This window comes from Balaenoptera physalus (genome assembly GCF_965194825.1).
Source record: "Balaenoptera physalus genome assembly, chromosome: 3".
NCBI lineage: Eukaryota > Metazoa > Chordata > Mammalia > Artiodactyla > Balaenopteridae > Balaenoptera > Balaenoptera physalus.
The window spans coordinates 10,414,657-10,991,372 of NC_138890.1; the positions used below are offsets into that span (position 1 = coordinate 10,414,657).

General features: G+C 42.8%; 9 protein-coding genes, 1 long non-coding RNA gene and 3 pseudogenes across 24 annotated transcripts; 6 read left to right on the plus strand and 7 right to left on the minus strand.

The window, feature by feature from the left end:
• The first annotated feature begins 2,869 nt into the window (after window positions 1-2,869).
• Window positions 2,870-68,192, plus strand: LOC309658658 (zinc finger protein 136-like). Of its 9 annotated transcripts, XM_082457485.1 has the most exons (8): window positions 31,677-31,719; window positions 36,061-36,157; window positions 37,627-37,675; window positions 43,969-44,003; window positions 47,124-50,814; window positions 58,001-58,127; window positions 58,332-58,392; window positions 58,790-63,747. In XM_082457485.1, the coding sequence occupies exons 5-8, from the start codon at window positions 50,812-50,814 to the stop codon at window positions 60,606-60,608; spliced, it is 2,010 nt and encodes a 669-aa protein (XP_082313611.1). In that variant the 5' UTR covers window positions 31,677-31,719; window positions 36,061-36,157; window positions 37,627-37,675; window positions 43,969-44,003; window positions 47,124-50,811; the 3' UTR covers window positions 60,609-63,747. The 9 variants fall into 9 exon arrangements, with proteins under 9 accessions (XP_082313615.1, XP_082313607.1, XP_082313614.1 ...); XM_082457489.1 differs by lacking the exons at window positions 36,061-36,157; window positions 37,627-37,675; window positions 43,969-44,003; window positions 47,124-50,814; window positions 58,790-63,747 and adding exons at window positions 2,870-4,665; window positions 12,334-12,460; window positions 12,664-12,724; window positions 63,870-68,192; XM_082457481.1 differs by lacking the exons at window positions 36,061-36,157; window positions 37,627-37,675; window positions 43,969-44,003; window positions 47,124-50,814 and adding exons at window positions 2,870-4,665; window positions 12,334-12,460; window positions 12,664-12,724.
• A 4,522-nt stretch (window positions 68,193-72,714) lies between these two features.
• On the plus strand, window positions 72,715-85,514 carry LOC309658665 (uncharacterized protein). Its single transcript, XM_082457501.1, has 4 exons — window positions 72,715-73,007; window positions 83,014-83,140; window positions 83,337-83,397; window positions 83,801-85,514. The coding sequence occupies exons 1-4, from the start codon at window positions 73,005-73,007 to the stop codon at window positions 85,509-85,511; spliced, it is 1,902 nt and encodes a 633-aa protein (XP_082313627.1). The 5' UTR covers window positions 72,715-73,004; the 3' UTR covers window positions 85,512-85,514.
• Window positions 85,515-111,420: 25,906 nt separating this feature from the next.
• LOC309658706 lies at window positions 111,421-117,516 on the minus strand. 2 transcript variants are annotated; one of them, XR_014262378.1, is made up of 3 exons: window positions 117,245-117,516; window positions 116,364-116,597; window positions 111,421-115,910 (listed from the first exon to the last, which is right to left on the minus strand). It is a non-coding gene; the product is annotated as an uncharacterized lncRNA (long non-coding RNA). The 2 variants fall into 2 exon arrangements; XR_014262379.1 differs by having other exon boundaries at window positions 116,997-117,501.
• Window positions 117,517-117,748: 232 nt separating this feature from the next.
• LOC309658690 (protein LRATD2 pseudogene) lies at window positions 117,749-367,174 on the plus strand (annotated as a pseudogene). Its single transcript, XR_014268290.1, has 6 exons — window positions 117,749-117,835; window positions 118,731-123,214; window positions 359,526-360,241; window positions 360,944-363,400; window positions 363,992-366,302; window positions 366,621-367,174. The product of XR_014268290.1 is annotated as a protein LRATD2 pseudogene (transcript).
• On the plus strand, window positions 125,528-126,247 carry MBD3L1 (methyl-CpG binding domain protein 3 like 1). Its single transcript, XM_082457547.1, is given in 4 exon segments — window positions 125,528-125,596; window positions 125,598-125,629; window positions 125,631-126,002; window positions 126,004-126,247. Coding segments are annotated over 4 exon segments (543 nt in total). The 5' UTR covers window positions 125,528-125,542; the 3' UTR covers window positions 126,089-126,247.
• Window positions 127,738-164,260, minus strand: LOC309658650 (mucin-16-like). Of its 2 annotated transcripts, XM_082457441.1 has the most exons (23): window positions 160,288-164,260; window positions 159,057-159,181; window positions 158,896-158,963; window positions 155,549-155,721; window positions 153,242-153,277; window positions 152,955-153,020; window positions 150,910-151,040; window positions 150,747-150,814; window positions 148,022-148,194; window positions 144,610-144,645; window positions 143,584-143,649; window positions 142,384-142,505; window positions 142,215-142,282; window positions 141,881-142,053; window positions 139,930-140,060; window positions 139,504-139,571; window positions 138,532-138,680; window positions 136,851-137,011; window positions 135,870-135,937; window positions 131,399-131,565; window positions 129,598-129,639; window positions 129,316-129,395; window positions 127,738-127,918 (listed from the first exon to the last, which is right to left on the minus strand). In XM_082457441.1, the coding sequence occupies exons 1-23, from the start codon at window positions 163,739-163,741 to the stop codon at window positions 127,820-127,822; spliced, it is 5,724 nt and encodes a 1,907-aa protein (XP_082313567.1). In that variant the 5' UTR covers window positions 163,742-164,260; the 3' UTR covers window positions 127,738-127,819. The 2 variants fall into 2 exon arrangements, with proteins under 2 accessions (XP_082313567.1, XP_082313568.1); XM_082457442.1 differs by lacking the exons at window positions 158,896-158,963; window positions 159,057-159,181; window positions 160,288-164,260 and having other exon boundaries at window positions 155,549-158,873.
• Window positions 168,410-194,700, minus strand: MUC16 (mucin 16, cell surface associated). The gene is made up of 4 exons (XM_082457440.1): window positions 194,341-194,700; window positions 181,091-181,201; window positions 172,992-180,005; window positions 168,410-171,345 (listed from the first exon to the last, which is right to left on the minus strand). Exons 1-4 carry the CDS (start codon window positions 194,429-194,431, stop codon window positions 171,173-171,175), a joined length of 7,389 nt encoding a protein of 2,462 aa, XP_082313566.1. The 5' UTR covers window positions 194,432-194,700; the 3' UTR covers window positions 168,410-171,172.
• On the minus strand, window positions 272,458-277,919 carry OR1M1 (olfactory receptor family 1 subfamily M member 1). Its single transcript, XM_082457537.1, has one exon. The coding sequence runs from the start codon at window positions 274,483-274,485 to the stop codon at window positions 273,538-273,540; it is 948 nt and encodes a 315-aa protein (XP_082313663.1). The 5' UTR covers window positions 274,486-277,919; the 3' UTR covers window positions 272,458-273,537.
• Window positions 305,249-314,551, plus strand: LOC309658686 (olfactory receptor 7G2-like). Its single transcript, XM_082457538.1, has 2 exons — window positions 305,249-308,041; window positions 309,223-314,551. Exon 2 carries the CDS (start codon window positions 310,484-310,486, stop codon window positions 311,420-311,422), a length of 939 nt encoding a protein of 312 aa, XP_082313664.1. The 5' UTR covers window positions 305,249-308,041; window positions 309,223-310,483; the 3' UTR covers window positions 311,423-314,551.
• Window positions 334,923-341,285, minus strand: LOC309658683 (olfactory receptor 7G1-like). Its single transcript, XM_082457536.1, has 2 exons — window positions 339,700-341,285; window positions 334,923-338,961 (listed from the first exon to the last, which is right to left on the minus strand). The coding sequence occupies exon 2, from the start codon at window positions 338,929-338,931 to the stop codon at window positions 337,978-337,980; it is 954 nt and encodes a 317-aa protein (XP_082313662.1). The 5' UTR covers window positions 338,932-338,961; window positions 339,700-341,285; the 3' UTR covers window positions 334,923-337,977.
• LOC309658688 (olfactory receptor 7G1-like) lies at window positions 344,471-349,976 on the minus strand. Its single transcript, XM_082457539.1, is given in 2 exon segments — window positions 344,471-349,491; window positions 349,493-349,976. Coding segments are annotated over 2 exon segments (930 nt in total). The 5' UTR covers window positions 349,759-349,976; the 3' UTR covers window positions 344,471-348,827.
• Window positions 352,113-354,130, plus strand: LOC309658674 (protein SET pseudogene; annotated as a pseudogene). Its single transcript has one exon. The product of its transcript is annotated as a protein SET pseudogene (transcript).
• On the minus strand, window positions 359,666-360,905 carry LOC309658696 (thimet oligopeptidase pseudogene; annotated as a pseudogene). 2 transcript variants are annotated; one of them, XR_014268291.1, is made up of 2 exons: window positions 360,636-360,905; window positions 359,666-360,416 (listed from the first exon to the last, which is right to left on the minus strand). The product of XR_014268291.1 is annotated as a thimet oligopeptidase pseudogene (transcript). The 2 variants fall into 2 exon arrangements; XR_014268292.1 differs by having other exon boundaries at window positions 360,617-360,905.
• Window positions 367,175-576,716: the final 209,542 nt, after the last annotated feature.

A 576,716-nucleotide genomic window follows, 5' to 3' on the forward strand; every position in this document is an offset into this window, starting at 1 on the left:
ATTTAAGCAAGCAAGGTGTTTTTCTGTATTGAATGCTGTGAGGAGGTAAACTTTTCTCTCATTGGTGATCATAATTGTTGTTTTCTAGAAGGTAAAAACGAGAATTAGAGCGAAAGTTTTTTCAAAAGACATTCCAGTCAGTCATATTAGTAAGAAAAGGAAAGTACTGGTCATTTTTATGATTTGGAACTTTTATCTTTTACCATTTTTAGAGGTAGTGTTACAAAATATCGATATAAATGTCTTGCTCCTTCATGGCCACTGAGTGCCTTGATGAAGGAGGTGTGTGACATTTTTCTTTTCAACAGGAAAAGACTTGGCCTTACAAAGAATACAGGCCAGCTCCTGGTCCTTTGGAACAGCTTTTGCCTTTCCTACTTGTTATATAAACACTGATGTATTTCCTGAGGTACCATGCAGTACCTCAGTTATAATATATAAGTTTACTGTTTAGTATACTATGTAATATTTTTAATATTTCCGTTATGACTCAACTGAGGCCTATAAGTTTAGGTAATTTGTGTCATTTCATGTAATGTCATAATTGAGTATAAAAGGAGATATGGGGAATTTTTAATGTTTTTTCCTTTAAGCAGGATGCCCCTCGTTTCGATGATCCACAAAGCCCACAGCGCATTTTGCTGTTCACAGGTTTCATTTCCATATGCTTAGACTTCCAGCACATTTTCTGGAAGCCTGGAAAATAAAAGTAACAACTTCAATTTTTATTAAAGAGCAGAGGAAATTAAATATTTTCCATGGTATTTAGTGTTAAGTAAAAACCAGGGGAGAAATATACAAGGACAGTTGTATGCAGCATAAGGAGTAGTAAAAGGGAAGGTTGTAGTGATATACACCTATGATATACACCATGATTAAAACACTCAGAATAACAGGAATAGAAAGAAATTTCTTAACCTCATAATGAACATCTGTGGAAAACCCAAAGCTAATATTTTTAATGATGAAAGATTGGATGCTTTCATCTGAAGATATGGAACAAAACAAGGATATCTGGTCTTGCCACTTCTGTTTGAGAATGTACTAGAGATTTTAGCCAAAACTATTATACAAGAAAAGGCAATAAAATGCTTAAAGATTGGTTAGGAAGATGAAAAACTCTTTCCATTTCCAGATGAGATATCTTCTATTCAGAAAAAACTAAAGAATTTTTTAAAAAAGTATTAGAACTCATTATTGAGTTCAGCAGAGTGATAATATACAAGATCAAAATATAATAATTATTTTTTTTAGTGTATTTCTATACACTTGCAATGATATAATGAAACTAAGACATGCACTTCTAATAAGATGAAAAGGAATAAAATAATTAGGAATAAATTTAGCAAAAGGAATACAAAATGAATACTCAGAAAACTACAAAGCATGGTCAACATAAATAAATGAATGTGAGATAAATGTGAAAACATCCTAATTTCTTGGATCAGAATATTTAACACTGTTGAAATGGCACTGTATGGTTTCATTGGTATGAGGTACCTAGAGTTGTTGAATTCCTAGAGACAAAAAGAATAGTTTTTGCCAGGGGCTGGGCAATGGGAGAATGAGGACTTGTTGTCTTACGGATGTAAAAAATTAATAAACAGAAACCTAAATTAAATAGACCAGAAGGGAAGCTATCACACCCTATGAAGATAGCGGAGCCCAACAGAAAGAAGGAGAACTTTCTCCTCTTGCCTCAAGATCTTGGCCAATGAGAAACTGTCATAACTTAGCCAATGAAAAGCCACTGTACTTTGAACCCTCAGTTTGCTCAGATCATTCTTTGTTTACTATAGCCCTCCCAACATCCTTTTCCCTTCTTTAAAAGACTCCTCTCCTTGCTCCAGGGATCTTGCATGCCAAGGTTGCAGATCCCAAATTACAATTCTTTGCTCGTCCTGGATAAACCCATATTTTGCTGGAGAAATAACTGACAGTCTATTTGTTTATCTCAACATGTTTGTGGAAGATGAAAATTGGAGATTGGTTTCACAATGGCAATGTATTACATAGTACTGAACTATACAGTTAAAAATGGTGAACATGTACATTTTATGGTATGTGTATATTACTACAATTATAAGTAAAGTTTTTAGGGCAAGAGAGTGAAAACACAACCACAGAATGGAAGAAAATTTTGCCAATCTTATATCTGAAAAGGAACTTGTAATGAAAATATCTAGACATAACATAATTTATAAAAATCAAATAATTCAATTTAAATATGACAAAGGATCTGAATACACATTTTTTCCAAGTAAAATACACAAATGTTCAAGGGCATATGAAAAGATTCTGGATATCATTAGTCATCAAGGACATGCAAATCAAAACCACAGTGAGATTCCACTTGACAACAATTAGGATGGCTAAAATTAAAAAGTGAGGCACGGGGCTTCCCTGGTGGTGCAGTGGTTGAGAATCTGCCTGCCAATGCAGGGGACACGGGTTCGAGCCCTGGTCTGGGAAGATCCCACATGCCGCGGAGCAACTAGGCCTGTGAGCCACAATTACTGAGCCTGCGCATCTGGAGCCTGTGCTCCGCAACAAGAGAGGCCGCGATAATGAGAGGCCCGTTCACCGCGATGAAGAGTGGCCCCCACTTGCCGCAACTGGAGAAAGCCCTCGCACAGAAACGAAGACCCAACACAGCCATAAAATAAATAAATAAATAAATAAACCCAAAAGTTAAAAAAAAAAAAAAAAGTGAGGCAATAAGTTTTATCGAGGATACATGGAGAAATTTGAACTCTCATATGGGGTGGAATGAAGATAAAATGGCGAAACTGCTCTGGATAAAGGTCTGGGAGATCCTCAAATATTAAACCTAGAATTATCAAATGACCCATCAATCCCACCTAGGTACATGCTCAAGAAAATGAAAACACATGTTCGATCAAAACATATATGAATTTTATAGTAATGTGATTCATAGTAAGCAAAAGGGAGAAACATCCAAATGTCCATTAACAGGTGAATAGATAAACACAACATGTTTTATCCAATCAGTAGAATATTATTCTGACACAAAACGAAGGAAATATTCACGCATAGTTGTCTCTTGAAGAAATTATGCTGAGTGAATGAAGTCCTTCTAAAGGCCATATATAATTCTTTTAATATGAAAGAGCAGAATATGGAAATAGAAAGTAGAGTAGTGGTTTTTTAGGCTGGGGGATTGGAGGAAGAGGATAAGAAGATTAGCAGTGATAGCTAAAGGGCGGAGGAGTTTCTTTTTGAAGTAACAAAAATCCTCAAAAATTGTGATAATTGTGTGTATCTGCAAATATACTGAAACCATTAAAATGTACACTTAATGGATGCCTTCTAAAGTATGTGCATTATATCTCCATAAAGCTATTCAAATAAATCAGTGCATGAAGTATTTTGCAATGTAAAAGAGTTTTGCAGTTCAATCTCTTGGGAAGCTATCACACCCTATGAGGATAGCTGAGCCCAACAGAAAGAAGGAGGACTTTCTCCTCTTGCCTCAAGATCTAAGATCTTGGCTCAACATATAAGACTTTCCAGGTTAAACACATCCATCACCTCACTTAGTCACCTTTATTTTTGTTTGCATGGTGAGTATGCTTAAGATCCACTCTCTCAGCAAATATCAATTATACAATACAGTGTAAGTATCAGAATCATCATGTTTTAATCTTTAGATGCAATTTTATTAGTCAGTTATATTTCAATAAAGATGGGGGCAGGAAGAGTTTCTAGGTGCATTCCAATTTTAAGTACAATTTATAGTTTTTCTTCTGTCAGTGGAAATAGGAATACAATTGCCTTATATATATATTATAGCTGTTGACATTTCAAGGTTTTCTAGGCACACAGGGAACACTGATCTAAAATAAATTTTTTTCCAGTGTAAAATGTACACCTGAGAAGTTAATGCACACACTTCACAGCCTGTGGTTTGACTGAGATTTGTCCTGGCACCCAGCTGACTGATTCAGACCTCCTACCAGAGCCAAGTGCGCTGGGATTAGGTACCTTAAGTACTTAATGAGTGGGGATGGGGCAGGGATGGGTGGAAGGTTCAGCGCTGTCAAGGACCAAAGATGAAAATGGAGCCGGCCCTTTACTACAGACAGTGAGTTCACATTTAAGTGTCTGCGTTTCTTAACAAGAAGCACAGCTCCACGAATGGCCATACAGCCTTACACCAAGCCCTTGAGCCCTGGTGGACATAAAACCTTGTTCCAGGCAGGGCAGGCCGGAGCCATCCTCTTATCTGTACTTGCTCCGTCTTGAAACTGAATCAGGAATTCCAGTGCACGAGGAGCTGCGGAAGACAGCAGAGGCAATCCTGGGGAAGGAAAAATTTCTGTCACAAACCAAAAGTGCCAGGCGGGGACAGGTCCCATCCCAACCACGGAAAGTGGTTCCGCTGACTCAGGCTTCCTCCCACAAGCTGTCACTCAGGCATGAGGGGGTGTGGCACTGGGACCTGTCCAACCAGGAGGCCGGTGAGGCCGGTGGGCGGGGCGACGCGGCGCACCGGCGTGGACGTCGGTTCTTCCCACCGCGTAGGGCTGGCGGCTTACCTACCCTTCAGGGTGTTTGGTAGCGCTTCCGTCTCTTCTGCTCTGACCTGCTCTGGTGGTTGGAGTCGAGGGAAGGACGCAGGAAGACCTAGGAAATCTCGCAATGGTGAGTGTGCTGCCCCGGGGAGCGGAGACGGGGTGGAGGGACTGGTCGGAAGCGCCCGGAACCGGCCTCTTCGCGGTCAACTCCGGAGTCTGCGGACCCGAATCCACCGGGAGCGCCCCGCGGACCTCAGTCCCCTCCGATTCGCAGCATGGGGGCTGAGCCGGCAGCCGGGACCCGGTCCATGCGGGTGGCGTCTTCAGCCCGACCCCGGAGCCTCTCTGGGCAACTCTGCACCCGCAGCCCCGTGTCTCTTCCAGATTGTGCGTTGACCACGGGGAGGGTCATTAAGGGACCATTCTGTTTCCTATAGTAGAGGGACCAACTATAATGTCCCTTGTCCTTTTAGTTTGAAAGGAGGTTTTCATTTTTTATGGATTACAAGTTTATATCCATTACTGTTTAAAGGATCAGATCTTGCAGTAGTTTCCTTTGTAGAAAAGTGTAAATTCCTAAGGGAGGAAAGTATCTCAGGACTCCCTGCCCGCATATCCTCCTCCACTCTTCCGCTGTTAACTCCAGCCACCCTCAGATAACTAGTTTTGATGACTACCTCATCATCCTTTTAGTGTTTCTTTATACACAAACAATCCCGTGCGAATGCCTGTTTTTCTTACAGTTTTTGTTCTTGGAATGATTACTTGGGATCCACATATTTGATGTTTGACTACTGAAAGTTAAGCCTCACCCCTCCCTTTTCCCCTAGTGCTTCTTACCTGGACGGGCTGATAAGAAAGCCTGGAGGCTCCTGCCCTGTGAGTTGCTGTTTGCTGGGGTCTCCTCCTGTGCCCTATGCTGCCCTGTATTGCATTGTTGACCCCACCAAGCCTGGGTTGTATACACTGAGAACTCCGAGTTGGCAGTTTCTGTTAATCCCTTGTACTTCGGGAGCAGGGATATGAGAATGGGGCCCTCCTTCCAGTGGTCCTGGGTTGATGTCTCAGCTGGAACCTATCTGTGTTTAGAGTGAAGGTGTAACTGAAGCTGGGTTTGCGCAGACATTAGTGCTGAAGGGAGGAGTGGGAGAGTAGGAGGAGGATTACACCCTGTGAATGAGGTGAGTCCAAAAGACAGTCACTACTTAAAGGGCCGTTATTTCAGAGAAAGTGAAAGAGAAGAGACAGGGAAAGGCACCCAGTAGGTGATGAGATTCCAGAAGGCTCACCAAAACTTTTAAAATAACTTTTAAGAGGCTGTTGCCCCTTCATCTATTACAACAAGGATCCTTACCCTCTGGGTTATGATGGACAACACCCACTGTCTCAGTTTGGCACAGCAAAGAGATTAGTTCAAACCCAACATAAGTGAGTTCCTTAAATTCTATAAAGCGATCAGTGTCATGAGGAGGCCTCTAACCCTGCTGGCAGTGATGGGAGGCTCTCTGGAGGAGGGCCTTAAGTTGTCCATAGGCTTCTGATGCAAGGCACTGCCTAGGTCCCATCTTAATACGCCATTAAAGCTGTAATTGTCTCCATGTACTGGGATCTCTTAAAAATAGAGGGCTCCACTGAGGTGCCTGTTATGGCTTTGGTACTGGAAAGAGCACCCCAGTCAGCTCAGACTGAGTACTCACACCTACTTGTTACATGATGGAGCTAAACCTTGGCCCTCTGGCTTATGCCTCCCGGTGGAGAGATGACATTTCTTTCTACAGTCCTTTGAAACACGCTGTGGTGGTGGAGGAGCCATTGTCTCCAACACCTTGTTTCCCTGGGTAGTTGCTTGGGATTAACTGAATGCACAGGTCTGGGGAAGTGCATAGACTAAGGATGACAGTACACCCTGAGGTATTGTCAGGGTGTATTGGAACTCAGTGGAGACTTTCTGCCCTTCATCCCTCAATTGGGACAACCTTGGTAGATAAGCACACCCATGGTTCACCACACCTAGGGAAAAATCAGGAAGTCCTCAGGGGTGAACTGTACAGCTCTGTCTTCTTCTTCTTCTTCTTTTGGTGTAGACTTAAGTGTTTTTAGATCAGTTTTAGGTTTAGAGAAGAATTGAACAGAGATGATAGAGAGATCTCACATAACCCTTCTCCATCCATACAGTATTCACTGCTTTTTAAATCTTGTAGGACTGCTACATTTGTTAGAATTGCTGAACCAATACTGATGCATTAAAAGTGCACAGGTTGTATTCGTGTGGACCTTTTGTATTGTGTTATGTAATGTATGGATTTGGCAAATATAGAATGTGTCCATCATTTATGCACATGTAGTGTAATTTTACTTACGTAAAAATACTCTGTGCTCAACCTGTTGATTCATCTCTTTCTCTGACCCTCAAATCCTTTAAAACCAAAGCCAAAAATCTTCACAGCCAAAGATCTTTTTACGGTCTCATGCTTTTGTTTTTTCCAGAACCTCATATACTTGGCACCATACGGTATATGACCTTGTTAGATTGGCTTCTTTCACTTAGCAATATACTTTTAAGCTTCCTCCATGTATTTTCAGGGCTTGATACCTCATTTCTTTTTATCACCAAAGAGTATTTCATTGCACTGATCATTTATTTATTAGACTCTTAAAGTATATCTTGCTTAACTCTAACTCTTGCCAATTATGAATAAAGCCTCTACAGATTTTTGTGTACAGGTTTTCTGTGAACATAAGATTTGAATTCATTTGGACAAATAGCAAGGAGTGTAATTGCTGAATCTTACTATACATAATAAGAGTATATTTTTTGAAAGAAAGCTCCTGTCTTTCATTGTTAGGGTACCAATTTCCTTTCACCTCAGCAATGAATGAGGATTATCTTCCCATCTTCACCAATATTTGCCGTTCTGAGTATTTTGAATTATAGCCATTTATAAGTGTGTCGTGATACCTCGTTGTTGTTTACTCAATTTCCCATTGACATTTGATGTGGAGTATGTTTTCATGTAGCATATTTCTTTTTGGTGTGTCTTCTTTGGGGAGCTGTTTGTTCAGATCTTTTACCCATTTTTAATTAGGTTGTTTTTCTTCTTACTGTTGAGCTTTAAGAGTTCTTTGCATCTGTTGGATACCAGTCATTTATCAGATAAATGTTTTGCAAAGATTTTCTCCTACTCTCTGACTTGTCTTTTCATTTTCTTAACACTTTTCTTTCTCAGAGCAGGAATGTTTTCATTTCAGTGAAGTGAAATTATACTTCTTTCTTTTACAGACCTTGCATTTGGTGTTACATTTCAAAATTCATCACTAAGCGCAGAGTCACCTACATTTCCTTCTGTATTATTTTCTAGGAGTTTATTACTTTTGCATTTCACATTGAGATCTATGATGTGTTTTGAGTTATTTTTTGTGAAATGTGTAAGGCCTGTGTCTGCATTCATTGTTGTGTGTCTGTGTGTGTGCATGTGTTTTATGTGGATATCCGTTATTTCCAGTGCTATTTGTTTAAGAGGTTCCCTTTTCATTTGGATTTCCTTGCCATCTTTCTCCAAGTTCAGTTGAATACATTTGTGTGGGTCTATAGGAAAGCAACTGATTAACCCTCAATCTCAGTCTCTTATTGATTTCAGGAGCTATCTCTTTCATTGTGGATTCTTTCAGATGTTTCACAGGGATAATCATGTTATAAAAACAAATGTTATAGATTTAGCTACAGGATTCATGAAGATGTTCATTCTCAGGAAGTGAAAGTTCCCTCTGTTAGTAGTTTGTTTTCATAAATGGATGTTGGATTTTATCAGATTCTTTTTCATTTTGCCCTTTGTTCCTTTCTGATATTTGTACTTTTTGTCTTCCCTCTTTTCTTAGTTATCTTGACTAGATATTTATTAATGTTATTAATCTTGATAAAGAACTAGAGTTAGGGACTTCCCTGCTGGTCCAGTGGTTAAGGCTTCTTGCTCCCAATGCAGGGGGCCTGGGTTCCATCCCTGGTCAGGGAACTAGATCCCCCATGCATGCTGCAGCTAAGAGTCCGCATGCTGCAATGAAGATCCCACGAACTGCAACTAAGACCCGGTGCAGCCAAATAAATAAATAAATATTAAAAAAAAAAAAAGAATCAAGAGTTAAAAAATTTTTTTCTCCATCGATATCCCCCAGTTACCTTACTTTTTTTCTAATTTTTTTTTTTTTTTATAAATTTATTTATTTTATTTATTTATTTTTGGCTGTATTGGGTCTTCGTTGCTGCACATGGGCTTTCTCTAATTGCGGCGAGCGGGGGCTACTCTTCGCTGTGGTGTGGGGGCTTCTCACTGCGGTGGCTTCTCTTGTTGCGGAGCACGGGCTCTAGGCACGTGGGCTTCAGTAGTCGCAGCATGCAGGCTCAGTAGTTGTGGCTCGTGGGCTCTAGAGCACAGGCTCAGAAGTTGTGGTGCACGGGCTTAGTTGCTCCCCAGCATGTGGGATCTTCCTGGACCAGGGCTCGAACCCGTGTCCCCTGCGTGGGCAGGCGGATTCTCAACCACTGCGCCACCAGGGAAGCCCTCTAATTTTTATTATTTCTTTTATTCTGTTTACTTTGTGTTTCATATGCTCTTCTTTTTATCGTTTCCTAAGGTACATGCTTTTACGTTATTGTTTACACATCTTGGTGTTTTTCCAGTGTATTTGTTTTATGGCATAAATTTCCCTCTAGGCACTGCTTCTGCTGCATCCCACATCCTTTGACACATTATGTTTTCATTTCATTTAGTTCAAAATAAATTTTATATTTCTTGAGACTTCTTTGACCTTCTGTATTATTTTGAAGGGTGTTGTTGAATCTCCAGGTATTGAGAGGTTTTCCAGCTCTTGCTGTTATTGATATCTAGATTAATTGCCTTTGAGGTCTAAGAGCATAGTTTGTATGGTTTTTCTTCTTTCAGATTTGTTAAGGTATGTTACATATCCCAGAATGTGTTCTGTCTTAGTGAATGTTCCATGTAAAGTTGAGAAGAATGTGTATTCTGCCCTTGTTGCATAAAGCATTCCATAGGTTACAGTTAAGTTGAGTTGTTTCATAGTGCTTGTTCAGCTCAACTCTGTCCTTCCTGATTTTCTGCCTGCTGAAATTTATAGCTTGTGATAAGGGGGTGTTCATGTACAATTATAATAATGGATTCATGTATTCCTCCCTGCCTTCTTCACGTCTTTCCTTAAGTACTTTGCCCCTTTGTTGCTATGTATGTACACATGAAGGATTGTTATACCTTCTTGGAGAATGGACCTTTTTGTCCGTATGTAAAGCCCCTTTTTATCGCTGAGTTTTCCTTGGGCTGAAATCTGCATTATCTGAAATTCATATACCAATGCCAGCTTTTTTTTGATTAGTTTTGGCATAGTGCATTTTCCTCTATCCCTTTACCTTTCATCTACCTGTGTCTTCATATTTATAATGGGTTTTTTGTAGACAACATATAATTAGTTTTTAAAATCTGATATTACTGTATTTGTCTTTCACTTGTATTGAGACCATTGATGATTGAAATGGTGATTAATCAGTTGGATTAATATCTACCACACATTCTTCTGTTTCTATTTGTTGCCCTTGTGCTTTCTTTCGTTTGCCTTCCCCCTTTTTTCTACCTTCTCTGGCTTTAACTGAGCATTTTACCTGATTCTTCATTTTAATCCTCTCTTAGCCTATCAGTTACACATTTAAAAAAATTTTTTTTGGTGGTTGCCCTTGAGTTTTTAGTATATATTTAGAATTAGCCTACGTCTTCTGTCAAGTAACACTATACCTCTTCATTGGTTGTACAGGTATCTCATACCACACTATTCTCAATTCCCTCCTGTCTTACCTTACTTATCCACAAGGTTTTCATTACCAGTGTCATTGTTGCTAATATTATTTTACACAAAGTCTTATCTGTTATATATGATAATATTAAAGATGTTTATTTATTCCTCTCCTAATCCACCTTCATCATTTGTATTCTTTCTTATGAATTTTGAACATTTGTTTCAAAGTAGATGTAGTAATGACAAATTCCCTCAATTTTTGTCTCAGAAAGTCCTCAGTTCTTCCTTGTTTTTTAAGGATAATTGTCCTTGATGTAGTATTCTTAGGGTAGTTTTAATTTCAGAACTTTAAGCATTTCAACCCACTCTGTTTTTGCTTGTTTGTTTTCTGAAAAGATGTCCAGTTTAATTCTAATTTCTCTATACCTGAGGTCTGTTTCCCCCTCTGGCTTCTTAAAATATATTATTTTTGCATTTGATTTTTCTCTAGTTAGAGTATGATATACTTTAGTCTTCTTTTTAGGCGTTTTTGTGTTTAGTGTTCACTGAGATTCATGGATCTACAGTTGTTGTCTATCATTAATTTTAGAAAAATCTCAGTGATTGTTACTTACATCTTCTGTTTCTTTCTGTCTCTCTTTTCCTTCAGTTATTTTCATTATGTGTGTTTTTAATCTTCTGTTAGAAAAAGTTATGCTAGGGTTTATTGATAGTGTGTTCTATCTGTTTTGTTCCTTTTGTCTTTGCATTACACTATGGTGAAACATTTTTTTTCAGTACAGGCCTTAAGAACAGAATATTTGTGGCATATTTCAAAACGTCTTTATTTTCTCTTTCTCAGTTCCAGAGACACCAGTTTGCCTTTTGAAGTCATTGGTCTCATGGCTCTAGGAAGACTTTCAGATGTTTTCATTCTCTTCTAGTAAGATTGAAAATCACAACTTTTAGGTTCAAAAATTCCAGAGTGTAAGTTGGCCAGGCAGCAGCTAGCGTGGCTGCTCAGGAAACATTAGGTCCTGCAATTGCAGAATGGAGACCGTATGTTGTTTTGGAGGAAACCACTGATGAAACCTTTACATATTTTATAATCGTGGACAAATTCACCATCAACCCATATGAACTTAAGTGAACTCGCTAGCAATCTGTAGCTCTTAACCTGTTCCTCAAGGGAACAGGGTTTGATCAGAAAGAGCTATTCTGGCTATTATCTCTGTATGTGTTCTACAGTTTGGCTGGAACAATCCCTGAGGCACATGAGTGGAGGGATTTTGTGGTCTAAGTTGTTATTCCTTTTTCGTCGGGTCTGAGCTCTAAGTTTAGAATAACCTTCTAACTGCATGAAATTACACATAGAGAGAAGGGAAGAACACAGTCTGTGATCATTATTGCACAACGTAAAAGCAGTGCTTCCCCACAAGAAGATTTACATTCAGTCAGGTGCATCTAATTACTTCCAAAGGCCTGGAGGACTTTGGAACAGTGGGGCCAGCTGGGCTTTGGTAAAAGTTTTATTTCTACAGTTCCCCTGGACTCTCATGTTTGGTGATAGGACTAGGAAGAAAAGCTTCCAGTTCTCCTCAGGAGACTCATTCATTGAAAACTCATGCAGATTTGACCCTCTACCTCATGGAGTGCTATAAATGGTGGATAATAAGGGAGAAGATGAAAGAATTTTCTCACACAAAATCAATGTTTTTAAAATGATATCTGTTTCACTTGTATAGCATTTCTGTCGTTTCCCAGCAATCTCTGGGCTCTACCATTAATGAGGTATACGTTATCACGTGATCACAGAAATAATGTGTAAATAATTTCCATGTGTTCATGATGCCGTTAAATTTACGAGGAAGCATGGAGAGAATAAGTTTCTCATGATCAAGTCATAGAATAACTCTTTGGAAACAACAGATTCATAAGTAACCTTACTGTAAATGGAGTATAGATGTCTAGTGCTGTCAGTCTCATGCATCTTACTGTACACATATTTTGGGTGTTTTAGGACTCATTGGCTATTGAGGATGTGGTTGTGAACTTCACCCTGGAGGAGTGGGCTTTGCTGGATCCTTCACAGAAGAAACTCTACAGAGATGTGATGCAGGAAATCTTCTGGAACCTGGCCTCAGTAGGTAAGGATGGTGACGTTCTTTCACCTAGTCAATTAGAGAACAAATGCTTTGTGCTACTTGACATTGTTCTAAGATGTGGAATTGGGGAAGGGAGGATGTTGGGATATCAACTGGGCTTGGTCACCCTAAACAATGGACATAGAATCAAATAATTCTTATTAATTTCTAATATTTTGGAATAATTTTTTGGGTCTGCATTTTAGGAAAAACATGGGAAGATCATGACATTGGAGATCAGTACAAAAACCAGGGGGGAAACCTAAGGTATGTCACACTCACAATACAAAGCATTGTCTCAAGTGAGAATCCTGGTAAATTATGAAATTTTAAAAACCAGCAAACAAAACAAATAGCCCCTTCTTCAAATTTAGTTTTTCGTAGAAAATTTCTACCAAAAACATTTTCTTAAATGTGACATAAATGTTAGGTGTTTGCAAAATAGTTCACTTGCAAATATTATTAATAAACCCTATATTTGAATATCACTTTTAATAGTAGGAAAGGTGAAGTCCCATTGCAGTACATTCAGTATATTCAATTTCTAACAGTTCACACAAGGTGGAAAACCTATACTATTCCTATAAATCATAATAAATACAAGAAATATAAGATCAATAAAGAAATCATTAGAAATGTGCTTTTCAGTTTTCACAGAAGTCCTATGGTAGAGAGACTCTCTGAACGTAAAGACAGTAGTTCCTGTGGAGAACACTTCAGCCTTATTCCATCTCTCAATCTGAAGAAGAAAACTACTGGATTAAAACCATGTGAATGCAGTGCATGTGGAAAAGTCTTCATGGATCATTCATCCCTTACTAGACACATGAAATATCACATTGAACATGAACTGGGAAAGTTTCAAAAATATGGTGACAAGCTATATAAATGTAAGCACTGTGGTAAAGCCTTTAATCATTTCACTTCCTTCCTAATGCACAAAAGAAGTCACACTGGAGAGAAACCGTATGAATGTAAAATATGTTCTAAAGCATTGAGTACTCTCAGTTGTCTTCGAAAACATGAAAGAACTCATACTGGAGAAAAACCCTATAAGTGTAAGGCATGTGGGAAAGCCTTCACATGGCTCATAACCTTTCAAAAACACATGATAACACACAGTGGAGATGGACCTTATAAATGTAAAGAATGTGAGAAGGTATTCATTAATCCCAGTTCTCTTAAAATACATGAAAGGAGTCACACTGGAGAGAAACCCTATCAATGTAAACAATGTGGCAAAGCCTTCAGTTATTACTGTTCCTTACGAGTATGGAAGAACTCACACTGGAGAGAAACCCTATGAATGTAAGCAGTGTGGAAAAGCCTTTAGTTGTCATGAAAGCATTCAAACACATGAAAGAATTCACACAGGAGAGAAACCCTATCAATGTAAACACTGTGAGAAAGCCTACAGATACCACAGTTCTCTTCGAACCCATGAAAGGAGTCACACTGGAGAGAAACCTTACCAGTGTAAACAGTGTGGAAAAGCCTTTCGATGTAAACAAACCTTTCGAGCACATGAAAGGAGTCACGAGGAGAGAAACCCTATGAATGTAAGCAGTGTGGTAAAGGCTTCAGTTATTTCAGTTCCTTCTGAATGCACAAATGGCATCACACTGGAGGGAAACCGTATGTGTGTAAAACATGTTCTAAAGCATTGAGTAGTGCCACATCTCTTCAAAATCATGAAAGAACCCACACTGGTGAAAAGCCCTATGAGTGTAAGGAATGTGGGAAAGCCTTCACCTGGCACAAAACCTTCCAATATCACATGATAACACATACTAGAGATGGACCTTATAAATGTGAAGAATGTGAGAAAGTGTTCATTAATCCCAGTTCTCTTAAAATCCATGAATGGAGTCACACTGGAGAGAAACCCTATCAATGTAAACAATGTGGTTTAAGTTTTAGTTCTCAAAAAGGTTTACAAAATCATGAAAGAAATCACACTGGAGAAAAACCCTATGAATTTAAGCAATATGGGAAAACATTGTTTGTTACCAGTTCTTCTCAAAGACATGAAAGGACTCACACTAGAGAGAAACCGTATGTGTGTAAAACATGTTCTAAAGCATTTAGTACTCACAGTTCTCTTCAAAATCATGAAAGAACCCACACTGGAGAAAACCCCTATGAATGTAAAATATGTGGGAAAACGTTCAGTTCCACCTATGTTCAAGTGCATGAAAGAAGTCACACTGGAGAGAAACCCTATCAGTGTCAGGAATGTGGGAAAGCCTACATTTCTCTGTCAAGCATTCGACGGCATATGAGACTGCACACTGGAGAGAAACCATATAAATGTGAAGAATGTGGGAAAGCCTTTTATCACAGTAATTTACGAAGGCATGAAAAGGTTCACTAGATAAAACCTCTTGTTTGTAAACAGCTTGGGAAACACTTCAATTGGCCCACATCCTTAGACGTGAAAACTCCTATGAAGAAGTATAAATGTGACATGAGATAACTTGATGGAAAGTAATCCATGCCTAATGTTCCAGAAAACCTTCAGTATGAAAGGCTTGTTTTAAAAGTTTTTAAATATACTGTGTTTAGCAAGGATCTTTCTTAGAGTGTATCCTTGGACATAGGATTTCTACTAATTTCAAAAATAATATTAATTTGTGTTCTGTAAGTTGTCTTTCAACAATAGTACATAAGGTTTAAAGGTAGTGATTTTAAGTTTAATCAAATGATTTTTTTCTCTTTCTGTTTTGAAGTCTGTTGGATCCATGGGTGAATTAAAATGTATTTCTAATATGTAGGTAGGCTTAAATTTTTAAAATATTCTATTCATTCTCTGTTAAAGGGTCATTGAAAATGGCAGCTTGGTATTTTCCTACTGGCCTTGGGTGGCAGTTCCCATATACCCCTAATCTATTATATATATTGCACCTTTTTTACTGAGAAAGATCCTTTTTGGGGGGTGATGGGTATAGGAGCCTTTTTCAGTTTTCCATTCTATTAAACACTTGGAATAAATTTTTATGTACGGAAAGGTTGTCAAAGAGTATACTTTTACATAAATCATGATTTTCCTCTTTGCTTTTTGTCTCTCCTTCTGACTGGTAGTTGGTGAATAGAATTTGAATTAAGAAGAGAGACTTATGGGACTTACCTGGTGGTCCAGTGGTTAAGACTCCGTGCTCCCAATGCAGAGGGCCCCGGTTCAATCCCTGGTCAGGGAACTAGGTCCCGTGTGCCGCAACTAAGACCTGGCGCAGCCAAATGAATAAATAAGTACTGAAAAAAAAAGGGAGTGGGGCTTCCCTGGTGGCGCAGTGGTTGAGAATCCGCCTGCCAATGCAAGGGACATGGGTTCGATCCCTGGTCCGGGAAGATCCCACATGCTGTGGAGCAACTAAGCCTGTGCGCCACAACTACTGAGCCTGCGCTCTAGAGCCCATGAGCCACAACTACTGGGCCCATGTGCTGCAACTACTGAAGCCCGCACACCTAGAGCCCGTGCTCTGCAACAAGAGAAGCCACCGCAATGAGAAGCCCGCGCACCGCAACGAAGAGTAGCCCCCACTCTCCGCAACTAGAGAAAGCCCTCACGCAGCAACGAAGACCCAACCCAGCCAAAAATAAACAAATAAAAATAAAATTAAATTTAAAAAAAAAGAAGAGAGACTTGTGATAGGACAAAAAATCTATAGAGTTGGAGATACATTGCCTGTGAGTAATGTTAGGAGCTAGATTTACCAGAATTCATCTCCTTTGTGACTCTGTGTTATAAGTCATCAGTTGCATTACCTGAGTTGGATTGAAAGGCAGATGCAAAGAGGGTATTCTTCAGATTTTGGAGCCACCACACTGGGAGAGAGACAGATGAATAGGAGGTTTGAGGACAATGTCTTGCAGCTTATTTCCCAGATTCTGTGCCCCTGTAGTTAAGAGTATCCCCAACACCACCAACAAATATTTGATTTCCATTTTCTTAGAAGTCTAGTTTTCCCCTGATGTCTTCACAAGTTCCACATCAAAATCCATCAGAGTTTGAATTTTTCTGTAAGGCCTTTTATGTCCACTTGGAAAGTAATTCATGTTTCATCGTTGGGAGTATTGTCTTATTACCATCTTCTGTAGATTATATCTTTATAATGTCTAATTTGTATAGGAAACACCTTATGCCATTAATAGTGCTAGTGAGTATGTTTTCCTGATTCACCATGACATTCAGAAGGGTGCAGCCAAAGAGATCAACATGGGGGTTTGTTTCTCTGCTGCATTGGGTAGTGTCTGCCTTGACCCATTGTTTCCATGTGAGAATAAGCTCCTTCCTCATATCAGGAATACTGTGGTTCTGAAACCTAATGGTGTATCCCAAGTGGTATCTACCTGGGGACATCCTCGTTCATGTAAATCACATCATTTCCTCCCATCACCATCTGTAGACTATTTCCAGCTCTCAAGCCTACTCTGTGCCTGCTTACATGGAAACATCTTTAGAAATTCATGCATATCCCACTCTGGAAAATTTCCTGAGGCAACATCAGTGACTGTGAGTTGAGAGGGCAATAGAAACAGTTGGCAGAACCTATGTTATGGGCACATTCCATCGGCCACAGTAATCCCGGCTGTCTCTTATTTGTAAAATATGTTTGCTTGCTTGTTCACACAGTACTTCAATTTTTACTGAGTTTGAATGGGGAATCATACGCTCTGGAATTTGTCTGAGTAACAGTTACTCCATTATTGTCTCCCTCCCCACACCCATTTACCATAAAGGCTTTAGCAGCCTCTGTTTATGCATCCAGGTGTCTCTAAACCACCCATGGTGGACACAAGTTATCCAAGGCATTCTTGTACCAGAAACTAGTCTCCTCAGCTGTTACTGCACACAATTAGAACAGCTCTGCTGGCAGCTGACAGAGTTGTTCTGTAAATGGAGGCCCTCCCATGGCCAGAGTTGAGCCTCCACAGCCAATTTCCCATTTTGCCTTGGGTCATGAATGTAGGACCCCTCAGTTTTGCTAACCAGAGTCTTCCTCGTTAAAAAGGCATTGGTACTTGCAGCTTAAAGCAAAAATTGGCCCCTCTGTCACATCCCACTTGCTGAAGGAACTGTGTTCCCCCCAAGTTAATGTCTTTTGTTCTGGAGTAGGTCACTTCTTTCTGGACACATGGCCACTTGAGGAGTCACTTGGGATCCCAGGAGAGACCAGGGAGTCCACATACTTTATATACAGGGTGCTGCCACCACACCTGATGGGGTCCACTGCAGAGATGCTGTGTTCTGTCCCTAAATCAAACAGGCCATCTGGGATGAGAGATTGGACCCAAGCATTAGATGGATTAGTCAAACTCCAGGCAATCGTGCTAGCAATAGAGAATTCCCCAGCCAAGAATGGAACTCATCTGTACGTTGTTACAGATCCTTTGGCCACTGCCAATGATCTAGGTGCCTCAACCACCAATCACAGCTCCTTATCCAAGGGTGCCCCCTTTGGCATTAAGAAGTCTGAGAGTAACGCCTCACAATATCCAAGTCCAAATCAATGCCAGTCCTTACTCTGTGCATATATTAAACCTCAGTCTGCAGAGGCTCAGTGTTCAGAGTGATAAATTGACTTCTGGGAACACTCTCACCTGGGATCTGATGGTATTAACCTTGGTTCTGTGAGCCCTCACAATCCGTAACCACTTAGAGACCTCTAACCTCAATGTTAGGCAATATTCATGGGACATCCCTTCTCTGCCATGGCTGCCTTAGTGACTGACCGAGGCATCTGATGTGAACAAACACACCATTGGTAATAAACTCAATAGACATAGTTTCCTGACCAAGGAAGGGGTCCCTACAGCTGATGGCAAACAGACTTTGTAGGGCCCTTCACCCCCTCTACTGGCTACTTGCTATGCTCTAACCTTGGTGTAGATACTTATATACAAAAATTACTTACACTATCACACATAACCCTTCTGAAACCAAAATGCAATCACTCACCGACACACGGTAGAAATTATTGATATCCACTCAATTCTGAAATACCAGGCTGTTGAAAAAGGCATTCAGTGGCAGTCTCAGGACCCCAGTCTACAACCCTCATAGGATGTCCTAATGGCTTACTTAAAGCTTGCTTTCTTCTATACATAGGTCTTCCTGCTGTTCAGGGCATTATTCAGATTTAATCCTCAGTCTTTGGGGCCAGTTACTTTGTTCTGGTCATCAGGCTTACTGTTATCTTACGAGTAGAGCCTTTCTATACTAGACATTTTATCAGTGACATTTCTGGCCACTCCTACAGGTCTTTGGTTTATTGTCATAGTACATCCTGGCCACCACATGTATATCCCACTCCCAGTTCTTCCTCCTAACATCATCCATAGACTGGGTAACCTACATGTCTATTTCATTTTGGGCACCCTCCTTCAAACCCCTCTGGCCCATCCAACACAAATGTGCTCTTTTCCTACAGTTTACAATCACAGACTCATCGTCGTTGGAGCCCCTGGCACTGACCTGGGCACACATGATGTCATTCAACAAACATATCATTAATGCCAATCAAGAAATGTCAAAAAACTTTCAAAATGCATGTAGTAGTCAGCTAATGCCTCAGGTGTTTTCCATGAAGGACAACTCTCTAGCGGACATGGTAGCTGATGACCACTTGGCTTTGCACTATTTATGAGCCAGGGAGGGAGAGTTCTGTTCCCCTAGGAGGGCTGCTTGCTTCATGTGGGTGGAATACACTGGCAAGGTGCCACCAGTAACACAAATGAGACAGCAAATTAAAATAAACAACAACAACGTTATTGAAATATTTGAACAGAATTCCAGAACCATACTGACACACTTTCCTGGATCCCTTAAAATACCCGGGAATGACAGGATTCCAATGTTGTTTCGAAGCTTCATCATCTTATTTATGTGTTGCTTGTGTCACGTGGCTTTTCAATTAATATTCAAAGTCATTTAAATGAGATGTGGCATTATTATGTCTATAAACCTCAGGAGTGAACTTTAATAAAGAACTGAACTCATTTTTGATATTTCACTCTTAAGGCTTTGGGTACCTGCTCCCCTGTCTGGCCTACAATGGATAACTAAGTTAGGAAGGGTGACACACGCTCCTTTTCTTTTTGTGTCAGCAGGTAGAAGGGTCAAACCTTGAAAACCTGCAGCCTCCACTTGTACACACATTAAAGTGCCAAGCCATTCTTTGCACAAGCCTTCTGAACCAGCTACCTTTGCCCTACTCTTGTTAGAAAGTACCTTTGAGTAATAAATATCTTTCTACTGAGGCACATGACAACATTAGTGTTGACATCTGATCCTGTTTTAGGTATGGGGTTGATCCTGCCCTCAAAAGGGCAATGATAAAATGGAAGGTAACTCATGGAAATTGTCTTCAGGGTGACAAACATTCAGGATAGGGAATTTTCAGAAGTGAGGAAAGAAATTCAAATACAGAGATCCAAGCATGATCACAGAATAAAAACTTTGAAACCACCGACATGGTCACCAGCAGAGGAATGAATTAGTGAATTGGTGTAGTCTTATAAGGGAAACACACAGAGCAACACAACTGAGTGGATGGTTCTGCTCTGATATGTAAAGAGCTCTGAGTGATCATTATGTTTACAACAAGACAAGAAGCTGAACAACCTGAAAAGCAACACCTGTTCTTAGAGTCATGAGAGAGTTGAGGTTACATGGCAAACAATTCTCCCCATATCAGAGACAGACAAATAGAATTGTCACCCGGAGGTGAAGCAACTGGAGCCAGCAACCTCTAGGAACACTTAAACTGGTAACTTGAATTTGCTGGAGACACAGATTGGACTAGCTTGAGATTTAAAACCTCTAGGGAGTCCAGTCTCAGGAAACTCCCCCAAATTTATCAGTTTTTCTGCAAGAGCCCAACCAGGTTCTCATCATGACTGATGGAAAAACACTGCCTCATGCTTCACGCAGGAATCTGGGGAAACCATTCTGATATGTACACAAAGCATTCTGTTCCCTGTAACTCAGGCTCTCTCTTAAAGAAAACTAATTTGTCAAAACCTTATCTGAAATGGGACAGAGCACACAGACAACTCCCTGACCCTTCAGGTTTTCTCTGTGACAAAAGAGAAGGAATGAATACTAAGAACCTGTTCTGAGGTTCATAGTCCAGGGTTTCTGTCATGCCAAAACATTACAGGCTTAAATACAAGAGAACATTCTTCCACACCAGTACCTTCTTACTATACCAACAGGGCTCGGTATAAAAAGAGTGGATTAGAACAGAGAGCTGGAAGACACAGACTACTTAAGATTGAGTTTCTAGGGATACCCAAACACAGCAGGAGAGACATACACAAGGACAGTTGTATATAGCATAAGAAATAGTAAAAGTGAACCTTATAGTTATAATCACCTATATTAAGAAAGACAGATACCAAATTAACGATCTAAATTTATACCTCAATGAACAAGAAAAAGAACAAGCTAAACCCAAAATATAAAGTGAGTACTCTTGGGCTTCCCTGGTGGTGCAGTGGTTAAGAATCCACCTGCCAATGCAGGGGACATGGGTTTGATCCCTGGTCTGGGAAGATCCCACATGCTGCAGAGCAACTAAGCCCGTGTGCCACAACTACTGAGCCTGCACTCTAGAGCTCGCGAGCCGCAACTGCTGAGCCCACATGTCGCAACTACTGGAGCCCACGCGCCACAACTACTGAAGCCCACGCGCCTAGAGCCCGTGCTCCACAACAAGAGAAGCCACTGCAATGAGAAGCCCGCGCACCGCAACGAAGAGTAGCCCCTGTTCACCACAACTAGAGAAAAGCCCGCGCACAGCAACAGAGACCCAACGCAGCCAAAAATAAATAAATAAATAAATTTAAAAAAATAAAGTGAGTACTCTTAAAACTACGAAACGTGGTGAAAAGAAGTGAAGACAAGTGTAAATAAATGGGAAAACATCCCAATTTCATGGTTCAGAAGAGTTAACATCGTTGAACTGGCACTACTCCACAAAATGATCTGAAGATTCAATGTAATAACTATCGTAATGCCAGCTATAATCTTTGTAAGAAATTGGCAAGTTGTTTATATATGGAATTGCAAGGGACCAGAATAGCCAAGCCACCCTTGAAAATGAAAAACAAAGTAGTAGGACTAACAAGTCTTGATTTCAAAAACTTTAAGCAAATGCACTCAAGGTAGTGTGGGGCTGACACAAGGATAGATATAGAGATGTATGTATAGATTGAGATTTGAGAAATAAACCCCTACAGGGACTTCTCTGGTGGTGCAGTGGTTAAGAATCCGCCTGCCAGTGCAGGGGACATGGGTTCAAGCCCTGGTCCGGGACGATCCCACATGCCACGGAGCAACTAAGCCCGTGTGCCACAACTACTGAGCCTGCACTCTAAAGCCCAGGAGCACAACTACTGAGCCCGTGAGCCACAACTACTGAAGCCTGCACGCCTAGAGCCCGTGCTCCGCAACAAGAGAAGCCATCGCAATGAGAAGCCCGAACACTGCAATGAAGAGCAGCCCACGCTCGCTGCAACTAGAGAAAGCCCGCACACAGCACCGAAGACCCAATGCAGCCAAGAATAAATAAATAAATTAATTAATTTAAAAAACTCTAAAAAAAAAAAGAAATAAACTCCTACATTTAAGGTCAGCTAATCTTTGACAAAGTTTTCAAAAATGGGAAAAGAATATTTCTTTTCATAAATTGGTGCTGGGCCAACTGGATGGCCATATGCAAAAGAAAGAGGTTGTACCCTTGTCACACCACATACAGTAATTTATCAATAAGGATCAAGGCTGTTAACATAAGAGGAAACCTGTAAGAAACTTAGATAAAACATAGGAAAAATTTCCTGAACTTAGATTTGGCAAAAAATGTTGTCTATGACATCGAGGGCATTACATAAAAAAAGAAAATTGGTAATTTGAACTTCATCAAATTAATGAGTTTTGTGCTTCAAAGGACACCATCCAGAAAGTGAAAACACCCTTTGAAATCCTTGTGTACTATTGCTGGGAATATAAATTGTACTTTTGTTATGGAAAACAACATGGCAGTTCCTCAAAAAATTAGGTACTGAGTTACCATCTGATCTTGCCATTCTACTTATGGGTAAGTACTGTAAAAGTAACATAAAATCCCCTAAGGAAAAGTAAAAATAAGAGAAATTCCCTAAGCAAAGAAAATAGTGGACCAGTGTTGCTAATGGGGACCCAGAATAAAGTGAAGCCAAGTAGTTATGACAGACCTGGGGTTCAGTCAAGTATTCTGTGTTCTTAGAAAAATCACAAACAAAAACTATAAGGACCTTGATTCTGCTAAGGATCCTACCTGGAAGAGCCCCTAAGGAGAACCTCCGATGACAGCCAATTATCGAAAACTTGTCAGGCTGCAAGGACCATCCAGTCCCCTTACAAGTCTCTCAATTTTGGTTTCTGAGGTTTTTGTTTTTATTTTAATTAAATTAATTAATTAATTAGTTAAAATTTTACTTACTAGATCACTGATTTATTATAAAAAGATGTAAGTAATTCAGGAACAACCAGATGGAAGAGATACATAGGGCAAGGTATGGGGAAAGGACCAGGAGCTCTCTCCAGGTGCCCCAGTCTCCCCATCTCCATGTGTTCACCAACGAGGAAGCCCCTGAGGCCTTTTTTTTTTTTAATCTCTCACCCTATCCCCCCGTTCCCCAATGTACTTCCCCTTAGAGACACAGACTCTGTGTATCCTGGTTTGCAAACGTTAGGAATAATAATGCTGTCCTTTTGCTTCAAGATAATCCCAATTCTTTTCTGGAAATTACTTCTAGTTTAGGACAACAATACACAAAAGAATTGAAAACAGGAACTCAAATAGAGGTATTAGCATTATTTACTATAGCCAAAAGGTGGAAGTAACCCAAGTGTCCATCAGTAGATAAATGGATCAAAAATATTTGGCACATATATATAATGGAGTATAAATCAGCTTTAAGAATAAAGCAAATTCTGACAAATGCTGCATCATGATTGAATCTCAGTGACATAATTGTAAGTGAAAGTAGCCTGTCAAAAATAGTCAAACACAGTATGATTCCATTTGTTTGAGGACATAGAGTAGTCAAATTCATAGAAAAAGTGGTTGTTGCCTGGGGCTGAGGGAAGTGGCTAATGAGGAGTTTTCTAATGGATATAGAGTTTCAGTTTTGCAAGATGAAAATTGTTGGAGATTGTTTTCACAATGTCAATGTACTTCATACTGCTGGTTGCCCAGGACTGAGGAAGATGGTGTTAAATAATAAAAATTCACCTAAGTAAATTTTCAAGATCTGATTGGCCTTATTCAACAATTTATGAATCAGGCAGCATCCTATCTAGCAAATAGAAAGGAGCTCCCAAGAGCTATAAAAAATGAAAGGTTTTTAAAGGCAGAGAGGACGTGGACAAGGAAGTCATTAAAAAAAAAAAAAAAAAAGGATTATTTCAAGCACAGTCATGTTCCTTTAGGGCACAAAAGGAGTCTATTAGGCCAATTACCTCACTAGTGTTGACCAGGAAATTCCAGATTGACCAGTTAGGATTATACTCCTGGAGGAAGTTGAAACTGCAATTTGGTTAGGTATTAGTTTTGATTTGGTTACTCGGGCTTAGCACAAGTGACTCCATTTTGGGCCTGTTGTTTCTTTTTAACAGTGGGAAGATTGGGAGTGATAGCTAAAGGGGAGAGGGATTTCTTTGTGAGGTGATGAAAATGTTCAAAAATTGTGGTGACAATAGGCATATCTGCAAATATACAAAAAACCAGTGAATTGTACACATTCACGAATTGCAGTGTATAGTATGTGCATTACCCCTCAATAAAGCTGTTGGAATAAATAAATAAATGCATAAAGAGCTTTGCAATGTAAAGGAGTTGCAATTTAGTCTCTTAGGCATATTAGAGTTTTCAGGTTAATTAACACAACGATTTCCTCCCATAGTTACCTTTTTGGTGTCTGCTGAGAATGCTTATTCCACTCTCAGCAAATTTCAAGCATACGATATAGTATCAATATATGTATATCAATCGTCACATTGTTATCTTTAAATATAGACAATTTTATTAGTTATACTTCAATAATGCTGGAAAGGAAGAGTTTCCAGGTGCATCCCATATTTACATAATGATTTATTGTTTTTTTAATTGGTGAAAATAGGAATCAATTGCCTTAGAGATATTCTAGTCCTTTGCATTTCAAAGTTCTCTAAGGACATAGGCAAAAACTGATGTAAAATAAATTTCCTCCTGTGTAAAATGTACGCATGAGAATTTAATGAACACATCTCACGCACTGTGATTGACTGAAAAGAGTCCTTGGGCCCAGGTAGGGCTAGGGCTGCAGGGTTCAAACCTCCCAGCAGAGCCAAACGTCTGGGATTCTTTCTCTTAAGTACCAAATGAGTGGGGAGGGGGCAGGGATGGATGGAAGGCTCAATGCTGTCAAGGATCAAAGATTAAAATGGAGCCAGACTGTATAACAGTTAGTGAGGTCTCATTAAGTGTGTCTCTCTTTTTTTTTTTTTTGGCTGTGTTGGGTCTTCGTTGCTGTGAGTGGGCTTTCTCTAGTTGCAGCTAGCAGGGACTACTCTTTGTTGCGGTGCGCAGGCATCTCTCATTGCTGTGGCTTCTCTTGCAGAGCATGGCTCTAGGCGTGTGGGCTTCAGTAGTTGTGGCACACGGGCTCAGTAGTTGTGGCACGTGAGCTCTAGAGTGCAGGCTCAGTAGTTGTGGCTCATGGGCTTAGTTGCTCTGCGGCATGTGGGATCTTCCTGGACCAGGGATTGAACCTGTGTCCCCTGCACTGGCAGGTGGATTCTTAACCACTGCGCCACCAGGGAAGTCCAGCAATAAAGTATCTTTAAATTTAGGTATGTACATTGTTTTTTTTAAAACATAATGCTATTGCACACTTAATAGATTACAGTATAGTATAAACATAACTTTTATCTGCACTGAGAAACAAAAAAAATTTGTGTGACTTGCTTTATTATGATAAGCACTTTATTGCTGGGCTCTGGAATTGAACCCATAGTATCTCCAAGATATGCCTATATTTTCAGATCCACTTTGTCATTTAGTCCATTTAATCTATACATTCTGAATCTATATTAGCAAGTCACACAAATTCAGGAAATTATACTAGGGCAAATTTATTTTTTTATTTATGTAGTTTAAATTTTTGTCATAAAAGTAACTTCTCATTCACTCATAATACCAAAACCTTAAATCATGTTTGTCTCAATACCCTCTTGCCAAGGACCACAAGACATACCTGTAGTTGTAGAGAGTGGTGTATTGACTTGAAGTAATAACCATGACTGTAAGGGATAAATGACTATGGGTGTATTAGTATAAAGGTGCTCAAAAGTACTCCTTATAGAATTTGGACTGGTGTTAGGTGATTTTGTTGATATTTGATGAAGCAAGATGTTGCTCTCTTTTGGGTGTTGTGAGGGGGTAAATATAATTCTGTGATTAGTAACCATAATCCTTTGGAATGTTTGGTCATTTTTATGGTTTGGACTCTGAGGGCTTTTACCATTTTTAGAGACATGATTACAGAGTTTCCTTGATCTTGTTGTGATCCATCACGGTCACCAGATAGCATTGTCTGATGGTGGAGGTATGTGACATTTGTCTCTTCAACAGAATAAGACTTGGCCTACTGGTGAGTGGGACACAGCTCCCAGTTATCCAGTGCTGTTTTCCTTTCTCACTTATTATCTAAACATTTAAACATTTCTTAGTGTGTACTGTGTCGTATATCTGACATATCTACAGAATATTCCACCCAACAACAACAGTATATATATTCTTCACAAATGGACCTGGAACTTTCTTTAGGATAGAACAAATGCTAAGACATAAAACAAACTTCATTAAATTTAAAACACTCGGAAAAAAACAATCTATGGTCTGTGATAACAATGGAATGAAATTAGAAATCAAACTTAGGAAAAATTGGGGAAACTCACAATTATGAGGAAATTAAACAACACACTCCTAATGTGTCATAGAAGAAATCAATAGAGAAATGTGGAAAATAGTTTGTGTTAGAGGAATTGAGGACACAATATACAAACGTTTCTGGCTGCATCAGAAATAGTACTTAGAGGAACATTTATAGGTATAACTGCCTATACTAATAAAGATCTTAAATCAATAACCTCACTTTCCATCTTACACACATGACAAGGAGCAACCAAACCTAAAACAATAAGACGAAGGAAATAATTACGTTTAGAGGAGAAATTAATGAGGGAATTAAAACATCATACAGAAAATCAGTAAAGTCAAAAGAGGACTCTATGAAAAGATTGATAAAATTGACAAATCTTTAGCTAGATTAATGTAGAGAAAAAGAGGGAAGACTCAAATTCCTAAAATCAGATGGAAAGTGTGACTATTACTCATGACTTTACAGCAGTGAAAAGGATTATAAAGGAATACAATGAACAACTGTATAACAAAAAATCAGATAACTGAGATGAAATGGAAAAATCCCCCAAAATACACAAACTACTGAAATTAACTCAATAAAAAATAGAAAATCTGACTAGAACTATAATGTGACATGATTGAATTACTAATCAAAATAACTACCCAGACCCAGACTGCTTCATCACAGAATTCCCCAAAACATTCAGAGGTTTAATATGAGTCTTCAGAAACTCTCTCCCAAAATAGAATGTGTACAACACTTCAAACTCATTCTTTGGGACCAGTATTACTCTGATTCCAAAACCAGAAAAAGTATCACAAAAAAAATCAAGAGACTAATTTCACTTGTGAAAATGGATGCCCCCACCCTTAAAAAATCACCAATACTAGAAAACTGAATCCAGCAACATCTCAAAACAAGGATACACTGTGACTAAATTGCAAGGATGCTAGGTTGGGTTAACGTCTCAAAATCAATTAATGCAATACAAAGTATTAATAAAGTAATAAGCAAAAATGGCAAGATCTTCTCAGTAGACTCATAAAAAGTATTTGATAAAATCCAACACCCTCTCATGGTAAAAACCTTCAGCAAACCAGGTAAGGATGAAAGTTTCCTTCATTAGAAAATGAGCATCTATGAAAAGAAATCACAGCTGAGATTATATTTAATGTTGGAAGACTGGGTACTTTCCTCTTAATATCAGGAAGAAAACAAGGATTTCTACTAGATAATGTCCTGGAGATTTTACCCAGAACAATTATGCGATTAAAACAATAATAAAATTAATCCAAATTGGATAGGAAAAAGTAAAACTATATCTACTTGCAGATGACATATCTTGTGCATAGAAAGTTCTAAGGAATCCACTAAAAAAAAGAAAAATTAGAATTGATCATCAAGTTCGGCAAGGTTGTAGAATACAAGATCAATACAGAAAAATCAACTGTATTTCTACATACTTGTAACAAACAATCTAAAAATAAAATTAAGAAAACAAATCAATTTACGAAAGCATCAAAGGGAGTAAAATAGTTAGGAGTAAATTTAATAAAAGAGAAACCAAAACAAAAGCTCTGAAATCTATAGAACATTGTTGAGTGAAATTAATAAAGACCTAAAAACATGGCATAACCTCCCGTGTACATACATTGAAAGACTTAACATTTTTGAGATGGAAATACTCTTGAAAATGATCTACAGGTTCAATGCCATTTTTGTCAGAATCCCAGGTGACTTCTTTATAGAAATTGGCAAGCTGTTTCAAAAATTCATATGGGATTGCACGGCATCCAAAATAGCCAAAACAATCTCGAAATCTACAGAGCCAGAAAGATTAGAAGTGGCCTAGGATGGTTGTTTGGAGCAGGGGGATGGGAAGACAGGGAAGTGATATCTAAAGGGTACAGGGGCTTTTTTTTTTTTTTTTTTTAAATACTTTTTTGGCCTCACCACACGGCATGTGGGATCTTAGTTCCCCAAACAGGGATCAAACCTGTACCCCTTGCATTGGGAGCACAGATTCTTAACCATTGGACTGCCAGGGAATTCCCTACAGGGGCTCTTTTTGAGACAACAAAAATGTTCAAAAATTGTGGTGCTGATTGCACACATCTGTGAATATATGGAAAACTATTGAACACAGTAAAGGAATGCAGTGTATGATGTGTATATTTTATCTCAATAAAACTATTCAAATAAATAAATGCATTAAGAGTTTTGAACCAATGTGTTAAATATATTAAGGGTTTTCAGATACATCCCACATTTCCATAACTTTTTATTGTTTTTTTCTTATATTGGTGAAATAGGAACTCACTCGCCTTAGCGATATTATAGCTGTTTAAATCTCAAAAGCTCCAAGGACTCACTCAAAAACTATCTAAAATAAATTTCCCTTTAGTGTAAAATGTACACCTGAGAGTTCTATTTAACACATCTCATAGTTTACGGTTGGTCGGAGACGAGTCCCTGCACCCAGGTGAGGGCTGCGGGGTTCAAACTTCCCGCAATTCTTTAGTTGAAGTACCGTACGTATGGAAGTAGAGAAGGAAGCCTCAACGCTGTTAACAAAGATCAGACGGGAGCCACATGGTGAGGTCATTTTCAAGTGTGTTTGTAAACAAGGGTCACAGTACCATGAGTGGCCTCGCAGCCCATGCCAACCCCTGACCCAGAGAGGACCTCAGACCCTTTTGTCCCAGTTGGCCTGACTTGGGCACCCCTCTTGCTTTGGTCAATGGTGTCTCTCTATCTGGAAACTGACTCTGGAATTCCCTGCGCACACAGGTGCCCCGCGCTCATAAGGAGCTGCAGGAGGACACCGCTGTCCCTCTAGGGCCAAGCACAAGTTTTGTTTAAAAGCAAATGTCCCTGGAGAGGACGGGTTCCCTCCCACCGCCAAAAGCTGGTTCTGCCCAGTCATGTGACCTCCTGCCCTGTTGTCACTCTGGGAAAGGGGGTTGGGTTTTGTGCCCAATCAGGCGCGTCAGGGGCAGGTGGGTGGGGCGACGCGCCGGAACCACGTGGACTCTTCCTTCCGCGCTCGCTATTATCCGGGCTCACCCACGCTTAACGAACTCAGGTGTCTCTGCTGGACTCTCAGTCGCGCTATGATCTGCACCGCTGCCCGGGTCATAGAGAAACGGTGAGTGTGCAGGGCCGGGTGTTCCCAGACAGACACAGAGCAGTGGCGGAACCCGGGCCTCCTGGTGGTCAACTCCCGAGTCTGCGGACCCCAGTCGGTCCAGAGCGCAGCAGTACCCTCCGGCTCGCAGCGCGGGGTCTGGGCCTGCAGCGGGCACCCCGAGCGTCCTGTCCGCTCACTGCTGCGGGTGCGTCTGCTCCAGATTGTGCGGTGACCACGGGGAGGGTCTTCAAGGATTAATCCTGACTGGGTGTCCCGGCTTCGTGCGTTGGAGGAGCTGTGGTCTGTGAGGTCCCCAGTCCCTCCTTTCTCCCCAGGGGGGCGCCGTTTTCTCTTGAGTTTTCCAAATGTTTGTGGAACAGTGTCTCAAATCCCCACCCCTATCCTTGAAGCCTAGCTCTTCCTAGGGCTGGGAATAAATGTCTAAATTTCCAGATCTCTTCCGCATTCCTAGATGCCAGCATCCCCTCTCCGATTCACAGCAGCTATCAACTATTCATTCTCCGTGATGCATTTCAAACGGATCAGTATATTGTTTACAATTTTTACACAGAGTCATGGATGGCTCTTTTTTACAAGACATTTTTTGTGTTTGGATATCTTACCTGAGAGGGAAAGCAGAAAATAACCACGTGGAACTACGTGTGTGAAATCCTGGTGCCTCTCCCCCCGGATCTTTTCTGGGCACAGATGTCCTTTGGGTGGAGGTACCTGCCAGCACTGCCCTTCCTTGGGCTTGTTACTTTGGAAAGTTTTACTCACTTATTTGAGCCTCAAGTTTTCAAAAATTTAAAATTTAAGTAATCAGTAGATCTTGAAAGACAGTATAAAATATTTCCAAAGAGGCAAAAAATGGGTGAATATCAGAAAAAGAAAATATTCTAGTATTATATTGAATGTTTTAAAAATTCTTGTTTCCTTTTTCCTCTCCTGAGCATGTGTAGTAATATTCTGAGGTTGTTCTTTTTGGGTGGTTGGGGGGTAGTTCACATAGAATTCCGAATCTTAAACTTGAATATCAGAAGTGTTCAAGTATGATTAATGGTTCATAAAACATGCCATGGAAATAATAATAATTAATATCATTATTTTCTGAAAATAATAGATTCTTACAGTTTTTCTTGTTGAACTAACAAAATGCCTTACAGTTTTCTTCCCTCCCTTTACACATAAACACTGAGACTGAATGATTTTGCTGGATTCTTCAAAATTGGGTTTGTGTCATTTAAAATATCAGTGGTGGTCAGTAGCAGTGTGACTGGGAGCAGAGGCCTGAGGTCAGTGTCTCCAAGCACTGTGTCCTGGGTTAGAGCTTATGCATTTGGGAGGTTATTTTAGTCACAGCCTTAAACTGAGTCCTGCTGAGTTTTCTCACTGTGGGAATGGAAGCCTGAGAAAGGGAGTGGTTCCATTATTCCCCAGAGGGAGGAGGGAGAGAGTTTATTCCTGTGGCTGCTCAGGTGGCACCCACCCTCCTCCACCAGGGACTGACCTGGTCCCGCGGTTCTGTCTCAACCAGGAGACCCTAGCGTGTGTTAAACTTTCTGAACTTGGCTCCTTCTGTCCTGTGGGATGCTGGCTACTTATCTGTACTGATTCCAATATTTGTGTTTCCTTCTTCGGATTCTTTTTTTTTTTTTTTTTTTAATTAATTAATTTATTTCTTGGCTGTGTTGGGTCTTCGTTTCTCTGTGAGGGCTTTCTCTAGTTGCGGCAAGCGGGGGCCACTCTTCATCGCGGTGCGCGGGCCTCTCAGTATCGTGGCCTCTCTTGTTGCGGAGCACAGGCTCCAGACGCGCAGGCTCAGCAGTTGTGGCTCACGGGCCCAGTTGCTCCGTGGCATGTGGGATCCTCCCAGACCAGGGCCCGAACCCGTGTCCCCTGCATTAGCAGGCAGATTCTCAACCACCGTGCCACCAGGGAAGCCCTCTTTGGATTCTTTTATCCATTGAATACTGCAGCCATTTGACTCTAGTTTCCCTTAGTACTATATAATTAATTCCCAGTGTGAGAAATAACATTTTTGGTTTTGGGGGGCTTAAAAATCTAGGTTGATTGAGAGAAATGATGTCAGCAAGGTAAGAAAACTGTGGAACTAAATAGAATTTTTGTTCCTTTTAGGCAAGAGAACCTCAAGATGCCAGACGAATGTTTAAGTTTTCAGGTACATATTTGATTTTCAGATCAGTGTTTGTATATGCATGTCCCTAGAGAACGTTGAAATTTAAAAGGCTAAAGCAATTGATTTCCTTTTTTAATTGACGTGAGGAAAACTAATCAAAGCTTATGTAAATCTTTGAAAATCCTGCTACGTTTAAGGAGCTAAACCCAAGCCTCTACTGCATTATAATATTCTACTTATTCCTAAAAATAACCCCCATGAGAGATAAGAGTGGAAGGATAAACCAGGATGTACCTTGTTGTTTTAGTTAGCAGAGATTTGAAATTTTTCATCTTTCATGAAAAATTTATGGTTTATACTTTTGTAATTGTGTTTAAAGGAATTAAATCTTAGAATGGTTTTTTATATACAAAGGGTGAGAAATATTAGTAAATAGTAAATCATGGTATATATAAATTTTTCTGTTTATTTCAAAGTAACTCTGTAAGATAGGATATTCTATTTCTGAATTGTAACTCACCGCCAACATACCCTGGTCTCATTCAGCACTGTTACTCCAGCCACCCCCAACATACACTTCTGATTATTTATTGAGCCTCCTGTGTTTTTTTTTTTATATAAGAACAAGCAATTGGGAATGCATATATTTGTTGCCCACCTTTGTCTTTGTAATGAGTAGTTGGAATCTGCAGAGTTGATGTTTGCTGACAGCTTACACCCCGTCTCTCCCTCTTCCCCTTGTGTCCCCACCTGGACAAGCTGTTAAGAAAGTCCTGGGGCTCCCTCCTCTGGCACTGGCTTCAGATACCAACTGCACAAGCAGAACTCTTTCCCTGCCCTCCCCCCCATCAAAGACTTTTTCCTTGCTCAAACTATTAAAGTTTGAGTCTGATTAACAGGCTCCTGAACCTCCTAGGCCTATTTGTGTAGTTCCTTGTAAATCCATTTTTAGTAAGAACCCTGCTTTGTCAGTTGAACCAGAATCCCCCTACCTCCCCGTATCTGATCGCGTTCCCCCACTTTCACCACCCCTCAAGTGATGTGTGATCACCCTGGCCTGTCTTCAGTATAATCCTGTTAGGTCCGTTTAGTCAGAACCCCCTAACCCCTGACTATTTCTTTTAATTTTCCATCCCCACCTTGATCTCTGGCCATGAATTCCCACTCGTCCATACTGTATTCAGTGTTGAGCCCAAACTCATTTTTCACCCCCTGTGAAATCCCATCGCAGTGCTCTCTATACCTGTCCCAGTGGTTCTGGGTAAAATTTGCTTTACCCTCTTTGACAAGTGTCATTGAATATTTTTTCTTTAACACCCCCTAGCCATGATAAAACCCCAGACCAGGATCCTTTCCTTGCTTGCTGAAGCCATTTCAGAGCTGCTTGAGAGACGGTTCCTGCTCTCTTCTGAGACTCCAATTGTGTCGTAAGCCTTATCCTACCCTCTGTGTGTGTGTGTGTGTGTGTGTGTGTGTGTGTATGTGTATGATATACCAGCATCAGTCTCAACATGGGAACCACACCTCTGCAGATAACCATAACAGTTGGTGCCGTAAGCGGCATGTTCAGACATGACCACCACTCGTGGGTCTGTCTTCTCTTGCTCTGACTCGCTCACCTGCTCTGCTGTCTGACGGCGGCCGGCACTGTGGGCTGCTGGGTGCTGGGGAGTTCGAGTTGTGAGCTGTGCTGCCCTGTTCCATTGTTAACCCCACCAGGACTCAGTTCTACGATCAGCTGACCAGTGTTGAAAGTTTCAAGAATTCCTAAGCCTTTGGGAGCAGGAATATGGGGTTGGGGCTCTTGAAGGAATCCTGGGTTGATGTCTGTGCCAGTGTATATCTGTGTGTTAGAGAGAAACTGTGACAGAGGCTGGGTTGGTCCCAGCGTACCCTGGAGGTGGTGGGAGAGAGGGACTATACCCTGTGCAAGAGGTGGGCCCATCAGGTCCTTGTTCCCGAAACAGCTGTCATTTAAAATGAGAAAGAGAAGGGAGGGGAACGGCAGCCATTAGATGGCAGGCTGATAACAGAGACTCACCAGGACCCTTAACTTCTTCTGCTGCCACTGCCCCTGCCTCTACTGCAGCTAAGATCCTGACAGTCCAAGTTATATTGGGGACAACACTCATGGCACCCCTGTGGAACAGCAAAGGGATTAGTTCAAACCAGACTTAAGCCTGGGGTCCTTAAATTCTATAAAGCAACCAGTTGTCACGGGGAAAGCTTCTAATCCAGGTGGTGTTGATTTGAGGCCCTCTAGAGGAGAAAAATATATAAATACCAGGGTAGAGAGGACACCCCTCCCCCAAGGTATATCCAGTGACACAAAAAACAAAACAAAGACAAGAGAGAGGGAATAAAAAAAAAAAAAATGGAAAGGCCTGCAATTTGACCCATTGGAAATCCAAAATATACTAAAAGAATCTATACAACAAAAAAGATAAAGGGGTACTGTTTGGTTTCTGGGGCCTCTGCAACATAGGTTCTGAATTAATTTTGCCATCTGCTGTAATGCACTAATTCACAAACCTTCATGCAACTAATCAATACCAGTTCTCAAATTACAGTCATATTGGGATCCTACTAAATTTAAGGAAGGTACCCCCGATAATCTTAGGGGAATTACTGACTATAAGATAGGAAACAAATAGGCATGTCTCACCTTAAGTATCAGCCAGCTCTTCTCTTGCCTAAATTCCTCATGGTCACAGCAAGCATTGTCCTAAAGTATAGGAAAACTCTGAACCAATGATTCAAAAATTAAAATTAAATTAAGTCTTTGCCACTTCCAAATTGGCTTCACAGAATGGGACCCCACAGACCTTATCCTCCAAGTAAATTATGTAACATGGCCCAAGGTTAATTAAACAGAGCCTTGAAGGATTGGAAAACATTATACAAAAGTTATTTAGTGGAGAGGTGATTATCCCCTCTTAAAAGGAGAAGTAAAGGTACTTCTCCTTTTAACAGCCAATTTCACCTATTCTTAAACCTGGAAAGAATGAATGACACCTCACAATGGATTACTGCAAACTTGAGGCTGTGGTTACATCAAATACGCACCTATTTTTAGTTTCCAACATTATGGAAATTACTAACTCCATCCAATCAGCAAGTGGTAAATATCCTGCTGTCACAGGATTAGATGGAGTTGGCTAAGTCTTTTCTGTTCAGTGCCTGTTTCCACAGCCTGTCAGCTGCGGATAGCCTTCACCTCTAAAGGGACATGAACACCTTTACTGGTTACCCTTCAGTAACCTCAGTACCATTGCCACTGCACACAGTCTCTGCAGGCATAGTCTGACCTGCATCCACCTGGCTCCATGAGCAGAGGTATAACATTACATTAATGACATCTCTTTGAGGAAGTTTATTTAGCATTCATTCAGGACATACAGATATTGAAAAAGGGAGCTCATGAAAAGTGGATGGGCCATTAGCTCACACATACTATGAGGCCCTGACACCATGGTTAAATTTCTAAAAATTATTTGGTAAATTCCCTCCCTGACACCATGAAGAAAGATCGTCCTTTTCAGCACCCACAGCATCTCCTAGGTTCTTATGATGTTTGAAGGCAACATATTCCTTGTTTACCAATTTTACTTCTATTCAAGAAACTGCCCCGTCTTAGCCCACACTTTATGCCATTGAAGCTGTAATTTCCACCAGGTACTAGGCTCTCCTGGAAATATAAGCTGTCCTAGGATGTGACCATCTGACCCTCCACACGGCTGCTCGTTGTGGCTTGGGTCCTGGAAACAGCCCCCCACGAGCTCAGCACGTCTACTGAGATTTGAGACATGACGGCGGAGTGCAACCTGAGCCCTCTGGCATAGCCTACCTGCAGGAGGGGGCACCCTACCCCTCAGTCCGTTTCTAGACGCTACAGTTCTGGAAGAGGTCTCTTCGCCATTCACTATGATGTTACCTAGCATCTGAGAGGCCCAGGGGCCTGGTCTAGACTGTGGGGTTCATCCTCCCACCAGAACCAAGTGCCCCTGAGGTCCCACAGGAAATGATCAAAGATCGAAATGGAGCCAGACTCATTATTACATATGGTGAGATCACTCGTACGTGTCCGTGTTTGTGAAGAAGTGGCACAGTTCTGTGAGGGCCTCTTGGCCTCATGGTTCAATGCAGTGTCGGTGGAGACACAGTTCCCGCCCACGGCCAGTACCAGCTCCGCTCTGAGACCTGACCTCCCGCTTGCTGTCACTCAGGCCCGGGGGGCGGGGCCTTGCAAACTGTCCAATCAGGGGAGTCACTGGTTACAGACGTGTGGGCGACGCTCCAGTGACTACGTGGGGCGAGTGGTCTGCGTGCTCTGTTGATCTTCAGTCGGGCCTCGACCTGGGTGCCTGATTTCTGCCCTTGAAGTCCTCAAGTGGCTCAGCGGCATCCTCTGTTGCTGTGACCTGCACTTGCCACGAGAGTCGTGAGGTGGACAACGCAGAACCAGAGAAACTGGGAAATGGTGAGTTGGGGAGACGGGTGTTGGAAGACGGGGGCGGAAGGACCGTTTGGAACTGGTCATGGTGGGACCCGGGCCTCCCCGCGGTCAACTCCGGAGTCTGCAGACCAGAGTCCACCCGCGGCGCGGCCGGCAGTCGGGACCCAGGGCGGCCTCTCTGCTCACTGCTGCGGCCGTGTCTACTCCAGATTGTGTGGTGTCCACGGGGAGGGTGATCACTGGACAATCGGGGACTCGGTGTCAGGGCTTCATGCATAGGTGGAGCTGTGGTCTGTGGGGTGCCCAGTCCCTCCTTTCTCCCTGGCGGGGGTGTGGGGACTCTTCTTCCCCTCACTTTTCCGAATGTTTGAGGAACAGGGTCACAAATCCACGACCCTGTTCTTGCACCCCAGCTCTTCCCAGAGCAGGCAGTAAATGCCTAAATTTCCAGATCTTTCCCCACGTTCCCAAATGCCATCTTCCCCTCTCCAGTTCATAGCTTCATAACTAATATTTGTCCTCCGTGGTGCATTTTGAAGTACGCAGTATTGTTTATCATTCCTCCACAGAGCCATGGATGGTTCTTTTTAAAGATATATTTTTTACCTGTGGATGTTTTACATGAGAGGAAATCAGAGATTAACCACCTGGAACTATGTTGCTTAAAAGCCTAGTGTCTATGTCCCCAGAATCTCCCTGGGCACAAACATTCTATGGAATCCTTTGGGTAGAGTTTCCTCTTTGGTGACTTTCCTGAATGATTTGTCCTTTCCTCACAGTTCCAGGTCAGAACTGCCCCTGCGTGAGTTTGCCCCTTATTCACTTTTTTTTTTTTTAATTTTATTTATTTATTTATGGCTGTGTTGGGTCTTCGTTTCTGTGCGAGGGCTTTTCTCCAGTTGCGGTGAGCGGGGGCCACTCTTCATCGCGGTGCGCGGGCCTCTCACTATCGCAGCCTCTCTTGTTGCGAAGCACAGGCTCCGGACGAGCAGGCTCAGTAATTATGGCTCACGGGCTTAGTTGCTCCGCGGCATGTGGGATCTTCCCAGACCAGGGCTCGAACCCGTGTCCCCTGCATTGGCAGGCAGATTCTCAACCACTGCGCCACCAGGGAAGCCCCTTATTCACTTTTTAAACTCTGTTTTGAAGTAAACATTTAAATATTTAATCATAGATCTTGATAGAAAATATAAAATATTTCCAAAGAAGCAAGAGAGTCGTGAGGATAAGAAAAAATAAATATTTTATTATTACATTCCATTTGTTTACATTTTTGTTTCTTTTTTTTTTTTTCCCCTTTAGCAGTGTAGGAACATTCTGAATTCTGCCCGTTTCTTTTGAGTGATTTCAGATTACAGTATCAGGGCTTAGACTTGCAACACCTAGAAGTGTGTTCAATGTGATTGTTTTCCGAACAATTTCTTTTTTTCACCTTTTTCTTTTTCTTTTTTTAATTGAAGTATAATTGACTTACAATGTTATATTGGTTTCAGGTTTATAGCATAGAGATTTGGTACTTTTATACATTACAAAATGATCAGGGTAAGTCTAATGACCATCTGTCATCATATAGAGTAATTCTAGTATTATCAACTATATTCCCTCTGCTGTACATTACATTCCTGTGACTTACTTATTTTATAACTGTAAGTTTGTACCTCTTCATCTCCCTCACCTACTTCACTCATCTCCCACCCCCTTCCCCTCTGGCAACCACTAGTTTGCTCTCTGTATCCATGGATCTGTTTCTGTTTTGTTTGTTTTGTTTTTTACATCCCACATATAAGTGAAATCATACAATATTTCCAAACAATTCCTTAGCATAGAAATAATTATTAACTGATATATTTAATTTCTGAAAGGAATAGATATTTGTGGGGTTTTTTTGAACTAGAAAACTGCCTAAAAATTTCCTTCCATGCTTTACACATAAACACTGGATTGAATGATTTTTCTGTATTGTTCAAACCCTGGGTTTCTGTATTTAGAGTATCAATGGTGGTCCAGATCAACTATGTGGGAAGAGAAGCCCGAGGTCATTTTCTCTAAGCTAAGGCCCCCTTGAGCCTGCAAAGGGAAGTACTTGAAGGCCCAGTTTCTTCCTAGGGAGACCCCTCTGCACGTGTCCTACCTGCTCACACTCAGCACAGAAGGAACTTTTGTACCGAGAGAAGCTACAGAGCCCTGGAAAGCTGGGGATGAGCATGGGATGGTGGGTAGGGGGATGGGGAGGTGATGCCCTTTCTGAGGTTCTAACTGTGGCTGTAGAAGTAGGCTTGAGCTTTGCATCCACAGTGTAGGTGCACTTAGTAATCTGAGTACATTGAGAAAGTCTGTGAAGGTCAGGAGTTCTGTCTTCTAGACAAAGGGTTTATGAGTTGGGGGGTTCATTTGAATCACAACCTTAAATTGAATCCTGCCAAGAGTTTTCTCACTTGTGAGAACTGAAGCCTTAGAGAGGGAGTATTTTCATTATGCCCTGAGAAGAGTGTGTGCAGAGCTCCCAGAGTTCGTTCCTGTGGTTGGTCAGGTGTCCCTCCATCCTCCATCACCAGGGACTGACTCTAGGGGTTGTATTCCAGCAGGCAGAGACTGGACTGCAAGCTTGGGTATCTGGGTTTTCTTCTGAACTATAGGGAAACACCTGATTCAAACATTTGCATTTCTTTCCTTGTATACCTTTATATATTGAATATTGAAGCTCTTAACTTTGTTTTCCCTTGGTAATTTGTGATATTATTTCCTGTGAATGTATGAGATTTTTCTTTGTTGGGCTTTGAAAATGTAAGCTGACTAAGAGATACAATGGAGGTAAGGCAAGAAATTCTGGAACCAAACGGAATTTTATTTTTATTTTAATTGCTATGAGAAAAACTACTTAAAACTTATATAAATCTTTGAGAGGTCTAATACATTTTATGGATTAGTCCCAAATCCTGTTACCAACCAGGGTTCTAAGTTCTAAGAGGCCAGACAGGAAATTCAGGCAAGGCTTTATTGGGGCCCCTGCTGTAGCAGGAGGGAGCGAAAACAAGTAACAGGTTCCCTTGCTCGCTCCCTGGGGGGAGGGGGAGTGGGCAGCTGGTACCTTATATGGGGTCGTTCTGGAGGGGTGGCTTAGGTGGTCTGCCTTCTCCTTTGGTGGTGCTGTGTGGGTTTTTGGTCTTTTTGTATCTTGTTGTTCAGAATTTGCCCCAGCTTCACATACATGCATTTTTGTTAGTCCCTTACAGTTTCTTTGTATTTTGTTGCTTGTCCCTTACAGTTTCTTTGTATTTTGTTGCTAGAGGTTTGTCCAGATGCAAGCACTGCAGCAAAGGGTCCCAGGTCCCAGCCTGTCTCAATCCTTAGTGCATTATATTACTCATAATAATAATGCATAATAATAATCCCCCAGAGTAAGATATAAGGAGAAACTATAAAGCTTCTTACGGTTTATAATGTTTATAAAGTTTGTAGTTTATAGTGCTTCTTAGTTAGAAAGAGATTTGAAATTTTTCTCTTTTTTATGGTTAAAACTTTTATAAGAGTTAATGTTTAAAGGATTAAATTTTAGAATGGTGTCCTTATAGAAAAGTAAAAATTAAATGAATTAAAAATTGTTTTAAAAAGCAAAAGCAAGTTAATTAAAAAGTCTATTGAATAGACAAATATGGTTTATATAAATTACTCCGCTTATTTTAAATAATCGTGCAACAGTTAGCAAAATTCTGTAAGATAAGAAGGTCTAAATTAGACTCAGTGTCTGAACATTTTGTTTTCCTCCAGTGTTGTTGCTTCAGCCACCCCGAAAAAGCTAGTGGTGATCATTTCTTGAGTATCCTGTGTTTCTTTATCTAAAAAGAAGCATTTGCGAATGCATATTTTTCTTACCCATCTTTGTACTTGTAGTGAGCCCACGCTTTTTGATATTTGACTGCTCTCAGCTTAAGCCTCATTCCCCGTCCCACCCCGAACCCCACCCCGTGCTGCTTGAGAGGCCTGCCCTGCCCTCACCTGAAACTTCAATTATGTGATTCATAAGCCTTTTCCTACCCTCTGTGTGTGTGTGTGTGTGTGTGTGTGTATTTATGCCACACTGGCATCACTCAACATGGGAACCACACCTCTGCAGGTGACCATACAGTTGGTGCAGTGAGCAACAGCATGTCCACACATGACCACCACCCGTGGGTCTGTCTTCTCCTGCTCTGACTCGCTCACCTGCTCTGCTGCTTGATGGGGGCCGGCACTGTGGGCTGCTTCTTGCTGGGGAGCTCGAGTTGTGAGCTGTGCTGCCCTGTGTTGCATTATTGACCATACCAAGCCTCAGTTCTAGGTTAAGTGGACCAGAATTGACAGTCGAGAATTCCTAGGCATTTGGGAGCAGGAGTATGGGATCTAGGTCATCCTTAAATTAATCCTAAATCAGTTTCTTTGCCCAAATTATCTGTGCGTTAGAGTGAATCTGTGACAGAGGATAGGTTGGCCCTCACCCATCATATCACTGATGAGAGAGGAAAACTATACCCTGTGCAAGAGATGAGCACATCGGGTAATTGCTCCGAAAGAACAATTATTTAAAAAGAGAAAGAAAGAAAGAAAACATGGGGGAAAGGCAGCCATTTAGATGGTGGGCTGAATCCACACTCCTAATACCAGAGGACTTCCCAGGACGCTTTAGTACCTCTGCTGCTGCTGCCTCTGTTGTAACAAAGATCCCCACCATCAGGTTATAGGGGACAACAGGCATGGCCTCACTGTGACACAGCAAAGTTTAAGCAGCCCTTAAGCTTTATACTAAACAAAATTCAACTGATAAATTTAAAATATCTTATTGGCTTTATTCAGTGATTCATGCATCAGTCAGCACCTCATCTAGCAGAAAGGAACTTCGAAGAGCTGCACAAAGTGGAAGGCTCAGGTAGGCAGGAGGGAGTGGGGACAAAGAACTTTAATACTATGGAAAAGTGGATTGGTCTGGCAAGGTAACAATACTATTCCTTTAGGGGATAGTAGTGGTCTGTGTGGCAGATTACTTAACTAGTGCTGAACGGGTAATTCCTGATTGATGGTTTAAGATTCCATTTTGGGGACAGCTGAAACTGTAATTAACTTGGTTTGGTGACATGCTGCTTAGTATAAGTGATCTCATTTTGAGCGTGTTATCTTGTTTTTAACATTTACAAGGTAACAATCGTCATGGGGGATGGCACTTTTTTGTGGCTCTCTAGATGAAAAAATTTACAAATACCAGGGTAGAGGGAATACCACCTCCCCGGGAGTGTATCCAGTGACCAAAAAATCCCTGGAAAGATAGGAGGGAGAGAACAAAGGAAAAAGGATACAGAAACAAATGTCTACAGTTTGACCCAATTGGAAATTCAAAATATCCTAAAAGAATTTACACAACAAAAAGATTGAAAGGAAAGACAAATTAAAAAAATTTTTTTTAAAGAAAAAAGATATGAAAGGACACTATCCTGCTTTTGGGCCTCTACAGCACAGGTTCTGAATTAATTTTACCTTTTGCTGTAATGCACTCATTCACAAACCTTCATGCAAATAATCAATACTAGGGCTCAAGTGTGGGATACCTGGGAATCCCACAAAATTTAAGCAAGGTATCCTGGATAATTTTAGGGGAGTTAACTAAATATCATAGAGAGGACAAATGGATATGTTTCACCTTGACCATGAGGACTAAATTCCTCTTGGTCATAGCACCCATTGTCTTAAGATATCCCACACTGAGCAGAGGCAGGTCTGAACCATTGAGTTATAAATGAAATTTTAATTTAGTCTTTGACACTTTCAAATTATATAGGGAAAATGGAACCCCACAGGCCTTACCTCCCAGTTAAATAGTCTGTTCCACTAGAAATTAAACCTTATATTGGGCCTTGAAGGATTGAAAACCATTGTGTAACACCTTTTAATGAAGAAGTGATTATTCCCTCTGCTTCTCCTTTTAACAGCCTCATTTAACCTGTTCTTTTTTTTTTTTTTTTGGCTTGTGGGATGTTAGTTCCCTGACCAGGGATCAAACCTGGGCCCTGGCAGGGGAAAGCGCCGAGTTCTAACCACTGGACTTCCAGGGAATTCCCTTAACCTGTTCTTAAATCTGGAAAGAATGAATGACACTTCACACTGGATTACTGCAACTGTGAGGCTGTGGTTACACAAAAAAACCCCTACTCCCAGTCCCCAACATTATGGAAATTACTGGCTCTACCCATTCAGCAATGTAAATATCCTGCTCTCCCAGATTTGTCTAAGTCTGTTCTGTTCACTGTCTATTTCAACAGCCTCTCAGCTGCAGTTGGCCTTCACCTCGAAGGGGCATGGTACACCTTTACCTAGCTACCCTCAGGGAACCTCAGCACCACTGTGAGCAGACACAGTCTCTACAGGCAGGATCTGAACTGTAGCCATCTTGCTCCAGAAGCACAGGTGTGACATTACACCAATGCCATCCTTTTCTGAAGACATAAGAACATAAAAATATTGACAAAAAGAGCTCCTAAACAGTAGACAGGCCATTGCTGGTATATGATGTGAGGCTCCTAGCAGCTTGCTTAAATTCCTAACAATTATTTGGTAACCTGGGGCCCACTCTCCCTGACACAGTGAAGAAATAACTGTTGTCCCTCTCAGCACCCACAACCTTGTCTAGATTCTTCTGGTGTTCTGGAGGCATCTGATTCCTTGTTTACAAATTTTACTTGAGCCCATTTATACTATTACTTGTACATTGGCCCACCTTGAATATTCCCCCTACAAAAAAAAACAAAAAGGCTCTGGACTCAGGCCAAACTGCCAGATGACAGGCACTTCCCTTAGTGCCATCAGACACTGATTCACAGTAGAGGGTTCAGTGACCTCGTCTTCTGCCTCTGGAGTTACCGTCAGTAACTGCCCTAGGCTCCACACTGTATGCCATTCGAGCTGCAGTTATCCCTTCTGACAGAGCCGTGCTAAAAACAGATAGCCCTGAGCATGTGACCCTTCACCCAGATTCCCACTATGATTTGGGACTTGTGAACAGCACCCCAAGAGCTCAGCTCAGCTATGGAGACCCCCTTCAGGCAAGATACAGCTAAACCTGGGCCCCCTGCCATAACCTACCTGCGGGAGGGGTGGCCTCCCCTCTCTTCAGTCCCTTTCTGAAGAAGGTCACCCCCTTCCCAGAGCCCTAGGCTCCTTGGGGAGCTCCTTAGGATTCCCTGAGTGAAAAGCAATGGGAGTTTCAGACATTAGAGACAGCATCACCACGATCATACATGATCCAGCTCAGGCAGAGTTACTGCTTTTTATCCCTTATTTGGGACATCCTGATGAACGATGGGACTCAAGGGTCCACAACTGACCAAAAATCAGGCTGTCGTCTGAGCCCTGATCAGCAACTGGCTTGGACAGCGTGTGTTTACAGACCCCTGGATGATTGTCTAAGAGTTTGTGGTAAAAGAATTCTGGGAATCTCTTGCCTAACAGGCACAATATAAATCAAGATAACACTTGTCTGTATGTATACTGAGGCCACAACACAGGGCCTCGCCAGGACACTCTTATCCACGTCAGAGTCCCAGGCACTACTGATAGTAACCAAGGCACTCATTTCACTTCTCAGAATATCCAGGGCTGGGCTGTGGAACACGGCATTCAGTGTAGTTTTACCCTCTCTTCCAAGTCTCAGGGTCCAGGCCTCATAAGAGCACCATAATGGCTTACTGAAATAACTTCAAATCAGTTGAATGAAAGATGGCCTTTTTCAGTTATCAGTCATCTGAGATGAATGTTTTTTTTTTTTTTTTTCTTTTTTCTTTGGGTCTTCTTTCCCCACTGATTCCGCCAAGCCTGTTCCCTTGGCTGTGGTTTCGCTGGATAGTAGGTAGGGTGAGATGAATGTTAATGTATCTGTCTTTACCTTTTTTTTTCCTAACAGACTTTTATTTACAGCAGTTTTTGGTTTACAGAAAACTTGATCAGAAAGTAAAGAGTTCCCACATAACCCCTGTGCCTCCACGTAGTTTGCCCTATTTTTAATATTTTGTATTACTGTGGTGTATTTGTTACATTCGATGAACCAATACTGATGCATTAAAATCTACATGTAAGATGGTTTTGATTCTGTGTTATACAATCTCTGGGCTTTGACATCGTGAAATGACATGTGTCTATCGTTTCTGTATCATGTACTTTCACTGCTCTAAAAATCTCTTGTGCTTCACGTCTTTATTCCTCCCTCCCACCCCAAAATCACTGGCAACCAAAGATCTTTCACTTTCTCATAGTTTTGGCCTTTCCAGAACTATACAATCACTTAGCAGTCTTATTTTAAGATTTCTCCATATCTTTTTGGCCTGATACCTCATATCCTTTTTTAAAAATAATCTTTATTTTATTTTTAATACTAAGTTTATATCTTATCACTTTCATGAGGTTGTTTTTTTTGTTGTTGTTGCTGCACTGCGTGGCATGTGGGATCCCGGACCAGGGATCAAACCCGCACCCCTTGCAGTGGAAGCACAGAGTCTTAACCACTGGAGCACCAGCGAAGTTCCACCTCATATCCTTTAATAATATTAAATATTAATAATATCTTAATAATATTAAAAATATTTAATAATATTTCATCGAATGGATGTTCCCATGGTTATTTTTTCTGTTATTTATTGGGGGATATCTTGGTTACCTGTACGTCTTGACGATCATGAATAAAGCTCTTATAAAAATTTGTATGTAGGTTTTTTTATAAACGTAAGTTTCAACTCATTTGGGGAAATAGGAAGGAACCTGCTTGCTGGAGTGCCTGGTAAGAATAGGTGTAGTTTTAAGAAACTGCCTGTTTTCCAAAGTAGGCATATCATTTCACATTCCCACCAGCAGTGAGTGAGGGTTCATGTTGCTGCACATCTTCTCCATCGTTTGGTGTTTGTTCTTGATGTTTTGATTTGAGCCATAATAGTGTCTGGTAGTATCTCATTCTTCTTTTATTTGCAACTCCTGTTGACATATGATGTTGAGCATCTTTTCTTACGCTTATTTACCATTCATATATCTTCTTTGGTGAGGTATATGTTCAGATATTTTGCCCATTTTTAATTGTTTGATATATTGATTTATAAGAGTTCTTATAAATGGACATGTTGAATACCAGTCCTTTATCAGAGAAGTGTTTTACAAAGATTTTCTCCCAGACTTCAGCTTGTGTTTTTAATCTCTTAACACTGCATTTCACAGAACAAGTTTTCATTTTAGTGAAGTCAAACTTACTATTTTTTTCTTTCGTTGATCTTGCTTTTGATGTTGTTTCTAAAAATTTATCACCAAAGCCAAGATCACCTAGATTTTCTCCTATGTTATCTTCTAGGAGTTTTGTAGTTTTGCATTTTACATAAGATCTATAATCCATTTTCAGTTAATTCCTGTGGAAGGCTTATGATTTGTGTCTAGGTACATTGATTGATTACGTGGTAGGGTCTTTTTGATTTTGTTTTTGGCAGGTGGCTATCTAGTTTCCCTGGCACTATGTGTTGAAAAGACTGTTTTTTTCCATTATATTCCTTTTGATTCTTCGTCAAAGATCAATTGACTATATTTGTTTGGAATGACAGGAAAGCACTGACTTTTGTATATTAACCATTTATGATCTATAAGAAGGCATTGACTTTTGTATAACCATTTATCCTTCAACCTTAATCTACTCTCTTATTTTAGTTCAAGAGGTTTTCTTTGTTATTGTTGATTCTTTGAGTTTTTCTCCATAATCATGTCATATGTGACAAAAGACAGTTTTATTTTCTACTTCTCATTCTGTATACCTTTTATTTCCTTTCCTTGTATTTTCTTTCATTGGATTAGCTTAGACTTCTGGTACAGAGTTGACTAGGACTGGTGAGAGAGGGGCCGTCATTGCCTTCTTGATCTTACCAGGAAAGCATCTAGTTTCGCACCATAAGTATCATGTTAACCACAGATTTCTTGTAGATGGTCTTTCTCAGGAAGAGGAACTTCCCTTCTATTTGTTGTTTGCTGTCATGAATGTATTTTGTCAAATGCTTTTACAGTTTTATTTTCTCCCTTTTTGTTCCTGTTACTAATAATTTCGTTTTTCCCTCTTTTTTTTCTCAGCTTGTGTACACGTATCTTAATTTTATTAATATTGTCAAAGAGCCAGCTTTTGGTTTTGTTGGTTTTTCTCCACTGGCTTCCCATAACTTCATTGATTTCTTCTCCAACTTTTATTATTTATCTTCTTGTGCTTAATTTTGGTTTAATTTGCTCGTCTTTTTCTAGTTGTGTAAGGTTGAGGTTTAGATCACTTATTACACAGATCTCTTTTTTCAAGTGTATGCCTTCAATGCTATAAATTTTCTTTAAGCACTTTTTGCTAGATCCCACAATTTTAATCAATTGTACTTTCATTTTTGTTTAATTCAAAATAATTTTTAATTGCTCTTGAGTCTCCTTTGATCCATGAGTTATTTAGAAGTGTGTTGTTTAATCTCCAAGTATTTGAGGAGTTCTGAATATCTTTCTGTTATTGATTTCTAGATTAATGCCTTTGTGGTCTGAAAGCATATTTTATATGATTTCTCTTCTTTCAGGTTTGTTAAGGTGTGTTTTATGTTATACAATGTGTTTTATCTTCATGAATTTTCCATATGCACTTGAGAAGAATATATATTCTGCTGTTGCTTGATGGAGTTATTTCACAGTTTTCAATTAAATCCAGTTGCTGCTGGTTCTCATAATTATTAATGGAGGAGTGTTGAAGTCTCCAGTAATAATAGTGGAGTCATCTATTTCTCCTTGCAGTTCTATCCATTTTTCCCTGGTGTATTTTGCCACTTTATTGTGGGCATAAGCACAAGGATTGCTGTGTCTCCTTAGAGACTTGACCCCTTTATCATTATGTAATGCCCCATTTTATCCCTGTGCTTTATCTGAAATTAGATATTTCAACTATTTAAAAAATTTTTTTAAATGTTTTGTCCATACTGCGCAGCATGTGGGATCTTAATTCCCTGACTGGGGATTGAACCTGCGCCCCCTATACTGGAAGCATGGAGTCTTAACCACTGAACCAGAGTCTTAACCACTGGACTGCCAGGGAAGTCCCCTCAACTATTTTTTAATGTTAACATGATACATCTTTACATATCTTAGTCTTACTCCATCTGTCTTTAATGTAATGTCAATTTGTTACAGACAGTACATAATTGGGTGTTGTTTTTTTATCCATTCTGACAGTATCTGTCTTTCGATTGTTGTATATAGACCATTGACTTTTAAAGTGATTATTGATACAGTGGCATTAATATCTACAATAATTTTTGTGGTTTCTATTTGTTGCTCTTGTTCTTTTTTTTCCCTTTTGTCTTCTGCCTTTTTTCTGTCTTCCCTGGCTTTGAGCATTTTACTTGATTCTATTTTTTCTTCTCCTAGCATATCAATTATACTTTACTTACTTTATTATTGGTTGCTCTTGAATTGTAGTATACATTTACAGTTAACGCAAGTCGACCTTCAAGTATCACTAAACCACTTCACTGGTTGTATAAATTCCTCATATTCCCAATTCCTCTCTTCCTGTCCCTTTCAACATTGCTGTCATTCATTTTGCTTATCCATAGCTATAATTACCAAATAAATTGTTTCTGGTATTATTTTCAATAAGTGTTATCTATCAGATTAATTAAGAACTTTTTAAAGTGATATTTTCCCTTCATTTATTTTTTTCTCAAAAGCTCTCCCTTTATCACTTTCCTTCCTTTTGAAGAATTTCCTTTAACATTTCTTGCAAAGCAAGTGTACTGGTGACAAATTCCCTAATACGTTTGTCTCAAAGTCTTTATAAATTCTTTTTTTAAATAAATTTGTTTATTTTATTTATTTATTTTTGACTGCGTTGGGTCTTCGTTGCTGCGTGCAGGCTTTCTCAAGTTGCAGTGAGCGGGTGCCACTCCTCATTGCGGCGCACGGGCTTCTCATTGTGGTGGCTTCTGTTGCGGAGCACAGGCTCCAGGCACACGGGCCTCAGTAGTTGTGGCTCGCGGCCTCCAGAGCGCAGGCTCAGCAGTTGTGGCTCACGGGCTCAGTTGCTCCACGTCATGTGGGATCCTCCCGGACCAGGTCTCGAACCTACATCCCCTACTTTGGTAGGCGGACCCCTGCTTTGGCAGGTGGATTACCGACCACTGCGCCACCAGGGAAGCCCTGTCTCAAAGTCTTATTTTCCCCTTACCTTTGAAGGATAATTTTGCTCAACAATGAATTCTAGTTAGATCCTTTTTTTCTATCAACACTTGAAATATTTTATTCACAATTGGTGCAGCCACTTGATCAAGTCAGGCAGTTTCTCAAAAATTAAATCTATAATTATCATATGACCCCCCAGTTCCTTTCCCAGCTCTATGCCTATGAAAAATGAAAACGTGGTCAAACAGAAATTTGTACATGAAATTTATAGCAATGTTACTCATAGTAGCCAAAAAGTGGAAATAATCTGAATGTCTATTAACAGATGAAAGGATAAACAAAACATTTTATCCATCTAGTGGAATATTATTTGGCCATAAAAATGAATGAAATATTGATTAATGCTACAGCATGGGTGTACCTTGAAAAAGCTATGCCGAATGAATGAAATCAATCACAGAAACCATATATTACATAATTCCATTCATTTGAGAGCCCTGAATAAGGACATCTATAGAGACAGATAGTAGATTAAGATTTCCTAAGGCTGGATATTGGAGGAGGATGATGGGATATTGGGAGTGAAAAAGTGAAGAGGAATTTCTTTTTGAGATGATGGAAATCTTCAAAAATCAACTGTAGGAATGATTGCATATATCTGGGAATATACTGAAAACCTTTGAATTGTACTCTTTAATGTGATGCATTGTATGGTATCTACATTATGTCTCAATAAAGGTGTTCATATAAATTAAATACATTAAGAGTTATGCAATTCAATCTTGTAGGCATATAAGAGTTTCCAGATTGATTAACACATCCATCACCACACATGGTTACTTTTTGTGTGGGTGGTGAGATTACTTAATCCACTGTCTTGGCTGATTTCAAGTATACAATGTAGGATACCGTATATTAAATCATCACATTGTAATCTTTAAATACAGGCAGTTTTATTAGTCATACCTCAGTAAAGCTGGTGGGGGCGGGGCACGGATTTCCAGATACTTCCCTGTTTAGATAAAGACTTACTATTTTTCTTCTATCAGTGAAAATCGGAATCAGTTGCCTTAAGGACATTATAGTCATTTACATTTTGAAGTTCTTGAGAAACACTGGCAAAATCTGATCTAAAATAAATTTCCTTCCAATGTAAAATGTGAATTTAATGAAACCTGTGTTGACGAAAAAATTAGTCGATCTAAGAAAGAAATGGAAAATTTTATTTGAGCCAAATTGAGGATTATAACCTGGAAATATACCCTCAGAAAGCTCCAAGAATTGTTCTGCCCACTAGATGTCAAAGCACAGTTATATAAGATTTTGAGGCAGAGGGCTGTACATTAAATGATGTATTACTGACAGTTTACACAATCCAGGTCTACATGTACAAAGCAAGTATGAATAGTGGGTCATGGGTATTCGTGGCCCCTTACAAGATTAAGCAGGAAGGCTATCTCCTAAGGAGTTATCTTCTTGATACTAGGAGAATGTTGCTCTTTATGGTTGAGCAGGTATTTCTGCCGGTGGGGAGGTTTGGTTGATGCATAATGCTGATACACAATGCACAGTAGACGGGAAGGAGGAGGCCAAAGGGCAGAGAAAAGTTTTTATGTTTAAATTTTCCTTGACTTGCCTTAGAATATGAATTTTTATTTCATCATTTAATAGTTTAGTGAGTACATCTCACACCCTGTGGTTAGACTGAGTCCTTGTGCCCAGACTGAGGCTGTTGGGTTCAAACTTCCCACAGATCCAGGTGCCCTGGGTTTCTTTCACTTAAGTACCAAATAAGTGGGGGTGGGAAAGGGATGGGTGGAAGGCTCAATCCTTGCAAGGATCAAAGATCAAATGGAGCCGGGTTCTTTATTATCAGTGGTGAGATCAAATGCAGCCGGGTTCTTTATTATCAGTGGTGAGGTCACATTTAGTGTCTTGTGTTTCTAAACAAGGGTTGCAGTTCCCTGAGTGGCCTTACAGCCCTATGCCAAGCCCTTGATCCCTAGAGACAGAAGGCCCTCTTGTTCCAGGGTGGCCTGGGCCACCCTCATGCTGTGTGCTTGTTTCACGAAAACTCAAGAATTCCCTGTAAATTGTAGCCACATGTTCACAAAGAGCTGGGAGAAAAAAACAGTAGAGGCAGCCCCAGGCCAGGAGAAAGTTTTTTCTCTATACAAACGATCGTGGCTGGGTCAGGTTCCCACCCACTGGCAGAAGGTGGTTCGGGTGAGCCACGCATCCTCCCTCCTGTTGTAGCTCAAGCTGAGGGGCGTGGCCCTCCGAGCTATCCAATCAGGGGCGCCGCTGGAGCAGGTGGGTGGGGGCGACGTACCGCACCGGGGTGGACGTCCCTACTGGCGCCGGCCTCGCCGGAGATCGGGTATAGCCTGTGGTTCACGGTTCCTGGTGAGCGGGCCGCGGTCTGTGTTGCGCTGTGACCTGCACTGGTCGTGGGAGCCGTAGGAAGGACTCAGGGAGACCCCGGAAACCTAGAAATGGTGAGTGTGCTGCCCCTGAGTGCGGAGTCGGGGCGGAGCGTCTTGTGGGAACCGGCTGTGGCGGGACTCGGACCTCAGTCCCCTCCCGCCCGCAGCGTGGACGCTGGGACGGCAGCCGGACCCCGGGCGTCCTGTCCGGTTATTTCGCTCGGCGCCCGACCCCAGAGCTTCGCTGGGCAGCGCTGTGCCTACATCCCCGCGTCTCCCCAGACTGTGCGGTAACCACGGGGAGGGTCATTAGTGACAGTCAGGCCTCGGTCTCTGGGGTTCGTGCGTGGGAGGAGCTGTAGTTTGTGGTGTTCCCGGTCCCTTTCTCCCAGGGGTCACCTGTTTTCTCCTGAGTTTTCCACATATTTGGGAAGCGGAGTCTCAAATCCATGCTCCTGTCCCCCCGCCGTAGCTCTTCCTAGGACTGATAATAAATCCTTAAATGTTCAGATCCCTCACCTCCTTCCCAAAGCCAACTTCCCCTCTCTAATTCACATAATTATAATCAACTAACTTTGTCTTCCGGCTGCATGTCACACAGATCCAATATTTTATCTTTTTTCTCCAGAGCCATGGAATGCTGTTTTTAAAAGATTTATATTTGTCTGTGGCTGTTTTCGTGAGAGGAAAGCCGAGAATAACCATTTAGAACTAGGTTGCATCAAATCCTCTTGCCTCTCCCTCTAATCTGTCCTGCACGTACACATCCTATGGGAAGTGCTTTGGGTGGATTTCTTCTTTGGAAATTTTCCTGGGTGTTTTGTCAGAACAGACCCTCTCTGGGTTTGTCACCTCAGAAAGATTTTTTTCACTTATTTCAGTCTCAGTTTTTCAATAGAGGTAAAATGTATTTAATCAATAGAGCTTCAAAGACAGTATAAAATAGTTCTAAACAGGCAAGAAAGAGGTGAACTTTAGAAGAAAATAATATGTTCCAGTATTACACGTTCCATTTGTATAGGATTCTTTCACTCTTTATTCCCCTGAGCATGTATAGGAAGTTCCTGAGGTCTATTCTTTACTTTTGGGTGTTTTCAAGTAAATTTCCAGGGCTTAGAATTGCAGAGTAGAAGTGTTCCAGCATGTTCCATTGTAAAGCAATTATACTCCAATAAAGATGTTTAAAAATAAAAATTAAAAAAAAAGTGTTCCAGTATGATTATTTGTTTACAAACCAATTTCTTTCCCTGGAAATAATAATTACCTGACACCTGAATAGATATTTGGGGTTTTCTATTAGAACTCGTCCAAGTGCCTTACAGTTTTCTTCCCTCCTTTCTATGTAAATGCTGGGTTTGAGTGACTTGGGATTGTTCACACACTGGCTTTGTGTCATTTAAAGTATCAACGTTGTTCCAGAGCAACTGCAGAGTGGAGCAGAGGCCTGACCCAAGCTATGGCTCCCTTTCTGCCTGCAAAGGGAAGTACTTAAAAGCCTGTTGGATTCTTCCTGGGGAACCTCCTTCTGCTGGTGTCCTTCCTGCCCACACCCACCACAGAAGGAGTCCTTTAAACTGAGAAAAGCTACCCAACCCCTGGAACACTGGGGATGCATGTGCACACGGGGGTGGGAGGTGTGTCATGATGCTATTTCTGAGTTTGTAGTTGTGGTTCCTTAGGTCTAGACATTTTTAGGGCTTATGTTGAAGTTTTGCATTCAGAATGTAATTGGTGCACATTGAGAAGGTCTGAAGGTCAGGTGTTCTGTCTCATGGACAAAGGGTTGACGAATTTGGGAGTTCATTTGGGTCAGACCCTTAAACAGAATCAGGCTGAGAGTTTCCTCACTTGTGAGAGTAGAAGCCTGGGGGAGGGAGAGCTTCCATGCTTACAGCGGGGAGGACGTATGGAGCTCCCAGTGTTCTTTCTTGTGGCTGCACAGGTGTCCCTACCCTCCTTCACCAGAGGCTGACACTGTAGGGGGTTACTTCTCAACCAGGAGTGTTTAGAACCCAAGTTTCGATTATGTTCAACTTTGTGAATGTGGTGGTGGTTTTGTTTTCTGAATGGTAGCGAAGCATGCTGCATATCTGTGTTGATTCGTTTAGCCATTGACTGTTGCCGCCCTTTGAAACTGGTTCGCATTGGCATTCGGGGTTATACTATGTAAGTTGGTTGACACAGTGTAAGATAAGAAAATTGTGGAACCAGATAGAATTTTGGTTCCATTTAGGCAGGAGAACCTCAAGATGTGAGATATGGGTGTTTTTAAGTTCTCAGGTGCTTCTTTCATTTTCTAGGTCAGTGTCTGTCCATGTCTCTAGAGAACTTTGACTTTTAAGAGGCTATACTATTCCTAAGGCAAATGAATTCCTATTTTAATGCATGCGAGGAAAAAGCAGTTGAATTTCTTTTTCTTTTTTTAAATTAATTAATTAATTAATTAATTAATTTTGGCTGTGTTGGGTCTTCGTTTCTGTGCGAGGGCTTTCTCTAGTTGTGGCAAGTGGGGGCCACTCTTCATCGCAGTGCGCGGGCCTCTCACTATCGCGGCCTCTCTTGCTGCGGAGCACAGGCTCAGACGCGCAGGCTCAGTAGTTGTGGCTCACGGGCCTAGTTGCTCCGCGGCATGTGGGATCTTCCCAGATTGGGGCTCGAACCCGTGTCCCCTGCATTAGTAGGCAGATTCTCAACCACTGCGCCACCAGGGAAGCCCTGAATTTCTTTTTTAATTGATATGAGGAAAACACCTCAAAGCTTATGGAAATCTTTGAAATTTCTAGTACATTTCAGCACTTAATTGAAACCCCTAATGTATTATAATATGCTACTCATACTATAAAAGATTTTATGTTAAATATAGTAGAGGGAGGAACTCTTACAGATCTTACTCAATTTATGATGGGCTTACATCCCAGTAATCCCATCGTAAATTTAAAATATTGATAGTTGAAAATGCATTTAATACACCTAACTTACTGAACAACATAGCCTAGTCTGCCTTAAGCATGCTCAGAACACTTACATTAGCCTACATTTGGGCAGAATCATCTGACACGAGGCCTATTTTATAATAAAGTGTTGACTGTCTGATGTACTTTATTGAGTACTGTACTGAATGTGAAAAATAGAATGGTTGTATGGGCACAGGATGGTTGTAAGTGTATCTGTTGAAAGTCGAAAAATTGTAAGTTGAAGCATTGTACGTTAGGACTCTTGATAGAAATCCCTTGTTTTTTTAGTTGGAAAGGGATTTGTAAATTTTTCATGGTCTGCAGTGTTATATCTGCTAGTGTTTAAAGGATTAAATTTTGAAGTAGTTTCTTATGTAGAAAAGTTTAAATTTTAAAAAGCAAAAGCTAATTTAAAATAATGATTAATCATAGGAAAAGACAGTGTATGTAAATTTCTCTCCTTATTTTCAGTAACTATGCATGGAAAGGTTGAATTTTTAAAAAATTCCTAAGATAGGAAACTAACTTACATATCCTGTTCTACTCCTCTGCTCTTATTCCAGCCACCCTGAAATAACCAGTTTTGATTACTTCTTGATCATTTTGTTAGTGTTTCTTTGTATAAGAACAAACCAGTGCTAATGCTTACTGGATTTGTTCTTATAATGAGCGGTTGGGGGTCCACATATTTGATGTTTGACTACTGAAAGTTAAGCCTCACCCCTCCCTCTTCCCCTAGTTCTTCTTACCTGGACAGGCTGATAAGAAAGCCTGGAGGCTCCTGCCCTGTGAGCTGCTGTTTGCTGAAGAGCTCCTCCTGTGTGCTGTGCTGCCCTGTGTGGCATTGCTGACCCCACCAACCCTGGGTTCTATATACAGAGGACACCGAGTTGGAAGTTTTGGTAATTCGTTGTCCTCTCTGAGCAGGAGTATGAGAAAGGCTCCTTTATTAAAGTGGTCCTCATTCGATGTGTTGGCTGGAACCTATCTGTGTCTTTAAGTGAAAGTGTAACTGAGGCTGGGATTGCCTTGTCTTTGGGGAGTAAAAGGCTGATTATACCCTGTGAATGAGGTGAGCCCATCAGATGGCCACTCCTTAAAGAGCAGGTATTTCAGAGAGAGAAGGAGACTGGGAAAGGCAGCCAGTAGGTGGTGAGCTGAGTTCACTCTCCTAATATGAGGGCTCACCTCTGCTGCTGCTGCCCCTGCCTCTACTGTGACGAAGATCCTGACCCTCTGAGTTACGGGGGACAACACCCATAGCCTCACTGTGGCACAGCAAAGGGATTAGTTCAAACTTAAACTAAAAACTCTATAAAATACCCGGTAGTCGTGGAGGAGACCTCTGATCCCGATGGCACTAGTGTGAGCCTCCTGGAGGAAAAATTTTATGAGTCCCACGGTAGAGAGGACACCCTCTTTTCCAAAGTATATCCTGGGACTTAAAATATAATATAGGGAAGGACGGGAGAGAAGGAACAAAAGGAAAAAGGTATTGAAAAATGGCTCACAATTTTCCAGTTGGAAATCCAAAATATACTAAAAATTTTACATAACCAAAAAGATAAAAAGGGCAGTCCTTGCTTTTTGAACCTCTTCAGAACATAGGTTTTGAATTAATGTTAGAGTCTCCTATAATGCCGTAATTCACAAACCTTCCTACAATTATTGAGCGAGAGATCTCAAGTTAGTTATACCTAGGATCTCAGTAAATTTAAGCAAGGTGTACTGCATGATCTTAGAGGAAGTACTGAATATAATATAGAGGGCAGATTGGTATACTTCACCATAACCATCAGAACTCTTTGCCTCTCCTTACAATCATAGCACCCATTGTCACAAAATGTCCCACAGTGAGCAGGAAAGCTCTGAACCAATAAATCATAAATTAAAATTAAGTTAAATTAAGTTCTTGCCACTTCCAAATTGGCTTCACAAAATGAGACTCCAAGGTCCTTACCCCTTAGTTAAATTAGTTATATGACCCAGTATAAGTTAAACAGGGCCTTTGAGGATTGAAAACTTTAAGAAACCTTTTATTTTGGGAAGAAGTGATTATCCCCAGGGCTTCTGCTTTGAACAGCCTAATTTGACCTGTTATTAAACCTGGAAAGAGTGAAAAACACCTCACAGTGGAACGCTACAGCCTTGAGGCTGTTGTCCCATCACATAAACCCCTTATTCCTAGTCCCCAGCATTATGGAAATTACTGACTCCATCTACTCAGCAACTGCTAAGCATTCTGCTCAACATTCTGCTCTCACAGATTTGGCTACGTCTGTTCTGTTTAGTTCCTGTTCCAACAGCCTCTCAGCTGCACTTGGCCTTCACCTCTGAAAGGACATGATACACCTTTAACTGGTTACCATCAGGGAACCTCAACACCACTGTGAACACACACAGTCTCTGCAGGCAGGATCTGAACTGCATCCACCTTGTGCCACGAGCAGAAATATGACATTAATGACATCTCTTCTGAGGAAGTTCGTTTGACATTCAGGACATACAGTATTGAAAAAGGTGGACTTGTAAAAAGTGGATGGGCATTGCTCCAAACATATGAGGCCTGGATACCTTTAATGAATACATTAAAAAAAATTTAATAAACAGAAGGCCACCCCTTCCTGGCACCATGAAGAAATACCAGTAGTCCGTCTCAGCACCCACAACATTGTCTAGATTCTTGTGATGTTTGGGAGGCAACATATCCCTTGTTTATAAATTTACAAGAGCCCATTTATGTGGTTAGTTGGAAATTGGGCCACCTTGAATGGACACCCCTACCATAGAAGGCTCAAGACTGTTGCCATACAACAGGCACACCTGGTAGTGTCCTCAGAGACTCCTTCACTATAGTGAAGAGGCTTCAGCACCCACCTCCCATACCTCCTGGTCACCCCTGATGGTCTTGTGTTGTAATTTCTCTCTTTTTCTTAGTTATGATCACAAGATGTTTATCAGTTTCATTGATTTTGTCAAAGAACCAGCTTTTTTTCTTTTAATATACTCCACTGATTTTTTTCCCCCAATTTTTATTATTTCTTTTATTCTGCTTACTTTGGGTTTAAATTGTTCTTTTCCCTCCGAAGGTAGATGTTTACATTGTTGATTATAGATTTTTCTTTTTTTTCTAGTGTATTTGTTCAGTGGCATAAATTTGCCTCTAAGCATTGTTTTGCTGCATCCCACAACCCTTGATTAGTTGTATTTTCATTTACTTCAAAATAATTTTTTATTTCTCTTGGGACTTCTTTTTTGATCCCACGTGTTATTTAGAAGCATATTGTTGAATCTCCACGTATTTTGGGGAGTTTCTGACTATCTTCGTGTTACTGATTTCTAGACTAGTGCCTGTGTGGTGTGAAAGCATATTTTGAATGACTGCTGTCCTTTCAAATTTGCTAAAGTATGTTTTATGTCCCAGAATGTGTTCTGTCTTGGTGAATGTTCCTTATGAACTTGAGAAGAATGATTTCCATGGATTACAATTAAATCCAGTTGTTCCATGATGCTGTTGATTTCAGTTCTGTCCTTCCTAATTTTCTGCCTGCTGCAATTGATAATTCATGATAAGGAGGTGTTGAAGTCTACAACTAGTAGTGGATTCGCTTACTTTCTTGCATTCTATCAGTTTTGGCCTCATATATTTTGCCCATCTGTTGTGATGCATGTACACATGAACGATTGTTATCCCTTCATGGAGAATTGACACCTTTGTCATTACGATAAAGTCCCTCTTTATCTTTTTAAATTTATTTTATTGAAGTATAGTTGATTTACAATGTTGTGTTAGTTTCTGCTATACAGCAGAGTGATTCAGTTATGCATATATATATATATATATATATATATATACACATATACATATTCTTTTTCATATTCTTTTCCATTATGGTTTATTACAGGATATTACACACTCTGCGTCATGGAGTGTGTAAATGGGTAATAAGAAAAGGGAGGAAAGAGTTTTTCTCACCAATGGATGTTCTTAAACTGATAATATTTATTTCATTTGTATAGCATTTCTGACATTTCCCAACATACTTTGGACGCTGCCATTAGACAGCAATAGGATTTGTAATGTGATCGCAGTAAAACTATGTAAATAATTTTCATGTGTTCCTGATGCTGTTAAATTTATGAGGAAGTAAGTATGGACAGAGAGTTAGTTTCTGATGATCAAGTCAGAGAATAAATGTTGGGAGACAGTAGAATCATATGTAACCTTCCTTATAAGTGGAGTATAGATGTCTAGTGCTGTCAGTCTTACTCATCCTACCATACATATATATGGGATGTTGTAGGACGCAGTGGTCTTTGAGGATGTTGCTGTGAACTTCACCCTGGAAGAGTGGGCTTTACTGGATTTTTCACAGAAGAAACTCTACAGAGATGTGATGGGGGAAACCTTCAGGAACCTGGCCTCAGTAGGTAAGGATGACAACTTACTTTCACCTTGCCAGTCAAAGGTCAAGTTTTTCTGCCCTACAGTATTATTCTAAGAGGTGGAATGTGTACAGGGAGGACATTGGTAAATAAACTAGGTATGGTCACAGCTCACTGTAGCACTAGAATCTAATAATTTTTCTATAACTTCTAATAGTTTGGAATCATTTTTCTGTGTCTGCATTTTAGGAGAAACATGGAAAGATCATGACATTGAAGATCAGCGCAAAAACCAGGGGAGAAAACTAAGGTGAGTGGCACTCCCAGCAGAAAGCAGTGTTTCACATGAGAATTATATTATTGTACCAGATCTTAAAAAGAAACAAGACAATCCATGCTTCAAATTTATTGCTTCTCAGAAAATTTTCACCAAATTACTTTCTTACATATGACATAATGTTCAGTGTTTGCAAAATAGTTCACTTGGAAACAGCATTAATAAGCCCTATGTATAAATATCACCATTTTGGTGAGCAAGGGTGAGTCCTCTTGCCGAGCATTCAGTGTATTCAGTTTTGAACAATTCACCCGAAATAGAAAAATACCTGTAGTTTTGCTACAAATAATAAGATTGTAGCTGAAATAGTATAATAAGTATGAAATCATTAATAAAGAGATCATTAATAATTCCTCCTTGTTTTTTGCAGGAGTCACAAGGTAGGGAGAATCTGTGAAGGGAAAGAGGATAGTCCATGTAGAGAAAACCTCAGCCTTATTCCAAATCTCAATCTGAACAAGAAAACTCTTATCAGAGTAAAACCATGGGAACACAAAGTATGTGGAAAAGTCCTCATGCATCACTCATCCCATAATAGGTACACCAGAAGTCACGTTGGACACAAGCCGTATGAGTATCAGAAAAATGGAGAGAAGCCATATAAATGTAATGTATGTGGGAAAGCCTTTAGTTATCTGCAGTGTTTTGAAAAACATAAAAGAAATCACACTGGAGGGAAAACCTATAAATGTAAGGAGTGTGGGAAAGCCTTCATGCAGCTCAAAACTTTTCAGAGACACATGGTAACACATACTGGAGGTGCCTCTTATAAGTGTAAGGATTGTGGGAAAACTTTTAGTTCTTCAGCTTCACTTCAGATACATAAAAGAGCCCACACTGGAGAGAAACCTTATAAATGTAAACATTGTGGAAAAGCCTATAGATATCATCAAACTTTACAAATACATGAGAGGACTCACACAGGAGAGGAATCCTATGAATGTAAAAAATGTAGTAAAGCATTCAGTTGTCCCAGTTCCCTCCGAATACATGAAAGAACTCACACTGGAAAGAAACCTTATGAATGTAAACAATGTGGAAAAACCTTCAGATATTACCCTTCCTTCCAAACACACGAAAGAGTTCATACTGGAGAGAAACCCTATGAATGTAAGCCATGTGGTAAAACTTTCAGTTCTAATATAGGTTTCCAAATACATGAAAGAAATCACACTGGAGAAAAACCCTATGAATGCCAAAAATGTAGTAAAGCCTTCAGTTGTCCCAGTTCTTTTCGAAAACATGAAAGAACTCATACTGGGGAAAAACCTTATGAATGTAAGGAATGTGGGAAAGCCCTTAGAGCTCTCGCAAGCCTTCGAGTGCACATGATCACTCACACTGGAGTGGGACCTTATAAATGTAAGCAGTGTGAGAAAGCATTTATTTCTCCCAGTTCATTTCGAATACATCAAAGGAGTCACACTGGAGAGAAACCCTATGAATGTAAACAGTGTGGTAAAACCTTCAGGTATTACCCTTCCTTTCAAAAACATGAAAGAACTCACACTGGAGAGAAACCCTATGAATGTAAGGAGTGTGGAAGAGCCTTTAGTTGTTCAACTTTGCTGCGACTACATGAAAGAACACACACTGGAGAGAAACTCTATGAATGTAAGCAGTGTGGAAAAGCCTGCAGAGATTACACTTCCTTAGAAACACACATAAGAATTCATACTGGAGAGAAACCCTATGAATGTAAACAATGTGGAAAGGCCTTCAGGTGTTATCAAAGTTTTCGAAGACATGAAAGAAATCACACTGGAGAAAAACCCTATGAATGTAAAAAATGTAGTAAAGCATTCAGGTGTCCCAGTTATCTTCGAACACATGAAAGAACTCACACTAGAGAAAAACCCTATGAATGTAAACAATGTGGTAAAGCCTACAGAGGTTACAGTTCCTTGCAAACACATGAAAGGACTCACACAGGAGAGAAACCCTATGCATGTAAGGAATGTGGAAAAGATTTCAGGTGGTATCAGAGTTTTCGAAGACATGAAAGAACTCACACTGGAGAGAAACCCTATGAATGTAAAGAATGTGGGAAGGCCTTCAGTCATCCCACTTCCTTCCGAAGGCATGAAAAGACTCACAGGGTAGAACCTTTTGAATGTAAACAGCGTGGGAAAGCCTTCAGTTGGCCTTCATCGTTACATGTTAAAACTCCCACCAGAAATAAATTATAAATGTAAGTAACATGAGAAAGCTTGATGAAAATTAATCCATGTATAATGTTCCAAAAAACTTTCAACACAAAAGAATTGTTTTTTACAAGTTGTAAATATATTGTTTATCAAGCCTCTTTCTTAAAGTATATCATTGGAGTGTGGGTTTCTACTAGTTTCATAAATGAATATTGGGATGATATAATTCTGCAAGTCATCTTTCAACAGTAGTACATAAGATTAAAAGGCAGTGCTTTTTCCTTGAATCAGTTAGTATTTTCTCTCTGCATTTTGAAGTCTGTTGGATCCATGGGTGAATTGAACTGTATTTCTGATACGTGCATAGTCAGGTTTAATTTTTTATAGTTTTATTCTGTGTTAAGGGACAATTGGAAAATGTGGTATTTGTTGGGATTTTCCTACTGGATATCTGGATACTGGACAGTTACTGGATATCTTTATAGTCTATTTTATGTATTCTACCTTTCTTAATGACAAAGCTCCTTTTTTGGAGTTTCATGTGAATAATTGTTTTTATATTTGGGCCTTTGCTTGTTGTTCTTCCAATGACTGTTATTTGGTGAATAGATTTTAAGAAGAGAGACCTGTGATGGGACAAATATCTGAGCCTGTGGATAATGTTAGAAACTAAATTTTTTTTTATTGGAGTATGATTGCTTTACAATGTTGTGTTAGTTTTTTCTGTATAGTGAATTGAATCTGCTATATGTATACATATATCCCCACCCTCTTGGACCTCCCTCCCCCCAATCCCACCCATCTAGGTTAATACAGAGCACCAAGCTGAGCTCCCTGTGCTCTACAGCAGGTTCCCACGAACTATCTATTTTATACATCGTACTGTATTTATGTCAAACCTAATCTCCCAATTCATCCCATGTTCCCCTTCCCCCTCTGTGTCCACACGTCTGTTCTCTACGTCTGAATTTCTATTCCTGGCCTGCAGATATGTTCATCTGTACTATTTTTCTAGATTCCACATATATGTGTTAATATACAATATTTGTTTTTCTCCTTCTGACTTATTTCACTCTGTGTGACAGACTCTGGGTCCATCCACATCTCTACAAATGACCCAATTTCATTTCTTTTTTTAAAAAGGCTTATTTTCTTTTTTCTTTTAATTAATTCATTTATTTATTTTTGGCTGCGTTGGGTCTTTGTCACTGTGCGTGGGCTTTCTCTAGTTGTGGTGAGTGGGGGCTACTCTTGTGGTGCGCGAGCTTCTCATTGCGATGGCTTCTCGTTGTGGAGCATGGGCTCTAGGTGCGCAGGCTTCAGTAGTTGTGGCACGCAGCCTCAGTAGTTGTGGTTCACAGGTTCAGTAGTTGTGGCATGTGGGCTTCAGCAGTTGTGGTTCGGGGGCTCTAGAGCGCAGGCTCAGTAGTTGTGGCTCATGGGCTTAGTTGCTCCACAGCATGTGGGATCTTCCCAGACCAGGGCTCAAACCCGTGTCCCCAGCATTCGCAGGCAGATTCTTAACCACTGTGCCACCAGGGAAGCCCCAATTTCATTTATTTTTATGGCTGAGTAATATTCCATTATATATATATAGTGTGTGTGTATATATACACACACGTACGCGCACACACACAACACATCTTCTTTATCCATTCATCTATCGATGGATATTTAGGTTGTTTCTATGTCCTGGCTATTGAAATAGTGCTGCAGTGAACATTGGGGTACATGTGTCTTTTTGAATTATGTTTTTCTTAGGGTATATGCCCAGTAGTGGGATTGCTGAGTCATATGGTAGTTCTGTTCTTAGTTTTTTAAGGAACCTCCATACTGTTCTCCACAGTGGCTGTATCAATTTACATTCCCACCAACAGTGCAAGAGGGTTCCCTTTTCTCCACACCCTCTCCAGCATTTATTGTAGACTATTTGATGATGATTGTTCTGACTGGTGTGAGGTGATACCTCATTGTAGTTTTTTTTTTTCTCATTGTAGTTTTGAGTTGCATTTCTCTAATAATTAGTGATGTTGAGCATCTTTTCATGTGCCTCTTGGCCATCTGTGTGTCTTCTTTGGTGAAATGTCTGTTTAGGTCTTCTGCCCATTTTTTGATTGGGTTGTTTGTTTTTTTGATATTGAGCTGCATGAGCTGTTTGTATGTTTTGGAGATTAATCCCTTCTCTGCTGCTTCATTTGCAACTATTTTCTCCCATTCTGCTAGTTGTCTTTTCATCTTCTTTATGGTTTCCTTTGCTGTGCAAAAGCTTTTCAGTTTAGGTCCCATTTGCTTATTTTTGTTTTTATTTCCATTTCTCTAGGAGGTGGGTCATAGAAGATCTTGCTGTGATTTATGTCAAAGAGTGTTTTTCCTATGTTTTCTCTTTAAGAGTTTTATAGTGTCCAGTCTTACATTTAGGTCTTTAATCCATTTTGAGGTTATTTTTGTGTCTGGTGTTAGGTAGTGTTCTAATTTCATTCTTTTGCATGTAGTTGTCCAGTTTTCCCAGCACCATTTACTGAAGAGGCTGTCTTTTCTCCATTGTATATTCTTGCCTCCTTTGTCATAGATTAGGTGACCATAGGTGAGTGGGTTTATCTCTGGGCTTTCTATCCTGTACCATTGATCTATATTTCTGTTTTTGTGCCAGTACCATACTGTCTTGATTACTGTACCTATGTAGTATAGTCTGAAGTTGGGGAGGCTGATTCCTCCAGCTCCGTTTTTCTTTCTCAAGGTTGCTTTGGCTATTAGGGGTCTTTTGTGTTTCCATACAAATTGTAAAATTTTTTATTGTAGTTCTGTGAAAAATGCCATTCATACTTTGATAGGGATTGCATTGAACCTGTAGATTGCTTTGGGAAGTATAGTCATTTTCACAATATTGATTCTTTGAATCCAGGGGCATGGTATATCTCTCCATCTGTTTGTGTAATCTTTGATTTCTTTCATCAGTGTTTTATAGTCATTAAAAATCATCGTATGAGGACAATCGTGACTCGATCTCCAGGGTGCGGGCGCTGGAGGAGCTGTGTGCGGTCCCCAGTCCCTCCTTTCTCCCCAAGGGGCACCCGTTTTCTCCTGAGTTTTCCAAATGTTTGTTGAACAGTGTCTCAAATCCACACCCCTGGCCTCCCAGCCTAGCTCTTCCTAGGGCTGGGAATAAATGCCTCAAATTTCAGATCCTTTCTGCATTCCTAAATGCCAGCATCCCCTCTCAGATTCACAGGATCATAATGAACAATTCGTCCTCCATGGTGCTTTTCAAACAGACCCAATATATTGTTTATCCTTTTTCCACAGCGTCATGGATGTCACTTTTTACAAGATTTATTGTTTTGTCTATGGAAAGAGGAAAAGCAGAGAGTAACCGGCTGGAACCGGGTTGCATGAAATCCTTGTGCCTCTCCCCCCAGGGTCTTTCCGGGGCACAGACATCCTATGGGAAGTCCTTTGGGTGGAGGTTCCTCGTAGGAAAATTTTCTGGGTGATCCGTCCTGTCAGCACTGCCCCTCCCTGGGTTTGTCACTTTGAAAAGATTTAATCACTTATTTGAATCTCAGTTTTTCAAAAATTTATAATTTAAGTGATCAATAGAGTTTGAAAGTATAAAATATTTCCAAAGAGGCAGGAAATAGGTGAATAGCAGAAAAAAAGAAAATAGGACTTACCTGGTGGCGCAGTGGTTAAGAATCCGCCTGCCAATGCAGGGGACACAGGTTCCAGCCCTGGTCCGGGAAGATCCCACATGCCGCAGAACAACTAAGCCCGTGCACCACAACTACTGAGCCCGCGCTCTAGAGCCTGTGAGCCACAACTACTGAAGCCCACGCGTCTAGAGCCCGTGCTCCGCGACAAGAGAAGCCACCGCGATGAGAAGCCCACACACCACAACGAAGACCTAATGCAGCCAAAAATAAATAAATAAAATAAATTTATTAAAAAGAAAAAAAGAAAAAGAAAATAATCTAGGGACTTCCCTGGTGGTCCAGTGGTTAAGACTTCGTGCTCACAATGCAGGGGGTCCAGATTCGATCCCTGGTCAGGGAACTAGATCCCGCATATCTCAACTAAAGATCCCGCATGCCACAACGAAGACCCGGTTCAGCCAAATAAATAAATAAATATTAAAAGAAAATAGTCTAGAATTACTTAAATTCTTGTTTCCCTTTTTTCCTCTCCTGAGTGTGTAGTAATAGGATGTTTTTCTTTTTTGGGGAGGAGGGTGGTATTTTCAAATGGAATTCCAGAGCTTACACTTGAACAGCAGAAGTGTTCCTGCATGATTCTTTATAAAACAATTTCTTGCCTTGGAAATAATATTATTTTCCAAAAGTAATGAATACTGTGAATTTTCTTGTTGAACTAGGAAAATGCCTTAAGTTTTATACTCTCCTTTTCACATAAACATTGGGTTTGTGTGATTTTGCTGGATCCTTCAAATACTGAGTTTGTGTCATTTCAAATGTCACTGGTGGTCCAAAGCAATGTGACTGGGAGCAGAGACCTGAGGTCAGTGTCTCCAAGCAAAGCGCCCCCCCCGACTCGCCTCCGCACCCCAAACCCCACCCCACAGCCCCGCCAAGAGCCTGCAAAGGAAGTATTTGTAGGCCCGGTTGTTTTTCCTGGGGAGTCTCCCTGAACAGGTGTCCTTGCTCACACCCACCGCAGAAGGAGTCTTTATTTTGAGAAAAGCTACAGAGCCCTCGAAAGCTGGGGATATACATGCTCATGGTGGGGAGTGGGGTTGATGCCCTTTTTGAGCTTTTAGTTGTGGTTCTCCTGGGCCTGTTTGTAGACGTAGGTTGGAGTTCTGCATCCACAGTGCAGCTGCCGTCAGAGTGTATTTGTTTACGTTGAGAAAGTCTGTGAAAGTCAAGAGTTCTGTGTCCTGGGTTAGGGCTCATGAATTTGGAAGCTCATTTTAGTCACAGCCTGAAACTGAGTCCTGCTCAGAGTTTTCTCATTGTGGGAATGGAAGCCTGAAAAAGGGAGTGGTTCCATTATTCCCTGGGGAGAGGAGGGTGCATAGCGTTCCCAGAGTCCATTCCTGTGGCTGCTCAGGTGCCCCCACCCTCCTTCACCAGGGACTGACCTGGTCCAGCGGTTCTGTCTCAACCAGGATAGCCTAGCGTGTGTTAAACTTGATGAATGTGGCTCCTTCTGCCCTGTGGAGCTCAGGCTGCTTATCTGTGCTGATTCCAATATTTGTGTTTCTTTCCTTCGGATTCTTTTATCGTTGAATAGTGCAGCCCTTTGGCTCTTGTTTCCTTTAGCACTTTGTAATTAATTCCCTATGTGAGAAATAACATTGTTTGTTTCTTGAGCTTAAAAATGTAAGTTGATTGAGAGAAATGATGTCATCAGGGCAAGAAAATTATGGATCTGCTGACTTTAAAAAAACGCAGAACGTGAAAGTTGCGAGTTATGTTTTATTTGGGGCAAAATGAAGAGTATAGCCCAGGAGACAGCGTCTCAGATAGCTCTGAGAAACTGCTCCAAAGAAGTACGGGGGAAGGTCAGTATATATGTGATTTTGGTGAAGCGGGAATACATGCAATCAAGCACGTATTTTTTACAGAAGGTTTCTGCTAGTCTCGTGAAGGTTACTGCTAGTCACGAGGAGCAGACATCACCATGAAGGATTTTAGTACTTTTCTAGATATGAGGAGATACAGAATTGGGCTCATAAAATCATCTCCTGAAAATATCTAGCTATCTGAAGACTTGTTCTGCCAGTTTTTGCCAGAGCACAGAGTTCCTTATTTCTGCTGTCCACCCTGGACTCCTTTCAGGGGGTGTTGAAAGTCAGCAGCTGCAGCGGAGCATGATTTAATCCCGGTAGAGGCAGATGGCAAGTGCCAGTGGCAGGTGCCAACTTGTAGTTGACAGAACTAAGAAGAATTTCTGTTCCTTTTAGGCAAGATAACTTCAACTTGTGAGATGAATATATTTAAGTTCTCAGATACATTTTTCATTTTTAGATCAGTGTTTGTATATGCATGCCCCTAGAGAACATTTAAATTTCAAAGACTAAAGTAATTGAATTTCTATTTTAATTGATGTGAGGAAAACTACTCAAAGCTATGTAAATCTTTGAAAATACTACTACATATAAGGGGCTAAACTAAAACCACTATTGCGTTATAATACTCTACTTATTCCTGAAAGTACCCCTGTGTGAGAATAGGGAAAGGACAAACTAGGATGCCGCATATCCTTTAAGTTGGAAAGAGTTTGAAAATTTTCTTTTCTTTTTGTATGGTTTATAATTTTGTAACCATTAGTGTTTAAAGGAATTAAATCTTAGAATGATTTCCTATGTAAAAAAAAGTTTAAAAAAGGCTGTCAGATAAATCTAGCATACATAAATTTCTCTGTTAATTTTAAATAAATCTGTAAAACAGGAAAGTCTAATTTAAGAAAATTCACTGCCCACATATCCTGGTCCCGTCTGGCACTGTTACTCGTCAGCCACCCCCAGTATACAGTTTTGCTCTTTTTTTTCTATGGCCGCGTGGCTTGCGGGATCTTAATTCTCTGACCAGGGGTCTAACCCAGGCTCCCTGCACTAGAAGCGCAGAGTCCTAACTATTGGACCACCAGGGAATTTCCAGTTTAGCTCATTTTTTGAGCTTCCTGGGAGTGTTTGTTTAAATAAGGTTCCTGGGTCGGTGGTTTGCTTCACTTATTTCTTCTGTTTCTTTGTATCTTTCTTCTCTTTCATATATTCTTGCTATGTTTTTGTTATACCTTTTGTGATTTTCCCAAAGTTCTTGGACTTCTGTTCTGCCTTTGTTGTCCTTCTCACCGCTTTGGAAAAATGCAGTGTAATTACTGACAGTTGAGTTTTCTCTTTTTGTAATGCAAGTGCTTGACTTAAGCTTTGATTGCCAAGGCATCCACTTCAAAGAGGCATCCACTTCAAAGACAGCTCTTGCCAGCCACAAAGAGCCAGGCCACCTCCCCCCACTTATACTCCTTTGTTTTAGAGATCTTGGTTGATTTCAATAACTGACCATTTGAGCCACTTGTTTTCCTCTTACTGCACTTTAAATTCCTGCTCTTATATTTTAAATTCACCAATAAAGAGTGAGCTTCTGAACCCTAGGCCTGCACCCTCTACCCCAATAAAAATAGAACCCCAGGCCCCCCTCCCCCCGCCGTCACTCCCCACCATACCCCACAATCTCGCTGCGTGGCCCCTGGTGTGCTGTGTGATTTGCAGGTCCTATAAATAATAAACCTTTATTTTTTTTCAAAGTTTCCTGATGGTTATTGCTGAAGGGCAACCAGCAATCATAATAAGAACCACAAAGGCTGGTCCACCCACAACACTGGTCATAGGCTGAGACCTGCACAAAATAAAAGGTTCTATTGACATTTTCTCAAGCTTACTGGTTCTTTCCTTACACATTTCCACTGTGATGAGCATCCCCCCTTTACCCAGGAATACTCCATTTCTGTTCTGTTTTTTTTGTTTGTTTGTTTTACATTTCTTGCATTTCTCTTTTGTGTTTTTCTTAGTGTTTCCATCTCTGCAAACATTACCTATCTATTCTTGCATGCATCCACTATTTCTATTAGAGCCTTCAGCATAATCATGGTTGCTTGATTCAAATATCTGGTAATTGCAAGATATCTGCTACATCTGAATCAGGTTCTTTTGTTTGTCCTATTTCCTGAAAAAAATTTTCTTAATTCTTTTTTTAAAATTTATTTTTAATTGAAGTATAGTTGAATTACAATGTTGTGTTAATTACTGCTGTACAACAAAGTGACTCAGTTATATATATATATATATATATATATATATATATATATATATATACATACACACATTCTTTTTTATATTCTTTTCCATTATGGTTTATCACAGGATATTGAATATAGTTCCCTGTGTTATAGAGTAGAACCTTGTTGTTTATCCATTCTATATATATCAGTTTGCATCTGCTAATCCCAAACTCCCAATCCAACCCTCTCCCACCCCCCTCCTCCTTGCCAACCACCAGTCTATTCTCTATGTCCCTGATTCTGTTTCATAGATAGGTTGATTTGTGTCATATTTTAGATTCCACATATAAGTGATATCATATGGTATTTGTCTTTCTCTTTCTGACTTACTTCACTTAGTATAATAATCTCTAATTTCATCCATGCTGCTGCAAATGGCATTATTTTGTTCTTTTTTATGGCTGAGTAGTATTCCACTGTATATATGTACCACATCGTCTTTATCCACTGGAAAAAAAATTTTAAGCTTTCTCTTGTGCCTTTTAATTTTTTCTTGAATACTGGACATGATGTACTGTAAAAAGGAACTGAGGTAACTAGGTCTTTAGTGTAAGGTTTTATGTTTATCCAAGGATTTAGGCTATGTTCACTATTTCTTGTAACTGTCAGTGGCTAAAGTATCCTCAGGTTCCTTGCTTTTGTTTCCCATGACATCTTTGAGGATACTATAGAGACTTCTTAAATAAGTTTGGAAACATACAGTTCTTTCAGTATTTCCAACTGTTATTAAACAGGACTTTTCTTGATGTAGTGGCATGTTGTGGGTGGAGAGGAAATGTTCTATTGTCCTATGATTTGGTCTCAGTATTTTAATGAGCCTGTATCCCTGGGCTGTGTGACCTTCTGTGGTATGATAAGAAAAATGTTTGGTCTTTGCCCATGGTTCTTAGCAAAGACCTCCTAAAGCCCTTGGACTTTCTGAGTGATAAGTGTGATAAGAGCATCTTATGTCCTAATGAGGCAACTGTTTCCAGGCCCCTAGATGGCTTCAGGATGCGGCTTGGTTGCTAGGAAGACCAAGCTTTGATTAGAGGCTTAGAACGTTCAGCCCAGTTCCCAGCCTCTGGGGAGGAGAGAAGGGCTGGAGATAGAGTTATTCACCAATGGTCGACATAAGGAAACTCCATGGAAACGTCTAAACCTTGGGATTCAGAGAGATCTGAGTTGGTGAACACATCACCATGCTGGGAGGCTGTCATGCCAGGAGAGGGCATGGAAGCTCCCTAGCCCCCGACCACCACTTTGCCCGGTGCACTCTTTCCATTTGGCTGTTCCTGACTTGTATCTTTTACAATAAACTGGTAATAATAAGTAAAGTGCTTTTCTTCACTCTGATGATCGTTCTAGACAATCAACAAGTGTGAGGTGTTCAAGGAGCCTCTGAATTTGTAGTAGGCTATGCAGAAATGTGTGTAGGCTGCCCCCCCCCATTTGCAGCTAGCATGTAACATGGGGGCAGTCTCATGGGACTGAGGAGTCCTTATACTGTGGAGTCTGAGCTTAACTCTGATTAGTTATTAGCAGAATTGAATTGAATTGTAGGCCATCCAGTTGGTTTTGGAGAGTTGGATAAATGCTTTCAGAAAACACACTGCACGTTTGAAGTCAGGAGGGAAATATAACCTATTAACCTCACAAGTTTTTGGTTTTTTTATTTTGTTTTGTTTTTGGCCGCGCCGCATGGCTCGTGGAATATCTTAGTTTCCAGACCAGAGATTGAACCCAAGCCCTCGGCAGTGAAAGTGCAGAGTCCTAACCACTGGACCGCCAGGGAATTCTCCAACCTTCCAAGTGTTTCTGAGTCCCCACTGCTACCCTCAACTTAGGTGAGGCAGAGAGGGTAGAGGAAGCTCAAACTGACAATTTCCCTCCCACCGTGTCAGTTTGGCTAGTAAAATCCCAGGAGTTAGATTTTGGTGAAATAGAATCTTTTGAGGACAGGCCTTGTTAAGCAAAATAGAATATTTTGGGCATATTTCGGAATAGCTATTTTTCTCTCTTTCAAATTTTGGAGGCAGCGGTTTGCCCTGCAACCTCAATTCTTTGATAGATCCAAGAAGAGCGGTTGCTTTTAAGTTTGTTTGCTTTTTTAAATAGTGAAGATGGGAATGTCACCTTCTAAGCTTCTTATCTGGAAAAACAAAAACCCAAGGTCTCTGACTCCATTTTTTAAATATTTGACTGCTGGTGTGTTAGAAAAACCAAGTAGTCTTCCTCAGTGGGCAAAATCCCAGTTCTTTCCTCCTGTGTGTCTCCTTTATACTCATCCAGAACAATCACTTCTGACATTTCTGATACCAAATGTGTGAGAGTTTTTCTCCACAATAAACAATTCTCTGTGACACCCACCAGGTATCCTGCAACTTAATCCGAGCAGTATCAAGGCAGAGATAGCATCCTGTCCCACTGGTTAAGGGCTCAGTCCCACAAGACTGCTTCCTCCCCACTTCTGATGCCAGTTGCAAGTGTAGGTTCTTAGGTTACTCACAACTTCTGTCTGACTTGCCTATAAATCTGAGGTTCCCACACAACCCCCTCCTTGGGTCTGATTAATTTGCTAGAGCAGCTCACAGTACTCACAGAAACATTCACTTAATTTACCAGTTTATTAAAGGACATGATGAAGGATACAGAAGAACAGCCAGATGAAGTGATACACAGGGTGATGTCTGAGAGGGTCTCTGTGGAGTTAGGGTGTATCACTCTCCCCATACGTAGATGTGCTCACCAACCTAGAAGCTCTCTAAACCCCATACCACTGGGATTTTACGGAGGCTTCTTCACATAGCCATGATCAATTATTAACTCCATTTCCAGCCCCTCTCTCCTCTCCGGAGGATGGGGTGTTGGGCTGAAAATTCCAAGCTCCTAATCATGGCTTGCTCTTTCTGGTGACCAGCCCCCAACTGGGAGCCCAAGCAGAGTTGCTTCAATAGAACAAAAGATGGTCCTAGTGCTCTTATCAATTATGAATTTACAAGCGTTTCAGGAGCCCTGTGTCAGGGACAGGGTCAAACACCAAATATTAGAACTAGAGGTGCTCCTAGTGTTCTTGTCGCTTAGGAATTTACAAAGGTTTTAGGAGCTCTGTGCCAGGAACTGGGGGGAAGAAACCAGTACATATATTTTTATTATCTGACAGCTGACAACTTTATGGTCTATCCCTCCTTCTTCCCCTTGTGCCCCACATCTGTACAAAGTGATAAAAAAAGTGACAACTTGCTGTGTCTGTGCTGGCAAGAGATTCACCAGAAAGCCCCCACTGTGTGTGTGAATTCCCATCCTAGCTCACCTCTTAACCTCAATAAAAAACCCAGGCCAGGCTCCTTTCCTTGCTCTCTGAAGGCATTTCCCACCTGCTTGAGAGGCCTGCCGCTCTCCCCAGAGCCCTCAGTTATCAAGTAATTAACCCTTTCATATATTTCTGGTAGGTGTGTGGTAGTCTCCACTACTCAACCAAACCTTGGGTGGTGGTCAGAGGTCTACCTGTCTCAGCAGGTTATAGAAAAGGTAACATGGTATATATATTGTAATATACTTCGCTTATTTGTTCTATTGATAAATCCTCCAGATCTTTTCATATCAATACCCTTTGTCTTTTGAAAGTACATATGATAATGAATTTATGTAAAACATCCTTTCTAAATACACACTGGCTTGTTACCAGTTTTTGCTGCCCAAACCATGAATTGCTACATTATAGGACAAACAAATATACACAAGGTATGTTCTTTTCCAACCTTAATTACTTCTTAAAATTTTTATCATCAGATATATTCGAGGAAAAACGTACAAGACGTTTTGTGGTAAGATTTAGTAATAATATAAACATCCTTGGAATCATCATGAAGATTCATAAATGGCCTGTGGGCAGTGGTGAAAGTCTATTGATATTCTTTATCCTTCATACCTTCACCATCTGTTAGTTTTTACCCAGCAGTGTTCTTTCAGTTTTGCCTCCTTTGATCTTTCAAAACATGAGTATTAAAGGAATATCATTGAAAAGGTTTTCCGGTGGTTTCTCTTTCTCAGTGTTTCACACATGCTAGTGTCTGAGGCTTCAGGGCTGGTCTGGGACTGAGGGGTTCATCCTCCCACCAGAGCCAAGTGCCCCTGAGGCCGGCGGGCTTTATAAAGCACCGAACGAGTCGGGGTGGGGAGGGATGGACGGAAGTCGCCCACAGAAGATGGTCAAAGATCAAAGGGGAGTCACACTCATTATTACGTATGGTGAGGCCACTTTTAAGTGACTGTGTTTATGAAGCAGTGTCACAGTTCCGTGAGGGTTCACGGCCTTTTGGGTCAGTGCGGCAGCGTCTCTAGAGGGGAAAGCACCCACCCACTGTCAATATAGCTCTGTTCAAAGACCCGACCGCCGGCCTGCTGTCACTCAGGCACGGGTGGGCGGGGCCTTGCGAACTGTCCAATCAGGGGAGTCGCCGGTTACGTACGTGTGGGCGAAGCTCCGCTGACGGCGTGGGTGGTGTGGACAGCGAGCTGGAGCCAAGGTGTTCCCGCGGTTAGATTGCCTCTCGGTACCCGCTAAGTACAGATGGCTCTGCCGCATCTTCTGTTGCTGTGACCTGCACTTGCTGCTCGGGAATCTTGAGGTGGACGACCCGGAACCCGAGAAACCGAAACATGGTGAGTTGCGGGGCTCGGGGACCTGAGTACGCAGGTGGCGCGGCGCAGCGTGGGGGCTCGGCAGGCGGCCGTTTCTCCTCTAGATTGTGCGCTGATCACGGCGAAGGTCATTGGGACGGTCGTGACTCGGTCTCCGGGGTTCGTGCGTGGGAGGAACTGTGGTCTGTGGGGTCTCTCCTGTCTCCCCAGGAGACCGTTTCCCCCTCACTTTTCTAAGTTTGAGGAGCACGACCCTGTCCCCCCAGATTGGTTTTCCTAGGGCTGGCAATAAATGCCTAAATATCCAGATCTTCCCCCTCCAGTTCATAGCATCATTATTACCTCTTATCCTCCGTGGTGCGTTTTAAACTACGCAGTATTTTAATTGTTTGTCATTTCTCCACTGAGCCATGGATGGCTCTTTTTAAATATTTGGGTTTTTTTGCCTGTGGATATTTTCCATGAGAGGAAATCAGAGATTAACCACCTGGAACTACGTTTTATAAAAGCCTTATGCCTTTCCTCCCCAGGACCTATCCTGGGCACAGACATCCTATTTGAGTCCTTTGGGTAGAGAGTCCTCTTTGGAGACTCCTGGGTGATCTGTCCTTTTATCACAGTTCCACTTCAGCACTGCACCTCCCTGAGTTCGTGACTTTATTCACTTTTTTTTTAAGTTTCCATTTTCCAAATAAATATAAAATGTACTTAATCAATAGATTGGAAGAGTGTATAAAATATTTCCAAAGAGGCAAGAAAGAGGTAGATTTCAGAAAAAATAAAGTATTCCATTATTCCACTTTCATTTTTTTCTTCCCATGACAGAGTGTAGTAACATTCTGAGATCTGGTGTTTTCTTTTTTTTAAAAATATTTATTTATTTGGTTGCACCGGGTCTTAGTTGTGGCCGGTGGGCTCCTTAGTTGTGGCCTGTGAACTCTTAGTTGTGGCATGCATGTGGGATCTAGTTCCCCGACCAGGGATCCAACCTGGGCCCCCTGCATTGGGAGCTCGGAGTCTTATCCACTTCGCCACCTGGGAAGTCCCTGAGATATGGTTTTTTCTTTTGGGTGATTTCAAATGCAATATCAGGGCTTACGCTTCCAACATCTAGTAGTGTGTTCAATTATGATTGTTTTCCACGCAATTTCTTCCCATGGAAATAATAATCAACTGACATTTATTTTCTGAAATGAATGGATGTTTGTGGGGGGTTTTTGTTGTTGAATTAGAAAAATGCCTTACAATTTTCTTTCATCCTTTATACATAAACACTGGCTTTAAGTGATTTTACCGGATTGTTCAAATACTGGGTTTCTGTGTTTAAAGTATCGATGCTGGTCCAGAGCAACTAGCTGGGAAGCAGAGACCTGAAGTCAGTGTCTCTTAGCTAAGCTAGCCCCCTCCCCACCCCATGCAAAGGGAAGTACTTGAAGGCCTAGTTGATTCTTCTAGGGAGCCTCACCTGTGGGTGTCCTATCTGCTCACACCTACTGTGGAAGAAGCCTTTATGCTGAGAGAAGCTACAGAGACCTGAAAAGCTGGGGATGTACATGCACATGGCAGGAGGCGTTTGTCGGGGTCTAGGGAGTGATGCTGTTTCTGAGATTGTAATTGTCTTTTCCTAGGACCTGTTTCTAGACGTAGGCTTGAGCTTTGCATCCGCAGTGTAAATGCACTGGGAGTAATTTGTGTACATAGAGGAAGTCTGTGAAGTCAGGAGATCTGTCTTCTGGACAGAGTGTTTATGAATTGGAGAGTTCATTTGGGTCACAATCTGAAATACTTTCTGGCCAAGAGTTCTTCACTTGTGAGAACAGAAGCCTGAGAGAGGGAGTATTTCCATTATGTCTTGAGAAGAGAGTGTGCAGAGCTCCCAGAGTTTGTTCCTGACACTGCTCAGGTGCCCCTACCCTCCATCACCAGGGACTGACCCACTCTAGGGGTTGTGTCCCAACAAGGGGAGCCTGGACCTCAAACTTGGGAAGCAAGGCTGCTTCTGAAATATGGGGAAGCAGGCTGCTTCTCTCACCTGATTCGAATATTTGCGTTTCTTTCCTTGTATGTGTTTACATCTTGGATATTGCAACTCTTAATTCTGTTTCCCTTGGTAGTTTGCGATATTATTTCCTGTGTGAGTGTGTAAGATTTCTCATTCTTGGACTTTGAAGATGTAAATTTATTGAAAGAAACAGTGGGAGGAAGGCAAGGAATTCTGGAACCAAGCAGAATATTTGTTCCTTTTAGGCAAGAGACCCTCAAGATAAGAGATGGGTGTATTTGAGTTTTCAGGTGGATTTTACATTTTGTAGGTCATTTGAGTATGTGTGACGCTAGAGAGCTTTGAAAATTTAAATACTGTGATATTAGTAAGGCAATGAGTTCCTATTTTAATTGATACGAGAAAAACTACTCAAAACTTACTTAACCCCCACCACCCTTTTTTTTTTTTGGCCTTGCTGCGCGGCATGTGGGATCTTAGTTGCCTGACCAGGGATCGAACCTGTGTCTCCTGCATTGGAAGTGTGGGGTCTTAACCAGTGGACCACCAGGGAAGTCCCATAAAACCGTTGAAAATCCTAAAACATTGAATGGATTAGGACCAAATCCTGAGTGTATTATAAAATGTTGCTTATTCTTGAGATAACCCCCTAGAGTGAGATACAAGGAGGAAGTATGATGCCTCTTCTTATTTTAGTTAGAAAGAGATTTGAAACTTCTCATTTTTTACGGTTTAAATTTTATAAGCGTTAGTGTTCAAAGGAGTAAATCTGAGAATGGTTTCCTCTGTAGAAAAGTGAAAGTTAAATAAATATAAAAATAAAAATTTCAAAGCAAAAGTAAGTTAATTAAAAATAAAGGCTATTAAATAGAAAAATATGGTTTATATAAATTACTCAGTTTATTTTAAATAATAATTCATGCGAAGATTAGCAAAAATCTGTAAGAGGAGTAGGTCTAAAGTAGACTCACTCCAGAACATCCTGATCCCCTCCAGGATTTCTTTGTCAGGATTTATCTGTATTATAGTGAAGCTGTGACAGAGGCTGTGTTGGACACAACGTATGGGGCACGGGTTGAAGAGGGGGATTATATCCTGTGCAAAAGGTAGGTCCAGTGGGTGGTCAGTCCCGAAAGAGCAGTTATATAAAAATAGAAAGAGAAGAGGGGGGAAAGGCTGTATTAGATGGCAGGCTTGAGTCCACACTCTTAATTCAAGAGAGCTCCTTGGGACACTTAAGTGCCTCTACTGCTGCTGCTGCTGCCTCTGTTGAAACAAACGTCCTGTCCTTCCAGGTTAGAGAGGACAACACCATGGCAACCCTGTGGAACAGCCAAGGGATTAGTTCAAACCTGACTTGAGCCCAGGTTCCTTATACTTTGTAAAACAACCACTTGTCTTGGAGGCAGCCTCTCACCCTGATGGCACTGATTTGAGACTCTGTGGAGGAAAAAATTTATAAATAGCAGGGTACAGAGGACACCCCTCTCCTGAAACATGTCCAGGGACTAAAAAAACGAAACAGAGAAGGACAAGAGGGAGAGGACAAAAGAAAAAAATTCTGAAACAAAGGTCCACAATTTGACTCAATTGGAAATCCAAAATATACTGAAAGAATTTACACAACAAAAGAGATGAAAGGGCACTACTTGGCTTTGGGGTCAACATAGTTGGTGAAGTAATTTTGCCATTTGCTATACTACAGTAATTCTCAAACCTTCATGCAAATAATCAATACCATGGCTCAAATTATAGCTATACGTGGGATGCCTTAAATTTAAGTCAGATACCTATGATAATCTTAGGGGAGTTAATAGCTATCATGTAGAATACAAATAGGTATGTTTCACCTTAACTATGAGAACTGTGGTCTTACCTGAATTCCCCATGATTGTTTTAAAATATCCCACACCCAGCGGGGAAGGTCTGAACCAATGAGTTATAAATTAAATTTTAATTTAGTCTTTGACACTTTCAAATTACATTATGAAAATGGGACCCTAAGACCTTACCCCAGTTAAATTACTTACTGTGGCCCAAGGTAAATTAAACAGGGTCTTGAAGGATTGCAAACCAATGTACAACACCTGTTTACTGAAGAAGTCATTATCCCCTCTCTTCTCCTTTTAACAGCTTTATTTGGCATGTTCTTTAAGCTGAAAAGAACAAATGGCACCTCAGGGCGGATTATGGCAACCTTGAGGCCATGATCACACCAAAAAACCCCTATTCCCAGTCCCCAACATTGTGGAAATTTTTGACTCCATTCATTCAGTATCTGGTAAACATTCTGCTCTCACAGATTGGGCTAAGTCTGTTCTGTTTAGTGTCTATTTTAACAGTCTCTCTACTGCAGTTGCCTTCACTTCTAAAAGGACATGATATTCTTTTACCTGGTTACCCTCAGGGAACCTCAACACCATTGCCACTGCACACAGCCCCTGAAGGCAGGGTCTGAACTGTAGCCACCTTCCTCCAGAAGCACAGGTATGACATTACATCAATGGCATCCTCTTCTGAGGATATTCAGGATATTAAAATATTGAGAATAGAGCTCATAAAAAGTGCATAGTCTATTGCCATGTATAGCATGTGAGACACTGGCACCTTGTTCAAATTCCTAAAAATTATTTGGTAATCAGGGACCTGCTCCCTGCCTGACATGGTAGAAATAAGTTGTTCATAGGCTCCTAATGCAAGAGCCTGCCCTAGGCCCCAAAATGTATGGCATTCGAGCTGCAATTGTCCCTTCTTTTTTTTTTTTTTAAATTAATTAATTAATTTATTTATTTATTGGCTGCATTGGGTCTTCGTTGCTGCATGGGCTTTCTCTAGTTGCGGTGAGCGGGGGCTACTCTTTGTTGCAGTGTACGGGCTTCTCATTGCAGTGGCTTCTATTTGTTGCGGAGCACGGGCTCTAGACACGCGGGCTTCGGTAGTTGTGGCTCGCGGGCTCTAGAGCGCAGGCTCAGTAGTGTGGCACACGGGCTTAGTTGCTCCGCGGCATATGGGATCTTCCCGGACCAGGGCTCCAACCTGTGTCCCCTGCATTGGCAGGCAGATTCTTAACCACTGTGCCACCAGGGAAGTCCCTGCAATTATCCCTTCTGACAGAGCTGTGCTAAAAATAGATAGCCCTGAGCATGTGACCCCTCATCCAGATTCCCATTATGATTTGGGACCTGTAAACAGCACCCCAAGAGCTCAGCTACAGAGACACCCTTGAGACAAGATACAGCTAAACCTGGGCCCCCTGCCATAACCTACCTGCAGGAGGGGTGGCCTCCCTTCTCCTCAGTTCCTTGCCAGGTGCCAGGTGCTCAAGGAGGTCACCCCCTTCCCAGACCCCTAGGCTCCCTGTGAGCTCCTTAGGAGTCCCCGAGTGAAAAGCAATGAGAGTTTTAGACATTAGAGACAACATCACCGCAATCATACATGATCCATCTCAGGCAGTTGCTGCTTTTCATCCCTCATTTAGGACAGCCTGATGAAGGATGGGACTCAAGGGTCCACAACTGACCAAACATCAGGCTGTCGTCTTAGCCCTGATCAGCAGTTGCCTTCGTCAGCATGTGTTTGCAGACCCCTGAATGATTGTCTAAGAGTTGCCCCTTTGTGGTCAAAGAATTCTGGAAATCTCTTGCCTAACAGATACCCACAATAGAAATCAAGATAACACTTGTCTGTATGTATACTGAGGCCACAACACAGGGCCTCGCCAGAACACTCTTACCGCGTCAGAGTCCCAGGCACTACTGATAGTAACCAAGGCACTCATTTCACTTTTCAGAATATACAGTGCTGGGCTGTGGAACACGGCATTCAGTGTAGTTTTACCCTCTCTTTTCCAGGTCTCAGGCTCCAGGCCTCATTAAGAGCGCCAAAATGGCTCATTGAAATAACTTCAAATCAATTGACTGAAGATGGCCTTTTTCAGTCATCAGTCATCAGGGATGAATATTAATGCAGCTGTCTTTATCTTTTTTTTTTTCCTATAAGACTTTACTTTTTTTTACAGCAAGCAATTTTAGGTTTACAGAAAACTTGATCAGAAAGTACAGAGAGTTCCCACATAACCCTTCTACCTCCACATAGTTTGCCTTATTTTTTATATTTTGTTATACTGTCTTCAGGCTTTGGCAATGTATCCACGGACAGTTACATGTGTCCATGATTCCTGTGTCCTGTAGAATACTTTCACTGCCCTAAAATTCTCTCACGTTCCACCTACTCATTCATTCCTTCTCACTCCCAAATCTCTGGCAACCAAAAATCTTTCACTTTCTCAGTTTTGTCTTTTCCAGAACTGTGCCTGGAATCATACAGTGTGTGGACTCGTCATATTGGTTGCTTTCACTTAGCAATATGATTTTTAACATTTATCCACATCTTTTTGGCTTGATACCTCATTTCCTTTTATTACTTGTTGATATATTTTATCGTATGGATGTTCCCATGATTAATTTTCCATTTGCAATTGGGGGATATCTTTTTACCTGTAAGTTCTGACAATCATGAATAAAGCTCTTATAAAAATTCACGTGCAAGTTTTTTTTTTTTGTTTCTGTGGTTATTTTTTTTTTTTGAGAGAGTTCTTTTGGGTTTTTTGTTTGTTTTGTTTTGTTTTGTTTTTTGGCTTCCCATCTGGCATGCAGGATCTTAGTTCCCCCACCAGGGATTGAACCCCATGCCCCCTGCAATGGAAGCACTGAGTCTTAACCACTGGACCGCCAGGGAAGTCCCCCAAGTTTTTTTTATGAGCATAATTTTTCAACTCTTTTTGGGGAAATACGAAGAAGCCCGATTGCTAGCTTGTCTGGCAAGAATAGGATTAGTTTTTTAAGAAACCTCCCATCTTCCAGAGTAGGCATATCGTTTTCCATTCCCACCGGCAATGAATGCGGGTTCCTGTTGTCCCACATCTTCTCCATCATTTGGTCATGGTTCTCAGTGTTTTGAATTTCAACCATTGCGGTGTCTAGTAATATCTCCTCCTTTTATTTGGAATTCCTAATGACATATGATGTTGAGCATCTTTTCTTATGCTTATTTACAATCCGTATACCTTCTTTGGTGAGGTGTGTGTTCACGTCTTTTGCCTGTCTTCTAATTGTTGAGTTTTAAGAGCTCTTTGGACATTTTGGATACTAGTCCTTTATCAGATAAATGTTGTTGTTTTTTTTTCCATGCTAACTCTCTTTTTCTTTTTCTTTTGGCTGTGCTGGATCTTAGTTGCTGCGCACGGGCTTTCTCTAGTTGCGGCAAGAGGGGGGCTATTCTTCCCTCTGCTGCGCGGCCTTCTCATTGCAGTGGCTTCTCTTGTGGAGCACTGGCTCTAGGCGCACGGGCTTCAGTAGTTGCAGCACGCGGGCCCCAGAGCACGCAGGCTCAGTAGTTGTGGCCCACGGGCTTAGTTGCCCCGCGGCATGTGGGGTCTTCCAGGACCAGGGATCAAACCTGTGTCCCCTGCATTGGCGGGCGTTTTCTTAACCACTAGATCACCAGGGAAGTCCCCAGATAAATGTTTTGCAAAGATTTTTCTCCCAGACTGTGGCTTGTGTATTCAGTCTCTTAATGCTGTCTTTCACAGAGCAGGTTTTCATTTAATGAGGTCAAACTTACTATTTGTTTTTTCCTCTCATTGATCTTGCTTTTGGTGTTTTATCTAAAAATTCATCACCAAATCCAAGGTTGCCTACATTTTCCCCTGTTATCTTCTAGTAATTTTGCATTTTACATTAGATCTGTGATCCATTTTGAGTTAATTTTTGTGAAAGGTATAAGATCCGTATGTAGAGTTGTGGGGGTTTTTTGTATATGCATGTTGAGTTTTCCTGGCACTGTTGAATATACTATGTTTTCTCCATTGAATTGCATTTGATCATTTGTCAAAGATCAGTTGAGTATATTTGTTTGGATCTATAAAAAAATATTGACTTTAGTGTATTAACCATTTATCCTTAAACCTTAATCTACTCATGTGTTAGTTCATGGGGCTTCTTTATTATTGTTGATTTTTTGAGATTTTCTCCTTAGATGATCATGTCGTGTGCAACAAAGACACAAGTATTTTTTACTTCCCATTCTGTATACCTTTCTCTTTCTTTGTTTTGATCAATACAGTTTCAGTACAGTTTTGATCAGTACTGGTGAGAATGAACATCATTGCCTTCTTCCTGATCTTACCAGGAAAGCATCTTATTTCTCACCAGGAGGTATCATGTTAACTGCAGGTTTCTTGTAGATAATCTTTCTCAGGATGAGGAAATTTCCCACTATTTCTAGTTTGCTGTCATAAATGGATTTTGAATTTTGTCAGATTTCCTCTCCTTTCATTCTTGATATTAGTATCTTTTTTTCTCAGCTTGTATAGATGTATGTCAATTTTATTAATCTTTTAAAGGAAGCAGCTTTTGGTTTTACTGATTTTTCTCAATTGATTTCTCATATTGTTGATTTCTTTTCTAATTTTTATTACTTCTCTTTTTGTACTTTATTGTTTTTAAATAGGTTATTTATTTATTATTTTAAAAAATTATTTTTATTTATTTATTTTTGGCTGCATTGGGTCTTTGTTGCTGCATGTGGGCTTTCTCTAGTTGTGGTGAGCGGGGACCACTCTTCGCTGTGGTGCGTGGGCTTCTTATTGCGGTGGCTTCTCTTGTTGTGGAGCACGGGCTGTAGGCGTGCAGGCTTCAGTAAGTGTAGCACGCGGGCTCTAGTGCTCAGGCTCAGTAGTTGTGGCGCACGGGCATAGTTGCTCCGTGGCATGTGGGATCTTTCTGGACCAGGGCTTGAACCCCTGTCCCCTGCATTGGCAGGCGGATTCTTAACCACTGCACCACCAGGGAAGGCCCTCTTGCATATTCTTTTTTTAAAAAATACATTTATTTATTAATTATTTATTTATGTTTGGCTGCGTTGGGTCTTCGTTGCTGCGCATAAGCTTTCTCTAGTTGCGGCGAGCAGGAGCTGCTCTTCATTGCGGTGTGCGGGCTTCTCATTGTGGTGGCTTCTTTTGTTGCAGAGCAGGGTCTCTAGGCGCGCGGGCTCAGTAGTTGTGGCTCGCGGGCTGTAGAGTGCAGGCTCAGTAGTTGTGGTGCACAGGCTTAGTTGCTCCGTGGCATGTGGGATCTTCCCGGACGAGGGCTCGAACCTGTGTCCCCTGCATTGGTAGGCGGATTCTTAATCACTGCGCCACCAGGGAGGTGCCCCTCTTGCATATTCTTGATTGAGTGTCTGTGTCTATGTTTGCCAAGAGTTGGCTAGAAGCTGCCCTGAGGCACATGAGTATACGGATTTTGTAATCTAAGTTGTCATGTCTTCTTCCTCATATCTGAGCTCTAAGATCCAAATTACTTTCTAGCCCATCAAATAGGACAGAGAGAGAGGAAGAATTGCATCTGTGGTGAATATTATACAAGCTAAAAGTAATATTCTCCACAGAATATTTGCATTCAACCACCTGCATCTGATTACTTCTAATGGCCTGGAATACCTAGAACTATATGGCCAGCTAGGCTTTGTTAAAAGTTTGCTTTCCACAGGCCTCCTGGAATCTCATGTTTAGTGATGAAAATAGAATAGAAACCCTCTAGTTCTTTACCATGTTTTTATTCATTGAAACCTCATGTAGATCTGACCTTCTGCTTCATGGAGTGCTGTGAACAGTAGGTAATAAAGAAAGAGATGAAAGGTTTTCTCACAAAGAATGAATGGTCTTAAAATGATAATGTTTGTTTCATTTATATAGCATTGTGTCATTTCCCAACATACTCTGGACCCTTCCATTAGAGAGCAATAAGATGTAATATGATCACTATAAAAGTGTGTAATATCCATGTGTTCATGATGCTGTTAAATTTATGAGGAAGTAAGTGTGGACAGAGAGTTTCTGATGATCAAGTCATAGAATAAAGGTTTGGAAATAGCAGAATCATACATAACCTGCCTATAAATGGAGTATAGGTGTCCAATGCTGTCAGTCTTACTCATCCTACCATACACATATTTGGTATGTTTTAGGACTCAGTGATTTTTGAGGATGTGGCTGTGAACTTCACCCTCGAGGAATGGGCTTTACTGAATTTTTCACAGAAGAAACTCTATAGAGATGTGATGTGGGAAACCTTGAGGAACCTGGCCTCAGTAGGTAAGGATGACAACTTTCCTTTACTTTGTCAGAGAACAAGTTTTCTTGCCCATGAACATTGTTCATGTAGAATGTGGAAAGGGAGCACATTGGTAAATAAGTTAGGCATGGTCACAGCTCATTATACAACTAGAATCTAATAATTTTTATATCATTCCTAATATTTTGGAGTCATTTTTCTGGGTTTGCATTTTAGGGAAGAAATGGGAAGATCATGACATTGAAGATCAGTACAAAAATCAGAGGAGAAAACCAAGGTGAGTCTCACAATAGAAAGTACTCTCTCATGTCAGAGTCCTGGTATATTATGAAATTTTAAAAACAAGCAAACAAAAGAAATAAGCCTGACTTCAAATGTATTTATTCTTAGAAGATTTTCACCAAAATACCCTCTTATATATGACATAGATTTTCAGTGTTTGCAAAATAGTTCACTTGGAAACAGTATTAATAAACCCTATGTATGGATATCACTGTTTTGATGATAGCAAGGGTGAAGTCCCCTTGCAGGATATTCAGTATATTCAATTCCAGATAATATAGGCAAGGCAGGAAATCTGCACTTTGGAGATAAATCATAAAAATGTAGTTCAAGTATTCTAATACATATAAAATCATTAATAAAGAAATCATTGATAACATGCTTCTCCTATTTTACAGAAATCATGTGGTAGGAAGACTCTGTGAAAATAAAGAGGGTAGTCAGTGTGGAGAAAACTTCAGCTTTATTTCAAATCTCAGTCTGAACAAGAAAACTGCTGGAGTGAAACCACATGAATGCAGTGCATGTGGAAAAGTCTTCATGCGTCATTCATCCCTTAATAGACACATGAGATGTCACACTGGACATAAACATGGAGAGAAGCCATATAAATGTAAGGAACATGGGGAAGTCTTCCATTATCTCCAGTATTTTGAAAAACATGAAGGAAATCACAATGGAAAGAAAACCTATAAATGTGTGGAATGTGGGAAAACCTTCATGTGGCTCAGAAGTTTTCAAAGACACAAGGTAACGCACACTGGAAATTCTCCTCATAAATGTAAGGAATGTGGCAAAACCTTTATTTCTTCAAGTTCTCTTCAAATACATGAAAGAACCCACACTGGAGAAAAATCCTATCAATGTATACAATGTGGAAAAGCCTATAGATATCATCAAAATTTTCAAACACATTTAAGGACTCACACAGAAGAGAAACCGTTTGAATGTAAAAAATGTAGTAACGTTTTCATTTGTCCTGGTTCTCTTCGGAAACATGAAAGAACTCATACTGAGGTGAAACCCTATGAATGTAAGCAATGTGGTAAAGCTTTCCGGTCTCACGTAGACTTCCAGTTACATGAAAGAAATCATACTGGAGAAAAACCCTATGAATGTAAAAAATGTAGTAAAGCATTCAGCTTTCTCAGTTACCTTCGAAAACATGAAAGAACTCACACTGAAGAGAAACACTATGATTGTAAACATTGTGGTAAAGCTTACAGAGATTACAGATTCTTACAAATACATGAAAGAACTCATACTGGAGAGAAACCCTATGAATGTAAACAATGTGGTAAAGCCTTCACTTATTATAGTTCCTTGAAAATACACAGAAGGACTCATACTGGAGAGAGACCCTATGAATGTAAGGAATGTGGGAAAACTTACAGATATTACAATTCCTTTCAAACACATGAAAGGACTCACACAGGAGAAAAACCCTATGAATGTAAACAATGTGGTAAAGCTTTCAGTTCTCAAAGAGGTTGCCAAGTACATGTAAGAAATCACACTGGAGAAAAACCGTATGAATGTAAAAAGTGTAGTAAAGCATTCAGTTGTCCCAGTTCTCTTCGAAAACATGAAAGAACTCACAGTGGAGAGAAACCTTATGAATGTAAGGAATGTGGGAAAGCCTTCATTTGTCACACAAACTATCAAAGGCATGTGAAAATGCACACTGGAGAGAAACCCTATGAATGTAAGCAATGTAGTAAAGCATTCGTGTGTCCCAGTTATCTTCGCAAACATGAAAAAACTCATGCTGGAGAGAAACCCTATGAATGTCAACAATGTGGTAAAGCCTTCAGTTATTACTATTCCTTACAAACACATGAAAAAACTCATACTGGAGAGAAACCCTATGAATGTAAACATTGTGGTAAAGCCTTTAGTTATTACCATTCCTTTCACACACATGAAAATACTCACACTGGAGAGAAACCCTATAAATGTAGTGAATGTGGAAAAGCCTTCATTTGTCACTCAAACTGTCTAAGACATGTGAGACTGCACAGTGGAGAGAACCACATAAATGTGAAGAATGTGGGAAAGCCTACAGTCATCTTAATTCCTTCAGAAGGCACAAAAAGACTCACTGGATAATCTTCCTGAATGTAAACAGCATGGTAAGGGACTTCCCTGGCAGTCCATTGGTTAAGACTCCATGCTTCCAATGCAGGGGCTGCAGGTTCGATCCCTGGTTGGGGAACTAAGATCCCACATGCTGCATGGCGTGGCCAAAAAAAACCAAAAAACAAAAGAAGTTAAACAGCATGGTAAGTCTTCATGGGCCCACATTACATATGAAAGCTCCTACAGAAAAGAAGAAAAAATGTAAGTAACATGACAAAGTTTGATGGAAATTGATTTATGTATAATGTTCCAGAAAACTTTCAGCATGACAGACTTGTTATTAATGTAAATATATTATGTTTATCAAACCTCTTCCTTGAAGTGCATCACTGGACTGTAGATTTCTACCGGTTAATTTTTAGAAATGAATATTGAAGTGAGATAATTCTGCAAGTTGTTTTCAACAGTAGTACATATGAGTAATAGGTAGTCATTTTTTCTTAAATTAGTTAATATTTTCTCTCAGTTTTGAGCCTGTTGGATCCATGCATGAATTAAAGTGTGTTTCTAATAAGCAATTAGGTTAATTTTTAAATAATGTTTTATTTGTTCTGTGTTAAAGGACCACTGAAAAATGATAGTTTGGATTTTCCTACTGGCTTTGTGGTGGTTTCTAGATATCCCTAGTCCAGTATATATATTCCACCTTTGTTACTGACAAAGCTCCTCTTTAGGGGTGATGGGTATCTGAGCCTTTTTCCACTTTCCATACGAACAAACAGTTGGAAAAAAATTTTTGTGTGTGTCAAGTTTATGAAAGAATATAGTTTCATGTGAATTATTATTTTCATATTTGGGCCTTTGCTTTTTGTCCTTTATTCTGACTGGTATTTGGTGAATAGAGTTTGATTTAAGCAGAGAGATATGATAGGCCCAAAAAAATGTAAAATTGGAGATATCCTCCCTGTGGATAATGTTAGGAACTAGAGTTTACAGAATCCATCCCCCTTATGGCTCCATGTTAGAATTCACCAATAGCCTCACTTGCATAGGATTTGGAAGGCAGAAACGAACATGGCATTAGTCAGAATTTGGAGCCACCATACAGGGACTGATACATATAGGAACTTCAAGGATACCATTTTCCAGCCTATTTTCTGGATTGTTGACCTTCTAATCAAGAGTATCCTCAAAACCACCACCAACTGTTTGATTTCCATTTTTGTAGAGCTGTGGGTTTCCACTGATGTCTTTCCAAGATCCACATCAAAGATCCATTAAAGTTTGGATTTTTTGGTAAGTTCCTTTGTGTCTATCAGGAAACTAATTCAGACTTTCACGCTTGGAAGTAGTATCTGATTCCCCTCTTCTCTACTTATATCCATATAAGGTCTAATTTGCACAGGAAACGCATTATGCTTTTAGCAGTGCTAGTGAGAATGTTTGCATTTACTAAGGTGCAGTCAGTAAAGAACGACATGGGAGTTTGTTTCTCTGCTGCATTGTATACTGGCTGCCTTCACCTGGTCCTTCCATGTGAGAATAAGCACCTTCCTCATGTCAGCAGGACCGTGGGTGTCTCCTATTCCTTGTAGCTGAACGTATGTCTAAATGTTTTCAAATATGTGTGTGCATTTTTTTGTCGAAGGAAACCTTCTGTATTTCTTTCATTGAAATATATTACTAACTCTTTTCTAAGCTGTCACGTGATAAGAAATACTGTGTTTTTTATTTCCTAAGAGGATATATTAAAAAGTCCCATTATAATTGTGGATTTTCAAATAAACTGTGGTTTTTTTCATTTCGTCTTTATAAATTATGAGTCAGTGTTATCATTTCCATAAAAGTTCAGGTAATTTTTCCTCAGGCATATTTTATTTTTTAATATCTACAGTTTTTGACATGAAACTAATTTCTCACTCATAATTAATACCCCAAACTTAAATTATGTTTTTTCAGTGCCCACTTGCCAGTGACCTGCATGATTACGCCTGTAGTCAAAGAGAGGAGGGTAATGAATTCTGATAATAAGAATGACCGCAAGGTACACGTGACCATGAAGTGTATCATAAAAGGTACTTTGGACTTTTATAGGATTTTGAGGAAGTCAGGATGGCAGAGCAGTCTAAGACGTTGTGTTCAGGATTTTGGCTTATGTTGTACGATTTGATTGCTATTGAAGGCATCAAGAATTTTTTGTGTATTGAATGCTGTGAGGGCTAATCTTTCTCCTATCATTGGTAATTGTAAACTTTGTTTTCTCAAAGGCCAAAACAATTTGATGGAATTAAATTTAATTCATGAGAAGCCCCAGTCAGTCATATTAGTAAGAAGAGGGAAATACTGGTCACTGTTATGATTTGAAACTTTTTTTATCATTGTTAGATATATGTTTATAAAATCCCCTTATAAATGTCTTGGCCCATCGTAGTCACTGATTACCTTTAATGAAGGACGTATGTGACATTTTCTCTTAAAAGGATAAGAGTAGGCCTTGCCCTGAATGTAGGCCAGCTCCTGGTCCTTTGGAACAGCTTTTGCCTTTCCTACGTATTACTAAAAACTGTTGTATTAGACACTTTTTACCATAAAGTGTGTCAGTTAAAATATATAAATTAACTCCTTAGTATGCTATGTAATATTTTCAGTAACTCCCTTATGATTCCACTGAGTTGAATAAGTTTAGATAAACACAAATGTAGCAAGGGAGAAAGACAAGACCGCTGTTCCAGTCAAGCCTTTCTTGCGCAGACACTATACTCTTGAAGCTAATGATTCAACATCCCTCATTGCCATGCACTTAAGAGTCAGTGTACCCCATTTAGCACAAATAAACAAGGCACTGTAGGATTTGGTTATAGCGGAGTGAGACAAACAAGTTCTTGCAGTCATGGTGCTTATAATTTTGTGGGAACAAGAGAGATGGTTAACAAATGGTAAAGCTTTGGTTTATAAGATGGAAATAAGGGCTTTGATGAAATGTAAAAAATGACATGCGATATAGGAAGGTAGGGTGAGTGTGCGGGGCCTTGTGTCCAGGATGGGGAGGAGTGACTGCCTGTGGCCTCCCCATGGTCAACTCTGGAATCTGCGGACCTGAGTCCATTGCGGGGACCGCTTGGACCTCAGTTGCCTCCGTGCACAGTGCGGGGGCTGGGCTGGCAGCTGGAACCCTGGACGTTCTGTCCAGTTACTGCACCTGGCAACTTCGGCCCGGGGCTTCTCTCAGCAGCTCTGTACCTACAGTCTTTCATCTGCCCTTAATTGTATGATGAGACGGGGTGTGTCAGCAGTGGATAATCCTGACTCTGTCTTTTGGGTTCATATGTGGGAGGAGCTGTGGTCTGTGGAGTCCTCAGTCCCTCCTTTCTTTCTAGAGGGGATCAGTTTTCTCCTGAGTTTTCCAAATGTTTGGGAGTTTTCCAAATGTTTGGGGAGCAGGAGCTCAAATCCACGACCCTAACCCCCCAGCCTACTCTTCCTAGGGCTGGCAATATGTCCCTAAATTTCCAGATCCCTCCTGAATTCCCAAAGCCAACTTTCCCTCTCTGGTCACAGCATTGTTATCAACTCTTTGTCCTCCCTGGTGCATTTCAGACTCAATATTTTAACTTTATTAATTTTTCCCAGGGCCCTGGATAGGATATTTTTTAAAATTCATATTTGTCTGTGGATTTTTACATGAGAAGAAAGTGAAGAATAATTACCTGGAACTAGGTTGCATGAAATCCTGTGCCTCTTCTCCCAGAATATTTCCTGGGCAACAGACGTCTCGTTTGAGTCGTTTGGGTGAAGGATCTACTTTGGAGACATTCCTAGGTGATCTGTCCTTTTCATGGCATTACTCCTCCCTGAGTTTGCAAGTTCATTCGCTATTTTAATTATCTGTTTTTCAATAAGTGTAAATATGTTTAATCAATACATCTTGAAAGAGAGTATATAGTATTTCCAAAGAGTCAAGAAACAGGTGAATTTCAGAAAAAAATAAAAGATTCTATTATTACATTCCATTTGTTAAAATTTTTGTTTCCTTTTTTCTTTCCATGAATGGATGTAGTAGCATTCTGAGATCTGTTCTTTTGGGTGATTTCAAATGCAGTATCAGGGCTTATGTTTCCAACATTTAGAAGTGCATTCAATTATGATTGTTTTCCAAGCAATTTCTTGCCATGGAAATAATAATTAACTGACATTTATTTTCTGAAAATAGTGGATATTTGTGCACTTTCGTCTTGAACTAGAGAAATGCCTTACGATTTTCTTCTATTCTTTACACATAAACACTGGGTTTGAGTGCTTTTGCTGGATTGTTCCAACACTGGGTTTGTATATTTAGAGTATAAATGGTGGTCCAGCACCTCCAGGGGGAAGCAGAGCCTGTCAGCGTCCCCAGTCTTTGAGGATGCAAAGGGAAGTTCTTGAAGGGCCAGCTGGTTCTCTTTGGGGAGTCTCCTCCTGCAGGTGTCCTACCTGCTCACATCCACCGTGGAAGGAGCCTTTATACTGAGAGAAGCTACGGAGCCCTGGAAAGGGGGATGCACATGTGGTAGTGGGTGGGAGGATGGGGGTAATCCCCTCTCTGAGGTTGTAACTGGTTTTCTTGGGCCTGTTTCTAGACATAGGCTTGAGCTTTGCATCCGCAGCGTAGGTGCGCTCAGAGTAATTTGAGTACGTTGAGAAAGTCTGTGAAAGTCAGGAGTTCTGTCTTCTAAACAAAGGGCTTATAAATTTGGGAGCTTGTTTGGGTCACAACCTTAAATTCAGTCTGTCCAGGAGTTTCCTCACTTGTGAGAATGGAAGCCTGGGGGAGGAAGGCTTATATGCTCACGGGATAGGATGGTATGTGAAGCCACCAGATATCATTCCTTTGGCTGCTCAGGTGTCCCTATCCTCCATCACCAACCAGAAACTGACCAACTCCAGGGGTTGTATCCCCACAGGGGAGTCTGGCCCTCAAGCTTGGGAATGTGGGTTTTCTTCTGAACTGTGGGGAAGCAGGCTGTCTGTCTCACCTGATTCATGTATTTGCATTTCTTTCTTTGTATACATTTATATATTGAACTTTGCAGCTCTTAATTCTAGTTTATCTTAGCAGTTGTGATATTATTTCCTGTGTGAGTATATAAAATCTTTCATTCTGGGTTTTGAAAATATAAATTGATTGAGAGATACAAGGGGAGGAAGGCAAGAAATTCTGGAACCAAATAGAGTATTTGTTCATTTTAGGCAAAAGGTCCTCAAGATAAGAGATTTGAGTCTCAGGTGGATTTTACATTTTTAAGTCATTTGGGTATGTGCATATCCCAAGAGGACTTTGAAAATTTAAGTTCTATAATATTGGTGAGGCAAATGAATCCCTATTTTAATTGATAAGAGGTAAACTACTATACAAATCATTGAAAATCCTAATACATTTAATGAATTAGGACCAGATCCCTTATGCATTATAAAATGTTACTTATTCCTGAGATAACCTCCTAGAGTGAGATATAAAGAGAAACTCTGCCTCTTGTTATTTTACTTAGATTTGAAACTTTTCATTTTTTATGGTTTAAACTTTTATAAGTTAGTGTTTAAAGGAGTAAATCTTAGAATGCTTTCCTCTGTAGAAAAGTAAAAATTAAATAAATTTTAAATTAAAAAAAATTTTATTGAAGTATAGTTGATTTACAATGTTGTGTTTATTTCTGCTGTACAGCAAAGTGACTCAGTTTATATATATATATACATTCTTTTTCATATTCTTTTCCATTATGGTTTATCACAGGACACTTAATATAGTCCCCTGTGCTATAGAGTACGACCTTGTTGTTTATCCATTCTCTATATTGATATAGTAGTTTGCATCTGCTAATCCCAAACTTCCAATCCATCCCTTCCCCCCACAACCACAAGTCTGTTCTCTATGTCTGTGAGTCTGTTTCCGTTTTGTAGATAGGTTCATTTGTGTCATATATTAGATTCCATATATAAGTGATATCGTGTGGTATTTGTCTTTCTCTTTCTGACTTAACTTAGTATGATAATCTCTAGGTCCACCCATGTTGCTGCAAATGGCCTTATTTCATTTTTTGTGGCTGAGTAGTATTCCATTGTATATATATACACCACATCTTCTTGATCCATTCATCTGTGGATGGACATTTAGGTTGTTTCCATGTCTTGGCTATTGTGAATAGTGCTGCTGTGAACATAGGGGTGCATGTAACTTTTCGAATTATAGTTTTTTCTGGATATATGCTCAGGAGTGGGATTGCTGGATCATATGGCAACTCTATGTTTAGTTTTTTTGAGGAACCTCCATACTGTTTTCCATAGTGGCTGCACCAGTTTACATTCCCACCAACAGTGTAGGAGGGTTCCCTTTTCTCCACACCCTCCAGCATTTGTTATTTGTAGACTTTTTAATGATGGCCATTCTGACTGGTGTGAGGGGTACCTCACTGTAGTTTTGATTTGCATTTCTCTAATAAATAGGGATGTTGAACACCGTTTCATGTGCCTCTTGGCCATCTGTTTGTCTTCTTTGGAGAAACGTCTATTTAGATCTTCTGCCCATTTTTCAATTGGGTTGTTTGTTTTTTGATATTGAGTTGTATGAGCTGTTTGTATATTTTGGAAATGAAGCCCTTATTGGTTGCATCATTTGCAGATATTTTTTCCCAGTCTGTAGGTTGTCTTTTCACTTTGTTTATGGTTTCCTTTGCTGTACAAAAGCTTGTAAGTTTGATTAGGTCCCATTTGTTTATTTTTGCTTTTATTTCTATTGCTTTGGGAGACTGACCTAAGAAAATGTTGGTACGATTTATGTCAGAGAATGTTTTGCCTGTGTTCTCTCCTAGGAGTTTTATGGTGTCATGTCTTATATTTAAATCTTTAAGTCATTTTGAGTTTATTTTTGTGTACGGTATGAGGGTGTGTTCTAACTTCATTGATTTACATGCGCTGTCCAACTTTCCCAACACCATTTGCTGAAGAGACTGTCTTTTTTCCATTGTATATTCTTGCCTTCTTTGTCGAAGATTAATTGTCCATAGGTGTGTGAGTTTATTTCTGGGCTCTCTATTCTGTTCCATTGATCCATATATGTGTTTTTGTTCCAGTACCATGCTGTTTTGATCACTGTAGCTTTGTAGTATTGGCTGAAGTCTGGGAGGGTTATGCCTCCTGCTTTGTTCTTTTTCCTCAGGATTGCTTTGGTAATTCTAGGTCTTTTATGGTTCCATATAAATTTTAGGATTATTTGTTCTAGTTCTGTGAAAAATGTCATGGGTAACTTGATAGGGATCACATTAAATCTGTAGATTGCTTTGAGTAGTATGGTCATTTTAATAATATTAATTCTTCCAGTCCAAGAGCATGGGATATCTTTCCATTTCTTTGAATCATTGGAAGTACTTTAAAAACTTTAATTCACTTCATTCTCTTGTTGCTTGAATAGTTTTGAGAAGTCACATTTAATTATAATCTTTGTTTCTCTATAAGGAAAGCTTTTCCCCCCTGGCTTCTTTCAGTATTTTCTCTTTGTCTTTGGTTTTGCTCTAGTTCGAATATGAGATACTTGGGTGTGCAATTTTGTTGTTTATCATGTTTAGTGTTCTCTGAACTTCCTGGATGTATAGTTTTTAAAAATTAATTTATGAATATCTCAGTAATTGTTTTTTTTTTAATTTATTTATTTTATTTATTTTTATTTTTGGCTGTGTTGGGTCTTCATTGCTGCACGCGGGCTTTCTCTGGTTGCAGTGAGCGGGGGCTACTCTTCATTGAAGTGCACGGGCTTCTCATTGCAGTGGCTTCTCTTATTGCGGAGCATGGGCTCTAGGCGCGCAGGCTTCAGTAGTTGTGGCACGTGGGCTCAGTAGCTGTGGCATGCGGGCTCTAGAGCGCAGGCTCAGTAGTTGCAGTGCACGGGCTTAGTTGCTCCACAGCATGTGAGATCTTCCTGGGCCAGGGCTGGAACCCTTGTCCCCTGCATTGGCAGGTGGATTCTTAACCACTGCACCACGAGGGAAGCCCAGTAATTGTTATTTCTCTGGTTTCTTTTGTTCCTTTCTGTCTTTCTATTCCTTCAGGTATTCCCATGATGTGTATTTAAACCTTCTATTTAAAGAAGGTGGTCCTAGAGTTCTACCAAAACAGATTTTCTTAAGTACAGGCCATGTGAAGAACAGAATATTTGGGGCATATTTCAAAATGCTATGTTTATTTTCTCTTTCCCAGTTTTGGAGACACTGGGTCGCCCTGACCCAAATGCTCTGATGGGTCAGTGAAGAGCAGTTAATTTCAATGTTTTTTGCTTTTTTCTTGTGAATTCGAGAATGATGGCTTCTAAGCTATTAAATGCCAGACCAGGAAGTGGAAGTTTCTGACTCAGATTTTTGACAATTGACTTTGGACAGCTTTAGAGCCCCATCCCTCCTTCCCCTTCTGACCCACATGTGTCCAAGGCAGGAAGAAAGTCTTAGTGCTCCCTCCTTTGGGGGCAGCAAGAGATTGAATCCACTCATGCTCAGGTCCTTGTATGTGAACTCCCCCTAACCTCAGTATAAAACCAAGTCCATGCACCTTTCCTTGCTCTCTTAAGCTATTTCAAGCCGGCTCGAGAGGCCTGACTTACTCTCCTCAGAGACCTCAATTATGAAGGAATAAACCTTTTCATAGGCTATTTGGAGTGTGTGGTATCATCAGCTGAGGGGTTCATTCTTATGCCCAGAGGTTGAGCTGTCATGCCCTTTACTTCACAGGGGAGCTTGGAAATTACAGAAATGGTCTGGGAAGCTTCTAGAGTACATGGTCAGAAAACATTTCTACCTGATTGGAGAATGGAGATTTTATGTTCTTTTGGAAGAAAGTGCTGCTGACACAGTTATGTATTTCATAATCATGGGAAAAATTCACCATCAACCCATTGTGGATTTCACTGAACGCTCTGCAATCTACAGCTCTTTTCAAAAAATTTTTTATTTTATATTGGAGTATAGTTGATTAAAAATGTTGTGTTAGTTTTGGGTGTACAGCAAAGTGATTCAGTTATACATATACATCTATCTATTCCTTTTCAAATTCTTTTCCCATTTAGGTTATTACAGGATATTGAGCAGAGTTCCCTGTGCTATACAGTAGGTCCTTGTTACCTATTTTAAATATAGCAATGTGTTCTTGTCAATCCCAAACTCCCAATCTATCCCTCCCTCTACCCTTCTCCCCCAGTAACGATGTTTGTTCTCTAAGTCTGTGAGTCTGTTTCTGTTTTGTAAATAAGTTCATTTGTATCATTTTTTTTTTTAGATTCTGCATATAAGGAACATATATGATATTTGTCCTTCTTTGTCTGACTTAATTCACTTAGTATGGTAATCTCCAGGTCCATCCATGTTGCTGCAAATGGCATTATTTCATTCTTTTTAGCGGCTGAGTAATATTCCATTGTATATATATACCGCATCTTCTTTATCCATTCATCTGTTGCTGGACATTTAGGTTGCTTCCATGTCTTGGCTATTGTAAACAGTGCTACAATGAACACTGTGGTGCATGTATCCTTTCGAACCATGTTTTTCTCCAGATATATGCCCAGGAGTGGGATTGCTGTGTCATAGGGTAGCTCTATTTTTAGTTTTCTAAGGAACCACCATACTGTTCTCCACAGTGGCTGTACCAATTTACATTCCCACCAACAGTGTAGGAGGGTTTCCCTTTCTCCACACCCTCTCCAGCATTTGTTGTTTGTAGATTTTTTGATGATGACCATTCTGGCTGGTGTGAGGTGATATCTCATTATAGTTTTGATTTGCATTTCTCTAGTAATTAGTGATGTTGAGCATATTTTCATGTGCCTCTTGGCCATCTGTATGTCTTCCTCGGAGAAATGTCTCTTTAGGTCTTCTGTGCATTTTTTTTTTTTTTTTTTTTTTTTTTAACATCTTTATTGAAGTATAATTGCCTTACAATGGTGTGTTAGCTTCTGCTTTATAACAACGTGAATCAGTTATACATATACAATATGTTCCCATTTCTCTTCCCTCTTGCATCTCCCTCCCTCCCACCCTCCCCATCCCATCCCTCTAGATGGTCACAAAGCACCGAGCTGATCTCCCTGTGCTATGCGGCTGCTTCCCACTAGTTATCTATTTTACATTTGGTAGTGTATGTATGTCCATGACACTCTCTTACCCTGTCACATCTCACCCCACCCCCTCCCCATATCCTCAAGTCCATTCTCTAGTAGGTCTGTGTCTTTATTCCCGTCTTGCCACTAGGTTCTTCATGGCCTTTTTTTTTTTTTTTTTTTTTCTCTTTTTTTTTTTTTTTTCCCCTTAGATTCCGTATATATGTGTTAGCATACTGTATTTGTTTTTCTTCTGTGCATTTTTTTGATTGGGTTGTTTGTTTTTATGATATTGAGCTGCATGAGCTGTTTGTATATTTGGGAGACTAATCCTTTGTCAGTCACATTGTTTGCAAATATTTTCTCCCATTCTGTGGGTTGTGTTTTCGTTTTGTTTATGGTTTCCTTTGTTGTGCAAAAGATTTTGAGTTTAATTAGGTCCCATTTGTTTGTTTTTGTTTTTATGTCCATTACTCTGGGAGACGGATCGAAAAAGATATGGCTGTGATTTATGTCTGAGAGTATTCTGCCTGTGTTCTGCCTAAGAGTTTTATATTATCTGGTATTATGTTTAGGTCTTTAATCCATTTAGAGTTTATTTTTGTGTGTGGTGTTAAAGAGTGCTCTAATTTCATTATTTTATATGTAGCTGTTCAGTTTTCCCAGCACCGTTTATTGAGGAGACTGTCTTTCCTCCATTGTATAGCTTTGCCTCTTTTGTTGTAGATTAATTGACCATAGGTGTGTGGGTTTACTTCTGGGCTTTCTATCCTGTTCCACTGATCTATATTTCTGTTATGTACCAGTATCATACTGTTTTGATGACAATAGCTTTGTAGTATAGTCTGAAGCCAGGCAGCCTGATTCCTCCAGCTCCATTTTTCTTTCTCAAGATTGCTTTGGCTATTTGGGGTCTTTTGTGTCTCCATACAAATTTTAAGATTTTTTTGTTCTAATTCTGTGAAAAGTGCTATTGGTAATTTGATGGAGATTGCACTGAATCTGTAGATTGCCTTGGGTAGTATAGTCATTTTGACACTATTGATTCTTCCAATCCAAGAACATGGTGTACCTTTCCATCTGTTTGTGTTGTCTTCAATTTTTTTCATCAGCATCTTACAGTTTTCAGAGTACAGGTCTTTTGTCTCCTTAGGTAGGTTTATTCCTAGGTATTTTATTCTTTTTGATGCAATGATAAATGGTATTGTTTCTTTAATTTTTCTTTCTGATCTTTCATTGTTAATGTGTAGAAATGCAACAGATTTCTGTGTGTTAATTTTGTATCCTGAAACTTTATTGAATTCATTGATAAGCTCTAGTAGTTTTCCAGTAGCATCTGTAGCATCTATAGTATCATGTCATCTGCAAACAGTGACAGTTTTACTTCTTTTCCAAGTTGGATTCCTTTTATTTCTCTTTCTTCTCTGATTGCCATGGCTAGGACTTCCAAAACTTTGTTGAATAAAAGTGGCAAGAGTGGATATTCTTGTCATGTTCCTGATCTTAGAGGAAATGCTTTCAGGTTTTTGCAATCTACAGCTGTTAACCTGTTCCTCAAGGGCAGCAAGGCCCAGGATAGACTGTAATGGTCCTGCCAGAAAGAGCTCTTCTGGCATATTATTGATTTGGTGTGTGTGCCTGTGTGTGCCAAGATTGGCTGTAAACAGCCCTGAGGCCCATGGGTATAGGGATTTTGAGGTCTAAGTTGTCATGTCTTCTTTGTTTCTGTGCTCTAAGTTCCAAATAACTCCTAACGCATCTGTATGGCTGTTAGCATAACTGACACCATCTTGGACCTGTACAGTTCCTCCTGCCCTTCCACTGACCCTACCCAGGACTGTACTGTATGGAAAATCACTTCTCTGTCATCAAGGGCTGTGTAGTTAATAGATGCAGTTTAATGATCATTAGGTCTATGCTCTGTTAGCCTCCAAACAATGATGAAGACCTTCGCTGATGTATTCCTGGTACCCACGAGACTAGATGCCCATTCATAAATCTTGACTTGGGAGTGCAGTTCCTCTCTTCAACCATGTACTCCCATACCCTAGGTGAATGATAAATTTGTCCCAGTTGCCCCTTGGCAGAGTGGAGTGCAGCTTCAAATGCTTCTGGATCATTGTCTGCCCACCTACCCTGTGAGTAAATTACTCTATAGTAAACAGATCCATTGATTTATATGGAGCTGCCTGCCTCGTTTTTTAGTCTCAAAATACCTTCTCGTCTCTGGGCACTTTTTGTTTCCTCTGTCCTTCAATACCATCAAATCGTTCGGAGAGAGAAAGGAAGAACTGCTCTGTGATGAATATTACACAGATTAAAAGCAATGCTTATTTTTAAGAATATTTACATTTGGGCAGCTGCATTCCTTCTAATGGGCTGCAATACAGTTGACCCTTGTATAATGCAGGGGTTAGGTATTCTGACTCTCTGCCCAGTGGAACATCCATATAACTTAAATAGGCCCTCTGCATCTGCAGTTTCTCATCCTGGGTTCAACCAACCCTGGATCCTGTGGCACTGTAGTACTTACCATTGAAAAACCTCCATGTATATGTGGATCCATGCAGTTCAAACCCGTGTTGTTTCAATGATCAACTATACTGTAGGACAATACAGCCAGCTGGGCTTTGTTAAAAGTCTGCTTAGGACTTCCATAGTGGCGCAGTGGTTAAGAATCCACCTGCCAATGCAGGGGACACGGATTCGCGCCCTGCTCTGGGAAGATCCCACATGCTGTGGAGCAACTAAGCCCGTGAGACACAACTACTGAGTCCGCGCTCTAGAGCCCACGTGCCACACCTACTGAAGCCCGAGCGCCCAGAGCCCGTGCTCCGCAACGAGAGAAGCCACTGCAATGAGAATCCCGCGCACCGCAAGGAAGAGTAGCCCCCGCTCACCACAACTAGAGAAAGCCCGCATGCATCAACGAAGACCCAATGCAGCCAAAAATAAATAAATAAATAAATATATTTTAAAAATAGAAGTTTGTTTAATACAGGCCTCCTGGACTGTCATATTTGGTGATGGAAATAGAGGAGAAACTTTCTCCCTCTTCACTGTTTTTATTAATGGAAACTTCATGCAGGTTGGACCCTCTGCCTCATGGAGTGCTGTAAATGGTGGGTAACAAGGAAGGAAAGAGTTTTTCTCACAAGTAATTAATTGTCTTAAAATGATAATATTTATTTCATTTGTATGGCATTTCTGTCATTTCCCAACAGGCTCTGCACTCTGCTGTTGGAGAGAAATAAGATATATCATGATCATAGTAAAATGTATAAATATTTTTCATGTGTTCATGATGCTGTTAAATTTATGAGGAAGTATGAGAGTAAGTTTCTGATGATTGAGTCATAGAATAAATGTTCGGAGATGACAGAATCATACGACACCATCCTGTAAATGGAGTATAGATGTCCAATCCTGTCAGTCTCATACATCCCACTATACACATAATTGGGATGTTTTAAAACTCAGTGGTTTTTGAGGATGTGGCTGTGAACTTCACCCTGGAGGAGTGGGCTTTACTGGATCCTTCACAGAAGAAACTACAGAGATGTGATTTGGGAAACCTTCAGGAACCTTCCATTTAATAGGTAAGGATGATGACTTTTCTTCACTTTGTCAATCAGAGGACAAGTGTTTTTTGCCCATCAACATTGTTTCAAGATGTAGAATGTGGGAGGGGAGGATGTTGGTAAACAAAAAAGGCATGGATACAGCTCATCCTGGGCCTAGACATATCATAATTAAACCTCTTTGCTGGGACTAGGAGCATGTGAGATTTTGTGTTTGCCCTTTAAGAGTGGACTCTGTTTCCTACAGCCCTCTAGCTGTTTGTTTTTTTTAAAAATAGATTTAATTAATTAATTAATTTATTGTCTGCGTTGGGCACGCGGGCTTTCTCTAGTTGCAGAGAGTTGGGGCTACTCTTCATTGTGGTGTGTGGGCTTCTCATTGCAGTGGCTTCTCTTGTTGTGGAGCATGGCCTCTAGGCATACGGGCTTCAGTAGTTGTGGCTCCCTGGCTCTAGAACACAGACTCAGTAGTGTGGCGCATGGGCTTAGTTGCTCCGCGCCATGTGGGATCTTCTCGGACCAGGGCTGCACCCCGTGTCCCCTGCATTGGCAGGCGGATTCTTAGCCACTGCGCCAACAGGGAAGTCCCAAAATTTACATCTTAAGTGTCAATTCAGTAGTGAGAACTTAAGTACAGTGGAGAGAAGTACATTGACATTCAGAGACCAACCACAGAACTGTTGTCATCTTTGTCCATCAGCAGAGGAATGGATAAAGAAGATGTAGTACATATATACAATGGAATATTACTCAGCCAGAAAAAGGAACAAAATTGTACCATTTGCAGAGATGTGGATAGACCTAGAAACTGTCATACAGAGTGAAGTCAAAGAGAAAAACAAATATCGTATAATATCACTTATATGGGGAATCTAGAAAAACAGTATAGATGAACTTATTTGCAAAACAAAAATAGAGACACAGATGTAGAGAACAAACCTATGGATACCAAGATGAGATGAACTGGGAGATTAGGATTGACATATATACACTACTATGCATAAAATAGATAACTAATGAGAACCTACTGTATAGCACAGGGAACTCTACTCAATGATCTGTAGTGACCTAAATGGGAAGGAAATCCAAAAAAGAGGCGATATATGTATATGTATAGCTGATTCACTTTACTGTACAGCAGAAACTTGCACAATATTGTAAAGCAGCTATACTCCAATAAGATATATATATATTTATGGACTTCCCTGGTGGCACAGTAGTTAAGCATCTGCCTGCCAATGCAGGGGACACGGGTTCGAGCCCTGGTCTGGGAAGATCCCACATGCCACGGAGCAACTAAGCCCATGCGCCACAACTACTGAGCCTGCACTCTAGAGCCCATGTGCTACAACTACTGAAGCCCACGTGCCTAGAGCCCATGCTCCGCAACAAGAGAAGCCACCGCAATGGGAAGCCCATGCACCGCAACGAAGAGGTAGCCCCAGCTCGCCACTACTAGAGAAAGCCCGCGTGCAACAACGAAGACCCAACGCAGCCAAAAATAAATAAGTTAATTAATTTTAAAAAAAGATGTAAAATTTATAGTATGTGTATATTGCCACAATGAAAAGTAAAAATTTTAAAGCAAGAGAGTGAAAATGCCACCCACAGAATGGATGAAAATTTAGGGAATCACTTACCTGATAATGGATTTTTATTGAAAATATTTAAAGAACACTTACAGTTCAATAATAGTAAGTCAAATAACCCAATTTTAAAATGGTAGAGAATGTAAATAGACATTTTTCCAAGGAAGATGTCCAAATGGCCAAGAGCACATGACAAGATGATGGACATCATTAGTCATCAAGGAAATGCAAATCAAACCCCATGAGATACCACTTCACAACCACTAGGATGGTTAGAATAAAAATGTGAAGCAATAATAAATTTTGTCAAGTATATGGAAAAATTGAAACCCTCATCCACTGCTGGTGGGAATATAAAATCATGCAGCCAATTTGGAAAATGATCTGGCAGTTCCTTAAAAATTAAACCTAGAATAACCTTAGGACCCATCAATTCATTTCTAGGTGTATGTACAAGAGAAATTTAAAGATATCCAGAAAGAGCTCCTCCTTATCATCCAGAAAACTCAACTGATTTTTCTCTTTCTCTGAAATCTGTGAGTTCAGAAACAAAAACATAATAGCATATAGTAGTCTAGAATTATGATTTGGTCACATAATCATTTATCTCTCTAAATATACCTGAGAGTTTTATATACACATCTCATAGGTTATGGTTGGTCAGAAAAGGGTCCCTTCACCGAGGCGAGGGCTGAGGGAATTCATACTGCCACCAGAGCCAAGTGCTTGGAAGGCCATGGGATTCTTTAGCTCAAGTCCAAATAAATGGAGGTGCAGAAGGGGTGGGTGGAAGCCTCATTCTGTCAACAAAGATCAGAATGGAGAGAGACTCTAATACACATGCTGAGGTCATTTTCAAGTGTGTTTGTAAACAAGGGTCACAGTAGAATGACCTCAGTGGTCATGATACACCTTTACCTGGTTACCTTCAGGGAACCTGAACACCATTGCCACTGCACAGTATCTGCAAGGCAAGGTCTGAACTTCATTTCCAGTTCCAGGAGCACAGGTATGACGTTACCTTAATGACATTCTCCTTTGTGGACATTCGTTTGACATTCAGGACATACATTATTTTTAAAAAGTGGCTGCTAAAGTGTGTGGGTGATTGCCCCACACATATGAGACCCTGACCTTTCGGTTACATTAAAAAAAATTATTTAAAAGCACAAGGCTACCGCCTTCCTGACACCATGAAGAAATAGCTATCATCCCTCTTAGCACTCCCAACGCTGTGAGATTCTTGTGGTGTTGGGAGGCAGTGTGTGCCTTGTTTACAAATTTAACTTGAGTCCTTTTATGCTGTTAACTTGCAAATTGGCCTACCTTGAATGGGCACCCCTGTCATAGAAGGCTCTCGACTGTTTAAATTGCTGTAAAACAGGCATACCTGGTAGTGTTCTCAGACAGTCTTTCACTATAGAGGCTTCGGCAACCAAGGGTCATACCTCCTGGAGTTACCCATGATGGCCTTACATTGTAATTTCTGCCTCTCTCTTTCCTTAGATTTGTTCACTAGATGTTTATCAATTTTATTAATCTTGTCAAATAATCAGCTTTTTTGGTTTTAATATTCTCCATTGGTTTCCCACAATTACATTGATTTTCCTCCTAATTTTTATTATTTTTTTGTTCTGCCTCCTTTACGTTTTATTTGCTCTTCTCTTTATAGTTTCCTAAGGCAGATGCTTACGTTACTGATTATCGATTTTTCTGTGATGGAATTTGTTTGATAGAGTAAATTTTCCTCTAGACATTGCTTTTCCTGCATCCCACAACCTTATATAAGTTGCATAATCATTTCATTTAATTCAAAATAATTTTTCATTTCCCTTGAGACTTCTTCTTTGATCCCATGTATTATTTAGAAGTGAGTTGTTGGGACTTCCCTGGTGGCGCAGTGGTTAAGAATCCACCTGCCAATGCAGGGAACACGGGTTCAAGTCCTGGTCCAGGAAGATCCCACATGCCGCAGAGCAACTAAGCCCGTGTGCCACAACTGCTGAACCTGTGCTCTAGAGCCCGTGAGCCACAGCTACTGAGCCCGCGTGCCACAACTACTGAAGCCCGCACACCTAGAGCCCATGCTCCACAACAAGAGAAGCCACCGCAATGAGAAGCCCACGCACCACGACGAAGACTAGCCCCCACTTGCCGCAACTAGAGGAAGCCTGCGCATAGCAATGAAGACCCAACGCAGCCATAAATAAATAAATAAATAAATAACCTCAGAGTGAGATAATTTTTTTAAAAAGTGAGTTGTTGAATGTCCGTATATTTGGGTTTTTTTTAAACCATCTGTTATTGATTCCTAGAACAATGCTTGTGTGCTGTGAGAGCGTATTTCTTATGATTTCTGTTCTTCCAAATTTGTTAAGGTCTTCTACTGTCACAGAATGTGTTTTGTCATAGTGAAATTTCGATGGGAATTTGAGAATGCGTATTCTGCTGTGGTTGCATGAAGCATTCCATAGATTACATTAACTCCAGTTGTTACATGGCATTGTTGAGTTTAATTTTGTCTTTTGTGATTTTCTGCCTGCTGGACTTTATAATTCATTATAAGGGAGTGTTGACATCTACAGCTGTATTAGTGAATTGATTTATTTTCATGCATTCTATCAGTTTTGGCCTCATGTATTTTGTCCCTGTTATGGGTGGGTACTCAGGGTGAGCTCAGAGCAGTGTCTTTTTACCACCCAGATTGACTGCATTTCAGCATTTTATTCATTTTTATTTTATTTATTTTTGGCTGTGTTGGGTCTTCGTTGCGGCGCACGGGCTTTCTCTAGTTGAGGCAAGTGGGGGCTACTCTTTGTTGCGATGCGCAAGCTTCTCATTGTGGTGGCTTCTCTTGTTGTGGAGCACGGGCTCTAGGCGCTCAGGCTTCAGTAGTTGCAGCACGTGGGCTCAGTAGTTGTGGCTCGCGGGCTCTAGAGCGCAGGCTCAGTAGTTGTGGCGCACGGGCTTAGTTGCTCCGCGGCATGTGGGATCTTCCCGGACCAGGGCTCGAACCCATGTCCCCTGCATTGGCAGGCAGATTCTTAACCACTGCGCCACCAGTGAAGTCCTCAGCATTTTAATTGGTAAGGCTGTATCCATGCATGTCCACACATCATCATTTTGATGGCATTCCCCTGCTGGAACCCCAGCTCCTACCCTTTTATGCCTCATCTTTCAAATCTTCCAACAGGAAAATTCCACGCCCCTTAAAATCATCACAGCACAACAGTGGAAAAGAATATAGCTGTCCCAGAGGCAACAAGGTCTACGGGTTTAGGCCCTGCTGAACCTTTACTACAAGTTGGTAAGGACACAACTGAGTGTGTAAACTGGAGATTGTCTGAGACCGTGGACCTCAGAAACACACAGGCCCAGAAGTTACCCTGGACAGCAAAGGGGAGTGTGGATCATTCACAAGTTGACTAGATAATAACAAGTTCTAGTATTTGGTGAAAAGAAACTTGAACAAGAGAGACAGAAATGTTCCCTCCGCCTCAAGAGCTGTAGAAAAACATCCATGGTCCTTGGGAAGGATATGGTCCTACCACAGACTACTTGTAAGACACCCTTATTTCAGGGGTTATTGCTCTGCCTATGAAAGAACCCCCAACCTGTAAATCCCAGGAGTTCTGAGAGCCTGTCCCTGCTCCTGGCCCTGGTGAACAACACTGAGATAAATGATTCTGTCATCTGAGGAAGGGGGCATGGGGTGTCCTTCAGTAGCCAGGGACGGGGATGGGGGCTGGCCCTTCTCCCTTCTCCCACATACAAGAAGCTGATGACCCAGCCGAATTACTTATTTCAAGGAGAAATGTGAAATTCTGTATGTCATTTCTATGAGCACAGGAAGTGAAAGAACCACAACATGACTCCCAGGCTCTAGTGAAAACAGAATAGAATGTTATATTAAAATCATAACTGTTTACAAGAATTAAATACTGCACTTTGCCTAGGTAAATAGGCCCCGGTGTACAGTTGTCAGGTAGATGGGAGGGGGGTCACTCCCTATTTTGGGGCTTCATGCGACCCCAGGAAAAGGCTTACAAAATTCTCTTTCCCTTAAGAGCTGGCCCTGTGCACCATGAATGTCCCAGTTGTGTCCCCACCATAGAGGTAGTGGCTGTACTTGAGCTGGCTTCAGGAGTCAGATCGGCCACTGGTTCTGGTCGATGTGTCAGGGACTTCGTGACTGAATAGAAGAGACAGATCATCTGTGAGGCCTCCCTCAGAATCACAACCCACCTCCCTGCCCCCACTACAGTCTGCTCCAAGTCCTGAGCTGAATGCTTAGTCAACAGCACCGCATCTGTCATTGTCATGGGACTTTAGCATCACCCATTTTATAGAGGATGAATATGAGTCCCATAAAAGTAGCCAAAGTCTCTCCATGACAGGAATGGTCAGTGGTGGAATCGGGATCCAGTATCAACTGTTCTTCTCCCCAGGCCCATGCTTAACCCAAAGCTTCACTGAACCCCAGGATTCAGCCTCTGCCTGCCCAGACACTCACTCAGACCTGAACTTGTTGACAGACAGACCTTGTTGGCCTTCAAGAATAATTCGTTCTTTCCTGGACATACACAGCGGCAGCAGAAGATGCCGTTGGCCAGACCTAATTGGAGTTGAAGGCCACTCTCATCATGTTGGCCTTTTGGTGCTGGGGCTCTAGGTGGCAGGACAGGCTGTAGCTACTGGACAGAGGAGCACCTGTGAGGCTACCAAGAGGGCCACCTCCCAGCAGCTGGAGTCCGGCTGTCCCAGGGGTCACCAAGCAACAAGGTCTGGGGCTGACCAGGGAGCCATGGCTGAAGACTCTCTGGAGCAGCCATCAGAGAGAGTTTACCTTATCCTCAACCATTTTCTGTCCCGCCTCACCTCACTTCCTTGATAAAGGGCTCCATAGCCTGGAACCAGGCCCCAAATTGCTCCTGGGCTCCAGCTTGTAATGGTTTGCAGCCACCTGGAGCAGCTGGATCTCCCTAATTGCTTGCAGTTCCTGGGACAGAGGGAAGGACAGGATGCAGACAGGGCCCTTCAGGGGCCTTGTGGGGGTGAGGAGTGGGGCATGGGGCAGGTAATAAGTCCTAGCTCACATGGGGACCTTGCTTCCCTCCACTTCCATCCGGGCCCTGCCTCTTCTCACAGTTGGTGTTAAATAGCTCCTCCTCCAGGAAGTTGTCCTTGATGCCATCCTCCTATGCCCACCCACCAGTGGGATGGCTCTCCTCAACTCTGTATCAGTTGCCCAATAAATGTAAGAAAGATGGGGCCAGAGAGGGTCCTGCCTGGAGGGTCTCTGGTTTCCACACCCACACCGTCCCCCAGTGAGGCCACAGCTGCTCACCTCTATACTTTTCACAAATTAGATTGCATTGCTCTGGAAGGCAGATGGCCAAAGTCCATTAGAAACAGCCCCCTTAGCCTGTAACTAGCCCCCTTCCACACCCCATCTCATGTTGCTTTACTGTCAGGGCCCACCAGAGGGCGGGCATGCTCAGAGGAGGACTTGGACCTGAGCCAGGCTCTGGGGTCCTGAGAAGCAGGGACAGGGGAGCTCAGGCCGGAGACCTTCTAGCCCAACACGCTCTGATAACTGATGGGGAGACTGAGCCTCTGGTAGGATGTGCTTTTTGACTTGGAAGGATAGGCTTCACTCCCCATCACGGGCAGGGTCTGAGGGAGTGGATGAGTCCAGCTAAGACTCAGCCTCCTGTAGCGTTGCAGTCAGGCGGCCCTGAGCTTCATCTGCCCAGGGAACTGGGAGGGCAGCTTATTGGGAGGCTCCTTTCACTCATGACCAGGACGGGCCTAAGTCCCTGCTCCCAAGGGCAGCTGTTAGGCTCCCATGAGAGGAGGTTTGCCACGTGCTGAAAGCTAAGGGCTCAGGGTGGGGCTGCCTCCTTCCCAACCTCGGGATCCTGCCCACGCCCCCACTCCAGGCTCCCTTTCTCATGATCGTCCATTATGTAGTCCAGCAGCAGCAGGTGACTGAGGACGGGGACGCCACTCTGTGCCATCGGGATAGGAATGGTGATGAGCCCCCTCTCTCAGGGGCCATCTGAAGGTCCCCTGACACCCCTCACTCTCAGCTTCCTCTCCTGCCCCCAGACCCCACACGGAGTAACCCAGGACTCTCAGCAGCCTCCTCCGAATCCCCTCCCTTCCCCTCAGGAGCACCAAACTTCCTCCAGTCACCTCCTGAGGCTGGTATTTGGCAGATCCCAGGTTATGCGGTCCCTGGCCCACCCCTCCTCCTGGTCACTTCCAATGCAGTCAGCTCAGGTCCCGTGGTACCAGGGGCAGGTGTGCAGAGGGAAGGCGCCCCCCTCCTGGGGGGTGCCTCCAGCTGGGAGGGAGGAGCACCATCTGCTCTGACCCCTGGGCCTCTCCCCCGCAGGCACTCTCACCTGCTGCTGCTGTCTCCTGAGCTCCCCGGAGCTCCACCTCCACGGCGGCCAACAAGGAGGTTGCCCCCTGCAGGGTGGAGGACAGTGTCATTGTGGCCATACTACCCTCCCACATTTCCCCCAAGGCGCCTGATCTCAACCCCTGGACATGTGGCCTGAGTGACCTGGTACCTCTGCTGCCCCAACCTCCAGTGAGCTCTGAGTCTAGAACAACCCCAGCTCCAACGCTCACTTGTGTGTGACCTTGGCTCTGTGACCTGGCCTCCCTGAGCATCTAGCCTCATCTGGACCGTGTGAGGAGAACTCCGCCTGCGTCCCTGGGTCTCCTGAGCGCTCAGTGTCCTGTGACTGTCATCACTGCCCTCACCCCTCCAGGTGGAGCCATCACAAAGCTCCACACATTCTTCTCCCTTGAACCTACGCGTTGAACCTCCTTGTGCAGCCTAAGTACAGAATCATCTCTCTCCAGATCTTCCCGGTTTAGGGGACTGAGGCCCTCAGAGGTGAGTGACTTACAGAGGGGTCCACAGAGGAGAGGCCACTACCCCTCCCAGCCGTAGGCCCTGTCCTGGATGCCTTCACCCCGCCCCCAGCTCCGCCACTGACCACAGTCCTAACCTCTGGCCTAATGAGTGTCCAAGCTCCCAGCAAGGAGCTGAGCCATGGAGGGGAATTAACAGGGTATATTGGGGGGCCTGGTTGAGAGGCTCCTGACTGCCCTAGCCTCCTGTCCTCTGACCCTAGGCTGACCCGAGGCCATGTTAAAGCCTCACTTCCCTAAGAACCCCTCATGACATTCCCTTGCACAGAAATCCTTTTCCATGTACTCAGAAAGGGGACCCATGTGGTGCTCTGACTGACAGGGCAACGGGTGATCAGAGCATTAACTTCCACTTTTTTTGTGGCAACTTTTGAAGTCCATCACCATCTGGGGCAACTATCATTGCTAAAAAGACATCAGGCGAGAATCCCTCCGGGATCGATGAGCAGTGACTCTGTAGGACAGAGTGGGGAGTTTCAGAAAGCACACATAATCTGCCTCAGGCTGGGCAGCGCCCCACCATCCCCCGGGTCCCTGGGTCTCGCTGTGTCCATCCCTGTTGCAGCCAGGGTCCCCTTCTCCTGCGAGGTACAGTGAAGACAGAAGGAGCAGCAGGGGCCTGGCTGAGTGAGGACAGTCTGGGCTGGTTTACGAAGAAAGGACCCCCACCTGCACCGTCCGCCCAGCAGCCTGCAGGAAGATGAGTGGCAGCTGATGGGCCAGCACGGAAGCCAGAGGACTACTAATTCTACCAGCTTCTCACCCTCCTGAAACAGTCCAGCCAACACCGCTACATCCCACGACCAAGGCCTCCTGCCCCAGACTGCCCCCACCTGCCAACACCGCTACATCCCACGACCAAGGCCTCCTGCCCCAGACTGCCCCCCCCCACCGCCTGTAGAGCTCACACATCCCTCTTCCTGTCAACCTGGACAAGACAGACTGCATTTCTCGGAGAACTTTTCATTCTCACTGCATCCTGCCTGGTCCCCCCTCCTTCCAGATCTACAGCCTCCACGTCACCTTGGTGATCGTCCTCCTGCTCAGCAGTTTTTTTTTCCGGCATAACTTTTCAAATTGTCGGGAGCTCTTCCTGAAGGGAGGGGAAAGAAGGAAGAAAACAGGGGAATAATGTGCAGGGATTTGAGAGCAAATCCTTTTTATTTGAGTACCTGGAAAATTAACGGGCCTCATGAAGGTATCCCCTGCGTCGTCTGGGCCCAGAGGTCTCTGTGGGACTGGGGAGGAGGCTCTCATGTTGTCTCCTGGGGCCTTTGTTCCCTTCGCTCCTGAGCAGATCTGTTTTGACCGGTGTTGGTTTCAGTTGGATAGAGAGTTCTGTCGCTGGAAAGTAAACACTTGAAAATCTCCCATTTGGTTCAATGCAGGATCTGACATTTAAAGATCCTGAATTTTAAAGCAGAACCACAGGCCTCAGGTCCTAGAGAGACTCAAGAGACCTGCCAACCAGGTGGCTTCCCGTCCCCAGGGTCCACTGTCTCCCAGGAGCTCCCAGCTGATGGAGGGGACACAGCCAGCAACATGGCGGGTGGTGTCTTGTCTACTCTGGTGCTCAGATGGAAAGCAGCTTACTCACCTGGAAACTTGTCCCCATGTCTTTCTGAGGCGCTTTAACGGAGGGCTATGTAGAGCCAAAATGATGCCTTGTAGAGAGGAGTAATTCCTTAGGCCTCTGCACACTTGGGGAAGGAAGGGAATGGTCAGTGAGGAGAGAGCTGGAACCCCGCTCCTCTGGCTTCTGTCCCCTCATTAAAGTCTCTCCTGGATGAGAAAGATGCCCAGTGGCCCTGGGGAGGGTGCACCTGGGACCCCATGACTAATACTCCTGGGCAGGAGGGTTTTAGCTCAACCCAAGGAGGAAGTGAGCAGCCCATCACTGGGATCTGAATGTCAAGGTCAGTGTGCCCCTGGCAGGAGGGGCCTAGGGACTGTGTAGGAACTCAGGCCCCAGACTTCAATCCTGAGAGCTGAGAAAGGAGAAGGGGCAGTGCCCATGGCTCTGGAGAGCGCTCCCTGGGCCCTCCCACAGCATACCTTGGCCACCTGGATCCAGAATTCCACCACCTCCGCCCTGTTCTGGGCTGTCATGATTGGGTTCCCGAGGTAGGTGGTGGTGATAAAGTTGACCACCTTTTGGAAGTGGGTGACGGTGTTGTGGACAGTGGGCACCAGGTGCTCATGGCCCCTTTTGATCCCCTGGGACCAGCTGGAGCCCAGGCAGTGATGGGGCACCACCTTCTTGAACAGCTCCTGGGGAGGATGCAGAGTGTCACTCAGCCTCCACACCACAGCTAGCATGTGCAGTTCCCCACGGTTCTACACCGGGGTCTCTGGTCAGAGCTGGAGCTCAGGAAGCTGAGGATGTGGCCTGAAGCTTCTTGGAGTCCCTGGGTCTGTTTATGTCCAATGAAGATGCCCGGCACAGGATGACACAGGACTCAGTACTGAGGAGGGGGGAGTGGCATTTGCATCCAGCCCAGCTTCACTTCTTCCAAGCACCAGAAACGTGACTCACACCTGCCCATCTCAAGGGGCATCTTCCACTCATTCTGATCACCCCTCGGGTCTGACTCCCCATTCAGATGCACATTCTCCCATGGCTGCTACAACCAGGGTCTTTGTCTCCCATTAGACAAGTACACACCAGGTGCCTAATAAATGCGGAGGCTGTTGAGCAAATGCTGGGCAAATGGATGATTGATCCCAGGACCTGGAAGCACTTCAGTGAGCTCACCTCCCTCCCTCAAAGGACCAGCCCCACCCAATGTACTATCTGTTCTTCCTCATTAATCTGCAAAGTCACCCTGTGCAGCAGGCCCTCTCAGTGTCCACCTCTACTGTCCACATTGGACACCGAAGATTTGGGGTTTTAAGAAAGTTGCTCAGGTCACGCAGTGGGAAGTGGGGGGGGAATAGGGCTTCGGACCCAGATCATCAGGTTCTTGATCAGGGAATGGCAGGTGTGGGGCAGCTGATGAGAAAGCTGGGTCCACCCAGCCTTCCCTGAGAGCCAGCTGCTCACCGCACCCTTCAAAGTCAACTGTTCAGCCACCAGCCAGGCAGGGAATATTCTAGAATATTAGGCCTCTAACATTGAGTACATTGTGCTGTCTTATCAAGCCCTGAAAAGGGGATGCGAAAAGGAAGGAAATCAGAAAACAAAAATTCTCATCTCCCACTTTGAAGGAAACAGTGAAGTGGGTGGAAAGAGACAAAATAATTATGGACAGTTGTGGGGAAGTCGGGGTGCAGGGGAAAGGACAGGACAGGTGATGCAGAGAGCCTTGGTTCATCCATCCACAGATCCCCTAGGCATCATTCATCATAAAAATCAAGCAGAAAATGAATAAATAGAAAGGCACTTCCTGCTGGAAAATGACATCCTTGCTAGGCTCACTGATCCCACTCTATGGGAGAAATATAAAAAAGGGGAAGCGGGCTTCCCTGGTGGCACAGTGGTTGAGAATCTGCCTGCCAGTGCGGGGGACGCGGGTTCGAGCCCTGGTCTGGGAAGATCCCACATGCCGCGGAGCAACTGGGCCCGTGAGCCACAATTACTGAGCCTGCGCGTCTGGAGCCTGTGCTCGGCAGCAAGAGAGGTCACGATAGTGAGAGGCCCGCGCACCGTGATGAAGAGTGGCCCCCGCTCGCTGCAACTAGAGAAAGCCCTCTCACAGAAACGAAGACCCAACACAGCCATAAATAAATAAATAAATAAAATTTTAAAAATAAATAAATTAAAAAAAATAAAATAAAAATAAAGAAATAAAAAAGGGGAAGAAAACCCCAATAACCAACCTCCATCTTTGTATACACTGGGTTTATTCTCAGAAAGCTGCTGGGATCAGCCAAAGTGCAGACAAAGACAGGAAAATGCAGGACCAGGAAGATGAAAATCAAAGGGAATATCTTAGAAGTATCTGCAAAGCCCTAAGTCTGTGTGAGGTGTGGATGGAGCAGAGGTGGAACCTGCAGCCTCAAGCAGGCATATATATACATGTATCTGTACATATACATACATACATATTCATATACATGTAACTGTATGTGTATATATAAACACACGCACACACACATTTATACGTTTATCTATATATCTATTGGTGTGTGTGTGTTATTCTATGGATGGGACAAGCAACTGTAATGTCTCCAGACTCCTTTCAGCAAAGTCTCTTCCTCTCCCCCGGAGTATCCGTACCTCTTTCTGCCCCCGGCTACATAACCTCAGCACAAGCATCCAAATCAGAACATAGATATGTAAAACTTGGAGTTCACACCAATTTCTCCAGTCCAACCTCACAGAGTTCTTTTTAAGCTTCTCACTTTCCATATTTGTAACTCCCTCCTATGACAGAGAGAAACCTGCTCTCACCATCCTCCATGTATTTCCTTATTTTTCCCAATACCCCTGTGGATAACAGATCTCCCCGCCATGCTGGCTGTCCCCTCTGCCCCACCCCTGTGGCTGGCTGCTGCTTGGTCCAGCTGTGCCAATCCCACTCCCCGTTAGCCTCCGCGGTGCTGGCTGCTGCCTCTTCAGGCCTTGGCCCTGACCATGCCAGTTGCTGGGAAGGGAAAGTTAATTAATTTATTTTCGAATGGTGTGATGTAGAGATATAGCTTTTTTTTTTTAATGGATAACCAATTGTCCCAACACCTATTCTCAATTATTTGAAATGCTATCCACAATTTTGTGTCAGTAGCTGATGATCTTTTCTCTTCTGTTAATCTTTTTTTTCTGTTTGTGACCCAATATCATCCTTTAATGACTGTGATTGTATATTTTGATACGTGGTAGTTAGAGGCCCCTCAGTATGCTTAAAAAGTATCTAGCTCTTCTTAAGTATGCATTCTTCCAGATGAGTTTTAGCATTAGCGTATCAATTTTGTTAAAAATCCTACTGTAATTTTGATTGGAATTACATTGAATTTGTAAATTATTTGGGTAAAATGGCACCTTTACCAGATCAAGTCTTCCCATTAGGGAACATGGTATGCCTTTTCGTTTATGCAGTTTTTAAAATTTCCTTCACTGAACATTTATAGTTTTTTTTGTGTGTGTATCACACATAGTTTGTTCCGAGGTTTAAAAATTTTTTTTCTGTGGCTGTTATTAATGAGATCAAAAGATCTTCTTTCTACATATTTTACACATTATTAAGATTATGCTGCATATACAACTCTGTATCCTGTTTTTTTAACTTAATGTGTCATACAAATTTCTTCACTAATAGTTTTTATGATTTCATAATTGCCCATCAAATTTTCATGTCATAATTTAACCATTAACATACACTTGGCTTCTTTGTATTTCTGTGTCATATAAAATCATCTTCAAAATTTCAAAAATTTATTGTGTGCCTTATAAAGTTGAGTGCTGCATAATTCAGAGAATGTCTGTATACTGAATATAATTTAATTTTCTTGATTACTCAAGGTTAATATAGAATCAGATTTTAATATTTCTTCCACAAGGCCTATAGAGGTGTAGGACTTTTTCCCCCTAGGCTAAAGACAGTAAATTGCGTTGCTTTTTGATCATTAAGTCAATTTTTATGCCTTTTTTTAATCTCTGTCCCGCTTATAGACTTCCAGTCTTCTTACTGCTATCTGCATGCCCACATGGGATAGTTTCTCCTCCCACTTCTAGTTTACTGATTTTAATTTTTTATGAGTTTGGAAACCGGACTGCCAGGTCCTTTAAAATCAAATCCAAGTAAACATTAATAACCTATGAGAAAGGGCTTTGATGAATCTCTAGGAGTAATGGGCTTGATCTTTAGGGCATGGACTTTGGTGATCTCTGTTTTATTTCTGAAGAGGTCTTTTTCCATCTCTTTTATTTCCTTGGTTCTTTGCTGTACTTTAGATAGATGAGATTCTCAGATAGCCAAGTTACACCTGAATGAAGTTTCATTACAATTATTAGGTTGTCAACGTAACATGAAAATGCCCCGCTCCCTTTCTTCTGCTGAATTCTGACTCTCGACTTCCTTTTTTGTTCCTTTCACACTGTGCATCAGGCTTGGTTCACTCAACCTAGAGAAACTGTGACACGGGCTTCAGATGTGTGGGATAAAGTCCAATTGAAACCTTTATTTCCCCTCACTTTTCTTCCTCTCACCTCTTTTTTTTTTTTTATAATTGAAAACTCTTTACATTTCAAATCAACAAAGATATAATTCCATTATATTTTTTAAAAATTCATCTCTTGTCTGAAGCCATTTTGGATTCAAAGAAATTAGGGGTATTCCATTATATGAAAGAAAATAAAGACAGTTTACACAACTCTACTGTTTTCTTCCCTTTACTCATTGCTACTTGATAAGGGCTATGGTACCAAACCATGACTGTGTGGTCATTCTCTGTAAAGGCCAATCATGCTCCCTTTGCTGCCAATAGCTCCTCCTAATATTTAACTCCCTTGTAAGTACTTAGGTGCTTTGAGTAAGGGGATCTGCAGGTTCAATAAAACCCATACAATACTGGAGAATCGACTCAAACTTCTTGTCTTATTAGTGGTGGGTCAGTGGTGTCATGTTTGTATTTGGGTACAATAAATACCCTTGATGATGACAGAATTGTAATTTCTTTAGTATACTGTCTTTGAAAAAAATGTGTCAACAATGAGTGCAAAATAGGTGGTCATCAATGTTTGTGGTTTTAACTTTAGATCAACTTAGAGTTTCTTTTACAATGCCATTCCTTAGTCATCTTTTAATACATGGAATTGTGACATACTTGCATTTGCTGGTGAATGAACGTTTTAAGCTCTTACACAATGGCACAGCCTACCAGTTAAGAGTTTATTTTTGGCAGCATCTTCATTTACGGTATTTGTTTATATGACTGAACATTTCATTACATTTTTATCACCATTTATAAATATGAATAGAAAATGGAAATGCTGATACTAGTAATAAGAAACATAGTTTTCTTAAACTTAATACAACTGAGCAAAGATGGAGTCATTAACTATATACAAAGCAATGACTCTAATTAGGACAAAATCAGAAAATATAATACAAGCTGGAAGTACTTTTTCAAAGATCAGATCTTAAAGGTGAGTTGCAATTAGGAATTGAATAGTGATTTTCAGCTCTCTCGGGGAAAAATGCTCTTGTAATATACCGTGTATTTAATTTTTTTCATAATCAACTTTTGTATATGTGTTCAGGAGTGTATGAACAAACTAGGAGGGAATGGGTTGGAAATAAACTAGGGTTCCACCTGTAGAAAGTTCCAAATGGAACTTAATTTTCCCCCCTTTCCCAGTCGAAATGTCTTTTACAGAATTTACATTGTCAATACAAAGTACCTTCAAACTCTATAGGGAACTGAGGAAGAGGTCTGTGCCTAAAAGTGTCTGTGCCAGACAAACAGATGTGCTTTTTGCCTGTTGCTTTTGCCCACTAACGAGCTCTGCTGCTAAAACTGAACAATTACAGTGGTTTCTTAATTTTCAGGAAGAATGGATTTAAAGGTTTGCATTTTGTGAATTGTTCTTAAATGTTTGATACTTTCTATCTTGTGAAGAGTTGCCAACAAATTTTAAAGGAAAAAAGCAAAATCAACTATACTTCAATAAAATTTAAAAAAAAGGGAAAAGGCAGACATATTATTTCTTAAAATACATTTTTTAATATGTGGGAGATCTGCATAAACAAAATATAGCCAAATTTAGTGTTAGTAAATTTGTGTCAAGTCCATGTGGAAGAATTAAATCCATCAACATTTCATAGGGTTCCACAATGACTACCCTAATTTGTAAGTCCTGCCACCTGAACTAGTTTGAAAACCAACACTTGACACCTCTGACTGCCTTTTGTTATTTTGGGGGAAAGGAATGTTATTAGTTCAGTGGTACAAAGTAATATTTAAAATAAATTTAAAAGACCAGAGGAGTAGAGTAAACGTGAGTGTAAGAAAAATAATGTAACAATGGCTACTGTTTCCCAAGCACTTATTATTTAGCAGGCTTAGTGCTAAGTATTTTGCAAACATAATTTGATTTGATCCTTACAACCATCCTGTGAGGTAACATCACCCATATTAGATAGATGAAAAAAAGAAGGCTCAGAGACTTGCTCAAGTTCACATAGCTGGTAATTGGTGAGTGACACTGAGATTAAAACCCAAGTTTCCAGATTCCAATCATGATCATGTTGTAATGCCTCTTTGTGTGTATAAAATTAAAAAAAAAAAAACGTTTTAGAATTGATATGCAGTAAAGCACACAAATCTTTTTGCACATATGTTAACCTTTGTAATCATTAACCAAATCAAGATATTGACCATTTCCAGTAACCCAGAAGGCTCCCTCCTGCCCCCCCTCAAGTCAATTCCCCCAAAGTAATCACTACTCTGCCTCCATCACCATAGACAGATCCGTTTTAGAGTAATCTAACTTTTTGGAGTTATCACCAAAAAATTCCATCTACCAATCCTTCACCCTGCCATTTCAGCCGTAGTATTCAAAGCTGCTCTAGTTCTAACTTTTCAAGCACTCACTGTAGAGACTAGCTTTTGGAAATGGTTTCATATTCAACCTCCTGTATTATTCTGAAATTCATACTAACTTTGGGGGGAAAAAAAAAAAAAAGTCCTGAAGCAGATTCAAAGGACTTACCAAACCAACCTCTCTTAGAAACACCAGGGACACAGGTTGCTTGACTGAAGTAATTTGGCTTATCTATTTCCAATCACGGCTTCTCATTAGGGACCGGATGACCCCAAAAGGTCGTCTCAGTTGATGGAAGGAAAGACTAACCAGGAAGAGTATGTGACAGTGGTTGCTTTGCGTCATCTTACAGCCCATGAGGAAAACGTATGTCCAGGTATCTTCCACAGTCGGCTTGCTCTTCTATGATGCAAGGGAAAGAACAGTCAAAGGGAAGAGGATCTAGGTGGAGGCAAATGGGGGAAATAGGACCTTCAAGGAGGCTTTAATATGGGGGCTTTCTGTGCCTTGCCGACTAGCTCTCAAAACCGCATTACTTCTTGCCCAACCTGGCAGTGACAGAAGGAGGGTCACAGCTGCACCTCAGGCTCTCAGGCTGGCGTTGGTGAATTTCAGCGGTGATTCTAGACAACACAGTCGGCCTTCTCTCTCTTCCCTCCCCACCCCCAACCCCCCAGGGCTGCCTCTTGCACCTCTTCCCCGATTCCCACCTCAGCCAACTGTGGCGTTTCAAGCAGTCTACAGATTACAGCTCAGCATCAAGGAAAGAATAACTGACATTTATAAGGACCAATGACTCACCTGTGCGTGTGAGGTGACTGAAGTGGGGGAGGGGGGCATCTAAAGGAACGTTCCGGCCCTCAAAGCAGGAGGACTGGCCCAGAAATGGGCGCACGTGACAACAGCATCACCCAGCGCGATCTCACCCCTGGCGGCAGAGCTGAACTATCTAGGGCCTGGAGATCTATTGAATTCCCCTTCCGCTTCCTCACAAAATACCAAGGACCCCGCCAGTCAGAGGCCCCTGAGGAAAAGAGGAATGCCCAAACCTCACAGGGCGGCAGAGCCACGGTTCACCTTCTCCGCGCAGAGAAGGGTTTGGTCTCTGTTCTCTCTCGAAGCTGCTCATCACCCACAAACTGTGGAGAGGGCAGGGCTGCCCGTTCTTTGGAGGGTGCGACGGCCCCGTCGCGAAGGCAGCGCCACCGGGAGGCCGGGAGCTGCGGGTTCCCGGGTGCCGGTCAATTGGGCGCTGGCAACGCGGGCCAGTGATACCCAACCGCCCCACCCCCCCGCAGGGGAAGCTGGGAACTCTCTGAGCGCAGGGCAGGGGTCGCCCTTAAGGCCTCCGGCCTCGCCCTCCGCGCATGCTCTGCGCGGCCCCGCCCCCAGCCGCGTTCGCATCCCAGCTGAGCGCTCACTTCAGGGCTGAGAGCTGACGAAGCGCTGAGGCGGAGAGCCGGCGTCTGTGAGGCGGCCGCTGACAGGAGAGGGCCGCCGCGCTTTGCCGGGCGCAGTTTCACCGCAGGCAGCGAAGCGCGGCGAGATGCTCGGGGAATGGCGGGCGGCGCCGGCCTGACAGGAGACCCCGGGGCCTGGGGCTTGACCCCCCACGTGCCAAGAGCACCTCGGAGCGGCAGGTAAGAGACTGGCGAGCCGGGCGGGAAAGGTGGCTTCGTGAAGGGCGGGCGTTCGTCTCCAGCGCCTGAGCTCCAGGGAGAGGGACGGGGCGAGCGGGAGACGGCGAAGTGGGCAGCCAACGGAGCCCATGGCGATTCGGCTACTGATTTATTTTGTGTCCTGAAGTTTTCTTTTATGAAGGATTTGATAAGAGCTGAGAGAAAGAGTACTTGAATAACCGTAAACTTACTCAAAAACTTTTAGGAGAAAAATTCTGTTGGGCAGACTCCTAGTACGCATTTCTTTCTGTACTATTCTCCTTTAACCACCACAGAGTTGACAAAAATTAAATTTTAATCTCCTCGGTGAAATAGCAAACCACAGCTTTTCTAGAGACAGTGAGCCCTTTGGCAAATTTTAAAAATTCGATTATGTAAATAATTTCAAGTTTTACAAACATTTCTCACTTTTGTGAGTAACTGCAACTTTCTGAGTGTGAGAACTTTATCGCTCCCCCCCCCCCAACCCGGCCCCATGCTCCATGTTGATAGCTTTTTGTAAGTTTTTATTTGAAATTTTTTCATATGTGGCGATCGGTAAAGGTGGTTGGTTTTCCTTTGTGATCTACTTAGTAAAAAGGACTTGTCTGTTTACGGTGTAAAATATAAAATAACACACTAGGAAAAAATTTGCCCCTCTTTCTTTAGTGTAGATGACAAGCTGACTATTCAGAATGTCATTTTTCCCCCCAGGCTTCAATGATTTCTGTAATATTTTGCCTTTTTCAGCTAATCTGTGTATGTATGATGGGTACAATTATTCCTTAAATATTTTCCTTTAAATGGACTTGACTCATTTTCTCTTTGTTTTATCCTTGGTTGTCCTCATATCCATGAACTGATAATTTTGTGCTAGTTGTAAATGAAAAACTAGTTCTTCCTGAAGATGTCTTGCTTAATGCACTTGGGAAAGACCACGTCTATGTAACTTTGGTTGCAGATTGATTGCTTTGTATTTTCAGGTAAAGGAACTTCATAATGATTCTTCTTCTTGCTTTTGACAATTTTATTCTATTTTCGTTTTTGGATGTATTAATTGTAGCTATTTATTAGTTCTCAACAGATGTTAATTGACATCACTTTTAATAGATAACTGGTGTTTCCTCCACCCACCACCATCCTACCTTTGTTAAAAACAAAATTACAAAAGAAATACTCTAAAAAAAAAAATACTCTTCTTGCAATCACTAAACAAACCAGGGGTGAATAAAGAAAAAGTTAATATATTCCTCCCCTCTCAGGTCTCTCCCTTCTCCACTGTACTCCTTGGGGTAGCCAACATTAACCAACACTTTGAGTATTTTTCGACATCTTTCTCTTTGCTCAAAAATATATAAGCATATATACACACATATATAGACTTTTTGTAACTTGCTATATTCATTTAAGAGTATATCATGGCTATCTCATGGGTTAGTCAATGGACCTCTCAAAATTAAGAAAAAGCTGAGTAACATTCCATAGTACACTACACCATAATTTATTCTGTTGTTCTCCATCTGATGGATGTTGTTTGTTTTCATTTTTTTTTTTTTGCTATTGTAATCATTAGCCCACTCTAACACATGATTAGAGAAGCAAACATTCTGAATAAAATATTAGCAAAATAAATCCAGCTGTGTATTTAAAAGACATACATCATGATCCAGTAGAGTTTATTCCATAACGGCAAGGACAGTTAAATATTAACATAATTTATTGTATTAACATATTTCAGGGTAAAAATGATATGATTCTCTCTCTTTTGTGGTAAGTGGGGGGTGGGGGATGGAATTTATATTGTATTTCTATAAATTGCATAGGGAGATACCTGCCCAGGCGGGCAGTAGTCCAAGTTTTGTACCATTTTTGATCCTCAAAGTTGATAGACAAAAGCTTTTTTCCTGGAGTCTTTGGGGGAACTTTTTGGGACCTTGGCCTTGGCTTTGACCTTGGCCTCACTTATGGTCTGTGATTGCCAAAGTGTAGTACTCTTGACTATATGGGAAAAGAAAAACAACATACTTCCAGAGACTGGCGTGGATGATATGGGTGAGACTGTCTAATTTAGGGCTGGCACTTTTTAACATCTTGTATTTGACTACTTCGGGCTTAATGAGCACCTTATTGGCCTCTGTACAGATTAATTTTCATTGTCTTGGAAACATTGGCCTGAATCTTTTGAGGCCTTTCTTGTTGTGCTTGTTGACCAAATATGCATTCCCACCTCAGTCTCCATGCATCTGGGAGTCAGGACTGAGGATTGAGGCAGACCCGTGAGCACATTTCTCCCACGTCTCCTGTCCTGGGCCTGATGGTGGGTGTCAGGAGTGGTGGATGTGGAGGGGGCCAGGTAGATGAAGATGGGACTGTGGTGGGGATGGTTATTTCAGGCGATGCTCAACCCATCCTCCCCTTTGATTCTCAAGGGACCTGGGACCCCAGATACAGTTGTCTTTCCTCCTGTTCTGAAGCAGAAGCTTCCAGACCTCAGCCCTCCCAGGGAAATCAAAAGATTGTGTGAGATCCAAGGTTCTGCCAGTCACTCCCTACACGCAGCCCCTATACTCTCCCCATCTGTTTTGTGGGGACAGGAGGCCCTTCTTCTGGGCCCAAACACCACTCAGGTTTTTAGTTGGTCCTGTGGTTCATCATCCCAGTTAGAATATGGGAGGGTGCTTGCAGATCTAGATGAGGGCATCACATGTGATGTACAGTGGGCAGGACCTGCAAATGATGTCTAGTATGACTGTGACTCTTCTGCTATATTGAGGCCCAGGTATTGTGTCTGCTTCATTCACTGAGTTATGTTAAGTGTCTCAGAAAGTGCCTGCATGTAGTAGATGCTTAATATATACTGTGGAATGAATGAACTTCAACCAGAACCATCCCAGGTATCTGAGTGGGCCTGGGGCCTCTCATCCTGCCCACAGAGATCCCTACTCTGGCCACACCAAGGACAAGGACCAGGATCAGCAAGATGGCATCTCAAACCTCCTTTGCATTGGAATAGCAGGTTGCTTTCCATGTGCTTTTCTAAACTCAGGAAGGCCACAGACCAGTGCGGTGTGGCAGATGGCCTTTCATAGGGGAGGGGAAAATAATAACCAGGAACAACCCCGGCACGTCCAGCAGCCCTTTCTGCAGAGCCAGGCGCCAGACAGGCACCTGCCATAGCTGATCCAGTAGTCCCTACAAGGAGGACTCTATGAGGTTTATCCTCTACCACCCTACTTCTTGGAGCAAACTGAGGCTCAGAGAGGTTTGGTCACATTCTCAAACACACACAGCTAGCAGTGGGCAGAGTCACCACTGTGCTGAGGAGGGGGCCACGCTCACCTAGTGAGCCACTGGTCCAGTACCTGTTGGGCGGTGTTGCAAGTGGGGTAGGTGGACAGCAATGTGGCCACGTAGGAGACATTTCTCCCTGGTAGGTACCATGGATTTCACAGGCTTCTACACTGTCTCTTCCTGGAGGGTACCCATCCTGCAGGCCTCATTTAGTTGAAGAGTTGATTCATCTTTGCCTGCAACAACAGGGGACAGTCAGTGGCATCACCATGAACTACCAGGAGGATGGAGGTCTGGAGCTCACCGAAGAACTCCCAGCCCCTCAGGCACATGTGCAAGAGGAGGGCCAGGAGTGCCCTCACTGAAAAAGGCTTTGGCCTTTGAAAGTACATTTTGCGTCTGGTTGAGGAGGAAAGTTATACAATTGTTAGCTTCTAGGCAGTTTGTTAGCTGAGGAACAACAGACCTCCCTGTATTAATAGTCTGTATTACTTCCCCTGGGGAAGCCGGGAGCAGGATCTACGTACAATCCCAGCTCTCCGGATCTGGTGCTTGTTGCTCACAGGGCTGAGTGGGAGCTGCCGATGGCAGGCAGCAAGGCTGCTTCCTTCTCCTTCTGGAGCCCCACCTCCCCGAGAGCAGGTTGAGGGGGGGCAGCAGCCCCAGCAGGAGGGAAGGGATGGGTGTGAACAGGCATTGCCCTCCTACCTTCAAGCCTTGAGGCGCGATGCAGCTGTAAGGGCAAGACGTGTGTCCCTTCCCCCTGCCCAGCCTCGCTGCCACCGCGCCAGGAGAGGAACTGCGGAGCCCACACTTGCAAACTCCCCTATAAGTCTCAGGGTGCAGCGCCCCCCTCCCCAAAATTCCCCACAGCCTCCACCTCTCGCGGGTGGTCTCAGTCCCTGTCCGGAGACCTGTGCCAATGACCCCAGTGGCGGTTCCGCTTTCTCCTCCCTCGTTGGTGTGATCTTGCGTCCGCAGTGTGATGGGAAACCATGCGGAGAAAATGACCTGCCTAAGTTATTAGGAAGTTCCCACAGCCGACCCGACGGGCCCCACATCAGAATCTCCTACATCTTCTCCAATGATGATGAGGCCGTGGAGCCTCAGCCGCCGCCCCAGAAGCCGGATGGCGGCGGCGGCCGTTTGCCCAACTGCAGGGACGCGCAGTCGCTGCCCCCGCCTGTGGATCTCTTACCCGCGGCTGCGCGAGGTGGGGCGCTCCGAGTTCTACCGCCACGAGTGCATCTACCAGAAAAGCTTTGCGCGGGCTCCGTGGCGGTGAGCACCTACACGCCCGAGAACCTGCTCAACAATGCCGACCTGGCGACCTGGGGGAGTTCGACCTGGGGGAGTTAGTGTGGCAGGCGCAGTACCCGCACAGGACTGTATACGTGGGCAATTTCCAGGTGGTGCATTTGCATCGGCTGGAGGTGAGCAACAGCCTCCCACCCGACGCGAGCCGCGTGGTGAACCATCTACAGCTACGAGCTGCGGAGACCCAGCGCCACGGTGCGGAGCGCGAGCTGAGCAGACGCCACTCCGAGAGCTTCACCCGATTGATGCCGCCTAGGCCAGCGCGGGTTCAAGATCAGCGACGAGCCGCGCTTCGGCCAGCAGCCCTACGGGGTGCAGATCCAGCTCTTTGCCCAGCGCAACCACGCGCTCAAGTTCCAGAGCCTGGAGGACCTGATTATGGAGAAGCAGCACAAAGACCACTTCGGGCGTGCAGCGGCGCTGCAGGAGCTCGCCAAGCACCTGCACCCTGCGGAGCTGGGGGAGGGCGAACGCAACGCCATGCAGACTGCGCCGCCTCCCTGGCGCCCCCCTGCGCCAAGCCGGGAGAAGGAGGACCGACAGGCGGTGGTGCACTGATGCGCGAGCTGAGTGCGGAGCTGTGAGGCGAAGCTGTTTGCAGCACCTGCTGCCCCCTCCCTTCCCTCACTCCCTCCTCCACCACCTTGTGGTCCCTGTCTGGGTTCCTGGGCCATTTGGAAAACGGAGAGTTGGCGAAATGCGCAGGCTTTGGCTTGAGCTTGTTATCTTGGACGGAGGAGGAAGAGGGAGCAGGTAGGAGCCCTTTGGCAGGGGGAGATTCCTGTCCGCCCGCTCAATCTTTCGTCCTTTCTGAAGTGGGGTCAACTGTTGACTTGCCTGACAATTAATCCCTGCTAGACCTGGATCCAAAAATCGACGCTTCTAACGCGCGCGGGGGTGGAGAAAAGTCGGAGTACCGTCGCCTGCCATTGCCTCCTACCCGCTTCCGTTCCCACCCTGGGCTTGGAGGATGCCCTGTACTAAGGCCAGAGCCGGTTTGTGGTGGCGTTACCCCCGCCGAGCTGTCTGTGGGATCCGGGAGTAAGGAGTGATTTATTTTATGGGATTCCTAGGGTGCAAAGCTGGTGAAATCAGGACCGGGTCTGGGAGCAGCAGGCTAAAACCTAGCAGCCTTCTATGATGTGTAACAAATAGTTGAGTAAATTTGGGCTACAAAACACAGAGTTTGCTACCTCCTTCCTCCCCATCCCCAAGCAATTCATCTTCTGGAGCTGGCTTCTAGCTGAGTCTCCTGCTCCCTCCTGCTCCAGCTGCCACCTCCCAGGTTACAAGTAAATCACAGGCCAGCTAGGAGAAGGATCAATTATGGTTCTGTTTTGCTGCCTTTGTTTCTCGCCTGCTGTTGTAGGCGCTTACAGCTGCTTTATTTGTTATCAAAGGAGGGAATAGCCCTTTGTGTCTCTGATCTAATTAAACCTGTTTGGCTGCATTCATCCGCCAGGTCACACGTTGGCTGGTGTCACCCCATAAAGTATCCACTACAGAAGCAGCCAAACAGGGTCAATATATATATTTGACTATCATCATTGACTGTTAATGATGTACCACACTCAGCCCTGGTCTGGGACTTTGAAGAAATATCAGTCTCCTTTTGGAAATGTAGATCTAGTTCCTGTGTTTAATAATCTTTAAAGTTTAGTAATAAGCTCTGTGTTTATAGTCTCCTGGTTGTGGAAGAACAGAGCAAGATAAATGTGGGTAAAGACATGTAACAGAGAGCCTGCAATACCTAACAGATTTGGATTTTCTTTTATGCTTAACACAGTAGCGAAAGTTGAAAGAAACGACCAATGTGCAGGCAGCAGTAGGGAAGAACAGAGCAGCACTGTCTAGCAGCTCTGGGGCCTGGGGAAGCCAGCTCTCTTTTTCACTCCCTAATCTCTGTCTCCCTCCTTTGCCCTCAAATGGAAAGTGAACGTCATTGATCACACTGAGGCATAGCAGTGACCAGCTGTTGTTACAAACGTCTTTGTGAGAAATCTGAATTTGAGGGAAGAACGCCTGTAAAATCCATACCAAGAGTAGCATTCTCCATCTAGAGAAGAGATTTTTGATAATAGGGCTTGAAAATGAACTAGAAGAGGAAATAGATCTACTCCAGATGCTGCTTTCCAGTGCAATGCAAACGTTTTTACAGGGTACCAGAAGTGTGAAATATGTTATGCTTCAGAATGATGATTCCGTTGGAAGTTTTCTTAGGGTTATCATGCTTAAAGTAAAGCAACAACCCACCAGTGAAGGTTCCAGAAAAGGGAATCACATCAACTGTTGGATCTTTCCTGAAAATGGCAGTGTTGTGGATAAGAGTTTTTAATGCCCGGACAATGGCTACATTGGCACTTAAAAATATATATATAGGGCTTCCCTGGTGGCGCAGTGGTTGAGAGTCTGCCTGCCAGTGCAGGGGACACGGGTTCGAGCCCTGGTCTGGGAGGATCCCACATGCCGCGGAGCAACTAGGCCCGTGAGCCACAACTACTGAGCGTGCGCGTCTGGAGCCTGTGCTCTGCAACGGGAGAAGCCACGATAGTGAGAGGCCCGCGCACCGTGATGAAGAGTGGCCCCCACTTGCCACAACTAGAGAAAGCCCTCGCACAGAAACAAAGACCCAACACAGTCAAAAATAAAATAAATTAAAAAAAATATATATATATATATAAGGACACGGGGAGGGAGAAGGGTAAGCTGTGATGAAGTGAGAGACTAGCATTGACTTATATATAGTACCAAATGTAAAATAGATAGCTAGTGGGAAGCAGCCGCATAGCACGGGGAGATCAGCTCAGTGCTTTGTGACCAACTAGAGGGATACGATAGGGAGGGTGGGAGGGAGACCCAAGAGGGAGGAGATGTGGGGATATATGTATATGTATAGCTGATTCACTTTGTTATAAAGCAGAAAGTAACACACCATTGTAAAGCAATTATACTCCAATAAAGATGTTAAAAATATATATATATTTAATAATATTTGTTTCTCCTTAGGAATAAGACGTTAGAACTATTTTGTCCTGTACAATTTCATGATTAATTTTATAGGATAAGAAGAAAAGAAGCGTGATGGTCAAGACTTCACAAAGGAAGCAACGTGATTGTAGAAACCAATCCAAAGCGTGGTTTAAGCACCTCCATCCCTTTGAGAATGTCTGTACATATTCAAGAGGCTGGTTACTAGAATCACATCCTATCCTGGCAATGAGATCAGATGCCATCAATGGGAGGAAACCTTGGACAAGCCCCAGCAAGTGCTCTGGCAGAAGAGACTGCATGGATTCCAGGCCTTCAGTGGAACCAGAGAACCCTTAAGTACTTTGGATCTTGCCAAAGCCTTGCAAAAACTTGCAACTAGTTGCAGAGGTGAATCTCTGCCAGGAGTTCTCACGGGTGGTCTGAACTCCAGCCCCAGGCCCACCCTTGCCCAGTCTTCAGATTTGGCAGAGATGATTCCAGGAGCTGGTCTGGGTATCTCACAGCTCCTCTGCAAACGATTTCCGGTGACTGAGGAAGGTATCAGGAAACAGGAAAGTGAAGATGGCAAGAGAGAGACTGAGGATAGCATTGATTGCAGACAGGCTAGCTATCAAGGCAGAAAAAGTGAGGGGCTAAGAAGGATGTCCTGACAAACACTGTTGAAAAAAAAGAGAAAATGGTGCAGATGAAATGGTACACCACAGCACTTTATTAATGACTCTGCAGTGTCTGTAAGTTTTTCTTGCTTTGAGCTCTTGAAGCTTTAAAATAAACCAATACTTTTCTTTCATTAAATTCTTTTGCGTGGCATAGAAAATATAGACAGTGATCTATTTATATTTGTTTGTTTGTTTTTTGCTGGCCCCTCAGCTTGCGGGATCTTAGTTCCCCGACGAGGGATCAAACCCAGGCAGTGAAAGCGCCGAGTCCTAACCACTGGACTGCCAGGGAATTCCCTAGACAGTGATCTTTTTGAGGGGAGTGATTTGGTTTCTGGTGAGAAGAGGAGATCTTTCCTCTTCATGTTGTTATCTCATTTTCCTCTCTATGTATGTTATTTATTTGTATTTTAAAGTCAATAGAGAGTTATCAAAGTTATGGGATTATTCAGTTTTTTTGCGCTTACAATCACAGAATAAAATCTACCTTTTCACAATAGATTATCCTTTTTTGTATAATACCCAGTAGATTCCAAAATAATATTTCATTAAAGAGCTGTTATAATTATGTTCTCAAATAAGATATCTACTACTAGGTCTCTATTTTTGTGTTGTTGCATGCTAATTCAGAGTTGCATATAATGAGATACCAAACTTTTCCTCATTTTTAAAGATTTTTATGTGTTGAAAATTTGATTCATGAAAATTGACATGCCATTTGGGGTATCATGATATCAAAAGAGACTGTTTTCAGCATCATTAATCTAACAATAAGTCACTGCTTGTTGGGATTTATTTGCCTGTTTGCCTCATCAAGCATGTTGTATTATTCAAATCCTCTTTATCATGACTTACTTTTGTCTGAGGGATTTATAGTTTCTGAGAGCGAGGTGTTAAACAATAATAGAGCATCTGTAGTATTTGTTTCATGCCTGGGATGCTTCGCACTGCCTGTTAGGGAGTTTCTGCTTTAACTGTTTGGTTAGATTCAGTGCAAAAAAAAAAGAAAAAAAGACTATCTTTTTTTTCTCTCAGACCTTTCCCCTGAGTTTTATTAATCTTTAAATCCAAAGCAGACCCTCTCTCTCTAGAGTTTGATATTACTCAGGGATTCAGTCTTCCCAGATACCTAGTCATTTCAGCTCCCAAGTCCCAAGGCTGATTGCAAAGTCATGTCAGACCCACTCATTCCTTCTTGGTCTGTTTCCCACCTTGGAGGACCTGTGATGAGGGAAAGGAGTCGCCAAGGCAGATTTTCTGGACGTCCTGGTGAATCTGAACAGCAGAGAATGAAGTAGTTCAAGGGGAACTTGAGACTGTCAGGGCTTCGGGGAAGGGGATGCAGAATATGGAGGAATAGAGATGGGGTGATGGCTGCGCAGGAGTCGAGGAGAGACGTGTGTAGTGGGTGACTAGGTAGGCAGACCTCACACTTAAGTGGGATGTTGATTTTGTTCATTGACAATGTCTGTGCCTGTTTCACCAATCCTGGTGTCCCTGAGGGATGATATGGTGTGAAACCATAAGACAGAAGTTGCAGTTGTCTTTAGGACATAATGAAGGGGAAAACTTTTATCTCGGTACAGTGTGAACCAGGTAGGGGCCAAGTCAAGAAAGACCCAGAGGTTGTGTCTGACCAATGTGGTTTATTTCTGTTCCGGCCAAGCTCCTTTGGAACCTGACTGGGTAAAGGGGACTCAAGCAGATGTCACTGCAGCTTCCTCAGGTCCACGCGTGGCAGGTAATAGCCCAGGTGTTGTTGCTGAGCCTCGCAGTCTTCCTCCTCCTTCCGCCTGGAAACAGTGACCTGTGAGGGTGAGCAGAGGGCATCAGAATGGACCAGTCATTGCCAAGTATCGGGGGCTACAGGGGAGGGACATGGCCACAGCCACAGAGACCTGATGTTCCTGTGTGTCTCTCTTCCTTTTTTCTCTTTTTCTCTTAATTTTCTCTCCCAGCCCTTTTCCTCTCTTTTCTCCTGCTTTCACCTCTTTCTCTTCTTCTCTCTTCCTTTTAACTTTTTGTTTTCTACCATTTTCTCTCTGATATCCCCTTCATATCTTCTGTTTTCCTCCCCCCCACCCCAGCTTAACTGATGTATAACTGACATACAGTGAACTGCATACATTTAAAGTGAATGATTTGATAAGTTTGGATTATAAACTTATTGAACCATCCCCACAATCGAAATAAGGAATGCTCATTATCCCCCCAATTGTCCTCATGTTCTTTTGCAGTTCCTCCTCCCCTGCTATTTACAAACACATTCTTATTCCCAGACAACCACTGATCTGATTTCTGGCCTCAGAGATTAGCTAGTATTTTCAAGAGTTTGTTTATAAATGGAATCATACAGTAAGTACTCTTTTTCATCTGACTTCTTTCATTCAGCATAATTATTTTGAGATTAATCATTGCATGTGTTAATAATCCTATTATTAACACATTGCATGTGTTAATAATACTATTATTGCTAAATAGTATTGAGTTGTGTGGATATACCACAGTTTGTTTATCCCTTCCCCTGTTGATGGACTTCTGGGTTGTTTTTAGTCTTTGGCTAGTACAAATATTATTATGAACATCTGTGTACAAGTCTTTGTATAGACATATGTTTTCATTTCTCTTGGATAAATTCTTAGGACTGGATTGTTGCATAGATGTAAGTAACTTCTTTTAAAATTTGTTTTTTAATTGAACTATAGTTGGTTTACAATGTTGTGTTAATTTCTGCTGTACCGCAAAGTGACTCAGTTATACACATATATACATTCTTTTATATTCTTTTCTATTATGGTTTAATCTCAGGATATTAGATATAGTTCCCTGTGCTATACAGTAGGACCTTGTTTAGCCATTCTATATGTAATAGTTTGCATCTACTAACCCCAGTGTAACTTTTAAAGATGTGTCCATGTTATTTTTTACCAGCACTATATGTGAGTTCCACTTGCTTCATATCTTCACCAACACTTGTTATCATCTTTTTAATTTTAGCCATTCTCATGTGTAGTGGTATCTCATTATGACTTTCATTTATATTTCCCTAATGACTAATGTTATTAAGAAAAGGAAAAGGCAAACTACACACAGACTAGGAGAAAATATTTGCAAAACATATCCCCGGCAGAAGACAGGTATTTGTAATATATAAAGGGCTCTTACAACCTGATAGTAAGAAGACAACAACACTTCCTTGCTTACCAGGAAACAGCAGATCAGGCACATGATGAGCCCCAGGAGTCCTGCCAGGCAGATGAGGATGATGGCCCAGAAGGGGAGGTCTGGGGAGACAAGTGCTTGTGTGAGCCACCTTCTATCGTTCCCCTAGGGCTCCTGATTCCCCCTACTGTGCCTCAAAGTCCTTAGCATGGGTTGGCCAACATTCATCATCATCCAATACCCTGGGTACATGGTTCCCTTTAGTGAGGCAGAGAATCAAAATATTCCCTCCCCATCCTGGCCTGGAGCGTCTTTGAGGCTTACCCGAATTCTCAGTCAAGACATCGTTTCTGTTGGGAGAATACCCTGAAAGTGAATGAAATGGAGAATGCATGTGAGTGTGTTTTACTTTTTTAAATAAAACTTTTCAAATACACAGAAAAATAGAACCACATTATAAACGTCCATCACCTAGAAATAACAATATATAATTTATCCAGTTAAAACAGTATCATACCCAATGTATAAATTATTAACACTTGCTACCCTTGCATCATCCCGTAATTCCATTTAAATATTAAAGTCATGTAGCCATAATGATGTTTCACTCCATTTTAGTTTGTATCACTGGAAAATGAGGATATTTTGCTACATAATAACAAAGCCATTATCACACTACCAGAGTGATATTTCAAATCATACCTCTGGGAGTGGATGACTGATGATGGGCTGGACCATCTTATGCTAGTGGAGGGGAGAATGGATCATCACAGTTGACAAGACCATGGCATCTCTTTAAATTTATAAATTCCCACTCAAAACTCTCTTCTCTGGCTATGAATACATTCACTCCCTTCTCCTTTACTGAGTTTTTAATGCTTATTTTCCAGGATTCACCTATACTGTAACTTCCTCCAGGAAGCCTTCTTATTACCACTCCCAAGTATGGATTGGTTCACATAAAATAATTTATAATTTTAAATTGCCTATTCTTGTTATTTCCAACTGCAACACAAACTCTATGAGGGTAGGGACACATAGCACCCATTGGGCAACGGGAGAGGGTTTCAGGTCCCCCTGCTCATACAACCCCGGGCAAATTCTTAAGATACGCAGACTGATACGAGCAGGAACAAGTGCCTTTTTTATTTATTTATTTTATTTAATTTAATTTTTCATTTTTTTTCCTACATCCACTTGGAGGTTTATTCTTACTTCCATTCAAACCAGGTTTACAAAATATATGATGTGATTAATTAATTCATTAATTAATTTTTTACTTTAAAAACATTTTTTTTTAATTAAAAAACAATTTTTAACATCTTTATTGGAGTATAATTGCTTTACAGTGTTGTGTTAGTTTCTGCTGTATAACGAAGTGAATTAGCTATATGTATACATATATCTCCATATCCCCTCCCTCTTGTGTCTCCCTCCCACCCCTCTAGGTGGTCACAAAGCACCGAGCTGATCTCCCTGTGCTATGCAGCTGCTTCCCACCAGCTATCTATTTCACATTTGGTAGTGTATATATGTCAGTGCTACTCCCTCACTTTGTCCCAGCTTACCCTTCCCCCTCCCCGTGTCCTCAAGTCCATTCTCTACGTCTGCGTCTTTATTCCGGTCCTACCCCTGGGTTCATTAGAACCATTTTTCTTTTAGATTCCATATATATGTGTTAGCATATGGTATTTGTTTTTCTCTTTCTGACTTACTTCAACAAGTGCCTTTTTAAATTAAAATTAATTTTAATTAAGTGAAATTTAAAAAATCTGGTAGTCAGTACTATTAAAAATCATTAACCATAAAAGCCAGTCACAATGGCCATGCTTAAATAAGAGCTTCATGTGGCTTATGCACTGGATAGCACAGATATATAACATTTCCTTCACTAAGAAAGTTCTATTGCATGGTGCAGTCTAGGAGAAGGCGAGTGTCTCCTATATCCCACTGAATGTCCTTTCCTATCCCTCAGTAGTGGGTAAAATCTGTGGGAGTATGCACCTCCTGCCAGCCTGGGAAAGTTCAGTGCTGACTCATCCCCAAGTCTCCAGATTCCCAGGAAAGTCCCCATGTGAGGAAATTAGAAGCCCCCACTTCTGCCCCAATGATCAGGGAGCCTTACCATCCACAAGGACACTATTCCTGTCCAGGATAAAATTCTGCAGCTGGGTACCATTCTTGGTCAGCTGCAGGAATTCCTCATAGATGGCAACTCTGTCAAGTCTCTGAGCCAATGGTGAGAAGTTACACTGAGCATCTACCCCAGTGTGGTTGCTGGGGGCCTCAGACCTGGAAGGACACAAGGGATGAACAAGGGTATCTGGAATTCTACCCCGGTTCCTGGTTCCCTGGTTCTAGTCCTGTCTAGGAGAACTTTCTGCAATGATGTAAACATTTGTGTCTGTACTATCCAATACAGTCATTATTTGCCCCATGTTGTTATCGAACACTTAAAATATGGCTAGTGTGAGTGAGAAACTGAATGTCTCATTTTATTTAATTGAATTAATTTATAAATAAGTAGCTGCAGGGAGAACATTTTGAAATGTTGGAGTAAGGACTTCTGAAAATCCGTGAAAAGAATGAGAACACTGGCAAACATGGTCAAAATCAACTTTTTCAGAAGTCTAGAAATTAACCGAAGGCTTGCAACAATTCAAGCAGCATTTAGTTAAGAAAAAATGTTTGAATCTTGGTAAATGGAGTAAACGTTACGGTGTTATAACTTGCACAGTTCTCATCCTGCTCTCACAAGGGGCTCAGTAACTTTGAAAACCATAATGGGTTTAGAGCTCCCCAAAAGACCCATCACCATTGAATTGTCACTATTTGACCTATCTGGCAGCTCCTTGAAAAAGCCTCATTTTCAGAGCTTGTCTTTATTTGACTCAGAGTTTGTTTATTGGAGTATAATTGCTTTACAATGTTGTGTTAGTTTCTGCTGTATAACAAAGTGAATCAGCTATATGTATACGTATATCCCCATATCCCCTCCCTCTTGCATCTCCTTCCCACCGTCCCTATCACACCCCTCTAGGTGGTCACAAAGCACCGAGCTGATCTCCCCATACGATGCAGCTGCTTCCCACTAGCTATCTATTTTACATTTGGTAGTGTATATATGTCAGTGCAACTCTCTCACTTCGTCCCAGCTTACCCTTCCCCCTCCCTGTATCCTCAAGTCCATTCTCTACATCTGCGTCTTTATTCCTGTTCTGCCCCTAGGTTCTTTAGAGCCATTTTTTTTTTTTTTTAAGATTCCATATATATGTGTTAGCATACAGTATTTGTTTTTCTCTTTCTGACTTACTTCACTCTGTATGACAGACTCTAGGTCCATCTACCTCACTACAAATAACTCAGTTTTGTTTCTTTTTATGGCTGAATAATATTCCATTGTATATATATGCCATATCTTCTTTATCCATTCATCTGTCAGTGGGCACTCAGGTTGCTTCCATGTTCTGGCTATTGTAAATAGTGCTGCAATGAACATTGTGGTACATGTCTCTTTTTGAATTATGGTTTTCTCAGGGTATATGCCCAGTAGTGGAATTGCTGGGTCATATGGTAGTTCAGAGCTTGTTTAGTGAGGAAAGCCTAACCCCATGGCACTTGCCACAGTCGGTGGTAATTGTTTTCCACTATATCTGCCCAAGGGAGCAATACCAGTTGAGGCAAGCAAGAGGTGAGCTAATAACTTAAAAGAAAAAATTGGGGAATGAGATGTCTACAGGGGGCTTTGAAAAGCTCCAGTGTATTCCTGGGGATCTAGAAGACCACAAGAGTGCTGTGCAAGACTTGAGAAGGTCTTAAACTCTTACCTCTAGCTGAAAGGTTGGCTTAATATCTAAAAAAATTGATCAATGTAACATACCATATTAATAGAATAAAGGACAAATACCACATGTTTTCTTTTTTTTCCCCACGTTTTCATTAGACACAAAAAAGAATTTGACAAAATATAATTTCATGATTAAGAAAACCTCAACAAACTAGGAATAGAAAGAAACTTTACAAACCTGATAAAGAACATTCATGCAAAGACTACCCCTAACATCATACTTAATGGTGGAAGAGTAAAAACTTTTCCCTTAAGACCAAGGGCAAGACAAGTATGTCTGCCCTCATCTTATATGTTATTCACATCGTACTGAAGGTTCTTATGGGGCCAATTAGGAAAGAAAAAGAAATAAAAGGCATTTAGGTTGGAAAAGAAGATGTTAAACTCTCTATTTGCAGATGACATGACATTGTATATAGAAAAATCCCAAGAAAGACACACACACACACACACTACTAAATCCTATTAGCTCAGCATGATTGTAGGATATAAGAGCAATATGCAAAAATCTATATTGTATTTCTATACACTAGTTATTAACATTCTGAAAATAAAGTTAAGAAAGCAGTTCCATTTACAATAGCATCAAGCAATGTACAAAACACTTTGGAATAAATTTTAAAAAAGAAATGTAAGATTTGTATATTCAAAACTATAAAACTTTGTTCAAAGACTTTTAAAAAGACCTAAATAAATGAAAAGGCATCCTATATTCATGAATTGGGGATTTAATGTTATTAAGATGCTAGCACTCCCCAAATTGACCTAAAGATTAAATTCAATCCCTATCAAAATCCCAGCTGGCTCTTTTGCAGAAATTGATAGCTGATACTAAAATTAATATGGAATTTCAAGGGACTCGAATAACCAAACCAATATGGAAAAAGAACAACGCTGGACAGCGCCACTTCCCAATTGCAAAACTTAGTACTAAACTACAGTAATCGAAACACTGCCACTGGCAAAAAGAGAGACATACAGATCAATGAAATAAAATTTACTGTCTATAAACAAAGTCATGCAATTATGGACAACTGATTTTCAACAAAGTTTCCAAAACAACATGGAAAGGATAGGCTACTTAACAAATAGAGCTGGGACAACTAGATATTCACATGCAAAAGAAGGAAGTTGGACCCCTATCTCAGCATATACAAAAATTAACTGAAAATAAATTAAAGATCTAAATGTAAGAGATAAAATTATATAACCTTTGGAAGAAAACATAAGAGTAAATCTTCATAACCTTGGATTAGTCATTGCTTCCTTAGATATGGTACTAAAAGCACAAGAATCCAAAGGAAAAAGTAGATAAATTGGATTTCACCAAAATGAAAAACTGTTGTGCTTTAAAAGATACTATTATGAACATGAAAATCCAACCTTTTAAATGGGAGAAAATATTTGCAAATCATGTATCTTGTAAGGGTCTAGTATCCAGACTATATTAAGAACTATTATACCCCAACATTAAAAAGAAAAATCAATTTTAAAAATGGGTAAAGGGCTTGAATAAACAGTTCTCCAAAGAAGATATAAAAATGGCCAATAAATATATGAAGAAATGCTCAACATTGCTAATCATTAGGGAAATGCAAATCAAAACTACAATGAGCTACCACTTCACACCCACTAGGATGACTATAGTGGGGGAAAAAAGGACAATACTAATCGTTGGTGAGGATGTGAAGAATTTGGAACCTTCATACATTGCTGAAGGGAATATAAAATGGTGGAACCTCTGTAGAAAATAATTCAGTAGTTCCTCAAAAATTAAACATAGTTACCCTATGACCCTACAATACCCATTCCTATTTATATGCCCAAAAGCATTGAAAACATAAGTTCACGTAAAAACTTGGCTATTAATGATCATAACAGCATTATTCATAATAGCCAAAAAGTGGAAACAATCCAATGTCTATCAGTGGATGTACAGATAAACAAAAGTGGTACAGCCATCCAACAGAATATTATTCAGTCCTAAAAAGGAATGAAGGACTGATATATGTTACAGCGTGGATGATCCTGAGAACATTATGCTAAGTGAAAGAAATCAGTCACAAAAGACCACATAGTGTATGATTCCATTTATATACATTTCATATAAATGGAATGCCTATTGTCCAGAATAGGCAAATCTACAGAGGGAGAAAGTAAATTGTTTGCTAGGGGGTGGGGGTGAGGGAAGAATGAGTGACTGCTAATGGGTGGGTACAAGATTTCTTTTTGGTGTGATGAAAATGTTCCTCCCTCCATTAGGTAGTGGGATAGTTGTACCACTATATAAATATACCACTAAATTATGTACATCAAAAAGGTAAATTTTATGGTATGTTAAACATATCCCAAGAGGTGTATAAAAGTTTTTAATTGCCTCTTATGGCTAGTGGCTACAGTGTTGGACAGCACGGTTAGACTGCTGGATTCTAAGTCATCTGGTTCTAACCCCCCAGCTCCCATGGATTCTGCCTTCAGTGGCCGATTTCTTAAGACATGAATGCTACACTCTATATTCCATGGCCCCCAGCACCAGACACCTTCATGTCTACCTAGGTTGACACAAGCTCTCCTGAGTTTCTAGCCAGCTGTACTCACTGGTTCAGGAACAAGCTGATGTTTGGGTAACAGCTCTATATTCCTAGGGCTCTCCTCCATAACAGCTAGGAACTGAGAGACTATGGCAGTGGGACACTCTCAAAGGACAGAACAAACCTCCATAGTGATTGTGTCCTGAGTTGGAACTCACCTGAATGCTGAAACTTGACAGTCAGAAAAATAATTCTTGATGCTGCTGTTTCGGAAGAGCTGGTTGAGCTGAAAGACAGGGCAACATTTCCTTGGTCAGCATCCATGGCCCATTGGCATCAGAGAATGCCAATTAATCAAAGAGCACACTTCCCCATCTATTTTTTTTTTTTTTTGTCGGTCCAGTGGTTAAGAATCTGTGCTTCCACTGTAGGGGGCACGGGTTTGATCCCTGGTCGGGGAACTGAGATCCCGCATGCTGAGTGGTGCGGCCAAAAAAAAAAAAACAACACGAAAATGAAAAAGAAAACACTAGTCCAGGTCCTGTTCCAGGGTATGACTTGGGCTAGCAAGTGAACCCCTCTATGGCTGTCTCTTAGTTTGTAAAATGGCAATAAGAACCTGTCTTCATGAATTGTTAAAAAAAAAAGTCACCCTCCAGATAACCAACAAGGATCTACTGTATAGCACAGGGAACTATACTCAATATTTTGTATTAACCTTTAAGGGAAGAGAATCTGAAGAAGGATATATATATATATCTGAATCGCTGTGCTGTACACCCAAAGCTAACATGATATTGTAAATCAACTATACTTCAATTTTTAAAAATGTCCAGCATATATACACTACCAAATGTAAAATAGATAGCTAGTGGGAAGCAGCCGCATAGCACAGGGAGATCAGCTCAATGCTTTGTTTCCACCTAGAGGGGTGGGATAGGGAGGGTAGGAGGGAGACGCAAGAGGGAGGAGATATGGGGATATATGTATAGCTGATTCACTTTGTTATAAAGCAGAAACTAACACACCATTGTAAAGCAATTATACTCCAATAAAGATGTTAAAAAAAAATGTCCAGATTGCCAAACTGAAAAAAAAATAAATGTGCACACCAAAAAAAAAAGTCACCCTCTGACTACCCAGTGTCCATAGGTCAGTCTCTACATGGGAACAGAGTGGACAAACAACCCCATTCTCACCGCATCCTCAATATTTCTCTTGTTCCGCTGGTGTTTGGGGGTGCCTGGGGCTATGTCCTGGGAATAGATTAAGTTGGTAACAGTGAAATTCAGCTGGAAGTTCTGGAAGCTGGGACTGATTGTTGGTTGGTCTGTTGGTAGATGAATTGATGGCTCCACTTCTAGAATAAAAAGAAAGTATGAAGTTTTTAACAAAGAAGTCATTACAGCCAGTCTACTTATTCCTGGCAATGTGGACTGAGCTGGGTTTTTAGAAGTGGGCTACACTCAAAAAGAATGAAATAATGCCATTTGCAGCAACATGGATGGACCTAGAGATGATCACACTAAGCAAAGCAAGTCAGAAAGAGAAAGACAAATACCGTATGATATCACTTATATGTGGAATCTAAAATTCGATACAAATCAACATATCTATGAAGCAAAACCAGACTCACAGACATAGAGAACAGATTTGTGGTTGCCAAGGCGGGGGGGATGTGGGAGGGAGGGAATGGGAGTTTGGGATTAGCAAAGGCAAGCTATTATATATAGGATGGATAAACAAGGTCCTACTGTATAGCACAGGGAACTATATTCAATATCCTGTGACAAACCGTAATGAAAAAGAATATATATATGTATAACTGAGTCATTTTGCTGTACAGAAGAGGTTAACACACCATTGTAAATCAACTGTACTTCAATAAAATTAAAAAAAAAAAGTGGCCTACAGAGGACCGTTCATCTGCCTGTTCACCTTGAATCCACTCATCTGTCTGCCTGTCCAACTCTCCACCAAGCATTATGAGAGTTCACTAGGATGTGGGGAAGAGGAGCTTGGGCTTCTCTGGGGCACAGTTGGCAGGTGCAGGTGCTGACCATCTCAGTGGGCATCTATCACACACCTTTGCTGACCTAGGTTCCTAATGTGTCTTCCTGCCTCTGTTCTTTCTCCCCATCCCCAATCATTGTCCTTTTAACACCGAGAGGATGCGCTTTCTAAAGTAGAATTCTGAGTGTGTCCTGTTCCTCCACAAACCATTCCAGTGCCCAGGAAAGTCCCTGCCCACATCTTCAGCTACAGCTTTCCCATGTCTCATGTCAAGGTGTATGCTTCAGCCACACCAAACTTCTTAAAGCCTCCTCCAATGACATGTTCTTTCTATATTCTCGGTTATAGACACATGTAGTACAGCTGCCCATCTCTTTCCCCCAACTAGGTCCTGTTCTCCTTCAGATCTCAGTTTCTTCATCACTTCCTCTAGAAAACTTTCCAAGAGAGAATTGTGTATCCCTTTTGGGGGTTCCCACAGACTTTTGAAATTCCCTTGTTATAGCGGTTATCACAACGTATCATCAGTGCCTATTTATCTTCATGGCGTATACATTGAATGAATGAATGAATCAACCAATGCATGACTCATAACTGCAGCCTAAGAAGGAAACACAGGATCCTTTACATTCTGGGTTAGAAAAACTGACATGTAAAATAACCATTTCCTTGGTTGCAGTCGCTGCATTTTCTCTTCCTGCATCCTGTTGGATGACACATTGCCATGAATCATCAACATGGGCTTCCAGAAAGCCCCCCTTTTTCCTCTGCAGCCTCTTTCCATTTCACTGCTACCCGGAAGCCCTATCCTTCTTCATAAAACCATCTTTTCCAGCCATGAACCTATTCCCCCACCTTATCTCATACCTGTCACATGCACATCTGTCAACTGGTAGGTGGCACCCAGCCAGTAGGATGAGGCATTAAGGGTCTTGTCTAGAAACACTTGCTTCACCACGCTGGAGTCCAGATTGGAGGAGAACAATGCCTTGATGCTGACCGACATGGGATCCAACCTAGGAACAGAGACCATGGGAACTCAGCCAGCACCCAACACCAGCAGTGTCTCCTGAGTTACTGTTTTATAGAGCCAAAGACCTAAGGACAAGCACTGTGGGTATCTGACTGCCTCTTCCCCCCGGCAAGAGAAGAGACCCTGACCAAAAAGGGAAAGACTTCTAGGGGTTGGGAATAGAAGCAATAACAGTAACAATAATGAATGTCTACTGTGCACCTCTAAGAAGTGAATTCCACATTCCTTCCCCATCACTCTGGTGGAAGCTATTATTATAATTATTCCCATTTTAAAGACAAAGGAACTGAAGTTTGGTAACATTCAAAGTCAGCATCGTGTCCCATGATCCTCCCTCTCTCTAGTATAGATGTCCTAGTTCCTCTACCCATCCCTCAGAGACCTGTTCAAACCCAACTTTGACAGCTCTTGGGCTGTTCACTTCTCTGAGCCTCAGTCTTCCCATGTGAACACTGGGGATGAGCATTGCATTCACTTCCTGGGGGATGTTATGAGAATTAAATGAGATGATCTTGCATGAAAGTACTCAGCAGGGAGCCTGGCCACAGTAAATGGTATTATTGGACTATTATTAGCTGAAAGTTGTATTTCCCAAGAAGGAGGTGGGTGCAAGGGGTTGGTGGCTCCATGAAGTTAATCCTTTTCCTGCACCCCGAAGACGTACAGAAGGAGATGGTAAGATTAGCTGTCAGGGACATGGGGAAGAGTGGGCACCATGTCAATGAACCTTCCAGTTCAAGGGTGTGCCAACAGGGGGTCAGAGCCTCAAGCCGCCAGCTCAGCCAATGCTTCCAATCTCAACTTACATCAAGTTGGTGACCAGGCAGGAGTGGAATATGTCTTGTAGCTGGCTGCCTCTGTACAGTTTTGTGACCTGGAATAAAGGGTAGGGAGAGTGAGTGAGATGGAGGTCTCTTGGGGCTGGAGGGGGCCACTGGAGCCAGTGGAGGAACAAACATAGGTCTTGAAGGAAGGGAGACCTGAGTTCCAATCCTGGCTCTGCCCTTAACTCACTGTGTGACCTTAGGCACAGTGCTCCCCTTTCTGAGCCTCAGTTTGCCCATCTGAGATGTGGGGAGGCAGCTAGGGTACGACCCCTGGAATCTGAAAGAACCCAGAACATGTGGGTAAAGTGAAGAGTTGAAGCCATCACTTAACAGATGTAAGTCAGACTGAGGAATGAGAGGGGCACCCAGAGCAAGGAGAGATGGGAGAGGGGAGAGAGACCCTACCTTGTCCTGGATGTCCTTCAGCAGGGCAATGTACTCTAAGGACGTGGGGTCTGGGTTGCTGAGGTTCCAGTTGATGATGTGGAAATTTAGCTGGTACTCGCTCTGGATAGATAAACTCGGGGGTGCATAGCCTGGAGCCACCAAGAGGAAGAAAAGACAGATGGAGACTCTCAGCTTTTAGGACAGAGGCATGGTGGCCTGAGGGCCCCTACCTACTGTCATAATCAACCAAAACCAGGTCCACCTGTTGGGGACTATAGGGCTCCCAAATGGAAAGTCACCCCGTAGAGGGGGAAAACTGGAATTTTATAAGGAAACTCCTAAGCTGAGCTTTTCTGCTTGTGCTTATGCAGTTCCCGCTTCCTGGAATGCTCTTCCACCCTTTTCTTTTCCAGGAAAACTCCTATGTCTGCTTCAGGAGCCCATTGAGGTGGAGCTCCATGAGAGCAGGCATTCATCTATCTTGTTCTTGTCATGTTCAGTGCCTAGTACAGTTTCAGGAGGCACTCCTTGACTTGCCCCATCTCTGCACTCCCATGGCACCCTGTTAATAATAGTGTCTCTGCCTTTTTTGTGTCCTTAAGTAATATATATATTTTTTGGCCATGCCATGCCACATGTGGGATCTTAGTTCCCCAACCGGGGATCGAATCTATGCCCCCTGCAGTGGAAGCGCAGAGTCTTAAACACTGGACCGCCAGGGAAGTCCCCGCAAGTAATATTAAAAAAAAAATTTATTTTATTGAAGTATAGTTAATTTACAATGTTGTGTTAATTTCTACTGTATAGCAAAGTGATTCGGTTATACATATATATATATATTTTCATATTCTTTTCCATTATGGTTTATCACAGAATATTAAATACAGTTCCCTGTGCTATACAGTAGGACCTTGTTTATCCATTCTATATATGATAGTTTGCATCTGCTAACCCCAAATTCCCAACTCACCCCTCCCCCATGGCAACCATAAGTCTCTTCTCTGTAAGTCTGTTTGTTTCATAGATAGTTTCATTAGTGTTATATTTTAGATTCCACATATAAGTGATATCATATGGTGTTTGTCTTTCTCCTTCTGACTTACTTCACTTGTGTCCCTAAGTAATCTTTTTTTTTTTTTTCCTAAGTAATCTTGAGTTCACTTGATTATGACTTTTTCAGAGACAGAACCTGTGTATTCTATCTCCATGGCCAGAACATGGCTTGGGACAGAATGGTCACACATATGAGTCTGTTGAATGAATAAATGTGAACTGCAGTGGATCCCCAGATATTAGGGCTGAGATACTCATCTTTCATTTGTTCACTCTTTCATTGGGTACTATGATGTGCCAACATACTAAGAACTGAGGATACAGTGCCACGTTAAACAAACACTAATTTTATAGAATTGGATAATTAAACAAATAATTGCTGTGAAGTGATAAGTGTTGGTCTGGTGCTCAGCTAGGAACTATGAGACCGTGTTCAGCAGGGTTTCTCATCCTCAGAACTACTGAAATTTCAGGCTGTATAATTCTCGGTGGTGAGGTTCTCCTGGGCACTGGAGGATATTAGCTACATATCTGGCCTTTATCCACTAGATGCCAGTAGCACTCTCCCCCATTATGACAATCAAAAATGTCTCCAGACACTGCTGAGTATCTCCTAGGGTGGGGCAGAATCACCCCCAGGTAAGAACCACTGGCATGGATGAACCTCGCATAGAAGAACCTCTATCCCAAGAGATCCCATGGGTCAGACATTTTGGTATTGAATGAAAATTCATTACATTCATTTGGTCAAAGAATTTTGTGCTATTTTCCTGAACTGACAGGACAGACCCTCCCCATGGAGGTTTGGGGAGGGTGCTCCTCAAATAAAACTTTGACTGACTTGTTCAAGAGGAAATAAAATAGAACAGCGACAAGTAATGATCACTATAGGTCCAAGTTCAGCATGAACACTCACCATTGACGAAGAGGCTGTCCTTGGCCAGGGTGTAGAAGCCCATCTGGGTGGCACCACTGGTCAGCTGGTTCAGCTCCCAATAAAGCTGCTCTCTGTCCAGCCTGTGGCCCGTGGGGTCAGGGTGGTAGGTGCAGACGGCATCCATGCTGGTGGCTGCACCATCCTTCTCAGGTCTGGGGAGAGAGAGAGGTGGGGACTCAAGAGAGAGGTCTTGAAACCTCTGGGTGTGGGGCCAGATAGAGGGAGAAGCAAATGGGAGGTCAGTGGGAAGACTGAGAAAGGGATGGTCACCCAAAGTGGTCCTTACTGGCAAATGCTCAGGAAAAGGTCTTACTTGAGGGAGATTGGTCTGCAACCCGAGTAGAAGGGGCCCAGGCTGCTCTTCTGGAACAACGATCCAAGCTGGGGAGGTAGGAGAAGGATGAGGAACAGAAAGGACAGGGATTGGGAGAGGGGCTGGGTGGGAATCATCCCACCAGGGGTTGCTAGGACCAACATCTCACCAGGCGCTGCAGGACCATCTCGGTGGAGTTGAACATGGCTGAGCCATTGCTCATGTCTGATGAATATGGAAGGTTGGAGATGGTGAAGTTGAGTGTGAGGGTCTTCAGGTTGTGTCCCATAGCTGCAATAAGGTAGGGGGATAGATGGTTATCACTGAGGCCTGACCTGGGACTACATCAGAGTCCTGCATTCATTATAATCTGTTGTCTTCTCTTCCAGTAGCACTACCTCCCACCAGTGGTGTCACCCAAGTCAAAACCAGCATATTTGCTCGGCTTCTCTTCTCTCACCTCCAATTAACCACAATTCTACTTGCAGAATGGTTCCTACATACATCCCCTCTCTCCATTCCTGTCCCAGCTTAGGTCTTATCTTCTCTGACCTGGACCAACACCCCAGCAGACTCACTGGATGCCCTGTCTAAAGGATGTTCTCTACACTGAATACTAGAAGAAATTTTCTTAAATAAAAATCTCACTACTGTCACCACTGCTCTAGTATCACCCATGGCTACCTATGGCCTTCAGCACTAAGTTCAACTTTTTAATTAATTAATGTTTTCACCACGCGGCATGTGAGATCTTAGTTCCCCGGCCAGGGATCTAACCCATGCCCCTTGCAGTGGAAGTGTGGAGTCTTAACCACTGGACCACCAGGGAAGTCCCTAAGTTCAACTTTTTTCGATCTGGCACTTGAAGTCCTTCTTAATCTGGTTCTTGCCAACCTTTCAGCTTAATTTATCCATCTACTCCAGGTTAAGCTTTAAGCTTCATGCAAACCAAATTCTTCTTAATTTTCCCCGTACACTGTGCTGCTTTTGACCACTGACATTTTGCTCATGGAATCCCATCTGCTAGGAAAACTTTTCATCCCCTATTTGCCTGGATGAGTCCTACTTTTTCTTAAAGACTCAGGTCATGTGAAACTTTCTCCAGAAAGCCTTTCCCTTCAAAATTGTGCTAGGTGCCTCATCCCAAGACCATACCACATTATGTTATAATAGTCTGTTAGTCTCACAAGACTGGAGGCTCCATGAGGGCCAGCATCAGATTGAATTATTGGTATAATATTTGTGATCAGCACGATTGACCTAAAATCAGAATTGCACCCCCTGGCCTCCCAGCTCCTGTGTTACAGTTGGCCGTTGGATGTGTGGGGCTGGAGAGCTTCTCTTGGGAAGGAAAAGGGGCCCCCAATACCTGTGGTGGATTCTGGTTGCACAGGTGATGATGAAGTAGGCAGGAACATGGTAGCTGGTTCGGGAGCTATGGGAAGGGCAGTCATTAGGGAGGAACAGAGCCCCCCACAGAGTGGGAGAAGCCTCCAGGCTTACCTGGGCTCCAGAAGCCCCCAGGCTCACCTGGGCTCTAGAAACCATTCATAGGTTTACCATTAATGAGAGTGAGCGAAGGAGTGATTGTGTGAGTAGAGGGACGAGCAAACCTGTGAATGAAATGAACCCAAGAGAGTGTGAGTGGGTAAACAAGAAAGAGACTGAACAAAGAGGACAGACAGATGGAGGGGCAGAAATACAGGCAGACAGACGGGATACTTAGACGGACAGAGGAAGAATGGACAGAAGGAGGGTCAAAGAGAAGGAAAGAAGAATAAACACAAGGAAGAAAAGTTGAGAGATGAATGGAAGTGCAGAAGGAAAGAAAGACAAACAGGTGAATAGGCAGAAGGATGGTTGGTTGGATGGATGGATGGATAGATGGATGGACGGGAGGGAGGGAAGGAGGGAGGGAAGAAGGAAGAGGTCTGAGAGAAGGGATAACTAGGAGAATGGAAGAATGGATGGGTGAAAAGATAGGTGAAGTGATCATTGGATGAGTGAATGGACAAATGTGGCCAAACCACTGAGTAGCCACCAGAGTTTGCAACTTGACACCAAGGCCCATTCTGCAGCCCCTATTAAAAGGTTTTGTTATCAGGAGGCATGGACTACAAGGTCATTATCTGACCTGAACCCTTATTTCTGTAGCGAACGCTCGTTCAAATTTCTTTCTCCGACCCAGAAGGGTGTGGAAAATTCGGAAAGCCAATACCATGGCTTCAGGTCTAAAAAGAGACAAAGGACTCAGCATCCTTCCTCCCACTGATACCCTGCCCCCACTCAGGAGACCTAGCCTGAGTTTGGGGCAAGCTCCCTTTGTCAGTGAGAAGAAAAGTTTGGCTCAAGACCATTGGAGGCTGAAATGGACAGTGGATGAAAAGATACATACTTGTAAGAGGCTCATCTGGACCATGTTCATTATAACCTGGAAACAAAAAAGTCACACATTAAGGGGAGGCTGAGGAACAAGCCCAGATATCCCTGCCTTTGTCCATGTGGGGCATCTTTCTGGATGTCATTCCCTCTGTACCAGGTGAGCATCTATGCATCTTCTAGGATCAGACTCAAATGTCGTCTCCACTATAAAGGCTTTCCTGACCTTTGGATTAGAGATGACCCTTCCTTACCCACCTCACCAGCAAGCCCCCAACAAGAGACTCTCATAATATTTATGTTCACACATTTTTGCCCCCAAATATCCATCCACCCTGCCATCTGCCCTTCCAACCTCCCTCCAATCTATCCCTACATCCAGTGAATATTTACAGAAAGCTTACAACGTGTCAGGTTCCATTTACATTTGGGGAATATACTGCCGAATCAAACAGTCTTTGCCCCACTGGAGCTTACATTAGGATAGGTTGTACATGTAGCCTGTCTGTCTCTGGTGTCGGGCACAAGGCCTGGCTTATAGTAGATGCTTGGTAAATGCTGAATGAGTGAACACAATGAAGCATATAAGTTGTGCAGCTTACAAGGGGCTGGGGGGAGTCTTTTTTTTTTTTTTTAAATTGTTGAAGCCTCCTTGCTGAGGCCCAGTTTTGTTTTTTTTTTTAAATTTACTTATGGCTGTGTTCGGTCTTTCGTTTCTGTGCGAGGGCTTTCTCTAGTTGTGGCAAGCGGGGGCCGCTCTTCATCGCGGTGCGTGGGCCTCTCACTATCGTGGCCTCTCTTGTTGCGGAACACAGGCTCCAGACGCGCAGGCTCAGTAATTGTGGCTCACGGGCCCAGTTGCTCCGCGGCATGTGGGATCTTCCTGGACCAGGGCTCGAACCCGTGTCCCCTGCATTGGCAGGCGGATTCTCAACCACTGCGCCACCAGGGAAGCCCTGGGGGGAGTCTTAAACTGGCCCCTGCAGTGGCCAAGGTGAAGGGAAAAAATGTGAACTCAGAAGAACCTCAGGACCTAGATTGGTGAAAAACCTACTGTGGGTGTGGACAGTTCCCTTCCCTTCTCTGTAATTCTGTTTTCCTCTTTGCTAAAATAGGAGTCCAGGATGTCTCCTGCTCGCCTGATGGGACCAGGATGTCTCCTGCCCGCCTGATGGGGCAACGGCGATAAGAAAGTGTGAGTTGCCAAACTCTATTCCTAGGTTGGGGACAGAGAGGAGGGAAGCTGAGTAATTTCAGTCAACCTCACCACAGCTGTGTGTTGACCCTCAGAGCCCCCGTTAAGGGTCACCCTTCCAAATGCTCTTTCTTCCTGGATTCTAGGCTGATGCCCAGTGTGTCCGAAGCTTGGATCTCCTAGGTGTTCAGAGTGCCTTTCTGGCATCGGGGCCCCAACCAAGAGAGAAACCCATCCTGGTCAAAAGTGAAAAGTGGGGCTGTAGAGCACAGGAAACTCTACTTAATACTGTGTAATGGCCTATATGGGAAAAGAATCTAAAAAAAAAAAAAGAGTGGAAATATGTGTATGTAAAAAAAAAAAAGCAAAATTATTAGTCATTACAGTTGCAGATTTAAATAAAATGATAATGTCTTAAATTATTAAATAGAAGGAAGAAATAAAAGAGGTCAGTGATTTTTTAAAAATTACCCCTAACGGTTGTAGAATTTAGAATTAGATGTTATGTCATTTGCGGGTAGTGATGGTTTTTCTTCTTCTTTTCTGGTTTGTGTGTCTTTTGTTTCTTTTTCTTGTCTGTTTGCTGTGGCTGGGACTTCCAATGCTATGTTGGGTATAGGTAGTGAGGGTGGGCATCCTTGTCTTGTTTCTGGTATTGGGGGAAGGGCTTTCAGCTTTTCACTATTGAGTGTGATGTTGCCTGTGGGTTAGTCATAGATGGGCTTGATGTGTTCTCTCTGTGCCATCTTCGATGGGGTTTTTTGTTATGAATGGGTGTTGAATTTTATCAGGTGCTTTGTCTGCATCTATTGAGATGATCATGTGATTTTTATCCTTCCTTTGTTGGTGTGTTGTATTACATTGATTGATTTGTAGATGTTGGACTATCCTTGTATTCCTGGAATGGATCCCACTTAAGCATGATGTATTAAAAAAAAAGTGAGGGTTTCCCTGGTGGCACAGTGGTTAAGAATCTGCCTGCCAATGCCCTGGTCTGGGAAGATCCCACATGCCGCGGAGCAACTGGGCCCGTGCACCACAGCTACTGAGCCTGCGCTCTGGAGCCCGCGAGCCACAATTACTGAAGCCTGCGTGCCTAGAGCCCGTGTTCCGCAACAGGAGAAGCCACTGCAATGAGAAGCCCGCGCACCACAACGAAGAGTAGCCCCCACTTGCCGCACTAGAGAAAGCCCGTGCGCAGCAACGAAGACCCAACGCAGCCCCCCCCAAAAAAAAGGGGCTTCCCTGGTGGCACAGTGGTTGAGAATCTGCCTGCTAATGCAGGGTACGCGGGTTCGAGCCCTGGTCTGGGAAGATCCCACATGTCACAGAGCAACTAGGCCCGTGAGCCACAACTACGGAGCCTGCATGTCTGGAGCCTGTGCTCCGCAACAAGAGAGGCCGCGATAGTGAGAGGCCTGCGCACCGCGATGAAGAGTGGCCCCCGCTTGCCACAACTAGAGAAAGCCCTCGCACAGAAATGAAGACCCAACACAGCCAAAAATAAATAAATAAATAAAAATAGTAAAAAAAAAAAAAAAAAAAAAAATGCCAAGTTTGAGAAATTGCTGTACACAGATTCACAGTTCTGGTACAAATCTAGCATTACCTTGTGGCTTATTATTTTTTTTAATAAATTAATTTTATTTATTTATTTTTGGCTGTGTTGGGTCTTCGTTGCTGCGCACGGGCTTTCTCTAGTTGCAGCGAGCAGGGGCTCCTCTTCGTTGCAGTGTGCGGGCTTCTCATTGCGATGGCTTCTCTCGTTGAGGAGCATGGGCTCTAGGCGCACGGGCTTCAGTAACTGTGGCACGGGGGCTCAGTAGTTGTGGCTGGCGGGCTCTAGAGCGCAGGCTCAGCAGCTGTGGCCCACGGGCTTAAGCTGCTCCGTGGCACATGGGATCTTCCCGGACCAGAGCTCGAACCCGTGTCACCTGCACTGGCAGGCAGATTCTTAACCACTGCGCCACCAGGGAAGTCCAAACTCAGCATTTTTGACATTTTTGTCTAGAGAATTCATTTTGGTGAGGAGCTGCCTTGCGCATTGTGAGATGTTTAGTAGCACTTCCTGCCTCTACCCACTAAATGTCATTAGCACCCCACCAATCATGACTTGAAAATGTCTCCAGATGTTGCCAAGTATCCCCTGGGGTGCAGAATCTTCCCCAGTTGAGAATTACTGGTATAGAGAGACACGGACTGTAGGAGACCCCGGCCCCACATGGACACTCACCATTGACATGGAGCTTATTACGGTCCAGGGTGTAGGTGCCCAGCTGGGTGACTCCATGAGTCAGCTGACTCAGCTCCTGGTACAACTTTTCTCTGTCCAGCCCGGGATGCATGGGGTCAGGATGGTAGGTGCAGATGGCATCCACTCCAGTTGCTGCCCCATCCTTTTCAGTCCTAGAGTGGCAGGGACAGAGGAATAGGGACATTCAGAGGTGTGGGAGAGTTATATAATTTGTTCATCTTGAGACCAGCTGGGACCATTTACTGCCGTGCTTGCACCTGGACAAATGTCTCCTCAAGCAACAAAATACAAAGAAAGTATAAGGGACTAAAAATAACTGCGTGCATGCACAGTTGGGGCAAATTATGGACAACAAGATACAAAGAGACCAAAATACCCAACTGCCACTTCTGAAGAGCCAGGAGCAAAAGCAGGGGGTTGGGAGCAAAAGCAGGGTACTGCGCATGCCCCCTGCACACAACACCACCAAAGGGGTGGGCAAAACACCTAAGCCACCCCTCCAGCCCCATCCCTGGACACACCCCTCCCCTCACCCCATATAAGCCACCCTCGTGCATCTGCTTATCCAACTCGCCCCCCATCTTGGGGAGTGAGCAAGCAAGGGGACCTATTGCTTGTTCTTGCTACCCCCTGCCACAGCAGGGGCCCCAATAAAGCCTTGCCTGAATTTCTTGTCTGGCCTCTCATCAATTTCTGTTGATTAAGGAGGCGAAGAACCCTTGTCGGTAAAAATCTCCCTCCTTTAGACTGATCCCCACCCCCGCCCCACCCCCGCTTTGGTTTATGACATTTCTCTTTACTGGGTCTTGTCTGGTTTCTCAGCCATGGTCTTTTCTGGGTCCTCTTCGTCTAGGTACCTTCCTACTCCATAAAGTGATTGATCTTCACGTCTTCACCCTCAGCCAACTTCTCTTCTTTTTCCCCTCATTCTTCTTGGATTATTCGGTTCATACTCACTTTTTTCAGCTACCAGCTTTATTATCATGAAATCCAGTTTCTCTCTCTCTAGCCAAGACCTCCCTCTTGAGCTCTGTGCCACGTAACCAACAGCCTCAAGGATGTCTTCCAGACCCATTAGATTCCAATGGGAAGATAATTAAGTTTATTATCTTCCCCCCTAAAAATGCAGAACCTGCTCCTTCTCCCACGTTTCTATATCAGTGCCAGAGCCAGAGATGTAGGAGGCTTTCTGGACATTCCCCATCCTTTGTCCCCCCCCATCCAAGCAATATCAGGTCCAGTCTGACATCTCACTGGTCTCCCCACCTGCTGTTCCCTCATCACAGCAAATTTTTCCACCCCCATACCTACCAGTGTTCTACTTAAAATAAACTACACCATTTCAGACTCTGCTTACGATGGTTGCATGGTTTCCTACAGCTTTGAGTAAGTATAACTAATATTTATGGAACACCTACTAGTTGATAATATTTATGGAACACCTACTGGGTGATCTATTTTTACATTTGCTATCTCTTTTTATCTTTTCAGCAACTCTATGAGCTAGATGCTGATATGATTCCCACTTTATAATTGAGAAAACAAAGTCATGCAGATATTAAAGAACTTCCCAAGCATCACACAGCTAGTGACAGAAACAGGGTGTGATGTCATGTATTTGGACACTGAGACCATTAATGCTTGACCTTGGGAATTCCCTGGTGGTCCAGTGGTTAGGACGCCGCACTTCCACTGTAGGGGGCACGGGTTCAACCCCTGGTCGGGGAACTAAGATCTCACAAATCCTGCAAGCTGCGCTTTTGCTGTGCAAAATACTGTGAAAATTCCTTAGTATGACCTTTGGCCCCAGCTCCAATCTGAACTTTTGATGATATTTACTAGTCCAAACTCATCCCACAATTCATCCACCATTCATGCAACTACACTTAATTTATCTATCCACTCAGCAACCTCTTTCTCTAGCTCTTTCTTTTCCCCTTCCTTCCTTCCTTTCTTCCTTCCTCTCTCTCTCTTCTTCCCTCCCTCCCCGCTTCCCTTCCTCCCTTCTTCCCTCCTCCCTCATTCATTCAGTTTGCCTCACACTCTACTCTCACAGACCTTTTCTCATGTACCATGATATTTCTCACATCTATCCCATTACTTAAGGTATGCCAGCCCTTGAAATATCCATGCCAATGTTTCTTCTGGCAAATGCACACTCGACTGTCAACACTTGGCTCAGGCATCACCTTCTCCAGCCAGCCTCCACTCAGCCCCCTAGATGGAGCTAAGAGTCTATTCTCTGGGCTCCTATGGCCACTGTGAAGTGCTTTATCATTGTACTAACCACATTCATATTACAGTTTTAAGTCCATATGGCTGTTGTCCTTCTACACTGGGGGCACCTTGAGGGAAGGGCCCATGACTGATTCTCTCAGTGCCCTTAGCACCTGTCACAGGGCGTGTCCTGAGGTACCTCACTTCATGTTTGTTTAATGAGTCAGTGTTGCCCTTTCTGACTGCTGAGTGTGAATGCTCCATGCATCTGCTTATCCAAATAATTTAAGACCTTTGACAGCCACCTCTTTCAGGAAGCCCTCTCTGATACACTCAGCCAGGGTGTATGTCTTCTCCGCTGAATTCCTGGAAGGCCCCAGTCATTTATGGTTCTCACCTTGTAGTTGTCATGTTCAGGTCTTCACCTCCAGGTGAGCTTGCCTGTGACAGTGCAGCCCTCAGGTTGTAAGGAGGGGCGGAGTCTTACCTGAGCAGAGTCAGTCTGCAGCCAGAGTACAGTGGGCCGATACTGGTGTTCTTGAACAGAGGACCAAGCTGGGGAGAAGGGGGAGGAACATGAGCAAGAGGGGCTGAGGGACTGGGTGGGGTGAGGACAAGGCAGGCCAGCGAAGGCATTGAAGGCCTCTTACCAGGCGATTCAGAGGCTTCTCAGTGAAGTTGAACTTTGCGGAGCCTCTGTGCCCCATGTCTGGGGTATAGAACAGGTTGGTGATGGTGAAATTAAGGGTGAATGGCACCAGGGCTGGGCCCATGCTTGCAACTGGAGGGAGAAAGAGAGAGAGGAGACCCATCAGTCTTAGGCCTAAGCTGTTTAAGGGCGAAGGGACTAGTGCCATCTCTCTGCCCATAGTGCCTAGTAGGTGAAGACTGAGATATCCCATTGGGATACCCCCCTCGTCACCTCCTCAGCCAGCCAGGGGAGGAGAAGGGACCTTTGTCCTAGAAGTGCAACATCAACTTGAAAGGAAACCTCAACCCTCTTATCCTGGAGTGTCCAAAGGCTGACATGTCATGGACATTTTTGTAGGAACAGGAGGGACCAAGACCTTTGTGCTCAGGCCTTAAGCCACAAATACTTGAGCAGTCAAGAAAATCAAAATAACAGTAATTTTTAAAGATGTGCATCTTATATATTTTATTAACCCTAACTTATGGTTACCAGGGGGGAAAGGGGGGAGGGATAAATTGGGAGATTGGGATTGACATATACACACTACTATATATAAAATAGCTAACTATTAAGAACCTACTGTATAGCACAGGGAACTCCACTCAATACTCTGTAATGGCCTATATGGGAAAAGAATCTAAAAAAGAGTAGCTATATGTATACGTATAATTGATTCACTTTGCTGTACACCTGAAACTGACACAACACTGTAGATCAACTCTACCGCAAGAAAAATTTTTTTAAAACGTGCATCTCATGTATTTTATTAACAAGCTTACATTTATTAAAAATATTCTTAAATTTTTTATACAATTTTATTTATTTTTATTTATTTTATTTTTTTGGCTGCGCTGCACGGCATGTGGGATCTTATTCCCTGACCACGGATCGAACCCGTGCCCCCTGCATTGGGAGCTCGGAGTCTTAACCACTGGACCATCAGGGAAGTCCCTTTTATACAATTTTAAAGGTTACTTTCCATTTACAGTTATTACAAAATATTGGCTATTTTCCCCATGTTGTACAATACATCCTTGAGCCTATCTTACACCCAGTAGCTTATGCCTCCCACTTCCCAACCCCTGTGTTGCCCCTCCCCCCATCCCCACCGGTAACCACTACTTTGTTCTTTACATCTGCGAGTCTGCTTCTTTTTTGTTATATTCACTAGTTTGTTGTATTTTTTTAGATTCCACATATAAGTGAGATCATACAGTATTTGTCTTTCTCTGTCTGACTTATTTCACTTAACATCATACCCTCCAAGTCCATCTGTGTAGCTGCAAATGGCAAAATTTTGTCCTTTTTTATGACTGAGTAGTATTCCATTGTACACACACACACACACACACACACACACACACACACACACACACACACACACACACATCTTTTTTTATCCATTCATCTGTTGATGGACGCTTAGGTTGCTTCCATATCTTGGCAATTGTAAATAATGCTGCTATGAACGCTGGGGTGCAGTTATATTTTCAAATTAGTTTTTGTTTTTTTCAAGAGTGGAATTGCTGGGTCATATAGTAGTTCTATTTCTAGTTTTTTGAGAAACCTCCATACTGTTTTCTGCAATGACTATACCAATTTACATTCCTACCAACAGTGTACAAGGGTTCCCTTTTATCCACATCCTTGCACACAGAATAGCAGTAATTTCCAGGAAGAAAATGTTCATATCAATAGGAATAGAATAGAGATTAGCTATGGGGAAAAGCTATTTTCTAGGGGACGGTCTGAGCAAGAACATGCTGTGATGAGATTTGGAAGACAAGGAGGAACCAAGCACAGCTGAGTTCCAAAAACAGTAAGTACATGAGGATGGAAGGATGTCTGGGCCCTGCAGGAACAGAAGTGAGGCTGGATTAGGGAGCAAGGTAGACAGTGGGACAGGCTGGGGCTGTGTGGGCATCAGGGTCCAGACCATGCAAGAATCCATCAGCCACTAGATGGGATTTGAAATTTCATGAGACCCAGAGATTAGATTCCTACCTGTAGAGCTGGGGGTGGAGGTCAGAGATGTTGGAGGTCCTGGAGAGAATGTAGAGGTCACCGGAGCTGAAAGAATAAAATTGTTGGATCCTATCATGAAGCAACGAGAGGCTAGAGTTATTAATGGAAACTTGCATCTCTACCTTGGCTTAACCTGAGACTTTTGCTGGTCTGAGGCTATTGTGGGGCTAAGGATCTGGGGGATGGGGCATACTTTCCTCCCAGGGAGCAGGCTAAGGGAGGAAGGGTCCCAGGGTCATGGGAATATCTGAGCCCTCATTACTCACTGCTGGTGGTGGGGATCCAATACTGATGGTTATAACCTGCAGAGAGAGGCAGAAAGAGTAAGATGATGAGAGAAGGTTAAGAAAGGAGTGAAGGGGGACTTCCCTGGCAGTCCAGTGGTTAAGACTTCACCTTCCAATGCAGGGGTTGCGGGTTCAATCCCTGTTCAGGGAGCTAAGATCCCACATGCCTCGCGGCCAAAAAAACCAAAACATAAAACAGAAGCAATACTGTAACAAATTCAGTAAAGACTTAAAAAAAAAAAAAAAGAAAGAAAGGAGTGAAGTGTAGAACTGGAAACACAAGCTCACAGACCTTCCTGAGTGCTTTCTTTGAGATTCATCAATAAATAATGATGGTTATTCTTTATGAGTTAACTGCCTCATACTCTGATGCTCCTGATAATTTCATCCTCATAACCATTATTAACCTCAAAGAAAATAATGATCAAATCACCCTCAATATTGTGGAGATTTACTAGGTGCCTGGAATAATATCAACCTCATCAAATGAATAATAAGGACAGCAATTTTATGTGTGTTTCCAGCCTTATTTGTGTTCTCTTCATCCATGACATATAATTTTGTCCTTGCTTGTTGAGTTTCTCCTAATACCCAGCTCTCCAAAGACAAAGTTTGACCTCTGACAGCATAGTTCTTGGACTTCTGTAATGTTGGACTGAGAATAGTGAGGGAGATGGAGAGAGAGAGAGACTTGGGGGTCAGCCAGAGAGTATAAAGTTGGAGAATAAGAGAAAATGGAGGAAAGCAGATTTGAATAAGTATGGTTCTGGATAATGGATTGGATCCTCTTTGATGCTCTGTAAGAAATGCAAGTAAAACTTAGACTTATTTTATATTTAATAGTCTCATTGGGTTTATTGAAATGAAACTTCTCTGAGGCTTGACCAAGTGGAGCCTGTGGTTTACTTGGGTTATTCAGGTTTCATCTCATTTGACTCACACTTAGGTGACTTTTTTTTTTTTTTTTATAAGGAATTGGCTTATGTAATTATGGAGGCTGAAAAGTCCCAAGATCTGCCCTCTGTAAGCTGGCGACCCATTAGAGTCAATGGTGTAGTTCCAGTCCAAGTTCGTAGGTGACTTTTTAAAAAATTCCATTCTAGCAACAAGAGAGGCCGCGATAGTGAGAGGCCCGCGCACCGCGATGAAGAGTGGCCCCCGCTCGCCGCAACTAGAGAAAGCCCTCGCACAGAAACAAAGACCCAACACAGCCAAAAATAAAAAATAAATAAATAAATAAATAAAAAATACTTAAAAAAAAAATTCCATTCTAAAAATGGACAAAAGTCTGGAGAGGTCATGACTTGCCCAGGGCCACATAGTAAGCAAAAGGCAGGACCAGGGCTTAATTAAAGCAAGACCTATAGTTCACCAAAACCCATAGTGGTTAACTACTGCTTTCAGGTAATTCCCAAGGACTGCTGAAATACAAAATAGATTTTAATCCATGTAGAAAGAAATTGTCCAAGGTGATATAGTGACATAATTACTTAGTTTAAATTGTTGTATTAGGGGCCCCTTAATATTCTTTTCCATCCTGAGATTGGAGGCTTGTTATAGCCGGGTTAGTCTGAGCTGTAGCCACGTAATTAGGTGGGCTTAGATTTTCGAGTCAATTTAGGTTTGAGTCTCGATTCTACCACATGTATTAGCTGTCTGATATTGGGAAAATGGATTTCTGTCCCTGAACTTTGTTTGATCCTCTGTAAAATATACATAATACCCCATAGAGTGCTGGGCAGGATTACTAAGACATAATACATATAATGCTTTAGAACATAGGAATCCCTCAATAAATATTAGCCTTTAGTACAGGTGGTATTGCGGGTGCTGTTGCTAAGAGCATTGTGGCAAAGGAATTTGTTGCCAAAAGCATTACTAACAGCTTTGTTGTGTGTTTCTTAGGTGGGGTGTAGTTCCAGCTGGCCCTTGGAGAGTGAGTAAAGGGGCCACAAGCTGCCATAAGGAAGAGAAAGAAGTGCAGTCACTGCATTGGGAACCCATTGCCTCTTGGGGAAGAGTTAACCCCAATGGCCACCATGGGCTTGCTTTACCCTTTTTCTTCTTTGATGTCTGCACATTCCATTTGGGCTTCTGTGAAAGGTCATTGAAATGAAGTAAACTTTGGAGGAAACCTTTATTTCCAGACCTGGAAAGTTCCTTTTTAGGTGTTCTGAGGGGAGAGAACTGAGCCTCCATGGAAATTCTAGGTCGGTCCAGAACTATGAAGGTGGGTACAGAGAAATTACACTGCAAGGAGACCCCAGCTACAGCAGAACTGCTCACCATTGACATAGAGACTGTTCCTGTCCAGGGTGTAGGGGCCCAACTGAGTGATACCATGGGTCTGTTGGCTTAGTTCCCAATACAGCCGTTCTCTGTCCAGCCTGAAGCCTGTGGGATCTGGGCGGTAGGTGCAGACCGCATCCATTCTGGTGCTTGTTCCATCCTTGTCGGCCCTGGGGAAGGAGGGACATGGGAGTAGGAACATAAAAGACACCTGAGGGTTAGATACTCTTGACAACACCTTCCTTCAATTGCACTTCTTGGTTTTTATTTTTTAAAATTGAAAAAAATTTTTTTATTGGAGTATAGTTGATTTACAATGTTGTGTTAGTTTCAGGTGTACAGCAAAACGAATCAGTTATACGTATGCATGTATCCACTCTTTTTTAGATTCTTTTCCCATGTAGGCCATTATGGAGTATTGAGCAGAGTTCCCTGTGCTATACAGTAGGTCCCTATTAGTTGTCTATTTTATACATAATAGTGTGTATATGCCAATCCTAATCTCCCAATTTATCTCTCCCCCTCTCTTACTCCCTGGTTTGAGAGGTGTTTGTTTTCTACATTTGTAACTCTGTTTCTGTTTTGTAGATAAGTTCATTTGAACCTTTTTTTTTTTAGATCGGCACTCTTCCCTAGGTTTTATCTGCTTTCTTGAACACGTCTTTTTCTGTCTCATGTGGGGATCCAGATCCCCCCACCTCCTTAAGTGCAGTACTCTCTAGGGCTACTCCTTAGCTCAGTTTCTTCTTTTTCTCCCTGTTCTTTCTACTAATTGCTTCAAGCTCATTGTTTCACTACCAGCCCCTAGTACCTTCCCTGTCCACTCATGAAGGTAAATACAGATAGTGTCCACTCCAGCAACAGTTGAATCCTGCTTGGACCCTGGGGTTGGGGATGTAAAGCTCCCAGGGAGGAAACTCCTGAGAATCCTGGGGCCAGGTAGCACGTGGAAGGGAAAAGCAAGAGGATCAGAGACCTTGGAGAATGTGAGTGAATCACCCCCATGGCTGGCTGTGACGTTGTGTGACAACTATTGTGGAGCCTGAAAGGGGGGACTTTATTTCAAGTTGGAAAGTCCAAAGGCTGAGGTCAACTCTTTAGGAACACATGTTGGGTAGGCAACCAAGTTTGGAGAGAAAGAGAGAAAATGAGTTAAGAAGTAATAAAGGGAAAGATGGTTCAAAAATATCTTTGTCCTGAATTTAAGCTGACCCTACAGTGATTCACCCAGCTTTGCAGGTAGGAAGAAAGATCCTATCCCTCCCCTGTCTGGGAATTCTACTTGCTATTATCCATGCTATTCAAAGCATTCCCATGATATGTCTATACAGCATAGTGCAGTGGTTCTCAAAGTGTGGCCCAAAGACCCCTGGAGTTCCCAAAACTCACAGGGCATCCACCAAGTGAAAAATATTTCTTAGTAATACTAAGACATTATTTTCACTCTCGCTCTCTCAGGAGTATACAGTGAGATTTTTTCCGGAGGCCACAGGTGAAATATTGTAAAATATGGAATGCAGAAGCAGATATCCTTCTGTGTCTTCTACTAAGCCAGACATTTAAAAAATTTGGAAAAATATAAACAATAACCCTCTTCTCATTACACTTTTGGGGGGGGTGGTAGGAGAAATATGGCTATTATTCATAAAAATATGTTATTTATGCTAACCTGTAATGGTATTATCATTTTTAGTGAATTAATGAATAAATCTTTATAAAATTTATCCATTTTTTGGTAAGCACATAAAGTTCTTTAATATGGTTTTAGATTCTAGATTGCAACCAACTTTTAATAATTACCATTTACTGAGTTTGATGCAGTTTGGCATAGTATCAAATAAGTATATATACAATTTTCAGAAAAGACAAAATCTTTGCTTACAACTTACTGGGTTTTCTCTCTCTCTCTCTTTTGGTTGAAGTAAATGAAGATTTCTCCATTTTAATTTCTAATACAGTAAATATGGACAATATAACCCTTAAGTCCAAAGGCTCTTTGGAGTTCAGGGTACTTTTTTTTTTTTTTTTTTTTTTGGCTGCGTTGGGTCTTTGTTGCTGTGCGCGGGCTTTCTCTAGTTGCAGTGAGCAGGGGCTACTCTTTGTTGTGCTGTGCAGGCTTCTCATTGCAGTGGCTTCTCTTGTTGCAGAGCACGGGCTCTAGGTGTGCGGGCTTCAGTAGTTGTGGCACGTGGGCTCAGTAGTTGTGGCCTGCTGGCTCTAGAGCGCAGGCTCAGTAGTTGTGGCGCACGGGCTTAGTTGCTCCGTGGCATGTGGGATCTTCCTGGACCAGGACTCGAACCTGTGTCCCTTGCATTGGCAGGCGGATTCTTAACCACTGTGCCACCGGGGAAGTCCCTGGGTACTTTTTAAGAATGTAAAATGCTATTGAGCCCAGCAAGCTTGAGCACTGCTGGTATTGTGGTTAAAAGGAGCGACTCAAGAACCAGAACACCTGGGCTCAAACCCTGACTCCTCTAAAGCAAGTGACTTGACTACTCTGAGCCTTAGTGTTCCGTCTGCAAGGTAGGATAATAATCATGTTCTTGTGAGGATGAGATGAATGAAAACATGCAAACCACTTGGATTATTGTGTGGTATGTAGTATGGGCAATATTATTATTATTATTATTATTATTATTATTATTATTATTATTTATTCTCCCATCTTATGGAGAGATGGGGGCAGAGAACCCACCCCTTCAGCAGGATGACTTGAATTGGCTGCATGAAGGACCTCATGGAAAGGCCATAACATCATGAAGTGTAAGAAATGGGTACTGAGCACACTGACCTCAGAGGACAGAGAGGAGAAGAGAGGCCATTTCTGCAGAGTTCAGGTCCATTTGAGAGTTTTAAAATTGCAATATATCCTACTGGTAATCTATATTTGTTTTGTGTCCCCCTTTGGTTCAGTACCTCTTTTCAGGGAATAAACTGCAGAGCTGTAGTATCTAGAGTTTGTCTCCCAGCAGGATAGAGATGAGCTGGGGGCAGGGAGAGTGTCAGGGATTCTGGCAACACAGTTGGCAAAGATGTTACACCAGCTGGCACTACGAGATCCCATTAATAGAATGCTCACAATGGGTCAGGCATTGTATTGAACAATTAACAACCCCAAGAGTAAGGTACTGTTATTATCACCATTTTATAGATAATGTGATTGAAGAACAGAGAGGTTTTGTGACTTGCCCAAGATCACACAGCTAGCAGGTGGGAGAGGAGGGCTTTAAACCCAGGCACTTTTGATCCTCTATGATACACAAGTAGCTGTGGTTGACCAGGGTGTGGGGGACCAAGAAAGGAGAGAATTGGCGTTTCTGGAGGTGATCTGGAGGAAGTCTCACCTGAGCAAGGTCAGTCTACAGCTGGTATACAGGGAACCAACGCTGCTCTTTTTGAACAGAGGACTGAGCTGGAAAGAATGAGATGGGGATTAGCAGCAGGGACCAAGATAGCAGGGTGTGGTAGGGTTGGGGCAAGGTGGGCATTGGCGGGGGTCTCTTACCAGGTGCTGCAGGTCTCTCTCAGTGGCACTGAATAACTCAGAGTCCGAGTTTCCCATGTCCTCTGTGTAGTGCAGGTTGGTGATGGTGAAGTTGACAGTAAAAGGCATCAATAAAGGAATTGCAGCTGCAGTGGTGGGGAGAGTAAAATGAGGCCAGTCCTGAGTCAAGCCTGGGCTGGGGGCAGGAGGTAAGACTCTGAGGACATACCTTAACTCCATTGCCCAGTTGTGGGTCTGGCCTAGGCTGTCCTACCTGAGACACCTCATGTAACAATCCCTGTCCAGGGCCCTCTCACATAAGGTGACCAACCATCCCAGTTTGCTGGGACTATGTGGATTTCTGGGATGCAGAGCTGGTCACCCTACTCCCACTTCCCCTTGGCTCTTACCATTTCACCACACACCAGCACTTGCATCTCTTTGTCTTAGGGGACTTAGGCCCAGGGGGCATCCGTCTAGCAATGACTGATGGGGGTTGGTGGATAAATACCCCAGCTCCCTCACCACCAAGATGGGATAACTCCAAAGTGCATGTTCTGTGCATTCTCTCAGGGTCCCTCTCCAGCCTCCAGAACTGTGAGATGATAGATTTCTGTTGTTTAAGCCACCCAGTATGTTGTACTTTGTTAAGGCAGCCCTAACAAACTAATACACCAAATGACCTAACAATTTCTATTCTAGGTGTATACCCAAAAGGAATGGAAACAGGGACTCAGACAGGTGTACACCCATGTTCATAGCAGCATTATTCACCATAGCCAAAAGATGGAGACAGCCTGAGTGTCCATCAAGAGATGAATGGACAGATAAAATGAGCTACATCCATACAATGGAATATTATTCCTCCTAAACAGGGGTGAAGTTCTGATATTCACTACAACATGGATGAAACTTGAAGACATTATGCTAAGCAAAATAACCCAGACACAAAAGGAAAAATACTTTGGATGATTCTACTTATATGAAGTATCTATAATAGTCAAATTCATAGAGACAGTAAGTAGATTAGAGGTCACCAGGGGCTAGAGGGAGTGGGGAAGGGGGAATTCTTGCTTAATGGGTTCACAGACCCTGTTCAGGGTGATTGAAAACAGTAGAGATAGTTGCACAATACTGTCAGTGTAATTAATGCTGCTGAATTGTACATTTTAAATGGTTACAATGGCAAATATTATTTCATATATATATATATATAAATTATATTTGACCACAATAAAGAAGTTATTCTTACTTGTTCCTGAAGTCACACTCACAGAGGCCAAGGTAGAGGTTCCAGGTGTGGTCACAGGGGCAAAAGGACTTCCAGACAGTGTATTGAAGGTGATTGTGGTCTCAGCCACAGTGGGACCTGAACCTGTGGCAGCTAAATGAGTGGTCTCAACAGTGGTGGTTTTCAGGATAGTGGTTGTACTTAATCCTTCCTCATGACTGGTTTTAGATGGTGTTGGGGTCTCTGATGCTATCAAGGTCACGGTGTCCCCTGTCACAGTCTTGGGAAATTCTGGGTGTCCAACTGAGGTTGTGGGTGGTGAGGTTTCTGTGCTCCAGGAAGGTACAGTATAAAGCCCAACAGTTGTTGCAGAGGTCCTGGAAGGCCCAAGAACGCCAGGGGAAACAGTCAGAGCTGGGATACTTGTACTGGCCTCTCTTGCAGGCCTGGTGGCCAATAAGCCTGTGGTCTCTGGTAAACCACGGGAAAGAGCTGAAGTTGAGATAGTTGCGCTGATGTCTGTCCCAGGATGGGTGGAGAGTGAGGCTGTTTCTGCAGGAACACCAAATGAAGCTGTTGGAGTTAGATTAACTCTGGCTGTCTTGGTCACAGTTGTGGTGAAGAGAGAGGATGTTTCTGGTGGACTGAGAGAAACAGTCTGATTTGGAAGAGCTGTACTAGTCTCCAACCCAGGTGGGATGGATGGTGCGGCTGTGATCTCTGGTAAATGAGGGAAAATAGTTGAAGCAGGAAAACTTGTGCTTGTCTCTGCACTGGAATGGGTGACCAATAAGACTGTGGTTGCCGGTTCACCAGGAGAAAGAGTCAGAGGTACAATAGCCATAGTGTTGTCTGTCTCAGAGCTAGTGACCTGTGAAGTTATGATATCTGGCACACCAGCTGAGACAGTAGGAGTTGGAACAACTGAACTGACTTCTGCCCCAAGACTGGTGACCACTGAGAATGTGGTGTCTGATTCACTATGGGAAACATTGGGGGTTGTCCTGGGAATAGTCAGGCTGGTCTCTTCAGGATGGGTGACCAGTGAGACTGTTGTATCTGGCTTCCCAGGGGAAACAGTCTTAGCTGGAATAGCTGAACTTGTTTCTGTCCCAGAGTGGGTGACCCCTGAGGCTGTTGGCTCTGGTTTGTTCACAGAATCAGTCAGAGTCAGAAAAGTTGTACTGATTTCTGCTTCAGAACTAGTGACCAGTGAGTTCATCATATCTGGTACACCAGGGGAGATAGTTGTAGTTGGAATGGCTGAACTGGCTTCTGCCCGAGGGGTGGTAGCCATTGAGGGTGTGACGTCTGATTTACTCTGAGAAAAATTTGGAGTTGTTCTAGAAACAGGTGTACTGGTCTCCATGGAATGGGTGACCCATGAGGCTGTTGTCTTTGGTTTGTGTGGGGAATCAGTTGGAATTGGAAAAGTTGTACTGGTCTCTGCCCCAAAATTTGTGACCAGTGAGGTCACCAGCTGTGATGCAGTAGAGGAGAGAGTTGGAGTTGGAATTGCTGAACTGGTCTGCACCCCAGGATGAGTGACCAATGAGGCTTTGGTCACTGGCTCAACAGGAGAAACTGTCAGAGTTGGAACTGCCATACTAGCATCTGTCTCAGAGCTAGTGACCTGTGAGATTACTATATCTCGTACAACAGTGGAGAGAGTTGGAGCTGGATCAGCTGAACTGACTTCTGCTCCAAGACTGGTGGCCACTGAGAATGTGGTGTCTGATTCACTATGGAAAACATTGGGGGTTGTCCTGGGAACAGTCGGACTGGTCTCTACAGGATGGGTGACCAGTGAAACTGTTGTATTTGGCTTCCCAGGGTAAGCAGTCATAGTTGGAATAGCTGAAATTGTTTCTGTATGGGTGACCCATGAGACTGTTGTCTCTGGTTTGTGCATGGAATCAGTCAGAGTTGGAAAAGTTGTACTGGTCTCTGCCCCAGAACTGGTAACCAGTGAGGTCACCATCCCTGGCATACCAGGTGAGACAGTTGTAGCTGGGACAGCTGAACTGGCTTTTGCCCCAGGACTTGTGGCCATTGAGAATGTGGTGTCTGACTCACGATGAGAAACATTGGGGGTTGTCCTGGGAATAGTTTGGCTAGTCTCTTCAGGATGGGTGACCAGTGAGACTGTTGTATCTGGCTTCCCATGGGAAACAGCCATAGTTTGAATAGCTGAACTTGTTTCTGTTCCAGAGTGGGTGACGTGAGAGGCTGTTGTCTCTGGTTTATGTGGGGAATCAGTTGGAATTGGAAAAGTTGTACTGGTGTCTGCCCCAGAACTTGTGACCAGTGAGGTTACCAGCCCTGGCACAGTAGAGGAGACAGTTGGAGTTGGAGCAGCTGGACTGGTCTGCACCCCAGGTTGAGTGACCAGTGAGGCTGTGGTCACTGGCTCAACAGGAGGAAGTTTCAGACTTGGAATAGCCATACTAGCATCTATCTCAAAACTAGTGGCCTGTGAGGTCACCATATCTGGTACACCAGAGAAGATAGGTGTAGTTGGAACAGCTGAACTGGCTTCTGTCCCAAGGCTGGTGGCCATTGAGGGTGTACTATGGGAAACATTGGGGGTTGTTCTGGGAAGACTTGGGCTGGATTCTGCAGGTTGGGTGACCAAGGAGACTGTTGACTCTGATTCATGCAGGGACTCAGTCAGAGTTGAAAAGATTGTATTGGTGTCTGTCCCAGAACTAATGACCAGTGAGGTCACCATCACTGGTATGCTAGGTGAGACAGTCATCAAAGGAGTGGCTGAAATGGCTTCTGCCCCAGGAATGGTGGCTGCTGAAGATGTGGTGTCTAATTCACTAGGGGAAAAATTCAGAGTTGTTTTGGAAACAGGTGTGCTGGTCTCTGTGGAATGGAGCCATGAGGCTGTTGCATCTGGCTGACCAGGGGAAACAGTCAGAGTTTTATCAACTGAGCTGGTCTCTGTCCCAGAACTAGTAACCAGTGAGGTCACCATCCCCAGTACATCAGGGGAGACAGTCAGAGTTGGAACAGCTGAACTGACTTCTTCCCCAGAACTTGTAGCTGTTGGGAGTGTGCTGTCTGATTCACTATGAGAAACATTCAGGATTGCCCTGGAAACAGTTGGGCCAGTCTCTGCAGGATGGGTGACCCATGAGGTTGTGGTCTCTGGCTCACCAAAGGAAACAGTCAGAGTTGGAACAGCTGCACTGGTCTCTGCCCCAGAACTAGGGACCAGTGAGGGTGTAGTCTCTGGTCCTCTATTGAAAATAGATGGGGTTGTCATGGGAACTACTGTGCTGGTCTTGTCTCCAGGTCTGATGACAAATGAGGCTCTCATCTTTGGAATATCTGGGGTTGTGATTATCATTCCTGTTGTGCTTATGCTGGCTGTTTTATCTGATGTCCTAAGGAGAGACAGCATACCTGAAGTGGGAGTAGAGACTCTGGTAGTCAAAGTCACTGTGGAAGTGGTCTTCAGAACCATGGCAGTGGTCTCTGCCCTCTCTGTCCCTCCTGTTGATAGTCCTGTGAATTGTAGGAGGGACACATGATTACTACTTACTGGGTTGGCAATTGCTTATTTTTTCTCCACATCAGGAAAGGGAGAGAAATGTCTGCCTGGGGTGTGCCAGTGATGCTTCTGGAATGGGAAAAGGAATTGTGATTGGCATTCCCTCACCTTACCTGACTCATCTTGGGCTGCAACTCCTCCATGAATTCTTTTTTTGTCTGTTTGTTTAAAAGTATTTATTTAGAACAGGAACAGAATTTTAAAACATCAGTTTATAGGACTTCCCTGGTGGTCCTGTGGTTAAGACTCCACACTTCCAATGCAAGGGGCACCGGTTCGATCCCTGGTTGGGGAGCTAAGATCCCACATGCCATGCGGCGGCCAAGAAAATATATTAAAAAATCAGTTTATGAGTTTATTATAAATATTAAGAGCATGAAAATAAAAAGAACAGTGAAAAAACTGAAAATGGAAACCGACATAAGGTTTATCATTTTTTTCTCAGGTAGAAATCAGAATAATAACAACAGAAACAAAACTTAAAAACGTAATGGAGTAAAACTTTCCTTAAAAAAGATCCATGCATGGGATTACCCTGGTGCTCCAGTGATAAAGAATCCACCTTCCAATGGAGGGGATGTGGGTACGATCCCTGGTCAGGGAACTAAGATCCCACATGCCGTGGGGCAACTAAGCCCGCGTGCTGCAACTACTGAGCTCTCGGGCTTCAACAAGAGAGGCTGCGTGCCACAAACTACAAAGCCCATGTGCTCTGGACCCCACGCACCACAACTACAGAGCCCACACTCCCTGGAGCCTGCGCACCACAACTAGAGAGAAAATCTGCTGCCACAACTGGAGAGAAGCCCATGTGCTGCAAAGAAAGACCCTGCATGCCTCAGGGAAGATCCTGCATGCCACAACTAAGACCCAACGCAGGCAAAAATAAATAAAATAAATAAATAAATCTTAAAAAAAAATAAGATCCATGCACATAAAATGAAAGAGCTCTCTGAAATCCGAATAAATCTAATTGCTCTTTTTATTAACTATAGACATAGGTGGCAGCTATATTGCCCAAGTTCAAGAGAGTATAAATACCTCAGGACCATATTGGAATAATCTCTAATCTAAAATGAGTGAAAGTTGGAGAAGGAAGAGGGAAAAAGTATGATCCAGAAAATTAGACCACTGCTCATTTTTTAACCAGAGCTGTGATGATAATTATTTGTTTAGCTTTAAAAAAAAAATCTATCTATTCTGAACACACCCTCACAGAGATCCTGAGTCTGTCAATCAGACTATCATCTGGGCAAGTGTTCTGTCACCACAGGCAATTTCTTCATACGCATCCCTGGTTGGGAACTTACAGTTGAGAATATGATACTGAAATGGAGCAGGACCCTATTGTCTATGCCCCCCATGTCCTCAGCCTGCCTTTTGTCTGTGGAAACACTTTAGCCAAAGAATAAGTTTAATCAGAGAAGTGAGAAAATGCAGAAGCAAAGAAAAGCAGTCAAACAAGACTAAATGATAGTTTAGTCATTAAGCAAAGTCAAGGACCTTTAGATCCTTCTCAAGGGCTATAGATAATATTCTGAGCCGTATCCTGTGAGCTGTCTTGTAGAGACTGAAACCCCTACCAGGTGGAAGAAGTTAACTACATGATGACCAGACCGTAGCCATGACATAAGCTGCCACAATTCCAAGAATTTGCCTCAAAGAAATGGAAACAAACCGACCCTAGAACTGAAGATTAACTGTATTTAAAACAATCAAGATGACGCTGGTCAGACCACCGATGACCAATTTCGAGATGACTGTGAGAGCTGACTGTGCTGTTTCTGCATGTGGCCCCCTGCTCCATCTATAAAAGCTCTTGCCCACTGGTTGTGGGGGTGGGAGTTGGCCTTTGGACAGGAGTCCGCCCTCTCCCCTCCCCGCAGTGGCTGACATCCAAAATAAAGCAAACTTTCCTTTCCATCAACCTTGACTCTTTATTGGCTTTTGAGCAGTAAGCAGCTGGGCCCCACTTACGGTTACAAATAATAATATCATAACTGGAGACCTCTCATTTGTTAACTATCCTATATTAATTATCATTTTAAACCTTTAAAATTATGATTACATAGTAATCACTTTTATTTTATGGATGAAAGAGCTGATGCTCAGGGAGGTTAAAATATTTAGATAGTACCTCCAAAGACTTGACTTTATTTAATGCACCCAATACCTGTTTTGATGTAGATATTTCTCCCCACACTTTACAGATAAGAGGTTAAGCAATATATCTAAGATCATCGAGTAAGTAGCTACTAGAACCAGTACGCAGAGATTTTTGATATTTAATTACATCTAGAGTGTCAAGACCAGGATTTAAACTGTAGTTCATGTAAGTCTAAGAACTTTACCTTTTTCGATAAACTATTCAGGAAGTGAGAAGGAGATCCTGGGAAGTTTGGCCAAGCACGGATAACCCACAAGACTGTGGTTAACGTTGCCATTCACTAAGGAATGAGGTTACAAATGGATTAAAAAAATTTTTTTTGGCTGTGTTGGGTCTTTGTTGCTGCGCTCGGGCTTTCTCTAGTTGCGGCGAGCGGGGGTTATTCTTCATTGCGGTATGTGGGCTTCTCATTGCGGTGGCATCTCGTTGCAGAGCATGGGCCCTAGGGTGCGCAGCCTCCAGTAGTTGCGGCGTGTGGGCTCAGTAGTTGTGGTGCGCGAGCTTAGTTGCCCCGCGGCATGTGGGATCTTCCTGAACCAGGGCTTGAACCCGTGTCCCCTGCATTAGCAGGCAGATTCTTAACCACTGCGCCACCAGGGAAGTCCCATACAAATGGATTTTTAAAAATGGATTTCAGGTTTTGTTTTTTTCTTTTGTATTTATAAAAAAAAGTCCTCAAAGTGCTAGTCACTTTCTATAAATATCTGTGATATATTTATTATCTCCTCAATGAATATCAGTCAGAGAAATAGATGTGGGAACTCCTCCATGAATTCTTGACCACCACCTGTTCCCAGATGTTCTCTGTACTCTCCCTCTGAGCCTTTGTTCAAGCTGTTTTCTCTACCTGCCATGCCCATCTCTCATCGGTTTTCTTATGTTCTGCCCTTCTTCAAACCCTAGCTCAAATCTACCTTTACAAACCCATGTTGGAATCCATCTCTCCCTTCTCAATATTTCCTCATCATACTGTCTGAACCTGCACTGTACCACCCCTCCCAGTCTGCCTGGTAATATCTACTAATGTCTGACTGCTTGGCGTATTGTAGGTGCTCAACAAATATTTGTTGAGTGAATGAATGAACAAATACATGGATGAATATGTACATTGGCAGGTCTCCTCTGACTTGAGAGAGATCATGTATCTTTGTGCTTAAGAGCTTGGGCTCTTAAGCCACGTTAGTGTTCTGACTCCTCCACTAAACAGATGTGTGGCTCTTTAAGTTGTCAGATCTTGCTAGACCTCCATTTTCTTATCTATAAAGTAGGAGTAAGTACAGTGGTTATCTCAGAGTCTTGATAAAAATGCACCAAGCACAATGCCTCCTGGTTTGTAATAAGATGTTACCACTACTACCACTACTATTTATCTATTACCACTGTTATTACTGCTCTTGCTACTACCTACTACTACTACTCTTACTACTATCACTGCCTCTACCTACCATTTCTGCTGTTATTACTACTGTTACTACTACCACTGCCACTACCTAACATTACTGCTGTTACTACTACTATTACCACCTATTACTACTGTTATTGCTACTGTTACTACTACCACTGCTACTACTACTATCTACTATTACCTACCATTGCTAGAGTTATTACTACTGTTACTACTACCACTGCTGCTACCTTCCATTACTACTGTTACTACTACTATTACCACTGTTATTGCTACTATTACTACTACTACTACTGCCTACTATTATCTACTATTGCTAGAGTTATTACTACTGTTACTACTATCACTGCCTCTACCTACCATTTCTGCTGTTATTAATACTGTTAATGCTACCACTGCTGCTACCAACCATTACTGCTGTTACTACTACTATTACCACCTATCACTACTGTTATTGCTACTACTGCTGCTGCTGCCTGCTATTATCTACTATTGCTAGAGTTATTGCTACTGTTAGTAGCTACAACCACACATTATTACTACTCCTACTCTTTGGACTTCTAATAGACAATAAATGTTTACCGAATTGAATTTGCCAGGAACCACGCTAGCTGGCCAAGGTGACTGGAATTCAGTCTCTGAGGAAGAGTAGAGTGACATTAGCTGAGACAGCAGCTACTGACCAGGCCTTCAGAAAAGGGTCCCCAGGAAGGAGGAAAAACTACAGGGAGGCTTCTCTATAAAGACCACAAAGCCTACTGGAAGTTGCTGCAGGGAGAGGGACAAAATGAGGAGGATTTGGACTCTGATGGTGGAACAATGTCCTTGTGTTGCTGGGTATACCCTAAAAAACATATCTCCAAGAGTAGACGTCCTAATGTGTTTAATATGTTTTTGATGATGAAGATGATGATGTTGATGATGATGAGCAAATTACCTAACATGCCTTGTATTTTTGAGCCTCACAAGAACACTGAGTGTATATCCTATTATTCTTGTCATTTTACAGACCAGGGAAAAGACAGAAACTCAGAGATCATCATTTGCCAAGATCACACAGCTACTGACTGATAGTGTGGAAATTTCAACATAGTTCTCTCTGAATCCTAGACCTATGCTCTCAACCACTGCAGGTTATTAATTCCCTAACTGAGTTTCAGGATCTTGTGGGGGCCAGGATGGAAAGGAAGGATGTAAGGAGAAAATGACCATGGGGGTGGGGTCCTCAAGGATTCTCTAATTTAGTGGTCTCAGCCTGGGACAGTTTTGCTCCCAGGAGACACTTGGCAATGTCAGGAGACAGTTTTGGTTGTCACAGCTGTGTGTATATGGAGGGTGCTACTGGCATCCCGTGAGCAGAGGCCAGGGATGCTATTGAACATCCTACAGCCCCCTACAACAAGTAGTTATCTGCCCAAAATATCGATAGTACTGAGGTTGAGAAATCCCACTCTATACTGAAAGAAGCCAATGAATATGGTTAGCTATCCCTCATAAACTTTGCTATCTAAATATTGGTTATCACCTGAAGCTCAGTGATCCATTTCCAAGTGATCTGATGTAGCCAACTGGCAATGCCTCACTCATATCCCGTAAGTACTCACTGCTGCAGTACGTAACCACGATGGGATCCTAATGCAGCCCCTGTAGCTCTGCACCTAAGGGCTTTCACTTAGCCTGTGTGTCCGGCAGGCTGGAAGTGCTGAGGGTTACCTCCAGGACCAAGCAGCCCATGGCCAACAATGGAAGGAAGTTGGATGATAAACACTCCAGCCACTTGGCTAAGTGAGGTGTTCTATGCTGTCTCCTAGAGGTCCCTAGTGGAACTGACACTCTTTTGCCCACAGCTGTGACCTGCTCAGGAAAGCACCTTGCATTGACTTCCTTTCCCTCTCTTCTCCAGCGCTTCCTGGTACCACCCCCAACCTAAAATAAACTACTTGCCCACGTCCTTAACTCATATCTGCTTCTGGGGGGAGCCAACCAAAGATACCTGGGTCACAGGATAAGACTAATAACCTGACTGGTGGTGACTCTGTCCAAAGCCTGGATCTGGCAAAAAGCTTCCAAAATGTACTGGTAAAATAGTCTGGTCTCTAAAAATGTTGGAAAATGGGACATCCCTGGTGGCGCAGTGGTTAAGAATCCGCCTGCCAATGCAGGAGACACGGGTTCGATCCCTGGTCCGTGAAGATCCCACATGCCGCGGAGCAAATAAGCCTGTGCACCACAACTACTGAGCCTGCACTCTAGAGCCCCCGAGCCACAACTACTGAGCCCATGTACCACAGCTACTGAAACCTGCATGCCTAGAGCCCATGCTCTGCAACAGGAGAAGTCACTGCAATGAGAAGCCCGTGCACCGCAATGAAGAGTAGCCCCTGCTGGATGCAACTAGAAAAAGCCCACGCGCAGCAAGGAAGACCCAATGCAGCCAAAAATAAATAAATAAATAAACAAACAGATAAATAAATAAATAAAATTTTTAAAAATGTTGGAAGAAACTTAATGGGTATGGGGAACTTTACCTTTTAGCCGTGTGGTGAGGAGAACCCCTTGCCATATACACGTGCACCTCTTAAGCACTCATGCAGACCAATAATACTGTAACATGTTAGTAGGCGCCTTTCAGCGGAAAAAATTATACAGCCAAATAATTATGTAAAACCCTGTGTTGACTAAGGCTAAACAAGTTTCTTTACAGCAGGATATCTCAGAGCCTTTAATATGCTTATGCATGTTATTACCCTCTAGGAAGGAGCAAATTTTTTTTTTTTTTTGCCACACCACGCAGCTTGTGGAATCTTAGTTCCCTGACCAGGGATTGAACCCCTGCCCCCTGCAATGGAAGCACAGAGTCCTAACCATTGGACCACCAGGGAATTTCCAGGAGCAACATGTTTGTCAGACTGTTTGGCCACAAACTTTTTGTCCTTTTGTTAAAGGGCATCCAAACATTACAAGAGCTTAAAAGGTTTTCTGAATGTTGTTTTCTGCCCGTCTACAGTCTCATCTCCCACCATCTCATCTGTATATTTCATAGTTTAGCAAAGGTGAATTATTTGTACCTCCCAAATATGTCCAGGTTTTACCCTTCCCTGTGCCTTTGCATGCAGCTCTCCCTTCTGTCCAGAATGTCTTCATCAATTCTCCTTGTCTTCCTGCTAAATTCCTCTTCATCCTTTCAAACCCAGCTCAAATGTTACCTCCTCCATGAAGCCTTCCTTCTACCATTCAGATACTTTAAAGTTGCATCATATAACTAATAAGGACCTACTGTATAGCACAGGGAACTCTACTCAATACTCTGTAATGGCCTATATGGGAAAAGAATCTAAAAAAGAGTGGATATATGTATATGTGTAACTGATTCACTTTTCTGTACACCTGAAACTAACACAACATTGTAAATCAACTATACTCCAATAAAAGTTTTTTTAAAACTTGCATCACAATTATTTTGTTCCTTTGCTGTCTCCTCTACTGGACTGAGAGCTCCATGGATGCAATGCTGATCTATTTTCATCTGTGCATCCTTAGTTTATATCATAGTTTCTAACAGACAGTAAATTATTAATAAGCACTTTCAGAATTAAGTTAAACTGGGTCAGATTTGTGAAGTTGACATATCCAACCTTGAACTAAACTCACTCAGCATGTTATGAGGGAATGAAAAGTAACATCTACCTGGTAACCACTTGACAAAGATCCAGTTGAGACAGGGAAGCCCATGGCAACTCCACATAGTTCTTTCTCTAAAGAAACAAACATTTCATCCCTCTGGAACAGGAAATAAAGGCATAAGTCGGATTACTGGGAAGTAAGCAAAGTTGAACCTACCTCTAAGACTAGCAGACGTGGATGCCAGGGGGACATGGATGGTGGTGTCTCCATGTGCTGCTTCATTGGGTATCTTTGTGATATGCTCCACAATGCCATCAGTCCCTGCAAGAGAGGGTAGGGAAGAGACCTAGAGTAACTCATCTCATCCAGAAGCAGAACATGGTCTAAATAGATCCACTTAATTTGACTATACAACGCATTTCTTCTCAACCATCTGTATAGATTGGAACCAGGACTGTGTCCATCCTTTCACCCAGAGATTCATCCATCTTTCTGTCCATCTATCCCTATATCTACCCATTTATTCTTCCATCCATCCTTCCTTTTATCCTTTCTTCCTACCATGCATCTTTCCTTTCATATTTCCTCTCTCCTTTCTTTGCAACTTTTCATCCCTACAGTATTTCCTTCAATCTTTATTTCCTTCAATCCTTTCTTCCATCCATCTTCCTTATTTTCATCCTTCCCTCTATACATTCATCCTTCCTTCTATACGTCCATCTTTTCTTCTTTCATTTATCTATCACTCCATTCTTCCTTTCTTCCCTCCTCCCATCCAACCACAGTCCTACCTTCTTTCCATTCCACTCATCACTTGCTTACTGAACACCCATCACTCAACTATCGAGCCACATTTTAAGACATGGGTCAATAGCCATCAATGTGTCTAACCTGATCGTGAATTGTTAAAACTAGTTTGGGAAATAATCAAATCACCCTTCTGTACATATTGTGTAGTGAACAGGTGCTGGAGTAGTTGGAGGGCCTTGTTGGATTTGTGTCCAGAACAAAATCTGGCGTCAAGTTCAACTTATCCAAGGAATGGAATCCTCCCAAGAAGTTCCCTACCTCATCTACTGTTCTTTTGGAGGTGGTGTTTCTCCTCCTAGGTCCTAAGTACCTCCCACATCCATAGGTACTTTGTTCCCTCGATTTTCATTCACTCACCTTTTTCTTTCCCTTTTCCCTTGCTGACTCTCTTCTCAGTATAGAAACATGCTCAGTTTAAAGGAGGAATCTCTCCTTTTATCCATGTATTATTTTATCTGTTGTTTCAGTCCTCTAAAACTCACTGATGCTCTCTTCATTAGAATCCCTGAGGACCCACATGTTGTCAGAGAACTTCTCACCTCATTTCAATTTGGCTATTCTGTAGCATTTGACGGAACTGACCATCCCTCCTTCCTAAAACTCTCTCTTCCTCTGGCTTCTGTGAGGCCAGAATCTCTTGCTTTTTCTCCTATTTCTCGGACCACTCCTGCCTAGCCTAATGGCTAAGAACGTGGGTTCCTAGTGCCATATAGTCTGAGTTCTTATCACTTCCCAGCTTTAATGATCTTGAACAAATTACTCAACCTCTCTCTGTATCAGTTGAGTCATTTGTATAATGGGCTTATAATAGTCCCTTCTCAAACTGTGTTCCAATGAGGAACTTAATAGAACAGCATTTGACACAGAATAAGTGTTCTATAAACATTTGTTGTTATCATTATTGTCATCATCAACATTAACCGTAATGTTACAACATCCATCATGGTACTATAATTATTCAACTACTTGCTTATTTAGCTTTGTTTCCCCAGTGCTTATTTCAATGCCTGGACATGAAAATAGATCAACATATATGTTTTCTAAAGGAATTTCTGGTGCAGTAATAAACTCCTAAGTAACTCCTTTTTACCTGTTGGGAAAGAAGCCATTTTCTATGAGCCCCAAATAATGAGAGTGTAGGAGCAGTGGGTCCTTACTTGTCAACTGGGTTGAGTGTGGAAGAACTTGAGAAGAACTTGTCACTGTTCCCAAACCAACACTCTCTGTCATTCTGGTATCCATAATGGTTGGTAAAGATGTCCTGACTGGCTGTGTCCAAGTCTGCAAAGTACTGGCTGTAACCAAGGGTAATGCAGCAGTGCTTCGGCTCTCTGCCTCAAGGTTGGTGTCTACTGTTCTTGGGGTAGCTAGTGAGGAAGTAATCCAATGGGTGAGTGGGCCGTTTGAAGAATCAGTGGCACGGAAGGTCAAAAAGGGGAATGGTATTGAAGATGAAGAAGGTAGACTCTCTGCAGTGGTGGGCATAGTAGCATCCCCAGGGCCTGATTCTGTCCTAGAAAATAGACTGACTGAGATGGCACCTGGAACTCCAGATGTAGCAAAGGAAGCCATGGCCTCAGACAAAGAAGGCGTTACTGTGTTATTAGCAAAAATGGTCTCAGCTGAAGACAGCATATCTGTGCTTAGGTGACGTGTATTTTCTGATACAGGCACAGAAAGATTGGATCCTGGGACAGTTATGCCAGCAGACCCTGTAATGGAGGGAGAAGTGTAAAAGCGTGTGACTGTTTCCACTGGAATGTCAGTATACTGTGTAGACAGAGGCTGATCTGGGGATGATACTTTCACAGAGGACATAATATCAGTCTTCGGACCCTTCAAACCATGAGTGGACAGAGGCGATGAAGGTGTGTTTGTGAGTGTGCTTGAGCTGGAATCCAAGGCTATTCTTGTCTCCTTCAGTCCAGGAGTCAGATGAGAAAGTGTCTTGGTCTCAAAGGAGGAAGGCATTGATGTGGAAAGAGTGGTCTCATCCACGGAGAAAGCAGTACCCATAGGATATAGGGTGCTGGAGGACTCAGGGAAAACTGGGACAGAGGAACTTTGTTCATGTCCAGAACTGCTGGAAACCACAGTACTCATGACTCTGTATATGGAAGGAAGAATTTTCGCTGTATCTATGGAGAATTCAGAAGTGGAAATTCTCTCAACTGTGGGACTACTCAAACTTGGAGGTAACGTGGTCACTGCTCCCAAGGTTGTACCCAATGCGTCTTTGGTCTTCCCCAGACTACGGGTGTGAAGTGAGGTCACAGAGGTAGGAGAGGAGGGGCTCCTCGCTGGTAATGTGGCTGGCTCAGGGGAGGGTGTTGTCCTGGTAGATACAATCACTGGCGAAGATGGAGAGCCAGTTCCTTTCACAGAGGCAGGGCTTGTCCAAGACACATCCTCGAGACCTCTGCTCCTGCGAGTGGTCATCTCTGAGTGCGTAAAACTCTGAGTCACAGCCGAGTGAATCTCTGCCCCTGAGGTGTTGGTTGTAGTGCCCATGGTAAGTGGGTTCTGTGATGTATCCTCAGTGGGAGCTCTTTGGGTGGTCATGGTCACTTCTGCAGATTCTGTTGTCCCAGGAGAGGCAGAGGGCCTGGTGACGATGCCTGTAGGGATGTCTGGCGACATTGTGGACTGAACAGGGCCAGGCATGGACGTGTGGCTAGAGGAGATGGGTTCTGTCGTAGCGAACTCAGTAGTCGTATCAGTGGGAACTCTGGAAGGGACGGTGATTTTCCCTGGGGCTGAGCTGTTTTGCTGGACGGTGCTGATCTTCCTCAGTTCAGGAGTCAGAGAGGATGTGGAGTCTATCTCAGACATTGTAGTTTCTAAAGAGTGAGGCATTGATGTGGAACCACGGGTGTCCCTAGAGGTGGAAGGAGTAACCGCTGGAGACGTGATATTGGATGCCTCTGAGACAGCTGGGGCAGAGGAATGTGCTTCATGTGCAGGACTTGGGTTGGCCCCATGGGTCGCAGCTGTGTTTCTGGAGGGCTGAATTGCATCTGTTCCTGTGGAGGCTTCAGAGGTGGACAGTATGTCAGTGGTGGTGCTAGTCTCACTTGAAGGTGAGCTGGACACAGGTTCCACACTTGTACTCAATGTGTCTTTGGTCTTCCCCAGACCACGGGTGAGAAGTGAGGTCACAGGGGTAGGAGAGGAGGGGCTGCTCGCTGGTAATGTGGCTGGCTCAGGGGAGGGTGTTGTCCTGGTAGATACAATCACTGGCGAAGATGGAGAGCCAGTTTCTTTCACAGAGGCACGGCTTCGCCAAGACACATCCTCATCACCTCTGCTAATGGCAGTCATCAGCTTTGTTTGTAGAGTTCTCTGAGTCACAGCTGCATGGATCCCTACCATGGATGTTTTGGGTGATGTGGTACAGCGAAATATGTCCTGTGATGTCACTGCAGGAGTACCTGTTTCAGTGGTCACAGTTTTTTCTGTTGATTTTGTCATTGTGGGGAAAGTAAAAAGTTTTTTGATGGTTTCTGTAGCATTTATTGCTGACGTGGTGGAAATAGCAGGGCTTGGATTGAGTACACTACTAGAGGAGATGTCTTCTGTCCTTGTCACCTCAGTAATAGAACTAATGTTCACACTAGGAAGGATAATGGTTGGCTCTGTGGATGAGTTGGTTTCCTTGGAGGTGCTGGTTTCCCTCAGTCCAAACATCAAGGAGGGACTTGTCTCAGTCTCAATTCTTGTAGTCTCAGAGTAGCTAGACTTTGGGGTGGAAACCGTGGTTTTCCCAATGGTGGTGGCTGTATTCATTGGAAATACGGCTTTGGATGGTTTTGAGTCAGTTGAGGCAAAGGAATGTGATTCATGTTCATAAGTGGTGGTCCCCACATTGGTTATGGCTGTGTTTTGAGAAGTTTCTCTACTTGAGCTTTTCCCCTGATAGGTGCTGGTATCCCTCAGTCCAGGGGTCAAGGAGGATATTGAGTCTGTTGCAATCTTTGTAGTTTTGGAAGAGTCTGAAATTGACGTGGAGACAGTGGTGTCCCTTATGGTAGAAGAGATAGCCATTGGAGATGTGGCTTTGGATGGCTCTGTGTTGGCTGGGACTGTGAACTGTGATTTATGTGCTGAACTAGTGATCCCCATATCGGTTACTGTTGAAGAATGAATTGTTTCTGTATCTGTGGTGGCTTCTGAAGTGGTCAGTATCTCATGCAAGACGTTGTTCACACTTTCAGGTGTACTGGTCACAGGTTCCAAGCTTGTGTCCAAAATTTCTGTGGTCTTTCTCAAGCCAGAGGTGAGAACTGAGGTCATGGAAACAGGAGAGGAGGTACTGTTCCCTTGTAATGTGAAAGGTGCAGGAGAAGGTGAGGATGTGGCAAGGATGGGTTCTAGGGAGGGGCGAGACCTGGTTTTTTCCACAGAGGCAGGGCTTGTCCACGACACATCCTCAGGACCTCTGCTCCTGAGAGTGGTCATCTCTGAGTGCGTAAAACTCTGAGTCACAGTCGAGTGAGTCCCTGCCCCAGAGACCTTGGTCGATATGTCCAAGGTAAGTGTGTCCTGTGATGTAGCCCCTGGGGGACCTGTTTGGGTGGTGATGGTCATTCCTGAAGATTCTGTCATGAACATGGATATAGAGGGGCTGGTTCTGCTTTCTGTAGGTGTGTTTGGAGAAGTTTTGAAGTGAGCAGGGCTTGGGATGGATATCCTGCTAGAGGAGGTAACTTGTGTCCTGGTGACCTCAGTAGTAGCATCATTTGTGGACACATTGGAAATGACAGTGCTTGTCTCTGTAGCAGAGCTGGTCTCCTGGTAGGTACTTGTCTCCCTAAGTCCAGTATTCAGAGAGGACACTGACTCTCTCTCAATCTTTATAGTCTCAGATGAGCCAGACATTGCTGTGGGAGCAGTAATGTCCCACATGGTAGAGGAGGTAACCACTGAAGATGTAGCTTTGGATGGCTGTGTGTGGGCCAGGACAGGAGAATGTGATTCATGTCCACAACTGGTAGTCTCTACGTGTGTCGTTGCTGTGTTTGTGGAAGGATGAATTTCTTCTATATCTGTGGTGACAAGCATCTCATCTGAGCTACTGCTCAAATTTGGGGGTAAACTGGTATCAGTTTCCAAACTTGTCCTCAACATGTCTCTGGTCTTCCCCAAGCCGAAGTTCTCAGGCAAGAGACCTGAGGTCACAGGTAGAGTAGAAGAGGTACTTTGCCCTTGTGATGTCAACAAAACATGAGAAGATGAGATTGTGTCAGAGATAGGTGCTAGGGAAGAGGAAGATGTGGTTTCTCCCACAGAGGGAGGGTTTGTCCCTGACACACCTTCAGGACCTTTGCTCATTTGAGTGGTTATCTTTGACTGTGGAAATCCCTGAGTCACAGCCAAGTAAGTCCCTGACAAGGAGGCTGTGGCTAATGTGTCCATGGTAGGTGCACTCAGTGATGTAGTCCCAGAAGGACCTGTTTGCATGGTGGTGGTCATTCTTTCAGAGTCTATTATGTCAGGTAAGGTAGAGGGCCTGGTGGCGTCTGATGACCTTGTGGACTGAGCTAGATCTGGGCTGGAAATTCTGTCAGAGGTAGTGACTTCTGCCCCGGACACCCTAGTAATAGCAAAAGAACTTAGGGAATGGACACTGCTTATCTCTGTGGTTGAGCTGGTATCCATGTAAGTACTGGACTCCCTCAGTTCAGTGGTCAGGGGGTAATCAAGCTGTCTTCCAGCCCTTGTGGATTCTGGCCAGGTAGTTGTTAATGTGGAAACAATGGTATTCAGCATGATGGAGGTAGTATTCATTGGATATGTGCCCATCGATGACTCTGAGTGGGCTGGGACAGTGGAATGAAGATCATGTTCAGAATTTGAGGGCCGTACTATTGTATCTACTGTGTTTGTAGATGGGTGAATTGCCCCTTTGTCTGTGGTAGGTTCAGAAGTGGCTATTCTCTCATATGTGCCATTTTTCCAATTTGGAGATGAAGTTGTCCCAGATTCCAAGCTTATGCCCAGTAGATCTGTGGTCTTTAATAAGCCTGGGGAGTCAGTAACCTCCTTGATGGTCCCTCCTGAGACAGAAGAGACATTTACCACCTCAGTGTTCAGAGATGTGCTTGAGCTTGTTTCTTCTTCCCCCATCCAGGAATGAGATGTAGCTTTTGCCTCTGTTGTAGGAGTCCTTATCCCATTCACCTGGGGAATTGGATATGGAGTTCTTACTGTGTATGGGATTAAATCCAGAGTTGTTGCTTCTGGTCTAGACATATGCCCTGGATCTGCAGAAGCTGTGACGTGAAGCTGGGTAGAACTCTGCTCTACTTCTTTGCTAGCAAGATCTGGCCTCCCTGATAAAGTGACTTTAGAGCTATTTACCATTGTAACAGGTGTGACCTCACTTGTAATGTCCTCTATGGAGGAGGGCAGCTGTGAGGTAGTTGGGCTGATCATGTTCTCCAAAGGGAGTTCTGAAGGAGTTGTAACCTCCTGAAGAACTGAGGTAGAGGTTATGGCTGATGACACAGAACTCCCAGTGGCCCAGTCAAGAGTGGACAGAGAATCAGGCAGAGGAGTAGATGGGAGGATCTTTGGGATAGTCTTTGTATTTGGATGGTCCATAGAAGCCATTGAAACATGCAAGGCTTCTGTTTCTCTTCTACTGGGAGTCCAACTTGTGCTTAAAATGTCAGGAACTGAGGTGCTCATCCTCTCGACACCAGAAGTTGAGATGGGCATAGATGCAGTTGTGTCTAAAGGACTCAGTGTCCTTACACTTGTGCTGGCCTCTGTCTTTTCAACTGATGCAAAGGAGGATGGGACGGCTAGGCTGGTTCCAATGACAGTCACAAGGCCATGGGGGGCAGACACAGAGCCTGATTCAGTGCTTGACGCTATGGATGAAGTTGCGCTCATTGCAGAAATTGCTTTAGGAGAACCTGTGACTTCCAAGATTGAAGCCATGTCTGTGATAGTCCTGGGGCCTGATGTTGGGGCAGGAACAGCTGTGGATGACCAGGTGGGCGGGTGCTGTAGGGCAGATGTGCTGGTCTCTGTAGCCAGGGTGCTGTCCATGGTGCTCACACTTCCTTTTGGGTGGGGCATGGTAGTCAGGACTGAATTGGTTTCCACAGTGGTGATGGTGGTGGTGACAAGTGGAGTGGGAGCTATGGTTACCTCCATGTTGCTCACTCCTGCAGGATGTGAGGTCTGTGATAGTTGCCCAAGAGTAGAGGCAACATCACTAGTTACTACACTTGTGATGGTCGCCAGTGTCTTAGACCCCACGGAGGGGAATGTGACAGATGGTGAAGAGCTCATTTTTCCTCCTGAGGCATTGGTGATGCTGGTAATGTCTTGGCTTTCAGAGGTCAGAGATGCTAATGTGGTTTGTTCTACGGAGGTTTTAGGCAATGTGTCTTTGGCCTCAGGGGATTTACCAAGAATCAGGTTATTCCCAGTTGTCTGCTCTGACCATGGGCTAGCAGATGAATAAGCCTCACTCACAGATATACTTGCCTGTTGTTCATCTGTCATTGTATCTTTACTCAGAACAGTGGAAGGAATGACTGTGATGTTGACCCTTGTCTTGGTTATAAATTCAGATTTATCTGTCACTGAGCTCATGGTTACCATCTGGGTTGTCACAGAGTCCGGGATGGCCACAGAGTCTTCAGGACCAGTGGAAGATGTGTTGAGAGAGACATGTGTGTCCACGGTGGTCCCTCCAGTGGAGCCAAGCCACATGGATAAATTCATTCCAGTTGTCCTTGGAATCAGAGTTGGGCTTCTTTGTGGACCAGTCCCTATGTTGCCTTTAGGATTTGACTCTCGGGAGACAGAGGACACTGTGCCCAATAACTTTTTGGTCCCTTCTGGAGTCCCAAGATGGGGGTTGGTCCAAACCTCAGATGGGGAGAGTGAGACCCATTCTGTAGTTGCTGTCCCTTTTGTTGGTGACTTGGCTGGTGTCATGAATCCTGTGGGCAGGTGAGGGAGGCTGATGTTGCCGCTCTCTATGGCTGTGGTCTGAAGTGTGACTGGTTCCACTGTGGTCTTCGTAGGGACAGTTGCTGTTGAAGTATTCCAAGAATTTCCCAGAGTGTACTTCATCTCTGGGCTGGTGCTGGGCTCCTTGGAGCTTATGATTTTGAAGGCTGTAGCCATTTCTGGGCTTCTTGTGGACATACCTGTGATTAGAAAGTGAGTTGGTAGGAGATATGCAAACGGTACAGGAGTCCTGATTGACAGTATCATTTGTTCCTTCCTGTGATTTCAACTCAAACTATTTCCTATTTCTCCAGAAAAGAAAATGTTAACCCTCTCATACCACATTTCAAGACTCTGGACACCAGGGAACATACTGACCATCGCCGAAGATGGATCAAAGTGTTAGGGTTAGTGGGGTGAGGGCCTTGCCCCTCTTGTTTACTCGGGAGAAATTGTTACCTGGAACTCAGTGTACTACATACCCTACAAAGAAGGGCTCTTTGTACAAGGAAGGATGTGATGAACCTGGATTCTACCCATGCACGAGGCTTTCCCTACCCTATTTTACTTTCCTCCTTGGAGCCTGCCCTTGCGGAACCAGTTTCAGCTTATAACTTCGAGCCTCCTCTAGATGTCCCAAATCTTAGTTCACTGAAAAGCCACTTAAGGATTTATATTTGAGAAGCAACAGAATAGAAGGGTGATAAAATTCTTTTCCTTTGCCTTCAACCTCTTTCAAATTCATCTGCTCTCTGAACCCTTTTCCTATCCTTGAGGTAAAGGGCATGTAACTGCCACAGGGATAAGGAAAGCTCGACCTTCTAAGAGCACTCTTTTTCAAATTATCCTCACCAACTTGGCGTAGCCAAGGACCATGATCCCTTCCTCTACTGTAACAAAAGAAAACTGTATCACCTCAAGTCTGCCTGTGTCCTCGCTGTCACCACAAAATTCCAGTGAGGATCTCCGATTTAGAAAGATCCTTCACCCTGGTGCAAGAGAAAGTGTGGAGGGAACTGACCCTGTGGCATTTTCTCCTGCTGAATTGATTGGCTACTAATCATATAAATTACTAAGGTGAAGCAATAACAGTGTTCCGTTAATACAATCTCTAGGAAAAAAAATAACGAACATCTTCAGAGTGGCAAGAAGCCAAAGAAATCGATTTCAAACCTAGTCATTTTACTTCCTTAAACAATCCAATTTTTGACCCCAGGGATGACGAGAGAGGACCCAAATGGGTCCTCTTAGACTTGAAGAAAATAGAGATGATGCTCGTACTTACCCACATTGCTCATAGTCGTAAGAGATGTGGGGTTACTGGTTGGCCAAGTGGTACCTCCATGTTCTCCTTGACTCAGCTTCCTGGTGGTGATTGCCACAGACTCATCAGGGCCTGAAGTAAAAGATAGAGGTGTTACCTTTGCATTCCCTAAGAATACGGACCTATGAGGAACATACTCACTAGATACTGGCTTAGCAATGCCCTCATTTGTCTCTGGGAAGGCATTTAAAGAGTAACTGTCTTTTTTATATTAAATCAAACCCTCAAGATGGTCATAAGGGATGGAAAGCTTTTTGTTAATTGTGGGGACTTCTGATCTGATTGGTCTCAACATATAAATTTTTAAAACTATCTGTCTCCTTAGAACAAGTAGGGTCTTCATCTCTCCATTATACCTTTATTCATTTTGAAATATTCATATATAACATGAGTTAAATCCAGCAAAATTGTTGTAGTTATTGAGGAGTCTGGCTCCTAGGTAAAAAGCTGTGTGTGATTCTTCAGGCCCAACCATAGGCAATTACCTCAAGGATATTAGCTTCAAATAGGAAATCCGTCCTCCCCACACCAGACTTTGTGCACAGCCAATACACTGAAGTTGCTCAAGACAGTTGCAGTCAAGGACTTGGGTCCCTCTTGACCAGCCATGCTCTTATGCATTCCTAGACCAGGAGCCTTCATTCCTAGGTCTCTTTATTTATTATTATTTTTTAATAGATCTTTATTGGAATATAATTGCTTCACAATACTGTGTTAGTTTCTGTTGTACAACGAAGCAAATCAGCCATATGCATATGCATGTCCCCATATCCCCTCCCTCTTGAGCCTCCCTCCCATCCTCCCTATCCCACCCCTCTAGGTCATCGAAAAGCACCAAGCCGATCTCCCTGCTGCTTCCCACCAGCCAACTATTTTACATTCGGTAGTGTATATATGTCAATGCTACTCTCACTTCGCCCTAGCTTTGCCTTCCCAGCTTCATGTCCATTTTCTATGTCTACCTCTTCATTCCTGCCCTGCAACTAGGTTCATCAGTACCATTTATTTTTTTTTAGATTCCATATATATGCGTTAGCATACGGTATTTGTTTTTCTCTTTCTGACTTACTTCACTCTGTATGACAGTCTCTAGGTCCATCCACCTCACTACAAATAATTCAATTTCGTTTCTTTTAATGGCTGAGTAATATTTCGTTGTATATATGTGCCACCTCTTTATCCATTCATCTGTCGATGGACACTTAGGTTGCTTCCATGTCCTGGCTATTGTAAATAGAGCTGCAATGAATGTTGTGGTACGTGACTCTTTTTGAATTATGGTTTTCTCAGGGTATATGCCCAGGAACGGGATTGCTGGGTCATATGGTAGTTCTATTTTTAGTTTTTTAAGGAACCTCCATACTGTTCTCCACAGTGGCTGTAACAGTTTACATTCCCACCAACAGTGCAGGAGGGTTCCCTTTCCACCACACCCTCTCCAGCATTTATTGTTTCTAGATTTTTTGAAAATGGCCATTCTGACCGGTGTGAGGTGATACCTCATTGTAGTTTTGATTTGCATTTCTCTAATAATTAGTGATGTTGAGCAGCCTTTCTTTTCATGTGCTTCTTGGCCATCTGTATGTCTTCTTTGGAAAAATGTCTATTTAGGTCTTCTTCTCATTTTTGGATTGGGTTGTTTGTTTTTTTGATATTGAGCTGCATGAACTGTTTATATATTTTGGAGTTTAATCCTTTGTCCGTTGATTCGTTTGCAAATATTTTCTGCCATTCTGAGGGTTGTCTTTTTGTCTTGTTTGTAGTTTCCTTTGCTTTGCAAAAGCTTTTAAGTTTCATTAGGTCCCATTTGTTTATTTTTGTTTTTATTTCCATTACTCTAGGAGGTGGATCAAAAAAGATCTTGCTGTGATTTATGTCAAAGAGTGTTCTTCCTATGTTTTTCTCTAAGAGCTTTATAGTGTTCAGTCTTACATTTAGGTCTCTAATCCATTTTGAGTTTATTTTTGTGTATGGTGTTAGGGAGTGTTCTAATTTCATTCTTTTACATGTAGCTGTCCAGTTTTCCCAGCACCACTTATTGAAGAGACTGTCTTTTCTCTATTGTGTATCCTTGCCTCCATTGTCATAGATTAGTTGACCATAGGTGCATGGGTTTATGTCTGGGATTTTCATCCTGTTCCATTGATCTATGTTTCTGGTTTTGTGCCAGTACCATATTGTCTTGATGTCTGTAGCTTTGTAGTATAGTCTGAAGTCAGGGAGTCTAATTTCTCCCGCTCTATTTTTCTCCCCTCAACACTGCTTTGGCTATTTGGGGTCCTTTGTGTCTCCATACAAATTTTAAGATTTTTGGTTCTAGTTCTTTAAAAAATGCCATTGGTAGTCTGATAGGGATTGCATTGAATCTGTAAATTGCTTTGGGTAGTATAGTCATTTTCACAATATTGCTTCTTCCAATCCAAGAACATGGTATACCTCTCCATCTGTTTGTGTCATCTTTGATTTCTTTCATCAGTGTCTTATAGTTTTCTGCATACATTTCTTTTACCTTCTTAGGTAGGTTTATTCCTAGGTATTTTATTCTTTTTGTTGCAATGGTGAATGGGATTATTTCTTTAATTTCTCTTTCTGATTTTTCATCATTAGTGTATAGGAATGCAAGAGATTTCTGTGCATTAATTTTGTATCCTGCAACTCTACCAAATTCATTGATTAGCTCTAGCAGTTTTACTTCTTCTTTTCCAATTTGGATTCCTTTTATTTCTTTTTCCTCTCTGATTGCTGTGGCTATTTGGGGTCTTTTGTGGTTCCATATAAATTTTAGGATTTTAAAATTCTATTTCTGTGAAAAATGTCATTGAAATTTTGATAGGGATTGCACTGAACACTCATAAACTGTTGGTGTTAAGGTAAATTGGTGCAGTCACTATGAAAAACAGTCTAAAGATTCCTCAAAAAATTAATAATAGAACTACCGTATGATTCAGCTATTTCACTTCTGGGCATTTATCCAGAGAATATCAAGACACTAATCTGAAAAAAATATATGCACCCCTCTGTTCATTGCAGCATTATTTACAATAGCCAAGATATTGAAACAACCTAAATGCCCATCAATGAATGAAAGGATAAAGAATGTGTGTGACACACACACACTGGACTACTACTCAGTCATAAAAAATGTGAAGTCTTGCCATTTGTGACAACATGGGTGGATCTAGAGGGTATTATGCTAAGTGGAATAAGTCAGACAGAGAAAGTCAAATACCATATGATCTCACTTAGTTGTGGAATATAAAAAACAAACATATAAATAAAATACTGCATAAATAAAACTGAATTTAAAAAAAAGAAATAAGTGAACAAACCAAACCAAACAAAAACAAACACATAGGTACAGAGAACATAGTACATGTTATCAGAAGGGAAATGGAATGGGTGGAGGACGAAATGAGTTAAGAAGATCAACCCTATGGTGATGGAGGAAACTAAGCTTTTGGTGGTGAGCATGCTGTAGTGTATATAGAAGTCGAAATATAATGTTGTACACATGAAACTTATATAATGTTATAAACCAATGTTACCTCAATAAATGAAAAAAAAACCCCACACAGTTCAAGCATCTCCTCCTCTGGAAAGTCTTCTTTAAAGCTGTGATATTGTAATTTACAATAAGAAATATTTATTTGGTCTTTGTCCCCATTTCTGGCAAAGAGCTCCTAATACCCTTGGAATTTCCTGCATGATGAGAGCAATAAAGGTGCCTTTTGTCATGTTAATGAGGTGACTTTTAAAATTGATGTATAGTTGATTTACAATATTATATTAGTTTCAGATGTATAGCCTAGTGATTCAGCATTTCTACAGCTTATATATACTCCATTAAAAATTATTACAAGATAACAGCTATATTTCCCTGTGCTATACAATATATCCTTGTTGTTTATCTATTTTATATTGGGTTGGCAAAAAAGTTCGTTTGGTTTTAAGCAAAAATAAAAGACACATTTTTTCATTTTCACAAAGAACGTATTCATTAACCGAACGAACTTTTGGGCCAACCCAATACACAGTGGTTTGTATCTCTTAACCCCCTACTCCTAACCTGCCCCCCCCTTCCCTCTCACATTTGGTAACCACTCTTTTGTTTTCCATATCGTTGAGTCTGTTTCTCTTTCGCATATACATTCATTTACATATTTGTTTAGATTTCACATATAAGTGATATGATTTCACATATAAGTGATATCATACAGTATTTGTCTTTCTCTGTCTTATTTCACTAAGCATAATATTCTCTAGGTCCACCCACTTTGCTGCAAATGGCAGAATAATACACCATGATCGAGTTGGATTGATTTCTGTGTAAATGCTCCCAGAAGCCCTGACAGAGATAAGCAAATGGAAGGAGAACACTGGGGCCATTACTCCCAAGGACACACAGCCGCCAATGCCAAGAACCCCAGCACACACACACACACCCCTGCTGAATGGCACTAAGTTATCCACATAATATAATAATTCATTATCATTATTTCCACCCTATAAGCTTCTGGGTTGGAAGGAGCCAGCTTCCTAGAATCCAGGGGAGGAGAAGAGTCTGTGATAAGATAAGGCCATCCCAGCCCCCCTCATACTGACTGGCTGAACCCCTAATAAGAAGGCACATATCCTAAAGAGAGGTGGACTTACGCACAGCCTGAATCCTTTGGGGGCTTCAACTAGAAGAAGCAAGAAGTTAGCTCCTCCTCTTGCTCCAAGGGTGAGCAGGGATTCAGCTCCGTAGCGGCAAGGGCTCTGAGTGAGGGTCCACGTCCAGTTCTGTTGTGACCCGACTTCTCTGGGGCCTTCTGTCCTATCCTAAGCAGGCTGCTTCTTTCTCAGGGTCCAGGTTAGGGTGCTTTCTGCCCTTAAAGCTCAGTAGAGGGGAGGGGACCTCTCAGATGCAGGTAGCACTCATCTGCCATCAGGTCCCACTGAGCTAAGCGCTCAAACATGCAAACTAGCACTCGAAAATGAATACAAGGAAAGTGCAATAGGGATGCAGTGACCTGCAGGTCCAGAATTTATTGTCTCCTGGGGCTTCCTGGTGTTATTATCTTGGTTCTATAGTCACTGGTTCTGAATGGCTCCAGACGGTCACGGGCCTGTGCTAGGTGCTTTCCATATGCCTTCTTTGTTAGTCAGTGAAATTATTTCCATTTTACAGATGGACAAACTGAGGCACAGAGTGGCAACACTTTCCAAGGTAATGTAGCTAATGAAGGGCAACGCTGATGACTGGGTCTATGTTTTTTGGACTCCCCATCCCACTGCCGGTTGCTGCCGGGAGTACCTCTTCGTTTGGTTGCATCCACCCTGCCAGGTCCCAGATACCAGAGGCCTGGTCCTTCCTCCCCAGCAGGCAAATTGCAGGCTCTCTCACCCCTAGAGCTGAGGAGCCAGCCTTGCTTATAAGTAGCAGGGGTGTAATCAGACATAAATGGCTTCCTTTGAGGTGGTGGTTGAGGGCAGGACCTCCAGACTCCGGGGGATCTTGCAGGAGTTTGCTCTTGATAACTCAGGGGATGATGACTAGCCTACAAAGCTTAGGGACTCAAGGTTTAAAAAAAAAGAAATGACCCTAGAGCTACACTGCTTCTTAACAATAGTGATAGGTTTGATCTCTTTCTTCTAGAGTCTGTCAATCTGGCTTTTTCTTGTTCTTCTTTCATTTGTTTCATTCAGCAAACCTAAAATATTAGGTAAATACATCTATTGTGATTACCCTATCACAATATTCATTAAATAAACACATGTATGGAAATATGTCCTTAGGATTCTGAATATTTAACCAGAAAAAAACATGGAGTTTTGTTACACATTTTAAATGTCAATTCTTATTTTTGTAAGATTAATACATTTATATTTATAATAAATCTCTAACATACTTTTATCAAAAAAAAAGGATGAGGAGGATGGAATAAAAAAATAAAAGCAAAAATGAAACTGACTGTGACGATGAGGGTAATAAATCTAGGAAGTACGGAGTCTCAGACAACTCAGAACAGATCCTGAAACAGGAATGCAGCCAGAATTCAGAATTCCTGCTCATCCACCCAGGGGAAAGCTGCCCACCCGCACGGCCCAGCACACCACAGAAGGCAGAGGCTCATTCCTTGTAAACTGAGTGATGCTGGAAGGAGACAAAGCCCAGGGCTTTTCCTTCATCCAGCTGGGTTTCTCCCCAGCATGGGGGGCTGTGAACTGCCTGGGTTGTAGGCTCAGGCATGGTTGCTGCCGGCAATTGTGTTTCTAAGAGACAGTTCCTACACTGTTGGTGGGAATGTAAATGGGTACAGCCACTATGGAGAACAGTATGGCGGTTCCTTAAACAACTGAAAATAGAGCTACTATGTGATCCAGCAATCCCACTCCTGGGCATATATCCAGAGAAAACCATACTTCAGAAAGATACCTGCGCCCCAATGTTGACTGCAGCACTATTTATTGACACAATAGCCAGGACATGGAAACAATCTAAATGTCCATCGACAGAGGAATGGATAAAGATGTGGGGCTTCCCTGGTGGTGCAGTGGTTGAGAATCTGCCTGCCAATGCAGGGGACACGGGTTCAAGCCCTGGTCTGGGAAGATCCCACCTGCCGCGGAGCAACTAGGCCCATGAGCCACAACTACTGAGCCTGTGCGTCCGGAGCCTGTGCTCCGCAACAAGAGAGGCCGCGATAGTGAGAGGCCCGCGCACCGCGATGAAGAGTGGCCCCCGCTCGCCGCAACTAGAGAAAGCCCTCGCATAGAAATGAAGACCCAACACAGCCAAAAATAAATAAATAAATAAATAAATTTATTAAAAAAAAAAAAAAAAAAGATGTGGTACATATATACTATGGAATATTACTCAGCCATGAAAAGAATGAAATAATGCCATTTGCAGCAACATGGATGGACCTAGAGATTGTCATACTGAGTGAATAAGTGAGACAGAGAAAGACAAATATCATATGATATCGCTTGTACATGGAATCTAAAAAAAATGGTACAAATAAACTTATTTACAAAACAGAAATAGAGTCATAGGTGTAGTAAACAAACTTATGGTTACCAAGGGGGAAAGGGGGCGAGGGCTAAATTGGGAGATTGGGATTGACATATACACACTACTATATATAAAATAGATAACTAATAAAGACCTACTGTATAGCACAGGAAACTCTACTCAATACTCTGTAATGACCTATATGGGAAAAGAATCTAAAATAGAGTGGATATATGTATATGTATAACTGACTCACTTTGCTGTACACCTGAAACTAACACAACATTGTAAATCAACTATACTCCAATACAAATTTTTAAAAAGACAGTTCTTTGTCCCTGAAGCATCCTCCAAGGTTCATGCCCCAGATGAGCCATGTTCTCAGAGACAGGCTGTGAAGAAGACAGGGACTCAAAAAATAGGCTGGACACTGTCCCCAAGAATGTCCCCAAAAGGAGAAGCTGGACCCATGACAGGATTGGGGACAGAGCCCTGGCTGAAGTGGGGGGGGCATGTGGGTACCACTTGACACAAACCCAAGGGCTCTTCCATAGGGCCCTGTGAGGATGGAGCGGGGTACAGAGGGAGAGGGGGCAAAGCTGGATGCTTCTCTAAGAGCCTCAGGAGGGTTGAGGACTGAGTTTGTCCTGGGGCTCTCAGAGGAGGTTGCAGCTGTCAGAAAAGATGTTTTGCTTGTCTTCATGCCAGTGCTGGCCACCTGAGCTTGGGTTTTATTTTGAACAGTTCAGATGAACTAGCATCCCCTCAGGTTATCAGGGCATCTGTCATGACTGGGGAATGAGGCTGCAGACCAGTAGTCTCCTCCTCCTTTATTCATGCAATGAATATTTACTGCATACCTACTATGTTCCAGGTACTGGGACAGGCTGCCTTACACATAACTGGTCAGAGGGTACAATGTATTTCTCATTATGGATCCCAGTCTAAAAAGTCTGCTAGATGCTCCTGCCTCAGCTCCTCCTCTGCTATCCAGCTCTGCCCGGCTTCCTTCCCAATCCCATCTCTTCTCTCATCACTGGGGTCACTGGGAAGGTGGCGGGGTCTGAGTTCACAAGGGAGCTGGTGTCAGTATCACTGGGGATTTACAGAGCCAGGCTGCCTGGAATAGAGGCCCAGCTCTACCACGGACCAGTGACTCGACCTTAGGCAAGTCACATAACTAACAGTGCCTCGGTTTTGGTTTCCTTATCTGCAACGTGGAAATGATAATGGTATGTACTTCATCAGGTCGCTAAGAGTATTAAATGAATTAATCTATGCAAAGGGCTTAAAACAGTGTCCGGCACACGACAGTGTTCTCGATTGTTGTATGAATATGATTTGTCAAAATTCGCCAAAGACTGAACTTTATGTGAATTAAAATTTAAAAATACAAAATAAAATAAAAATAATATTATTACAACTCATTTTAGCATAGCACTTAGCACAATATTATTATTATTATTATTATTATTATTATTATTATTATTATTACTACTACTACTAGAGGGAGGAGGTAACTTGGATCAGAGTTACTCTTAGGGAGTGGGTCAGAAACCAAGAAAGTGGGGACCAGAATAAGAATCAATGACGGGGAGCAGGGGTCAGATTCACTGTATGTTGGAGAGTCACAAAGCTGGACGCCCAAAGGACAGCTGTCCCAGAACAGCCCTTGTAAGGGGCAGCGTGGTCCAATGGAGGCAGGTGAGACTGGGCAGTGTGGGATGAGAGGTCCAGAGAGGCTGGGGGACAGCCAGGCAGGATGCCCCACTGCAATGTCTGTTCCCTTGACTGTTGTGAGGCCCGGCTCCACGCAGGTATGGGGTCAGACGAGCTGGGGCAGCTCCTTGGGCATCTCCTCCCAGGCAGGGACCCAGCAGGGGGGTGCAGGGAGGGGGCGCCCAGCCCAGGACAGCAGGGGAAATGCCAAGCCCATCCCCACCTGCAGGAGGGGCCTCCGATAATGGGCAGAGTCCACTGTTCCTACCCTGCCCTGCCGGCCCATCCTGCACCCACAAGGGACTGCTGGTGGGGGTGGTCCTTTGGGGGTTTCAGCACCAACCGTTCCCCAGGGCAGAAGTCCTATCTGCCCTGGAAGGAAAGACCTAAGGGCTCTTCTTCCCACCTGAGAAAAGTGAGGGCATGCTGCCAGGAGAGAAAGAGGAGGACCCCCTGCAAGAAAAAAAGAGCTCGCTCTCTCTCTCTCACACACACACACACACAGACACGCACACACACGCATGCACTCTCCCACATACTTGTGCACACATACAAATTCAGTAACACACGCGCACACACACACACACAAATGCACGCACACACACAGCTGGAACTCAAGTCCTGGAGTCCGGGATTTCCTCCTGGTTCTGCCCCAGCTCTCTTCATGGATCCTCAGTTTCCCCATCTTTAAAGCAGAAATGACATCAGAGCACACCTATCCCCGTGTTGCACTGGGTTTCACTGGGATGTGTTAGTCATGGACCCACAGCAACAGCGTCCTCCCCCTTCAAGTCTTTGCTTCTCAGGCAGGCTTCCCCCAACCCCGCCCCATTGAAGAGAGCAACCCGCCCCCCAACACACTCCAGCACCCCAGATTCTCTGTCCCCAATTTTTCTCCTTATCACCTCTTAATACTTAAATACCTAATTTACTTACTATTGTTATGGGTTATGGTCTGTCTCCCCCTGCTAGAATGTCAGCTCAGCAAGGGTCTTTCTCTTGCTCACAGCTGGCCTGGCATTTGCCTCCCACAGCTCTGGGCTTATGATGCATTAAGGCCCATGGGCACAGCTCTGAGCCCTGAGCAGGAGCAGGAAGATGAGGAAGCGGGCTGGTACCTGTGCCCAGAAGCCAGACCTGGATAGTGTAATGTAGAGTGTGATGTTTGGAGTCAGACACACTAGGTTTGAAACCCAGATCTACCCTGGTCACACGAGAAACCTTCTTCTTTGAGCTTCTGTCCCCTCACCTCTGAAATGGGGATGGCCATTGACATCACTCTGGAACTTTGGGTCTCCCTGAAGGCGGGAGGGGCTCATTTACCTGCTCGCCTGGGGCAACCTTGGGAGCATCAAGTGACCAGAAGGACAACCTAGGTATAAAGAAGCCCAGGGCTGCCCTGCCTGCCTGGATCCAGCACCTTCCTTTTGGGGGAGGCCACACAGTAACTGGAAAGAAAGGTGACTCTATTGCTTGTGATTGGGAGAAAACATGAGCAAACCTTTCCTCTTTTCCTGGAGCTGAGTCACAGGTGGTGAACGATTCTGAAATACTGGCCAGAGCAGGTTACACTCTGGAACCCACCTCTCAGCTCCAGATACCCTCCACGCACACACCTACTCCCTGCAATGCCCTGTCCCTTGATAACCTCCCTCCCTGGACCTCGGATATCTCAGCCAAGCCTGGACTGGGGTGATGACTGTTGTCCAGGGACCCAGGAAGGGGCTCAACAGCACAACAAGATCTTCATGCTGTCAGGGCCCTGCTGGGAGGGGCAATGGAGAACAGCTATCTCCCCTGGAGGAGGTACTCAAGGGCCAGGAAACAACCAGGAGAGGAGAAATCCTCCTCAACCCTCAGTCTCTTCCCAGGCAGAGGGTAAAGGTCAGGACTTAGGAATCATCTAAAAATGGGTGTTCAGATCCCTGCTGTGTGACTTTAAACAAAAGGCTCAACCTCTCTGAGCCTCAGTTTCCTCTTCTGTAAAATGGGAGGCAATATGCCCCTATTCTCACCCACACAAGCTCAATCCAGATAACGCAGGTAAAAGCCCTGGCACATACATCTCCATATCCCCTCCCCCTTGCGTCTCCCTCCCACTTTCCCTATCCCACCGCTCTAGGTGGTCACAAAGCACCGAGCTGATCTCCTTGTGCTATGCAGCTGCTTCCCACTAGCTATCTATTTTACATTTGGTAGTGTAGATATATATATATATATATGGCTGATTCACTTTGTTACACAGCAGAAACTAACAGAACATTGTAAAGCAATTATAGTCTAATAACAATGTTAAAAAAAAAAAAGCCCTGGCACATAGTAGGCACGCAATACAAAATGATGATGATTGCAGTCCTCTGGGATCTTGGGGTGTTTCAGCCGCAGGGGCAAAGAGGGAAAAAGCACAGGATGCAGATGTGGATGAAGCTGCACCAGATGGGGTCCAGGGTGGAGGGAGAGGTGAGTGGGAATGGATCGCCCCCAGCTCTGGAATTTTTTAAATTACTCTTTGGGGAGATAGCAGCTCAGAGAGGTTAGGTGTCAAGCCCAAGGACACACAGCCTGTCAGCACTGGATTTAGATTTCTTTTCATCTCTGCCCAGGGATTAAGGGAGTCTTTCCCAGTGTTAAAGTCAAGAGTCCTGAAGGGTGTCTGAATTGATATTCCAGGGGGATCCCTGCCCTGACAGGTGTCCTGTTTACTGTGGAATTGATGGGGAACTGGGGAGGAGTGTCAACCCTTAGTCCAGGCAACCAGCCCTCACTGGGGCAGGAGCAAGAGTCTGCTCAGTTCAAACAGCCCTCAGCATCAGACTCTGAGGGAGCCTTGGGGTCAAAAGCAGTTAAACAGCCTCTGTTTGTGGTGACGTGCTTTGGGGACAGCTCAGGGGGACACGCCCCATCAGAGGTGGTGGAATTGTCTGATACAAACCCGCCCACAATTCAGGCCATTGTGTGGGTGCCTTACAACGGCGTCCAACCGCAAAGCTCTTCCAGGGGCAAGAGCTGGCCTGGGTGACTCAGGGCTGGGGGTCTGGGGTGCCCTCTCCACCTGCTTCAGGAGCTGCAGCGAGGCCTGAGTGGGTGAGGAGGCGGCCCCCCCTACTCCGGGTGGCTCCTGGGCTGCCAGTGTCCAGGGCCTGAGGTCCTCAGGATGGGGAAGCAGGATGACCCCACCATCACTCTCCTTCAGGCCTTAGTGGCTTCCGTTTCCCAGACAAGCATTGAGGACAGTCCTTTCTCCTGGGAGGAGTAAACGAACAGATATTTAAGCACCTGGCACATAGTAGATGCCCGTTCTCAGGTTATCTTGGACACCAGAGTGGTTTGGCTGGAAAGCCCTGACTTCCTGCCCAAGGAGGCAGCTGGAGTAAAACAGTCCGGGAGTCTAGGCAGCCCTGGAGCCACACGTGGGGGAGCTTGGACCTTCTTTCCATAGGGGAGAGAGCCCAACATCAAGCTGGACTCCCAGCTTTTCCTGAGGCCAGTGGGTTTCTCTGGTTAGCCAGACCCAAGCTGATCCCCCAGATGACCAACAGGCCTGCAAAGTCCCCCTTGAGAGCCAAGAACATACCTCCCCTAACCCTCACAGTCTGCCTTTCTGCTCCCACCCCTCCCCTCAGCATCCCCCCTTCAAGCAGCCCAAATGCGCTCACATCACATTGAACGACCCAAACACACCTTGCACCTTCCTGCCTCCTGGCCTCTGCCCACCCAGTTCTCCCTGTCAGGAGTGCCCTTTTTCTTCTTCCGCTAATTGCACCTGTAGAAATCCCTGCCAACCGAACACCACCCTGCAGTTTAGGCAAACCCTCACCTCCAGAACCCCTAAGGTGGCAAAGCTCCTGCTCAGCCTTGTACCAAGAGAGCCTGGGCACCCCTCTGCCTCGCCCACCAGCCTGGAGCTCCTGCAAGCCTGGGGCTGTGACTTGCTCATTTCCCACCTGAGAGCTGAGCACAGGTACTGGGATCAGAGGTGTCAATAAAAAACAGAAAAAAAACAAACAAACCCAGATAGATAACCAATAAGGACCTACTGTATAGCACAGGGAACTCTACTCAATATTCTGTGATAAACTATATGAGAAAAGAATCTAAAAACGAATGAATGTATATGTATAACTGAATCACTTTGCTGTACACCTGAAACTAACACAACATTGTAAATCAACTATACTCCAATAAAAAACAAAAAACAACACACCCAAACCCTAGGGAATGAACGTGTAAGTGAGCCAGCGAAAGAAGAGGTGCCTGGGTATCTCTGATCCAGCAATATTTAATTCACGATGCAGCCACTGTGTGAAGTCTCCCCAGTCAGTTTGGAAAACGTAGCCTCACCTGGCTGGCTGTGATGGAAGCCTTTGCTGAAAAGCAAAAGCCCTTGTGGCTGCCCCTGTGGGGGGCTTGGGAAGCTGACGCGCCTGTCACATCTGCCCCTCTTTTCCAGGAATCTGTCCGACTCCTCCGCTGGGCCCAGCTCAGCCCGGCTTACCTGGCCCGCAGGTGAGGAGGAGGGTCACAGTCAGAGCCACCAGCTGCCCTCGCCGATGGCGCCCCAGGTGTGCAGGGCTTTCCCTGCCCATGCTCCTGCCCACCCACCCGGGAAGTGCTCCTCACACCCCGAACGAGTCCCAGTGACTGAACCCAGCCCAGTTGAGCCAGCCGGGCTCCTGGGAGGGCGTTGAGGACACGCCTTGCTGAGCTTCCCGAGAGGGGCAGGGCCTGCCCTAGGGGGAAGCAGTGGCTCGGTGGCTGGCAAAGGTCAGCTGGCATTATTCAGTGCCCTCGTGGCGACTAACGCCTGCCGACTGATACCCTTTGTGAAGAGGGGCACAGGGGATCCCCACCCACCAGACTCAGCCTGGCTCCCGAAAAGCCTGTTGCCAGACCAAGAGACGCCCCCCTACCCCACCCCACCCCCTGCCCCCCACCCAAGGGTCCGGCTGGCCTTACAGGTGAACAGGAGGCTGACCATAGATCTGTCCTAATCTTTCAAGTCCCCTGGGTTCTACCTGACAACTTCCTGCTCAGGGGCTGGCACCACCAGGCCGAGCTGGGTGGACCCTCCCTGGGGGAGGCGCGGCTGGCTCCCAGGGTTTTGGAATGTGCGGGAGTGGGAGACTGCATTCCCACGTGGGAACTCCCCGGCTGCCAGGGAAGCAGAGGGCCGGGGTTGTTGTCCGCTTGGGGAGCCCCTCAGGGGCCCCCTGTGCCCCCCTGTACCCCTCCAGGCCCCGCATGGCCAGCATGGGGGCTGCAGTGCTCACTCCCTAGCCAAGCCCTTCGGCGGCCCCAGGGGCAGAGAAGAGCAGGAGGGGCTGGCATGGGATTCTGCCTCCTCCTTGACAAGGCTGCAGCCTCCAGGGATTCTTGTCACCCCAGGCCTGGGCTGTTACAACAGCTGCCCTTCTCCCCCACCGTCTGCCAAACAGATTTTGCCAGGGCGATCCTCCTTAGGTACGTGATCCCCAGTGTCCCCCATGCTCCTCCCTCGTCCAGGCGCTCAGGAGACCCTCACCCTCCCTCCTGGTCCACCCCTCAAGCCTCTAACAGCCAGACAGTTGGGTTTATCTTTTCATCCAGGGGACGGCACACGCAGGTGTGAAGGTGGCAGGCAGTGGCCACCCCACGAAACCTCACATCTCTCCTGCATCTGGTACCCAGAGCCAAACTCCATGGACCTGTAGCCAAGCCGAGCTTATCAGAACACCCACCCACCCCCCTGCCCCCTGGTCCTTCATGCTCAATGCGACGTCCTGCTAACCTACTCCCCACCCTTCTTGCCCGGATGCCATTCACTCGCTCTCAGCATAGACACACTCTGCTGAGCCCCTGCTACACTTCAGGCATGCAGCCTGGCCAAGATGGACAAATGATCAAGGTGGGGTGGCAGAAGCGTAGAAGTCGGTGGGAGACACCAGTCCCAGACTGGGAACGGCAGGGGATCAGGAAAGGCTTCCTGGAGGAGGTGCCACGTACACCAAGTCCTGAAGGATAAGCTGAAGCCAGCTGGGCCAGGGGAGGTGGGGAGTGGAGAAAGGAGTGTTCCAGGGAAAAGACACAGTGTTAGCAAAGACTGGAGGCAGCAGGAAGCAGGAAGTGGAGTCTGGCTTTTGTCCAAACCCCCTCCCTTGGTTGTCTACCTGGGCACCTCCTCCCTTCCTTAAGGAAACAATCAGAAACAGAGGCCAAGCTAGAGGGTCCAGTGGGAGATCACGGTGGTCAGCTCCCCGCACCTCACAGAGGGGAAAACTGGGCACCCAAAAAGTACCAGGACCAGCAAGATCAGTGACAGAGCTGGGACCAGACCCCAGATCCTTGGACTCTCCGAACTCTGCCTATTTAAGCGATTTAAATCCTCTGTCTCTCCAGGACACAACAACAAGCACCCCCAAACACCATCAGAGAGACCTCAGCGTCCAGGAGCTGCCCTGCTCTTACAGTGGGTACACAGGGGTTTATGGGTTTAGGTTCACAATAGGTAATCACAACTACTGTTTATTGAACACCTACTATGCGCTGGGCATGGCTTCCAGTCATCCCCACGACCCTGAAGCTAGGTTTTACCCTCACAGTGGTTCTATAAGGTGGTTGCTACTCATTGCCCCATTGCACAGATGAGAATGCCGAGGCTTAGGGATTTGCCCAAAGTCACTCATCTAGCACATAGCAGAACTAGGATTTGAACTCTGTTTTGATCGAGAACAGTGTTTCTCACCTAAGGGTTATTTCCCCCACCCCCCAGAGGACATTTGGCAATATCTAGAGTCATTTTTGGTTGTCATGAGGGGAAGGGGTGCTGCTACTGGCATCTAGTGGATAGAGAACAGGGATGTTGGTGAATATCCTACAGTGCAAAAGACAAACCCACTTGACAATGAATTATCCAGCCCCAAATGTCAATACTGACACTGATAAAAAACAAAAACAAACAAACAACCCCCCCCCAAAAAAAAAACTGGTCTAAAGCCACACTGTTGTCCAGTGGAACTTTCTGGATAATGTTCATGTTCTATATCTGTGCCATCCAACAGGGCCACCCACCATGAGCCACACGTGGCCACTGAGCACTTGAAATGTGGCTGGTGTGACTGAGGAACTGAATTTTTTATTTTGTTTAATCTGAATTTTAAAAAAAAAAATCCTCAGTTCAGTTATTAGAAAATTTATGAGTAGGCTTGGAACAGCTTAAGCATGTGAATGTACTTTTTCTTTTTTTTAATTTATTTTATTGAAGTATAGTTGATTTACAATGTTGTGTTAATATCTACTGTACAGCAAAGTGATTCAGCTATACATATATATACATTCTTTTTCATATTCTTTTCCATTACGGTTTATCCCAGGATGTTGAATATAGTCCCCTGTGCTATACAGTAGGACCTTGTTGTTTATCCACTCTATAAATAATAGTTTGCATCTGCTAATCCCAAACTCCCGATCCTTCCCTCCCCCTCTCCCCCTCCCACTTGGTAACCACAAGTCTGTTCTCTATATCTGTGAGTCTGTTGTTTTTTGGTAGATAAGTTCATTTGTGTCATACTTTAGATTCCACATATAAGCGATATCATATGATACTTGTCTTTGTCTGGCTTAACTTCACTTATTATGATAATCTATCTCTAGGTCTACCCATGTTGCTGCAAATAACATTATTTCATTCTTTTTTACAGCTGAGTAATATTCCACTGTATATATGTACCACATCTTCTTTATCCATTCATCTGTCGATGGACATTTAGGTTGTTTCCATGTCTTGGCTATTGTGAATAGTGCTGCAATGAATATTGGGGTGCATGTATCTTTTCAAAGTATGGTTTTCTACAGATATATGCCCAGGAGTGGGGTTGCTGGATCATATGTTAGCTTTATTTTTAGTTTTTTAAGGAACCTCAATACTGTTCTCCATAGGGGCTGCACCAATTTACATTCCCACCAACAGTGTAGAGGATTCCCTTTTCTCCACACCCTCTCCAGCATTTGTTATTTGTAGACATTTTAATGATGGCCATTCTAACCAGTGTGAGGTGGTACCTCATTGTAGTTTTGATTTGCATTTGTCTAATAATTAGCGGATGTACTTTTTCTACTGGAGTTTTATGAAATCTAAATACAGATCCAGAGTTCAGATTAAAAATCTAGCATCTGAAATGAGATGCTCTATAAAGTTTAAAATGCATACCGGATTTAGAAGATGTAGTATGAGAAAATAATATAAAATATCTTCTTAGTCATTTTATACTAGTTACTTATTGAAATGATAACTATTTGGATATACTGGTTAAATAAAATAGATGATGAAAATGAACAGCACCAGTGTCTTTTTACTCTTTTAATGTGGCTACTGGAAAATCTCCAATTACGTATGTGACTTGGGTTCTCTTTCTACTGGATAACACTGGTCTGGGATCTGAGTGCTCCCCACTATAAATAATGTTAATTATTTAAGATATTATTATTATTATTTAATTATTTAATCTTAGTCGTCTTAACTATAAATACCTTTGCCTCTCTTTGTTCTGTCTCCCCCAGCTTGGCAGTTCCTGCACCGATGACAAGGATGGGGTGGGGTCCATATTCCCTTCTCTACCCTTGACGATGCTGAGCTACGTCAGCAGGACCACTAGGGAACGGGGGAAGATGAGGGCAGGTCTCTGGATGCTCTTCTCTCAGAGGTCTGCCTGCCCTTCTGTGGGGACATGGAGCGAACAGCAGGGTCAGAGAAGGAGCAAAGCAACCTCTGGCTTCTGCTGGACCCAGAATGACCCTGTGTCCTGAGCCAGCCTTGCTTTCCGATGGCATTGCTGGGGGAAGAAGGGAAGGGTCAGGGCTGGGCTGGGCTGCCTGAGCAAGACAGAAGGCTGAGGATACTGCCTGGGCAGAAAGGGAGAGAGAAGCTAGCGGTAGAGGCACAGAGAAGCAGGAGGAGTAACCCACACGGTCGGTCGTCACTGAACCTGCAGGAGGCGTGGGTGTTGAGGGCAGGGGAGAGACTACCATACACATGTCATATAAAAGGCAGAGGTAGGGACTCCCCTGGCGGTTCAGTGGTGAAGACTCCACGCTTCCACTACAGGTGGCACGAGTTTGATCCCTGGTTGGGGAACTAAGATCCTGCATGCGTGCAACCAAAAAAAAAAAAAAAAAGGCAGAGGTAGAAGAAGCTCAGGAAAAGCTATCAGTGATTCTTGAGACACTTGCTTCCATGCAGGAAAATGGGCAAGGCCAGGTTGTCAGGCTTAGAAGTCCAGAGGGTATGAGACTGGTGCTAGGGGTAGCCTGGGTTCAAATCCTTGTCACTCCACAGCAGCGATAATGACTACAATAATAATAATGTTTACTGACCACCTACTGTATGCCAGCCATTAGGGAAACAGGAAGAAGTGTGCCAGGAGCTAAGGGCGCTGACATTAAATCACAGCATTAACAAGCAGCATTTATTCAATGTTTTCTCTGACCTCCTTCCTTTACAGGCTTTAATGGCTCATTTGGTTCTATGAGGTGGTGCATTCATCAACCCATTTCACAGAGAAAGAAACCGAGGTGCAAAGAAGCTCTATAATCACACAAGACTGCAGTGAGGCAGCTTATGTTTCCATTCATAATATGTTCAAGAACAGGCAAGACTAACAGATGGGAATGAAAGCCAATGATGTGCTGGGGATGGGGACATTGGAAAAGGAGCATGAGGGAAACTTCTAGAGCAGCAGTTCTCAATCAGGGACAATTATGCTCCCCAGGGACATTTGGCACTGTCTGGGGACATTCTGAGCTGTCCAAACTGAGAAGTGTTCTCAAAGAAGACATACAGATGGCCAACAGGTACATGAAAAGGTGCTGAACGTCACTAATCATCAGGAAAATGCAAATCAAAACCATAAGGAGATGTTGCTTCAACCTCTTAGGATGGCTGTCATCAAAAATACAAGAGATAGTTCATAGCAGCACTATTTACAATAGCCAAGACATGGAAGCAACCTAGATGTCCATCGACAGATGAATGCATAAAGAAGATGTGGTACATATATACAATGGAATATTACTCAGCCATAAAAAGAATGAAATAATGCCATTTGCAGCAACATGGATGGACCTAGAGATTATCAGACTAAGTGAAGTAAACCAGACAAAGACAAATATCATATGACATAGCTTATGTGTGGAATCTAATAAAAAAGATACAAATGAACTTATTTACAAAACAGAAAGAGACTCACAGACATAGAAAACAAGCTTATAGTTACCAACGGGGAAAGGAGGTGGGGAGGGATAAATTAGGAGGTTGATTAACATATACACTACTATATGTAAAACAGATAACCAACAAGGACCTACTGTATAGCACAGGGAACTATACTCAATATTTGTAATAACCTATAAGGGAAAAGAATCTGAAAAAGAATATATATATATATATATATATATATATATATATATGCACAACTGAATCACTGTTCTGTATACCTGAAACTAACATGATATTGTAAATCAACTATACTTCAATAAAAAAAGAAAGTAAAGAAAAACAGTGTTTAGCACCTTAAAATAATCATATACATATGATTATTTAGCACCTTAAAATAATCATATACACACACATATATATGTACATATAAATTGCTATAAGAAAAGAAAAGACGAGATAACAAATGCTAGTGAGGATGTGGAGAAAAGGGAATCCTCATGCACTGCTGGTGAAATGTAAATTGGTGCAGCCTCTACAGTTAAAAATTTTTAAATAGAACTACCATATGATCCAGCAATCCCACTTCTGGGTATTTATCCAAAGGAAATAAAATCTTGATCTCAAAGAGATATCTGCACCTCCACATCATTGCAGCATTATTTATAATAGCCAAGACATGGAAACAACCTAAGTGTCTATCAATGGATGAATGGATAAAGAAAGCATCACACACACACACACACACACACACACACACACACACACACACACACACACTGGAATATCATTTAGCCATAAATAGCAGAAAATCTTGTCATTTGCAACAACAAGGATGCACCTGAAGGGTATTATGCTAAGTGAAATAAGCCAGGCAGAGAAATACAAGTACTGTATGATTTCACATGTGGAATCTAAACAAACCATACTCAGTAATACAGAGAACAGATTGGTGGTTGCCAGAGGTGGGGAGTGGGGGGGAGGGGTGCAGGAAATGGGTGAAGGTAGTCAAAACTCACAAATTTCCAGGGAACATAAAAACAAGTCAGAGGTGTGATGTGGGTGCTACTGGCATCTAGTGGGTGTTGGCTGGGGTCAAGGTCAACATCCTACAATACATAAGACAGCCCCTCCCAACAAAGGATCATCCCACGCCAAACATCAGTACTCTGGTGGCTTGAGAAACCATGTTCTAGAGGAAAGGAATGTTCTATACCTTGGGCGGTGTGGAGGTTACACGTAAGTAAAAATTCATTGAGTCATCCACTTATGACCAGGGCATTGTACACTTTAGTGGGTAGATGTTATACCTCAACAAAAAGTTTTTTTTAATTAACTTTAAAGTTTTATTTTTTTAATTTAATTTTTATTTTATATTGGAGAACAGTTGATTTACAATGCTGTGTTAGTTTCAAATGTACAGCGAAATGATTCAGTTATACCTATACCTATTCTTTTTCAGATTCTTTTCCCTTATAGGTTATTACAGAATGTTGAGTAGAGTTCCCTGTGCTATACAGTAGGTCCTTGTTGATCATCTGTTTTATATATAGTAGTGTGTATACGTTAATCCCAAATTCCTAATTTATCCCTCCCCCGGACTTTTCTCCCCTTTGGTAACCATAAGTGTGTTTCGAAGTCAGTGACTCTGTTTCTGTTTTGTAAATAAGTTCATTTGTATCATTTTTTTTTTTAGATTTCCCATATAAGTGATATCATATAATATTTAGAAATTTTTAAATGTAATTGGCAGAGGGCGGTGCTGAACCGAGGCCTGTCCGAATAATATTGGGCTAGCCAAAAAGTTCGTTCGGGTTTTTCCATTACATCGCATGGAAAAACCCGAACGAACTTTTGGGCCAGCCCATAGTTTTTCACCTGAACAATGAGGACACGTTGCTCATTGGCTCCCTGCCTCCCTTCTTGCTCTGCTCCAAATCATTCTCCACAGCGCATCTGTTCAGACTCTCCAATGTCCTCCTCATACCACACGTGGAATAAAATCTAAATTCCTCACCAAGACCTCCACAGCCTTCGGGTCTGGCTCCAGCCACCTCTTAGTCTTTTTTTCCCTCTCCTCTCCCCTCTCTCTCTGATCTACCACACTGGTCTCTTTGCTGGAAGTTGCACATGTGAGGGCTTTGCAACCTCAGGGCCTTTGCACATGCTGTTCCCTCTGTGCCTGACTCGCCTCACGACAATTTCTTTTCACGCTTCAGGCCCACCTCAGGGCCTTTGCACCTGCTCTTACCTCTGCCTGACTCTACACAACTGGCACCTTCCCATCCCTCAAGCCTCCATTGAGATATCACCTCGCCAGAGAAGTCTGCCTTCACCACCCCCCCAAACTGTCCTGCCTTATCCATCATGTGCCACTTCATCATCCTCTTTTTATATGACCCTCCTGCCCAAGCCAATTTTCTAAATTGTATCATCTATTTGTTCACTTGCTTATTGTCTCCATTTCCCCCTGGGGGGCAGGTCTGGGTCTATCTTAGTCATGGTTCTATCCCCCATGAATGACACACAATGCGCCCTCAAATACTTGTTGAATAAAAAAATAAAGTCCTAGGATTTCCTCAGTGGAGTTGAGAAGGGCACCCTGTTCTATTTACTTTAGCTCTATGAGGGCTTAGCAGCCTTGGGAAATCAGCCTTCTGGGGGTGCGCTATGTGAAACCCTGTCCTGGACCCTTCCTTTCCGTCCTCGGAAACTTCTACGTCATTCTTGACCCTCTGCCCCCAACCCCACCTGAGTTCAAGCCCTCGTCATCTCTGACTTTTTGAAACGGCCTCTTTACGCATCCTCTGCCTCCACACACCCAGAATGACCTTCCAAAAATGCAAAACTGTCCATGCCCCGCCCCTGGTCTGAATTCTTCTGTGCCTTCTCATTGCCCTCACGATCAAGTCCAAAAGTCCCCAGCCTGGCTCTTAAGGCTCATCTTGATCTGGGACCAGCCCCGCCCCCGCCCCCGCCCCCGCGCATTCGCCTGAGCGCTGTTTCCCCATAAACCAGGGATTCAGCAGCGCCAGAGCATCTGGCCACGCCCACAACATTGGGCATGATCTCGCCCCTCCAAGCCTTTGCCCGGGCTGTTCCCTCTGTCAGGACTGCTCTCCCTCTCTTCACCTGACACATTCCTTCAAACGCTTTGTTTACAGGTCCTGTGATTCATGAAGGGCCCTCGCCCTCACCTCCGCCTCCCACAGACAGCATGCTTACCTCCCGTCCAGGTTTCCAGAGCACTCTGTAACTTCCTCCGTGAAAGAGCTTGACCACACGATCACACATCTGGGTTTGGATTTCTTACAGTCCCTAGATTTGTGAATACCACAGAGGGTACCTGACACGCAGGAGGTGTGCAAAAAAATAATAATAAAGGAGTTTCCTGACCGATTCATTTACTTACTTACCAGTCACCAGGCACCAAGCTCTGTGCATAAAGAGGTGAATGCGACAGACCCACTGCACCTCCTCTGTGGTTTCTGTGCCTCTTTGATACTTCATCCCCCTTCTGATCTTGGTGTGTAGTTATTTATATATGGTGTGCAGGACCCCTTGATGGAGCCTAAGCTGATTCAGTCTCAAATCCAGACACATCTGGGTAATGCTGGAGGATGGATGGATTGGAAGATTTGAGGTCTATTGATATCAGAGTTTCTTCATTTTGACACTATTGATGTTTGGAGCCAGATAATCCCTTGCTGGGGGCCGGGGTGGGGGCGGGGAAGAGGCCATCCTGTGCGTTGTAGGGTGTTCAGCAGAATCCCTGACCTCTACCTACAAAATGCCAGTAGCACCTCCCAAGTGGTGACAACCTAAATGCCACCAGATATTGCCAACTGTCATCTGGGAGCAAAATCACTCTTAATAGAAAAACCTAATTGATTTATATTAATATCAAAGAATCTACCCCAAAGACAAAATCCAGTTAGCAAGAAGAAAAGTGACTCCAAGTGCAGCCCAGGGGTTAAAAGCTTAGAGTTCATATAAAAATTCATTGAGCTATCCACTTAGGATTTGTGGAGTTTACTGGGTATACATTATACTTCCATATAAAAGAATAAAAGGGAGGGTAATATGTTATATCTCTGTGGGGTGAGGTTGGTGATATTTTACAGCTCAAGAGAAGTTTGGGTTACACCGAAGTAGGCGTTTGTCCAAAGTTAGCAAATTACACCTGAGATCTGTGCATTTCACTTAACCTAAATTTGTTCTCAAAAGATAAAAATCTATATACAAATATAGATAAAAATCTATATACAAATATAGATAAAAATCTATATACCAATATTGAATTCTAGTTAACTCTCTGCGTGATGAACTACTTAGAGGGGGATGGTACTGATAATGCAACTTCTTTGGCAGCATCAAAATTAAGATGCTTAGATACGACAGATAGAGGGATGAAGGGATGGATGGATCGATCGATCGATGAGTGGATGATGGATGGATGGATGGACAGACAGATGTGTGAGAGTGGATGATGGGTGGATGGATGGATAGACAGATGTGTGATAAAGCAAGTACGGCAAAATATGAAAGTAGAATCTAGGTGGGTGGTTTCACGGCAACATTCTTTCAACTGTGCTGTATGTTTGAAATTTTTCATAAGAAGGTATTGGAAAACAATGCCTTGGGCCAAGTTTTTGTGCCTAAGTTCTAATTCCTTTAAAAAAGGAAAAGATAATAGTCTATATGGATTTGGGGTCAGATTCACCTCTGACCAGGCTGTGCCCTTTCTTCCTCTGGACCTGCTTTTCCTCCCATCAGCTTGGGGCTGTGATTTATTAAGGCAGGATTACAGGCACAAGTCCTGGAGTCAGACACACAGGGCTCAATCATGGCTCCACCACTTTGCAAATGTGCAGCCTTGGACAATGACCTCACGTTCTGTGCATCTCAAACTGGCGTTTGCAACGACATGGATGGACCTAAAGATTTATCATACTAAGTGAAGGAAGCTAGACAAAGACAAATATCATATGATATCGCTTATATGGAATCTAAAAAAAGAAAAAGATACAAATGAGCTTATTTACAGAACAGAAAGAGACTCATAGACATAGAAAATGAATTTATGGTTACCAAAGGGGAAAGGGGGGGAGGGATAAATTAGGAGTTTGGGATTAACATATATACACTACTATATATAAAATAATCAACAAGGACCTGCTGTATAGTACAGGGAACTATACTCAATATAATAACCTATATTATATTTGTAATAACCTGTAAGGGAAAAGAATCTGAAAAAGAAGATATATATATCTGGATCACTGTGCTGTACACCTGAAACTAACATGACATTGTAAATCAACTATACTTCAGTAAAAAAGAAGAATCATGGGGGTGGAAAAAAAACTGGACATTGGAAGTACCTGTTTTGCAACATTGCCATGGGGGCTGAAATGAGAAACCTCATACCCATGTAGCAAAGCTAGTGGTGACGAGAGGTGGCAATAAGCACGCTTATCTGGGAGTTTCTGTGAGACACCTCCTGCAGTCGACCTGGGGGAGAACTTGAGAGACTTCAGAAAAGTGGAAGAGGATGGCAGGGCAGGGCCAAGCCAAGGAAATATTTTCTTGCAATTATTTGCAATAAATAAATAATAAAATCTCTTCATTTTCATTCCTCCAGGTGATACAGCCTGAGAAATTGGAATTCCAAAGGCACATCTGCTCTTCCTCACTTGCAGATCTTGAAAGCAGGATTAAGATGTCTTCCAGGGAATTCCTTGGTGGTCCAGTGGTTAGGACTCCAGGCTTCCATTGCAGGGGGCATGAGTTCGATCCCTGGTTGGGGAACTAAGATCCCGCATGCTGTGCAGCATGACCAAAAAGAAAAAAGAAAAAAAGACACCTTCTAGGACTTGCCATGGGGTCTCCAGACCTCAGCTTAAGGGTCTATTTTACTTAGTAAGTCCCTTTACCCATATTTTCTGAATTACGTGAAAGTGGAGGCAAAGATGATTGAAGTTTCAAGTGTGGGTGACTCTGAGGGCAGAAGCCTCGTGTTATGGGTTAAATTGTGTCCCCCCCAGCAAAGATGCTAAAGTCCTAACCCCCAGTACCTATGCATGGGATTTTGGATTTTATTTGGAAATAGGTTCTTTCCAGATGATCAAGTTAAAATGAGGTCATGAGGGTGGGCCCTAATCCAATATGACTGTGTCCTTATAAAAGGGGGAAATTTGGACACAGAGACCGACATGCACAGGGAGAAGGCCATGTGAAGATGAAGGCAGAGATCAGGGTGATACATCTATAACACAAGTGTTGCCAAAGATTGCCAGCAAACCACCATAAGCAGGGAGAGAGGAGTGAAACAGACTCTGTCTCCACCACAGCCTTCAAATAGAACCAACCCTGACAACACATTGATAGTGGACTTCTATCTTCCAGAACTCTGAGATAATCCATTTCTGTCATTGAAGCCACCCAGCTTGTGATGTTTTGTGACAGCATCCCTAGGAAACGAATACACCTGTATATAGCAGCAAGGAAGCCAGCCATGGGGCAGGATGAGAAAGGGCAACGATTCAATTCAAACTAACAAGTTGTTTCCAGGGGCTGCCACATGCCTGGTGCTGTGCTAGGTATGAGGATGTAGCAGTGAGCAAGAGTCACAGCCCCTGCCCTTAGGGGGCTTTAGAGTGACCCGAAGGAGGCAGGCAGTAAGGAATAGCACGCATGCCATTGTGACTTCAGGTGATTTACAAGGTGGGGATTTAATCTAATCTGGGAACTTGGTGAAACTGGGGGTGGGGTGGGGGGAAGGAGGGGGTGGTGTGGAGACGTGAAGGGTGAGTAATACCAGACAAAGGGAGAGCAGAGGAGCATTTAGACAGATGGGATGACATACCAAAGCCCAAAGACTTGAGCGACCTGGGGCAGAAGTTTCCTTTCATGGGGAGAGAGACCTAGAAAGAATCTAGAGAGCCAGGTGGCGGGAGCCAAGGCAGTGGACCCGGATGTGGTTGGCAAAATCATGGTCTCCCAGAGATGTCCAAGTCCACATCCCCAGAACGTGCAAATGTGACTCTACATGGCAAAAGGGACTTTGAGGATGTGATTGAGTTAAGGATCTCGAGATGGAGAGATTATCTTGGATTATCCAGGTGGCTCAAAGTCATCACGAGGGTCCTTGTAAGAGGGAAGCGTGAGGGTCAGAGTCAGAGAAGGAGATGTGAGGAGGGAAGCAGAGGTCGGAGAGTCAGAGAGAGATTTGAAGATGATACACTGCTTTTTTTTTTTTTTAAGATTTTTTTTTTTAATGTGGACCATTTTTAAAGTCTTTATTGAATTTGTTACAATATTGCTTCTGGTTTTTTTTTTTTATGTTTTGGGTTTTTTTTGGCCTTGAGGCATGTAGGATCCCAGTTCCCCAACCAGGGATCAAACCCACACCCCCTGCATTGGAAGACGAAGTGTTAACCACTGGACCACCAGGGAAGTCCCTACACTGCTGGTTTTGAAGATAGAGGTAGGAGCCATGAGCCAAGGAATGTGAACAACTTTCTTGAAGCTGTAAAAAGCAAGGAACAGGTTCTCGCCGAGGGTCTCCAGAAGGAATGCAGCCCTGCTGACACCTTGATGTTAACCCAGGGAGACCCATTTTCAGATATCTGACTTCCCGAACTATAAGATAATAAAATGGTTTTGTTTCAATCAAAAATTGGTGGAAGACCTAAATAGACATTTCTCCAAAGAAGACATACAGATGGCCAACAAACACATGAAAAGATGCTGAATATCACTAATTATTAGAGAAATGCAAATCAAAACCACAATGAGGTATCACCTCACACCCGTCAGAATGGCCATCATCAAAAAATCTACAAGGAGAGGGTGTGGAGAAAAGGGAACCCTCTTGCACTGTTGGTGGGAATGTAAATTCACACAGCCACTTTGGAGAACAGTATGGAGGTTCCTTAAAAAGCTAAAAATAGAACTACCATATGACACAGCAATCCCACTACTGGGCATATACCTGGAGAAAAACATAATTCAAAAAGATACACATACCACAATGTTCTTTGCAGCACTATTTACAATAGCCAGGACATGGAAGCAACCTAAATGTTCATCGACAGATGATGAATAGATAAAGAAGATGTCGTACCATATATACAATGGAATATTACTCAGTCATAAAAAGGAACAAAACTGGGGCATTTGTAGTGATGTGCATGAACTTAGAGTCTGTCATACAGAGTGAAGTAAGTCAGAAAGAGAAAAACAAATATTGTATATTAACACATATATATGGAATCTAGAAAAATGGTACTTATGAACCTATTTGCAGGGTAGGAAAAGAGACACAGACGTAGAGAATGGACTTGTGGACACAGGGTGGGAATGGGAGGGTGGGACGAATTGAGAGAGTAGCACTGACATATATATACTACCACGTTTAAAATACGTAGCTAGTGGGAAGCTGCAGTATAGCACAGGGAGCTCAGCTCGGTGCTCTGTGATGTCCTAAAGGGGTGGGATGGGGCGGGGGTCAGAGGGAGGCTCAAGGGGGAGGGGATATATGTATACATATAGCTGATTCACTTTGTTCTGCAGCAGAAACTAACACAACATTGCAAAGCAATTATACTCCAAGAAAAAAATAAACTGGTTTTGTTTGAAGGCGTTATGTTTGTGGTGATTTGGGACAGCAGCCATAGGAAACTGATACACCAGGAGACTGACCAGTCAGGAGGGACTTCACGGGGGAGGTTCAGAGAACTGATGCCAGCTCCCCACGGCACTACAGAGGGATGTGAACGCTCAGCCTCCAAGAAATGTTTGCCAGACGACCATGTGAATAGATGAGTCAACAAACAAGTCGGCAACCCTCATCACCATCGTCACCACTTTTTTTATTTTGAGCACTTACATTATACAAAGGCACTTACTGGCAGGAACTTGTTTTATTTCTTTAAGCCTCACAACAAACTTAACAGTTACGCAATATTTCCCCCTTTGTACAGACGTGGAAACCATGGCTCAGAGGAATCGTCTGACTTCATCAATCATTCAGTGGAGGAGAGGCAAAGGCAGGATTTGAACCCAGACAGGTCTGAGTCCAGAGCCTGCATGCGTGTACTTCAGTGTGCATTTGTTAAACAGATGAATGTACTCACAAAGGCATCCACAACCTTGCAGCTGAGATGTCCTTCCCCAGGGACCCTCCTCCAAGGAGGGGGTGGCACTGACATCTCTGGGAAGGAATCTTTGAGGAGTCCTTGAGCCTGGGCATGCAGGGATGGGGACAAAGAATCCACATCTGAGAGGCTGAAGCCGCTCAGACTATCACCTAGGTATTCAGGACTATTCACCCATTTTCTTTCAAGGAAGAACTTCCCAAGAGTGGTCTTTACAATGGTGCCACAGTGACAGATTTTAATTACATGAAAATGCTCAGGTCTTGCCCAGCCTATAAGGACCTGCTACAACATTCCCCATGTGGAGTCTTTCAGCCTCTACTTGCATGCCTCTAGCAATGGGGAGCTCACTACCTTATTCAACTCATGATTAATCATGATATATCAAAACTCTTATGATTAATCATGATAGCATCCCTCTATTGGTCCAAATTCTGACCTCTAGAGCTACAAAGTCTTCTTCTCTCTTCCACTGTGAGATCCCTTGGCTTTTTCTTGTCAGAGGCAGACTGGCAAAATAACGTATGTAAACGCCTACTTAGTTCCCTGCACTCATATTAAGACCCAACATCACACACTGGCTCAGCCAGCTGTTGTTAGATAGCTTTCAAAGATGGTCCTCAGTGATCCCCAATTTCTGATAATCACACCCTTGTGGAACCCCCTCCCCTCGGGTGTGGGCTGGACTTAATCAGTTCAAATGAACAGAATATGGCAAGAGTGATGATATGTCACTTTCATGATTAGGTTACAAAAGATTGATGCTTTCATCTTGTCGGACTCTATTGCCTTCTGGGCTTGCATGCTTTGATGAAGCAAATGGCCACGTGGGAGAGGATCACGTGACAAGGAAGTGAGGGTGGTCTCCGGCCAAAAGCCAGCAAGAAACTGAGGGTCCTTAATCCAACAGCCACTGGGAACCGAATCCTGCCAACAGTGAACTTGGAGGCAAGTCCTTCCCCAGTTGAGCCTTGAGATGAACGAAGCCACAAATGATACCTTGACTGCAGCTTGTGAGGGAACTTGAGGCAGAGGACCCAGCTAAGCTGCACCCAGATGCTTCACCCATAGAAGCTGTGACATATCAAATGTTTTAAACCTTTACATTTTGGGGGATAATTTGTTACGCAGCAATAGATGACTGATACAAATGCCCCACACAAGCTAGCGCCTGCCCACCCTGTTGACCTCATCTCACAGGACTCCCTTCTTGTTCACAACACCCCAGCCACTCCAGCCTTCTTAAAGCCCCCACAGCCATGCCACACACATTTTCTGCTTAGAGCTTTCACAAAGGCTGTTCCATCTGCCTGAAATCCCTTTCCCTTTGCAGGATCTCTCTCACCATTGAGTCTTGGCTCAAATGCCACCTCTTCAGAGAGGCTTTCCCTGACCACCTTGTCTGAAGTCTCACCCAGCCCCTTGCTCACCCAGTTCTATGTTCACTTTTTTCTGCCTCTATGAGAGCAGAGGCCTTGATCGTTTTGCTTGCTGTGCATCGCTTGTGCTCGGCACCAGTGTGGCCACAAAGCAGGCGCTCAATAAATATTTGCCAGAAGAGTGAATGAGTGAATGAAGCTGGTGCCAACGAGACACGTCTGCTTGGTGCTTTGAGCTGGAAAACAAAGCAAAGGCAGGAGCTGGTGCCACATTCATTCCCAAATGTCCAGCACCGCCCTGTGCCCAGCTCTTGCTGGCTGGCCAGGCAGGGGTCAGCGTGCCCTTCCTTCACCCCTAGCAGAGGCTGTGTGGCATTTCTCAGCTGCAAGGAGGACTCCCTCCTGCTGCAAAATTGGTCTAGTGACTGTCATGCCCCACTGGCCTCCATGGTCTCCCGGCCACACCTGTGGGTGCCAGCCAGCTCAGGTAACACCGTGACGGGCTGCTGATCCCAAGTGGCCGCAGAAGCAGCTGGGCAGGGCTGTAAGGAAGTGTTCAGGTGGGGCCAGACCAGGAGAGCCTAGGCAAAAGTGCGCTGGCTCTCCTGAAATATACGAAGAACACATTCAGTCTCAGGGAGGTGGTGACTTAGAGGGTCCCCAGCCAATGGGTTTAGGGAGCCGTCCTCCTGCTAGTGATTTCTGTGAGCCAGGCACTGTGCTAAGCTTTTGCCATATGTTATCTCATTATATGTTCACAGAAACCCAGAGGAGAGGCATTGCTCTTACGACCACATTTTATAGATGAAGATGCTGAGGGTTAACAGGTTAAGAAATGTGTCCATCAGATGAATGAATAAAGAAGATGTGGTATATATATAGAATGGAATATTACTCAGCCAATAAAAAAATGAAATAATGCCATTAGCAGCAACATGGATGGACCTAGAGGCTTATCATACTAAATGAAGTAAGTCAGAAAGAGGACGAGAAATACCATGATACCACTTATATGTGGAATCTAAAATACAACACAAATGAACCTATCTACAAAACAGAAACAGACTCACAGACATAGAGAACAGACTTGTGGTTGCCAAGGGGGAGGGGGATGTGGGTGGGAAGTATTAAGAGTTTGGGATTAGCAGATGCAAACTATTATATATAGGATGGATAAACGACAAAGTCCTACTGCATAGCACAGGGAGCTGTATTCAATATCCTGTGATAAACCATAATGGAAAAGAATATGAAAAAGAATATATACATGTATAACTGAGTCACTTTGCTGTACAGCAGAAATTAGCACAACATTGTAAATCAACTGCACTTCAATAAAATTTTTAAAAAAACAAAGAAATGTGTCCACAATCAGAGAGCAGAAGAGCAGGAATTCAAACCCAGGAAGTCTGAGGCCAGAAACCAACAAGAATAATGACTGGCTTCCCCTGTCCCTCTCTACCTTGACCTACACTCACCAGACAGCACTGGGGGGCAGAGATGAGCAAGAACCGAGGGAGGACGTGTGCCCCTCTAGCAGATGCTGGAAACCCCCTGCAGCAGTTCTTCCGGTGGAAATACAATGCAATTTAAAATACAATATAATTTAAAATTTTCTAGCACGCACCCACAACAAAAGTAAAAAGAAACAGTGAAAATAAAATGAATCATATACTCCAAGGCCCAGCAAACTTTCTCTGTAAGAGAAAGTATTTTAGGTTCCATAAGGTGTGCTTATGTGCTTATATGCTTATGTGGTTTCATAAGCTGTGCTTATGTGGTTTCTGTTGCATATTCCTCTTTGCTCTGTTTTTTTTTGTTTGTTTTGTTTTTGGTTAGTTTATTTAGGGTTGGTTTGTTTGTTTTTGCCCTAGCCCTTTAAACATGTGAAAACCATTCTCAGCTTGAGGTCTGCACAAAAAAAGAGCCACAGGGCCTTTGCCCATGACCCGAAGGACTCAAGAAATGAATGGTAATCGGTTTTGAAACAGTTGAAGGAGGAAGAGGAGGGAGAAGGAGAAGAAGGCAATTAAGGTTAGCAAAGAAGGAGAAAGTGGAGAGGGGAAGAAAGAAAGAGGCAGCTGGGAGGAAGGAGAAAAAAACATCAATTAGGTCTCTGTGTCTTTCCCACCTCCCCGCCTTTGCTGGTGAACTCCTTCTCCTCCAGCTTCAATTTCAGTGCCTAATGGAAGAAACCCAGATTCTCTAACCCAGGTTAGGCCCCCTGCCAGGACCCCGGGTCCTTCTCCTCGCCTCCACATCATCGCAATCTATTGGGACAACTTGTTTGAAGTCTACCTTCACTGTTTGCCTCTGAGCTGTGTGATGCCGGGAAGGATTTGGCCGCAGTGACCTTGACCGGCGGTGTCAGGCACAACCTCAACATCTGTTAAACCAATCAGGTCAGAACCAAAGATGGTAAAACACTTGAATGAGCAATGTCAACTTGGAAGATTAAAACAGCAAGGACTTACTGTCTCTGGTCCGGGAATGGGAGGCTGGTGGGTGCCTCAGCTCTGAGCGAGGAGGGTGTGGCTGGGCAGGGGGCACTGGATGCACCAGGACCTTGGTGCCTCCTGGGTCCCATCCCTGGCTTCTGGCGCCTGGACTCTGGGAACTCAGAGGACCCGAGGAGACTGGGCTGCATGCTGCCCTTCTGATCAGCTTTCTCTTGTTCGGCTGCCTCTTGGTATCCAAGGAAGCATCACTCATGTTCCTGACTCTGGACAGTGAGTGTGTCCCTGGAGGTCTCCCAGGGGAGATGGGTACATCTGTGCACAGCCCCCCAGCAGAAGGCTGAGATGTGGGCACATGACGATCACCCAGAATCCCTGTGGTTGCATCCAGGCTAAGCAGAACTCTGGTGTCCAGGTGAGTAATTCCTCCTGGAGAGAAGAGAGAGAGGAGAGAGGACAAGTGTTACCTCTCTGGTAATTTAGAAAATCCTGAACCACAAATGTACTTTAAAAGAGACACTCCTCGAGGGTGTGGAGAAAAGGGAAACCCTCCTACATTGTTGGTGGGAGTGTAAGTTGGTGCAGCCACTATGGAGAACAGTATGGAGGTTCCTCAGAAAACTCAAAATAGAATTACCCTATGATTCAGCAATCCCACTCCTGGGCATACACCCGGACAAAACTCTAATTCAAAAAGATACATGCACCCCCTATGTTCATAGCAGCACTATTCACAATAGCCAAGACATGGAAACAACCTAAATGTCCACTGGCAGATGAATGGATAAAGAAGATGTGGTGTATATCTACAATGGAATACTACTCAGCCATAAAAAAGAATGAAATAATGCCATTTGCAGCAACACGGATGCAACTAGAGATTACCACACTAAGTGAAGTAAGTCAGAAAGAGAAAGACAAATACCATATGATATCACTTATATGTGGAATCTAAAATATGGCACAACTGAACCTATCTACGAAACAGAAACAGACTCACAGACATAGAGAACAGTCTTGTGGTTGCCAAGGGGGTAGGGGAGGGAGAGAGATGGAGTAGGAGTTTGGGGTTAGTGGATGCAAACTGTTATATATAGAATGGATAAACAACAAAGTCCTATTGTATAGCACAGGGAACTATATCTGGTCTCCTGTGATAAAACTTAACGGAAAAGAATATAAAAAAAGAATGTATATATGTGTATAACTGAGTCACTTTGTTGTACAGCAGAAATGAGCACAACATTGTAAATCAACTAACTTCAATAAAAATTTTTAAAACTGAGGCACTCCTCTGTAAACATTCCCTGAATAACAAATACCCATCATTACAAGTGAGCCTGGCAAACGACTACCCAGAAGCAGCCAGAGTTGCAGCCCAATTCTTGAAGCTGCAATATTACAAATTTTAAAATGGTAGCACTACCATTTATTGAGTTGCCAGCTTATGACAGGTACTGGCCATGCTAAATCCCACGCCTCATGACGACTCTTGTCAGTATTGGTAATATTAATGGTGGGGCTGTTTGAACTTTAATCCACATGGAAATCACTTGTTTAAATGCAAATTCGAATACAGTAGGTCCTGCTGAGATTCTGCATGTCTAACAAGCCCCCGTATGCTATTCCTTCTCCACGGTCCTTGCAGAGATTTAAAGCATGAGTATTTAGGCAAAATTGACATTCAGTGATTTTGATGGATGGACGGATGGATGCCAAAGCAATCATTAGCTCTAAAAAACTGCAAAGTCTCCTTTTTCTCTATATCTACTTTGCCCTCTACAGTGTATCCTCCTTATAGCTTAAGGTGTTTCTTAACTTTCCATTTCCAGGACAAAGATCAAAGCCTGCCTCAGCCAGCCAGGTCCAGGCTGCATGGTCTGGCTGCCATCTATTTTCTTAGCTTTTTGTACTATTTACCTTCTTGCTCTCAGGGCTCCCACAACTTTGCCAGCCAGTGATTCTTTAAAACTGCAGTGCTCCTTCTTACCCCAGGGTCTTTGCACAGACTGGTCTCTCTGTACCCAGGTAACTCCTTCTCCCTTGTAGCCAGTAATTATATCATACATTGTGTAGCTCATTTAGCGTCTGTCTTCTCACTGGAGTGAAAGCTTCAGGAAGGCAGGGATTGTATCCGTTTTGCTCACTGCTTTCCCCCAGAGCCCAAATAGTGGCTGGCAATGGACAGGCAAGGCAGTAAATACTTATTGAATGAACAAATGCCCTGTATCTAGAAATTACAGTCACACTTCTGTCATAGGGAAGAACAAATTTGACTCCATATTAGATCTGTTTCTTTTACTTTAACCTTAGTATTCCATGGCTTTTGCTCTGAGTTAAGAATGGTGCCTATAGCCTGAAATATACAGGATAGCTCATTCTCAAGGCTCTGACCATCAAGGGTATAACACTTTCCCATTCATATAGAGATAAAAAATTGCAGAACAGAGAATAGCATTTGTTTTGTGGGAGGTTTACAGGAACATCATGACCTGACCTACATGGGCAGCTACAAGAACAAAGGATTCCTGAACCAAGAAGTTTGCAACAATCAACCACGCTTCTCTCTCACCTTGCCTTATATATACACTACCAAATGTAAAATAGATAGTTAGTGGGAAGCAGCCCCATAGCACAGGGAGATCAGCTCGGTGCTTTGTGACCACCTAGAGGGGAGGGACAGGGAGGGTGGGACGGAGACGCAAGAGGGAGGAGATATGGGGATGTATGTATATGTATAGCTCATTCACTTTGTTATACAGCAGAAACTAACACACGATTGTAAAGCAATTATACACCAATAAACATGTTAAAAAAATGCTTTGCTGAAATCCTTCGGAGAGTTCAGGAGTTTTTTTGGAACATAAGCACCCCCCCCCACCCCGCCCAACACCCCTCCTCCCCGCCTTTCTCCTTGCTTGGCCCTGCAATAAACCTTTCTCTGCTCCAAACTCTGACCTTTAGGTTTGTTTCGCCTCACTGTGCATCAGGCACATGAAATTGCGTTCAGTAACACTTCTTGCTCAAGAGAGCCCAAGCTTTGGCTGACACCGATTCTGAAAGAAATTTCTCCAATGGATCATTGCAATTGGGCCAAATGGGGTGCTGAGTGATGCCCAGCAGATCGTGTGCACCGAGACATTGGTACTATAAATGCAATGTTGCCTTTCAAACCATTAGTTTCTGTAACGCCCCTGGCCGCAAGCCAGGATTGAGGTTTCAACAGAAGATTTTGTTCAAGCTGGGTTTCTCAACCTTGCCCTATGGATATTTGGAACTTACTGGATAATTCTTTGTTGTCAGGGTTGTTCTGTGTATTGTAAGGTGTTCAGCAGCATCCCTGGCCTCTCCCTACTAGATGCCATAGCGTCTGCCCCTCTCTCCAGGTGTGACAAACAAATGTCTCCAGCCATTGCCAAATGTCCCCTGGGGGCAGAATCAGCCCAGTTTGGACCCAATGGATTAAAGCTTGCTGGTGGTGGCTATACCAATGAGGGATACAGGTTACTTTCTGGTGGTCTGGCTTGATCCAAGAATTACATTTATACTATCTACAGCAGATATTATGCAGAGGTGCATAATATCTAGGGAGTCGTGGATCCATTGGAGAATCTGATGAAATCTATTAATTCTCTGGGTGCAGAGAGGGGATGCACAGATACCCAAGCCACTTCCCTAAATATTCAGGAAGATTACTGACCATCTGTAGTCTATTTATACCCTACGCAGGAGGTTATGGACTTCAGTCTAAAAACCCCTAATTAAAAAAAATTGGATGGTCTGTGCATCTTTGAGGCATTTTTCTCATTAATATAGTATTTATGCATGTAGACCCCTCCTCATTCAAAGTGAAAAAGGAATATAGAGTTACACACAGCAAGCTAAAACTTAAATGAGGAGATCAGAGGGAAAAAATGAAGCAATGTCTAAAAACGTTGATGCCTATTTTTCATGTTAACAAAGCACCTTATATTAAGTCAACATTGGGTATAACTGACTCTGAGCCAATGTAAAGGGAGAAATGTAACCAGCTTATATGTTCCATTGTCCTAAGGGAATACCCCAAGATGAGGCCAATATTTACCCTCTATTTTTCTTTCTCTCTCCCCTTCCCCATTTTTTCTTCAGTAATTTCCTCAGAGTGCAATTTCAGGCTCACCAAGGACCAAACATTTGAGTCCATAGGGAATTTATTGAAATGGTTTTGTTACCGACCAGGGTTCTTACACTTCTTAATCAATAGAAATTGACAAGAGGCCAGACAGGAAATTCAGGCAAGGCTTGGAGCGAAAACAGGTAACAGGTTCCCTTGCTCCCTGAGGGGGGGGGCAAGCTGATCCCTTTTATGGGGTGAGGGTAGAGGTGGGTCCAGGGGTCAGGCCAGAGGGGTGGTCTGCCCACCCTTTGGTGGTGCTGTGTGCAGTGTGCATGCGCAGTACCCTGCTTTTGCTCCCAACTCCTCAGAAGTGGCAGTTGGGTTTTTTGGTCTTTTTGTATCTTTTGTCCAGAAATTGCCCCAACTGCACATGCACGCAGTTATTTTTAGTCCCTTATAGTTTCTTTGTATTTTGTTGCCTGAGGAGAGGAGATGTGTGTCCAGGTGCAAGCACTGCAGCAAAGGGCTCCAGGTCCCAGGTTTCAGGTCCCAGCCTGTCTGTTTCAGCCTACTCAAAAAAAATTTTTTAATACAGGAATCCCTAAATGCCAGTTATTAAATGCCAGCATGACTTTGAAAAGCCTTCTGGCCTGGTGCCTGCTGCCTAGCAGGATCTGGGTAAAGGTCATTCTTGTTATTTAATTATAATTGTCATAACCACTCAGCAAGGTGGGTGTTACCTAGAGACATCTTACAGGTAGGGAAACCGAGGCTCAAGGAGAAGGTGTGGCAGCGTCACAGAGCTAGCAAATGTCAGGGTGCTGTTTGTAACATAGTAACAGTCCCAGAAAAGCATCACAGTTGCAGATCAGCCTGGCATATCCTGGGAAATAGGACAGACTCCAAGCTGATGATATAGAAATATGTGGGGAATAGATATAGTGCCTATCTCTCAAAGCCAGCAAGATTCATTTCCCAGCAACCAGAGGAAAGGAGTTTCCCAGACAGGTCATCACACACCTTGCCAAGTGCTGGGATGACACCTGAGGGGGAGGAAACAGCAGGTGTGAGCGCCCAGAGAAAAGAACCTATTCTAGGACAAATCATCCCCAGAGGGCTGGGCCCCTCCTGACTTGGGGCTAACTCACCACTTTCCTCTTCAGATGAGTGACCAGGGTCACGCACACACACCTGGGAGGTTAATGGGCTCAGCAGACACTGAGAAGCCTGATTTGAAGTGCAAAGCTTTTAAAAAATTAAACATTGAATGAACAGTTCCAGGAATACAATGCCACGCCCGCGCAGGCCCTTGAGAAAGCCACAGGAATGGGGCAGATAATGTTCCCTAAAGGATAAGATCTCAAACATGTATCCTTGCCAACACTTGTGGTCTCTGATATCAGCCATTCTAAAGTGTGAAGGGAGACTTTCCTGGTGGTCCAGTGGTTAACACTTCACGCTTCCACTGCTGGGGGCACCGGTTCGATCCCTGGTCAGGGAAATAAGGTCCTGCATGCCATGCTTTGCTGGCCAAATAAATAAATAAATAAATGAAATAAAGACAAAAGTAAGTTTAAAAAATAAATAAAAATAAAATAAAGTGTGAAGGGACATCTCACTGTGGTTTTGATTGGCATTTCCCCCATGATTACTGATGCCCAGCACCTGTCGGCCATTTGTACGTCTGTGGAAAAATGTATATTCAGTTCCTCTCCTTGTTTTTTTTTTTTTTTTGGCTATAGAAGATCTTAAATGCTTTCAACACACAAAAAAAGAAATGGTAATTATATGATGTGATAGAGGAGTTAGCTGAACTCTGATGGTGATAACTTTGCAATATATCATTGTATCAAATCACTACATTGCACATCTTTTTTTTTTTTTCAAATAGCTTTTTCTTTTTTTTTTTAAATTTATTTATTTATTTTTGGCTGTGTTGGGTCTTCGTTGCTGTGCGCGGGCTTTCTCTAGTTGCTGTGAGCAGGGGCCACTCTTCTTTGCGGTGCGCGGGCCTCTCATTGCGGTGGCTTCTCTTGTTGCAGAGCACGAGCTGTAGGCGCATGGGCTTCAGTAATTGTGGCACACAGGCTCAGTAGTTGTGGCTCGCGGGCTCTAGAGCACAGGCTCAGTAGTTGTGGCGCATGGGCTTAGTTGCTCCGGGGCATGTGGGATCTTCCCGGACCAGGGCTTGAACCCGTGACCCCTGCATTGGCAGGCAGATTCTTAACCACTGCACCACCAGGGAAGCCCTATATTGCACATCTTAAACTTACACAACGTTATATGTCCATTGTAGCTCAAGAAACCTAGAGAAAAAAAAAAGATCTCAAGTATGCAACTGAGAAATGGGAAACTCCTGGGTGGGTATTTTGTCCAGAGCAAACTGAGAATGAAGGACGCTCAGAGCAATGAAGAGCCTGGTGTTGCCCAAGCCTTTCTTCACGGGCAGCTAGCAAGCCCCAGGCTGGGGTCACATGTGACAGTGAAACCCCTTAGTTACGTAGGAGGCCCTTGGGGTTGTCCCTTCTGTGGAAAAAAATCTGCCTTTTTTCCTCCTAGCAGCTGTTGGCAGAAAGGCCATGGGGATGGTCAAGTTTGGGCTTTAAAATCAGTCAAATCTGGGCTGAAACCCTGGCCTCTCTCCTTGCCTAAAGTCTGCAATTTTTACCAGGTCACCTAATGCCTCTACGACTCACTTTCCTTATCTTTAAAATGAAGATAGTAGTAGGTGGAACCTTATTAAATTGTCATTTTTGTGGCTGAAAACCAATATCGACAATTTCCTGTGATTCCACGTAATGCTTATCGCCTGAGGTGTCTGTGGGGATTGAGAGAGATCATTCACATGGTGTGTAGTCACTGCTCAATACAACAAAATATTAAAAATATTTTGTTAATTATTTTTCAATGTTTTTATTGATTGTATTTATTTAAAAATGTATGTAACAAATTTGCTATCTTAACCTTTTTTAAGTGTACAGTTTATTGATACTAAGCACATTTATATTATCGTGCAACCATCACCACCATTCATCTCCAGAACTCTTTTCATTTTGCAAAACTGAAACTCTGTCCCCATTAAATGCTAACTCCCCATGACCCGCTCCCCTAAGCCCCTTGTAACCTCCATGCTACTTTTTTTTTTTTTTAATCTTCTTTTCCCCATCCCCCAGCTTCTGGTAAACCACCAGTCTATTCTCTGTTGCTATGAGTTCAGCTTTTTGTTGTTGTTTTGTTTTTTAAGATTGCACAACTCAGGGAATTCCCTGGCAGTCCAGTGGTTAGGACTCCAAACTTTCACTGCCTAGTCGGGGAACTAAGATCCTGCAAGCTGCATGGTGCGGGGGAAAAAAAAAAAAAGATTCCGCAACTCAGTAGCAAGAAAACCAAGTAATCCAATTGAAAAATGGGCAGAGGACCTGAATAGACATTTTTTCAAAGAAGATATACAAATGGCTAACAGGTATATGAAAAGGTGCTCTACATCACTAATCACCAGAGAAATGCAAATCAAAACCACATATGAGCCTCAAGCCTGTTAGATGGCTATTCTCAAAAAGGCAAGAGATGACAAGTGTTGGTGAGGATGTGGAGAAAAGCGAGCCCTGTTGCACTATTGGTGGGAATGTAAATTGATGCAGCTACTATGGTAAAGGGTCTGGTGGTTCCTCAAAAAAATTAAAAAATAGAACTACCATATGATCTAGCAATCCCATTTCGGGTATACATCCAAAAGAAATAAAGTCAGTTTTGATCAATTATCAGTATCATTTTCAGATCACGATAGACTGAATTTTCCTTCATTCAGAAGAAATGGGATGATCGGCAATCAGAGTAATTGAAGGCTCACCCTCATGCATTTGGGAGGAGCAGGGAAAAAGCTCAAAGTTGCTATTTAAATTTTTTTAATTAATTAATTTTTAAATTGAAGTATAGTTGATTTACAATGTTGTGTTAATTTCTGCTGAACAGCAAAGTGATTCAGTTATACATATATATATATACCATCCCTCCCCCACCTCTCCTCCCCCTTGGCAACCACAGCTGTTTAATTTTTAATTGGAAAGAGGTACCTTACAACTCTAACGAGAAATCTGAGAAGTTGTGTCATCAGTGTAAAAGGAAAAAATGCAGAATGATTTCTATAATGTCATTACAAATATGTAAATGTTTTGGTTAAAAATTGTAAAAATAAGACACTCTCAAATACCCAAAAGATGTAAATACCCACAAAAGAACAATATCAAAAGGTAATAGCAGTCAGCTGCTTTTGTATGGTGTGGTTATGATTTTTTCCCTCTCTCTTAGTGGTTAGATTTTCAATTCCATAAACTCCTTGAAGGCGAGCTTACCCCAGGTGGAGCTGGGTGGCTGGTGCAATACCTGTTTGCTGAATGAATAAATGAATCAGTCCACTCAGTATTCAGTACCCGTTCGCTGAGTGAATAAGTGAAGATACTTTTAGTGTTGTGCATTTGAATGTAGACCTCTATTCAACAGGTGAAGAAAAAGAGTCAAAATGAGCCTGTGTAATTGACCCAGAAAACTTTTCTTCCTCCTCTGAACTATGATAGTGACCATTTGTGTGGAATGAAAAAGCCCCTTATCTGAGAGTCTTGGGTCTCCTAACCTGTGTGACTTTAGAAAAGTGAAACTGTTGTAAAGTAATTAGAAAGTGATGAGTTTTGAGTATTGATTACTTTTATTTTAATGTAACAACTATAACTTTATATCATTTTAAATAACGGTTGTGTGTATCAACTTGCTTGCAAGGTTATGGAGAATTTCACAACCGTCTCTTGCTAGCTGGTACAAACAATGCAAGAATTTTAATCTCACCCCTTCTGATTGAGGTAGGAGATAAATGGGTCCCTGGGCTGAGCAGCTGGAATTTGTCAAGCAGAGTAATTTGGAGCTTTGTCTTCCTTAGACATGCCAAGGACAAAGTTAGTGGCAGGAACTGAGCTCTGCTGGAGTAAAGAGATAGGACGACCACATGTGCAGGAAGGCTCCTTGGGGGTCATAAAGGGAGGGGGCGCCACCCCATAATAGGTGATGTCAAACCTCCCATTAGCCTCTGCGCTGGAATCCTTCTTGGTAAAAAGATGTGCATGCATATTGGGGAAGGCCTTGGACAGGTCAGGTGTGGGAAAAGAAACAAGATAACGTGCCAGAGGAGAACAAAGACCCTGAGAACTGCCCTGTGTAATTGATGTAACTGCCTCTTTACTGCACGCCTCCTCATTGGGGAGGACACCACACCCTTGCCTTGCTTCTGTCTTAAATAAATAAACTACTTCTCCGTGTGCTCTCCCACATATTGTGCTGTGCTAATAATAATAAACGTTGTACCTGTTTTAACAGTTTTTGCCTCCTTGAAACATTCTTGCTTTCAAATCGAGCAAGAGCCTGGGCAACTTTGCTTCTAGCCTCTAGCCCCTGGTGGTCTAGCAGCTAGGATTCCTGGTTTTTATCCAGGCTACCCAGGCTCAATTCCTGGGCAGGGAACTAATATCTCTCTTCAGGACTGCTCACTGCTGTCTCTCCGAGATCCTGATCGTGTCCCACCAAACACTCTCCTAGGTCATGGCATGCCTTCTTCTTATTTTATTTTTTCCCTAGCCTTCTGTTTATTTTCTTTAACAGCTTTATTGAGATACAACTTACATATGATACAATTCACCCATCTGAAGTGCACAGTCTGACAATGTTCAAAACCATCACCAGTTTTAGAACATTTTTGTCAGCTCAGAAAGAAACCCTGTACTTTAACTATCACCTCCAACCCCACCATCAACTCCCACCCCTAAGAAACCACTAATCCACTTTCTGTCTCTATACATGGCCCTGTTCTGAACATTTTCATATGAACAGAAACATACAATGTGTGGTCTTTCTTGACTAACTTCTTTCACTTAGAATAATGTTTTCAAGGTTCATACATGTTGTCACATGTATCAGTATTTCATTTTTTTATGGCCAAATAATATCCCACTGTATGCATATACCACACTTTATTTATCCATTTATCAGTTGATGGACATTTGGGTTGTTTCCACTTTTTGGTTGTTATGAATGGTGCTGGTATAAACATTTTAGTATATGTTTTTGTGTGGACATATGCTTTTATTTCTCTTGGATATATATACTTAGAGTGAAATTGCTGTGTCATATGGTAACTCTGTTTAACTTTCGAGGAACTGCCAACTTGTTTTCCAAAGCAGCTGCACCAGATGATATTCCTCAGCGACATATAAGGGTTCCAATTCCTTCACATTCTCACCAACACTTATTATCTGACTTTTTGATTCTAGCTATCCTAGTGGTTATGAAGTGGTATCTCACTGTGGTTTTGATTTGCATTTCTCTGATGAATAATGATGTTGAGCATTTTTTCATGTGCTTATTGGCCATTTGTATATCTTTTTGGGAGAAATATCCATTCAGATATCTTGACCATTTTTATATTGGGTTATTTTTATTATTTTTTTAAAAATTTTATTTATTTTTGGCTGCATTGGGTCTTCGTTGCTACACGTGAGCTTTCTCTAGTTGCGGCATGAGGGGGCTACTCTTCGTTACGGTGCGTGGGCTTCTCATTGAGCTGGCTTCTCTTGTTGCGGAGCACGGGCTCTAGGCATGCGGGCCTCAGTAGTTGCAGCACACGGGCTTCAGTAGTTGTGGCGCACAGGCTCAGTTGCTCCGCAGCATGTGGGATCTTCCCAGACCAGGGATTGAACCCCTGCATTGGCAGGTGGATTCTTAACCACTGCGCCACCAGGGAAGTCCCTATTTTTATTATTGATTTGTAAGAACTCTTCATATATTTTGGATACAAGTTCCTTATCAGATATGGGATTTTTGAATTTTTCTCCCATTCGGTGGGTTACCTTTTCACAATTATCTAGTTGTTTTAAAAAAATTTTGTATTGGAGTATAGTTGATTTACAATGTTGTGTTAGTTTCAGGTGTACAGGAAAGTGAATCAGTTATATATATACATGTATCCACTCTTTTTTAGATTCTTTTCCCTTAAAGGCCATGGCATGCTTTCAATTGCCTCTCACACACTCAGCATCTCTACACTCTAATGCCAGCCCACCTCTTTCTTTTTCTGAGGGTATTTCCAGAACCAAATACCCAGCTGAACCTTTTGAGATACATCACTGACCTCAAATCTTATAGGGGTCCAACAGAGATGATTATCCCTCGTGCCCCATTACTGCTCTTCCTTCTTCTTTAATTATTCTAACAACCACTCCTTCGTCCCAAAGACCCAGAAACCACCTTATCTTCTTCCCTACGCTGTACTTCCCCCAACAAAACATCCATTGCTGTTTATTTCAACCGCTTGTTGGAGCCCCATGTCCCCCCTTATACCTTTAGCCTTGTAAAAAAAAAGAGACTGAGTTGTTTATTTTTTAATCTTTGTATCCCAGTGCCTACCAAAGTACCAAACTTAAATGTGTTTAACTATGCATTCAATCCATCCAAAAGCCTTTATTGAACACCTGCTGTTTTTCAGGCACTATGCACCAGGAAATGATAAGGCAGAAAACACAACTTTTCTTCTGGAGAAGTTTGCAGTCCAGTGAGCCCTCAGATGTCAGGGTCAATGTACAGTGTTCAGTGCTCCCACCTCCTACATCTAAACCCTATTCAAGCAACTTCCCCCAGGGTCACACAGCTGGGATTCAAACCTGAGAAGTTTGGTTCCCGAGCTATGCCCTGAGTCCTGAAATTTTATGTCTTGGTTCTTTTCTTGGCAGGTGGGATCATTGTGTGGAAAAAAAAGTCACCCATGTTTCTTAAGATAAGTTAATTTTTAATTTTTTAAGTCTTTAAAGATAAATTTATTTTTAATTTGTTTGTATTTTAATGTATTTTAAAATTTAATACATTAATAAAAACACATAGTATTATATTACACATTTGTTTTTCAGAACTATTTTGACAACCATGTTTCAGTGTAATTGGTTTCTCTTGTAATTATGTGTATTTATTTTTTGCATTAAAAAACATTATTCTGAAAGGGATCCCTAGCTTGACCAGATTGTCTCTAGATTGCCAACAGGGTCCATGACACACACAAAAGTTTAAGAACACTGGCTTTGGAGCTTCATGTCAAAGTAGAAACTTCCAGAAGGCATAATAGTCATAAGTTCATTTATTCACTGCACAGAATTGTAAGGTCTTGAATATGGCTGGAAAGGACTTTGAATAGAACACTTACTGTACAGAAGGAGAAAATTTTTTTAATGCCCATGGAATAACCCTGGAGAAGGTGGAAAAGATCTGGTCTGCTGGTGATGGGTGGAGGCTGAATGAGTAGAGAGTGACAGCCTGGCAGAGGGGAGAGAATTTCCTTCTAAGTGCTGGGGCAGGCTGTGGTCACACAAGTGAATAGATTAAAAGATACAGGAATTCATACTGCAAAGAGGTGAAATATGCCCGCACTGGAACCCATGGACCTGAGTTGTCTCACATCAGGGCTCTGCAACCCAAGTGTGTGGCACTTGGTCAAGTCTACCTCTCTGAGCCTTGGCTTCAGCCTTGGAGGAGATACAGGGAGAAATGGAAGGCCACATTAAGAAGAGACAGTCTTAATTAGCACACAGTACCTAACGTTTCGGTGCTATTATGAGGACCAATGCTCAAAGTGGATTTTGTTCTTGAACAGTGTCCCTGTAGATTTGACGACATTTATTGGCTTGAGGTTTGATGTTTTTTCTTTCTCTAATAGATTTAAGATTTCCTTTAGTGTTGAAAAACTGCACAAATTTGTATGGAACAAAGCCTAGAAAAATGAAAAATATAGATTGAATAGTAATCTAAATTAGCCCTAGAATATATGATAGAGGAGGGAAAATTTTGGTGCCATAATTTCTCTCTTCATGGTGTTGGACTTAAATCAGTTGAAATGTATTTCTGTACCACAATTTAAGCTTCAATAAAGGTTTGCTTAATTCATTGTCTAGTGACATTCAAAAAAAAAAAAGAAAGAAGATACAGTCTTTGGACCATCTTTGCTACAATGACTGCACCCAGCACTTTCAAGCACCTCTGACATGCTAGGTCCTTCCTTCTGAGGCTCACAGAGGTTCAATAACTTGCCCAAGGTCACAGAGCTGTAATCAGGATTTGAACCTGTGACCCTCACAGTCTAGACCAAATGCTGTTCTCCATCTTCCAAGGTTGTGCAAATGTTGACTCCAGTCTCACATCCCATCCCTACTGCCTGGCTCTCTCCACTTCAGACACACCGACCATTTATCAGATTCTCCTGCAGTGTCCTGCCTCCCACCATCTACTCTCTCTGTTTGGAGCATTCTTCCTGCCTGTGTATCTTTCAGATTCAGCCCGTGGATGATGGGACTCAGGCGGCCCCTTCCTTATCCACCCGTTGCAAGCGATTCCTTAGTACTGATTCTGTCTTTTCTGTAGGTCTCAGTGCAATGCATAACCACACACAAAGCTTGTGATGGTCTGATTATGACCTTCGCCACCAGAATACAAGCTCCATGACGGCCAAACTGGGTCTGACTTATCTGACTTACTTACCCAAGCCTAACATCCCACACAGTACTTGGGCACGAAGTAGGTGCTCAATAAATATTAATTGCATATATTTGTTATGCAATAGACACTTAATGTAGCACTCGCCAGGGATTAACAAAGTGCTTTAAAGGTACTAACTCATTTAATACTGAAAACAATTCCATAAAGCAATTCCACAAATTCCATACTAGATCAATATGGCAGCCCATAGCCCCACGTGACCACTTGAAATATGGCCAGTGTGACAAAAAAACTGAACTTTTAATTTTGTTTAATTTTAGTTCATTTAGATTTAAAAACTGATCCTCAATTCAGTTATTAGAAAACTTTTAAGTTTGCTTGGGACAACTGGGTATGGGAATCTACACTTTCAACTATGAGATCAAGTATTTCCAACAAAAATGTGGCTAGTCCAAACTGAGATGTGCTGTAAGTATAAAATATGCACCTGATTTTCAAGACTTGGTGCCGAAAAAAGAAAACTGTAAGCTGCCTCATTAATATTTTTTAAAAGCTTTTTAAAATATTTATTTATTTATTTAGGCTGCGCCAGGTCTTTAGTCTTTAGTTGAGGCATGTGGGATCTTTTAGTTGCGGCATGCATGCGGGATCTAGTTCCCTGACCAGGGATCGAACCCTGGCCCCCTGCATTGGGAGTGCAGAGTCTTACCCACTGGACCACCAGGGAAGTCCCCCTCAGGAATATTTTTTTATTACAGATTGAAATGATAATATTTTGGCTAAATTTGGTTGAATAAAATATATTAAAGTTAATTCTACTTGAGTGTTAGTCTATTCTGGTTGCTATAAGACTGGGTGGCTTATAGACAACAGAAACTTTTTCCCCATATTTCTAGGGGTTGTAAGTCTGAGATCACAGTGCCAGCATGGCCAGGTGAGGGCCCTCTTCCAGTTCATAGATTTCTTCTTTTTTTTTTCTTTTTTAAAAATAATTTTAAAAAAAACTTTTTTGGCTGAGCCGTGCAGCATGTGGGATCTTAGTTCCCAATCAGGGATCGAACCCATGCCCCCTGCATTGGAAGCGCAGACTCTTACCCACTGGACTGCCAGGGAAGTCTCGTTATTTTCCTTTTTTTAAAAAAAATTGAAGTATAGTTGGTTTACAATGTTAGTTTTAGTTTCAGGTGTACTGCAAAGTGATTCAGTTTCATTTCAGATTATTTTCCCTATTAGATTATTATAAGATATTGACTATAGTTCCCTGTGCTATACAGTGGGTCCTTGTTGGTTATCTATTTTATACTTAGTAGTGTGTATATGTTAATCCGAAACTCCTAATTTATCCCTCCCTCCCACTTTCCCCTTTTGTAACCATAAATTTGTTTTCTCTGTCTGTGAGTCTATTTCTGTTTCCAGTTCACAGATTTCTTATATCCTCAAATGGCACAAGGGGCCAGGAAGGTCTCTGGGATCTCTTCTATAAGAGCGTTAATCTCATTCATGAGGGCTCAGCCCTCATGATCTAATCACCTGCCAAAGGCCCCCACCTCCTAATAGGATCACATTGGATGTTAGGACTTAGGATTTCAACGTATGAATTTAAGCCTGGGTGGGTGGGGGTGAGGGGAACACAGCCATTCAGGCCATAGAACCTCTTTATTTTTACTTCAAAAAAATACAGCTATTCGAAAAATTTAAATTACACACGTGGCTCACATTATATTTCTGTTGGGCAGTGCTGTATTATAATTACCCTCATTTCTCAGAGGAGCAAATCGAGACACAGAGAGGTTAAGTAACATGCCCAGCATCCTCCAGCTGGCGAGTAGCAGAGCTGAGATCTGAATCAAGAACAGGTGTCTCCACTACCATATGATTCAGCAATCCCACTCCTGGGCATATATCCAGAGAAAACCGTAATTCGAAATGATGCATGCACCCCAATGCAGCACGATTTACAATAGCCAAGACATGGAAGCAACCTAAATGTCCATCAACAGAGGAATGGATAAAGAAGATGTGGTACATATATACAATGGAATATTACTCAGCCATAAAAAAGAACGAAATAATGCCATTTGCAGCCACATAGATGGAACTAGAGATTGTCATACTGAGTGAGGTAAGCCAGACAGAGAAAGACAAATATCATGATATAGTTTATATGTGGAATCTAAAACAAATGGTACAAATGAACTTATTTACAAAACAGAAATAGAGTCACAGATGTAGAAAACAAACTTATGGTTACCAGTGGGGGAAGCAGCCGGGGTAGGGGGGAGGGATAAATTGGGAGATTAGGATTGACATATACACACTACTGTATATACAATAGATAACTAATAAGGACCTACTGTATAGTACAGGGAACTCTAGTCAATACTCTGTAATGATCTATATGGGAAAAGAATCTAAAAAAGAGTGGGTGGATATATGTATATGTATAACTGATTCACTTTGCTGTACAGCAGGAACTAACACAACATTGTAAATCAACTATACTCCAAAAAAAATTAAAGAAAAAAAAAAAAAGAACAGGTGGCTCCAAAGCCAGTGTACTTAGCCACTGTCATGGCCCCCAAGTTCCTCATACATCAGTGGGGGAAGTCTAGGGAGGGATATCTGAGGATCAGAGACCCCAGCCCCGCACACCAGGAGGGAGCCCTTGCACCAAGATTGTCTGCACTGGACAGAGAAAGCCAAGAGTTGAACAACACGTTTGGACTTGTCTGTCTCTCCCCGACAGATTCACATCCAGGGCGAATCTTCAGCTTCCTCCTGTGGAGCCCAGTCCCATAGCAAGAGGGAAATATTTGCCAACATCAAGTGGAAGAAAAAGTGACGCGTGGAACAAAACACAATTGTGTTTCTGGATGATTGGGTTTAAAGTAAACGAAACTCTCTCTCTCTCTCTCTCTCTCTCTGAATGTGGTTGGCCCTAGAGACAGAGCTAAGGGTACCACCCAGCTTCCAGGGACACCTGTTATCGGCAGAAAGGTCATCAGCTGGTCAGAGTGAATACCTTTCCTGGGACTTCAGGGGCCAGCCTCTCAGGAAAAAGATAAAGAGGAATGTCACCTCTTTTCCTTGCCTGTGGAGTCCTCCTATTTAAAGCCACACTCACCTATCACTAAAGCCAAACTGATGTGCGGTCAGAGATATTCACACCCAGACTCACTCATCCCAAACCTGCACTACACACCTAGCTGCTCACAGGTCCTCACCCCCCACAGGTATGCTCCCTCAGGGACATGTAGACTCAGAAACATACCTCCACAGGATTTTCACACAAACCCATCCCCTTAGAAACATACTACACTGTTATTTCTCTCTACAACTGCACATTTCAAAGAAGTACACAACCAGAAACAGACCAGTAGGAGTCCTCTGTAATTATTAAATCTACCCTGCCAGATCACAAGTTACCCCATGTCTGTTACAGAAAACTCTAATTCGAAAAGATACATGCACCCCAATGTTCATTGCAGCACTATCTACAGTAGCCAAGACATGCAAACAACCTAAATGTCCATTGACAGATGAATGGATAAAGAAGATGTGGTACATGTATACAATGGAATATTACTCAGCCATAAAAAAGAATGAAATAATGCCATTGGCAGCAACATGGATGGACCTAGAGATTATCATACCAAGTGAAGTAAGTTGGAAAGAGAAATACAAATACCATATGATATCACTTATATGTGGAATCTAAAACATGACACAAATGAACCTATCTACAAAACAGAAACAGACTCACAGACATAGAGAACAGACTTGTGGTTGCCCAGGGGGAGGGGGCTGTGGGGGAGGGGTGCACTGGGAGTTTGGGATTAGTAGATGCAAACTATTATATATAGGATGAATAAACAACAAGGCCCTGCTGTATAGCACAGGGAACTATATTCAATATCCTGTGATTAAACCCTAATGGAAAGAATATGAAAGGAATATATATATGTAAAACTGAATCACTTTGCTGTACAGTAGAAATGAACACAACACTGTAAATCAACTATTCTTCAATAAAATAAATTTTAAAAAAGAGTCAAGAAAAAAACAACAACCAAATATGTGGACCTTGTGTTCTTGTATTCAAAGAAACCAATTGTAAAAGCCGTATCAAGATAACAGGAACCTTCCAACATGGACTTGGTGTTTGATGATGTTTAGGAAGCATCATTAATTTTGTGATGTGTGACGATGGCAAGAGCTGCAGTGGGCTCAAGATGGCCCCAAATCCTTCCTCCCATCGAGAGGTGGGCTCAGCTGCGTGACTTGTTTTAGCCAACTTAGAACACGGCAGAAGTGGCACTGTGAGACTTCTGAAGCTGAGCCTTAGGACATCTGTAGCTTCCATTTTTGCGGGCTTGGAATGCTCCCTCTAGGAATCCATCAACCATACTGTGAGAAGCCCAAGCCAAGTGGAGGAGAGTCAAGATGCTCTGGTCAATAGCCCCACTGACAACCAGCACCAAGCTCCCACCCACGGGAGGGAACCATCTGGAAGGTCCAGTCCAGTCAATGCTTCACATGACTGTAGCCTCAGCTAACACTCTGTGGCCAGAAGAACTTCCCGCCTCAGCCCAGACAAATCATGGCACCATGAGATGTTGGATGGTTGTTGTTTCAAGCTGCCACATTTTGGAGTTTTTTGTTTGCTTGCTTGTTTTTTACATAGCAATTGACAGCAGTAATAATGTTAACAAGCAAAAATAAACAAGTTCTCCTTGTGCACTGCTGGTAGGAATGTAAATTGGTACAGCCACTATGGAAAACAGTATGGAGGTTTCTCAAAAAATTTAAAATAGCACTACCATATGATCCAGCAATTCCACTCCTGGGTATTTATCTGAAGGAAATGAAAACACTAAATCAAAAAGATATCTGCGGGACTTCCCTGGTGGTGCAGTGGTTAAGAATCTGCCTGCCAATGCAGGGGAATGGGTTCGAGCCCTGGTCTGGGAAGATCCCACATGCCGCTGAGCAACTAAGCCCATGCGCCACAACTACTGAGCCTGTGCTCTAGAGACAGCAAGCCACAACTACTGAGCCCACATGCCACAACGACTGAAGCCCACGTGCTTAGAGCCCTGCTCTGCAACAAAGAGAAGCCACCGCAATGAGATGCCCGTGCACTGCAATGAAGAGTAGCCCCCACTTGCCGCAACTAGAGAAAGCCCACACAGCAACGAAGACCCAACACAGCCACACACACACACAAAATAAAATAAATAAATAAAGTGCAAATTTTGTTTAAAAAAAAAGATATCTGCACACCCATGTTCACTGTAGCATTATTTATAATAGCCAAGATATGGAAGCAACCTAAGTGTCCATCGATGGATGAATGGATAAAGAAAATGTGATAGATATATATAGATATATATATATATGTGTGTGTGTGTGTGTGTACATATATATATATATACGTATATATACACATATATAAAATGGAATATTATTCAGCTGTAAAAAGAAGGAAATCTTGCCACTTGCAACAATATGGATGGATCTTGAGGGCATTATGCTAAGTGAAATAAGTCAGACAGAGAAAGACAAATATCATATGATCTCACTTGTATGTGGAATCTAAAAACAAAACAATAACTCAGATACAGAGAACAGATTGATAATTGCCAGAGGCAGGGGGTAAGAGATGGGCAAAATGGGTGAAGGGGATCAAAAGATACAAACTTCCAGTTTTTAAATAAACAAGTCCTGGGAATGTAATGTACAGCATGGTGACTATAGTTTATAATAACGGATTGTATATTTGAAAGTTGCTAAGAGACTAGATCCTAAAAGTTCTCTTCACAAGAAAAAAAAATTGTAATTATGTGTGGTTATGGGTGTTAACTAGACTTACTGTGGTGATCCTTCGCAATATATACAAATATTGAACCTTTATGTCGTACACCTGAAACTAATATAACATGTTAATTATGTTGCAATTAAAACTTTAAAAAAAATAAATTCTTACTCTCAAATATATTCACAGACATTCAGTCTCCTCAACCAAAACACACTTTTCTAACAGATACTCTATACAGGAACCCCCAGCTCCCTGAATGTACATCCACAAATAAGCAACACCAGGAACTGACCCCCAGATATTGAATGACCCCCAGGCAAACAGTAGCTTCACTCACCAACTGATCAGCACACAGATTTAACCACAAAGAGGACAGAAGTTTGTATATTGACATATACCAATTCATGGACATACCCACACTCCCTTTACTACCCATACATATGTACGCCAAGATCTTAGTGAGGAGACAAATATCCATGAGACCAAGGGCATTGACAGACCAGCAGGGAGTGTTCTGATCCCTCTCAAACTCTAGCCAGGGACACTTCACTCATTCATATATTTATTCTTTCAACAAATACATATTGAGTGCCTACTGTGTGCCAGGCACTGTTTTAGACATTTAGGAAACATCAACAAGCAAAACAAAGATTCCTGTCTTGGAGGGTATCAAAAGTAAAAAGTCTGGGGATATCTTGTACCAGAAAGTACGGAAGTGCTCATATATTAACGGGGACATGTTGATAGGACAAAGGAGGCATCCTGGAAGAGCTCCTACTGGCTAAAGCTGAGATCATTTGAGCATCAGCATAAATAATGATAGTAACCAATGATACTCCATTGAATGCACTAAGAATCAAGAGTTTATGCTAACATAAATTAATAATGAATAATATTTACCTAAATGAAGGAAAAGAGAAAGCTTTCCTCACAGTAGAATGCCAGCCAATAAATGCAGAAGAAATGGTAGAGCTAGAAAACCAACATTTTGCAACCATCATAAGAATAACAGATTCGACAAGAATCATCAATGTCTTCTGTGATGGTTAAGCGTATGTGTCAGTTTGACTTAGCCACGAATGCCCGCGTGTTTGGTCAACATTATTCTGGATATTTCTGTTAGGGTGTTTTTGGATGAGATTAACACTTGAAATGGTAGACCAAGTGAAGCAGATTGCCCTCCCTGAAGTGGGTGGGCCTCATCCAATCAGTTGAAAGACTAAAGAGATCAAAAGCCTGACCTTCCCCCAACTAAGACAGAATTCCTCCTGCCTAACTAGCTTTGGAGCGAGACATGAGCTTTTTCCAGCCTTTGGACTCAAGCTGAAACATTGGTTCTTCCTGGGTCTCAAGGCTTTCTTATGGGAACCACATCATTGGCTCTCCTGGTGCTCAGGCCTTCAGACTCAGACTGGAACTTATACCATCTGTTCTCCTGGGTCTCCAGCTTGCTGACTCACCCTACAGATTTTGGGACTTGTCAGCTTCAATAACTGTGTGAGTCAATTACTTAAAATTAAAATCTCTCTCTCATTCTCTCTCTCTCCACTGAGCTCTATTTTCCTGTACCAAACTGCTTGACATCTCTGTGTGGATGCCTACGAAGCATCTCCAACCCTGGATGTGTAGAACAAAGCTTCAGTTGAATGTTTGCTTCCACCTAAAATTCATATATTGAAGCTCTAACCCCCACTGTGGTGGTATTTGGAGATGAGACCTTTGGGATCCAATTAGGATTAGATTAGGTCATGCGGGTGGGGTCCTCATGATGGGATTAATGGCCTTATAGGAAAAGATTCTCTCTCTTTTCTCCACGAAGGCACAGAGGAAAGGCCATGTGACAACACAGTGAGAAGCTAAGAAGACAGCCACCTGCAACCCAAGGAGCGACCAGACACAAGACACCAACCCTGCTGGCACCTTGATCTTGGACTTCCAACCTCCAGAACTATTAGAAAATAAATTTTGATTGTTTAAGCTACTCAGTCCATTTTGTTCTGGCAGTCTGAGAAGACTAAGACATTCAGATTCTCCATTGCTGCCGAAAATTGTCTCTCCTCTCAGCCAAATTCATCACTGTGTCCTTAGCATCTGAAGCTGTCCTGCAACACCGTGAAGCCCTTCCTCCAAGGAGTGGTAATCCCAGGGCTCAGCATAAAGCCTGGCATATAGAAGGTCTTTTGGTGCTCTGAGACTCAAATTCCAATGTGGTGAGGGTATGTGGCGGTTTCCTCCCACACCAACAAGCAGTTCTCAGACACCAGCAGATTTCAACTCAGTTCAACTCAATTCTGACACTATCTCCCCAGGGGTAGCATCAGATTACACAGGTTAAGAGTTCAGTTCTACAAGACTGCCCGCCTCCACGACCCCACCCCCTTCAGAAGCACAATCGTTACCTGTGCTTCCAGCCAACTGGCTATAAATCAGAGGTTCCCATGACCCCTTTTTGGGGTTTGATTAATTTGCTAGAAATGATGGCACACAAAACTCAAAGAAATAGTTTACTTACTAGATCACCAGTTTATTATAAAAAGATAAAACTTAGGAACAGCCAGATGGAAGAGATGCATAGGCCAATGTATTGCGAAAGGATGCAACGTCTACGCTCTCTCCAGGCTTGCCATTTTCCCCAAATCTCCTCTGACCCAGAAACTCTCCAAACCCTGTCCTTTTGGGTGTTTATGGACACTTCATTACATAGGCCTGACTGACTAAATCATTGGCCATTGGAGACTGATTCAACCTCCAGCCCCTTACCTCTCCCCCTCTAATCACACAGTTAGGTGTCCTTGGCAACCAGCCCCCATCCTTAGGTGAGGACCAAAAGTCACCTCACTAATGTAACAAAAGACAACTTGATCACTTTCAATACTTCCAAGGGTTTTAGGAGCTCTGTGCCAGAAATTGGGTGAAGACCAAATATATACTTCTTCTTATAAATTACAGTATCACAGAAGGCTAGCTGGGTGGTTGGCTGGTGACAAAGATTCTTTGCTTGACCAAACTTTAATCAGACTTCAGAAACCTCTCATAGCCGCATGTGTGCACTTCTTTGTAAAATTAAGTTTTAGTAAGAACCTCTCCACCCTGATCACTTTCAATATCTAATGCCTAATATAGTAATATAATATAATAATATCTATTATCTAGTTGGTTTTGCCAAAATCTTCCTTACCCCTGATGTTTCCTCTTAGTAATTTTTTATCCATTGACCCTGCCCCACCCCCAACCTGCCATCCTGCTCTTTAGCTATAACTTTCCACTGGCCCATGTTGTTTATGGAGTTAAGCCCAATCTCACTCGCCCAGTGGAAAATTCCATCACAGTGGGCCCTATACCTGATAGTCTTCCCCTTGTGTAAAGTCTTTTTTACAATGTTTTAAAAATGTCATTAAGTATATTTTTCTTTAACAATGGCAGAATATATGAAGGAAGGAAGGAAGGAAGGAAGGAAGGAAGGAATGAATGAATGAGCAACCTTTCAAAAATAGGTGTGCCAGGGCTTCCCTGGTGGCGCAGTGGTTGGGAGTCTGCCTGCCAATGCAGGGGACACGGGTTCGAGCCCTGGTCTGGGAAGATCCCACATGCCGCGGAGCAGCTGGGCCCGTGAGCCACAATTATTGAGCCTGCGCGTCTGGAGCCTGTGCTCCGCAACAAGAGAGGCCGCGATAGTGAGAGGCCCGCGCACCGCGATGAAGAGTGGCCCCCTCTTGCCGCAACTAGAGAAAGCCCTAGCACAGAAACGAAGACCCAACACAGCCAAAAATAAAAAAAAAAAAAAAGGTGTGCCAGCCATTACCTTTACCTAGGGATGCTAAGCAGGCTGGAGAGATAGATTGATGAATGGAAAGAAGAAACTAAAGCTCATAGTCAGCAATGAAAGTAGGTCTGGGGAAATCTGCCCCAGGGTAGGAGGGGAGGATACTGTGCCACCTTCCAATGCAGTGCTGTTCCTTAGAAATACGAGCCACAAATGCAAGCCACAAAGATAATTTTAAATTTTCTACTGTTAAAAGAAAAAATATTCTAACACTTGTTAAAATTGTGAGGACTACTTTATTTAATAGAAGAATTACAGTAGAGAGAGAGATCAAGGTTAACTCAGAATACAATAGGACAAGTGGGGATTTATAGCCAAGGAGCAGGGTTGGGGGAGGGGGGGTCCATGCACAGAAAAATCACTGAGGAGACTTCAAGGGGAGAGGGATTCTTGCTTAACGGACCTACCAGGATTCTTGCTAAAGGTAGGTCAAAGATTTGTACAGCAAGGGTGAGGGATGAGGAAACTGATCAGATGTCAGGGATGATCAGATATCAAGGATGGGGGGATTCTTGATAAACTGCCTTAGCCAGATTCTTGCTAAGACTGGGCTAGGCAGCCTTGACAAGGATAGAATGGAAACAGAAAGCCAAGGTCAAGGTCTACTCAAGAAGAGGACTCAGAAGAGCCTGACTAAAGTTTGATTAAGAAAAGGGTTTTTGTCACTATTATGATATTAGTTCTAATGATGTGTTTTATTGAACCTGACATTTCCAAAGTAGTATCATTTTGACTTAATATTAGTGTCAAAAAAAGTGTCAATGAGAAATTTTGCATTCCTTTACTCTGTTTAATTTTTTTAACTAAGCCTTTGTCTCATGCTCAGTTTGGACCAGCCACATATCAAGTGCTCAGTAGCCACGGGAAGCTAGTGGCTATCTTAGCGGACTGCACAGCTCTGGCAAATGGACTCAGACTGCAGATGCAGCCTAGAAAGAACACAAGAGCCATCAGAGGGAAGCCAGGGGGTGCCAGGCAAGCTGGAAAGAGAGGGAGCTGCCCCCACGAAGCTGAGAACGCTGGGCCAGGGATGGAAAGAAAGGGTATTTCAACTCTAGAGACCTCAACGAAGGTACCAGGTGGAGAACAGCCCTCACGCTGAGGACCAGATCTGTTATTACCTCCCTCCAGGAGCTTGAACCCACCAACAGAAGACTTGTAGGCAGGAGATGTCAGAAATCCAATGACTCTGTGATTCTACTTCCAACACACCCGCCTCAGGTAAATTCCTGGCTGGTTTCATTCTACTTTCCTTCTGTCACCCACTATCCCTTTAGTTCCACCTGTTGTTATATATTTGCATCTTTGTTTAATGTCCGTCCCTGCTTCCAGAATTTCAGCTCCAGGAACATGGAAGACTGTGTCTGTTTCGTTGAACCAGAAAGAGGCTATTAATTTGGGTATATTTCCTATGTGCTCTGACTCAGTTTTACTCATCTGGAAAATGGGGATGAGCATGGCTGCCACCTGGAGGGCTGTACAGGTCATTAAATGAGTTAATATCTTCTTAAAATTCCTCTGTGCATGCCCCAACCATAATGAGTGCTCAGTAAAAGGGATCTGTAGTTATCTTTCTTACTTTCCCCTTCCCCAACCTCACATATCTCAACGGATCCAGGATCTCCCAATTCTTCACCTACCATACCTGCCTGGCCCCAGAGCTTCCTCTCACAAGCCTCTTGGACCATCTGACAAGGATGGAGGACATTTCCCATCACTCAAGAGCAAAGCCACCTTTTCCCTGCTTCCATGAACGTAATAAAAAGCCTATGCTTGTTCGTTTTATCTACTGAGGGTTTTCACCCCACAGACCCTTCTGAAAATACTAATTTGGGGCACTGCTTAATTTCTCTTCTCAACCACCTGAATTCCCTGCATGCACGCATCCCATTTCCAGTGACCTGTCCCTCAGCAAATCCTTCAAGGTCTTTAAAATCTATTCACAAGTCGACTGCTTCTCACTACCTCCCAAGCTCAGTCATCACCCTCTTTCTCCTGGATGATCACAGTAGCCTCCTAACGGCCTCTCTGCCTTCTACCCTTGCCCCCAACAATCTATTCTCCAGGCAGCAGCCAGAAGAATATTGTTAAAAAATAAGAATAAGAGTACAGTGGGCCAAGCTTTATGGCCCTGCATTTAGGTCAGCGTAAACGCCAAATTCCTTACAATGACCTATGAGGACCTATTGATTTATCTCTCCATCCCCAACCCCCAGCCTGTGTCCCTCCCCTAATTCCTTCTCTCCCACTCATTCACTGTGCCTTACTCTGATCTCATTACTGTTTCTTAAACTCAGTCCTGCCTCAGGGCCCTTGCACCTGCTGTTCCCACTGCCTGAAACATCCTTTTGCCAAATATCTACATGAGTCCATTCTCACCCCGGTCAATCCTCAGCTTAGATGTCACCTCTTCAAGAACCATCCCTACACCCCTGTTACCCACTATCTCTCTTCTCTTTTTCCCAAAGCATTAGTACCACCAGACATGATACTTTTCCTCGCTCGTTTGTCGACCCCTTCTCCTCTGGAGCTTCAACTCCAGGACAGCAAAGGTGATGTCCATTTTGCTCACCACTGTATCCCCAGTGCAGTGCCTAGCACACAGTATGGTCAATGAATGTTTGTGGAATGAATAAATGATGGAAAAGGGCTTCTACTCAAAGTCTTCTCTCCTGTCCTCTTTCTCCCCTTCACCCCAGATCTTTATCCTCCTCTTAGCCACCCCCAAATGTCCTCCCTTACCTTTCCTCCCCTGCTGAAGACAGATGTGGACTTGGACCCACCCCACGGACCTAGACCTTCAAACCCCACCTCTATCACCTATTGGTTATGTTTCTTGGCAAGTTGTTTAATCCTTCTGAGCCTCGGTTTCTTTGACTACCAAACATACACAAGTGAGCAGTTGCAATAATATTTCTTACCTAAATATGACTAATAATTATAAAGATTTACATAATCATTAATCATAATAGTTATACCACCTCTTATATTGACCTCTGAATCGGTTCTTAGCATATTATAGATAATCAATAAACATTTATTGAATGAATGAATGAATGAATGAATGGTTATTGAACTTTTGTGGGGGGAGATTGTGGACCCCAGTGAGAACTAACAGGTACACACATAACATTACACACAATTCAAAAGATTTCAGTTTCCTTTCATAATTCCACCCAAAACCCTTTGCCAAAAGGTTTTTCTCACCATGGGAAATTGTTTCTGTTTTCTCAAGAATCACAAAGATTTCTTGGGCACCAGGGTCCATACCTCCCTCAAAAGTTGCATGTCACAGCTTCTTCATAACCTAAGGCAATTTTTGCCACTCTCTCCTCATCTAGTCTCCTGAAATTGGGGTTGGTCTTGTTATCTCTGTGTGGGCAATGATAATAATCCAACAGTATTATTATCATCAACAACAGATTTTATTGAGCACTTGGATGTGATAGTCCCTGTTCTGAGCACTTCTAATCATAGCAATGCATTTACACCTCGAACAAGCCCCTAAGGATTTCTCTAAGTGGATGTTCAGGAGGAGAAGGGAGAAGAAGAGGAGGAGGAGGGAGGCAGAGGGAGAACAGGAGGAGCCGGTCCACTTAGGGGAGAGGGACCAGTTCACATAGGGCCATGGTCTGACTTTGGTGATGTCACACACCTTTGGAAGCTCTCAGAGGCCAAAGGCATCCCAACATCCTTGTTATGCAAATTCTTCCGGAGAAAATGCATTGTCAGCACCAGAAATTGGCACCCATGGTAAGACCTTCCTTGAAGTAAGAGTTTAAGCAAGTCCCTGGCCCAACAGTGCTGCAACGAGGTCAGAAAGAAGGCACTGAGGTGCAATCCTGATTCCACTCTTGGCCAGCTGCATGGGCTTCTCTGAGCCTCAGTTTTCTCATCTGTAAAGTGGGAACGACAATAATAAAACCTTCCTCAAAAGGTTCTCGTAAGGGCTTTGTGAGAAGGACCATGGACATTGGTCCCAGCAAATGGTTTTTGCTCAATAGTTGTGGGCTGCTCTTTTGACTGGCATAAGCCAAAGGGCAGGCTATCTCAGATCAGATGCTTTTTAAAGAATTATATTGCTCCCTAAATGAAGCCTTCAAATCCTCAGGCTGTTGCTCAATTTCTGGCTGGTTCCAATCCCTCCTTATAGCTAAACTTTTACCCCTCCGTTCAGCGCCACCCCCCCTTTCATATACCCTGCATTCCAGCAAAATTGGCCAGTGCACCACAGGCCAGACACACCTGGTGATGTCTACCCCAGGACCTTTGCTTATCCTTTCACCTCAAGAGACCTCATGGTAGAGTGAATAGGCAAGGGCATCAGAATTTAACAATCTTGGACTGTGTCCCAGTTACACCTCGCAGATGCTGTTGATCTTTAGCAAGTGACAAAACCTCTCTGATCTTCAGTTTCTTCATATGTAGGACAGAGTGGATAATTTACACTCTATATGAATCTAAATTCGTAAACTTTACAGATTACGAATGAGGGTTAAAAGGGGATGGGAAACTCATCTGGACCAGGGATGTCTATTACTTATCATTATTATTAGTGTAAAATAAATAATAATATTAGATGCTAATTAGTGTTATTACATATAAGTATATAATAGATTATTATAATTATAATTATTATTGCATATAATTATACATAATATATAAACGTAATATATAATAGTAAATAATTATTATAGTAAAATAAATAAAATGTTAATGTTAATAATAGATGTTAATTAATGTTATATTATGTTATATAATTATAATAATAGGTTATTATAATTATATATAATAATACATAATAATTATACAATTACATAACATTTATAATATATAATAATATATATTATATTTATTATATATACTAGATATTTATTGTATATATTTAATTATATATTATATAATTATATAATATAAATATTATATAATATAATTATGTAATTATTAAATTATATAATATACTATTATATAAATATATAATAGTATTATAATAGATATTAATAGTTATTTGTATTAATAACATATAGATATTAAATGCTTTTACAATGTTAATAAGCATTTACCATGTGCCAGGCACTGTTCCAAAAGCTCTACGTGTATTGTCATGGAATTCTCACAACAACCCTTTGATGTCAGTACTATTGTTAAACAAAGCCATTTTACAGATGAGGAAACTAAGGCAAGGAGAGGTAGAGTACCTAGCCCAAGGTCACACAACTAGGAAGTAGCAAAGCAGGGTTTTAAACCCTGGAAGTCTCACTCCAGAGCATTGCTCGCCAATAGACCACTGGACATTTCAGCAGCAATAGACATGTTTTGTACCATCGATATAGTAACCACCGGCCCCCACACAGCTACTGAGCTCTTGAAAAGTGTCTACTATGGCTGAGGAATGTAATTTTTATTTTTATCTAATTTTTATTAATTTAAATAAAAACAGCCACATGTGACTAGAGGCTGTCGTATTGAGAAGCAGACTTTGGGACCATTTCTCTGAACCACCACACTTCATCTCCTGACATATAGTGTCCGTGATTGAACAAGCTGTAAGAAAAGCCAACTTTGTATAACAAATGTGGAGGAATAAACTTGACTTCTATAAAGAAATACTTCTTGTGTTCCTGGGAATATGAGGCTCCCATTTCCCACTTGACTTGGAGATGCTAACTTTAGACAAATATTTCACCTTCTCCTAAACTTTATTCCAAAGAAGAACCAGCAGTGCAGCTGTAAAGAGGAGGGAAATTGGGTCCTCCAACTCAGCATCCAGGGGGCAACAGGGAGTGGTGGGAACGGAGGCAAATTGAAAAGCTTGTCCTGCTCCATCTAAAGGAACAGGTGCTGCTCTGCTTCTGCTGGGAGGTACACCTATGATGGCTGGAACTTCAAACTTTTTAAAACAAAGTTGGAAACCTGGAAAGTTTATGGACTACCAGAGTTTGAAATATTGAGGAATGCAAATACTTGTAAGACACTGTGCAGCGAAACAAACACATCATGTTTAGGCCTGAATCAAGGCCTAGGCCATCATTTCAAAACTTTTGATTTTAATTCCTTGGCGGTCCAGTGGTTAGGACTCCGCGCTCTCACTGCCAAGGGCCTGGGTTCAATCCCTGGTTGGGGAACTAAAATTCCACAAGCCGCGTGGCACGGCTTTTGATATTAATCAATGGTTCTGCATCCTGGCTGTGCATTAAAATCTCCTGTGAAAGCTTTTTTAAAAGAAAAATACCAGTCTGGGGTGGAGTGCTGACGTAGAACTGTTTTCAAAGCTTCCAGGCATTCAGGTATGCTTGAGAGCCCCTGATTTAAATGCCTCGGACTCTTCATCCAATAAACATTTGTTGCACGTCCGTGTGCTGTATTTTGTGACAGGGACAAAGTCGGCGCTTGATAGATGGGATAGAAATGTAGAAAAATAGGCACCTCACTTTATCTCTCTCTCCCCACCTCCTGCCTCTCTCCCTCTCCCTTCCATCTCTCTCTCTCTCTCCCCCTTTCTTTCTCCATCTCTCTCTTCTTTTAAATCTTCCCCTCCTCACGTCTGTCACCCCGAGTGGAAAGTGGGAGGAGGAAGGCAAAGAGGACAAGCTCTCGTTTACTCCCATCCTTTTCTCTCTTCATTTTCACTGACATTTGAGCCCTGAAACCAGCCGGAGGCCAGGAGTATATGAATGACTTCCTGGCACGCCTTGGGAAGACTTGAGCAGTTCTGGCATTCTTTAATCCTCATCAAACAGGATTGGTCAAGAGGCTTACAACACTGAAGAAAGCCTCCAGATAACTTCCTGCTGTGAGACCACAAAAGCAGCCCTGGGGGCAAAACAATAAAGCAGTATGGACTGGGGTGTGGGGAGGTTCCCCCTCCTTTGCATGCAGGGAGCATTCATTTTTTTCTTTCAAAGATTGCAGAGGAGCAAAAAAAAAAAAAAAAAAAATTGTGAGTTGGAACAAATAGAAACTTGAAGATAGAAATTTTCTGGCTTTGAGCCAAGGGCTGTGCTCCCCTCGGGCTGCTTAGACCTGAGTCAGCTGGGGCTCCTTTAAAATGAAACTTGGTTTTAAAGATTCCAGCTCTTCAAAGGCAGACATGACCACATTTACTTAGATAATTTCTCTCCCATTGGTTTTATCTGATATTTGAGCTCTAAAGTGGGTGCTTGAAGGCTGGAGGTATAAGCTGAGAAGCCCCTGGCCACCCCCAGCCAGGCTTTCTGTTTTGTTATAAGCCATGTCCAGAGCTCGGAAAGGGCTCAGTACTGCCCTTCTCTGCTCAAAAATCTGCTACCCATCTGTGTAGCCATCCAATAAATACGTACTTAGTGTCTCACATAGGCTAAATTCTACGCTAGAACCTAAGGATTATATCATTATTACTATCATAACAGCAAAAACAGCAAACGCTTAAATGTATAGTCCCTATTCTGTGTCCCCTACATGTTCTAAAAGTTGTTTATTTAATCCTTATTGAAACTCTATGTTCCTCTTCTTATGGAGGAAGAAACAGAGGTTCAGAGAGTCCCCATGTCACACATCTGAGCTGGGATTCCAGTCTAGGCTGTGGGCCCTCAGATGGGTGCCACTGTCATGGAACATATAGCCTAGTGAGGGAAGCATAATCATTAAACAAACAAGGTAATTTTAAGTATTTTGGTGCTCTGAGGATTCTAAAACAGAGTATTTCCTGATTTATTTTTGTAGAAGAAGCCAGTCACACCTTGAATGATGAGAAGGAGCCAGCCCTGGGGAGAGAGAGAGAACACTCAGGCAGAGCAAAATAGCAAGTGCAAAGGCCCTGTGGTCCAAACCTCTCCAGAAACAGCAAAGGCCAGTGTAGCTGGAGGAAAGGGCTAAGAGGCGGGAGAGCAGAAAACAGGGGTTGGGCTTCCCTGGTGGCGCAGTGGTTAAGAATCCGCCTGCCAATGCAGGGACATGGGTTCGAGCCCTGGTCCGGGAAGATCCCACATGCCGTGGAGCAACTAAGCCCGTGTGCCACAACTACTGAAGCCCACGTGCCTAGAGCCCGTGCTCCACTACAAGAGAAGCCACCGCAATGAGAAGTCAGTGTACCACAACGAAGACAACAGCAACTAGAGAAAAGTCCACGCGCAGCAACAGCAATGAAGACCCAACGCAGCCAAAAATAAATTAAAAAAAAAAAAAAAGCATACATTAAAAAAAAAGAAAAAGAAAGCGGGGGTTTTAGGCTACATGAGGAGTAAAGGTTTTATCCTGAGGACAGGAGCCTGGGAGCATAAACAGGGGAGTGGGAGGTGGTTTTTCAATCTCGCTGGGTCTCTATTCATGCCTCAGTTGCCCTCACCTCAGACCCTTCTCACTCTTGCTCCTGTAAGACCCAATTCTTGTGAATTCTTTGCATCCCCCTGAATAACAAAAACAAGGCAAACCACCCCCAATCCTCCTCTCTCCCCTCCCTTTCACTTTATATGCTGAACTTGTCTGTGGAAGGACAAATAAACATTAAAAATAAGAAGCTTAAATTTCCCGGTCTCTCCGTTTCTGTGGGAGCATAGGAGGCTAACTTTAGCTGGTGCCTTGCTCCAAGTTGCAAAATTACCTCCTGTCACCAAGAGATGAGAAATTTGGTTTTGCTGTGGATAAAGCCAATTAGCTAACACAAATGGTCACTCCAATTACCAGGGTGAATCTCGGACGACCTGGATGTGACAAATGGTGTTATCAAGTCCTCTGACTTGAGGATTAATTATCTTTTATCCTGCAAACGTGTATGTCATAGGTTGTATCAGCGCGGCTGTGGATAAAGGTGAGATGTCTTTCTGTCTCGCAATCTCTTAGAAAATTGCCTGTGAAGTGCATCACATTAACGCTTGTGGTTTCATGGTTTTCAATTATATTTCTCCAACAAGTGCACGCCACTTCGTATTTTTTGCTAATCTACACAGCCAGTCTATGAGTCCTAGGAAGCCAGAGATGACCCAGTTTGTTGTTATAATTTTATAGTGACATAATGGACTCTGTCATTAATTCTGGGTTCGAATCCTGTGTGGCCTGGACAAAGCATTCAACCTCTCTGTGCCTGAGTTTCCCTTTTGGTAAATTGGAATTATGTATAACACCGCTTATTTCAGAGTGTTTTTACCAGGACTTATGGGGCAAAAGACTTAGCACAAATCCCAGCACAAATCAAACCATTATAGTCAATAATAATAACCACCATGCTTTTAGGATCGCTCATGCTCATTGGGTCAGCACCATGTCAAACCCCAATATTAATGACAATGGAATGATATCTGCATTCTCAATAAAAGCTAATATTTAGTTTTGATTGGATGGCAGGCATTGGGTTCATTCCTTTTTATTTATTTTTAAAAAATTGTGGTAAAATACACACAACATAAAATTTGCTATCTTAATCATTTTTAAGTACACAGTTCAGTGGCATTAAGTACACTCACACTGTTGTGCAGCCATCACCACCGTCCATCTCCAAAACGCTTTTCATCTTCCCGAACTGAAACTCTGTCCCCATTTAACACTAACTCCCCATCCCCCTCCCCCAGCCCCTGGCAACCCACCAGCCTATTTTTGTCTCTGTGAATTTGACTCCTCTAGGGACCTCCTATAAATGGAATTGTACAATATTTGTCCTTTTGTATCTGGCTTATTTCACTCAGCATAATGTCCTCATGTTGAAGCAGGTGTCAGAAATTCCCTCCTTTTTCAGGACTGACTAATATTCCATTCTGTATTTTATATACGTTTTATATACATCCATTCATCTCATCTGTTAACAGACATTTGGGTTGCTTCCACATTTTGCCTCTTACGAATAATGCTGCTATGAACATGGGTGTACAAATATCTGTTCATGACCCTATTTTCAATTCTTCTGGGTATATATCCAGAAGCAGAATTGCAGGATCTTACGGTAATTCTATTTTTAAATTTTTGAGGAACTGCCATACCATTTTCCATATTTTACATCCCCACCAACAGTGCACAAAGATTCCAATTTCTCTACATCCTCATGCATACTTGTTTAGGGTTTTTTTTGTATTTTATTTATGTATTTATTTTTATAGTAGGCATCTTAATGGGTATGAAGCGGGGGGCTAATTCTTTTTATATCATGTCATTTTGAATAAAGGTGCCCTGGATTCTACCGTTTGAGTCCTGAACTTGATCTTCCTTCCAACACAGACTGCTTTTTACTCTTAGCCAATTTAGTCCAACAGTTCCCCAGAGCTGCATCTTTAAGCCTGCTTGACCTTTAGAATCCCCCGGGGATGCTTCCATTATGAAACTCGCAGAGTACCAGGCATTGTTCTGCCAGCCTTTCAGAGCCTTAGCTCAGTGCTTTTCTAAGTGGTCTCCAGACCATCAGCATCACTAGAGATGCTGTTAGAAATGTCAGTTCTCCAACCCCACCCCAGACCTACTGAATCAGAAACGTTGGTGGTGGGGCTCAGCCCTCTGTATTATAAACCCCTGCCCCGCAGGTGACGCACCCTACCATTTGAAATCTACTCTTTGTTAGTTCATCAAATCTCCCAGACAAACCCATTTTAAGGGTGAGAAGACTGAGGCTTGCATGGATGGTAAAAGAACTTGCCCAAGGCTCCTTCCCTGGAAATGTTTTTTAACTGATAGATTTACTTTTTTATTTTTTTATTGAAGTGTAGTTGATGCACAATGTTGTGTTAGTTTTAGGTATACAGCAAAGTGTTTCAGTTATATGTACATATATGATATATGTATTCTTTTTCAGATTCTTTTCCCTTGTAGGTTATTACAAAATATTGAGTATAGTTCCCTGTGTTATACAGTAGGTCCTTGTTGGTTATCTGTTTTATATGTAGCTGTGTGTATATGTTAATCCCAAACTCCTAATTTATCCTTCCCTTCTCCCTGGAAATTTGAGTTCAACAAGTGGGAACCAAGAATCTGGATTTCAACACCTTTTCCTATTCTCCACCCCCTCGTACACAGGGGTGATTCTTATGTGGGCAAGACTGGGGCCCCATGTCTCAGAGGAAGGCCTCTATGAGCTTTCTGGCTGGCACAGATTCATACAGGTATTGGTTTTCATTTTCTGTTTTGTTTGCAGAGTTAAGATTGGTTCTGTTTATAAAGCAGACATGGACCCAGGCTGCAAAACAGTGATTCTTTTTTTTTTTTTTTTAAAACAGTGATTCTTGAAGTGTGGTTCCCTGGATAAGTCTGACCAGCCATATCAGCATCACCTGATAACTTGCTAGAAATGCAAATTCCTGGACCCCATTCCAGACTTACTCCCAGAGGCTGTGTTTTAATAAGCCCTGTAGTTGATGCTGATCTGCCCTCCATCTGAGAACCACTGGAGTGAAAGTTCCTTCTTTCTCTCACCTCACATCCCTCTGCAATGTGGGTCATGGGGACCATGAGTGGGCAGACCCCAACCTCCCTCAGTTGTCCTTTGACTTAAACCTCACCACCTGGGGCTGGGATTCCCACCCTTTGTCTCAAGCCAAGCTAGTGCAAGACCCTCTCTGACAACAGGGCTCAACTGTAACCCCACCTTCTTGGAGAAGATTCCCTTCCATCCCACACCCCTAGCTCAGCTACCTTTACTTTCCCAATGCCTCTGTTATGAGTTTAATCGTCTCCCCTTTGACATATGTCAATTTCATACATTGAAGTCCTAACCCTTAGGACCTCTCACAATGTGACCTTGTTTGGAAATAGGGCTGGTGCTGATGTGATTAGTTAAGTCACAATGAGGTCATACTGGGGTAGGGTGGGTGTAACCGAGTAGGACCCTATGAAGCCTTCCCAGCATAGACCCCCACCCATGTCCTCCGCCTTCCTTTTGTCTGTAGAAAAACTTTAATCAAAGAGTAAATTAAAAAAAAAAAAAAGTAAATTTAATCAAAGAAGAGAGAAAACGCAAAAAGAAAGGAAAACAGTCAAGCAAGACAAAATAACAATATTTTAGCCATCAAACAAAGTCAAGGACCTTTAGTTCCTCCTCCAGGGCTATAGATAATATTCTGTCCATATCCTTTGAGCTGTTTTGCAGATACTGAAACTCCGACCAGGTGGAAGAGGTTTACTGTATGTTGCCCACAGCACATAGACTGGTTGGAACCAGAAGGTTGATGATGCTGAATCCCAATTACCTCACCACCAACCAATCAGAAGAATGTCCACGAGCTGACCACGCCCTGCTCCCAGAACACTATAAGACTCCTCACTACCCCCTCCAGGGTGGGACACACAGTCTTGAGGGCATTAGCCCAATGTGGCCCCCTTTGCTTGGCAGAGCAATAAAGCGATTTCTTTCTACTTCACCCAAAACTCTGTCTCCAAGATTTAATCCAGCACCGGTGTACAGAGGCCAAATTTTGGCAACGTGGGTCTCTAATCCGGTATGACTGGTGTCCTTATAGAAAAGAGAAATTTGGACACAGACAGGCACACACAGAAAACCAAATGAAGATGAAGGCAGAGATGGAGTGAGGCTACCAGAAGCCAGGGAATGCCAAAGGTTGCCAGCAAATCACCAGAAGCTAAGAGAGAGGCATGGAACATTCTTCTTCATAGCACTCAGAAGAAACCAACCTTGCAGATACCTTGCTCTCAGACTTCTGGCCTCCAGAACTGTGAGACTACATTTCTGTCATTTAAGCCTCCAGTCAGTGGTACTTTGTTATGGCAGCCCCAGGAAAAGAATACAAACCTCTCATCTCTCTGTACTGTGCTTCTACTTTCCCTGTGCCATGGGCCTGCTGTGTCCTCAAAGCCTGCAGGGGTACACGGCAGGAACTCAGCAAATAAATGCCCAATGAGTGACTGAGTGACCCTCCCAGGGGAGGCAGAAAGAAGGTAGGACTGTGTTAAGGAAGAGGAATCTTGGACCTGGACCCACCTCTCCTGCTGTGTGGCTCTGGGAAAATCCTCACCCCCTCTGAACCTCAGTTTTCTGCTCAATAAAATGGGGCCTACAAACAGCTCATACAGCTCAATATCAAAAACATAAATAATGACCCAGTCGAAAAAAGGGCTGAAGATCTAAACAAACATTTCTCCAAAGAAGACATACAGATGGCCAAAAAGCACATGAAAAGGTGCTCAACATCACTAATTACTAGAGAAATGCAAATCAGAACTACAATGAGGTATCACCTCACACTGGTCAGAATGGACATCATCAAAAAATCTACAAAAATAAATGCTGGAGGGGGTGTGGAGAAAAGGAGGCCTTCCTACACTGTTGGTGGGAATGTAAGATGGTACAGCCACTATGGAGAACAGTATGGAGGTTCCTTAAAAAACTAAAAATAGAACTACCACATGACCCAGCAATCCCACTCCTGGGCATACCAGGAGAAAACCATAATTTGAAAAGATACATGCACCCCAATGTTCATTGCAGCATTATTCACAATAGCCAGGACATGGAAACAACCTAAGTGTCCACTGACAGAGGAATGGAAGAAGAAGATGTGGTACATATATACAATGGAATATTACTCAGCCATAAAAAAGAACAAAATAATGCCATTTGCAGCGACATGGATGGACCTAGAGATTGTCATACTGAGTGAAGTAAGTCAGACACAGAAAGACAAATATCATATGATATTACTTATATGCGGAATCTAAAAAAAAGGGTACCAATGAACTTATTTACAAAACAGAAGTAGAGTCACGGATGTAGAAAACAAAGTTATGGTTTCCAGGGGATAAGTGGGGGAGGGATAAATTGGGAGATTGGGATTGACATATACACACTACTATATATAAAACAGATAGCTAATAAGGACCTACTGTATAGCACAGGGAATTCTACACAATATTCTGTAATGACCTATACGGGAATAGAATCTAAAAAACAGTGGATATATGTATACGTATAACTGATTTACTTTGTTGTATACCTGAAACTAACACAATATTGTACATCAACTATACGCTGATAAAAATTAAAAAAGAAAAGGGCTTCCCTGGTGGCGCAGTGGTTGAGAATCTGCCTGCTAATGCAGGGGACACGGGTTCAAGCCCTGGTCTGGGAAGATCCCACATGCCACGGAGCAACTAGGCCCGTGAACCACAACTACTGAGCCTGCGCGTCTGGAGCCTGTGCTCCGCAACAAGAGAGGCCATGATAGTGAGAGGCCCGCGCACCGCGATGAAGAGTGGCCCCCGCTTGCCACAACTAGAGAAAGCCCTCGCACAGAAACGAAGACCCAACACAGCCAAAAATAAATAAATAAATAAATAAAATTTAAAAAAAAAAAAAAGGGTCCATCAGATAAGCTGGTATCTCTAAGCTCCCTGTGTTATCATATATCCTACTTGCTGCCTCCCCTGAAGCCTGCATGGAAAATGTGGTTTCTTCTGGGTGCCATGCAGAGATGGTCCTATCCACGACCCTCACCCCACTTGTGTGTGCCCTTCCCACTTCATAACAGTAACAGTCACTGCGCACTGACCTTTCAGCATGCCAGTCAATATCTCCATGACCCCATCAAATCCTCCCAACCTGCCCTGCAAGCCAAGTGCTGCTGTCATCATCATGTCCATTTTGCAGATTGGGAAAACCGAGCCTCAGAAGGCCAAGTCAAGTGGCTTCAGGAGTCACAGCGAGTGACTGGTGAAGGTGGGATTCAACCTCCAAACTCAAGCCTTTGGTTGCTGTGTTTTCCACCCCCAGGCAGACTGGACCTAGGTTACAAGATGAATATTTACGGAGGGCCTACGGTGTGCCAAGCACTGTGACGGGCGCTGAGGACAAATCAGTGAACAGTTCAAAACAGTTCACTGTCCTCATGGGGCTCATGAGCTAGAGGAGGATACAGACAAACAAGTGAATCAATAACAGTGGAATGTAAGGTCAGGTGGAGAGAAGGAAAGTAAAGGGGAGAAGGGGAGGGAGAGTGGTCTTTGTTGGTGAGATGTTTGGAAACATGGAAGAAGGGATAGTTGGGTGGAGACCAAGCTGGAAAGGGAAATCCAGTGCAGTTGACACTCAAGGCCATCCAAGAATGAGCCTAGGCTTTTGGGCACCTATATCACCTCCCCCACCAGAGGACCAGCACCAAAGGCCCTTACCTATGGGCAGCAGGTATCTCAGCGCCAGCAGCACCAGGAGCCACTGCCGGCTTCCAGGGGTGCCCTGCCATGGGGCGGCCATTCAAGGCATCCGGAAGATGGGGGGGCCACTCTTGGCCCTTGGTACAGCCCCCCGGCTGAGCCCACAGATGTGTCCGGCACCGCCTCTCCAGGGCCAGGAGGCCAGGTGGCTGAGATCCGGCAGGTATCAAATGTACCCAGTCGTCCTAATCCCCGTGAGGCCAGGCAGGGCTGGGAAAGGGCCCCTCGCCTGTTCCCAGGCCCCGATTGTCTCCCTGGGCCCTTGGTTCAGCCTACCTGGGTTCTCAGGAAGACAGGGACTCATGGACTTGGAGGTTGCCTGCCAGGCTTGGCCATGGGTGTCTGGGAAAGACTCCCTGGCATGTAGGCGGTACTTCCTCTGCCTGTTCCCCAAACCCAGGCCCACCTCACAATTTTCATGAGCTCCAGGCACTTTTGCTGTCTTATTGAGCCCCCTCATCCATTAAAATTTTTTAAATATATATATATATATATTTTACAATAGCTTTGGTATAAAGGTAAATATAATTCACAGTGGAGTTTATTCATTTTTTTCCCCTTCTGATTTTAGAAGAAGTGAAACATTTTTGTGAGCCCCTGAAAGGATCATGGGCCCCAGGCACTGCACTTTCTGTCCCTAAAGGATGAGTCAGCTCTGCCCAGAACATCAGTCCTGAGAAATGCTTCCTCAGAGGAAAGAAAGGGGTTGGATACCTTTGAGAAATCCCATGGCCTCTTCTTAGAGGCTCAGAACATACATTAACAGCTCACAAAGGAGTGGACTCCTTAAATCCAGCACTTGCCAAACCTGTTTGACCAAAGACCGGTTTTAAGAACAGAGAGGTTGAGTAAGTTGCCAAAGTCACACAGCCAGTTTGAACATAGGTCCGTTGGGTGCCGCAGAACATGTACTTCATCACTGTCCTGTGCCACTACTTTCTGGCTGGAACAGAGCAGAAGAGTGTGGGCATCCTGTGTGATCTCAGAGCCCCAGGTTTGGAAGGAGAGACCCTGGAGGCAAAAGGGACCAATGGGGGCAGCGGGCTGCTAGAGTGAGTCAGGGAAGCGCAATTTGAGTCATAGTGGTGGGGCAGAGGGACGGGAACAGCCACTTGGTGGGTGGAACAGAGTGGGCTTGGAGAGTGATGGATGAGGAGCAGACAGGGGCGGAGCAGGGCTCCAGGATGGGAGTTCTGTTGGGCCAATGGCTGGTGGTAGCCCCCTGCTTCTCCTGGATCCATCCCCACACAACCTTGGATCTGGTCACTTAGCCCAACTTAAAAACTTCCAGTGATTTCTCATGACCCCAGGACAGAGTCTGATTCTTTAATTGGCAAAAAAGACCATGCAGGCATGGTTGAATGCTCTGCTGTCACTGTCTTGTAATTCTTCATCATTTTTGAACAAGGGGTCCCTGTTTTCATTTTGCACTGGGCCCTGTGAATTATGTATCTGGTGTCTGCAAGAGGTGGTCTCTGCTACCTTGGCAGCCCAAAGTCCCCCTCCCAGCACTATTTCTCTCTCTCTCTCTTTTCACACACAGCTTATGTTCCTACAGTTCTGAACCTCTTGTCTTCCCCAAAGCTCAACATACTGATCCTTTCTCTTCCTTCTGCCTCACATGCTGTTCCCTCCACCCACTAAGTAACTGGCTGCTTGTCCTACAAGATCCTATGATACTCCCTTGACCCCCTGAGGAAGTTGCTCAGACTGTCTCTTGTGTCAGCACCTCGCTGGTACTTCCCTCTCTGACCACCTGAGCTCATTTTTGCCACTGATGTGTTCTTAAGACTGCTCTGTTTCAAGCCTATGAGTTCCATCTACCCATCCATCCATCCATCCATCCATGTAACATGTAAGTATTGAGCGCCTACTGTGTGGGGGGCATTGTTCCAGGTACAAAAGACACAGCAACCAATGGACAAAACAGACAGACATCCCTGCCTCGTGGGCAAATAAATTTAAGTAAGGTCATTTCAGATATCAATAACTCTTAGGAAGGGGGGGGGCGTAAAGGAGGAGAAGACAGTGATTAATCAAAGCAGGAGGTTGCAGAGGGGATACTGAGGATGTGATATGTACACATGACAAAGATCCAGAATGCCTGGGGAAGAGCATTGTTTGCAACAGCAAGTGCAAAGGCCCTGAGGTGGGAATGTTCCTGAGGCCAGTGTGGGTATAGAACAGGGAGTAAGGGGGAGAGACACAGAGAAATGGATGGGGGGAGTAAGATCTAATGGACAGGGCTCAGTCCTGTTGCTTATGTCCAGCACCTATTTATTTATTCGTTTGTTTGTTTGTTTATTTATTTTTATTGAAGTATACTTGAACTACAATGTTGTATTAATTACTGCTGTACAGCAAAGTGACTCAGTTATACATGTATATACTTTTTTTTCATATTCTTTTCCATTATGGTTTATCACAAGATATCGAATATAGTTCCCTGTGCTACACAGTAGGATCTTGTTGTTTATCCATCCTATATATACCAGTTTGTATCTGCCAATCCCAAACTCCCAACCTGTCCCTCCCCCAACCCTCTCCCCCTTGACAACCACCAGTCTGTTCTCTATATCTGTGAGTCTGTTTCTGTTTCATAGATAGCTTGATTTGTGACATATTTTAGATTCCACATACAAGTGATATCATATGGTATTTGTCTTTCTCTTTCTGACTTACTTCACTTAGTATGATAATCTCTAGTTGCATCCATGTTGCTGCAAATGGCATTATTTCATTCTTTTTTTTATGGCTGAGTAGTATTCCATTGTATATTTGTACCACATCTTCTTTTTTTTTTTTTTTAAAGATGGACCTTTATATTTTATTTATTTATTTATTTATTTATTTATGGCTGTGTTGGGTCTTCGTTTCTGTGTGAGGGCTTTCTCCAGCTGCGGCAAGTGGGGGCCATTCTTCATCACGGTGCGCGGACCTCTCACTATCGTGGCCTCTCTTGTTGCGGAGCACAGGCTCCAGACGCACAGGCTCAGTAATTGTGGCTCACGGGCCCAGTCGCTCTGCGGCATGTGGGATCTTCCCAGACCAGGGCTCGAACCCGTGTCCCCTGCATTGGCAGGCAGATTCTCAACCACTGCGCCACCAGGGAAGCCCATGTACCACATCTTCTTTATCCATTCATCTGTTGATGGATATTTAGGTTGTTTCCATGTCTTGGCTATTGCAGCACCTCACCTAGTAGTTTAGAATATGCTTGCTGAATGAATAAATACACGAATGAATTAATGGATAGATGGGTGAATGAATGGATGAATGAATGAAAATATTTGCTAAAAATGGAGTTGGCATGAGTGGGGGGAAATCAGAGAGGGCCACCCAGAGGAGGCACTTGATTCCTCTTGGTTACAAATTGCCCCAGAGGCTCCTCTTTTCAAATACAGTACTTGGGGCAGGGGTGACTGGTGTTCCTTAACATGGATGACTTTTTTTAGCTAAAGCAGACCCAGAGCCCAGAGGGTCTGAGCAGAGGTTATGGCTCCTGGGTCCTCCAGCTCCCTTGAGCCCACCAGGAAGCTGTACCTCCTTCTCCCCGCCTTGGAAATGCAGAAACCCTGCCCAGAAGTGGAATTAGTAACTGAGCTGTCCCATTTTCCTTGAGAGGCAGCTCCATTGTCTCCTCCCAGGTGACTAAGGAAAATGCCCAGGAGGATGGGGGAGGGGGCCTGACACTGCTCAGCTACTCAAGATATAAATGCAGGATCTGGGTTTAGGTCCAAGAAAAACCAGCTCCCCAAGGTCAGGCTAAGAAAGAATGGATTCCCTGGGTTTGGGTCTGTCTCCCCAAATTATGGTTTATTTGTCACACACATCAACCCCCAAATAAGCATAGTGGTTAAGTGTACGGGCTCTGGAGCCTGATGCCAAAGTTCAAATTTTGACCTGTCTCCCTGCTAGCTGTGCGACTTTGTGCAAGTTACTCAACCTCTCTGAGCCTCCAGTCTCTTCACTTGTCCATGGATATAAAGAAACCACCTCCTAGGGGAGCTGTGTAAAGAGGTTAGGACTGCCTGATGCACAGTAGGCCCGCTCTGTGAGTGAGTTTTAATAAATAAAATCAGTAAACGAGAAACTTGAACCTGCCCTTCCTGTTCTTATTCCTGGGAATACAGTTTGATATTCATCACACCCAAAGGAATTCAGGGTCTAGAGCAACCTCATTTTGCACATAAGGAAACTAATGCTCGGAGGTCATGGGCACGTGGCCAGTGGACGCTGGTGCCTCACGGGGCCAGGCTGGGAGCCCAGAGGAGAACTTGGTGTATGACACTCACCCTGGTGAGTTGCTCTAGCCAAAGCACAATGGGGTGCAGCACCCAGGGCAACCCTCCTTTGTGACCTTGGGTAAGTCACTTAACCCCTCTGAGCCTGTTCCCTATCTGCAAGGTGGGGATAATTCTTACCCCAGAAGTCAAGACTTCAATGAGATAAGGCACTCAGCTTAGCCTAGCGTAATGGTTCTCAATGAGGTGTATGTGGTTCTTGGCAATGTCAGGAGACATTTGGCAATGTCTAGAGGGGATATTTTGCAATGTCTGTAGACATTTCTGGTTGTCACAGCTGGAGGAGAGAGTGTCACTGGCATGGGACACTGGTCAACATCCTATAGGGCACAGGATGACCCCACAACCAAGGATGATCTGGCCTCAAATGTCAAGAGTGTTGAGGCAGAGTAATTAACGACTCAGTGCATACTCTTATTACTATTATTAATAAATAAAAGTATTTTTCCTGATGTGTAGTACATTTTATATGTTCATGACAAATCGACCCCTGTATTTCCAGAACAACAAACCTTCTTCACCAAACAGATCTGGAACATCTGACCCAGTGCTGTCCAATAGAAATATTATTTTTTTGACCACATAGCTTGCAGGATCTTAGTTCCCTGACCAGGGATTGAACCTGCGCCGTCGGCAGTGAAAGCGTGGAGTCCTAACCACTGGACTGCCAGGGAATTCCCTTCCAGTAGAAATATAATGTGAACCATATATGCAATTTAAAATTTTCTAGTAGCTACACTTTGAAAAGTAAAAAGAAACAAGTAAAATTCATTTGGATCATGAATTTTATGGAACTCAACCTATCGAAAAATATGGTTGTGTCAACACATAATCAGCAAATTATTAATGAGATATTTTACATTTTTTTCGTACTAAGTTCTTCAAACTCCAGTGTGTATTTTACATGTTCAACACATCTTACTTCAGATGCTAGATTTTCATCAGAGTGTGAATGAAAAACATTGTCTGCCATGTCAGTAATCAAAGGATGTTGTAGCCATCAAGCCATCACATCACAGCTGCCCAGATGGTGAGCCCTGAGGGGACTCAGGATGGAGACAAATGGGCTGCCCACTGCCAAGCTCTCAGCCATTGCAGTCCCCCTAACTGTGCACCCTGAGGGGATTCAGGATGGAGAAAAGCAGGATACTGGCCCCAGATAGCTGAGGTGCATTTCAAAGGAATGATTTCAGTGAGCCCAGACTCTTGCATGTTCCCATACATAGGAAAACGCTAAATTCCTTAACTTGAGATACGTAGTTTTCTTTAATTAACAGTAATATTTTGATGCTCTAAATACCTGGTCTTTGTTGCAAAAAATCCTATATTTCCTGGCACTCCCTTGCCTCTTCCGAGCAGTCCCTCATAGTTATCTGAGATGCTATGTCCCGGGCTTGAAGTCCTCAGAATGCCTGCTGAATAAAATATAATTCTCAACTTTTAGGCTGTGCATTTTTTTTTTTTCAGTTGACAAGAGTCACTCGATTTGTATTTAAATTTCATAAAATTTACAGTTTAAAAATGTAGATTCTTATACCCACGTTGTTTCCAAATGTGCTTACGCATCTTCCAATCACTGAATGGAGACTCAGTTTTCAAATTTAAGTTTAAATGAAACAAAACTATAAATTTAGTTATGCAGGCCTAGTATCCACATTTCAGGGACCCAGTGGCCACATGTAGCTACTGGCTGCTGTCCTGGACAACAGAACTCTGATCCATTCAGGGAAGATTTTGGAAGGAGCCAATTAGAAGACAGGGTAGCTCTTGATGGGCCAAGAGAACTAATTTCCAGAGTGCATTGTTGAATAAATAAGTAAAAATTTAAAATTAAAAATTAAAAATAGAATAAAAAACAAAAATAGAACTAGAAAGGGAGAGGAGACCAACACGTTTGATAAGATTCCTTTGAAACAAAAGAAAAATATCTTCCTCTGACCTTTATTTATATGTGTGTGCACAGAAAATATTCAGAAAGATACACAGAAAAGTGTGGTTACCCCAGTATGTGAGGAAATAAAAGGAGGGCTTTCACATCTTCCTAAAAATACTTCAATATTGTCTGGATGCTTTCAGCAAGCATGTGCTATTTGATAAATTAATTCATCCATTCGACAAATATTCATTGAATGTCTGCTATGAGCAAGGTCACTGCTGTGCTGCAGATGGCTCATCCCATCTCACAAGAGCCAGTTATCAAATTGTCAGGAGTTCTGTGAGCAAGTTTTTAAACATAGGCATCATTAAAAATTAAATTATATAAACTTAGGATTAAATATATTATATTACAAACAAAGGGAATAAATAAATACGCAAAACTCATCGCTTCCTAATTATGTGCTGCATTTTACCATTACAGGGTCTTGATGTTAAGTCTATTGTATGTTTATGATGAGAATTCTGGGCTACTGCCAATCCCTTCCCAACTTCAAGCTCAATGATGTCCCACTGGTTCTTGAAATCAGCCAATGATGGAAATGTTTACACCACAGGAATTGGCAAACGCTACAAATCAGGATCCCCACTTCCCCCGCAAGAGCTGGTTGTTAAACATTTACCAACACACCTGGCCTCGGTCCTTCTGTAGATGTTGGTGTCACAGTAGAAAACAAGACACACGAGATCCTGCCCTTGTGAAATTTGGGGAGACTTTAAAACACACCAATAATTATATTCTTTATACTTTTTAAGCTTAACACTTTATTTTTCTAAGAAACCTTTAAGTCATCTGCCTTGTAGACCCTGTTGGTGCTTTTAACCAACTTCCCAGACAATACAATTGTAATTTCTGGCCTCCATATGCACTTCTACCTGGAACGCTCTTTTTGCTTACCCACCCCTCCCCACTTCACCTGGCTAACTCAGCTCAGGGGATAATCTTCCAGAAAACCTTCTCTGTTTCCCCCACCCCCACATCTGGGCTGGGCTGAGAGGCCCTACTGTGCAGGACCTGCCCTGAGCACGACTCCAATCAGGGCCTTATTCATCTTTGGCACTTTCTCTGGGACCTCAAAGATGCTCCATAAAAGAATGAATGAGGCCTATGACAGGAAAGGCAGTTACCAGCATATACACCATACTCTCCGTTTGCTCTGGCCCAGGCAGACATCACCAATCAATCTTGCTGATTTTATTCCCACAGGAGGAGAAAGTTCATTAACCACATGGTATTTGCTGGGGACTTCAGGCCTCCAAAGCCCTTTGACCAAGGGACCTCCAGAACTGCTTCCCCCACCAATGAGTTGTTCAGAGGTCTCCTCCTTCCCCAATAACCCCCTGCCCTGGTCCCCAAAGCCCACAGATCACCTTTCCTGCTGCCACCAAGGCTCAGACATCTGGTGTCCTTAACTTCCTGCTTTGAGACATTTAAAGCAGCACCTTTTGGATTTACCTCTGGTCTCTGTGGGAATCAGCCTTGAGACTGAAGGAGGGAAAAAACACAGATTCTCAGGATTGCCTTCCCCTCCTACTTACCATCCAGCCCTGGCTGCTGAGAAATGGAATATTTCCTGCCATATCAGGAAACAAAGGATGTCACAGTTGTCAACGAATGCAGCTACTACAGATGGTGAGCTGGTGAGCCCTGAGGAAACTCAGGATGTGAAAATACAGGATACTGGCCCCAGACAGCTGAGGTGCATATCAAAGGAATGATTTCAATGAGCCCAGACTCTTGCACCTTCCCATACACAGAAAAGTGCTAAATTCCTTAACTTGAGATATCTGGTTTTCTTTAATTAACGATAATCTTTTGATGTTCCCGACCACCTGCCCTTTGTTACAAAACGCCTACATAACCTGGCTTCCCCCGCTTGCCTCCTTGGAGCAATTCTCTCAGGGTTACTTGAGATGCTGCCTCCTGGGCTTGAAGTCCTAAAAATTCCCACCAAATAAAACATAACTCTCAACTTTTAGGTTGTGAATAATTTTTTAGGTCCACACTGCAAACTTGTGCCTCTTCCTCCTGACCCTAAAACAGGATATAAACAGCTCCATGTGCCCCTAGGAAACCAACAATGAGGTTCACCGATAATAAAAATAGTTATTATTTCCTGCATGTGGTCCAAAACTCTCCACCACCTTATCATGTTTAATCATCCAATAATCTAACCAAGTGGGTATGATTATTATTATTATTACTTTTTAAAGATGTTTTTGATGTGGACCATTTTATTTTAAAGTCTTCATTGAATTTGTTACAATACTGCTTCTGTTTTATATTTTGGTTTTTTGGCCACGAGGCATGTGGGATCTTAGCTCCCCGACCAGGGATCGAACCCGCACCCTCTGCATTGGAAGGTGAGGTTTATTATTACAATTGCCCCCATTTTACAGAGAGAAAACTGAGGCATAGAGGAGATTAGGGCTCTGCCTAAGCTGACCCAGCTGGTTAGTGGTAGATCCAGGACTTCAGACCAGGCAGCCTAACCCCAGAGTCTGTGCTCTGAACCCCTAAAACCACTGCAATTATGGGAGTGGCCACGAATGTGCATTTCTCCAGGGAGGAGGCTCCCAGCTCCTTTCTGATTCTCAGTAGGGTCTGGGACCCCCCAAGAGGGTATGGGCAGCTGCTTTAAGATATCTTATTTCTCAAGAGGACCTTCCATGTCCTTCTCTCTCAAAGACTGGGGAGGGGGCTACACGTCTTACTTCTAGTCAGCTCAGCTGGCACCTCTGCACTGTGTCCTAGGAACCACCCTTGTTAATGCAACTTCGTGTATCCGATGCACAGCGAGGCCAAACAAACCAAAAAGTCATAGCTTGGAGCAGAGAAAGTTTTACTGCAGGAGCTGGGTGGCTCATGCCCCAGAAAACCCCAAACTCCCTGAAGGGTTTCAGCAAAGCATCTTTTAAAAAAACACTTTCTTATTTATTTGGTTGCACTGGGTCTTAGTTGTGGCAGGTGGGCTCTTTAGCTGAGGGATGCATGTGGGATCTAGTTCCCTGGCCAGGGATCAAACCCGGGCCCCCTGCATTAGGAGCACAGAGTCCCAACCACTGCGCCACTAGGAAAGTCCCAAGCAAAGCATTTTTAAAAGCCAGGTGAGGGAGGGGGTTCGCAGGGTGTGTGATCAGCTCGTGCACAATTCTCTGATTGGCTGATGGTGAGGTAACAGGGCGGAGTCACAGGGGTTAACATGATCAATCCTTAGGCTCTGAGAGGCCTTGGGGACTATGTGCTCTTGGTCATCAAGTAGTTAACATCTTCCACTTGGTGGGGGATTTTTACATCTGTAAAGCAACTCAGGAAATGTACATCACATACTGTTATCCAAGTAGTTCAGAGAGGAGCTAAAGCGGAGGATATAGGGGAAGGGCCTGTCCCAGGAAGGCCCCACAGGGTCCTGCTCGGTTACACCCTCTCTATCCTAAAGGGAAATGCTTCTTCTCTTTCCCCTCACTTTGTTTTGGGTACTCCCTGGAGGATAGTCCTTAGATTTGCTGAAACCTGATAGTTCAGACTTATTCCTGGACTCTTTGGACTCTCCCAGTTCCTTCCCTGCCCCACGGTGCTGAGAAAGCCTGTCCATCGTGAACCCTGACTGTTCTCTAGTTCTTGTGGGCACTGGGAACAAAGAAATGAGCAGGACAGACTGTGGGGTTCACGTCTCAAGGATATTGGGTCTAGCAGGGAAATCTGACATCTTTCAGCACATCCTCAGGGGGTTTGTTAATGACACCTGAGACCTGCCTTCTGCCCGGAGCGGGAGAGGGCATTGTCAGGGATACAGGACTTTTCAGCTCAGGTCTGAGTTGCTAGAGACTTTGAGGAGGAGGGTGGGTGGGATTCCAACTCCCCACGGGGAGTTGCAGGCCTTTGCAGCACTGGTGTCAGTTTCTAAAGCCCAGGTCTGCCCCTTTCATGGGCTCTGACCCCAGGGTAACACCTCCACCTGGCCATTTACCCTCCAATTGCTGAAGACTCACACTTCCCTCACCTCCACCCCCCTTTCATTTTTCTCCATCCCTCTGCTCTCCACACCCTCCCCTGCACTTTTTATTCCTCATCTCTGGGAACTGCTCCAATTGTCTTACAGTAAAAAAAACAAAAACAAAAACAACTGTTCGTGAAATAGAGACACAGACATAGGGAATGGCCGTATGGATACAGGGACAGGTGGGGAAGGGGGGTGGGTGGGACGAATTGGGAGACTGGGATTGACATATATACACTACTATGTATAAAATAGATAACTAATGAGAACCTACTGTATAGCACAGGGAACTCTACTCAGTGCTGTGTGGTGACCTAAATGGGAAGGAAATACAAAAAAGAGGGGATATATGTATACGTATAGCTGATTCCCTTTGAAACTAAAATTAACACAGCATTGTAAAGCAACTATACTCCAATAAAAATTAATTAAAAAAAAAAGACAAAAGACCCCTGCTCATTATTTAGCTCTATTAATATGACCCAATCTTATTCTCAGAGTGATTCCTTGTACATGCCGGTGTGCTCACTCTCACCTCAGGGCCTTTGCACTGGTTGTCCTCTGTGTCCTCTGTACCCTCCTTCACTTTTTTTAAAAATTAAATTTAATTTTTTTTTAAACATCTTTATTGGAGTATAATTGCTTTACAATGGTGTGTTAGTTTCTGCTTTATAACAAAGTGAATCAGCTATACATATACACATATCCCCATATCTCCTCCCTCTTGCGTCTCCCTCCCACCCTCCTTATCCCACCCCTCTAGGTGGTCACAAAGCACCGAGCTGATCTCCCTGTGCTATGCGGCTGCTTCCCGCTAGCTACCTATTTTACATCTGGTAATATTATTAGTCCATGCCACTCTCTCACCTTGTCCCAGCTTACCCTTCCACCTCCCCGTGTCCTCAAGTCCATTCTCTACATCTACATCTTTATTCCTGTCCTGCCCCTAGATTCTTCATAACCTAATTTAATTTTTAAAAAATTTTTATTGGAGTATAGTTGATTTACAATGCTGTGTTAGTTTCTGCTGTACAGCAAAGTGAGTCAGTTATACATATACATATATCCACTCTTTTTTAGATTCTTTTCCCATATAGGTCATTACAGAGTATTGAGTAGAGTTCCCTGTACTATACGGTAGGTCCTTATTAGTTATCTATTTTATATAGGAATGGATAAAGAAGATGTAGTACATAGACACAATGGAATATTACTCAGCCATAAAAAAGAAAAGAACAAAATAATGCCATTTGCAGCAACATGGATGGACCTAGAGCTTGTCATAATGAGTGAAGTAAGTGAGACACAGAAAGACAAATATGATATTGCTTATATGTGGAATCTAAAAAAATGGTACAAGTGAACTTATTTACAAAACAGAGAGTCACAGATATAAAAAACAAACTTATGGTTACCAGGGGGGAAAGGGAGGGGGAGGGATAAACTGGGAGACTGGGATTAACATATACACCCCCTTCACTTTTTAAGGTCCTTAAACCAAATGCCCCCTTCTCAGAGAGATCTTCCCTAACTACTTAATTTAAAACTGCCGTCCTATATACAGTACAGTGACTATAGTTAATCATACAGTATTGCATATTTGAAAGTTGCTTAGAAATTCTCATCACAAGAAAAAAAATTTTATAACTATGTATGGTGACAGATGTGAACTAGACTTACTATGATCCTTTTGCAGTATATACAAACATTGAATCATTATGTTGTATCCTTGAAACTAATATAATGTTATAATATAGTCAATTATACCTCAATAAAGATAATAATAATAAAAAATGAAAATCTTGTTTGTACAAAAACTTGCATGTAAATGTTCATAGCAGCATTATTCATGACATCCAGAAAGTGGAAACAATCCAAATGTCCATCAACTGATGAATGGATAAACAAAATGTGGTATCTCGACACATATATCCAAAATATAATGGAGTATTATTTGGTTATATAAAGGAATGAAGTATAAACCCTGAAAACATTATGCTAGGTAAAAAAGGCCAGTCACAAAGACCATATATTGTGTATTCCACTTATGAAAAATACCCAGAATCAGCAAATCTATAGAGACAGAAAATAGATTAGTGGTTGCCCAGGGCAGGGGGTTGTGGACTTTGGATGAAATGGGGTCGAAGGACTGTCATTGAGTATGGGGTTTCTTTTTGGGGTAATGGAAATGCTTTAAATTTGATTGTGGTGATGGTTGCACAGCTCTGTGAATAGATTAAAAACCATTGAATTGTATACTTTAAATGAGTGAATGTATGATATAGGAATTATATCTCAATAAAGCTGTTAAAAAGAAAACTAGAATATACCCCTCCACCTTCATCCCTACTTTGTTCCTCAAAAGTGGGATCTTATATCTTTCTTAATTTGCTTATTGAGGGAATTCCTGATGGTCTCGTGGTTAGTACTCCGAGCTTTCACTGCTGAGGGCACTGTCGGGGAACTAAGATCCCACATGCCCCACAGCGCAGCCAAAAAAGAAAAAAATTTTTTGCTTACTGATTATATTCATGGACTCTGACACTAGAATGTTAGCTCCTGGAGGACAGATTTTTTGGGGTTGATTCACCAATTAGTCCATTGTATTCCCAGGCGTAAGACTTAGGAACATCGTAGGCGCCCAATGAATATCTGCTATGGGAATGCTGAGTGTCCCAAAAGTCTAATTACTCTGTCAGTCTTGTCTCTCCACCTTCACCTTGGCCTCCTTCTCCAAATCCTGCCTTGATTCCCACCGCTCAGATGAAGTGGACACAACAACCTATCTTGTTCCAAGTTGGCCTCTGGGCTCCATACACGTTTGTTGTTGTATTTTTTATAAGGATCGCAGTATCTTCTCTCTCTCTCTCTCCCTACCTCGGAAAGAACAAGAACCCTCTGGTCCTGGGTGCGGTGGGAAGAGGGGGGCAGAGATTTGGTGAATCCTGAGGATGGGATGCTTGGGAAACTCAGAACACCTAAGGCCACTTTCCTAATGGGCCCCAGTTTGGGAAGCCTTTGGGAAGTTGAGTCTGTGGCTCCCCTGTGGTGATCGGGCTGAGGTGGGGGTGGGGTAAGGAATCGAGATCAGCAAGTCTGTGCCTGGTACCACCGAGACCCTTCCTGGAAACTTCGGTTCCAAGGACTTGAGGGGCATGAGACATCCTAGCTATGTGTTTCTGCTGTCCCCGTGTGTCTCAAAGTGGAACTGCATGAATTCAGAGTGTCAATACCAGCACCTAGGCCCAGCTTTGAGAATGCCGCCCTCAATCTCCCATGACACCGAGGGTCCATCCGCCTGAAAAGATGCCTCTAGGAGGATGTCGCTGCATCAGGCAGCCTCTAAGGTGGCTAAAATCCCAAAGATCCCTGCCCGCTGGTATTTACTCCGTGTGTAATGCCAGCTCCTTGAATATGGGCGGGACATGTGACTTGCTTCCAACAAATGGAATACAGCAAAAATGATAAAAACTCATTCTGATATTGGATTATAAAGATTGTGATTTCATCTTGTTGTACCCTCCTCCTTCTCATCTTCGCTCATCCCTTCCTCCCTCCCCCTCCTCCCTTTTCCCCTCCCTCCCTGCCTCTCTCTCTCTCCCTTTCTGTCTCTGTCTTTCTGCCCTATAAAAAGGTCCATATGTCCAGGAACTGTCACCAGTCAGCAGAGAACTGAGATCTGAGGTTAGAAACAGATCCCCTATCATTGGTCAAGATATTAGATGACCACAGTCTCTGCTAGCATCTTTTTTTTTTTTTTTTTTTTTGGCCTTGTCAAGTGGCTTGTGGGATTATATTTCCCTGACCAGGGATTGAACCCATGCCCTCGGACAGTGAAAGCCGAGGTCCTAACCACTGGACCGCCAGGGAATTCCCGTTGCTAGCATCTTTTTTTTTTTCTTAACTTTTTATTTTATATTGGAGTATAGCCGATTAACAATGTTGTGATATTTTCAGGTGCACAGCAAAGGGCCTCAGCCACACATATACATGTATCCATTCTCCTCCAAACTCCTTTCCCATCTAGGCTGTCACATAACATTGAGCAGAGTTCCCTGTGCTATGCAGTAGGTCCTTGTTGGTTATCCATTTTAAATATAGCAGTGTGTACATGTCAATCCCAAACTCCCTAACTATCCCTTACCCCCAGCCTTTCTCCCTGGTAACCATAAGTTTGTTCTCTAAGTCTGTGAGTCTGTTTCTGTTTGTAAATAAGTTCCTTTGTATCATTTCTTTTTAGATTCCACATATAAGTGATATCATAAGATATTTCTCTTTCTCTGTCTGACTTACTTCACTCAGTATGACAAACTTTAGGTCCATCCATGTTGCTGCAGATGGAATTATTTCATTCTTTTTAATGGCTGAGTAATAATCCATTGTATATACGCACCACATCTTTATCCGTTTCTCTGTTGATAGACATTTAGGTTGCTTCCATGTCTTGGCTATTGTAAACAGTGCTGCAATGAACATTGGGGTGCATGTATCCTTTTGGACCATGTTTTTCTCTGGATATATGCCCAGGAACGGGATTGCTGGGTCATATGGTAGCTCTATTTTTAGTTTTTTAGGGAACCTCCATACTGTTCTCCACAGTGGCTGTACCAGTTTACATTCCCACCAACAGTGTAGGAGGGTTCCCTTCTCTCCACACTGTCTCCAGCATTTGTTGTTTGTGGATTTTTTGATGATGGCCATTCTGACTGGTGTGAGGTGGTATCTCATTGTAGTTTTGACTTGCATTTCTCTAATAATTAGTGATGTTGAACATCTTTTCATGTGCCTCTTCGCCATCTGTATGTCTTCTTTGGAGAAATGACTATTTAGGTCTTCTGCCCAATTTTTGATTGGGTTGTTTGTTTTGATTACATTGAGCTGCATGGGCTGTTTGTAAATTTTGGAGACTAATCCTTTGTCAGTCACATCATTTGCAAATATTTTCTCCCAATCTGTGGGTTGTCTTTTCATTTTGTTTATGGCTTCCTTTGCTGTGCAAAAGCTTTTGAGTTTAATTAGGTCCCATTTGTCTATTTTTGTTTTTATTTCCATTACTCTGGGAGATGGATCAAAAAAGATATGGCTGTGATTTATGTCAGAGTGTGTTCTGCCTATGTTTTGCTCTAGGAGTTTTATAGTGTCTGGTCTCACATTTAGTTCTTTAATCCATTTTGAGCTTATTTTTGTGTATGGTGTTAAAGAATTATCTAATTTCATTTTTTTTTTACATGTAGCTGTCCAGTTTTCCCAGCACCATTTGTTGACGAGACTGTCTTTCCACCATTGTATAGTCTTGCCTCCTTTGTCATAGATTAATTGACAATAGGTGTGTGGGTTTATTTCTGAGCTTTCTATCCTGTTCCATTGGTCTATATTTCTATAGAAATAGAGAAATACCATAGTGGTTTTTTTTTTTTTTTTAATGCACGATCTCCTATTTATTTATTTATTTTTGACTGTGTTGTGTCTTCGTTTCTATGCGAGAGCTTTCTCCAGTTGCGGCGAGCGGGGGCCACTCTTCATTGCAGTGTGCGGGCCTCTCACTGTAGCGGCCTCTCTCGTTGCAGAGCACAGGCTCCAGACGCGCAGGCTCAGTAGTTGTGGCTCACGGGCCTAGCTGCTCCGCGGCATGTGGGATCTTCCCGGACCGGAGCACGAACCCGTGTCCCCTGCATTGGCAGGCGGATTCTTAACCACTGCGCCACCAGGGAAGACCTACCATAGTGTTTTGATGACTATAACTTTGTAGTATAGTCTGAAGTCAGGGAGCCTGATTCTTCCAGCTCCATTTTTCTTTCTCAATATTGCTTTGGCTATTCGGGGTCTTTTGTGTTTCCATACAAATTGTGAAATTTTTTGTTCTTGTTCTGTGAAAAATGCCATTGGTAGTTTGATAGGGATTGCATTGAATCTGTAGGTGGCTTTGGGTAGTATAGTCATTTTGACAATATTGATTCTTCCAATCCAAGAACATGATATAATCCATCTGTCTTCAATTTCTTTCGATTTCTTTCATGAGTGTCTTATAGTTTTCACATACAGGTCTTTTGTCTCCTTAGGTAGGTTTATTCCTAGGTATTTTGTTCTTTTTGATGTGATGGTAAATGGGATTGTTTCTTGAATTTCTCTTTCTGATCCTAACCAGATAAAGATATATATATATATATATATATATATATATATATACACACACACACACACATATATATACACATATATATGTGTATAAATATATATATACATATATATTTTTTATTTTTAGAAAGAACAGTGATAAACTTTAATCAAATTAAAGTCAGGAATATAAAGATTCTGGCTCAGTTTTCCTTTAATTTCCCCATAACACTTATTTTCCTACTGTCTTTGCTGAATTTTAACAGGCATATTATAATATACTTGTTCTGGGACAGCCTCTATGATTACAAATAAAAAATACACATCCATAAGTCCTTAAACACCATTTAAAAAACCGAAGTGTCAATGCCAAATTTTTGAGTTTAATGAAAATTCTGAACATTAAATGAGCATAGCTGCATTTACAATGCTGATTTTTAAAAGCTATCTGAAAATAAAATATAGTAAAATTATTGCTTCCAAAGTTATGTTGACATAATCTATACAAGGCAGAATTGAAACAGTAGCAAACTGCATGAAAACAGTTACATAACCAATCTTTATCCCTTCTTTTGGCATTTTATACATCTCTACAAAGCTATCATGTTATAGTCCTTATCTTGAAAGGGATGTCCTGCTATCTAGATACTTAAATTCTATCCATGTTAAGATATATCCTGAGGATTTTAGTGTGTTAACCCATGGAAATGACTTTAATTTTGCATGTTAAGCAGTGCAATACACGTTTGACAAAAAAAGAAAATTACAGGCCAATATCACTGATAAACATAGACACAAAAATCCTCAACAAAATACTAGCAATTAGAATCCAACAATACATTAAAAGGATCATATACCATGATCAAGTGGGATTTACCCCAGGGATTCAAGGATTTTCAATATCTGCAAATCTATCAGTGTGATACACCAACCACATCAACAAATTGAATAATAAAAACCATACGACCATCTCAATAGATGCAGAAAAAGGTTCTGAACAAAATTCAACACCATTTATGATAAAAACTCTCCAGAAAGTGGGCATAGAGGGAACATACGTCAACATAACAAAGGCCACATGAGACAAACCTATAGCCAACATCATACTTAATGGTGAAAAGCTGAAAGCATTTCCTCTAAGATCAGGAACAAGGCAAGGATGTTCACTATAACCACTTTTTTTCAACATAGTTTTGGAAGTCCTAGCTACGGCAATCAGAGAAGAAAAAGAAATAAAGGGAATCCAAATTGGAAAAGAAGGAGTTAAACTGTCACTGTTTGCAGATGACATGATACTATACATAGAAAATCCTAAAGATGCTACCAGAAAACTACTAGAGCTCATCAGTGAATTTGGTAAAGTTGCAGGCTACAAAAGTAATACACAGAAATCTGTTGCATTTCTATACACTAACAACAAAAGATCAGAAAGAGAAATCCCCTTACTAGCATTTTGACTGCAGCCTTATCAGAGACCCTGAGCAAGTTACCCAGCTAAGCCACGCCCAGTTTCCTGACCTACAGAGACTATAAGATAATAACTGTTAGTTGTTTTAAGCTGAGTTCTATGTTGGGTTTATAATGCTGGCAGGACTTTGTTCAAGGATTAAGATGAGAACAAATCTAAATATATATAAAAAAGCATGGACAGCTCCTTAAAACTTATTTAGATACTGACTTGTGCCTGACTTTGCATGTACAATTCCCTTCCTCTGGCACACTGTTTCCACCTCCTTCATAGCAATACTTCTCTCTTGGCCTGATTCAGAGCTCAGATCAGAAGCCACCTTAATAGAGACCGATTGCTCTCAGAAATCCCAAGACTAAAATACCACCCCCATCTGTCTCTGTCACATACCCTTCGTTATGCCTTTGAAGTCCTTCTCACCATTGGTAATTATCTGGCACATTGATTATCTCTTTAGTTACTGTTGTTTTCCCTGCTGAACTGGGAATGGTTGCTTTGGTTTCTATTGTTTGATTTTATTTTTAAATATCAGTGAAATTAAATTTTTTCTGGTGTACCATTCTTGGCATTTTATCCTATGTATAGATTTGTGGGATTTGGGGAGGTAGAGTACCATTTAAATTTTTTAGCACCTTCAGAGTCACTGCTCTGATATCAAGATACCGAACAGTTCCATCACTCCTCCCCTCACCCACCCTGAAGAAACTCCCTTGTACTAAACTTTTGTTGTCACAGGAAAGGGCTTTTTTTCTCTCTCTCTTGCTTACTGCTCTATTGTCAGTGCTCATGTGTTGAATGAATGAATAAAACATATCAATGCCAACAAATGTTGGAAGTTGATATTGTAAGGGCTATCAGGATAACTCTCTCCTGCAGTTGTGGTCTTCTTTTTTCCTCCCTCTTTTTAAAATTTTATATCTATATGTATTTTATTGAAGTATAGTTGATTTACAATGTTGTGTTAGTTGCAGGTGTACAGCAGAGTGATTCAGTTATTATACATATACGTGTATACTTTTTCAGATTCTTTTCTCTTATAGGTTATTACAAAATATTGAGTATAGTTCCCTGTGCTATACAGTAGGTGTTTGTTGGTTATCTATTTTATATACAGTAGTGTGTATATGTTAATCCCAAACTCCTAATTTATCCCTCCCCCACCCTTTCCTCTTTGGTAACCATAAGTTTTTTTTCGATGTCCGTGGGTCTATTTCTGTTTTGCAAATAAGTTCATCTGCATCCTTTTTTTTTTTTTTTTTTAGATTTGTGGTCTTAACTTCTTAACACAAAACAAGACAGAGATAGTCTGTCTGACAGAATCTTAACAGTTTTTTTGGTGCGAGGCATCCCTCATTGCACAGGAGAGGGAGAGAGGTAAAAGTATGCTTCAACTCAAACTGGATACAGAGAGAGAGGTTTTCACAAAATTCTATGAGCCCCCCAGTTCTAATAATTTCCCAAATCTCTGGCCATTCCAATCCTCTCCCAACCAGCACCATAACTACTTACATTCATATGACAGGAGAACAGAGGGAACTTACAAGGAGAGCTGTGGACCAACTTTCACCAGATTTTTGGTTATTCCAAAAAGGCCCGACCAGACTCATGGGTTCCCCCCTGGCAAACTCTAATATTCTTAACTTCTGGGTTTTATTCACCAGAAAGTGGATTTTCATCGTCTTTCCAATCTATAACAGGGCCAGGTCTGAAGGTCTGTGGTTTCAACTGAAAAAGTCTAATACTCTTGAAAAGAAAGCAACAGTGATGATCCTTAAAGCTTGTTTATGATGATACTCAATGCTTATAACAGTGAGGTCATATCCCCCGGAATAACAATACATGTGCATTCAATTTGCCTCCTTTTTAAAAAACCAGTTCCATCAAGTGACCTATATAAGCAATTCTGCTTTGAATGAGGTTGTTTCAAGCTAATATGCCCTTCTCAAATGGTAATTTATTTATTTATTTAATTTTTTTACACTTTCAAAAAATGTTTATTTATTTTATTTTTATTTATTTTTGGCTGCTTTGGGTCTTTGTTGCCACATGCGGGCTTTCTCTAGTTGCAGCGAGCAGGGGCTACTCTTCGTTGCAGTGCGTGGGCTTCTCATTGTGGTGGCTTCTCTTGTTGCGGAGCATGGGCTCTAGGCGTGCGAGCTTCAGTAGTTGTGGCTCACGGGCTCTAGAGCGTAGGCTCAGTAGTTGTGGCGCACGGGCTTAGTTGCTCCGCAGTATGTGGGATCTTCCCAGACCAGGGCTTGAACCGTGTCCCCTGCATTGTCAGGCAGATTCTTAACCACTGCGCCACCAGGGAAACCCTCAAATGGTAATTTATTTTTAAAAATTACATTGACTACAAGAGTGGGAGAAGAAGATAAGGTTGTAGGTGAGGTAGGGTTGACCAGAGGTTGGTAGTTATGTGGCCGGGGAAAGAGGTATACAGGAGTTTATTAAACAATTATGTCAATATTTTGTGTGTTAAAAATTTCTGTTAAAAAAAAGTTTAAATAAATAATTGAAATAGTGTCAAAAAGAAAAAAAAGAAAGAAAGAAGGGAAAGCAACAAAAGCAAATTAGATGTACGATTATTCGAAGCCATTCTGCTTAAGATGATGTCAGCTCCTTAGCGCCATTTGAAAATTTCTGGCCCCATTTGAAGTCACTGCTTATTCCATTTTAGTTGTAAATCTCCGTATGAGTATTAGGACTACTCCACTATAGACATAGATATAATGAATGGCCTTCATAGGGACTTTAGAATGATGAAATGAGACAGCACAAAGAAACGTGGTAAGGTGGCACAAGGAAAATGCTCAATGAATAGCTCTCATTTCTGGTATCAACAGAGTTACTACTTACATGCATTCCATAGGTATATATTGAGAATGAGACATGCCTCAGCTTTCCTCTGGTTTAGAGGTTCATGATTCAGTTGACTGATATTTTCCTCTTTGTCTATGAAGATATATGCCATCAAATGATTGTCCCTCACTTTTTTTTTCATTTCCAATTGTATTATAAGATTGGTTCCTCACTTTCTTTTTTCTCTTTTAAAATAAATTTTATTTATTTAGTTTTTGCTGCATTGGGTCTTTGTTGCTGCACGGGGGCTTTCTCTAGTTGCAGAGAGCAGGGGCTACTCTTCGTTGCGGTGTGTGGGCTTCTCACTGTGGTGGCTTCTCTTGTTGCAGAGCATGGGCTCCTGGAGTGTGGGCTTCAGTAGTTGTGGCACGCGGGCTTCAGTAGTTGTGGCATGCAGGCTCAGTAGTTGTGGCTCATGGTCTCTAGAGCGCAGACTCAGTAGTTGTGGCACACGGGCTTAGTTGCTCTGCGTCATGTGAGATCTTCCCAGACCAGGGTTTGAACCCATGACCCCTGCATTGGCAGGCAGATTCTTAAGCACTGCGCCACCAGGGAAGTCCCAGTTCCTCACTTTCTTAATGCATGGTCTGAATCTCTTTCTCCCTTGTGCCTCACACAACTTTTGTCTAGCACAAGCCATCTTGCTCCCTCAGAAGATAAGATAAGTGATAGGAAAGGGGTAGGGGCTGTACAACTCATCCACATGCTCCCTGACTTTGGTCCCTGGAAGTCAAGTTAGCTGGCTGGTTCCTTGGAAAAAGGCCGCACTCTTAGGTTGATCCTAAAAGCCCTTAGGACCTGGCATCATTCTCCATAACTGGACTTTTCACTTCACAAATGCATACTTCTCTAGTTCTCTCACCTTTTCACATGTTGTTTTGTTTTTCTGAGATACTCTTTCTTCTCGTTTTGCCTGAACAACACCATCTTATCCTTTGGGTTTGGGGGTCACTTCTCCCAGGAGACCTTCCCTGATTCTCCCTTCCAGACTCTGTTGGGTGTTCTTACTATATCCTATCCTCCCTCTCATGTTTATGTTCCATTCTACTATAACGAAGTGTACGATATCTTCTCTCATTCTCAACTATAATTCAAACTATAGGGATTTTTGCTACTCCTGTTCATGACTCTATGTCCAGCATCTAACATCAAACCCAGAATACATACTTAATATATATTTGTTGAGTGCTCAATGGATCTGAATGGATAAATCCAATCTGCTAGAACTAGACTGATCCTGGTAGAAATACAGCATGAGTCATATCCCAGTGGACCCTTAGTGGTCTCAGTAATTGAGAAAATAGTTACAGGGCTATCTTGAGGTTACCTTTCAAGCTTCAGCAATTCAAAATCTAAAGTGGTTACTCTCCCAACCCATGCAATTCCAGATTTTTGCCCAAGAACCCAGATGTTTACATCTTAACCCCCTGGAAGGTTCCAGGCGCCCTGGTGGTCAGGAAGATGAGGTGATTTTTCTGTTGATGAGCTTCAGCAGGGCCCCCTTCAGGTCTCTGTTCCTCAGGCTGTAAATAAAGGGGTTCAGCATGGGCGTGACCACAGTGTACATTACAGCAGATGCTTTCTCCTTCACGGCTGTGTGGACAGATGAAGGACAAAGGTAAACCCCAATTGTGGTCCCATAGAAGAGTACAACCACAGAGAGGTGGGAGCTGCAGGTGAAAAAGCCTTTCTTCCTGCCACCTGCAGAGGGCAACTTCAAGATGGCCACAATTATGTGAACATAGGAGGCCAGGATGCAGATGAAAGGTGTGGCTATCACCATTCCTGCCACAATGAACACAAAGATCTTGTTCACAGAGGTGTCAGTGCATGAAAGTCTCAGGAGGGGAGTGAGGTCACAGAAGTAGTGAGGCAACCTATTGTTGCCACAGAAAACCAGACGGGCCATCAGGAGAATGTGGGCGAGGGAGATGAAGCAGGAAAACACCCATGGGCCACCAGCCAGCAGGCCACAGAGACGTGGGCTCATGATGGTGGTATAGTATAAGGGGTGACATATAGCTACAAACCTGTCATAAGCCATCACGGCTATTAAGATACTGTCCATGATGCCAAAGAAATGAAGAAAGTACATTTGGGTCAGGCAGCAAGGATATGAGATGGATTTGCTCCTGATTTGTATGTTCGCTAGCATCTTGGGGACAGTGTTGGTGGCCAGGCAGAAATCAACCAAGGAGAGATTGGCTAAGAAGAAGTACATGGGAGTGTGCAGGTGGGAGTCTGAGCTGATGGCCAGTATGATCAACAGGTTCCCCACTACTGTGACCACATACATGCAGAGAAACAGAGCAAAGAGGAGAGTTTCCTGTTCTGGATTTTCTGAAAGTCCCAGGAGGATAAACTTGTATTCACTTGTTTGGTTGTTTCGTTCCATCGGCATGATTCCTCTAGAAGCACTGAAAGGGGGAAGTTACATGAATGCTATAGAGATGATTCTGGAAGATTAGAAGAGATTACACTCAATTTCCAATCTGGACTAATTATGTTATCAACTTATATACGTATTGCATCTTGAACCTTTGATAAACTATTTATAGCAACGCATATGTCAAGCCTTGGCTCAAGGCTGAATATTCCTGTTTCACACAAAGATTGAGAGAGTATACCATGTATGAACCTTTGCTAATAAAACTACTAAAGGATTTACTTCAGGATAAAACAAGTTGAATCCAGAAAAAAGCATTATCCAAGAAGCAATGATCAGTCAAGAAATTGGTATAAATGTAGAAGGAGTGAACAAAACACTGTTTTAAAATAATAATAATAATGAGAATGTGTATGTAAGTAAAGTGGATTAAAACACAATGCAAAAATTATATGAGACAAAAGGGGGAATTAAAATAATAAAATTGTTGTAATGTTTTTGTATTCAGTTGCAGGAGAATAGATATATTGAACATTTTGGACTTCCTACATAAAGTATATGTAATTAAACTTTAGGTGTAACCACTAAACTAATTATAGAATATATAACTTCTAAATTACAGTAAGGGTACAACAGAAATAGAGATTTTGATCAAACCACTCTAAGTTAGGAAAGGAGATATAAAGAAGAAAATAAAAATTACAAAACACATGCATAATTACAACAAAATTTTAAATGGCTTAAACTGATCATTAAAAAACAGATTCAGGTTGGACAAAGAAACAAAACCCTATTACATCATGTATGCAAGAGATACACTTAAACTATAATGACATAGAAGGGTTGAAGAAAAGTAATGCTAAAATATACCAAGAAATACTAACCAAAGGGAAGTTGGATAGCTTATTAATATCAGACAAAACATACTTAAGGCAAAGGCATTAAAAAGAATAAGGAAAGTCATTATGTAATAATGAAGGGAATGATTCACCAGAAAGAGAAAAAAAGCTACTAATATGCACTTAACAACATAGGCTTACAATATATAAAGAAAAAAACCCACAGAACTGTAAGTAAAAAATTATAAACCATATCATAATAGGAAACTTATGATATCTTTTTTAGTAATTGGTAGATCAAGGGGACAAAATTTTGGTCAGGGTATAGAAAATTTGATAACACAATCAGCTTGATTTGAGCACTACACTAAATTATTAGAAAATCCACTTTCTTTTTAAGGCTGTATGTATATCTGTATGTATATACATATGTATATCTGCAAAAATTAGGCCACAAAGCAAATCTTAGCGCCAAAGAATACATATCAAACAGAGCATGTTCTCTGCTCATAATGTAATCAAATTAGAAATCAATAATAAAAAGATAATCAGTCTCTTCCTATATGTTTGGAAATACTAAAAGCACACTTAATGTATGCATCAAAGAAGACATCATCATTGAAATCAGGAAATATTTATAATTAAAAAAAAAAACCCTAACTAGCAAAGGAGATGCAGCTAAATCAGTATTCAGAGGTAAATTCATATTCTTATATGCATAATTTAGGAAAGAAAGTTTGAAACCTACAAAACTATTGAAAGTCATGAGAAAACTTAAATAAATGGACATATTATATTTTCATAATTGCTCAGTTCAGAATACTTTCTTCCTTTAGAGAACATTTACTGGTGATGTCAGCAAGATGGTGGAATAAGAGTTTTCTACCATCCTCCCCACACGTTTGTCCATCACCAATAGACAAGAGCACCTTTGTGGGAGTCTAGGGTTCAGTGGAGAGGTTCCAGCACACAACTGGAGCAAAAAAAATCTGAGATTGAAAACTTTGAAGAGAGTAAGAGGAACAGTTTCACTTTGCTCGCATCAGCCCTCCCCCAAGGCAGCACAGCTCAGTGCCAAGAGAGACACCCTCAGCACTTGATTTGTCCCTTAGGGAAAAGTGAGAGTGCGTGAGTGAGTGTCTGTCTCCCCCAGCTGTGTGGAATGCTGTCAAAGAGGCTCACTTCTTTCTTATCCCATCCAGAATACTAAGGTGAACTGTATGACTGAGGGCAGAGAGAGGCTGGGAGCACAGCAGGCAAGCTCAAAATGCATCAAAGGGATGCAGATCTTATGAACTGCTTCACAGATTCCATCGGGAAGGCCACCCACATGCTGCTGGGGATTCCTCACCTCTGGACCACCAACTGGCTCAAGAGCACGCCTAACACTCCACACAACTCATCCCCCCCCCCCCAAACACACACATGCCCTGTGGTTAGTTCCCTGTGTGTGCCACCATGGGCAGCAAATGCAAGCATTTGCAGATGTCTTGTGAACATGCACAGAAAGTCAGCCTGACTCTGAGGGACTGGGAGAAAACACACACTCTTGATTGTTTCAAAGCACCACTCTAGGGAAAGCAAACAGGAGACTGCTAGCACCTGGCTTGACTCCTCAGGATCAAGAGATGGTACATGATCTTAAGAATCCTCCCTTTCCCCAAGAGGGAACAAGAAATGTCGAGAAGATGTATCTATAGAAAAAGTCTGAGAAAGTCTAAGAATCCCTACAGGGCTGACAGAAGATATTTTGCTCCCAAAATCAGTCAGAAAAGACTGGGGGAAGTAATTCCTTCTTCAAATGTGAAAACATCAATGCAAGATTTCAGGGAACATGAAAAATCAGGGAAACATGACATGAACAAAGGAACACAGTAATTTTCCTGTAACTGACCCCAAAGAAATGAAGATCTATGATCTGCCTGATAGAGAATTCAAAAAGTTGCTTTAAGGAAGCTCAATGAGCTACAAGAAAACACCAAAAGACAGTTCAGTGAAATCAGGAAAACAATATATGCACAAAATGAGAAGTTTAACAGAGAGATAAGAAATCATGAAAAAGAACCAAAGAGAAATTCTGGAGCTAAAATGGAAAATGCAGTAGAATATCAACAACAGACTTGATCAAGCAGAGGAAAGAATTTGTAAGCTCCAAGGTAGATCATTTGAAATTACAGTTGGCCCTCTACAGATACTGCATTTGCAGATTCAACCAACTGCAGATCAAAACTATTTGAAAAGGGGGGACCTTCAAGATGGTGGAGGAGTAAGACGTGGAGATCACCTTCCTCCCCACAAATACATCAAAAATACATCTACGTGTGGAACAGCTCCTACAGAACACTTACTGAATGCTGGCAGAAGACCTCAGACTTCCCAAAAGGCAAGAAAATCCCCACGTACTTGGGTAGGGCAAAAGAAAAAAGAAAAAACAGAGGCAAAAGAATAGGGATGGGACCTGCACCTCTGGGAGGGAGCTGTGAAGGAGGAAAAGTTTCCACACACTAGGAAGCCCCTTCACTGGCGGAGACGGCGGTAGCGGAGGGAAGCTTCAGAGCCACGGAGGAGAGCGCAGGAACAGGGGTGCAGAGGGCAAAGTGGAGAGATTCCTGCACAGAGGATTGGTGCCGACCAGCACTCACCATCCTGAGAAGTTTGTCTGCTCACCCGCCGGGGTGGGTGGGGGCTGGGAGCTGAGGCTTGGGCTTCAGGGGTCAGACCCCAGGGAGAGGACTGGGGTTGGCTGTGTGAACACAGCCTGAAGGGGGCTAGTGCGCCACAGCTAGCCAGGAGGGAGTCCAGGAAAATGTCTGGAACTGCCTAAGAGGCAAGAGACCATTGTTTTGGGGTGCATGAGGAGAAGGAATTCCTTCCCTGTCTGCCCACAGAAGGCAGAGCACCACCTAAACGAGCTCCAGAGACAGGCACGAGCAGCAGCTATCATCTCGGACCCAAGAGATGGGCATGAAACGCTAATGCTGCTGCTGCAGCCACCAAGAATCCTGTGTGCAAGCACAGGTCACTATTATCACCACCCCCTCAGGAGCCTGTGCCGCACACCACTGCCAGGGCCCCATGATCCAAGGACAAGTTCCCTGGGAGAACACAGCATGGGCCTCAAGCTGTTGCAAAGTCACACCAGCCTCTGCCGCCACAGGCTCACCCCGCATTCCAATTATAGCTACTGTACCCCTCCTTCTCCCCTAGCCTGAATGAGCCAGAGCCGCCTAATCAGCCGCTGCTTTAATCCCATCCTGTCTGAGTGGGAACAGAAGGCTGAGGGCAACCTACATGCAGAGGTGGGGCCAAAACAAAAACTGAACCCCAGGAGCTGTGCAAACAAAGAAGAGAAAGGGAAATTTCTCCGTGCAGCCTCAGGAGCAGAGGATTAAATCTCCACAATCAACATGATGTAACCTGCATCTGTGGAATATCTGAATAGACAACGAATCATCTTAAAATTGAGGCGGTGGACTTTGGGAACAACTGTAGATTTGGGGTTTGCTGTCTGCGACTGATTTGTTTCTGATATTTATGTTTATCTTAGTGTAGATTTTAGTGCTTGTTATCATTGGTGGATTTGTTTATTGGTTTGGTTGCTCTCTTCTTTCTTTTTTTCATTCCTTTTTCTCCTTTTTTATTATTATTATTTTTTTATTTTAATAATTAATTTTATTATGTTAAAAATTTTTTTCTTTCCTTTTTTCTCCCTTTTCTTCTGAGACGTGTGGCAGACAGGGTCTTGGTGCTCTGGCCTGGTGTCAGGCCTGAGCCTCTGGGGTGGGAGAGCCGAGTTCAGGACATTGGCCCACCAAAGACCTCCCAGCCCCACGTAATATCAACCAGCAAGAGTTCTCCCAGAGATCTCCATCTCAACACTAAAACCCAGCTCCACCCAACGGCCAGCAAGCTCCAGTGCTGGATGCCCCATGCCAAACAACTAGCAAGACAGAAACACAACTGCACCCATTAGCAGAGAGGCTGCCTAAAATCATACTAAATTCACAGACACCCCTAAACACACCACTGGACGTGGACCTGCCCACCAGAAGGAAAAGATCCAGCCCCACCCCCCAGAAAACAGGCACCAGTCCCCTCCAACAGGAGGCCTACACAAGCCACTGAACCAACCTCACTCACTGGGGGCAGACACCAGAAACAACAGGAGCTACGAACCTGCAGCTTGCGGAAAGGAGACGCCAAACACAGTAAGTTAAGCAAAATGAGAAGACAGAGAAATATGCAGCAGATGAAGGAGCAAGGTAAAAACCCACCAGACCAAACAAATGAAGAGGAAATAGGCAGTCTACCTGAAAAAGAATTCAGAGTAATGATAGAAAAGATATCCAAAATCTTAGAAATACAAAGGAGAAAATACAAGAAACGTATAACAGGGACCTAGAAGAACTAAAGAGCAAACAAACAATGCTGAAAAAAACAATAAATGAAATTTAAAATTCTCTAGAAGGAATCAATAGCAGAATAACTGAGGCAGAAAAACGGATAAGTGATCTGGAAGATAAAATAGTGGAAATAACTAGCACAGAGCAGAATAAAGAAAAAGGGATGAAAATAACTGAGGATAGTCTCAGAGACCTCTGGGACAACATTAAACACAACAACATTCGAATTATAAGGGTCCCAGAAGAAGAAGAGAAAAAGAAAGGGACTGAGAAAATATTTGAAGAGATTATAGTTGAAAACTTCCCTAACATGGGAAAGGAAATAGGCAGTCAAGTCCAGGAAGTGCAGAGAGTCCCATACAGGATAAATCCAAGGAGAAACACACCAAGACACATATTAATCAAACTATCAAAAATTAAATACAAAGAAAAAATATTAAAAGCAGTAAGGGAAAAGCAACAAATAACATACAAGGGAATCCCTATAAGTTTAACAGCTGATCTTTCAGCAGAAACTCTGCAAGCCAGAAGGGAGTGGCAGGACATATTTAAAGTGATGAAGCAGAAAAACCTACAACCAAGATTACACTACCCAGCAAGGATCTCATTCAGAATCCACGGAGAAATTAAAAACTTTACAGAGAAACAAAAGCTAATAGAATTCAGCACCACCAAACCAGCTTGAGAACAAATGCTAAAGGAACTTCTCTAGGCAGGAAACACAAGAGAAGGAAAAGACCTACAATAACAAACACAAAATATCTAAGAAAATGGGAATAGGAACATACATATCGATAACTACCTTAAATGTAAATGGATTAAATGCTCCCACCAAAAGACATAGACTGGCTGAATGGATACAAAAACAAGACCCATATATATGCTGTCTATAAGACACCCACTTCAGACCTAGGGACACATACAGACTGAAAGGGAGGGGATGGAAAAAGATATTCCACACTAATGGAAATCAAAAGAAAGCTGGAGTAGCAATTCTCATATCAGACACAATAGACTTTTAAAATAAAGACTATTACAAGAGACAAAGAAGGACACTATGTAATGATCAAGGGATCAATCCAAGAAGAAGATATAACAATTGTAAATATTTATGTACCCAAAATAGGAGCACCTCAATACATAAGGCAACTGCTAACAGCCATAAAAGGGGAAATCGACAGTAACACAATAATAGTAGGGGACTTTAACACCCCACTTTCACCAATGGACAGATCATCCAAAATGAAAATAAATAAGAAAACACAAGCTTTAAATGGCACATTAAACAGGATGAACTTAATTGATATTTATAGGACATTCCATCCAAAAACAACAGAATATACTTTCTTCTCAAGTGCTCATGGAACATTGTCCAGGATAGATCATATCTTGGGTCACAAATCAAGCCTTGATAAATTTAATAAAATTGAAATCAAAAGAAATATCTTTTCTGACCACAACACTATAAGACTAGATGTCAATTACAGCAAAAAAACTATAAAAAATACAAAAACGTGGATGTTAAACAATACATTACTAAATAACCAGGAGATCACTGAAGAAATCAAAGAGGAAATCAAAAAATACCTAGAAACAAATGACAATGAAAACACAACGACCCAAAACCTATGGGAGGCAGCAAAAGCAGTTCTAAGATGGAAGTTTACAGCAATACAATCCTACCTCAAGAAACAAGAAAAATCTCAAATAAACAACATATTCTTACACCTAAAGCAATTAGAGAAAGAAGAACAAAAAACCCAAAAAGTTAGCAGAAGGAAAGAAATCATAAATATCAGATCAGAAATAAAGAAAAAAGAAATGAAGACAATGATAGCGAAGATCAATAAAAATAGAAGCTGGTTCTTTGAGAAGATAAACAAAATTGATAAACCATTAGCCAGACTCATCAAGGAGAAAAGGGAGAAGACTCAAATCAACAGAATTAAAAATGAAAAAGGAGAAGTAACAACTGACACTGCAGAAATACAAAGGATCATGAGAGATTACTACAAGCAACTATATGCCAATAAAATGGACAACCTGGAAGAAATGGACAAATTCTTAGAGAAGCAAAACCTTCCGAGACTGAACCAGGAAGAAATAGAAAATATGAACACACCAATCACAAGCCCTGAAATTGAAACTGTGATTAAAAATCTTCCAACAAACAAAAGCCCAGGACCAGATGGCTTCACAGGCGAATTCTATCAAACAATTAGAGAAGAGCTAACACCTATCCTTCTCAAACTCTTCCAAAATATAGCAGAGGGAGAAACACTCCTAGTCTCATTCTACGAGGCTACCATCACCTTGACACCAAAACCAGACAAAGGTGCCACAAAAAAAGAAAACTACAGGCCAATATCACTGATGAACATAGATGCAAAAATCCTCAACAAAATACTAGCAAACAGAATCCAACAACACATTAAAAGGATCATACACCATGATCAAGTGGGGTTTATCCCAGGAGTGCAAGGATTCTTCAATATACGCAAATCAATCTATGTGATACACCATATTAACAAATCGAAGGAGAAAAACCATATGATCATCTCAATAGATGCAGAGAAAGCTTTCGACAAAATTCAACACCCATTTATGATAAAAACCCTCCAGAAAGTGGGCATAGAGGGAACTTCCCTCAACATAATAAGGGCCATATATGACAAACCCACAGCCAATATCATCCTCAATGGTGAAAAACTGAAACCATTTCCACTAAGATCAGGAACAAGACAACGTTGCCCACTCTCACCACTATTATTCAACATAGTTTTGGAAGTTTTAGCCACAGCAATCAGAGAAGAAAAAGAAATAAAAGGAAACCAAATTGGAAAAGAAGAAGTAAAGCTGTCACTGTTTGCAGATGACATGATACTATACATAGAGAATCCTAAAGATGTTACCAGGAAACTACTAGAACTAATCAATGAATATGTTAAAGTATCAGGATACAAAATTAATGCACAGAAATCTCTTGCATTCCTATACACTAATGATGAAAAATCTGAAAGAGAAATTAAGAAAACACTCCCATTTACCACTGCAACAAAAAGAATAAAATACCTAGGAATAAACCTACCTAAGGAGACAAAAGACCTGTATGCAGAAAACTATAAGACACTGATGAAAGAAATTAAAGATGATACAAACAGATGGAGAGATATACCATGTTCTTGGATTGGAAGAATCAACATTGTGAAAATGACTCTACTACCCAAAGCAATCTACAGATTCAATGCAATCGCTAACAAACTACCACTGGCATTTTTCACAGAACTAGAGCAAAAAATTTCACAATTTGTATGGAAACACAAAAGACCCCGAATAGCCAAAGCAATCTTGAGAAAGAAAAATGGAGTTGGAGGAATCAGGCTCCAGGACTTCAGACTATACTACAAAGCTACAGTAATCAAGGCAGTATGGTATTGGCACAAAAACAGAAATATTCATCAATGGAACAGCATAGAAAGCCCAGAGATAAACCCACGCACATATGGTCACCTTATCTTTGATAAAGGAGGCAAGAATATACAGTGGAGAAAAGACAGCCTCTTCAATAAGTGGTGCTGGGAAAACTGGATGGCTACATGTAAAAGAATGGAATTAGAACACTCCCTGACACCATACACAAAAATAAACTCAAAATGGATTAAAGACCAAGATGTAAGGCCAGACACCATCAAACTCTCAGAAGAAAACAGGCCGAATACTCTATGACATAAATCACAGCAAGATCCTTTTTGACCCATCTCCTAGAGAAATGGGAATAAAAAAAAAATAAACAAATGGGACCTAATGAAACTTAAAAGCTTTTGCACAGCAAAGGAAACCATAAACAAGACCAAGAGACAGCCCTCAGAATGGGAGAAAATATTTGCAAATGAAGCAACTGACAAAGGATTAATCTCCAAAACATACAAGCAACTCATGCAGCTCAATATCAAAAAAACAAACAACCCAATCCAAAAATGGGCTGAAGACCTAAACAGACATTTCTCTAAAAAAGATATACAGATTGCCAACAAACACATGAAGGAATGCTCAACATCATTAATCATTAGAGAAATGCAAATCAAAACTACAGTGAGGTATCTCCTCACACCAGTCAGAATGACCATCATCAAAAAAATCTACAAACAATAAATGCTGGAGAGGGTGTGGAGAAAAGGGAACCCTCTTGCACTGCTGGTGGGAATGTAAATGGATACAGCCCCTATGGAGAACAGTATGGAGGTTCCTTAAAAAATTAAAAATAGAACTACCATATGACCCAGCAATCCCACTATTGGGCATATATCCTGAGAAAACCATAATTCAAAAAGAGTCATGTACCAAAATGTTCACTGCAGCTCTACTTACAATAGCCAGGAAATGGAAGCAACCTAAGTGTCCATCGACAGATGAATGGATAAAGATGTGACACATATATACAATGGAATATTACTCAGCCATAAAAAGAAACGAAATTGTGTTATTTGTAGTGAGGTGGATGGACCTAGAGTCTGTGATGCAGAGTGTAGTAAGTCAGAAAGAGAAAAACGAATACCATATGCTAACACATGTATATGGAATCTAAAAACAAACAAAAAAAATGCTCCTGACCAACCAGGACAGGCAGGACAGGAATAAAGACGCAGACGTAGAGAATGGACTTGAGGACATGGGGAGGGGGAAGGTTAAGCTGGGACGAAGTAAGAGAGTAGCATGGACATATATACAATACCAAATGTAAAATAGATTGTTAGGGGGAAGCAGCTGCATAGCACAGGGAGATCAGCTCAGTGCTTTGTGATCACTTAGAGAGGTGGGATAGGGAAGGTGGGAGGGAGACAGAAGAGGGAGGTTTTATGGGGTATATGTATACATATAGCTGATTCACTTTGTTGTACAGCAGAAACCAACACAACATTGTAAAGCAATTATACTCCAGTAAAGATGTTAAAAGAAATATTTTTTTAAAAAAATCTAAAATCTTCCAAAAGGCAAAACTTGAATTTGCCAAATGCTGGCACTATTTACATAGCACTTACAACAATTTATATAACATTTACATTGTATTAGGTATTATGAGTTATGTAGAAATGGTTTAAAGTATATGGGAAGATGTGCATACGTCACATGCAAATATTATGCCATTTTATGTAAGGGACTTGAGCATCTGCATATTTTGGTAACTACAGGGGGTTCTGGGACCTATCCCCTGCTGATACCAAGGGACGACTGTATCCAATCAGAAGAGAAGAAAGAAAAAGGAATAAAAACATGTGAAGAAAGCATGCATGAATTATAGGATACCATCAAAAGAAACAAATTATGCACATAGAGAATCTCAGAATTGGAAGAGAGGGTGATGAAGGAAGAAAGCTTATTTAAAGACGCAAGGATGATTCAACACACGCAAATCAATAAACATAATACGTCATATTTAAAAAATAAAAATTATGTGATCATTTCAATAGATGCAGAAATATCATTTGCCAAAATTTAACATCCTTTCATGATAAAAAACTGTCAATAAATTAGGTATAAAAGGAGAGTATGTCAACATAATAAAGACCATATATGACAAGCCAACAGCTAACATCATACTCAAAGGTGAAAAGCTGAAAGGTTTTCCTTTAAAAACAGTAACAAAACAGGGATGCCCACCCTCATCACTTCTTTTGATATAGTACTGGAAGTCCTAGTCAGAGCAATTAGACAAGAAAAACAAATAATAGACATCCAAATTAGAAATGAAGAAGTAAAATTGTCTCTTTGTAGATGATGTGATCTTATATATTGAAATCACTAAAGGCTCCACAAAACTGTTAAAACTAATAAACTATTCCATAAAGTTTTAGGATATGAAACCAACATACAACAATCAGTTGATTTCTATACACTAACAACAAACTATCTGAAAAAGAAATAAAACAATCCCAATTACAATATATCATCAAAAATAATAAAATGCCTAGAAATAAATTTTACCAAGGAGGTGAAAGATCTGTACAGTGAAAAGTATAAAATATTGATGAAAGAAATTAAATAAGACACAAACAAATGGAAAGACATCCCCTATTCATGGACTGGAAGAATTAATATTGTAAAAATGTGCATTCTATGAAAGGCAGCCTACAGATTGAATATAATCTCTATCAAAATTCCAATGACATTTTTCACAGAAATGGAAGGATTAATCTTAAAATTTGTATGTAACCACAAAAGACCCTGAATAGCCAAGGCAATCCTGAGAAAGAACAAGGCTGGAAGCATCACATTTCCTGATTTCAAACTATATTACAAAGCTATAGCAATCAAAACAGTATGATACTGGCATGAAAACAGACACATAGACTGAAAGAACACGGTCAAGAGCTCAGAAATAAACCCTGCATATAAAGTCAACTAATCTTTTACAGGGATGGCTAGAACACACAATGGGGAAATAATGGTCTCTTCAGTAATCGGTGTTCGGGAAACTGGATATCCATGTCAAAAGAATTAAAATGGACCCCGTCTCATACCACTCACATAAAATAACTCAAAATGGATTTAGACTTAAATATAGGATCTGAAACCATAAAGCTTCTAGAAAACATAGGGAAAATGCTCCTTGACACTGGTTTTGGAAATAATTTTTTGGATATGACACCAAAAGCACAGGCAAAAAAAGCAAAAATAAGTGAGACTACAATAAACCAAAAAGTTTCTACACAGTAAAAAAAAATCAACAAAATGAAAAGGCAACATAAGGGGTGGGAGAAAATATTTGCAAACCATATGTCTGATAAGGGGATAAAACCTGATCTATATAAGGAACTTATACAACTCAAAAGCAAAAAATACAAATAATCAGCTTAAATAATGGGCAAACGACCCTAATAAACATTTTTCTAAAGAAGACATACAAATGGCCAATAGGTGCGCGAATCAGTATTCATCAGAGAAATGCAAAAAAAAAATCACAATGAAATATAACCTCACGTCTTTTAGGATAGCTTTTATCAAAAAGACAAGATATAGGGGCTTCCCTGGTGGCGCAGTGGTTGAGAGTCTGCCTGCCAATGCAGGGGACACGGGTTCGAGCCCTGGTCTGGGAGGATCCCACATGCCGCGGAGCAGCTGGGCCCGTGAGCCACAATTACTGAGCCTGCGCGTCTGGAGCCTGTGCTCCGCAACAAGAGAGGCCACGATAGTGAGAGGCCTGCGCACCGCGATGAGGAGTGGCCCCCGCTTGCTGCAACTAGAGAAAGCCCTCGCACAGAAACGAAGACCCAACACTGCCATAAATAAATAAATAAATAAATAAATAAATAAAAATTTAAAAAAAAAAAAAAAAAAAAGACAAGATATAACAAGTATTGGTAATGATGTGGAGAAAAGGAAATCCTTGTACACTTGTTGTGGGAATGGAAATTGGTATGGTCACCATGGAAAACAGTATGGGTTTCTCAAAAAATTAAAATAGAACTACCATATGACTTAGCAATCCCACTTCTGAATATATATCTGAAGGAAACAAAATCAGTATCTCTCAAATGGATATCTGCTCTCCTATGTTCAATGAAGCATTATTCACAGTAGCCGATATATGAAAATAACCTAAGTGTCTATCAACCTAAGTGTCTATCAATGTGGTTAGGGTTAGGGTTAGAGAAAGAAGGAAATCTTGTCATTTGCTACAATATGAGTTAACCTAGAGGACATTATACTAAGTGAAATATGCCTGGCAGAGAAAGACCTCACTTATATGTGGAATTTTATTTTAAAGTCAAACTTATAGAAACAGAGAGCAGAATGGTAGTTACCAGGGGCTGGGGGAAATGGGGGAGATGCTGGTCAAAGGGTACAAGTTTTTAATTGTAAGATGAATAAGATTTGGGAATCTAATGTATAGTCATTACAGATGACTTTATTTAATAATATTGTATTGTATACTTGAAATATGCTGAGAGATCTTTTTTTTTTAAATTACTTATTTATTTATGTATTTTATTTATTTATTTTGGCTGCACAAGGTCTTAGTTGTGGCACACGGGATCTTCGTGTGGCAGGCGGGATCTTTCTTAGTTGCGGTATGTGGACTCTTAATTGTGGCATGTATGTGGGATCTAGTTCCCCGACCAGGGATCGAACCTGGGCACCCTGCATTGGGAGTGCAGAGTCTTACCCACTGGACCACCAGGGAAATCCCTAAGAGAGTAGATCTTAAGCATTCTCATTTTGGCTCTCTTTTCTTTAGCAATTTCTGTCCCATGATCCTTCAGAGATTCTGCTAAAACTATAGTGCTTCCCCCCTGAAAAATATACATTTTGGCATTACTTTGCATACCATTTCAGAGTGTTTACGAAATGCCCTACCCTCCGAGTTAAGAGCTGCTTTAAAAAACTTTTTGGTAGAGGTCTCATGGTTTTCAAAATTGATTCCCAGACTTACAACTCCAGACTCCTAACACCCAAACTTGAATGTCTGCCCTCAAACTCAGTTTTTCCACCAGGATAATTTGCAGGAATTCAGTGTAGAGAGATGGAAGCATACAGATAATCGAATTCAGATAGACCAGGATTCAAATCCTGGCTCCATTACTTAGTGACTATTAACCTCTCTAAACTTCATTTTCTGTATCTTTATCCTTGGGAGCAATAATACGCACCTCTGGGTTTTCTTAGAAGATGGAGTGAGGTAGCACGTTGAAAGTGACTGAAACAGTGCCCAGCAATACAGCGTGGTCTTAGCCAACATTGGCATCTTCATCTCAGGTTTAAGGGAGGGCTGTGAAAAGAGAAACACCTGGGTATGATTCATGGGCTCACCACTTACTAGCTAGGTGACCTTCAGCGAGTTGCCTAACCACTAAAATCTCACTTGGTCAAAAGGGGATGACATTAATGGTGTACAACTTAAAGGTTTGTATTGAGGATTAAATGAGGTATTGATCTAAAATTGTCTAGTATCTGACACAGAATAATATAATTATAATAAGCAGTGATTTCCCTTTCTCTTTCTTCCTAGTGCACAAGTTTACCACATTTTAAAAAAGGCTATTACTTTTCTGGAGCCTGTATTTTATTTTTTAAAATATTTATTTATTTATTTGGCTGTGCCGGGTCTCAGCTGCGGCATGCAGGATCTTTTAGTTGCAGCATGCAGGATCTAGTTCCCTGACCAGGGATTGAACCCGGCCCCCTTGCATTGGGAGCATGGAGTCTCAACTGGTGGACCACCAGGGAAGTCCCTGGAACCCGTATTTCTATGAATAAAATCACCATCACTCCAGACACCTATGATTTAGAATTTGACTCTTCCTCTCTCATTACTTCCCCTGCCAAAGCCAATCTGTCAATGAGTTGCTACGTCTTTCATAGCTGAACATCTCATTTTTATAGTCATTTTTTTGTCTAACCCCTCCTCCCACCAACCTGAATCAAGGTTCCTCTTAGTTCTGGATTGCTAACTACTAGTCCTTAATTAAGCCTCATGCATCCATCCATTCTCTCTCCTCCAAACCATCAAGCAGTCACTGCCAGCATAATCTTCCTGAGGTATAGCTCTGACTATATCACTTTTATTCACTTATTCATTCACTCACTTTCTCCATAAGCAATTATTGATGGTTGCTCTATACCATGATTTGGGGTGAATGAACAAAGACATGAATAGACACAGACTCTGTCCTCCAGACACTTGAAAGCAGGGACTGTGTGTCTTTGTTCATTTTTGTGGCTAGTGTCTTATCTGGGATACAGAAGGCAAAAACACCATTTTCAATACATGCATAAATAAATAATAATTCTCTTTTTTATTGTCTCCTACAGCACCAGGCACTATTCTACATTCTTTGTCACTTTGCTATTCAGAACAACCCAGTGATGGTGTGTCTGTTTCATACACAAGGAAGTGGAGCCATGAGGAGATTAATAAAATCAAATGGGGTTTCACAGAATGTGGGTGACATAACTAAGCCAAGCAGTCTGAATCTAGAGCCTGTACTCTTAGTCTGTATAATTTCAAGAATCAAGAGTGAATTCATGAATTTACAGTTGAGTGAAGGAAACAGACTCAAGAAGCATTTATCAAATTATGCTGAAATGGGCGTAACAGAAAATTACCCTGAGAATTATAAGAGTACTTAGGAAATGTAGCTCAATCAGACAGTGATTCTTGGAAAGTCTCATATCTACACAGCAGCATTTATTAATCACTGTTGTTCACTCAACAAAGTCCAAATGTTTACCTTCTGGTTAAAAGAATCTCCTGATTTTACTGTAAATATATACTTGTACTTTATTTACCACTGCCCTCCTAAAATTACGTTTTACATCAGCTTTTGGCGGCAAGATGCCAATCCCTCTCAAAATCCATCCTTACCCTTAATTTCCTGTCTCCATGCTTCTTCACATTTCATATTACTAAATAGATATCTAGTATGTGCCAAGCGCAATAGACACTTTACATATGTAACATATCATCCTAATAACAAACTGTGAGGTAGGAGTTATAATCCTCATTTTACAGACGAGATGATTGCGGTTCAAAGAGGAGAAATGGTGTGTAGCTCTTATAGCTATTAAATGGTGAGCTTGGTTCCAAATGCATGTCTGCCTGAGTCCAAAGTTATGCCGCCATTCTGCATTCTCTCTTCCTGGAGTTCCTTGGCCTCCTTACCATCTTCCATCAGATTTCACCTCTACAGAGCCCCCATGTCAAAGACGGTTTCTTACTCTGTGTCTTGACATTAGATTAGAAATTTATGTCACTCTGTGGCTCTGATAACATTCTACTTGATAGTATCATCACTTGGCTAAAAGATTTAGGCTTTTTTTTAAAATCCCAAGAGGGACTAATGAGTGCCCTGTTGATTAAATTACTAACTGAATCAATGAGCTCATCTCACATTCTCCTGTCCTGCACACGTAAGCTATCAGTCACTTGCTCTGTCACTGTTCATCCTTCCACAGCTCTCGGAAAAAGTTTAAGTTTCAGGAACTGGGAGACTCATGTGTTCCTTTAATTATCTTGATGAGGCTTACTCAAGGAATACAACTCCCATCCCACGTGGCACCCTAGAACTTGGACATTTTTCCAGGTGTCCAGGTTCCCTCACCTGGAAAGATCAAGAATCTCCAAGGGCTTCAGAGACTCAGTGATGGAAATAACTCAAACCTATGCCTTCAAAAGTTTGGTGGGAACTCCTTTGTTGTTTGAGATACTCAAGTGAGCTTGGAAAAGCAGGTCCAGGTACTAAGAACTGTGATACAAATCATGGGCTTTGGAAAGGGCTTGGTGGCATCACATTTGGACTAAGTTGAACTAGGTAGATAAGTGTGGTTGTTGGATTCTGGGCTGGAAACTGTGTGTTGAATTGAGCTAGGTAGACTCCCCCAGTTCTCTGAAAACATAGCAGCTCTAGTGTCTGCCTGCATTCTCTCCAAGTACTTCATCTCTCTCTCTCTCTCTCTCTTTCTCCCCCTCCCTCCCTTTTTCCTTGTCCCCAAATCCACTTACTGGGCTATCTTTCCTCTTCTTGATGTCATCACCGAGGCAAGAGGCAAACTAGGTTCAGTTCCCTCCCAGGTGATGTACAATAAAGATGCTGGCTCTACTTCCAGGAAAGGACAAGAATGATGAGGTTAGATCTTGGGAATGGAAAGATGTTCATAGAGGCACAGGTAGGTAATCCTCCTGGCCCAAAGAAGGAGAGCAGGGGTGGAGGATAAATTGTAGGAATGGAGGGAATATTTACAATTTCTGGGCCAATAAGAAGTCAATTCCCAAGGCTCCTTGTTAGATAAGTTGTTCAATTTGACCTCTATTCCCTGAATAGTTCAGTTTCCTATGGGGGCTGGGACATGGAAGTAAGAAGGTTGTATTGAGTATTTTAGGTCTTCAGGAGGCAACTTGGAGCAGGTTGTGTTTCCCAACTTGCTCTGCACCTTGTCTTCAGGGAACAAACTCTCCTAGTCTCCCAGACTCTTTGTCCCCAAGGCCCAGAGGAAGTTTCCATTTTTCTTTGAAGCCAGTCTTCTTTATCACTTTAAGAACCAAAAAACATCTCCTTACATCCACCCAGTGATGTAATACCAAGATACAACGTTGCTTCCAACCCCACTTAACATCAAGAGGGGAACTCTCTGTAAAGACACCATGTCTTCCTTCCAGTTCTGTCAATGGAGGAAGCAGAATCTAACCTCATGGGCGTACACAAAGAGAGGTTGACTGAATGGGTCTGAAGACAGATTTTCAATCTTGATATTGGTTCCAGGGTGGCATCAGTGGGAGTCTCTACCTTTGCATTTTTAGGAATTCAGTTTCATGAGGTCACTGCCAGATAATTGCGTCTTGTGTCCACTCGATAAACACCCATGGAATTGATTGGTACATTAAGTGCCAGTGTTAAAAAACATTTTGTTATAGAAATACTCAACCACAGACAAAAGTAGACAACATAGCACTAGGCTGAGTCATATGATATTGCCAATATTCCACGATTTTTGACCAACAAAACTCTCAGTTTTTCACATGCTTCAGCTCTATGTAATGAAACCCATGTATTCATCACTCAGGTTCAATGATTATCAATTAGGGTTTTGTTTCATCTGTATTCTATCTACTTTGACCTCTTCCCCAGGATTATTTCAGAGCAAATTGCATATATCATATGATTTCAGTACATCTCTAAAAAACCCCCTTCTTTTTAAAAGCATAGCCCTAATCCCATTATTTTACTTTAAAACATTAATAATAATTATATATCATAAAATATCCAGTTAATATTCAAATTACCTTAATTGCCTCATGATTTTTATAGTTTTTTTTCACATTGGAATCCAAATAGTATCCCTATATTCCAATTGGTTGATAGCTGTCTAAAGTCCTTTCTAACCTATAGGATGTTTTTCCCCTCTTGTTTATCACCCTTGGAATTTATTTGTTGAAGAAATGGTCTGGATTTTGCTGACTGCATTTGTATGCTATTGTTTCAAATATGCTTCTTGTAATTTGTAATTATAAATTGATGTGTAGATCTAGACACTTGATCAGGTTCTGGGTTGATTTTGGGATAGAGGATAATCCATAGGTGATACTGTGGACTTTCCTCAGGACACACACACTTTCTCTTTTTTTTTACTCCAGCTTTACTGAGGTATAATTGACTAATAAAATTGTAGTATTTAAAGTGCACTGGAGGGAGGGGCAAGATGGCGGAAGAGTAAGACGCGGAGATCACCTTCCTTCCCACAGATACAGTAGAAATACATCTACACGTGGAACTGCTCCTACAGAACACCCACTGAACGCTGGCAGAAGACGTCAGACCTCCCAAAAGGCAAGAAACTCCCCACGTACTTGGGTAGGGCAAAAGAAAAAAGAAATAACAGAGACAAAAGAATAGGGACGGGACCTGCACCAGTGGGAGGGAGCTGTGAAGCAGGAAAGGTTTCCACACCCTAGGAGCCCCTTCGCGGGTGGAGACTGCGGGTAGCAGAGGGGGGAAGCTTCGGAGCCACGGGGGAGAGCGCAGCCACAGGGGTGCGGAGGGCAAAGCGGAGAGATTCCCGCACAGAGGCTTGGCGCCGAGCAGCACTCACCAGGCCGCGAGGCTTGTCTGCTTAGCCGCCGGGGCGGGCGGGGGCTGGGAGCTGAGGCTCCGGCTTCGGTGCTGGCCGGGAGGGAGTCCGGGAAAAAGTCTGCAGCTGCCGAAGAGGCAAGAGACTTTTTCTTGCCGCTTTGTTTCGCGGCGCGCAAGGAGAGGGGATTCAGAGCGCCGCCTAAACGAACTCCAGAAACGGGCACGAGCCGCGGCCATCAGCACGGACCCCAGAGACGGGCAGGAGACGCTAAGGCTGCTGCTGCCGCCACCAAGAAGCCTGTGTGCGAGCACAGGTCACTCTCCACACCGCCCCTCCTGGGAGCCGGTGCAGCTCGCTGCTGCTGGGCTCCCGTGGTCCGGGGACAACTTCCCCGGGAGAACGCACGGCGCGCCTCAGGCTGGTGCAACGTCACGACGCCTCTGCCGCCGCAGGCTCGCCCCGCCTCCTCCGTACTGCTCCCTCCCCCTGGCCTGAGTGAGCCAGAGCCCCGGAAGCAGCTGCTCCTTTAACCTCGTTCTGTCTGGGCGGGGAACAGACGCCCTCAGGCGACCTACATGCAGAGGCGGGGCCAAATCCAAAGCTGAACCCCGGGAGCCGTACGAACAAAGAAGAGAAAGGGAAATCTCTCCCAGCAGCCTCAGAAGCAGCAGATTAAAGCTCCACAAACAACTTGATGTGCCTGCATCTGTTGAATACATGAATAGACAACGAATCATCCCAAATTCAAGAGGTGGACTTTGGGAGCAGGATATATTAATTTTTCCCCTTTTCCTTTTTTTGTGAGTGTATAGGTGTATGCTTCTGGGTGAGATTTTGTCTGTATAGCTTTGCTTTCACCTTTAGTCCTAGGGTTAGGTCCGTCTGTGTTTTTTTTTTTTTTTTTTTTAACTTAAAAAATTTTTTTTCCTAATAAATGTTTTCTTAATAATTTTTCCTTATTTTCTATTTTTAGAAATTAAAAATTTTTTAATAAGTTTTTTCCTATTTTTTATTTTAAAAAAATTTTTTTCTTAATAAAGTTTTTTCTTAATAATTTTTTTTCTTATTTTTTACTATAAAAAATTAATAAATCTATTTTTAAAAATTAAAAAAAATTTTTCTGAATATATTTATTCTTAATAATTTTTTTCTTATTTTTTATTATAATAGCTTTATTTTATTTTATTTTATCCTCTTTCTTTCTTTCTTTCTATTTTTTTCTCCCTTTTATTCTGAGCCGTGTGGATGAAAGGCTCTTGGTGCTCCAGCCAGGCATCAGGGCTGTGCCTCTGAGGTGGGAGAGCCAACTTCAGGACACTGGTCCACAAGAGACCTCCCAGCTACACGTAATACCAAACGGTGAAAATCTCTCAGAGATCTCCATCTCAACATCAAGACTCAGCTTCACTCAACGACCAGCAAGCTACAGTGCTGGACACCCTATGCCAAACAACTAGCAAGACAGGAACACAGCCCCATCCATTAGCAGAGAGGCTGCCTAAAATCATAATAAGGCCACAGACACCCCAAAACACACCACCAGACGTGGACATGCCCACCAGAAAGACAAGATCCAACCTCATCCACCAGAACACAGGCACTAGTCCCCTCCACCAGGAAGCCTACACAACCCACTGAACCAACCTTAGCCACTGGGGACAGATACCAAAAACAACGGGAACTACGAACCTGCAGCCTGTGAAAAGGAGACCCCAAACACAGTAAGATAAGCAAAATGAGAAGACAAAAAAACACACAGCAGGTGAAGGAGCAGGGTCAAAACACACCAGGCCTAACAAATGAAGAGGAAATAGGCAGTCTACCTGAAAAAGAATTCAGAATAATGATAGTAAAGATGATCCAAAATCTTGGAAATAGAATAGACAAAATGCAAGAAACATTTAACAAGGATGTAGAAGAATTAAAGAGGAACCAAGCAATGATGAAAAACACAATAAATGAAATTAAAAATACTCTAGACGGGATCAATAGCAGAATAACTGAGGCAGAAGAACGGATAAGTGACCTGGAAGACAGAATGGTGGAATTCACTGCTGCAGAACAGAATAAAGAAAAAAGAATGAAAAGAACTGAGGACAGTCTCAGAGACCTCTGGGACAACATTAAATGCACCAACATTCGAATTATAGGGGTCCCAGAAGAAGAAGAGAAAAAGAAAGGGACTGAGAAAATATTTGAAGAGATTATAGTTGAAAACTTCCCTAATATGGGAAAGGAAATAGCTAATCAAGTCCTGGAAGCACAGAGAGTCCCATACAGGATAAACCCAAGGAGAAACACGCCAAGACACATATTAATCAAACTGTCAAAAATTAAATATAAGGAAAACATATTAAAGGCAGCAAGGGAAAAACAGCAAATAACACACAGGGGAATCCCCATAAGGTTAACATCTGATCTTTCAGCAGAAACTCTGCAAGCCAGAAGGGAGTGGCAGGATATACTTAAAGTGATGAAGGAGAAAAACCTACAACCAAGATTACTCTACCCAGGAAGGATCTCATTCAGATTTGATGGAGAAATTAAAACCTTTACAGACAAGCAAAAGCTGAGAGAGTTCAGCACCACCAAACCAGCTTTACAACAAATGCTAAGGGAACTTCTCTAGGCAAGAAACACAAGAGAAGGAAAACACCTACAATAACAAACCCAAAATATTTAAGAAAATGGGAATAGGAACATACATATCGATAATTACCTTGAATGTAAATGGATTAAATGCTCCCACCAAAAGACACAGGCTGGCTGAATGGATACAAAAACAAGACCCATATATATGCTGTCTACAAGAGACCCACTTCAGACCTAGAGACACATATAGACTGAAAGTGAGGGAATGGAAAAAGATATTCCATGCAAATGGAAATCAAAAGACAGCTGGAGTAGCAATTCTCATATCAGACAAAATAGACTTTAAAATAAAGACTATTACAAGAGACAAAGAAGGACACTATATAATGATCAAGGGATTGATCCAAGAGGAAGGTATAACAATTGTAAATATTTATGCACCCAACATAGGAGCACCTCAATACATAAGGCAAATACTAACAGCCATAAAAGGGGAAATCGACAGCAACACAATCATAGTAGGGGACTTTAACACCCCACTTTCACCAATGGACAGATCATCCAAAATGAAAATAAATAAGGAAACACAAGCTTTAAATGATACATTAAACAAGATGGACTTAATGGATATTTATAGGACATTCCACCCAAAAACAACAGAATACACATTTTTCTCAAGTGCTCATGGAACATTCTCCAGGATAGATCATATCTTGGGTCACAAATCAAGCCTTGGTAAACTTAAGAAAATTGAAATCGTATCAAGTATCTTTTCCGACCACAACGCTATAAGACTAGATATCAATTACAGGAAAAGATCTGTAAAAAATACAAACACATGGAGGCTACACAATACACTGCTTAATAACGAAGTGATCACTGAAGAAATCAAAGGGGAAATCAAAAAATACCTAGAAACAAATGACAATGGAGATACGACGACCCAAAACCTATGGGACGCAGCAAAAGCAGTGCTAAGAGGGAAGTTTATAGCAATACAAGCCTACCTCAAGAAACAGGAAACATCTCGAATAAACAACCTAACCTTGCACCTAAAGCAATTAGAGAAAGAAGAACAAAAAAACCCCAAAGCCAGCAGAAGGAAAGAAATTATAAAGATCAGGTCAGAAATAAATGAAAAAGAAATGAAGGAAACAATAGCAAAAATCAATGAAACTAAAAGCTGGTTCTTTGAGAAGATAAACAAAATTGATAAACCATTAGCCAGACTCATCAAAAGAAAAAGGGAGAAGACCCAAATCAATAGAATTAGAAATGAAAAAGGAGAAGTAACCACTGACACTGCAGAAATACAAAAGATCATGAGAGATTACTACAAGCAACTCTATGCCAATAAAATGGACAACCTGGAAGAAATGGGCAGATTCTTAGAAATGCACAAACTGCCAAGACTGAACCAGGAAGAAATAGAAAATATGAACAGACCAATCACAAGCACTGACATTGAAACTGTGATTAAAAACCTTCCAACAAACAAGAGCCCAGGACCAGATGGCTTCACAGGCGAATTCTATCAAACATTTAGAGAAGAGCTAACACCTATCCTTCTCAAACTCTTCCAAAATATTGCAGAGGGAGGAACACTCCCAAACTCATTCTACGAGGCCACCATCACCCTGATACCAAAACCAGACAAAGATGTCACAAAGAAAGAAAACTACAGGCCAATATCACTGATGAACATAGATGCAAAAATCCTCAACAAAATACTAGCAAACAGAATCCAACAGCACATTAAAAGGATCATACACCATGATCAAGTGGGGTTTATCCCAGGAATGCAAGGATTCTTCAATATACGCAAATCAATCAATGTGATACACCATATTAACAAATTAAAGGAGAAAAACCATATGATCATCTCAATAGATGCAGAGAAAGCTTTCGACAAAATTCAACACCCATTTATGATAAAAGCCCTGCAGAAAGTAGGCATAGAGGGAACTTTCCTCAACATAATAAAGGCCATATATGACAAACCCACAGCCAACATTGTCCTCAATGGTGAAAAACTGAAACCATTTCCACTAATATCAGGAACAAGACAAGGTTGCCCACTCTCACCACTATTATTCAACATAGTTTTGGAAGTGTTAGCCACAGCAATCAGAGAAGACAAAGAAATAAAAGGAATCCAAATCGGAAAAGAAGAAGTAAAGCTGTCACTGTTTGCAGATGACATGATACTATACATGGAGAATCCTAAAACTGCCACCAGAAAACTACTAGAGCTAATCAATGAATTTGGTAAAGTAGCAGGATACAAAATTAATGCACAGAAATCTCTTGCATTCCTATATACTAATGCTGAAAAATCTGAAAGTGAAATTAAGAAAACACTCCCGTTTACCATTGCAACAAAAAGAATAAAATATCTAGGAATAAACGTACCTAAGGAGACAAAAGACCTGTATGCAGAAAATTATAGGACACTGATGAAAGAAATTAAAGATGATACAAATAGATGGAGAGATATACCATGTTCTTGGATTGGAAGAATCAACATTGTGAAAATGACTCTACTACCCAAAGCAATCTACAGATTCAATGCAATCCCTATCAAACTACCACTGGCATTTTTCACAGAACTAGAACAAAAAATTTCACAATTTGTATGGAGACACAAAAGACCCCGAATAGCCAAAGCAATCTTGAGAAAGAAAAATGGAGCTGGAGGAATCAGGCTCCCTGACTTCAGACTATATTACAAAGCTACAGTAATCAAGACAGTTTGGTACTGGCACAAAAACAGAAATATAGATCAATGGAACAGGATAGAAAGCCCAGAGATAAACCCATGCACATATGGTCACCTTATCTTTGATAAAGGAGGCAAGCATATACAGTGGAGAAAAGACAGCCTCTTCAATAAGTGGTGCTGGGAAAATTGGACAGGTACATGTAAAAGTATGAAATTAGAACACTCCCTGACACCATACACAAAAATAAACTCAAAATGGATTAAAGACCTAAGTGTAAAGCCAGACACTATCAAACTCTTAGAGGAAAATATAGGCAGAACACTCTATGACATAAATCACAGCAAGATCCTTTTTGACACAGCCCCTAGAGAAATGGAAATAAAAACACAAATAAACAAATGGGACCTAATGAAACTTAAAAGCTTTTGCACAGCAAAGGAAACCATAAACAAGACCAAAAGACAACCCCCAGAATGGGAGAAAGTATTTGCAAATGAAGCAACTGACAAAGGATTAATCTCCAAGATTTACAAGCAGCTCATGCAGCTCAATAACAAAAAAACAAACAACCCAATCCAAAAATGGGCAGAAGACCTAAATAGACATTTCTCCAAAGAAGATATACAGATTGCCAACAAACATATGAAAGAATGCTCAACATCATTAATCATTAGAGAAATGCAAATCAAAACTACAATGAGATATCATCTCACACCGGTCAGAATGGCCATCATCAAAAAATCTAGAAACAATAAATGCTAGAGGGTTTGGAGAAAAGGGAACACTCTTGCACTGTTGGTGGGAATGTAAATTGATACAGCCACTATGGAGAACAGTATGGAGGTTCCTTAAAAAACTAAAAATAGAACTACAGTATGACCCAGCAATCCCACTACTGGGCATATACCCTGAGAAAACCATAATTCAAAAAGAGTCATGTACCAAAATGTTCATCGCAGCTCTATTTACAATAGCCAGGACATGGAAGCAACCAAAGTGTCCATCATCGGATGAATGGATAAAGAAGATGTGGCACATATATACAATGGAATATTACTCAGCCAGAAAAAAAAAATGAAATGGAGTTATTTGTAGTGAGGTGGATGGAGTTAGAGTCTGTCATACAGAGTGAAGTAAGTCAGAAAGAGAAAAACAAATACAGTATGCTAACACATATATATGGAATCTAAGGGATAAAAAAAAAGAAAAGGTCATGAAGAACCTAGTGGCAGGATGGGAATAAAGACACAGACCTACTAAAGAATGGACTTGAGGATATGGGGAGGGGGAAAGGTAAGATGTGATAAAGTGAGAGAGTGGCATGGACATATATACACTACCAAACGTAAAATAGATAGCTAGTGGGAAGCAACCGCATAGCGCAGGGAGATCAGCTCTGTGCTTTGTGACCGCCTGTGGGGGTGGGATGGGGAGGGTGGGCGGGAGGGAGATGCAGGAGGGAGGAGATGTGGGAACATATGTATATGTATGACTGATTCACTTTGTTATAGAGCAGAAACTAACACACCATTGTAAAGCAATCATACTCCAATAAAGATGTTTAAAAAAAAATGAGAGGTTGGTGAAAATTAATAAAAGGAAGCCTCACTTAAATGCAGTCAGGAAGCCAGAAGGGGGGGCTCTCATGCAGTACCACTCATGGACAATTACCCAAAGATTTGTCAATTACAGACCCTAACAGAAGAATCATCAACAGTAAAGGATCACCAATTACTGGCCCCCAAAGATAAGATGCACATTGGATCTCCTATAAGAAATAGACCACCCCATCAACGCAGCCAATGAGATGCTGTCATCTCCATGAAATTTTGCTTCTCCAGTGGACTTTCATTCAAAACAACTGCTCCCAACTTCCTCCTTTTTCTCTGTAAAATAAACTTCCTTTCCTTTGTTTGTTGGCTTTGCCTGTAGCTTTTGCTATAGCATACTTGCCCTAATTGCAATGCTCTGTTATTCTCAAATAAACTCTTTTTTTTTTTGCTAGTAAAATAACTGTTTTATTTTTAAGCTCAAAATAGCTGTTTTATTTTTAAGCTGGTAGCATACAAGAGAGATATTGTGAAGGATAATGTGATGTGCTAATCTTACCCTCTTTGAGGAAGGAAGCAATCATTACTCCAGTGGCAGAGAGTGCTGCTAGCAGACAGCCCTTCACTGTCAGGTCCCTTTGGGACCACCTGTCAGAAGAGAGCCACTGCACCCAAAGTCACTGCCTTTTTCCAGGGTTGCATCTAATGACTGATTAGTACAGGTCTTTAAAGACCTTGCTCTCTTGCCCCAACTTGGAACAACTCTGAAGGGACATTCTAGGCATAAACCCCCTGCAGGATCTGTGGAGCTTGACCCTGGGACATCACTGCACCTCACTTGCTTTCTCTGCCCAATCTTACTTTCTTACCTTGTCTTCAACGGGGTTAAATCTAGGAGTACTCCCCAATAAACTCCTGCATGCTAATCTCTGCTCTGTGTCTACCTCCCAGTAGCACCAATTCGATGCTGTAAGAAAAATATCGACTGCCAGACGGTGATAGGTGCTATGGAGAATATACAACGTTAAAAAGGGCAAGCATAAGTAAATTTGTGCAATTTTACACAGGAGGGCAAGAAGAGTCACTGAGAAATTGGCATTTTAATAAAGGCTTGAAAGAGGTGTGGGAGAGAACAATGTGGTTATGTGGAGCAAAAGTCAACCTTGCATTCCTGGAGCAAAATTGAATTTTTCAGAATGCATTATCCACTTTTATTGGTTAGATTTAACTTTGAAAAATTTTGTTAGTAATTTTGCAGGGGTAAGAATGCATTGTAATTTTCCTTTCTTCTAAACTTGTGTGCTTCAGGCATCCAAGTTGTTCTGGCCTTATAAAATGAGATAGAGGATATCCCACCCCATATTTTCTGAAAGCATACCCTTAGTCTTGATATTAACTCTTCCTTGATTGCTTAGAAGAAGTTACCTGAAGTCTGCTTACATGAGGTTGTGTTTCATTGTTAGTTATGCTGTTGCACAATTTAATTTTCATAATGCTTCTCAGTAATTATTTTTCCATTTTTCTTCCTGTAATTTATTTTAGTTTCATCATGTGGTGGTTGGAAAAGGTGCTTGATATAATTTCTACCTTCTTAAATTTGCTGAGACTTGTTTTGTGGCCTGGCATGTGATCTATCCTGGAGGACATTCCATGGGCACTGGAAAAGAAAGGGTATTCTACTACTACGTATAAAATAGATAAACAACAAGGATCCACTGTATAGCACAAGGAACTCTACTCAATATTCTGTAATAACCTACATAGGAAAAGAATCTGAAAAAGAATGGATGGATATATATATATATATATATATATATATATATATATATATATATATATATATAACTGAATCAGTTTGCTGTACTCTTGAAGCTAACGCATTGTAAATTAACTGTTCCCCAATATAAAATAAGAATTAGAAAAAAAAAAGAATGTGTATTCTGCTGTTTTTGGATGGAATGTCTTGTAGATATGTATTAATTTCAACTCTAATGTGTCATTTAAGGCCACTGTGTCCTAAGTAGTTTTTCTGTCTGGATAGTCTGTCCATTGATATAAGTGAGGTGTCATCTAGCATTATTGTATTATTGCAAAATTCTCCCCTTATGTTTGTTGTTGTTTTATATATTTAGGTTCTCAAATATTAGGTGCATATATGCTAATGAATATTATATCCTCTTCTTGTATTGATTTCTTTATCATTATGTAATGCCCTTCTTTGTCTTTTATTATAGACTTTGTTTTAGTCTACTTTGTTGGATATGAGTATTGCTACTTTAGCTCTCTTTTCAGTTCCATTTGCATGAATATCTTTTCCCATCCCCTCACTTTCAGTCTGTGAGTGTCTTTAGCTCTGGAGTGAGTCGCTTGTACGCAGCATATAGGGGGGTCTTGCTTTTTTATCCAGTCAGTCACTGAATGTCTTTTGATTGGTGCATTTAGTTCATTGACATTTAAAGTTATTGATAGGATGTACTTATTGCCATTTTGTTCCTTGTTTTCTGGTTGCTTTTGTAGTTCTTCTCTGTTCTTTTCTTATTCTTTCAGTTTCCACCCTTTTGGTTTGATGTTTTCCTTTAGTAGTATGCTTGTGTTCCTTTCTCTCCAGTTTTTTTTTCTTTGTATCTATGTATCTATGTTTTGTATCTATGTTTTTGATTTGTTTACCATGGGGCTCATATATATTTGTTTTAAACTGGTAGTCATTTAAGTTCAAGCACATTCTAAAATATCCACATTCTTTTACTCTCCTATCCCAAGTTCGGTTTTTGATGTCATCTTTTACATTACTTCACTGTTTATTGCAGTTATAGTTGATTTTATAATTTTTTGTCTTTTGTCTATGTACTACCATAGCCATTTATCTACGTAATAGCTGTGGTTGATCCACAGCCTTTACTATATTTTTGCCTTTACTAGTGGAATTTTTCCTTTCCTATATTTCTTACTTCTTGTTGTGACATTTTCTTTTCCACTTAGAGAAAACCCTTTAACATTTTTAGGGTGTTTGTATTTTGAACTCTTTTAGTATTTGCTTTCTGAGAAACTATCTCTCCTTCAATTCTGAATGATAATCTTGCTGAGTATAGTATCCTAGGTTGTAGGTTTTTCCCTTTCAGCACTTTCAATATATCATACCACTCCCTTCTGGCCTGCAGTTTCTGCTGAAAAATCAGGTGATAGCTTCATGGTGTTTCCCTTGTATGTGACTCTTTGTTTTTCTCTTGGTGCCTTTAAAATTCTCTCTTTAACTTTTGCCATTTTAATTATGTCTTGGTGTGGGTCTCTTTGGGTTCATCTTATTTAGGACCAGCTGTGTTTCCTGTACCTGGATATCTGTTTCATTCTTTAGGTTTGAGAAGTTTTCAGCTACAATTTTTATCAAAAACGTTTTCAACCCCTTTCTCTCTCTCTCTTCCTTCTGGGACCCCTATTAGGTGGTTGTTGGTCCACTTGATATTGTCCTAAAGGCCCCTTAAACTGTTCTCCTTTTTAAAATTTGTTTTTCTTTGTTCTGTTCTGATTGGGTGAATTTCCATTTTTCTGTCTTCCAGATCACTTAGGTATTCTACTATATCATCTAGTCTGCTGTTAATTCCTTTTAGTGTGTTTTTCATTTCAGTTATTCTGTATTCTTCAGTTCTGACTCATCCTTTTTTATATTTTCTAGTTTCTTGTTAAAATTCTAATTGTGTTCCTCTATTCTTTTCCTTAATTCAGTTAGCATTCTTATTACTAATGCTTTGAACTCTTTATCTGGTAAAGTATTTACCTCTCTTTCATCAGTTGTGTTTTCAGGTTTTTTGTTTTTTGGTTTTTTTGCTTGCTCTTTCATTTGAAACAAACTCCCCTGTCTTCTCTTTTTGCTTAACTTTCTCTGAATCTATGAAATTAGGTGAAACAGGTACCTATTGTGGTGTTGAAGGGGTGTCGTTATGTGAGAGCATCCCTATACAGTCTGCATGTGCCTAGTGGCTTTGGTGGGATAACTGGATTTGAGGTGAACACAAGTCATGTCTTTTCTCATGGTGTGCTGGCAGCAATCAACTTGGTAGGAGGTGGGGCTAGAGATGGAGGAGCTAGGGCCAGATCCTGGGCTGAACCAGGGCTTCCCCTCTACTTAGTGGCCATCACCACCCTATCAGGTGCGGTGTCAGTTCATAAGCTGCAGTAGAGCAGAAGCCTTGACGGTCAGGTTTGAGCTGGCTCTGTCCCATTTACCATTTATGTGTGTGCTTTTGCCCCTCCCAGCACTGGCATCCTGGCCTGAGAATGGAGCAGTGCTGGGACAAGAGGAGATGGCACGGGCACTCAGCATGGGTCAGACCATGGGCTGTGGTGGTCTGGCTGGGTCCCCGTATGCTGCCTGTGTAAGCCCTAGTAGTGGCTGTCCCTGCCCTGCTCAGACACTGCTTTGCATCTGAGGTGCCTCTTTGTGTCACAGCCTGACTCTCACTTTGGCTGTGGCAGCCCTTGCTCCAGTGTGGATCTACATGGTGAAACAGGCAGGGTTGGAGCAATCACTCGGCTCCAGCTGGGGCATGTGTGGAGGTAGTTGTGAGAAACTGACCAGCCACTCATGAAGTCTCAATCTGCCCTCTCTGCTCTGCATGCAAGCAAGCATATGAGCACTTCTCACAAGCAGAGTCCAGACTTTCTACAACCCTCCTGTTAGTGCCACTGGCTCTGCAAGCAGCCAAGCGGGCTCATCTTCTCTGTGGTGACCCCACGGCTGGGGCACCCAATACATGACTTGAACAGCTCACTCCCCAGGGAGCATCTCCACCCATATAATTTCCCTTTCCTCTGAGTTCTTACACAGGGGCACAGGTCCTGACCTGACTGCTTCTCCTCCCCGCTTACCTGATTCCATGTGGATCTTTCTTACAGCCTTGGTTGTACAAGAGTCTTGCTGCCAGTCTCCGGTTAGTTTTCAGTGAGAATTGTTTCAAGTGTAGATGTATTTTTGATGTGTCCATGGTGGGGAGGTAAATTCTGTGACCTCCGACTCTGCCATCTTGATCTCCTGTGTTTCATTATCTTAAATCACAAGTACTTCACCAGGTACTAGGCTGTCTGCTAAGATGATTTTATTGATTAAAAATGTAGAGTCCCGGGCTTCCCTGGTGGCGCAGTGGTTGAGAATCTGCCTGCCAATGTAGGGGACACGGGTTCGAGCCCTGGTCTGGGAGGATCCCACATGCCGCGGAGCAACTGGGCCCGTGAGCCACAATTACTGAGCCTGCGCGTCTGGAGCCTGTGCTCCGCAATGGGAGAGGCCACGATAGTGAGAGGCCCGCGCACCGCGATGAGGAGTGGCCCCCGCTTGCCGCAACTAGAGAAGGCCCTCGCACAGAAACGAAGACCCAACACAGCCATAAATAAATAAATAAATAATTTAAAAAAAAAAATGTAGAGTCCCACAATTGTCAAGGCATTTCAGGTATCCAGACATACCTTTCTCAGTTTCCTTTTTCCCTCTTAAGGCTAACTTGGCCATTCTCTCCCTCTTCCTAGTACTGTAGTGATGCACTTGTCAAGCAGCATGGACAACGGTGGGGTAGATTTTATCTTCATCATCCCAGAATCCTAATTTGAACACACTGACGAATTGCTGCTTTTGAATATACATTTACAAGTAGCATATACAAGTAGCATATTCTAATGTTGATCTCAGGTGCTGAGTGTGGGCCCTGTTTTGATACTGTAATTTCTAGATACTCCTTTTGAGGTCAGAAATTAGAAGACCTTCAAAATCAGGGCAAGAATTTGCAACTTTATTCAGGTTAAAGTTTTTAAAAGGCAATTGATGGAATCTGATGAACCCTTCAGGATACATAAATCTCTACTTCTCTAAGTTTGCATCCTGGTGGTATGAGTTCAGTTGCAAAGCCTGGAAACCTGAGTTCAAATCCCTTAAACACCTACCACTGGAGGGTCAAGTACTTTGGATCCATATCTTCACCTCACTTTATCTTTTCATGAGCATAAATAGAAGGATTTTAGAAGCACCTGACTCATAGGTCAGCAGAGAAAATGAAATTAATTAGTATGAGAAAAGTGCTGAAAACTATGCCTGACAGTGAGCATTGCAAGTGTTAGTGATAGTGTGAACAGTTAATAATTATTATTGCATTTAATTTTATGATACCTGGTAATACCATTATTATTACAATGATTATAGATCGTGTTTGTGATAATAATCCTATAATGGGACAAGAATGGAAATGGGGAATTAAAAGGACAGATTTTGGTGATCCATTGAAAATGATGAGTTTGAATGGAGCCATGAACTTGAACTCCCAGAGCATTAGAAGAACATTGATGAGTCAGGCCCTCATTTTCCTCTTTAATTATGCTGGGTCTGCTCCAACACGTAAACAATTTGATTTTCTAGGCCCACAGTGATCTGTGCTCTAGAAGAGTGGTCGTCAAAGTAAAACCCAGAGCAACACAGCAACATTTGGGAATATGTTAGAAAGGCAAATTTCCAGCCCCATGCCCAACCTCTGAATCTCATATTCTGAGTGTGGAGCCAAACATGTGGGTTTTGACAGATCCTTGAGTTGATTCTAATGCAAGGCACACTTTGAGAAACTCTGCTGTAAACCCGTATTTCATATGCTTGGTTTGGGTTTTCCTGCTTGCTGGTTTGAAGCTTTGGAGAATTCTCAGTGAATCAGCCATATGTTGTCCCCTATTTTTTTTTTAACTTTATTTTATTTTTTTAAACATCTTTATTGAAGTATAATTGTTTTACAATGGTGTGTTAGCTTCTGCTTTATAACAAAGTGAATCAGCTATACATATACACATATCCCCGTATCTCCTCCCTCTTGAGTCTCCCTCCCGCCCTCCCTATCCCACCCCTCTAGGTGGTCACAAAACACCGAGCTGATCTCCCTGTGCTATGCGGCTGCTTCCCACTAGCTATCTATTTTACATTTGGTAGTGTATATATGTCCATGCCACTCTCTCACCCTGTCACATCTCACCCCTCCCCCTCCCCATATCCTCAAGTCCATTCTCTAGTAGGTCTGTGTCTTTAGGTGACATTGTATTTTATCACAACACAATTTTAAAATAAAAAAACATAATTCAATCCAAAGTTGCCTAAATGTGAAGGAAAATGTACATTGAATCTATTGTGTGAAAAATGGAAAACATGATTATGAAAGCCTAAAAAGAGAGTATGATGTCTGTTTATATTGAGCACAGTCACAATAGATCATAGGGAATAAATTGGATACTGCTGTATAAAATATAAAGAATAGGAATTAAGGAACAGGAAACATTCAGTGGCTCTAAAACTGAAATGCCCCTAAGTGTCTGAATATCTTAACTATATTCATAAATGTACTATTTGTATCTAATATGTAAAATATGTTTTCACACAAAAATTGAAATCAGGCTTTCTGGTATTATTAATTTGAGATGCCTTTTTTTGTAATTTTATAAAAGGATCCAGGAGTTCATTAGAAGAGAAGTGTGTGTACATATGTGCAAGGTATGTAAAATGCAGGCAAGCATGAACAGGTGAAGAGAATGGGTAATGTATCCTTGCCTCACAAGTCAGGGATTAGTCATCATGAATTCCTTTCTTCTGTAGTTTTGGTCTTTAATGATTTGACTGCTCAAGGATCAGAACGACATTAATAATATATGTCTAATGAAGAGCTTTGGATATTGACCCCCCGGGGAAAACGAGATACTCTAAAGAATCAACTTGTGACAACATTTCAATGGCTCTTGCCTAGTCAAAACAGGCACACCTTCCAGAGATAATCCTTAATTAGAATTTCATTGTCTCATTTGGTCTCTCTGCCCTTTTTGAGTACAGATCTGTCTTCAATATCCAGGTGTCATTTCAAGTTTCATCTCACACTGATGCCAGTCAGGTAAATTAATGCACATTAGATAATGTTTTTGTAATGAGACGAGGCGTTTTACTCCAAAGTCATCTATGGGAAGCAATGAGCAGAGTACATGTATGAAATGATCAGAACCCAGTGTCCCATGGGACTCCAGACAAATTGTCTTCTTGGTGACAAATTCTCATGTTTGTTTGTATCAATGCTCACCCAGTTCTCAGTCTGCTGGTCTAATATTTTCTCTAAAAATGGAAAAAAGATTTATCCTCCTGAGCAGAGATCTGCCCCTTCTCAAACATGATGACTGTTATAAAATTTTCTGACACTTACTTAAATTCTTCTTGTGGTTGTGGGGAAGGTGTTTTGTCAGCTTTCCCTTCATGCCCATTCCTGCTTCTTTAAACACCACTGCACAGAAGTGTGTCTGCATTATCTCTGGACTTGGGCTATGCAATTACAGGGGAGAAAGTAGAGACACAGAGAAACAGCTAGCTGCCATCCCAGTACACCTGTTTCTCTTTATAAAATTGCCAAGTATTTAATATAAGAACAGCAGAGATAGTCTAATAAATTTAAAAAATATAACCATCCTTCAACTTATTCTAGAATTTTCAAATGTTGACACTCTATCATATCAACTTCAGGTTTTTTAAAAAAATTAAGTAACAAAATAATACACACATACAAAAGCCCTCCCTTTCGCATGCCCTCAGTTGTTGTTCTCCCCTTCCTAGAGACAACATCACCTTGAATGTGGTGGTATCCCTCATGCATTGCTTTATGGTATATATGTGTTCAAAAAAATACATTGATAAAAGGAATCAACACAGCAGAATGGAGAAATAAAACATGATGTAACTTGCAGTGGAATACTCCCTGGTGATTAAAAATAATGAAGAGGGATTAAATATAGCAACAATAGAGAAAAGTGAAATCACATAAGAATGCAAATTGTAAATGACATACACTGTATGCTGAGTACTATGCTGGCTGCTCTGTCTCTGTTCATTTCTCATCATTGCAACATCCCTATGCAGTTTTATGATAGTTCCCATCATACAAATGAGGACACCAAATCTTCTCATACAATTGAACCATTTTCCCTATTCTCAAAGCAAGTGCTGGTCCTGGATTCAGTTCAGAGTGTTTGAGTCTAAGCAATACAGCAAATAATAACGGCTGTCATGCCCACTTCCATCCCCCCCCAGGAGAACGAGGACCACTGCTTTACGGAGACAGTGCTGTAGGATGCCTGAATATTTTGTAAGTATCATATGTCTTCTTATCTTGTAATTCTCTGTCTTGCAAGGGTCAAAAATTGTTGCTATTTTCTTCGACTTTTGAGAAGCATATGCATTTTGTTCTCTCTCTCATTTATCTTTTTTTAAAAAAAAATCATATGCCTCCTATCACCTTAGGGGAAGAGGTCCCATTAGGATGAGACAGAGAATGTCATTGATATTTGCACACCTTCTCTTAGAATTAATTGTTAATGCAGGTGCGTTACATTTCATGAGGGAGTCTTATGAGCTCTAGTTTACAGGCCACATTTTCTAATATTTGCTCAGGTGCAGAGTGTATCCTTGGATAGATGCCATGACCTGCTATACAATATTTCATGCGTAGGGATGGACATAACACTATAGGGAAGAGAAAAAATTTAGAGCATGGTCCTAGATTAAAATATTAAAATTTTAAAGGAAAATTGTAAAATCTGAGTGTTGGTTTAGGAATGGTAATTCTGTACTATCCAGTGACATTGACAATGATTGGTTGAGAGAGTCAACTCAGCAGTCAGATAATCTTAGCTCAAACTTAGTCTTTTCCACACACTGTGTACTTCATGTCCATGATGTATCCTCACTTGACCTGTGTCCGCATGGACAAATGGAGTGATAGTACGATCTAACTCATCTGTAATTTGACAAGCCCTTCAGATGATTCTGCGGCAGGTCAAAGTTTAGGCATCATGCATTACAAAAGAGAGAGGATAACTTCATTCTCATTTTTCTTTTGCTTGAGGCAAGAAATATTTCTGAAGGAAACGCTGTGTCTTATTCTTTGTTTCAGTCTTAACACTTGGCGCAGGTGTGATACAGAGTTGGTGACCAATCAAAATAATGGCCAATAAAGAGAGTAGAGGGAAGAGGAAGTATGAGAGATGTTGATGGAGAGAAAAATTAGCAAAGGGGCAGACTTGCATCGTCTTTTGGGTTCACAATAGGCACAGAGTTTTCTTTTTTATTTAAGCACAGTTTCAAAGTGTTAGCGTATATGGCATTCATCTGGAGGGTATGTTAAAACTTAGATCGCTGGCCCTTACCTCCAGAGGTTATCAGCAGTACATCTGGAGTGGCACCAAGGATTTGCATTTCTAGCAAGTTCTCAGTTGATGCTGGTGCTGCTTATCTGGGGAACATTCATTTCCTTTTCTTTTCACTCCATTTCCCCATCAGATTCACCGACAACATGGAACCCAGAAATCAAACAGACGTTTCAGAATTCCTCCTCCTGGGATTGACAGATGATCTAGAACTGCAGCCTTTCTTGTTCTGCCTGTTCCTAGCAACGTATCTGATCACTGTCTTAGGAAACCTGCTCATCATTCTGGCTGTTAGCTGTGACTCCCACCTCCACACCCCCATGTACTTCTTCCTCTCAAACCTTTCCTTTACTGACATCTGTATAAGCACAACTGCGATCCCAAAGATGCTGGTAAACATCCAGGCAGAGATACAGCACATCACTTACATAGGCTGCCTGACCCAGATTGGCTTTGTCCTGGTTTTTGTTGGTTTAGAAAATTTTCTCCTTGCGGCAATGGCCTATGACCGCTATGTGGCCATTTGTCACCCCCTGAGGTACACGGTCCTCATCATCCCCCGATTCTGTGTTCTGCTGATTCTACTCTCACTTTTCATCAGCGCAGTGCTTGGCCTGCTCCTCAGTCTGATGGTATTGCGGCTGTCCTTCTGCAAGGACCTGGAAATCCCTCACTTCTTCTGTGAACTTGCTCAGGTCATCAAGCTGGCCTGTTCCGATACCCTCATGAATAACATCTTGATATATACCGTGGCTAGCCTGTTTTGTGGCGTTCCCCTCTCTGGGATCATTTTTTCTTATACTCAAATTGTCCCTTTTGTTTTGAGAATGCCATCAGCAGGGACAAAGCTTAAAGCTTTTTCCACCTGTGGGTCTCACCTTGCAGTTGTGTCCTTATTCTATGGGACACTTTTTGGAGTTTACATTAGTTCTGTGGTTACTGACTCACCCAGGAAGACTGCAGTGGCTTCAGTTATGTACATTGTAGTTCCTCAGATGATGAATCCTTTTATCTACAGCCTGAGAAACAAGGACATGAAGAGAGCCTTGAGGAAACTTATTAGTAGGATACCTTCTTTCCTGTGATCGTGCCCTCTACTTTGGACTTGAGTTTCTAGAACGAGGCAAGAGATTAGGAATCCTGGGTGAGCCATAATGTCTGATACTTTCATTAACAAATTCTTCTAAAACAGCCAACAGCAGAATTTCCAAGTTAACTTTAACTTGGGGTTGACACCAGATTTTGCTTTTTGTTCAGCCATATGCTGTTTGACACATATTTTCAATTCTTCAATTCAATTTCTTTGCTCAGTTTCTATAGAAGTAGAGCCTGAAGCAAGGGTTCTAGTTTTTACGAATTTTTTGCATCACTCTCAGAATAAGGAATATTGCCAAAATTATTAGGAAAGGAAGTACTGTAGCAAGGCTGTGGTTGTATCTAGAGACTAACTTCCACCTGATCCATGGTGGGGCCATATGATTTGCACCCCAGAGTTAGGTCTATAGTGGAGTAAGAGATCTTACCTTTTCTACACCTACTTATTAATGAATTAGATTGAGGAACATAAGTATCTACTATAGTCAGTTTCATTATCTATGAAATGTGTCAGTGGTTTGAAAAATGAGATATTTGAATTCCATTAGTGAGGAAGCCTTCAGTTCTAATAAGAAAAAGAATCTCTAACTCTAATATGTCCAAACAACAAAGAGAGTTATCTTTCATAACAAGGTCTTCATAGGTAAGAAATGTATGTAAACCAGGGAGTAAGAATTCATTCAGTCCTGTATGTGTTGTTTTGTCCTGGGACTGGTTTTCCTCAGGGTCACCAGTGGTGTTGCCAGATGAAGATGTCATGTATGGACATGATTTCCAGAGACAGACCCCTGGTTGTCCTTCTTTGAGTCAGGTAATTATAGAATTTTCCATGGAGTCAACTAGAATATATTTCTGTAATGGGTTGTATAGTGGCCCTAAAAACAATTTGTCCACATCCTATTTCTTATAACCTATTAATATTATATGATTAAAAAGGTGGATGTTGTAATCAACTATAATGGAATAGAGTTAGAAAAACAGTGAGTGTTACTTATTTTGAATTAGAGTCTTTGTAGAAGATGAGTTCATCCCAGATTGGCTGAACCTGTCCTAAATATAATCCATGTATCCTAATAAGCTAGACAGAAATGGAAATGACACAAAGAAAAGGAGAAGGTAATGCAACCGTTGTGACTGAAATTGGATTTATGCAGCCAGCAGTTGATTTCCAGCACTTGATCATTGTTTTCAGCTTTATTGAGATATCATTGACATATGAACTATAAGATTATGCTGTACAGTTTGTTGATTAGATACATTAACATATTCAAAATGATTACCACCATAAAATTAGCTAAAAACCTCTGTTCTGTTACATAATTAAGACTTCTTTTGTGGTGAGACTATTTAAAATCTATTCTCTTGGCAATATTCAAGTATACAATATATCATTTTTAGCTATATTTTCATCATGCTGTACAAATTAGATTCTTGAACTTAATCTTATAACTGGAAGTTTTTACCCTTGATCAGCATCTCCCATTTCCTCCAGCTCTGTGATAACCACCATACTACTTTCTGTTTCTATGATTTTTGACTTTTTAGTTTGATGGAGTTACTTGTGTTTTTGGTGTCATATCCAAAAAACCATTGCCAAGGCCAATATCAAAGTGTTTTTCTCAACATTTTCTTCTAAAAGTTTTATGGATTCAGACCTTATGTTTACATCTTTAATCGATTTTGAGATAGTTTTTGCAAGTGGTGTAGGATTGGGGCCAAGATTCATTTTGCTGTATGTGGTTATTCAGTGTTCCCCAAACCATTTATTGAACAGACTACTCTTTCCCCATTGAGTATTCTTGGGGCCCTTGTCATATATTAGTTGACCATATGTGCGTGGGCTTATTTCTGGGTTCTTGGTTCTGTTCCATTGGTCTAGGTATGTGTGTTTGTACCAGTACTGTGATGTTTTGATTACTATAGCTTTGTAATATAGTTTGAAATCAGGATGTGCAAGGCATCCAGCACTGTTCCTTCTCAAGAATGCTTTGGAAATTCAGGGTCTTTTACCATTTTAATTGTTTTTAAGTTTACAGCTCAGAGGTGTTAAATATATTCACACTGTGTGTTTATATCACCATCATCCATCCATAGAACTCATCATCTCACAGAACTGAAATATGTGTCTATTAACAGTAACTCTGTAATCACTCCTGACCCCAGACCCTGGAAACCTCATTCTAATTTGTGTGGCTGTGAATTTGACTATTCTAGGAACCTCATGTTAGTAGAATCATACATTATTTGTCCTTTTGCAACTGGCTTATTTCACTTAGCATTATGTCTTCAAAGTTCATACAAGTTGTAGGATGTATCAGAGTTTCCTTTCTTTTTAAAACTGAATAATGTCCCATTGTATGTATATACCATGTTTTACTTATCCATTCATCAGTTGATGGACACTTGTGCTGCTTCCACGTTTTGTTTATTGTGCATAATGCTACTTGACCATAGGTATATAAACAACTTTTCAAGTCCCTGCCTTCATTTCTTTTGGGAATATATCCAAAAGTGAAATTACTAGGTAATATAATTCTACTTTTAATTTTTTGAGGAAATAGCATACTGTTTTTTTTTTAACATCTTTATTGGAGAATAATTGCTTTACAAGCATGTGTTACTTTCTGCTTTATAACAAAGTGAATCAGCTATACATATACGTATATCACCATATCTCCTCCCTCTTGCGTCTCCCTCCCACCCTCCCTATCCCACCCCTCTAGGTGGTCTTAAAGCACCAAGCTGATCTCCCTGTGCTATGCAGCTGCTTCCCACTAGCTATCTAGTTTACATTTGTTAGTATATACAAGTCCATGCCACTCTCTCACTTCGTCCCAGCTTACCCTTCCCCCTCCCTGTGTCCTCAAGTCCATTCTCTACGTCTGCATCTTTATTCCTGTCCTGACATACTGTTTTAGATAGTAACTTCACTGTTTTATGTTCCCACCAACAATGCACAGGGATTCCAATTTCTCCACATCGTTGCCAACACTTGTTTTTTCCCTCTTCGTCCTCTTCTCCCCATCCTCCTCCCCCTCTCCCTTCTCCTTCCCCTCTTCCTCCTGCCTCCTCCTCCTTTTTCTTCTCCTCCTTCCCCTTCTCCTACTCCTCCTTCTCCTTCTCCTTCTCCTTCTCCTTCTCCTTCTCCTTCTCCTTCTCCTTCTCCTTCTCCTTCTCCTTCTCCTTCTTCTTCTTCTTCTTCTTCTTCTTCTTCTTCTTCTTCTTCTTCTTCTTCTTCTTCTTCTTCTTCTTCTTCTTCCTTTTTTTATAATAACCACCCCAATGCTTATCTCATTGTGGGTTTTATTTGCATTTTCTCAATGAGTAGTTATGTTGAGCATCTTTTCATATGCATGTGGCCATTTGTATATCTTCTCTGGAAGAAGTCTATGCAAGTCTTTTGCCTAATTTTTAATCATTTTTTTCTTTTTCTTGTTGAGTTGTAGAAGTTCATTATGTTTTGGGGATATGAATCCATTATCATCTTATTTCTAATGTGGTTGAATTTATCCCTCTTTTCATTTTCGAACTGTGATTTTTTTGGCCTTATTTAAGAAATGATTGACTCTCCAATTTTATATTTTCCTATATTGTTTTGTAAACATTTCAGGCTTTGGTACTTTGGAATAATTTTTGAGTATGCTGTAATATAGAATCAAATTTCACTTTTTCTCATATAGGTAAGAATAATTTCAGCACTATTTACCAAATGGTCATATTTGTTCCCTGCAATGACACATTGTCATAAAGAAAGTGTCCAATGCCTCCTGTGTCCTAAATATAATGTGCATATAGTTGAGGGCTTAATTGGCACTATATTTCTATCTGTTCAAGAACCAGACCATTTTAGTTACTATTGCTCCATATCTTGATATTTGGTAAAGCAAATAGTCCACTTTGTGCTTATATGCCAGTAAATCCAACATTTTTTCTCCATTGCTCTTTCATGTAAATTTCAAAATCATCCTCTCAAATATAATTAACATCTCAGACTCTGCATTAAATCTTCAAAAATATTTGAGAAAAATTGAGACCTCTGTGATATTGCATGTAGCTCTCCAAAATTAGAATATTCTTTCCATTTATTTAGCTCTTCCATTGTGTTCTTCAGTATAATTCTATAATGTGCTATCATATTTTTTCTAGAATTCTTCTCAGGTATTTATGTGATGTTCTATTAAAAATGTCTTTTAGAAATCACACTTTCTAAATGAATGTTTTGCAATGACATGCAATTGATACTGTATAGGGATTTTGACTCCAGCTACCTTGATACATTCTAATGATCTTTGTAATAAATGACCTATAGAATTTTGGCCTTCTCTTTACCTAGATGCTAATATTATCTGCTAATGGTTACACTTAAAATTTTTTTTTAAATTGAAGTATAGTGGATTTACAATGTTGTGATAATTTCTGCTGTGTAGCAAAGTGATTCAGTTATATATACATTCTTTTTATAGTCTCTTTTATTATGGTTTATCACAGGATATTGTATATGGTTCTTTATGCTATGCAATAGAGCTTGTTGTTTATCCATTCTATATATAATAGTTTGTATCTGCTAACCCCAAAATCCCACTCCATCCCTTCCCCATCTTTCCTCCCCCTTGGCAACCACACGTCTGTTCTCTGTATCTGTGAGTCTGTTTCTGTTTCCCAGATAAGTCCATTTGTGTCGTATTTTAGATTCCACATATAAGTGGTTACACGTTTTTATTTGTTCACAATAATTCAAACTTACACTATATTATTTGAGTGAAAATAGTGTTAATCAGCATCTGTTATATTGTTCTTGATTTAAAGGGAATGTTTTGACAGAAAGAGACTCATAAACAGAGAGAACAAACTGGTGGTTGCCAGAGAGGAGGGTGGGATGGGGACTGGCAAAATAGGTGAAGGGGATTAAGAGATACAAACTTCCAGTTAGAAAATAAATATGTTATGAAGATGTAATGTACAGCATGGAGAATATGGGCAAGAGTATTTTACTCACTTTGAATGGTGACAGATGGTAACTAGACTTATTGTGGAGATCATAATTTAATGTGAAAAAGTATCAGATCACTGTGTTTTACACCTGAAACTAATATAACACCGTGTGTCACTTATAATTAAATTAAAAGCTAAAAATAAAAAGAGGGACAGTTTTGAGTGTTTGACCATAAATTATTTCATTTACTGTAGATTATCTGAAATGCTGTTTCTTGAGTTAAGGTCATTTCTTCTATTTTCACTTCACTGTTTCATTATCAAGGAAGAGTGTTTCATTTTACTCAAATGCTTTTCCTCCATCTATCGAGAAAGTCATTTGTTTCATTTGCTCTTTATCTGTAAATGTGCCAAATCGTACTAGAGTTCTAATATTTATTTATTTATTCACTCATTCATTCATTCATTCAACAAATATTAATCGAGGGCTTACTGTTGCCAGGCCCTGTTTTTAGTGCTGACAGTGGAGCAGTGCACAATGAGATGGAAATCCCAGTGCTCAGACAGTGAGGGAAAGGTGCAAAATAAGAGAGGGATGCCACACTAAAATGGAATCCGGAGGCCAGCGGGGGAGCTCTCACGCAGCAGTACACAAAATTAATTATAGGAAGAATTGTCAATTACAGACACTAACAGAAGAATCATCCACAGGAAAGAATCATCAATTTCAGACCCTTATAAGAATAGGTGTACATTGCCTCTCCTACAAGAAATTGACCAACTCAGCAACACAGCCAATGAGAAACTGTCATCACCCTGAACTCTCATTTTCTACAATGGACTTTCATTCAAAACAACCCCTCCCAAATCCCTCCCTTTTCTCTGTAAAATAAACTTCCTTTCCTTCTATTGTTCGCCTTGCCTATAGCTTTAGCTATAGCATGCTCGCCCTCATTGCACTGCTCTGCTATTCTCAACTAAACTCTTTTTTTGATAGTAAAATAACTTTTATTTTTAAGCTCAAAAGGGGAAACAGGTGACATACAAGAGAGATACTGTGAAGGACAATGTGATGTGCCAATCTTATTCGCTTTGAGGAAGGAAGCAATCATTACTCCAGTGGCAGAGAGTGCAGCTGGCAGACAGCCCTTTACTGTCAGCTCCCTTTGGGCAACCTGTCAGAAGAGAGCCACTGCACCCAAAGTCACTCCTTTTTGCCAGGATTGCATCTATGACTGATTAGTACAGGTGTTTTTTTGTTTGTTTGTTTGTTTTTTAATTATTATTTATTTATTTATTTTTGGCTGTGTTGGGTCTTCGTTTCTGTGCGAGGGCTTTCTCCAGTTGCAGCAAGCGGGGGCCACTCTTCATCACGGTGCGCGGGCCTCTCACTATCTCTTGCTGCGGAGCACAGGCTCCAGAGGCGCAGGCTCAGTAGTTGTGGCTCACAGGCCCAGTCGCTCTGCGGCATGTGGGATCTTCCCAGACCAGGGCACGAACCCGTGTACCCTGCATCGGCAGGCAGATTCTCAACCACTGCGCCACCAGGGAAGCCCAGTACAAGTGTTTAAAGGCCTTGCTCTCTTGCCCCAAATTGGAACAACTCTGAAGGGACATTCCAGCCGTAACCCCCTTGCTGAGTCTGTGGCGCTTGACCCCGGGACACCACTGCACCTCACTTGCTTTCTCTGCCCAATCTTACTTTTCTTATTTTAAAACATCTTTATTTGAGTATAATTGCTATACAATGGTGTCTTAGTTTCTGCTTTATAACAAAGTGAATCAGCTATACATATACATAAATCCCCATATCTTCTCCCACTTGCGTCTCCCTCCCACACTCCCTATCCCACTCAGTGCTTTGTGACCACTAGGTGGTCACAAAGCACTGAGCTGATCTCCTTGTGCTATGCGGCTGCTTCCCACTAGCTATCTATTTTACATTTGGTAGTATATATAAGTCCATGCCTCTCACTTCATCCCAGCTTACCCTTCTCCCTCCGCATATCCTCAAGTCCATTCTCTAGTAGGTCTGCGTCTTTATTCCCATCTTGCCCCTAGGTTCTTCATGACCCTTTTTTTTTTTTTTTTTTTAGTTTCCATATATATGTGTTAGCATACAGTATCTGTTTTTCTCTTTCTGACTTACTTCACTCTGTATGAGACTCTAGGTCTATCCACCTCACTACAAATAACTCAATTTCGTTTCTTTTTATGACTGAGTAATATTCCATTGTATATATGTGCCACATCTTCTTTATCCATTCATCTGTTGATGAACACTTAGGTTGCTTCCATGTCCTGGCTATTGTAAATAGAGCTGCAATGAATATTGTGGGGAAATTGACAGTAACACAATCATAGTAGGGGACTTTAACACCCCATTTTCACCAATGGACAGATCATCCAACATGAAAATAAATAAGGAAACACAAGTTTTAAATGATACATTAAACAAGATGGACTTAATTGATATTTATAGAACATTCCATCCAAAAACAACAGAATACACTTTCTTCTCAAGTGCTCATGGGACATTCTCCAGGATAGATCATATCTTGGGTCACAAATCAAGCCTTGGTAAATTTAAGAAAATTGAGATCATGTCAAGTATCTTTTCTGACCACAACACTATGAGACTAGATATCAATTACAGGAAAAAATCTGTAAAAAATACAAACACATGGAGGCTAAACAATACACTACTGAATAACCAAGAGATCACTGAAGAAATCAAAGAAGAAATCAAAAAATACCTAGAAACATGGAGGGATATTTCTGGCATAAACTATTTGATTACCTCAAAGAGAAATTCAATCTAGGATGGCTAAGGGAATATTCATGTAAGGTTTCATACAAGTTTGATGTTGATATATTAGTAACTGGGTACTCCGAAGCTAGACATTTATATTTCTAATCCACTAATGTGGACAAAGTGATACTTGAAAATTCCAGATATATCCTCCTGTGGCTCTAAGGATTGAAGCTGATATTCCTCTCCAGAGAAATACTTTACTTTTGGAGGCAGTTATATGGACACCATGATTCTCTTCCTACATCACAATATGCTTCACACTGCTGTTAGGACTATCTTCTGAAAACAAAAATCTGCTCCCTAATACATGAAGCCACCCATATACTTCATGAAGCTCAGTTTTATCGCTTAACATTATATATATGTCCCAGAAAAAGATGGTTTATCTCTCTCTCTTCAGTTACCATAGCTTAAACTTGAGAAACCCCTTATCACCTCACAGGTGGATCATGCAATTTACTGTCTCAAAGCTACTACTCTTACCATTGCCTGGAGTCTCTTCTGTATACTTCATTGGCAAAATTTTTATCTAGTTCTTAAAGACCCAGCTCAAAATTTACCTTCTTCAAATAAATCCTCAAGTAACTGCATGAAGTAAATTATGGGACTCCCTTATCTTGCTCCTATAGCATTTCCTTCACACCTATACAACCGCATCTACCATGATGCTAGGACAGTGTCTGGGACTGTCACCTTGTACTGTATTTTGATACCTACAAGACAAGGCTCTACATTTATAAGCTCCAAAGTCAGTACCTAGAGAGACTAATGAGACATTTAAAAGTCTCAAAATAGATGTCAACAAAGGCCATAAATCATTTTTGTTTTATTTTAGCTTATATTAAAGATGTATAAGCTAATAAGATAACTGGTTATAAAAATCCTTTCACTCTACCTATACTATTTAAATGTGGACTAAAAAAGATCTTTCATGAAAAATAATAAATAAAAGTTTTGCACATCAAAGGAAACCATAAACAAGACAAAAAGACAACCCTCAGAATGGGAGAAAGTATTTGCAAATGAAACAACTGACAAAGGATTAATCTCCAAAATTTACAAGCAGCTCATGCAGCTCAAAAACAAAGAAACAAACAACCCAATCCAAAAATGGCAGAAGACCTAAATAGACATTTCTCCAAAGAAGATATACAGATTGCCAACAAACATATGAAAGAATGCTCAACATCATTAATCATTAGAGAAATGCAAATCAAAACTACAATGAGATATCATCTCACACGGGTCAGAATGGCCATCATCAAAAAATCTAGAAACAGTAAATGCTGGAGAGGGTGTGGAGAAAAGGGAACACTCTTGCACTGTTGGTGGGAATGTAAATTGATACAGCCACTATGGAGAACAGTATGCAGTTTCCTTAAAAAACTAAAAATAGAACTACCATACGACCCAGCAATCCCACTACTGGGCATATCCCCTGAGAAAACCATAATTCAAAAAGAGTCATGTGCCAAAATGTTCATTGAAGCTCTATTTACAATAGCCAGGACATGGAAGCAACCTAAGTGTCCATCAACAGATGAATGGATAAAGAAGTTGTGGCACATATATACAATGGAATATTACTCAGCCATAAAAAGAAACGAAATTGAATTATTTGTAGTGACATGGATGGAGTTAGAGTCTGTCATACAGAGTGAAGTAAGTCAGAAAGAGAAAAACAAATACCGTATGCTAACCCATATATATGGAACCTAAAAAAAGAAAAAAGAAAAGAAAAGAAAAATGATTGGGAGAACCTAGGGGCAAGATGGGAATAAAGATGCAGACTTACTAGAGATTGGACTTGAGGATATGGGGAGGGGGAAGAGTAAGCTGGAACAAAGTGAGACAGTGGCATGGACATATATACACTACCAAACGTAAAATAGATAGCTAGTGGGAAGCAGCTGCATAGCACAGGGAGATCAGCTCGGTGCTTTGTGACCACCTATAGGGGTGGGCTAGGGAGGGTGGGAGAGAAGGAGATGCAAGAGGGAAGAGATATGGGGACATATGTATATGTATAGCTGATTCACTTTGTTATAAAGCAGAAACTAACACACCATTGTAAAGCAATTATACTCCAATAAAGATGTTAAAAAAAAAAGAGAGCAACCAAACCAATAAACAAATCCACCAATGATAACAAGCAGTAAAAACTAAACGATGATAAACATAAAACCAAAAGCAAATCAGACACAGAAATCATACCTCCAGTCTAGAGTTGCTCCCAAAGTCCACCACCTCAATTTTGGGAACATTTGTTGTCTATTCAGGTATTCCACAGATGTAGGGTTTATCAAGTTGATTGTGGGGATTCAATCTGCTGCTCCTGAGGCTGCACGGATAAATTTCCCTTTCTCTTCTTTGTTTGCACAGCTCCTGGGGTTCAGCTTTGGTTTTGGCCCTGCTTCTGAGTGTTGGCCACCCTCAGGCCTCTGTTCCCACCCAGACAGGAGGAGGTTAAAGCAGTAGCTTATTAAGGCTCTCTTCCTCACTCAGGCCAGGCAGAGGGAGGGGTACAGTAGTCGTAATTGGAATTTGGGGTGAGCCTGTGATAGCAGAGGCCAGCATGACATTGCAATAGCTTGAGGCGTGCCATGTGTTCTCCCGAGGAAGTTGTTCCTGGAACATGGGACCCTGGCAGTGGCGTGTGGCAAGTCTCCCTGGGGGGTTGTGGGTAGTGATCTGCGCTTGCCCACAGGATTCTTGGTGGCAGTGACAGCAGGGTTAGCGGTTCATGCCCGTCTCTGGGGTCTGAGCTGATAGCCGTGGCTCGCACTTGTCTCTGGAGCTCGCTTAGGCGGTGCTCTGCCTTCTGTGGGCACTTGGAGCAAGAATCCCTTCTCCTTGTGCACCCTGAAACAATGGTCTCTTTCCTCTCTGGCAGCTTCAGACTTTTTCTAGTACTCCCTCCCGGCCAGCTGTGGTGCACTAGCCCCCTTCAGGCTGTCTTCACAAAGCCATTTCCAGTCCTCTCCCTGGGGTCTGATCTCTGAAGCCTGAGCCTCAGCTCCCAGCCCCCACCCGACCTGGCAGGTAAGCAGACAAGCGTCTCAGGTTGGTGGGTGCTTGTTGGCACTGATCCTCTGCGCAGGAATCTCTTTTCTTTGCCCTCTGCACCCCTGTTGCTGTGTTCTCCTCTGTGGCTCTGAAGCTCCCCCACTCCGCCACCCGCAGTCTCTGACCGCGAAGGGGCTTCCTAGTGTGTGGACACCTTTCCTCCTTCACAGCACCCTCTCAGAGGTGCAGGTCCTGTCCCTATTCTTTTGGCTCTGTTTTTTCTTTTTTCTTTTGCCCTACCCAGGTATGTGGGGATTTTCTTGCCTTTTGGGAGGTCTGAGTTCTTCTGCCAGCGCTCAGTAGGTGTTCTGTAAGAGTTGTTCCACATGTAGATGTATTTTTGATGTATTTGTGGGGAGGAAGGTGATCTCCATGTCTTACTCCTCCACTGTCTTGACGGTCTCTCTCTCTCAATTGTATAGTTTTAGCAGTCTATTTTAAGCTGATAACAACTGAACTTCAATTGTGTATAAAAACTACACATATACTGAGCTGAGTGGGGCTGGAACCAATTCACAGAACTGTTTCAGGGACCGCAGCTTGGATTGAGGTCTGCAAGTCTGCTTCTTGTAACACAAACAGGCATTTCTCCCTCTGGGTCCCTGGGTGAGCAGGACTGCTTCTGGACCTCAGCTGGGAGGAACCGGAGCTGGGTTACAGGGCCACTTCAAGATCTGCAGTTGAAATGAGGTTCGTGGACCTGTCTCAAGTGTCACAGATGGGCTTCCCTCCCAGTGGGTTTTTGGGCAGACAGAACAGTTCTCAGACTTCAGCTGGAGTGCCTGTTGCTGGATTACAGAACTGCTTTGGGATCTGCAGACAGACTGAGGTTAATGAGCTTTCCTCTGAGGGCACAGGTGGGCATGTCCCCTTCCAGGTCCTTGGGAAGTTAGTACCACTCCCAGACTGCAACTGAGAGGGTGTGGAGCCGGGTCATAGTCTGATTAAGGGTCCACAGCCAGGACTGAAGTCAGCATGCCTGTTACTAGAAGCATAAGCAGGCATGTCTTCTCATTCTTTTGGCAGATAGTGCTGGTGGCAGGACCAAGGATAGATAGGCTGTAGTTGAGACCACAATGGGGCAAGGCTTTTTCCATGTCCGTACCCAGGACCATGGTCTGTGAGCCTGTCACTTGAGCACAGGTCTGCCTTCTCAAAACAGCCCTTCCTGGTTTTGGGCTTCACTAGGGTTTTTCAAGGTCATGGCTCTCAAAGCTCCGACATGAGCATTTTTGTCCATGGATGGCTGCCAAATTAATGTTTCTAGGAGGACATGGGCAGGGGACCTCCTATTCCAACATCTTGTTTGATACATGATTTTTGTGTGAAAGTATTTCCAATCCTTCAAACTAGTGGGAAAAAAAAAATCTGTGTTTTAGAACTGATAGCATTCAGAATATGCTACTCCAAAACACGGCATATTGAATTTTTTTGCAACTGTGTTTTTTAATGCTTCAATTTTATTTTATTTTATCTTAAAAATTTTTATCGTATATTGGAGTATAGTTGATTTACAACATTATATTAGTTTCAGGTGTACAGCAAAGTGATTTAGTTATACATATACATATATCTATTCTTTTTCAGATTCTTTTCCTGGCATATTGAATTTTTTAAGCTGAAAGAATTTGACAAAATGGTAGATGAAAGAAAGTATCTTGGGCATGCCCTCACTCTCCTCCCCTGAGACAGGTCAAAAACCTCATGTGAGAAGTGCCCTTTGTAAACCCAGAAGAAGGAACATCCTTCTCTCCAAGACTGAGGGACACTGAGATGAATTTGAACAAACTGACCTTGCTAAGTTTCCCCCAGATTTTTACCCTTAGCTCATACTCAGTTTGCCCTATAATATTTTCCCACAGCCGTCCACTCTTCATCAAACCCAGCTAAAGACACTCAGGTTTAATCACTTTTTCAGGTCTTCATTTCCTTATGAGGGCTCCTGTGTCATGTAAAACTTATATTAAATAAATGTGTATGCTTTTCTCCTGTTATCTGTCTTTTTTGCAGGTGACCCAGTGAAGACTTAGAAGGATAGTGGAAAAAATATATTTTCCCTCCTCTCCAGAGCAATGGCTCTCAAATTCTGACTTCTCTCAGTATCTGCTGGAAAGGTTTTAAAAACACAGACTACTGAGCCCCACACTCAGACTATTGAATTCAGAAGGTTGGGTACAGCACTCAAAAACGTGCCCTTCTAAAAAAAATTCCTAAATGCTGGTACTGCTAGCTTGATGGCCACACACGAGAACCACTCTTCTAAAGCACTGACCGTTATAGAGCATGGGTAATTAACTCATCCACAGGTTTGTACATACTCAGCACACTTCCTGAGCAGATGGTGACCAAGATCAACATCTGCAATGAGGGCTAGCGGGCAGTCAAGCCTATGAATGAATTAAGCCTCTTCATTGTCAATGGGTCCCTAAAATCTGTTCTTTTAATTCCTATTTTCATTTCCATGTCTTATCATTTGAGGTCCTATCACAAAATCCTTGTTCTAAGTTTCCTAATTAATAGTAAAATTAGTAGAAATCATATTACTAAAATAATCGTTATTATAACCTCTTCTACCACCACCAGTAATGGAGTTACAGCTATTGCTAGGCATGCATCTCAGCACTTTACTTATTTACCTAATTGCATTCTCTCAACAGACCTGTAAGTTGGGTACTTTTCTCATTCCCCCCCCCACTTTACCATAATTTCACTTAGGTAAAGTAACTTTAAGTTATGCATACATGGATTCATGGTGCTCTTGTAAGAGGTGGTGAGGGGATTCAAACTCAGGCTTCCAGACTTTGGAGTTGACCTCATAACACCATGTGATATGATCTCTGAGTAGTAAAGGATTATGGGACCTGAAGAGTTAATCAGATTCCATCACTTGCCTTTTGAAAACTTCCAGTTGAATAAAGCCCCAAATAATTTCTCTGATTTTCAAGATCTCATTTCTGACCACAAAGATGTTGAGATATTGAGCTGATAGCATCCGACAGGATTCACACTCAGGAACTGAGGTCAAGATTAGAATATGCTACCGGGAACCCCAAGCTCTTATGACTATGGTCATAATATATGTGCACTAAATAACATGACTAGGTTAATGAGATTCTCTTTTCCCCTCAATTACTTGAAGATAAAAATATGTTTCTCATAAGGTGATAAAGTAGCACTTTTTTCTTTTCAAAACACAATTGGAGAAGAGGCGACATGCATGGGGCTTGGGGGAAAAAAAAAAAACTGAAGGAAAAAAGTAACAATTTGATAGTTTGTCCTAAGCAGAATCCTAAAACAAGAAAAACTCAATCTCCTAACCTAAACATCAAGGCAACTTGACAGGAGAGTTGTTATAGTAGTTGGAAAAGAGGAAAAGATTGTCAAGTCAGCCTTAAGAAGAAAAAAGGAAACTGAGCAAAGTTCACCTGGATTCCTCAAATGTTTTCAGAGTTGTGGGATTTTAAAAATTTAATCCATGCTAATGGCTTAGCAGGAACCTTATCACCTAGTGTAAAGGACTTGTTATTTAAGATGTTCACAACTGGATGAGAAAATGAGAGCTTATTTTTAGAATTTCCTTGCCTTCCCTACCACACACACAAAAGTGTATGCAATAAACACATGCACACTCTTTTCTGTGTAGCTGCCAGCCACATTCTTACTTGAAAGCTATTATGAAAAGACACCATACTGCTTCAAATTTTAAATTAACAATAGTCATAATTAATCTCCATGAATAGGTTATTACTTCCAGATCTATTTTCCCTTTTCTTTGTTCTCTTGCTAGGTAGCCCAGTGGAACCCATCCCACCCTTTATTTCCAAGTTTTTAATGGCATATTTAGAAATAATTAATCCCTTGATACTCACTAACTTGATCCATTCTTTATTACTTTTATGTTTTGACACATCTCCCTCTGTTTTATAATTAGCAGTTAATGTCAGGGAAATAAATATTGAAATCAATCATGACATTCAGATCCTCTTCCTCTTTTTCTGTTGGGTCTCTTTAAATCCTGGGTGCCTTGGGTACTGGCACTTACAGGAATCCCTAGTTTATGTGCCAGGATAAATTCAGTGATACTTCTACTTCCTGTGTTAAGATAAGATCCCTGGGAATACGGTTATTTTTTAAACATTTTTATTGGATATAGTTGATTTACAATGTTGTGTTAGTTTCAGGTGTACAGGAAAGTGAATCTGTTTTTCTTATACATATATCCACTCTTGTTTTAGATTCTTTTCCCATATAGGCCATTACAGAGTATTGAGTAGAGTTGTCTGTGCTATAGAGTAGGTCCTTATTAGTTATCTGTTTTATATATAGTAGTGTGCATGTGTCAATGCTAATCTTCCAATTTATCCCTTCCCCTCTTACCCCCCGGTAACCATAAGTTTAGTAGAATATGGTTATTGATTGCCCAAAGCAGGCAAGAGTTGATTTGCTAAATTCTGGGTGCTTTAATACATTTCTTCATTATTCTTGAGAATCAGTGGTTTAGCAAAAGTCTCCAAAAGTGTGAATAGCCAATTAGTATACTAATGTTTAGAGCTGAATGGACCTAGGTATATTTTGCTTCACTAATGGGAAATTCTGCACCATGAACATGGAATCAGCAAAACAAACAACCATAACAACATCAATCATCTGGGGTAAGATTTTGACTCAGACACCCCTGAGTTTAATCCATGCTCCAGCACTTGCTTTGTGAACAAGTAAATTTTAACGACTGTGCAAGAAGCCTTATACGCCTCATTTGTATAATAGGGACCATCAAAAATCTTTGAGGGAATGTTTCAAGGATGAAAAATGAATAAACAAGATCATCAAGCACAGTGCTTGACATCTGAGTGTTTCTCAATGCTTTCTGCTGTTACTATTTTTTCCATAGACAGATAAGACCACACAGCATGATTCACTGTAGGAAGGAAAATGATGAGTGGAGTAAGGTGAAAAAAGAGAAGAAAAAGAAAGAATATTGTTTGCATGACAACTGTAAATTTCAAGGAAGAACAGATGTGTTGACACTTCCACTGGGAATGTTGATTGTGCAGAGAAGCTGAGTAAGGGAACAGCCCAAACAAATATCAGTGATGTCAATGGGCATTTGGCATGGACATATGGTAAGTATATAGCAATTAAAATAAATAACCTAGGTGTTTCGACACAAATAATAAAAACTCAAAAGAGAAAAGTAATTTGGTTAACAAGGTATCTATAGGGACTTCCCTGGTGGTGCAGTGGTTAAGAATCCTCCTGCCAATGCAAGGGACATGGGTTTGATCCCTGGTCTGAGAAGATACCACATGCTGCAGAGCAACTAAGCTCATGTGCCACAACTACTGAGCCTGTGTGCCACAGCTACTGAAGCCCATGCGCCTAGAGCCCGTGCTCCACAACAACAGAAGCCACCGCAAAAAGTAGCTCCCTCTCGCCGCAACTAGAGAAAGCCCATGCGTAGCAGCAAAGACCCAATGCAGCCAAAAATAAATTATAAATAAATAAATAAATTTATTTTAAAAATGCTATCTATAGTATGAGAAAATTTAAATGAGTTATTTTAATTTTTGTCACAATTTTTAAAGGTTATACTCCATTTACAGTTATTACAAAATATTGGCTATATTCCTCATGTTGTGCAATACCTCCCTGTAGCCTGTCTTACACCCAATAGTTTGTACCTCCCACTCCCCCACCCTTGTGTTGTCCCTCCAACACTGATAACCATTAGTTTGTTCTCTATATCTGAGAGCCTGCTTCTTTTTTGTTATATTCACTTGTTTGTTGTACTTTTTGTATTCCACATATTAGTGATATCATATGGTATTTGTCTTTCTCTGACATATTTCACTAAGTATAATGCCCTCCAAGTCCATGATGGAATGTTTAAATTGATCAAAAATTGCAGAGCAAACAGGGACTTCCCTGGCTTTCCAGTGGTTAAGACTCCATGCTTCCACTGCAGGGGGCATGGGTTCGATCCCTGTTCAGAGAGCTAAGAACACACATGCCACACAGTGTGGCAAAAAAAAAAAAAAATGCTGAGAAAACAGTAAAGGTCTGAGTGCCCACCACTCAGCACCATCAAATTAAAATATGTTGACATCTTACATTAAGTTTTTGTAAAGAAATAAAATAATACCTGCAGTTTTGAAGTCCCTCCTTCCTCCCCACTCTATTTTCTACATTCTTGATCATTTTTTCCCCACCCCAGAGGGAACCACTACACTTAACTTGATATACATCATTCCTCTGTGTTTTCAGTACATTTAGTGTGGTACTGATGGTGTTCAGGACACGCCACCCCAAAATATGGCACCTTGGCATATTGAAAATTTCAAGCTAAAAGAGTTTGAGAAAACAGCAGAAGCAAGAAGGTCACTCTTACCTTCTCTTGTCCTTTTCTCCTGAAACAAGTCATAAAACCCTCATGTAAGCCCTCCTTAAATACAGAGGAAAGGATCATCCTTATTTCTGAAGACAAAGAAACACTGAAAACAATTCTAACAAATAAGCCTTGCTAAGTTTCCCCCAGTTTACTACCTCATACTCTCTAACTATCACATTTCTACACGACTACCCACTCTTCATCAAACCTAGCATAAAAATACTCAGGTCTAACTGTTTTTTGGGGGGTCTTCATTTCCTTATGAAGGGTCCTGTGTCACATGAAACTTAAATAACTGTGTATGCTTTTCTCCTGTTAATCTGTCTTTGTCAGTTTAATTTTCAGACCTAGCCAGGGACCCTAAGGGTCAAGGAAAACTTTTTCTTCCCCTGGAATAGTATCCACAAACAATATTATTATTCTGTGTTTTAATTCTTTATACACTGTAAATGTCATTTTGAAACTGGTGTTTAAAAATAATACATTCCATTATGTACCACTCTTGGCACATTTTGTTAAATTTAACTATGTTATACATATTTCACTACCTTAAAATTAATTTTCTCTTCACAAGTTGGGCATTTTGATTGTGGCATTATATATATATGTATGTATATGCATATGTATATGTATATAATATATACATATACACACACATACACACATATATTTATGTGTGTGTAAAAACTTTAAAATAACACCTGGAAACTGATCAAATTTAAGACTGGTTGCCTGGGAAACAAAGAAAGGGAACAGGATAGAATACAGTGTATAACATCTTTGTGTATACTATTTTTCTTTAAAAAATTCTAATGGATGTGGTACATATACAATATGTATACAATGGAATACTACTCAGTCATAAAAAAGAATGTAATTTTGCCATTTGCAGCAACATGGACGGACTTGGTAGGCATTATTCTAAGTGAAATAAGTCAGACAGAGAAAGACAAATACAGTATGATATAACATATGTATAATCAAAAAAAATACAACAAACTAGTGAATATTACAAAAAAGAAGCAGACTCACAGATATAGAGAACAAATTAGTGGTTACCAGTGGGGAGAGGGAAGGGGGAAGGGGTAGTATCAGGATAGGGGAGTAAGAAGTACAAACTATTAGGTATAAAATAAGCTACAAAGATATATTGTACAACAGGGGGAATATAGACAAAAATGGTCAAATGGTTTGAACAGAAATTTCTCCAAAGAAGTCATACAAATGGCCAAAATGTATATAAAAAGATGCACGACATCACTAATCATAAGGAAATGCAATCAAAACCACAATGTGAAATCACCACACATGTTAAGATTGCTGTTTAAAACAAACCCAAAAAATAACAGTGTTAGCAAGGATGTGTAGAAAAGGGAAGCCTGGTTTGCAGTTGGTGGGAATGTAAATTGGTAGAGCCACTGTGGAAAACATTATTGAGGTTCTGCAAAAAATTAAAAATAGAACTACCATATGATCCTGTAACACTGCTTCTGGATATATATCCAAGTGAATTGAAATCAAGATCTCAAAGAGATACCTGTACTCCCATGCTTATAGCAGCAGTATTCACAATAGTCAAGTTATGGAACCAATCTAAATGTTCAACAATGGACAAATGGATAAAGAAAATGTGGTGTATATGTACAATGGAGTATTGTTCAGCCTCAAAAAAAGAAGAAAATTTTGTCATTTGCAACATGGATGGACCTGTAGGACATTATGCTAAGTGAAATAAGCCCAGCAGAGAAAGATTAATGCTGTCTGGTATCATTTATATGTGAAATCTAAGATAGTCAAACTCATAGAAGCATAGAACCAAATGGTGTTTTCCAGGGCTTGGGGAGAGGGGTGAATAGGAAGGTGATGATCAAAGGGTACAAAAGTTTCATTTATGTAAGATAAATAAGTTCTGGAAATCTAGTATACAGCATAATGCCGACAGCTAACAATACTGTATTGTACACTAAAATTTTACTAAGAGGTTAGATCTTATATTAAGTGTTCCTAATAATAATATATAATCATAAAATTATAAAGGGGAAACTTTGGGGAGTGATAGATATATCTATGGTCTTTATGGTTGTGATGGTTTCATGGGTGTACACTTATCCCCAAACTTGTTGAGTTGTATACATTACTATGTACAGCTTTTTTGCATGTCAATCATACCTAAATACAATGGTTTAATCAATCAATTAATCAATCAATCAATCAATAAATCACAAATGCACTATAAAAATCAATCATGTAGGTTCAGATCCTCCCGCTCTCATTTTCTTGTTGGGCCCCACTAAAGCCCGAGTCAGCCCACCTTGGGCTTCTCCTAAGGCTATTCAGAAGATATGCAACAGTATCAACTCCAGGACATTCCTATTTCCTGGGTTAAGATGAGATCCTTAAGAATGTTGATATTCGATCCTCCCAAACAGGGAAGAATTAATTGGCTCAGTTCTGGGTGCATTAATATATTGCTCATTATTCTTATGCACCAACGATTTAGAAAAATTCTCTAATGATATTTTAAAGGTGAACAACTCATTAAGACATCTAATGTTTAAAGATGATGTTAAAGTGTTTAAAGTATAAAAACTCTGCTTCACCAGTGAGAAAATGTGAGCCAAGCAAAGAGTCGTGAAACCAAGCAACTATATCAGAATTGATCACTTGGTATAAATTTGAATTCAGATGCACATGAGTTTATTCCAGTTTCCAGCACATGTTTTGGAACAAGGAGAGTTTTAAACTATGTGAGAGGGACTTCCCCGGTAGTCCAGTGGTAAAGAATCCACCTTCCAATGAAGGGGATCTGGGTTTGATCCCTGGTCGGGGAACTAAGATCGCACATGATGCAGGGCAACTATGCCCGTGCACTGCAACTGCTAAGGCTGGTGCGCCTCAACAAGAGAGCCCGCATGCCACAAACTACAGAGCCCATGTGCTCTGGAGCCCACATGTCACAACTAGAGAGAGAAAACCCGCACGCCACAACTAGAAAGAAGCCCTCACAATGCAACGAAGAGCCTCTGCACTGCAGCGAAAGATCCCGCATGCCGCAGCGAAGATCCCGCATGACACAACTAAGACCAAACACAGGCAAAAAAATAAATATAAATAAATAAATAAATAAACTATGTGAGAAGTTGTCATCTTTTCCATCATGGGAACCATCGTGAAACTTTTGCATGGATGAGAAATAGACAATTTCACCAAGCACAATGCTTGATGTATGAGAACTTCTTAATCTTGCTTATAGTGGTTTGTTTATGGCATAAACATGACTGAACAAACTAACATGGTTTATTATAGGGAGGGTAGTGAGGGATGGAACAAGATGAAGGAAGAGGAGAGAGATAAGGAACAATCCTAGGATGATAACTGCAAATTTCAGGGAAGAATTTATGTTCTGAAATGACCACGAAATCTTGTTTATGTATAGAAACAGAAAGAGGAGACAAATTTTAGTACATTTCATTCTGATTCATTAATTTCACTTCTTTATTCCCCTGTCTCACAACATCACAGTTTATTTATTTCTTCTTGACAGAAGGGGCATTTGCACTGTGACACACATACACACTCACATATGTACACATGCACACACACATACTCATATGTGTGTGTAAATACAGTTTGACACAATACTAAGTGTACCAACAAATTCAAGACTGTAGTTGCCTCTGGGAATGGAAAGACAGGAATGGCAGAAAATAAAAATGGAATATTGTCTCTATGCAAACTATCTTGTTACTTTAAGAAGAGAACTGTTATAACAGATGTCAAAATTTATTAATTCTGGACACAGATACATGAGTGCCTGTCCTGATATTCTCTTTTATTTTAAAATATTTGATAGGTTACTAAAGAGATGCCAATACTGTTGATGTAGCTTTATGTAATTCTCCATCTCCTGTGTCAGAGTTCTCCAAGACAGGTGCCAGGGTCAAGACCAATGATCATCCCTACAAAGGGATATGAAGACCCAAACATGGAAGGATAAATGTATGCTGATCATCCACCCCAACCCCCTGCCAAGAAATTAAGAAACATTTTAGAGAATTCTAGAATATTCCACAAAATTTTGCAAAGGAAAGTTTTCTCCTGAGGATGGAAGAGCCTCTAGAACTTTAGAGTCAGAGTAGATTAGAAGATTAACTAGTGTTGCAAAGGTACAAGGAAGTTTCCAGATGATGGACAGCTAGGCAGGCACTTAATAGACTAATAAGATCAGGTCATCTTTGGCATGTTCCCACTCACAGGTCCAGATACATACATGTCTCGCTATTTGAAAAACATAGACTAGGGAATTTCAGATTACCTGGGTGCCAACCTAAGAATGACATTCAGTTCTCCCTTTGCTATGAAGGAAATAAATAGAAGCCCCGTTCTCTGGGAGCACAGAAACATAGAGTGAAGGACTGGGCTGTTGTATAAAAGTGATGGTCCCTGGGAATATGTTCAGGTGTGCTGCCTAGTGACCTAAGCAGGGCTACTGAGTAAGGTGTCTATAGGCAGAAAACTGGCAGTCTCTGTGGCCCTTGGGGGTTCAGTATCCAAGGTTTCTCATTAGTCAAATTCTTTTGCTATTAATCTCATCCCATGTCAGTGAAAATCCTTAGGAAACAAGGCCCAGAAAAGAAAGAAATTAAAACCAGCGAAACCTCTCATCCTGGGAAGTCAAAAGTATACAATTCTCTTCCATCCCCCTATTTCTTTTCGTATCCATTTCAAGAGCCTTTCATACATGGATATAGTTCTCTTCTATAATTGGATTCTATAATAGTTTTCTTTCCTAAAGCACATTCAAAGGCATCCTTTATAGCAACAATCTAAGGAAGACAGGACATTTAGTTTCAAAACTATAGTTTATTATATATATATATATATATACATATTATATATATAATAATATATATCACCTAGAAAATGAAAGTGATAATGTATCAAATATACTCTAAAAAACAAATTCTAAGGACTAATTCTATGTATGGCTCATTACATTCTGTTTTGACATTTTATATTAAGCAGATTCTAATATGTTCCCTGTAATCAAAAGAAACTGTGCATGGAAGAATAACCTCAGCAAAATGGAAAAAATGGCAGGTTAGGCAACTCAAAACTCTTGTCTCTCAAAGAAACATTGAAAAATAACAGAAACTGTCAGAACTAACTTTGTCAGATCTCCTGAAAACAGTCAAAATTTATAGCAACCAAGTGAGTGATGAAGCAAGAAAACAGCAACTTCACAATGGTAGGAAAGTTCTGAGACATTTTACTTGTCCTTTCCCCACCCTGCAATATGGCAGTAGTCTTAGTCTTAAGATGGTCACTGCCTGGGGTCTCAGAATGAGACTCTGGTCCATGTATTCAGAGGAGGCAGAGTTAACATTTTCTCAAATAATTCTGTGTCTGTTCTAACTTGTCTGGGAGCTACCTGAAGGACTGACACAAGGCATTCATCGCTGGTTAACTCAGAACTCAGGCTGGAAAAGCAGTGGATATGGTTTTGAAACACCACAAACCAAAGCTCACATATGCATCTGGTAAAAGATTAAAGTCACAACATAAAATAGACTAGCTTAGACCCCAAGCAAAACAGGAGAATTTTTTCTAGGAAATTAGGACATTTAAAAGCAGCCAAGGGCTTCCCTGGTGGTGCAGTGGTTAAGAATCCACCTGCTAATGCAGGGGACATGGGTTCGAGCCCTGCTCTGGGAAGATTCCACATGCAGTGGAGCAACTAAGCCCGTGTGCCACAACTACTGAGCCTGTGCTCTAGAGCCCGTGAGCCACAACTACTGAGCCCAAGTGCCACAACTACTGACGCCCACACACCTAGAGCCCGTGCTCTGCAACAAGAGAAGCCACCCAATGAGAAGCCCGTGCACCACAATGAAGAGTAGCCCCCACTCGCTACAACTAGAGAAAAGCCCGCTCGCAGCAACAAAGACCCAAGACAGTTAAAAATAAAATAAATAAATAAGTTTATAAAAATAAATAAATAAAAGCAGCCAAGTTATGGGAGAATTCAGAAAGCCACTTACATGCCCATAGCAATACATATACTCAGAAAAGTCCAGAGAAGATCCTAAACTTTCTCATTGATCTCTAGACTCAGTGCAAACCTGAATAAGTGTTAAAAGAGTACTGCAGCACAGATCCAATCTATAAAGACTGAAAGAGGTGTGTTATCTCTTTGTTTGTATCACTCCTGGCACTCAAGGAAATCTGTCAAACCATAAGCTGAACGAATGTAAGGAACATAGATTTCAATGACCACATACAATAAGAATTACAGTCTTTGCAAATGTATTTTGGGAAAGTCACTAAACACATAGACTACTACCACCTTCAACAATTATAAAGAAAAGCAAACTCTGAGGGAGATTATAATATCCAGATTATAATATTGAGTCTGAGGAGCAGAAAGAAAAAAGAATAAAGAAAAGTGAACAGACAACATTGTTAATTATTAGATGAATGCAAGTCAAAACTACAATGAGGTACCACCTCACACCAGTCAGAATGGCCATGATTAAAAAGTCTACAAATAACTAACGCTGGAGAGGGTGTGCAAAAAATGGAACCCTCCTACACTGTTGGTGGGAATGTAAGTTGGTGCAGCCACTATGGAAAACAGTATGGAGGGTCTTCAGAAAATTAAAAATAGAATTACCATACTACCCAGCAATCCCACTACTGGGCATATACCCTGAGAAAAACATGGTTTGAAAGGATGCATGTACCCCTATGTTCATAGCAGTACTAGTCACAATAGCCAACACATGGAAACAACTTAAATGTCCATTGACAGATAAATGGATAAAGAAGATGTGGTACCTATTATATATACAATGGAATACTACTCAGCCATAGAAAAAGATGAAATAATGCCATTTGCAGCAACATGAATGCAACTAGAGATTATCATACTAAGTGAAGTAAGTCAGAAAGAGAAAGACAAATACCATATGATATCACTTATATGTGGAATCTAAAATATGACACAAATGAACCTATCTATGAAGCAGACTCACAGACATAGAGAACAGACTTGTGGTTGCCAAGGTTGGGGTGGGGGAGGGATGGACTGGGAGTTTGGGGTTAGTAGATGCAAACTATTACGTATAGAATAGATGGACAACAAGGTCTTACTGTATAGCCCAGGGAACTATTGATATATTTGATGTCCTGGGATAAACCGTAATGAAAAAGAATATAAAAAGAACATATATATATATGTATAACTGAGTCACTTTGCTGTACAGCAGAAATTAACACAACATTGTAAATCAACTATACTTCAATAAAGAAAAATATGAAGACAGAGACATTATTTCCTTGAAAAAATTATTCTTTTCTTACTCTTCTCTAGATGAGAATTTTGCTGCTTCAAATATGCATATGTATTCTATGTTACCAGAGAGACTGTATAAATCAGAACATGTTTATCTTTAAAAACAAAAAATAAAAGCAACCCTTAAAGGACACATCAAAAAAAAAAAAGAAAAGAAAAGAAAAGAAAAGAAAAAGAAAAGAAAATTGAGCAGACCCTTAAGGGATCAATGGGATACCATCAAGTGAAAAAAAAAAAAAAAAGGATTATATGAGTCCAAAAGGAAAAGAAAAAGAAAAGGGGATGGAAAAAAATTTGAAGAAATAATGGTCAAAAACAACCCAAATATGATGAAAGATTTGAAACTACAAATCTAAGAAGCTCAAAGAACTCCAAGAATATCTATAATAAAAGATATTAACACTAAGACATTAACATTATCATCAAACTGACAAAGCCAAAAGGAAAGAGAGAATCTTGAAAGGAGCTCATCACATATAAGAAGTAAAGAGAAAATCACTCATTACTTACAGGAGATCTTCAATAAGATTAACAGCCAATTTCTCGTCAGAACCATGGAGGCCAGAGAATTGTGGGATAACATATTTAAAGTGTTGAAGGAAAAAACTGTCCACCAATAATGTTATATCTGACAAAATTTTCCTTCCAAAAATAAGTGAGAAATAAAACACTCCCAGATGAACAAAGCCAAAAGAGTACATTACCACTACACCTGCTTTATGAAAATATCTAAAGGATTGCTTCAGGTTGAAATGAAAAGGCACTAGATAGTTCAATGTTATATGAAAAAAATAAAGATTTTTGGTAAAGTCAAGTGAATGGGGAAAAATTTTTAATGTATTTTTGATTTACAACTCTTCTTACTTTAGGAAAAGTAGGAAATGATTCCTACTGGATTTAGAAAGAAAATGTAAAAAAATTTAAATCTATGCTATTGGCAATAATGTACAAACATTTAATTTGTGACACTAACATAATGGAGAAAGGACAGAGCCATATAAGAGCAGGGGTTTTGCATGCTATTGAGGTAAAAATGGCATGAATTCAAACTACATTGTTATAAATTTAGCATATTAAGTGCAATGTCCACAGTAACCACACAAAAATTATCTGGATATATTCCCAAAAGGCAATGAGAACAAAATTCAAAATGTTCACTATGAAAAATCAACTAGACAGAAAATAAAGCAGTAATGGACAAAATGAAGGACAAAAAAGTATTAGACTTACAGAAAATAAATTTTAAGTGGGAGAATTATGTATCTCCTTGTCAGTAGATACTTTAAATAAGTGAAATAAATTGTCCAATCAAAAGGTCAGAGATTGGAAGAAAGATAAAGGAAACATGATGTGAATATATGCAATTTATAAGAGACTCACTATAGATTCACAGACACAAATGGATTTAAAGGAAAGAATAGAAAAATTCTAGGCAAATAGTTACCAAAAGAGTTAATATCAGAAAAAAATAGACTTTAATTCAAAACTGTTAAAATAGACAAAAAAGGATAGATAGAAAATAGGTAGATAGATAAATAGAGTTAGAGATAAAATGGTCAATAATCAAGATTATAGAACAATTATAAACATATATACGCCAAACAACAGGACCTCAAAATATGTGAATCAAACTTGACAGAAGTGAAGTGAGAAATCCATATTTCTACAATAATGCTTACAGATTTTAATGCAAATTTTCAGCAATGGATAGTAACTCTGGTTAGACAAAGAAGACACAGAGGACCTAAAAAACAGTGTAAACTAACAAAATCTAAGAGACATATATAAACACTACACCTAACAAAAGGAGAAGAAACGTTCTTCTCCAGAGCACACAGAACTCTTTAGATAGTTCACATGTTAGACCACAAAGCAAGTGTCAATAAATTTTAAGATATTGAAATCATACAGTGTCTTTTCTGACGACAGTGGTATGAATCTAGAAATCAATAAAAGAATAACAACTAGAAAATACACAAATACGTGGAAATTAAATAACATACTCCTGAAAAGCCAGCGGTATCTTACTGATGAGTTTTCTCAAGGCACCTTTCATGTCCCTGTTCCTCAGACTATAGATGAAGGGGTTCATCATTTGAGGGACAACAGTGTAAATCACCGAAGCCACTGCAGTCTTTCTGGAAGAATTAGTAAGAGCAGAACTAATATATACCCCCAAGCCTGCCCCATAGAATAAGGACACGACTGAGAGGTGAGACCCACAGGTGGAAAAAGCTTTATACTTTCCACCCGCTGATGGCATTCTCAAAACAGAGGACACTATTTGAGTATAAGAGAAAATGACTCCACACACAGGAATACCACCAAATATGCTAGTTGCCAAATATATCAAGATATTGTTGATGAGGGTATCAGAACATGCAAGCTTGATAACCTGAACAACTTCACAGAAAAAGAGGGGGATTTCCAGGTTTGTGCAAAAGGTCAGCTGCAACACCATCAGACTGTGGAGCAGGGCATCCACGATGCTAATAAACGGGGAAAGAAGAATCAAAAACAAACAGAGACGGGAGTTCATGATAACCGTGTACCTCAGTGGATGACAAATGGCCACATAGCGGTCATAGGCCATTACTGCAAGGAGAAAACTTTCCAAACTAGCAAACACCAGGACAAAGTAGATCTGTGTAAGGCAGCCTGTATAAGTGATGCTCTGATTCTGTGCTTGGATGTTGACCAGCATCTTTGGGATTGTGGTGGTGCTGAAACCGATGTCAGTCAAGGACAGGTTGTAGAGAAAGAAATACATGGGGGTGTGGAGGTGGGGCTCAGAGATGACGGCCAGGACGATGAGCAGGTTTCCCAGGATGGTAACGAGGTATATGGACAGGAACAGAATGAAGAAGAGGGGCTGCAGTTCTGGATCCTCTGTCACTTCCATAAGAAGGAATTCCGAAACTCCTGTTTTGTTTCTGGGTCCCATGTTGTTGACAAACCTGGTGGGAAAGATGGACTGACAACACAATCAAATGTGGTTTTCTACACCAGCCGGAGGAGAATCACCAGAGGCATACACTCTCTTGGGATGGATAGACACTCACAGAGAGGAATAAGAAATGTGTCTTCTGTATACGTATTATTCTGTTACTTTTTAAAAAAAACTGAAGCTGATACAGCAGAAAGTCATCGATTCTGTTAATTCCCACAAGGGTTAAGGGGTAGTCATTTCTTATATTACACTACCTATACTATTTAGATTATTTAAAACAATTGGTAATTTTATAAAGAGAAACAGACTAGGGAGGCAGTTGAATATACTGTCTGGATCCCCAGAGACCTCAGAGCCAGGCAACTGATATAAAAGTATAACAAGGACCAGGAATGGGAAGATAAGGTGAAATTTACCAAACTTCCTGCCCAACCCCACCCCCAACCACAGGTTTGCAAGTGAATATCAGATAATTGTATAACAGTCATCCTTTTTTAAGAGAAGCAGATTTCAACTCAGGAGGAAATGGTCTTTGTTATAGTAGAGAGTGAGTACGATATTAGTAAATGAGACATGTTTGAGTATTGGTGCAAAGTACAAGGAAACATGAGAAGAAGATGACAGACAGCTAGGCAGGAGGCCCGGGGGTAGCTTAGTTCTAATCATCTGATGTATGTACTCTCCTCACAACCTCCCCTGGATGAATCTACAGTGAGACAACTGTCCTCTTTTCCAAACATTCACTAATGGACATTAGGTTACCTGGCTGGCATCACAGTGGAATGGTGCTTGATATCTCTGCTGAATGCTGTATCCAAATCCATACTCAGGAAGGGCAGAGGAATTGAGTGAGCCACCAGGCTCCTGGGCAAGAGGGATCGTCTATGGAAGGAGGCTCAGGTGTGCTACTTCTTTTCAGGGAAAGGACCGTTGAATGAGATGGTCATAGGCAGATCACACTCTCTGTATCCCTAGAGGTTCCATTTCCAAAGATCCTCATTAGCCAAGCAATTTTCTTGTCACTGTGATCCCAGGGCTCTGCAAATCCTTAAAGACCAAGGATATAATATTATAATGCTACAGTATATTATACTATCCTGTACTATACATATAATCCTACAGTATAATATACTATAATACTTTATGTTTTATATATTATAACTAATTATAAAATATATGCTATATATTATATAAATAACATATTTTAAAATATAGCTAAGTTATTATAAAAAGCAAACATTCCGGGGTTTATCTCTCCAAGAGTCATTAAATGTTTCCTGAATCTTAATCTTCACTGTGTATATTTTATACAATTGATTGTAATATATTCTCTGTGACAATCCTGTCTCTGATCAATTCATATAGATCCCTTATTCCCTTTTTAGGTTTTCAAAACCATCTTTTCTAATTTTATCAAAATAGCTTCAAGATATAGTTTTCTTCACTTTAGGGCCCTATGAACTGAAGCATTAACATAAACATAAAACTTATTATTTTCTTCTACCAACATAGTGGAATACAAACCTGAAAATAATCGTACAAGAAGAGAAGAAAGACAGCTTCATTTTGTCTGCGTCATCCTATCACTTAAGCTGGCATTGTTCAGTACCAAGAGGGAATTTCCCAGCTAGAAAGAGTTCCTTTCACCAGGAAAGGATGAGTGGGGTGAGTAACCGGCTTCTCCAGCATTTGGGGGCACTATACACTTCCATTTCACACCAACTCAGTCTGGCAAAGCCATGACGTATAGAGACAGCTAGCAATGAGAAAGAAAAGCAGGGGATACTAATAGCACCCATGTAGCAGAACAGACTGCAGGTCACAGTGACCTGCTGTGTAGAAAAAAACAGCAGATCTTTTTCACAGAAGAAACTAATGGCCAGCACAGCTGCTGTGGGCTCCCTGCATATTTCACCAGCTTTCACCCCACAGGTATTAGCATTTGTTAATGCCAGCCACGTGAGTCCCTCATCACTCCTTCCCCTACATCCTGAGACCATAAGCCACAATAGCAGCCAGCTCAGGCCTCTGAACTACTTGAGTGCAAGACACCTCTGGCTGCCCCCCAGCACCAGGTGCTCACTTGGGGCTAACTCCTCCAGATGTGAACTTATAAGTCACTGGCCTGACACCTGTCACTGACCTCCACTGCTGTGTGCATGCCCAGGGGGAGATGGTGAGCAATGGGAGAGCTTACCGACAGACAGAGCTCCATGGCTGCTTCTGGGCACAGATCAGGCCATGTCTTCTGTCACTGGCCTGCACCACTGTACTTACGTGTAGCCAGCCCCTCCAGTAAAGCACCTGAATGCCACCAGACTGTCCAGCATCAGTGGGCCCCACTACCAAGATATAAAAATCATAAATATATATGAACCGAACATCAGAACATCTAAATATATTAAGCAAATACTAACAGACTGAAGGGAGAAATAGACAATACAATAGCAGTAGGGAACTTCAATACCTCACTTTCAACAGTGAATAAATCATCCAGACAGAAATTCAATAAAAAAATTGGGCTTCAACTATATGTTAGATGAAAAACACCTAACAGACATATATAGAACATTCATCAAACAGCAGCAGAATACACAGTCTTCTCAAGTGCACATGGAACTTTCTCCAGGATAGATCACATGACAGGTCACAGAAGACTCTTAGCAAATTTAAAAAGATTGAGATCATACCAAGTATCTTTTCCAGCCACAATGCTATGAAACTAGAAACCAATAACAAGAGGAAAGCTGGAAAGCTCATAAGTATGTGGAAATTAAGCAACAAAGCCGTGAACAATTAATGAGTCAAAGAAGAAATCAAAGTGGAAATTAAAAAATACCTTGAGGGCTTCGCTGGTGGCTCAGTGGTTGAGAATCTGCCTGCTAATGCAGGGGACACAGGTTCGAGCCCTGGTCTGGGAAGATCCCACATGCCGCGGACCAACTAGGCCTGTGTGCCACAACTACTGAGCCTGCGCATCTGGAGCCTGTGCTCCGCAACAAGAGAGGCCACGACAGTGAGAGGCCCACGCACTGCGATGAAGAGTGGCCCCCGCTTGCCGCAACTAGAGGAAGCCCTCGCACAGAAACAAAGACCCAACACAGCCAAAAATAAATATAAAAATAAATAAATGAATAAAAGATTACTATAAATCCTTTGGTATATATGTCTAAAAATAAGGCATCTCCTTTAAAATAAAAAAAAACCTTGAAACAAACAAAAAAAATATGGAAGCACAATGGGAATTCCCTGGCAGTCCAGTGATTAGGACTCCATGCTTTCACTGCCAAGAGCCTGGGTTCAATCCTTGGTTGGGAAACTAAGATCTTAAAAGTCATGCAGCACAGGCAAAAACAAACAAACAAACAAACAAAATGGAAGCACAACATATCAAAACCAGTGGGATGCTACAAAAACAGTTCTAAGAGAGGTTTATAGTGATAAATGTCTACATTAAGAAAAAAGAAAGATCTCAAAAAATTAATCTACCTTTATACCTCAAGGAACAAGAAAAAGAACAACCTAACCCCAAATTTAGCAGAAGGAGGTAAATATAAAGATCAGAGCAGAAATAAATGAGATAAAAGCCAGAAAACAAAAGATCAACAAAGCTAAGAGCTGGTTTTTTGAAAAGGTAAACAAAATTGATGAAATTTCAGTTGGACTAAGAAAAAAGAGAAAAGACTCAAATACAATCAGAAATGAAAGAGGAGACATTACAACTGAAACCATAGAAAGACACAAGGTCATAAGAGACTATTACGAGCCATTATACACCAACGAATTAGATAACCTAGAAGAAATGGATAAACTCCTAGAAACATACAAGATACCAAGACTAAATCATAAAGAAATAGAAAATCTGAACAAACCAGTAACAAACAAGGAGACTGCATCAGTAATCAAAAACCTCACAAACACAGAAAAGCCCATGATGACATGATTCTATTGGTGAATTCTACCAAATATTTAAAGAACAATTAACACCAATATTTCTCAAATTCTCCCAAAATTTTCAAGAGGTGGCAACACTTCCTAAATCATCTTATGAAGCCAGCATTACCCTGACATCAAAGCCATATAAAGATATCACAGGAGGACTTCCCTGGTGGCGAAGTGGTTAAGAATCCTCCTGCCAATGCAGGGGACATGGGTTCAAGCCCTGGTCCAGGAAGATTCCACATGTCACAGAGCAGCTAAGCCTGTGCGCCACAACTACTGAGCCCAAGTGCCACAACTACTGATGCCCATTCCTCTAGAGCCCGTGCTCTGCAACAAGAGAAGCCACCGCAATGAGAAGCCCAAGCACCATAACGAAGAGTAACCCCCACTCGCCGCAAACTAGAGAAAGCCCACGTGCAGCAATAAAGACCCAACGCAGCCGAAAATAAATTAATTTTTTTAAAAGGTATCACAAGAAAAAAAATCACAAAGCAATATCCTTGATAAATATAGATGTAAAATTCCTCTACAACATATTAACAAATTGAATCCAACACCAAATTAAAAGGATTGTTTACCATAACCAAATGTTATTCATCAAAGAACTCAAAGGTGGTTCAACATAAGAAAATCAATGTAGTACATCACATTAATAGAACAAAAGATAAAAACCTCATGATTATCTTGATTGATGAAGAAAAGGAATTTCATAAAATCCAAAATCCAATCACAACTAAAACTCTCAGAAAACTAAGGATAGTGATACAATTCTTCAACATGACAAAGGATATTTATGAAAAAACCCACAGCTAACATCATAATGGTAAAAGGCTGAAAGCTTTCTCCCTAATATCAGGAACAAGGCAAGGAAGTCTGTTTCACCACTGCTGGTCAACATTGTTCTGGATGTTCTAGCCAGAGCTATGAGTCAAGAAAATGTCATAAAATGAATCCAAATTAGAATGAAAGAAGTAAAAATATTTCTACTGATAGACGATCCTACAGATAAAAAATGGCAAAGAATCCATGAGAAAGCTACTGAGCAAACAACTCACCAAAGTTGCAGGATACATGATCAACACACCAGTCAGTTGGTTTTTTGTTTGTTTGTTTGTTTTTTTATACATCTGAAAGGAACCACTGAAAGGAATATAAGAAAGTTATCCCATTTAAAATAGCATTGAAAAGAATTAGACACCTAGGAATAAATTTAACCAAGGAAGTGAAGACTTGCACATTGAAAACTTAAAAACATAGCTGAAATAAATTGAAGATGACCTAAACAAATGGAATAATAGCCTGTGTAATGGGTAAAAAGAATTCATTATTAAGATTTTAATACTAGCCATAGAAACATAGAGATTCAATGCAATCCCTCTTAATATTATTTTTGTGCAGAAATGGAGAATGCTTTTTGTGCAGATATGGAAAAACTGATTCTCAAACTCATATGGAATTACAAAAGGCCCCAAATAGCCAAAGCAATCTTATAAAGAACAAACTCAGAGGACATATACTTTTTTTATGATTATGTAATGGTATTATTTATTTATTTTTCTTTTTTATTGAAGTATAGCTGATTTACAATGTTGTTTTTTTTTTTTTTTTTTTTTATTTTTTATTTTTTATTTATTTATTTTTGACTGTGTTGGGTCTTCGTTTCTGTGCGAGGGCTTTCTCTAGTTGCGGCAAGCGGGGGCCCCTCTTCATCGCGGTGCGCGGGCCTCTCACTGTCGCGGCCTCTCTTGTTGCGGAGCACAGGCTCCAGACGCGCAGGCTCAGTAGTTGTGGCTCACGGGCTCAGTTGCTCCGCGGCATGTGGGATCTTCCCAGACCAGGGCTCGAACCCGTGTCCCCTGCACTGGCAGGCAGACTCTCAACCACTGCGACACCAGGGAAGCCCTACAATGTTGTTTTAATTTCTGCTGTACTGCAAAGTGACTCAGTTATACACATATATATTATACATTATTTTTAATATTCTTTTCCATTATGGTTAGTCCCAGGATATTGAATATAGTTCCCTGTGTTATACAGTAGGATCTTGTTGTTTGTATAGTCTATATTTAATAGTTTGCATCTGCTAATCCCAAACTCCCAGTCCATCCCTCCCCCACCCCACCTCCCCCTTGGTAACCACAAGTCTGTTCTCTATGTCTGTGAGTCTGTTTCTGTTTCATAGATAGCTTCATAGATAGGTGCCATATTTTAGATTGCACATATAAATGATATCATATGGTATTTGTCTTTCTATTTCTGATTTACTTCACTTAGTATGATCATCTCTAGTTGCATCCATGTTGCTGCAGATGGCGCTATTTCATTCTTTTTTATGGCTAAGTAGTATTCCATTGTATATAAGAGCACATATACTTTTAAAATACAAAACTGAATGCATTTTGGCAGTTCTTCAAAAGTTAAGCAGAGAATTACCTTAAGACCCAGCATGTTCACTCCTAGGTAGATAACCAAAGAATTTAAAACAGGGATAAAAACAGATACTTGTACATCAACGTTCATAGCAGTATTATTCACAATGGCCAAAATGTGGAAAAAAACCATGTTCATCAACAATAAATGGATAACTATACTCCAATAAAAATTAACTATAAAAGATAAAATGATATACTTCCCACACCACAAAGAAGACAATAAATGGATAAACAAAATGTGGTGTGTGTATGTATATATATATATATATATATATATATATATATATATATATATATATATATATATATATATATATATATATACAATGGAATGTTATTCAGCCATAAAAAGGAATGAAGTTCTGAAACATGCTACAGCATGGATGAACCTTGAAAACACACACAATGCTGAGTGAAATAAGCCAGACACAAAAGAACATATATTTTATGATTCCACTTATATGAAATAGAATAGGAAAAATCATACAAACAGAAAGTAGACTAAAGGTTGTCAGGGGCTGAGGCGTGGCATTAGAATGAGGAGTTATTGCTAAATGGTTACATTTTTTCTATTTGATCATGAAGTTGTGGAAACTGATGGAGGCAATGGTTGCCCAACATTGTGAATTTGCCAACAAATTGTGCACTTGAAAATTATGAAAATTGAAAATATTATGTTATATATATTTTACCACAATAAAAAGTTAGACTAAATATGTGACACGCATTTTACTCTTTTTTAAATTAATTTTTATTAGAGTCTGGTTGCTTGACAATGTTGTGTTAGCCTCCACTGCACAACAAAATGAATCAGCCACACACACACAGATCTCCCCTCCCTTTTGGACTTCCCTCACATCTAGGTTACCACAGTGCATTAGGTACAGTTCCCTGTGCTCTACAGTATGTTCTCATTAGTTGTCTATTTTATACATAGTGCCAATAATGTATATGTGACAATCCTGGTCTCCCAGTTCCTCCCACCACATTTTACTCTTTTTATAAAACATTGCTATCAACTTTTCCCACTCTCAAGGTACTGGATTTGATCTATTTTTCCCACATTATGGTCAATTTCCTGAAATTATTGTCATTGGTTAACTATATTGTTACAGTAAACTATGAGTTAATCAGAAAAACCGTCAAATTGTATTACAGTGTATTTTGTGATTGTAATTGATAAATATTGGGACTTCTTTGTTGCCACAGTAAACTTATTTTTAGCTGAAAGGTATCCTACAATAATTGAGCTATTAAACTGATACAGGGGAAAATACAAGACCTGTTGATGAGAAGATAGAGCCCATAAAAAGACCAGCACATAAAAGTTTTCATAGAAGTAAAACTAAAAGAAGAACTTCAAAGACATGATAAGTACACAATTCAGGAGAATGTTTGCCACTTGAAGGGACAGAGTGATATGAGTGGGAGACCTGTTAGATGGGTTCTACGGTGATGGCATTGCTCTATTTTTAACCCCTGGATAGATATATGTGTTTTTATTATGTTATTCTTGCAGAACTACACATAGAGTTTAAGCACTACTTTGTATATGATACTTTAACAAGTAAAATTGAGGAAAGACCCTTCCATATTCCTAATTATAAACAAATTCTCCCATATTCTTTTAATATTGAAGTCATGCATCTTGACTTCATAGGTCATCAGAATGCCCCAAAGTACTTATTAAAAATGTTCATTTCTCACATGTCTCCATAGAGATTCAAAGTCAGTAGTTCTTGGGTGAGGTTTGGAAACCTGTCCTATGTGCAAAGGCCTCATGAGATTAAAATCTGTAAACATCAACGCAGGAAGCTCTGCACTAGATGGTACCAGAATTCCCAGGCAGGAGCTGTTTCCCAGTTGTGGTGCTGAAAATAAAACAACCACTATTAACCTCCAATGACAACCAGAAGGCTCTCCAGCAACTCCTTTGATTCTCCTTTGGGACTGTCACCTCAATACCCACAGAGATCATTCTGACTGATGACTTTACATTTTTGTGAATATGACAAATGTGATTTACCTAATATTGCTAAATTTCCTTTTTCTGTCTTACGTTAAATATCTCTTTCTCACAGTAAAGTAGTCCTCCAAAGAATAACTTTCCTTATAAAGACACTTTAAAAAGTCTTGCATGAGAGCCCTAGAAGTGCAGACAATCTTCTAAGACATCAATGATACAATTAATTTTATTCAGTGGTGTTTCTCTTTGTGGACTTCCCCAGAGATGAATAAGAATCATAGCAAGATAAGATGACTCAGGACAAAAGTGAAAATTCTTATTTGTAAGAATAAGCCAATAAGAAAGTTTCAGCAAATAAGAGACCAGGAGAAGATTATGTATCTTTGCCCTGACTGCATAAACATTATTTATTTTATTGTATTACACAGATCAGAAAAAGAAGCTGATAAATACAACACGAAAGAAAACTAATCTAATTACTGAAGCAAGTGGTAAAAAATATGTGAGACTTGTAATTACAAGTTATGATTATAGGCAAGGTATGGAACACAGTGATACTAGTTAATTTTATTGAGTACTTACTAGATGTCAGACACTGTATGAGGTGTTTGTAATGCTTATGGGGGTGGAATTCCCAGCAAGAATTGCAGTGCATATAGTCAGTCTTAGGCTCTCATAATAAACATTTTCTCCACACCGAGGATGAGATTCAGATGGGGCATATGATCCTATTCATGGTGAAGAGAGTGAAGTGTATATATTTCGGATGACTCCATCTGTTGCTGCCATCTGGGTCCATGAGGGGAACCAGCGCCCAGGATAAAGATACCACATGGAGGAGTAAATGAATTTTGTTCTACATTTCCCATTTCTGAAGTCTTTGTAATGGAAGATAACATTGTTTTGGCATATTATCATCACGGTTACTTTATCTTAGTAAAAATGAAAGCTTCCTCACTGATCAAGATCAAATGTCTTGCAGTCATCTCAAACCACTGAGATAAAAACATATAGCAAATTCAGGGATCATAAAACTGAGTGTAGTGGATGCTGATGTTGCCCTGCAAAGATACAGTTTATCCATGATGGGTGTCAGGAATTACCAAATTGGAATTTGCAAGAACAGCTCTCCCCACATCTCACAGTAGACCCTGGGGTGCAATTCACATGGCCCCAACCATGAGATCAGGCAGAATCAAGGCTATTATGGCCACAGATTTATTTCAATCCTCTCCCTGACATATCCAACAATTTTCACTTTTCTTCTGATGTTCGAACATTATCAGTATAACCCTTGCCTCTATCAACTTAAGGGATGCACTAAGGAAACCAAGATTAGGGAATGGAACTCATTTTGAAACATCACTGAGCGGTAAAAACAGCAAGTTAGGTTTCAACCTCAAGTTAAAATTCACGTACCCATTATATTATCTAGTCATTTTAGAATAAGTTGGTGGTACGAGTCAGATTTTCTGATTTTCAGATTTTCACTCAGCATTTTTGTCACTTTGATTCATTCTAGTAATCCCAGTACAAAGCAGAAGACACAATCACAGAAGAGAAGGAGTCCTAATGATGAGTTTCCTCAAGGCTCCTTTCATGTTCCTGTTCCTCAGGCTATAGATGAAGGGGTTCATCATTTGAGGGACAACAGTGTACATCATTGAAAGCACTGCAGTGTTTCTGGAAGAGCTAGTAAGAGCAGAACTAATGTACACTCCAAAACCTGTCCCAGAGAATAAGGACACAACTGAGAGGTGAGAGCCACAGGTGGAAAAAGCTTTATACTTGCTACCCACTGATGGCATTCTCAAAACAGAGGACATTATTTGAGTATAAGAGAAAATGATTCCACACACAGGAATACCACCAAATACGCTAGTTGCCAAATATTTCAGGATATTATTGATGAGGGTATCAGAACATGCAAGCTTGATGACCTGAACAACTTCACAGAAGAAGAGGGAGATTTCCAGATCTGTGCAGAAGGTCAGCTGCAACAGCATCAGACTGTGAAGCAGGGCATCCACAATAAGAATGAACAGGGAGAGTAGTATTAGCAGACCACAGAGGTGGGAGTTCATGATGAGCGTGTATCTCAGTGGATGACAAATGGCCACATAGCGATCATAGGCCATTACTGCAAGAAGACAACTTTCCAAACTAGCAAACACCAGGACAAAGAAGATCTGTGTAAGGCAGCCTGTGTAAGTGATTCTGTGATTGGATGTTCAGTAGCATCTTTGGGATAGTGGTTGTGCTTAAACAGATGTCGTTAATAGACATATTAGAGAGAAAGAAGTACATGGGAGTGTGGAGTTGGGAGTCAGAGCTGACAGCCAGAATGATAAGCAGGTTTCCCAGGACGGTGACCAGGTACATGGAAAGGAACAGGTTGAAAAGGAGGGAGCACAACTCTGGATCCTCTGTCACTTCCATAAGAAGAAAATCTGGAACACGTGTTTTATTTCTCTGTTCCATATTGTTGATGAATCTGATGGAAAAGATGGAATGACAAGACAATCAAATGTGTGTTTTCTAGACCAGAAGCAAAAACCATCTTGGGAATAAAGAAGGGGATTGAAAGAGGACAATTAAAAACATGTGCCTTGAAAGAGAAAAACAAATGTATATTAACGCATATATGTGGAATCTAGAAAAATAGTGCAGATGAACTGGTTTGCAAGGCAGAAATAGAGACACAGATGTAGACAACAAATGTATGGACACCAAGGGGGGAAAGCGGGGGCGGAAGGGTGGTGGTGGGATGAATTAGGAGATTGGGATTGACATATATACACTAATATGTATAAGATAGATAACTGATAAGAACCTGCTATATAAAAAAATAAAATAAAAAATTACATTTATAAAAAAATTCCAAAGGTCAAAATAAAATAAAACAGAATAGAATAGAATAGAATAGAATAGAATAGAATAGAATAGAATAGAATAGAATAGAATAGAATAGAATAGAATAAGAAGATGGGATTTAGCGTCTCCCCAAAACTAGGGCACCTGCCAGCCACTGGTGGGGGACCCTGATGCCCAAGGAGATGGGAGGAACCCCCAAGTGAACCAGTAGGATGGGGGGGTCAGAGAGGGGAGGAGAAGTGGAGGCCAGACAAGATCAGCACCCCAGAGGCCAGGGAGATCAGGACAGGTAGGTGGGAGGGGCCCTCTGGGAGGAGCAGGAGAGAAGGGCATTTGCCCCACCCACTCGGGCACAGGGAGCCTGCTGAGTTCCAGGCCGGTCCCCTGCCCTCCAAGGCACACCCCACCCCCCCCGGCTGCATTGGTCCCGGGGACATAGGAAGGAGGCCAAGGGGAGAACAGGAGAGGAAGCTGGGAGGGGCCCTCCAAGACAGGAGAAGCAGGAGAAGCAGGAGAGGTGATGAAGGCATTGGCCCCACCCACTCGAGCCCAGGAAGCCTGCTGGGCTCCCAGATGAGGTCCCCCAGCCTCTGAGAAAAGGGGTGAGGGGCACACCTGGGCCCCTTCTGTTCCTTGAGCCCAAGTCTCACCCCCTACAGCCCCCAGGCCTTTTCCAGCCCTGTGGGTCCTAAGCATAGGCCCCGCCCACCACACAAACCTCGCCGTTTCTTAGCACCTGCCCTCCACAGCCAAGGCCTTTCACTCCCTTTTTTTTCCTCTTCTTTTTTTTTTTTCTCTCTTCCCTCCTCCTCTTTTTTACTATTGTGGTACTGTTGTACCTTCCAGTTGTTGATTCATCTATATTTTTATTTTTATATTCTTTCTAATATATCTGTTAGTTTCCTACTCTAATTTTATTTTTTACTTTGTTATTGCTCTCTCTCTCTCTTTTTTTTTTGGCCACCCCATGTGGTTTACAGGATCTTGGTTCACTAGCCGGGGGTCAGGCTGAAGCTCCTGCAGTGTGAGCTCCTCAGAGAACCTCAGACCCCAGGGAAGATTCATTGGAGTGAGGTCTTATGGAGGTTCTCATCTCAGAACGAAGACCCAGCTTTACCCAACAGCCTACAAACTCCAGTGTTGGAAGCCTCAGGCCAAACAACCAGTAAGACTAGAACACAATTCCACTCATAAAAAAATTTTTTTTAAATGAGATGGCAAAACAATATGTCACAGATGAAGGAGCAAAGAAAAAACGTACATGACCAAATAAGTGAAGAGGAAAGAGGCAATCTACCTGAAAAAGAATTCAGAGTAATGATAGTAAAGATGATCCAGAATCTCGGAAATAGAATGGAGGCACAGATTGAGAAAATACAAGAAATCTTTAACAAAGATCTAGAAGAACTAAAGAACAAACAAACAGACATGAACAACACAATAACGGAAATGAAAAATACACTAGAAGGAATCAATAACAGAATAACTGAGGCAGAAGAATGAATAAGTAAGCTGGAAGACAAAATGGTGGAAATAAATGCTGAGGAGCAGAATAAAGAAAAAAGAATGAAAAAAATTGAAGACAATCTCAGAGACCTCTGGGATAACACTAAATGCACCAACATTTGAATTATATGGGTCCCAGAAGAAAAAGAGAAAAATAAAGGGTCTGAGAAAATATTTCAAGAGATTATAGTTGAAAACTTCCCTAACATGGGAAAGGAAATAGTCACCCAAGTCTGGGAAGCACAGAGAGTCCCACACAGGATAAACCCTAGGAAAAACACAACAAGACTCATATTAATCAAACTTACAAAAATTAAATTCAAAGAAAAAATATTAAAAGCAGCAAGGGAAAAACAAAAAATAACATATAAAGAAATTCCCATGAGGTTATCAGCTGATTTTTCAGCAGAAACTCTGCAAGCCAGAAGGGACTGGCAGGATATACTTAAAGTGATCAAAGAGAAAAACCTACAACCAAGATTACTCTACCCAGCAAGGATCTCATTCAGATTCGATGGAGAAATCAAAAGCTTTTCAGACAAGCAAAAGCTAACAGAATTCAGCACCACCAAACCAGCTTTACAACAAATGCTAAAGAAAATTCTCTTGGAGGGAAACACAAGAGAACAAAAAGACCCACAAAAGAAACCCCAAACAATTAAGAATATGGTAATAGGAACATACATATCGATAATAACCTTGAATGTAAATGGATTAAATGTCTCAACCAAAAGACACAGACTGGCTGAATGGATACAAAAGCAAGACCCATATATATGCTATCTACAAGAAATCCACTACAGACCTAGGGACACATACAGACTGAAGGTGAGGGGATGGAAAAAGATATTCCATGCAAATGGAAATCAAAAGAAATCTGGAGTAGCAATACTCATATCTGATAAAATATATTTTAAAATAAAGACTATTGCAAGAGACAAAAAAGGACATTACATAATGATCAAAAGATCAATCCAAGAAGAAGATAAAACAATTATAAATGTTTATGCACCCAACATAGGAACACCTCAATACATAAGGCAAATGCTAAAAACAGTGAAATGAGAAATTGACAGTAACACAATAATAGTAGGGGACTTTAACATGCCACTTACACTAATGGACAGATCATCCAAACAGAAAATAAATAAAGAAACACAAGCTCTAAGCGACACAATAGACCAGGTAGATTTAATTGATATTTATAGGACATTCCACCAAAAAGTGGCAGAATACACTTTCTTCTCAAGTGCACATGGAACATTCTCCAGGATACATCACATTTTGGGTCACAAATCAAGCCTCGGAAAATTTAAGAAAATTGAAATCGTATCAAGCATCTTTTCTGACCACAACACTATGAGATTGGAAATCAATTACAGAAAAAAAAAAAACTGTAAAAAACACAAATACGAGTTCTCAGAGCTCCTGGTACGAGCTTCTTCCCTCGGGTGGATTCTTGGCTTTTCTCCCAGCATGGCCCCCAAACACCAGTCTTCACTTCCACCCTAAGCAAAGAAACCGAAGAAACCGAGACGGACTCCTGCCTCCAGGCCAGAGGAAACGTCTGCTTCTCCGAACTTGCCGAAGGAAGAAAAAGAACAGCAAGAAGCAATTGAACATATTGATGAAGTACAAAATGAAATAGACAGACTTAACGAACAAGCCAGTGAGGAGATTTTGAAAGTAGAACAGAAATATAACAAACTCCGCCAAAACCATTTTTTCAGAAGAGGTCGGAATTGATCGCCAAAATCCCAAGTTTTTGGGTAACAGCATTTGTTAACCATCCACAAGTGTCTGCACTGCTTGGGGAGGAGGATGAAGAGGAGCTGCATTATTTGACAAGAGTCGAAGTGACAGAATTTGAAGATATTAAATCAGGTTACAGAATAGATTTTTATTTTGATGAAAACCCTTACTTCGAAAATAAAGTTCTCTCCAAAGAATTTCATCTGAATGAGAGTGGTGATCTATCTTCAAAGTCCACTGAAATCAAATGGAAATCCGGAAAGGATTTGACAAAACGTTCAAGTCAAACGTAGAATAAAGCCAGCAGGAAGAGACAGCATGAGGAACCAGAAAGCTTCTTCACCTGGTTTACTGATCATTCTGACGCAGGTGCAGATGAGTTAGGAGAGGTCATCAAAGATGATATTTGGCCAAATCCATTACAGTACTACTTGGTTCCGGACGTGGATGATGAGGAAGGGGAAGGAGAAGAAGATGATGAGGAGGATGAAGAGGAAGAAGGATTGGAAGATATTGATGAAGAAGGGGATGAGGATGAAGGTGAAGAAGATGAAGAGGATGATGAGGGGGAGGAAGGAGAGGACGATGAAGGAGAAGATGACTAATGGAACACTGATGGATTCCAACCTTCCTTTTTTAATTTTCTCCAGTCCCTGGGAGCAAGTCGCAGTCTTTTTTTTTTTTTTTTTTTCCTCCTTCTCCTCTTGTGCTCAGTTGCCCTGTTTTTGAGGTCTCTATTCTCCTTTATACCACAACTTATTTTGGGGGGAAATACCTTGAGCAGAATTCAGTGGGAAAAGAATCTCTACCCCTTTCTGTTCCAAATTCATTTTTATCCCTTCCTGTCTCAACAAAAACTTTATAGAATCAACACCACCATTCTCTGTGGGAAAAAAGAAAAACCTGCTCCCTTAGCTCTGCTGGAAGCTGGAGGGTGCTAAGCTCCTGTGTAGCAGTGCATAGAATTCTAGCTTTTTTCCTCCTTTCTCTGTATATTGGGCTCAGAGATTGCACTGTGTCTCTATGTGAATATGGACAGTTAGCGTTTACCAACATGTATCTGTCTACTTTCTCTTGTTTAAAAAAAGAAAGAAAAAACTTTAAAAAATGGGGTTATAGAAGGTCAGCAAAGGGTGGGTTTGAGATGTTTGGGTAGGTTAAGTGGGCATTTTGACAACATGGCTTCTCCTTTGGCATGTTTAATTGTGATGTTTAACGGACGTCCTTGCAGTTTAAGATGACACTTTTAAAATAAAATTCTCTCCTAATGATGACTTGAGCCCTGCCACTCGATGGGAGAATCAGCAGAACCTGTAGGATCTTATTTGCAATTGACATTCTCTATTGTAATTTTGTTCCTGTTTATTTTTAAATTTTTCTTCTTGTTTCACTGGAAAGGAAAGATGATGCTCAGTTTTAAACGTTAAAAGTGTACAAGTTGCTTTGTTACAATAAAACTAAATGTGTACACAAAGGATTTGATGCTTTTCTCTCAGAACAGATATACTTAATATGACTTTCCAAGTTTCACTTGTATAATGTTATTGTCAAACTTTGTCACCTTAACTTCGTATTTGTTGATATGCACTTTGCAGGATGACCTCAGGGCTATGTTGATTGAGTAAAGGGATTTGAACCAATGTATTAATGTCTCCATAGCTGGGAACCCATCATGGATACAGTTTGACATCAGTTTCTGAAATTTTTCACATCATTTGGGATATCAGATTGCTGAAAACTCAGTTCTGAATATGTTGTACCCTTGATTTGTATCTCAAATTGGCATTTCAAAATATGGGCTTTTATTTACCTGGATATAATAGTGCCTGCCACCACCATCAGACAGACCTGGCGCTCTACTGCTGAGTTAATACACAGGGTGATTGTTGGCATGTCTTCACTGGCACTGTAAAATGTGGCCGAGAAGACAGGCTTTCAGAGTAAGAAGTCCGTATTGGTGGTAAGAAACTCAGGTTAGGAATACTTTTGTCTCAAAGTACCAGCTCTTTTAGCATATAGCTCTCAAATGAGACCTGTCTGTGTGAATCTGGGGGAGATGATGGACTCTCCTCTGTCTGCTAAATGCCATTGTGCATAAATCACATTTTGAGAAGCTACCTAATGCATAAGCTTTTTAATGCTGTAAAATATAGTAGCTAAAATTAAATGCTACTTAGCTTTTTCAGAGATGAATTAATGGACCGCCTGGTCAAATTCAAAGCTTTTTGATGTATAAAAACTTTATAAGTGGAACTATTCCATCAATAGGCAAAGTGTAATGAAAACCTGTCTAGATGGATAGTATGTAATTTCTGCACAGGTCTCTGTAGCAAATACATCACTGTATGCTGGTCAGGAATCTTGCTGCAAGAAAGGAACATAAAGATTAAAAAAAAAATACATGGAGATTAAACAGCGCACTACCAAATAACCAAGAGATCACTGAAGAAATCAAAGAAGAAATTTTAAAAATACATAGAGACAAATGACAATGAAAACATGATGACCCAAAACCTGTGGGCCGCAGCAAAAGCAGTTCTAAGAGAGAAGTTTACAGCAATTCAATCTCACCTCAAGAAACTAGAAAAATCTCAAATAAACAGTCTACCTCTACACTTAAAACAACTAGAGAAAGAAGACCAAAGAAAACATAAAATCAGTAGAAGGAAAGAAATCATAACAATCAGAGCAGAAATAAATGAAATAGAAACAAAGAAAACAATAGCAAAGATCAATAAAACTAAAATCTGGTTCCTTGAGAAGATAAACAAAATTGATAAACCCTTAGCCAGACTTATCAAGAAAAAAAGGGAGAGGAGGCAAACCAATAAAATTAGAAATGAAAAAGGAGAAATCACAAATGACACCACAGAAATACAAAGGGTTATAAGAGACTACTACAAACTGTTGTATGCCAATAAAATGGTCAACCATGAAGAAATGGACAAATTCTTGGAAAGGTACACTTTTCCAAGACTGAACCAGGAAGAATTAGAAAATATAAATAGACTATCACAAGTAATGAAATTGAAAGTGTAATTAAAAATCTTCCAACAAACAAAGTCCAGGACCAGATGGCTTCACAGGGGAATTCTACCAAACATTTAGAGAAGAGCTAACACCTATCCTTCTCAAGCTCTTCCAAAAAATTGCAGAGGGAGGAACACTCCCAAACTCATTCTATGAGGCCACCATCACCCTGATACCAAAACCAGACAAAGATATCACAATAAAAGAAAATTATAGACCAATAGCACTGATGAACATAGATGCAAAAATCCTGAACAAAATACTAGCAAACAGAATCCAACAACACATTAAAAGGATCATACACCATGATCAAGTGGGATTTATCCCAGAGATGCTAGGATTCTTCAATATACACAAATCAATCAATGTGATACACCATATTAACAAATTAAGGAATAGAAATCATATGATCATCTCAATAGATGCTGAAAAAGCTTTTGACAAAATTCAACACCCATTTATGATAAAAAACTCTCCAGAAAGTGGGCATAGAGGGAACCTACCTCACCATAGTACAGCCTAGATATGACAAACCCACATCAAGCATCATATTCAATGGTGAAAAACTGAAAACATTTCCACTAAGATCAGGAACAAGACAAGGATATCCACTCTCATCACTCTTATTCAACATTGTTTTGGAAGTCCTAGCCACAGCAATCAGAGAAGAAAAGCAAATAAAAGGAATACAAATTGGAAAAGAAGTAAAACTGTCACTGTTTGCAGATGACATGATACTATACATAGAAAATCCTAAAGATGCCACCAGTAAACTAGTAGAACTAATCAATGAATTTGGTAAGGTTGCAGGATACAAAATTAATGCACAGAAATCGGCATTCCTATACAGCAACAACAAAAACTCAGAGAGAGAAATTAAGGAAACAATCCCATTTACCAACACAACAGAAAAAATAAATACCTAGGAATAAACCTGCCTAAGGAGACGAAAGACTTGAACTCAGAAAACTATAAAACACTGATGAAAGAAATCAAAGATGGAGAAATCAAACAGATGGAGAAATATACCATGTTCTTGGATTGGAAGAATCAATATTGTGAAAATGACTATACTACCCAAAGGAATCTACAGATTCAATGCAATCCCTATCAAACTACCAATGGCATTCTTCACAGAATTAGAACAAAAAAAAATTTACAATTTGTATGGAAATACAAAAGACCCCGAATACCCAAAGCAATCTTGAGAAAGAAAAAGGGAGTTGGAGGAATCAGGCTTCCTCACTTCAAATTATACCACAAAGCTACAGTAGTAAAGACAGTATGGTACTGGCACAAAAACAGAAATATAGACCAATGGAACAGGATAGAATGCCCAGAGATAAACCCACGCACATATGGTCACCTAATTTACGACAAGGGAGGCAAGAACATACTGTGCAGAAAGGACAGCCTCTTTAATAAGTGGTGCTGGGAAAACTGGACAGCTACATGTAAAAGAATGAAATTAGAACACTACCTAACACCATACAAAAAAATAAACTACAAATGGGTTAAAGACCTAAAGGTAAGGCCAGACACTATAAAACTCTTAGAGGAAAACATAGGCAGAACACTCTATGACATATACCACAGCAAGATCTTTTTTGATCCACCTCCTACAGTAATGGAAATAAAAACAAAAATAAGCAAATGGGGCTTAGTTAAACTTAACAGCTTTTGCACAGCAAAGGAAACCATAAACAAGACAAAAAGACAACCCTCAGAATGGGAGAAATTATTTGCAAATGAAGCAACAGACAAAGGATTAACCTCCAAAATATACAAACAGCTCATGGAGCTCAATATCAAAAAAACAAACAACCCAATCCAAAAATGGGCAGAAGACCTAAATAGACATTTCATCAAGGAAGACATACAAATGGCCAAGAGGCACATGTAAAGATGCTCAACATCACTAATTATTAGAGAAATGCAAATCAAAACTACAATGAGGTATCACCTCACGCCAGTCTGAATGGCTATTATCAAAAAATGTAGAAACAATAAATGCTGGAAAGGGTGTGGTGAAAAGGGAACCCTCATGCACTGTTGGTGGGAATGTAAATTGATACAACCACTATGGAGAACAGTATGGAGGTTCCTTAAAAGCTAAAAATAGAACTACCATATGACCCAGCAATCCCTCTACTGGGCATATACCCTGAGAAAACCATAATTCAAAAGAGTCATGTACCACAATTTTCATTGCAGCACTATTTACAATAGCCAGGACATGGAAGCAACCTAAGTGTCCATCGACAGATGAATGGATAAAGAAGATGTGGCACATATATACAATGGACTATTGCTCAGCCATAAAAAGAAACGAAACTGAGTTATTTGTAGTGAGGTGGTTGGACCTAGAGTCTGTCATACAGAGGAAGTAAGTCAGAAAGAGAAAAACAAATACCATATGTGAACGCATATATATAGAATCTAAAAAAAGAACAATGGTACTGATGAACCTAGTTGCAGGCCTGGAATAAAGATTTAGACCTAGAGAATGGACTTGAGGACACAGGGTGGGAGCTGGAAGCTGGAGCGAGAGAAGTCAGACACAGAAGGACACACAGGGTGTGACCCCACTGAGGGGAAACGTCCAGAACAGGTAGATCCACAGAGTCAGAGTGTGTTCCTGGTTCTCAGGGGCAGGGGAGGGGAGGGAATGGTAACTAAGGGCGTGAGGAACATTTCTGGGGTGAGGGAAATGTTCCAAAACAGGGCAGTAGTGACGGCTGCACAGCTCAGTAAAGTGTCCCCACGCGCTCCGGTGCAGCCTGTGAGAGCATCGCTCTCAGGACGAAGGGCTGACCGCAGGGAGACTGAACGAGCACTGGGTCCTGGGCCCAGACGCTCAGCTGGGGACCACCCCCCCCCGCCGCCGTGGGGAAGTTACTGGGACTTGCTGAGCCTCCACCGAGACTGGCAGCAGCCCCAGGGCCTCACAGGGCGCGGCGCTCCCGGCCCCAGAGCCTACCCTCTGGTTCTCACCACCGCCTGTCACCAGAGTCGCAGACAACGTGCCTTTCTTTTCCTTTGTCTTTTTTGAAGGCAACTCTTGAATACATGTATTTAACATTCAGGTAATCAGTCCTGACTCCTTGATCTGGGGCTTCCAACCTCCAGAGTCTCGAGGACATCCACTTCCGTTATTTACACGCCCAGTGCGTGGGGTTTGATGATGGAAGCTGACACCGAGGGCGTCGCCACGTGCGGGGTGACATCAGCGGAAGAATCCCATCGCGAGGGCCTGCCTGAGGACCACGGGAGAGCCCGGGCCCTCCCCGCCCCCTGCCTGCAGCCCCGCGCCCACACCCTCCTGGGAGCGGAGCTGGTGCATCGCTTGCCAGAACTCATGGAAGTAGGTCTCCAGCTCATCATGCTGCAACAGGGAGGGCGGGTTGGGCGTAGGCTTGGTGAAGTTGGCCACCATGGTCGCGATGGCGATCTGGCGCCTCCCATCCTGCTGCAGGCAGCCCGGCTGCAGGCCAAAGCAGGCCATGTGCCCGGACTTCCCTTCCCTGGAGAGGGACGTGGGTGAGGGCCCGCTTCCACAGAGGAGCCCCGGCCCATGGCCGACAGGTTCCCGCACGCACGCACGCACCGAGGGTAGAGGTCCAGGTAGAACTTGCCGATGGATGACCTTGCCCGAGGCCACGTCCCGGACCGTGTAGAGCCTCACATCTTCGTGACACATGTTGGCGCCCTTCTCCAGGTCTAAGGTCAGCCCCAGCAGCTCCTGGGAGATGCCCAGCAGCCCGCGCATGACCCCCTGCATGGGGAAGGACTCACTGAGCAGGTACTGGTCCACGTGGTAGCGCGTCTCCTCCCCCTGGTTCATGTAGTAGCCCAGGTCCTAGACGTTGATGGGCCCGTCAAAGTGCAGGCCCCGCCTCTGGCACTCGGCCTTCTTTAGCTCCAGGATCACGGCCGCTCCTGCTCCCCGAGGGGCTTCAGCTTCTGGGCCAGCTCATCTGCGGGCGGAGGGGAGAGGCTCGGCTATGTCCCTGTGGCAGCCCCCCAGCCGCCCCCCACCCCACGCCCCTCGAGGCAGAATGAAGGGTTGGGGAAGGCGACCCCCAAGGGCTGACACAGTGGGGTCTCAGGCAGCACCACGTCCAGTCAAGGTCCGCCTGACCCCCGTCCCCACTGGGACTCGGGGAGGCGGGGTTACCTAGGAAAGTGGCCACCACCTGGCTGGTCTTGGCCATGTTCATCTCCAGCACGGAGTCGGCACGTGTGCTGAACCCCAGCAGGCGGGACTTCTGAGCCTGCAGCCTCACCAGCTCCCCGAGGATCGCGCAGTTCTCCTGGAACCCAGAGACGGCCAGCGCTGGGGACCGTGGACCACGCCCTCCCCACGGGCCCCGGGCCAGGTCTCTGCGGGCGGGCAGGGCTCTCAGGCCACTGGCGGGCACGGCCAATCCCCCTCCCTCCTCCTCCTGGCCCAGATTTCTAGACACTTTGGTGCTGTGCTAACACGTGGTCTTTATGAACACAGGTCCTTTTGGAACCAGAAACGGCGTGAACCGTGATGAGCTCTAAGGCCAAGGGCAGGAAGAAATGCGACCAGGCTCTCCAGGAGCCACCCAGGGGCCTCCCTGGGCTCAACAGTACAAACTCGGCTGCCGTGCAGACAGCAGCTCATGCCCACGGCGCCCGAACACCCAGCCCCTGGACAGCGAGAGGCCTGTTGCTGCAGGTGGCCCGGGGCTGGCTGGTGAGGCCCGGCCCCAGGCGTACGCCACCTTCTCTGGGGCCACCTCTCCGGGTCTGCGGTGGGGTTCTCCTGGGAGCCCCCAGTCACCACAGGACCAACGTGGCCTGTCTGCAGCCCAAGAAGGTGGGGACACAAGACTGTCCCCCGTGCCCCCCGCATCACCCGCGAGGCCGAGCAAGCACCAGTGGTGTCTGCGGGGAAGATGAAGGTCTCATGCACAGCCCCCATCTACTGAAGATGCTGAAAGGGAGAAGCACAGGCTGCAGCCACACGCGGTATGGACCAATCGCAAGTGTCCTTGCAGGAACCGATGTCTGAATGTCAAGGCCGTACCCGGCCCACAGTGAGAAGGCCCAGGCCCCATGCAAGGCACAGAGAGGGGATGGGGGGAACATCTGCGAATCTGAGCTCATCGGGCATCACCCCAGCGGGAGAGGGAGCGGGAGAGGGAGAGGGAGAGAGCCAGAAGGAGATACGGAGGGAGAGGGAGAGAGAGGGAGGTACAGAGGTCTCTCCGTTCCCTGGGGGTTGTCTAGTGCAGCCAAGGCTGAAAACCACTGCATTTCGGGAGATGGGTCCTCGTGGAAAAGTTAAATGGTAGCTCATGGCATTATCGACACATATTAAAAAGGCCCCAAATGTTGGGGAGTCAGGGAGGGGAGCTGGTGGCTGCCTCGTAAAGGAGGAGAGATTGGGCATCAGAGGAGGTGCCTGTGCAGCCCGCCGCCGCCGCCCAGGGCCCCGCAGACTTGATCTCCCAGCTGTGGTCCTGGGCTGGAAGGCAGCGGGGAGGTCAGGCCGTCCAAGCATCAACGTTGACTTCAGGGCTGATCTAAAAGGCGCCTGGTGTTTGTTGAAGCAGAAAAAAGAGAAAGCAGTGGGGAGAGGATGGGAGGGGGAGGGAGTCCCCATCAGCCCTTCTCCCTGTCTCCCTCTCTGTCTCCCTCTCTCCCTCCTTCCCTCCCTCTACCTCCCTGCCTGTCACTCTCCCTCTCCATCCATCTCTCCCTCTGCCTCACTCCCTCCCTCTCTCCCTGTCCCTCTTGCCCTGTCCCTCTCTCCCTCCCTCCATCCCTGTCTCTCTTTCCCTGTCCCTCTCTGCCTCCCTCTCTCCCTCCCTCCATCCCTGTCCCTCTCTGCCTCCCTCTCTCCCTCCCTCCATCCCTGTATCTCTTTCCCTGTCCCACTGTCCCTCTCCCTCTTTCCCTCTCCCTCTCTCCCTGTCGCTCTTTCCCTGTCCCTGTTTCCCTGTTCCGCTCTTAGTCTACCTCTTTCCCTCTCCCTCTCTCCCTCCCTCTCTCCCTCTCGTGCTCCCTCTCCCTCTCCCTCCACCTCCTTCCCTAAGGAGGTGGAGGGAGAGGGACGGGGAGAGGGAGAGAGAGGGGGGAGAGGGAGAGAGGGATAGAGGGAGGGAGAGAAAGACAAAGACCGTCTCTGCCTCCCTCCCTCTATCCCTCTCTCCCTCCCTCTCTCCATCTCCCTTGCTCTCTCTCCTCCCTCTCCCTCTCCCTCTCCCTCCAACTCTCCCTCTCCCTCCGTCTCCTCATCTCCCTCACTCCCTCCCAGAGATGGAGAGACGGAGGAAGAGGCAGAGACAAGGGAGAGGGAGAGAGGGAGAGGGAGAGAGGGGGGGAGAGAGGGAGAGAGAGAGAGGTCTCTTCCTCCCTCCCTTTCCCTCTCTCCTCCTTCTCTCCCTCTCTCCCTCTTCCCTCTCCCTCTCCCTCTTTCCCCCCTCGCTCTCGCCCTCTTCATCGTCTCTGCCTCTCCCTCCATCTCTCCCTCTCTGGGAGGGAGTGATGGAGAGCGAGAGACAGAGGGAGAGGGAGAGACAGAGGGAGGGAGAGGGAGAGGGAGGGAGAGAGAGGGAGAGAGGAAGGGAAAGGGAGAGGGAGGGAGAGGGAAAGAGGGCGAGACTTCTCTCCCTCTCCCTCTCCTTCCACCTCCCTCTCTCCCTCTCCCTCCCTTCCTCTTCCTCTCCTAGAGGGAGGGAGGGAGAGGGAGAGACAGAGGAAGAGGAGAGGGAGGGAGCGAAGGAGAGGGGGAGTCGGAGAAGGAGGTAGGGAGAGGGAGAAGGAGAGAGGGTGCCTGCTTCCCTCTCTGTCTCCCTCCCTCCCGCTCCGTGTCCCTCTCTCCTCCCTCTCCCTCTGTCTCTCCCTCTCTGGGAGGGAGAGAGGGAGAGGGAGAGGGAGGGAGAGTGAGAAGGAGGGAAAGTGATGGAGGGAGGGAGAGGGAGAGAGGGTGAGGGAGAGAGGGAGCGAAGGAGGAGAGAGGGAGAGGGAGGAAGGAAGAGACATCTCTCTCTCTCCCTCTCTTCCCCCTCCCTCTCCCTCTCCCTCTCTCCCTCTCCCTTGTCTCTGCCTCTCCCTCCGTCTCGTCTCTCCCTCTCTGGGAGGGAGTGAGGGAGATGGAGAGACGGAGGGAGAGGGAGAGTTAGAGGGAGAGGGAGGAGAGGGGGGAGGGAGAGGGAGAGAGGGAGAGAGAGAGGGATAGAGGGAGGAAGGGAGAGATGTCTTTCCCTCCCTCCCTCTATCCCTCTCTCCCTCTCCCCCCCTTTCTCTCCCTCTCCCCCTCCCTCTCCTGCTCTCTCTCCCTCTCCCTCCACCTCCTTCCCTCTCCAGAGAGGGAAGGAGGTGGAGGGAGAGGGAGAGGGAGGGAGAGGGAAAGATGTAGAGGCACAGCGGAACAAGGAAACAAGGACAGGGAAACAGGCACAGGGAGAGAGGGAGGGAGGGAGGGAGAGGGAGAGAGGAAAGGGAAGAGGGAGAGGAAAGAGGGAGAGGAAAGAGGGAGAGGAAACACGGAGAGGAAAGAGGGAGAGGAAAGAGGCAGACGAAGAGAGGGAGAGGGAAGAGGGAGAGAGCGAGAGGGAAGAGGGAGATAGAGGGAGACAGGGAGGGAGAGAGGGAGAGACAGATGGAGAGAGACAGAGGGAGAGAGAGAGAGGGAGAGGGAAAGAGGTAGAGGGAGAGCGGAACAGGGAAAGAGGGACAGGGAGAGAGGGAGGGAGAGAGGGAGGAGAGGAAGCAGGGAGAAAAGAGAGAAAGAACACAACATCTACATTTCTGTCAAATGACACCGGGGATCCTTACACAACCAGGAGAAAATAGCAGAGGGAGGCTCTTTCTCAGCTGGAACTGGAACTGCAGACGGGGCCAAACACCACCAGGCTGGCCACACATGTCCAGCCGCCGCTCCAGCCCCGTCAGCCGTGAGTCCGATCACCAGGGCTCTGAGTGTCTGCTCCAGGGAGCTGGGGTTCACCTTCTCACCCGGGAGGCCGGGCCAAGACAGCAGGGCCCCGGGCTGGACACATAGGGGGAAAAGCATCCCCACAGGACAACTTACGCGAGCAGATTCAGCTGCCAGATTCTAGAGGCCCGGGACCACCCTGTGGCCCGTGAAACCCAGGAGCCACGAGGGTCTTTCATCGTGATCCCTGTCCGTTGGACTGTCAAGTTTATGTAGGGAATCTTGGAAACAGTGGTAACAAGGCTGAATCGGAACGAGCTTTAGGCTATTATGGACCACTCTGAAGTGTGTGGGTTGCTAAAAACCCTCCCGGCTTCGCTCTTGTTGAACGTGAAGATCCCCGAGATGCAGCCGATGCTGTCCGAGAACTAGATGGGAGGACGCTAGGTGGCTGCCGAGTAAGAGTGCACCTGTCGAATGGGGAAAAGAGAAGTCGAAATCGTGGCCGCCTCCTTCTTGGGGTCGTCGCCCTCGAGATGATTATCGGAGGAGGAGTCCTCCACCTCCCACACATCTCCAAGATGGAGAGCCTTCTCCGTCAGCCAGAGCAGGTCCCTTTCTAGATATAGGAGAAGAGAGAGATCCCTGTCCCAGGAGAGAGATCACAAGCCGTCCCGATCTTTCTCTACGTCTCCTAGCCGATCTAGGCCAAATGAAAGGAAATAGAAGACCACTTTGCAAGAGGAGTGGTGTACAGGCAATAACTTCATTTGGCAAGAGTATGTACAGAAAATTCAAGTTTTGTTTGAGACTTGCGAAGCTTGGTGCACTTTTTAAATGTTTTAGCTGTTCACATTTGTTTGTCTCTTGACCCAGTGACACATAAAGGTGTCAATCTCTCTGGGTTGAAATGGGTCATATGAGGCATGTAATGTGAAGAATTGTTACCTTACAATGTTCCCTTAAGCAAAATTGAATTTGCTTTGAATTTTTGGTCTTGCCTAGACTGATAATAAAACTCTAACTCCTGCCCACCTAAAGTGTGATGTTTACTATTATGGAAACATTGAAAAGACTTTCTGTAGCTGGGATATGGTATGCAGCTGTAGTTAAGCAAGCAGTCTTTAAAAGGTGCTGTGAACACAAGCCAGCAGGTAAAAATGAAAGCCGCACCCTTACCCTAGATTAGAGGTTTAGAAATTCCACTAGTCTTCACACTGGGCAAGAGGTTGTCCAGGGAGTTTAGAATCTAAGAAGTTTCAAGGAAGTTGGTTTACCTTTGAGTTAGCTCATAAGTCCCCTCTGTGATTGCTGTACATGAATACATAGCTCTTTGTAATATTTTTTGGAAATTTGAGATTATCAAGATACCAGTGTCCTGCCAGATTAAGAGTATATTGTAGAGCTGAACTTTGAGTTACTGTGCAATTTTTTTTTCATGCTGTCATTTGTAATATGTTTTGTGAGAATCCTTGGGATTAAAGTTTTGGTTGCAAAAGTAAAAAAGAAAAGAAAAGAATCCGCCTGCCAATGCAGGGGACACAGGTTCAAGCCCTGGTCCGGGAAGATCCCAGGTGCCGCAGATCAACTAAGCCCGTGGGCCACAACTACTGAGCCTGCGCTCTAGATCCTGGGAGCCAGAACTACTGAGCCCCCGTGCCACAACTACAGAAGTCCGCACGCAACGAAGACCCAACGCAGCAAAAAAAAAAAAAAAAAAAAAAAAAAGACGATACTGGCCATGTGATCAAGGGTTAAATCGTTTGTCATAAGTCCCGTTGATGGTGTGTATCCTTGATGTGACCTGAGGAGAATGGCATTTTTATCTCTGTCTGGATCTTCCGCCCCAAACCCCGTAACTCCAGACCAACCATAAGAAAACATCAGAAAACGAACAGACAAACAAATTGAGGGACAAAATACCTGACCAGTCCTCCTCAAAACTTTCAAGGTGGGCTTCCCTGGTGGCGCAGTGGTTGAGAATCTGCCTGCCAATGCAGGGGACACAGGTTCGAGCCCTGGTCTGGGAGGATCCCACATGCCGCGGAGCGACTAGGCCCGTGAGCCACAATTGCTGAGCCTGCGCGTCTGGAGCCTGTGCTCCGCAACAAGAGAGGCCGCGATAGTGAGAGGTCCGCGCACCGCGATGAGGAGCGGCCCCCACTTGCCGCAACTAGGGAAAGCCCTCGCAAAGAAACGAAGACCCAACACAGCCATAAATAAATAAATAAATAAATAAATAAAATTAAAAAAAAAAAAAACTTTCAAGGTAACAAAACCCAGGGACGTCTGAGAAATGTCACAGCCCAGAGGAGACTGGGACAGAAAAAGGATGTTAGGGGAAAACTAGGGAAATTCTAATCAAGTGTGGACTTTAGTTAATAACAATGTATCCATCTTGGTTCCTTAGTTGGATAAACATGTCGTACTAACGTACTAACGTGTTGGAAATAGGGATACTGGGTCAGGGTCCACGGCACTCTGTACACTCTGTACAGATCTTTGCAACTTTTTTGTAACTCTAAGCTATTCTAAAATTAAGCGAGTACTGAACAGAGATAAGAATGTTATTTCCCTGATTTGAACATGCCTGAGTTTCTTCTCATGGTCACATTTTTGCTATCTGGATGTGTCTTGGAATCAGTAGCAAAGGAGACTTGCCAGCCCCTGGGAAGATGTGGGTGGTTTGCAGGTGGCTTGCTCTGGAGCTGAAGACCACGGTGGGAAGTCTGCAGCCTCGGGCTGCACTTAGAACCATGGGAGGGGATGGGCCAGCTCAGTTCGGGATGGAACCTATAAATAAAACTTTTTTCTTTTCCATTATGGCTTATCACAGGATATTGAATATAGTTCCCTGTGCTAGACAGTAGGACGTTGTAATTTATCCATCCTATATTTAATAGTTTGCATCTGCTAACCCCAAACTCCCAATCCAACCCTCCCTCACTGTTTCTCCCCCTTGGCAACCACAAGTCTGTTCTCTATGTCTGTGAGTCTGTTTTTGTTTCATAGACGAGTTCATTTGTGTCGTATTTTAGATTTCACATATAAGTGAGATCATATGATATTTGTCTTTCTCTTCTGACTTACTTCACTTAGTATGATAATCTCTAGGTCCATCCACGTTGCTGCAAATAGCATTATTTCATTCTTTTTATGGCTGAATAATATTCCACTGTATATATGTACCACATCTTCTTTATCCATTCATCCATCAGTGGACATTTAGGCAACTTCCATGTCTTGGCTATTGTAAATAGTGCTGCAATGAACATTGGGGTGCATGTATCTTTTCTTTCTTTCTTTCTTCTTTCTTTCTTTCTTCCTTTCTTTCTTTCTCTCTCTTTCTCTCTTTCTTTCTTTGTCTCTCTCTGTTTCTCTGTTTCTCTCTTTCTTTTTTCTTTCTTTCTTCTTTTATTGTCACATGGCATGTGAGATCTTAGTTCCCTGACCAGAGATGGAACCCATGCCCCCGGCACTGGAAGCACAGAGTCTTAACCACTGGACCACCAGGGAAATTCCAGGGGTGTATGTATAGTTTTGAATTAGAGTTTTCTCCGGATCTATGCCCAGGAGTGGAACTGCGGGACCCTATGGCAGCTGTATCTGTTCCTGCACGTCTCACATCAACCACCTGCACTCCAATCCTTGCTCTCAACGTCATCTTCGGGGAACCCAACCTGCGACAGGGACCTTGACAAGAAGAAATGGCTCAGGGAAAAGCTACCTGCACAGGGAGGAGATAGAGGCCATCGCCCCTGGGGTGCGGCGGGGAGAGTGGGCACAGAGATTTGTCATTTCACCCCCGATACTCATCTCAGCCCTCCTGGCTGCCCCACTCTAGGTCACCTCGGGATACAGAGGTGACCCGGTTAGAGTCCCTGCCTGTGCAGGAAGCTGGGTGGGGGCACCAGCGGGTCTGAATCATATTAGTGCAGGGCCTCCCCCGCGGCACTGGGGTTATTCGGGGCGGGTCACCCTCTGCTGAGGGCCCCTCCTGGGCACTGTGTGGGGTTTAGCAGCATCCCTGGCCGCACCCATTTGATTCCAGGGGCCCCTCCCCCCCAGTTGTGACAACCACAGATTTTCCCCACACATCACGGAAGAACTGGGTGAGGCGGGAGCAGGATGGCCCTGGGCGAGGACAGTTGTGTTGAAGCAACCAGCCTGGCCCAGGGCAAGGTCTGCCCCAATCCCGTCAGCGCCTGCATTTAGAACTGCCCCTTTCCTCTCCCACCTCCCCTGCCCTGCAGTGGTCTCCGAGACCCCTCTCTCATCCCCATGTAATAAATCACACCTTCTCAGTTTACTGTTTGCTGCCCTCGCTAGAACGTGAGCTCTTTGAGGACAGGGATGCGGTTATGTCCCCAGCACCTAGAAGAGTGTCTGCTGTGTAGTAGATGCTTCCTAAATACTTGCTGAATAAAGGAGCTGAATAAAGGGATGAGTGGATGAATGAATGAAGGTTACAATGGAAGGAGGGGGGAGATGCCCTTTCTAGCTCTCGGGGGTTGGGAGATCAAGTGAGAGATCCGTCCTAAATAGGCTGACCAGCCTTCTGGGGTTCCCCGCGACTGAGGGTTTCCCCACAGTTCCAGCGCTCAAACCTGAGCGGTCCTGGGCAAACTGGGGGCGGGTGTTGGTCACCCTATCTAAACACAGTAACAATTCCAGCTGCAGTAGCAATGGCCAATGACCTCTACGGTCTTATTGACCATGCACAGTTCTTTACCTGGCGGGGAAGGGTGGGCCGGGATTGGAATTCTGGTGATCCAGGGCGGGTGAGGGCACACCCCGGGCTTGTGTAGGGGAGTCCAGGAAGGTTCTGGAGGAAGTGACAGTGACACAGGAGGGAGGGAGGAGTCGAAGGAAGAACGTCCCACATGACAACGTGTGCCAATGGCCCTGGGCCCAAGGTCACACCTGACCAGGGCTTGCTTTTTTTTTTCTAATTTACTTTTTCCCACATGGATATGCAATTGTCCTAATGCCATTTATTGAAAACTCCTTAATTTCCCCACTTTCTGTCATATCAAGTTCTCATGTATCTGTTTCCGGACCTTTATTCTATACCATGGAGCTATACGTCCCATCCTTGCACCACTAGGGCTGTTTCATCACTATAACTTTATTTTTTATTCATTTATTTTTTTTGGCCGTGCCGTGCGGCATGTGGGATCTTATTTCCCTGACCAGGGATCGAACCCGCGCCCCTAGCAGTGGAAGCTCGGAGTCTTAATCACTGGACCTCCAGGGAAGTCCCCAGGGCTTGCTTTGACATCCATCGAATGGTGGCAGGTGGGCGCGGGGAGCAGCTTTCTGTGAGCCATCCTGTGTAGAAATGCAGGGTGGAGGGAAGGACAGATGGAGCGGGAGGGGAAGAAGCGGAGGAGGGAGGGAGGGAGGGAGGGAGGGCAGGCGAGAGACAGAGAGTTTCCGGAGACAATAGCTCTGGCCGTGTCCTAGGGCATGAAAGCTGAAAATAGCTCCTAGTGCCGGGAGCCTTGGAGCCGGAGCCTGGGAGCCAGGGTGACTGGCTCTCCTCCCTGGTGTGTGTGTGTGTTGGGGGGTGGTGGCTCTGGGCTTCTCAGGCTGGGAATGGGGTGCACAGAGCAGCGACGGAGCAGGGACCCTTCTCTCTGGGACCTCGTGGGCCATCCTCAGCTCACAAAGCTGAGCCACTCCTGGCCCTACGAGTGAGGGGCTTCTCCTCCCTGTCCCCTGGATCACACCCCCTCATACACAACTTCCCCGTGTGTGTTCCCAGCAACCAAGAGAATCTGTTTTTAAAAGGTTTGGGGGAGGGGGGTAAACATACAAACAAGAGCAGAATGGATACTTTTTCAGAATGTGAATGGCTCTGTGTAAGCCCACCCCCAGGGTAACCACAGTCCTGACCTCTAACACCCTTGACGAGTCAGCCGTGGTCTGGGCTTGCGGACCCACGGAAGCTTCCTCATCCCCTCCTTCAGATCCCGTCGCTCCCTCGGCGTCTTTGTGAGAAGCACCCGGGGAAGTGGGACTGCTAGGCTGTACTGCTGCTAGAACTCCACCTGGGCTCCACCAGGCTCCAGCCCCCCGCCCTGTGCACCTCTCCGACCCTGAGGCACCTCAACTGGTAGGAGCCGCATCACCTTCCCTCCCGGGACTTGTGACACTTAAGGCAGACACCGAAAGGACAAGCCTTTGGCTCCCTGGCTGGCGAAGAGCAGCTACTCAATTGTCATAAGTGTCCGTATCAGTGAGGGTTCTCCAGACAAACAGAATCCATAGGGTGTGTGTGTGTATATACACACACACGTACATATGTACACGCATACAAAAATAGACAGCTGTGTATATATGCCGTATGCATACACACATATAGTATATACAATACACACATACATATATACACACATATAAAATGCATAGTTTGTATATATACAGTATGTATACACACATATACACATAATAGATACAATACACACAGACATATACACTATACATACACACATATAAAATGCATAGTTTGTATATATACAGTATGTACATATACGTATAACACATGCAATATACACACCTAGGTACATATATATCATACATATATACACACATACAAAGATATTTAGGTGTGTATATAGACAGTATACATACATACACATATAATATATGCAATACATACACGTATATACATATGGACACACATATACACCTACATATAAAAGCACATAGCATAAAAATATATATGTACTGGATATATAAATTCATCGTATATATACATACATATATCATATATATATAAGATATAGACACATACATATATACAATGTATACACACACATACACACCTATATGTAAATATGCGCATGTACATACACATATAAATACATACGCAAGTGTGTATATAATAGTATATACAGATATACATATAATACCTAGAAACATATACACATACAGGTATACAACATATATACACACCTATATATAAATATACACTGTATACATACATACATACAGTGTACATATACTGTATATATACACACACCCATATATTAATATATGGGTGTGTGTATATATACAGCATGTTCACATTTATAATATGTATTCTATATATATACACAGACATTCATGTATACAATATATACACACAAATATATAGGCTTGTATGTATACTGTATATAGTACTTACACATATACTACAAACGCACGCACATATAAACATATGTGTATACATATATATAATATGTATACACACATATACAAATTAATAGGCTTGTATACATTCAGTATTTTTACATATATAGTTTTGTTTTAAGGAGTTGACTCATGTGACCGTGAGGCAGGCAAGTCAGGGCAGGACTCTGGGCTGGAGACACAGGCAAGAGCTGATGTCCCAAGGCCATTGGAGGAACAGTTCCCTCTTTCTACGGAACCTCATTTTTCTCTCCAGTCCTTCAACTGATGGACGAGGCCCACCCACGCCGCGGCATTGACAATCTCCTTTACTCAAAGTGGACCAATTTCAGTGTTCATCTCTTCTGAAAAATACCTTCCTGGCCACATCTGGAATAATGTTTGTGGCTGCCGGGGCCCCACGCAGTGCGCACATGAGATTAACCATCCCCGTGGCGATGATGACACTTTATTTTCTCCCTTGACCATTGTCACTACTATTCCAATTAAAATGGCAGCGCCATGAGGGCAGGGCATTTCCTTTTTTGCCAGTACTGAGCATCCAGGGTCTGGTGCCTAGCATAGGCTAAATACACGGCATTTTTTTGAACAGAAGCCAGGATTCCGGCTGTCATACTTAATGAGGAATTATAGTCTTATTATTGGTGGTGGGGGGGGGGGGTGCCACGGTACGTCAAGGGCGGGAGTCGAACCCTCCACCCAGGGCCCCAAGGGGTCTCCCCGGGTCCCCACTTCGGGCCGGTGGGAGTGGCCGGGGGCAGCCGAAGACGTGCGTGCGTGCGTGGGAGGGGGCGTGTCCACGGGGCGGGCGGCGCTCGCCACGAGTGAGTGGTTCAGCTCGGCCCCGGCTCGTTGTGCTCGCCTCACACCGGCCGGAGTTGGCAGCAGCGCTGGAGGCCCCGGGCCGGTGACCACAAAGAGGGAGCCGGGGGCCGGACGGGAGCGCGGCGGCGGCGGCGGCGGCGGCGGCGGCGGCGGCGGCGGCGCCGGCTGAGGCCCAGGCCAGGCCCCCTCCCCTCAGCCTCCCGCCGGCCCGCCCGCCTGTCCCGCCCCCGCCGGCGGCGCCCCGCCCCTCCCCTAACCGCCAGACTAGCCTGGTGCGGGGGCCGCGCGCGAAGACATGGGGGAGAAGCTGAGGCTGGAGTCGCCCGTGGGGGCCGAGCCCGCCGTCTACCCGTGGCCGCTGCCGGTCTACGTGAGTGCCGCCCGTCCCCTCTTCCCGGACCCCCGCCCCTCTTCCCCCACGGCGTGCGCTGAGCCCACCGAGAAACGGAGCGACTCGAGTCGCCAGACCCTCTTTGGAGGCCCCCTTCCCGCCCCGCCGTGGTTCTCCGCGGCCGTTCCAGCCCCCGCGCGCAGAGTGGGCAGAGGGGAGCCGGGGCCGGCCGGGGGCGCAGACTCGGCCGCGGGGACCCCGTGCTTCCGAGGGGCGCCCGAGCCGGGCTGCCGTTGGCTCTGTAGGGCTGGGGACCCCGGTCCCCCCGGGCCTGGACTGCCGGCGGGCTTGCCCTTCCGTACTTCATGATCTGACACGTCGGGTTTCTTTTTCCTGACCGGCTTTACCAGACTTTACCTGACCAGCTTTACCAGCGTCCCCTGATAATGTGTTAGATATTCAAGTTTTAGGGCCCGGTCCCAGCCCTATGGAATCAGCAACTCTGGTGGGGCTCAGTGATCTCTGTTATAACAGGCCCTCCAGATGATTTTTATTCACCTTAAAGTTTGAAAATATCTGCATTGTCAGCTGACCAAAGCGTCCACCAGCAGGTGAAGGGGAGTGGCGCCTGCAAAAGATAGGGACTGGCCAAGGCAAGTACAGGAGCGTTTGCCGTGGTAGTAATGGAGAATGCCTTTTCTCCACTGGTTGGCACAGACTAATATCTGGGAGCAGTGGCAGGGTTATTTAGGATGCTTTACATTTCAGTGTAGAGTGACCGCTGTCCTGGTTTGCCAGGGACTTCCCCTGTGTGAGCACTTAAAATCTCATCCTGGCAAACCCCTTAGCCCTGGGTTTGAAAAGCTTAGGGAATAACCTGAAATTTAGGGGAAACAAGATGTAGGTTTTGGGCAAGTCACAAGTGCTAATTAAAGCTAAGCAAGTATGGACAACATCTAGCCTTCTTTACCCCTTTGCGGGGAGGTAAATCTGATTGGGTGAAAGGACTTATTGTTAAGAGATCTTTGTAGAAACATCCCCTTCTGCTTAGTCCGCTGGTTCTCAGTTCTGGCTAGACATTGGCATCGTCTGAGGAGATTTAAAATGATTTTATTGGTCTAGGATGACCAACCGTCGGTGTGAGGGTTTTTGAAAAGTGCTTCAGATGATTCTAATGTGCAGCCAGATTTAGGTGCCACTGCTTAAGCGTTTGAACCGCTGCTACATATTTTCACCTCATCTTCCTATGAGAATATCCAACTGTAGTTGAGGTTTGTTATTTTTCTTTTTCTTTTTTTAACTGTCTTATTATAAGATTTACTGTCTTAAATAAGATTGAATGTACAGAAGATCCTGCTAGTCCATCTGGTGTAGCTGGATACCCAGAATAATATCGTTAAGATATGTACCACTTAAGTATTGTGACTGGCCTTTTTAAAATTAACATATGCATTAAATTAGTGTTGATAGTATAGATGTCTTTCGAAGTTGTCATGTTGGGGAGCGATACCTCTAATCTGCTGCCATTGCTAAATATCTGGACACCTCTTATTAGGAATTGCTTTTAAAAATCTTTAGGGATTAAAACCAAGATTGCTGTATTATTTGTACTGGGACCACAAAAACCTCACAAAGTTCCCCCGCTGTACCTTCTACTCCCATCTCTAACCCTTGGCAACTTCTAATCTGTTCTCCATCTCCACAGTTTTGTTATTTTAAGAATAATATGTAAACATAATCATGAATTACTTCATCTTCGGAGACTGGCTTTTTAAAATTTTTCCCTCGGCATCATTCCCTTGAAGTTCATTTCAATTTTTGCATATATTAATAATTTGTTCCTTGTTGTTGCTCGGTAGTATTCTATCATAAGATTTTATCACAATTTGTTTCAACATTCACCCATTGAAAGACATTTGGGTAGTTGCCAGTTTTTGGCTATTATAAATAAAACTGCTATGAACATTTATGTGTAAGTTTCTGTGGGAACTTCATTAAGTTTTTGTTTCTTTTGGATAAATGCTCAAGAGGACAATTACTGCATTGTAGGGTGAATCTACTTTTAGGATTAAAAGAGACTGTCAAGCTGTTTCTCAGAGTGGCTAAACCATTTTATATTCCCACCAGTGATGTGATATAATTTTTCTACGTACTCGCCAGCATTTGATGTTGTCACTATACTTTAATTTTAGTTATTCTCTGATATGTCATTATGGTCTTAATTTGCATTTCCCTAATGGCTAACGACGTTGAACATCTTTTCATGTGCTTCTTTGCCATGTGTATATTCTCTTCCATGAAATGTCTGTTCCTGTCTTCTGCCTATTTTCTAGTTGGATTTTTGTAAGTTGTTTGGAGAGTTCTTTGTATATTATAGATACAAGTCATTTGTCTCATATGGGATTTTCAAATATGTTTTCCCACTGTGTAATTTGAGTTTTCATCCACTTAAAAGGATCTTCTATGAAGCATTTTTAACTCATTTTGATGAGATCCAGTTTATCAGTTTTTGCTTTTATTGATCATACTTTCGGTGTCAAGTCTAAGAATTATTCACCTAGTTCTAGATGCCAAAGATTTTCTCCTATTTTTTTTTTGTAAAAATGTCCTGCTTTTACATTTAAGATTATGATCCACTTTGATTTAATTTTTGTGTAAGGTGTGTAAGGTTTAGGTTAAGGTTCATTTTTTATTTGTTTGTTTTTGTCGAGGGATGTCCAACTGTTTCAGTACCATTTTTTGAAAAGTCTATTCTTCCTTGATAGCTTTTGCACTGCTGTCAAAAACAAGTTAAGTGTATTTATGTCAGTCTCTTTCTGGGTTCTCTGTTCCATTCCATTGATCTATGTATCTAGCCTCCATCATTACTGCAAAATCTTGAAATTGGGTAGATTAATTCCTCCCATTTTAATCTTCCTTTACAAATTGTTTTAGCTATTCTTCAGCCTCTTCTTACCATATAAGTCTTAGAATAAGCCTGTCTATAGCCACAAAAACCTTGAGGGCATTTTAAGAGTAATTGTGTTAAGCCTCTTAACTTGGGGAGAATTGACATCTTTATTATGTTGTGTTTTCTAATCCATGAACAAGGTATGTCTCCCTATTTGTTTGGGACTTTAAAAATTTTCTTCATCAGCATTTTGTCATTTTCAGTGTAGAGGTCCTGTAAATGTCTTATTGGGCTTATATTTAAGTATTTATTTAGGTCAGTTGTAAATGGCATCACATATTTTTATTTAAGCTTCTACACATTTGTTATTAATACATAATTTGATAAAATTGTGTTGATCTTGTACTCTAAAACATTTACAAACTAATATTATTTCTCAAGCTTTTTGTGGATTCCTTGGTATTTTCTCCATTTAGATTGTCATCTCATCTTCAGATGTAGATAGTTTTACTTTTCCTTATTCAATATAATAGGATATATTACTATTCAACATTCAGTAGGATATATTCCTTTCTATTCAACATAGTAGGAATAGTCCTTTTATCTTTTAAATAAACTTTTTAAAAACTTAACTTTTGAATTTATGTATTTCTTTATTTTTGCTTTATTTTCTTACTAGAACCTCCAGTAATATATTTAATAAAAGTGGTGAGGGCAGATATCGGTGCCTTGTTTCTGATCTTACAGAGAAAGCATTCAGTCTTTCACAGTTAAATATAATGTCGGTATAGGTTGTAGATCATCTTTATGAGTTTCAGTATGTTCCTTTTCTATTCCTAGTTTGCTTGGAGTTTTCTTTCTTCTTTTTTAAAAATCATGAATGGGGTTGGATTTTGTCAAATGCTTTCTCTGCATTAATGGATAGGATTACATGACTTTTCCCCCTTAATCTATTGGATATGGTGGATTACATTATTTGATTTTCAAATATTTAACCAACTTTGCATAACTGGAATAAATACCATTTGGTTATGGTATATTATTCTTTTTATATATTTCTGGATTTAATTTGCTAATATTTGGCTGAGGATTTTTACAGGCAATTTCATAAAAAATATTGGTCTGTAGTTTTCTTCTTTCTATACTATCCCTGTCTGGTTTTGGTATCAAGGTAATACTGGCTTCATAAAATTAATTAGGAACTGTTCCCTCTACTTCTATTTCTTATCAAGTCATGTAAAATTGGTGTTAATTCTTTAAGTCTTGGGTAAAAGTGAAACATCTAAGCCTGAATATTTCTTCTGGGCGTTTTTAAATGAAAAATCAGTGTTTCTAATGGTTACAGGAAAATTGAGATTATCTATTTCATCTTGGCTGAGTTTCGGTAGTTTTGGGTGTAGAAGCATGGGTCCATTTCATCTACATTTTTGAATTTATAGTGTAGACTTGTTCATAATAACTTGTCCCTTATTAACCTGCAGGATATGTCATGGTATCCCCAGTTGCATTTCTGATATCTGTGATTTGTGCCATCTCTCTTTTTATCTTGATCAGTCTTGCTACATCTTTATTGATAAGATTGTTTATTTCAAAGAACCAGCCTTTTGTTTCATTGATTTTCCCCCCCTATTTTCCTGTTTTCAGTTTCATGGATTTTTGTTTCATCTTTATTATTTCCTTCTTTCTGCTTGTTTAGTGTTTTTTCCTCTTCCGTTTTTACTATTTTAATATAGAAAATTAGATTATTGCTTTGTAATATTTACTTTCCCAATTTAGTGCTATAAACTTCCCTTTCAGCATTGCTTTCACTTCATTCCACAAACTTTGGTCTGTTATGCCTCCATTTTCTTTTATTCTATGCATTTAAAATTTTTTCCTTGACTTTTTACCCATGAGTTATTTGGAATTGTGATGTTTAGTTTTCATGTGATTGAAGATTTTCCTGTTGTCTTTCTGTTATTGACTTCTAGTCTGATTCCATTATGGCTAGAGAACAGACTCTCTATGATTTTAATTCTTTTAAATCTGCTAATGTTTTTTTATCACCCAGTATATGGTATATGAGTGAATGTTCCATGGACACTTGAATATGTATTCTGCTTTTATTGAGTGTGTTCTTTAAATGTCAGTTATATCCTGTTGATTGATGATGTTTTCAGTTCTTCCATATCCTTGCTGATTTTTCTCTCTGGTAGTTCTATAAATTGCTGTGTTGAAGTCTCAAATAATAATTGTAGATTTAAAATTTTCTCTTCTCCTTTTACCTTTTTCGGTGTTTGCTTCATGTGTTTTGAAGTTCTTTTGTTTGGTGCACACACATTTAGTATCACTAGGTCATCTAGGTGGATTATTCCTGTTATCTTTATGTAATGACCCTCTTTGCCCCTAATAATTTCCTTTGCTCTGAAATCTACTTTATCTGATATTAATATAACCATTCCTGCTTTTTCGGATTAATGTTCATATGATATATCTTTTTCATCCTTTTACTTTGAACTACCTATATCATGATGTTTAAAGTAAGCTTCTTATAGACAGTATATAGTTGGATCATGCTTGTGATTTTTTTCATCTACTCTTCCAATCTCTGTCTTTGACTTGGTTACTTAGATCATTTGCAGTTAATGTAATTATTGCTATGTTAAAGATTAGGTCTACCATTTTATTTTTTGTTTTGTCTTTTACCTTAGTTTCTGAATCCTATGTTTCTCTTATTTTGCCTTCTTGTGGGTTACTTAAACATTTTTTAATAAGTCCATTTTAATCTAATTTACTTATAATCATTTGTGTATACTGTTTGTATAGTTTTCTTAGTGGTTGCTTTTGGCGTTACAGTATACATATGTAACTTATCATAGCCTACTGGAATCAGTGTTTTATTACTTCAAGTGAAGTTTCAAAATTTTACTTCCATTTAGGTCTCTTAATAGTCCCCAGTTTTAAAGTATGATTTTCTGTAGTATTTCCTTTATATACATTGAGAACCACATCAGATGGTGTCATAATTTTTGCTTTGACCATCATATAGGATTTAAGAAACTCATGAAGCTAATGATAGTCTCTTATATTTACCCCATTTGTTTTCACCCATTCCATTGTTCCCCTTTTCTTTCTGAAGTTCCCAGTCTTCTGTTATTGTTTTTTTATGTTTTCATAACAGTAGGTGATATCTGGGCTTTCCAGTGCCATTGGATATGAGTTTCAGGAAACACTGAGCCTGGCTCACTTAATGCTGCTGAGTTGGAGGGTTTGTATATGTTGGGCCTGTTGGCACAGCAGATGCTAGCAGATTAGACTAATGTTGATGGAACTAGTGCCCCAGGAGGATGCATTCCCATTCAGGCTATGCTGCTGCTACAGTTGATCAAATCCCCCTCTACCCCAAGTGTGGGGCAGTGACCTGCTGCTGTCACTGCTTCTTTATTAGGCTGCTTTTGCCTCAGGTGTGTGGTGGGATCCCTTGGAAGCTGCTGCTGCTGTCAATCACAAGGTTAAATTCATTTTAGAAATACTTAACTATAAATATGTAGCCTGGCTCTTGTAGGACCTCTGTATTTGTTTTTTATTGCTTTCATACGAATTACCACAAATTGAGTGACTCAAAACAACGTAAATTTATTACCTTACAAGTCTGACATTAGTCTCAATTGAGTCAAGTAAAAGTGTTGGCAGGATCGACAGATGAATGGATAAAGATGTGGCACATATATACAATGGGATATTAGTCAGCCGGAAATGAAATTGAGTTATTTGTAGTGAGCTGGATTGACCTAGAGACTGTCATACAGAGTGAAGTAAGTCAGAAAGAGAAAAACAAATACCGTATGCTAACACATATCTATGGAATCTAAAAAAAAAAAGAAAAAATGGTTATGAAGAACCTAGGGGCAGGACAGGAATAAAGACTCAGCCATAAAGAATGGACTTGAGGACACAGGGAGGGGGAAGGGTAATCTGGGATGAAGTGAGAGAGTGGCTTGGACATATATACACTACCAAATGTAAAATAGCTAGCTAGTGGGAAGCAGCCACAAAGCACAGGGAGATCAGCTCTGTGCTTTGTGTCCACCTAGAGGGGTGGGTTAGGGAAGGGAGGGTGGTAGGGAGACGCAAGAGGGAGGAGATATGGGGATATATGAATATGTATAGCTGATTCACTTTGTTATGAAGCAGAAAGTAACACACCATTGTAAAGCAATTATACTCCAATAAAGATGGTTAAAAAAAAAAAAAGTGTTGGCAGAGCTACATTCTTTTCTGGAGGCTCTTAGGGGTGTTTCTGTTCCCTGGACTTTATCAGCTTCCAGCGGTCACTTGTAGTCCTTGACTCAGAGTCCCCTTTCTCCACCTACAAAACCCAAAATGTTGCATCTCTCTGATTCTGCTTCTATTAGGACATCTCTCTCTTTCTCTTTCTACAGTTGGGAATGATTTTCTGCTTTTACGGACTCATGCAATTAGATTTGTTCCATGAGGTAATCCAGGATAATCTTTCTATCTCAAGGTCTATAACTTCAGTCATATCTGCAAAGTCCTCTTTACCATGTAACGTAACATATTAATAGGTTCCAGGGATTAGGGTGAGGGCATTTTTAGGAGCCATTATGCTGCCTACCACACCCTTAACAAGTGACCTTGAGAAAGTTACTGAGATTTTTAAAGCCTTACTTTCCTCAAACATAAAATGGAAAGAAAGATATCTAGTTAATATCATGAAAGTGAAACAGTATATATGAAATCAACTAATTCAAAAAGTAAGATTTCTTCTTTTTCTTTATGATTTACGTGATTCTCAGAGTTCAGGTACTTGAAGAGTTACTTTTTTTAAAACAGAGCTAAGGAATTTCAGGGTTCAGGTGCTGTAAGATTGTCTGAATTATCTGAGTAACAATTAGCTAAGCACAGGTGTAAAGCATTTGATTTACTCCCTGGTGTTCTTTATCTTCTCATCCCACTAAATCCATATCCCTTGTCTAGCTCCAGCCAGTAGAGTCAGAGCTTGTTTTACTGTTTAACTAAAGTTCAATTTAAATTCTCTCTACATCTCCAGATTCTCAGCCCTGGTTGCATATTACAATCACCTGGGAAGATTTCAAAAAGTACTGATGCCGAATTTCTACCTATCATGGATATTTGAGGAGGGACCTGGCATGAAGTGCTCTAGCTTATGGTTTGTGGAGCCAAATCATAGTCTACACTGAGCCAAATCACTTGCGGTATCACCTCTAAAAAGGAGTTTATCTGTGGTGACTAATGCTCTTCCTTTGTCAGTATGCTTGATTTGTCCCTCTTTGGAGGAAAAAAAAAGGGGGGGGGAACCCCAGCAGTTTGGCTCCCTGAATTACAACCTGATGCTGTGGAATTAGTGTTGGCTCAGAGCGCACATCTTCGGATACCCATTCTCTCTCCTGCTCCCTTGCGTGAACTTATATCCTTGGGCAGTTTTTCATCCACCACCCTCTTTTGCTTCTAATCTTAGCAAGTAAAGTCTCCCCTGAATGAAACAGCATTTCATGAGACTTGCTGGGAGCATAGGTCTGTTCCAGACCTATCATATGTTAGCTAAAGCAGATATAAGTGATGTGTTTTTGGCATTCATCCTTATGGGTTGGAGAGAGAAGACAGCATTTTATCCTTTTAGGTGTCATCTGACTGGGCAAATGGGCTCTTTCCCTCTGCTGCCTACCATGTCAAAAACTGAGGGTGTTACCTCTAGAAGGTATCTTCTAGGTATCAAAATAGTTCAGATAAGTCAGATTTCTCAGTAAAAGATGGCAAAACTATGGCTTAGGTGGTTAATTTTACATGTCAATTTGTCTGGGCCACCATGCCCAGTTATTTGGTGAAATATTTTTCTGGATATTTCTGTGATGGTGTTTTTGTGTTTTTTAAAATTTTGATTTTTATTTATTAATTTATGCTTTTGGCTGCGTTGGGTCTTTGTTGCTGCACGTGGGCTTTCTCTATTTGCAGCAAGTGAGGGCTACTCTTTGTTGCGGTGTGCGGGCTTCTCATTGCGGTGTCTTCTCTTGTTGCGGAGCATGGGCTCTAGGTGCACGGTCTCAGTAGCTGTGGTGCACGGGCTTAGTTGCTCCACGGCATGTTGGATCTTCCCAGACCAGGGCTCGAACCCATGTCCCCTGTATTAGCAGGCAGACTCTCAACCACTGCGCTACCAGGGAAGCCCAGGTTACTTTTGAACTGCAATCCCCACACTTGTAAAATGACATTAAAAACCACTCTTTCTGTGGGTTCTTAGAATTAATTAAGCAGGTTATGTGTGTAAAGTATCCTGGCACTTGAATGAGTTGTCAGAACCAAGGGCTGCTGGAGACGATGCTTATTATGCCCTAGGTCATCTCCCCTTCTACTGGGCGGCAAGTAAACACAGACACAGTAGTCAGTGCTCTGGAAGAAGTGAGTTCTGGTGCTGCAGAGCACAGAATCTTTTTTTTTCTTAATTTAAATTTTATTTTATATTAGAGTATACTTGATTTACAATATTGTGTTAGTTTTAGGTGTACAGCACAGTTATTCAGTTATACATATATCCATTCTTTTTCAGATTCTTTTCCCGTGCAGGTTATTGCAGGATATGGAGTAGAGTTCCCTGTGCTATGCATTAGGTCCTTGTTGATTACCTATTTTATATACAGTCGTGTGTATATGTTAATCCCAAACTCCTAATTTATCCCTCCCCCCCCTTCCCCTTTGCAGAGCACAGAATCTTGGAAGGGAGAGTTCAGGCTTCTTGGAGGAGGTGCCATCCTTTCTAAGGATATATAGAAGCTCCTGGGGTGGCAGGAGGGAGCAGTGTGTGTCAAAGTTTGAGAAATATAAGAAAATATGGCAAAACTAAGGTACACGAGTGGAACTCAGGTTTTGGGAAAGAAATGAGCGTTGATACTGGAAACCTACTGGGGCCAAACAGAAAAGGGCCTTCTTTGTCCTGTCAGAAGTTTTAATGTTTATCCTGAAGGCTGTGGGAAACGCTGAACAACAGTGAGATGGACTTCTGGTTTAGAGACTCACTCGGACCTCCATGTGGAAAGCACTTGATGGGGTGCAGGCTGAATTGTAATCTAAGGGTCCCACTTAAGTTGTAAAAGGTTGGACTGGATTTCGGAGATCCGAGAGGGAATGGGTGGGGCCTGGTGACCAGTTAGAAAAGGGAGGGCAGCAAGCGTGGGTGACAGTTTATAGCTGCATCTTTTTGTGAGATACACAGCACAGTAGGAAGGGATTGGGGCTGGGGAGAGGATCTTACTTCATCTTCAGTGCTTTTGAGGGGCCTGGTAGACAGGTCTGGGCCCAAGGTACAGATCTGGGCTTTCTGGGAGGACAGGTGTTTGAAGGCATGGGAGAGACTTAGGTTACCCACAAGAAGGTCCAAAGAGTCATAGGTGTGAGAGCTTTTTCAGTGGGTATATTGAGGATGCTTATAAGCTGAAAGAAAGTAGCCAGCAGAGGAAGGGTGTGAAGATCTAGGAGAGGAAATGATTGCTCATTTGTTTTCAAAAAGCTGAATACTTATTGTGTGCCTGGCCCTTTTCTAGGATCTGGGGTTCACACCGTGTGTTATCTCTTCTGCAAGGACAGTTCAACTCATCCCCTGGTGAAGAGAAGTCAGATTATTCTTTGCTTCCCATTCAGGTGTAGGAACTGTTCTGTCCCTCTGAAGGGACTTTACTTAACCAGAGTAATAAGTTAGAAATCAAAAGAAATTAGAGCTGGAAGGGACCTTAAAGGCCACTGTACTTAATGTTGCCTAATATTTTACCTTGATTGTAAGAAAAATTTATTGCAGAGCCCATTCTCTTCAGAGTTCCTTCACTGAACTTTCTTTGTGTTTTTCATCCAGTGGGTCTAGCTTGTAGATTTTGGCCTCCTCGTAAATTTGCTTCTTCATCCACATTACATTTTGCCCGGACTATGGCAGAAGCTCCTGGGTGGTTTCGCGGCCCCTGGACTCAGTTCCTCTAAGTTCATCTGCCTACTCGGGTTGAGTGATCTTCTAACATAAAAAGATACGCCTAAAATAATGCTGCTAATGACTTGCCCACACAGAGTTAGTGCGTACTAGCCGCCCAGCGTGTGCTCTGCCCAGAGGCGTGTAGTCTGAACTGTGCTTGGCCAAGCCTCCTGGGGCTCTTTGGCCCTGAGGAAGGGGAGCTTTTTGTGATCACTCCCTTTATCTAATCAGTCCTTCAGCAGCGGGGCGCCTTTTTCTAATCAGCGGAGGCACCCTTACTCAGCCTGTGGTAGCCCCAGGGCTCATCACCTGTGGGATACAAGCCATGCTCTCTCCCAGGCTTGCTTCGACCAACATCTCTATTTTCTGTCCCTTCTCACACTTGGACCCCCCGGCGTTTAGTCATCCCCACCTGCAGTATTTACAGTGCCCAGCAGGTGTCAGGCTTGAGTGTCTGTGCAGAGGTGCTCCCTCTGCAGTTACTGCACCTCCTCCTCCACCTCTGCAGAGCCTCAGCTTTCTCGATTGTACTTCAGGGTTATCATGAAGCTATCACTTAGATATAACTTTTTGCGCCATAGGAACCTCTGTGCATAAAGGTTATGGTTCTTTATCTCATGTGATTGAAATTTTGAGTTTATACATGTCCCTCCTTAACGAGGCTTTAAGGGCAGGAGTCGTTTCTAATCCTTAGCACAGAGCAGATGCTTTTTTTCCTTTTTAGATGCTTTTTAATGATGATAAAATGTACGGTTTAAATCACTCATTTTACAATAATTTTGCTTTAGGTTGTGACAGAAATAAAGTTTCCAGAAGTTGTGTTCCTGCAATAAGAAACAAAGATGTGACCTTCCAGTTGTGTAAAGCTCACGAATGCTGTGTAAGTGCGTCGGGTGCAATAAGGAACCTGGAGCTAAATGGGCTAGTTCTGAGAGAGAGAGACTTAACTATGTTAACAAAGGTAAGCCTTCATTGTGTCCTGCCAACATTTGATAGTTGCTTTTGGGGCAAACTAAACGGGTAAAATTTTAAACTGTTCTCCCCATTAAAGGGATTGAATAAATAGGCCACTTTGGTGCACCTGTGTCTTGCGAATTGTCCAATTGGAGATGGAGGTTTAGAAAGTGAGTTTCAGTCTTGTTTAAGTCTCTTCCCATCAGACTGGTCTCGTGATTTCCTACACACCATGTTACTTCCTGTCTACCTTTTCTTGGTGTTGTTCATGCCTGGATTGTCTCCTGTACCTGCTCAAACCTTGGTCCATTCTCATTTGTACCATGGAAGTTTGTCATGCTGGATGCTGTCAGAACGAATTTTACTTAAGTTTGTGTTAAGCCGCAAAGCACACATTTTGTATAATTTCTGTTTTTTGTGTTTGTTTATATTTTTATGGTTTCTCTTCAAGAAATATTATGAGAAGGGAAATAGCAAGATGTAAAGAGCAAAAAAGTTATCATTCTCTTTAAATTGTTAGAACATGTATCTGCAATCATAATTATACTGCACTGTGGTATGTGTTAAAATAGGAAATATATGTAATGTCCCGTAGGAGCAGCAGAGTCAGTGGTGTTAGTGGGGGTGTGTCACGGAAGTAATCACAAAGCAGGTGACTGTTGGTTGGGGTCCTGAAACATTAGTGTGTGTTCCCTGTGTCCAGTAGTGGTCTGGAGGGGTCAGGAAGCCTGCCTTTCAGTTTGAGGGAACAGAGGGTTTGAGGTCCTCTCTCTTCTATTGCTCCAGTATACTGCATAGCAGCTAATAAAATACTGGGTTTATAGTTGACATTTAAATCGCTGATTGATCATCAAGATGGGGATGTATCATTGGAAATGAAAATAGGAAGAGTCTTATGCTTTTTAGGTTTTTCTTTTTTTTTCCTATGTCTCAGAAGGCTCTTTGACGGGAGACTTTTTATTCTCCCATACAATTCCATGAATACTTTTACCCTGGCACTTATTTTAATGGCATTTTCAATTTATAAATGTCTTTGAAACACATATTGTAAACTATTTGAGGGTAATGACCATGGCCATTGGTGGCACACCTTAAATGTGCATCGTGTTAAGTTTTTTTTTTTTAATTTTATTTATTTATTTATTTATTTATGGCTGTGTTGGATCTTCGTTTCTCTGCGAGGGCTTTCTCTAGTTGTGGCAAGCGGGGGCCACTCTTCATCGCGGTGCGCGGGCCTCTCACTATCGCGGCCTCTCTCTCTGCGGAGCACAGGGTCCAGACGCGCAGGCTCAGTAATTGTGGCTCACGGGCCCATTTGCTCCATGACCTGCGGGATCTTCCCGGACCAGGGCTCGAACCCGTGTCCCCTGCATTGGCAGGCAGATTCTCAACCACTGCGCCACCAGGGAAGCCCCATCGTGTTAAGTTTTGAGTGTCATGTGGTCTACCATCAGTGCTTCCCTCTTTCACCCAGTTTTCTTCCTCATTTCCTTCTCCAAATTTGTCTCATTTTTCTACTTTCCCTTTTGCTTCTCTATTCTTGCTTTCTCTTTCCCATTGCATCTGTCATTCTTCTTCTCCTTCTCCTTCTGACTTCATTATGGCCAACCGAAGCCTTTTCTAGTCTGTTCTCTATCTTCCTTGCCTCTTTATTGCCATCCACAAACTCTTACAGAATATTCTTGGTTGACTCCCTTACTTCCTAGCATACCCATGTACTTCATGATCACTTTAGAACATTGAAAAGGGTCGGAATGTTTAAAAATAGGTAATTCTAATCAGTCTTCTTTCACCTCTGGTATAAGACTCTTCTTCCTCAATCTGACCATTCTCAAATCTAGAAGTACTCCAGCTCATTGGTCCTCCTTACCCCCACGTTTAGGCCAAAGAACTTGTGAAACCTTAGCCCTGTTTAATACTTGAATTTATCAAAACATAAGAGAGCTAATTCTGCCTAAGGGCACCAAAGAAGAATAAAGATGCCACAGATAAACGTTTAGTCCAGATTTATAATGGACTCTAAGTGCCTAGTTGAGTGCTGACCATTAACTCACTTGAACAACAGGGAGCTCATGACAGAAACTAACATGTTAATTGTATAGACACTTCACCATTCCTCAGTGTAGCTGATAAACTGCATCCAGTTAGCTTAAATAACATGAATGATGAATTTCCCTGGGTATATAAATTGGGAGTTTGTAAAGTTATCTTTTTCCCTTTGTACAACTACTGACTACCACCTCGCTTCGTCACGGCAATAGAAAATGATGACTAAGAAACACATTGTCTCTGGGCTTCCCTGGTGGCGCAGTGGTTGAGAATCTGCCTGCTAATGCAGGGGACACGGGTTCAAGCCCTGGTGTGGGAAGATCCCACATGCCGGGGAGCAACTGGGCCCGTGAGCCACAACTGCTGAGCCTGCGCGTCTGGACCCTGTGCTCCGCAGCGAGAGAGGCCACTATAGTGAGAGGCCCGCGCACCACGATGAAGAGTGGTCCCCGCTTGCCACAACTAGAGAAAGCCCTCGCACAGAAACGAAGACCCTACGCAGCCAAAACTAAATTAATTAATTAATAAAAAAAACAAAAACAAAAACCACATTGTCTCAGTATCAGTGGACATAATGTCTTAGTATTCTACAAAAATCTCTAAATTCTTAATCTAAGAGATATATCTGCCAATATCTTATATCCTTATCCTTTGTTAATATAAATATCCAATCTATGAACGTCTCAGTTTCCTTACTTAGAATATGAGGTGGATAGATTTGCTAATATCTAGGGACCTTTCCAATTTTAATATTCCCTGGTTATAAGGGCTGAGCCAAATACAGTGGCTCCTGAGTCATTAACCTCGCTCACGATGAAAGTTATCGGCAAGATCTACACGTAAGAGATCAAATATTCGTATCCATATATATTGTAGCACATTGACTTTTACAGAACTCAAAGTAACACAACATAGTTACATTCATAGACTTAAGGTCACTGTGGTATACTTTACAGTTTTTCTTTTCCGTAGGAAGGAAATGTAGATCCCTGGGAAGGGATTTCTTTCTCTGCCTTTTAGTAATGTAAGCCTTTTATTATCTCTTGGATCCTAAAAATGGGGAGGGTTTTGGCAGGTGGAGCTTAGGAGAGACCCATCAGGTGGCAGGGACAACATGAGAAAGGGCAGAAGGAAGAATGGATTTTGAGAAGGACCTGATATCTTACATGATGAGAGCAGCGTTTCACAATGTCTGTCCTGCACAACACTGGTTTTAGATGATGTTGATGTAGTTACAAGACAGAAGCATATGGGAAGAGCCGTACTCTACATCCCGACATGAAATTCAGGTTTCACTTTGTTACATTACGTACTCTGAAAAGTTTTGGAGGAAGGAAGTGATTTCATTTTTTTAATTCAGTCTTACTCACAGTTACTTGAGAAACCTATATTCAGCTGATGGGACTGTATTTTGTGAAAGGCCAATCGAGAAATGCTGAGATGGAGCTTAAGATATTTCTGTGTGGGGACAGGCATGTGATTATTTTTCTTATAATTCTTTACTGTTTGTCCTAAAAATTGTTACTTTGCAGGGTTTTTTGTTTTTTTTTTGTTTTTTTTTTTTTACATCTTTATTGGAGTATAATTGCTTTACAGTGTTGTGTTAGTTTCTGCTGTATAACAAAGTGTATCGGCCGTATGTATACATATATCCCCAGGTTTCAGTTTTAAGCCTTCTGTTTTTACCTGAGTCATTGGGCCTCTTAGAAAGCTCAACAGTTCTGCGGTCTTCATCTCTTATGTAGTTTCCAGAAGCTCCTGGCACTTACCAGTATTTCCTCTTGATTCTTTTCCTCCGACTTCAAACTTCTTACGATTATGAGCTGATTGTTTTCTCAGCCTCTAGTGTCAAAACCAGCCACGTCGCTCATCTTCATTGTCTCAGTTACAAGGTGCAATATTTCCCACGTTTATGTGTGTCAAAATATAAGTCAGGGATTGATACATAGCATATGCTCAATAACAATTGTATTTCCTTTTTTTCTTTGTTCAAAGGTATCCAAACACTGGCCAAGTTCTTAAATTGAAAGTAGAGTGATCTAATTTATTCAGCTCATCCAACCATCAATATTGAACATTTGTCTTTTTTCTTACACCTATTTCTTGTATTCCAGTCGTGACGTTCTAGAGCACAGTGAGCACATGTATAACTTATTACTGCATTACTACCTTGGCTGTTCCTTGACCAAAATTTACTTCATACAGCTGACAGCCTAATTAACCTACTAGAGTTTTTTTTAATGTATGCATACAAACCATAAACACCAGTTGCATCGCTAATAACTGAATTTTTACATCTCTATGCACCCATGTATCCAACACCAGGTCAAGGTATTATAAAATATTTGTAACACCCTACAAGGTTCTCTGTTACTTCTTTCTGTTCCATACTCCCCCAGGGCAACACCCAAGCTGACCTCTTTCACCATATATGACATACAGGGCATCACACAGTGTGTATTCTTTGGTATCTGGCCTTTGGTTACATATCATTATATCAGTAGTTTATTCTTTTATTGTGTTTTCTTGATTTTTTAAACCTAGACATTCATACAGTGTCAAAGTACCACTGATTTCTTAATATTATTATGCTGACCTCCATCTTCAGAGGCTTTCCACAGTCTTCCATCTGTCTTTCCACCTACTTTCTCTTCCGTCTAATGATGTTTCATTTAACCAACCTCAGTCAGCCTTTCCCCCATATTCCCCAACACGTAGCACTCCTGTGTTCAGCCAGTTTTGTTCCCTATTCCATAAGCCCTTTGTGCCATTGCTGACACTGTGCCTGTGCCCTGCCCGGAAGGCCTGTTCCCTACCCTCTATATACTTGTTCAAGACTCAGTTTAAATGCTGCCTGTTCTAAGAAGTCTTCTCAGAAGAAGCCAGTGCTTTTTGGAATCCTTCTGCAATGAAATCCCATAGCAAGTGTCATCTGTCCTCCCTGATCTGGTAATTAATTATCCATTGTTCCTATCATATAGTGTTTGTTTTTCTTATGTGCTGTTATTATTTATTGAAGCAGATTATAGTGACTTGAACCAGGAACTGGGTCATTTTCCTCTTCATTTTAGTGCAAGTTTCTGTGACATGAAGTTAAACTCCTTTTCCCTCACTTCCCATTCACCCACTTGTTAAACACAAAGTACAAGTGAAACTTATTGGTTAACAGGTTTTTGTGGTCCTTGGTTCTGGTCCCTAGGTCTAAGCTGTGCTTCTGTAGTGCTAGTTTGACTGATTTCTTATTGTCACATAACTCAGGAATTAACTAAATCATTACAAATTTAGATACATATAAGATATTATAAGAAAACCAGTGGCTGTCACAAGTTTAGGCCTGGGGGAGAGTGTTGTATGAGTCCTAGTTTGGTGGGGCTCACACTGCATGATCGCGCCTTCCAGTATTCCATTGTAAGTAAGAAAGAGGTATGCAAATATATGCTTAACATTTAACAGTGTTGATAAAAAAGAGAGGAGAGAAAGGGATGACAGGTACTTTGAGGGCTTTTTGGAATTCATGAACAATTATGATTGGATGGGGAAAAAGAAAAACCGAGGGCTAACCTCCCGCAGGTGAGCTCAGGAAAGAGAGAAGGGCTCATCTGGTATGCAGGTAGAGAGGTTTGACCTACAGAATCTTAGAAAACCTCAACAATCTGAGCAGTGATGGCAAGAGGCAAACTAAAGGGATAACAAAAGTCTGCAAAAGTCTCGCACCAAGAGCTTTGGCATGGTGTTCATCATCTCGCTAATCCTAACATGCAGACATTTATGAGAGTAAAGTCAGGTCTTTGCCAGAGTGGGTTCCTTATTTGGGCAACTGGGTCAAATGAAGAAAGGCAAATGTAGGCTGCCGGAGTAAATAAGGAGAGGAAAAACAAAACGAACGAGACCTATCATTCATCAGTGGTTTCCCCCCAATATTCTTAGCCTCCACCTTATCTCCATCTTACTGGTAACACAGGAACTAGACTGAACAGTCAGGTAAAAGGTCTCTACAGAAACGGAGGTAATATAGAAAATAAGAAAATAAAACATGAAATTGTAGATTTTCTTCCTAGGGGTAATTGAGATGATAGTTGAATAATAACATAAGATCAGGTGAAGTCCAAAGACATTTTAGAAAAGCTGGATAAAGTAAGAAAACATCTGTTCGCTGGCATCTGAATGTTAGAGAGACACCAAGACATGTGGGCCAAGTTCTGGAGAGAAGGGAAACACAGACGCAAGCTTGACATTTGGTGCAGCTTTTCTCCTTGGGGCATTTGCTGATTCAAATCTTACAAACTAGGAGCTGAAAAGCCAAGGAGTTGAAAAGACTCTAAGCACAGAAGCCAAACGGCAAGAGCTCAAGCTAAAGGCAACAACTAATGGAATGACAAGCTAAGTGTATCTTTAGTCTCACAGGGCTGCGGAAACCATTACATTTAAAGCCTAACAAATACATGGGTAGTTGGGAATAGGGAGAATCCAAACGCTCATATGGTAATCCCAAAGGGCAACACCCGTAGAGGAAGGACAAGACAGAAATAGAGCAACCTTCACACAGACTGAAAATCAGCTTTGAATGAGCTCAAACTGAGAATGGACTAAGGTTTCCAGTCCCTATAGTAGCTGTCTGCCATGGGCAAAAGGAAATCTTTTCAAGAGAACGATAACGACATCCAGAATGTGGAGGTATCTTTACAGTTTCCTAAAATAAGTTAAGCCCAATTTTAATATAAAAAATAATTTGATATACCAGGAAAAAGACTAAATGATCCAAAGCTCAAAAAAAAAAAAAAAAAAGAAAAAAACAGAACAAGAAAGAAAGAAAGAAAGAAGACAATATAAATAGACAAAGGAGGACAAGAGTTACCAGGCATTGGTTAAAAAAAAACAAAACAACTATGATTAAACAAAGAAAATAGACACATGGCAAATAAGCATATGAAAAGATGCTACACATTCCATGTCATCAGGGAATTTTAAATTAGAACAATAATGAGATACCACTACACACCTATTCAAATGGCTAAAATCCAAATACTGAAATACCAAAGTTGTTGACGATGCAGAACAACTCGAATTCTCATTTGCTGCTAGCAGGATACTTGGCAGTTTCTTACAGAACTAAACATACTTTTACCATACAGTGATCTAGTAATCATGCTCTTTGGTATTTACCCATAGGAACTGAAAAGTTATGTCCACATAAAATCCTGCACATGGATGTTTATAACAGTTTCTTTCATAATTGCCAAAACTTGAAATCAACCAAGATGTTTTTCAATAGGTGAATGGATAAACAAGCTATTGTGTATCCATACAAAGGAATAGCATTCAGCAATAAAAAGAAAAGGCTATGAAGCCATGAAAAGGCATGGAAGAAGCTTAAATGCATATTGCTAAGTGAAAAAAAGCCAATCTGCAAAGGCTACATGCATATTATATGATTGGAGCTATATGAAATTTAGGAAAAGGCAAAAGTGTGGAGACAATCAAAAGATCAGTGGTTGCCAGAGGTTGTGGGGAGGGAGAAAAGGATGGGTGAAGCCCGGAATTGTAAAGGCAGAGAAACTCCTGTGTATGGTTCTGTAATGGTGGATACAGGTTATTGCACATTTGTCAAAAATCATATAATGTACAAAACAAAGAGTGAAGTGTAAAGTAAAGCATGGATATTAGTTAGTAATAATGTATCAATATTGGTTCATTAACTATAACAAATATATTATGCTAATGTAAGATGTTAATAATAGGGGAAACTGGGTTGAGAGGTAAGGAAGTATGAGAACTCTGTCCTTTCTGCTTAATTTTTCTGTAAGCCAGAAACAGCTCCAAAATAGTCTATTAATTTAAAAAACAAATGTAGACCTGCATACAAAACTTGCACGTAAATCCAACCACAGCAGCATTATTCATAAGAGCCCCAAAGAGGAAATAACCCAAATGGCCATTTACTGTGAATGATCAATGAAACACAGTAATATCCACACCATGGAATATTATTCAGCCATAAAAAGAAATCAAGTACTGATACATGCTACAACATAGATGGACCTTGAAAACATGCTAAGTAATTGTATGATTCCATTTGTATGCAATGTCCACACTAGGCAAATCTGTAGAGACAAAGTATATTAGTGGCTGCCTAGGGTTCGGAGAAGTGGGGGAGTGAGTGACTTATAGTAGATTATTTTTGGGGGGGGGGTGGATGAAAGTTTTACAATTGATTGTGGTGGTAGATGCATAACACATTAAATTGTACACTTTAAATAATATGGAAAGTAAATTATATCTCAATGAAACTATTATTTAAAATTATGACTTTACAGAAATTCAGTCCTTAACTATTATGTATCTATCTGTCTATCTAGCTATCTATCAACCTATCTATCTATCTCTCTATCTGTCTATCCATCTATCTCTCTATCTATCCATCTATCTATCTATCTATCTATCTCTATCTGTCTGTCTATCTATCTATCTGTGTGTCTATCTATCTCTCTATCTCTATCTCTCTGTCTTTCTCTATCTATCTATCTATGTCTCTATCTATCTATCTGTCTATGTCTCTCTCTCTTCTCTGTCTATCTATCTGCCTATCTCTCTCTCTCTCTCTCTATCTCTCTGTCTCTATCTGTCTCTCTATGTATCTATCTATCTGTCTGTCTATATATCTCTATCTCTCTATCATCTATCTGTCTATCTATCATCTCTCTATGTATCTATCTATCTATGTATCTATCTATCTATACCTACCTGTCTACCCATCTATCCTTATGTATAGAACAGTAACAATGGCTTATAAGTCACTTCCCTACATTATTTTATCCTTCCAAAACTCTTGAGAGGTCAATAGGCCATAGGAAAAGCACTGAGTTCACTGGAACACTTGAAGGTTGAATTAACTGTTTGTGATCACTCAATCAGTAAATGGTGATGCAGGGAATTCCACACACATCTTCTCTGTCCTCCTTTCCTCCTTCCCTCCCTCCTACTTGCTGACTCTATTCCAGCCACATTATTTACTGATTCTTCCCTGAGGACACTGGCATCCTTCCTCTGGGCCTTGCAGAGGTTATTCCCATGATCTGGAATGCTTTTCCCTCAGATGTCTGACTCATCTGCCTCCCTCTAGACTGTTCAAATTCCACCTTCCCAGTAAAACTTATCCTGTCTACCGTTTAAGTTGAAAGCCTTGCTCCTCTCTGCCCACAATCTCACCTCACCATATACTGCTTAATCTCCATAGCATTTATTCCTGGCGAACCTACCAGAGAATGTACATGGGTTTCTGTTCTCCCCTCCAACTGGAAGATAGGCTGCACAGACTCAGGAATTTTGCCATTATTAAACCTAGTGGAGGCCCAGCAGAAGTCTAGGGTCAGCCAGAACTGGGCACAATTATAACTCTCGTGATTTGATATTTTAGTGGGTTAGCTCAGAGCCAAGCCAGTTATTAAAGAGGATCTTTTCTGCTGTTTTAAGCAGCATGGTACATTTGAGGTCAACTTAAATTTTCAGTAATTACAGAGCAGGTATGAACTCTTCCTTTGTTTCTCCAGACACATGAACCCGGATGCCAAATCCGTCCTCTCTGGGTGTAGTGGGAATGTATGAAGATGACTGGCCTAAGTCTCAATTGAATAAAAAGATGCCCCAAAAGACATTTCAGCATTTTCAAAAAGTTCAGTCATAAAGTGTGGTTCCTTATCACACATCAGGGATTATCTAGCCTCCAGTGTGGTTTTTGTTTTTTGCAGTAAAAATGTGTCATTTTATATTTTAAATTTGCATTATGAAAATAAGTCTGTACACGAAGTAATACATATCTAATGAATATGAATCATGTAAATTTGGTCATGGTATTTAAAATTGGCTTTGGCTTTGAAGTATTTTTAAATTCATAGAAAATATTGAACTTCTAATAAAATAAATAAAACATTGTAATAATTGATATTAATAATCAACTTCAAAATTTCTTTGTCTGCATTTTCTGTTCAATTTTAAAAGAGAAGTCACTTTCAGTAGTGTTCCCAAGTGAGTGATTGCACCTTCTATGATTTGAAAAAAGATCCGATTGCCATTAGCTGTTCTTAAGTGCTGAACATAACTGAGAGAAATTGTAACAAGACACTCTCTGTCACTGGCAGGAAATCCATCTCCGTCCTTTGCGGGGGCAGTCCTGAGCTCATGTTTTAACGGACGCGAATGCAAACCGTGGTTCTCACGTGACTTTCTGAAGAGCCCCCGCAGCAGGCCCAGGTACCTTGAGTGGACTAAGTCTCACTTTATGGCAGTGGCATCAGATGGTGGCTACAGAAGGTTGCCGACGTCCCTGTGTGCTCTGACAGGCTCTGCAGACCGGGGGACGAAAGGACCAAGGAACTCTGACCGCCCTCGGGAATCCCAAGTGACTGGAGGGACACCGCGTCAGGGCCCCAGGCAGTGTCGCCCACTGTTCCGGAGGCGGGCGGAGGCTCCGCAGCTTCATTTCGTCCCGTCCCTTCCAGTATTTAAAATTATTGTCAAGATGCTGGGTTAACTCAGGCAGGTCTACAAAGGCGTCCCAAGCAGCAAACATGTCTGTGATGAACAATGAAAGAGATTTGGGATTTGGGGATGCTGCAGGTATTTCTGTCAAAAACTGGCATCACCACAGGCAAGTCCTGTCGCTTCTCTTCATCAGTCTGAGAAAAACATTCTTCTGAGATACGTGCGGCCCACTCGATGCACTGCTCCACGGGTCGGCAGGGATTGGACACATCAGCACACTTAATCAGTCAGGGTGAGTCACCCCAACTCTCCCTCCTCTGGACCTTAGTTCCTCCTGATTGTCACTCGTTACACTGAAAACAGATTTCAGGAGTCAGCACGTGCAGCCATAATGTGTGCCTAATTCCACATCCCAGTCACTGGGACACAGAATTTTGGTGTCTTAAGTCTGGCTCCCACATCACCACTCACATATGTCAGTTCTTCCTCTACAGCTGAGTCAGTGAGTAAAGACACATAAACAGAAGCAGATTAATACGAACAAGGTTTTATTGACATATATATATATGTACATAAAGCTGGGAAAGAGAAAGGCCCATTGAGGCAAATGCATAGGGGGAGAGGAAGCATCTGAAAACAGCAGTGGGCATCCTGCCAGTTCCAAGTCTAGGGAAAACTTGGGTCCGCCAAGTTAACAGTCAAGCCAGGGATGGCACAGTGGATGATACAGCCAGCTGTCTTCCATTCTCCTAACTGGAGCTTCTCAAGTCTGGTGTAGTTCTGAAGTGGGCTCATATGCTCCTCACCCTCCAGCACACACACACACACACACACACACGCACACACAAACACACACACACACACACACACTAGCACACCCCTGAGGTGTGGTCCTCCGGCTTGCTGTAGGAAGAGAGGAGGTGAAGTTTCACTTCAAGGGGCTGAGCCACTTTCCAGTGAGGCAAAGTCCATTCATGGTGACACACAGTTTGCAGAATAAGATCTGCTCTTCATTTGTTGAGTTTCTTCATAGAAGAAAGGAATTCGCTGGTGGCTCCTATGAAGCCCTGGGCAGGTTATGAGGCTGCCAGACTCCTATGAGCACAGGCACAGCTGCCCTGACCAGGGGCCTGCAAACACAATGCTGGCTCGTCTAAGTCAGAGGGGTGTCCTGACTCGGGGACCCCAGTGTTCTTCCTGAGGGTGGAGCTTCCTCTCTAAGTATGGATGCTGCTATCCCCCGTGGTACCACCTGGGTTTTGACCAGGGGGGGCCTCAGGTGCTTTGTATGAATGTGGCACCAGAAGTGTATCCAGTCACAGCAGGTGTGGTGCTGTCCCCCATGCCCCCCCCCCCCGGTTCTCTGCACAGATGGGTTCCAAGTCTGATGGCAGTTATTGACACAGGGCCTCCCAGCACCGGTGAGATGTTGTGCCCTCCATCCGCACCACCTGTGTGTTGGCCAGGTGGGTCCCAGTTGTAAGCGGGAGTAGCAGGTCCTCCAATCATGGGCATGATGTTGTTCCCTCCTAGACGACCACCACCTGGATTGTGGGCAGGTGGGCCTCTTGCGCTTGGCAATAAGGTAGAACTAGAAGTGTGTTGAAACCCACGGGTGATGACCACACTTGCAACTGCAACAGATGTGGTGTGCTCTGTTGGAAGGTGGAAACTGACATGTCCCTTGACACAGATTTCTTCTCCTTGGTGATGGAACTTTTACATGTAGATTTTCTCCGTCCAGATGGGCCCTGTGTGCAGTGACGGAAAGTGGGAACCCTCGGGCCTCCCATCGTGGGGATGGTGTTGTCCCCTGCCATCACCGTACCACCTGTACTCAGCCCAGGTGGGCCCCAGGTGTTTGGATTTAAGGTGGAATCAGGTATGTTCCCAAATGCTGGGATGGTGCCCGCCCCTCCTAGTGCAGCAGCCTTGCCGTGGTCAGGTAGATGGCAGGTTGTCTGGCCCAAAGTAGGAACAGAAGCGGTGCTGGGTGCCCCACTTAGTCCTGCCCCGAAGTTAAGTGGTCTGGATGCCTGTGAGTGAGTGAGGCCTGGGGCTGACACACCGACCCCAAGGCTCCCACCGGCCGTAGGGGCTGCAGGTCCCATGAACAGTGGGCCCGGTGTGGTGTCGGCAGAGAGCGAGCTACTGTCCCCAGTACTAGGCATCCTGGTGGCAAGTCCGAAGCCAGTAGCAATGGACACAGCCCTGGGGAGAATGCCTGGCTTGTCGCCAAAGGCCGGCTGCGTGTTGCTGGTGGTGGCGAATAGGGAAGCTGGCGAAGCTGCCGGCATGATGCTGACTTGCGGTGGCTAGGCTGCAGGGGCGACTAGGACTTTATCTTGTGCTGAGGCTGCTGGGTTTCCCAACAGAAAATTATCGTTAGGCCTCTGCCCATCGTTGGCCCCCAATGTGGCCTGAGACGGGAGACCTGGGTCTAAGGAAGCTTGAAGTGTTGGTCTATCTGTTGACCACGTTGCAGGTAAATGCGTCGAGGCATGGGCTGAGGCATTGCTACTACTGGGAGGTGTGTTCCCAGAACTAGGAACAGCCCTGTGAAATGCCTATTGGTTCTGCCTGGAGACAGGGGCAGACTGGAAAATGACAGCCTGGGAAGGAGGTGTGGTGTCCATAGGTACAGTGCCAGAGCTGCTGCCTGCTGAAGCATTGGTGACGGCTGAGGCCGTAACTGGGGGGCTGGGGAAAACAGGAGCCGAATGGAAAATGACAGCCTGGGAAGGAGGTGTGGTGTCCATAGGTACAGTGTCAGAGCTGCTGCCTGCTGAAACATTGGTGACGGCCGAAGCCGTAACTGGGGGGCTGGGGAAAGCAGGAGCCGAATGGAAAATGACAGCCTGGGAAGGAGGTGTAGTGTCCATAGGTACAGTGTCAGAGCTGCTGCCTGCTGAAGCACCGGTGACGGCCGAAGTCGTAACTGGGGGGCTGGGGAAAGCAGGAGCCGAATGGAAAATGACAGCCTGGGAAGGAGGTGTGGTGTCCATAGGTACAGTGTCAGAGCTGCTGCCTGCTGAAGCACCGATGCCGGCCGAAGTCGTAACTGGGGGGCTGGGGAAAGCAGGAGCCGAATGGAAAATGACAGCCTGGGAAGGAGGTGTGGTGTCCATAGGTACAGTGTCAGAGGTGCTGCCTGCTGAAGCACCGATGCTGGCCGGAGCTGTAAATGGGGGGCTGGGGAAAACAGGAGCCGAATGGAAACTGACAGCTCCGGAAGGGGCAGCAGTGTCCATGTAGACGCTAGGCTGCAAGGTCACACTTGCAGATGCCGTGACCATGCTGGTGGAAGGGATTGCCACAGAAGTCCTGGGCTGCCCAGTTACAATAGGGGGATCGATGGTAGGGGCTGGAAGAGGGGTAGGTGAGTTTAAAGGAGGGGTAGGAGCTACACAGATGGGTGTTGGGGGTTCTTTTTCATGGGACGGTGGCTGGACCTTCCTCACGTTCTTGGGGATCTTTTTCCAGCGACACTGAATGTTCTTCTCCAAGGTGCCTGGGTGTTTGGCAGCAGCTAAGCACGGAAGCTTAGGAGGAGGGGGCAGCTCACCTCGATCCCACGTCAGTGCCTCGTTCCCCGACGGGGGCGACCTCAGCCCTGGCAGCGGCAGAAAAAGCGGCAGGGGAATCTTCCGCTTCCAGGGCCTACTGCTGGTAGATAGCAGGGAAGAGGAGCTTCTTGTTGGGATGCGTGAAGACTCTTCACGCTGCAGCTCCTTCCCAGACGTCAGTGAACCTGGTGATTTGGGCCGGTGGTCTTCACCCAGCACTTTTTTTGTTGGCCTCTCCAGCAGCAGGGAGCAGCATGCGGTTGGGGCAGAGGACAGCACGCCATGGGATGGGGCCTTCACCTCCCTCTTCTCACCTCCTTCCCAGGCTGTCATTTTCCGTTCTGCCCCTGTTTTCCCCAGCCCCCCTCTCCTCAGTGGGAGGTGACTGGATGGTACCGGCTTCCTGACGTTGACTCCCTGCTCAGGGCAGAAGGCAGGCGCTGGAGCAGCAGGGTGGTCCCGGTCAGATGTGGCAGCCTCCCAGGAGGGCCAAACCAGCGGGTGACAGCCCACCGGGGCCCCACGGCGGGGCGGGCGGCGGGGCCGGCGGCCGTGGCGGAGCCAGGTACGAAATTTGCATAGTACATTGCCCATGTAGGACCGGTTGTGCGCCAAGCGATCCGAGAACAGAGTGTGAAACTGGGAGAGCTTCTCCTTCGCTTCACCTCCTCTCAAGGTCTAGCACGCACTGGACACTGGATGGCTCAGCCTGGCGCTTGTGACATGTCCATTGTACTCGTCACAGAGAAAGGGCGGGCGGGGCAGGGCGGGGGGTGGGGGGCGCATGCAAGCCCAGCCCCTGGAGAAACCCCGGCCCAAGGGCAAAGGGCGGGGCCCCAGTGCCCGACCCCTTCTGGACTTTCTAGTGGCTGGGACTTCTCGCTGTGGGTGGCAGGTGTTTGGCACCAGATGGACCACCATGCGGAGACTGTTGGGGACTGTGGAAGCCTTCTCCTCCAGAGCTCACCCTGCCTGGGCACCGGCTCTGCAGGCCCCTCAGCCCTGCGTATGTATCGGCCAGCCCTTCCCCCCCAAGGGGCCCAGGGACCAGAGCCTGTTCAGAGCTGAGTGCAGGAGGCACCCAGAGCTTGCCAGGCTGTGGCCCGCCTCCTCCAGGGACCTCCCCAGCTTCTCTGCGAGGCCTGATGACGGGAGCACCTTCTCCAGGGCTGCTCAGCTGCCAGCATCACCATGAGCCAGGTGGCGAAGGTTTCTGAGCAGGGGATGCAGAGCCCTGACCCGCCTGGGTGCTGCAGCCCACGATGTCCCTTCCTGGCAGATAGGTTCTTTCTTCACTTCCTTTTCGAAATTTGGTAAAACAACATTTAAACCTTCGACTGTTCTTCAGGTTATACAGATGGTAGTGGCTTAGCTGGGATTCGAAGCAAGGCTGTGTGATTCCAGAGCTCGTGCTCTGGACTGTGGCGCCTCCTTATCATATATGCTTCATGTGTTACTTTTGTTTTTTTTTCTTGTGGCCCTTATGGTACTTAGCCCTAAGTGCCATACGTGTGATGAACACGTACACTGCCCTGTAGGAGGTCTTCTTTTGTTCAACGCATGAATTGGTCATCCACCACACGGGGTTCTAGTCTCAGAAGATACAGGTCAGGGAGCACCAGCTGTCAGCATAGCAGCGCCCCACATTTCTATTTGAGGCTTGCAGCCCAGATTTTCCCTTTGGTCTAGTGTGAAGGATCCAGATATGTAAAGCTTATATTCTAGACAAATCATGGGCTATCCGGAAAGAAATTCACCAGTAAATTATTCCAGTTTCTCTGGCCTTCCTGGAGTATATCCAGTAAGGCATCTCATTCATGTCTGGCAAGCAAATATATCGTTTATTGCAACTTCATCGTGGAGTGATGTATTGGTTTAAAGTACGATCAACACAATTTGGTCATTGTGAGTATGCCAGCTGGGTCCACTGTTTACTACACATATGTAACTCTAGCGATTCTTACGCCCAAGAGAGGAGACATACTCTTGGGTGTCTAGGGCAAGGGAAACATGTGTTGTTATTCAGGAGCTGGAAGCTTCAGCATGACAGGAAGGAATTGAAAAATCCTGGTCTACACATGACTTTACCTTGTTTGAAACTTGTTTCTTTGGCTTGCTTCATTGGAGTGTTTTCTGTCTCCTGGGGCTGACATTGTGTGTTATGTATCACGCATGTGACATGTAGAAGTTTCAGAACCCAGAGTCATATAGATCAATAAAAATGTATTTATATATTTTAGTTTCAAATCTATTGAAAATAACACTGGGCATAATTCATATATTCCAAAATTAGTTTGACCCTCTGCCCATGAGATTCTTTTTATGATATGTGACAGCTAATTTGGACTTCCATCCCCAATAAACTTTGAGGTTTGAGGACACAAAAGGTTTTGCTCAGACCTAAATTCTGTCTGAAAAAAAGGGCTAAATATTATAAGCCCTTTCTAACCTCTCCAGGAGCAGAAATGATTTACAGCTGTGGCATTGAACCATAGTTCCTTGATCTCATTTGAGAAGAGTTCTGTAAGAAACGATGTCTTGATTTTTGTTTGTTTTGTTTGTTCCCTGTTTTCTTGTCTTACTTACCAACAATCCATTGTAATTCATGAGTTAGTATGGCAGCAGGCTGGGTGTTCCCTGGAGCTCATTAAATGAACTTTTGTTCCTAAACTGATGTTTGTCTCCTTGTTTTCAGCCCCTCTTCTTTCCTCTGCCCTTTACTATAACCAGAGCTCAGCAAAAGCTGACTGGCTTTGTGCAGACCCTACTTAGGGTAGTCTTTTCTTAATCATTTTATTCATGGCTCCTCCATTTCATTGTTTGCCTTCTCAAAATGTGTTGCAATCTTTCTGTGGTTGATGACTTCCACAATGTCTTGGCTTTTATTGGTTGCTTAATTTTGGTTCTTTATCTCATGTGATTGAAATTTTGAGTTTATACATGTCCCTCCTTAACGAGGCTTTAAGGGCAGGAGTCGTTTCTAATCCTTAGCACAGAGCAGATGCTTTTTTTCCTTTTTAGATGCTTTTTAATGATGATAAAATGTACGGTTTAAATCACTCATTTTACAATAATTTTGCTTTAGGTTGTGACAGAAATAAAGTTTCCAGAAGTTGTGTTCCTGCAATAAGAAACAAAGATGTGACCTTCCAGTTGTGTAAAGCTCACGAATGCTGTGTAAGTGCGTCGGGTGCAATAAGGAACCTGGAGCTAAATGGGCTAGTTCTGAGAGAGAGAGACTTAACTATGTTAACAAAGGTAAGCCTTCATTGTGTCCTGCCAACATTTGATAGTTGCTTTTGGGGCAAACTAAACGGGTAAAATTTTAAACTGTTCTCCCCATTAAAGGGATTGAATAAATAGGCCACTTTGGTGCACCTGTGTCTTGCGAATTGTCCAATTGGAGATGGAGGTTTAGAAAGTGAGTTTCAGTCTTGTTTAAGTCTCTTCCCATCAGACTGGTCTCGTGATTTCCTACACACCATGTTACTTCCTGTCTACCTTTTCTTGGTGTTGTTCATGCCTGGATTGTCTCCTGTACCTGCTCAAACCTTGGTCCATTCTCATTTGTACCATGGAAGTTTGTCATGCTGGATGCTGTCAGAACGAATTTTACTTAAGTTTGTGTTAAGCCGCAAAGCACACATTTTGTATAATTTCTGTTTTTTGTGTTTGTTTATATTTTTATGGTTTCTCTTCAAGAAATATTATGAGAAGGGAAATAGCAAGATGTAAAGAGCAAAAAAGTCATCATTCTCTTTAAATTGTTAGAACATGTATCTGCAATCATAATTATACTGCACTGTGGTATGTGTTAAAATAGGAAATATATGTAATGTCCCGTAGGAGCAGCAGAGTCAGTGGTGTTAGTGGGGGTGTGTCACGGAAGTCATCACAAAGCAGGTGACTGTTGGTTGGGGTCCTGAAACATTAGTGTGTGTTCCCTGTGTCCAGTAGTGGTCTGGAGGGGTCAGGAAGCCTGCCTTTCAGTTTGAGGGAACAGAGGGTTTGAGGTCCTCTCTCTTCTATTGCTCCAGTATACTGCATAGCAGCTAATAAAATACTGGGTTTATAGTTGACATTTAAATCGCTGATTGATCATCAAGATGGGGATGTATCATTGGAAATGAAAATAGGAAGAGTCTTATGCTTTTTAGGTTTTTCTTTTTTTTCCTATGTCTCAGAAGGCTCTTTGACGGGAGACTTTTTATTCTCCCATACAATTCCATGAATACTTTTACCCTGGCACTTATTTTAATGGCATTTTCAATTTATAAATGTCTTTGAAACACATATTGTAAACTATTTGAGGGTAATGACCATGGCCATTGGTGGCACACCTTAAATGTGCATCGTGTTAAGTTTTTTTTTTTTAATTTTATTTATTTATTTATTTATTTATTTATTTATGGCTGTGTTGGATCTTCGTTTCTCTGCGAGGGCTTTCTCTAGTTGTGGCAAGCGGGGGCCACTCTTCATCGCGGTGCGCGGGCCTCTCACTATCGCGGCCTCTCTCTCTGCGGAGCACAGGGTCCAGACGCGCAGGCTCAGTAATTGTGGCTCACGGGCCCATTTGCTCCGTGACCTGCGGGATCTTCCCGGACCAGGGCTCGAACCCGTGTCCCCTGCATTGGCAGGCAGATTCTCAACCACTGCGCCACCAGGGAAGCCCCATCGTGTTAAGTTTTGAGTGTCATGTGGTCTACCATCAGTGCTTCCCTCTTTCACCCAGTTTTCTTCCTCATTTCCTTCTCCAAATTTGTCTCATTTTTCTACTTTTCCCTTTTGCTTCTCTATTCTTGCTTTCTCTTTCCCATTGCATCTGTCATTCTTCTTCTCCTTCTCCTTCTGACTTCATTATGGCCAACCGAAGCCTTTTCTAGTCTGTTCTCTATCTTCCTTGCCTCTTTATTGCCATCCACAAACTCTTACAGAATATTCTTGGTTGACTCCCTTACTTCCTAGCATACCCATGTACTTCATGATCACTTTAGAACATTGAAAAGGGTCGGAATGTTTAAAAATAGGTAATTCTAATCAGTCTTCTTTCACCTCTGGTATAAGACTCTTCTTCCTCAATCTGACCATTCTCAAATCTAGAAGTACTCCAGCTCATTGGTCCTCCTTACCCCCACGTTTAGGCCAAAGAACTTGTGAAACCTTAGCCCTGTTTAATACTTGAATTTATCAAAACATAAGAGAGCTAATTCTGCCTAAGGGCACCAAAGAAGAATAAAGATGCCACAGATAAACGTTTAGTCCAGATTTATAATGGACTCTAAGTGCCTAGTTGAGTGCTGACCATTAACTCACTTGAACAACAGGGAGCTCATGACAGAAACTAACATGTTAATTGTATAGACACTTCACCATTCCTCAGTGTAGCTGATAAACTGCATCCAGTTAGCTTAAATAACATGAATGATGAATTTCCCTGGGTATATAAATTGGGAGTTTGTAAAGTTATCTTTTTCCCTTTGTACAACTACTGACTACCACCTCGCTTCGTCACGGCAATAGAAAATGATGACTAAGAAACACATTGTCTCTGGGCTTCCCTGGTGGCGCAGTGGTTGAGAATCTGCCTGCTAATGCAGGGGACACGGGTTCAAGCCCTGGTGTGGGAAGATCCCACATGCCGGGGAGCAACTGGGCCCGTGAGCCACAACTGCTGAGCCTGCGCGTCTGGACCCTGTGCTCCGCAGCGAGAGAGGCCACTATAGTGAGAGGCCCGCGCACCACGATGAAGAGTGGTCCCCGCTTGCCACAACTAGAGAAAGCCCTCGCACAGAAACGAAGACCCTACGCAGCCAAAAATAAATTAATTAATTAATAAAAAAAACAAAAACAAAAAAAAAAACCACATTGTCTCAGTATCAGTGGACATAATGTCTTAGTATTCTACAAAAATCTCTAAATTCTTAATCTAAGAGATATATCTGCCAATATCTTATATCCTTATCCTTTGTTAATATAAATATCCAATCTATGAACGTCTCAGTTTCCTTACTTAGAATATGAGGTGGATAGATTTGCTAATATCTAGGGACCTTTCCAATTTTAATATTCCCTGGTTATAAGGGCTGAGCCAAATACAGTGGCTCCTGAGTCATTAACCTCGCTCACGATGAAAGTTATCGGCAAGATCTACACGTAAGAGATCAAATATTCGTATCCATATATATTGTAGCACATTGACTTTTACAGAACTCAAAGTAACACAACATAGTTACATTCATAGACTTAAGGTCACTGTGGTATACTTTACAGTTTTTCTTTTCCCTAGGAAGGAAATGTAGATCCCTGGGAAGGGATTTCTTTCTCTGCCTTTTAGTAATGTAAGCCTTTTATTATCTCTTGGATCCTAAAAATGGGGAGGGTTTTGGCAGGTGGAGCTTAGGAGAGACCCATCAGGTGGCAGGGACAACATGAGAAAGGGCAGAAGGAAGAATGGATTTTGAGAAGGACCTGATATCTTACATGATGAGAGCAGCGTTTCACAATGTCTGTCCTGCACAACACTGGTTTTAGATGATGTTGATGTAGTTACAAGACAGAAGCATATGGGAAGAGCCGTACTCTACATCCCGACATGAAATTCAGGTTTCACTTTGTTACATTACGTACTCTGAAAAGTTTTGGAGGAAGGAAGTGATTTCATTTTTTTAATTCAGTCTTACTCACAGTTACTTGAGAAACCTATATTCAGCTGATGGGACTGTATTTTGTGAAAGGCCAATCGAGAAATGCTGAGATGGAGCTTAAGATATTTCTGTGTGGGGACAGGCATGTGATTATTTTTCTTATAATTCTTTACTGTTTGTCCTAAAAATTGTTACTTTGCAGGGTTTTTTGTTTTGTTTTGTTTTGTTTTTACATCTTTATTGGAGTATAATTGCTTTACAGTGTTGTGTTAGTTTCTGCTGTATAACAAAGTGTATCGGCTGTATGTATACATATATCCCCAGGTTTCAGTTTTAAGCCTTCTGTTTTTACCTGAGTCATTGGGCCTCTTAGAAAGCTCAACAGTTCTGCGGTCTTCATCTCTTATGTAGTTTCCAGAAGCTCCTGGCACTTACCAGTATTTCCTCTTGATTCTTTTCCTCCGACTTCAAACTTCTTACGATTATGAGCTGATTGTTTTCTCAGCCTCTAGTGTCAAAACCAGCCACGTCGCTCATCTTCATTGTCTCAGTTACAAGGTGCAATATTTCCCACGTTTATGTGTGTCAAAATATAAGTCAGGGATTGATACATAGCATATGCTCAATAACAATTGTATTTCCTTTTTTTCTTTGTTCAAAGGTATCCAAACACTGGCCAAGTTCTTAAATTGAAAGTAGAGTGATCTAATTTATTCAGCTCATCCAACCATCAATATTGAACATTTGTCTTTTTTCTTACACCTATTTCTTGTATTCCAGTCGTGACGTTCTAGAGCACAGTGAGCACATGTATAACTTATTACTGCATTACTACCTTGGCTGTTCCTTGACCAAAATTTACTTCATACAGCTGACAGCCTAATTAACCTACTAGAGTTTTTTTTAATGTATGCATACAAACCATAAACACCAGTTGCATTGCTAATAACTGAATTTTTACATCTCTATGCACCCATGTATCCAACACCAGGTCAAGGTATTCTAAAATATTTGTAACACCCTACAAGGTTCTCTGTTACTTCTTTCTGTTCCATACTCCCCCAGGGCAACACCCAAGCTGACCTCTTTCACCATATATGACATACAGGGCATCACACAGTGTGTATTCTTTGGTATCTGGCCTTTGGTTACATATCATTATATCAGTAGTTTATTCTTTTATTGTGTTTTCTTGATTTTTTAAACCTAGACATTCATACAGTGTCAAAGTACCACTGATTTCTTAATATTATTATGCTGACCTCCATCTTCAGAGGCTTTCCACAGTCTTCCATCTGTCTTTCCACCTACTTTCTCTTCCGTCTAATGATGTTTCATTTAACCAACCTCAGTCAGCCTTTCCCCCATATTCCCCAACACGTAGCACTCCTGTGTTCAGCCAGTTTTGTTCCCTATTCCATAAGCCCTTTGTGCCATTGCTGACACTGTGCCTGTGCCCTGCCCGGAAGGCCTGTTCCCTACCCTCTATATACTTGTTCAAGACTCAGTTTAAATGCTGCCTGTTCTAAGGAGTCTTCTCAGAAGAAGCCAGTGCTTTTTGGAATCCTTCTGCAATGAAATCCCATAGCAAGTGTCATCTGTCCTCCCTGATCTGGTAATTAATTATCCATTGTTCCTATCATATAGTGTTTGTTTTTCTTATGTGCTGTTATTATTTATTGAAGCAGATTATAGTGACTTGAACCAGGAACTGGGTCATTTTCCTCTTCATTTTAGTGCAAGTTTCTGTGACATGAAGTTAAACTCCTTTTCCCTCACTTCCCATTCACCCACTTGTTAAACACAAAGTACAAGTGAAACTTATTGGTTAACAGGTTTTTGTGGTCCTTGGTTCTGGTCCCTAGGTCTAAGCTGTGCTTCTGTAGTGCTAGTTTGACTGATTTCTTATTGTCACATAACTCAGGAATTAACTAAATCATTACAAATTTAGATACATATAAGATATTATAAGAAAACCAGTGGATGTCACAAGTTTAGGCCTGGGGGAGAGTGTTGTATGAGTCCTAGTTTGGTGGGGCTCACACTGCATGATCGCGCCTTCCAGTATTCCATTGTAAGTAAGAAAGAGGTATGCAAATATATGCTTAACATTTAACAGTGTTGATAAAAAAGAGAGGAGAGAAAGGGATGACAGGTACTTTGAGGGCTTTTTGGAATTCATGAACAATTATGATTGGATGGGGAAAAAGAAAAACCGAGGGCTAACCTCCCGCAGGTGAGCTCAGGAAAGAGAGAAGGGCTCATCTGGTATGCAGGTAGAGAGGTTTGACCTACAGAATCTTAGAAAACCTCAACAATCTGAGCAGTGATGGCAAGAGGCAAACTAAAGGGATAACAAAAGTCTGCAAAAGTCTCGCACCAAGAGCTTTGGCATGGTGTTCATCATCTCGCTAATCCTAACATGCAGACATTTATGAGAGTAAAGTCAGGTCTTTGCCAGAGTGGGTTCCTTATTTGGGCAACTGGGTCAAATGAAGAAAGGCAAATGTAGGCTGCCGGAGTAAATAAGGAGAGGAAAAACAAAACGAACGAGACCTATCATTCATCAGTGGTTTCCCCCCAATATTCTTAGCCTCCACCTTATCTCCATCTTACTGGTAACACAGGAACTAGACTGAACAGTCAGGTAAAAGGTCTCTACAGAAACGGAGGTAATATAGAAAATAAGAAAATAAAACATGAAATTGTAGATTTTCTTCCTAGGGGTAATTGAGATGATAGTTGAATAATAACATAAGATCAGGTGAAGTCCAAAGACATTTTAGAAAAGCTGGATAAAGTAAGAAAACATCTGTTCGCTGGCATCTGAATGTTAGAGAGACACCAAGACATGTGGGCCAAGTTCTGGAGAGAAGGGAAACACAGACGCAAGCTTGACATTTGGTGCAGCTTTTCTCCTTGGGGCATTTGCTGATTCAAATCTTACAGACTAGGAGCTGAAAAGCCAAGGAGTTGAAAAGACTCTAACCACAGAAGCCAAACGGCAAGAGCTCAAGCTAAAGGCAACAACTAATGGAATGACAAGCTAAGTGTATCTTTAGTCTCACAGGGCTGCGGAAACCATTACATTTAAAGCCTAACAAATACATGGGTAGTTGGGAATAGGGAGAATCCAAACGCTCATATGGTAATCCCAAAGGGCAACACCCGTAGAGGAAGGACAAGACAGAAATAGAGCAACCTTCACACAGACTGAAAATCAGCTTTGAATGAGCTCAAACTGAGAATGGACTAAGGTTTCCAGTCCCTATAGTAGCTGTCTGCCATGGGCAAAAGGAAATCTTTTCAAGAGAACGATAACGACATCCAGAATGTGGAGGTATCTTTATAGTTTCCTAAAATAAGTTAAGCCCAATTTTAATATAAAAAATAATTTGATATACCAGGAAAAAGACTAAATGATCCAAAGCTCAAAAAAAAAAAAAAAAAAAAAAAAAGAACAAGAAAGAAAGAAAGAAAGAAGACAATATAAATAGACAAAGGAGGACAAGAGTTACCAGGCATTGGTTAAAAAAAAACAAAACAACTATGATTAAACAAAGAAAATAGACACATGGCAAATAAGCATATGAAAAGATGCTACACATTCCATGTCATCAGGGAATTTTAAATTAGAACAATAATGAGATACCACTACACACCTATTCAAATGGCTAAAATCCAAATACTGAAATACCAAAGTTGTTGACGATGCAGAACAACTCGAATTCTCATTTGTTGCTAGCAGGATACTTGGCAGTTTCTTACAGAACTAAACATACTTTTACCATACAGTGATCTAGTAATCATGCTCTTTGGTATTTACCCATAGGAACTGAAAAGTTATGTCCACATAAAATCCTGCACATGGATGTTTATAATAGTTTCTTTCATAATTGCCAAAACTTGAAATCAACCAAGATGTTTTTCAATAGGTGAATGGATAAACAAGCTATTGTGTATCCGAAAAAAGGAATAGCATTCAGCAATAAAAAGAAAAGGCTATGAAGCCATGAAAAGGCATGGAAGAAGCTTAAATGCATATTGCTAAGTGAAAAAAAGCCAATCTGCAAAGGCTACATGCATATTATATGATTGGAGCTATATGAAATTTAGGAAAAGGCAAAAGTGTGGAGACAATCAAAAGATCAGTGGTTGCCAGAGGTTGTGGGGAGGGAGAAAAGGATGGGTGAAGCCCGGAATTGTAAAGGCAGAGAAACTCCTGTGTATGGTTCTGTAATGGTGGATACAGGTTATTGCACATTTGTCAAAAATCATATAATGTACAAAACAAAGAGTGAAGTGTAAAGTAAAGCATGGACATTAGTTAGTAATAATGTATCAATATTGGTTCATTAACTATAACAAATATATTATGCTAATGTAAGATGTTAATAATAGGGGAAACTGGGTTGAGAGGTAAGGAAGTATGAGAACTCTGTCCTTTCTGCTTAATTTTTCTGTAAGCCAGAAACAGCTCCAAAATAGTCTATTAATTTAAAAAACAAATGTAGACCTGCATACAAAACTTGCACGTAAATCCAACCACAGCAGCATTATTCATAAGAGCCCCAAAGAGGAAATAACCCAAATGGCCATTTACTGTGAATGATCAATGAAACACAGTAATAACCACACCATGGAATATTATTCAGCCATAAAAAGAAATCAAGTACTGATACATGCTACAACATAGATGAACCTTGAAAACATGCTAAGTAATTGTATGATTCCATTTGTATGCAATGTCCAGACTAGGCAAATCTGTAGAGACAAAGTATATTAGTGGCTGCCTAGGGTTCGGAGAAGTGGGGGAGTGAGTGACTTATAGTAGATTATTTTTGGGGGGGGGGTGGATGAAAGTTTTACAATTGATTGTGGTGGTAGATGCATAACACATTAAATTGTACACTTTAAATAATATGGAAAGTAAATTATATCTCAATGAAACTATTATTTAAAATTATGACTTTACAGAAATTCAGTCCTTAACTATTATGTATCTATCTGTCTATCTAGCTATCTATCAACCTATCTATCTATCTCTCTATCTGTCTATCCATCTATCTCTCTATCTATCCATCTATCTATCTATCTCTATCTGTCTGTCTATCTATCTATCTGTGTGTCTATCTATCTCTCTATCTCTATCTCTCTGTCTATCTCTATCTATCTATCTATGTCTCTATCTATCTATCTGTCTATGTCTCTCTCTCTTCTCTGTCTATCTATCTGCCTATCTCTCTCTCTCTCTCTCTATCTCTCTGTCTCTATCTGTCTCTCTATGTATCTATCTATCTGTCTGTCTATATATCTCTATCTCTCTATCATCTATCTGTCTATCTATCTATCATCTCTCTATGTATCTATCTATCTATGTATCTATCTATCTATACCTACCTGTCTACCCATCTATCCTTATGTATAGAACAGTAACAATGGCTTATAAGTCACTTCCCTACATTATTTTATCCTTCCAAAACTCTTGAGAGGTCAATAGGCCATAGGAAAAGCACTGAGTTCACTGGAACACTTGAAGGTTGAATTAACTGTTTGTGATCACTCAATCAGTAAATGGTGATGCAGGGAATTCCACACACATCTTCTCTGTCCTCCTTTCCTCCTTCCCTCCCTCCTACTTGCTGACTCTATTCCAGCCACATTATTTACTGATTCTTCCCTGAGGACACTGGCATCCTTCCTCTGGGCCTTGCAGAGGTTATTCCCATGATCTGGAATGCTTTTCCCTCAGATGTCTGACTCATCTGCCTCCCTCTAGACTGTTCAAATTCCACCTTCCCAGTAAAACTTATCCTGTCTACCGTTTAAGTTGAAAGCCTTGCTCCTCTCTGCCCACAATCTCACCTCACCATATACTGCTTAATCTCCATAGCATTTATTCCTGGCGAACCTACCAGAGAATGTACATGGGTTTCTGTTCTCCCCTCCAACTGGAAGATAGGCTGCACAGACTCAGGAATTTTGCCATTATTAAACCTAGTGGAGGCCCAGCAGAAGTCTAGGGTCAGCCAGAACTGGGCACAATTATAACTCTCGTGATTTGATATTTTAGTGGGTTAGCTCAGAGCCAAGCCAGTTATTAAAGAGGATCTTTTCTGCTGTTTTAAGCAGCATGGTACATTTGAGGTCAACTTAAATTTTCAGTAATTACAGAGCAGGTATGAACTCTTCCTTTGTTTCTCCAGACACATGAACCCGGATGCCAAATCCGTCCTCTCTGGGTGTAGTGGGAATGTATGAAGATGACTGGCCTAAGTCTCAATTGAATAAAAAGATGCCCCAAAAGACATTTCAGCATTTTCAAAAAGTTCAGTCATAAAGTGTGGTTCCTTATCACACATCAGGGATTATCTAGCCTCCAGTGTGGTTTTTGTTTTTTGCAGTAAAAATGTGTCATTTTATATTTTAAATTTGCATTATGAAAATAAGTCTGTACACGAAGTAATACATATCTAATGAATATGAATCATGTAAATTTGGTCATGGTATTTAAAATTGGCTTTGGCTTTGAAGTATTTTTAAATTCATAGAAAATATTGAACTTCTAATAAAATAAATAAAACATTGTAATAATTGATATTAATAATCAACTTCAAAATTTCTTTGTCTGCATTTTCTGTTCAATTTTAAAAGAGAAGTCACTTTCAGTAGTGTTCCCAAGTGAGTGATTGCACCTTCTATGATTTGAAAAAAGATCCGATTGCCATTAGCTGTTCTTAAGTGCTGAACATAACTGAGAGAAATTGTAACAAGACACTCTCTGTCACTGGCAGGAAATCCATCTCCGTCCTTTGCGGGGGCAGTCCCGAGCTCATGTTTTAACGGACGCGAATGCAAACCGTGGTTCTCACGTGACTTTCTGAAGAGCCCCCGCAGCAGGCCCAGGTACCTTGAGTGGACTAAGTCTCACTTTATGGCAGTGGCATCAGATGGTGGCTACAGAAGGTTGCCGACGTCCCTGTGTGCTCTGACAGGCTCTGCAGACCGGGGGACGAAAGGACCAAGGAACTCTGACCGCCCTCGGGAATCCCAAGTGACTGGAGGGACACCGCGTCAGGGCCCCAGGCAGTGTCGCCCACTGTTCCGGAGGCGGGCGGAGGCTCCGCAGCTTCATTTCGTCCCGTCCCTTCCAGTATTTAAAATTATTGTCAAGATGCTGGGTTAACTCAGGCAGGTCTACAAAGGCGTCCCAAGCAGCAAACATGTCTGTGATGAACAATGAAAGAGATTTGGGATTTGGGGATGCTGCAGGTATTTCTGTCAAAAACTGGCATCACCACAGGCAAGTCCTGTCGCTTCTCTTCATCAGTCTGAGAAAAACATTCTTCTGAGATACGTGCGGCCCACTCGATGCACTGCTCCACGGGTCGGCAGGGATTGGACACATCAGCACACTTAATCAGTCAGGGTGAGTCACCCCAACTCTCCCTCCTCTGGACCTTAGTTCCTCCTGATTGTCACTCGTTACACTGAAAACAGATTTCAGGAGTCAGCACGTGCAGCCATAATGTGTGCCTAATTCCACATCCCAGTCACTGGGACACAGAATTTTGGTGTCTTAAGTCTGGCTCCCACATCACCACTCACATATGTCAGTTCTTCCTCTACAGCTGAGTCAGTGAGTAAAGACACATAAACAGAAGCAGATTAATACGAACAAGGTTTTATTGACATATATATATATGTACATAAAGCTGGGAAAGAGAAAGGCCCATTGAGGCAAATGCATAGGGGGAGAGGAAGCATCTGAAAACAGCAGTGGGCATCCTGCCAGTTCCAAGTCTAGGGAAAACTTGGGTCCGCCAAGTTAACAGTCAAGCCAGGGATGGCACAGTGGATGATACAGCCAGCTGTCTTCCATTCTCCTAACTGGAGCTTCTCAAGTCTGGTGTAGTTCTGAAGTGGGCTCATATGCTCCTCACCCTCCAGCACACACACACACACACACACGCACACGCACACACAAACACACACACACACACACACACACTAGCACACCCCTGAGGTGTGGTCCTCCGGCTTGCTGTAGGAAGAGAGGAGGTGAAGTTTCACTTCAAGGGGCTGAGCCACTTTCCAGTGAGGCAAAGTCCATTCATGGTGACACACAGTTTGCAGAATAAGATCTGCTCTTCATTTGTTGAGTTTCTTCATAGAAGAAAGGAATTCGCTGGTGGCTCCTATGAAGCCCTGGGCAGGTTATGAGGCTGCCAGACTCCTATGAGCACAGGCACAGCTGCCCTGACCAGGGGCCTGCAAACACAATGCTGGCTCGTCTAAGTCAGAGGGGTGTCCTGACTCGGGGACCCCAGTGTTCTTCCTGAGAGTGGAGCTTCCTCTCTAAGTATGGATGCTGCTATCCCCCATGGTACCACCTGGGTTTTGACCAGGGGGGGCCTCAGGTGCTTTGTATGAATGTGGCACCAGAAGTGTATCCAGTCACAGCAGGTGTGGTGCTGTCCCCCATGCCCCCCCCCCCGGTTCTCTGCACAGATGGGTTCCAAGTCTGATGGCAGTTATTGACACAGGGCCTCCCAGCACCGGTGAGATGTGCCCTCCATCCGCACCACCTGTGTGTTGGCCAGGTGGGTCCCAGTTGTAAGCGGGAGTAGCAGGTCCTCCAATCATGGGCATGATGTTGTTCCCTCCTAGACGACCACCACCTAGATTGTGGGCAGGTGGGCCCCTTGTGCTTGGCAATAAGGTAGAACTAGAAGTGTGTTGAAACCCACGGGTGATGACCACACTTGCAACTGCAACAGATGTGGTGTGCTCTGTTGGAAGGTGGAAACTGACATGTCCCTTGACACAGATTTCTTCTCCTTGGTGATGGAACTTTTACATGTAGATTTTCTCCGTCCAGATGGGCCCTGTGTGCAGTGACGGAAAGTGGGAACCCTCGGGCCTCCCATCGTGGGGATGGTGTTGTCCCCTGCCATCACCGTACCACCTGTACTCAGCCCAGGTGGGCCCCAGGTGTTTGGATTTAAGGTGGAATCAGGTATGTTCCCAAATGCTGGGATGGTGCCCGCCCCTCCTAGTGCAGCAGCCTTGCCGTGGTCAGGTAGATGGCAGGTTGTCTGGCCCAAAGTAGGAACAGAAGCGGTGCTGGGTGCCCCACTTAGTCCTGCCCCGAAGTTAAGTGGTCTGGATGCCTGTGAGTGAGTGAGGCCTGGGGCTGACACACCGACCCCAAGGCTCCCACCGGCCGTAGGGGCTGCAGGTCCCATGAACAGTGGGCCCGGTGTGGTGTCGGCAGAGAGCGAGCTACTGTCCCCAGTACTAGGCATCCTGGTGGCAAGTCCGAAGCCAGTAGCAATGGACACAGCCCTGGGGAGAATGCCTGGCTTGTCGCCAAAGGCCGGCTGCGTGTTGCTGGTGGTGGCGAATAGGGAAGCTGGCGAAGCTGCCGGCATGATGCTGACTTGCGGTGGCTAGGCTGCAGGGGCGACTAGGACTTTATCTTGTGCTGAGGCTGCTGGGTTTCCCAACAGAAAATTATCGTTAGGCCTCTGCCCATCGTTGGCCCCCAATGTGGCCTGAGACGGGAGACCTGGGTCTAAGGAAGCTTGAAGTGTTGGTCTATCTGTTGACCACGTTGCAGGTAAATGCGTCGAGGCATGGGCTGAGGCATTGCTACTACTGGGAGGTGTGTTCCCAGAACTAGGAACAGCCCTGTGAAATGCCTATTGGTTCTGCCTGGAGACAGGGGCAGACTGGAAAATGACAGCCTGGGAAGGAGGTGTGGTGTCCATAGGTACAGTGCCAGAGCTGCTGCCTGCTGAAGCATTGGTGACGGCTGAGGCCGTAACTGGGGGGCTGGGGAAAACAGGAGCCGAATGGAAAATGACAGCCTGGGAAGGAGGTGTGGTGTCCATAGGTACAGTGTCAGAGCTGCTGCCTGCTGAAACATTGGTGACGGCCGAAGCCGTAACTGGGGGGCTGGGGAAAGCAGGAGCCGAATGGAAAATGACAGCCTGGGAAGGAGGTGTAGTGTCCATAGGTACAGTGTCAGAGCTGCTGCCTGCTGAAGCACCGGTGACGGCCGAAGTCGTAACTGGGGGGCTGGGGAAAGCAGGAGCCGAATGGAAAATGACAGCCTGGGAAGGAGGTGTGGTGTCCATAGGTACAGTGTCAGAGCTGCTGCCTGCTGAAGCACCGATGCCGGCCGAAGTCGTAACTGGGGGGCTGGGGAAAGCAGGAGCCGAATGGAAAATGACAGCCTGGGAAGGAGGTGTGGTGTCCATAGGTACAGTGTCAGAGGTGCTGCCTGCTGAAGCACCGATGCTGGCCGGAGCTGTAAATGGGGGGCTGGGGAAAACAGGAGCCGAATGGAAACTGACAGCTCCGGAAGGGGCAGCAGTGTCCATGTAGACGCTAGGCTGCAAGGTCACACTTGCAGATGCCGTGACCATGCTGGTGGAAGGGATTGCCACAGAAGTCCTGGGCTGCCCAGTTACAATAGGGGGATCGATGGTAGGGGCTGGAAGAGGGGTAGGTGAGTTTAAAGGAGGGGTAGGAGCTACACAGATGGGTGTTGGGGGTTCTTTTTCATGGGACGGTGGCTGGACCTTCCTCACGTTCTTGGGGATCTTTTTCCAGCGACACTGAATGTTCTTCTCCAAGGTGCCTGGGTGTTTGGCAGCAGCTAAGCACGGAAGCTTAGGAGGAGGGGGCAGCTCACCTCGATCCCACGTCAGTGCCTCGTTCCCCGACGGGGGCGACCTCAGCCCTGGCAGCGGCAGAAAAAGCGGCAGGGGAATCTTCCGCTTCCAGGGCCTACTGCTGGTAGATAGCAGGGAAGAGGAGCTTCTTGTTGGGATGCGTGAAGACTCTTCACGCTGCAGCTCCTTCCCAGACGTCAGTGAACCTGGTGATTTGGGCCGGTGGTCTTCACCCAGCACTTTTTTTGTTGGCCTCTCCAGCAGCAGGGAGCAGCATGCGGTTGGGGCAGAGGACAGCACGCCATGGGATGGGGCCTTCACCTCCCTCTTCTCACCTCCTTCCCAGGCTGTCATTTTCCGTTCTGCCCCTGTTTTCCCCAGCCCCCCTCTCCTCAGTGGGAGGTGACTGGATGGTACCGGCTTCCTGACGTTGACTCCCTGCTCAGGGCAGAAGGCAGGCGCTGGAGCAGCAGGGTGGTCCCGGTCAGATGTGGCAGCCTCCCAGGAGGGCCAAACCAGCGGGTGACAGCCCACCGGGGCCCCACGGCGGGGCGGGCGGCGGGGCCGGCGGCCGTGGCGGAGCCAGGTACGAAATTTGCATAGTACATTGCCCATGTAGGACCGGTTGTGCGCCAAGCGATCCGAGAACAGAGTGTGAAACTGGGAGAGCTTCTCCTTCGCTTCACCTCCTCTCAAGGTCTAGCACGCACTGGACACTGGATGGCTCAGCCTGGCGCTTGTGACATGTCCATTGTACTCGTCACAGAGAAAGGGCGGGCGGGGCAGGGCGGGGGGTGGGGGGCGCATGCAAGCCCAGCCCCTGGAGAAACCCCGGCCCAAGGGCAAAGGGCGGGGCCCCAGTGCCCGACCCCTTCTGGACTTTCTAGTGGCTGGGACTTCTCGCTGTGGGTGGCAGGTGTTTGGCACCAGATGGACCACCATGCGGAGACTGTTGGGGACTGTGGAAGCCTTCTCCTCCAGAGCTCACCCTGCCTGGGCACCGGCTCTGCAGGCCCCTCAGCCCTGCGTATGTATCGGCCAGCCCTTCCCCCCCAAGGGGCCCAGGGACCAGAGCCTGTTCAGAGCTGAGTGCAGGAGGCACCCAGAGCTTGCCAGGCTGTGGCCCGCCTCCTCCAGGGACCTCCCCAGCTTCTCTGCGAGGCCTGATGACGGGAGCACCTTCTCCAGGGCTGCTCAGCTGCCAGCATCACCATGAGCCAGGTGGCGAAGGTTTCTGAGCAGGGGATGCAGAGCCCTGACCCGCCTGGGTGCTGCAGCCCACGATGTCCCTTCCTGGCAGATAGGTTCTTTCTTCACTTCCTTTTCGAAATTTGGTAAAACAACATTTAAACCTTCGACTGTTCTTCAGGTTATACAGATGGTAGTGGCTTAGCTGGGATTCGAAGCAAGGCTGTGTGATTCCAGAGCTCGTGCTCTGGACTGTGGCGCCTCCTTATCATATATGCTTCATGTGTTACTTTTGTTTTTTTTTCTTGTGGCCCTTATGGTACTTAGCCCTAAGTGCCATACGTGTGATGAACACGTACACTGCCCTGTAGGAGGTCTTCTTTTGTTCAACGCATGAATTGGTCATCCACCACACGGGGTTCTAGTCTCAGAAGATACAGGTCAGGGAGCACCAGCTGTCAGCATAGCAGCGCCCCACATTTCTATTTGAGGCTTGCAGCCCAGATTTTCCCTTTGGTCTAGTGTGAAGGATCCAGATATGTAAAGCTTATATTCTAGACAAATCATGGGCTATCCGGAAAGAAATTCACCAGTAAATTATTCCAGTTTCTCTGGCCTTCCTGGAGTATATCCAGTAAGGCATCTCATTCATGTCTGGCAAGCAAATATATCGTTTATTGCAACTTCATCGTGGAGTGATGTATTGGTTTAAAGTACGATCAACACAATTTGGTCATTGTGAGTATGCCAGCTGGGTCCACTGTTTACTACACATATGTAACTCTAGCGATTCTTACGCCCAAGAGAGGAGACATACTCTTGGGTGTCTAGGGCAAGGGAAACATGTGTTGTTATTCAGGAGCTGGAAGCTTCAGCATGACAGGAAGGAATTGAAAAATCCTGGTCTACACATGACTTTACCTTGTTTGAAACTTGTTTCTTTGGCTTGCTTCATTGGAGTGTTTTCTGTCTCCTGGGGCTGACATTGTGTGTTATGTATCACGCATGTGACATGTAGAAGTTTCAGAACCCAGAGTCATATAGATCAATAAAAATGTATTTATATATTTTAGTTTCAAATCTATTGAAAATAACACTGGGCATAATTCATATATTCCAAAATTAGTTTGACCCTCTGCCCATGAGATTCTTTTTATGATATGTGACAGCTAATTTGGACTTCCATCCCCAATAAACTTTGAGGTTTGAGGACACAAAAGGTTTTGCTCAGACCTAAATTCTGTCTGAAAAAAAGGGCTAAATATTATAAGCCCTTTCTAACCTCTCCAGGAGCAGAAATGATTTACAGCTGTGGCATTGAACCATAGTTCCTTGATCTCATTTGAGAAGAGTTCTGTAAGAAACGATGTCTTGATTTTTGTTTGTTTTGTTTGTTCCCTGTTTTCTTGTCTTACTTACCAACAATCCATTGTAATTCATGAGTTAGTATGGCAGCAGGCTGGGTGTTCCCTGGAGCTCATTAAATGAACTTTTGTTCCTAAACTGATGTTTGTCTCCTTGTTTTCAGCCCCTCTTCTTTCCTCTGCCCTTTACTATAACCAGAGCTCAGCAAAAGCTGACTGGCTTTGTGCAGACCCTACTTAGGGTAGTCTTTTCTTAATCATTTTATTCATGGCTCCTCCATTTCATTGTTTGCCTTCTCAAAATGTGTTGCAATCTTTCTGTGGTTGATGACTTCCACAATGTCTTGGCTTTTATTGGTTGCTTAATTTTGGTTCTTTATCTCATGTGATTGAAATTTTGAGTTTATACATGTCCCTCCTTAACGAGGCTTTAAGGGCAGGAGTCGTTTCTAATCCTTAGCACAGAGCAGATGCTTTTTTTCCTTTTTAGATGCTTTTTAATGATGATAAAATGTACGGTTTAAATCACTCATTTTACAATAATTTTGCTTTAGGTTGTGACAGAAATAAAGTTTCCAGAAGTTGTGTTCCTGCAATAAGAAACAAAGATGTGACCTTCCAGTTGTGTAAAGCTCACGAATGCTGTGTAAGTGCGTCGGGTGCAATAAGGAACCTGGAGCTAAATGGGCTAGTTCTGAGAGAGAGAGACTTAACTATGTTAACAAAGGTAAGCCTTCATTGTGTCCTGCCAACATTTGATAGTTGCTTTTGGGGCAAACTAAACGGGTAAAATTTTAAACTGTTCTCCCCATTAAAGGGATTGAATAAATAGGCCACTTTGGTGCACCTGTGTCTTGCGAATTGTCCAATTGGAGATGGAGGTTTAGAAAGTGAGTTTCAGTCTTGTTTAAGTCTCTTCCCATCAGACTGGTCTCGTGATTTCCTACACACCATGTTACTTCCTGTCTACCTTTTCTTGGTGTTGTTCATGCCTGGATTGTCTCCTGTACCTGCTCAAACCTTGGTCCATTCTCATTTGTACCATGGAAGTTTGTCATGCTGGATGCTGTCAGAACGAATTTTACTTAAGTTTGTGTTAAGCCGCAAAGCACACATTTTGTATAATTTCTGTTTTTTGTGTTTGTTTATATTTTTATGGTTTCTCTTCAAGAAATATTATGAGAAGGGAAATAGCAAGATGTAAAGAGCAAAAAAGTCATCATTCTCTTTAAATTGTTAGAACATGTATCTGCAATCATAATTATACTGCACTGTGGTATGTGTTAAAATAGGAAATATATGTAATGTCCCGTAGGAGCAGCAGAGTCAGTGGTGTTAGTGGGGGTGTGTCACGGAAGTCATCACAAAGCAGGTGACTGTTGGTTGGGGTCCTGAAACATTAGTGTGTGTTCCCTGTGTCCAGTAGTGGTCTGGAGGGGTCAGGAAGCCTGCCTTTCAGTTTGAGGGAACAGAGGGTTTGAGGTCCTCTCTCTTCTATTGCTCCAGTATACTGCATAGCAGCTAATAAAATACTGGGTTTATAGTTGACATTTAAATCGCTGATTGATCATCAAGATGGGGATGTATCATTGGAAATGAAAATAGGAAGAGTCTTATGCTTTTTAGGTTTTTCTTTTTTTTCCTATGTCTCAGAAGGCTCTTTGACGGGAGACTTTTTATTCTCCCATACAATTCCATGAATACTTTTACCCTGGCACTTATTTTAATGGCATTTTCAATTTATAAATGTCTTTGAAACACATATTGTAAACTATTTGAGGGTAATGACCATGGCCATTGGTGGCACACCTTAAATGTGCATCGTGTTAAGTTTTTTTTTTTTAATTTTATTTATTTATTTATTTATTTATTTATTTATGGCTGTGTTGGATCTTCGTTTCTCTGCGAGGGCTTTCTCTAGTTGTGGCAAGCGGGGGCCACTCTTCATCGCGGTGCGCGGGCCTCTCACTATCGCGGCCTCTCTCTCTGCGGAGCACAGGGTCCAGACGCGCAGGCTCAGTAATTGTGGCTCACGGGCCCATTTGCTCCGTGACCTGCGGGATCTTCCCGGACCAGGGCTCGAACCCGTGTCCCCTGCATTGGCAGGCAGATTCTCAACCACTGCGCCACCAGGGAAGCCCCATCGTGTTAAGTTTTGAGTGTCATGTGGTCTACCATCAGTGCTTCCCTCTTTCACCCAGTTTTCTTCCTCATTTCCTTCTCCAAATTTGTCTCATTTTTCTACTTTTCCCTTTTGCTTCTCTATTCTTGCTTTCTCTTTCCCATTGCATCTGTCATTCTTCTTCTCCTTCTCCTTCTGACTTCATTATGGCCAACCGAAGCCTTTTCTAGTCTGTTCTCTATCTTCCTTGCCTCTTTATTGCCATCCACAAACTCTTACAGAATATTCTTGGTTGACTCCCTTACTTCCTAGCATACCCATGTACTTCATGATCACTTTAGAACATTGAAAAGGGTCGGAATGTTTAAAAATAGGTAATTCTAATCAGTCTTCTTTCACCTCTGGTATAAGACTCTTCTTCCTCAATCTGACCATTCTCAAATCTAGAAGTACTCCAGCTCATTGGTCCTCCTTACCCCCACGTTTAGGCCAAAGAACTTGTGAAACCTTAGCCCTGTTTAATACTTGAATTTATCAAAACATAAGAGAGCTAATTCTGCCTAAGGGCACCAAAGAAGAATAAAGATGCCACAGATAAACGTTTAGTCCAGATTTATAATGGACTCTAAGTGCCTAGTTGAGTGCTGACCATTAACTCACTTGAACAACAGGGAGCTCATGACAGAAACTAACATGTTAATTGTATAGACACTTCACCATTCCTCAGTGTAGCTGATAAACTGCATCCAGTTAGCTTAAATAACATGAATGATGAATTTCCCTGGGTATATAAATTGGGAGTTTGTAAAGTTATCTTTTTCCCTTTGTACAACTACTGACTACCACCTCGCTTCGTCACGGCAATAGAAAATGATGACTAAGAAACACATTGTCTCTGGGCTTCCCTGGTGGCGCAGTGGTTGAGAATCTGCCTGCTAATGCAGGGGACACGGGTTCAAGCCCTGGTGTGGGAAGATCCCACATGCCGGGGAGCAACTGGGCCCGTGAGCCACAACTGCTGAGCCTGCGCGTCTGGACCCTGTGCTCCGCAGCGAGAGAGGCCACTATAGTGAGAGGCCCGCGCACCACGATGAAGAGTGGTCCCCGCTTGCCACAACTAGAGAAAGCCCTCGCACAGAAACGAAGACCCTACGCAGCCAAAAATAAATTAATTAATTAATAAAAAAAACAAAAACAAAAAAAAAAACCACATTGTCTCAGTATCAGTGGACATAATGTCTTAGTATTCTACAAAAATCTCTAAATTCTTAATCTAAGAGATATATCTGCCAATATCTTATATCCTTATCCTTTGTTAATATAAATATCCAATCTATGAACGTCTCAGTTTCCTTACTTAGAATATGAGGTGGATAGATTTGCTAATATCTAGGGACCTTTCCAATTTTAATATTCCCTGGTTATAAGGGCTGAGCCAAATACAGTGGCTCCTGAGTCATTAACCTCGCTCACGATGAAAGTTATCGGCAAGATCTACACGTAAGAGATCAAATATTCGTATCCATATATATTGTAGCACATTGACTTTTACAGAACTCAAAGTAACACAACATAGTTACATTCATAGACTTAAGGTCACTGTGGTATACTTTACAGTTTTTCTTTTCCCTAGGAAGGAAATGTAGATCCCTGGGAAGGGATTTCTTTCTCTGCCTTTTAGTAATGTAAGCCTTTTATTATCTCTTGGATCCTAAAAATGGGGAGGGTTTTGGCAGGTGGAGCTTAGGAGAGACCCATCAGGTGGCAGGGACAACATGAGAAAGGGCAGAAGGAAGAATGGATTTTGAGAAGGACCTGATATCTTACATGATGAGAGCAGCGTTTCACAATGTCTGTCCTGCACAACACTGGTTTTAGATGATGTTGATGTAGTTACAAGACAGAAGCATATGGGAAGAGCCGTACTCTACATCCCGACATGAAATTCAGGTTTCACTTTGTTACATTACGTACTCTGAAAAGTTTTGGAGGAAGGAAGTGATTTCATTTTTTTAATTCAGTCTTACTCACAGTTACTTGAGAAACCTATATTCAGCTGATGGGACTGTATTTTGTGAAAGGCCAATCGAGAAATGCTGAGATGGAGCTTAAGATATTTCTGTGTGGGGACAGGCATGTGATTATTTTTCTTATAATTCTTTACTGTTTGTCCTAAAAATTGTTACTTTGCAGGGTTTTTTGTTTTTTTTTTGTTTTTTTTTTTTTACATCTTTATTGGAGTATAATTGCTTTACAGTGTTGTGTTAGTTTCTGCTGTATAACAAAGTGTATCGGCCGTATGTATACATATATCCCCAGGTTTCAGTTTTAAGCCTTCTGTTTTTACCTGAGTCATTGGGCCTCTTAGAAAGCTCAACAGTTCTGCGGTCTTCATCTCTTATGTAGTTTCCAGAAGCTCCTGGCACTTACCAGTATTTCCTCTTGATTCTTTTCCTCCGACTTCAAACTTCTTACGATTATGAGCTGATTGTTTTCTCAGCCTCTAGTGTCAAAACCAGCCACGTCGCTCATCTTCATTGTCTCAGTTACAAGGTGCAATATTTCCCACGTTTATGTGTGTCAAAATATAAGTCAGGGATTGATACATAGCATATGCTCAATAACAATTGTATTTCCTTTTTTTCTTTGTTCAAAGGTATCCAAACACTGGCCAAGTTCTTAAATTGAAAGTAGAGTGATCTAATTTATTCAGCTCATCCAACCATCAATATTGAACATTTGTCTTTTTTCTTACACCTATTTCTTGTATTCCAGTCGTGACGTTCTAGAGCACAGTGAGCACATGTATAACTTATTACTGCATTACTACCTTGGCTGTTCCTTGACCAAAATTTACTTCATACAGCTGACAGCCTAATTAACCTACTAGAGTTTTTTTTAATGTATGCATACAAACCATAAACACCAGTTGCATTGCTAATAACTGAATTTTTACATCTCTATGCACCCATGTATCCAACACCAGGTCAAGGTATTCTAAAATATTTGTAACACCCTACAAGGTTCTCTGTTACTTCTTTCTGTTCCATACTCCCCCAGGGCAACACCCAAGCTGACCTCTTTCACCATATATGACATACAGGGCATCACACAGTGTGTATTCTTTGGTATCTGGCCTTTGGTTACATATCATTATATCAGTAGTTTATTCTTTTATTGTGTTTTCTTGATTTTTTAAACCTAGACATTCATACAGTGTCAAAGTACCACTGATTTCTTAATATTATTATGCTGACCTCCATCTTCAGAGGCTTTCCACAGTCTTCCATCTGTCTTTCCACCTACTTTCTCTTCCGTCTAATGATGTTTCATTTAACCAACCTCAGTCAGCCTTTCCCCCATATTCCCCAACACGTAGCACTCCTGTGTTCAGCCAGTTTTGTTCCCTATTCCATAAGCCCTTTGTGCCATTGCTGACACTGTGCCTGTGCCCTGCCCGGAAGGCCTGTTCCCTACCCTCTATATACTTGTTCAAGACTCAGTTTAAATGCTGCCTGTTCTAAGGAGTCTTCTCAGAAGAAGCCAGTGCTTTTTGGAATCCTTCTGCAATGAAATCCCATAGCAAGTGTCATCTGTCCTCCCTGATCTGGTAATTAATTATCCATTGTTCCTATCATATAGTGTTTGTTTTTCTTATGTGCTGTTATTATTTATTGAAGCAGATTATAGTGACTTGAACCAGGAACTGGGTCATTTTCCTCTTCATTTTAGTGCAAGTTTCTGTGACATGAAGTTAAACTCCTTTTCCCTCACTTCCCATTCACCCACTTGTTAAACACAAAGTACAAGTGAAACTTATTGGTTAACAGGTTTTTGTGGTCCTTGGTTCTGGTCCCTAGGTCTAAGCTGTGCTTCTGTAGTGCTAGTTTGACTGATTTCTTATTGTCACATAACTCAGGAATTAACTAAATCATTACAAATTTAGATACATATAAGATATTATAAGAAAACCAGTGGATGTCACAAGTTTAGGCCTGGGGGAGAGTGTTGTATGAGTCCTAGTTTGGTGGGGCTCACACTGCATGATCGCGCCTTCCAGTATTCCATTGTAAGTAAGAAAGAGGTATGCAAATATATGCTTAACATTTAACAGTGTTGATAAAAAAGAGAGGAGAGAAAGGGATGACAGGTACTTTGAGGGCTTTTTGGAATTCATGAACAATTATGATTGGATGGGGAAAAAGAAAAACCGAGGGCTAACCTCCCGCAGGTGAGCTCAGGAAAGAGAGAAGGGCTCATCTGGTATGCAGGTAGAGAGGTTTGACCTACAGAATCTTAGAAAACCTCAACAATCTGAGCAGTGATGGCAAGAGGCAAACTAAAGGGATAACAAAAGTCTGCAAAAGTCTCGCACCAAGAGCTTTGGCATGGTGTTCATCATCTCGCTAATCCTAACATGCAGACATTTATGAGAGTAAAGTCAGGTCTTTGCCAGAGTGGGTTCCTTATTTGGGCAACTGGGTCAAATGAAGAAAGGCAAATGTAGGCTGCCGGAGTAAATAAGGAGAGGAAAAACAAAACGAACGAGACCTATCATTCATCAGTGGTTTCCCCCCAATATTCTTAGCCTCCACCTTATCTCCATCTTACTGGTAACACAGGAACTAGACTGAACAGTCAGGTAAAAGGTCTCTACAGAAACGGAGGTAATATAGAAAATAAGAAAATAAAACATGAAATTGTAGATTTTCTTCCTAGGGGTAATTGAGATGATAGTTGAATAATAACATAAGATCAGGTGAAGTCCAAAGACATTTTAGAAAAGCTGGATAAAGTAAGAAAACATCTGTTCGCTGGCATCTGAATGTTAGAGAGACACCAAGACATGTGGGCCAAGTTCTGGAGAGAAGGGAAACACAGACGCAAGCTTGACATTTGGTGCAGCTTTTCTCCTTGGGGCATTTGCTGATTCAAATCTTACAGACTAGGAGCTGAAAAGCCAAGGAGTTGAAAAGACTCTAACCACAGAAGCCAAACGGCAAGAGCTCAAGCTAAAGGCAACAACTAATGGAATGACAAGCTAAGTGTATCTTTAGTCTCACAGGGCTGCGGAAACCATTACATTTAAAGCCTAACAAATACATGGGTAGTTGGGAATAGGGAGAATCCAAACGCTCATATGGTAATCCCAAAGGGCAACACCCGTAGAGGAAGGACAAGACAGAAATAGAGCAACCTTCACACAGACTGAAAATCAGCTTTGAATGAGCTCAAACTGAGAATGGACTAAGGTTTCCAGTCCCTATAGTAGCTGTCTGCCATGGGCAAAAGGAAATCTTTTCAAGAGAACGATAACGACATCCAGAATGTGGAGGTATCTTTACAGTTTCCTAAAATAAGTTAAGCCCAATTTTAATATAAAAAATAATTTGATATACCAGGAAAAAGACTAAATGATCCAAAGCTCAAAAAAAAAAAAAAAAAGAAAAAAACAGAACAAGAAAGAAAGAAAGAAAGAAGACAATATAAATAGACAAAGGAGGACAAGAGTTACCAGGCATTGGTTAAAAAAAAACAAAACAACTATGATTAAACAAAGAAAATAGACACATGGCAAATAAGCATATGAAAAGATGCTACACATTCCATGTCATCAGGGAATTTTAAATTAGAACAATAATGAGATACCACTACACACCTATTCAAATGGCTAAAATCCAAATACTGAAATACCAAAGTTGTTGACGATGCAGAACAACTCGAATTCTCATTTGCTGCTAGCAGGATACTTGGCAGTTTCTTACAGAACTAAACATACTTTTACCATACAGTGATCTAGTAATCATGCTCTTTGGTATTTACCCATAGGAACTGAAAAGTTATGTCCACATAAAATCCTGCACATGGATGTTTATAACAGTTTCTTTCATAATTGCCAAAACTTGAAATCAACCAAGATGTTTTTCAATAGGTGAATGGATAAACAAGCTATTGTGTATCCGAAAAAAGGAATAGCATTCAGCAATAAAAAGAAAAGGCTATGAAGCCATGAAAAGGCATGGAAGAAGCTTAAATGCATATTGCTAAGTGAAAAAAAGCCAATCTGCAAAGGCTACATGCATATTATATGATTGGAGCTATATGAAATTTAGGAAAAGGCAAAAGTGTGGAGACAATCAAAAGATCAGTGGTTGCCAGAGGTTGTGGGGAGGGAGAAAAGGATGGGTGAAGCCCGGAATTGTAAAGGCAGAGAAACTCCTGTGTATGGTTCTGTAATGGTGGATACAGGTTATTGCACATTTGTCAAAAATCATATAATGTACAAAACAAAGAGTGAAGTGTAAAGTAAAGCATGGATATTAGTTAGTAATAATGTATCAATATTGGTTCATTAACTATAACAAATATATTATGCTAATGTAAGATGTTAATAATAGGGGAAACTGGGTTGAGAGGTAAGGAAGTATGAGAACTCTGTCCTTTCTGCTTAATTTTTCTGTAAGCCAGAAACAGCTCCAAAATAGTCTATTAATTTAAAAAACAAATGTAGACCTGCATACAAAACTTGCACGTAAATCCAACCACAGCAGCATTATTCATAAGAGCCCCAAAGAGGAAATAACCCAAATGGCCATTTACTGTGAATGATCAATGAAACACAGTAATATCCACACCATGGAATATTATTCAGCCATAAAAAGAAATCAAGTACTGATACATGCTACAACATAGATGGACCTTGAAAACATGCTAAGTAATTGTATGATTCCATTTGTATGCAATGTCCACACTAGGCAAATCTGTAGAGACAAAGTATATTAGTGGCTGCCTAGGGTTCGGAGAAGTGGGGGAGTGAGTGACTTATAGTAGATTATTTTTGGGGGGGGGGGTGGATGAAAGTTTTACAATTGATTGTGGTGGTAGATGCATAACACATTAAATTGTACACTTTAAATAATATGGAAAGTAAATTATATCTCAATGAAACTATTATTTAAAATTATGACTTTACAGAAATTCAGTCCTTAACTATTATGTATCTATCTGTCTATCTAGCTATCTATCAACCTATCTATCTATCTCTCTATCTGTCTATCCATCTATCTCTCTATCTATCCATCTATCTATCTATCTATCTATCTCTATCTGTCTGTCTATCTATCTATCTGTGTGTCTATCTATCTCTCTATCTCTATCTCTCTGTCTTTCTCTATCTATCTATCTATGTCTCTATCTATCTATCTGTCTATGTCTCTCTCTCTTCTCTGTCTATCTATCTGCCTATCTCTCTCTCTCTCTCTCTATCTCTCTGTCTCTATCTGTCTCTCTATGTATCTATCTATCTGTCTGTCTATATATCTCTATCTCTCTATCATCTATCTGTCTATCTATCATCTCTCTATGTATCTATCTATCTATGTATCTATCTATCTATACCTACCTGTCTACCCATCTATCCTTATGTATAGAACAGTAACAATGGCTTATAAGTCACTTCCCTACATTATTTTATCCTTCCAAAACTCTTGAGAGGTCAATAGGCCATAGGAAAAGCACTGAGTTCACTGGAACACTTGAAGGTTGAATTAACTGTTTGTGATCACTCAATCAGTAAATGGTGATGCAGGGAATTCCACACACATCTTCTCTGTCCTCCTTTCCTCCTTCCCTCCCTCCTACTTGCTGACTCTATTCCAGCCACATTATTTACTGATTCTTCCCTGAGGACACTGGCATCCTTCCTCTGGGCCTTGCAGAGGTTATTCCCATGATCTGGAATGCTTTTCCCTCAGATGTCTGACTCATCTGCCTCCCTCTAGACTGTTCAAATTCCACCTTCCCAGTAAAACTTATCCTGTCTACCGTTTAAGTTGAAAGCCTTGCTCCTCTCTGCCCACAATCTCACCTCACCATATACTGCTTAATCTCCATAGCATTTATTCCTGGCGAACCTACCAGAGAATGTACATGGGTTTCTGTTCTCCCCTCCAACTGGAAGATAGGCTGCACAGACTCAGGAATTTTGCCATTATTAAACCTAGTGGAGGCCCAGCAGAAGTCTAGGGTCAGCCAGAACTGGGCACAATTATAACTCTCGTGATTTGATATTTTAGTGGGTTAGCTCAGAGCCAAGCCAGTTATTAAAGAGGATCTTTTCTGCTGTTTTAAGCAGCATGGTACATTTGAGGTCAACTTAAATTTTCAGTAATTACAGAGCAGGTATGAACTCTTCCTTTGTTTCTCCAGACACATGAACCCGGATGCCAAATCCGTCCTCTCTGGGTGTAGTGGGAATGTATGAAGATGACTGGCCTAAGTCTCAATTGAATAAAAAGATGCCCCAAAAGACATTTCAGCATTTTCAAAAAGTTCAGTCATAAAGTGTGGTTCCTTATCACACATCAGGGATTATCTAGCCTCCAGTGTGGTTTTTGTTTTTTGCAGTAAAAATGTGTCATTTTATATTTTAAATTTGCATTATGAAAATAAGTCTGTACACGAAGTAATACATATCTAATGAATATGAATCATGTAAATTTGGTCATGGTATTTAAAATTGGCTTTGGCTTTGAAGTATTTTTAAATTCATAGAAAATATTGAACTTCTAATAAAATAAATAAAACATTGTAATAATTGATATTAATAATCAACTTCAAAATTTCTTTGTCTGCATTTTCTGTTCAATTTTAAAAGAGAAGTCACTTTCAGTAGTGTTCCCAAGTGAGTGATTGCACCTTCTATGATTTGAAAAAAGATCCGATTGCCATTAGCTGTTCTTAAGTGCTGAACATAACTGAGAGAAATTGTAACAAGACACTCTCTGTCACTGGCAGGAAATCCATCTCCGTCCTTTGCGGGGGCAGTCCCGAGCTCATGTTTTAACGGACGCGAATGCAAACCGTGGTTCTCACGTGACTTTCTGAAGAGCCCCCGCAGCAGGCCCAGGTACCTTGAGTGGACTAAGTCTCACTTTATGGCAGTGGCATCAGATGGTGGCTACAGAAGGTTGCCGACGTCCCTGTGTGCTCTGACAGGCTCTGCAGACCGGGGGACGAAAGGACCAAGGAACTCTGACCGCCCTCGGGAATCCCAAGTGACTGGAGGGACACCGCGTCAGGGCCCCAGGCAGTGTCGCCCACTGTTCCGGAGGCGGGCGGAGGCTCCGCAGCTTCATTTCGTCCCGTCCCTTCCAGTATTTAAAATTATTGTCAAGATGCTGGGTTAACTCAGGCAGGTCTACAAAGGCGTCCCAAGCAGCAAACATGTCTGTGATGAACAATGAAAGAGATTTGGGATTTGGGGATGCTGCAGGTATTTCTGTCAAAAACTGGCATCACCACAGGCAAGTCCTGTCGCTTCTCTTCATCAGTCTGAGAAAAACATTCTTCTGAGATACGTGCGGCCCACTCGATGCACTGCTCCACGGGTCGGCAGGGATTGGACACATCAGCACACTTAATCAGTCAGGGTGAGTCACCCCAACTCTCCCTCCTCTGGACCTTAGTTCCTCCTGATTGTCACTCGTTACACTGAAAACAGATTTCAGGAGTCAGCACGTGCAGCCATAATGTGTGCCTAATTCCACATCCCAGTCACTGGGACACAGAATTTTGGTGTCTTAAGTCTGGCTCCCACATCACCACTCACATATGTCAGTTCTTCCTCTACAGCTGAGTCAGTGAGTAAAGACACATAAACAGAAGCAGATTAATACGAACAAGGTTTTATTGACATATATATATATGTACATAAAGCTGGGAAAGAGAAAGGCCCATTGAGGCAAATGCATAGGGGGAGAGGAAGCATCTGAAAACAGCAGTGGGCATCCTGCCAGTTCCAAGTCTAGGGAAAACTTGGGTCCGCCAAGTTAACAGTCAAGCCAGGGATGGCACAGTGGATGATACAGCCAGCTGTCTTCCATTCTCCTAACTGGAGCTTCTCAAGTCTGGTGTAGTTCTGAAGTGGGCTCATATGCTCCTCACCCTCCAGCACACACACACACACACACACGCACACGCACACACAAACACACACACACACACACACACACTAGCACACCCCTGAGGTGTGGTCCTCCGGCTTGCTGTAGGAAGAGAGGAGGTGAAGTTTCACTTCAAGGGGCTGAGCCACTTTCCAGTGAGGCAAAGTCCATTCATGGTGACACACAGTTTGCAGAATAAGATCTGCTCTTCATTTGTTGAGTTTCTTCATAGAAGAAAGGAATTCGCTGGTGGCTCCTATGAAGCCCTGGGCAGGTTATGAGGCTGCCAGACTCCTATGAGCACAGGCACAGCTGCCCTGACCAGGGGCCTGCAAACACAATGCTGGCTCGTCTAAGTCAGAGGGGTGTCCTGACTCGGGGACCCCAGTGTTCTTCCTGAGAGTGGAGCTTCCTCTCTAAGTATGGATGCTGCTATCCCCCATGGTACCACCTGGGTTTTGACCAGGGGGGGCCTCAGGTGCTTTGTATGAATGTGGCACCAGAAGTGTATCCAGTCACAGCAGGTGTGGTGCTGTCCCCCATGCCCCCCCCCCCGGTTCTCTGCACAGATGGGTTCCAAGTCTGATGGCAGTTATTGACACAGGGCCTCCCAGCACCGGTGAGATGTGCCCTCCATCCGCACCACCTGTGTGTTGGCCAGGTGGGTCCCAGTTGTAAGCGGGAGTAGCAGGTCCTCCAATCATGGGCATGATGTTGTTCCCTCCTAGACGACCACCACCTAGATTGTGGGCAGGTGGGCCCCTTGTGCTTGGCAATAAGGTAGAACTAGAAGTGTGTTGAAACCCACGGGTGATGACCACACTTGCAACTGCAACAGATGTGGTGTGCTCTGTTGGAAGGTGGAAAGTGACATGTCCCTTGACACAAATTTCTTCTCCTTGGTGATGGAACTTTTACATGTAGATTTTCTCCGTCCAGATGGGCCCTGTGTGCAGTGACGGAAAGTGGGAACCCTAGGGCCTCCCATCGTGGGGATGGTGTTGTCCCCTGCCATCACCGTACCACCTGTACTCAGCCCAGGTGGGCCCCAGGTGTTTGGATTTAAGGTGGAATCAGGTATGTTCCCAAATGCTGGGATGGTGCCCGCCCCTCCTAGTGCAGCAGCCTTGCCGTGGTCAGGTAGATGGCAGGTTGTCTGGCCCAAAGTAGGAACAGAAGCGGTGCTGGGTGCCCCACTTAGTCCTGCCCCGAAGTTAAGTGGTCTGGATGCCTGTGAGTGAGTGAGGCCTGGGGCTGACACACCGACCCCAAGGCTCCCACCGGCCGTAGGGGCTGCAGGTCCCATGAACAGTGGGCCCGGTGTGGTGTCGGCAGAGAGCGAGCTACTGTCCCCAGTACTAGGCATCCTGGTGGCAAGTCCGAAGCCAGTAGCAATGGACACAGCCCTGGGGAGAATGCCTGGCTTGTCGCCAAAGGCCGGCTGCGTGTTGCTGGTGGTGGCGAATAGGGAAGCTGGCGAAGCTGCCGGCATGATGCTGACTTGCGGTGGCTAGGCTGCAGGGGCGACTAGGACTTTATCTTGTGCTGAGGCTGCTGGGTTTCCCAACAGAAAATTATCGTTAGGCCTCTGCCCATCGTTGGCCCCCAATGTGGCCTGAGACGGGAGACCTGGGTCTAAGGAAGCTTGAAGTGTTGGTCTATCTGTTGACCACGTTGCAGGTAAATGCGTCGAGGCATGGGCTGAGGCATTGCTACTACTGGGAGGTGTGTTCCCAGAACTAGGAACAGCCCTGTGAAATGCCTATTGGTTCTGCCTGGAGACAGGGGCAGACTGGAAAATGACAGCCTGGGAAGGAGGTGTGGTGTCCATAGGTACAGTGCCAGAGCTGCTGCCTGCTGAAGCATTGGTGACGGCTGAGGCCGTAACTGGGGGGCTGGGGAAAACAGGAGCCGAATGGAAAATGACAGCCTGGGAAGGAGGTGTGGTGTCCATAGGTACAGTGTCAGAGCTGCTGCCTGCTGAAACATTGGTGACGGCCGAAGCCGTAACTGGGGGGCTGGGGAAAGCAGGAGCCGAATGGAAAATGACAGCCTGGGAAGGAGGTGTAGTGTCCATAGGTACAGTGTCAGAGCTGCTGCCTGCTGAAGCACCGGTGACGGCCGAAGTCGTAACTGGGGGGCTGGGGAAAGCAGGAGCCGAATGGAAAATGACAGCCTGGGAAGGAGGTGTGGTGTCCATAGGTACAGTGTCAGAGCTGCTGCCTGCTGAAGCACCGATGCCGGCCGAAGTCGTAACTGGGGGGCTGGGGAAAGCAGGAGCCGAATGGAAAATGACAGCCTGGGAAGGAGGTGTGGTGTCCATAGGTACAGTGTCAGAGGTGCTGCCTGCTGAAGCACCGATGCTGGCCGGAGCTGTAAATGGGGGGCTGGGGAAAACAGGAGCCGAATGGAAACTGACAGCTCCGGAAGGGGCAGCAGTGTCCATGTAGACGCTAGGCTGCAAGGTCACACTTGCAGATGCCGTGACCATGCTGGTGGAAGGGATTGCCACAGAAGTCCTGGGCTGCCCAGTTACAATAGGGGGATCGATGGTAGGGGCTGGAAGAGGGGTAGGTGAGTTTAAAGGAGGGGTAGGAGCTACACAGATGGGTGTTGGGGGTTCTTTTTCATGGGACGGTGGCTGGACCTTCCTCACGTTCTTGGGGATCTTTTTCCAGCGACACTGAATGTTCTTCTCCAAGGTGCCTGGGTGTTTGGCAGCAGCTAAGCACGGAAGCTTAGGAGGAGGGGGCAGCTCACCTCGATCCCACGTCAGTGCCTCGTTCCCCGACGGGGGCGACCTCAGCCCTGGCAGCGGCAGAAAAAGCGGCAGGGGAATCTTCCGCTTCCAGGGCCTACTGCTGGTAGATAGCAGGGAAGAGGAGCTTCTTGTTGGGATGCGTGAAGACTCTTCACGCTGCAGCTCCTTCCCAGACGTCAGTGAACCTGGTGATTTGGGCCGGTGGTCTTCACCCAGCACTTTTTTTGTTGGCCTCTCCAGCAGCAGGGAGCAGCATGCGGTTGGGGCAGAGGACAGCACGCCATGGGATGGGGCCTTCACCTCCCTCTTCTCACCTCCTTCCCAGGCTGTCATTTTCCGTTCTGCCCCTGTTTTCCCCAGCCCCCCTCTCCTCAGTGGGAGGTGACTGGATGGTACCGGCTTCCTGACGTTGACTCCCTGCTCAGGGCAGAAGGCAGGCGCTGGAGCAGCAGGGTGGTCCCGGTCAGATGTGGCAGCCTCCCAGGAGGGCCAAACCAGCGGGTGACAGCCCACCGGGGCCCCACGGCGGGGCGGGCGGCGGGGCCGGCGGCCGTGGCGGAGCCAGGTACGAAATTTGCATAGTACATTGCCCATGTAGGACCGGTTGTGCGCCAAGCGATCCGAGAACAGAGTGTGAAACTGGGAGAGCTTCTCCTTCGCTTCACCTCCTCTCAAGGTCTAGCACGCACTGGACACTGGATGGCTCAGCCTGGCGCTTGTGACATGTCCATTGTACTCGTCACAGAGAAAGGGCGGGCGGGGCAGGGCGGGGGGTGGGGGGCGCATGCAAGCCCAGCCCCTGGAGAAACCCCGGCCCAAGGGCAAAGGGCGGGGCCCCAGTGCCCGACCCCTTCTGGACTTTCTAGTGGCTGGGACTTCTCGCTGTGGGTGGCAGGTGTTTGGCACCAGATGGACCACCATGCGGAGACTGTTGGGGACTGTGGAAGCCTTCTCCTCCAGAGCTCACCCTGCCTGGGCACCGGCTCTGCAGGCCCCTCAGCCCTGCGTATGTATCGGCCAGCCCTTCCCCCCCAAGGGGCCCAGGGACCAGAGCCTGTTCAGAGCTGAGTGCAGGAGGCACCCAGAGCTTGCCAGGCTGTGGCCCGCCTCCTCCAGGGACCTCCCCAGCTTCTCTGCGAGGCCTGATGACGGGAGCACCTTCTCCAGGGCTGCTCAGCTGCCAGCATCACCATGAGCCAGGTGGCGAAGGTTTCTGAGCAGGGGATGCAGAGCCCTGACCCGCCTGGGTGCTGCAGCCCACGATGTCCCTTCCTGGCAGATAGGTTCTTTCTTCACTTCCTTTTCGAAATTTGGTAAAACAACATTTAAACCTTCGACTGTTCTTCAGGTTATACAGATGGTAGTGGCTTAGCTGGGATTCGAAGCAAGGCTGTGTGATTCCAGAGCTCGTGCTCTGGACTGTGGCGCCTCCTTATCATATATGCTTCATGTGTTACTTTTGTTTTTTTTTCTTGTGGCCCTTATGGTACTTAGCCCTAAGTGCCATACGTGTGATGAACACGTACACTGCCCTGTAGGAGGTCTTCTTTTGTTCAACGCATGAATTGGTCATCCACCACACGGGGTTCTAGTCTCAGAAGATACAGGTCAGGGAGCACCAGCTGTCAGCATAGCAGCGCCCCACATTTCTATTTGAGGCTTGCAGCCCAGATTTTCCCTTTGGTCTAGTGTGAAGGATCCAGATATGTAAAGCTTATATTCTAGACAAATCATGGGCTATCCGGAAAGAAATTCACCAGTAAATTATTCCAGTTTCTCTGGCCTTCCTGGAGTATATCCAGTAAGGCATCTCATTCATGTCTGGCAAGCAAATATATCGTTTATTGCAACTTCATCGTGGAGTGATGTATTGGTTTAAAGTACGATCAACACAATTTGGTCATTGTGAGTATGCCAGCTGGGTCCACTGTTTACTACACATATGTAACTCTAGCGATTCTTACGCCCAAGAGAGGAGACATACTCTTGGGTGTCTAGGGCAAGGGAAACATGTGTTGTTATTCAGGAGCTGGAAGCTTCAGCATGACAGGAAGGAATTGAAAAATCCTGGTCTACACATGACTTTACCTTGTTTGAAACTTGTTTCTTTGGCTTGCTTCATTGGAGTGTTTTCTGTCTCCTGGGGCTGACATTGTGTGTTATGTATCACGCATGTGACATGTAGAAGTTTCAGAACCCAGAGTCATATAGATCAATAAAAATGTATTTATATATTTTAGTTTCAAATCTATTGAAAATAACACTGGGCATAATTCATATATTCCAAAATTAGTTTGACCCTCTGCCCATGAGATTCTTTTTATGATATGTGACAGCTAATTTGGACTTCCATCCCCAATAAACTTTGAGGTTTGAGGACACAAAAGGTTTTGCTCAGACCTAAATTCTGTCTGAAAAAAAGGGCTAAATATTATAAGCCCTTTCTAACCTCTCCAGGAGCAGAAATGATTTACAGCTGTGGCATTGAACCATAGTTCCTTGATCTCATTTGAGAAGAGTTCTGTAAGAAACGATGTCTTGATTTTTGTTTGTTTTGTTTGTTCCCTGTTTTCTTGTCTTACTTACCAACAATCCATTGTAATTCATGAGTTAGTATGGCAGCAGGCTGGGTGTTCCCTGGAGCTCATTAAATGAACTTTTGTTCCTAAACTGATGTTTGTCTCCTTGTTTTCAGCCCCTCTTCTTTCCTCTGCCCTTTACTATAACCAGAGCTCAGCAAAAGCTGACTGGCTTTGTGCAGACCCTACTTAGGGTAGTCTTTTCTTAATCATTTTATTCATGGCTCCTCCATTTCATTGTTTGCCTTCTCAAAATGTGTTGCAATCTTTCTGTGGTTGATGACTTCCACAATGTCTTGGCTTTTATTGGTTGCTTAATTTTGGTTCTTTATCTCATGTGATTGAAATTTTGAGTTTATACATGTCCCTCCTTAACGAGGCTTTAAGGGCAGGAGTCGTTTCTAATCCTTAGCACAGAGCAGATGCTTTTTTTCCTTTTTAGATGCTTTTTAATGATGATAAAATGTACGGTTTAAATCACTCATTTTACAATAATTTTGCTTTAGGTTGTGACAGAAATAAAGTTTCCAGAAGTTGTGTTCCTGCAATAAGAAACAAAGATGTGACCTTCCAGTTGTGTAAAGCTCACGAATGCTGTGTAAGTGCGTCGGGTGCAATAAGGAACCTGGAGCTAAATGGGCTAGTTCTGAGAGAGAGAGACTTAACTATGTTAACAAAGGTAAGCCTTCATTGTGTCCTGCCAACATTTGATAGTTGCTTTTGGGGCAAACTAAACGGGTAAAATTTTAAACTGTTCTCCCCATTAAAGGGATTGAATAAATAGGCCACTTTGGTGCACCTGTGTCTTGCGAATTGTCCAATTGGAGATGGAGGTTTAGAAAGTGAGTTTCAGTCTTGTTTAAGTCTCTTCCCATCAGACTGGTCTCGTGATTTCCTACACACCATGTTACTTCCTGTCTACCTTTTCTTGGTGTTGTTCATGCCTGGATTGTCTCCTGTACCTGCTCAAACCTTGGTCCATTCTCATTTGTACCATGGAAGTTTGTCATGCTGGATGCTGTCAGAACGAATTTTACTTAAGTTTGTGTTAAGCCGCAAAGCACACATTTTGTATAATTTCTGTTTTTTGTGTTTGTTTATATTTTTATGGTTTCTCTTCAAGAAATATTATGAGAAGGGAAATAGCAAGATGTAAAGAGCAAAAAAGTCATCATTCTCTTTAAATTGTTAGAACATGTATCTGCAATCATAATTATACTGCACTGTGGTATGTGTTAAAATAGGAAATATATGTAATGTCCCGTAGGAGCAGCAGAGTCAGTGGTGTTAGTGGGGGTGTGTCACGGAAGTCATCACAAAGCAGGTGACTGTTGGTTGGGGTCCTGAAACATTAGTGTGTGTTCCCTGTGTCCAGTAGTGGTCTGGAGGGGTCAGGAAGCCTGCCTTTCAGTTTGAGGGAACAGAGGGTTTGAGGTCCTCTCTCTTCTATTGCTCCAGTATACTGCATAGCAGCTAATAAAATACTGGGTTTATAGTTGACATTTAAATCGCTGATTGATCATCAAGATGGGGATGTATCATTGGAAATGAAAATAGGAAGAGTCTTATGCTTTTTAGGTTTTTCTTTTTTTTCCTATGTCTCAGAAGGCTCTTTGACGGGAGACTTTTTATTCTCCCATACAATTCCATGAATACTTTTACCCTGGCACTTATTTTAATGGCATTTTCAATTTATAAATGTCTTTGAAACACATATTGTAAACTATTTGAGGGTAATGACCATGGCCATTGGTGGCACACCTTAAATGTGCATCGTGTTAAGTTTTTTTTTTTTAATTTTATTTATTTATTTATTTATTTATTTATTTATGGCTGTGTTGGATCTTCGTTTCTCTGCGAGGGCTTTCTCTAGTTGTGGCAAGCGGGGGCCACTCTTCATCGCGGTGCGCGGGCCTCTCACTATCGCGGCCTCTCTCTCTGCGGAGCACAGGGTCCAGACGCGCAGGCTCAGTAATTGTGGCTCACGGGCCCATTTGCTCCGTGACCTGCGGGATCTTCCCGGACCAGGGCTCGAACCCGTGTCCCCTGCATTGGCAGGCAGATTCTCAACCACTGCGCCACCAGGGAAGCCCCATCGTGTTAAGTTTTGAGTGTCATGTGGTCTACCATCAGTGCTTCCCTCTTTCACCCAGTTTTCTTCCTCATTTCCTTCTCCAAATTTGTCTCATTTTTCTACTTTTCCCTTTTGCTTCTCTATTCTTGCTTTCTCTTTCCCATTGCATCTGTCATTCTTCTTCTCCTTCTCCTTCTGACTTCATTATGGCCAACCGAAGCCTTTTCTAGTCTGTTCTCTATCTTCCTTGCCTCTTTATTGCCATCCACAAACTCTTACAGAATATTCTTGGTTGACTCCCTTACTTCCTAGCATACCCATGTACTTCATGATCACTTTAGAACATTGAAAAGGGTCGGAATGTTTAAAAATAGGTAATTCTAATCAGTCTTCTTTCACCTCTGGTATAAGACTCTTCTTCCTCAATCTGACCATTCTCAAATCTAGAAGTACTCCAGCTCATTGGTCCTCCTTACCCCCACGTTTAGGCCAAAGAACTTGTGAAACCTTAGCCCTGTTTAATACTTGAATTTATCAAAACATAAGAGAGCTAATTCTGCCTAAGGGCACCAAAGAAGAATAAAGATGCCACAGATAAACGTTTAGTCCAGATTTATAATGGACTCTAAGTGCCTAGTTGAGTGCTGACCATTAACTCACTTGAACAACAGGGAGCTCATGACAGAAACTAACATGTTAATTGTATAGACACTTCACCATTCCTCAGTGTAGCTGATAAACTGCATCCAGTTAGCTTAAATAACATGAATGATGAATTTCCCTGGGTATATAAATTGGGAGTTTGTAAAGTTATCTTTTTCCCTTTGTACAACTACTGACTACCACCTCGCTTCGTCACGGCAATAGAAAATGATGACTAAGAAACACATTGTCTCTGGGCTTCCCTGGTGGCGCAGTGGTTGAGAATCTGCCTGCTAATGCAGGGGACACGGGTTCAAGCCCTGGTGTGGGAAGATCCCACATGCCGGGGAGCAACTGGGCCCGTGAGCCACAACTGCTGAGCCTGCGCGTCTGGACCCTGTGCTCCGCAGCGAGAGAGGCCACTATAGTGAGAGGCCCGCGCACCACGATGAAGAGTGGTCCCCGCTTGCCACAACTAGAGAAAGCCCTCGCACAGAAACGAAGACCCTACGCAGCCAAAAATAAATTAATTAATTAATAAAAAAAACAAAAACAAAAAAAAAAACCACATTGTCTCAGTATCAGTGGACATAATGTCTTAGTATTCTACAAAAATCTCTAAATTCTTAATCTAAGAGATATATCTGCCAATATCTTATATCCTTATCCTTTGTTAATATAAATATCCAATCTATGAACGTCTCAGTTTCCTTACTTAGAATATGAGGTGGATAGATTTGCTAATATCTAGGGACCTTTCCAATTTTAATATTCCCTGGTTATAAGGGCTGAGCCAAATACAGTGGCTCCTGAGTCATTAACCTCGCTCACGATGAAAGTTATCGGCAAGATCTACACGTAAGAGATCAAATATTCGTATCCATATATATTGTAGCACATTGACTTTTACAGAACTCAAAGTAACACAACATAGTTACATTCATAGACTTAAGGTCACTGTGGTATACTTTACAGTTTTTCTTTTCCCTAGGAAGGAAATGTAGATCCCTGGGAAGGGATTTCTTTCTCTGCCTTTTAGTAATGTAAGCCTTTTATTATCTCTTGGATCCTAAAAATGGGGAGGGTTTTGGCAGGTGGAGCTTAGGAGAGACCCATCAGGTGGCAGGGACAACATGAGAAAGGGCAGAAGGAAGAATGGATTTTGAGAAGGACCTGATATCTTACATGATGAGAGCAGCGTTTCACAATGTCTGTCCTGCACAACACTGGTTTTAGATGATGTTGATGTAGTTACAAGACAGAAGCATATGGGAAGAGCCGTACTCTACATCCCGACATGAAATTCAGGTTTCACTTTGTTACATTACGTACTCTGAAAAGTTTTGGAGGAAGGAAGTGATTTCATTTTTTTAATTCAGTCTTACTCACAGTTACTTGAGAAACCTATATTCAGCTGATGGGACTGTATTTTGTGAAAGGCCAATCGAGAAATGCTGAGATGGAGCTTAAGATATTTCTGTGTGGGGACAGGCATGTGATTATTTTTCTTATAATTCTTTACTGTTTGTCCTAAAAATTGTTACTTTGCAGGGTTTTTTGTTTTTTTTTTGTTTTTTTTTTTTTACATCTTTATTGGAGTATAATTGCTTTACAGTGTTGTGTTAGTTTCTGCTGTATAACAAAGTGTATCGGCCGTATGTATACATATATCCCCAGGTTTCAGTTTTAAGCCTTCTGTTTTTACCTGAGTCATTGGGCCTCTTAGAAAGCTCAACAGTTCTGCGGTCTTCATCTCTTATGTAGTTTCCAGAAGCTCCTGGCACTTACCAGTATTTCCTCTTGATTCTTTTCCTCCGACTTCAAACTTCTTACGATTATGAGCTGATTGTTTTCTCAGCCTCTAGTGTCAAAACCAGCCACGTCGCTCATCTTCATTGTCTCAGTTACAAGGTGCAATATTTCCCACGTTTATGTGTGTCAAAATATAAGTCAGGGATTGATACATAGCATATGCTCAATAACAATTGTATTTCCTTTTTTTCTTTGTTCAAAGGTATCCAAACACTGGCCAAGTTCTTAAATTGAAAGTAGAGTGATCTAATTTATTCAGCTCATCCAACCATCAATATTGAACATTTGTCTTTTTTCTTACACCTATTTCTTGTATTCCAGTCGTGACGTTCTAGAGCACAGTGAGCACATGTATAACTTATTACTGCATTACTACCTTGGCTGTTCCTTGACCAAAATTTACTTCATACAGCTGACAGCCTAATTAACCTACTAGAGTTTTTTTTAATGTATGCATACAAACCATAAACACCAGTTGCATTGCTAATAACTGAATTTTTACATCTCTATGCACCCATGTATCCAACACCAGGTCAAGGTATTCTAAAATATTTGTAACACCCTACAAGGTTCTCTGTTACTTCTTTCTGTTCCATACTCCCCCAGGGCAACACCCAAGCTGACCTCTTTCACCATATATGACATACAGGGCATCACACAGTGTGTATTCTTTGGTATCTGGCCTTTGGTTACATATCATTATATCAGTAGTTTATTCTTTTATTGTGTTTTCTTGATTTTTTAAACCTAGACATTCATACAGTGTCAAAGTACCACTGATTTCTTAATATTATTATGCTGACCTCCATCTTCAGAGGCTTTCCACAGTCTTCCATCTGTCTTTCCACCTACTTTCTCTTCCGTCTAATGATGTTTCATTTAACCAACCTCAGTCAGCCTTTCCCCCATATTCCCCAACACGTAGCACTCCTGTGTTCAGCCAGTTTTGTTCCCTATTCCATAAGCCCTTTGTGCCATTGCTGACACTGTGCCTGTGCCCTGCCCGGAAGGCCTGTTCCCTACCCTCTATATACTTGTTCAAGACTCAGTTTAAATGCTGCCTGTTCTAAGGAGTCTTCTCAGAAGAAGCCAGTGCTTTTTGGAATCCTTCTGCAATGAAATCCCATAGCAAGTGTCATCTGTCCTCCCTGATCTGGTAATTAATTATCCATTGTTCCTATCATATAGTGTTTGTTTTTCTTATGTGCTGTTATTATTTATTGAAGCAGATTATAGTGACTTGAACCAGGAACTGGGTCATTTTCCTCTTCATTTTAGTGCAAGTTTCTGTGACATGAAGTTAAACTCCTTTTCCCTCACTTCCCATTCACCCACTTGTTAAACACAAAGTACAAGTGAAACTTATTGGTTAACAGGTTTTTGTGGTCCTTGGTTCTGGTCCCTAGGTCTAAGCTGTGCTTCTGTAGTGCTAGTTTGACTGATTTCTTATTGTCACATAACTCAGGAATTAACTAAATCATTACAAATTTAGATACATATAAGATATTATAAGAAAACCAGTGGATGTCACAAGTTTAGGCCTGGGGGAGAGTGTTGTATGAGTCCTAGTTTGGTGGGGCTCACACTGCATGATCGCGCCTTCCAGTATTCCATTGTAAGTAAGAAAGAGGTATGCAAATATATGCTTAACATTTAACAGTGTTGATAAAAAAGAGAGGAGAGAAAGGGATGACAGGTACTTTGAGGGCTTTTTGGAATTCATGAACAATTATGATTGGATGGGGAAAAAGAAAAACCGAGGGCTAACCTCCCGCAGGTGAGCTCAGGAAAGAGAGAAGGGCTCATCTGGTATGCAGGTAGAGAGGTTTGACCTACAGAATCTTAGAAAACCTCAACAATCTGAGCAGTGATGGCAAGAGGCAAACTAAAGGGATAACAAAAGTCTGCAAAAGTCTCGCACCAAGAGCTTTGGCATGGTGTTCATCATCTCGCTAATCCTAACATGCAGACATTTATGAGAGTAAAGTCAGGTCTTTGCCAGAGTGGGTTCCTTATTTGGGCAACTGGGTCAAATGAAGAAAGGCAAATGTAGGCTGCCGGAGTAAATAAGGAGAGGAAAAACAAAACGAACGAGACCTATCATTCATCAGTGGTTTCCCCCCAATATTCTTAGCCTCCACCTTATCTCCATCTTACTGGTAACACAGGAACTAGACTGAACAGTCAGGTAAAAGGTCTCTACAGAAACGGAGGTAATATAGAAAATAAGAAAATAAAACATGAAATTGTAGATTTTCTTCCTAGGGGTAATTGAGATGATAGTTGAATAATAACATAAGATCAGGTGAAGTCCAAAGACATTTTAGAAAAGCTGGATAAAGTAAGAAAACATCTGTTCGCTGGCATCTGAATGTTAGAGAGACACCAAGACATGTGGGCCAAGTTCTGGAGAGAAGGGAAACACAGACGCAAGCTTGACATTTGGTGCAGCTTTTCTCCTTGGGGCATTTGCTGATTCAAATCTTACAGACTAGGAGCTGAAAAGCCAAGGAGTTGAAAAGACTCTAACCACAGAAGCCAAACGGCAAGAGCTCAAGCTAAAGGCAACAACTAATGGAATGACAAGCTAAGTGTATCTTTAGTCTCACAGGGCTGCGGAAACCATTACATTTAAAGCCTAACAAATACATGGGTAGTTGGGAATAGGGAGAATCCAAACGCTCATATGGTAATCCCAAAGGGCAACACCCGTAGAGGAAGGACAAGACAGAAATAGAGCAACCTTCACACAGACTGAAAATCAGCTTTGAATGAGCTCAAACTGAGAATGGACTAAGGTTTCCAGTCCCTATAGTAGCTGTCTGCCATGGGCAAAAGGAAATCTTTTCAAGAGAACGATAACGACATCCAGAATGTGGAGGTATCTTTACAGTTTCCTAAAATAAGTTAAGCCCAATTTTAATATAAAAAATAATTTGATATACCAGGAAAAAGACTAAATGATCCAAAGCTCAAAAAAAAAAAAAAAAAGAAAAAAACAGAACAAGAAAGAAAGAAAGAAAGAAGACAATATAAATAGACAAAGGAGGACAAGAGTTACCAGGCATTGGTTAAAAAAAAACAAAACAACTATGATTAAACAAAGAAAATAGACACATGGCAAATAAGCATATGAAAAGATGCTACACATTCCATGTCATCAGGGAATTTTAAATTAGAACAATAATGAGATACCACTACACACCTATTCAAATGGCTAAAATCCAAATACTGAAATACCAAAGTTGTTGACGATGCAGAACAACTCGAATTCTCATTTGCTGCTAGCAGGATACTTGGCAGTTTCTTACAGAACTAAACATACTTTTACCATACAGTGATCTAGTAATCATGCTCTTTGGTATTTACCCATAGGAACTGAAAAGTTATGTCCACATAAAATCCTGCACATGGATGTTTATAACAGTTTCTTTCATAATTGCCAAAACTTGAAATCAACCAAGATGTTTTTCAATAGGTGAATGGATAAACAAGCTATTGTGTATCCGAAAAAAGGAATAGCATTCAGCAATAAAAAGAAAAGGCTATGAAGCCATGAAAAGGCATGGAAGAAGCTTAAATGCATATTGCTAAGTGAAAAAAAGCCAATCTGCAAAGGCTACATGCATATTATATGATTGGAGCTATATGAAATTTAGGAAAAGGCAAAAGTGTGGAGACAATCAAAAGATCAGTGGTTGCCAGAGGTTGTGGGGAGGGAGAAAAGGATGGGTGAAGCCCGGAATTGTAAAGGCAGAGAAACTCCTGTGTATGGTTCTGTAATGGTGGATACAGGTTATTGCACATTTGTCAAAAATCATATAATGTACAAAACAAAGAGTGAAGTGTAAAGTAAAGCATGGATATTAGTTAGTAATAATGTATCAATATTGGTTCATTAACTATAACAAATATATTATGCTAATGTAAGATGTTAATAATAGGGGAAACTGGGTTGAGAGGTAAGGAAGTATGAGAACTCTGTCCTTTCTGCTTAATTTTTCTGTAAGCCAGAAACAGCTCCAAAATAGTCTATTAATTTAAAAAACAAATGTAGACCTGCATACAAAACTTGCACGTAAATCCAACCACAGCAGCATTATTCATAAGAGCCCCAAAGAGGAAATAACCCAAATGGCCATTTACTGTGAATGATCAATGAAACACAGTAATATCCACACCATGGAATATTATTCAGCCATAAAAAGAAATCAAGTACTGATACATGCTACAACATAGATGGACCTTGAAAACATGCTAAGTAATTGTATGATTCCATTTGTATGCAATGTCCACACTAGGCAAATCTGTAGAGACAAAGTATATTAGTGGCTGCCTAGGGTTCGGAGAAGTGGGGGAGTGAGTGACTTATAGTAGATTATTTTTGGGGGGGGGGGTGGATGAAAGTTTTACAATTGATTGTGGTGGTAGATGCATAACACATTAAATTGTACACTTTAAATAATATGGAAAGTAAATTATATCTCAATGAAACTATTATTTAAAATTATGACTTTACAGAAATTCAGTCCTTAACTATTATGTATCTATCTGTCTATCTAGCTATCTATCAACCTATCTATCTATCTCTCTATCTGTCTATCCATCTATCTCTCTATCTATCCATCTATCTATCTATCTATCTATCTCTATCTGTCTGTCTATCTATCTATCTGTGTGTCTATCTATCTCTCTATCTCTATCTCTCTGTCTTTCTCTATCTATCTATCTATGTCTCTATCTATCTATCTGTCTATGTCTCTCTCTCTTCTCTGTCTATCTATCTGCCTATCTCTCTCTCTCTCTCTCTATCTCTCTGTCTCTATCTGTCTCTCTATGTATCTATCTATCTGTCTGTCTATATATCTCTATCTCTCTATCATCTATCTGTCTATCTATCATCTCTCTATGTATCTATCTATCTATGTATCTATCTATCTATACCTACCTGTCTACCCATCTATCCTTATGTATAGAACAGTAACAATGGCTTATAAGTCACTTCCCTACATTATTTTATCCTTCCAAAACTCTTGAGAGGTCAATAGGCCATAGGAAAAGCACTGAGTTCACTGGAACACTTGAAGGTTGAATTAACTGTTTGTGATCACTCAATCAGTAAATGGTGATGCAGGGAATTCCACACACATCTTCTCTGTCCTCCTTTCCTCCTTCCCTCCCTCCTACTTGCTGACTCTATTCCAGCCACATTATTTACTGATTCTTCCCTGAGGACACTGGCATCCTTCCTCTGGGCCTTGCAGAGGTTATTCCCATGATCTGGAATGCTTTTCCCTCAGATGTCTGACTCATCTGCCTCCCTCTAGACTGTTCAAATTCCACCTTCCCAGTAAAACTTATCCTGTCTACCGTTTAAGTTGAAAGCCTTGCTCCTCTCTGCCCACAATCTCACCTCACCATATACTGCTTAATCTCCATAGCATTTATTCCTGGCGAACCTACCAGAGAATGTACATGGGTTTCTGTTCTCCCCTCCAACTGGAAGATAGGCTGCACAGACTCAGGAATTTTGCCATTATTAAACCTAGTGGAGGCCCAGCAGAAGTCTAGGGTCAGCCAGAACTGGGCACAATTATAACTCTCGTGATTTGATATTTTAGTGGGTTAGCTCAGAGCCAAGCCAGTTATTAAAGAGGATCTTTTCTGCTGTTTTAAGCAGCATGGTACATTTGAGGTCAACTTAAATTTTCAGTAATTACAGAGCAGGTATGAACTCTTCCTTTGTTTCTCCAGACACATGAACCCGGATGCCAAATCCGTCCTCTCTGGGTGTAGTGGGAATGTATGAAGATGACTGGCCTAAGTCTCAATTGAATAAAAAGATGCCCCAAAAGACATTTCAGCATTTTCAAAAAGTTCAGTCATAAAGTGTGGTTCCTTATCACACATCAGGGATTATCTAGCCTCCAGTGTGGTTTTTGTTTTTTGCAGTAAAAATGTGTCATTTTATATTTTAAATTTGCATTATGAAAATAAGTCTGTACACGAAGTAATACATATCTAATGAATATGAATCATGTAAATTTGGTCATGGTATTTAAAATTGGCTTTGGCTTTGAAGTATTTTTAAATTCATAGAAAATATTGAACTTCTAATAAAATAAATAAAACATTGTAATAATTGATATTAATAATCAACTTCAAAATTTCTTTGTCTGCATTTTCTGTTCAATTTTAAAAGAGAAGTCACTTTCAGTAGTGTTCCCAAGTGAGTGATTGCACCTTCTATGATTTGAAAAAAGATCCGATTGCCATTAGCTGTTCTTAAGTGCTGAACATAACTGAGAGAAATTGTAACAAGACACTCTCTGTCACTGGCAGGAAATCCATCTCCGTCCTTTGCGGGGGCAGTCCCGAGCTCATGTTTTAACGGACGCGAATGCAAACCGTGGTTCTCACGTGACTTTCTGAAGAGCCCCCGCAGCAGGCCCAGGTACCTTGAGTGGACTAAGTCTCACTTTATGGCAGTGGCATCAGATGGTGGCTACAGAAGGTTGCCGACGTCCCTGTGTGCTCTGACAGGCTCTGCAGACCGGGGGACGAAAGGACCAAGGAACTCTGACCGCCCTCGGGAATCCCAAGTGACTGGAGGGACACCGCGTCAGGGCCCCAGGCAGTGTCGCCCACTGTTCCGGAGGCGGGCGGAGGCTCCGCAGCTTCATTTCGTCCCGTCCCTTCCAGTATTTAAAATTATTGTCAAGATGCTGGGTTAACTCAGGCAGGTCTACAAAGGCGTCCCAAGCAGCAAACATGTCTGTGATGAACAATGAAAGAGATTTGGGATTTGGGGATGCTGCAGGTATTTCTGTCAAAAACTGGCATCACCACAGGCAAGTCCTGTCGCTTCTCTTCATCAGTCTGAGAAAAACATTCTTCTGAGATACGTGCGGCCCACTCGATGCACTGCTCCACGGGTCGGCAGGGATTGGACACATCAGCACACTTAATCAGTCAGGGTGAGTCACCCCAACTCTCCCTCCTCTGGACCTTAGTTCCTCCTGATTGTCACTCGTTACACTGAAAACAGATTTCAGGAGTCAGCACGTGCAGCCATAATGTGTGCCTAATTCCACATCCCAGTCACTGGGACACAGAATTTTGGTGTCTTAAGTCTGGCTCCCACATCACCACTCACATATGTCAGTTCTTCCTCTACAGCTGAGTCAGTGAGTAAAGACACATAAACAGAAGCAGATTAATACGAACAAGGTTTTATTGACATATATATATATGTACATAAAGCTGGGAAAGAGAAAGGCCCATTGAGGCAAATGCATAGGGGGAGAGGAAGCATCTGAAAACAGCAGTGGGCATCCTGCCAGTTCCAAGTCTAGGGAAAACTTGGGTCCGCCAAGTTAACAGTCAAGCCAGGGATGGCACAGTGGATGATACAGCCAGCTGTCTTCCATTCTCCTAACTGGAGCTTCTCAAGTCTGGTGTAGTTCTGAAGTGGGCTCATATGCTCCTCACCCTCCAGCACACACACACACACACACACGCACACGCACACACAAACACACACACACACACACACACACTAGCACACCCCTGAGGTGTGGTCCTCCGGCTTGCTGTAGGAAGAGAGGAGGTGAAGTTTCACTTCAAGGGGCTGAGCCACTTTCCAGTGAGGCAAAGTCCATTCATGGTGACACACAGTTTGCAGAATAAGATCTGCTCTTCATTTGTTGAGTTTCTTCATAGAAGAAAGGAATTCGCTGGTGGCTCCTATGAAGCCCTGGGCAGGTTATGAGGCTGCCAGACTCCTATGAGCACAGGCACAGCTGCCCTGACCAGGGGCCTGCAAACACAATGCTGGCTCGTCTAAGTCAGAGGGGTGTCCTGACTCGGGGACCCCAGTGTTCTTCCTGAGAGTGGAGCTTCCTCTCTAAGTATGGATGCTGCTATCCCCCATGGTACCACCTGGGTTTTGACCAGGGGGGGCCTCAGGTGCTTTGTATGAATGTGACACCAGAAGTGTATCCAGTCACAGCAGGTGTGGTGCTGTCCCCCATGCCCCCCCCCCCGGTTCTCTGCACAGATGGGTTCCAAGTCTGATGGCAGTTATTGACACAGGGCCTCCCAGCACCGGTGAGATGTTGTGCCCTCCATCCGCACCACCTGTGTGTTGGCCAGGTGGGTCCCAGTTGTAAGCGGGAGTAGCAGGTCCTCCAATCATGGGCATGATGTTGTTCCCTCCTAGACGACCACCACCTAGATTGTGGGCAGGTGGGCCCCTTGTGCTTGGCAATAAGGTAGAACTAGAAGTGTGTTGAAACCCACGGGTGATGACCACACTTGCAACTGCAACAGATGTGGTGTGCTCTGTTGGAAGGTGGAAAGTGACATGTCCCTTGACACAAATTTCTTCTCCTTGGTGATGGAACTTTTACATGTAGATTTTCTCCGTCCAGATGGGCCCTGTGTGCAGTGACGGAAAGTGGGAACCCTAGGGCCTCCCATCGTGGGGATGGTGTTGTCCCCTGCCATCACCGTACCACCTGTACTCAGCCCAGGTGGGCCCCAGGTGTTTGGATTTAAGGTGGAATCAGGTATGTTCCCAAATGCTGGGATGGTGCCCGCCCCTCCTAGTGCAGCAGCCTTGCCGTGGTCAGGTAGATGGCAGGTTGTCTGGCCCAAAGTAGGAACAGAAGCGGTGCTGGGTGCCCCACTTAGTCCTGCCCCGAAGTTAAGTGGTCTGGATGCCTGTGAGTGAGTGAGGCCTGGGGCTGACACACCGACCCCAAGGCTCCCACCGGCCGTAGGGGCTGCAGGTCCCATGAACAGTGGGCCCGGTGTGGTGTCGGCAGAGAGCGAGCTACTGTCCCCAGTACTAGGCATCCTGGTGGCAAGTCCGAAGCCAGTAGCAATGGACACAGCCCTGGGGAGAATGCCTGGCTTGTCGCCAAAGGCCGGCTGCGTGTTGCTGGTGGTGGCGAATAGGGAAGCTGGCGAAGCTGCCGGCATGATGCTGACTTGCGGTGGCTAGGCTGCAGGGGCGACTAGGACTTTATCTTGTGCTGAGGCTGCTGGGTTTCCCAACAGAAAATTATCGTTAGGCCTCTGCCCATCGTTGGCCCCCAATGTGGCCTGAGACGGGAGACCTGGGTCTAAGGAAGCTTGAAGTGTTGGTCTATCTGTTGACCACGTTGCAGGTAAATGCGTCGAGGCATGGGCTGAGGCATTGCTACTACTGGGAGGTGTGTTCCCAGAACTAGGAACAGCCCTGTGAAATGCCTATTGGTTCTGCCTGGAGACAGGGGCAGACTGGAAAATGACAGCCTGGGAAGGAGGTGTGGTGTCCATAGGTACAGTGCCAGAGCTGCTGCCTGCTGAAGCATTGGTGACGGCTGAGGCCGTAACTGGGGGGCTGGGGAAAACAGGAGCCGAATGGAAAATGACAGCCTGGGAAGGAGGTGTGGTGTCCATAGGTACAGTGTCAGAGCTGCTGCCTGCTGAAACATTGGTGACGGCCGAAGCCGTAACTGGGGGGCTGGGGAAAGCAGGAGCCGAATGGAAAATGACAGCCTGGGAAGGAGGTGTAGTGTCCATAGGTACAGTGTCAGAGCTGCTGCCTGCTGAAGCACCGGTGACGGCCGAAGTCGTAACTGGGGGGCTGGGGAAAGCAGGAGCCGAATGGAAAATGACAGCCTGGGAAGGAGGTGTGGTGTCCATAGGTACAGTGTCAGAGCTGCTGCCTGCTGAAGCACCGATGCCGGCCGAAGTCGTAACTGGGGGGCTGGGGAAAGCAGGAGCCGAATGGAAAATGACAGCCTGGGAAGGAGGTGTGGTGTCCATAGGTACAGTGTCAGAGGTGCTGCCTGCTGAAGCACCGATGCTGGCCGGAGCTGTAAATGGGGGGCTGGGGAAAACAGGAGCCGAATGGAAACTGACAGCTCCGGAAGGGGCAGCAGTGTCCATGTAGACGCTAGGCTGCAAGGTCACACTTGCAGATGCCGTGACCATGCTGGTGGAAGGGATTGCCACAGAAGTCCTGGGCTGCCCAGTTACAATAGGGGGATCGATGGTAGGGGCTGGAAGAGGGGTAGGTGAGTTTAAAGGAGGGGTAGGAGCTACACAGATGGGTGTTGGGGGTTCTTTTTCATGGGACGGTGGCTGGACCTTCCTCACGTTCTTGGGGATCTTTTTCCAGCGACACTGAATGTTCTTCTCCAAGGTGCCTGGGTGTTTGGCAGCAGCTAAGCACGGAAGCTTAGGAGGAGGGGGCAGCTCACCTCGATCCCACGTCAGTGCCTCGTTCCCCGACGGGGGCGACCTCAGCCCTGGCAGCGGCAGAAAAAGCGGCAGGGGAATCTTCCGCTTCCAGGGCCTACTGCTGGTAGATAGCAGGGAAGAGGAGCTTCTTGTTGGGATGCGTGAAGACTCTTCACGCTGCAGCTCCTTCCCAGACGTCAGTGAACCTGGTGATTTGGGCCGGTGGTCTTCACCCAGCACTTTTTTTGTTGGCCTCTCCAGCAGCAGGGAGCAGCATGCGGTTGGGGCAGAGGACAGCACGCCATGGGATGGGGCCTTCACCTCCCTCTTCTCACCTCCTTCCCAGGCTGTCATTTTCCGTTCTGCCCCTGTTTTCCCCAGCCCCCCTCTCCTCAGTGGGAGGTGACTGGATGGTACCGGCTTCCTGACGTTGACTCCCTGCTCAGGGCAGAAGGCAGGCGCTGGAGCAGCAGGGTGGTCCCGGTCAGATGTGGCAGCCTCCCAGGAGGGCCAAACCAGCGGGTGACAGCCCACCGGGGCCCCACGGCGGGGCGGGCGGCGGGGCCGGCGGCCGTGGCGGAGCCAGGTACGAAATTTGCATAGTACATTGCCCATGTAGGACCGGTTGTGCGCCAAGCGATCCGAGAACAGAGTGTGAAACTGGGAGAGCTTCTCCTTCGCTTCACCTCCTCTCAAGGTCTAGCACGCACTGGACACTGGATGGCTCAGCCTGGCGCTTGTGACATGTCCATTGTACTCGTCACAGAGAAAGGGCGGGCGGGGCAGGGCGGGGGGTGGGGGGCGCATGCAAGCCCAGCCCCTGGAGAAACCCCGGCCCAAGGGCAAAGGGCGGGGCCCCAGTGCCCGACCCCTTCTGGACTTTCTAGTGGCTGGGACTTCTCGCTGTGGGTGGCAGGTGTTTGGCACCAGATGGACCACCATGCGGAGACTGTTGGGGACTGTGGAAGCCTTCTCCTCCAGAGCTCACCCTGCCTGGGCACCGGCTCTGCAGGCCCCTCAGCCCTGCGTATGTATCGGCCAGCCCTTCCCCCCCAAGGGGCCCAGGGACCAGAGCCTGTTCAGAGCTGAGTGCAGGAGGCACCCAGAGCTTGCCAGGCTGTGGCCCGCCTCCTCCAGGGACCTCCCCAGCTTCTCTGCGAGGCCTGATGACGGGAGCACCTTCTCCAGGGCTGCTCAGCTGCCAGCATCACCATGAGCCAGGTGGCGAAGGTTTCTGAGCAGGGGATGCAGAGCCCTGACCCGCCTGGGTGCTGCAGCCCACGATGTCCCTTCCTGGCAGATAGGTTCTTTCTTCACTTCCTTTTCGAAATTTGGTAAAACAACATTTAAACCTTCGACTGTTCTTCAGGTTATACAGATGGTAGTGGCTTAGCTGGGATTCGAAGCAAGGCTGTGTGATTCCAGAGCTCGTGCTCTGGACTGTGGCGCCTCCTTATCATATATGCTTCATGTGTTACTTTTGTTTTTTTTTCTTGTGGCCCTTATGGTACTTAGCCCTAAGTGCCATACGTGTGATGAACACGTACACTGCCCTGTAGGAGGTCTTCTTTTGTTCAACGCATGAATTGGTCATCCACCACACGGGGTTCTAGTCTCAGAAGATACAGGTCAGGGAGCACCAGCTGTCAGCATAGCAGCGCCCCACATTTCTATTTGAGGCTTGCAGCCCAGATTTTCCCTTTGGTCTAGTGTGAAGGATCCAGATATGTAAAGCTTATATTCTAGACAAATCATGGGCTATCCGGAAAGAAATTCACCAGTAAATTATTCCAGTTTCTCTGGCCTTCCTGGAGTATATCCAGTAAGGCATCTCATTCATGTCTGGCAAGCAAATATATCGTTTATTGCAACTTCATCGTGGAGTGATGTATTGGTTTAAAGTACGATCAACACAATTTGGTCATTGTGAGTATGCCAGCTGGGTCCACTGTTTACTACACATATGTAACTCTAGCGATTCTTACGCCCAAGAGAGGAGACATACTCTTGGGTGTCTAGGGCAAGGGAAACATGTGTTGTTATTCAGGAGCTGGAAGCTTCAGCATGACAGGAAGGAATTGAAAAATCCTGGTCTACACATGACTTTACCTTGTTTGAAACTTGTTTCTTTGGCTTGCTTCATTGGAGTGTTTTCTGTCTCCTGGGGCTGACATTGTGTGTTATGTATCACGCATGTGACATGTAGAAGTTTCAGAACCCAGAGTCATATAGATCAATAAAAATGTATTTATATATTTTAGTTTCAAATCTATTGAAAATAACACTGGGCATAATTCATATATTCCAAAATTAGTTTGACCCTCTGCCCATGAGATTCTTTTTATGATATGTGACAGCTAATTTGGACTTCCATCCCCAATAAACTTTGAGGTTTGAGGACACAAAAGGTTTTGCTCAGACCTAAATTCTGTCTGAAAAAAAGGGCTAAATATTATAAGCCCTTTCTAACCTCTCCAGGAGCAGAAATGATTTACAGCTGTGGCATTGAACCATAGTTCCTTGATCTCATTTGAGAAGAGTTCTGTAAGAAACGATGTCTTGATTTTTGTTTGTTTTGTTTGTTCCCTGTTTTCTTGTCTTACTTACCAACAATCCATTGTAATTCATGAGTTAGTATGGCAGCAGGCTGGGTGTTCCCTGGAGCTCATTAAATGAACTTTTGTTCCTAAACTGATGTTTGTCTCCTTGTTTTCAGCCCCTCTTCTTTCCTCTGCCCTTTACTATAACCAGAGCTCAGCAAAAGCTGACTGGCTTTGTGCAGACCCTACTTAGGGTAGTCTTTTCTTAATCATTTTATTCATGGCTCCTCCATTTCATTGTTTGCCTTCTCAAAATGTGTTGCAATCTTTCTGTGGTTGATGACTTCCACAATGTCTTGGCTTTTATTGGTTGCTTAATTTTGGTTCTTTATCTCATGTGATTGAAATTTTGAGTTTATACATGTCCCTCCTTAACGAGGCTTTAAGGGCAGGAGTCGTTTCTAATCCTTAGCACAGAGCAGATGCTTTTTTTCCTTTTTAGATGCTTTTTAATGATGATAAAATGTACGGTTTAAATCACTCATTTTACAATAATTTTGCTTTAGGTTGTGACAGAAATAAAGTTTCCAGAAGTTGTGTTCCTGCAATAAGAAACAAAGATGTGACCTTCCAGTTGTGTAAAGCTCACGAATGCTGTGTAAGTGCGTCGGGTGCAATAAGGAACCTGGAGCTAAATGGGCTAGTTCTGAGAGAGAGAGACTTAACTATGTTAACAAAGGTAAGCCTTCATTGTGTCCTGCCAACATTTGATAGTTGCTTTTGGGGCAAACTAAACGGGTAAAATTTTAAACTGTTCTCCCCATTAAAGGGATTGAATAAATAGGCCACTTTGGTGCACCTGTGTCTTGCGAATTGTCCAATTGGAGATGGAGGTTTAGAAAGTGAGTTTCAGTCTTGTTTAAGTCTCTTCCCATCAGACTGGTCTCGTGATTTCCTACACACCATGTTACTTCCTGTCTACCTTTTCTTGGTGTTGTTCATGCCTGGATTGTCTCCTGTACCTGCTCAAACCTTGGTCCATTCTCATTTGTACCATGGAAGTTTGTCATGCTGGATGCTGTCAGAACGAATTTTACTTAAGTTTGTGTTAAGCCGCAAAGCACACATTTTGTATAATTTCTGTTTTTTGTGTTTGTTTATATTTTTATGGTTTCTCTTCAAGAAATATTATGAGAAGGGAAATAGCAAGATGTAAAGAGCAAAAAAGTCATCATTCTCTTTAAATTGTTAGAACATGTATCTGCAATCATAATTATACTGCACTGTGGTATGTGTTAAAATAGGAAATATATGTAATGTCCCGTAGGAGCAGCAGAGTCAGTGGTGTTAGTGGGGGTGTGTCACGGAAGTCATCACAAAGCAGGTGACTGTTGGTTGGGGTCCTGAAACATTAGTGTGTGTTCCCTGTGTCCAGTAGTGGTCTGGAGGGGTCAGGAAGCCTGCCTTTCAGTTTGAGGGAACAGAGGGTTTGAGGTCCTCTCTCTTCTATTGCTCCAGTATACTGCATAGCAGCTAATAAAATACTGGGTTTATAGTTGACATTTAAATCGCTGATTGATCATCAAGATGGGGATGTATCATTGGAAATGAAAATAGGAAGAGTCTTATGCTTTTTAGGTTTTTCTTTTTTTTCCTATGTCTCAGAAGGCTCTTTGACGGGAGACTTTTTATTCTCCCATACAATTCCATGAATACTTTTACCCTGGCACTTATTTTAATGGCATTTTCAATTTATAAATGTCTTTGAAACACATATTGTAAACTATTTGAGGGTAATGACCATGGCCATTGGTGGCACACCTTAAATGTGCATCGTGTTAAGTTTTTTTTTTTTAATTTTATTTATTTATTTATTTATTTATTTATTTATGGCTGTGTTGGATCTTCGTTTCTCTGCGAGGGCTTTCTCTAGTTGTGGCAAGCGGGGGCCACTCTTCATCGCGGTGCGCGGGCCTCTCACTATCGCGGCCTCTCTCTCTGCGGAGCACAGGGTCCAGACGCGCAGGCTCAGTAATTGTGGCTCACGGGCCCATTTGCTCCGTGACCTGCGGGATCTTCCCGGACCAGGGCTCGAACCCGTGTCCCCTGCATTGGCAGGCAGATTCTCAACCACTGCGCCACCAGGGAAGCCCCATCGTGTTAAGTTTTGAGTGTCATGTGGTCTACCATCAGTGCTTCCCTCTTTCACCCAGTTTTCTTCCTCATTTCCTTCTCCAAATTTGTCTCATTTTTCTACTTTTCCCTTTTGCTTCTCTATTCTTGCTTTCTCTTTCCCATTGCATCTGTCATTCTTCTTCTCCTTCTCCTTCTGACTTCATTATGGCCAACCGAAGCCTTTTCTAGTCTGTTCTCTATCTTCCTTGCCTCTTTATTGCCATCCACAAACTCTTACAGAATATTCTTGGTTGACTCCCTTACTTCCTAGCATACCCATGTACTTCATGATCACTTTAGAACATTGAAAAGGGTCGGAATGTTTAAAAATAGGTAATTCTAATCAGTCTTCTTTCACCTCTGGTATAAGACTCTTCTTCCTCAATCTGACCATTCTCAAATCTAGAAGTACTCCAGCTCATTGGTCCTCCTTACCCCCACGTTTAGGCCAAAGAACTTGTGAAACCTTAGCCCTGTTTAATACTTGAATTTATCAAAACATAAGAGAGCTAATTCTGCCTAAGGGCACCAAAGAAGAATAAAGATGCCACAGATAAACGTTTAGTCCAGATTTATAATGGACTCTAAGTGCCTAGTTGAGTGCTGACCATTAACTCACTTGAACAACAGGGAGCTCATGACAGAAACTAACATGTTAATTGTATAGACACTTCACCATTCCTCAGTGTAGCTGATAAACTGCATCCAGTTAGCTTAAATAACATGAATGATGAATTTCCCTGGGTATATAAATTGGGAGTTTGTAAAGTTATCTTTTTCCCTTTGTACAACTACTGACTACCACCTCGCTTCGTCACGGCAATAGAAAATGATGACTAAGAAACACATTGTCTCTGGGCTTCCCTGGTGGCGCAGTGGTTGAGAATCTGCCTGCTAATGCAGGGGACACGGGTTCAAGCCCTGGTGTGGGAAGATCCCACATGCCGGGGAGCAACTGGGCCCGTGAGCCACAACTGCTGAGCCTGCGCGTCTGGACCCTGTGCTCCGCAGCGAGAGAGGCCACTATAGTGAGAGGCCCGCGCACCACGATGAAGAGTGGTCCCCGCTTGCCACAACTAGAGAAAGCCCTCGCACAGAAACGAAGACCCTACGCAGCCAAAAATAAATTAATTAATTAATAAAAAAAACAAAAACAAAAACAAAAACCACATTGTCTCAGTATCAGTGGACATAATGTCTTAGTATTCTACAAAAATCTCTAAATTCTTAATCTAAGAGATATATCTGCCAATATCTTATATCCTTATCCTTTGTTAATATAAATATCCAATCTATGAACGTCTCAGTTTCCTTACTTAGAATATGAGGTGGATAGATTTGCTAATATCTAGGGACCTTTCCAATTTTAATATTCCCTGGTTATAAGGGCTGAGCCAAATACAGTGGCTCCTGAGTCATTAACCTCGCTCACGATGAAAGTTATCGGCAAGATCTACACGTAAGAGATCAAATATTCGTATCCATATATATTGTAGCACATTGACTTTTACAGAACTCAAAGTAACACAACATAGTTACATTCATAGACTTAAGGTCACTGTGGTATACTTTACAGTTTTTCTTTTCCCTAGGAAGGAAATGTAGATCCCTGGGAAGGGATTTCTTTCTCTGCCTTTTAGTAATGTAAGCCTTTTATTATCTCTTGGATCCTAAAAATGGGGAGGGTTTTGGCAGGTGGAGCTTAGGAGAGACCCATCAGGTGGCAGGGACAACATGAGAAAGGGCAGAAGGAAGAATGGATTTTGAGAAGGACCTGATATCTTACATGATGAGAGCAGCGTTTCACAATGTCTGTCCTGCACAACACTGGTTTTAGATGATGTTGATGTAGTTACAAGACAGAAGCATATGGGAAGAGCCGTACTCTACATCCCGACATGAAATTCAGGTTTCACTTTGTTACATTACGTACTCTGAAAAGTTTTGGAGGAAGGAAGTGATTTCATTTTTTTAATTCAGTCTTACTCACAGTTACTTGAGAAACCTATATTCAGCTGATGGGACTGTATTTTGTGAAAGGCCAATCGAGAAATGCTGAGATGGAGCTTAAGATATTTCTGTGTGGGGACAGGCATGTGATTATTTTTCTTATAATTCTTTACTGTTTGTCCTAAAAATTGTTACTTTGCAGGGTTTTTTGTTTTTTTTTTGTTTTTTTTTTTTTACATCTTTATTGGAGTATAATTGCTTTACAGTGTTGTGTTAGTTTCTGCTGTATAACAAAGTGTATCGGCCGTATGTATACATATATCCCCAGGTTTCAGTTTTAAGCCTTCTGTTTTTACCTGAGTCATTGGGCCTCTTAGAAAGCTCAACAGTTCTGCGGTCTTCATCTCTTATGTAGTTTCCAGAAGCTCCTGGCACTTACCAGTATTTCCTCTTGATTCTTTTCCTCCGACTTCAAACTTCTTACGATTATGAGCTGATTGTTTTCTCAGCCTCTAGTGTCAAAACCAGCCACGTCGCTCATCTTCATTGTCTCAGTTACAAGGTGCAATATTTCCCACGTTTATGTGTGTCAAAATATAAGTCAGGGATTGATACATAGCATATGCTCAATAACAATTGTATTTCCTTTTTTTCTTTGTTCAAAGGTATCCAAACACTGGCCAAGTTCTTAAATTGAAAGTAGAGTGATCTAATTTATTCAGCTCATCCAACCATCAATATTGAACATTTGTCTTTTTTCTTACACCTATTTCTTGTATTCCAGTCGTGACGTTCTAGAGCACAGTGAGCACATGTATAACTTATTACTGCATTACTACCTTGGCTGTTCCTTGACCAAAATTTACTTCATACAGCTGACAGCCTAATTAACCTACTAGAGTTTTTTTTAATGTATGCATACAAACCATAAACACCAGTTGCATCGCTAATAACTGAATTTTTACATCTCTATGCACCCATGTATCCAACACCAGGTCAAGGTATTATAAAATATTTGTAACACCCTACAAGGTTCTCTGTTACTTCTTTCTGTTCCATACTCCCCCAGGGCAACACCCAAGCTGACCTCTTTCACCATATATGACATACAGGGCATCACACAGTGTGTATTCTTTGGTATCTGGCCTTTGGTTACATATCATTATATCAGTAGTTTATTCTTTTATTGTGTTTTCTTGATTTTTTAAACCTAGACATTCATACAGTGTCAAAGTACCACTGATTTCTTAATATTATTATGCTGACCTCCATCTTCAGAGGCTTTCCACAGTCTTCCATCTGTCTTTCCACCTACTTTCTCTTCCGTCTAATGATGTTTCATTTAACCAACCTCAGTCAGCCTTTCCCCCATATTCCCCAACACGTAGCACTCCTGTGTTCAGCCAGTTTTGTTCCCTATTCCATAAGCCCTTTGTGCCATTGCTGACACTGTGCCTGTGCCCTGCCCGGAAGGCCTGTTCCCTACCCTCTATATACTTGTTCAAGACTCAGTTTAAATGCTGCCTGTTCTAAGGAGTCTTCTCAGAAGAAGCCAGTGCTTTTTGGAATCCTTCTGCAATGAAATCCCATAGCAAGTGTCATCTGTCCTCCCTGATCTGGTAATTAATTATCCATTGTTCCTATCATATAGTGTTTGTTTTTCTTATGTGCTGTTATTATTTATTGAAGCAGATTATAGTGACTTGAACCAGGAACTGGGTCATTTTCCTCTTCATTTTAGTGCAAGTTTCTGTGACATGAAGTTAAACTCCTTTTCCCTCACTTCCCATTCACCCACTTGTTAAACACAAAGTACAAGTGAAACTTATTGGTTAACAGGTTTTTGTGGTCCTTGGTTCTGGTCCCTAGGTCTAAGCTGTGCTTCTGTAGTGCTAGTTTGACTGATTTCTTATTGTCACATAACTCAGGAATTAACTAAATCATTACAAATTTAGATACATATAAGATATTATAAGAAAACCAGTGGATGTCACAAGTTTAGGCCTGGGGGAGAGTGTTGTATGAGTCCTAGTTTGGTGGGGCTCACACTGCATGATCGCGCCTTCCAGTATTCCATTGTAAGTAAGAAAGAGGTATGCAAATATATGCTTAACATTTAACAGTGTTGATAAAAAAGAGAGGAGAGAAAGGGATGACAGGTACTTTGAGGGCTTTTTGGAATTCATGAACAATTATGATTGGATGGGGAAAAAGAAAAACCGAGGGCTAACCTCCCGCAGGTGAGCTCAGGAAAGAGAGAAGGGCTCATCTGGTATGCAGGTAGAGAGGTTTGACCTACAGAATCTTAGAAAACCTCAACAATCTGAGCAGTGATGGCAAGAGGCAAACTAAAGGGATAACAAAAGTCTGCAAAAGTCTCGCACCAAGAGCTTTGGCATGGTGTTCATCATCTCGCTAATCCTAACATGCAGACATTTATGAGAGTAAAGTCAGGTCTTTGCCAGAGTGGGTTCCTTATTTGGGCAACTGGGTCAAATGAAGAAAGGCAAATGTAGGCTGCCGGAGTAAATAAGGAGAGGAAAAACAAAACGAACGAGACCTATCATTCATCAGTGGTTTCCCCCCAATATTCTTAGCCTCCACCTTATCTCCATCTTACTGGTAACACAGGAACTAGACTGAACAGTCAGGTAAAAGGTCTCTACAGAAACGGAGGTAATATAGAAAATAAGAAAATAAAACATGAAATTGTAGATTTTCTTCCTAGGGGTAATTGAGATGATAGTTGAATAATAACATAAGATCAGGTGAAGTCCAAAGACATTTTAGAAAAGCTGGATAAAGTAAGAAAACATCTGTTCGCTGGCATCTGAATGTTAGAGAGACACCAAGACATGTAGGCCAAGTTCTGGAGAGAAGGGAAACACAGACGCAAGCTTGACATTTGGTGCAGCTTTTCTCCTTGGGGCATTTGCTGATTCAAATCTTACAGACTAGGAGCTGAAAAGCCAAGGAGTTGAAAAGACTCTAACCACAGAAGCCAAACGGCAAGAGCTCAAGCTAAAGGCAACAACTAATGGAATGACAAGCTAAGTGTATCTTTAGTCTCACAGGGCTGCGGAAACCATTACATTTAAAGCCTAACAAATACATGGGTAGTTGGGAATAGGGAGAATCCAAACGCTCATATGGTAATCCCAAAGGGCAACACCCGTAGAGGAAGGACAAGACAGAAATAGAGCAACCTTCACACAGACTGAAAATCAGCTTTGAATGAGCTCAAACTGAGAATGGACTAAGGTTTCCAGTCCCTATAGTAGCTGTCTGCCATGGGCAAAAGGAAATCTTTTCAAGAGAACGATAACGACATCCAGAATGTGGAGGTATCTTTATAGTTTCCTAAAATAAGTTAAGCCCAATTTTAATATAAAAAATAATTTGATATACCAGGAAAAAGACTAAATGATCCAAAGCTCAAAAAAAAAAAAGAACAAGAAAGAAAGAAAGAAAGAAGACAATATAAATAGACAAAGGAGGACAAGAGTTACCAGGCATTGGTTAAAAAAAAACAAAACAACTATGATTAAACAAAGAAAATAGACACATGGCAAATAAGCATATGAAAAGATGCTACACATTCCATGTCATCAGGGAATTTTAAATTAGAACAATAATGAGATACCACTACACACCTATTCAAATGGCTAAAATCCAAATACTGAAATACCAAAGTTGTTGACGATGCAGAACAACTCGAATTCTCATTTGTTGCTAGCAGGATACTTGGCAGTTTCTTACAGAACTAAACATACTTTTACCATACAGTGATCTAGTAATCATGCTCTTTGGTATTTACCCATAGGAACTGAAAAGTTATGTCCACATAAAATCCTGCACATGGATGTTTATAACAGTTTCTTTCATAATTGCCAAAACTTGAAATCAACCAAGATGTTTTTCAATAGGTGAATGGATAAACAAGCTATTGTGTATCCGAAAAAAGGAATAGCATTCAGCAATAAAAAGAAAAGGCTATGAAGCCATGAAAAGGCATGGAAGAAGCTTAAATGCATATTGCTAAGTGAAAAAAAGCCAATCTGCAAAGGCTACATGCATATTATATGATTGGAGCTATATGAAATTTAGGAAAAGGCAAAAGTGTGGAGACAATCAAAAGATCAGTGGTTGCCAGAGGTTGTGGGGAGGGAGAAAAGGATGGGTGAAGCCCGGAATTGTAAAGGCAGAGAAACTCCTGTGTATGGTTCTGTAATGGTGGATACAGGTTATTGCACATTTGTCAAAAATCATATAATGTACAAAACAAAGAGTGAAGTGTAAAGTAAAGCATGGACATTAGTTAGTAATAATGTATCAATATTGGTTCATTAACTATAACAAATATATTATGCTAATGTAAGATGTTAATAATAGGGGAAACTGGGTTGAGAGGTAAGGAAGTATGAGAACTCTGTCCTTTCTGCTTAATTTTTCTGTAAGCCAGAAACAGCTCCAAAATAGTCTATTAATTTAAAAAACAAATGTAGACCTGCATACAAAACTTGCACGTAAATCCAACCACAGCAGCATTATTCATAAGAGCCCCAAAGAGGAAATAACCCAAATGGCCATTTACTGTGAATGATCAATGAAACACAGTAATAACCACACCATGGAATATTATTCAGCCATAAAAAGAAATCAAGTACTGATACATGCTACAACATAGATGAACCTTGAAAACATGCTAAGTAATTGTATGATTCCATTTGTATGCAATGTCCAGACTAGGCAAATCTGTAGAGACAAAGTATATTAGTGGCTGCCTAGGGTTCGGAGAAGTGGGGGAGTGAGTGACTTATAGTAGATTATTTTTGGGGGGGGGGTGGATGAAAGTTTTACAATTGATTGTGGTGGTAGATGCATAACACATTAAATTGTACACTTTAAATAATATGGAAAGTAAATTATATCTAAATGAAACTATTATTTAAAATTATGACTTTACAGAAATTCAGTCCTTAACTATTATGTATCTATCTGTCTATCTAGCTATCTATCAACCTATCTATCTATCTCTCTATCTGTCTATCCATCTATCTCTCTATCTATCCATCTATCTATCTCTATCTGTCTGTCTATCTATCTATCTGTGTGTCTATCTATCTCTCTATCTCTATCTCTCTGTCTATCTCTATCTATCTATCTATGTCTCTATCTATCTATCTGTCTATGTCTCTCTCTCTTCTCTGTCTATCTATCTGCCTATCTCTCTCTCTCTCTCTCTATCTCTCTGTCTCTATCTGTCTCTCTATGTATCTATCTATCTGTCTGTCTATATATCTCTATCTCTCTATCATCTATCTGTCTATCTATCTATCATCTCTCTATGTATCTATCTATCTATGTATCTATCTATCTATACCTACCTGTCTACCCATCTATCCTTATGTATAGAACAGTAACAATGGCTTATAAGTCACTTCCCTACATTATTTTATCCTTCCAAAACTCTTGAGAGGTCAATAGGCCATAGGAAAAGCACTGAGTTCACTGGAACACTTGAAGGTTGAATTAACTGTTTGTGATCACTCAATCAGTAAATGGTGATGCAGGGAATTCCACACACATCTTCTCTGTCCTCCTTTCCTCCTTCCCTCCCTCCTACTTGCTGACTCTATTCCAGCCACATTATTTACTGATTCTTCCCTGAGGACACTGGCATCCTTCCTCTGGGCCTTGCAGAGGTTATTCCCATGATCTGGAATGCTTTTCCCTCAGATGTCTGACTCATCTGCCTCCCTCTAGACTGTTCAAATTCCACCTTCCCAGTAAAACTTATCCTGTCTACCGTTTAAGTTGAAAGCCTTGCTCCTCTCTGCCCACAATCTCACCTCACCATATACTGCTTAATCTCCATAGCATTTATTCCTGGCGAACCTACCAGAGAATGTACATGGGTTTCTGTTCTCCCCTCCAACTGGAAGATAGGCTGCACAGACTCAGGAATTTTGCCATTATTAAACCTAGTGGAGGCCCAGCAGAAGTCTAGGGTCAGCCAGAACTGGGCACAATTATAACTCTCGTGATTTGATATTTTAGTGGGTTAGCTCAGAGCCAAGCCAGTTATTAAAGAGGATCTTTTCTGCTGTTTTAAGCAGCATGGTACATTTGAGGTCAACTTAAATTTTCAGTAATTACAGAGCAGGTATGAACTCTTCCTTTGTTTCTCCAGACACATGAACCCGGATGCCAAATCCGTCCTCTCTGGGTGTAGTGGGAATGTATGAAGATGACTGGCCTAAGTCTCAATTGAATAAAAAGATGCCCCAAAAGACATTTCAGCATTTTCAAAAAGTTCAGTCATAAAGTGTGGTTCCTTATCACACATCAGGGATTATCTAGCCTCCAGTGTGGTTTTTGTTTTTTGCAGTAAAAATGTGTCATTTTATATTTTAAATTTGCATTATGAAAATAAGTCTGTACACGAAGTAATACATATCTAATGAATATGAATCATGTAAATTTGGTCATGGTATTTAAAATTGGCTTTGGCTTTGAAGTATTTTTAAATTCATAGAAAATATTGAACTTCTAATAAAATAAATAAAACATTGTAATAATTGATATTAATAATCAACTTCAAAATTTCTTTGTCTGCATTTTCTGTTCAATTTTAAAAGAGAAGTCACTTTCAGTAGTGTTCCCAAGTGAGTGATTGCACCTTCTATGATTTGAAAAAAGATCCGATTGCCATTAGCTGTTCTTAAGTGCTGAACATAACTGAGAGAAATTGTAACAAGACACTCTCTGTCACTGGCAGGAAATCCATCTCCGTCCTTTGCGGGGGCAGTCCTGAGCTCATGTTTTAACGGACGCGAATGCAAACCGTGGTTCTCACGTGACTTTCTGAAGAGCCCCCGCAGCAGGCCCAGGTACCTTGAGTGGACTAAGTCTCACTTTATGGCAGTGGCATCAGATGGTGGCTACAGAAGGTTGCCGACGTCCCTGTGTGCTCTGACAGGCTCTGCAGACCGGGGGACGAAAGGACCAAGGAACTCTGACCGCCCTCGGGAATCCCAAGTGACTGGAGGGACACCGCGTCAGGGCCCCAGGCAGTGTCGCCCACTGTTCCGGAGGCGGGCGGAGGCTCCGCAGCTTCATTTCGTCCCGTCCCTTCCAGTATTTAAAATTATTGTCAAGATGCTGGGTTAACTCAGGCAGGTCTACAAAGGCGTCCCAAGCAGCAAACATGTCTGTGATGAACAATGAAAGAGATTTGGGATTTGGGGATGCTGCAGGTATTTCTGTCAAAAACTGGCATCACCACAGGCAAGTCCTGTCGCTTCTCTTCATCAGTCTGAGAAAAACATTCTTCTGAGATACGTGCGGCCCACTCGATGCACTGCTCCACGGGTCGGCAGGGATTGGACACATCAGCACACTTAATCAGTCAGGGTGAGTCACCCCAACTCTCCCTCCTCTGGACCTTAGTTCCTCCTGATTGTCACTCGTTACACTGAAAACAGATTTCAGGAGTCAGCACGTGCAGCCATAATGTGTGCCTAATTCCACATCCCAGTCACTGGGACACAGAATTTTGGTGTCTTAAGTCTGGCTCCCACATCACCACTCACATATGTCAGTTCTTCCTCTACAGCTGAGTCAGTGAGTAAAGACACATAAACAGAAGCAGATTAATACGAACAAGGTTTTATTGACATATATATATGTACATAAAGCTGGGAAAGAGAAAGGCCCATTGAGGCAAATGCATAGGGGGAGAGGAAGCATCTGAAAACAGCAGTGGGCATCCTGCCAGTTCCAAGTCTAGGGAAAACTTGGGTCCGCCAAGTTAACAGTCAAGCCAGGGATGGCACAGTGGATGATACAGCCAGCTGTCTTCCATTCTCCTAACTGGAGCTTCTCAAGTCTGGTGTAGTTCTGAAGTGGGCTCATATGCTCCTCACCCTCCAGCACACACACACACACACACACACACGCACACACAAACACACACACACACACACACACTAGCACACCCCTGAGGTGTGGTCCTCCGGCTTGCTGTAGGAAGAGAGGAGGTGAAGTTTCACTTCAAGGGGCTGAGCCACTTTCCAGTGAGGCAAAGTCCATTCATGGTGACACACAGTTTGCAGAATAAGATCTGCTCTTCATTTGTTGAGTTTCTTCATAGAAGAAAGGAATTCGCTGGTGGCTCCTATGAAGCCCTGGGCAGGTTATGAGGCTGCCAGACTCCTATGAGCACAGGCACAGCTGCCCTGACCAGGGGCCTGCAAACACAATGCTGGCTCGTCTAAGTCAGAGGGGTGTCCTGACTCGGGGACCCCAGTGTTCTTCCTGAGAGTGGAGCTTCCTCTCTAAGTATGGCTGCTGCTATCCCCCATGGTACCACCTGGGTTTTGACCAGGGGGGGCCTCAGGTGCTTTGTATGAATGTGGCACCAGAAGTGTATCCAGTCACAGCAGGTGTGGTGCTGTCCCCCATGCCCCCCCCCCCCCGGTTCTCTGCACAGATGGGTTCCAAGTCTGATGGCAGTTATTGACACAGGGCCTCCCAGCACCGGTGAGATGTTGTGCCCTCCATCCGCACCACCTGTGTGTTGGCCAGGTGGGTCCCAGTTGTAAGCGGGAGTAGCAGGTCCTCCAATCATGGGCATGATGTTGTTCCCTCCTAGACGACCACCACCTAGATTGTGGGCAGGTGGGCCCCTTGTGCTTGGCAATAAGGTAGAACTAGAAGTGTGTTGAAACCCACGGGTGATGACCACACTTGCAACTGCAACAGATGTGGTGTGCTCTGTTGGAAGGTGGAAAGTGACATGTCCCTTGACACAGATTTCTTCTCCTTGGTGATGGAACTTTTACATGTAGATTTTCTCCGTCCAGATGGGCCCTGTGTGCAGTGACGGAAAGTGGGAACCCTAGGGCCTCCCATCGTGGGGATGGTGTTGTCCCCTGCCATCACCGTACCACCTGTACTCAGCCCAGGTGGGCCCCAGGTGTTTGGATTTAAGGTGGAATCAGGTATGTTCCCAAATGCTGGGATGGTGCCCGCCCCTCCTAGTGCAGCAGCCTTGCCGTGGTCAGGTAGATGGCAGGTTGTCTGGCCCAAAGTAGGAACAGAAGCGGTGCTGGGTGCCCCACTTAGTCCTGCCCCGAAGTTAAGTGGTCTGGATGCCTGTGAGTGAGTGAGGCCTGGGGCTGACACACCGACCCCAAGGCTCCCACCGGCCGTAGGGGCTGCAGGTCCCATGAACAGTGGGCCCGGTGTGGTGTCGGCAGAGAGCGAGCTACTGTCCCCAGTACTAGGCATCCTGGTGGCAAGTCCGAAGCCAGTAGCAATGGACACAGCCCTGGGGAGAATGCCTGGCTTGTCGCCAAAGGCCGGCTGCGTGTTGCTGGTGGTGGCGAATAGGGAAGCTGGCGAAGCTGCCGGCATGATGCTGACTTGCGGTGGCTAGGCTGCAGGGGCGACTAGGACTTTATCTTGTGCTGAGGCTGCTGGGTTTCCCAACAGAAAATTATCGTTAGGCCTCTGCCCATCGTTGGCCCCCAATGTGGCCTGAGACGGGAGACCTGGGTCTAAGGAAGCTTGAAGTGTTGGTCTATCTGTTGACCACGTTGCAGGTAAATGCGTCGAGGCATGGGCTGAGGCATTGCTACTACTGGGAGGTGTGTTCCCAGAACTAGGAACAGCCCTGTGAAATGCCTATTGGTTCTGCCTGGAGACAGGGGCAGACTGGAAAATGACAGCCTGGGAAGGAGGTGTGGTGTCCATAGGTACAGTGCCAGAGCTGCTGCCTGCTGAAGCATTGGTGACGGCTGAGGCCGTAACTGGGGGGCTGGGGAAAACAGGAGCCGAATGGAAAATGACAGCCTGGGAAGGAGGTGTGGTGTCCATAGGTACAGTGTCAGAGCTGCTGCCTGCTGAAACATTGGTGACGGCCGAAGCCGTAACTGGGGGGCTGGGGAAAGCAGGAGCCGAATGGAAAATGACAGCCTGGGAAGGAGGTGTAGTGTCCATAGGTACAGTGTCAGAGCTGCTGCCTGCTGAAGCACCGGTGACGGCCGAAGTCGTAACTGGGGGGCTGGGGAAAGCAGGAGCCGAATGGAAAATGACAGCCTGGGAAGGAGGTGTGGTGTCCATAGGTACAGTGTCAGAGCTGCTGCCTGCTGAAGCACCGATGCCGGCCGAAGTCGTAACTGGGGGGCTGGGGAAAGCAGGAGCCGAATGGAAAATGACAGCCTGGGAAGGAGGTGTGGTGTCCATAGGTACAGTGTCAGAGGTGCTGCCTGCTGAAGCACCGATGCTGGCCGGAGCTGTAAATGGGGGGCTGGGGAAAACAGGAGCCGAATGGAAACTGACAGCTCCGGAAGGGGCAGCAGTGTCCATGTAGACGCTAGGCTGCAAGGTCACACTTGCAGATGCCGTGACCATGCTGGTGGAAGGGATTGCCACAGAAGTCCTGGGCTGCCCAGTTACAATAGGGGGATCGATGGTAGGGGCTGGAAGAGGGGTAGGTGAGTTTAAAGGAGGGGTAGGAGCTACACAGATGGGTGTTGGGGGTTCTTTTTCATGGGACGGTGGCTGGACCTTCCTCACGTTCTTGGGGATCTTTTTCCAGCGACACTGAATGTTCTTCTCCAAGGTGCCTGGGTGTTTGGCAGCAGCTAAGCACGGAAGCTTAGGAGGAGGGGGCAGCTCACCTCGATCCCACGTCAGTGCCTCGTTCCCCGACGGGGGCGACCTCAGCCCTGGCAGCGGCAGAAAAAGCGGCAGGGGAATCTTCCGCTTCCAGGGCCTACTGCTGGTAGATAGCAGGGAAGAGGAGCTTCTTGTTGGGATGCGTGAAGACTCTTCACGCTGCAGCTCCTTCCCAGACGTCAGTGAACCTGGTGATTTGGGCCGGTGGTCTTCACCCAGCACTTTTTTTGTTGGCCTCTCCAGCAGCAGGGAGCAGCATGCGGTTGGGGCAGAGGACAGCACGGCATGGGATGGGGCCTTCACCTCCCTCTTCTCACCTCCTTCCCAGGCTGTCATTTTCCGTTCTGCCCCTGTTTTCCCCAGCCCCCCTCTCCTCAGTGGGAGGTGACTGGATGGTACCGGCTTCCTGACGTTGACTCCCTGCTCAGGGCAGAAGGCAGGCGCTGGAGCAGCAGGGTGGTCCCGGTCAGATGTGGCAGCCTCCCAGGAGGGCCAAACCAGCGGGTGACAGCCCACCGGGGCCCCACGGCGGGGCGGGCGGCGGGGCCGGCGGCCGTGGCGGAGCCAGGTACGAAATTTGCATAGTACATTGCCCATGTAGGACCGGTTGTGCGCCAAGCGATCCGAGAACAGAGTGTGAAACTGGGAGAGCTTCTCCTTCGCTTCACCTCCTCTCAAGGTCTAGCACGCACTGGACACTGGATGGCTCAGCCTGGCGCTTGTGACATGTCCATTGTACTCGTCACAGAGAAAGGGCGGGCGGGGCAGGGCGGGGGGTGGGGGGCGCATGCAAGCCCAGCCCCTGGAGAAACCCCGGCCCAAGGGCAAAGGGCGGGGCCCCAGTGCCCGACCCCTTCTGGACTTTCTAGTGGCTGGGACTTCTCGCTGTGGGTGGCAGGTGTTTGGCACCAGATGGACCACCATGCGGAGACTGTTGGGGACTGTGGAAGCCTTCTCCTCCAGAGCTCACCCTGCCTGGGCACCGGCTCTGCAGGCCCCTCAGCCCTGCGTATGTATCGGCCAGCCCTTCCCCCCCAAGGGGCCCAGGGACCAGAGCCTGTTCAGAGCTGAGTGCAGGAGGCACCCAGAGCTTGCCAGGCTGTGGCCCGCCTCCTCCAGGGACCTCCCCAGCTTCTCTGCGAGGCCTGATGACGGGAGCACCTTCTCCAGGGCTGCTCAGCTGCCAGCATCACCATGAGCCAGGTGGCGAAGGTTTCTGAGCAGGGGATGCAGAGCCCTGACCCGCCTGGGTGCTGCAGCCCACGATGTCCCTTCCTGGCAGATAGGTTCTTTCTTCACTTCCTTTTCGAAATTTGGTAAAACAACATTTAAACCTTCGACTGTTCTTCAGGTTATACAGATGGTAGTGGCTTAGCTGGGATTCGAAGCAAGGCTGTGTGATTCCAGAGCTCGTGCTCTGGACTGTGGCGCCTCCTTATCATATATGCTTCATGTGTTACTTTTGTTTTTTTTTCTTGTGGCCCTTATGGTACTTAGCCCTAAGTGCCATACGTGTGATGAACACGTACACTGCCCTGTAGGAGGTCTTCTTTTGTTCAACGCATGAATTGGTCATCCACCACACGGGGTTCTAGTCTCAGAAGATACAGGTCAGGGAGCACCAGCTGTCAGCATAGCAGCGCCCCACATTTCTATTTGAGGCTTGCAGCCCAGATTTTCCCTTTGGTCTAGTGTGAAGGATCCAGATATGTAAAGCTTATATTCTAGACAAATCATGGGCTATCCGGAAAGAAATTCACCAGTAAATTATTCCAGTTTCTCTGGCCTTCCTGGAGTATATCCAGTAAGGCATCTCATTCATGTCTGGCAAGCAAATATATCGTTTATTGCAACTTCATCGTGGAGTGATGTATTGGTTTAAAGTACGATCAACACAATTTGGTCATTGTGAGTATGCCAGCTGGGTCCACTGTTTACTACACATATGTAACTCTAGCGATTCTTACGCCCAAGAGAGGAGACATACTCTTGGGTGTCTAGGGCAAGGGAAACATGTGTTGTTATTCAGGAGCTGGAAGCTTCAGCATGACAGGAAGGAATTGAAAAATCCTGGTCTACACATGACTTTACCTTGTTTGAAACTTGTTTCTTTGGCTTGCTTCATTGGAGTGTTTTCTGTCTCCTGGGGCTGACATTGTGTGTTATGTATCACGCATGTGACATGTAGAAGTTTCAGAACCCAGAGTCATATAGATCAATAAAAATGTATTTATATATTTTAGTTTCAAATCTATTGAAAATAACACTGGGCATAATTCATATATTCCAAAATTAGTTTGACCCTCTGCCCATGAGATTCTTTTTATGATATGTGACAGCTAATTTGGACTTCCATCCCCAATAAACTTTGAGGTTTGAGGACACAAAAGGTTTTGCTCAGACCTAAATTCTGTCTGAAAAAAAGGGCTAAATATTATAAGCCCTTTCTAACCTCTCCAGGAGCAGAAATGATTTACAGCTGTGGCATTGAACCATAGTTCCTTGATCTCATTTGAGAAGAGTTCTGTAAGAAACGATGTCTTGATTTTTGTTTGTTTTGTTTGTTCCCTGTTTTCTTGTCTTACTTACCAACAATCCATTGTAATTCATGAGTTAGTATGGCAGCAGGCTGGGTGTTCCCTGGAGCTCATTAAATGAACTTTTGTTCCTAAACTGATGTTTGTCTCCTTGTTTTCAGCCCCTCTTCTTTCCTCTGCCCTTTACTATAACCAGAGCTCAGCAAAAGCTGACTGGCTTTGTGCAGACCCTACTTAGGGTAGTCTTTTCTTAATCATTTTATTCATGGCTCCTCCATTTCATTGTTTGCCTTCTCAAAATGTGTTGCAATCTTTCTGTGGTTGATGACTTCCACAATGTCTTGGCTTTTATTGGTTGCTTAATTTTGGTTCTTTGTCTCATGTGATTGAAATTTTGAGTTTATACATGTCCCTCCTTAACGAGGCTTTAAGGGCAGGAGTCGTTTCTAATCCTTAGCACAGAGCAGATGCTTTTTTTCCTTTTTAGATGCTTTTTAATGATGATAAAATGTACGGTTTAAATCACTCATTTTACAATAATTTTGCTTTAGGTTGTGACAGAAATAAAGTTTCCAGAAGTTGTGTTCCTGCAATAAGAAACAAAGATGTGACCTTCCAGTTGTGTAAAGCTCACGAATGCTGTGTAAGTGCGTCGGGTGCAATAAGGAACCTGGAGCTAAATGGGCTAGTTCTGAGAGAGAGAGACTTAACTATGTTAACAAAGGTAAGCCTTCATTGTGTCCTGCCAACATTTGATAGTTGCTTTTGGGGCAAACTAAACGGGTAAAATTTTAAACTGTTCTCCCCATTAAAGGGATTGAATAAATAGGCCACTTTGGTGCACCTGTGTCTTGCGAATTGTCCAATTGGAGATGGAGGTTTAGAAAGTGAGTTTCAGTCTTGTTTAAGTCTCTTCCCATCAGACTGGTCTCGTGATTTCCTACACACCATGTTACTTCCTGTCTACCTTTTCTTGGTGTTGTTCATGCCTGGATTGTCTCCTGTACCTGCTCAAACCTTGGTCCATTCTCATTTGTACCATGGAAGTTTGTCATGCTGGATGCTGTCAGAACGAATTTTACTTAAGTTTGTGTTAAGCCGCAAAGCACACATTTTGTATAATTTCTGTTTTTTGTGTTTGTTTATATTTTTATGGTTTCTCTTCAAGAAATATTATGAGAAGGGAAATAGCAAGATGTAAAGAGCAAAAAAGTCATCATTCTCTTTAAATTGTTAGAACATGTATCTGCAATCATAATTATACTGCACTGTGGTATGTGTTAAAATAGGAAATATATGTAATGTCCCGTAGGAGCAGCAGAGTCAGTGGTGTTAGTGGGGGTGTGTCACGGAAGTCATCACAAAGCAGGTGACTGTTGGTTGGGGTCCTGAAACATTAGTGTGTGTTCCCTGTGTCCAGTAGTGGTCTGGAGGGGTCAGGAAGCCTGCCTTTCAGTTTGAGGGAACAGAGGGTTTGAGGTCCTCTCTCTTCTATTGCTCCAGTATACTGCATAGCAGCTAATAAAATACTGGGTTTATAGTTGACATTTAAATCGCTGATTGATCATCAAGATGGGGATGTATCATTGGAAATGAAAATAGGAAGAGTCTTATGCTTTTTAGGTTTTTCTTTTTTTTCCTATGTCTCAGAAGGCTCTTTGACGGGAGACTTTTTATTCTCCCATACAATTCCATGAATACTTTTACCCTGGCACTTATTTTAATGGCATTTTCAATTTATAAATGTCTTTGAAACACATATTGTAAACTATTTGAGGGTAATGACCATGGCCATTGGTGGCACACCTTAAATGTGCATCGTGTTAAGTTTTTTTTTTTTAATTTTATTTATTTATTTATTTATTTATTTATTTATTTATGGCTGTGTTGGATCTTCGTTTCTCTGCGAGGGCTTTCTCTAGTTGTGGCAAGCGGGGGCCACTCTTCATCGCGGTGCGCGGGCCTCTCACTATCGCGGCCTCTCTCTCTGCGGAGCACAGGGTCCAGACGCGCAGGCTCAGTAATTGTGGCTCACGGGCCCATTTGCTCCGTGACCTGCGGGATCTTCCCGGACCAGGGCTCGAACCCGTGTCCCCTGCATTGGCAGGCAGATTCTCAACCACTGCGCCACCAGGGAAGCCCCATCGTGTTAAGTTTTGAGTGTCATGTGGTCTACCATCAGTGCTTCCCTCTTTCACCCAGTTTTCTTCCTCATTTCCTTCTCCAAATTTGTCTCATTTTTCTACTTTCCCTTTTGCTTCTCTATTCTTGCTTTCTCTTTCCCATTGCATCTGTCATTCTTCTTCTCCTTCTCCTTCTGACTTCATTATGGCCAACCGAAGCCTTTTCTAGTCTGTTCTCTATCTTCCTTGCCTCTTTATTGCCATCCACAAACTCTTACAGAATATTCTTGGTTGACTCCCTTACTTCCTAGCATACCCATGTACTTCATGATCACTTTAGAACATTGAAAAGGGTCGGAATGTTTAAAAATAGGTAATTCTAATCAGTCTTCTTTCACCTCTGGTATAAGACTCTTCTTCCTCAATCTGACCATTCTCAAATCTAGAAGTACTCCAGCTCATTGGTCCTCCTTACCCCCACGTTTAGGCCAAAGAACTTGTGAAACCTTAGCCCTGTTTAATACTTGAATTTATCAAAACATAAGAGAGCTAATTCTGCCTAAGGGCACCAAAGAAGAATAAAGATGCCACAGATAAACGTTTAGTCCAGATTTATAATGGACTCTAAGTGCCTAGTTGAGTGCTGACCATTAACTCACTTGAACAACAGGGAGCTCATGACAGAAACTAACATGTTAATTGTATAGACACTTCACCATTCCTCAGTGTAGCTGATAAACTGCATCCAGTTAGCTTAAATAACATGAATGATGAATTTCCCTGGGTATATAAATTGGGAGTTTGTAAAGTTATCTTTTTCCCTTTGTACAACTACTGACTACCACCTCGCTTCGTCACGGCAATAGAAAATGATGACTAAGAAACACATTGTCTCTGGGCTTCCCTGGTGGCGCAGTGGTTGAGAATCTGCCTGCTAATGCAGGGGACACGGGTTCAAGCCCTGGTGTGGGAAGATCCCACATGCCGGGGAGCAACTGGGCCCGTGAGCCACAACTGCTGAGCCTGCGCGTCTGGACCCTGTGCTCCGCAGCGAGAGAGGCCACTATAGTGAGAGGCCCGCGCACCACGATGAAGAGTGGTCCCCGCTTGCCACAACTAGAGAAAGCCCTCGCACAGAAACGAAGACCCTACGCAGCCAAAACTAAATTAATTAATTAATAAAAAAAACAAAAACAAAAACCACATTGTCTCAGTATCAGTGGACATAATGTCTTAGTATTCTACAAAAATCTCTAAATTCTTAATCTAAGAGATATATCTGCCAATATCTTATATCCTTATCCTTTGTTAATATAAATATCCAATCTATGAACGTCTCAGTTTCCTTACTTAGAATATGAGGTGGATAGATTTGCTAATATCTAGGGACCTTTCCAATTTTAATATTCCCTGGTTATAAGGGCTGAGCCAAATACAGTGGCTCCTGAGTCATTAACCTCGCTCACGATGAAAGTTATCGGCAAGATCTACACGTAAGAGATCAAATATTCGTATCCATATATATTGTAGCACATTGACTTTTACAGAACTCAAAGTAACACAACATAGTTACATTCATAGACTTAAGGTCACTGTGGTATACTTTACAGTTTTTCTTTTCCCTAGGAAGGAAATGTAGATCCCTGGGAAGGGATTTCTTTCTCTGCCTTTTAGTAATGTAAGCCTTTTATTATCTCTTGGATCCTAAAAATGGGGAGGGTTTTGGCAGGTGGAGCTTAGGAGAGACCCATCAGGTGGCAGGGACAACATGAGAAAGGGCAGAAGGAAGAATGGATTTTGAGAAGGACCTGATATCTTACATGATGAGAGCAGCGTTTCACAATGTCTGTCCTGCACAACACTGGTTTTAGATGATGTTGATGTAGTTACAAGACAGAAGCATATGGGAAGAGCCGTACTCTACATCCCGACATGAAATTCAGGTTTCACTTTGTTACATTACGTACTCTGAAAAGTTTTGGAGGAAGGAAGTGATTTCATTTTTTTAATTCAGTCTTACTCACAGTTACTTGAGAAACCTATATTCAGCTGATGGGACTGTATTTTGTGAAAGGCCAATCGAGAAATGCTGAGATGGAGCTTAAGATATTTCTGTGTGGGGACAGGCATGTGATTATTTTTCTTATAATTCTTTACTGTTTGTCCTAAAAATTGTTACTTTGCAGGGTTTTTTGTTTTGTTTTGTTTTGTTTTTACATCTTTATTGGAGTATAATTGCTTTACAGTGTTGTGTTAGTTTCTGCTGTATAACAAAGTGTATCGGCCGTATGTATACATATATCCCCAGGTTTCAGTTTTAAGCCTTCTGTTTTTACCTGAGTCATTGGGCCTCTTAGAAAGCTCAACAGTTCTGCGGTCTTCATCTCTTATGTAGTTTCCAGAAGCTCCTGGCACTTACCAGTATTTCCTCTTGATTCTTTTCCTCCGACTTCAAACTTCTTACGATTATGAGCTGATTGTTTTCTCAGCCTCTAGTGTCAAAACCAGCCACGTCGCTCATCTTCATTGTCTCAGTTACAAGGTGCAATATTTCCCACGTTTATGTGTGTCAAAATATAAGTCAGGGATTGATACATAGCATATGCTCAATAACAATTGTATTTCCTTTTTTTCTTTGTTCAAAGGTATCCAAACACTGGCCAAGTTCTTAAATTGAAAGTAGAGTGATCTAATTTATTCAGCTCATCCAACCATCAATATTGAACATTTGTCTTTTTTCTTACACCTATTTCTTGTATTCCAGTCGTGACGTTCTAGAGCACAGTGAGCACATGTATAACTTATTACTGCATTACTACCTTGGCTGTTCCTTGACCAAAATTTACTTCATACAGCTGACAGCCTAATTAACCTACTAGAGTTTTTTTTAATGTATGCATACAAACCATAAACACCAGTTGCATCGCTAATAACTGAATTTTTACATCTCTATGCACCCATGTATCCAACACCAGGTCAAGGTATTATAAAATATTTGTAACACCCTACAAGGTTCTCTGTTACTTCTTTCTGTTCCATACTCCCCCAGGGCAACACCCAAGCTGACCTCTTTCACCATATATGACATACAGGGCATCACACAGTGTGTATTCTTTGGTATCTGGCCTTTGGTTACATATCATTATATCAGTAGTTTATTCTTTTATTGTGTTTTTTTGATTTTTTAAACCTAGACATTCATACAGTGTCAAAGTACCACTGATTTCTTAATATTATTATGCTGACCTCCATCTTCAGAGGCTTTCCACAGTCTTCCATCTGTCTTTCCACCTACTTTCTCTTCCGTCTAATGATGTTTCATTTAACCAACCTCAGTCAGCCTTTCCCCCATATTCCCCAACACGTAGCACTCCTGTGTTCAGCCAGTTTTGTTCCCTATTCCATAAGCCCTTTGTGCCATTGCTGACACTGTGCCTGTGCCCTGCCCGGAAGGCCTGTTCCCTACCCTCTATATACTTGTTCAAGACTCAGTTTAAATGCTGCCTGTTCTAAGAAGTCTTCTCAGAAGAAGCCAGTGCTTTTTGGAATCCTTCTGCAATGAAATCCCATAGCAAGTGTCATCTGTCCTCCCTGATCTGGTAATTAATTATCCATTGTTCCTATCATATAGTGTTTGTTTTTCTTATGTGCTGTTATTATTTATTGAAGCAGATTATAGTGACTTGAACCAGGAACTGGGTCATTTTCCTCTTCATTTTAGTGCAAGTTTCTGTGACATGAAGTTAAACTCCTTTTCCCTCACTTCCCATTCACCCACTTGTTAAACACAAAGTACAAGTGAAACTTATTGGTTAACAGGTTTTTGTGGTCCTTGGTTCTGGTCCCTAGGTCTAAGCTGTGCTTCTGTAGTGCTAGTTTGACTGATTTCTTATTGTCACATAACTCAGGAATTAACTAAATCATTACAAATTTAGATACATATAAGATATTATAAGAAATCCAGTGGATGTCACAAGTTTAGGCCTGGGGGAGAGTGTTGTATGAGTCCTAGTTTGGTGGGGCTCACACTGCATGATCGCGCCTTCCAGTATTCCATTGTAAGTAAGAAAGAGGTATGCAAATATATGCTTAACATTTAACAGTGTTGATAAAAAAGAGAGGAGAGAAAGGGATGACAGGTACTTTGAGGGCTTTTTGGAATTCATGAACAATTATGATTGGATGGGGAAAAAGAAAAACCGAGGGCTAACCTCCCGCAGGTGAGCTCAGGAAAGAGAGAAGGGCTCATCTGGTATGCAGGTAGAGAGGTTTGACCTACAGAATCTTAGAAAACCTCAACAATCTGAGCAGTGATGGCAAGAGGCAAACTAAAGGGATAACAAAAGTCTGCAAAAGTCTCGCACCAAGAGCTTTGGCATGGTGTTCATCATCTCGCTAATCCTAACATGCAGACATTTATGAGAGTAAAGTCAGGTCTTTGCCAGAGTGGGTTCCTTATTTGGGCAACTGGGTCAAATGAAGAAAGGCAAATGTAGGCTGCCGGAGTAAATAAGGAGAGGAAAAACAAAACGAACGAGACCTATCATTCATCAGTGGTTTCCCCCCAATATTCTTAGCCTCCACCTTATCTCCATCTTACTGGTAACACAGGAACTAGACTGAACAGTCAGGTAAAAGGTCTCTACAGAAACGGAGGTAATATAGAAAATAAGAAAATAAAACATGAAATTGTAGATTTTCTTCCTAGGGGTAATTGAGATGATAGTTGAGTAATAACATAAGATCAGGTGAAGTCCAAAGACATTTTAGAAAAGCTGGATAAAGTAAGAAAACATCTGTTCGCTGGCATCTGAATGTTAGAGAGACACCAAGACATGTGGGCCAAGTTCTGGAGAGAAGGGAAACACAGACGCAAGCTTGACATTTGGTGCAGCTTTTCTCCTTGGGGCATTTGCTGATTCAAATCTTACAGACTAGGAGCTGAAAAGCCAAGGAGTTGAAAAGACTCTAACCACAGAAGCCAAACGGCAAAAGCTCAAGCTAAAGGCAACAACTAATGGAATGACAAGCTAAGTGTATCTTTAGTCTCACAGGGCTGCGGAAACCATTACATTTAAAGCCTAACAAATACATGGGTAGTTGGGAATAGGGAGAATCCAAACGCTCATATGGTAATCCCAAAGGGCAACACCCGTAGAGGAAGGACAAGACAGAAATAGAGCAACCTTCACACAGACTGAAAAACAGCTTTGAATGAGCTCAAACTGAGAATGGACTAAGGTTTCCAGTCCCTATAGTAACTGTCTGCCATGGGCAAAAGGAAATCTTTTCAAGAGAACGATAACGACATCCAGAATGTGGAAGTATCTTTATAGTTTCCTAAAATAAGTTAAGCCCAATTTTAATATAAAAAATAATTTGATATACCAGGAAAAAGACTAAATGATCCAAAGCTCAAAAAAAAAAAAAAAAAAAAAAACAGAACAAGAAAGAAAGAAAGAAAGAAGACAATATAAATAGACAAAGGAGGACAAGAGTTACCAGGCATTGGTTAAAAAAAAACAAAACAACTATGATTAAACAAAGAAAATAGACACATGGCAAATAAGCATATGAAAAGATGCTACACATTCCATGTCATCAGGGAATTTTAAATTAGAACAATAATGAGATACCACTACACACCTATTCAAATGGCTAAAATCCAAATACTGAAATACCAAAGTTGTTGACGATGCAGAACAACTCGAATTCTCATTTGTTGCTAGCAGGATACTTGGCAGTTTCTTACAGAACTAAACATACTTTTACCAAACAGTGATCTAGTAATCATGCTCTTTGGTATTTACCCATAGGAACTGAAAAGTTATGTCCACATAAAATCCTGCACATGGATGTTTATAACAGTTTCTTTCATAATTGCCAAAACTTGAAATCAACCAAGATGTTTTTCAATAGGTGAATGGATAAACAAGCTATTGTGTATCCGTACAAAGGAATAGCATTCAGCAATAAAAAGAAAAGGCTATGAAGCCATGAAAAGGCATGGAAGAAGCTTAAATGCATATTGCTAAGTGAAAAAAAGCCAATCTGCAAAGGCTACATGCATATTATATGATTGGAGCTATATGAAATTTAGGAAAAGGCAAAAGTGTGGAGACAATCAAAAGATCAGTGGTTGCCAGAGGTTGTGGGGAGGGAGAAAAGGATGGGTGAAGCCCGGAATTGTAAAGGCAGAGAAACTCCTGTGTATGGTTCTGTAATGGTGGATACAGGTTATTGCACATTTGTCAAAAATCATATAATGTACAAAACAAAGAGTGAAGTGTAAAGTAAAGCATGGACATTAGTTAGTAATAATGTATCAATATTGGTTCATTAACTATAACAAATATATTATGCTAATGTAAGATGTTAGTAATAGGGGAAACTGGGTTGAGAGGTAAGGAAGTATGAGAACTCTGTCCTTTCTGCTTAATTTTTCTGTAAGCCAGAAACAGCTCCAAAATAGTCTATTAATTTAAAAAACAAATGTAGACCTGCATACAAAACTTGCACGTAAATCCAACCACAGCAGCATTATTCATAAGAGCCCCAAAGAGGAAATAACCCAAATGGCCATTTACTGTGAATGATCAATGAAACACAGTAATAACCACACCATGGAATATTATTTAGCCATAAAAAGAAATCAAGTAGTGATACATGCTACAACATAGATGGACCTTGAAAACATGCTAAGTAATTGTATGATTCCATTTGTATGCAATGTCCAGACTAGGCAAATCTGTAGAGACAAAGTATATTAGTGGCTGCCTAGGGTTCGGAGAAGTGGGGGAGTGAGTGACTTATAGTAGATTATTTTTGGGGGGGGGGGGTGGATGAAAGTTTTACAATTGATTGTGGTGGTAGATGCATAACACATTAAATTGTACACTTTAAATAATATGGAAAGTAAATTATATCTCAATGAAACTATTATTTAAAATTATGATTTTACAGAAATTCAGTCCTTATCTATTATATATCTATCTGTCTATCTAGCTATCTATCAACCTATCTGTCTATCGCTCTATCTGTCTATCCATCTATCTCTCTGTCTATCTATCCATCTCTCTATCTATCTATCTATCTCTATCTGTCTGTCTATCTATCTGTGTGTCTATCTATCTCTCTATCTCTATCTCTCTGTCTATCTCTATCTATCTATCTATGTCTCTATCTATCTATCTGTCTATGTCTCTCTCTCTTCTCTGTCTATCTATCTGCCTATCTCTCTCTCTCTCTCTCTATCTCTCTGTCTCTATCTGTCTCTCTATGTATCTATCTATCTGTCTGTCTATATATCTCTATCTCTCTATCATCTATCTGTCTATCTATCTATCATCTCTCTATGTATCTATCTATCTATGTATCTATCTATCTATACCTACCTGTCTACCCATCTATCCTTATGTATAGAACAGTAACAATGGCTTATAAGTCACTTCCCTACATTATTTTATCCTTCCAAAACTCTTGAGAGGTCAATAGGCCATAGGAAAAGCACTGAGTTCACTGGAACACTTGAAGGTTGAATTAACTGTTTGTGATCACTCAATCAGTAAATGGTGATGCAGGGAATTCCACACACATCTTCTCTGTCCTCCTTTCCTCCTTCCCTCCCTCCTACTTGCTGACTCTATTCCAGCCACATTATTTACTGATTCTTCCCTGAGGACACTGGCATCCTTCCTCTGGGCCTTGCAGAGGTTATTCCCATGATCTGGAATGCTTTTCCCTCAGATGTCTGACTCATCTGCCTCCCTCTAGACTGTTCAAATTCCACCTTCCCAGTAAAACTTATCCTGTCTACCGTTTAAGTTGAAAGCCTTGCTCCTCTCTGCCCACAATCTCACCTCACCATATACTGCTTAATCTCCATAGCATTTATTCCTGGCGAACCTACCAGAGAATGTACATGGGTTTCTGTTCTCCCCTCCAACTGGAAGATAGGCTGCACAGACTCAGGAATTTTGCCATTATTAAACCTAGTGGAGGCCCAGCAGAAGTCTAGGGTCAGCCAGAACTGGGCACAATTATAACTCTCGTGATTTGATATTTTAGTGGGTTAGCTCAGAGCCAAGCCAGTTATTAAAGAGGATCTTTTCTGCTGTTTTAAGCAGCATGGTACATTTGAGGTCAACTTAAATTTTCAGTAATTACAGAGCAGGTATGAACTCTTCCTTTGTTTCTCCAGACACATGAACCCGGATGCCAAATCCGTCCTCTCTGGGTGTAGTGGGAATGTATGAAGATGACTGGCCTAAGTCTCAGTTGAATAAAAAGATGCCCCAAAAGACATTTCAGCATTTTCAAAAAGTTCAGTCATAAAGTGTGGTTCCTTATCACACATCAGGGATTATCTAGCCTCCAGTGTGGTTTTTGTTTTTTGCAGTAAAAATGTGTCATTTTATATTTTAAATTTGCATTATGAAAATAAGTCTGTACACGAAGTAATACATATCTAATGAATATGAATCATGTAAATTTGGTCATGGTATTTAAAATTGGCTTTGGCTTTGAAGTATTTTTAAATTCATAGAAAATATTGAACTTCTAATAAAATAAATAAAACATTGTAATAATTGATATTAATAATCAACTTCAAAATTTCTTTGTCTGCATTTTCTGTTCAATTTTAAAAGAGAAGTCACTTTCAGTAGTGTTCCCAAGTGAGTGATTGCACCTTCTATGATTTGAAAAAAGATCCGATTGCCATTAGCTGTTCTTAAGTGCTGAACATAACTGAGAGAAATTGTAACAAGACACTCTCTGTCACTGGCAGGAAATCCATCTCCGTCCTTTGCGGGGGCAGTCCCGAGCTCATGTTTTAACGGACGCGAATGCAAACCGTGGTTCTCACGTGACTTTCTGAAGAGCCCCCGCAGCAGGCCCAGGTACCTTGAGTGGACTAAGTCTCACTTTATGGCAGTGGCATCAGATGGTGGCTACAGAAGGTTGCCGACGTCCCTGTGTGCTCTGACAGGCTCTGCAGACCGGGGGACGAAAGGACCAAGGAACTCTGACCGCCCTCGGGAATCCCAAGTGACTGGAGGGACACCGCGTCAGGGCCCCAGGCAGTGTCGCCCACTGTTCCGGAGGCGGGCGGAGGCTCCGCAGCTTCATTTCGTCCCGTCCCTTCCAGTATTTAAAATTATTGTCAAGATGCTGGGTTAACTCAGGCAGGTCTACAAAGGCGTCCCAAGCAGCAAACATGTCTGTGATGAACAATGAAAGAGATTTGGGATTTGGGGATGCTGCAGGTATTTCTGTCAAAAACTGGCATCACCACAGGCAAGTCCTGTCGCTTCTCTTCATCAGTCTGAGAAAAACATTCTTCTGAGATACGTGCGGCCCACTCGATGCACTGCTCCACGGGTCGGCAGGGATTGGACACATCAGCACACTTAATCAGTCAGGGTGAGTCACCCCAACTCTCCCTCCTCTGGACCTTAGTTCCTCCTGATTGTCACTCGTTACACTGAAAACAGATTTCAGGAGTCAGCACGTGCAGCCATAATGTGTGCCTAATTCCACATCCCAGTCACTGGGACACAGAATTTTGGTGTCTTAAGTCTGGCTCCCACATCACCACTCACATATGTCAGTTCTTCCTCTACAGCTGAGTCAGTGAGTAAAGACACATAAACAGAAGCAGATTAATACGAACAAGGTTTTATTGACATATATATATATGTACATAAAGCTGGGAAAGAGAAAGGCCCATTGAGGCAAATGCATAGGGGGAGAGGAAGCATCTGAAAACAGCAGTGGGCATCCTGCCAGTTCCAAGTCTAGGGAAAACTTGGGTCCGCCAAGTTAACAGTCAAGCCAGGGATGGCACAGTGGATGATACAGCCAGCTGTCTTCCATTCTCCTAACTGGAGCTTCTCAAGTCTGGTGTAGTTCTGAAGTGGGCTCATATGCTCCTCACCCTCCAGCACACACACACACACACACACACGCACACGCACACACAAACACACACACACACACTAGCACACCCCTGAGGTGTGGTCCTCCGGCTTGCTGTAGGAAGAGAGGAGGTGAAGTTTCACTTCAAGGGGCTGAGCCACTTTCCAGTGAGGCAAAGTCCATTCATGGTGACACACAGTTTGCAGAATAAGATCTGCTCTTCATTTGTTGAGTTTCTTCATAGAAGAAAGGAATTCGCTGGTGGCTCCTATGAAGCCCTGGGCAGGTTATGAGGCTGCCAGACTCCTATGAGCACAGGCACAGCTGCCCTGACCAGGGGCCTGCAAACACAATGCTGGCTCGTCTAAGTCAGAGGGGTGTCCTGACTCGGGGACCCCAGTGTTCTTCCTGAGAGTGGAGCTTCCTCTCTAAGTATGGATGCTGCTATCCCCCATGGTACCACCTGGGTTTTGACCAGGGGGGGCCTCAGGTGCTTTGTATGAATGTGGCACCAGAAGTGTATCCAGTCACAGCAGGTGTGGTGCTGTCCCCCATGCCACCCCCCCCGGTTCTCTGCACAGATGGGTTCCAAGTCTGATGGCAGTTATTGACACAGGGCCTCCCAGCACCGGTGAGATGTTGTGCCCTCCATCCGCACCACCTGTGTGTTGGCCAGGTGGGTCCCAGTTGTAAGCGGGAATAGCAGGTCCTCCAATCATGGGCATGATGTTGTTCCCTCCTAGACGACCACCACCTAGATTGTGGGCAGGTGGGCCCCTTGTGCTTGGCAATAAGGTAGAACTAGAAGTGTGTTGAAACCCACGGGTGATGACCACACTTGCAACTGCAACAGATGTGGTGTGCTCTGTTGGAAGGTGGAAACTGACATGTCCCTTGACACAGATTTCTTCTCCTTGGTGATGGAACTTTTACATGTAGATTTTCTCCGTCCAGATGGGCCCTGTGTGCAGTGACGGAAAGTGGGAACCCTAGGGCCTCCCATCGTGGGGATGGTGTTGTCCCCTGCCATCACCGTACCACCTGTACTCAGCCCAGGTGGGCCCCAGGTGTTTGGATTTAAGGTGGAATCAGGTATGTTCCCAAATGCTGGGATGGTGCCCGCCCCTCCTAGTGCAGCAGCCTTGCCGTGGTCAGGTAGATGGCAGGTTGTCTGGCCCAAAGTAGGAACAGAAGCGGTGCTGGGTGCCCCACTTAGTCCTGCCCCGAAGTTAAGTGGTCTGGATGCCTGTGAGTGAGTGAGGCCTGGGGCTGACACACCGACCCCAAGGCTCCCACCGGCCGTAGGGGCTGCAGGTCCCATGAACAGTGGGCCCGGTGTGGTGTCGGCAGAGAGCGAGCTACTGTCCCCAGTACTAGGCATCCTGGTGGCAAGTCCGAAGCCAGTAGCAATGGACACAGCCCTGGGGAGAATGCCTGGCTTGTCGCCAAAGGCCGGCTGCGTGTTGCTGGTGGTGGCGAATAGGGAAGCTGGCGAAGCTGCCGGCATGATGCTGACTTGCGGTGGCTAGGCTGCAGGGGCGACTAGGACTTTATCTTGTGCTGAGGCTGCTGGGTTTCCCAACAGAAAATTATCGTTAGGCCTCTGCCCATCGTTGGCCCCCAATGTGGCCTGAGACGGGAGACCTGGGTCTAAGGAAGCTTGAAGTGTTGGTCTATCTGTTGACCACGTTGCAGGTAAATGCGTCGAGGCATGGGCTGAGGCATTGCTACTACTGGGAGGTGTGTTCCCAGAACTAGGAACAGCCCTGTGAAATGCCTATTGGTTCTGCCTGGAGACAGGGGCAGACTGGAAAATGACAGCCTGGGAAGGAGGTGTGGTGTCCATAGGTACAGTGCCAGAGCTGCTGCCTGCTGAAGCATTGGTGACGGCTGAGGCCGTAACTGGGGGGCTGGGGAAAACAGGAGCCGAATGGAAAATGACAGCCTGGGAAGGAGGTGTGGTGTCCATAGGTACAGTGTCAGAGCTGCTGCCTGCTGAAACATTGGTGACGGCCGAAGCCGTAACTGGGGGGCTGGGGAAAGCAGGAGCCGAATGGAAAATGACAGCCTGGGAAGGAGGTGTAGTGTCCATAGGTACAGTGTCAGAGCTGCTGCCTGCTGAAGCACCGGTGACGGCCGAAGTCGTAACTGGGGGGCTGGGGAAAGCAGGAGCCGAATGGAAAATGACAGCCTGGGAAGGAGGTGTGGTGTCCATAGGTACAGTGTCAGAGCTGCTGCCTGCTGAAGCACCGATGCCGGCCGAAGTCGTAACTGGGGGGCTGGGGAAAGCAGGAGCCGAATGGAAAATGACAGCCTGGGAAGGAGGTGTGGTGTCCATAGGTACAGTGTCAGAGGTGCTGCCTGCTGAAGCACCGATGCTGGCCGGAGCTGTAAATGGGGGGCTGGGGAAAACAGGAGCCGAATGGAAACTGACAGCTCCGGAAGGGGCAGCAGTGTCCATGTAGACGCTAGGCTGCAAGGTCACACTTGCAGATGCCGTGACCATGCTGGTGGAAGGGATTGCCACAGAAGTCCTGGGCTGCCCAGTTACAATAGGGGGATCGATGGTAGGGGCTGGAAGAGGGGTAGGTGAGTTTAAAGGAGGGGTAGGAGCTACACAGATGGGTGTTGGGGGTTCTTTTTCATGGGACGGTGGCTGGACCTTCCTCACGTTCTTGGGGATCTTTTTCCAGCGACACTGAATGTTCTTCTCCAAGGTGCCTGGGTGTTTGGCAGCAGCTAAGCACGGAAGCTTAGGAGGAGGGGGCAGCTCACCTCGATCCCACGTCAGTGCCTCGTTCCCCGACGGGGGCGACCTCAGCCCTGGCAGCGGCAGAAAAAGCGGCAGGGGAATCTTCCGCTTCCAGGGCCTACTGCTGGTAGATAGCAGGGAAGAGGAGCTTCTTGTTGGGATGCGTGAAGACTCTTCACGCTGCAGCTCCTTCCCAGACGTCAGTGAACCTGGTGATTTGGGCCGGTGGTCTTCACCCAGCACTTTTTTTGTTGGCCTCTCCAGCAGCAGGGAGCAGCATGCGGTTGGGGCAGAGGACAGCACGGCATGGGATGGGGCCTTCACCTCCCTCTTCTCACCTCCTTCCCAGGCTGTCATTTTCCGTTCTGCCCCTGTTTTCCCCAGCCCCCCTCTCCTCAGTGGGAGGTGACTGGATGGTACCGGCTTCCTGACGTTGACTCCCTGCTCAGGGCAGAAGGCAGGCGCTGGAGCAGCAGGGTGGTCCCGGTCAGATGTGGCAGCCTCCCAGGAGGGCAAAACCAGCGGGTGACAGCCCACCGGGGCCCCACGGCGGGGCGGGCGGCGGGGCCGGCGGCCGTGGCGGAGCCAGGTACGAAATTTGCATAGTACATTGCCCATGTAGGACCGGTTGTGCGCCAAGCGATCCGAGAACAGAGTGTGAAACTGGGAGAGCTTCTCCTTCGCTTCACCTCCTCTCAAGGTCTAGCACGCACTGGACACTGGATGGCTCAGCCTGGCGCTTGTGACATGTCCATTGTACTCGTCACAGAGAAAGGGCGGGCGGGGCAGGGCGGGGGGTGGGGGGCACATGCAAGCCCAGCCCCTGGAGAAACCCCGGCCCAAGGGCAAAGGGCGGGGCCCCAGTGCCCGACCCCTTCTGGACTTTCTAGTGGCTGGGACTTCTCGCTGTGGGTGGCAGGTGTTTGGCACCAGATGGACCACCATGCGGAGACTGTTGGGGACTGTGGAAGCCTTCTCCTCCAGAGCTCACCCTGCCTGGGCACCGGCTCTGCAGGCCCCTCAGCCCTGCGTATGTATCGGCCAGCCCTTCCCCCCCAAGGGGCCCAGGGACCAGAGCCTGTTCAGAGCTGAGTGCAGGAGGCACCCAGAGCTTGCCGGGCTGTGGCCCGCCTCCTCCAGGGACCTCCCCAGCTTCTCTGCGAGGCCTGATGACGGGAGCACCTTCTCCAGGGCTGCTCAGCTGCCAGCATCACCATGAGCCAGGTGGCAAAGGTTTCTGAGCAGGGGATGCAGAGCCCTGACCCGCCTGGGTGCTGCAGCCCACGATGTCCCTTCCTGGCAGATAGGTTCTTTCTTCACTTCCTTTTCGAAATTTGGTAAAACAACATTTAAACCTTCGACTGTTCTTCAGGTTATACAGATGGTAGTGGCTTAGCTGGGATTCGAAGCAAGGCTGTGTGATTCCAGAGCTCGTGCTCTGGACTGTGGCGCCTCCTTATCATATATGCTTCATGTGTTACTTTTGTTTTTTTTTCTTGTGGCCCTTATGGTACTTAGCCCTAAGTGCCATACGTGTGATGAACACGTACACTGCCCTGTAGGAGGTCTTCTTTTGTTCAACGCATGAATTGGTCATCCACCACACGGGGTTCTAGTCTCAGAAGATACAGGTCAGGGAGCACCAGCTGTCAGCATAGCAGCGCCCCACATTTCTATTTGAGGCTTGCAGCCCAGATTTTCCCTTTGGTCTAGTGTGAAGGATCCAGATATGTAAAGCTTATATTCTAGACAAATCATGGGCTATCCGGAAAGAAATTCACCAGTAAATTATTCCAGTTTCTCTGGCCTTCCTGGAGTATATCCAGTAAGGCATCTCATTCATGTCTGGCAAGCAAATATATCGTTTATTGCAACTTCATCGTGGAGTGATGTATTGGTTTAAAGTACGATCAACACAATTTGGTCATTGTGAGTATGCCAGCTGGGTCCACTGTTTACTACACATATGTAACTCTAGCGATTCTTACGCCCAAGAGAGGAGACATACTCTTGGGTGTCTAGGGCAAGGGAAACATGTGTTGTTATTCAGGAGCTGGAAGCTTCAGCATGACAGGAAGGAATTGAAAAATCCTGGTCTACACATGACTTTACCTTGTTTGAAACTTGTTTCTTTGGCTTGCTTCATTGGAGTGTTTTCTGTCTCCTGGGGCTGACATTGTGTGTTATGTATCACGCATGTGACATGTAGAAGTTTCAGAACCCAGAGTCATATAGATCAATAAAAATGTATTTATATATTTTAGTTTCAAATCTATTGAAAATAACACTGGGCATAATTCATATATTCCAAAATTAGTTTGACCCTCTGCCCATGAGATTCTTTTTATGATATGTGACAGCTAATTTGGACTTCCATCCCCAATAAACTTTGAGGTTTGAGGACACAAAAGGTTTTGCTCAGACCTAAATTCTGTCTGAAAAAAAGGGCTAAATATTATAAGCCCTTTCTAACCTCTCCAGGAGCAGAAATGATTTACAGCTGTGGCATTGAACCATAGTTCCTTGATCTCATTTGAGAAGAGTTCTGTAAGAAACGATGTCTTGATTTTTGTTTGTTTTGTTTGTTCCCTGTTTTCTTGTCTTACTTACCAACAATCCATTGTAATTCATGAGTTAGTATGGCAGCAGGCTGGGTGTTCCCTGGAGCTCATTAAATGAACTTTTGTTCCTAAACTGATGTTTGTCTCCTTGTTTTCAGCCCCTCTTCTTTCCTCTGCCCTTTACTATAACCAGAGCTCAGCAAAAGCTGACTGGCTTTGTGCAGACCCTACTTAGGGTAGTCTTTTCTTAATCATTTTATTCATGGCTCCTCCATTTCATTGTTTGCCTTCTCAAAATGTGTTGCAATCTTTCTGTGGTTGATGACTTCCACAATGTCTTGGCTTTTATTGGTTGCTTAATTTTGGTATTTCTACAGTTTTATTTAAATATGGTTTCAGGAGGAACAGAAAGTAAATGTTTCCTAGTCTGCCATCTTGCGCTGAAAATCCCTGTTGATTTTAGCATCCAGTGTTCCCATGGGAAAACACCCAACCCTGGCATTAATAGATGTAACACTCAAGATTTCAGCTTTTCTTGAGCAATCACTAAGGATTTAATATGTGGTCATTTCTAATGGGAAAATAATAACTGTCTCATGGAGTTGATTTGAGGATTAAATTAGATAATGAACATGAAAATGCTTTGTAAGGTTTAAAAATCTATAAAAATGTTTTGTGTTATTATTTGATTGTTTATGTTCTGTTCTGTTCATTCCACAGAATCATCTTGAGAACACATACTGTTTTTTATGTACCTGGTATATATCTCAATTAGTTTGAAGAATTTCCCAGATACCTGTTAATAGGTAGTTCTCCAATTCCAATCTTGCCACGTCCTGTACCACATAGGAATTTGATTTCTCTTTCTTTCTCTGGGTTGTTCAGAACCCAACGAAAGAACAATGGAATGGCATCAAAGAGATCAGGGTTCTTGACCCAGATTTACCATAAAATAATTGTGTCCTCTTGGGAAAATTATAGTTATTCTAAGCCCCTTTCCTTTTCTTTACTTTGACAGAGCTGCACTAGATGACCCCAAATAACATTGCACTCTTTCAGTCGTAGCTTAGATGTGATTGGTTTTCTGAAACAAATGAAGACAATGACACGTGAAACCGTGCAACATCTCTGTAACTATGTTTTCTTAGAGTTGCCTCCATTGTACACATGATAAGATGGCTGAGCACAGAAGCAGATGTTTTGACCAGAGGTTCCGGAGTAAATGGAGCTAAACCACAAGTTTCCTTCTTTCCTGACGCTCACTTAGCCACAACATAGGCTGCTGAATATTAAGCTGTAAAGCATATTATCAGTATAGTTTAAAAGAAGCTGTTCTTCTAGGATTTCCAATTAATAGCAGGAGGTTTTGAAATCCTTAAAAGATCATTTAATTTTGTGAGATTTACGGCTCTATTTTCCTGTCAAGCAAGTTGTATTAGTGCCAGACAATCATCTGAGCTTCTGGATGCTTCTCTGAACCTCTTGAATTTTTCTTCTTGCTATCTGGAATTCATTCCAGATAAGCCTTTTTGTAGAGAGTATGTACAGACTTGTCTATTTTCATGTAAGAAAGCGATGCAGTGAGTCAGGATGGGGGTTAAGCCCTCATTCTCAGAGTGGTATTGAGCTCCTGGTGAAATATAATGATCATTTCCTCAGAATAGAAAAGCAGTTATCTCAAGTTTTTAATGCCATTAACTATTTATACATTTATGTATAATACATATATTTATTGTACCTACGAGGTGTGTTCTCTTTGGGAAGTACAAAGCTATTTGAGACATAGGTTGTTAATTTTTTTGTTTTCCCACAAATACTGTGACCCTTTGAGCAGGAAGGTCTATATTTTACTAACATCTAGAACAAGCAGCTAACACGGTATCTAAGATGTAGTCAATAAATATGAAATAGATAAATGAACACATTTTAAAGGAAGGGCCAGGACATGAACAAATAGAAAATTTTCATGTTCAGTCACAAAGCCACAACAGACATAAAAATGATACAGACAACAAGTGCTACGGTCATTCAAAGAAGGCATAGAATAGATACAATGAGGATCTCCTCTATGGCACAGGGAACTCTACTCAATATTTTGTAATAACTTCTAAGGGAAAAGAATCTGAAAACGGAATCACTGTGCTGTACACCTGAAACTGACACGACATTGTAAATCAACTATCCTTCAATTAAAAAACAAACAGACAACGACAACAACAAAAAACCAAAGAGGTCGTAGAAGTTCTTATGAGATTCCATAAGAGAAGAGAAGCCAAATGAGGACAGGAGAGAAGGCTTTTGAATCAGTTCAGAGGAGAAGTCACAGAGGAACTAGTGTTTGACCTGCACTTGAGATTAAGATTAAGATGAATTAATCTTAATTAATTAAGATTGCAACACAGGGATATTACAGATGAAGGTAATCACATAAACTTACTATACTGAAACTTGCAGAGGTTATGAGTGTTGTTCAAGATCCCAACGCAAGTGCATTGTGGAATCAGAATTTTAAGTGAGGCCTAATGAACTAAAAACAAACACAAAAACAAGCCCTTCCTGTGATAACCACGTTGCCTTTGAAGTCTTTTTTTTGGTGGGTTGGTAGAAACTGGTTCCAGTGTTCTGCACAACTGTACATTGTTTCTTGCAGGCATGACTAGTTCTGTCCCCCCGCGGCCCCCTACCCCCGAGTTGATCCTCAAAGTTTCCTTTAGAATGGACTTGCTAAAACGCAGACATGCAAGTATTCATGACGCCTGTGGCCAATCGTTTCTCCTGCCATTGCCTACTTCGCTTCTGGATTATGTGAACAATTCACTGTCTTCATTTATGCTTTTCCCTCCTCCGAGAATTCCTTTCTCCCTATGGGGCACCTGGGACACCCACTTCATTTTTCAAAACTCAATTTACATATTATGTCTTTTGTGCACTCTTCTTTTTAGTGTTGTGATCACACGCTCCTTTTTGCTACCCTTGCACTTCTGCATGCCTGATTGTTGCACTCGCTACACTGTATTGTGACTGTATTTTTTACATATCTCTGTGTTCTCCTAGGCAACATTCCTTGGGGCCAGGGACTACCTTTTTACATCTGTTGATGCTGCCTTAGCATGTTACTTGTTGTGAAGTAGTTAGTTATAAAAATGAGATTGGAATAAATTAAAAATTGTTATGTACATATTACTTATTATCACTTTACAGATATAACAGGAAAAAATATTAATGTTGGTGCTGAAAGTTCACTTCTAGTAAGCGGTGGTGGTACTTGACTCTACTTACAATATTTTCCCCACTATTTTATATCTTTCTACCTGATAGCTCTTCTTTATTTCCATCTATGTTTCTTTATTGCTAAACCAAGAAAAACAGGTATGAGGGTAGGGCTAGGCCATACTTGGCTGGAATAGTAAAGAAATTGTGTGGGGTTTTGGTGAGAAAATCCTGAAGCATAGAGGTCTGCATCTTCCCTTTGAGGCATGTGGAGGGGTCTGCTTCTAAAGAGTTTTATTAGCGACTAGTCAAGATGCTTTTGCACAAGGCTCCTGATTAGCTGTTGGTATACTAAGAGTGAATCAGAGTTAGCGTAGTTTCTGATTTCTTTTACATTGTCAATGTGGATGATCATTTTTTACTGCTGGGGGTGGTGGTGATGGGGAGTGAGGGAATGTTCCTTTCCTGCTCCTGATGGTTTAGTCCCGTCAAGAGAGCTCTTAGGGTCATTTCAGCCCTGCTTCTTTACTGACTCTGCCCCAGGGTGATCAAGTGACTTATATAGAAAGCTTGAAAAGAATTAAGTGAGCATGCTTGCCTTGACTAATTCTGTTCTCTCCCTTGAGAGTGTGAGTGAGTGTCTTCTGTTTCTCTCATTCTGTGTATAACGAGTTAGTAAATCTGCCCAATTCTGGGGTTCCGTTATGTGATCATTGCGTTCAAACTGGATTCTCAAGCCAGGGTTATCAACAGTAACAGGAATATTCGGCCCTCCATCTTTTCTCTTTTATCTTATTTCCTAATTTATTCCAAACCAAATGGAATTAAGGCATTGTACTTGCTGGAAGGTAATGAAAAGACCCTAACATTTGGTGCATTACCTGGGAACACTGAGAAATAAAAAGAAAGGAGCAGGCATTTTGGAGAGGAAAATGTCCATGTGGAAAATATTTTGGTACTGCCAAGGAAGGTAGTCTAGTGCCTTGGTCTTTAATGTATGGTGGGAAGTTGAGACCTTTGACTGTTTGAAAATATTTAGGTTTGTGCAGTAAACTGCTGAAGCCTAGAAAAGGTTTAATGCATGCTGTATAAGTGTCCTCCGTGCTTGCTGGGAGACTAATAAAGTTGGAGGCTTAACACAATAGAAGTTTACTATCTCACAGTTGTAGAGGCCGGAAGTGTGATATCAAGGCGTCAGCAAGGCTGCTCTCCCTACAGATGCTCTAGGGGAGATTCTATCCCTGCCTCTTTCAGTTTCTGGTGGTTGCCAGCTTCCTTGGCTTGAGGCCACATCACTCAGTTTTTGTCTCTGTCTTCACATCACCCCCTTTCTGTGTCTGTATCTTCTCTTTTGTATGTCTCAAATGTCCCTCTGCCCTTCTTGTATAATAAGGACAATTGTCATTCTATTTAGGACCCATCCAGATAATACAGGATGGAAATCCCATCTCAAGATCCTTAATGACATTTGCAAAACCTTTTTTTCAAACGAGGTAACAGTCAAGGATTAGGACATGGATATATACTTGTTGGATGGGGCCACCATCCAACCCACTATACCAGCCGTAAGATACTTTGATTTTGGCTGATGGCTGCAGCTTATGGCGTGGGAGAGGGGCTGTTTCTTTAGAGCCACTTAAGTAAAAGTCTGCCATAAAGAAAAGGGGCGTTAGGGAGTTGCAGGTGACTGAGCAATACCTGGAGCGGAATGAATAAGGCACCTGGAGGATCTTTAGTATACAGAGACCTTTACCTGGCACTTGACTGGAGAGTGTGCAGGATTTTACAGGGCAGGAAAGTCTCAGGCAGCCGTCCACCTTGCCTTACTCTTCAGGTAGAGTTTTTCCCAAGCAGGCTTGACTGAGACAAAGACTCAATTGTAAGGAAAACATGTTTTGTAGAACTTGTCGGCATTGACACATATGGTCTACCGTAGGCTCAAGTGACTCCCTTTACATGTGGACCCAAGCTGACACTGGATTTGTCAATTATGTTGGAGAAAGAAGTGTTCTCTTAAAGGCAGCCGCCTTTGGTCTATGCAGTTCCATAGCAGGAGGCAGTGAAAATGGCCGTGGCGGCATAGGATTGTCAAATCTACACATCAGAACTGGAGGTGTAATGTCACTCGACAGAAGCCATAATCAGTTCAGTACTGCAGTGTGAACCACAAAGTCATCAAGGAGGAGGAATAACTCAAGAGTCCACGTGTGACAGATGCTCAGGGCTGTGCACTGCACATGGCAAATTCATAGTGACAAATCAACGTGAGGCTAAACGATTCCTCCTGGTTCGAAGTTGGCAGGTCAGAAATTTCAAATAAATGGCATAGACTAATGGACATCCTAGTGAGGCTGAAACGAAAGAGACTTTATCTTTCTCTCAGATGCCATTGAGTTTCTGCTATGTTCTTTGGTCGAATTCTGTACTGGATTCTGGGAACAAAAATGTGCCTAGTTTCACTCTTCTAGGAGTGGGGGATTGGCTTGCTTTTGAGATTGTTTTTAAATTTGGGGGATAGTGCTGTAAAATCAAATTGTATCTTAGGAACTCTTTAGACTCTTTAAAAGCATGGTTCACGAGGGACTTGATAAACTGATAAAACAGCCAAGGCCCTAAGAGACCCACACCCGTGTCAGTGACAGAAGTCCAAGCTACAGATACTGAAGGAGCCCTCAGTCCCATTCAGGCAATTAAAGCCCTGTCCCTGAGAATGAACCAAATGTACATTTGGGAGGATTGTTTATGGACATTTAGGACTTTGGATTTTTAACCCACAGTAACAAGGACACTTGATTTCAAAATTGGGCTTTAATACTTTGGGACCTTAATTCATAAGAGCGTTTAATGTGTGCCCTTTTAATTTCTCTGTGAAGAATTTGATACCGGCAAAGGTGTACTTTCACCTTTGATTGATGATTGATGATTTCTGAATTGTATTACTGGATGCTTTTATGTATTTAACCTTAGTGTGTCATTTAACCTCATCAGCTTTCTGTGGTTAGCTGTGCTGTGGATGGCTGGTCGAACAAAAAGTTGTTTCTGATCATTGGATATGAGTAGCCCTGGAGTTAATTTAAATTAATGCAATTTCTCGCCCATATCAGAGACTTCTGGGATGAAACTCTAAGTCGTCCACCAGCAGTTCCCGGAGGCCACTCAAATGAGTAGCCCCATAAAAGTGTGAGCAGGACTGGCCTGATAAAGGTCTCTTCTTTTTCCTGAAGGGAGAGTGATATTCCGTTAATTACAGGTTTAAAGGCATAGTTGAGTGGGTTAAGAGATTGAAAAAAACAGGGAAGCATTAGTGACAATCTCCCTTCTCATTCCTAATGGTACCTCCATGTGAAGGGAATTTGATTAGTATAACTTTTAACCTCCCTGCTCTTATATTCACTGACACTGGTTGGGTGAGGTGACCTACTTGACTGGCAAAGTTAGGAAGAATAACTGGCCATGCTTTGCTAAGCTCTTCTTTCCTTCCTCTTGGGAGTGAGTCTGGTGATAGAGAGACAAAAGTTCTCTGCTCCACTGTGGACATGCCCCTTTCACATGGGTTTGCCTGGAACCAACTTGCTGCAACAAAGTGTGTAAGTCTGGATAATTCTAGAATTCAGTTGACAGACTCACTTGACTGTCTCATGAAGCCCCTTTTTCCAACATTGGCTCTAACAGTAAAAAGTGACATAATGTGTGGGCTCCAGTGCAAAATGAAATATAGTGCCTCTTGTTCAAACTGCAAAGAAAAAGTGTTGTTGAAAGTATTTGCACTGGGGTGCATAGTGTCCTTCCCAAATTCATGTTCACCTGGAACCTGTGAATGTGCCCAAGTAAATTCTTTTTTCAGATAGAATCGAGATAAGATGACATCATACTGGATTAGGGTGAGCCCTAAATGGGTTCTATGGGTTGTTCTCTCTTCTCTTTTTCATCTTTTTCAGCCGAAGCGTTTGGCTAATATTGGGAAGTAACACGAGTAAGAAAGGATATGATAAGATTCCTTGGACATTCTTGTTTCTTAAAAAACAACTGCTTTCTTTCTGTGTTAGAAGTAAGTTCCGATTCAGATGGAAAGCGTGGCCTCCCGGAGCTGTTAACACCTTCACTTAGTCTTGGATGTGACCAGTAGCACAGAATTCTGGTGGAACTCAGTAAGACTCCAAATGGGTAGGAAATAAGCATGTCATGGAAAGCACGCCATAAGCAGGGTGAAAACTAGATGGGAATGGGGCAGCAGGAATGGTGGCAGACACACATATTGCACATGTCTCCTCTGCTCATGCGTATATTTTATTGTCCCATAAATTTTACTTACAAAACGTAAGTTCAAAGATAAAATCATTAAGAATTTCAAGACAGCAATAGCAGAGCATGAAAGCAAGCAAGCGTGGGGCCCTTCTGAGCATGGCTCATGCGGGACTTGATCAACTGGTAAAAGAGCCAAGGCTCTGAGATACCCACACCATGTCAGTGACAGAAGTCCAAGCTAGAGATATTGAAGGAGCCCTCAATGCCACTCAGGCACTGAAAGCCCTGTCACTAAGAATGAACTAAAATGTAAATTTAGGAGGATAATTTATGGACATTTAGGACTTTGGATTTTTAACCCACAGTAACAAGAAAACTTCATTTCAAAAGAAAATGTGAGGTCTTCAAGTTTGCTTTGGTTATTGAGGGTCCTTTGTGGTTCCATATCAATTTTGGAGTCGTTTCTTCTATTTCTGCAAAAATAGGGGATTTTGATAGGCATTGTATTAAATCTGTAGATAGCTTTGTGTAATATGGACATGTTAACAATAGTTCATGAACATGAGATGTCTTTCCATTTATTTATGTCTTCCTTAATTTCTTTCAGTAACACTGTAGTTTTCAGTGTACAAGTCTTTCATGTCTTTGGTTAAGCTTATTCCTAAGTATTTTATTCTTTTTGATGCTATTGTAAATGGAATTGTTCTCCTAATTTCTTTTTCGGATTGTTCATTGCTAATGTGCAGAAATGCAAGTGATGCGTATATGTTGATTTCATATTCTGCAAACAAACTTTGCTAAGTTGTTTTATTAGTTCTAATAAATTTTTTGTGAAATATTTAGCATTTTCTACATCTTTTCCAATCGTTTCCCTTTCAGCCTAAGTGTATCCTTCAATCTAGGGGACCTTTTGACCTCCATCTTAGGCTTTCATCTTAATTCTCAACTTATTCAGAGTCTTAGTTGGTTAGTGTTCTCCTTATTGTTTGCCACTTTGGAGAATCCAACAACATGTTCTACTCAAGGTGAGACCTCTTTTCTCTCCCACCTCTGAAGCTGAATATCACTTATTACTTACTTCATTCTCTTAGAACTTAGCATTCGAAGTTTCAATGGTGATCTTTCTTAAAGGAGGTCAATATGCTCACTGAATTCAAGACCTCTGGTGAGTTGTGTCAAGTGTGTAGGAATCATATTAACTTGTTTGCTGTTAGCACCCCCGGAAACATTTCTCAAGTGGCATTTGAGCTTGATATTCAGGTTTATTGGACACCGCATTGAAGAGTTTACCAGAATAAGAGTAGGCTGGTCTTTCCTAAAGCAGAGTTTATCCAAGGGTGACCTTGTAGCCACCTGCATCAGGCTCATCCCCGTTGAGTCATTGAGTGCCCTCAACCCCCCTAAACTGTAAACTCCTTATAGACAAGAGTTATGTTTTATAGGTCCATCCACGTTGCTGCAAATAGCATTATTTCATTCTTTTTATGGCTGAATAATATTCCACTGTATATATGTACCACATCTTCTTTATCCATTCATCCATCAGTGGACATTTAGGCAACTTCCATGTCTTGGCTATTGTAAATAGTGCTGCAATGAACATTGGGGTGCATGTATCTTTTCTTTCTTTCTTTCTTCTTTCTTTCTTTCTTCCTTTCTTTCTTTCTCTCTCTTTCTCTCTTTCTTTCTTTGTCTCTCTCTGTTTCTCTGTTTCTCTCTTTCTTTTTTCTTTCTTTCTTCTTTTATTGTCACATGGCATGTGAGATCTTAGTTCCCTGACCAGAGATGGAACCCATGCCCCCGGCACTGGAAGCACAGAGTCTTAACCACTGGACCACCAGGGAAATTCCAGGGGTGTATGTATAGTTTTGAATTAGAGTTTTCTCCGGATCTATGCCCAGGAGTGGAATTGCGGGACCCTATGGCAGCTGTATCTGTTCCTGCACGTCTCACATCAACCACCTGCACTCCAATCCTTGCTCTCAACGTCATCTTCGGGGAACCCAACCTGCGACAGGGACCTTGACAAGAAGAAATGGCTCAGGGAAAAGCTACCTGCACAGGGAGGAGATAGAGGCCATCGCCCCTGGGGTGCGGCGGGGAGAGTGGGCACAGAGATTTGTCATTTCACCCCCGATACTCATCTCAGCCCTCCTGGCTGCCCCACTCTAGGTCACCTCGGGATACAGAGGTGACCCGGTTAGAGTCCCTGCCTGTGCAGGAAGCTGGGTGGGGGCACCAGCGGGTCTGAATCATATTAGTGCAGGGCCTCCCCCGCGGCACTGGGGTTATTCGGGGCGGGTCACCCTCTGCTGAGGGCCCCTCCTGGGCACTGTGTGGGGTTTAGCAGCATCCCTGGCCGCACCCATTTGATTCCAGGGGCCCCTCCCCCCCAGTTGTGACAACCACAGATTTTCCCCACACATCACGGAAGAACTGGGTGAGGCGGGAGCAGGATGGCCCTGGGCGAGGACAGTTGTGTTGAAGCAACCAGCCTGGCCCAGGGCAAGGTCTGCCCCAATCCCGTCAGTGCCTGCATTTAGAACTGCCCCTTTCCTCTCCCACCTCCCCTGCCCTGCAGTGGTCTCCGAGACCCCTCTCTCATCCCCATGTAATAAATCACACCTTCTCAGTTTACTGTTTGCTGCCCTCGCTAGAACGTGAGCTCTTTGAGGACAGGGATGCGGTTATGTCCCCAGCACCTAGAAGAGTGTCTGCTGTGTAGTAGATGCTTCCTAAATACTTGCTGAATAAAGGAGCTGAATAAAGGGATGAGTGGATGAATGAATGAAGGTTACAATGGAAGGAGGGGGGAGATGCCCTTTCTAGCTCTCGGGGGTTGGGAGATCAAGTGAGAGATCCGTCCTAAATAGGCTGACCAGCCTTCTGGGGTTCCCCGCGACTGAGGGTTTCCCCACAGTTCCAGCGCTCAAACCTGAGCGGTCCTGGGCAAACTGGGGGCGGGTGTTGGTCACCCTATCTAAACACAGTAACAATTCCAGCTGCAGTAGCAATGGCCAATGACCTCTACGGTCTTATTGACCATGCACAGTTCTTTACCTGGCGGGGAAGGGTGGGCCGGGATTGGAATTCTGGTGATCCAGGGCGGGTGAGGGCACACCCCGGGCTTGTGTAGGGGAGTCCAGGAAGGTTCTGGAGGAAGTGACAGTGACACAGGAGGGAGGGAGGAGTCGAAGGAAGAACGTCCCACATGACAACGTGTGCCAATGGCCCTGGGCCCAAGGTCACACCTGACCAGGGCTTGCTTTTTTTTTTTCTAATTTACTTTTTCCCACATGGATATGCAATTGTCCTAATGCCATTTATTGAAAACTCCTTAATTTCCCCACTTTCTGTCATATCAAGTTCTCATGTATCTGTTTCCGGACCTTTATTCTATACAATGGAGCTATACGTCCCATCCTTGCACCACTAGGGCTGTTTCATCACTATAACTTTATTTTTTATTCATTTATTTTTTTTGGCCGTGCCGTGCGGCATGTGGGATCTTATTTCCCTGACCAGGGATCGAACCCGCGCCCCTAGCAGTGGAAGCTCGGAGTCTTAATCACTGGACCTCCAGGGAAGTCCCCAGGGCTTGCTTTGACATCCATCGAATGGTGGCAGGTGGGCGCGGGGAGCAGCTTTCTGTGAGCCATCCTGTGTAGAAATGCAGGGTGGAGGGGAGGACAGATGGAGCGGGAGGGGAAGAAGCGGAGGAGGGAGGGAGGGAGGGAGGGAGGGCAGGCGAGAGACAGAGAGTTTCCGGAGACAATAGCTCTGGCCGTGTCCTAGGGCATGAAAGCTGAAAATAGCTCCTAGTGCCGGGAGCCTTGGAGCCGGAGCCTGGGAGCCAGGGTGACTGGCTCTCCTCCCTGGTGTGTGTGTGTTGGGGGGTGGTGGCTCTGGGCTTCTCAGGCTGGGAATGGGGTGCACAGAGCAGCGACGGAGCAGGGACCCTTCTCTCTGGGACCTCGTGGGCCATCCTCAGCTCACAAAGCTGAGCCACTCCTGGCCCTACGAGTGAGGGGCTTCTCCTCCCTGTCCCCTGGATCACACCCCCTCACACACAACTTCCCCGTGTGTGTTCCCAGCAACCAAGAGAATCTGTTTTTAAAAGGTTTGGGGGAGGGGGGTAAACATACAAACAAGAGCAGAATGGATACTTTTTCAGAATGTGAATGGCTCTGTGTAAGCCCACCCCCAGGGTAACCACAGTCCTGACCTCTAACACCCTTGACGAGTCAGCCGTGGTCTGGGCTTGCGGACCCACGGAAGCTTCCTCATCCCCTCCTTCAGATCCCGTCGCTCCCTCGGCGTCTTTGTGAGAAGCACCCGGGGAAGTGGGACTGCTAGGCTGTACTGCTGCTAGAACTCCACCTGGGCTCCACCAGGCTCCAGCCCCCCGCCCTGTGCACCTCTCCGACCCTGAGGCACCTCAACTGGTAGGAGCCGCATCACCTTCCCTCCCGGGACTTGTGACACTTAAGGCAGACACCGAAAGGACAAGCCTTTGGCTCCCTGGCTGGCGAAGAGCAGCTACTCAATTGTCATAAGTGTCCGTATCAGTGAGGGTTCTCCAGACAAACAGAATCCATAGGGTGTGTGTGTGTATATACACACACACGTACATATGTACACGCATACAAAAATAGACAGCTGTGTATATATGCCGTATGCATACACACATATAGTATATACAATACACACATACATATATACACACATATAAAATGCATAGTTTGTATATATACAGTATGTATACACACATATACACATAATAGATACAATACACACAGACATATACACTATACATACACACATATAAAATGCATAGTTTGTATATATACAGTATGTACATATACGTATAACACATGCAATATACACACCTAGGTACATATATATCATACATATATACACACATACAAAGATATTTAGGTGTGTATATAGACAGTATACATACATACACATATAATATATGCAATACATACACGTATATACATATGGACACACATATACACCTACATATAAAAGCACATAGCATAAAAATATATATGTACTGGATATATAAATTCATCGTATATATACATACATATATCATATATATATAAGATATAGACACATACATATATACAATGTATACACACACATACACACCTATATGTAAATATGCGCATGTACATACACATATAAATACATACGCAAGTGTGTATATAATAGTATATACAGATATACATATAATACCTAGAAACATATACACATACAGGTATACAACATATATACACACCTATATATAAATATACACTGTATACATACATACATACAGTGTACATATACTGTATATATACACACACCCATATATTAATATATGGGTGTGTGTATATATACAGCATGTTCACATTTATAATATGTATTCTATATATATACACAGACATTCATGTATACAATATATACACACAAATATATAGGCTTGTATGTATACTGTATATAGTACTTACACATATACTACAAACGCACGCACATATAAACATATGTGTATACATATATATAATATGTATACACACATATACAAATTAATAGGCTTGTATACATTCAGTATTTTTACATATATAGTTTTGTTTTAAGGAGTTGACTCATGTGACCGTGAGGCAGGCAAGTCAGGGCAGGACTCTGGGCTGGAGACACAGGCAAGAGCTGATGTCCCAAGGCCATTGGAGGAACAGTTCCCTCTTTCTACGGAACCTCATTTTTCTCTCCAGTCCTTCAACTGATGGACGAGGCCCACCCACGCCGCGGCATTGACAATCTCCTTTACTCAAAGTGGACCAATTTCAGTGTTCATCTCTTCTGAAAAATACCTTCCTGGCCACATCTGGAATAATGTTTGTGGCTGCCGGGGCCCCACGCAGTGCGCACATGAGATTAACCATCCCCGTGGCGATGATGACACTTTATTTTCTCCCTTGACCATTGTCACTACTATTCCAATTAAAATGGCAGCGCCATGAGGGCAGGGCATTTCCTTTTTTGCCAGTACTGAGCATCCAGGGTCTGGTGCCTAGCATAGGCTAAATACACGGCATTTTTTTGAACAGAAGCCAGGATTCCGGCTGTCATACTTAATGAGGAATTATAGTCTTATTATTGGTGGTGGGGGGGGGGGGGTGCCACGGTACGTCAAGGGCGGGAGTCGAACCCTCCACCCAGGGCCCCAAGGGGTCTCCCCGGGTCCCCACTTCGGGCCGGTGGGAGTGGCCGGGGGCAGCCGAAGACGTCCGTGCGTGCGTGGGAGGGGGCGTGTCCACGGGGCGGGCGGCGCTCGCCACGAGTGAGTGGTTCAGCTCGGCCCCGGCTCGTTGTGCTCGCCTCACACCGGCCGGAGTTGGCAGCAGCGCTGGAGGCCCCGGGCCGGTGACCACAAAGAGGGAGCCGGGGGCCGGACGGGAGCGCGGCGGCGGCGGCGGCGGCGGCGGCGGCGGCGGCGGCGGCGGCGGCGGCGGCGGCGGCGGCGGCGGCGCCGGCTGAGGCCCAGGCCAGGCCCCCTCCCCTCAGCCTCCCGCCGGCCCGCCCGCCTGTCCCGCCCCCGCCGGCGGCGCCCCGCCCCTCCCCTAACCGCCAGACTAGCCTGGTGCGGGGGCCGCGCGCGAAGACATGGGGGAGAAGCTGAGGCTGGAGTCGCCCGTGGGGGCCGAGCCCGCCGTCTACCCGTGGCCGCTGCCGGTCTACGTGAGTGCCGCCCGTCCCCTCTTCCCGGACCCCCGCCCCTCTTCCCCCACGGCGTGCGCTGAGCCCACCGAGAAACGGAGCGACTCGAGTCGCCAGACCCTCTTTGGAGGCCCCCTTCCCACCCCGCCGTGGTTCTCCGCGGCCGTTCCAGCCCCCGCGCGCAGAGTGGGCAGAGGGGAGCCGGGGCCGGCCGGGGGCGCAGACTCGGCCGCGGGGACCCCGTGCTTCCGAGGGGCGCCCGAGCCGGGCTGCCGTTGGCTCTGTAGGGCTGGGGACCCCGGTCCCCCCGGGCCTGGACTGCCGGCGGGCTTGCCCTTCCGTACTTCATGATCTGACACGTCGGGTTTCTTTTTCCTGACCGGCTTTACCAGACTTTACCTGACCAGCTTTACCAGCGTCCCCTGATAATGTGTTAGATATTCAAGTTTTAGGGCCCGGTCCCAGCCCTATGGAATCAGCAACTCTGGTGGGGCTCAGTGATCTCTGTTATAACAGGCCCTCCAGATGATTTTTATTCACCTTAAAGTTTGAAAATATCTGCATTGTCAGCTGACCAAAGCGTCCACCAGCAGGTGAAGGGGAGTGGCGCCTGCAAAAGATAGGGACTGGCCAAGGCAAGTACAGGAGCGTTTGCCGTGGTAGTAATGGAGAATGCCTTTTCTCCACTGGTTGGCACAGACTAATATCTGGGAGCAGTGGCAGGGTTATTTAGGATGCTTTACATTTCAGTGTAGAGTGACCGCTGTCCTGGTTTGCCAGGGACTTCCCCTGTGTGAGCACTTAAAATCTCATCCTGGCAAACCCCTTAGCCCTGGGTTTGAAAAGCTTAGGGAATAACCTGAAATTTAGGGGAAACAAGATGTAGGTTTTGGGCAAGTCACAAGTGCTAATTAAAGCTAAGCAAGTATGGACAACATCTAGCCTTCTTTACCCCTTTGCGGGGAGGTAAATCTGATTGGGTGAAAGGACTTATTGTTAAGAGATCTTTGTAGAAACATCCCCTTCTGCTTAGTCCGCTGGTTCTCAGTTCTGGCTAGACATTGGCATCGTCTGAGGAGATTTAAAATGATTTTATTGGTCTAGGATGACCAACCGTCGGTGTGAGGGTTTTTGAAAAGTGCTTCAGATGATTCTAATGTGCAGCCAGATTTAGGTGCCACTGCTTAAGCGTTTGAACCGCTGCTACATATTTTCACCTTATCTTCCTATGAGAATATCCAACTGTAGTTGAGGTTTGTTATTTTTCTTTTTCTTTTTTTAACTGTCTTATTATAAGATTTACTGTCTTAAATAAGATTGAATGTACAGAAGATCCTGCTAGTCCATCTGGTGTAGCTGGATACCCAGAATAATATCGTTAAGATATGTACCACTTAAGTATTGTGACTGGCCTTTTTAAAATTAACATATGCATTAAATTAGTGTTGATAGTATAGATGTCTTTCGAAGTTGTCATGTTGGGGAGCGATACCTCTAATCTGCTGCCATTGCTAAATATCTGGACACCTCTTATTAGGAATTGCTTTTAAAAATCTTTAGGGATTAAAACCAAGATTGCTGTATTATTTGTACTGGGACCACAAAAACCTCACAAAGTTCCCCTGCTGTACCTTCTACTCCCATCTCTAACCCTTGGCAACTTCTAATCTGTTCTCCATCTCCACAGTTTTGTTATTTTAAGAATAATATGTAAACATAATCATGAATTACTTCATCTTCGGAGACTGGCTTTTTAAAATTTTTCCCTCGGCATCATTCCCTTGAAGTTCATTTCAATTTTTGCATATATTAATAATTTGTTCCTTGTTGTTGCTCGGTAGTATTCTATCATAAGATTTTATCACAATTTGTTTCAACATTCACCCATTGAAAGACATTTGGGTAGTTGCCAGTTTTTGGCTATTATAAATAAAACTGCTATGAACATTTATGTGTAAGTTTCTGTGGGAACTTCATTAAGTTTTTGTTTCTTTTGGATAAATGCTCAAGAGGACAATTACTGCATTGTAGGGTGAATCTACTTTTAGGATTAAAAGAGACTGTCAAGCTGTTTCTCAGAGTGGCTAAACCATTTTATATTCCCACCAGTGATGTGATATAATTTTTCTACGTACTCGCCAGCATTTGATGTTGTCACTATACTTTAATTTTAGTTATTCTCTGATATGTCATTATGGTCTTAATTTGCATTTCCCTAATGGCTAACGACGTTGAACATCTTTTCATGTGCTTCTTTGCCATGTGTATATTCTCTTCCATGAAATGTCTGTTCCTGTCTTCTGCCTATTTTCTAGTTGGATTTTTGTAAGTTGTTTGGAGAGTTCTTTGTATATTATAGATACAAGTCATTTGTCTCATATGGGATTTTCAAATATGTTTTCCCACTGTGTAATTTGAGTTTTCATCCACTTAAAAGGATCTTCTATGAAGCATTTTTAACTCATTTTGATGAGATCCAGTTTATCAGTTTTTGCTTTTATTGATCATACTTTCGGTGTCAAGTCTAAGAATTATTCACCTAGTTCTAGATGCCAAAGATTTTCTCCTATTTTTTTTTTTGTAAAAATGTCCTGCTTTTACATTTAAGATTATGATCCACTTTGATTTAATTTTTGTGTAAGGTGTGTAAGGTTTAGGTTAAGGTTCATTTTTTATTTGTTTGTTTTTGTCGAGGGATGTCCAACTGTTTCAGTACCATTTTTTGAAAAGTCTATTCTTCCTTGATAGCTTTTGCACTGCTGTCAAAAACAAGTTAAGTGTATTTATGTCAGTCTCTTTCTGGGTTCTCTGTTCCATTCCATTGATCTATGTATCTAGCCTCCATCATTACTGCAAAATCTTGAAATTGGGTAGATTAATTCCTCCCATTTTAATCTTCCTTTACAAATTGTTTTAGCTATTCTTCAGCCTCTTCTTACCATATAAGTCTTAGAATAAGCCTGTCTATAGCCACAAAAACCTTGAGGGCATTTTAAGAGTAATTGTGTTAAGCCTCTTAACTTGGGGAGAATTGACATCTTTATTATGTTGTGTTTTCTAATCCATGAACAAGGTATGTCTCCCTATTTGTTTGGGACTTTAAAAATTTTCTTCATCAGCATTTTGTCATTTTCAGTGTAGAGGTCCTGTAAATGTCTTATTGGGCTTATATTTAAGTATTTATTTAGGTCAGTTGTAAATGGCATCACATATTTTTATTTAAGCTTCTACACATTTGTTATTAATACATAATTTGATAAAATTGTGTTGATCTTGTACTCTAAAACATTTACAAACTAATATTATTTCTCAAGCTTTTTGTGGATTCCTTGGTATTTTCTCCATTTAGATTGTCATCTCATCTTCAGATGTAGACAGTTTTACTTTTCCTTATTCAATATAATAGGATATATTACTATTCAACATTCAGTAGGATATATTCCTTTCTATTCAACATAGTAGGAATAGTCCTTTTATCTTTTAAATAAACTTTTTAAAAACTTAACTTTTGAATTTATGTATTTCTTTATTTTTGCTTTATTTTCTTACTAGAACCTCCAGTAATATATTTAATAAAAGTGGTGAGGGCAGATATCGGTGCCTTGTTTCTGATCTTACAGAGAAAGCATTCAGTCTTTCACAGTTAAATATAATGTCGGTATAGGTTGTAGATCATCTTTATGAGTTTCAGTATGTTCCTTTTCTATTCCTAGTTTGCTTGGAGTTTTCTTTCTTCTTTTTTAAAAATCATGAATGGGGTTGGATTTTGTCAAATGCTTTCTCTGCATTAATGGATAGGATTACATGACTTTTCCCCCTTAATCTATTGGATATGGTGGATTACATTATTTGATTTTCAAATATTTAACCAACTTTGCATAACTGGAATAAATACCATTTGGTTATGGTATATTATTCTTTTTATATATTTCTGGATTTAATTTGCTAATATTTGGCTGAGGATTTTTACAGGCAATTTCATAAAAAATATTGGTCTGTAGTTTTCTTCTTTCTATACTATCCCTGTCTGGTTTTGGTATCAAGGTAATACTGGCTTCATAAAATTAATTAGGAACTGTTCCCTCTACTTCTGTTTCTTATCAAGTCATGTAAAATTGGTGTTAATTCTTTAAGTCTTGGGTAAAAGTGAAACATCTAAGCCTGAATATTTCTTCTGGGCGTTTTTAAATGAAAAATCAGTGTTTCTAATGGTTACAGGAAAATTGAGATTATCTATTTCATCTTGGCTGAGTTTCGGTAGTTTTGGGTGTAGAAGCATGGGTCCATTTCATCTACATTTTTGAATTTATAGTGTAGACTTGTTCATAATAACTTGTCCCTTATTAACCTGCAGGATATGTCATGGTATCCCCAGTTGCATTTCTGATATCTGTGATTTGTGCCATCTCTCTTTTTATCTTGATCAGTCTTGCTACATCTTTATTGATAAGATTGTTTATTTCAAAGAACCAGCCTTTTGTTTCATTGATTTTCCCCCCCTATTTTCCTGTTTTCAGTTTCATGGATTTTTGTTTCATCTTTATTATTTCCTTCTTTCTGCTTGTTTAGTGTTTTTTCCTCTTCCGTTTTTACTATTTTAATATAGAAAATTAGATTATTGCTTTGTAATATTTACTTTCCCAATTTAGTGCTATAAACTTCCCTTTCAGCATTGCTTTCACTTCATTCCACAAACTTTGGTCTGTTATGCCTCCATTTTCTTTTATTCTATGCATTTAAAATTTTTTCCTTGACTTTTTACCCATGAGTTATTTGGAATTGTGATGTTTAGTTTTCATGTGATTGAAGATTTTCCTGTTGTCTTTCTGTTATTGACTTCTAGTCTGATTCCATTATGGCTAGAGAACAGACTCTCTATGATTTTAATTCTTTTAAATCTGCTAATGTTTTTTTATCACCCAGTATATGGTATATGAGTGAATGTTCCATGGACACTTGAATATGTATTCTGCTTTTATTGAGTGTGTTCTTTAAATGTCAGTTATATCCTGTTGATTGATGATGTTTTCAGTTCTTCCATATCCTTGCTGATTTTTCTCTCTGGTAGTTCTATAAATTGCTGTGTTGAAGTCTCAAATAATAATTGTAGATTTAAAATTTTCTCTTCTCCTTTTACCTTTTTCGGTGTTTGCTTCATGTGTTTTGAAGTTCTTTTGTTTGGTGCACACACATTTAGTATCACTAGGTCATCTAGGTGGATTATTCCTGTTATCTTTATGTAATGACCCTCTTTGCCCCTAATAATTTCCTTTGCTCTGAAATCTACTTTATCTGATATTAATATAACCATTCCTGCTTTTTCGGATTAATGTTCATATGATATATCTTTTTCATCCTTTTACTTTGAACTACCTATATCATGATGTTTAAAGTAAGCTTCTTATAGACAGTATATAGTTGGATCATGCTTGTGATTTTTTTCATCTACTCTTCCAATCTCTGTCTTTGACTTGGTTACTTAGATCATTTGCAGTTAATGTAATTATTGCTATGTTAAAGATTAGGTCTACCATTTTATTTTTTGTTTTGTCTTTTACCTTAGTTTCTGAATCCTATGTTTCTCTTATTTTGCCTTCTTGTGGGTTACTTAAACATTTTTTAATAAGTCCATTTTAATCTAATTTACTTATAATCATTTGTGTATACTGTTTGTATAGTTTTCTTAGTGGTTGCTTTTGGCGTTACAGTATACATATGTAACTTATCATAGCCTACTGGAATCAGTGTTTTATTACTTCAAGTGAAGTTTCAAAATTTTACTTCCATTTAGGTCTCTTAATAGTCCCCAGTTTTAAAGTATGATTTTCTGTAGTATTTCCTTTATATACATTGAGAACCACATCAGATGGTGTCATAATTTTTGCTTTGACCATCATATAGGATTTAAGAAACTCATGAAGCTAATGATAGTCTCTTATATTTACCCCATTTGTTTTCACCCATTCCATTGTTCCCCTTTTCTTTCTGAAGTTCCCAGTCTTCTGTTATTGTTTTTTTATGTTTTCATAACAGTAGGTGATATCTGGGCTTTCCAGTGCCATTGGATATGAGTTTCAGGAAACACTGAGCCTGGCTCACTTAATGCTGCTGAGTTGGAGGGTTTGTATATGTTGGGCCTGTTGGCACAGCAGATGCTAGCAGATTAGACTAATGTTGATGGAACTAGTGCCCCAGGAGGATGCATTCCCATTCAGGCTATGCTGCTGCTACAGTTGATCAAATCCCCCTCTACCCCAAGTGTGGGGCAGTGACCTGCTGCTGTCACTGCTTCTTTATTAGGCTGCTTTTGCCTCAGGTGTGTGGTGGGATCCCTTGGAAGCTGCTGCTGCTGTCAATCACAAGGTTAAATTCATTTTAGAAATACTTAACTATAAATATGTAGCCTGGCTCTTGTAGGACCTCTGTATTTGTTTTTTATTGCTTTCATACGAATTACCACAAATTGAGTGACTCAAAACAACGTAAATTTATTACCTTACAAGTCTGACATTGGTCTCAATTGAGTCAAGTAAAAGTGTTGGCAGGATCGACAGATGAATGGATAAAGATGTGGCACATATATACAATGGGATATTAGTCAGCCGGAAATGAAATTGAGTTATTTGTAGTGAGCTGGATTGACCTAGAGACTGTCATACAGAGTGAAGTAAGTCAGAAAGAGAAAAACAAATACCGTATGCTAACACATATCTATGGAATCTAAAAAAAAAAAGAAAAAATGGTTATGAAGAACCTAGGGGCAGGACAGGAATAAAGACTCAGCCATAAAGAATGGACTTGAGGACACAGGGAGGGGGAAGGGTAATCTGGGATGAAGTGAGAGAGTGGCTTGGACATATATACACTACCAAATGTAAAATAGCTAGCTAGTGGGAAGCAGCCACAAAGCACAGGGAGATCAGCTCTGTGCTTTGTGTCCACCTAGAGGGGTGGGTTAGGGAAGGGAGGGTGGTAGGGAGACGCAAGAGGGAGGAGATATGGGGATATATGAATATGTATAGCTGATTCACTTTGTTATGAAGCAGAAAGTAACACACCATTGTAAAGCAATTATACTCCAATAAAGATGGTTAAAAAAAAAAAAAGTGTTGGCAGAGCTACATTCTTTTCTGGAGGCTCTTAGGGGTGTTTCTGTTCCCTGGACTTTATCAGCTTCCAGCGGTCACTTGTAGTCCTTGACTCAGAGTCCCCTTTCTCCACCTACAAAACCCAAAATGTTGCATCTCTCTGATTCTGCTTCTATTAGGACATCTCTCTCTTTCTCTTTCTACAGTTGGGAATGATTTTCTGCTTTTACGGACTCATGCAATTAGATTTGTTCCATGAGGTAATCCAGGATAATCTTTCTATCTCAAGGTCTATAACTTCAGTCATATCTGCAAAGTCCTCTTTACCATGTAACGTAACATATTAATAGGTTCCAGGGATTAGGGTGAGGGCATTTTTAGGAGCCATTATGCTGCCTACCACACCCTTAACAAGTGACCTTGAGAAAGTTACTGAGATTTTTAAAGCCTTACTTTCCTCAAACATAAAATGGAAAGAAAGATATCTAGTTAATATCATGAAAGTGAAACAGTATATATGAAATCAACTAATTCAAAAAGTAAGATTTCTTCTTTTTCTTTATGATTTACGTGATTCTCAGAGTTCAGGTACTTGAAGAGTTACTTTTTTTAAAACAGAGCTAAGGAATTTCAGGGTTCAGGTGCTGTAAGATTGTCTGAATTATCTGAGTAACAATTAGCTAAGCACAGGTGTAAAGCATTTGATTTACTCCCTGGTGTTCTTTATCTTCTCATCCCACTAAATCCATATCCCTTGTCTAGCTCCAGCCAGTAGAGTCAGAGCTTGTTTTACTGTTTAACTAAAGTTCAATTTAAATTCTCTCTACATCTCCAGATTCTCAGCCCTGGTTGCATATTACAATCACCTGGGAAGATTTCAAAAAGTACTGATGCCGAATTTCTACCTATCATGGATATTTGAGGAGGGACCTGGCATGAAGTGCTCTAGCTTATGGTTTGTGGAGCCAAATCATAGTCTACACTGAGCCAAATCACTTGCGGTATCACCTCTAAAAAGGAGTTTATCTGTGGTGACTAATGCTCTTCCTTTGTCAGTATGCTTGATTTGTCCCTCTTTGGAGGAAAAAAAAAGGGGGGGGGGAACCCCAGCAGTTTGGCTCCCTGAATTACAACCTGATGCTGTGGAATTAGTGTTGGCTCAGAGCGCACATCTTCGGATACCCATTCTCTCTCCTGCTCCCTTGCGTGAACTTATATCCTTGGGCAGTTTTTCATCCACCACCCTCTTTTGCTTCTAATCTTAGCAAGTAAAGTCTCCCCTGAATGAAACAGCATTTCATGAGACTTGCTGGGAGCATAGGTCTGTTCCAGACCTATCATATGTTAGCTAAAGCAGATATAAGTGATGTGTTTTTGGCATTCATCCTTATGGGTTGGAGAGAGAAGACAGCATTTTATCCTTTTAGGTGTCATCTGACTGGGCAAATGGGCTCTTTCCCTCTGCTGCCTACCATGTCAAAAACTGAGGGTGTTACCTCTAGAAGGTATCTTCTAGGTATCAAAATAGTTCAGATAAGTCAGATTTCTCAGTAAAAGATGGCAAAACTATGGCTTAGGTGGTTAATTTTACATGTCAATTTGTCTGGGCCACCATGCCCAGTTATTTGGTGAAATATTTTTCTGGATATTTCTGTGATGGTGTTTTTGTGTTTTTTAAAATTTTGATTTTTATTTATTAATTTATGCTTTTGGCTGCGTTGGGTCTTTGTTGCTGCACGTGGGCTTTCTCTATTTGCAGCAAGTGAGGGCTACTCTTTGTTGCGGTGTGCGGGCTTCTCATTGCGGTGTCTTCTCTTGTTGCGGAGCATGGGCTCTAGGTGCACGGTCTCAGTAGCTGTGGTGCACGGGCTTAGTTGCTCCACGGCATGTTGGATCTTCCCAGACCAGGGCTCGAACCCATGTCCCCTGTATTAGCAGGCAGACTCTCAACCACTGCGCTACCAGGGAAGCCCAGGTTACTTTTGAACTGCAATCCCCACACTTGTAAAATGACATTAAAAACCACTCTTTCTGTGGGTTCTTAGAATTAATTAAGCAGGTTATGTGTGTAAAGTATCCTGGCACTTGAATGAGTTGTCAGAACCAAGGGCTGCTGGAGACGATGCTTATTATGCCCTAGGTCATCTCCCCTTCTACTGGGCGGCAAGTAAACACAGACACAGTAGTCAGTGCTCTGGAAGAAGTGAGTTCTGGTGCTGCAGAGCACAGAATCTTTTTTTTTCTTAATTTAAATTTTATTTTATATTAGAGTATACTTGATTTACAATATTGTGTTAGTTTTAGGTGTACAGCACAGTTATTCAGTTATACATATATCCATTCTTTTTCAGATTCTTTTCCCGTGCAGGTTATTGCAGGATATGGAGTAGAGTTCCCTGTGCTATGCATTAGGTCCTTGTTGATTACCTATTTTATATATAGTCGTGTGTATATGTTAATCCCAAACTCCTAATTTATCCCTCCCCCCCCTTCCCCTTTGCAGAGCACAGAATCTTGGAAGGGAGAGTTCAGGCTTCTTGGAGGAGGTGCCATCCTTTCTAAGGATATATAGAAGCTCCTGGGGTGGCAGGAGGGAGCAGTGTGTGTCAAAGTTTGAGAAATATAAGAAAATATGGCAAAACTAAGGTACACGAGTGGAACTCAGGTTTTGGGAAAGAAATGAGCGTTGATACTGGAAACCTACTGGGGCCAAACAGAAAAGGGCCTTCTTTGTCCTGTCAGAAGTTTTAATGTTTATCCTGAAGGCTGTGGGAAACGCTGAACAACAGTGAGATGGACTTCTGGTTTAGAGACTCACTCGGACCTCCATGTGGAAAGCACTTGATGGGGTGCAGGCTGAATTGTAATCTAAGGGTCCCACTTAAGTTGTAAAAGGTTGGACTGGATTTCGGAGATCCGAGAGGGAATGGGTGGGGCCTGGTGACCAGTTAGAAAAGGGAGGGCAGCAAGCGTGGGTGACAGTTTATAGCTGCATCTTTTTGTGAGATACACAGCACAGTAGGAAGGGATTGGGGCTGGGGAGAGGATCTTACTTCATCTTCAGTGCTTTTGAGGGGCCTGGTAGACAGGTCTGGGCCCAAGGTACAGATCTGGGCTTTCTGGGAGGACAGGTGTTTGAAGGCATGGGAGAGACTTAGGTTACCCACAAGAAGGTCCAAAGAGTCATAGGTGTGAGAGCTTTTTCAGTGGGTATATTGAGGATGCTTATAAGCTGAAAGAAAGTAGCCAGCAGAGGAAGGGTGTGAAGATCTAGGAGAGGAAATGATTGCTCATTTGTTTTCAAAAAGCTGAATACTTATTGTGTGCCTGGCCCTTTTCTAGGATCTGGGGTTCACACCGTGTGTTATCTCTTCTGCAAGGACAGTTCAACTCATCCCCTGGTGAAGAGAAGTCAGATTATTCTTTGCTTCCCATTCAGGTGTAGGAACTGTTCTGTCCCTCTGAAGGGACTTTACTTAACCAGAGTAATAAGTTAGAAATCAAAAGAAATTAGAGCTGGAAGGGACCTTAAAGGCCACTGTACTTAATGTTGCCTAATATTTTACCTTGATTGTAAGAAAAATTTATTGCAGAGCCCATTCTCTTCAGAGTTCCTTCACTGAACTTTCTTTGTGTTTTTCATCCAGTGGGTCTAGCTTGTAGATTTTGGCCTCCTCGTAAATTTGCTTCTTCATCCACATTACATTTTGCCCGGACTATGGCAGAAGCTCCTGGGTGGTTTCGCGGCCCCTGGACTCAGTTCCTCTAAGTTCATCTGCCTACTCGGGTTGAGTGATCTTCTAACATAAAAAGATACGCCTAAAATAATGCTGCTAATGACTTGCCCACACAGAGTTAGTGCGTACTAGCCGCCCAGCGTGTGCTCTGCCCAGAGGCGTGTAGTCTGAACTGTGCTTGGCCAAGCCTCCTGGGGCTCTTTGGCCCTGAGGAAGGGGAGCTTTTTGTGATCACTCCCTTTACCTAATCAGTCCTTCAGCAGCGGGGCGCCTTTTTCTAATCAGCGGAGGCACCCTTACTCAGCCTGTGGTAGCCCCAGGGCTCATCACCTGTGGGATACAAGCCATGCTCTCTCCCAGGCTTGCTTCGACCAACATCTCTATTTTCTGTCCCTTCTCACACTTGGACCCCCCGGCGTTTAGTCATCCCCACCTGCAGTATTTACAGTGCCCAGCAGGTGTCAGGCTTGAGTGTCTGTGCAGAGGTGCTCCCTCTGCAGTTACTGCACCTCCTCCTCCACCTCTGCAGAGCCTCAGCTTTCTCGATTGTACTTCAGGGTTATCATGAAGCTATCACTTAGATATAACTTTTTGCGCCATAGGAACCTCTGTGCATAAAGGTTATGGTTCTTTATCTCATGTGATTGAAATTTTGAGTTTATACATGTCCCTCCTTAACGAGGCTTTAAGGGCAGGAGTCGTTTCTAATCCTTAGCACAGAGCAGATGCTTTTTTTCCTTTTTAGATGCTTTTTAATGATGATAAAATGTACGGTTTAAATCACTCATTTTACAATAATTTTGCTTTAGGTTGTGACAGAAATAAAGTTTCCAGAAGTTGTGTTCCTGCAATAAGAAACAAAGATGTGACCTTCCAGTTGTGTAAAGCTCACGAATGCTGTGTAAGTGCGTCGGGTGCAATAAGGAACCTGGAGCTAAATGGGCTAGTTCTGAGAGAGAGAGACTTAACTATGTTAACAAAGGTAAGCCTTCATTGTGTCCTGCCAACATTTGATAGTTGCTTTTGGGGCAAACTAAACGGGTAAAATTTTAAACTGTTCTCCCCATTAAAGGGATTGAATAAATAGGCCACTTTGGTGCACCTGTGTCTTGCGAATTGTCCAATTGGAGATGGAGGTTTAGAAAGTGAGTTTCAGTCTTGTTTAAGTCTCTTCCCATCAGACTGGTCTCGTGATTTCCTACACACCATGTTACTTCCTGTCTACCTTTTCTTGGTGTTGTTCATGCCTGGATTGTCTCCTGTACCTGCTCAAACCTTGGTCCATTCTCATTTGTACCATGGAAGTTTGTCATGCTGGATGCTGTCAGAACGAATTTTACTTAAGTTTGTGTTAAGCCGCAAAGCACACATTTTGTATAATTTCTGTTTTTTGTGTTTGTTTATATTTTTATGGTTTCTCTTCAAGAAATATTATGAGAAGGGAAATAGCAAGATGTAAAGAGCAAAAAAGTCATCATTCTCTTTAAATTGTTAGAACATGTATCTGCAATCATAATTATACTGCACTGTGGTATGTGTTAAAATAGGAAATATATGTAATGTCCCGTAGGAGCAGCAGAGTCAGTGGTGTTAGTGGGGGTGTGTCACGGAAGTCATCACAAAGCAGGTGACTGTTGGTTGGGGTCCTGAAACATTAGTGTGTGTTCCCTGTGTCCAGTAGTGGTCTGGAGGGGTCAGGAAGCCTGCCTTTCAGTTTGAGGGAACAGAGGGTTTGAGGTCCTCTCTCTTCTATTGCTCCAGTATACTGCATAGCAGCTAATAAAATACTGGGTTTATAGTTGACATTTAAATCGCTGATTGATCATCAAGATGGGGATGTATCATTGGAAATGAAAATAGGAAGAGTCTTATGCTTTTTAGGTTTTTCTTTTTTTTTCCTATGTCTCAGAAGGCTCTTTGACGGGAGACTTTTTATTCTCCCATACAATTCCATGAATACTTTTACCCTGGCACTTATTTTAATGGCATTTTCAATTTATAAATGTCTTTGAAACACATATTGTAAACTATTTGAGGGTAATGACCATGGCCATTGGTGGCACACCTTAAATGTGCATCGTGTTAAGTTTTTTTTTTTAAATTTTATTTATTTATTTATTTATTTATGGCTGTGTTGGATCTTCGTTTCTCTGCGAGGGCTTTCTCTAGTTGTGGCAAGCGGGGGCCACTCTTCATCGCGGTGCGCGGGCCTCTCACTATCGCGGCCTCTCTCTCTGCGGAGCACAGGGTCCAGACGCGCAGGCTCAGTAATTGTGGCTCACGGGCCCATTTGCTCCGTGACCTGCGGGATCTTCCCGGACCAGGGCTCGAACCCGTGTCCCCTGCATTGGCAGGCAGATTCTCAACCACTGCGCCACCAGGGAAGCCCCATCGTGTTAAGTTTTGAGTGTCATGTGGTCTACCATCAGTGCTTCCCTCTTTCACCCAGTTTTCTTCCTCATTTCCTTCTCCAAATTTGTCTCATTTTTCTACTTTCCCTTTTGCTTCTCTATTCTTGCTTTCTCTTTCCCATTGCATCTGTCATTCTTCTTCTCCTTCTCCTTCTGACTTCATTATGGCCAACCGAAGCCTTTTCTAGTCTGTTCTCTATCTTCCTTGCCTCTTTATTGCCATCCACAAACTCTTACAGAATATTCTTGGTTGACTCCCTTACTTCCTAGCATACCCATGTACTTCATGATCACTTTAGAACATTGAAAAGGGTCGGAATGTTTAAAAATAGGTAATTCTAATCAGTCTTCTTTCACCTCTGGTATAAGACTCTTCTTCCTCAATCTGACCATTCTCAAATCTAGAAGTACTCCAGCTCATTGGTCCTCCTTACCCCCACGTTTAGGCCAAAGAACTTGTGAAACCTTAGCCCTGTTTAATACTTGAATTTATCAAAACATAAGAGAGCTAATTCTGCCTAAGGGCACCAAAGAAGAATAAAGATGCCACAGATAAACGTTTAGTCCAGATTTATAATGGACTCTAAGTGCCTAGTTGAGTGCTGACCATTAACTCACTTGAACAACAGGGAGCTCATGACAGAAACTAACATGTTAATTGTATAGACACTTCACCATTCCTCAGTGTAGCTGATAAACTGCATCCAGTTAGCTTAAATAACATGAATGATGAATTTCCCTGGGTATATAAATTGGGAGTTTGTAAAGTTATCTTTTTCCCTTTGTACAACTACTGACTACCACCTCGCTTCGTCACGGCAATAGAAAATGATGACTAAGAAACACATTGTCTCTGGGCTTCCCTGGTGGCGCAGTGGTTGAGAATCTGCCTGCTAATGCAGGGGACACGGGTTCAAGCCCTGGTGTGGGAAGATCCCACATGCCGGGGAGCAACTGGGCCCGTGAGCCACAACTGCTGAGCCTGCGCGTCTGGACCCTGTGCTCCGCAGCGAGAGAGGCCACTATAGTGAGAGGCCCGCGCACCACGATGAAGAGTGGTCCCCGCTTGCCACAACTAGAGAAAGCCCTCGCACAGAAACGAAGACCCTACGCAGCCAAAACTAAATTAATTAATTAATAAAAAAAACAAAAACAAAAAAAAAAACCACATTGTCTCAGTATCAGTGGACATAATGTCTTAGTATTCTACAAAAATCTCTAAATTCTTAATCTAAGAGATATATCTGCCAATATCTTATATCCTTATCCTTTGTTAATATAAATATCCAATCTATGAACGTCTCAGTTTCCTTACTTAGAATATGAGGTGGATAGATTTGCTAATATCTAGGGACCTTTCCAATTTTAATATTCCCTGGTTATAAGGGCTGAGCCAAATACAGTGGCTCCTGAGTCATTAACCTCGCTCACGATGAAAGTTATCGGCAAGATCTACACGTAAGAGATCAAATATTCGTATCCATATATATTGTAGCACATTGACTTTTACAGAACTCAAAGTAACACAACATAGTTACATTCATAGACTTAAGGTCACTGTGGTATACTTTACAGTTTTTCTTTTCCCTAGGAAGGAAATGTAGATCCCTGGGAAGGGATTTCTTTCTCTGCCTTTTAGTAATGTAAGCCTTTTATTATCTCTTGGATCCTAAAAATGGGGAGGGTTTTGGCAGGTGGAGCTTAGGAGAGACCCATCAGGTGGCAGGGACAACATGAGAAAGGGCAGAAGGAAGAATGGATTTTGAGAAGGACCTGATATCTTACATGATGAGAGCAGCGTTTCACAATGTCTGTCCTGCACAACACTGGTTTTAGATGATGTTGATGTAGTTACAAGACAGAAGCATATGGGAAGAGCCGTACTCTACATCCCGACATGAAATTCAGGTTTCACTTTGTTACATTACGTACTCTGAAAAGTTTTGGAGGAAGGAAGTGATTTCATTTTTTTAATTCAGTCTTACTCACAGTTACTTGAGAAACCTATATTCAGCTGATGGGACTGTATTTTGTGAAAGGCCAATCGAGAAATGCTGAGATGGAGCTTAAGATATTTCTGTGTGGGGACAGGCATGTGATTATTTTTCTTATAATTCTTTACTGTTTGTCCTAAAAATTGTTACTTTGCAGGGTTTTTTGTTTTTTTTTTTTTTTTTTTTTTTTACATCTTTATTGGAGTATAATTGCTTTACAGTGTTGTGTTAGTTTCTGCTGTATAACAAAGTGTATCGGCCGTATGTATACATATATCCCCAGGTTTCAGTTTTAAGCCTTCTGTTTTTACCTGAGTCATTGGGCCTCTTAGAAAGCTCAACAGTTCTGCGGTCTTCATCTCTTATGTAGTTTCCAGAAGCTCCTGGCACTTACCAGTATTTCCTCTTGATTCTTTTCCTCCGACTTCAAACTTCTTACGATTATGAGCTGATTGTTTTCTCAGCCTCTAGTGTCAAAACCAGCCACGTCGCTCATCTTCATTGTCTCAGTTACAAGGTGCAATATTTCCCACGTTTATGTGTGTCAAAATATAAGTCAGGGATTGATACATAGCATATGCTCAATAACAATTGTATTTCCTTTTTTTCTTTGTTCAAAGGTATCCAAACACTGGCCAAGTTCTTAAATTGAAAGTAGAGTGATCTAATTTATTCAGCTCATCCAACCATCAATATTGAACATTTGTCTTTTTTCTTACACCTATTTCTTGTATTCCAGTCGTGACGTTCTAGAGCACAGTGAGCACATGTATAACTTATTACTGCATTACTACCTTGGCTGTTCCTTGACCAAAATTTACTTCATACAGCTGACAGCCTAATTAACCTACTAGAGTTTTTTTTAATGTATGCATACAAACCATAAACACCAGTTGCATCGCTAATAACTGAATTTTTACATCTCTATGCACCCATGTATCCAACACCAGGTCAAGGTATTATAAAATATTTGTAACACCCTACAAGGTTCTCTGTTACTTCTTTCTGTTCCATACTCCCCCAGGGCAACACCCAAGCTGACCTCTTTCACCATATATGACATACAGGGCATCACACAGTGTGTATTCTTTGGTATCTGGCCTTTGGTTACATATCATTATATCAGTAGTTTATTCTTTTATTGTGTTTTCTTGATTTTTTAAACCTAGACATTCATACAGTGTCAAAGTACCACTGATTTCTTAATATTATTATGCTGACCTCCATCTTCAGAGGCTTTCCACAGTCTTCCATCTGTCTTTCCACCTACTTTCTCTTCCGTCTAATGATGTTTCATTTAACCAACCTCAGTCAGCCTTTCCCCCATATTCCCCAACACGTAGCACTCCTGTGTTCAGCCAGTTTTGTTCCCTATTCCATAAGCCCTTTGTGCCATTGCTGACACTGTGCCTGTGCCCTGCCCGGAAGGCCTGTTCCCTACCCTCTATATACTTGTTCAAGACTCAGTTTAAATGCTGCCTGTTCTAAGGAGTCTTCTCAGAAGAAGCCAGTGCTTTTTGGAATCCTTCTGCAATGAAATCCCATAGCAAGTGTCATCTGTCCTCCCTGATCTGGTAATTAATTATCCATTGTTCCTATCATATAGTGTTTGTTTTTCTTATGTGCTGTTATTATTTATTGAAGCAGATTATAGTGACTTGAACCAGGAACTGGGTCATTTTCCTCTTCATTTTAGTGCAAGTTTCTGTGACATGAAGTTAAACTCCTTTTCCCTCACTTCCCATTCACCCACTTGTTAAACACAAAGTACAAGTGAAACTTATTGGTTAACAGGTTTTTGTGGTCCTTGGTTCTGGTCCCTAGGTCTAAGCTGTGCTTCTGTAGTGCTAGTTTGACTGATTTCTTATTGTCACATAACTCAGGAATTAACTAAATCATTACAAATTTAGATACATATAAGATATTATAAGAAAACCAGTGGATGTCACAAGTTTAGGCCTGGGGGAGAGTGTTGTATGAGTCCTAGTTTGGTGGGGCTCACACTGCATGATCGCGCCTTCCAGTATTCCATTGTAAGTAAGAAAGAGGTATGCAAATATATGCTTAACATTTAACAGTGTTGATAAAAAAGAGAGGAGAGAAAGGGATGACAGGTACTTTGAGGGCTTTTTGGAATTCATGAACAATTATGATTGGATGGGGAAAAAGAAAAACCGAGGGCTAACCTCCCGCAGGTGAGCTCAGGAAAGAGAGAAGGGCTCATCTGGTATGCAGGTAGAGAGGTTTGACCTACAGAATCTTAGAAAACCTCAACAATCTGAGCAGTGATGGCAAGAGGCAAACTAAAGGGATAACAAAAGTCTGCAAAAGTCTCGCACCAAGAGCTTTGGCATGGTGTTCATCATCTCGCTAATCCTAACATGCAGACATTTATGAGAGTAAAGTCAGGTCTTTGCCAGAGTGGGTTCCTTATTTGGGCAACTGGGTCAAATGAAGAAAGGCAAATGTAGGCTGCCGGAGTAAATAAGGAGAGGAAAAACAAAACGAACGAGACCTATCATTCATCAGTGGTTTCCCCCCAATATTCTTAGCCTCCACCTTATCTCCATCTTACTGGTAACACAGGAACTAGACTGAACAGTCAGGTAAAAGGTCTCTACAGAAACGGAGGTAATATAGAAAATAAGAAAATAAAACATGAAATTGTAGATTTTCTTCCTAGGGGTAATTGAGATGATAGTTGAATAATAACATAAGATCAGGTGAAGTCCAAAGACATTTTAGAAAAGCTGGATAAAGTAAGAAAACATCTGTTCGCTGGCATCTGAATGTTAGAGAGACACCAAGACATGTGGGCCAAGTTCTGGAGAGAAGGGAAACACAGACGCAAGCTTGACATTTGGTGCAGCTTTTCTCCTTGGGGCATTTGCTGATTCAAATCTTACAAACTAGGAGCTGAAAAGCCAAGGAGTTGAAAAGACTCTAAGCACAGAAGCCAAACGGCAAGAGCTCAAGCTAAAGGCAACAACTAATGGAATGACAAGCTAAGTGTATCTTTAGTCTCACAGGGCTGCGGAAACCATTACATTTAAAGCCTAACAAATACATGGGTAGTTGGGAATAGGGAGAATCCAAACGCTCATATGGTAATCCCAAAGGGCAACACCCGTAGAGGAAGGACAAGACAGAAATAGAGCAACCTTCACACAGACTGAAAATCAGCTTTGAATGAGCTCAAACTGAGAATGGACTAAGGTTTCCAGTCCCTATAGTAGCTGTCTGCCATGGGCAAAAGGAAATCTTTTCAAGAGAACGATAACGACATCCAGAATGTGGAGGTATCTTTACAGTTTCCTAAAATAAGTTAAGCCCAATTTTAATATAAAAAATAATTTGATATACCAGGAAAAAGACTAAATGATCCAAAGCTCAAAAAAAAAAAAAAAAAAGAAAAAAACAGAACAAGAAAGAAAGAAAGAAAGAAGACAATATAAATAGACAAAGGAGGACAAGAGTTACCAGGCATTGGTTAAAAAAAAACAAAACAACTATGATTAAACAAAGAAAATAGACACATGGCAAATAAGCATATGAAAAGATGCTACACATTCCATGTCATCAGGGAATTTTAAATTAGAACAATAATGAGATACCACTACACACCTATTCAAATGGCTAAAATCCAAATACTGAAATACCAAAGTTGTTGACGATGCAGAACAACTCGAATTCTCATTTGCTGCTAGCAGGATACTTGGCAGTTTCTTACAGAACTAAACATACTTTTACCATACAGTGATCTAGTAATCATGCTCTTTGGTATTTACCCATAGGAACTGAAAAGTTATGTCCACATAAAATCCTGCACATGGATGTTTATAACAGTTTCTTTCATAATTGCCAAAACTTGAAATCAACCAAGATGTTTTTCAATAGGTGAATGGATAAACAAGCTATTGTGTATCCATACAAAGGAATAGCATTCAGCAATAAAAAGAAAAGGCTATGAAGCCATGAAAAGGCATGGAAGAAGCTTAAATGCATATTGCTAAGTGAAAAAAAGCCAATCTGCAAAGGCTACATGCATATTATATGATTGGAGCTATATGAAATTTAGGAAAAGGCAAAAGTGTGGAGACAATCAAAAGATCAGTGGTTGCCAGAGGTTGTGGGGAGGGAGAAAAGGATGGGTGAAGCCCGGAATTGTAAAGGCAGAGAAACTCCTGTGTATGGTTCTGTAATGGTGGATACAGGTTATTGCACATTTGTCAAAAATCATATAATGTACAAAACAAAGAGTGAAGTGTAAAGTAAAGCATGGATATTAGTTAGTAATAATGTATCAATATTGGTTCATTAACTATAACAAATATATTATGCTAATGTAAGATGTTAATAATAGGGGAAACTGGGTTGAGAGGTAAGGAAGTATGAGAACTCTGTCCTTTCTGCTTAATTTTTCTGTAAGCCAGAAACAGCTCCAAAATAGTCTATTAATTTAAAAAACAAATGTAGACCTGCATACAAAACTTGCACGTAAATCCAACCACAGCAGCATTATTCATAAGAGCCCCAAAGAGGAAATAACCCAAATGGCCATTTACTGTGAATGATCAATGAAACACAGTAATATCCACACCATGGAATATTATTCAGCCATAAAAAGAAATCAAGTACTGATACATGCTACAACATAGATGGACCTTGAAAACATGCTAAGTAATTGTATGATTCCATTTGTATGCAATGTCCACACTAGGCAAATCTGTAGAGACAAAGTATATTAGTGGCTGCCTAGGGTTTGGAGAAGTGGGGGAGTGAGTGACTTATAGTAGATTATTTTTGGGGGGGGGTGGATGAAAGTTTTACAATTGATTGTGGTGGTAGATGCATAACACATTAAATTGTACACTTTAAATAATATGGAAAGTAAATTATATCTCAATGAAACTATTATTTAAAATTATGACTTTACAGAAATTCAGTCCTTAACTATTATGTATCTATCTGTCTATCTAGCTATCTATCAACCTATCTATCTATCTCTCTATCTGTCTATCCATCTATCTCTCTATCTATCCATCTATCTATCTATCTATCTATCTCTATCTGTCTGTCTATCTATCTATCTGTGTGTCTATCTATCTCTCTATCTCTATCTCTCTATCTCTATCTATCTATCTATGTCTCTATCTATCTATCTGTCTATGTCTCTCTCTCTCTCTCTCTCTATCTCTCTGTCTCTATCTGTCTCTCTATGTATCTATCTATCTGTCTGTCTATATATCTCTATCTCTCTATCATCTATCTGTCTATCTATCTATCATCTCTCTATGTATCTATCTATCTATGTATCTATCTATCTATACCTACCTGTCTACCCATCTATCCTTATGTATAGAACAGTAACAATGGCTTATAAGTCACTTCCCTACATTATTTTATCCTTCCAAAACTCTTGAGAGGTCAATAGGCCATAGGAAAAGCACTGAGTTCACTGGAACACTTGAAGGTTGAATTAACTGTTTGTGATCACTCAATCAGTAAATGGTGATGCAGGGAATTCCACACACATCTTCTCTGTCCTCCTTTCCTCCTTCCCTCCCTCCTACTTGCTGACTCTATTCCAGCCACATTATTTACTGATTCTTCCCTGAGGACACTGGCATCCTTCCTCTGGGCCTTGCAGAGGTTATTCCCATGATCTGGAATGCTTTTCCCTCAGATGTCTGACTCATCTGCCTCCCTCTAGACTGTTCAAATTCCACCTTCCCAGTAAAACTTATCCTGTCTATCGTTTAAGTTGAAAGCCTTGCTCCTCTCTGCCCACAATCTCACCTCACCATATACTGCTTAATCTCCATAGCATTTATTCCTGGCGAACCTACCAGAGAATGTACATGGGTTTCTGTTCTCCCCTCCAACTGGAAGATAGGCTGCACAGACTCAGGAATTTTGCCATTATTAAACCTAGTGGAGGCCCAGCAGAAGTCTAGGGTCAGCCAGAACTGGGCACAATTATAACTCTCGTGATTTGATATTTTAGTGGGTTAGCTCAGAGCCAAGCCAGTTATTAAAGAGGATCTTTTCTGCTGTTTTAAGCAGCATGGTACATTTGAGGTCAACTTAAATTTTCAGTAATTACAGAGCAGGTATGAACTCTTCCTTTGTTTCTCCAGACACATGAACCCGGATGCCAAATCCGTCCTCTCTGGGTGTAGTGGGAATGTATGAAGATGACTGGCCTAAGTCTCAATTGAATAAAAAGATGCCCCAAAAGACATTTCAGCATTTTCAAAAAGTTCAGTCATAAAGTGTGGTTCCTTATCACACATCAGGGATTATCTAGCCTCCAGTGTGGTTTTTGTTTTTTGCAGTAAAAATGTGTCATTTTATATTTTAAATTTGCATTATGAAAATAAGTCTGTACACGAAGTAATACATATCTAATGAATATGAATCATGTAAATTTGGTCATGGTATTTAAAGTTGGCTTTGGCTTTGAAGTATTTTTAAATTCATAGAAAATATTGAACTTCTAATAAAATAAATAAAACATTGTAATAATTGATATTAATAATCAACTTCAAAATTTCTTTGTCTGCATTTTCTGTTCAATTTTAAAAGAGAAGTCACTTTCAGTAGTGTTCCCAAGTGAGTGATTGCACCTTCTATGATTTGAAAAAAGATCCGATTGCCATTAGCTGTTCTTAAGTGCTGAACATAACTGAGAGAAATTGTAACAAGACACTCTCTGTCACTGGCAGGAAATCCATCTCCGTCCTTTGCGGGGGCAGTCCCGAGCTCATGTTTTAACGGACGCGAATGCAAACCGTGGTTCTCACGTGACTTTCTGAAGAGCCCCCGCAGCAGGCCCAGGTACCTTGAGTGGACTAAGTCTCACTTTATGGCAGTGGCATCAGATGGTGGCTACAGAAGGTTGCCGACGTCCCTGTGTGCTCTGACAGGCTCTGCAGACCGGGGGACGAAAGGACCAAGGAACTCTGACCGCCCTCGGGAATCCCAAGTGACTGGAGGGACACCGCGTCAGGGCCCCAGGCAGTGTCGCCCACTGTTCCGGAGGCGGGCGGAGGCTCCGCAGCTTCATTTCGTCCCGTCCCTTCCAGTATTTAAAATTATTGTCAAGATGCTGGGTTAACTCAGGCAGGTCTACAAAGGCGTCCCAAGCAGCAAACATGTCTGTGATGAACAATGAAAGAGATTTGGGATTTGGGGATGCTGCAGGTATTTCTGTCAAAAACTGGCATCACCACAGGCAAGTCCTGTCGCTTCTCTTCATCAGTCTGAGAAAAACATTCTTCTGAGATACGTGCGGCCCACTCGATGCACTGCTCCACGGGTCGGCAGGGATTGGACACATCAGCACACTTAATCAGTCAGGGTGAGTCACCCCAACTCTCCCTCCTCTGGACCTTAGTTCCTCCTGATTGTCACTCGTTACACTGAAAACAGATTTCAGGAGTCAGCACGTGCAGCCATAATGTGTGCCTAATTCCACATCCCAGTCACTGGGACACAGAATTTTGGTGTCTTAAGTCTGGCTCCCACATCACCACTCACATATGTCAGTTCTTCCTCTACAGCTGAGTCAGTGAGTAAAGACACATAAACAGAAGCAGATTAATACGAACAAGGTTTTATTGACATATATATATATGTACATAAAGCTGGGAAAGAGAAAGGCCCATTGAGGCAAATGCATAGGGGGAGAGGAAGCATCTGAAAACAGCAGTGGGCATCCTGCCAGTTCCAAGTCTAGGGAAAACTTGGGTCCGCCAAGTTAACAGTCAAGCCAGGGATGGCACAGTGGATGATACAGCCAGCTGTCTTCCATTCTCCTAACTGGAGCTTCTCAAGTCTGGTGTAGTTCTGAAGTGGGCTCATATGCTCCTCACCCTCCAGCACACACACACACACACACGCACACACAAACACACACACACACACACACACACTAGCACACCCCTGAGGTGTGGTCCTCCGGCTTGCTGTAGGAAGAGAGGAGGTGAAGTTTCACTTCAAGGGGCTGAGCCACTTTCCAGTGAGGCAAAGTCCATTCATGGTGACACACAGTTTGCAGAATAAGATCTGCTCTTCATTTGTTGAGTTTCTTCATAGAAGAAAGGAATTCGCTGGTGGCTCCTATGAAGCCCTGGGCAGGTTATGAGGCTGCCAGACTCCTATGAGCACAGGCACAGCTGCCCTGACCAGGGGCCTGCAAACACAATGCTGGCTCGTCTAAGTCAGAGGGGTGTCCTGACTCGGGGACCCCAGTGTTCTTCCTGAGAGTGGAGCTTCCTCTCTAAGTATGGATGCTGCTATCCCCCATGGTACCACCTGGGTTTTGACCAGGGGGGGCCTCAGGTGCTTTGTATGAATGTGGCACCAGAAGTGTATCCAGTCACAGCAGGTGTGGTGCTGTCCCCCATGCCCCCCCCCCCCGGTTCTCTGCACAGATGGGTTCCAAGTCTGATGGCAGTTATTGACACAGGGCCTCCCAGCACCGGTGAGATGTTGTGCCCTCCATCCGCACCACCTGTGTGTTGGCCAGGTGGGTCCCAGTTGTAAGCGGGAATAGCAGGTCCTCCAATCATGGGCATGATGTTGTTCCCTCCTAGACGACCACCACCTAGATTGTGGGCAGGTGGGCCCCTTGTGCTTGGCAATAAGGTAGAACTAGAAGTGTGTTGAAACCCACGGGTGATGACCACACTTGCAACTGCAACAGATGTGGTGTGCTCTGTTGGAAGGTGGAAAGTGACATGTCCCTTGACACAGATTTCTTCTCCTTGGTGATGGAACTTTTACATGTAGATTTTCTCCGTCCAGATGGGCCCTGTGTGCAGTGACGGAAAGTGGGAACCCTAGGGCCTCCCATCGTGGGGATGGTGTTGTCCCCTGCCATCACCGTACCACCTGTACTCAGCCCAGGTGGGCCCCAGGTGTTTGGATTTAAGGTGGAATCAGGTATGTTCCCAAATGCTGGGATGGTGCCCGCCCCTCCTAGTGCAGCAGCCTTGCCGTGGTCAGGTAGATGGCAGGTTGTCTGGCCCAAAGTAGGAACAGAAGCGGTGCTGGGTGCCCCACTTAGTCCTGCCCCGAAGTTAAGTGGTCTGGATGCCTGTGAGTGAGTGAGGCCTGGGGCTGACACACCGACCCCAAGGCTCCCACCGGCCGTAGGGGCTGCAGGTCCCATGAACAGTGGGCCCGGTGTGGTGTCGGCAGAGAGCGAGCTACTGTCCCCAGTACTAGGCATCCTGGTGGCAAGTCCGAAGCCAGTAGCAATGGACACAGCCCTGGGGAGAATGCCTGGCTTGTCGCCAAAGGCCGGCTGCGTGTTGCTGGTGGTGGCGAATAGGGAAGCTGGCGAAGCTGCCGGCATGATGCTGACTTGCGGTGGCTAGGCTGCAGGGGCGACTAGGACTTTATCTTGTGCTGAGGCTGCTGGGTTTCCCAACAGAAAATTATCGTTAGGCCTCTGCCCATCGTTGGCCCCCAATGTGGCCTGAGACGGGAGACCTGGGTCTAAGGAAGCTTGAAGTGTTGGTCTATCTGTTGACCACGTTGCAGGTAAATGCGTCGAGGCATGGGCTGAGGCATTGCTACTACTGGGAGGTGTGTTCCCAGAACTAGGAACAGCCCTGTGAAATGCCTATTGGTTCTGCCTGGAGACAGGGGCAGACTGGAAAATGACAGCCTGGGAAGGAGGTGTGGTGTCCATAGGTACAGTGCCAGAGCTGCTGCCTGCTGAAGCATTGGTGACGGCTGAGGCCGTAACTGGGGGGCTGGGGAAAACAGGAGCCGAATGGAAAATGACAGCCAGGGAAGGAGGTGTGGTGTCCATAGGTACAGTGTCAGAGCTGCTGCCTGCTGAAACATTGGTGACGGCCGAAGCCGTAACTGGGGGGCTGGGGAAAGCAGGAGCCGAATGGAAAATGACAGCCTGGGAAGGAGGTGTAGTGTCCATAGGTACAGTGTCAGAGCTGCTGCCTGCTGAAGCACCGGTGACGGCCGAAGTCGTAACTGGGGGGCTGGGGAAAGCAGGAGCCGAATGGAAAATGACAGCCTGGGAAGGAGGTGTGGTGTCCATAGGTACAGTGTCAGAGCTGCTGCCTGCTGAAGCACCGATGCCGGCCGAAGTCGTAACTGGGGGGCTGGGGAAAGCAGGAGCCGAATGGAAAATGACAGCCTGGGAAGGAGGTGTGGTGTCCATAGGTACAGTGTCAGAGGTGCTGCCTGCTGAAGCACCGATGCTGGCCGGAGCTGTAAATGGGGGGCTGGGGAAAACAGGAGCCGAATGGAAACTGACAGCTCCGGAAGGGGCAGCAGTGTCCATGTAGACGCTAGGCTGCAAGGTCACACTTGCAGATGCCGTGACCATGCTGGTGGAAGGGATTGCCACAGAAGTCCTGGGCTGCCCAGTTACAATAGGGGGATCGATGGTAGGGGCTGGAAGAGGGGTAGGTGAGTTTAAAGGAGGGGTAGGAGCTACACAGATGGGTGTTGGGGGTTCTTTTTCATGGGACGGTGGCTGGACCTTCCTCACGTTCTTGGGGATCTTTTTCCAGCGACACTGAATGTTCTTCTCCAAGGTGCCTGGGTGTTTGGCAGCAGCTAAGCACGGAAGCTTAGGAGGAGGGGGCAGCTCACCTCGATCCCACGTCAGTGCCTCGTTCCCCGACGGGGGCGACCTCAGCCCTGGCAGCGGCAGAAAAAGCGGCAGGGGAATCTTCCGCTTCCAGGGCCTACTGCTGGTAGATAGCAGGGAAGAGGAGCTTCTTGTTGGGATGCGTGAAGACTCTTCACGCTGCAGCTCCTTCCCAGACGTCAGTGAACCTGGTGATTTGGGCCGGTGGTCTTCACCCAGCACTTTTTTTGTTGGCCTCTCCAGCAGCAGGGAGCAGCATGCGGTTGGGGCAGAGGACAGCACGCCATGGGATGGGGCCTTCACCTCCCTCTTCTCACCTCCTTCCCAGGCTGTCATTTTCCGTTCTGCCCCTGTTTTCCCCAGCCCCCCTCTCCTCAGTGGGAGGTGACTGGATGGTACCGGCTTCCTGACGTTGACTCCCTGCTCAGGGCAGAAGGCAGGCGCTGGAGCAGCAGGGTGGTCCCGGTCAGATGTGGCAGCCTCCCAGGAGGGCCAAACCAGCGGGTGACAGCCCACCGGGGCCCCACGGCGGGGCGGGCGGCGGGGCCGGCGGCCGTGGCGGAGCCAGGTACGAAATTTGCATAGTACATTGCCCATGTAGGACCGGTTGTGCGCCAAGCGATCCGAGAACAGAGTGTGAAACTGGGAGAGCTTCTCCTTCGCTTCACCTCCTCTCAAGGTCTAGCACGCACTGGACACTGGATGGCTCAGCCTGGCGCTTGTGACATGTCCATTGTACTCGTCACAGAGAAAGGGCGGGCGGGGCAGGGCGGGGGGTGGGGGGCGCATGCAAGCCCAGCCCCTGGAGAAACCCCGGCCCAAGGGCAAAGGGCGGGGCCCCAGTGCCCGACCCCTTCTGGACTTTCTAGTGGCTGGGACTTCTCGCTGTGGGTGGCAGGTGTTTGGCACCAGATGGACCACCATGCGGAGACTGTTGGGGACTGTGGAAGCCTTCTCCTCCAGAGCTCACCCTGCCTGGGCACCGGCTCTGCAGGCCCCTCAGCCCTGCGTATGTATCGGCCAGCCCTTCCCCCCCAAGGGGCCCAGGGACCAGAGCCTGTTCAGAGCTGAGTGCAGGAGGCACCCAGAGCTTGCCAGGCTGTGGCCCGCCTCCTCCAGGGACCTCCCCAGCTTCTCTGCGAGGCCTGATGACGGGAGCACCTTCTCCAGGGCTGCTCAGCTGCCAGCATCACCATGAGCCAGGTGGCGAAGGTTTCTGAGCAGGGGATGCAGAGCCCTGACCCGCCTGGGTGCTGCAGCCCACGATGTCCCTTCCTGGCAGATAGGTTCTTTCTTCACTTCCTTTTCGAAATTTGGTAAAACAACATTTAAACCTTCGACTGTTCTTCAGGTTATACAGATGGTAGTGGCTTAGCTGGGATTCGAAGCAAGGCTGTGTGATTCCAGAGCTCGTGCTCTGGACTGTGGCGCCTCCTTATCATATATGCTTCAGGTGTTACTTTTGTTTTTTTTTCTTGTGGCCCTTATGGTACTTAGCCCTAAGTGCCATACGTGTGATGAACACGTACACTGCCCTGTAAGAGGTCTTCTTTTGTTCAACGCATGAATTGGTCATCCACCACACGGGGTTCTAGTCTCAGAAGATACAGGTCAGGGAGCACCAGCTGTCAGCATAGCAGCGCCCCACATTTCTATTTGAGGCTTGCAGCCCAGATTTTCCCTTTGGTCTAGTGTGAAGGATCCAGATATGTAAAGCTTATATTCTAGACAAATCATGGGCTATCCGGAAAGAAATTCACCAGTAAATTATTCCAGTTTCTCTGGCCTTCCTGGAGTATATCCAGTAAGGCATCTCATTCATGTCTGGCAAGCAAATATATCGTTTATTGCAACTTCATCGTGGAGTGATGTATTGGTTTAAAGTACGATCAACACAATTTGGTCATTGTGAGTATGCCAGCTGGGTCCACTGTTTACTACACATATGTAACTCTAGCGATTCTTACGCCCAAGAGAGGAGACATACTCTTGGGTGTCTAGGGCAAGGGAAACATGTGTTGTTATTCAGGAGCTGGAAGCTTCAGCATGACAGGAAGGAATTGAAAAATCCTGGTCTACACATGACTTTACCTTGTTTGAAACTTGTTTCTTTGGCTTGCTTCATTGGAGTGTTTTCTGTCTCCTGGGGCTGACATTGTGTGTTATGTATCACGCATGTGACATGTAGAAGTTTCAGAACCCAGAGTCATATAGATCAATAAAAATGTATTTATATATTTTAGTTTCAAATCTATTGAAAATAACACTGGGCATAATTCATATATTCCAAAATTAGTTTGACCCTCTGCCCATGAGATTCTTTTTATGATATGTGACAGCTAATTTGGACTTCCATCCCCAATAAACTTTGAGGTTTGAGGACACAAAAGGTTTTGCTCAGACCTAAATTCTGTCTGAAAAAAAGGGCTAAATATTATAAGCCCTTTCTAACCTCTCCAGGAGCAGAAATGATTTACAGCTGTGGCATTGAACCATAGTTCCTTGATCTCATTTGAGAAGAGTTCTGTAAGAAACGATGTCTTGATTTTTGTTTGTTTTGTTTGTTCCCTGTTTTCTTGTCTTACTTACCAACAATCCATTGTAATTCATGAGTTAGTATGGCAGCAGGCTGGGTGTTCCCTGGAGCTCATTAAATGAACTTTTGTTCCTAAACTGATGTTTGTCTCCTTGTTTTCAGCCCCTCTTCTTTCCTCTGCCCTTTACTATAACCAGAGCTCAGCAAAAGCTGACTGGCTTTGTGCAGACCCTACTTAGGGTAGTCTTTTCTTAATCATTTTATTCATGGCTCCTCCATTTCATTGTTTGCCTTCTCAAAATGTGTTGCAATCTTTCTGTGGTTGATGACTTCCACAATGTCTTGGCTTTTATTGGTTGCTTAATTTTGGTTCTTTGTCTCATGTGATTGAAATTTTGAGTTTATACATGTCCCTCCTTAACGAGGCTTTAAGGGCAGGAGTCGTTTCTAATCCTTAGCACAGAGCAGATGCTTTTTTTCCTTTTTAGATGCTTTTTAATGATGATAAAGTGTACGGTTTAAATCACTCATTTTACAATAATTTTGCTTTAGGTTGTGACAGAAATAAAGTTTCCAGAAGTTGTGTTCCTGCAATAAGAAACAAAGATGTGACCTTCCAGTTGTGTAAAGCTCACGAATGCTGTGTAAGTGCGTCGGGTGCAATAAGGAACCTGGAGCTAAATGGGCTAGTTCTGAGAGAGAGAGACTTAACTATGTTAACAAAGGTAAGCCTTCATTGTGTCCTGCCAACATTTGATAGTTGCTTTTGGGGCAAACTAAACGGGTAAAATTTTAAACTGTTCTCCCCATTAAAGGGATTGAATAAATAGGCCACTTTGGTGCACCTGTGTCTTGCGAATTGTCCAATTGGAGATGGAGGTTTAGAAAGTGAGTTTCAGTCTTGTTTAAGTCTCTTCCCATCAGACTGGTCTCGTGATTTCCTACACACCATGTTACTTCCTGTCTACCTTTTCTTGGTGTTGTTCATGCCTGGATTGTCTCCTGTACCTGCTCAAACCTTGGTCCATTCTCATTTGTACCATGGAAGTTTGTCATGCTGGATGCTGTCAGAACGAATTTTACTTAAGTTTGTGTTAAGCCGCAAAGCACACATTTTGTATAATTTCTGTTTTTTGTGTTTGTTTATATTTTTATGGTTTCTCTTCAAGAAATATTATGAGAAGGGAAATAGCAAGATGTAAAGAGCAAAAAAGTCATCATTCTCTTTAAATTGTTAGAACATGTATCTGCAATCATAATTATACTGCACTGTGGTATGTGTTAAAATAGGAAATATATGTAATGTCCCGTAGGAGCAGCAGAGTCAGTGGTGTTAGTGGGGGTGTGTCACGGAAGTCATCACAAAGCAGGTGACTGTTGGTTGGGGTCCTGAAACATTAGTGTGTGTTCCCTGTGTCCAGTAGTGGTCTGGAGGGGTCAGGAAGCCTGCCTTTCAGTTTGAGGGAACAGAGGGTTTGAGGTCCTCTCTCTTCTATTGCTCCAGTATACTGCATAGCAGCTAATAAAATACTGGGTTTATAGTTGACATTTAAATCGCTGATTGATCATCAAGATGGGGATGTATCATTGGAAATGAAAATAGGAAGAGTCTTATGCTTTTTAGGTTTTTCTTTTTTTTCCTATGTCTCAGAAGGCTCTTTGACGGGAGACTTTTTATTCTCCCATACAATTCCATGAATACTTTTACCCTGGCACTTATTTTAATGGCATTTTCAATTTATAAATGTCTTTGAAACACATATTGTAAACTATTTGAGGGTAATGACCATGGCCATTGGTGGCACACCTTAAATGTGCATCGTGTTAAGTTTTTTTTTTTTAATTTTATTTATTTATTTATTTATTTATTTATTTATGGCTGTGTTGGATCTTCGTTTCTCTGCGAGGGCTTTCTCTAGTTGTGGCAAGCGGGGGCCACTCTTCATCGCGGTGCGCGGGCCTCTCACTATCGCGGCCTCTCTCTCTGCGGAGCACAGGGTCCAGACGCGCAGGCTCAGTAATTGTGGCTCACGGGCTCATTTGCTCCGTGACCTGCGGGATCTTCCCGGACCAGGGCTCGAACCCGTGTCCCCTGCATTGGCAGGCAGATTCTCAACCACTGCGCCACCAGGGAAGCCCCATCGTGTTAAGTTTTGAGTGTCATGTGGTCTACCATCAGTGCTTCCCTCTTTCACCCAGTTTTCTTCCTCATTTCCTTCTCCAAATTTGTCTCATTTTTCTACTTTCCCTTTTGCTTCTCTATTCTTGCTTTCTCTTTCCCATTGCATCTGTCATTCTTCTTCTCCTTCTCCTTCTGACTTCATTATGGCCAACCGAAGCCTTTTCTAGTCTGTTCTCTATCTTCCTTGCCTCTTTATTGCCATCCACAAACTCTTACAGAATATTCTTGGTTGACTCCCTTACTTCCTAGCATACCCATGTACTTCATGATCACTTTAGAACATTGAAAAGGGTCGGAATGTTTAAAAATAGGTAATTCTAATCAGTCTTCTTTCACCTCTGGTATAAGACTCTTCTTCCTCAATCTGACCATTCTCAAATCTAGAAGTACTCCAGCTCATTGGTCCTCCTTACCCCCACGTTTAGGCCAAAGAACTTGTGAAACCTTAGCCCTGTTTAATACTTGAATTTATCAAAACATAAGAGAGCTAATTCTGCCTAAGGGCACCAAAGAAGAATAAAGATGCCACAGATAAACGTTTAGTCCAGATTTATAATGGACTCTAAGTGCCTAGTTGAGTGCTGACCATTAACTCACTTGAACAACAGGGAGCTCATGACAGAAACTAACATGTTAATTGTATAGACACTTCACCATTCCTCAGTGTAGCTGATAAACTGCATCCAGTTAGCTTAAATAACATGAATGATGAATTTCCCTGGGTATATAAATTGGGAGTTTGTAAAGTTATCTTTTTCCCTTTGTACAACTACTGACTACCACCTCGCTTCGTCACGGCAATAGAAAATGATGACTAAGAAACACATTGTCTCTGGGCTTCCCTGGTGGCGCAGTGGTTGAGAATCTGCCTGCTAATGCAGGGGACACGGGTTCAAGCCCTGGTGTGGGAAGATCCCACATGCCGGGGAGCAACTGGGCCCGTGAGCCACAACTGCTGAGCCTGCGCATCTGGACCCTGTGCTCCGCAGCGAGAGAGGCCACTATAGTGAGAGGCCCGCGCACCACGATGAAGAGTGGTCCCCGCTTGCCACAACTAGAGAAAGCCCTCGCACAGAAACGAAGACCCTACGCAGCCAAAAATAAATTAATTAATTAATAAAAAAAACAAAAACAAAAAAAAAAACCACATTGTCTCAGTATCAGTGGACATAATGTCTTAGTATTCTACAAAAATCTCTAAATTCTTAATCTAAGAGATATATCTGCCAATATCTTATATCCTTATCCTTTGTTAATATAAATATCCAATCTATGAACGTCTCAGTTTCCTTACTTAGAATATGAGGTGGATAGATTTGCTAATATCTAGGGACCTTTCCAATTTTAATATTCCCTGGTTATAAGGGCTGAGCCAAATACAGTGGCTCCTGAGTCATTAACCTCGCTCACGATGAAAGTTATCGGCAAGATCTACACGTAAGAGATCAAATATTCGTATCCATATATATTGTAGCACATTGACTTTTACAGAACTCAAAGTAACACAACATAGTTACATTCATAGACTTAAGGTCACTGTGGTATACTTTACAGTTTTTCTTTTCCCTAGGAAGGAAATGTAGATCCCTGGGAAGGGATTTCTTTCTCTGCCTTTTAGTAATGTAAGCCTTTTATTATCTCTTGGATCCTAAAAATGGGGAGGGTTTTGGCAGGTGGAGCTTAGGAGAGACCCATCAGGTGGCAGGGACAACATGAGAAAGGGCAGAAGGAAGAATGGATTTTGAGAAGGACCTGATATCTTACATGATGAGAGCAGCGTTTCACAATGTCTGTCCTGCACAACACTGGTTTTAGATGATGTTGATGTAGTTACAAGACAGAAGCATATGGGAAGAGCCGTACTCTACATCCCGACATGAAATTCAGGTTTCACTTTGTTACATTACGTACTCTGAAAAGTTTTGGAGGAAGGAAGTGATTTCATTTTTTTAATTCAGTCTTACTCACAGTTACTTGAGAAACCTATATTCAGCTGATGGGACTGTATTTTGTGAAAGGCCAATCGAGAAATGCTGAGATGGAGCTTAAGATATTTCTGTGTGGGGACAGGCATGTGATTATTTTTCTTATAATTCTTTACTGTTTGTCCTAAAAATTGTTACTTTGCAGGGTTTTTTGTTTTTTTTTTGTTTTTTTTTTTTTTACATCTTTATTGGAGTATAATTGCTTTACAGTGTTGTGTTAGTTTCTGCTGTATAACAAAGTGTATCGGCCGTATGTATACATATATCCCCAGGTTTCAGTTTTAAGCCTTCTGTTTTTACCTGAGTCATTGGGCCTCTTAGAAAGCTCAACAGTTCTGCGGTCTTCATCTCTTATGTAGTTTCCAGAAGCTCCTGGCACTTACCAGTATTTCCTCTTGATTCTTTTCCTCCGACTTCAAACTTCTTACGATTATGAGCTGATTGTTTTCTCAGCCTCTAGTGTCAAAACCAGCCACGTCGCTCATCTTCATTGTCTCAGTTACAAGGTGCAATATTTCCCACGTTTATGTGTGTCAAAATATAAGTCAGGGATTGATACATAGCATATGCTCAATAACAATTGTATTTCCTTTTTTTCTTTGTTCAAAGGTATCCAAACACTGGCCAAGTTCTTAAATTGAAAGTAGAGTGATCTAATTTATTCAGCTCATCCAACCATCAATATTGAACATTTGTCTTTTTTCTTACACCTATTTCTTGTATTCCAGTCGTGACGTTCTAGAGCACAGTGAGCACATGTATAACTTATTACTGCATTACTACCTTGGCTGTTCCTTGACCAAAATTTACTTCATACAGCTGACAGCCTAATTAACCTACTAGAGTTTTTTTTAATGTATGCATACAAACCATAAACACCAGTTGCATCGCTAATAACTGAATTTTTACATCTCTATGCACCCATGTATCCAACACCAGGTCAAGGTATTATAAAATATTTGTAACACCCTACAAGGTTCTCTGTTACTTCTTTCTGTTCCATACTCCCCCAGGGCAACACCCAAGCTGACCTCTTTCACCATATATGACATACAGGGCATCACACAGTGTGTATTCTTTGGTATCTGGCCTTTGGTTACATATCATTATATCAGTAGTTTATTCTTTTATTGTGTTTTCTTGATTTTTTAAACCTAGACATTCATACAGTGTCAAAGTACCACTGATTTCTTAATATTATTATGCTGACCTCCATCTTCAGAGGCTTTCCACAGTCTTCCATCTGTCTTTCCACCTACTTTCTCTTCCGTCTAATGATGTTTCATTTAACCAACCTCAGTCAGCCTTTCCCCCATATTCCCCAACACGTAGCACTCCTGTGTTCAGCCAGTTTTGTTCCCTATTCCATAAGCCCTTTGTGCCATTGCTGACACTGTGCCTGTGCCCTGCCCGGAAGGCCTGTTCCCTACCCTCTATATACTTGTTCAAGACTCAGTTTAAATGCTGCCTGTTCTAAGGAGTCTTCTCAGAAGAAGCCAGTGCTTTTTGGAATCCTTCTGCAATGAAATCCCATAGCAAGTGTCATCTGTCCTCCCTGATCTGGTAATTAATTATCCATTGTTCCTATCATATAGTGTTTGTTTTTCTTATGTGCTGTTATTATTTATTGAAGCAGATTATAGTGACTTGAACCAGGAACTGGGTCATTTTCCTCTTCATTTTAGTGCAAGTTTCTGTGACATGAAGTTAAACTCCTTTTCCCTCACTTCCCATTCACCCACTTGTTAAACACAAAGTACAAGTGAAACTTATTGGTTAACAGGTTTTTGTGGTCCTTGGTTCTGGTCCCTAGGTCTAAGCTGTGCTTCTGTAGTGCTAGTTTGACTGATTTCTTATTGTCACATAACTCAGGAATTAACTAAATCATTACAAATTTAGATACATATAAGATATTATAAGAAAACCAGTGGATGTCACAAGTTTAGGCCTGGGGGAGAGTGTTGTATGAGTCCTAGTTTGGTGGGGCTCACACTGCATGATCGCGCCTTCCAGTATTCCATTGTAAGTAAGAAAGAGGTATGCAAATATATGCTTAACATTTAACAGTGTTGATAAAATGAGAGGAGAGAAAGGGATGACAGGTACTTTGAGGGCTTTTTGGAATTCATGAACAATTATGATTGGATGGGGAAAAAGAAAAACCGAGGGCTAACCTCCCGCAGGTGAGCTCAGGAAAGAGAGAAGGGCTCATCTGGTATGCAGGTAGAGAGGTTTGACCTACAGAATCTTAGAAAACCTCAACAATCTGAGCAGTGATGGCAAGAGGCAAACTAAAGGGATAACAAAAGTCTGCAAAAGTCTCGCACCAAGAGCTTTGGCATGGTGTTCATCATCTCGCTAATCCTAACATGCAGACATTTATGAGAGTAAAGTCAGGTCTTTGCCAGAGTGGGTTCCTTATTTGGGCAACTGGGTCAAATGAAGAAAGGCAAATGTAGGCTGCCGGAGTAAATAAGGAGAGGAAAAACAAAACGAACGAGACCTATCATTCATCAGTGGTTTCCCCCCAATATTCTTAGCCTCCACCTTATCTCCATCTTACTGGTAACACAGGAACTAGACTGAACAGTCAGGTAAAAGGTCTCTACAGAAACGGAGGTAATATAGAAAATAAGAAAATAAAACATGAAATTGTAGATTTTCTTCCTAGGGGTAATTGAGATGATAGTTGAATAATAACATAAGATCAGGTGAAGTCCAAAGACATTTTAGAAAAGCTGGATAAAGTAAGAAAACATCTGTTCGCTGGCATCTGAATGTTAGAGAGACACCAAGACATGTGGGCCAAGTTCTGGAGAGAAGGGAAACACAGACGCAAGCTTGACATTTGGTGCAGCTTTTCTCCTTGGGGCATTTGCTGATTCAAATCTTACAGACTAGGAGCTGAAAAGCCAAGGAGTTGAAAAGACTCTAAGCACAGAAGCCAAACGGCAAGAGCTCAAGCTAAAGGCAACAACTAATGGAATGACAAGCTAAGTGTATCTTTAGTCTCACAGGGCTGCGGAAACCATTACATTTAAAGCCTAACAAATACATGGGTAGTTGGGAATAGGGAGAATCCAAACGCTCATATGGTAATCCCAAAGGGCAACACCCGTAGAGGAAGGACAAGACAGAAATAGAGCAACCTTCACACAGACTGAAAATCAGCTTTGAATGAGCTCAAACTGAGAATGGACTAAGGTTTCCAGTCCCTATAGTAGCTGTCTGCCATGGGCAAAAGGAAATCTTTTCAAGAGAACGATAACGACATCCAGAATGTGGAGGTATCTTTACAGTTTCCTAAAATAAGTTAAGCCCAATTTTAATATAAAAAATAATTTGATATACCAGGAAAAAGACTAAATGATCGAAAGCTCAAAAAAAAAAAAAAAAAAGAAAAAAACAGAACAAGAAAGAAAGAAAGAAAGAAGACAATATAAATAGACAAAGGAGGACAAGAGTTACCAGGCATTGGTTAAAAAAAAACAAAACAACTATGATTAAACAAAGAAAATAGACACATGGCAAATAAGCATATGAAAAGATGCTACACATTCCATGTCATCAGGGAATTTTAAATTAGAACAATAATGAGATACCACTACACACCTATTCAAATGGCTAAAATCCAAATACTGAAATACCAAAGTTGTTGACGATGCAGAACAACTCGAATTCTCATTTGCTGCTAGCAGGATACTTGGCAGTTTCTTACAGAACTAAACATACTTTTACCATACAGTGATCTAGTAATCATGCTCTTTGGTATTTACCCATAGGAACTGAAAAGTTATGTCCACATAAAATCCTGCACATGGATGTTTATAACAGTTTCTTTCATAATTGCCAAAACTTGAAATCAACCAAGATGTTTTTCAATAGGTGAATGGATAAACAAGCTATTGTGTATCCATACAAAGGAATAGCATTCAGCAATAAAAAGAAAAGGCTATGAAGCCATGAAAAGGCATGGAAGAAGCTTAAATGCATATTGCTAAGTGAAAAAAAGCCAATCTGCAAAGGCTACATGCATATTATATGATTGGAGCTATATGAAATTTAGGAAAAGGCAAAAGTGTGGAGACAATCAAAAGATCAGTGGTTGCCAGAGGTTGTGGGGAGGGAGAAAAGGATGGGTGAAGCCCGGAATTGTAAAGGCAGAGAAACTCCTGTGTATGGTTCTGTAATGGTGGATACAGGTTATTGCACATTTGTCAAAAATCATATAATGTACAAAACAAAGAGTGAAGTGTAAAGTAAAGCATGGATATTAGTTAGTAATAATGTATCAATATTGGTTCATTAACTATAACAAATATATTATGCTAATGTAAGATGTTAATAATAGGGGAAACTGGGTTGAGAGGTAAGGAAGTATGAGAACTCTGTCCTTTCTGCTTAATTTTTCTGTAAGCCAGAAACAGCTCCAAAATAGTCTATTAATTTAAAAAACAAATGTAGACCTGCATACAAAACTTGCACGTAAATCCAACCACAGCAGCATTATTCATAAGAGCCCCAAAGAGGAAATAACCCAAATGGCCATTTACTGTGAATGATCAATGAAACACAGTAATATCCACACCATGGAATATTATTCAGCCATAAAAAGAAATCAAGTACTGATACATGCTACAACATAGATGGACCTTGAAAACATGCTAAGTAATTGTATGATTCCATTTGTATGCAATGTCCACACTAGGCAAATCTGTAGAGACAAAGTATATTAGTGGCTGCCTAGGGTTCGGAGAAGTGGGGGAGTGAGTGACTTATAGTAGATTATTTTTGGGGGGGGGGTGGATGAAAGTTTTACAATTGATTGTGGTGGTAGATGCATAACACATTAAATTGTACACTTTAAATAATATGGAAAGTAAATTATATCTCAATGAAACTATTATTTAAAATTATGACTTTACAGAAATTCAGTCCTTAACTATTATGTATCTATCTGTCTATCTAGCTATCTATCAACCTATCTATCTATCTCTCTATCTGTCTATCCATCTATCTCTCTATCTATCCATCTATCTATCTATCTATCTATCTCTATCTGTCTGTCTATCTATCTATCTGTGTGTCTATCTATCTCTCTATCTCTATCTCTCTGTCTATCTCTATCTATCTATCTATGTCTATCTATCTATCTGTCTATGTCTCTCTCTCTTCTCTGTCTATCTATCTGCCTATCTCTCTCTCTCTCTCTCTCTATCTCTCTGTCTCTATCTGTCTCTCTATGTATCTATCTATCTGTCTGTCTATATATCTCTATCTCTCTATCATCTATCTGTCTATCTATCTATCATCTCTCTATGTATCTATCTATCTATGTATCTATCTATCTATACCTACCTGTCTACCCATCTATCCTTATGTATAGAACAGTAACAATGGCTTATAAGTCACTTCCCTACATTATTTTATCCTTCCAAAACTCTTGAGAGGTCAATAGGCCATAGGAAAAGCACTGAGTTCACTGGAACACTTGAAGGTTGAATTAACTGTTTGTGATCACTCAATCAGTAAATGGTGATGCAGGGAATTCCACACACATCTTCTCTGTCCTCCTTTCCTCCTTCCCTCCCTCCTACTTGCTGACTCTATTCCAGCCACATTATTTACTGATTCTTCCCTGAGGACACTGGCATCCTTCCTCTGGGCCTTGCAGAGGTTATTCCCATGATCTGGAATGCTTTTCCCTCAGATGTCTGACTCATCTGCCTCCCTCTAGACTGTTCAAATTCCACCTTCCCAGTAAAACTTATCCTGTCTACCGTTTAAGTTGAAAGCCTTGCTCCTCTCTGCCCACAATCTCACCTCACCATATACTGCTTAATCTCCATAGCATTTATTCCTGGCGAACCTACCAGAGAATGTACATGGGTTTCTGTTCTCCCCTCCAACTGGAAGATAGGCTGCACAGACTCAGGAATTTTGCCATTATTAAACCTAGTGGAGGCCCAGCAGAAGTCTAGGGTCAGCCAGAACTGGGCACAATTATAACTCTCGTGATTTGATATTTTAGTGGGTTAGCTCAGAGCCAAGCCAGTTATTAAAGAGGATCTTTTCTGCTGTTTTAAGCAGCATGGTACATTTGAGGTCAACTTAAATTTTCAGTAATTACAGAGCAGGTATGAACTCTTCCTTTGTTTCTCCAGACACATGAACCCGGATGCCAAATCCGTCCTCTCTGGGTGTAGTGGGAATGTATGAAGATGACTGGCCTAAGTCTCAATTGAATAAAAAGATGCCCCAAAAGACATTTCAGCATTTTCAAAAAGTTCAGTCATAAAGTGTGGTTCCTTATCACACATCAGGGATTATCTAGCCTCCAGTGTGGTTTTTGTTTTTTGCAGTAAAAATGTGTCATTTTATATTTTAAATTTGCATTATGAAAATAAGTCTGTACACGAAGTAATACATATCTAATGAATATGAATCATGTAAATTTGGTCATGGTATTTAAAGTTGGCTTTGGCTTTGAAGTATTTTTAAATTCATAGAAAATATTGAACTTCTAATAAAATAAATAAAACATTGTAATAATTGATATTAATAATCAACTTCAAAATTTCTTTGTCTGCATTTTCTGTTCAATTTTAAAAGAGAAGTCACTTTCAGTAGTGTTCCCAAGTGAGTGATTGCACCTTCTATGATTTGAAAAAAGATCCGATTGCCATTAGCTGTTCTTAAGTGCTGAACATAACTGAGAGAAATTGTAACAAGACACTCTCTGTCACTGGCAGGAAATCCATCTCCGTCCTTTGCGGGGGCAGTCCCGAGCTCATGTTTTAACGGACGCGAATGCAAACCGTGGTTCTCACGTGACTTTCTGAAGAGCCCCCGCAGCAGGCCCAGGTACCTTGAGTGGACTAAGTCTCACTTTATGGCAGTGGCATCAGATGGTGGCTACAGAAGGTTGCCGACGTCCCTGTGTGCTCTGACAGGCTCTGCAGACCGGGGGACGAAAGGACCAAGGAACTCTGACCGCCCTCGGGAATCCCAAGTGACTGGAGGGACACCGCGTCAGGGCCCCAGGCAGTGTCGCCCACTGTTCCGGAGGCGGGCGGAGGCTCCGCAGCTTCATTTCGTCCCGTCCCTTCCAGTATTTAAAATTATTGTCAAGATGCTGGGTTAACTCAGGCAGGTCTACAAAGGCGTCCCAAGCAGCAAACATGTCTGTGATGAACAATGAAAGAGATTTGGGATTTGGGGATGCTGCAGGTATTTCTGTCAAAAACTGGCATCACCACAGGCAAGTCCTGTCGCTTCTCTTCATCAGTCTGAGAAAAACATTCTTCTGAGATACGTGCGGCCCACTCGATGCACTGCTCCACGGGTCGGCAGGGATTGGACACATCAGCACACTTAATCAGTCAGGGTGAGTCACCCCAACTCTCCCTCCTCTGGACCTTAGTTCCTCCTGATTGTCACTCGTTACACTGAAAACAGATTTCAGGAGTCAGCACGTGCAGCCATAATGTGTGCCTAATTCCACATCCCAGTCACTGGGACACAGAATTTTGGTGTCTTAAGTCTGGCTCCCACATCACCACTCACATATGTCAGTTCTTCCTCTACAGCTGAGTCAGTGAGTAAAGACACATAAACAGAAGCAGATTAATACGAACAAGGTTTTATTGACATATATATATATGTACATAAAGCTGGGAAAGAGAAAGGCCCATTGAGGCAAATGCATAGGGGGAGAGGAAGCATCTGAAAACAGCAGTGGGCATCCTGCCAGTTCCAAGTCTAGGGAAAACTTGGGTCCGCCAAGTTAACAGTCAAGCCAGGGATGGCACAGTGGATGATACAGCCAGCTGTCTTCCATTCTCCTAACTGGAGCTTCTCAAGTCTGGTGTAGTTCTGAAGTGGGCTCATATGCTCCTCACCCTCCAGCACACACACACACACACACGCACACACAAACACACACACACACACACACACACTAGCACACCCCTGAGGTGTGGTCCTCCGGCTTGCTGTAGGAAGAGAGGAGGTGAAGTTTCACTTCAAGGGGCTGAGCCACTTTCCAGTGAGGCAAAGTCCATTCATGGTGACACACAGTTTGCAGAATAAGATCTGCTCTTCATTTGTTGAGTTTCTTCATAGAAGAAAGGAATTCGCTGGTGGCTCCTATGAAGCCCTGGGCAGGTTATGAGGCTGCCAGACTCCTATGAGCACAGGCACAGCTGCCCTGACCAGGGGCCTGCAAACACAATGCTGGCTCGTCTAAGTCAGAGGGGTGTCCTGACTCGGGGACCCCAGTGTTCTTCCTGAGAGTGGAGCTTCCTCTCTAAGTATGGATGCTGCTATCCCCCATGGTACCACCTGGGTTTTGACCAGGGGGGGCCTCAGGTGCTTTGTATGAATGTGGCACCAGAAGTGTATCCAGTCACAGCAGGTGTGGTGCTGTCCCCCATGCCCCCCCCCCCCGGTTCTCTGCACAGATGGGTTCCAAGTCTGATGGCAGTTATTGACACAGGGCCTCCCAGCACCGGTGAGATGTTGTGCCCTCCATCCGCACCACCTGTGTGTTGGCCAGGTGGGTCCCAGTTGTAAGCGGGAGTAGCAGGTCCTCCAATCATGGGCATGATGTTGTTCCCTCCTAGACGACCACCACCTAGATTGTGGGCAGGTGGGCCCCTTGTGCTTGGCAATAAGGTAGAACTAGAAGTGTGTTGAAACCCACGGGTGATGACCACACTTGCAACTGCAACAGATGTGGTGTGCTCTGTTGGAAGGTGGAAAGTGACATGTCCCTTGACACAGATTTCTTCTCCTTGGTGATGGAACTTTTACATGTAGATTTTCTCCGTCCAGATGGGCCCTGTGTGCAGTGACGGAAAGTGGGAACCCTAGGGCCTCCCATCGTGGGGATGGTGTTGTCCCCTGCCATCACCGTACCACCTGTACTCAGCCCAGGTGGGCCCCAGGTGTTTGGATTTAAGGTGGAATCAGGTATGTTCCCAAATGCTGGGATGGTGCCCGCCCCTCCTAGTGCAGCAGCCTTGCCGTGGTCAGGTAGATGGCAGGTTGTCTGGCCCAAAGTAGGAACAGAAGCGGTGCTGGGTGCCCCACTTAGTCCTGCCCCGAAGTTAAGTGGTCTGGATGCCTGTGAGTGAGTGAGGCCTGGGGCTGACACACCGACCCCAAGGCTCCCACCGGCCGTAGGGGCTGCAGGTCCCATGAACAGTGGGCCCGGTGTGGTGTCGGCAGAGAGCGAGCTACTGTCCCCAGTACTAGGCATCCTGGTGGCAAGTCCGAAGCCAGTAGCAATGGACACAGCCCTGGGGAGAATGCCTGGCTTGTCGCCAAAGGCCGGCTGCGTGTTGCTGGTGGTGGCGAATAGGGAAGCTGGCGAAGCTGCCGGCATGATGCTGACTTGCGGTGGCTAGGCTGCAGGGGCGACTAGGACTTTATCTTGTGCTGAGGCTGCTGGGTTTCCCAACAGAAAATTATCGTTAGGCCTCTGCCCATCGTTGGCCCCCAATGTGGCCTGAGACGGGAGACCTGGGTCTAAGGAAGCTTGAAGTGTTGGTCTATCTGTTGACCACGTTGCAGGTAAATGCGTCGAGGCATGGGCTGAGGCATTGCTACTACTGGGAGGTGTGTTCCCAGAACTAGGAACAGCCCTGTGAAATGCCTATTGGTTCTGCCTGGAGACAGGGGCAGACTGGAAAATGACAGCCTGGGAAGGAGGTGTGGTGTCCATAGGTACAGTGCCAGAGCTGCTGCCTGCTGAAGCATTGGTGACGGCTGAGGCCGTAACTGGGGGGCTGGGGAAAACAGGAGCCGAATGGAAAATGACAGCCAGGGAAGGAGGTGTGGTGTCCATAGGTACAGTGTCAGAGCTGCTGCCTGCTGAAACATTGGTGACGGCCGAAGCCGTAACTGGGGGGCTGGGGAAAGCAGGAGCCGAATGGAAAATGACAGCCTGGGAAGGAGGTGTAGTGTCCATAGGTACAGTGTCAGAGCTGCTGCCTGCTGAAGCACCGGTGACGGCCGAAGTCGTAACTGGGGGGCTGGGGAAAGCAGGAGCCGAATGGAAAATGACAGCCTGGGAAGGAGGTGTGGTGTCCATAGGTACAGTGTCAGAGCTGCTGCCTGCTGAAGCACCGATGCCGGCCGAAGTCGTAACTGGGGGGCTGGGGAAAGCAGGAGCCGAATGGAAAATGACAGCCTGGGAAGGAGGTGTGGTGTCCATAGGTACAGTGTCAGAGGTGCTGCCTGCTGAAGCACCGATGCTGGCCGGAGCTGTAAATGGGGGGCTGGGGAAAACAGGAGCCGAATGGAAACTGACAGCTCCGGAAGGGGCAGCAGTGTCCATGTAGACGCTAGGCTGCAAGGTCACACTTGCAGATGCCGTGACCATGCTGGTGGAAGGGATTGCCACAGAAGTCCTGGGCTGCCCAGTTACAATAGGGGGATCGATGGTAGGGGCTGGAAGAGGGGTAGGTGAGTTTAAAGGAGGGGTAGGAGCTACACAGATGGGTGTTGGGGGTTCTTTTTCATGGGACGGTGGCTGGACCTTCCTCACGTTCTTGGGGATCTTTTTCCAGCGACACTGAATGTTCTTCTCCAAGGTGCCTGGGTGTTTGGCAGCAGCTAAGCACGGAAGCTTAGGAGGAGGGGGCAGCTCACCTCGATCCCACGTCAGTGCCTCGTTCCCCGACGGGGGCGACCTCAGCCCTGGCAGCGGCAGAAAAAGCGGCAGGGGAATCTTCCGCTTCCAGGGCCTACTGCTGGTAGATAGCAGGGAAGAGGAGCTTCTTGTTGGGATGCGTGAAGACTCTTCACGCTGCAGCTCCTTCCCAGACGTCAGTGAACCTGGTGATTTGGGCCGGTGGTCTTCACCCAGCACTTTTTTTGTTGGCCTCTCCAGCAGCAGGGAGCAGCATGCGGTTGGGGCAGAGGACAGCACGGCATGGGATGGGGCCTTCACCTCCCTCTTCTCACCTCCTTCCCAGGCTGTCATTTTCCGTTCTGCCCCTGTTTTCCCCAGCCCCCCTCTCCTCAGTGGGAGGTGACTGGATGGTACCGGCTTCCTGACGTTGACTCCCTGCTCAGGGCAGAAGGCAGGCGCTGGAGCAGCAGGGTGGTCCCGGTCAGATGTGGCAGCCTCCCAGGAGGGCCAAACCAGCGGGTGACAGCCCACCGGGGCCCCACGGCGGGGCGGGCGGCGGGGCCGGCGGCCGTGGCGGAGCCAGGTACGAAATTTGCATAGTACATTGCCCATGTAGGACCGGTTGTGCGCCAAGCGATCCGAGAACAGAGTGTGAAACTGGGAGAGCTTCTCCTTCGCTTCACCTCCTCTCAAGGTCTAGCACGCACTGGACACTGGATGGCTCAGCCTGGCGCTTGTGACATGTCCATTGTACTCGTCACAGAGAAAGGGCGGGCGGGGCAGGGCGGGGGGTGGGGGGCGCATGCAAGCCCAGCCCCTGGAGAAACCCCGGCCCAAGGGCAAAGGGCGGGGCCCCAGTGCCCGACCCCTTCTGGACTTTCTAGTGGCTGGGACTTCTCGCTGTGGGTGGCAGGTGTTTGGCACCAGATGGACCACCATGCGGAGACTGTTGGGGACTGTGGAAGCCTTCTCCTCCAGAGCTCACCCTGCCTGGGCACCGGCTCTGCAGGCCCCTCAGCCCTGCGTATGTATCGGCCAGCCCTTCCCCCCCAAGGGGCCCAGGGACCAGAGCCTGTTCAGAGCTGAGTGCAGGAGGCACCCAGAGCTTGCCAGGCTGTGGCCCGCCTCCTCCAGGGACCTCCCCAGCTTCTCTGCGAGGCCTGATGACGGGAGCACCTTCTCCAGGGCTGCTCAGCTGCCAGCATCACCATGAGCCAGGTGGCGAAGGTTTCTGAGCAGGGGATGCAGAGCCCTGACCCGCCTGGGTGCTGCAGCCCACGATGTCCCTTCCTGGCAGATAGGTTCTTTCTTCACTTCCTTTTCGAAATTTGGTAAAACAACATTTAAACCTTCGACTGTTCTTCAGGTTATACAGATGGTAGTGGCTTAGCTGGGATTCGAAGCAAGGCTGTGTGATTCCAGAGCTCGTGCTCTGGACTGTGGCGCCTCCTTATCATATATGCTTCAGGTGTTACTTTTGTTTTTTTTTCTTGTGGCCCTTATGGTACTTAGCCCTAAGTGCCATACGTGTGATGAACACGTACACTGCCCTGTAGGAGGTCTTCTTTTGTTCAACGCATGAATTGGTCATCCACCACACGGGGTTCTAGTCTCAGAAGATACAGGTCAGGGAGCACCAGCTGTCAGCATAGCAGCGCCCCACATTTCTATTTGAGGCTTGCAGCCCAGATTTTCCCTTTGGTCTAGTGTGAAGGATCCAGATATGTAAAGCTTATATTCTAGACAAATCATGGGCTATCCGGAAAGAAATTCACCAGTAAATTATTCCAGTTTCTCTGGCCTTCCTGGAGTATATCCAGTAAGGCATCTCATTCATGTCTGGCAAGCAAATATATCATTTATTGCAACTTCATCGTGGAGTGATGTATTGGTTTAAAGTACGATCAACACAATTTGGTCATTGTGAGTATGCCAGCTGGGTCCACTGTTTACTACACATATGTAACTCTAGCGATTCTTACGCCCAAGAGAGGAGACATACTCTTGGGTGTCTAGGGCAAGGGAAACATGTGTTGTTATTCAGGAGCTGGAAGCTTCAGCATGACAGGAAGGAATTGAAAAATCCTGGTCTACACATGACTTTACCTTGTTTGAAACTTGTTTCTTTGGCTTGCTTCATTGGAGTGTTTTCTGTCTCCTGGGGCTGACATTGTGTGTTATGTATCACGCATGTGACATGTAGAAGTTTCAGAACCCAGAGTCATATAGATCAATAAAAATGTATTTATATATTTTAGTTTCAAATCTATTGAAAATAACACTGGGCATAATTCATATATTCCAAAATTAGTTTGACCCTCTGCCCATGAGATTCTTTTTATGATATGTGACAGCTAATTTGGACTTCCATCCCCAATAAACTTTGAGGTTTGAGGACACAAAAGGTTTTGCTCAGACCTAAATTCTGTCTGAAAAAAAGGGCTAAATATTATAAGCCCTTTCTAACCTCTCCAGGAGCAGAAATGATTTACAGCTGTGGCATTGAACCATAGTTCCTTGATCTCATTTGAGAAGAGTTCTGTAAGAAACGATGTCTTGATTTTTGTTTGTTTTGTTTGTTCCCTGTTTTCTTGTCTTACTTACCAACAATCCATTGTAATTCATGAGTTAGTATGGCAGCAGGCTGGGTGTTCCCTGGAGCTCATTAAATGAACTTTTGTTCCTAAACTGATGTTTGTCTCCTTGTTTTCAGCCCCTCTTCTTTCCTCTGCCCTTTACTATAACCAGAGCTCAGCAAAAGCTGACTGGCTTTGTGCAGACCCTACTTAGGGTAGTCTTTTCTTAATCATTTTATTCATGGCTCCTCCATTTCATTGTTTGCCTTCTCAAAATGTGTTGCAATCTTTCTGTGGTTGATGACTTCCACAATGTCTTGGCTTTTATTGGTTGCTTAATTTTGGTTCTTTATCTCATGTGATTGAAATTTTGAGTTTATACATGTCCCTCCTTAACGAGGCTTTAAGGGCAGGAGTCGTTTCTAATCCTTAGCACAGAGCAGATGCTTTTTTTCCTTTTTAGATGCTTTTTAATGATGATAAAATGTACGGTTTAAATCACTCATTTTACAATAATTTTGCTTTAGGTTGTGACAGAAATAAAGTTTCCAGAAGTTGTGTTCCTGCAATAAGAAACAAAGATGTGACCTTCCAGTTGTGTAAAGCTCACGAATGCTGTGTAAGTGCGTCGGGTGCAATAAGGAACCTGGAGCTAAATGGGCTAGTTCTGAGAGAGAGAGACTTAACTATGTTAACAAAGGTAAGCCTTCATTGTGTCCTGCCAACATTTGATAGTTGCTTTTGGGGCAAACTAAACGGGTAAAATTTTAAACTGTTCTCCCCATTAAAGGGATTGAATAAATAGGCCACTTTGGTGCACCTGTGTCTTGCGAATTGTCCAATTGGAGATGGAGGTTTAGAAAGTGAGTTTCAGTCTTGTTTAAGTCTCTTCCCATCAGACTGGTCTCGTGATTTCCTACACACCATGTTACTTCCTGTCTACCTTTTCTTGGTGTTGTTCATGCCTGGATTGTCTCCTGTACCTGCTCAAACCTTGGTCCATTCTCATTTGTACCATGGAAGTTTGTCATGCTGGATGCTGTCAGAACGAATTTTACTTAAGTTTGTGTTAAGCCGCAAAGCACACATTTTGTATAATTTCTGTTTTTTGTGTTTGTTTATATTTTTATGGTTTCTCTTCAAGAAATATTATGAGAAGGGAAATAGCAAGATGTAAAGAGCAAAAAAGTCATCATTCTCTTTAAATTGTTAGAACATGTATCTGCAATCATAATTATACTGCACTGTGGTATGTGTTAAAATAGGAAATATATGTAATGTCCCGTAGGAGCAGCAGAGTCAGTGGTGTTAGTGGGGGTGTGTCACGGAAGTCATCACAAAGCAGGTGACTGTTGGTTGGGGTCCTGAAACATTAGTGTGTGTTCCCTGTGTCCAGTAGTGGTCTGGAGGGGTCAGGAAGCCTGCCTTTCAGTTTGAGGGAACAGAGGGTTTGAGGTCCTCTCTCTTCTATTGCTCCAGTATACTGCATAGCAGCTAATAAAATACTGGGTTTATAGTTGACATTTAAATCGCTGATTGATCATCAAGATGGGGATGTATCATTGGAAATGAAAATAGGAAGAGTCTTATGCTTTTTAGGTTTTTCTTTTTTTTCCTATGTCTCAGAAGGCTCTTTGACGGGAGACTTTTTATTCTCCCATACAATTCCATGAATACTTTTACCCTGGCACTTATTTTAATGGCATTTTCAATTTATAAATGTCTTTGAAACACATATTGTAAACTATTTGAGGGTAATGACCATGGCCATTGGTGGCACACCTTAAATGTGCATCGTGTTAAGTTTTTTTTTTTTAATTTTATTTATTTATTTATTTATTTATTTATTTATGGCTGTGTTGGATCTTCGTTTCTCTGCGAGGGCTTTCTCTAGTTGTGGCAAGCGGGGGCCACTCTTCATCGCGGTGCGCGGGCCTCTCACTATCGCGGCCTCTCTCTCTGCGGAGCACAGGGTCCAGACGCGCAGGCTCAGTAATTGTGGCTCACGGGCTCATTTGCTCCGTGACCTGCGGGATCTTCCCGGACCAGGGCTCGAACCAGTGTCCCCTGCATTGGCAGGCAGATTCTCAACCACTGCGCCACCAGGGAAGCCCCATCGTGTTAAGTTTTGAGTGTCATGTGGTCTACCATCAGTGCTTCCCTCTTTCACCCAGTTTTCTTCCTCATTTCCTTCTCCAAATTTGTCTCATTTTTCTACTTTCCCTTTTGCTTCTCTATTCTTGCTTTCTCTTTCCCATTGCATCTGTCATTCTTCTTCTCCTTCTCCTTCTGACTTCATTATGGCCAACCGAAGCCTTTTCTAGTCTGTTCTCTATCTTCCTTGCCTCTTTATTGCCATCCACAAACTCTTACAGAATATTCTTGGTTGACTCCCTTACTTCCTAGCATACCCATGTACTTCATGATCACTTTAGAACATTGAAAAGGGTCGGAATGTTTAAAAATAGGTAATTCTAATCAGTCTTCTTTCACCTCTGGTATAAGACTCTTCTTCCTCAATCTGACCATTCTCAAATCTAGAAGTACTCCAGCTCATTGGTCCTCCTTACCCCCACGTTTAGGCCAAAGAACTTGTGAAACCTTAGCCCTGTTTAATACTTGAATTTATCAAAACATAAGAGAGCTAATTCTGCCTAAGGGCACCAAAGAAGAATAAAGATGCCACAGATAAACGTTTAGTCCAGATTTATAATGGACTCTAAGTGCCTAGTTGAGTGCTGACCATTAACTCACTTGAACAACAGGGAGCTCATGACAGAAACTAACATGTTAATTGTATAGACACTTCACCATTCCTCAGTGTAGCTGATAAACTGCATCCAGTTAGCTTAAATAACATGAATGATGAATTTCCCTGGGTATATAAATTGGGAGTTTGTAAAGTTATCTTTTTCCCTTTGTACAACTACTGACTACCACCTCGCTTCGTCACGGCAATAGAAAATGATGACTAAGAAACACATTGTCTCTGGGCTTCCCTGGTGGCGCAGTGGTTGAGAATCTGCCTGCTAATGCAGGGGACACGGGTTCAAGCCCTGGTGTGGGAAGATCCCACATGCCGGGGAGCAACTGGGCCCGTGAGCCACAACTGCTGAGCCTGCGCATCTGGACCCTGTGCTCCGCAGCGAGAGAGGCCACTATAGTGAGAGGCCCGCGCACCACGATGAAGAGTGGTCCCCGCTTGCCACAACTAGAGAAAGCCCTCGCACAGAAACGAAGACCCTACGCAGCCAAAAATAAATTAATTAATTAATAAAAAAAACAAAAACAAAAAAAAAAACCACATTGTCTCAGTATCAGTGGACATAATGTCTTAGTATTCTACAAAAATCTCTAAATTCTTAATCTAAGAGATATATCTGCCAATATCTTATATCCTTATCCTTTGTTAATATAAATATCCAATCTATGAACGTCTCAGTTTCCTTACTTAGAATATGAGGTGGATAGATTTGCTAATATCTAGGGACCTTTCCAATTTTAATATTCCCTGGTTATAAGGGCTGAGCCAAATACAGTGGCTCCTGAGTCATTAACCTCGCTCACGATGAAAGTTATCGGCAAGATCTACACGTAAGAGATCAAATATTCGTATCCATATATATTGTAGCACATTGACTTTTACAGAACTCAAAGTAACACAACATAGTTACATTCATAGACTTAAGGTCACTGTGGTATACTTTACAGTTTTTCTTTTCCCTAGGAAGGAAATGTAGATCCCTGGGAAGGGATTTCTTTCTCTGCCTTTTAGTAATGTAAGCCTTTTATTATCTCTTGGATCCTAAAAATGGGGAGGGTTTTGGCAGGTGGAGCTTAGGAGAGACCCATCAGGTGGCAGGGACAACATGAGAAAGGGCAGAAGGAAGAATGGATTTTGAGAAGGACCTGATATCTTACATGATGAGAGCAGCGTTTCACAATGTCTGTCCTGCACAACACTGGTTTTAGATGATGTTGATGTAGTTACAAGACAGAAGCATATGGGAAGAGCCGTACTCTACATCCCGACATGAAATTCAGGTTTCACTTTGTTACATTACGTACTCTGAAAAGTTTTGGAGGAAGGAAGTGATTTCATTTTTTTAATTCAGTCTTACTCACAGTTACTTGAGAAACCTATATTCAGCTGATGGGACTGTATTTTGTGAAAGGCCAATCGAGAAATGCTGAGATGGAGCTTAAGATATTTCTGTGTGGGGACAGGCATGTGATTATTTTTCTTATAATTCTTTACTGTTTGTCCTAAAAATTGTTACTTTGCAGGGTTTTTTGTTTTTTTTTTGTTTTTTTTTTTTTACATCTTTATTGGAGTATAATTGCTTTACAGTGTTGTGTTAGTTTCTGCTGTATAACAAAGTGTATCGGCCGTATGTATACATATATCCCCAGGTTTCAGTTTTAAGCCTTCTGTTTTTACCTGAGTCATTGGGCCTCTTAGAAAGCTCAACAGTTCTGCGGTCTTCATCTCTTATGTAGTTTCCAGAAGCTCCTGGCACTTACCAGTATTTCCTCTTGATTCTTTTCCTCCGACTTCAAACTTCTTACGATTATGAGCTGATTGTTTTCTCAGCCTCTAGTGTCAAAACCAGCCACGTCGCTCATCTTCATTGTCTCAGTTACAAGGTGCAATATTTCCCACGTTTATGTGTGTCAAAATATAAGTCAGGGATTGATACATAGCATATGCTCAATAACAATTGTATTTCCTTTTTTTCTTTGTTCAAAGGTATCCAAACACTGGCCAAGTTCTTAAATTGAAAGTAGAGTGATCTAATTTATTCAGCTCATCCAACCATCAATATTGAACATTTGTCTTTTTTCTTACACCTATTTCTTGTATTCCAGTCGTGACGTTCTAGAGCACAGTGAGCACATGTATAACTTATTACTGCATTACTACCTTGGCTGTTCCTTGACCAAAATTTACTTCATACAGCTGACAGCCTAATTAACCTACTAGAGTTTTTTTTAATGTATGCATACAAACCATAAACACCAGTTGCATCGCTAATAACTGAATTTTTACATCTCTATGCACCCATGTATCCAACACCAGGTCAAGGTATTATAAAATATTTGTAACACCCTACAAGGTTCTCTGTTACTTCTTTCTGTTCCATACTCCCCCAGGGCAACACCCAAGCTGACCTCTTTCACCATATATGACATACAGGGCATCACACAGTGTGTATTCTTTGGTATCTGGCCTTTGGTTACATATCATTATATCAGTAGTTTATTCTTTTATTGTGTTTTCTTGATTTTTTAAACCTAGACATTCATACAGTGTCAAAGTACCACTGATTTCTTAATATTATTATGCTGACCTCCATCTTCAGAGGCTTTCCACAGTCTTCCATCTGTCTTTCCACCTACTTTCTCTTCCGTCTAATGATGTTTCATTTAACCAACCTCAGTCAGCCTTTCCCCCATATTCCCCAACACGTAGCACTCCTGTGTTCAGCCAGTTTTGTTCCCTATTCCATAAGCCCTTTGTGCCATTGCTGACACTGTGCCTGTGCCCTGCCCGGAAGGCCTGTTCCCTACCCTCTATATACTTGTTCAAGACTCAGTTTAAATGCTGCCTGTTCTAAGGAGTCTTCTCAGAAGAAGCCAGTGCTTTTTGGAATCCTTCTGCAATGAAATCCCATAGCAAGTGTCATCTGTCCTCCCTGATCTGGTAATTAATTATCCATTGTTCCTATCATATAGTGTTTGTTTTTCTTATGTGCTGTTATTATTTATTGAAGCAGATTATAGTGACTTGAACCAGGAACTGGGTCATTTTCCTCTTCATTTTAGTGCAAGTTTCTGTGACATGAAGTTAAACTCCTTTTCCCTCACTTCCCATTCACCCACTTGTTAAACACAAAGTACAAGTGAAACTTATTGGTTAACAGGTTTTTGTGGTCCTTGGTTCTGGTCCCTAGGTCTAAGCTGTGCTTCTGTAGTGCTAGTTTGACTGATTTCTTATTGTCACATAACTCAGGAATTAACTAAATCATTACAAATTTAGATATATATAAGATATTATAAGAAAACCAGTGGATGTCACAAGTTTAGGCCTGGGGGAGAGTGTTGTATGAGTCCTAGTTTGGTGGGGCTCACACTGCATGATCGCGCCTTCCAGTATTCCATTGTAAGTAAGAAAGAGGTATGCAAATATATGCTTAACATTTAACAGTGTTGATAAAAAAGAGAGGAGAGAAAGGGATGACAGGTACTTTGAGGGCTTTTTGGAATTCATGAACAATTATGATTGGATGGGGAAAAAGAAAAACCGAGGGCTAACCTCCCGCAGGTGAGCTCAGGAAAGAGAGAAGGGCTCATCTGGTATGCAGGTAGAGAGGTTTGACCTACAGAATCTTAGAAAACCTCAACAATCTGAGCAGTGATGGCAAGAGGCAAACTAAAGGGATAACAAAAGTCTGCAAAAGTCTCGCACCAAGAGCTTTGGCATGGTGTTCATCATCTCGCTAATCCTAACATGCAGACATTTATGAGAGTAAAGTCAGGTCTTTGCCAGAGTGGGTTCCTTATTTGGGCAACTGGGTCAAATGAAGAAAGGCAAATGTAGGCTGCCGGAGTAAATAAGGAGAGGAAAAACAAAACGAACGAGACCTATCATTCATCAGTGGTTTCCCCCCAATATTCTTAGCCTCCACCTTATCTCCATCTTACTGGTAACACAGGAACTAGACTGAACAGTCAGGTAAAAGGTCTCTACAGAAACGGAGGTAATATAGAAAATAAGAAAATAAAACATGAAATTGTAGATTTTCTTCCTAGGGGTAATTGAGATGATAGTTGAATAATAACATAAGATCAGGTGAAGTCCAAAGACATTTTAGAAAAGCTGGATAAAGTAAGAAAACATCTGTTCGCTGGCATCTGAATGTTAGAGAGACACCAAGACATGTGGGCCAAGTTCTGGAGAGAAGGGAAACACAGACGCAAGCTTGACATTTGGTGCAGCTTTTCTCCTTGGGGCATTTGCTGATTCAAATCTTACAGACTAGGAGCTGAAAAGCCAAGGAGTTCAAAAGACTCTAAGCACAGAAGCCAAACGGCAAGAGCTCAAGCTAAAGGCAACAACTAATGGAATGACAAGCTAAGTGTATCTTTAGTCTCACAGGGCTGCGGAAACCATTACATTTAAAGCCTAACAAATACATGGGTAGTTGGGAATAGGGAGAATCCAAACGCTCATATGGTAATCCCAAAGGGCAACACCCGTAGAGGAAGGACAAGACAGAAATAGAGCAACCTTCACACAGACTGAAAATCAGCTTTGAATGAGCTCAAACTGAGAATGGACTAAGGTTTCCAGTCCCTATAGTAGCTGTCTGCCATGGGCAAAAGGAAATCTTTTCAAGAGAACGATAACGACATCCAGAATGTGGAGGTATCTTTACAGTTTCCTAAAATAAGTTAAGCCCAATTTTAATATAAAAAATAATTTGATATACCAGGAAAAAGACTAAATGATCCAAAGCTCAAAAAAAAAAAAAAAAAGAAAAAAACAGAACAAGAAAGAAAGAAAGAAAGAAGACAATATAAATAGACAAAGGAGGACAAGAGTTACCAGGCATTGGTTAAAAAAAAACAAAACAACTATGATTAAACAAAGAAAATAGACACATGGCAAATAAGCATATGAAAAGATGCTACACATTCCATGTCATCAGGGAATTTTAAATTAGAACAATAATGAGATACCACTACACACCTATTCAAATGGCTAAAATCCAAATACTGAAATACCAAAGTTGTTGACGATGCAGAACAACTCGAATTCTCATTTGCTGCTAGCAGGATACTTGGCAGTTTCTTACAGAACTAAACATACTTTTACCATACAGTGATCTAGTAATCATGCTCTTTGGTATTTACCCATAGGAACTGAAAAGTTATGTCCACATAAAATCCTGCACATGGATGTTTATAACAGTTTCTTTCATAATTGCCAAAACTTGAAATCAACCAAGATGTTTTTCAATAGGTGAATGGATAAACAAGCTATTGTGTATCCATACAAAGGAATAGCATTCAGCAATAAAAAGAAAAGGCTATGAAGCCATGAAAAGGCATGGAAGAAGCTTAAATGCATATTGCTAAGTGAAAAAAAGCCAATCTGCAAAGGCTACATGCATATTATATGATTGGAGCTATATGAAATTTAGGAAAAGGCAAAAGTGTGGAGACAATCAAAAGATCAGTGGTTGCCAGAGGTTGTGGGGAGGGAGAAAAGGATGGGTGAAGCCCGGAATTGTAAAGGCAGAGAAACTCCTGTGTATGGTTCTGTAATGGTGGATACAGGTTATTGCACATTTGTCAAAAATCATATAATGTACAAAACAAAGAGTGAAGTGTAAAGTAAAGCATGGATATTAGTTAGTAATAATGTATCAATATTGGTTCATTAACTATAACAAATATATTATGCTAATGTAAGATGTTAATAATAGGGGAAACTGGGTTGAGAGGTAAGGAAGTATGAGAACTCTGTCCTTTCTGCTTAATTTTTCTGTAAGCCAGAAACAGCTCCAAAATAGTCTATTAATTTAAAAAACAAATGTAGACCTGCATACAAAACTTGCACGTAAATCCAACCACAGCAGCATTATTCATAAGAGCCCCAAAGAGGAAATAACCCAAATGGCCATTTACTGTGAATGATCAATGAAACACAGTAATATCCACACCATGGAATATTATTCAGCCATAAAAAGAAATCAAGTAGTGATACATGCTACAACATAGATGGACCTTGAAAACATGCTAAGTAATTGTATGATTCCATTTGTATGCAATGTCCACACTAGGCAAATCTGTAGAGACAAAGTATATTAGTGGCTGCCTAGGGTTCGGAGAAGTGGGGGAGTGAGTGACTTATAGTAGATTATTTTTGGGGGGGGGATGGATGAAAGTTTTACAATTGATTGTGGTGGTAGATGCATAACACATTAAATTCTACACTTTAAATAATATGGAAAGTAAATTATATCTCAATGAAACTATTATTTAAAATTATGACTTTACAGAAATTCAGTCCTTAACTATTATGTATCTATCTGTCTATCTAGCTATCTATCAACCTATCTATCTATCTCTCTATCTGTCTATCCATCTATCTCTCTATCTATCCATCTATCTATCTATCTATCTCTATCTGTCTGTCTATCTATCTATCTGTGTGTCTATCTATCTCTCTATCTCTATCTCTCTGTCTATCTCTATCTATCTATCTATGTCTCTATCTATCTATCTGTCTATGTCTCTCTCTCTTCTCTGTCTATCTATCTGCCTATCTCTCTCTCTCTCTCTCTCTATCTCTCTGTCTCTATCTGTCTCTCTATGTATCTATCTATCTGTCTGTCTATATATCTCTATCTCTCTATCATCTATCTGTCTATCTATCTATCATCTCTCTATGTATCTATCTATCTATGTATCTATCTATCTATACCTACCTGTCTACCCATCTATCCTTATGTATAGAACAGTAACAATGGCTTATAAGTCACTTCCCTACATTATTTTATCCTTCCAAAACTCTTGAGAGGTCAATAGGCCATAGGAAAAGCACTGAGTTCACTGGAACACTTGAAGGTTGAATTAACTGTTTGTGATCACTCAATCAGTAAATGGTGATGCAGGGAATTCCACACACATCTTCTCTGTCCTCCTTTCCTCCTTCCCTCCCTCCTACTTGCTGACTCTATTCCAGCCACATTATTTACTGATTCTTCCCTGAGGACACTGGCATCCTTCCTCTGGGCCTTGCAGAGGTTATTCCCATGATCTGGAATGCTTTTCCCTCAGATGTCTGACTCATCTGCCTCCCTCTAGACTGTTCAAATTCCACCTTCCCAGTAAAACTTATCCTGTCTACCGTTTAAGTTGAAAGCCTTGCTCCTCTCTGCCCACAATCTCACCTCACCATATACTGCTTAATCTCCATAGCATTTATTCCTGGCGAACCTACCAGAGAATGTACATGGGTTTCTGTTCTCCCCTCCAACTGGAAGATAGGCTGCACAGACTCAGGAATTTTGCCATTATTAAACCTAGTGGAGGCCCAGCAGAAGTCTAGGGTCAGCCAGAACTGGGCACAATTATAACTCTCGTGATTTGATATTTTAGTGGGTTAGCTCAGAGCCAAGCCAGTTATTAAAGAGGATCTTTTCTGCTGTTTTAAGCAGCATGGTACATTTGAGGTCAACTTAAATTTTCAGTAATTACAGAGCAGGTATGAACTCTTCCTTTGTTTCTCCAGACACATGAACCCGGATGCCAAATCCGTCCTCTCTGGGTGTAGTGGGAATGTATGAAGATGACTGGCCTAAGTCTCAATTGAATAAAAAGATGCCCCAAAAGACATTTCAGCATTTTCAAAAAGTTCAGTCATAAAGTGTGGTTCCTTATCACACATCAGGGATTATCTAGCCTCCAGTGTGGTTTTTGTTTTTTGCAGTAAAAATGTGTCATTTTATATTTTAAATTTGCATTATGAAAATAAGTCTGTACACGAAGTAATACATATCTAATGAATATGAATCATGTAAATTTGGTCATGGTATTTAAAATTGGCTTTGGCTTTGAAGTATTTTTAAATTCATAGAAAATATTGAACTTCTAATAAAATAAATAAAACATTGTAATAATTGATATTAATAATCAACTTCAAAATTTCTTTGTCTGCATTTTCTGTTCAATTTTAAAAGAGAAGTCACTTTCAGTAGTGTTCCCAAGTGAGTGATTGCACCTTCTATGATTTGAAAAAAGATCCGATTGCCATTAGCTGTTCTTAAGTGCTGAACATAACTGAGAGAAATTGTAACAAGACACTCTCTGTCACTGGCAGGAAATCCATCTCCGTCCTTTGCGGGGGCAGTCCCGAGCTCATGTTTTAACGGACGCGAATGCAAACCGTGGTTCTCACGTGACTTTCTGAAGAGCCCCCGCAGCAGGCCCAGGTACCTTGAGTGGACTAAGTCTCACTTTATGGCAGTGGCATCAGATGGTGGCTACAGAAGGTTGCCGACGTCCCTGTGTGCTCTGACAGGCTCTGCAGACCGGGGGACGAAAGGACCAAGGAACTCTGACCGCCCTCGGGAATCCCAAGTGACTGGAGGGACACCGCGTCAGGGCCCCAGGCAGTGTCGCCCACTGTTCCGGAGGCGGGCGGAGGCTCCGCAGCTTCATTTCGTCCCGTCCCTTCCAGTATTTAAAATTATTGTCAAGATGCTGGGTTAACTCAGGCAGGTCTACAAAGGCGTCCCAAGCAGCAAACATGTCTGTGATGAACAATGAAAGAGATTTGGGATTTGGGGATGCTGCAGGTATTTCTGTCAAAAACTGGCATCACCACAGGCAAGTCCTGTCGCTTCTCTTCATCAGTCTGAGAAAAACATTCTTCTGAGATACGTGCGGCCCACTCGATGCACTGCTCCACGGGTCGGCAGGGATTGGACACATCAGCACACTTAATCAGTCAGGGTGAGTCACCCCAACTCTCCCTCCTCTGGACCTTAGTTCCTCCTGATTGTCACTCGTTACACTGAAAACAGATTTCAGGAGTCAGCACGTGCAGCCATAATGTGTGCCTAATTCCACATCCCAGTCACTGGGACACAGAATTTTGGTGTCTTAAGTCTGGCTCCCACATCACCACTCACATATGTCAGTTCTTCCTCTACAGCTGAGTCAGTGAGTAAAGACACATAAACAGAAGCAGATTAATACGAACAAGGTTTTATTGACATATATATATATGTACATAAAGCTGGGAAAGAGAAAGGCCCATTGAGGCAAATGCATAGGGGGAGAGGAAGCATCTGAAAACAGCAGTGGGCATCCTGCCAGTTCCAAGTCTAGGGAAAACTTGGGTCCGCCAAGTTAACAGTCAAGCCAGGGATGGCACAGTGGATGATACAGCCAGCTGTCTTCCATTCTCCTAACTGGAGCTTCTCAAGTCTGGTGTAGTTCTGAAGTGGGCTCATATGCTCCTCACCCTCCAGCACACACACACACGCACACACAAACACACACACACACACACACACACACTAGCACACCCCTGAGGTGTGGTCCTCCGGCTTGCTGTAGGAAGAGAGGAGGTGAAGTTTCACTTCAAGGGGCTGAGCCACTTTCCAGTGAGGCAAAGTCCATTCATGGTGACACACAGTTTGCAGAATAAGATCTGCTCTTCATTTGTTGAGTTTCTTCATAGAAGAAAGGAATTCGCTGGTGGCTCCTATGAAGCCCTGGGCAGGTTATGAGGCTGCCAGACTCCTATGAGCACAGGCACAGCTGCCCTGACCAGGGGCCTGCAAACACAATGCTGGCTCGTCTAAGTCAGAGGGGTGTCCTGACTCGGGGACCCCAGTGTTCTTCCTGAGGGTGGAGCTTCCTCTCTAAGTATGGATGCTGCTATCCCCCATGGTACCACCTGGGTTTTGACCAGGGGGGGCCTCAGGTGCTTTGTATGAATGTGGCACCAGAAGTGTATCCAGTCACAGCAGGTGTGGTGCTGTCCCCCATGCCCCCCCCCCCCGGTTCTCTGCACAGATGGGTTCCAAGTCTGATGGCAGTTATTGACACAGGGCCTCCCAGCACCGGTGAGATGTTGTGCCCTCCATCCGCACCACCTGTGTGTTGGCCAGGTGGGTCCCAGTTGTAAGCGGGAGTAGCAGGTCCTCCAATCATGGGCATGATGTTGTTCCCTCCTAGACGACCACCACCTAGATTGTGGGCAGGTGGGCCCCTTGTGCTTGGCAATAAGGTAGAACTAGAAGTGTGTTGAAACCCACGGGTGATGACCACACTTGCAACTGCAACAGATGTGGTGTGCTCTGTTGGAAGGTGGAAAGTGACATGTCCCTTGACACAGATTTCTTCTCCTTGGTGATGGAACTTTTACATGTAGATTTTCTCCGTCCAGATGGGCCCTGTGTGCAGTGACGGAAAGTGGGAACCCTAGGGCCTCCCATCGTGGGGATGGTGTTGTCCCCTGCCATCACCGTACCACCTGTACTCAGCCCAGGTGGGCCCCAGGTGTTTGGATTTAAGGTGGAATCAGGTATGTTCCCAAATGCTGGGATGGTGCCCGCCCCTCCTAGTGCAGCAGCCTTGCCGTGGTCAGGTAGATGGCAGGTTGTCTGGCCCAAAGTAGGAACAGAAGCGGTGCTGGGTGCCCCACTTAGTCCTGCCCCGAAGTTAAGTGGTCTGGATGCCTGTGAGTGAGTGAGGCCTGGGGCTGACACACCGACCCCAAGGCTCCCACCGGCCGTAGGGGCTGCAGGTCCCATGAACAGTGGGCCCGGTGTGGTGTCGGCAGAGAGCGAGCTACTGTCCCCAGTACTAGGCATCCTGGTGGCAAGTCCGAAGCCAGTAGCAATGGACACAGCCCTGGGGAGAATGCCTGGCTTGTCGCCAAAGGCCGGCTGCGTGTTGCTGGTGGTGGCGAATAGGGAAGCTGGCGAAGCTGCCGGCATGATGCTGACTTGCGGTGGCTAGGCTGCAGGGGCGACTAGGACTTTATCTTGTGCTGAGGCTGCTGGGTTTCCCAACAGAAAATTATCGTTAGGCCTCTGCCCATCGTTGGCCCCCAATGTGGCCTGAGACGGGAGACCTGGGTCTAAGGAAGCTTGAAGTGTTGGTCTATCTGTTGACCACGTTGCAGGTAAATGCGTCGAGGCATGGGCTGAGGCATTGCTACTACTGGGAGGTGTGTTCCCAGAACTAGGAACAGCCCTGTGAAATGCCTATTGGTTCTGCCTGGAGACAGGGGCAGACTGGAAAATGACAGCCTGGGAAGGAGGTGTGGTGTCCATAGGTACAGTGCCAGAGCTGCTGCCTGCTGAAGCATTGGTGACGGCTGAGGCCGTAACTGGGGGGCTGGGGAAAACAGGAGCCGAATGGAAAATGACAGCCTGGGAAGGAGGTGTGGTGTCCATAGGTACAGTGTCAGAGCTGCTGCCTGCTGAAACATTGGTGACGGCCGAAGCCGTAACTGGGGGGCTGGGGAAAGCAGGAGCCGAATGGAAAATGACAGCCTGGGAAGGAGGTGTGGTGTCCATAGGTACAGTGTCAGAGCTGCTGCCTGCTGAAGCACCGATGCCGGCCGAAGTCGTAACTGGGGGGCTGGGGAAAGCAGGAGCCGAATGGAAAATGACAGCCTGGGAAGGAGGTGTGGTGTCCATAGGTACAGTGTCAGAGGTGCTGCCTGCTGAAGCACCGATGCTGGCCGGAGCTGTAAATGGGGGGCTGGGGAAAACAGGAGCCGAATGGAAACTGACAGCTCCGGAAGGGGCAGCAGTGTCCATGTAGACGCTAGGCTGCAAGGTCACACTTCCAGATGCCGTGACCATGCTGGTGGAAGGGATTGCCACAGAAGTCCTGGGCTGCCCAGTTACAATAGGGGGATCGATGGTAGGGGCTGGAAGAGGGGTAGGTGAGTTTAAAGGAGGGGTAGGAGCTACACAGTTGGGTGTTGGGGGTTCTTTTTCATGGGACGGTGGCTGGACCTTCCTCACGTTCTTGGGGATCTTTTTCCAGCGACACTGAATGTTCTTCTCCAAGGTGCCTGGGTGTTTGGCAGCAGCTAAGCACGGAAGCTTAGGAGGAGGGGGCAGCTCACCTCGATCCCACGTCAGTGCCTCGTTCCCCGACGGGGGCGACCTCAGCCCTGGCAGCGGCAGAAAAAGCGGCAGGGGAATCTTCCGCTTCCAGGGCCTACTGCTGGTAGATAGCAGGGAAGAGGAGCTTCTTGTTGGGATGCGTGAAGACTCTTCACGCTGCAGCTCCTTCCCAGACGTCAGTGAACCTGGTGATTTGGGCCGGTGGTCTTCACCCAGCACTTTTTTTGTTGGCCTCTCCAGCAGCAGGGAGCAGCATGCGGTTGGGGCAGAGGACAGCACGGCATGGGATGGGGCCTTCACCTCCCTCTTCTCACCTCCTTCCCAGGCTGTCATTTTCCGTTCTGCCCCTGTTTTCCCCAGCCCCCCTCTCCTCAGTGGGAGGTGACTGGATGGTACCGGCTTCCTGACGTTGACTCCCTGCTCAGGGCAGAAGGCAGGCGCTGGAGCAGCAGGGTGGTCCCGGTCAGATGTGGCAGCCTCCCAGGAGGGCCAAACCAGCGGGTGACAGCCCACCGGGGCCCCACGGCGGGGCGGGCGGCGGGGCCGGCGGCCGTGGCGGAGCCAGGTACGAAATTTGCATAGTACATTGCCCATGTAGGACCGGTTGTGCGCCAAGCGATCCGAGAACAGAGTGTGAAACTGGGAGAGCTTCTCCTTCGCTTCACCTCCTCTCAAGGTCTAGCACGCACTGGACACTGGATGGCTCAGCCTGGCGCTTGTGACATGTCCATTGTACTCGTCACAGAGAAAGGGCGGGCGGGGCAGGGCGGGGGGTGGGGGGCGCATGCAAGCCCAGCCCCTGGAGAAACCCCGGCCCAAGGGCAAAGGGCGGGGCCCCAGTGCCCGACCCCTTCTGGACTTTCTAGTGGCTGGGACTTCTCGCTGTGGGTGGCAGGTGTTTGGCACCAGATGGACCACCATGCGGAGACTGTTGGGGACTGTGGAAGCCTTCTCCTCCAGAGCTCACCCTGCCTGGGCACCGGCTCTGCAGGCCCCTCAGCCCTGCGTATGTATCGGCCAGCCCTTCCCCCCCAAGGGGCCCAGGGACCAGAGCCTGTTCAGAGCTGAGTGCAGGAGGCACCCAGAGCTTGCCGGGCTGTGGCCCGCCTCCTCCAGGGACCTCCCCAGCTTCTCTGCGAGGCCTGATGACGGGAGCACCTTCTCCAGGGCTGCTCAGCTGCCAGCATCACCATGAGCCAGGTGGCAAAGGTTTCTGAGCAGGGGATGCAGAGCCCTGACCCGCCTGGGTGCTGCAGCCCACGATGTCCCTTCCTGGCAGATAGGTTCTTTCTTCACTTCCTTTTCGAAATTTGGTAAAACAACATTTAAACCTTCGACTGTTCTTCAGGTTATACAGATGGTAGTGGCTTAGCTGGGATTCGAAGCAAGGCTGTGTGATTCCAGAGCTCGTGCTCTGGACTGTGGCGCCTCCTTATCATATATGCTTCATGTGTTACTTTTGTTTTTTTTTCTTGTGGCCCTTATGGTACTTAGCCCTAAGTGCCATACGTGTGATGAACACGTACACTGCCCTGTAGGAGGTCTTCTTTTGTTCAACGCATGAATTGGTCATCCACCACACGGGGTTCTAGTCTCAGAAGATACAGGTCAGGGAGCACCAGCTGTCAGCATAGCAGCGCCCCACATTTCTATTTGAGGCTTGCAGCCCAGATTTTCCCTTTGGTCTAGTGTGAAGGATCCAGATATGTAAAGCTTATATTCTAGACAAATCATGGGCTATCCGGAAAGAAATTCACCAGTAAATTATTCCAGTTTCTCTGGCCTTCCTGGAGTATATCCAGTAAGGCATCTCATTCATGTCTGGCAAGCAAATATATCGTTTATTGCAACTTCATCGTGGAGTGATGTATTGGTTTAAAGTACGATCAACACAATTTGGTCATTGTGAGTATGCCAGCTGGGTCCACTGTTTACTACACATATGTAACTCTAGCGATTCTTACGCCCAAGAGAGGAGACATACTCTTGGGTGTCTAGGGCAAGGGAAACATGTGTTGTTATTCAGGAGCTGGAAGCTTCAGCATGACAGGAAGGAATTGAAAAATCCTGGTCTACACATGACTTTACCTTGTTTGAAACTTGTTTCTTTGGCTTGCTTCATTGGAGTGTTTTCTGTCTCCTGGGGCTGACATTGTGTGTTATGTATCACGCATGTGACATGTAGAAGTTTCAGAACCCAGAGTCATATAGATCAATAAAAATGTATTTATATATTTTAGTTTCAAATCTATTGAAAATAACACTGGGCATAATTCATATATTCCAAAATTAGTTTGACCCTCTGCCCATGAGATTCTTTTTATGATATGTGACAGCTAATTTGGACTTCCATCCCCAATAAACTTTGAGGTTTGAGGACACAAAAGGTTTTGCTCAGACCTAAATTCTGTCTGAAAAAAAGGGCTAAATATTATAAGCCCTTTCTAACCTCTCCAGGAGCAGAAATGATTTACAGCTGTGGCATTGAACCATAGTTCCTTGATCTCATTTGAGAAGAGTTCTGTAAGAAACGATGTCTTGATTTTTGTTTGTTTTGTTTGTTCCCTGTTTTCTTGTCTTACTTACCAACAATCCATTGTAATTCATGAGTTAGTATGGCAGCAGGCTGGGTGTTCCCTGGAGCTCATTAAATGAACTTTTGTTCCTAAACTGATGTTTGTCTCCTTGTTTTCAGCCCCTCTTCTTTCCTCTGCCCTTTACTATAACCAGAGCTCAGCAAAAGCTGACTGGCTTTGTGCAGACCCTACTTAGGGTAGTCTTTTCTTAATCATTTTATTCATGGCTCCTCCATTTCATTGTTTGCCTTCTCAAAATGTGTTGCAGTCTTTCTGTGGTTGATGACTTCCACAATGTCTTGGCTTTTATTGGTTGCTTAATTTTGGTATTTCTACAGTTTTATTTAAATATGGTTTCAGGAGGAACAGAAAGTAAATGTTTCCTAGTCTGCCATCTTGCGCTGAAAATCCCTGTTGATTTTAGCATCCAGTGTTCCCATGGGAAAACACCCAACCCTGGCATTAATAGATGTAACACTCAAGATTTCAGCTTTTCTTGAGCAATCACTAAGGATTTAATATGTGGTCATTTCTAATGGGAAAATAATAACTGTCTCATGGAGTTGATTTGAGGATTAAATTAGATAATGAACATGAAAATGCTTTGTAAGGTTTAAAAATCTATAAAAATGTTTTGTGTTATTATTTGATTGTTTATGTTCTGTTCTGTTCATTCCACAGAATCATCTTGAGAACACATACTGTTTTTTATGTACCTGGTATATATCTCAATTAGTTTGAAGAATTTCCCAGATACCTGTTAATAGGTAGTTCTCCAATTCCAATCTTGCCACGTCCTGTACCACATAGGAATTTGATTTCTCTTTCTTTCTCTGGGTTGTTCAGAACCCAACGAAAGAACAATGGAATGGCATCAAAGAGATCAGGGTTCTTGACCCAGATTTACCATAAAATAATTGTGTCCTCTTGGGAAAATTATAGTTATTCTAAGCCCCTTTCCTTTTCTTTACTTTGACAGAGCTGCACTAGATGACCCCAAATAACATTGCACTCTTTCAGTCGTAGCTTAGATGTGATTGGTTTTCTGAAACAAATGAAGACAATGACACGTGAAACCGTGCAACATCTCTGTAACTATGTTTTCTTAGAGTTGCCTCCATTGTACACATGATAAGATGGCTGAGCACAGAAGCAGATGTTTTGACCAGAGGTTCCGGAGTAAATGGAGCTAAACCACAAGTTTCCTTCTTTCCTGACGCTCACTTAGCCACAACATAGGCTGCTGAATATTAAGCTGTAAAGCATATTATCAGTATAGTTTAAAAGAAGCTGTTCTTCTAGGATTTCCAATTAATAGCAGGAGGTTTTGAAATCCTTAAAAGATCATTTAATTTTGTGAGATTTACGGCTCTATTTTCCTGTCAAGCAAGTTGTATTAGTGCCAGACAATCATCTGAGCTTCTGGATGCTTCTCTGAACCTCTTGAATTTTTCTTCTTGCTATCTGGAATTCATTCCAGATAAGCCTTTTTGTAGAGAGTATGTACAGACTTGTCTATTTTCATGTAAGAAAGCGATGCAGTGAGTCAGGATGGGGGTTAAGCCCTCATTCTCAGAGTGGTATTGAGCTCCTGGTGAAATATAATGATCATTTCCTCAGAATAGAAAAGCAGTTATCTCAAGTTTTTAATGCCATTAACTATTTATACATTTATGTATAATACATATATTTATTGTACCTACGAGGTGTGTTCTCTTTGGGAAGTACAAAGCTATTTGAGACATAGGTTGTTAATTTTTTTGTTTTCCCACAAATACTGTGACCCTTTGAGCAGGAAGGTCTATATTTTACTAACATCTAGAACAAGCAGCTAACACGGTATCTAAGATGTAGTCAATAAATATGAAATAGATAAATGAACACATTTTAAAGGAAGGGCCAGGACATGAACAAATAGAAAATTTTCATGTTCAGTCACAAAGCCACAACAGACATAAAAATGATACAGACAACAAGTGCTACGGTCATTCAAAGAAGGCATAGAATAGATACAATGAGGATCTCCTCTATGGCACAGGGAACTCTACTCAATATTTTGTAATAACTTCTAAGGGAAAAGAATCTGAAAACGGAATCACTGTGCTGTACACCTGAAACTGACACGACATTGTAAATCAACTATCCTTCAATTAAAAAACAAACAGACAACGACAACAACAAAAAACCAAAGAGGTCGTAGAAGTTCTTATGAGATTCCATAAGAGAAGAGAAGCCAAATGAGGACAGGAGAGAAGGCTTTTGAATCAGTTCAGAGGAGAAGTCACAGAGGAACTAGTGTTTGACCTGCACTTGAGATTAAGATTAAGATGAATTAATCTTAATTAATTAAGATTGCAACACAGGGATATTACAGATGAAGGTAATCACATAAACTTACTATACTGAAACTTGCAGAGGTTATGAGTGTTGTTCAAGATCCCAACGCAAGTGCATTGTGGAATCAGAATTTTAAGTGAGGCCTAATGAACTAAAAACAAACACAAAAACAAGCCCTTCCTGTGATAACCACGTTGCCTTTGAAGTCTTTTTTTTGGTGGGTTGGTAGAAACTGGTTCCAGTGTTCTGCACAACTGTACATTGTTTCTTGCAGGCATGACTAGTTCTGTCCCCCCGCGGCCCCCTACCCCCGAGTTGATCCTCAAAGTTTCCTTTAGAATGGACTTGCTAAAACGCAGACATGCAAGTATTCATGACGCCTGTGGCCAATCGTTTCTCCTGCCATTGCCTACTTCGCTTCTGGATTATGTGAACAATTCACTGTCTTCATTTATGCTTTTCCCTCCTCCGAGAATTCCTTTCTCCCTATGGGGCACCTGGGACACCCACTTCATTTTTCAAAACTCAATTTACATATTATGTCTTTTGTGCACTCTTCTTTTTAGTGTTGTGATCACACGCTCCTTTTTGCTACCCTTGCACTTCTGCATGCCTGATTGTTGCACTCGCTACACTGTATTGTGACTGTATTTTTTACATATCTCTGTGTTCTCCTAGGCAACATTCCTTGGGGCCAGGGACTACCTTTTTACATCTGTTGATGCTGCCTTAGCATGTTACTTGTTGTGAAGTAGTTAGTTATAAAAATGAGATTGGAATAAATTAAAAATTGTTATGTACATATTACTTATTATCACTTTACAGATATAACAGGAAAAAATATTAATGTTGGTGCTGAAAGTTCACTTCTAGTAAGCGGTGGTGGTACTTGACTCTACTTACAATATTTTCCCCACTATTTTATATCTTTCTACCTGATAGCTCTTCTTTATTTCCATCTATGTTTCTTTATTGCTAAACCAAGAAAAACAGGTATGAGGGTAGGGCTAGGCCATACTTGGCTGGAATAGTAAAGAAATTGTGTGGGGTTTTGGTGAGAAAATCCTGAAGCATAGAGGTCTGCATCTTCCCTTTGAGGCATGTGGAGGGGTCTGCTTCTAAAGAGTTTTATTAGCGACTAGTCAAGATGCTTTTGCACAAGGCTCCTGATTAGCTGTTGGTATACTAAGAGTGAATCAGAGTTAGCGTAGTTTCTGATTTCTTTTACATTGTCAATGTGGATGATCATTTTTTACTGCTGGGGGTGTTGGTGATGGGGAGTGAGGGAATGTTCCTTTCCTGCTCCTGATGGTTTAGTCCCGTCAAGAGAGCTCTTAGGGTCATTTCAGCCCTGCTTCTTTACTGACTCTGCCCCAGGGTGATCAAGTGACTTATATAGAAAGCTTGAAAAGAATTAAGTGAGCATGCTTGCCTTGACTAATTCTGTTCTCTCCCTTGAGAGTGTGAGTGAGTGTCTTCTGTTTCTCTCATTCTGTGTATAACGAGTTAGTAAATCTGCCCAATTCTGGGGTTCCGTTATGTGATCATTGCGTTCAAACTGGATTCTCAAGCCAGGGTTATCAACAGTAACAGGAATATTCGGCCCTCCATCTTTTCTCTTTTATCTTATTTCCTAATTTATTCCAAACCAAATGGAATTAAGGCATTGTACTTGCTGGAAGGTAATGAAAAGACCCTAACATTTGGTGCATTACCTGGGAACACTGAGAAATAAAAAGAAAGGAGCAGGCATTTTGGAGAGGAAAATGTCCATGTGGAAAATATTTTGGTACTGCCAAGGAAGGTAGTCTAGTGCCTTGGTCTTTAATGTATGGTGGGAAGTTGAGACCTTTGACTGTTTGAAAATATTTAGGTTTGTGCAGTAAACTGCTGAAGCCTAGAAAAGGTTTAATGCATGCTGTATAAGTGTCCTCCGTGCTTGCTGGGAGACTAATAAAGTTGGAGGCTTAACACAATAGAAGTTTACTATCTCACAGTTGTAGAGGCCGGAAGTGTGATATCAAGGCGTCAGCAAGGCTGCTCTCCCTACAGATGCTCTAGGGGAGATTCTATCCCTGCCTCTTTCAGTTTCTGGTGGTTGCCAGCTTCCTTGGCTTGAGGCCACATCACTCAGTTTTTGTCTCTGTCTTCACATCACCCCCTTTCTGTGTCTGTATCTTCTCTTTTGTATGTCTCAAATGTCCCTCTGCCCTTCTTGTATAATAAGGACAATTGTCATTCTATTTAGGACCCATCCAGATAATACAGGATGGAAATCCCATCTCAAGATCCTTAATGACATTTGCAAAACCTTTTTTTCAAACGAGGTAACAGTCAAGGATTAGGACATGGATATATACTTGTTGGATGGGGCCACCATCCAACCCACTATACCAGCCGTAAGATACTTTGATTTTGGCTGATGGCTGCAGCTTATGGCGTGGGAGAGGGGCTGTTTCTTTAGAGCCACTTCAGTAAAAGTCTGACATAAAGAAAAGGGGCGTTAGGGAGTTGCAGGTGACTGAGCAATACCTGGAGCGGAATGAATAAGGCACCTGGAGGATCTTTAGTATACAGAGACCTTTACCTGGCACTTGACTGGAGAGTGTGCAGGATTTTACAGGGCAGGAAAGTCTCAGGCAGCCGTCCACCTTGCCTTACTCTTCAGGTAGAGTTTTTCCCAAGCAGGCTTGACTGAGACAAAGACTCAATTGTAAGGAAAACATGTTTTGTAGAACTTGTCGGCATTGACACGTACGGTCTACCGTAGGCTCAAGTGACTCCCTTTACATGTGGACCCAAGCTGACACTGGATTTGTCAATTATGTTGGAGAAAGAAGTGTTCTCTTAAAGGCAGCCGCCTTTGGTCTATGCAGTTCCATAGCAGGAGGCAGTGAAAATGGCCGTGGCGGCATAGGATTGTCAAATCTACACATCAGAACTGGAGGTGTAATGTCACTCGACAGAAGCCATAATCAGTTCAGTACTGCAGTGTGAACCACAAAGTCATCAAGGAGGAGGGATAACTCAAGAGTCCACGTGTGACAGATGCTCAGGGCTGTGCACTGCACATGGCAAATTCATAGTGACAAATCAACGTGAGGCTAAACGATTCCTCCTGGTTCGAAGTTGGCAGGTCAGAAATTTCAAATAAATGGCATAGACTAATGGACATCCTAGTGAGGCTGAAACGAAAGAGACTTTATCTTTCTCTCAGATGCCATTGAGTTTCTGCTATGTTCTTTGGTCGAATTCTGTACTGGATTCTGGGAACAAAAATGTGCCTAGTTTCACTCTTCTAGGAGTGGGGGATTGGCTTGCTTTTGAGATTGTTTTTAAATTTGGGGGATAGTGCTGTAAAATCAAATTGTATCTTAGGAACTCTTTAGACTCTTTAAAAGCATGGTTCACGAGGGACTTGATAAACTGATAAAACAGCCAAGGCCCTAAGAGACCCACACCCGTGTCAGTGACAGAAGTCCAAGCTACAGATACTGAAGGAGCCCTCAGTCCCATTCAGGCAATTAAAGCCCTGTCCCTGAGAATGAACCAAATGTACATTTGGGAGGATTGTTTATGGACATTTAGGACTTTGGATTTTTAACCCACAGTAACAAGGACACTTGATTTCAAAATTGGGCTTTAATACTTTGGGACCTTAATTCATAAGAGCGTTTAATGTGTGCCCTTTTAATTTCTCTGTGAAGAATTTGATACCGGCAAAGGTGTACTTTCACCTTTGATTGATGATTGATGATTTCTGAATTGTATTACTGGATGCTTTTATGTATTTAACCTTAGTGTGTCATTTAACCTCATCAGCTTTCTGTGGTTAGCTGTGCTGTGGATGGCTGGTCGAACAAAAAGTTGTTTCTGATCATTGGATATGAGTAGCCCTGGAGTTAATTTAAATTAATGCAATTTCTCACCCATATCAGAGACTTCTGGGATGAAACTCTAAGTCGTCCACCAGCAGTTCCCGGAGGCCACTCAAATGAGTAGCCCCATAAAAGTGTGAGCAGGACTGGCCTGATAAAGGTCTCTTCTTTTTCCTGAAGGGAGAGTGATATTCCGTTAATTACAGGTTTAAAGGCATAGTTGAGTGGGTTAAGAGATTGAAAAAAACAGGGAAGCATTAGTGACAATCTCCCTTCTCATTCCTAATGGTACCTCCATGTGAAGGGAATTTGATTAGTATAACTTTTAACCTCCCTGCTCTTATATTCACTGACACTGGTTGGGTGAGGTGACCTACTTGACTGGCAAAGTTAGGAAGAATAACTGGCCATGCTTTGCTAAGCTCTTCTTTCCTTCCTCTTGGGAGTGAGTCTGGTGATAGAGAGACAAAAGTTCTCTGCTCCACTGTGGACATGCCCCTTTCACATGGGTTTGCCTGGAACCAACTTGCTGCAACAAAGTGTGTAAGTCTGGATAATTCTAGAATTCAGTTGACAGACTCACTTGACTGTCTCATGAAGCCCCTTTTTCCAACATTGGCTCTAACAGTAAAAAGTGACATAATGTGTGGGCTCCAGTGCAAAATGAAATATAGTGCCTCTTGTTCAAACTGCAAAGAAAAAGTGTTGTTGAAAGTATTTGCACTGGGGTGCATAGTGTCCTTCCCAAATTCATGTTCACCTGGAACCTGTGAATGTGCCCAAGTAAATTCTTTTTTCAGATAGAATCGAGATAAGATGACATCATACTGGATTAGGGTGAGCCCTAAATGGGTTCTATGGGTTGTTCTCTCTTCTCTTTTTCATCTTTTTCAGCCGAAGCGTTTGGCTAATATTGGGAAGTAACACGAGTAAGAAAGGATATGATAAGATTCCTTGGACATTCTTGTTTCTTAAAAAACAACTGCTTTCTTTCTGTGTTAGAAGTAAGTTCCGATTCAGATGGAAAGCGTGGCCTCCCGGAGCTGTTAACACCTTCACTTAGTCTTGGATGTGACCAGTAGCACAGAATTCTGGTGGAACTCAGTAAGACTCCAAATGGGTACGAAATAAGCATGTCATGGAAAGCACGCCATAAGCAGGGTGAAAACTAGATGGGAATGGGGCAGCAGGAATGGTGGCAGACACACATATTGCACATGTCTCCTCTGCTCATGCGTATATTTTATTGTCCCATAAATTTTACTTACAAAACGTAAGTTCAGAGATAAAATCATTAAGAATTTCAAGACAGCAATAGCAGAGCATGAAAGCAAGCAAGCGTGGGGCCCTTCTGAGCATGGCTCATGCGGGACTTGATCAACTGGTAAAAGAGCCAAGGCTCTGAGATACCCACACCATGTCAGTGACAGAAGTCCAAGCTAGAGATATTGAAGGAGCCCTCAATGCCACTCAGGCACTGAAAGCCCTGTCACTAAGAATGAACTAAAATGTAAATTTAGGAGGATAATTTATGGACATTTAGGACTTTGGATTTTTAACCCACAGTAACAAGAAAACTTCATTTCAAAAGAAAATGTGAGGTCTTCAAGTTTGCTTTGGTTATTGAGGGTCCTTTGTGGTTCCATATCAATTTTGGAGTCGTTTCTTCTATTTCTGCAAAAATAGGGGATTTTGATAGGCATTGTATTAAATCTGTAGATAGCTTTGTGTAATATGGACATGTTAACAATAGTTCATGAACATGAGATGTCTTTCCATTTATTTATGTCTTCCTTAATTTCTTTCAGTAACACTGTAGTTTTCAGTGTACAAGTCTTTCATGTCTTTGGTTAAGCTTATTCCTAAGTATTTTATTCTTTTTGATGCTATTGTAAATGGAATTGTTCTCCTAATTTCTTTTTCGGATTGTTCATTGCTAATGTGCAGAAATGCAAGTGATGCGTATATGTTGATTTCATATTCTGCAAACAAACTTTGCTAAGTTGTTTTATTAGTTCTAATAAATTTTTTGTGAAATATTTAGCATTTTCTACATCTTTTCCAATCGTTTCCCTTTCAGCCTAAGTGTATCCTTCAATCTAGGGGACCTTTTGACCTCCATCTTAGGCTTTCATCTTAATTCTCAACTTATTCAGAGTCTTAGTTGGTTAGTGTTCTCCTTATTGTTTGCCACTTTGGAGAATCCAACAACATGTTCTACTCAAGGTGAGACCTCTTTTCTCTCCCACCTCTGAAGCTGAATATCACTTATTACTTACTTCATTCTCTTAGAACTTAGCATTCGAAGTTTCAATGGTGATCTTTCTTAAAGGAGGTCAATATGCTCACTGAATTCAAGACCTCTGGTGAGTTGTGTCAAGTGTGTAGGAATCATATTAACTTGTTTGCTGTTAGCACCCCCGGAAACATTTCTCAAGTGGCATTTGAGCTTGATATTCAGGTTTATTGGACACCGCATTGAAGAGTTTACCAGAATAAGAGTAGGCTGGTCTTTCCTAAAGCAGAGTTTATCCAAGGGTGACCTTGTAGCCACCTGCATCAGGCTCATCCCCGTTGAGTCATTGAGTGCCCTCAACCCCCCTAAACTGTAAACTCCTTATAGACAAGAGTTATGTTTTATAGGTCCATCCACGTTGCTGCAAATAGCATTATTTCATTCTTTTTATGGCTGAATAATATTCCACTGTATATATGTACCACATCTTCTTTATCCATTCATCCATCAGTGGACATTTAGGCAACTTCCATGTCTTGGCTATTGTAAATAGTGCTGCAATGAACATTGGGGTGCATGTATCTTTTCTTTCTTTCTTTCTTCTTTCTTTCTTTCTTCCTTTCTTTCTTTCTCTCTCTTTCTCTCTTTCTTTCTTTGTCTCTCTCTGTTTCTCTGTTTCTCTCTTTCTTTTTTCTTTCTTTCTTCTTTTATTGTCACATGGCATGTGAGATCTTAGTTCCCTGACCAGAGATGGAACCCATGCCCCCGGCACTGGAAGCACAGAGTCTTAACCACTGGACCACCAGGGAAATTCCAGGGGTGTATGTATAGTTTTGAATTAGAGTTTTCTCCGGATCTATGCCCAGGAGTGGAACTGCGGGACCCTATGGCAGCTGTATCTGTTCCTGCACGTCTCACATCAACCACCTGCACTCCAATCCTTGCTCTCAACGTCATCTTCGGGGAACCCAACCTGCGACAGGGACCTTGACAAGAAGAAATGGCTCAGGGAAAAGCTACCTGCACAGGGAGGAGATAGAGGCCATCGCCCCTGGGGTGCGGCGGGGAGAGTGGGCACAGAGATTTGTCATTTCACCCCCGATACTCATCTCAGCCCTCCTGGCTGCCCCACTCTAGGTCACCTCGGGATACAGAGGTGACCCGGTTAGAGTCCCTGCCTGTGCAGGAAGCTGGGTGGGGGCACCAGCGGGTCTGAATCATATTAGTGCAGGGCCTCCCCCGCGGCACTGGGGTTATTCGGGGCGGGTCACCCTCTGCTGAGGGCCCCTCCTGGGCACTGTGTGGGGTTTAGCAGCATCCCTGGCCGCACCCATTTGATTCCAGGGGCCCCTCCCCCCCAGTTGTGACAACCACAGATTTTCCCCACACATCACGGAAGAACTGGGTGAGGCGGGAGCAGGATGGCCCTGGGCGAGGACAGTTGTGTTGAAGCAACCAGCCTGGCCCAGGGCAAGGTCTGCCCCAATCCCGTCAGTGCCTGCATTTAGAACTGCCCCTTTCCTCTCCCACCTCCCCTGCCCTGCAGTGGTCTCCGAGACCCCTCTCTCATCCCCATGTAATAAATCACACCTTCTCAGTTTACTGTTTGCTGCCCTCGCTAGAACGTGAGCTCTTTGAGGACAGGGATGCGGTTATGTCCCCAGCACCTAGAAGAGTGTCTGCTGTGTAGTAGATGCTTCCTAAATACTTGCTGAATAAAGGAGCTGAATAAAGGGATGAGTGGATGAATGAATGAAGGTTACAATGGAAGGAGGGGGGAGATGCCCTTTCTAGCTCTCGGGGGTTGGGAGATCAAGTGAGAGATCCGTCCTAAATAGGCTGACCAGCCTTCTGGGGTTCCCCGCGACTGAGGGTTTCCCCACAGTTCCAGCGCTCAAACCTGAGCGGTCCTGGGCAAACTGGGGGCGGGTGTTGGTCACCCTATCTAAACACAGTAACAATTCCAGCTGCAGTAGCAATGGCCAATGACCTCTACGGTCTTATTGACCATGCACAGTTCTTTACCTGGCGGGGAAGGGTGGGCCGGGATTGGAATTCTGGTGATCCAGGGCGGGTGAGGGCACACCCCGGGCTTGTGTAGGGGAGTCCAGGAAGGTTCTGGAGGAAGTGACAGTGACACAGGAGGGAGGGAGGAGTCGAAGGAAGAACGTCCCACATGACAACGTGTGCCAATGGCCCTGGGCCCAAGGTCACACCTGACCAGGGCTTGCTTTTTTTTTTTCTAATTTACTTTTTCCCACATGGATATGCAATTGTCCTAATGCCATTTATTGAAAACTCCTTAATTTCCCCACTTTCTGTCATATCAAGTTCTCATGTATCTGTTTCCGGACCTTTATTCTATACAATGGAGCTATACGTCCCATCCTTGCACCACTAGGGCTGTTTCATCACTATAACTTTATTTTTTATTCATTTATTTTTTTTGGCCGTGCCGTGCGGCATGTGGGATCTTATTTCCCTGACCAGGGATCGAACCCGCGCCCCTAGCAGTGGAAGCTCGGAGTCTTAATCACTGGACCTCCAGGGAAGTCCCCAGGGCTTGCTTTGACATCCATCGAATGGTGGCAGGTGGGCGCGGGGAGCAGCTTTCTGTGAGCCATCCTGTGTAGAAATGCAGGGTGGAGGGGAGGACAGATGGAGCGGGAGGGGGAAGAAGCGGAGGAGGGAGGGAGGGCAGGCGAGAGACAGAGAGTTTCCGGAGACAATAGCTCTGGCCGTGTCCTAGGGCATGAAAGCTGAAAATAGCTCCTAGTGCCGGGAGCCTTGGAGCCGGAGCCTGGGAGCCAGGGTGACTGGCTCTCCTCCCTGGTGTGTGTGTGTTGGGGGGTGGTGGCTCTGGGCTTCTCAGGCTGGGAATGGGGTGCACAGAGCAGCGACGGAGCAGGGACCCTTCTCTCTGGGACCTCGTGGGCCATCCTCAGCTCACAAAGCTGAGCCACTCCTGGCCCTACGAGTGAGGGGCTTCTCCTCCCTGTCCCCTGGATCACACCCCCTCACACACAACTTCCCCGTGTGTGTTCCCAGCAACCAAGAGAATCTGTTTTTAAAAGGTTTGGGGGAGGGGGGTAAACATACAAACAAGAGCAGAATGGATACTTTTTCAGAATGTGAATGGCTCTGTGTAAGCCCACCCCCAGGGTAACCACAGTCCTGACCTCTAACACCCTTGACGAGTCAGC

Coding starts and splice junctions, on each gene's coding strand:
- LOC309658658 (XM_082457481.1), top strand. Junction 58,128..58,331: donor CAGGAACCTGGCCTCAGTAG/GTAAGGATGACA, acceptor TCTGCATTTTAG/GAGAAACATGGAAAGATCAT. Junction 58,393..58,789: donor AACCAGGGGAGAAAACTAAG/GTGAGTGGCACT, acceptor TGTTTTTTGCAG/GAGTCACAAGGTAGGGAGAA.
- LOC309658665 (XM_082457501.1), top strand. Junction 83,141..83,336: donor GAGGAACCTGGCCTCAGTAG/GTAAGGATGACA, acceptor TTTGCATTTTAG/GGAAGAAATGGGAAGATCAT. Junction 83,398..83,800: donor AATCAGAGGAGAAAACCAAG/GTGAGTCTCACA, acceptor CCTATTTTACAG/AAATCATGTGGTAGGAAGAC.
- LOC309658650 (XM_082457441.1), bottom strand. CDS start 163,741: ATGGTTCTGAAGACCACTTCCACAGTGACTTTGACTACCAGAGTCTCT. Junction 158,964..159,056: donor AGAGAGACCTGCAGCACCTG/GTAAGAGACCCC, acceptor CATTCTTTCCAG/CTCAGTCCTCTGTTCAAAAA. Junction 153,021..153,241: donor TTGGATCCCCACCACCAGCA/GTGAGTAATGAG, acceptor TTATTCTTTCAG/CTCCGGTGACCTCTACATTC.
- MUC16 (XM_082457440.1), bottom strand. CDS start 194,431: ATGGGCAGGGAAAGCCCTGCACACCTGGGGCGCCATCGGCGAGGGCAG. Junction 181,202..194,340: donor CCTCCTCACCTGCGGGCCAG/GTAAGCCGGGCT, acceptor CTTTTACTTCAG/GCCCTGATGAGTCTGTGGCA. Junction 171,346..172,991: donor ACACTCAACCCAGTTGACAA/GTAAGGACCCAC, acceptor CCTCTCTTGCAG/GGACTGATGGCATTGTGGAG.
- OR1M1 (XM_082457537.1), bottom strand. CDS start 274,485: ATGCCGATGGAACGAAACAACCAAACAAGTGAATACAAGTTTATCCTC.
- LOC309658686 (XM_082457538.1), top strand. CDS start 310,484: ATGGAACCCAGAAATCAAACAGACGTTTCAGAATTCCTCCTCCTGGGA.
- LOC309658683 (XM_082457536.1), bottom strand. CDS start 338,931: ATGGGACCCAGAAACAAAACAGGAGTTTCGGAATTCCTTCTTATGGAA.